Source organism: Drosophila grimshawi, unplaced genomic scaffold (genome assembly GCF_018153295.1).
Source record: "Drosophila grimshawi isolate 15287-2541.00 unplaced genomic scaffold, ASM1815329v1 contig_848, whole genome shotgun sequence".
Lineage (NCBI taxonomy): Eukaryota > Metazoa > Arthropoda > Insecta > Diptera > Drosophilidae > Drosophila > Drosophila grimshawi.
In genome coordinates this window covers 2,418,500-2,958,244 of record NW_025063692.1, presented here as the reverse complement: position 1 = coordinate 2,958,244, position 539,745 = coordinate 2,418,500, and the positions used below count along the sequence as shown (strand labels likewise).

Here is a 539,745-nt window from a genome sequence, read left to right as displayed (position 1 = left end):
CCACGGACTGCGGCGGATAACGATTGTCGAATGTGGCAGCAAGGAGCGTTACTACTACTCCACTGGTCTGCCCTAGTCTCTGCCAGCGTCGGCAGACAGCCTGCGCCTGCTCCTAGAAGCGCACTCTCTCTCTCTCTCTCTGTCAGTTGGTGCCCCTCTTGTGCATTACTCACTCAAGCACAAAAACAACAACAATAACAACATCAACTATCGACGACTACCCGCCACCCGCACCCCAAATCCAGCCCAGGAACCAACCTTTTAACGGTATTCAACTAGCGCACTTTCTGTGTTCTGCTCGGTCGCATTTTGGCCATAATCGAACATGTGCCCGACTCGACTCGACTTGGCACTGTCCGTCTGCTGCCTGCTGTCTGCTGCCAGCTATATAGTGCCATATAGTCCCATTGCCCATTGGCAATTTGACGACATGTCGACGTGACGGGGCAGCCATTGAAGCGTCTAATCGCGTCTGCACGGCGGACACCCTGTTGTTCTCGGAGCAGACAGCCTGTCGAGCTGACTCTCGCACAGGTGTTGCGCAGGATTGGATTGAGACAGACATGAGTGCCTCACAGTTGCCAACAGCGAAAGAGAGAGATAGAAATTGGTAGATAGAGGGGGAGAGATATAATTATATATGAATGAAAAGGGGAGAGCTTGGGCTGCTCTCTCTTTCTCTCTTTCTCTCTCTCTCTCTCTCTCCCTCTCTTGCCCTTTCTATGAGAGATCATGGAGCACGAAGCAATTATTGGCATTAACATGTTATACCCTTCGAGAAAGCATTTTTACTTTGATGTAAAGTGTGTAAATGGAACATATATATATTCTATTATTAATGAAATATTACATATGTATATAGTATCGGAATGAAGCTAGCATATCAACTATCGGTCGAAAGACGATTTCGTGTCATGCAGAAATAGCTTAAAACGTTTCACCGACAAATCTGAATCGCTATGATTTTGGCTTTAAATCGAAATTCATGTAAGAACTCTACTCTTCAAAACACACTGTCTCAAAATTGTGCACTGCCATAATTTTGTGTAAACAGTGCCGATTTTCAAAGGCAATAGCTTTTTCCCTCTGAATAAATATATTCCTGTACAGATTCTACACTACAAATTCGCCTTCTGTGTGATTATACTCTGATAAATTTGCAATATATATTCGTCGATGTTCGCCTTAAAATTGCGATTGAAGTCGATAACATCGATAAGTGTAACATCGATAAAACCTTTTCGCAAAAGCTTTCATTTATTTTTTTGGTTACTGCGTCGTTCTTATTTGTCTTCTACTAGATATTAGAAAAAGAACCCACAGAACTTCACTTTCTTCTATTCTTATAATTTACCTTCGACATTTGACGGGGGAGTTACATTTCAAAATTAATATGTTTTTTTTTTGGGTAATTTGACTCATCATTGTCACATCAAATCGCAATTTCCTGATCTTGAATTTGATGATGTCGGTAAAATGATTCATAGTTCAATGATCATTTGATATTGAATTAAGATGAATGACGGAAAATTCTAGCTTTTAATTAATAGAAGTAAAATGATATAACTGTTTGAGATTTGAGCAAGCGAACTTTACGATCAAAAATTGCCGGCCAGACTATAGAGTATATTAGTTGTCACTGACAGACAAACAGAGAGAGAGTGAGGAAGAGAGTGTGTGAGAGAGATAGAGAGAGAGGAAGAGGGATTTGAGATTGGATGTGATTCATAAACGAATGTTTCTTCGTTCTCAATTAGGCACTCACCGCAAGCGAAACAGAAGGCGCCGCATTGGGACTCCCGGACTAAGGCGAATCTGTTAAAAAATAAATAACGCTTAAAGAAAAAAAAAAAGCAGAAGAAAAACAAAACCAAGATTAAAACTTGTTTCTATCTCCGCTCGAAACAAGTGCGTCACTTATGACTTAGCGAGTGAGAAAGAGAGGGGAGACAGATAGAGAGAGAGAGGTAGAGAGAGGGAGAGGAGAGAGATGGAGAGGGACAAGCTAGTATAAAAAAGCATGTAGTTAAACATGATAAGAAGGCATACTGCCAGTACTCAACCAGAGCCGATCTAAGGCAGAACACCCAAAGCACACACAAATCCAAATCATGTCCCAATTGCTGTCGCTGCTCATTGTCGGTTTGCTGGCTGTTGCCGCAACTGGTGTTGCCGGCGGGAGGAAGGACCAGAAAAAAGCCGGAGACTGTCCACAGATGAAACTGAAGCGTCAATGGGGCGGCAAACCGGCGCGCGGTCTCGATTATCAGGTGCGACCGGTGCCCTTCGTTATCATCCATCACACTGTGACCGGCGAGTGCAACTCGTTTGTCCAATGCGCCGAGATACTGCAGGGCATGCAGACCTATCATCAGACCGAACTGAACTACTATGACATTGGCTACAAGTGAGTGCTCCATGTCCATCTCCAAGTCCACCTCACCATGCATGTCCTGCAATTCCCTCACTCTCTCTCTCTCTCTCTCTCTCTCTGTCTCTTTCTTTCCTGCATAGCTTTCTCATTGGTAGCGATGGGCTCGTGTATGAGGGTAAAGGATGGGGCGTCACTGGCGCCCACACCTATGGCTACAATGGCAACGGCACGGGCATTGCCTTCATTGGCAACTTTGTGGGTACGTGCTGCTAATTATTACCAAATAGTATATACCCTTGGAAGAAATTCCATTTTTTTCTTGAATCAACTTTATGTCACTTTATTGTTGCATCTACATTTGCATATAAGAAGACATTTTTGATTCGAGATTAGGACTAAAATTCTTTATTTAAGAATTCTTGAAACTAATATATGTATGTTATTTAGATAAGCTTCCGCCGACGGCGGCGCTGAAAGCGTGCAAACAGCTCATAGAATGTGGCGTGAAGCTGGGCGAACTGAGCGAGGATTACGGATTGATTGGTGCCTCACAGGTAATATCCACACAAAGTCCTGGGCTGACGCTTTACAACGAGATTCAGGAGTGGCCCCAATGGTTGTCCAATCCCTGATTTGTGGAAATTACTCAGAAAAATTGTGTTAAAAATATATTCATAATATTTTGTATTTACGTGATTGTCTGACTTTTTATCGTATACGATTAATCGCTACGATCACATTTGGTTTTAGTTCCAAGTCTTAACAAAGCAACAAAGCGCTACTTTGGCCGCACTGCGCACAAGTAATGCACTATTGAAAATCAGCTGTGGCGCTCTCTAGCGCAAGTTATCACAACTAGAGATTCGGAAATCAACGCAATCGTGTGCATGACAACGAACAATCGATTGCGATATCTCGTTGTGGGGGCTACAATGTTTTTGCCACTATGATTAGCTTTATCTCCTTTCGCATGGTTATATAGTTTAAAAAATGCATGTACAATAATATCAAAAGTTGAGCCATTCGTCTACATTTTCAATGACTTAATAGCAGGTAATTAACCATTTGCTCATTTGGCGCCACCTATCCGTGCAAAGTAAACAAATATCGATAGGCAGCGATTATTTTTTACTCATTATCGAGCATAGAGAGCAAGCAACATGTGTCCCTCTCAGAGCTTCGACGCTTGCCACCTATTGAAAACATGAAAAACAGTTGTTGTATTGCATTTGAAACGAGAGGAGGTCGTGCGCGTTGAGCGACCGGCGCTTGTCTTTACTTTTTGTTTCGTTTATTGTGATTCTCGCGCTGTTTGTTTTTTATCGCGCTTTTCCATTCTTTTTTTGTATGTGCAACGCTTTTTGTTTGTTTTTGTTTGAGTTGAGAATTGAACAACTATCAAGCGCAATTTCTTGGAAATGTCACATATTATACATATTGCAATGGACTTAAACATTTGAACGCGCCAAATCAAATTCAAAAGGGAGCAAAAGAGAAAAACCAAACGACAAACAACAAACAACAAAATTTGTTTATATATTTTTTGTTGATGTTCAAGTGAAAGCGTGTGAAAAGTATTCACCTTAACATTGCCTCTTAACGTTGTTTTTGGCCACGTTCGTTCGGCAGCGAGGCCAATACCAAAGCTGAAGTCAAAGTCAAAGCTAAAAAAAAGTATTGCTTTATGTTTGAGAGTCTTGCTCTCTCTCTCTCTCTCTATCCCAGTGCGTGCGTGTGAGGGGGAGGGAAACAACAACTAGTTAACCACTCGTAATCTGCTGTCCTGTGGCCAACCAAAGCTTCCGGTCAGGGTAATCTCCTATTTGGCCCTCACGCAATGCAACCGCAACTGCATTAACTCCATCATCAACATCATCAGCAGCAACATAATTCATTCATCAACTGCAACGGTGAGTCCAATGAGCCTTCTTCTCTTCTCCTCTCAATTTGGCTCAATTTGGCAGTAATAACATGCGGATTGATTGCCCATAAAATCATTTTATTTTCACAGATTTGTTAAAGTTGCATGCCTAAATAAGCTTAGCCATTTGGACAACATTAAAGTTTGATTGGTGTTGCATTATTGTTTGCGCACTTTGAGAAGAAAAGTTTGCTCAAAGTTCTACAATCAAAATTACGATTTAACATCTTATTTTTATATTTGTTTCATGTTTATTGAATTTCGAATCCAATTCTGGTTATGAGTTTCAATCGGTTAATATCGGTTAACAGTACCGGTTCCAGTTTATTTGCCTGGCTTAGCCATTATCCTGCAAATATTATAGGGATTCGCTCACAAGCAACTGACAAAGTCGTCATTTCATTCATGTAGATTTCTGGTCTAATTTTCTAAAGCTTAACCAATATGTGCGTATAAGAAATAAGCATAAAAGAAATAAGCAATATCCAGTTACATTTATCAATCTATCAAGTTATTAACGAGTACTACGATTAACAGACATATATACTTACAACATGGGGCATTCCATATTCCATGTTCCATGTTCCATGGCCATTTGCCGTTTTTGTAATGATTTTGCGGCCATTTCGAGTATTTTTGTTTTTTTGTTGTTTTCAGTTTTCTCTGTTGTGATTTTTTGGCGAAATGTTGTTGTTGTTGTCGATGTTGGTGCGGCTTCATCGACGTCTTCTTTGGGGTTTCGGGGTCATCAACTCGTAAAGATGGCAACAGCAACAGCAACAGTCGCAATTGATGGTTGCCAAAAAGACAAAACAAAAAAAAGACAACAAAACAGAAAAAAGTTGCGTGCCAATGTTGGTGTTATGCTTCTTAACATTGTTGCTACTGTTGTTTTGGCCATGTATGATATGCTGCATTGCGTATAAGAAAAAAATTACAAGAAAACAATTTTCTTTGGTCAGACGAAGCTTAAATACTCTTGCAAGCAATCAGATATTGTATATTTGCATAGGGTATACAAAATATGAACAATCACTTCGAACAGGATTTGGATTTGTCAAATTGTTATATGGTTTTTAATATTGCATCTAGTTACAAATGTTTTTAACTGGTGCTAAGAATCCCAAACAAATTTGCTCAAATTCAGACCGATTTATTTTTCTGAGTGTAGACTTGAAGTCCAAAAGTTTCATGAACATGAAAATTCACATTGCTGCAGTTGTTGTTGTTGTTGCTGTTGCTGTTGCTTCGTTTGGTCTGCTTCAGTTTTTTTTCACTTTGATCGATTGTGTCGTGGAGACTTCATTAAACTATATACAAACATGCTTAAACACATACTTACTGACAAACATACCCTGTATGGCTTCCACTTTTCGATTAGATGCGTTTCGTTGCGTTCAAGTGAAATTCGCGGCATTTGCATAATCGAGACGAGAATCGAGAGACGGCCCGCAACTGAACAACAAGCTGCCTGTGCAACTGGACAGACAGCGTCTCATAACCTCAATACGCAGACAGCCAGCCACGCCCCTTTTGAGCCGTGCCCCAAACTGTTGTCGTAAATTGCATTGCGTGTAATTTGTTGTCCCCAATTGCGTAAAATGTGTACGCAGGCAACTGCTGCTGCTGCTGTTGTTGCTGTTGCATCGATTTTCACCTGCCACAGGGGCCGTTACGCATCCCCACACCTCCCCCTGCACACACACACACATACTCACTGGTTAATCGATGAGGTTTTGCTGACTAGTGTGAAACTGCCGTTAAATGCTGGCGCGACGCAGTTTGTTAATTACTCTCTTGGCCAAAAACTTGCAGCATAATAACCCCGCCTGCTGGTTGGTGCGAGCGGGATAGAGATAGGCATATTAATTTTAAAAAATGTGTGCAACAAACGGCAACTTTCACACACATACTATCAAATTATTGGCAAGTCCAGCCAAAGCTCCAGTTAACTTGAGCGTGATTTTAATAACGAGCCTACCCATAATTCAATACCGACAGAAATCTATTGACCCTATCTCTGCTAGAGATAAAGCAAACCAAATTCGATAATTAAATCTATCATTTTAGCATTTTAATCGACTCGGTAATAGTATACGAATCATAAGTACACAAGAATTTTAAGTACATTGTTGAGAAACAAGATAATGTTTTGAGAGTAAGTTAGGAAAATCCCAACAATTATAATAGAGCTCAGCAAAGGTATGTAAAAGGTAGATGGAAACATCTCCGATCCCATAAAGTATATGTATTCTTGATCAGCATCAAGCAAGCCAACTCCACCTAACTGAACGTATAGCAATGTGCTCTTTTAACCATTGGGAACAGAGTATGGTCATGTAGAACTTCAAAAGCGTACTTCAATTGGTGTTGCTTTTGTTGTTGTTATCATCAGTTAGTCTATTAACTAACTGTTGTGTATTTAAGTGCTGTCATTGTTGTGTTTGTTGATGTTGCTGTTGTTGTTGTTGTTGTTGCTAAATTGGAGCAATCTTAAAGCGAGTAGCAGAGCGGAGGAGTTCGTGTATGTTAATTCAGCAATTGTAGAACGCAAATTGCGTGAGACTCATTCAAAGACGTTGACCTATTATAAATGAGCTGTAGATCGAGAGGGAGACAGACAGAGACTGAAAGAGAGAGAGAAAGAGCGAGAGAGGAGACCCGATTGTCATATACTCGTATATAAATAAATATATATTTGAAATCCAAAATTGAAAAAACTGAAGAGAAAAAACGTGTGCGAGTAAAATGAAATTTTTTCTTAGCAAACAATTCTAGTTTCTAACAGTTCACTCCGATCATCGTACTTCAATATAGGCTACATGTACGCATGTATATACATACAGTATATAAAATTCAGGCGGTTCAATCCGTTGCATTCCGAACCATAAACGGTCTACAAATTGGGATCAAAATGGCAAGGGTAAGAAGGAAGCGGCGGCCCATCAAGTGCATAAATAGCAGCAGCAACAACAACAATTGAAGTTGCAGCCACAGCCACGGCTACAGCAACAGCAACAATTTCTCTATGCACATACGTAGCTGGCCATTTCAACACCCCCCATCCAATCACTACCACCAACACGCTGATTTCACGTCCAGACCCCGTTTGCCTGTTCGGTCGTGTTTCCAAAGAAATTTCAAATAAAATTGTAACAAAATTCAACGATAATTTAAAAAAAATGCTGATGTTGTTGTTGCTTTTGTAATACATACAAGCAAGCAGAAAATCTAATAGATCGCAAGACACGTGCTGCTTGCTTGGCCAGCAAACAACAACAATCTTTTATATACTTACCCAAAAAAAAAAAAAAGTACTAATAAAATCAAGTAAGAAAAGTCTAGTCGAGAGAACTCGACTAGCAGATACCCTGAGCCAAGCTGCTAAATATATTTAAGTGAAAATTAGAGCTCGATTTGTATCGTTATTTGCTAAACGGTCACTGTTATCGATAAGTGAAGTATTTCATATAGACGGACATTATTCTCATAAATAATATATATACATAAAAGGAGAGAATCTATTGTGGCATACATCTGCACAATTTCATTTACCAGTTTTAAACATTTGCAATGCTAATATTAATAAAAATACAAAGAAATGAATTAAAATTAAATATCAAAGCTTCCTTGGGTCAGTTGCAGTGTGTACAGAGTATCTAGGTGTCGGTCTGTGTGCGTGTGGCCAGCATGGCGTTTATAGTCTTTAATGTTTTTGGCATCAAGATGGACGGTTTCCAGCGTCGGCCAGTGTAAACAATAAACAGATCTTTAAATATGCTATGCTGCCATATAGCATGTGGGCAGGCACGACTACACACACACACACACACACACACACACAACACACATGCATAAATAATATGTATCTGGGCATATTATGCTTATGTGGCTGTGGCTGCTTCTGGCTAAAAGCAACAACAAGAAAACTCGGCCCATATTCAGCACAGCAATTATATTGATGTTGCTGGGCAATCTGAAAATTTGATCACCAGACTCGAGTTGCGTTCAACTTGAAGTCGAATGAGGAGTCAAAGATCTCTCACTCTCTCTCTCTCTCTCGCCCTCTATGGGATTTGGCATACTATATATTCTCATAGTAATGCTTGTCGTCTAGTGTTATAATTCTCGCTTCGGGTGCGAAAGATCCACCGAGTTCAACATACAATAGTCATATTTCTGTTTTTCATTTTGATAGATTATTATAATAATAGAGATTGCTGGCGGGCTGCCATTCAAGCTGCGGCTCGTTTAGCATTCATCTTTGAGCCAACCCTCTCTCTCTCTCTCTCTCTCTCTCTCGCTCTCTCTATCTGTATCGCTCTGTCTGCCTCTCTATGTGTTGATGATGTTTGGGGGTTCCATCAACCATTTGTCATCTTGCCACGGCTGCGGCTATCTTTGGTGGGCGTCAAAGTTCCACAACAATAACAACAACAAAAAAATACAAAACCGCGTGAATGAACTGAAACTGAATTGATGTAGCAGACTCAAGAAGATCATGAAGATTATCACGATGATGATCATCATCATCTTTGTGGCCTCTCGTGTAATTACATGTTCGTCGCTGATCTTTGACATTGCGTGTCCCTGCTTCATATTCTTCTTCTTCTTGTTTTTGGTTGCTTTTTTTCAACAACATCTCAACTAAAATACCAAAAACAAATTAAGAAAATTGGCCCCCAGCAACTGATCCAAGTGGATCTGGTCTTGCAACAGGAGCAGGCAACATTTTTGCGGTGGAATTTATAATTTTGTCATCAAGTGTCGTCAACGCATGGAGGGAGATAGCTTCGATCCCATCAAGGTAAACAGGTGTAATTCACTCTGCTAGGGTATGTCAAGTTCGACGTGCCCAGTTGACTTTTTTTTAACGAATTTTAAAATGTTTTGTTTTTTGTTTGCCGCTTCGCTCTGGGCTGTTAATCGATTTTAGATTGAAGATTGATTGATTGAGATACATGCACAGTCCTTGCTCGCTTATGCTTCTCCCTCATTCTCATTCTCTCTCGCTCTCTCTATCTTTCTATCGCTCTCTCTCTCTCTCTCTGTCTGTGTTGCTCTCTCTTCAATGGCATTCCTGTGAGCACTTGAGCGCAGACAATACAATCAAGTGGCTTTGAAATGCGACTTGAGAGCGTATAAAATTTCTCACAAGTCAAAATATTGGAATCTTCCCGCAGCTGACTAATTGAAATTGTAGCAAGCAGAGCGATAAGAACAACAACGAACAATCCAATCCATACATAGTATGTGGAATCTATTCTGGAGTGTTTTGTTATTCATATTCCTTTGGCATGTTATTAAAGGGGAAAATAGAAAATTCTCAATTGCTTTCATCTCAGTTGCTCATTGAAGCGACTTGGGTTTCCTTCTTTTTCTTCTTTTTGTTTTTGAGTTTTCGATTTTACACAATTAGCCACAGCTACCCAACGGTAGATGGCGTCCATGCTTCGTATGGAATTTCTACTATGCGTTTCTCTCTCTCTTTTCACCCATACCCATTCCCTCTTGCCTGCCCCACTCGATCTCTTTCGGTTTTCCACCTGCTGCAGCGCTTCGGATCTCTTTGTTGTTGCATTCTCAACTCAAAGTCGAAATCGCTGCCGACTCATGCCACCAAATTACGTTGATGAGACTCGATATGTATATGAACCATGTATGTATATGCATATGCCTCAATCTATCTACATACATAAGCATGTCTACAGATATGCAGCGCAGCGGTAACAATTAATATTAAGAAGATGAAAAAACAAAAAAATAACCAACTAAATAAATAAGAGAGAAAAAAAGAAATCCATTAAAAAATGTTAATTTCCATAAAAGTCGAAAAGCGCTGGAAAGGCAACAGCACGTGGCTAAAAGCCGCAGACAAAAATACAGACTTTGTAGCTCTGCTTAGGTGTGTTTGTGTGTGTGTGTGTGTGTTAGCTGGAAGGCAGCGCTCGCTTTAGTTAGAACAAAAACAAAAGTGCGTAAAAATTAACATAAACGCCCACGAAACAAGATTCTCGTATATAGATTCATATCTGGCGTTGTATCAATCAGTTTAAGCTGTTGCTTAAAGTATTTTTGGTATCTTTAGTGCGTGTTTTTTTTGGTTTGTGTTTTTTTTTTGACTAACTTAACTGATTTATAGTTTTTGCCATAATTATGTGGTTTAAGGTGTTGCTAATGGGCCCGCGATGCGATGCTGTGTGGATGAGGCTTGTCTAATGAAGCACAGCCAACATTTCACAGCTGTGGCTTCGCATTACCAATTTTCATACCTCAGCAAGAAGGTGTGTGTGTGTCTGCGCTTGAAGAGTGGGAAAGGAAGGGGGGGGGGGGGGGGGGTAAGTTATGACAGCTGTCGTCAGCCTCCGTAAGCCGTCAGCCGCACACGAAGCTTGCAATTTTGCATTTTCCATTAGATTGGCGCTGAGTTTCCTGGTCGGCAACTGGACTCGGCCTTTTTCTTCTATCCCCCCTCCCCAACAGTCTTGGCCCTGACTTGTGTGTTGAGCGGCATTCTTCTGGCCAAAAGAAGCGATGAGGCTCTTGGCTTGGGCATCAAGCAAAACTATAAATTATGCTGTCTGTCTTTGCCTCAGTCTGTCAGTCAGTCTGTCTGTCATTCACAATCAGCCATTGTCTGCAAGTTCTCGATTTCGCGATCGCGGTGGCCTCCCTAGCTCCACTAGCTCCCCCAGCCCGCTCCTCTCTTTCACCTTCCCCCCATTGTTACTGTTGTAACTTTTGCGCTTTCGCGTTTAATTTCACAAACAAAGACGCCCATTTTTTCTTTATTGTCATTGTCGTTTGGTGGATGCTCTTCAAGGGCAAACACTCAAGGGGTATGCGACAAAAGATGATTAAGTATGTAGCAGCAAACTTAACATCTACATCAATATATACCATATCAATAAAATACTAGAGATAAGTAGCTGCAATTGTTGTTCAAACTCATTTTCATAGATCAACATTTAAATTCATTCATTCGTTAAATGAATTTCTTCTTTACTGCTTGAGCTGCAATTAATTTAGAGGGTATCTGTGTGGTCGACTACTGTTACTCGACTGCTTCGCTACTCTTCATCTGCTTCTTCTTCTTTTTATACTTTTTCTTCTTCTTGCTCTGTATTTGTATGTGCAATTAAGCGACACAGCTGCTGTCATCGTCGCCACGACGCATGCGCAGCTAATCAATCAGACAGGCCTGAAGATCCAAACTTGAAGCCTGGTCTTGAGCACTGAAGCAGATCCACAAATGGAGAGCGTGGACAGTGTGGACAGTGGAGACAGTCAGTTATTTGGACTGCTGCTGTTGTTGGTGTTGCTGTTGGTGTTCACTTAGTGAGTGCCCAATTGATTTCTGCACCTTCTTCTTGAATGCTCAACAACAATGCTTTGGCTTTGTTATATGACAATTGGCTTCAAAAGGGTATCATGATGTTGTGCAAATATATATGACAGGCATTGTAGAAAGCATCTCCGATCCACAAGCCATATATTATTGATTGAGTCTGTCTGTCTGTGTCTGATTTTACTATTTGAAATTTCAGCTCTTGTGTGCCGCACGCATATCAAGTTAATCTCGTTGAAACGATAAGTTTGTTTTGTTCATCAATATCTATTGTCTATCTATCTAACATTATAGATCTCAATAAATGTGTTCGAGTTGGCTACAGGGTATCTGCCAGTGCTGCACTCTCAACTAGAGCACTTTTATTTATCCAACTATGACCACGGGCAGTAGGTGCAAAGGGTGGGGCAGTAGGCGTGGGCGACCCCAAACTCGCTGCTCTTGCTGCTGCGTAGGCAACAACAACAATAACAAGTAGAAGGAAAACGCCCCAGCAAAGCCCGTTAAATTGTCAAATTAGGAAGTGAATTGAGGCTCAGGCAAGAACACGTGGGCACAAGCACGTTGCCCATTCCATTCAATTGGATGCACAACAGAGCAACAGCTGGTCAATTGGTGCTTGGGCTGCTGCTGCTGCTGCTGTTGCTGTTGCTGCCGTTGCAAATTGAAGCAGTTGGCCCAAACTTTAAGGCCAGTTCATTTGCGACCAAGCCAAGACACATTCAAATATTTCATTGCAAAGCGGCGTCCACAAAAATAACAAAAGCTACGAATACACAGCCAGAGACTAGAGAATACTAACTACTTTACCGAGAGAACTGCACTGATTTCAGGGTCGCCAACGTTACTGTTGCTGTTGTTCTTGTTGTTGGCAACTCGTTTATTGCCGTTGCAACAGTTGCTGGCGCTCAGATGTCGGCTCTCGACTCTCGTCTCTGGAAATTATGCCAACAGGTGCTCAACATTCTCGGCATAGTTTCATAGTTTCAGCACAGTGCAATGTAATTCATGAGGCACCATCACGAACAACCACAACAACCTGTTGTTAGAGGGTGAGGATAGCTGGGGCGTGGGGTGTGGCGAGGGGAAACTGGGACTGATTGAGCTATTGTAATTGCCAGTCACAATCTTTTCAGATGCGTGTAGCATCCACAGAACATTAAAGAGCAACTCATTCCATATTTACACAAGAAGGCACGCATATATGCCTGTATACACATACATAGATAAATCTATATATATATATATATATATATATAAACCAAATACATAATGATCGATTACTTTGCTCCTCTGCCTTCTCCCAAGAAACCGTATCGAGAAGTAATCAAGCGATAAACCATTCAAAAACCACCTAATGAAAAACCGTTTTCTCATATCTATCGTATGTATGGTGTTCTGTTATTATGCCCAACTGCACTGGAGAGTTGAGTGTTCATTGCACCTGTTGTGAGTGCACTCATTGTATTCATTTGAATTCTACTCGAGTACTCGAGTACTTTTCGCTACATTATCTTTGTCTCTACGATATAAACCTTTTGCTTTGCTTTGCTGCAGCTTTTCTTTAGCATTATGTCACGTTTTGTATTTTGTCTCCACACACACACACACACACACACACACACATATATACACATATAAAATATAAATAATGGAAATGCTGGCGCCAGCATCGCATTGTATAGGCAAAGTGGAAACAACAACAATAACAAAAACCATTTAATGGCTGGCTAACAATTTGGTCAACAATCTTGTCTTGTGGCATTGTCGTTCTTTTGTTACTCTTGCTGATGGTGTTGTAATATTGTCGTCAAGTATGTAACGCCTTAAGCCTTAACGCCTGATTCCATAAGCCATATATATATTCTTGAACATATTCTTGATCATCATCAATAGCAGAGTCGAGTTAGCCATATCCATCTGTATAAATGCACGGATTTCAGACATGTGTAAGAGCTTCAAATTTATGAGCTCTCGTATAACATACGCTGATGAAATTGATAACTTAATAAATTAAATAAATAATTTAATAACTTATAAAGCTGCTAATCTGAAGCTATATCTGTTGACATACTATTTATCATTTGAATAAATTTCACGGTAGAAAAGTGTTTATTCATATTTACTAAATTACCCAGCAGCAAGCGAAAGGATAAGGACTTGGGTGAAGGGTATCTTCTAGTTGAGCTCTCGAGACTGCAGCATTTTTATTTATTATGGGCATTTAGATAAGTGCTGGTGTAGTCGGGTCTGCTTCGGTATATTATCTTCGGCGTGGCCACGGAAAGCTCGGTTTCAGTTTTTAGCCGCTCATCACTCGCTGCAGAATGTTCATTAGTCTTACGTAATTGTCGCCAATTCGTTGCGTGACTTCTGGCCAATTGATGACCAACATAACCAACAACAATATTAATAACAATAGCGTTGCCTTAACTATCCGCTTGTGTGGCCTCGACGGCGGCATTGCCTATAGTTTCAACTTCAGCGTCAGCGTCAGCTTCATCTTCAGCACTCTCTCCAGAGCAAGAGAGCCGAAGCGGTTCGGTTAGTCTATAGAATAGTATGTTTTCTTAGCTCTAATTGCATCTGGTTAATGTACCAAAATTCGAATCCAAATTCTTGTAAATAGGCAAAGCTAAAAATAATTTTTCACAAGCTACACTATCTTTTCGTTAGCATGTTTTAGGCACTTCTTTCTACAAACTTTGCTTTTTATTGGCATAGATAATTACATCAATTAGTAGCAGTCACATTTTCTTTAGCATGTGATTGATTTTCGTACAGTAATAGCATATGATAATTATCAAATCCAAAATGAGTCGCTTGTGAAAAGAAAGCGACTGACCAACAAAAATTAACAACAAAAAGTTTGTCCAACCGCTGTTTGCATTGCGTGAGATGAGGCTGAACTTAAATTTGGAGTTGGAGTTGGGAATGCCAGCGCCCAGACTCAGTCCCAGATCCATAATAAATATAACAGAGAGACCGACTAAAGCAGAGATTGGCCTGTATGCGTAAATTTGTTGCGTTGATTTTTGATGTAATTTATGAAGAATTTTAATCAGGCTGCAGAATAGTCGAAATGAAGCCGCTTACATATCGCATACCTCCATAATCCCAGACATATGTATATGTATGTGTGTATGTATGAACGCATGCTTGAGCTTATGCCAGAGTCAATTCGAATTGACAGACGAACACAGCACAACGTTGAATGGTGAATGTTGATTGCTCGCTGGATGGATCGATCGATCGACGGCTTGTTGCTTGATGCATGCTGCTCAAATTGGCTGCCACAAATTGTTGCATTTCACGCAAGCAACAATTGACCGCAGTCATCAGCAATTGAAATGCCTGACCAGCCTCAGCTTCCTGCTCCCCCAAACCTACTACACTTCCTTGCAACTCATCGAGTTATGCCGCATCATATTTCGTGAGCATTGCGTTGCAGTCAACTGACAAACATTTGATTAATATGCAAAACAACAGCTGCAGGTGCGTTCACATTCGTAATATGTTAATCAGGTATGTTGAGAGTTTGGGACTGCCACAGGTCGGATTTTGTGCCCCTACATAGCCTACCAGGGTAACGTAACAGCATGGCAGCATGGCAGCATGTGGCAATTAGCACTGTAACAGTCACTTAACAATTAGCATAGCCATTAAATTCCACTTTAGAGTCACATCTTTTAGCACTTGAACCAGCTAATAACAACTATGCTCTAGTCGAGAGAGCTTGACTAGGAGATTAAAATAAAATCAAATAAACCAATATTCAAAAGTGTAAGTCTCTATCTCTGACATTCTTTAAGATAGTTAAGTTGTTCACATGGCTAATTGACAGCGTAATACTCCACTGCCCATAAGTAATGTCGGGGGAGGTAAGGAATAAGGCGATGCTCGACCTTTGAAGTATGTGTTCAGTAATCTAGCTTTAAAATTGTGGAAAATATTTACATACATACATAGGCATTGATTTGGATTACACCTATAAAAATACCACAAACAATACCAGCTTAAGCTACGGCATACATTTACACATAGACATACCTACCACTACTATTTATTGGGCGTTTTAAAATCAAGTTCGTTGCCTAAGTCTTTCGATTAAAATTGTCATCGCCGTCGACTTCATTGAATGAACAACGATGCTAATACGAATGCGAATGAATTGCATAATCAGAAGTGGCCAATGCTTCCGTTCGACTCTTGACTCTTTGGGCTCTTTGGCTGGCCCACATATTCACATATTTTGTGGACGCGCTCAGCATTCTGATATGCGGAAACTTTCACTCGCAGAACCCGCTTGGACCGTCGCTGCGGTCCGGTTTCAAGCTAAGGCCAAAGATGTAGTTGCTTGTGCTCATCAATTTGTATGTGGTGCGCTTAACTTGGCTGCGAGAATTCTCATTGCCGCCGTTGCTTAAGTCGCGGCTAATTGACGCAGACACCGCAGTCGTCACGAGACTAAAATTGCTTTCTATACCCTTGTCGGCAAGTGGGTATTTTAATTGTGCTGAATTCTTATATGAGAAAATTTCTTATATATAGCTGTCATAGGAAGAAGCGATCGTTATTATACCCTTGCAGACAAGTTTGGAACGCATTGAAAGACACTCCACCAGTTATGTTTATTAAGACATTTTGACTCAGTGCTGCTCAATTTGTGGTAGATGACTGCAGTCAACGCAGTCTACTACACCAGCTGGATCGCAACACTTTATTGTATATTATTATTTATTTCTTGTATAAGCACCTTTTTTTTGCTCATCAAGTTATCACAACCAAAATCAACAGCTAGCAGATTCTCACCGCTCAATCATAAGTTCCGATGGTAAGAATCGGTCCAGTCTGCAAGGGTATGCAATGTTCGGCGTGCCTAAGAATGCTGTTCTTTCTTGTATTATTTTTTGGTTTTTTTTTTTTTTTTTTTAATTCAAGCGATGCGGGTGCGGACAGCATTATCTTGTGATATACATCTATACTTATTTTAGTTTTTCTCTCTCTCTGTCTGTCTTCTATATTTGCAGCCATGCCAACAGCTACAATTTGAGCTGACATTGGCGAGAGATTGCCGAAGGTTTTGAATGCCAGCCATAGGCGTAGTGGACAGTAGAAGCTTTCGCAGCCGCACAATGGCCACCCATGGCACGCCTATGACGCCCCCGAGCACACTGTACCATCGGCCATCGTCCAGTGGTGGTGGCGGTGTTGCTGGCACGCCCATTACGGTCTCGCTCCACTATCCGTTTGCTGCGGGCGCCGTGCAGAATGGGGCGGAGCGAAGTCGTCTGCTGGAGCTGCTGCGTGCACCCAATAATCTCACCTCGCCCACGCTGGAGCCCTCGTCGAAGGGTCTGCTGAATGGACCCGGTCAGAATAACTGCTTCCTCAACTGCGCCGTCCAGGTGAGTGTCTCTCTCAACTTCAATCAAATTAGCTCGAGTTGTAGTTATTGAAATCGCTTTGCTGCGTGGGTGGATCCCAAAAGTCAGCGAACCGAACGAATAGATACCATCAGAGTTGCAAATGACAAATATAAAGAAGCACTGCAGTTGGAATCGTTGGTTTTGTGGTTTAAGTTCACTTTTGAGATAATCATCTAAAGTTGTTTAAAATTGTGTGCGTATTTTTCAAGTGAAATCATAATTATCTCAATGACAGCTACTGAAAGGTGTACTTTAATTTGGTTTTATTCACAATTCCACTTGAAACTATAATTTGAGAGATACCAAAGAAACACAAAATACCAGTATATATATAATATTCATACATATGTATAGATAAATACATATATTGTATTTGAATTCTCAACAATTTCGCACAGTTTTTGTTTTGGCTGATTTGATGGCCTCAAATGGCGTTGGGCTTTGTTTTACTCGGGGCAACCTTCAATTTGGAATCGTGTTAATTTGCTGCTCAATTTGTGGGCAATCTGTGAGTCAACAATTGATGTAGGCGAGCCAGAGGCGCCTTATAAGGTATTTCCCCATCCCCATACAAACTTAACTAGCAGCACAAAGTCAAGGCAAGGCCAAAACTGAGATTGCTACGCTTTTCACAGACCCAACTGCTTTACATAGTACAAATTCGCCTGCTTGCATGTTCTAGCCCCAAAAGGGGGCCACTCAGTGGCTTCATCTCTGACTCGTCTGCCTTCTTTGCATAGGGGAAAGCGAAAGGCTGAAAAAGGGCAGCGGGTATAGGGTGGAGGGTAGTGGGTAGTGGGTAGAGCAGAATATAATGCAACCCAGTTGCATAAATTTGTTTTGGATTCTATGAGCGGGGGCCCCATAATAAGCATAAATTTGTATATTTATGATTCGAACAATTGTTTCTGAATGGTTGGGGGAAGGGAGGGGTGTAGATCTCATGTACAATGTAGGAGTACTTATGCGAAAGCACCTTTAACAATGGCCTGCAAATAATGCAAAACTCAATTAATACAACAATTAGTCTCGAGCTACAAGAAATGGGACGTCTTCTTAGCCCACCCGCCACCTCTCAACTCTCAACCTCAACAAAAGACCCCTCGGCTCTGTTCTCTTACTAAAAAAAAGTTTTCTACTTATGGAGAAACTATGAAATATACATACATTCATTAAAGAGACCCATAAGAAGGTCCTACGTTTGTAAGAATATCATAATAGATCAGAAGATTCTTGAAAATGATAGATATTACTTTTGAATGCGAATTCTATACGAGAGTAGAATTGAATGATTATGCTTATTATAAATAAACTAAAAACTGCTGCCTACAATATTCACAGTATTTGAATGGTTTGAATTGGTGCCATGACTCATTTACTGAGTGGACATCGAAATTGGTTCAGGGTTTCCACAAATCTCTGGTAAATCACGAATCGATTCTTAAGCGACTGGACCAATTGAAAGATACCTCATGAACGTAAACATTGGACATTTAATTGGCGTCCACTTCCAGTAGCTATTAAATGGGAAGTTGGGTGGGTTGGTCTAGACAGTGTTTGGGTTTGGTTTCGGCTTTGGAATTTAACTCAACTCTCGACTCAGCTTAGCGCCTTCAAGGTGCGGCTTTAAGCTAACATAAACTCGAATTTAATTGAGCGTGTGCATGTGCTCCTATTTCTAATTCCAATTGTGATTCGTATTTGTGCTGCAAAGTGGGTTCTCTTCACTTGGACACGAAGCGAGAAGCAGACATCTTTGAACCCGTTGAGTAAATATACATATAAATTAGTATGTTGATGCTGTTACTTAATATAAGCCAGTCATAGGACTTATGTGTAGGCAGTTGGGCTCCGTTCTGTTGAGTGTAACTAATCTTCGGTTTTCTTTTTGGTTTTCTTTTTTATTTGGTTTGGTTTTGGGCGTGTCAAAAGCGACAAAACGCAATAGCAATGGCAGCAACAACAACAATTACATCCAACAAACAATGGCAATCAAATTGTGGCCAAATAGAGGCGAGAGATTTTTAGCTGTTTGTAGATCGAGTTGTAGTTGAAACGTGTGCCAAGCCAAGCCCAAGTGTCTTGCCCCTTTCCTCTTTCCTATGTCCACTTCCCCTGACAGCTCCAACTTTTGACGTACGCATTGTCGGTGATGCTGTTGTCGGTTTGGTTGCTGTTGTTGATGTTGATGTTAGCATTGATTGTTTGTTGACATGACATACAAATTTGAAGCTTCAACGAAAGTGTTGAAGAGCTCGATTTTGGGAAACAATGGCAATTGTCAAACAGCCAGAAAATAAAAGTGTTTGACTAGCATATACCCAGCAGAGATTGAGAGCACACATATGTGGGAAGTGAATATTGCTTGACTTGAAGTCACCTTAGATATTATTCCTAGCAAGAACCTTTTGGTATGTTATGTGATGATTATAATAGTCTTCATCATGTTGTCAATTCGGAGTCATCTACTTGTATCATGAAGAACTTAATTTAAAACGGTTTGTTTTATGAATATTTCTGTTTTAGTTTTTTTCTTCCGGGCTTTGCCTTATTTAATATTAATTTTTAACTTATATTTTTAGTAAATTTAATTAAATGAATTTGTATTTTTCTGTAAATAAATGCGTACAGCTAAGACAAATTGGGAATATTGGCTTGCAGATATAAATTTATTAAGTACATCTATGCATAAATTTGCGCAGTTGCACAACAACACTGTTGGGCATTCGAGATTGGTTGCAGGGTATGAGAAGTGTTATCCGAACAATTAGTAACAGTTTTGGGGCTGCCGCTTCCGCTGCAACTGACAACTGGCAACTGGCAATTGTTGCAAGTGGCAAACTGGCGACTGACAAACGCTGAGAACACTCTGATGATGATTTCACTTGATATGCTTTTAATGTGTTTCTTTTGCCATAGTCGTCGTTGCGGAGGCAGTCAACTGCAACGGCGTTGGCAGCGAGACCCTTGACGACAAAACTAAATACAAAAAAAAAAAACAAATAAAGTAACAACCAAGCCTCGCACTACGAAAACTTCTTGGTCTTGTGGTGTAATAAAGTAGCAACAACAACAGCAACAAACGCCATAATTTTCTTTGGCTTCAATTTCAGTTGAAGACGGTCAACAATCAGTCCAAGACGCTGCTCGCTGCATGATACATGAGGAAGGAACGGCTCAAAAAAAAAAATAAAAACAAAAAAAAAACAAATACAGCAACAAATGAAAATGGGAAAAAAATGAGAAAAATGAGTAGTGTGGAGTGAAGTGGAGTTGAGGGGAGTGGAGTAGAGTGGAGTGTATTATGCTCATAGACATCGCACATCATTTCACAGCTCTGACTCTGCCGGTGCCAGTGCCTCTATTATTGTATCTGAGACTTGGCTTAGATTAGTTCACACGAAAAGCCAAACAAACGGCTAGACCAGACTGTCAGGCAGACAGACATTCAGACAGACATTCTGGCCACTTGTTGCAGATCATTTAGTTTTAGCTTTCCGCTCGACTGCCAGCCGACAGAAGCAGCAGCAACAACAACAACAAGAACAACAACAACGAAATGAATTTGATATCACTCTTCTGGGACAGAGCAAATTTTGATCACTTCAATCATTGCATTTGATCGCATTTGGTATTTGTTTGGCATGTTGCTGCATGCAGCACGCGGGTAGCAGGTGCAAGCGCGTGCATACCCCAAGCCAAAAACCAGCTGCAGCTTAAATGGCAATCAGCGAATTTTGGCCAACGGCACTGTAACAGTGGCAGGTGACCAGTTGCCAAATCGAACCGAAATGGCTGACACAAATACTGAGCGAGATCATGATCAGATACCCAGTAGCCTGATCTTAAGTACTCTATAAAAAGAGGTTCCGCTTTGATATCAGAATGAATCAGAAATCAGAGGCAAAGTAATTGAAATTCAGCAGCCGAACTGGCGCTGAAATTCGTCATTTGACAGGGCCTCGCAACCAATAGTGCAACAGGAACAGGAATTCGATTCGGTTTGATTATCTGGTTCAAACCACTAACCCAAGCAACGAATATTTTCGGGGGGTTTTAAGAATCGGCTCTTAGATAAACATATACATATATATCTATATATATAACTTAGGAGAATTATGAGAATTTTGGTCTTAAACCATTGCATATAAATCAAAAATATTACAATGACAGATGTGTGGCTAGAATGAGTAGGCGGCTGACTGTTGCCTGTTATATTTTAGCCAGAGTAGTAAAGGGTATGAAAACAAGCGACTGAAGTGCTACGGTTACGGCTGAGGGAGCTGCCTGGGAATACTTAATACCCAAGTTTTACTTAAGCTGCCTGCTCGGCGTGCACTTCTTCGTCTTGTCTGTGGCTGGCAACGACTCCTGCGCAGAGGCCAATTTGATCTTCCTGTCCTCATGGCCACGACGAAGACAACTCGAGCAGAGTTGCTTCTTTGGGGTTGCAGTTTGCAGTTGGAGTCGCGTCGCGTCGCGTCTGACTTTTGGCCATGCTTAATTTAACAAATGCATGTTTAATCAACAAACACATGAACACACACTCACATATATATATATATATAGACTGTCGAGTAATTTATGTAAATTTATGCATCTGCACTTATGTACTCACATTTCGTTGCTGTTGTTGGCAGTAATTTATTGTATTATTTCTTTTGTTTTTAGTGTAACATTGTCATCATGATCAACATGATCAACGGCGTGCATTCATCATCATAATCACGTTCAGTGTTCAGTTTTCAGTTTTCATGGCCAAATTGCGAGGACTGAGTCTGTCCGCATTTCGTATGCGCAGCGCGCTTGCAACCTTTCTGCCGTAATTGTATCACCCAACAACAGCAGCAGCAACAACAACATCGTGTTAAGCTATTCGAAAGTTGTCCACAATTGTCCAATGTTCAATGAACCAATGTACTAATGCGCAAGGGGGTGCTTGTGAAACGGTATAAAAACTTTAACAAGTAACCCCCACCTCACCCCTAGCCCATGTCCACTTCGACTACCTTTTTACCAGAGCAACAAGTTTGCGTTTGAATTGAAGTTCGTGTCTTAAGTCTTTTGTTTCTGCGCCTCTTGTTGCTGTGAATACCCTTTGTCGAGAGTATTCTAAATTATATGTGTATCACATTGAATATATATATATATATATATATATATATATATATATATATATATATATATATATATATATATATAAATATATTTACAATCTTGATAAGAATCAAAAATAGAGAGCTCACTTTATCTGTCTCTCAGTTTTTAAAACTATCTAGATGAAGCTTCGAGTGAAGTGGACTCCATTCAGCAAGGGTGTGTAATCTTCGGCGATCTTAAAATAGTTATTATCTTGTTTATATTGTGGTTGTTGTTGTTGCTGTTGGGCAAGTTCACTTTAGGGGAAATGTGCGTCTTTATTAGTGGAAACGGTAGTCAAATGGAAATGTTGTGACTGTTGTTGCTGCCGGCGAGTTTTGGGTTGGGATTGTGGTTGGGTTCGGGTTTGGTTAGGTGCGAGGCGCGCGTAGATTCGTCGCATTTTCAATTAATGTTTTAATTATTCGTTGTCGTTGTCTTTGCTGTTGCTGCTTCTGTGAAAGTCGAGAGTTGAATGCCGACTAGAATACTTTTTTTTATGGATTTGTTAATTTGGTTTGTTTGTCGCTTGTTTACCGCCCAATAAAAATTACTTTATATGGCTAATGAAAGATGTGCTGCTGCAATTGCTTTAGCATATGTATCACCGCCAAGACAGAGTTGGTAACGGAACAAGGAAGTTAATTAATTGCAATTGTGTGCAGCGTTGATTAGGGAATTTGAATTAGAAATTGCTGCATCACAAGCAATGATTCTAAAGACCTATTCATCATTGTGTCAAGTATTCAACTCCCATTCAACGGTGATATATTTTTCTTTTAAAAAGTTCAAAATGATGTAACAGGCGGATGTAAGCTTCAAATGGGTTTCCGATTGAAATAAAAACCAGAACTTTCATATTACTTATTTAAATACTGACTATGTCACATCTTAGTTTGAACTGCCGTTTTGGCATGTATGTTTATAACTATCCCGATCCAACATATATATGAGTGATAGACATTTCGTTTTAAAGACTTGGCTACAGGATATCTGCTAGTCGAGCTGCCTTTAAGAGTGCCTCTGATTTGCTTTAAATGCTTCTATCGCCTGTCGCTTGACGCACTTTGATGGCTTACTTTAGTCCAATTTTTAGTCCACTAATTGAGGCAGCATAATCGAAAGTCTTGAGCCTCAACAAATCCGAATTCAAATCGGATATTTGACATGCGCTACATGTTGTTCCTGTTGTTGTTGTAGTTGTTAGCATTTTTCAATTAGCTCGTGCGGCAGCTCGCTGTTTACACGGCATTTCCATTTCCATTTACATGCATTTCCCTGGTCACCGGCAAGAAAACTTGACTCGCCGTGCCTCGCCATGCCGCGGCTCGCATATCTAAATGCGACTGGCAGACAGGCGGCGGAAAGGTGAAAGCGGCGGCATTTTAAATTCTTTCTTTTGGTTTTTTTTTTTTCAAATTTTTGGTACATTTCTTATTTTTATTTTTTTGTAATTGCTGACCCAAGAATGCTCATTTCCTGCTGCCGGCAGTCCAATTCCACTCTACGATTTGGCCAGCCAGCATTCGGCTGCCTCACACAATACCCCATGATAATAATAACAATAAAAATAATAATAATAATAATCACAGCAATAAGTATAGTGGCAATAATGAAGCAACAGGTGCGCCAATTTTCATTGGCGTCGCTACTAACGATGCTCGACCAGAGGAAAATTTCGCTGGTCGCTCCAGTTTCTTTTTGATATTGTTGTACCCTCTACCCGTTGGAATTGTCTGGAAAGGTATGCCAATTTATATGTTTTGGGTACGCATATTAAGTTTATTTTCGAAAATGTTTGAATGATTATCTGAATCAAATTACAAACACAAATGTAAACTTGAGTCTAAGCAGAAAATTGAAATTTCTTTAAACATTTGCAGATGTTTAGATTGTCATCGTAGGATTTATTGCATTCTTAATGAATGTTTCTATATTTGAGAAAAGAAACAAATATTTATTTAAGATGATTAATAAATTCTTTAATACAAATGATAAATTTGGTTATATTTTTATGTAGGATATCTGGTAGTCAAGCACTGCAGCTTTTTGCGTTGTCTTTTTGCTGGAATTGGCCATTATTGGGAAAATCGGCCTGCTTGTGTGTGTGTGTGTGTGCGTGCGTGTGGCTGAATGTGTGTGCGTGTGGATTGTAGCTCAATTGTTGCTTGTGTGGTCCACCCACGAGCAGCGGAAGATGAAATAGGGTCGGGGGGATTTGAAGCAGACCACCCTGGTCGGGTTGAAGCAATCCGATGCTAAGATGCTTATAAAATGAAAATCGAAGGGGCTTTTGAATCAAAGCAGCACCTTAAATGCAGCTTGGGAAATTCAATGATTAATGAGCTTCGTTTTGTTAAGTTTCGTTTCGTTTTGTTTGTTTGTTGCTGTTGCTGTTGTTGTTGGCTGCATCGACGCATCGGATGTGGCAATCCTCAATGCTCAATAACAATCAATCAATCGTTCATTTCAATTAGCCAATTACGCATGCCAATTGGCGAGACCTGAGCGAGCTGACATTAGTAATTACTGAATGCGGTAATTTGCAGTTGCTACTGCGCCAATTTGCCAAGTGGAGCAAGTGCAACAGCGCAAGTTGCAACACAAGTTGCACGGAAGTTGCACAAGTTGCACGCACGCACCGCACTGCACCGCACCGCACCGCACCAAGAATAAACCAAGGCAATATCGATAGCTCCTATGAAAATTGTTGGCATTGTCCAGTTGCTAATTTGCGATTGAAACGGAAGTCGCCGCTCTGCCTTCTTTTTGCTGTGTGCGGTGCTGTGTGCTGCTGTGTGGTGGATGGGTGGTGCTCCTCCACTGTGGCTGTGCAGTGGCTGCTGTTGCGGTGCAACACAATATTGGCAAATCGGATGTTGCGCTTCCCATGTGCTTCTGCTTCTGTGCAGCTACTTCCGTTTTTAGGCCAATTGACCCTCGACGATCTTTGGCAAGGCGCACAAGATAAGTCATCTTATCGACCAAAACAGTTTTCTTCCTGTCTAACTGTCGTGTATAAAAAGGGAAATGTTTCCTGTTGCTCTGTTGCTCTCTTCCTCTCTCTCTCTCTCTCTCTCTCTCTCTTTCTCTCTATCTCTTTCTCTCTCTCTCTTTCTCTCTGTACAAATTGAGCTGGCTGAACAACAACAAGACAACTGAAAGTGTTTAGCGTCATTTAGTGATGGTCATTTCAAATGGCCCTTTCAAATGATTGGTGGACTGTGAAACTTTTTAGGCCTCGGGTAACGCTCGCTCAGGTGTGTGTGTGTGTGTGTGTGTGTGGTGTGTGGTCCCCTTTAATTGCTCTATGTTTGCTGCCTAATGAATATGTTTATGAGCGGCAAAGGGCGGCTTCTTTTTGACCCGAATCTAAGTATGATTAAATACTTTGAATGAAATCTAACTGGCAAATTGATTCTACACAAAAGTACCCAAAAAAAAAAGAAGAAAAATTAAAAAATAAAAGCCTGCCTCGGGCTTTGTAGCTTTTGTGGATCTATTATTTATAAGTCGTATTTGTTGAGCACCGAATGAGAAATATGATCAACTCATTCGATACTGTTCTTTCAGTTCCAATGAGCTCTCCAAAAACCCTTTCACATACATACATAAATACCGTAGGTATGTGCACCCTCGAGCTACGGGTCATAAAAATGTTGCGGCTGCTTTATTAATTAATTTTCACAGCCGTCACTATACAAAAAAAACCACTGACAAACATTAATCGTCTCGTGGCTCGTTGCCAAAAAAAAAAAAAACCCCAAAATGAATATAAAAAGTTTAATAAATAATGACAAATTCGATTATTTATTACGGTTGCAAGCTTAAATCGAAAATATTTTGTGCTGGGCACGCGCCAGCAGCAAAACTAATAACAGCAACAACAACAACAACAACAAGTCAAAAGTTGCCAATCGCAATAATAAATACTAAATTGAATTTTAATGATGAGCTGGCAATCTTCTTCGTCTTCTTCTTCTGTTGTACTGCTGATGTATTTGTCAGCTGTCCTCGATCTACGCTGCTCTCTGTCGCTCACTGTGCGGAAGCAAAAGACATTAAGAGCAGCAGCAGCAACAAAAAACAAGTCAAATATTTTCAATGAGAGCTTTTTTGTGCTTCGTTCACAATTGGTAAATGATAAAGTGAATATGAATAATGAGCACGCGATCTTCTTTTACTGCTATAAACTTGTCATTTTTGGCAGCTGTCCTCGCTCTGACTTCTGATCCCTTTCTCTTTTTCTGGATTTGCTGATGTAATGCGATCGCAAGCCAATAACATTAACAGCAGCAACAACTCGTCAACAAGACGTCTCAATGAGAGTTGTTCAGCTTTGCCAATAAATACTAAAGTGAATTATTAATCTTCTATTGTACTTTTGTTGTTCTTCACTTTAACTTATTTCATTCAACTCTTTCTCGGGATTTGCATCTCTGATGTAATGCGATCGCAAGCCAATGACATTAACGAGCAGCAACAACCACAACAAGAAGAGTAGCACAAGATTCTTGAGAACCTTTTCATTAATATTGTTCTTGTTGTTGCTGCTGTTGTTGTTGTTGTTGTTGTTGTGCCTTGCTGTGGTTTGCTTTGATGCCGTTTTCTAGCGGCACTTTGTCGTAGGCGGGTGATCATCATCGGCAGCCATACAAGTGGCAGCCACTCAAGTCGGCAGTGCCTGGAATTCCGTTTCGTCATTTCACTAACCCCTCTCTCTATCTCTCTCTCTCTCTCTCTCTCTCTCTCTCTCTCTCTCTCTCTCTCTCTCTCTCTCTCTCTCTCTCGTGTCGTATTGTTGCAAATGATAAGGCATATATACAATATATACATACATGTCTACATACCTACATACATGTAGTACTTATTGTTAGCTTGATCGCCGTCGATCAGCATGGCTCGTTGGTCTAGTGGCATGATTCTCGCTTCGGGTGCGAGAGGTCCCGGGTTCAACTCCCGGACGAGCCCAGGTTCTCCCAAATTGTTCGATAACAATTCTTTTTTTTCTGTACTCCCTTGCAGAAGGTGTTTTAATTTCGTTTTGTTTTTTTTTTTGGCAAGTGCAAGCGGAGACATCTCCGATCGCGTACTGTTCTTTTTTATTAATTTCAAACAAAATAAGAAATGCACGAAATAATTATTTTAGATTTTCTTAATTCAATCTTTTTGGGCGATTGTCACGCTGTCGACTGTGGCAAATTTAATTTACTGTTGCTGTTGTTTATGGGCATATAACAGTGGTTAGTGGCACGCCCCCTCCCTTCCCTGCCAGTACAAGTGGCTTGTATGTAGCATGCATGCAAACTGCATGCAGTGCAACAGTTGCGCTGTCACAATAAATGCTCTTATTCTTCTGTTGTTCTCTTACTTGTTTGTTGGCTGATGCCTGCGATAATTTGGCTCACTCAACGAGCCGCAGCGACAAGCTAATGCAGCAAGAAAAAGAAGAGGAACATGTTGAAGAGGAAGACGAGTGGGAAAGGAGGAAGTAGATGTAGAAAATGACTCACTTGGCTACCAGACAGGAAGTAAGTTGCCAAAAAAACAAAAAGAAAAGAAAAGCAATAACATTTGACTGGGTTCGTTCTGGTAAAGTAATTTGCGGGCGTGCGAACCGCAATGAGAAACGAAGAGCTCTCAGAAGGGTCATCCAGCTGAGCAGCGTGAGCAGACTGAGTCACAGCTCAGAAAATATGGGTGCAGACACGACTGATAACACGCCAGCTACTGAGTTTTCCTCATAGAGTAATATACAACAAGCTATCCGACTATATATAAATTCATCACGAGAAATCTATTTGGTTTACGATATACAATAAACTTGGAGCAGGATGTGCGTTTGTCGTTGTGTTTGATTGTGTTTTCAAGTTTAAGACTGTCATTGGCACTCGTGTGAGAAACATGTCAGAATTTGTTGAAATTGACAAGACTGAAAATCAGCGCCAATCTTAGCCTCAGTCCCAGTCTGTCGACAGCGACGCATGCGCTGCTTGTGGGGCCGGCGCCAAAAATGAAATTTGGCAAGACTTTTGAGACGCACCTGACCATTGAATGGCGACAGCAATACCTGCGATATACGGTGAGCCAGCAGCCATAGCAGCAGCAGCAATAAATTTACCTCAATTTGTCAGTCGACAAATAACAATAACAATGCCCCTCCAAGGACTTGAAAACATTGATCCGGCAAGGTGTGAACGGTGCTCCGTCGTCGGATGTGGCAACGCCAACGGAACTTAACGCCTACTATGCGGCCTTCGAGGAGCAGTTCTTCACGGAGTGCCAGCACGAGCTGACGCGGGTCAACAACTTCTTCCTGGAGAAGTTGGCGGAGGCACGACGCAAGCACGGCACACTGAAGCTTCAGCTGCTGGCCACCGTGCAGGCGCCGGGCCATACCGCCAGCGCCTTCTCGATGCAGTCTGGCAATGCCAGTCGACCTGGCAATGGCAAGCTGATGACCCAGCGCCAATTGCGTCACGCCTACAGCGAATTCTACTTGACGCTGGTGCTGCTGCAGAACTTTCAGTCCTTGAATGAGACCGGCTTCCGCAAGATCTGCAAGAAGTATGACAAGTATCTGCATTCGACGCGCGGTGCCGTTTGGATGGAGCGGAATGTGAGCCATGCCGCCTTCACGAATCCGCGCGCCCTCGAGCTTATGATCATCGAGGTGGAGGAGCTCTACACCAACCATTTGGCGGGGGGCGATCGGGCCCGGGCCATGAACAAGCTGCGTGTGCCGCCGCTGGGCGAACCGGCGCCGCCGCGAATGGTTTTCCGCGCGGGTCTCGCCCTGGGCATGTTCCTCATGCTTGCCATGACCACGTTGTTCAGCTGTGAGTCTCGACTCTCCAATTGTACCCGTTGCACTTCAACTAGGGATGTAAAAAACAAAAAGCAAAACAAAAAATCGATTACGATTGCGATACATCATTGCAATATGCATGGTAACATCGAGATTTTCGAATGCGATTTACATCCTTAATCTGTAACCGCTTCTCCTCACTAAACTTAACTAAAACGCAGTGCTCGCTCACGCTTAGACATCCGGAGGCCGCCAGTAGCTGGCAATGTTGAGGCGTTCATGCGTCTCTATCGTGGACCCTTCACGTGGGTAATCTTTAACTTTTACATGGCCGCCAATGTGGCCGGGTGGCAGCGCTCGGGCGTCAATCATGTGCTCATCTTTGAGATTGATCCGCGCAGTCATCTGCAGCCGGCCACATTCCTGGAGATCGCCTGCACCTTTGGCATGCTGTGGACGCTCTCGATACTCGGTTTTCTATTCCACGATCTGATCAGTGTGCCAGACCCGTTTGTGTTCCCGCTGGCGTTGACCCTAATCATGATCACACTGCTCGTCAATCCGCTGCCCATAATGAATTGGCCGGCCCGTTGGTGGACGATACGGCTGATTGGACGCGTCATCACCGCACCTTTGCATTATGTAGGCTTCGCCGACTTCTGGATGGGCGATCAGATGAACTCGCTGGTGATCTGCATGGCTGACTACTACTATATCGTTAGGTTCTACGCAATGTGCTGGCTGCGCTATGCAAGCGTTGACTTCTGCTTTGAGGAGGATATGTTTGTGCCCATCTCCCGTTGTTTGCCCGCCTGGTTTCGATGCGCCCAATGCCTGAGACGGTTCAGGGACAGTGGCTCCAAGTCTGTCAGCTATTTGCTAAATGTGGGCAAATATTCGACCACCTTCGTTGTGGTCTTCTTTGCGACAATGCGTGGTCGCACGGATGGTACGGATACGGACACATCCACTGACAGGACACACATCACTCACTCTCTGGCAGTCTTTTGCAGATGACTATGCGAATACGTTTAGCAATCCCTATACCTGGTTATTCATATTTAGCTACATGGTGTCGACAGTCTATTGCTATCTGTGGGACGTCATCAAGGATTTCGGCATCTTGAAGATCTGGCGTGGAAGCGAGCATCTGTTCCTGCGCGAGAAGCTCGTCTATCCGACGGCCTTCTACTATTTTGTGATCATCGAGAATCTTATTTTGCGCTGCTTCTGGGCCATAGAATTTGTGGTACTCTACCATCAGCTGATTACACCCTATAATATCAAGACCTTTGCCAGCATTTTAGAGATCACGCGGTAAGTGATGTCTTCTTACTCTGACTGTGACTGACAACGGGGCCTCTCTCCCTCTCTCACTCTTTCTTTCGATCTCTGTTTAATTGTTGGTAATAGTCGGTTCATCTGGAACTATCTACGGCTGGAGCACGAGCATCTGTACAATTGTGGACACTTTCGTGCCACGCGAGATATTTATTTGGCTGCACTGAACTCCAAGCAGGAGCGCATGCTTGAGAACATGATGGGCGAGACGGATGGACAGACGGCGACTGGCGGAAAGTCAGAGGAACGACGTCGCCTCGGCAAGGAGTACTTCTAGCGCTCTCTGTATGTGCATCTGTCTCTGGCACAGCTGCTCCTTTCTCCATTCGGCAGTCGCCATTCGCTATTCGCCATTCGCCAGTTGCCATTTGCCATTTGCCATTCTCAACTGTTAATGTTAATGGCCCTCCATCAGCGTCGTTGTCACTTAAGCCCCTTCCTTAATTAATTCATTTGTGCAACAAGAACAACAACAACAACAAAAAGAAAAAAGAATAAAACCTAACCGAGAGAAAGAGGAGCACGCTTAATATGCACAGACGTTCATCGGACATCGGACATTGGACATCGGAGTAAGCGGCGACACGCGCCAAACCGGTTCAACAGCTGCACCCAAATGCAGCCTGTGGCAGGCAGGCAGCAGGCAGCAGGCTCCTACTTCGCCGTTCCCCTCCTATATCTCCATCTCCGTTGCCAACTCTCTACAGCTCTATTCAAGCACTACACAATTGTCATTGCCAACTGGCACTTGGACTTGGAGTCGCTGATCAGCGTTGTTGAGCAGATCTTTTAATTACCGCCTGTTGTTGAGCATTGATTTTTGTTGTTGATGTTGTTGTTGTAGTTGTTGTTTCTTCATCAATTTTCCATTTAATTAATGAAGCGATTAGCCACTCAGTTTATGCTGCCTCATCTGCACAATCATGATAATGCTAAAAAAACAGATCCTCACTTTACCCATCGAACTTGGTTGTTTTTTTGCTCACTTCTCAGTTGACCCTCAATAATTGGCAACAATTTTCAAACAATTTTTATATTTTCTTGCTTTCATCAATCAAAATCTTTTCAGATTAGTTAAAGTTATGAAATTTGCAAGTCGGACACTTTGAATGTCATCATTTTTTAAGTTAATAAACTTTTTTTTTACCAATTCAAGAATTTACACTTAGGTTACTCTTTCTTCTTATTGGAATACAAGAAATTGCTTTCACATTCCATAATATTTGGTGAACATTTTTTTAAAAAATTAGTTTCAACTTGATCTAATGTTTGGGAGTGGCAATCATTTGATTTACTTGGAGTTTCTTTTCTGTGTTATTGGGGGTTACTTATGGAAACTGTTAAGCGGCTTATGAATACCTGACCCTCGTAAGGATTGGGAGAGGACGAGGAATGCGAGGAATGAGATAATCACCTCATAGATTTGACCCCTCGGATCGAGTTGAGGCTCCTCCACTCCTACTGTTTGATTTGTTGAACTGCTGCTAAAAGATATCTCGTTTTTGGTTATCCTAAGCCGATCTCTGACCTTCTAGATAGCTTGGCTAATGGTCTGACCCATGCTCAATGTCAATTGACGCTCGAACCGGTTCAAGTCCTGTCTCCAATTGCTCACTCCCTTTTTGTACCTGTATCTGTTGCCGTATTTGTATCTATCAAAGAGCAATTTAAACGCGTCTCCGGCAGCTCCATCAGTCATTGTCTGCAAATGATGTTAACGATGACTATCCGATATTGGCGATAGCCAACTAGCGTGACTGACAATACACACTGAGAAAAATATGCCCTGCAAAATATTGCTAATTGCAGAAATCTACCAAATAATTATGAAATGAAAACCCTAAAAATATGCAGCTCATATTTACTTTTTTCAAGTATTCAAAACAGATTTAAAAACGCTGGTCTTAAGAAAAATACACTCTGAATAATAAGGTGAGTTAACCTTGCCATAATTCAGAGCTAATTTTTTTTCTAAGTGCAGTGTCTGACCAAGTCCATTGGCGGTGTAGTCAGTGCAACTTATCTGTCACTCGTGTGGTTTTTCTTCTCCACCTGCTTCTGCTCCGGCTGCTCCTTTGCCTTCATATTTGACTTGGGCACGAGGCAAACATAAATTTGCCATCAACAGTTGATTTTGTTGCTTTTGCTGTTGCTGTTGGTAATGACAACTGCAGTTTATGCTGCTTGTCGCGACAACAACGGCAACTGCACTGATGTTTGCTTATGGATGCACACACACACACACAGGAGGAACCGGGGGACAGGATGCGCCTTGGTGCCTAGAGTCAGTGTCGAATACGTGAACCGAGTACAGTTGCCCATAGTTGCGATTACTATTCTTGTTGCTCTTGTTGAGCCAGCAAACTGACTGCACTTGGCCAACAAACTAACTAACGTGCAATATGCTTGTTGTTGTTGCTGCTGTTGCAGTTGCTGTTCCTGTTGTCGATGTTATTGATCTTGGTACAGTTTGCTGCACACGCGCCAAAACCGGAGCAAAACAAATAAACAAACAAACAAACAGGCAGCAAGATCAGCAGAAAGATTACAAGCAGCCAAACGAACAAACAAACAAACAAACAGGCGAAGAAATCCTGCATAGAAAGGCAACAACAAGAAATCGTTCAAATGCGGCACAAGTGGAAAATTGAAAATAGAAAATCGAAAATCGAAAATCGAAAACTGTGCAGTGCCCACAAATATGACAAGAACTAAAAACAAACGTAAAACGAATTCAGCTTGAAGAACTCGCAAAATGGACTCATCAAGCTGTGTAAATATATGCAACTGGCAGAAGAAGACATCTCCGATTCCAGAGTGCTTAAATTCATATATATATTCTAGGCGAGCATTAACAGTTAACTAAAAGTTGAGCTATCTAAACAAAGTAGAATGGAATCATTTATAAAATTGATATAAAGAAATGCTAGTCTACATTTTAAAGAAATTTTCTACATTTTAAATGAACGCATTTTCTATATTACACTTAAAAAAATGAATGCTTGCATTTACCACACTAGTGAATAAATAATAAATTAAATATACACTATATATTCTATATACAAATGTTGATCTGATGTGTAAATAAATAATGCAATCAGTTGCATTTGTGCGTTGTTGCATTGAGTAGAAAATGGCGCGCAGCCACGACAACAACAACAATAACAACAATAACAGGAACAACAACAACAGTCAGCCGCAACTGGTGTGCAAAGTCCACGACTATTTTTGGTAGTTGGAGTTGGCTGGAGTTGAGCCGAAGCTTAAGCCCTTTTTTGAGTTGGCAGCTCGTGCTAAATTTAGCCAGGACGAGATGCAGGAGCCGTCGAGGGCAAAGCACGAGTCAAGCAACATGCAACATACACGCACACACAGACACACACACACACACACAAAGACACACACAAAGATGTGCGAAACGAGTTTTGCACTCCTTTTCCTGGTTCTTTTGCGCGCCATTAATTCTTATGCTGCTCTGACTCCTGCTTCTTCAGCTGCTACCTCTCCTGGTCCACATGTGCTCCTTTCTCTTCTGGTGGTGCTGCTGCTGTCTCTGTTCCAGCTGCTGGCTGTGCAGCACGCGTTCCCTGACAGCTCCCAGTGCTGGCAGATTTGGCAGACGCTGCTCATAAATTTATGTGGCAGTCATTTGATTGCCATTATGCAGCAGCCATTTATTCCTGGTTGCGGCTTGCTGTTGCACTGTTAATTTGTGCACATAAATTGTTCGTGTGGCAAGTTCTAAGCCGTTTCCCCCATCCAGTTGTAAGCTGCTTAATGTCTGCAGCTGCACAACAATCAAAATCATCATCAGCATCAGCATCACTTGAAGATCTGACACTTGGCATAAGATAATAATTTATTTCATTTATCAATTTTTTTGTTTTTTACTTAATTATTGACATTATTTTATGTTCCGCGTTTCAGCCACTAAAATATCGAATGCTCAAATCAGTAGGGGGAGGGTGGGGGCGTGGCCAGCCCGTTTGCTGCTGCTCCCATTTCGAACAGCAGCTCATTATGATTTGTTACTGTTGCTGTTGTGTTGGGGTGTCTGTGGCATGCAAAATTGTAAATTATGTGGTACAAGTTGGGCCAAGTTGCAATATAAAACGATTATATCTGCGCTGGGCTGGGCGGTGGGGGCGTGGCTGCAACTGTAGCAACATCGATCAACGTTTCAGCGACAAGTGCAACTCGGTTGCGAAAATGAATTTGAATTTAATTAGCTAATCAGGTAACTTCAAGCCAAAACAGCTGCATTCGTGTGTGTGTGTACGTATTTGTGTGCAGCTAAAGGAATGCCAATGTAATTGCCACAAATTGTTTGCCAGCGCTACACGACACAACAACAACAACTGAGCGTAAAATTATGATAATTGACAACAAGTCGAATTGGCAGCCGCGATTGCAACATTTTTGTTGCACACTTACATATTTCGACTTTAGGTGTGTGCGCGTATGTGTTTGAAGCATAGATAAGTATAGGTCTATATGATTATACACACACACACTCACACAAGTCGGGATGTGGGCGGCGCAGGAAGCAGCCGGGCATTTCCTAGAACGACAAAAATTTCTTCTATCCACTGTTGTCTCGAATTTGAAGTAAACTGTAGATTTCAGCTATGTATGTGGCTATTATTATGCAAAATGTGATGTTTAGCTGGCGGGCAATACTTTGCCATGGATGCGCTCTTAAATGCCAGGGTCAACACGGTGGCTCAGCAAACGGCAAACAAAAGCGATGAGAAACGAGCAGATTTGCCTAAGCGGATTTGTTGGCTACTGTTTTTGCATTGCTGTTGTTGTTGTTGTTCTTCTTCTTCTGGTAGTTCATCTTCCTCTTATTCGTCTTGTTGTTGTTGTTGTTGAGTTCGTTTGTGCGTGCTTGCCCCAAGGATCACAATTGGGAGCTGAGAACTGGCAAGTTTGTTGCCACAGTCTTTTGTTTTTTTCTTTTTTCTTGTTATTGTTGTGTGTTGTCTGCTAATGATAAACCTTGGGTCGACTGTTGTTGGGATGCTGTGATGCTGGCTTCGCCTTGGCTTTTGGCGCGAAATTTGAGGACGCTGGCGTGCCTGACTGCCCCAAGTGGCACATAAAGAACGTCGAAGCGCCAAAACCAGACAACACAGTAAAAATAACAACAACAAAAACAAGAGAGACTGACTAACTTCAGCAATTCGAAGATTACATACCCTCGCTGGCCAGATCTAATTATTTATATAATGAGAGATTTGCTTGTCCAGAAAGAGAGACAGAAATATTGAGATGGCTATATTGATTTTGATCAATAATATATGTGTATATCTTATGGGCTGTTAGATGTCTTCTGCTTGCACTTTAGAATACCCTCTGAAAGGGTACAACAACAACGGGCCCCGAACACAAAAGCCCCACAAAGGCAACTAATGGGGCATGAAAATAAAACAAAAAATAAAAAAAAACCCAAAAAACGCATTAAAAAACAAAAGAAATCAGTGGAAAAAAGCATAAAAGAAACGGACTGATCCGTAGGAGCAGCTCGCGCGAGTCTTTTGAGTCTCAGTCTGATTCAAAGTCTCCGCTTCAGCTTAGGCTGAGGAGCATAAGCCTAAGTCTATCTCGCTCTCTCATTTGGTGTCGCGCGTGAGTCTGTTTTGTTTGTTGGCTGCCCCCTTGATGCAACCTCAATAACAATATTTTGTTCGTTTTCTCGTTGCTCGCGAGTTTCTATATTTTTGGATTTAGCTGTTGCTGCTGCTGCACGTTGATTTTGAAAAGCCTGGCTGACAACAAACAACGACAAAACTCGTTAAGTCTGTAAACGTGTTTCTGTTTCTCGTACTACCTTTTTTCTCTCTTTAGGTTTCGTTTCTACTCGCGTTGATCTCAACAGCGCACACAATCGCCGCCATTTTGTTTGTTCCGAAGCAGCGGGCTTGTTGCCTCGGCTGGCAGCTCGCTTCTTCTGCAACATTTCTGGTTTTCGGACTCCAAGCAAGTTGGCAACGCCATTGTAGCCCCCGCTCACAAGCAACCACAACCAAAGTTCATTTACAGTCGGGGAACAGTTCATTTCGAGCTTGGAGATAATTTCCCAGTGGGTAATGCGCTCTCCCATGCGACGATCTCCCATAGCAAAGTCGCAAATGGCCCCATATTTTTTTTGGTTTGGGTACTCACTAGTACATTTAATGTAATTGGTAAATTTTAAAGTAAATTGCTATTCATACAATTAGCCATTCAGCATAGTATTCTATTAAGAATTATGCAGCAGCTCGTGCAAAATAAAGAACATGTAAAAACAAATTACTTATGTATCGAACTACTGCCTCATTTATATTCCACACAAAAGTATGCAATTCTTTTTTAATTCATTGACATTGTTAGCCCAGACAAGCACCAGCTTGGGGAATTTCCCTTAGAGTATGGCGCAAGTAGCGACTTTGGTACTTTGGAACGAGTTGCTCTCTCGGCTCGCCGCTCAGTAGGGGAAATATCGTTTGTTTGCTGTGCTGGGATATTTGTAAGCCGCAGTATTGTGCACGCTCTCAAGATCGACGGACGTCGCTGTCGCTGTCTCAGTCGCTGCTACAAACAAGCGCTGTTGTTGTTTTTCTTTAATTTTTTTTTGTGTGTGCTAACACATTCTCTTTCAATTGTTGAGTTTGAAAACTGAAACAAACAGCAAATCTGTGCAAATTGCAAATTGCAAGCGCAACAAAACACACGAAACTATCAACAAAGTTCAAATCAAGAAACAACGAAAAGAAAAATACTCAAACTTAATACATGCTCAACGCCGTCTCTCTTTCGGTGTATGCGTGTCTGTCGGTGTATTTTGTATGTGTGTGTGTGTGTGTGTGTCTCGGTGTAGCATTAGGAAGAAGCCAAGAACATAAAAAACAAAAGAAAACTTAAAACACAAACAGGTGCAAAATACAAATAAAGTTCGCCGAAAACAAAAACAATTCATCTGGCAACAGCAACAAGAACAAGAACAAGAACAGTTGCTTAGCTTGTCAAGACTTGAGATAAAAATAAGAAAGGGTTGTCTGCTTCTTATTCTTCTTCATTTTGCGCCTTCGTTTAACTTCCGTTTTGCGGAAGTAACATACAAAAAAAGAAAAAACGCATCCCTTCCTCGTAGCCATGTGCTGAGTTAAGCAACAACGACAATAACACAAACCAAACCAAACAATTAGCACAAATGGATACGGTGGCCATTAAAACGGCGCCGCCGCATGCGCCACTTGCCACCGGGCAACAACAACAACAGCAACTGCAGCAACAATTGCAACTGCAACGTCAGTCATCGAATTCGCCCGCAACAATTGGCGATAATGTCTTCAACAACAGCAACAACAACAACAAACACAACATTGGCGCCTTCTTTCAGACCTGCAAGGTAAGCAGCAAATCGTGAATGAAGAAGTTTAATGTCTTCTCACTTCTTGTTTTGTGTTTAGTCTTGGTCTTCTTTTGAGAAGAATAAGTTTGTTACCTTCTTCTTATTGTTTTAATTATTATGATAGGTTTGTCCTTGGCTTGAGTTCGTTCCTCTTAATTTGGGCTTAAGATTCTGCATTTTTGAATCAAAATCACAATTCACAGCCACGACTAAGGGCCTGTTCCGGCTCTCAGTTTCGACTCAGAGTTCAACTGTACGCTCCATAAAAACCGAAAGACAGCTGAAAGAAATATCACTCATAAAAACGAAAAACCCAAAAAACAAAATACAATTATTTCTCCGTCACTGAATGAATTGTCACAATTACGTGCTTTACTTACAACCTTTACGAGCATAGCAATAGCAACTACAATGAAAACCCAACGAAAATTGAAATTCTAATGCAGCTGTGTCCAAAAACCCGAAATAAATGGTCCAAATATGTCCAAAAGAAGCATAACAAAACTGTCAAGTTAACTGAAATAATAATATTTAAGTGCATGGTCATGCAGTGGTGCTGGGGCAGGGGCAGGGGCAGGCAGTGAGTGAAAGGTGGGGGTGGGTAACAGGTGGGACAAGGGTGGACTGAAGTGCATGTTGCACTTGACATTGCCACAGCCTGTGTGCAACTTATGTGCACTAGATTGGGCAGATAATTAATGAATCGACCGCCAAGCCCCATGGGTAAGAGAGAGGGAATGGGCGGGGAGGGTAACTCAAAAGAGCTCAAATTTACAATTCAGTTTTGTAGGGGCTGTCAATGCTTGCTTATAATACTTATTTCCACAATTGCATCAAGAGTTATGTGTACTATTTGAGGCAGTCAAGTCATACACTGTGAGAAACCCAAACTAAATCAAATATGTCGTCGTTTTGAGCTGGATAATTGAAGACGCTTCTCATTTTTGCAATCAAAAATAATCAGCAGTCACAATTTGTTTTGTTGAATGATACTTTTCTCTCTTTACGTAGTCGAGGCTAATTACAGCTCGAATTTATTTAATAATATATAATAATAATAAATGTACTTGCACTGCGAACAGTTGCACTAGTCTCCAGCTAAATGCCACAAAAAAAGGATACTCTTTGGTGTTTCCACAGACTTGAGACAAATTTTATGTACTCGAATGTACTGTATGTGTTGTGTTACCGCAAATATAACAGAAAATAAACACACACACACACATATATAATTGCCGCTTAAGAAGGCATTACAAGTGTGCGGTTAATATATGTGGGGTATATGGGTGCACTGAACTAACATTTGGCTAAAGAGTCAAGGCAGTTGTCGCACATTTATTACGATTGGGGAGTCATACACACATATATAATATATATGCACACGTTTTGTACTCAAAGAGCACTTTCAGAGTTAGCTTCTTGTTGTTGTTTTTGTTGTAGCTGTTGTTTGGATGGTCAAGGGTCAGTCAAGAGAAGTGTTGTTGCCGTTGGCCACTTTATACACTTGGTTAGGGGGCGACCTTACATAAGGAAAGCGTTTGCAGACAGCGATTAAAACCGAAACCACAACTAGTATGCATAACTGTGACAACACCAACAACAACAACTATTACACTTGCAACAACAACAATCGTATAGCGTGTTTGTGTGTGATTTAACGGTACAGCAAGTGACGGGCACAGTGCGAGGGTTGTTCACAGCCTTTGTCCACCTATCCGAACCGACCAGACCCAAATCTATCAAATGCGTCCTTGAGCCGCAGGCAGAAAACCGAAACAAACAAAAGTCCTTCAGAAAGGATGCTGACAATTGTTTCGGTTGCGCATGCGTGTCTGTTGAATGACAGCAGCAACTATTTACACATGTACATATATATGCCTATGTATATATATATATATATATATATATATATGTGGATACATTATATGTATTCGTAGCTACCTGCTCAATCGGTTTCTTTCTACCTGTTTGTATTGTGTTATCCTCGGAAACTGCATTTCACCGAGCACACTTAAAGTTTGAATTGATTGCATCCACCCGCTTCTGGTTATGCAATTACCATTACAGCTATCCCCCTTTACCCCCTCTCTCTCTCTCTCTCTCTCTATCTCGCAATCTCTTTTGTGCGAATTGCGCAAAGCCCCAAAAAAAGCAAACAAAAAATTTCCCAAAAAAATCAACTGCAAATTCGTCTCATTTTTTGCTGTCGCGAGCTTCGTTTAACATTTAATTTAATTTCATTTTCCGCGCTTGCCTTTTAACTTAATTATGTCAGTCAACGTTGCAGCACACACACACCACAATGAGGCAGCAATTGCTTTGTTTATTTTGCGACAATGCGCGGAAGCGGAGCAAAGGCAAAGAGTAACTGCAAGTGGAAATGTGTTTAAAATGTATTTAACACACGAAGCATTTGCATTTATTTATCAAATTGAAATGGCGATTTTGAAACGATTTTATGCTAATTGATTTTGATGATAGAGGCTAGGCAGGGGAGGCCACACCGTGGAGGGGGATTGGGTCCCAACGGGGGCGTGGCAAAGAAGTGTCACTAACAACAACAGCAAATATGCGCAGCTGGGCAGCATTTTTAGATTCATGCACGAACATATCAATAAAAGAAACAGCAACAGCAACAACAACAACAACAACAGCTGCTGAAGCACCTCAATAAATGTGATTTGAACAACAACAACGGCAACAGCAACAAGTGGTGGTCGCCGCAACAGGTTGAGCATAAATTATGACCAAAAGCCAAAAGTATTTTTTATTTTTATTTTTTCATCTACTGTGGCCAACATTTTTCTTGCTGCTGTTGTTGGTTGCTATTGCTGCTGCTTCTGCTTCTTCTGCTGCTGCTCGAAGGGAAATTTTCAGTTTGTTATGCTGGCAACTTTCACAAAGATTCGAACTTTTCAACAGTAACACTTGAAGTAATAACAAAATTGATTGAATCCATTTTTTTTTTGTTTTTTTATGCTTAATTTTTATGCTATTTTTTTGCAACTTTTTTTTTGGCTACCAAAATAGCAAGTCAAGTTTGTCGTCTAAGTCTTTTGCTTTTGCCCATTCAGCATTCTCTGCTTCAGTGGGTTATGCAATAGAAGAGACAACAAAAAACTCACAAATTTATATGTCAAACGTATTGAGGTCTAGTTGACTAGTTGTGAAAACTTTTCCAAGGGAATATGCACAAATCAAGAATAGAGAATCGAGAATATAAATTAAGAATCGAGCGGAGTGGGCGCTGCTACTTCCTAATTGATAAATGGTCACCCAGATTCAAAGAGGAAACGCTGCAAGAAAGAGACACATATAAACAGAGATAGAAACAAATAGAGAGAGAGAGAGAGAGAGAGAGAGGGGGGTCGGGGAATCGGAAATTGTTTCCTGTTTGGTTATTTACAAGATAATTAATCCACATCGATGTCAAATTGACATGTGCGCAACGTGAAAAGACAACGACAAGAAAGGAAGTCATTAGCTCTACACATGTGTGTGTGTGCGTGTGTGTGAGGAAACAATGCCTAAATGATTTACGTATAAATGACCAAAACATCCAAAATGAATCTTTAAAAAACAAAATAACGAAGAAGGCCAGTAAAAAGGCCCAAAGACAATTACAGCTTGGCCATTAGCACGTGCTAAAAGCTACTGTGACTGTTGCTGCCGCTGCTGCTGCTGCTGCTGCTGCTGCTGTTTGCTTGTTTGTCCGTCTTTTTGGCTATTTGGTGGATCAGTTGCACACCCACACTTGCAACCAACGCATTTGGGGGCGATGTAACGAACCAATTAATGCGAACCATTTAAAACGGATTAGTCTCCGTTTAGTTCAAATTGAAAGTGTGGGCAGAAACCCACGCCAGCTAGACAGACAACTAAGAAGTAAAACACAATCGGTCAGTTGCCAGTTTACAGCGGAAGTGCAAGTCGACACCGATGACAAATAAATGCGTTGCCCACTCTCGTCTCACGTTCAAGTTGCCTTTCCAGTTGGAGTTGGAGTTGGAGTTGGTGTTGAACTATGAAGTGTGTCGTGTTTGGTGTTTGGTGTGTGGTGCGAGCTGTGGGTGTCAGCGATAGCCATAACAATGCACCCAAAAGTTAAGTTAAGTTTCAGAGTTGAAAGGCAAACAACAACAAAAACCAACAAGCCTTAACAGAGCTATATATGCTGTTAGATATGTCTACCTGCGTGCAGTCTAAAGTCCAGGTGACAGGAGCCAGCAAGTCACACAGAATCTAGTTGCTCGTTGCACTCCTGTTTCCTGTCAAATGTTCATAATTTATTTTGAATCTTCCTTGTTAATTCATCATCTGAATTGTAAGTCAGAGCGAGTTTCACACATGCTTTGCTGCCAGCTTTGATGCAACGCTTCTAATAAAGAAAGCAAACATGTCTCGATTTCCATTTAAATAGGAGATTGAAAAGAGTCCCCTTCTACTTTTACTACTATCGATATTTTTATTTGCGCTACCACTCCAACTTATATTCCCACTCGAATGCTCCTTTTGAGTTCTACCCTAGTTAACTAAACTGTTTTTTTTTTTGTTGGCCAAGTAGCTATGGATTGCTTATAAGTTTTGCTTTGAGACTGGCTCGTGCCAATCAGGTCCAGTCCAGTCCAGTCCACACGAAACGAGACGAGAATCGTGTCCAGACGAGTGTTGCAGCTGTGGCGCAATTTTGGGTGCCTAAATGGTGTGGTTGGCTTTTGTGGTTTTTGTGGCAAACCAGTTTTTTATTTTGTTTTTTTTTGTTTTTGTGTTAAGATTATCTGCCCGAGTGGCGCTGATCCCAGTTGGAGTTGCTCCAATTTAATGTTCAAGTTTTAAGTTTCTGCGTTAGACGCGTGTTTCGGCTGAAGGCTGGCCAGGGCTGGATGAAGGGAGCGGTAAAGGCAAAGCCAGCAACTGACAAGCTTTCACTCCAACTAATGTCTGAGGTCTGAACTCCAGCTGCAATTGCAATCTGCTAATCTCTTTTTCTTTTTTTTTCACCACTAACACATTTTGGCATAATTAGCCAAGATGCTGAATGGCTGGCTGCTCGGCTGGCTTGTCGTCCACAGATACCCTTATAACTGGCGGCTGCTGTTGCTGTTGTTGCTGCTGCTGTTGTTGCTATTGTTGGCGCCCAAGACATGAGTCATGATGCCAAGTTGAACTCTGACAGCAGCAGCAACAACAAAAATAAAACTCTTACAACTTCTTGTAACAACAACAAATTGAACCGCCAAACGACCAAAACGAAACGAGACTTTACGAGTATTGCGCCAAAAAAAGATCAAGAGTCGCCAGGCGGGTTTCAGACTTTACGTTTTACTACTCAACTCGGCTTGGCTTTGCTTTGCTCTGTGCTCGACGCTGACAGCAGCAAATCTGTAAAGCCACACAGAGAAACCGAAACGAGTCTGTGCCAAGAAGCAGCAGCAACAGCAGCAGCAACAGCAGAAAGCAGCAGACACCAGCAGCAGCAGCAACAGCAGAAAGCAGCAGCAACAAAGCTCAGCAACAAATTTAAAAATACAAAAGGTTTTGCAGTTTTGTGGCTAGCTACAAAACTGGTTTTCATTTTACTTAACGTTTTGGCCACAAAACAACGCCAACTCTTTGGTCAACTGGTCTCTTTAGTTCTCTTGAGTCTAACACACACACACACACACATACACACACAAGATGGCAAGATGGCGTCGCGCCAACCGGTTTAAGACCTCATGCCTCTTATTGTTATACACAACACACAGATTTTCGTGTAGAGATTTGTTGTTGTTGTCCCCTATATATGCCCCTATACAACTTGGAGCCCAATCTCCAATCTCCAATCTCAAGTCTACAATCTGCAAATGGCTTTGGCTAATGTGTTTTTTTTGTTGTTTTTTTTCCATCTCTCTTCTTTGCAGGTCTTGTGGCACTTGGATGCCTTTCGACGTTCGTTCCGGGGCCTCAATCAACACGTTTGCGGCGGCCAAGATTGCATATTCTGTGCCCTGAAGGTGAGTTTTTCGTTGTTGTACGCTTAGCCTGGACACGAACCAGTGCGGCATTTTAAGTTTCATTTAGAATATTTTTGATTATTTACATATGGCATTGCAAATGGTTTAATTTTCATAATTTTATACGTATAAGTGTTTTATTTGAGTCTACATATTTGATTTGCAGGTTAAATGTGTGTTTTATATTTCATATTAAATTCGAATTCATTCATTTTTTATTGCATACTTTTAGCTGCGAACAAATTCGATTGCCTGCTTTTAGGCAGGTAAAAAAAATGGAAACAATTAATTGCCCAGGGTCAGTCAGTCAGTTGGACACACAGTCAGACAGGGGCACCTACACAGACAGACGGAAAGCGGACAGCAATTTTCCCAGTGTTGTCGTCGTTTTTCCTGTGCTGCTTGCTCATCGTTCATTTTAATTGCCACGACGCCTTTTTACACTGTCTGTCTGACTGTCTGTCTTTCTGTCTGTTCCGACAGTTGGCAAATCATTTTTCACACGCACATGCAGAAAGTACGAGTGCACCCACACACATACACACAAAGTGTGTTGTGTTGTGTTCAAGTGCGTGTTTCCCATTTTCCATTGAACCAAAAATTCCCACAATTGCCACTCGGGGGAAGCGGAGAAACCCACACTATATATTTTTGCTGTTGCATCTGCATCTGCTACTACTGCTGCTGCTGCTTTTGTTAATTTATCTTTTCCGAGTTTTTCCCTGAGACAAATCTGCCCACCTTTGACCTCTGGCCAAACTGCACCAACACCAACACTTACCCCTACTACTGTCCAACTCCTGCCCACCTAATCGCAGGCGTTGACAGACACATATCCTGCGTGCGTGCATTGTATCCTGTGAACACTTTGCGTGAAATTTTAATTGCCCGTTTTATGGCGCGTTGATTAATGTCCCGTTTAGTGTCATGTTCAGTTCTCACTCACAATTATGTAAATTGGCAAGCAGCTAGCCAACAAGTCAACTGACCAACCCTGCCCTTACTCTTACCAACTCCACCCCCTCGCCACATATGCAGTCATAAAGAGGAACCAAGTTTCTCGCTGCAGTCGTTTATTTTCAGTTCAATAAACTCCAGCCTGGCCTGGCGTATCCTCCTCCTACAACAACAAGAACAACAACAACAACAAAGAGCAGCAACCAATTTCCATAAAATGAAATGAGCTCAACACAAAGAATAAGTTGAAAACCAGGCTGGAAAAGTGCTGGACAACTAACAGAGCCACCCTGCAAGCGACCGAAAATGATGATCATCATCAGCAACAGCAACAAGCAGCAGCAGCAGCAGCAGCAGCAGCAGCCACATCTTCTTCATCTTAAACTTCTTTATCTTCTTCTTCTTCGTTTTCATCTCATACTCGTTGGTTGGTTGGTCGTTCGTGTTAACCCGTAGGCAACAGGCAGGCAGTTAGGCAGGCAGTTAGGCAGTCAGTTCTCGTGTCGATGACGACGTCGCTGTGGAAAACTCAGCGCCTTTAAGACGCGACTGTACTTTTCGACGATTCGTGACTGAGGCGGAGATTGAGACAGCACAGGGTGATTCCAGTTAACAACAACTCCTGTCTCTCTCAATTGCTCTCGCTCTCTCTCTCTCCCACTCTCTCTCTCTTGATGCCGCCGTGTGCTGATGACGTCGCCGTTCGCTTGGCTGAAGTGGAAAGTGTTCCATTGCGGGCCCCCCCACACCCTCCCCTCTCTCTCTCTCTCTCTCTCTCCCTCTCTCGCCCTCGCTCCCTCTCTGCGTCTTCCCATTCTGCTCAGTTGGCTCTTCTGCCGTTTTCTGTTTGTTTGCCTCTGTTTGTTTTGACTCTGAGCCGCTGTCGTTGTTGCTGCGCTTGTTATTTTCTCGTGCCCCCTTTTTTTTTGTACCTTCGAACCGATCGTCGGTTGTCATAGAACCGACTGTTGACTGTCGAGCTGTCGGCTGTTGGCTGTGCCTGCTGACTGGGACGCTCCCCACTTGTGTTTGCTGCCACATATTAAACGACAATAACAACAACAACTACAACTACACCTTGCAACCCCTTTTCGGTTTTTTTTTGGTTGGTGTTCCTCTTGTTTGTCTGGCTTTGCATTAATTATCTTTGTAGCTAGTTGCCGGCTTTTCCACTTGTCGCTGCTAAATTAATTTACCTCCCACCCCTCTCCCCCACACACACACAGCCCACATCCATTTACATTTGCTGTTCCCAGTTGATAGTTGTGGGTTCCCAGTTTAATTATGAACAGCAACTTAAAGTTGACTCACTCGCCCCCGTCACATTAAGAACGAAGAACGAAGAGCAAGCAGAAGAAGAAGAGGAAGTCGACTAAGAAGCCATCGTTGGAAGACATTGGCCCTGTGAGAAACTCCCACGCCAACAACAACACAATTCAGTTGGCTGATCTGCATCTGGATCTGGATCTGGATCTGGATCTGAAAATCTAGCATGTGGGCCCAGTTCTAAGTTGATTGTTTTTATTTTCATGGCCATTTGGTTCTTCTTGTTTTTTTTTTTGGCTTCTTAGCTTCTTTCACCCCATAAATATTTCTTGGTGCCTGCTAAATGAAAAATCGTCTCGCCGCGTCGCTTCTCGAGTCTTTAAGTGAAATTTGTACGCTTCAATGCACAATTCCCACAATATCAACATCAACATCAACCTGAACCTCAACGTGAACGACAACCTTAAATCCCAGTCGCTGTCGACGACTCCTTTCTAAGGACAAAGTCATTAAAGGGCGCGACGATGCACAAACCATAAATCGGCAATTGATTTTAGCTTTTCTCTGAATTCAGATCATCAAAAAAACCAGAAGAGGAGACAGCACAGTGACTGGTTCTCGTTCTCGTTCTCGTTGTCGCTGTACATAATGATGATGATGATGATGATGAGTGTTGCATCTGTGTGCTGTGAGGCCTGTGCCAGTTTGATAAGTTTAGTGCTAGATGCTTCGGTCTTATCAGCTCGGGCCCTTTTTGATTGGGAGTTACTTTTATTTGGTTGTCAAACATCTAATCTGGACTGGGTTCCCAAATCTTCGAGCAAACAGCACTTTCCAAATGCAGCACCCTTGAATGCGATTTGATTTTATTATTTGTTGTTGTGTTGTTGTGTTGATCTGTGATTCGTTTTATTCATTTGTTTGTTTGCCTTTGGCTCAACGCAACTCAACGCAATGCAACGCAAATGAAATTAACATCAGCATGATCATAAACAATTCACGTCAGTCATTAACACTCATCATCATCATCATCATGATCATGATGCTGATTATTATGATGATCACGAGCATGCCGGAGTTAATGAGTCCAGGAGCAGCTCACAACGGGCCTCGTGAACTAACTGAAAAAACTGGGCACATGCCAAACCAAAGCCAAGCCGCCGATCACATGATGCTATGGCGGAGGAGGCTATCTCTGTCTCTGGCTGATTCATCTTGGCCATGCTCTTCCACTTAAATCGCTTGCACAATCGTTGGCTGTTGCGAGTGATACATACATGCATTTATACATGCATTTATGTATATGTTTTATATCACATTATTTTTATTATTATTATTGCTAGCATTTTGGTTAACTTTTGGTGCCATATCAACGTGTTCTTCACCGAAGGTTGACATAAAGCAAAAGCATAACTCTGTCTTATCAGACACGGTCCGTAAAATATCTTGCATATTTTTTTTGTATTTTTTTCTTTCTGTTTACTTATCACTTAAAAGCAAAGACGCTTTCAGCTATTGATGTGGTATCAACTGCAAATTGTGCAAGCGCAGCAAAATATGTTCTTTCCACTTTTCTTCGAATTGATCACTTAATATAGATATATTGCGCTTGCGTTGTAGTTAAGTTACACTTAGCCTTAACAGGCTCTACAAATGTTTATATGATGGAGGTCTGCTCCCAGCTGCAAGTCAAGTCAAATCCGCGGCGCGCTGCCCGCTTCTCGCTCCACATTTCCATCGCTTGGGCTCAACGCCAATCAATCAATTGTTGTGTGTAAAATGGCCACATTACACACAATCGCAGCGTGAGTCATTGAATGGGGAATGGTGTGCATTGGAGTGTGGAGTGGTATGGATGATGGAGTGAGATGCAGCAGCAGCAGCAGCAGCAGCAGCTCCAACAATGCAATCCATTTATGTTTCTGTGTCTTTGGGTTTTGAGTCATGGGCCACAAAAGTCTGTCGATGAAAACCCAACAGTTAAAAGCAGAAAAAACTTGAAGATGATTTTTAAATATTTTGTATGTTTCGTGTGTGTGTGAGAGAGAGAGAGAGATAGAGTGAGGGTGCAGCAACAAAAACGTGCAACATGAACGTGCTTTGTGGCTTACTTTTCACCCACAAGAAGACAACAAATTCAACTGATCAAGATGTGACGCTGCTGTCTTAACCTTGTCATTTAGGCCGATTTTCTGGAAATATATATATATATATATATATATAAACATAAATTTTGTTATTGTATTTTCTGGGTCGATCGATGACGATCAGGCGATGGTCAAGCAAAGCGCCTTTTGGTCAACCGATTCACAAGCAAATCGCTTTATGTTGTGGCATTTCCGTTTAATGCTTTGCTTTGCTTTGGTTTGGTTTGCTTTGCTGACTCAACAGCCAGCAAGACATTGGCCATGGCCAAGAAGTCAACAGATCGAAGTCGAAATCGAAATCGAACTCGAACTCGAGCTCGGTCTCGATATCGAAATGGCAGCTCAACAAACGAAGCTGTTTTGCGCATAGATCGAAGTTGGCTTCTCTAATGTCTAATGCCAATTAAGGCGGTCTCTGCCCGCTGCCACGCCCACCACGGGCCAACTGGTTTACTGGCTTTGCCACAATCCGAGCCCTTTTCTGTCGCTGTCAATCGCTGCTCGAGTTGAGTTTTGCGCCATTTCCATTTCCATTTCCAATTCCATTTGTCATTTCGAATTGACGCAAATCTGTGGGCTCCACACGCCACAGTCCTCCTCGCACAGGGTGACCCAGGTGCGCCATAAAGAGAGCGCGAGCAAGAGCTAGAGAAAGAGAGAGAACGTTAGAGAACGCGAACAACTTGTGTTTACCTGCTCGAGCACGTTTACCTGTTTACCTGCCCCTGCCCTGCCTGTTGTCTCTGTTGTCTGTCGTCTGTCGACTGCTGCTGGCCTACTGCAAACTACACGCAAAACTCCCCCGAGTTTCGAGCTTGTTGTCTTGTTGGCTCAGGTGAGCGTGTGAGGAGAAGTCGTCGTACTCTGTCTTAATATAACAGAAGTTCTTGTCTCTCCCTCTCTCTCTCTCTTTCTCCATTGTCTCAGAGCCACACAAACCGGTCCGCTCTCCCTCTCTCTCTCTCTCTCTCTGTGTGTCTCTCTTGATTGCGCGCTCGTTGGTGCCTGTGCTTGGCCTGGCCAACAGAAACGAGTTTCAGTTGCAAGCCAATTTTAGTAGCGCGTGGACGTCGCAGCGCGCAAAAAGCAAAAATCATTCGAAACGAACTCACTCAAAGACACACACACACAATACACACAACACACACATGCACACACAAGTCAAAAACTCGAATATCGAAACGGGAACTCAAATCTCCAACAAAACGAACACTTAACGAGAAAAATAAATAATAAAGAAGTAAAAAACGCGCGCGCTGCTGCAAAACTTCAATCAAAACCAACAAAATTGGTTACTTTGTTTGTGCGCTTTTTTTTTTAATTCAATCTTTTTGTTCTCGTGTTTGTGTTTGAAAAGTTTTTTGTTGAATTGTGGTCTCAACAACTACAACAACTGTCAGCTATTGCTGGCCACAAATAAATCAAATCAAACACTCTTCTACTACGCAAATCATTGCATCACTGGAATTAGCAGCCGAAACAGAAGCCAAAATGTCAGCGTAAGTTTTGAGCAACAGCGTTTTAGTTTTAGCCAGAAGCTACAAAGGTTTGCCAAAAGTCGCAGTTAACGAGAACTAAGAACACACACACACACACACACAAAGTCTCAAAGTCTCTGATGAGTATTTATGTTGAATTTCCAGTTGAATTGTCGTCGAAGGGGGGAATTTGGCCTTTTGTCTTGACCAAAAATATTCAATAAACGGCTTTATCTAGCCGTGGGGCCATCCCATAGTTCCGCTAGCCGTTTAAAGCCATTTGTGTCGTTTTAGTCGTTTGCTTGATTTGCGTCTCGATTGCCCGTTTGCCGCTTTGGCCTTTTGTCTTGTATGTAAATGTGTGTGGTCGCCAGCCTTCGCCCAGCTCATCTGCTCATCCAATCACCAACAGCACCAGCACAAGCATCAGCAGCAGCAGCAGCTTCAGCTTCAGCACCAGCACAAACACCACAGTTGGCCAATTTGTGTGTTGTTGATTTGATTCGTATGTGGCCAAGCAGCTTATTAATTGACTCTGTCAAGTGGTTAGCTTGCCAAGCAAATAGGGACAAAGGGGGAGACGGCAACATTAGCACACGCAGCGATTTTCTCAGGCCGACGAGTCTTTCCCTAGGGAAAACGCGGTACGCAGAACGCGGAAAGCTGAAAAGCACGCGATGTAGCAAACTGATTCTGGCCCAGACACTTTTGACTTGAGTGCAGACGCGATCGTTTGTGGGTGGCTAGGAGAGGGAGGGAGGGGACGTGTGGCTTTGAGCCAATTTGCATTGCAAAGCCATAAAAAGCGGGCAGCTAGTGGCAGCTAGTGGCAGCCACATACATACAAACAAGCGTATGCCAGTTGCTCGCTGCCCACTTGACATGCCACATGCGACATGCAACAGGCGACAAAGCACAACAAAAGACTCAAGCAACGAACTCGCTGCCTTTTGGGCATATGTCACAACTTGTTGTTGCTGCTGCTGTTGCTGCGACTGTTATTAGTTGGGTTATTATTGTGGGCAGCAGCAGCAGCAGCAGCAACAGCATAAGCGCCTGCAGTTGCATATTAATGGCCACCAATCTCACCCCCGCACAACACACACCTGCTGCTCCCCACCCCCCGAATGCTGCCAATGTTGCCAGTGGCATTTGTAAGCAGGCAACAAGTGCCACCAAATTATTTATGGTTAATTCTTGAAAACACTGGCGCATGTTTGGCATATGTAAATTGCTTGAGCCACTTGGCAATCGTCTCACGTGCTTTGAACAAGTTCTTTGCCCCACCTCGCAACCCCCAACCGCCCCACCTCCACATCCCACAAACCTGTCAGTTGACAATCGATAGAAAATCTGACGTAGAAAATAATACGCTACATAATGGCCAGCTGCAGTGGCAGTTGCAGTTATCATTTTGAATTTTAAAGTTAGTGTTTGTCTGTCTGTCTGTCTGTCTGTCTGTGTGTGTATGATGCAAGTCTCTTCTCACACTTATCGCTCTCTACCTGCCTTTGCATTGCAACCATCTGCCAGCTGTGGCACAGATTCAGATACAGATACAGGCACATAGAAGAGAAGACAACTGTCGCACAGGTCACAGCTATAAATACAATTGCCAATCTCAGCTGCAGTGAAAAAGGTCAGCGTTTTTGCTTTGCTGCTTTTTTTGTTTGCTTTTGTAATGGCGGAAGCAACTACTATAAAAACAGCAACAGCAACATCTCAACTGTCATTAGAATCATTTAAACAAATACCCAATGTACAACCGCGGGGGAGGGGGAAATGGGAGGGGGTGGATATACATTATATACATACATACATACATACCTGCATTAAACACTCAGCAGTCAGCAGTCAACAATCAACAGCAGCCCCCGCTTTTTGCACAGCATAATGCTATAAATCAGCAGCAACAACAACAACAACAACAGCAGCAAACAGCAACAGCAAAAATCACAATAATTATTATTAAGTTAATAAATAGGAATATGCGAAAAACAAAAGCAAAAAATCAGCAAAGAAATAATGAATAAAAGCCATCGCAGCCAGCTGGCAAGTTGTTAACTCGTTTTGCATTCAGCTCGAGTCGAGTAGTTGAAATACACACACTCACACTCACACACACAGTGCACACGTATGTGTGTGTGTGTGGTTATCTCAAGGACTACCAGTAACTGTTGGCGCTGTTCAAAAAGTCAATTCAACTCAATTTTGCCATTTGACAGAACGATTTCAAGTGCTGCTCGCAAACAATAATTACAACAACTAGATCAACAGCAAAAAACCAGCAACAACTAGTTGCAGTTCCAGAGTTGGCCCAAAAAAAAAAAAAACTGAAATGGCTGCTACTGTTGTTGTTGTTGTTGCTGTGTTGGCCAATACTCTGTTACTCTTAGCCATGACCAACAAAATTGCAAATCATTCAAATCAAATTGTTGGCCAATTGTAAAGCTACTAATTACGACAAGGCTCGCAAAGTCGGCCCTAATCCCAACGATTTGCAACCGTTTTTTTTTTTTTTTGGCTACTTGCCACATGCTGTGCAACGATGGAGGATGTGGGGGTGGGTGGGGAGTGGGGAGTGGCATTGGTTGTGATGACCAAATTAATTGAAACTAAAAAGCGTGAAGTGAACTCAACTGAATTAATTAAATTAACATGCAACTATTTCTGACCCACCCAAGCAACAATTACAGCAACAATAAGTCACATGCTTGGTTGGTGTGTGTCCAGGTTGTGACACACACATACACACACACACACACATACACACACGAACAATACGCAATAAACTGGAAAAGCAATTAACTTCAAATAAATAAATGCGGCGCCCAAAACTATATACAACAACAACACGAACAACAACTGTCCCAATGACCACTTCCGGTGCACGGGGCTTTTCCGCCTATTAAACTCTTTTTCACTTTAAAAGCAAAACAAAAAGAAAACCAAGAAAAACGTATTTAAAGTGTGCTCAAGTTGTTTTGTGGCTATCACTTTTTGAGTACTTAACAATTAGCTGGAAACACATACATATATGTATAAAAATATAAATATTAATATCTATACTCGGAGATAAATACGTGAAGTGTGCAAATCGAGAGATAATGCTAAATGTGATTAACTGTACAATTACGAGTAGACGAGACAAATGCACTTGAGTACACTCAACACCACTCAACACTCAAAGCACATTCGAATGCATTCGGTGCTGAATTGTCACACCTTGTTGTGTCTCAGACAAGCGCCACAAGTCATTTTTCAAAAAGTTGACTCAGTTGGCGCTCCACAATTGACAATGTGTGCTATATATATAATATAATACAACAACAACAAATGTATTTACACCCATTTAAACATATATTTAGGCCGTCTCATTGCTGTTGCTGTTGTTGTTGCTGTTGATCGAAACGACAGCTTGAACCAAAAATGATTAACTAAACAAGAACAGCAACAGCAACAGCAACAATTGTAATTGGCAGTCTAAAAAGCAAAAGTGAAAAGCCTTTTCAACAATTTATATCACATATGGCGCTTTATGCGTTACTCCCCTCCCCTTCCCACCCATCCTGCTTGACCCTCAACACCTCTCTGGCTGTCTTTGTGTATTTGTGTGCTTTTGGCCTGTGTCGGGTTCTTAAGTGCGACTCAGTTTTCAACTCAACTCGTCAGCAAAGAAATAAGTAATAACAGTTGCGAGCTTGCCACTTCAGTTCCACAGGCCCAACGTAATACTATCGTTGTCCTCATATTCATGAATATATATATATATATATATATGTTGAGCAGCACTTTACCATTTGAGATTTGTCGACCGTTTTGGCGGCTGTCGAGTCGGCAGTTTGCAATTGTCAACTTGCAATTTGCAGTTTGATTTCGGACAGAAAAAAGCACACAAAATAACAAATGGCTCATACATATGCATGTAGAAAACGCTAGGTTGACAGTTTAAGCTCAGCTCCGCTCAGATTGGATTGGATTGGAGATTTGAAATCGAAATTGGGGGAGCTCAGGTTCAGCTGGACCGGTTTGTTGGGCAAAAACTTTCGGTCCGTTCCCCAAAAATGAGGTCGTTGTCAAAAAACAAAACAAAAAGCAAAAGCAAAAGCGAAAGTTCAACGCATTGGTTCTGGTTTTCTGTCGCCCTGTCGCCCCGTTCCACACTTACCACTCACGACTCACCTGTCGTCTGTCCTTTTTCTGTTGTTTCTTTTCTTGGGGTGTGCTTAAAGACGAGCTGATCCAAAAAACCCGCGCTGCTAAAGAGCTGACACACACACACAGCTGTTATCGCCTATTAAGAGGAGCAGCAGCAGCAGCAGCAGCAGGGTAAGACGAGCCAGCCACTATCATCAATGCTAAATAAAGTGACATGCGGTTGTTCGCGTGACCAGACGAAGTCCGAGTTCAAATTGCCATCAATTGCCATTTGCAGTGGCCAATTTTACAATGCTTGAAGTGCATTGTGCATTTTGGGCTCATTTGCGAATGCGACTTCCTTCCACGAGCCAAATTGTTGGTGGCTGACGCTTCACTTTTTTTCCCCCTTCTTTTTGTCTTTCTTTCGTTTTCCCACTCATTTCTGTAGCAGCGGGTATATATAATTTGGTCGTCAGGTGTGTAACATTTGTGAACCCATTATTAGCCAGCTCAGGGAGTGGGTCTCTTACCAATGATGAATGTTGGCTGCAGTCAACAATTACAGTTGCAAGGGTATTTCGACTTCGGCATTCTGCTAAACGACTCTTTCTTTTTTGTTTTAGCTTTTTGTTGTTGTTGGTTTTATTGTTTTGTGTTTTACTTTGTTTTACATCCACTTCCGTTTGACTACGTCAACATCTTTTGCATGCCGTTTCATTTGCTTGCGCACGCCTTGGCTTGACTGCTCCTATTAAATTGCGTTTAGTCAGCCACCGCATCGTTATCGTAATCGATGTCGCCATCATCATTATGAACCATTATCATTATCATTATCATCATCACCATCATCATCATCATCGTTGTTGTTATCGTTTAGCTGCATGGCAATGGCAAAACCGGGAGCAATGGCAAAACCAGAGCAGAGTAGAGTAGAGCTGATGTAGCAACAGCCCTGCCAGCTGCCAGAGCAGCTATTGAACTTCACTCAACACACAATTCTTCCACCTCTTTCCAAGCAGGCGATACTTGCATTGATTAGTGCAAACTCCGATCGATAGCCGGAGAGTCAGCAGCAGCAATCAAGCAATCAGCATGATCAAGTTTCGATACAAACGGAAGGAGCCGAGCAATGTTGTTGGTCCCATTGTGGGGACGCCTCCCACTTCAGCAAGTGCAGCTGCTGCAGCTGTGTCGGGGAGTTCGCATCCGGTGCAGCACGCGCACCTGCAACAGCTAATCAGCAACAATGGAACGCTGCCGAGAAGTAGCCCCAGGAAACTGCTGCTGGACTCTGCCGGCGAGGGACACAAATCGGCCACTTTGACGCGACAGAGCAAGCAGCCAAGTCAGGTTTGCGCACTCGCCAAGGTGTCCAGCAGTGTGGAGCTGGCAGTGCTAGGTTACGGAAGCAACAGCAAGAGCAACGGCAACGGCAATGTTAACAGCAACGGCTGCCCAAGCGCAACAACGATTGGCAATGGAATTGAGCGCGATCGCTGCATCAATGCAGTCATTGTAAGTCGTGAAGACCATAATCATTTGCAATGCCTAGTTATAGATTGATAGACATGTACTTATTGAGAGCGAACCATTTACTAATTACCCATCGCTCATCTTACCGAACACAGGAACTGTTTCAGCAGCTGCAGACGAGCTCGGAGCCAGCTCTGTGCCCGGAGCCACTGCGTCGTGCATTGGCCAGCGGTCCACTCGCCGGCCGACGCTTTCCACTCGGCTGTTTGGGTGATGCCGCCGAATGCTTTGAGCTGCTGCTGCATCGCGTCCACTCGCACATCTCCCCCGACGATGGTGACTCGTGCGAGTCATCCGCCTGCATTGCCCATCGACGCTTCGCCATGCGCGTCATCGAGCAGAGCGTCTGCAAATGTGGCGCCAACTCCGAGCAGTTGCCTTTCACGCAGGTGAGTTTATCACATTTCCACTTTTTAATGAGATTTACAAACACCTCAAGATTCTGTTCCTCTGTTGTTAACTCTCAAACCAATTATGTTTTCACTGGGCTTAGTTGATTGTAGTCAGCGTAAACGTTAAAGCTGCGGCAAATCCAGCTAGTTGTATTTAAATCTAAATTAATTGTGCTCATGGCGTGGGCTTGGAACACCTGCAGCAGCAATCAGCGTTAGCAGCTGCTATGTAAATGTAAATTGGCCAGAACAGGAACCGAGGGCTCTCACAGCAGAACAGAATAGAAAAGAATAGAACAAAACGGAACAGGCCTGATCATTTATAGAACAGTTATTCATTGGCCGTTTGCAAAACGGGTTTTCGCTCACTAGCGTGAACCGGAACCTGTACGTGAACCTGAACCTGAACCTGATCGTTAATATGAAAATGTAACCTGTTTTGGAACCCCCACAGTGGGCAAGCCAAAAGAAAAAATAAAAGCAGTTGGGTCTGTTGGGTGACATGGGTGACCAAGGCGGCGATCTTTGCTTGCAGTTGTAATATTTGGCATTTGTTTTTTATATTCCCAACCCACAGATGGTGCACTATGTCTCCGCTTCGGCGCTGACCTCACAGAAGAGTCTCGCTCTGCAGAATCATCAACAGTTGAGCTTTGGCCAACTGCTACGCGCTGCCGGCAACATGGGCGACATACGCGACTGTCCGGTAAGTTGTGCTGATCCAGCAGCAACTAAGAATCCGACATAGTTTCGATGCTAACTAATCGATGTTAATCCTCAATAGAATACATGCGGTGCCAAGATTGGCATTTGCCGGGCGCTACTCAATCGGCCGGATGTCGTCTCCATTGGCATTGTGTGGGACTCGGAGCGTCCAGCTGCCGATCAGGTGCACGCCGTGCTTAAGGCCGTCGGTACGAGCCTGCGACTGGCGGATGTCTTCCATCAGGTCAGCGAACAGCGCTGGGCCCAGCAGGCACAGCATGAGCTGGTTGGCATTGTCTCGTACTATGGCAAGCACTACACCACCTTCTTTTTCCACACCAAGCTGAAGGTGTGGGTCTACTTCGATGACGCCAATGTCAAGGAGGTCGGCCCCAGCTGGGAGGGTGTCGTCGACAAGTGCAGTCGTGGTCGCTACCAGCCACTGTTGCTCCTCTACGCCGTGCCCCAACCGCCCAGCTCTAATGGCAGTTGCAGTCAGGCACCAGCCTCTGGGACTGCCATGGATCTGCCGCTCGGCAGTGGCTCGGCGTCTGTGTCTGTGCGCAGAGCCGTTACGCCAAGTCCGGAGAAACCGAATTTGGGCAACACCAGACGCGCCATCACACCAACTCCCACACCATCGCCGCTGCGGGCGCCGCTGAACGATTATCAGAACCTGAGCGTCATACAGAAGAGCATCTTTCCCAATGCGGGCCCAGTTACGGGCCCGACTGCTGTTGTCTCTCTGCCCGCTGGCAGTGACGAGACGGACGCGTATATCAGCCGCAAGACGGTGGAGCATGTACTGAGTGCCCAGTACCAGAACCTGAGCGTCATCCAGGACAAGATTGCATCGGCCGCAGCGGTGGACAAGGAGGGTGGCTTTCTCAATCGTAAACCGATCGAGGCAATGCTCAGTGCGCAACTGGCGCGACGACAACATTTGCAGCTGCAACGGAGCCACAGTGCCGAGTCGAGTTCGGGTAATGCGAGTGGCGCCTCCAACGGCAGCTCGCCGCCCAGCGATGGCCTCACCATACCCGAGCATCTCAATCAGCCGAGGCGTCGCGACTCGGGCAACTGGTCCGGTGATCGTAATAGCGCCAGTTCGGCCAGCTCCACCACACTGGACAATCCCTATCTGTATATGGTGGCCAAGCGGGGCGTGGCCGCAGTGCCACAGAGTCCAACGCGGCACGCCGGACACGTTGCACATGCCGCACACAATGCTCACAACGGACACAATGGCCATGGATTGCCCTACGATCCGGGCTATGATTCGTTCTCGTTGAGCTCCACGGACTCGTATCCGCCCAAGCATGCACTGAATCCCCAGCTTGCCAAGATACCAGAGGCAGCTGCTGGTGTGGGTGCATCAACACAAAATGGTGTCCAGGCGCATGGACATGGTCTGGCGCTGTCCGGTGACTGTGAGAAACTGTGCCATGAGGCCGACCAGTTGTTGGAGAAGTCCCGTCTGGTGGAGGAGTCGCACGACTTGGAGACTGCCCTGGTGCTCTGCAATGCGGCTGCTGGGCGAGCGCGTGCCGCAATGGATGCACCCTACAGCAATCCCCACACAATGACATTCGCCCGCATGAAGCACAATACGTGCGTTATGCGAGCACGGAGTCTGCACCGGCGCATTCTCGTCGAGAAGGGTGCCGAGAGCGAGGCGATGCCAGAGCTCAAGCATATGCGGGAGGGCAGCAACAGCAGCGTTAAGCATATGCGTCAAAATAGCAAGGATCGAACGCTGGAGAAACTGGAGCAATCGACGCCACAGCTGCTGACAGCTGCGTCCTCGTCCGTTGCCAAGAGCATCGAGATCTATGCAACGCTGCCCAAGCGCAAGAGTCCGCTCAAACCGTTGCCCAGTGCCCACGACGATAATGCCATCGAGTACGACCACCAGCTCATTAGCAGCAGCAACAGCAACAGTGGCAACAGTTCCCAGCACCAGCACCAGCAGCAGCAGCAACAACAGGTGAAGCCGGAACGTGAGAGTCGCTCACTGTTCGGTCGTCGGCTGGGTGATAAGGACAAGGACAAGGAGAAGGAGAAGCGCAGTCGCAGTGAGGATCGCAATAAGTTGACGCGCGAGTTTTCGCTGACGGAGACGCTGCTCGTCAATGCCAAGGACACGCTGAAGAAGCACAAGGAGGACAAGGATGAGAAGAAGGAGAAGGATAAAAGTGGCAAGAAGCAGCATAAAATACGACGCAAACTGCTAATGGGCGGACTCATCCGACGCAAGAATCGCTCCATGCCCGATCTCACTGAGGCCGTCGACGATGCCAGCAACGCTGTCAATGCCACAGCCAGCGGACGTGTTCATGCCACAACTCCAGCGCCGCTCACCAGCTCCGTCGATGACAGTGCTGTCGGACTGAGCCTGCACGGGCATGCGAAGCACGGCCACGCCTACAACTCAATGGCCGCAATGAGCGGCTACATTTCCGAGGGTCACTTTGACTATGTCGTTGGCAATGCATCCGGCAGTGGCAGCGGCAGCGGCAGCAACTGCTCCGGCACCTCTGCTGCAGTGCTGCAGTGCAGCGCCAATCCAAATCTCGAGCGCAGCAAGCTGATGCGCAAGAGTTTCCATGGCAGCGGACGCCAGCTGACCATGGTACCCAAGGTGGCGCCACCGCCCCCAATGCGCACCAGCTCCACCCTAACCGCCCAGCAGCAACAGCAACAATTCCATCACGAGGCGAATCTTTCGAATCTATCGGCCATGAGCTCGAACACCTCGATTAGCGAGGATTCGTGCCAGACCATCATCACCACCTGTGCCCAGGTGCACTGCGAACAGAGTCCGCTGAAGGAGCTACAGATGCTGGAGCTGCCAATGCCAATGCCGATGGTGCTGCCAGCTCCATTGGAGTTGCCACCGTATCCGAGTCCGCCGCAATCAGTTTGCCACTCGCGGCAGGCGAGCGAAGACTTTCCACCACCGCCGCCGCCCGAGATCGATCTGGAGCCGCTCAACCAGCAGCTAAACCATCTGCACGCTTTGGAGGCGGCCAGCAAGCAACAGCGTCAGCAACTGGACTCTCTGGAGGGCACCACCAGCATTCTGGCCCAGCTGCAGCAGCGCCAGCACTTGCTCAAGCTGCGCAAGGAGCAAGCAACGCCCCTGCCCCAAATCTCCATGCCATGCGATAATGCTGGCAGTGGCAGTGGTGGCTGGGTGAAAGAGCTGCAGGCAAAACAAACCGATCTCAGAGCGCTACAACGGAAACAGGAGGCACCCTCGCCCAGCAGCGTGCGCGATCTGGCGCATCGCTTCGAGCAGTCCCAGACTAACCTGAGCAGTTCACCCATGCGCTCCTACGCCTCCCAGGAGTTGCTCAGCCCCAATTCCGGCAATAGCAACAACTCCAACGCTGCCTCGTTGCGCACCCAAATGAACGGGCTGCCCAACTGTAAACTGGATGCAGATGAGGTGGACTCAGTTGCTCCCAGCCGCATGCCCATGCCAGCTGCCATGATGGGAATGGGAATGGGTGTGGGTGTTGGTGCTGGTCATCATCAGATGTTGGCCAAGCCCAAATACGAGATGTCGCAGTCCCAGATCGCCGAGGAGATACGCGAGGTGGAGCTTCTTAATTCGATGGTGCAGCAGACTCTGAACCAGAGCAATCTCAATCAGTTGCCCAAGCGAGTGAAGAAGAAGAGTGTCTCGTTCTGTGACCAGGTGATATTGGTGGCAACCGCTGGCAACGAGGAAGACGATGACTTCATACCCAATCCGATATTAGAGCGTGTCCTACGCACTGCCCAGCATCCCAACGATAAGGTCACCGCCCAGCTCATCCAGCAGCAGCAGCAGAATATGCTGCGATTGCAAACGGAGCCACAGCCACGACAGCAGCAGCAGCAGCAGCAACAACAACAGCAGCAACAACAGCAACAACAACAGCAGCAACAGCAGCAGCAATCATCGCCAATGCTGGGCAGACCGGACATGCAGCGATATGTGCAACGACAGCAACAGTTGCTGCAGCAGCAACAGCAACATCAGGAGTTGTATCGCCTGCAACAGCTACAACAGCTGCAGCAACAACGCACCAGCATGAGCGGCATTGCCAGCCAACAGCATTTGCAACAACAACAACAGCAGCAGCAACAACAACAGCAGCAGCAACAACAACAGCAGCAGCAGCAGCAACAACAACTTGACGCACAATACACCAGCATGCCAAGGCCGATACATCATGCACATCAGCAGATGCCGCAAAGCTATTCGGTGCAGTTGCAAAAGCATCAGCATCAGCAACAACTGCAACAGCAACAGCAACAGCAACTGAATCTTGCCTATATTCAGCAGCTGCCCGAGCAGCCGTTGCCCTCGCCTTATCAGCGTGTGCCCGTGCCGCATGGCTATCAGCCAGCTGCCCCAGTTGCAGGCTCAGTGCCTGCTGCAGCCGCAGGACCCTACTACACACCAACAGCTCAACAACAGCAGCAGCAGCAACAACAGAAACAGGCGCAGAAGAAGGTCAGCTTTGAGCCAGGCACAAAGGGGGAGAGTGCGGAGTGTTTGCCACCACCGCCGCCGCCACCACAGTCGAAGCTGACGCTGCAGAATGGTCTGCCCGATTCCGCGGGCAATAGTAGTAGCAATAGTAGTAGTAGTAATAGTAGTAGCAGTAGTCTGATTGGTGGCAACGCCGCAATCACCGCCATTACTGCCATACCCACCCGCGTCTACAACAATGCCATCGTGAAGGCCTCCGCAAAGGCCGTCGAGTGCAATCTGTGCCGGAAACGGCACGTGATTGCCCCCGCCGTCTACTGCACCAACTGTGAATACTATCTGCAGATGCTGAACCAGCGCAGATGATGCTAATGCGCCGTCGTAAGCAAGTCGTATCTAATCGTAATCGTAATCGTAATCGTAAGTGGAAACTCGTAATCTCAAGCAATGCTGCCACGCCGCCCAAAATCGCCCATAGGATCATAGTTAAGATGATGACTAACATAAGGATGATGTGATTGAGGAGTGTACATAGAGCTAATTATCACTGTTGCACTGTTCCACTGTTGGGGAAGCAGGAGAGCAACTAAAGCCAGACAGACACCGGGATGCGATCAAATTGTTGCTCGGCGTTGCTCGTGAGGAGTGAGTGGCAACAGCAACAGTCCTTTTATGGTTTCACATAAGATGTCCCAACTGTGCCTTGCCACGCCTTTGCCTTTGCCTACGCTTGCGCATACACACACACACACACACTCACACACACGCCCACGCACACTCATGTTCCCAGCACACAAACATATATGTATACTTGCCTATATCTAACACTCGTCGCGCTCACAACGAACATTAAGAATAATACCAACAACAACAACAACGACTAACTCCATCCAGCCTGGCTTCCGCAAAATCCTTCATTTTTTTGTTTCTGTTTTTTTTTATCAATAATTTTTTTATCAATTTTTTAGCATGTACTTAATACTTACTAATTTGTATTGGTTTGATTAATTTTTCATACATCGAATAGAGTTAAGAGCCCTTTTTTTTGACTAGACGTACGCAAGTTTGAAACTCAGCCGCTGAGCTTCCGCAGCCGCCTCCGGGAAGTTGTCGAACGACTGCCGGAAATGGTTTTCTTTTATTTTTTTTTGAATACCTATTATATGAACTACCTTAAGCATTTATTTTGATATCGACTTATCGTGTACTTAATAAGCATTTTAATTTCAGAATACTCTTTTTGATGCATTTTATACAATTTTTTTATTTAAATTAATAGCGCTTAAGATGTTTAGATATATACTTTCATATATTATAACGATTTTTGAAGATTTTTTCTTTACAGAAAAGATGCGAGAAAAGATATAAGACAGATGGAAAATCATATTTTAATAAATGGAAAGAAATAAATTGAAATTGGTTTTTATTGGGTTAAATCTTTGATTATGCTTGGGTCCCAGCAATCTTAAATGGTGCATAAATATTTCTCAGATATTAATGTGTGAAACACATACATATGGTCCAAAACACTACCTTAATTTTGCAGCACACTTATTGGATGACAAACAAGAGCAAACACAATTTACTGAATGCTATTGATATATTGTATATTTTTAGGATGCGGCTGATTTACTCAGTGCTGTAAAGTAATTAAAAATAGCATACTTTCAGGCAGATATAAAATACAATATTAATTTTCAGCAAAATAACTCTAATTCTTCCAAATGCTTATGGATTTCAAAAGGATATGGAGCAACTCTAACGAACTACATTCAAGGATTAAGGGAGCATCTAACAATCCTAAAATTTGTACAAATCTCACTTGCAGTGCAATCGGAAATGATTTGATATCAGAAAATACTTATTTTAATGTGGGTATCTAGAATCCGTATAGCCCATGACTGAAATTCATCAATCAATTTTTTCCGATTGATTATGTTTATGTTACAATCCGATCGTGTTCGTGATGTCTTCAACTCAAAACTGAGTAGCTCTAACCTTTTCTGTATAAATATTAATACAATTTAATGCTTATGGTTAAAGTAAATTGGTCTCAACTTAAAATCAAATAATAATAAGAATCGGCCATTGTGATTTTAATGTAAGTTGGACAATTATTTGCCTTAAGTGAAGCACATTAAACATTAGTTTCTTTTTTGCATATCTAATCAAGAATTATTGGCTGAAACTTATGAAAAATATGAAACGAATGAAATCCGACATCCTTAAGGCGATAAACATTCGAGCAGTCCTTAAGATGGTACATTTTCCATCCCATTATCCAATTTCGTAGAATTTATTCTGACCTGTAAATCTGTTGATTGAAATTTGTTTGCAAATTCTGCAAATCCTTTATGATTAATTAAAATATAAAATAATAAAAACAGATGAATTTCGATTTGTTCAATTTACATATTTTTATTTCCAAAAATCAAGATTGAAGTGGGTGTGTGTTTTTGGGTGTAATATTGTTGTATTCCTGAACCGATTCACATATATTCGTAGATGGTTGTTTTACGCAGATTTGAGTTTCTTAGCAAACAGGCTCAGGCGTATAACAGTTCCAGTATTTCCCGATAATATGCTGTTGCGTATAACGCATCAACACATTATGCATAAGAGTTATATTTACGATGAATTCGATTTATTGTTTGGCAACGAATTGTACTTTAAATTTCGAAAATTATGCATTCAACGAGCGTGTCTTATTTTTTTGCTTCAATTGCGTAAAACATTTAGCCGGAAGTGCTTAAATATTTAACGCAATTCGATGGTTTTCATTTCGCACTGAGCGCAAAGTAATCCAATTTTTACTTTGCAAACAGTTGTATATATTTATATATATATATATTTATTTATCTCTCTCTCTCTCTCTCGTATAGGTTTACGCTATTCAAGAGCAGAAACATTTCCAAGCCTAACCTTACGTTATTATTAGGTTATTATTATAATGGTATTTCAAGCCCCGTTTGGCGCAATTCTAAACCGTTTTTCAATAAATCTCGACTAGAATTACCGAACCGATTGAATTGCGGATTGTGATAAATGGAAAGTGTATCAAATAATACACGACTTGTAGTATGACATGACTTCTGGTGTGTGTGTGAGGTGTTCTTGTTCTAAAACGTAATTGAAACAAATTCAGAAGGTGTTTACAATAATCAATGAAATCAAAGATCAAACACAAAAGGCTGTAAATAAAATCAATGAAGATTGTCTTCTGGGTCGGGTCATCCTTCGAGGTACGAGAAATCCTTTTCTGTGGCAGGCAGCCAGGCAGTTCGCTGTTGAATGAATCAAAAGTTATCATTAGAATTCAATGTGCAATAATCTGTTACCATCATTACCATCAATTGCGATTGGTGTTCGCACTGTAAATGACCGCTAATATATAGATATAAAATGAAAGTCTTGGCTTGATAATGCTTGCACAATCTAAACTCTTACGAGAGCAAAGCATGGCAAACGCTTCAATCGCAGGATATGCGGCTAAACAAAAGTTGACAAGAAATGCTGGGGCAGGGGTAAAAACACAGTTCACAGTTCACAATTCCCAGATAGATAAAGACTAATTGGTTGCTACGATTTGGAACGCTTTGAAGTCGCAGCAACAACAACAGAAAACCAATAAAGAGATGAACAAAAAGTAAACAAACAGAGAAATGCATAGAAAACTTTGGTTGCTTTTGGCGGGCTGGGCGTTCTTGGTCAGCCGTGAGTCTGGACTCAGCTGGAGACTCATCTGAAAGAACACAGCATGGAAATAGGTTAATCAATTTACCCAACAAATCTATGCAGCCCACTCGCACTGTATGGAGAGGAATCGCATCGCTGACCCATCCATAGAATTGCAGAAGCCTTTTGCTGTTGAACTTTGCTGCCTTTTACACTTATGTTTTATGTGATGCTCACTTTTAGGCAATTGATAATTCATTACGAGCATTGGCTTGCACACGTTCGTTATAGCGAGACAAGCCTGTTGCCCGAGCACTCGGCACACACAGCCAAGCAACAGGTTTGTCCATTTAATTCACTTTGGCTCATAACAAATATCAATTGCAACCCGCTCGCAAACTGCGTCATATTTCTATTTATATATTTCACTTTATGCATTTTTTCTTTTCTTTTAATGTCTTTACAATTTGCATTAATTCTTTTTAAAGTACGTTTTTTTATTATTGTCTTTAAGGTTTTTGACTTTTTTTTTTTAATTTTAAGAAATTATTGTCTTTTTTTACTTTTCATTGACTATTTTAATAGTCATTTTTTGTCCTTATTTGTTGTTAATAATTCGCACTAATCGTGCACATCACGTATAACATTACTATTATCATTATTATTGTTATTATTGCTATTATTATTGATTTTAATTATGACACGAGGTTTTCTTATTGATTGATTGGGCTAGTCCAAGAAGGCAGCGATTTCCATGTCAAAGATCAGCGATACGATTTCGGTGTCGAAGGCAAAAACTCACCTAAAATCAGCTATTTAAAATGCATGATAGTTTCTTGGCCATGAAACTAGGCTGTAAGCAATGCATTCATTAAATCGTATATAGAACAGAAACAGAACAGAAACCAAAGAAAGTTGCGATCTCAAAGCGAGAAAGTTGACAATTTTCAATAGTGTTGGATTTTCAACACATTTTTCGAATGTTATCTCAACCCGGGATGTGTTTTTGTGTTGTGTGTGTTTGCCCAGATCAAATATATATATGACAAAGTTTATAGGCTAGTTAACGCTGCGATCTCAACGTTGCTCAGTGCCAGCCTCTGCAAGAGTCCGTGCAGTGGCATCTTCCTCGGGTTCCAGTAATGTTTCGAGCGGTACTTTTCTCACAGTGTATGCTTCGACTTCTTCTGCTTCTTCAGCGTCAACTTCTTCTCCTCCACCTCCTCCTCCTCTTGACAGCCCAGACCAGCGACACGGCCTAAACTAAAACCTAAGCCCAGTCTTTAGTTCGTATACCCCCGCGTCTCTCTCTCTCGCTCTATTTCTCTCTCTCTCTCTCTCTTTGGGCGGATATTAATAACAGATTGTTAAATATACTAAATTGCATTTGCATATATTTATATATGTGTATGTGCCAGCAATGGATGATGATGTTTGATGGGTGGTTCTTTTGGTGGGTGGACGATGTGGTTACGATGACATTTTGTGGTTTATAGTTGTGGTTATTTTGTTTTTTTGTTATGACATTTGACATTTAACGGCATTGGCTGCCTCTCGATTCAGATCGGACATAATGCTATGTACACAGTTATATTTTGGTTATCAAGTCGCTAGTTATGCTTGCCTCGCCGAGGCAATGTTGGCGCCGAGTGTTGCCTGCTCAACGGCTGCGATTTGTAGTGGCTAAGGACAAGGGTTGAGGCTGGGACTCGAGACCCGGATTCGTTACGGGTATACACACCATGTGGCATGCATCAACTTGTGTTACGTTATGTGATCTCTGTCTCACTTTCGGTTACGATTGCGTTCTCCTTCAATTTCATGCAAGGTTAGTTGGTTGGTTGGTCTTTGCGCCTGGCTGGGTAAGGCTGTCTCGCTCGGACGCTTGTACACACTTGGCGAGCGAGATGGACACATGTATACGGTGTATGCGGTGGCACGGAGAGAACGCGCTCCTGCTCTGTTTGCTATTTGTCGTCTCACTCGCATCCATGTGCTGGCACTCGTGCACACACGATAAAAGTATGCGGACGCTTCTTCTCGCTTCTTGTGTGGATAGTGGCCGGCAAACGGATGCACCCGAAACTCTTTATGTTTATCTCTGTTCCATTTGTCCAGCTCGCCCGACAAGCTCTTCGCAAGCGCAAGTCCCCTTCTGGATACCGCAACTATACGATATCACGACCCTCCCCTGGCCAGACCCGTCAGCAGGCGCAAAGTGTGATTGATCCGAGTCCGTGGCAAGAGCCACATGGCCCGCCAGCGTCTGTCGACTTGACTCGTGCAGGCGCCACAAGATGTCGCACTGCGAAACAGGCACATGCGGAAACACCCGCATCCTCGGGAGACCTTGTGATATGGATTTAAGAGGTTTACTCAGCACCTCGCTTCGTTTATCGGATTGGTGGATGGGTGTTACGGTGATACAGTGATACAGTAAATGTGGCATGATGCTGGGGCACCCACTAAATACATACTTAAATATTGCCTTTGCCACTCCAAATTTTCACTGCGTAGTCGGACAAACTATGTGCTACATACAGTTGCACAGAAAACTCACAGAAAAAAAAAACAAACAACAAAAACTATACAAATTACAGCACTCTGTTGTTAAAACTGAGAATCGGAGTTATTTTCTTTCAAACCACACTTGCAAAAATAAATATATATGAATAACTATGCACTTGAAAAAAAACGAAGAAGATATTTATGTATAATGTTGGGCAACTGATGCCGTGTCGCTGGCTGGAGAGTTTGCACTCGACTGTGCCCGACGCTCAGCCAAATGCGGCGAAGTAGACTCGGTTTAGTCGGTCAACTCGGCTCAGACGGTTTTTCCGGACTCGTTCCGTCGTCCTTTGTTGGGTCTCTCAGGTAGCTGTTGCATCCCTTATGGAAGGGTATATTTTTAGGCACAGGCAGAGCAGCTGCATGTCCTGTTTTTCTGGATAATTCCATCCATTGTTTGTGGCACTTAGGTATGCGTATTTGCCGCATTTGCCACATTTACCTGACTGCCTGCCACTGACTCTTCTTCTTTAATCGCTGTTTCGGGGTCACTTTTTCTGTGCTGTTGGCAATGCCGTCAAATCGACAAATGCTGCTCACTGCATCATTATCGTTTTTTTGTTGGAATATTTATGTTTTCTGTAGATTTGTGGCACATTTAAAGAACGTTAGCCGATTGATTGACGAATCGATTCGAGTCTCTCGTTTAAAATTCTATATCTAAATTGGCCTTCGGTTTCAAAGAGAGGCATCGGCCCACGGATATGGCGACTGTGCAGTGGCGTTGCCATCGAAGGGGGCCGCTCTTCGAATTGACGCATTGGGCAACGCCGCTGGTCACATCACATGACAGTTTTTGGTTCTTTCTGTTTCAGCTTATCTCTCTCGCAGTATCAATTGGCAGCGCCAAACCTATTCAACAAAATCCGCGTGAAGCATTTGCATTTCTTGTATTTCAAATATGGTTGCCTTTATTTGAGAGCAGTGGAGGGGAATAGTCTGATCGTGCGTTGTGCACACAAAACAAGGGGCATAGTGAAGCAGTGCTGCCATTGCACTGCTTGGCTCACAACATGCCTTTGCAGCTGGGTGGCAACACCGAATTTCTGCAGCCCTGTCGAAGCTTGCCAAAATTGCGGCGCTTTGTTCAAATCAATTCGAATGAAGAACGAATCGAATTGAATATGAAAAAGAAATAACAAAAGCATTTATAACAAATATATAATATAAAACAATGATAACAATTACAAATATTCAATAGAAAATTTGACGATGATATATATATATATATATATATGAGTGTGACTTAGGTATCTAAATAAGTATCGCTGGTATTTTTGCGATAAGCCTCTTTTTTGGCCAAGACGGGACCCACGATGCGTTTTATGTTCTGCTCGTAAATGAGATTTCTCTCCCTCTCGTATTTGCCAGCCTCTATCTCAGCATCCTTGGTGAACAGTGACAGATTGACGTACTCGTAATTGCGGGCCAGACACAGAAAGATCACCAGATTGACCAGCATTATGGCCGCAAAGAGTGCAAATTCCGCCGACTGCGTGCGTACGAACTTCACTTCGGCGATGATCACCACGAGCATGTTGCCAATGGCCACCGACAGCAGCCAGCAGGCCTGCAGCACCGATTTCATGTTCTCCGGCGCCTCGGTGAACGAGAATTCCAATCCCGTTACGGAGAACATTATCTCTGCAGCAGTCATCACAACTATCTGCGGCAGTTGCCACAACACCGACACTGATGTCGGCGGCACAACTTCCACCATATTGTATAGCTACAGGGAGACAGAGAGAGAAAAAGAGAGAGAGAGAAAGAGAGATGAGGGAGATGATATAAGTAAGCAGAGAATTGTGTAAGCAAAATATACAACAAAAGATGGCACGTTGCAGTCGGGCGTATCCGACTGCTAGATACTCTACATCTACTAACAAATGCCGGGTAGTGTAGCCAAGAAATACAGAAATTGCGGAAGGTATAGCCATTTTTGATTTGTGTGGGCGGGCGTCTGGGGGTGGCGAATGTGGGCGTGGTGAATGCCGACCTTTGACGGACATCGGCAACAACATACCAACCAAAATTTGGTGACTGTAGCCTTAAAATCGTGGAAGATATATGGCTTTATCGACTTGCAGTTATCGACTTTTATCGATTTCATTGCAACCCAGACTGACGCAGGCAAACACCAATAAACGTTTCCGGTCTCTATCTCTAAGGGTGTCGAAAAAAGTGGCGTTCATACGGAATACCTTCGGAATTTTCCTTTCCAGGATCAGGAGGATATATTCTTAAATCTAGTTAGTGTTTTTTCTCAGTGTATTGTATATTTGACTCACGTAACCATCGCTGGCATTTCCCTGCACCAGCAAGCTGTAGAGACCGCCGTTCTTGGTCTCAAAGCTGGCCGCTCGTTTCCCATTAATGTCCAACTGGCCGCAGCCGAACGACAATTCGTGCAGTGCCGAGAGATTGGTGGTGTCCAGTTGAATGGCGCTCGGAGTGGAGCGGTCGAGGAGTGTCCTGAGCATAATGGGACCCTCGTCGTCTGGGATGTTGACGAGGGTGCGCAGCAGCGGTGCTCGATTCATTCGCTGCCCACTGTTCACCCCATCGCGGAACTTGTGCAGCGAATTCTTGGCCAGGAAATAGCTGACGGAGCTGCCCGGCTCCAATCGAATTTGAGCCTCGATGATGGGGCATTGACTGCTCGGCGACTGCAGCTGCGGCTGTGCCTTGAAAGCGTACTCAGTGCGCTGGGGTACAATCATGGCCAGATTGGACCACATGTCCAGCGGCTCGATGCTCGAGTGAAGATCGCTGCAGCTGAAGTCATAGCGACAGGGCATCCCATTATAGAGACGCAGATGGGCCATGCGTGGCGAGGATGGTGCAGCTGACGGCTCCACTTGCTCCAAGCGCAGCTCAACGGCCGCCGACAATAAGAAACCGATGGCGGCGAGCAGCAGTCCAATGGCGAGCTTCTGAAGCGGTCGCCTTATGCCCCACCGAGCGAGTGTCGGATAGATCGTTTTGTCGAAAAGTGGTATGAAAATGAGTATGAGCAGCGGATTGATCACCTGCATCTGGTCGGGCTTGATGCGGACGCTGAGCAGTCTGCCGTCCATGTGCGTTGCCTGGAAAGTCCAGCGCGAACCCTGCTGATCGGAGAGCGCCCAGAAGAGCGGGAAGGACATATAGAGTAGAAGGATTCTCGTGAGGCACTTGGTCTCATGGACTATTTGCTTGCCAACCACTGGCTCCGCATAGTCGAGGAAATGCTCATGCGGTTCATTCGCGCTATTTTCACACCAGCCCTTGATCGCATTCGTGATGCACTGCGACACGCCAAAGATCATGTGACCTGAGGGCGGATTGCGAGTGTAGCGACTCCGACCGGCGACAAAGATGACCATCGAGACGATCATCAGCAGGGCGGGCACACCGAAGGCCAACGAATAGCAGTCATCGTCACCGAAACAATGGACATCCGCACGCAAGATCGGCGTCACCATCGTCGAGATCGTTGAGCCCGCATTGATGGCAAAGTAGAACAGCGAAAAGAACTGGAGCAAGTCCAAGGCCTGTGCCGGCAACTTAAACTGATCGCCGCCAAAGGCCGACACGCACGGCTTAATGCCGCCCGTACCGAGTGCAATCAGGAGCAGACCCACAGCAGTCACCCCCCTTGAGAAGCATATCACAATCATCAATCATCCAATCTCCCAACCAAAACACTTACTTAACGGGCATGCCCAGAATTGGAATGGCGCCGATGGCCACGAGCATGGCCCCCAAGCAGTAGATAATGGACAGATAGAGTATCGTCTTGTACTTGCCCAGGCAGCCATCGGCAATGAGTGCGCCGACCAGCGGGAATATGTACACCACCATCGTGAATATATGGAAGAGTACCGTTGCCCTCTCCTCGTTGTAGCCCAGCTTGTGAGTCAGATAAAGTCCCAGAATCGCTGGCAGATTAGAGATGTGACAGACTACCGACTACAGACTACGGATTACGGATTTCGGATTACTTACCACGCATGCCGTAATAGTTGAAACGCTCGCAGAACTCATTGCTGATGATGAAGACCACCGATTTGGGATACTCGGGCCCCTAGATGAAGAGGTCAAAGAGGCAGTAGATCCGATTAGAGCCCTCAACTCAACCTCAAAATATATAATGACTACACTCAGAAAAAACAATCGATCGAAACAATTTTGTTAATTCGCTATACTTTTCGGGTGAAAGACCAAAATGAGGTTTCTAGAAATTTGTTTTCCTATAATTACAAATTTTTTCCAAAAACTAGAAAGATCTTCAGGGCGATAATTTTCGTGAGTGTGGATATAGTTTCCGATTTACCCAAGTGTAGACAGCATGACTTGTAATTATTGCAACTATTTTACTGTAGCTATTATTATGAAAATGCGACAAATGAAATGTGAAAAAAAGAACCGCATCATTAACTGACTGGCACATGCTGTACCTAATATGTATTTTTGTATCTTTATAATGCAAATTAGGCTGACTTTTATGTTTATATGACAAGCCTCTCTCAAGCGTCATCGACCCAGTACCAAAGCATTTTAGCCATGTTATTATGTCTTACGAAATATGCAAAAACTTAAAAGGGAAATAATTATGACTGTTGAGTGCGCATTCTCTCTCTCTCTCTCTCTATCTCTCTCTCTCTCTCTCTCATTCTAACTCTATCTCTCTCTTGTTCAGTCTCTCTTTATTAGGTATTTAAACAAAATATATACGAATAATGACATAAGATAAAATCAAACAATGATTTAAGTTTTACTCTCTCCTTCTGCGCATCGCTTTGTCATTCGCTCGTTAAACTTATTTCGTATTTCTAGCTATGCCTAATTAGATGAGTGCTTTCTAGCATGCATATGCACATACATATATACGTCATCAAATCCACGTACATACATACATCAGTAGCAGAAATCGTAGAGAGTATCTGCCAGTCGTCGTTTAATTTATGCATTTTCATCATACTAGTTGTTAGTACGCCTGACCTACTCATTACTGTTAGCTATACATATACACACATACATATATACATACATACATGCATACATATATATATATATATATATATATATAATGTATATGGATTGTCGATTTCATTTTCGTTGTTTTCGCTTTCAGTTTGTGTTTCTGTTTTCGTTTTGTTTTGATTTGTTTTGGTTTGGTTGGGTTGGGTTTGAGACTGCGACTGCGACTGCGACTGCGACTACAACTACGACTACGACTGAGTCTACTACAAAATAGCAGCCAAGGTAAACGGTAAGCGATAAACAAGTTTGGAGCCAGCAGCTGTTCGCCAAATAATAATCAAATTGCAAATTCTGCACGCACAACGAGTAAAGCCAAAGTCAAGTCCACCGCACCCATTCATAATTGTGTTGAGCGATAATTACAGACAATGACTGTGCAGTGCACTTCCATTCCACCTGACGTGGAATGATTTAACTGTGGGACCCCAGAGCAGCTGAGAGGCGCATCCAGCGATCGCTGTTATTGTTGCCGCTGCTGGCTAATATTTGGCTAGACAGTTGAGATACAATAATCGCCAGACAACAAGCAAACAATGTACAACAATGTATGTTAGCAGGTAGGTAAGACTAGCAGGTATCTAGTATTACATATCAACTACTACACAGCAAAAAAAAAAAAAGATAAAGTTCAATTTCAATTTTACTGAGAGCAGCCGAGCATATTATTATAATATGTATGTATATTATTTTTAATTTGTTTTCACTTTTCAAGTAGAAAATACTTATTTTAAAAGCTAGTAGAAATCTTAGCTCTAAAATCAAGTTAAAGAGACTTAATTTATCCCGTTTGTGTTCTGTTTATTCTGTGTATACCATAAATATATACATACATACATACATACATATACATAATGTAGGTGCACGGATTGAACGAGTCCGGTTAGCTGAGATACCTCGCGTTGCGTAGGTTGTTCAACTTGTCGCCAAGTCTGTGGAAGTCGGAAAGTAGGTCATCAGTGTGGGGGAGCAGAGAAGGGATGGGATGGAACTATTGTTTTGATTCTAGATTGTAGATTGTAGATTCTCGATTTCATTTTCACTGATTTCACTGATTAATTCAATCAATTTGCGGGCAATAAAAGGACTGCCACAACTGGCTGACTGACGCACATCAAGTTCAGCATTTGCAAGACCAGAACTAGGTCAGGGCAAACATCGTCGCATCCTATCAAGCATATATGCATGTATACACACACATATATATATCTGTATCTATATATACATATCAGTGTATGTGTATTCTGTATTCCTGATCTATACCAAGAGCTGAGACAATTAAGATCTACATACGCATATGTATTTTCATATTTGTAGATCAGGTCTTATATATGTATGTATTTTCAGCTCTTAACTTTAAATGGCAATAATCAGTAGGTTGTACAGTGCTTGCAACATCATTAAATAGATAATAGAGTATTGCGCAGTCGCGGTGGATCGTAATAACTGTCAAATTGCGGCATGTTTTAAATCTGCAACTGCAAAAGGTAAAACATTCTTACTCTTGTGCAAAGCCATCGACGGACCCAAGTGCAATTGCAGCACACATTCATCACGCAAACATACATACATATGTACATCAACACACACACACAAGCATAAATATATACATAAATATGTACAAATCGACAGCCAAAAGTAGTTAGTGGTTTTGTCCATACGATCTTTGCCAATCGATCTCTGTCCGTTATCTTGATTGTATATGTATATGCATGTGTATGCGTAAGTGTGTGTATGTAATTAGGCTTGAGAAATGCTGCACGTGTATGGCTTAATGCGCGTGCATTACATACATACATACATACACATGTTTGTATGTATGTGTAAATACATACTTTCTCAATATGACAACTGAATGTGACAATAAGCAGCGGACGCAGACGCAGACGCTGACGCCGATGCTGATTTCTTTTCATTTCAAGTTTAGGGCTCAGCGACTATAAATGGACACACACACAGACGTACATATGTACATACATGTATACACATACATACATGTATATGTATGCAAGTATGGTGTGATTGCCATAATTGGCCGTCAAATCGTTAAACATAACGGTACATTAAGCTCACCTTTTACTCTTGCATTTCATTTTTATTTGGTGGTTCCTTTGATTTACAGCTGGTACTCGGCAGCGAAGTCAAGCGACTGTTTTGAACAATCAAATTGAATGCACTTAATAACAAACATGAACATGATGAAGAAAACACCCACAAAACACTCAAAACGCAAAAACACCCAAAACAAATAATGGGCTCAAGTTCAATCAACAGATTGGAATTTAAGCAACTGCCGAAAAATGCACGCGCATTTGTTAAAGCGTGACAGACAGGTAAAGTGTATGTGTGTGTGTGTGGGAGGGGGTCACGTTTACGGCATAAAACGTAAAGAACGAAAACGATACTTGCAAAAAGTGCGACAAATTCACAAATATTCCGCGTCTCTTGTGCAATTCAATAAAGAACAAAAAATTGCAACAAGAATAAGCATCAAATAGAAATTGACAATAAAACGGCATGCCAAAGCGTACGGGTAAGGGGGGAAGTGCTGAAGCAATGCCAGCAGCGACGCTGCATCACTTAACTGAGATTGTAATTTACTCTCTTTTCCCATGCCTAGTCGCAATCCCACTCGCGCTCTCTCTCTCTCTCTCTCTCTCTCTCTCTCTCTCTCTCTCTCTCTCTCTCTCTCTCTATCTCCAGACTGCGAGCAACATTGCGACTGCACGACGTAAACGTCAGTTTTACAATTGTAACGGTCAAGTTCAATGCTGATAAAAGTGACGCTTGCATTTGTTGTGTTTGTATTCTTGCTGCTCTTTCCCCCCTCTCATTCTATAGTATGAGGGTGTATGCTGGGCTCTAACGGCTATTTAAGGCGGTACATGTGCATAAGTAAATATCAAAAAAAAAAAAAAAACGTATATGCATGTATATATGTATATATGTATGTATGTTTGTATGTTTGTGTATATTCTGGTATCTCTTACCACCAAAAAGTCCCAGGACTCTCGGCGCCAATCCATTATTTCGGAGGATTCGGTACTCTTCTCCGACTCATTGGTATCGAATTCGGATTCATAGTAACGATTGCGGGCAGTCGCAATTCCATCGTCAAATCTCAGGCCCAACGGATGCAGCTCAACGCCACCGTCCTCGCGCCCCTGCACCACTATCAAACGGAGAAGGAGGAGTCTTAGTCTGTGGACTCGATGCCGGATGGTAGATGGATGGATTATGACTTACGCTGAGAGCTCTCGGATGATTCGCTCGAAGATTTGTTCAGTTTCATAAACATTGCAAATGTCTTTGGAATTTAACAAACATAATCAGATCTTGGCAACAGGCTCATGGCTGCCCACATTCACACATATGTATTTGGGTAATTGTGGGTGGGTGGAGGGGGATAAGCCTCACGCTGCTTTATTTATGGCTAGAATAGACTATCGTCAAGCTAATCTAACCACAAGTACATTACTTACACAACGATGTCGATCTAATCGGACGAAACACGTCAGCTGACCAAAGAGGTTCCGCAATCAGACCTTCCAGTTAACCGACCATAAAAGCAAATGGCTATCGTCATCATTGGGTGAATTATTCATTATCCGACTTGCGACTAGTTCATTATTGTAAATTAAAATGTATTCCACTTAAGATTGAGTCATCTTTGTTGCAGCTTTATTCGATTGTGCAACAACAACAAAGACGTTCATTTGTCGTTCGCTCAGTCAGGATTATAATTGCTATGAGTAGTGAGTGAGTGTTTCCTTCTATACTTGACCACATTTCTATTAACTGTCCTCAACATTGTCAGCATTGTTGGCAAATGTCTGGAGTGAGTTCCGCTGATAATGGGATCTTTTGCTGCAATCCACGCAATCCAAAGACCGCAGATATCGTTATCAACATACTCCATACTATAACCGTTGCACTTTCGTTGCGGGTATTTCTAAAGATATGGGGACATGCGCTGGATTGTAATAGCTCCAATGAAGTGTTACTTAATCCATTCCTATATGTGTCCACATACCGTTTCCAATTCTTACAAAAACACGCTCCATAACACCCGGAGAAGATGAAGATGAATGCAATCTAATCTTTGCAGTGTTTTTGGCACCGCAAGGTGACAATCGCCAAAGCAAGAGCAGCTACAACAGCAAAAGGCAATAAAAGAGTCATTATAATGCAATAGTCGTATATGTACATACATATATACATAATAAACGATATATATATATATATATATATGTGCTGTGGATGTGCTAATCTTTGTGCTCATAATGATGGTGGTAATCGTAAATACATGTGTATTATATCGCATCAGACTATCAGTTATCAGTTATCAGCTATCAGCTATCAGCTATCGGTTATCGCTGGAACGTTTACGGCCCACTAGATTCGATCATTGACTTTCCCTAGAACTTGGGCCTACTTATGAACTGATTGACATCTTCTTCGGAAGCGTAGATATATATGTATATATTTGATATATATCATTTGTGTGGTGTGCATGTTGCGCATTGCAGCTGGCAAATTATCTAACTGGCTCAGATAAGAAATCAATTGGAACGAAAATATTTAATTAGAGACGCAGCTGACACGACAAGGGCTGGCTGCTGTTTGCCAGATTGCACAGATAACAAGCTCCGGCAGGCCCTGTTTACTGGTGCACCCTGGACTACACTACCTACTACAGCCAATTGGCCAGTCAATAATACAGATGCCGATATTTGTACATATACATGTATAGGTATATATATGCCAGGCCATATATTATTGCATAAAGTGCGAAGGACGCGTGTTCGTAAATACTTCAACTGCGATAAGCTGATAAGCTTTATTATGCCCTGAACTCATTCAATAGAAAAAGAAGGGTATCATGTAGTTGTGTTCAAATGTGTAGTAAACTCGATACGATATATCTCCGACTTAATTGATGTAAACTTTTTTTTGCTTAGCACATAGAAATCCTACCCTCGATTACTTGTTTTTCGATATCTTGTAAATTGCCTGCGCAGCATACTTATCAGTGTGAAGCAGCGAAGAGAGCGTTCGTTCTGATTATTTTGAGTCAGAGAGAGCCTTTTATTACCGTTACCCAGCCTCGTAGACTGTGCCATGCGAAGAAAAGATTGCATATTCTCGCTCGTTTGCATATTCCCTTTTGTTCGATCATTTGCGAACAATCACATCACGAGCCCGAAGCCGATTCGAACTTGATCGAACAAATCCGAAGACTGGTTATCGATCATGATCGACGCAGCTCTCTGATCCTTATGCCACACAGTCAAACAGACAACGTTTTTCTTAACCATCCATTTCGCATGCTACTTTTAATTGAACGGTAAACGCTGCTTACAGGGTAACTGCCAGTCGTGCTAACCGCACGGGGCTAATCTGAACACCCTCGCGCTGTGTTGGCCATCGAGTGGCTGTTGCGCCTGATCGCTCGACCCGCGATTAGAGTCGAGCTAATAGAATGGACACAATTCGTCTACAAGCTGCTGCGACGCGTTCACACGGCACGCGCGCAGTCGCAGCGGAGAGCCAATAACATAGCCAATAGGCAATAACAGTTAATAAGCGTCGTCATCATCCCCTTCGTGACTGTTGTTGTTGTTGTCGTTGTCGAAGCCGATGCCGTCGCCGTTGCCGTCGTCGTTGGCGTCGTTGTTCGGCTCACTACTGACGGCGGCTTCTTAGTTGACTTACACGCATCGGACATCAGTCAGTTGATTGCCGTTGGCAGAATTGGACGCGCATCGGTTTAACGTTCATCCATTCCGGTTGTTTACAACTGCAACAAAATCCCCTACCGCTTTTATCTGTGTGTGTGTGCGCGCTTTTTTTTATGTTGTTAAATGTTTTAATGTGAGTTTCTTGACTCAATTGAATATTGTAAATAACGATGTTCATATTTTTCACATTAAGTCAACTCAAGTCAAGTCAGCTGCCATTTTGTGTATTTTTTGTATTTTTTTAAAATATTATTCTTATTTTTGTTTTTGTTTTTTGAGTGCTTTGCACTTGACTTGGCGTGGCTTGACGTGCTAACTACAACAATAAAATAAATTATTCCAAGTCGGTGAATTTTACATTTTTGCAAACAATTTTAAATGAACTCAAAAATAAATGTTATCGTTTTTGTTCTCCTTTTTTTTTCAACGTATAATTGAATTTTTATTTTTAAAGTGCTTATTCCAACTGACTGGAAATGAATATAATACGATAGTGTTCTGATTTCTCTTTCTTCTCTTCGATTTCAAGTGTCGCACAACGGATGTGAAGTGATTACAACCCATTAGCCAACAAAAATGACGGACAATGAAAACGGTACTTATTCACATTAAACCATTTTATGTATAAGATAAGAGCCACTTCAGCGCATCATAAGCAAAAAGGGTTCCCCTATAAAAAAAAACGCGAAACTAATTGTTGAGCAATTAAATTATTCCCCCAAAAGGCAATATGCCAAAGCGATAATTTGATGCTGAGCAACACTCAAACTACAATTTACCGTAATCGCAGTATTGCAAAGTTGTCAAACATACACATTATAGATATATGTGCATATAACTCAAAGGGCGAGATATCATTTTTTTTGATTTGTTGACAGCCAAATACACTCTGTACGAAAGTCAATGAGTTAAGATTAGAGAAACGATGTTTTTTAATCATCACGAACTAACAATTGGCGATTAGGTATTGATATATATACATATGTGTGCACATTCCAAGAACTCTTTAAGCGTGTACTAGTGCACTAAATCTTTATTCAAGCTAATCTTATCAGGGCGATAAGGGTGCTCAAGTGTTTTGGTTGTCGCTGGCCTGGTTTAGGCCTGGTTCGAATGGCATTGCCAAACTTGGTTAATACGCAGATCGCATGCCAACTATTGCCAACTGTGAAGCGGTTGAAAATGAGCCAATGACAAACTAAACGCATTTGCATATTTGTATTATTTATTTATTTATTGTCCGCAATTTGTAAAAAAAAAAAACAAGATAAAATATAAATGTAAAATAAAAATTAAAAGCGAGTTTTTAAATTAAAATATAATAAAACCAGGGGTATAAAAATCAAAATGTAAAAAAACATTCAATCAGACCAAAAATTGTTAAGCGTTGTTTACGTAGTAATAAGGAAAGTACAACTTATAAATCACATATATTTAATAGTTAAATTTATTTCTCCCCAGCACTCAAAACGAATTTAATTTGCTGCATGACTAATTGCAATCTAAGCTGAATCATTGCCGAGAGCTGACAGATGAGTGCTGAGGTCGGAGAGCTGGGGGCAGATAGTGACTGAGTGGTGGGAGCTGAGAGCTGAGAGCTGCATTCAGCTATTATATGTTGTGGAAGCTACCTGTTGCCCAGTTGCCATAGGTAGCTCTAGCTACCTGTTAGTATTCGTGGCCTTGTGGTCGGTGGGGGGGAGCGATGAGTCGCTGGAGTCGATAATTGAATTTTGAGAACTTTGCCAAGCAACCGACAAACCATGTTGCATAGTGTACAACCACTAATTGCACAGCAAGAACAGCAACAGCAGCAGCAGCAACAACAGCAGCAGCAGCAGCAGCAGCAACACTCTTTGCCAATAACTTTTTTGGACCCCTTTAATTAACGGCAAGCAGGCAATCACAGTGGCATGTACATGAGTATCTGATAGATACCAGTGCGTGTATCTACAGCAAATAACAACTTTAAAATTGTGTCAAATTCATTCAACTTTATGGAAAATTTGCCATTGCTGTTGCTATTGCTGTTACCGATGCTGTTGCTGTTTCTGTTGAGTGGTAAAATATGTCCGGCTATAAAATGCATAAGGGAGCCGTTCTTGTTGTCTTATCGTAAACCATAAATATCGCAGAAAGCACAAAAAGCGCCGGTTTAATCGCTTATAAATCAGTTAGCGCTGTTCAACAACGGCCAACTGCCATTTCTATAGTCAATAGATCGGTGATAACCACCACCATCATCACACTGATTAGCCAAATAACAAATTTGCAATGGGTATTCCCATTAGAGTCAAACGATTTACGACCCAGACTCGATCATGTTGCTAATCGCATTGAAATACCGATATCAATCCCCATAAAGGAATATAAAAGAATCGTGCGTATTACATATATGTATAAATATATATATATATATATATATTAGTCGCCTGAAAATAAAAATCGCTCTGACAATTTTTAGACAAAATCCTTTCGAATATTATGAAACAAGTCAAGTTTTCTTCAATCTAAATTATATTTTGTATAAGTGAAATTTTAAAATACAAATTTATATATTAATAATATAAGCAAAAAAGTTTTTTTTTGTTAATTTTAGAGCTGCTTTAACACATTTGAAAAAGTATCTTGAAATTTAAACACTGGATTTTAGAAAAATACTATCTGAATAATAAGTTACCGCCAAAAGTACATAAGAATTTCTAAATTTCCATTGGATTTTTTTCTGAGTGTACACTTAAATAAGTGCAACAAGCTGAACATTTTGTTGTTATACCCTGAACCAATTAAATATAGTTTATAATTAAGTATGCAACAGACATAAAGTATGCATATTATATATATATGTATAAATATATTCTAGATCAGGTGTCGAGCTAGCAATGTCTATCAGTCTGTCTGAGACTAAAAGAGCCAGAGTTATGCGTCCATGGAGAGACCGAATCAAAACTTTCCTATATATTTATCGATGTCTTTCAGTTACCCGTCTAACTAGTTAGAGTGCCCTAGTTGAGAGAGCTCGACTAGGAGATACCCTGAATAATATTTAGTAGACTTGCTGAGAGTAGTTTTTGCAATATGATATATTGTACCAACTGTTGGCTATATTATTACAATTGTCTCATTTTTGTTACTATCGGAAATCGATTTGAATTGGTTGTGGTATACGGGAATATATATTCCAAAGATGTCTCTGGCTGATATAGTTTTTAAGATCATCCCGCCTATGCAGGTAGACTGACGGAGATAGCTAAATCGACTCGACTGCTTATGTTTATCAAGAATATATATACTTAATGGGATCGGACATGTTTCCTTTAGTCTGCTACACAAGGTAATTGGGCAACTCCGTTTTACCTATTTGAAATGGATTCAGGGTATACGACTAAAATTGAACTGCTAAACTGGCATTGACATACATCAGTTTAGGGCACTTGATCGATGAATGAATGAATGAATGAATATGAATGAGTGCGAATATGTGTGGCGTTGATTGTGATTCGCATAGGGCCATAAAAGTAGTCGCTGTTTGATGTCCGTGTCGATAGGCATTCGACATTCGACATTCAACATTCAACATTTGCGCATGTTTCTGTTTCTATTTCTGTTTTTATTTTAATTTAAATTTTTAGGCAAAATTAGCTTGATAGCTGCAAATTGCCGTTACTGGCGACCGACTTCAAAAGGCTGCCGCAATGCGATACCTGACTACTACCAACAAATGTGATAAGACTGCCCGAGAATACCACAAATGTATACATATGTAGTGCGGAGGTGGTGGGGCAAGAAGAAAGGCCTCCCAATAAATTAGAAACAGGGAATTGAATGCATTCCCGAGTCTAGACTCGGCTCACTTTATAACTGCGATATGGCATTTTTATTGACTACTATTTTGTGAAGCTCTGTTATGCAACGAAAAGTAAAATGTCTAATTATAATCAGTAATCAGTATTGAGGCCACTTCCTGCACCCAAAACAAAAGGAATGCGCCAACGTTTCCTCACCTTATTAATCAGAAAGTGAATTTGTTAAATTGAGTGGCTATCTAAAAGAGGATTTTTCCTGAATTGCCTTTATTCTTATTATTATTCGAATATAAATAAAATAGAAAATATTTCTAAAAAATACAATAAAAGAATCTTTTTGGGATGGTCCACTTAGCGCAAGGCTTTCTAATATTGGAAAAATGTTTTCTCATAATTAGAATGTATTTCTAAAAATCAGAGAGATTTTCTAAATACAAATTGCAGGCGATATTTTTTCAAGTGTATGCATTAAATGCTAACTGCTATGCAACTCGACGAGCGGCAGGGCTACATTTGCATGGGCGTAGACATGATGATGCCCATATGTGTGTCATGTTGTCATTATGGATGCATTGCAGACATGTCCATTTATATCTAGATATCTTATCTAGTTATGGTACACACAGCAGCACATTTATGGAGCTTGGATCACGTCTAATGCTTCAAGATTTATGAATCGCATTCCAATTCGGTAGCGATCTGTTTAGAGATATGATGAAATGGGGGATCAAGATCAGTGCCGAAATCAGTGTCGCAGTGACAATGACAACGCCGCACGAAAGCGTACCGCTTCTAGGTGCTAACACTCAAGTACATCATCCAAATGGATACCAACTAATCCCGCATAATTGCTGCTTCCTTGCAGATATAAAGCCTGCTGAGGCAGGCAGTGAGTCCGTGGAGGCAAAGTCAGCGCCGGTGGATACCACAGACGAGCTGGCCACTAATCAAACAACTCAAACAGATGAAGCAGCCAACGCGGAACAGTCGGCAGCAACAAATGGCACAGCTCTGATGGCAGCCACCAAACTGGCAGACGATCCAGAACCCAGTCGAGATTCCAAGCCCATGAAAAATGGCATGGATCTGGCGGATACGAAGAAGTTTGATAATGTTGCCGAAACGGAGGGCCAGCAAAAGGTAAATACAACAATACTCAACTCGACTTAACTCTCTCTCTCTCTCTAATCTGTGATCTCTGATCTCCAATCCTGGCCATCATCTGTAGAAACTGCCGTATCCCAAGTCGGTGTTCTTCATCATCAGCAATGAGTTCTGCGAGCGTTTCAACTATTACGGCATGCGCAGTAAGTAGAAGTTGAATCAGAATCAATATTCTTAATATCAATGCTAATCCCTGCATTCCATTAGCCGTCCTGGTGCTGTATCTGAGTCGCAAACTGGGCTACTCGGACGATACGGCAACGGTGGTGTTCCACATCTTCACGATGTTCGTCTACTTTCTGTGCGTCTTTGGTGCAATTATCTCGGACTCCTGGCTGGGCAAATTCAAGACGATTTTGTATTTATCGATTGTTTACATTTGCGGATCGGTCCTGCTGACACTGGGCGCAATTGGGCCACTTAACTTACCAATGGAAACGTTCACCATATTGGGCCTGGCGTTGATCGCACTCGGCTCCGGTGGCATAAAGCCGTGCGTATCGGCCTTTGGCGGTGATCAGTTCAAGGTGCCGGAGCAGCTCAAGCAGATCACCTCGTTCTTTTCCCTCTTCTATTTTGCGATCAATGCAGGCTCACTGATCTCGACGACGGTGACACCGATTCTCCGCGAAGATGTCCACTGTTTTGATGACATCAACTGTTATCCGCTCGCGTTCGGTGTGCCCGCCATATTGATGATTATCTCTGTGGTAGTCTTTGTACTTGGCCGGCCATTGTACAAGATTAAGCCACCGGCTGGCAATATGGTTGTGGAGGTGAGCGGGACCATCTGGACGGCAATAACGACCAAGTGCCGGGAGAAGAAGACCAATCCGCGCGAACACTGGCTCGACTATGCCGATCACAAATACGAACGCCAACGGATCGCCGATGTGAAGGTGCTGATGCGTGTCCTCTTCCTATATTTGCCGCTGCCCGTCTTCTGGGCGCTGTTCGATCAGCAGGGCTCCCGCTGGACGTTCCAGGCGACACGCATGGATGGCAATATGGGTTCATGGGACTTAAAACCGGATCAATTGCAAGTGCTCAATCCGTTGCTGATTCTCGCCTTTATACCTCTGTACGATTTGGCCTTCTATCCGGCACTGAGCCTCATCGGCATCCGTCGTCCACTGCAGAAGCTGACAATGGGTGGCATTTTGGCTGGCATTGCTTTCATCATTTCCGGCATTGTCGAACTCAACTTGGAGGTGAGTTGCAACCGGAGAGTGTCGCCCGCCCCCGATTGTCTTGTTTTGTGTTGTCTTTGCTTGTCTTGTCTCAACTCGTCCCTTTGTTGCACACAATGCACCGCTTTTTTACTGCAATATTATTTTTATTTGTTTTTCTTCTCTCTCTTCTTGCTCTCGTCCCTCTTTCTCTCCCTCTCTTCCGCACGCACTCGTCTATTTGCACGGTTAGAAAACCTACCCCGCCTTACCCTACGGCCAGAATGCCCAGTTGCGTGTCTTCAACTCGGACAACTGCGTCTACAACTTCGCCACCAACATCGACGGCCTGGCGAGCTTCAAAGTTGAGCCGTACAGCGCCTACACGAAGAAGGATGTCTATGTGCCCGGCAGCTTCGATTTGAAGTATTCGATCTCGACTACAGATCCTGCGTGCAAGTCGTATGCGGAGCAGACACATACGCTAACCGATAAGAAGGCGTGGTCGCTATTCCTCAACGGGCGCAATGATACCAACGCTGTCTTCTGGGAGACGGACTTTGTGAACAAGCCGTCCGAGGGTTATCCATTGGTCCGTAACATTGGCAATGTGCAGCAGTATCGCGAAATTGTGTGGAGCTCCAAAAGTGGGCGTTACGAGTTCAATGCCAACGAGACAAAGCTGCTAAAAGTGAGTTCCAGCGACTACGATGTGTCCATTGACAATTACTCCCTGGGCAAGGTCAGTGTGCGCACCGGCGGTGTCTATACCCTGCTCGTGAACGAGCTGCCCAACGGTGGATATGCGAAACTCGAACTGATCGAGGTGACCGAGCCCAACTCGATGAACATGTTGTGGCTGATACCGCAGTATGTGGTGATGACACTCGGCGAGGTGATGTTCTCGGTGACGGGTCTGGAGTTCTCCTACGCCCAGGCACCGGCCAGCATGAAGTCGGTGCTGCAGGCTTGCTGGCTTCTAACTGTTGCCTTTGGCAATGTGATTGTGGTCATCATTGCTGAGGCGGCTCTCTTCGAGTCGCAGGCCAGCGAGTTCTTCCTCTTTGCGGGCCTCATGTTCGTCGATATGCTGGTGTTCATGTTCATGGCCTACAACTACAAGCCAAATGATCCCAACAAGCCCGAAGAGATTGAGCCTTTGACCAATGGCGACGATAGCAATGCGGATCGCCAGATCGAACAGCTCGATAAGGGCATCGATAACAAGGGCAAGGAGATTGATGAGTAGACACACGATCCCCTTCCTCTCTCTCTCTCTTCCTCTCTCTCTCTCTCTCTATGTGTGTCTTCCGCCTCCTGCCAATGTTGTGTATTATATATTAAAAAAAAAAAACAAAACAAAAAAGGAAAGAAAGAAATCCCCACAATCCTCCCTACGATAATTCATACATGTACTTTGTATTCATTGTCAATTGTCCATTGTCCATTGTCCATTTACAATGTAAGTGTGCTCCTCTGCCCGGGTCAGCGAACGGGGAATCTTCGGATTCACGGATTGATGTCGGGTCGGACGTTGTTTAATATGCCAAGACATATGTTTTAACTAATCTAAATATTATTCAAATAAATGAAAATTATAATCGTATTTGCATTTGTTTTTGTCTTTCTCCCTATCTCTCTCTCTCTCTCTCTCTCTCTCTATCTCTCTATCTCTCTCTCTCGCTCTCTCGCTCTCTTTGTCGTTATCTTATCTAAATGTTATCTGCTTTCTGCATCTTGAGCAAAAAAAAAAACTACACTTGATATTAGCACAACTCTTATAAGTAGTTTTTAAAGCTTTCGGAATTCAAATAATCGCAACAGGTAACGTATCGTAATTGATTGACTGATTGATTGATGGATTGATTGGCTGACTGATAGATTGTTGAAACTGAGTTTAGATTGTAGATGTTTTCGCATGCTGTGAAGAAAAACAAAGATACTTTTTCAGTTACACAGACTGATTGCCTGATTAAATGATTTATTGATTGACTGACTGAAAGATTGTTGATCAATGTTCAGGAAGAAAAACTTAACTTAGCATTAAATGTTTGAGCAAAGGTTTGAAAAAGACCAGATTATGTTTAAAGGTTCACAGCTATATATCAGATTGATTGACAGACTAGATGATTGATTGATTGACTGATATCGATTTACAGGATGTAGCATGGTTTGCTAAGCCCCCAAAAGAACTATAAATGTATATCAGATTGATTGACTGACTAAATGATTGATTGATTGATTGACTGACTGATTGACAGAAAACTGATTTTAAATTTACATGCTTGAGCATGATTTAAAGAAAATCCCAGATATGCATATATGTGAGATTGATTGACTCTCTAAATGATTGACTGACTGACTGACTGAAAGATTGTCGATCAATGCACAGCGAGAAAAGTGAGTTTGTATCCGATTGATTGAATGGCAACTGAAATGATTGATTGATAAGATTGATGGCTAAGTAGGGTAACCACACAGGAACCTCTGCTTGCAGCGCACCTACCCCGTTGTGCCCAAGATGGGCAGCACCCAGGTGCGTGTATTTAGCGGCATGGTCGGTTGCGATTATCGGGTGAGCAGCAACTTGCCACCGCTGGGCAGGAATTTCACGCTGCGTGGCATCGACTCCTACTCGAGTGGCAATGTGGCCACCAAAGACGGCAGCTTCACGCTCGAGTACAGCATCCACAGCCTCACAGCGGGTAAGTAGCCGAGTGATGATTGATGAGTGATGATTGATGAGTGATTGATTCACTCCACTACACACTCCATCAGGATGTCAACAGTTTAATGGGGTCACCAAGCACAACCTAAGCGAGGCGAACGCGCATAGCCTGTTCCTGCGCTCGAGTGCCCGAGACATCTGGTACATCGATGAGCTGGAGAAGTCAAACAAATCGCTGGCCTTGGTCCGCAATCTGGCCAATCTGCCAGCAAGCAGTCGCATCGTGTGGCGCGAACTTCGAAAGGGCCATACAGTGCTGGAGGTGCCCGCTCGCAGTCAGGATCTGCACGAGCTGAGCACCGTCGAATACGAGGTATTCACCGGCGGCCAGCTCATCCATCAGCAGCGGCTGCGACCAGGTGGCGTCTATGCCCTAGTCATTGCCCAGAACAGCACACAGGGATTCGTTTCGCGGATCTTCGAGGTGACCGAGCCCAACTCGATGAGCATGTTGTGGCTGATGCCACAGTATGTGGTGATGACACTCGGCGAGGTGATGTTCTCGGTGACGGGTCTGGAGTTCTCCTACGCTCAGGCACCGCCAAGCATGAAATCCCTGCTGCAGGCTGGCTGGCTTTTAACCGTCGCCTTTGGCAATGTGATTGTGGTCATCATTGCGGAACTGAAGTTCTTCGAGTCGCAGGCCAGCGAGTTCTTCCTCTTTGCTAGCATAATGTTCGTCGACATGCTAGTCTTTATGTGGTTCGCCCACTTCTATACGAACTACGACGGGAACGTGATTCTCACCCAGAAAGCCCAGCAGCGAAAGATGCTTAAATATCAATAGATATCTGTATCCATATCTATAGCTATATCCACACATATATATCTGTGTCTATGTCTTTATCTATATCTGTATTGTTCTCATTTAATTACTCGCACATAAATTATGCTATTCAAGTTCAGTATTCAAAATTCGAAATGGTTTCAAATATGATTCGTTTAAATTTCAAATTCAAATTCAGCGCGCCTTGCATTTGAAATTTCAAATTCAGTGTGGCCATGTATGCCAACGCAGCAGAGCTGCTTGTTACCAGGGCTGGATGGCGTTGGCGTTGCCAGCAGTGCGCGCGCGTGTCGCGTTGCCAACTGGGCGAGCGCGCGTCGGGTCGCGTTGCCAGCTTGCACGCACGAGTTGGCAGCACTGCAGGTCATTTGACATATGGCATTTTTAGTGCTGAAAAAAAGCGAAAACGGAGAGGAAGAAGAAGAGCTAAAATCATATGACTTGTCGATCGATAGAGCAGAAAAATAAAGGTTGCATTTTCCGCTGAGCTGCGTTGCCAAAAGTTCCGTTTTAGCCAACAGACGAACAAAAAACACACACACAGAGGCCGCAACAAGTGCTAAAACTGTACAAAAAAGCACCAACCAGCAACTAGCAATCGTCTTTTTTTTTCTTCCTGTGTGCTGTGTGTGTTTCTCTTTTTTGTTGTTGTTGTGTGCGTGTTTTGGACTCATTGACCATAATAATGGATAGCTCTGGATTCATGTTCAACGTGGACAACGGCTACTTGGAGGGCCTCTGCCGTGGCTTCAAGTGCGGCATCCTCAAGCAGGCCGATTATCTCAATCTCGTCCAGTGCGAGACACTCGAAGGTGAGCAAGTCGCAGTCACAGTCAGAGTCACATGACAAGCAAAACATGACAAGCTGCTGCTATCAGTGCGTGTGTGTGTGTGTGTGTGTGTGTGCTGTGTGTGTGTATAAGCTTGCCTTGTGATTTATCAGTTTACGCCACATAATGAGGCAGACATTTATTTGATATATATGCATAGATTCCAGTAAAACATCATCCAACACACTCACACACCTGGCCACACAAATAGGTGTGAATTTAAAAAGAACAAATTTAAATATCATGTGCACAAAATACAATATATTTTATCTATTGGCGACATGCTTAATTCCTAATGAAAATCACAAGTGATAAATATTTACGCCTTTTTCTCACATTTCCATATTGAGCTGCAATTGCCAAAATAGTTGCGAGTTGCATAAAGTTTAGAATACTTTAATTTCCATATTGATTTTTGGCTGCACAAGATATGTTTTGATTATGTATATATATTTCATTGTATTAGAGGCTTGTTATTGCTTTACAAAAGTCAGTCGGAAAAATATAACATTGATTCCCGAAAACTTCATCAGCAAGTGTTAATCGATAATCCATAATCTGGTCTGGTGTTATTTGACTAAAAGTGATACTTTTAGGGAATATTGTAACCGCAAGAACAGTTCGATTAGTGAGTGAAAAATGAGCTAGTAGAATATATCCAGTAAAGGACTGGTAAGGATCACAATTGCAATTGCAAATCAACTTTAAGAGCAGTCTGCACACAACTATTTTACTGTTCAGATATAGACAATTTTTATATATATATATCATAATTTGTACGCTTTGCCCGCAGATCTGAAGCTGCATCTGCAGGGGACAGATTATGGCAGCTTCCTGGCGAACGAACCATCGCCGCTGTCCGTCTCCGTCATCGATGATAAGCTGCGCGAGAAGCTGGTGATTGAGTTCCAGCATATGCGGAATCATGCCGTGGAGCCGTTATCCAATTTTTTGGACTTCATCACGTATGGTTATATGATTGATAATATCATATTGCTGATAACGGGCACACTGCATCAGCGACCCATCTCGGAGCTGATACCCAAGTGCCATCCGCTGGGCAGTTTCGAGCAGATGGAGGCCATCCATGTCGCTTCGACGCCCGCCGAGCTCTACAACGCTGTCCTGGTGGACACACCGCTCGCCCCATTCTTTGTCGATTGCATTTCGGAGCAGGATCTCGATGAGATGAACATCGAGATCATTCGCAACACGCTGTACAAGGCCTATCTGGAGGCGTTCTACAACTTCTGCAAGAATATGGGCGGCTCCACAGCCGACGTTATGTGCGAAATCTTGGCTGTAAGTTAAACTCAATTTGTGGCTTGATGGTCATTTTAAAAATGCAATTTCTGTTTGGGTTAGTTTGAGGCTGATCGCCGTGCCATCATCATTACGATCAACTCGTTCGGCACGGAGCTGTCCAAGGATGATCGGGCCAAGCTGTATCCCAACTGCGGCAAGATGTATCCCGATGGATTGGCCGCCTTGGCCCGTGCCGATGATTACGAGCAGGTGAAGACCGTCGCCGAGTATTATGCGGAATATGCGGCACTGTTTGATGCATCCGGCAATAATCCGGGCGACAAGACGCTGGAGGATAAGTTCTTTGAACACGAGGTGCATTTGAATGTGTTCGCGTTCTTGCAACAGTTCCACTTTGGCGTTTTCTACGCATACCTCAAGCTGAAGGAGCAGGAGTGCCGCAACATTGTCTGGATCGCCGAGTGCGTTGCCCAGAAGCATCGCGCCAAGATCGACAACTATATTACCATATTCCAGCACTAATCACCGGTCACCGATCGATCAGTGATCACAGTTTCCACGTTTCCCCCCCGTTTCGCTTCTTCACACATATAAATAATTTTTAAATGCAATTTTCCTTTTTCGTGTCGCGTGTCGTTAACATAATTGTATTATTATTATTATTATTATAATTTTTTTTTTGTTTCCCTGTTATGCAATTGTTAAAGTGAGTGTGTATATTATATGATACTGCTACTACTGTAAATGTATTCTTCTTTCCGAGTATTATTCCAATACAATTATTGTTGCAACTGCTCCTGTTGCTGTTGTTGTTGTTGTTGTCGTCACAGTCACACGACACTATGACGCACCGCACGCGCAATCTTTTCATTTCTATTCAAATATTTTTTTTTTATGTGAAGTGCAATGCTACCCCAAAGGGGAGGCTAGATTCCCATTCCCATTCCGAGCTCGGTTTAACATCTACCATACATATAAATATATATATACAATAAAACAATTGTTAATTCTTTCGAACATACAGCTGCGCATTAAATATATCTATATATATATATAAATATATATATATATGTATGTATGTCTGTATATCAACTTATCATATTGTGAAAATAAACCAATCTGTTTTAGAATATCTAAGTTGTGCCATAGTCTTATATCCTAGTTTTATGCAAAGGTCTGGACTATCGTCAATTGGTCAATATTTTTACAGGGTATAATGTATCCAAATTGAAATGCAGTTTCCATCTTTGCTCGAAAAGACATTGCTTTTGAAAATCGGCTCAGTTTTGACAAAGTTATGGGTGTGGAAAGCTTTGATTCATGCCCCCAAGTCAAGAACAGTTCCAATGGCAGCTATCCAGCCAACTTCGATATATATATATCGAATCTGATCTTGAGTATCGCCAGATCCACGACTACAAAGCTACAGACCAAAAGCTCTACATAATTCAGTGATTTGGCTTTAGACTTTGCTCTTTTAACGTCTGGCTGATGTTGAAGGTTAGATCGGGCGACTATGCAGGATATTAAAGGGAATGGTCCTTAAACCACTTTAGAATCGGTTTGCTGCTAGTTATCCAAGTTTTATTTAATTTTTTTTTCCAACACATAAAAGAAGGAATTTTTTTAAATTCTGAATCGAAAACAGTGTAAAATTTTGACTTTTCGATTTGGATATATGAAAAATATATGAAAAAAAATATATATGTATATAATATATAAAGATGAATTCTTCACAGTAATCAGACTCTCAATCAAAGTTATTACAGCTTATTAGTATGTGCGTCACGTCTGAACACCAAGTGGATGATCAACTGCTTTGTTTCGAAGGGGCAGTCAACTGGTGTCGCCTCAAGGTTTCCAGGGTGCGTCTGGATGAGTCACAAGGAACTAGACAATGAATATGATTTCATGCATATGTAAATAAGAGAAAAAAAATCAAGCACAAGAAGAAGACGAATAATAATAATAAGAAGAAGCAGACGAACACTAGGAAGAGAGTTGGACTCATTTGCCGAGTGGCACGAATTACAGTTCGTTCGATCCAAAGTTAATTATGCGCAGCGAAGCCGAACGAACATGTCGATCTCGATCTCGTCGTAAGTTGTGATGCTGTTGTCTCCCGTTAAATTCAGAGGGCGACAAAATCACACGCACACGTATGCACACACACACGCATGCATATGCATATGTATGCATGCATGTACGTGTATAGGTGTACGTGCGCATAGTGCGCCGTCGTTAGGCCAAACAGGTGCCAACACGTTCGAATCAAATAGAAAGCCGCGCTCAGCTGTCTACAACTTCGTTGAAGTTCGTCTGCTCGTCGGTTCGTCTGTTCGGCTGCTCGGCCGTTCGTCGATCGAATTGCCAATAACTCGACTCGATGTCGTTTTCTTAGCGCAGTTGTGTTTCGCGTCTTCAAACGTTGAGATCACTCTTTAAGCTTCACCTGGCACTCTCAGTCAAACGTTTGCTTCCATTAATCGCGCGCCGATCCAAATTTATATATATAAATATTTTTTTTTTGGTTCGACTTTACCGTTATATTGCTGTGAACACATTGCTTTTTTTTTGTTGTATCTAAATCAAAGTGCTTGTTGTTGCTGCTGTTGTTGGTGCTAAGCCCGCAGGATAACCCACGTGTAAATAGGTAATTAAGAAGAAGACTTTGAAAGAGAAGGTGAACCAAATGAGACTTTTGGGGGGAAGAGGCACCTTTAAATTTTGTTTTCATTTGTTGTTGTTGTTGTTGAAATGCGAAATGCGGCCAACACTTAACTTGGCCAAAAGCAATGACGACGACGGCCAAAGCCAATGATGAGCAGGAAACCCAAAAGCAAAGCCAGCAAAGACCAATGCACGTAAAAGTCGCCGAGAAATTGTGTCAACCAGTTTGCGTCGCTGTCGCCGTTGACGTCGACGTTTGCGTTTGCGTCGCCAATGCTGGCAGCGCCCGTTTCTGGTTGGTTTTCTTCTTAACATTCGTTGGTACTGTTCTTCTTCTTCATATTCATCTTCACCTTCATCTTATTCTTGTTGTTGTTCTTTTTGTTGAATTTATTTGAATTTGGCACCCGTTTTACTTTCTACTTTAACATCTGTTTCTCAAATTGATCTACTCTCTTTTTTTCCTGCTTCTTCTTTCTTTTCTTTGGCTGGCAGCAATGTCCTTTCGCTCTCGCATGCAACTTATCCACATGCATTATTTTTGGTTTAGTACGTTAACAAAAGATGAGATTGCTACTTTTACTAGTTTCAAGTTTCTCACTACAAATATCGCCATTTTTTTGGCGCCAAGGAAAAACCTTATATTTGAAAAGCATATTAAAACAATACAAAAAGGAACAAAATTGTACATTTCTTTATTGCATTTTAGAAAGAGACATTTCCCTTTTTAATAATAAATACTTTCCTTAATAGAAAATATAAAAAGAAGCGTTTTTAATTTTACAACATTCAAAACTGTCTAGTTTTCGAAGCGATTTTCCAAAAACATCAGGGTAAACTTTTTTCTGAGTGTACTTTACGTATTCATGCATTTTTTGAAGATTCTGAAAGTTTTACTTTGTCCAACGCAAAATGATTTCGAATTACCGATGTTTATGGACTAATTTGGAAAGATTTTTGTAGAAAAATCAGAGAAAATTGAGAAGCACTTGAAAAACGCCAGTTGAACTGAATTTGATTTGGCCGTGGAATGCAATTCTGGAAAGAGGCCTACGATTACCACTGTACTTTCAGATGTAAAAACTACTTTAATATGAGCCATTTAACTTGATTGGCATTGAAAAGTTGACCACTTAGTTGGCCCGACTAACTTAAGCAGGCTAACAGCTAATGACTAATGACAAATGGCTGAATTAAGTACGTTCATTCATCAAACTGTGGCGAAAATTAAGAAATGCGAGGGGGGAATGGAAATGGAGGGAAATGAAGGCAAACACATACGCTGGTTTCGCTTGTCTGGCAGTCAACAGGGCGTTACTTGGCCAACTTAACCTTAATATTATGCGGCCTAGACTGACTTCTGACATCGTCATTTGTGGAATGTATTACGGAAGCCTCGCATCAATTACGTTTTCCCCAGTTGTGTGTTGTATTTTTTCTTTTCGGTCGAAGAAAGTGAGACGTGAATTATGCAAATTGCTCTTATGTACATGTGTGTGTGTGTGTGTGTGTGTCTGTGTGTGTGTGTGTTATATAAACCATTGAAGGATGTAAAAGTATGTCGGAGCTGCTTAGCATAATCGAAGCATTTGTGCCGTAATCAGCGACGTCGACTCATTTGATTGAAGCAGCTGGCAAAAAAAAAATAGAGAGAAACAAAAAAATGAAAAGAAATTTTTCGCGCAATCTTTCAAAGATGCGCAACGAAAAATATTTATACGGATGTAAAAAAAAATATAACAAAGAGCTCAACACTTTCGCTTAACGGCGCCGCAGATGCATAATTAACAGTTTTGTTTTTTGTTTTTTTTTTGTTGTTTTTTTTTGGTGTTTTTGATTTCGATTTCGATGATATCGAGTTGCCCAGTTGCCCAGTTTCCCAGTTCCCCAGCTCAACGCATGTCTGATATGATAATTTTGATAGAAGTGTTTGTTGTTGCTCACTTTCTATTTTCCTATGCTTTTAATAATTAATTAATGCTAATATCTTTTCACAACCGTTATAAATTATTGACAAAAATAGAAAATATGCGCCCAACAACAAAAAACACATTCGTCTTGTTATTGTTGTTGCTGTTGTTCTTGTTGTTGTTGTTGTTTATCCAAATGCGGCAAATGCAAATGAATCTCTGAATATGAATATGAATGTGAATACACTCGCATTCCCACTCACACTCACACTCAGACTCGAGTTGAGTTCAGTATCAGTGTGTGTGTGTGTGTGTGTGTGTAAGTGTGTGTGTGGAAGCTCGTTACGTATTGGAATGCCAGTGAAATGATGTCAAGAAGAAGACAAAGACGAAACTGTCGAACCAATTTTGGGGGCACAGCTGGAGCCAAATTTGCCAAAATAGTTTATATAGATAAAGTGCAGCCAGCAACACCAAGCACAATGGCAAAGAGTGCTCCAGTCGACAATGATTCACTGGCAGATACCCTGCATTCAAATATTTAACAAACAAGATGTGTGTGTGTGTGTGTGTGTGAAATTACGATTTACCCGCGTGTTACTCAACCGATCTTACAGCTGATTAATATTACGTCAGGCAATTAAACATGCTCTTTAAAATTGTCGCAATCGATAAGCGATTTTAATCGATATTACGAAGGAAGCAGTCGATGAAAGTAAATGTTCATGCTGATCAAGAATCAATAAATGTTTTTACTTTTGCACCACTTCATTATACCCAATTTACCCATTTTCAGTGCTCAAGTGGAGGGTAGACAAGCAAAAGCAGAAGAAATACCAATGCACCACCCACTCACCCACCGCCCACCACCCACTGACCATTTCAGAGTTAATTGTTAGGCTGCCCCTTGTGCCCCCCTGTTGCTGTTGTTGCTGCTGCCACATTTGGTCACATACTTTCTATCCACTCATAAGTTGACATGGCCAAAAAGGCAAACAATCAACAAAAACGACAATAATTGGGTTACCAATTACTGCTGTCTGCAACTCTTGTTGTTGTTGTAATTGTTATGGTTTTTGTTGTTGCCCAAATGAAAGGTCATTCCACATAATTGAGTTACCATAATTATTGTTAGCACAGCTCCGCCTTGACATGGCCAAAAGGAGGCGAACAACTACACAGAATACCATGAAAGTGTTTTTACCAAGAAGTAACAATATCTTTTGAAATTAATAGTACTTTACAAGTAGAGTAACAATTAAAATTTAATTCATTGATTAAAACAATTGCAGACATTAGAAGTCTACAACTATCAAAAAGTGTTTAATTGCAATTCCCCTTCGAAATGAACGTTTACATTTTGTCTAACCTTTCAGCTTTGACCCTTAACATATTCATGTTCAGTTTTGATATGAATAACTTTATTTGAGGACACAAGCGACAAAAATAAATATAAACTATTAAATCTGCTATATCTAAAATGCATGCACATTTAAATTTAATATGACATATAAATTTATAAAGAAATCAAATATATAAATATGCAACAATATTGAAAATCCTGACTTAATTGCTACTCTTTCAGTTTCAATTTCAGTCTGCAAAAAAATTAATTGATTTGCAATCCAAACGTAATAAAAAATCTGCACATTTGTGTAGAAAACACTGCAGAAAGTCCAAGGATATTCGGTGCCTTGAACGAACACAATTTGATTTGAATTTGATAAGATGCAAACTGATTATCTGGGTTCACTGGATCTCTCTCTCTCTCTCTCTCTCTCTACACAATAAATACATATTTATGAAGAACCGTTTTCCTTAACATTTTAATGAAATGAAATTTATACAATATTATTATGTTCTCATTGAATTCTGAAGGAGTATAATAACATTTTTGAAAGTGAAATTCATTGAAATTCATCATCATAATTACATTTTCACATTTGTATCTTGCTTGAGGCTGGGGAAGCCCACCCAAGGTCTCAAATTTGGAATATATTTTGTAGATTTTTCAACGGCTAATCACCGTTCATTCATTCATATTGAATTGATGCTTTCTCCCTCTGGCAATCGCCAAAGCCACTGAAAGCGAGATCAATGCTGAGGCCAAAAAGAAAAAGTACAAAATCGAAGTAAAAGAAGAAGCCGAAGAAGTAACCGAGAGGTTCATTACGACGCCTTTGGCACCCCCCGCAGGTCCACTCGAAGACCTGATGATCCATCCATCCATTGGACAGATTCAATGAGTCAATAGCTAAAATTTCACTTTGCCAGCGCACAAAGCGGGCGATAAACCAAATAGTTACACAAAAAAATCGCCTCCCGAAAAAAGAAAAAAAAAGAAAAAAAAATTCCATCTGCCCTGCGAGTGTGCTGCTTGAGGGGGGGCATTCTAACAGACCGTAGCCCAAATCAATAGTCAATTAAATAACTTTGGTCCCGGGGCCGGTTCCACTCAACTTGTTGCTGTTGCTGCTGTTTTTGTAGTTGGTCTTTTGAGATTTCACTCTCGCTTTTGGTCAGCTTTGTGCTTTGTTTCTGGCCTTTTGTCATTTGGGTTTCGTTGCGCTGTTTGCATACGCATTTTACACTCGGCATTTTTTATTTTTGTTTTTATTTTTCCCCCAAGCGTTTTCAAACTTTGATTTTCGCGGCCGCCAACCGTCAGATGGCGCTGCTGTTAATTTGTTTACGTTGAAATTCGTGCAACACTTTTTTTCTTTTGCTCATTTCGCACGGCTCGTTGACAAAAAAAGAAAGAAAGAAAGACAGAGAGAAAGAAAGAAACGGATAGCAAGTGGTAGAAATTATGTCAATATTTATTTAAATTCATTTCTTTCGTCAGCTCACGCGAAACTTACCAAAAAAAAAAACCAGCAATATAACATAAAAAAAGGCCGAAACCGAACGGTGAAATTAAATCGGGCGCCTCTTGAAAGCAATTTTTTTGTTGTGTCTTGTTGACTTTGGGAATACTTTGTCTCGACGACTCTGGGGCTGGGTGAAACCTGCGATTCGGATTAAGTATTAAATTGCGTGCTAAATGAACCAATGGCTACAAACACCCACACGCCCCTGCCCCCTCTTCGATTGTGTTTGTTTTTCAATACAAGACACTTTCGATGTAGCACATAAATACATAAATACATAAATACATACTTATGTATTACTATTTATTTATTGTTCCGATTTCTTTGCAGTTGAAGATGAGCAACAAGATCGGTTCGCTGCTGTTGCTGATGCTGGTCAGCGGTACGCTGCTAGCGACGGAGGGGAAGACGGTGCATCGGCGGACCGATAAGATCTCGGAGAATTTCAAGCAGCTCGATCTGCCGCCAGAGGAGATCGATCCCGATGTGGCACCGCCCGAGCCCCAGAAGCTGGATGGCAGCGATGTCAGCGCCGCTGTGGCCCCAATGGTCGACGCTGTTCTCGATGAGAGCGCCAATGAAATTGCCAGCATCGATGCAGCAGCAGCTGCTGCTTCAGCTCCAGCAGCATCAGCAGCAGCATCAGCGGCATCAGCTGCCGAAGCACCAGAGACTGCTGTGGTGGAGGCAGCATCGCCAGCGAAGCCAGCGTCGAAGCCAAAGCCGACAAAGCCACAGGCGGATGCGGACAAGAATCCAATTAGTCGCTTCTGCAAGTGCTCGGAATCGCATTGCGACTGTTGCCGCAAGTTTGGATTGCCGCTGCTGCCCAGCGGGCCGGGCTGTGCCAAGATCGCGTATCTGGGCAATGACGAGATGAGCGTCTCCCTGAAATTTGGCGACATCACTCTCGCCTCGCGTCGCATCTCCAGCAAGCGGGCGCGTCCCATCTGCGTGGGAATGCCCGGCGGCTATTCCAAGTTCTGCGGACGCGTCTACGGTCTGTCGCGGGCCAAGGAAAACTTCAAGGCGTGCCTTGCCTTCGAGCTGCGTTCCGAGGACGAAATCGAGGGACAACTGCCCGTCTCCTGCTTCAAGTTCGGTTCGGAGGGACTGCGTGTCGCCGACCCCGAGCCGCTGCCCACCAAGGTCAAGAAGCCGGCGGATGAGGATGACGACGATATCTTTGGTTTTGGCGGTAAGTTGCCAACGCACTCCCATTGTGCAACTCAACTGACTCTTGTGCAACGATTCTAGCTGGCGGCGACGATGACGATGATGAGGACGAGGATGACTATGATGATGGTGATGACGAAGCCGAACCCTCGGCAGAGGACGACGATGCCGAAGACTATGTCGATGACGATGACACCGCAGCGCCCGAGGATGCTGACTACGGCGCCTTCAGCCTGGGCGGTCTGCTCGACGAGCTCGACGACGACGATGATGAGAAGCCCGCCAAGAAACCAATTGCTGCTGCTGCTGATGCTGCTGCTGCTGCTGCTGCCACGCCCATTGCTGATCAGACGACTCGCGAGCACGTTGAGATAATGGATGCAGTTCAGAGCAAGGACGATTCTGGAACTGCTGCTGCTGATGTTGCGACCGTTGCTGACGAGGAGTCGCCTGTTCCAGCTGCGACTGCAGCGCCATCTGGTGTCGAGGGCACCACGGCCACCGCCACCAAGGTGAAGAAGTCGAAGAAGGCGAAAAAGAACAAGAAGAAGAAGAAGGCAGCCACAGAGGCGGCCGCCGAAACCGAGGGCGGCTTTGCCTACGAGTTGCTCAATGGCATCCTGGAGTTCTTCAACTAAGCCAACATATATCTCAGCAAGGCCAACACTGTAAATACTCTTTTGTATCGACGTTGAGCTGTGGCCAGGAGCAGAAACAGGAGCAGAAACAGGAGCAGAAACAGGAGCAGGAGCAGGAGCAAACGGTATCAGGAGCTAGTTAGTTAGTTAGTACTAGTATTGAACTAAGTACTTTATTGCTTGCGCTAATTTATTTATTTATTATTATTTATTCAATCTATTTGGCAACAAAAAAATACAAAAACTGAACGCTAATTTTTCACCATGCCCAAAATAAAAACAATTCCGTTTTGTAATACAAATATATTTAATTTATTAAAGTGAATGAATAACGAATAAAAGATGTATTCAAATTGTTTAATTGACGTATTCTAATGAAGTACGGAACCGTTTGACTTCAGTTCCTGATGGCAACTCTACTTTTATATTTAGAAATTGGTAGGGTATGAAGTATACATATACTCTTGTTCAGGATCTGTCGGATCTCAGAGACATCAAATTTGGAATATACGAGTATGTTATCGAATAGCCCGCACAGATCAAGTTTACTTTTCAGTTTATCGATAATTGTTTCCATTTGGCGAAAGTCGATACATATCGATTTCCTATAGCAATAACAGCCGCAGAGCCTGCCAATATATATACCATATTTTTGATCAACTGGACAAATTTCATCAACATAAGAAATATATATAAATTGATGTGCCTACCATAAGAATGAGAAATGAGAATATATTTAACAGGGTATATCGCAGTCGAGTAATCTTACTTGTTTAATAATATTAATAGGATCTAAAAATGCCAAACTGTACTAAAAGCTAAAGAGAGAAAGAGAGAGCTCAGCCAGCGCTCCCCAATCGTTGCCTCTCTGGGTGGCAAGAGTGGCAAGTGCAACAATATGCATTGCGCAGTCGACAAATTGAGGCCAAGTTAGAAGCAACGTTTTAAATTGCGTTTCTTTTCCATTTTATTAAAGATGGCTAACCTATAATAAATGTACAGTGAGGTTGGCCAGAGTGCCTCAAAAGTGTTCGTTCCACCTCTCTTCTCATAGGGTTCGAGCTGTGGATTTCACTCAGCCATTTCTGGCGAGCAATTTCATTTTTTGTTGAATTGATTTATACCGAATTCATAAGGCGATATCTATGTCGATGCCAGATTTATGTATTTATGTAATAACAATTGTCCGTGGACAGCAGGGCCTTGCTTGCCCAACTCCTAATACTACTCCATGCCCAATATATATATAAATATAGCCTAGCAGAACAAAGTCAAAAAGTAGTCTCTGTATATTTTTCAATTTTCATGGCGGATCAACCAGATCTATATATATACATTTTATATATATGGGGGAGGTCTGAAGCGGCTAATTGACTTCATGACAACATTATAATGCCCTGTGCAGGATTACATAAAAATTATATTCGTTGCTTTGCTGGCTTTGCCCCGATTTGTTGCACACACATTGACTAAGTGCCACAACACCATTTGTGAAAATATCACAACAAAAAAAAAAAACACTAAGCCCAGCCCGTTCCTCCTCCATGGCTGATGCTGATGCTGATGGCGTTGAAAGTGGTCCAACTTTTAATTACCAACTGGAATGTGGGCAAACGCAATAAATCACCGAGTGTCCTCTGGCTCCGCCACACAGGATGCTTGCGCCCTTAATGAGCTGCGAGTATATTTGCTTTTGCGGAAACTCCATTTAATAATCAAGTTCAATGTCCATTTTATCAAATTTAACTCAAATAAAGCATATATGAAGTTGTTTCGAATTATTTTTTAATACATTTATTCAAACTTTATTTTATACGCATTGAGTAAAATAGTTGTGTTTAAAATTTACATTCAATTTGATTGAATGAACAAAGATAATACCACCCACATTTAAAGAGTGCTTATATTAACAAATCCCCGGCGATTTTTACACCGATATCCATCCTAAAACATTGAACCTTTAATTTTGATTGTTCCAAACAATTCCATTAAGTAAAACATACTGCAATCCAAACTATTTTGCATTAGTCCCAAACACAAGCAAATCCTATATTCAACTTACAGAGCCAATCTCTAACCATATATAAATATACATATATATATATATTAATATATATGTATGTAGTTGTATATCGTAATAAAGAGCAAAAATGTGTGTTGGTTACCGTTATGTAATTCGTAATTCACATCAAAAGTTGTATTCCTACTGTGTATATATCTATTAGCTATATATATATATATAAGATACAAATATATACATATATTGTATCTTAATAAACATCGAATAGATTCATCAAAAATAACATAAAAAACAATTATTCTATTTCGAAAAAAAATTTCGATAAATTTGCAAAGCTAAACCATTTTCTGGGTTCTTTTGTTGGTACTTTTGATTCCATGTGTTAAGTGAAATAAATATTTTGTGCTTAATTTTGGTTAAATGCCCAATTTGAGTTTGTTGTCAAAAGAACAAACATCAAAATTAAATATTCCTTCTTTTTTTTTGTTAGCAATAAAAGCTTAAATTGTTTATCTCAAAGTATTCTTGTATTGTTGTAATATATGTTTATAAGATTTATTAGTTTTATTTATATCTATAAAGATTTACCTTGCAATTGCATATTCATTCAAATGTGTATGTATATGTATATGTATATGTATATGTATATGTATATGTATATGTATATGTATATGTATATGTATATGTATATGTATATGTATATGTATATGTATATGTATATGTATATGTATATGTATATGTATATGTATATGTATATGTATATGTATATGTATATGTATATGTATATGTATATGTATATGTATATGTATATGTATATGTATATGTATATGTATATGTATATGTATATGTATATGTATATGTATATGTATATGTATATGTATATGTATATGTATATGTATATGTATATGTATATGTATATGTATATGTATATTGTATATGTATATGTATATGTATATATGTATACTATATGTGTACTAACAGAAACCGGGAGAAAGGTGCATAAATCTTAAGTTGATCAAAAATGGGAAATTCGGTAAAAATGGTCTTACCAGAAACAAGTGAAGCACATCCGCTAGTTAGTTGGGCTTCAATCAGTCTCGTTTTCAACCGTTAGTAAGTAGCAAAAGTTAATAGGTCTCAGTGTGTGTGTGTGTGTGTGCGAGTGTGCGAGTGTATGAGTGTGTTGCTGTTGTTTGTGATTGATAGTCTTAGTCCGAGTTGTACACAGAATAAGCGAAAGTTCACATTGAAATAAGAGAGTGTCGCAGTTGAAAGAATTGATCGCACTGAGAATACCCTTTCTTGGAATTAAATTTGATATTTTATATGCTACAAATGTATTACTTGTTATATATATGTATATATATATATATATATAATATATATATATATGTGTTACGTATACGTTCGCTGTTCCTGGATATGTTGAGCTGAGTGAGATGCTTTCATCCTCCGTCCGTATTTATATGTGTTTATTTATATATGTATATATATGCTAAGCTGGCAAATCATACTTATATATATATATATATGCGGAGCATATCGCCAGCTTCGTTGTGCACAACAACTGGTTCCAGTGGAGACCAGCGCCATATTTTCATATTTTCATTCGTTGTTTTTGTAGTTTCCCGTTCGCTTCCCTTTGCTTTCCGTTCCTTGTTTTGCTTTCCATTCTGCTTCCCTTTCGATTTCCGCTTTTCTTTATTTCGGCTTCATTTAATCAGCATGAATTATTTTTCTTTTCAATGAAATCGCCTTTTTTCGCTGTTTTTGTTGCTGTTTTTTTTTGTTGTTATGGATTGGATTTAATATGCCTTTCTGCTCTCACTTGCAGATTTATACTGTCAGCACATATATATACAGTCTATATGCAGTATGTGTTGATGGCTCTCTGAATAGTTGAGCTCTGTTTGGATATCATTCATATAAGACATAATGGTGGCTGGCTTTTATATGTAGAATCAAAAATGTTCAATCTTTGCATCCATGCCACATTTGGCATACAAATAACTGGTGAGATTATCAAACCTTTGCCCCAATGTCCCATTTTATGTATGCTCACTGATATCTATTAAATGCAGTATGGAACTGTATAGAAAGTGGGCTACACATCGATATTCTCTGAGTAGTAAATATACTAATCGCCAAGGGCAACAAACACGCAAACAAACCACAAGCCTGAGCTCAGCCAGCCAAATATTGCAACACACAATTTCATTTGCAACTGAAACTGCGGTCGAGCTGCTCTCTAATCCCATTTGTAGGCCATTTGCGGTTGCTGTTCCTTGGGTTAGTATTTTAAAATTTAACCGGATATAACACAAAGAATTGTCAATGACATTTATGCCTGTTAAGCTTCGCTTTTCGCAATTAGCTTTTCATTTTTTTTTGTCATTGATTATTGAGTGCTGGACTCATTCTCAAAAAAAGATAATAATAATAATAAACACAATGTGTCCCAGTCAAGGCAGAACTCGACTGGAACATACCGTGTACCCAAATCCTTACCTTTCGCAGATTGTATACATGATATTCAGGCCTGAACATTGCGTATACGCATTGTGTGTTCGGCTGTACATATGAGTTTAAGATGTATGTGTGTGTGTGTGTGTGTGTGTGTGCATATGTATACATTAAATGCATGAATACACGATTTGCTAGAAAACTTCTTAATTTTCATCCATTTTCCAATGGGCACAAAGTATACAAATTGCATTTATCTCTAGCATTGAGGGCATTCTATGGTCGAGTTGAACGAGCTAAGTTTTTCTAATCCCAATCAAAATCGCGATTTATATTCCTACTACTAAATATGTTTGTTTTGTTTTCTTTTGTGTGTCATTTTTGTTGTTGTAAATTCCTGCGAATAAGCTCGGGTTCAAATCTATTTAATCCTATAACAACGAAAAAAAAATGCTTAAATTTGCCATTTTCAATTTTGTAGTTTGTTGGCTTTGCTATTGTTGTTGATGTTGTTATTTGAGAAACAGGACGACAATGCGATTTTGCCATTAAATATATATTTACGTGCACTTTTAATTGATTTTGCATGTTTCGTTTTTATTTTTTGTATTTCCAAAAAGTTTTTGCTCTTAATTTATTGTCCGTTTGTGATGCTGGCAAAATGCAGTGTCGTCTTGCTTCGATGTGGGTCAGAATATATAAATCGTGTCAGGATATCGGAATACATGTTTAAAACAAGGAAAAAGCATCAGCTACATTTTGTAGGCAACACTTGAGGACTCAATAAAGACATCTCTACGAAAATATACTCATCTGTTGAATGACAATTTTATCGACTATTTGCATTTATGCTAGACATTATCGATTATTAATTTTTATCTAATTTAAAAGTATATATATATATTTTTTTTGGTTCTAAACTCAAATTTATGCCAAAAAAAAAACTATTCATATTTGGATAAACCACGTTGTCAATAATTGCACATAACCCTGCCTCGTTGTTCGACTTTCTCAGCGACGCGGCTCCTCTCCACATTCAGTCTATGCCTCAGTTTATTAAAAACACCAACAGCAACACAGATTTCATCTGCTTAGAGGACAAACAAATCGGTGCATCTGTTGGCGTTGCGTCGCTTCAAGTGGTTCTTTAAGCGGACCACCGACGCAATGATGATCTTGGTGCGCCTTGTCAGCTTGGTGACCACCTTGCGATTGCAATCGATGCCGCTACTGTTCGAGTCATCGTCATCCTGCTCAGGCTCATGCCTCATATCGATGTTGTCGTCATCAGCAACACTGTCTCTGGCTCGATCTCGATTGCGTTGCTGCATTGCCGCTGCAGCCGCTGCTGAAGTGGATGGGCCGTCTTCATCGAAGGGTTGCTGTGATTTCGATTTGGATTTCGAGCTCGATTTGGATTTACAGGTGGAGTTCTTGTCTTTGGCACGACGCTGCTGCTGCATCCCACCGGTGATCATCTCAAACTTGCTCAACGCGTTCAAGGCGTGCCTGGTCTCGTTGGTGTCCTCGTCCTCCAGCTCGCTGTCGCCCATCTTCAATATGCTCTCCAGATTAATGGTGCGTCGAATCGGCCTTCGCACTTGATGACTCCGTGAATGAGTTGGAGCCAGCGAATGCGCCTGTGTCTGTGCTTGTGTCTGTGTCTGTGTGAGTGCCTGTGCCTGTGCCTGTGCCCGCGCCTCTTCATCATCGGTATCCATTGGGTCGTCGTGACAGACGCTCATTTGGCGCACAATGCGACGAGCCGGCAGATGCATGCACCGATGATTCTGTATGGTGCTGAGGGAGTTCAGGCGCTGCCGCTCACTCTCAGTGAGGCGACTTATGCGCAACGGATTGAACTTCACCTGGGCCACAATGCCCACCAGCAGCTCGTTCACGTTGTGCGAAATGCCCGACGACGTCTCGATAAACTTACAGGGTATCCTTTCGGCCAGCTGCTGGCCCACTGCCAACGAGAGCATGCATATATCATTAGCAAATCAGTTAGTTATGGTGGCTAGACTCAGCACTTGGTTTGCGGTATACTCACATTGACGGGATACCACACGCTTCCGCTCCAGATCCGCTTTGTTGCCCACCAGGATGGCGCCGCGTGACAACAGCATGTCGTTCTCCTTGAGATAGGTCAGCGCTCTCTCGGCTGCTTCGAAGGTATCGCGATTCACCACCGAATAGACGACGACGAACAGATCAATGTTGTACGTTGCACAGAATGCCTCTGTCTGCAACAAGATAATCGATAACGAGAACGATAACGAAAACGATAACGATAACGATGGCAAGGTATGCCAAGATGTAAGAAGTTAAAATAGACAACCAACTTTATTAAAGCAACAACTGAATACAATCTTAAAATATATAATATATATATAAATATATATATATGTATATATATGTATATATATATATATATATTATAAGTTTGTTGTCACATTTCGATTTACGATAGTTTTTTTCGCTGATTGATGAGTTGAGTCACTTTAAAAGTGTGCGCACAAAAGCAGGCAACACAAATTGTCAACACAGATTTAGCAACAAAGCCTGCAACAAAGTGCTACACAGACAGACACCTACAGACACACACACACACAGGCACACACACAGGCACACATACGCTTGTCAGCTTGGTAAAAAGCTAACAAGATAATAAGCGATGGCCTTTTTAGCAGCTAATAAAAAAAAAGTGCTAATGACAGCTGCATTAACTGACTATGTCTAGGCGGATGTGTGTGTGTGGCAGAGATTGCTCTTAACCCAGAAATGGACTATTTGACCCGCTCAGGACACGGACTGTTGGCAGTGCACTTACCGACATTTCGCAGGCTGGATGATCAATCATTTCCAAGTCTGTTTCAACGTTATCGACCACAACGGTCACAGTTTTCTGTCCATACTCATCATCTATAGCAGAGAAGGTGAAAGGATAAAAGTAAGTTAGTAAACGGAATAGGCTCCAGTTAAAAGTATATATTTACTATATGCACATTTACTTTATATATATATATATATATATATATATATATATATAGATATCATTTCCAGATTCATTCATAGTTAACCTAGTTTTGCAAAATTACTTGAAATATTTCATTCAGCTGAGATGCACTAAGAAAATCGACTTTACTGTTTGCCACTTTATTGAATATTAAGAATTACCCGGAATTTATTCCTATATATAAGCATCGCATATCAAATATATTTTTACCTGTCAAAATTTAAACCAATTTCGGTGGGCTGTCAGGCCAACAATACAAAAAAAAAGAAGAATATCCATTATTTATTTACATCTTGTGGGTAGCTTTAAGACCCCATTGCTGTCATGCCATTGCCAACATGCAATCCCCTCACACACACACACACACACACACACGTGGGTGGCGTTCAACACAAAAGCTGTCATATGTTTGAAAAAAAGAAGACATTTCGACTAGCAGACACCCTGCTCACCACTAACTTTATCACCAATATATGAAAAATGAGGCTAAGTCAAACAAGGCCAGCAAGAAGAGAAAGCATCAAAACACTTTGGACATTAACAAGTTGGCCGGATTAACTGATTAATGTCTGAATCCATTATGCATCGGCACTAAATCGACAAATCAATTTGCCTTCCAATTAAACAGAGACCAGACAAGAGGAAATGGCTTAAAAACACCTGTAGAGTGGACTATATATGCTGACATCTAAATTTCATTATCTTGACGATGACTACATAGGCAAGTATAATGCTTATAGAGGTAATTAAAATTCAGCTAATTGATATAGTTGTTCGATCCGACCTACTGCGACATATGCCAAGTTCCATCGGGAAAGTTTTACAACTGAGAGACAAATAGACAAACGGTCGGCTTTAGCCATATCAACTTGGCTATTGCTGATGTTTATATATATACCATCTGGGATAGGAGATGGTTTCTTCAATGTGTTACAAGCTTCACCACAAATTTATAATACTCTCTGCAAAAAGTAGTATTTGCTGCATTTGCAGCTCACAGTATTTGCGGCTATTTTAGTTAGATGAAAAAAACGTCTCAAGCTCTCTTTGGTTAAGTACACGCTTACAAACACGCTTACACACACGCTTACACACACACTCACACACACACTCACACACACGCTTACACACAACACAATAAAAGCTGCTTGGGAAATAAAGTTTCTTTGCTTTTGTGGGTGGCTGTTTTTTGGTGCTGAATTTAGTGCTAAATGAAACATGAACAATTTGAAAACTCTCTCATTAAGTGCAGCGCTAACTGTAGCAAAGCATTGTGGCATGCAACATTCTACAACAAAAAAAAAAAAACTCTCAAACAAACTTGAGCAGCTTCACTTCTGCTTCCGCTTCTGTTTCCGCTTCAGCTTCTAACTATCGGGCTTATTTCTTTTTTTGACGTGTGCTTGAATTATTATTTATTTATAATTATTATTAATTTACTTAATTAATGATTCAAGAAGTTGATAACGGAATAGACATTCTTGGTTTCTCTAGTCAGAAATTCGTAATTTTCGTGATTTGTTTTCCTTCTCATTTTGGGTTGTGTTTGCTTCCGCTCCCGTTCAGCCTTTCAGCTGGTGTTGCTGGTGTTGCACGCAAGCCATACATCATTAGAGTGCACGTGCCAGTGGGGGGCGTGGAACAGGAACATTGTTAAGATTAGGCTCTAATGGCAGCTCCACCCCCACTCACAGTCCACTGCCCACCAACGGCTCAAACTGCCACACGCACTCGATTCGGACAACGACTCCTACACTCGGCACTTAGTGTGACGGTGGGGCGAGAGCAAAGGGGGAGGGAAGGGAAGGGAAGGGGGACGGGTGTGGGTAGATGGATAAGATTGCGATTGCTCATATGCGGCATGCACTTCCGACATGGAACTTCAAATGTTGCAGGTCAATCCCCTTATCCAGGGGCAACTAACTAGCTAAACAGATTCATCAAATGGCAACATGCTATTCATTAATAATTTTCATATATTTCTTAGCGTTTGCTCGATCTAAATCATGTCGAGAAGTCACTTCAAGTAAGGGGCATTGCCAGCACAGACCCCCCCCCCCCCACACACACACACACACACTCGTTGGCAAAGGTAATGAAATTAACAGCGACGCTTTTCATTTTTAATGAGTTTTCTACATAATTAAAATGCAAATGCGCCACAGACGAAGCCTTAATCTTAATCCTGAACCAAATTCAAATTGAAATCAAAATGATGTCCTTGATAAAATTTGTATTTAATTCACAAAGTTCTTGAAACTGCAAAGACGTCAGATTGAGTTATAGCCACAGCAGTTGCAAGAGCCAGTTAAGCAAAGCAATTCAAGCAAGTCCAACAGAAAACTCCAGAAAACTGGCAATCGGACAGACTTTTCTATACTTACCCAAGCTCCAATCGTAGGCGCAGATGAAGTCGGAGTTGGCGAATTGACGGGTTAGCGCTGACTTGCCCACACCGGATGCACCAAGCATGGCTATATTGAACACCGGAACATCCTCAGCCCTCTCCGTCGTCTGCTTTTCCGGATCCGGCTGTAGATCAGTTTTCGATGTTGCTCCACCTGATGTTCGCGACGTATTGCTACACATGATTAAGGAGAGGAAGGGAGTGGGAGTAGAGCAAGGGAAACAGCCATTAATTAAGCACATTTCCAGAAATAGGCTAACAAAAAACAAATACCTAACTTAAAACACTTATTGGCTTGGCTTTTAGTACTGACTCCTCAATTGAAATTCAAGATAAATGAATAGTTTTCCCGGACTACTTAATATCAACAAGGGTCTATCGATTTGAAGAATTTGATCAGCACTGCGTCTAATTTGGGGCACAGGAGTAAATTTCGAGATACACGCTTTCTCGGGGCATGTAACAGCAACAATGGGGTGCATACAGCACTGAGGCACGGGGCAGATTTGACAGTAAAAAAGACAAACAATGCGACGAAAAAGTCACAGCAAACTGCAGGGTAAACAAAGTAAGTAAGTCTAATCAGTAGAAAGAGAGAGAGAGAGAGAGGTACATATATATATATCGATAATCGATTTTTATCGATACTATGTATAAGTGGAACTGAAACTAGTAAATGGTGATAATATTTCCAAGCAAACACTGTCAAAATGATGCTATTTTATGTACTCAAAATGTTTCCCCAACATCGTAGTGAGTATACAGATTCTGCTGCTGATTTTGATTAAGACTATATATGCTGATAAAATCAGAGATTGCACAGTTTCATTTGATCCTTTTTATTCCATTTTCATGGGCACACGGCATAAACAAAAGGTTGCTTTGCTCCTGTTTGCAATAGCAGCCAAAATTGCTTTGTGTACCAAAATGTATTGTGTGAAAATGAGAATGTATGAAATTGTTTTGTAGCTGTAGGTGTGCCTGTCAGCGTGCCTGTCGGTGTGTGTGTGTGTGTGTGTGTGTGTGTGTGTGGCGCACGTCTGTCATTGTTGCCCCCTGTGAACTTTGCTCTGTGCGTTTTGGTGTCGTTCATTTTGATTTCGCCAACAACCTAATGCAACCCCTGACTGACTGCCTGACTGGCTGGCTGGCTGACTGACTGGCTGTCAGTCTGACTCACCTATTGTGACGATCCATGTTTTGTGAGGTTGATGGAGTGCCCGTCGATGTCACAGAATTGATCGAACGCGACTTGCGACTGCTGTAATTTAAAAAAAAAATTAATAGGTAAGAATGCTGTAGTCGAGTGAGCTCGACTACGATATACCCTAAACCATCCAGCTGTTAAATATATTCAAATTTTAATTTGCCTTCAAAAGTGTCATCATTTCTAAATATAGGCAATTATCGATTAATCAATGTCTACAGAAAATGCTTGCGACTGCTGATGGCACGATGAGGATCTTAAAGATGCATAAGCCCAGTTGATAAAAAGTATGTTAACATATATTATATGTGAGTATAGGAAATGTATCGGCATTCGGGAATCAGACACAATTATCGATAAAAATGAAGCAAGCCTGATATCCGAGAAATCATATTCCAAATTTGTCTATAGTCTCTGAGAGATGCGTGCGTTTACAGACGGACAGACGGATGGATGGCGTTGATTCTGATTAAGGATACGTAATGCTTAATGCTTCCTGCAGACAGTTACATACATTTGCCCAAAACCATCATACCCATTTTACACATTTCGGGTAAATGGGCTCGGGGTAACAAAAAATAAGAAAATACAATAAAAACACACGTAAATAAACAATGCATGAAAGTTGAAAAACGTGAGAAATTGTGTGTTACATTTGTGTTACGTGTCTGTCACGGAGACAAGAATCATGAATACATATTCTTGAATCACGATTCGCATTTGTTATCCCTCTCATTGTGTGTGTGTGCGAGTGTGTGTGCCTTGTGTGTGAGTGTGTGCTACACTTACCGCATTGAATCGCCCAAGTTGCAAACGCCATGCGTTGTAATGCTGAAGCTGCGAACTCTGTAAAACTCAATGACGCCATCCTCGTCACAGCGCATCGTTGAGCGGGTGTCTGCGAGGCGAGGGGGCTGCAAAACATGCAACAGGTGCAACACATTAGCAGGTTCATTTTAATCGAGTTTGCGGTCAGCATTCACAAACATTTATACGCTACATATTTCAGCTGTAAATTCAGTTAAAAGCCCAGTCCCCTTTTGCTGTTTTGCTGTTCATTTCAGTTAGAAGCAAGCTCAAGCAATTTCTGTATATGTATGTGGGCACAGTCGTGCATACTCCTACATACCCTGTACACATACATATGTACATACAATAGCTATAATAAGCTCAACTTAAAAGTTTATTTACAACTTTTTGTATGTCATTGATTCCATAAGCTTTAACTGAAAGTCCAAAATCAAAAGAAAAGTTTTAAATTGCACAACTTTAAGTAAAAAATGATTATGGATCATATTTGAAATGTGTGCAGCAGTTAAAAAAAAAAAAACAATATATATACATACATAATATTGTATTCCTATGCAAACATACTACAGAAACACTCAAAGACAATGAAACTCGATTCAGCTTCAAAATTGATTATTTATTTATTCAATTCATTTGGAGAAAGATGCTCATTGAAATGACAGTCATTGTTCAATCTACAATGCTGAACTCCTGAACTCCTTAATCAGAACTAAGACCTCTCATCCACTTATGTGTGGATGATAACAGTTCACTCAGCCATGTGAAATTTAGTGCCAAAAATGAATGGAGCGAATTACTGTAGTACGAAAAGATGCCAAAGTTTGAGAGAAATATTGAAAGGCTGGTGTGGAGTGGTAGTTTGCTAATGGCGGGTTATTAATGGCAAACTTCCATGCCAACCATTCAGCATGACTAAGCAACTGGCAACTGGCAACTGTCAACTCTGCGGAAGTCTGAACTTTCGCAGCGGGCCGCAAGCTGAGGCAGTGAAGAGCGCCAGGTGGCAGCAATTGTATTAAGCGTTCAACCACAACTAAAGCACTGCAGGCATCATCATCTATCTATCCTCAAAATAGATAGACACTGGTGTGTCTTGGCCAAAACAAAAAACTTAGAGCAGTGTACATGGCTTGGTGCGTGTGTGTGTCTGTTAGACATTAACTTGGATTTATGGTAAGCAGTATGGGAACGATGCTAATGCGAAACCTAACCGAAAGTTGCCATAGTTATTTGGTTGCTTAACACCTGCCACACAGGCATCATATCGTATCTATGTGGCACTTATCTAGTCGCTGCAGCTAATGTAATTAATAAAAAAGTAGGCAACCCAAAATGCAAACACAGCAGCAGCAGCAGCAGCATGATGGTAGAAGCCAAGGAGAACGTCTCTCGGGGCAGCACTTGGAAACTGTCACTTTGACCTCTCTCTCTCTCTCTCTCTCTCTCGCACTCTCTCTCTCTCTCTCGCACTCTCTTGCTCTATCCGCCCCGCTTTTTATCGTCTGTTTTGGGCGAAAAAATCGCTTGGCTTTCTATGGTCCAAAATGAAATCAATGGCAAAAACACGTATCCAGCGAGCAACGGGTCATTGACATCCAGGGAGGCTCATATAAATTGAACGAGCTGCTGCCAGAAGAACGTCAAGTGTGTGTGAGTGTGTGTGGCATACACAGAGAGAGAGAGAGAGAGAGAGAGATAGAAAAGAAAATGATTTAAAATGAAGAATATTTACCATTTATTATATACACACCAACTTAATTTTAAAAACACTTTTTTGATATCCGATTGTAGTTTGCAATTGGGATTTGTGAAAAGCAGTCGTTTTTTTGTTTTGTTTTTTTTTTTCCAGTGCAGACACAACAAGCCAAAGGCATTGTAATGGCAACACGAACGGAACAAGGCACAAACAAGCCGCAAAATCTTGTCTGATGCAACGTGCAGCTGCCTCGCGCCTGCCTCGCGTCTGCTGCGCCTGCTCTCACTCCTACTAGTACTCCCTGGAGGTGTACTACTGCACTGCACAGCACACACACACATATACAGAGAGAGAGATAGAGACTTCCCCTAGGAATCCTATTACTTTGTGCATACTCAATTGAGGCTGGAATTGAGATGGAGTCTGGGTGTTTGTGCGACAACTTGACTGAAAGTTTTTGGCAATAAGCTGAAGTGAATCCAAGTGCAAATAGTCAGTGGATGTGTGTGTGTGTGTGTGTGTGTGTGTGTTCGTTAGGATTTACAACATTGACAGCTGGATTACTTAATACTATTGCATTGTGCTGTTTTCTCACTTGTCCCCAGGGGCTTCATGTGAAATGAAACAGAAGGCGACAAACTATAGACAGAATAAACAGTTGACGGGAATCCCTCCAGATTATTGTCCCAAGTTGTGTATAACTTGAGATTAGCCCTGCTTATTGCCAATCATCTGTATTTTGTGGCATGCGGCACAGCTGTGAAGCCACTATGAATATAATTTAACTAATTACCAAGATTAACACATCAACTGGAACAATTACAATTACAATTGTTTTGATTAAACCTTTTGCCAATCAAATTATGACAGGAAAGTTGAACTATCTTGTTAATTGCACAAGTATTAGCCACAAGTAGTTAGGAAAGTAGGAGTACTTAATGCAATTAGTTTGGTAATTGGAATATAGACCAATCATAAGCCCAAACATTGATCCACTTACCTTACGACCCTCGGCGGGCATACTCGATGTTCTGAGACGCTGGCGAACCGACAACCGACGACCGGATTGGGTGCCGCCAATGTTGAGCGTACTGCTGTGTATCTGAACCTTAAGGATACCGGCTGAGGATTCGCCAACGCCGCGATCACGTTTCTGGCTGCTGTGTGCCGGCTCTGACGGGGCCTGGGACGGTGGTGGTTTCTCATTGCTGGGCGTATTGGTGTCGGCGCCACTCGTTGTTCCCTCGATAACCGTTGAGAGTGCCGTGCAGGAGGCGCGCAGCTCAGTGGTGCCACCGACAGCGGCTGCAGTTGCCGCATACTGCGGCGATACCGCACCGGACATCGCCTGCTGAAATGTTAAAACGCCACTTTCTTTTCCACGGCCGACCGGCGATTTGGCCAGCGACATGCGCTCCCTGCAATGATTCAAGTGCAAACACGTACATCAAATCCACTAACTCTGCTCGACCCTCGATGGTCGACGGCTGCTTGTCTAACAAGCTGAAAGCGAATATAATATGCAACTGGCTCTGCTCCCATTGGCCATTAATCATAATCCGTAATCACGAAACCACCAAGACGAAAATTAATCATAGTTCAGCAGCTTATCCATAGTTTATCCAAATTGCGACTTGTTGTTTGCCTTTTTTTTATTGTCTTCATCATCCATATCTTTCTCTCTGTCTCTCTCTTCGTGTCCCTCAGTCTTGTTTGTATATATATTTTTACTCACTCCCTTCTTATCTGCCTCCCATCCTTTCCTTCTACTTTCCCTTTCTTGATATATCCTCAATATGTTTTCTTCTATTTATTTTTCTTCTTTTATTTCATTTACCTTTTTTTACCCTCCTGCCTTCTCCCGTCCTTCCTTCCTTTAGAAATACTCTCACTTCCTCCTCGATTTTTCTTATTTTTATTTTTTGTATATCCGTTTTTATGTTTTCTCACTCCCTTCTTACCGTCGTCTTACTTCCTTCCCACTTTCACTGCTCCGCCTTTTTTTTAAATATAATTTTTTTTAGCCCCAACTAATAATAAGAACAGGAGTAGGAAGCAAATTTGGGCTTTTGTATAGTTCTTAGCACCAGTTATAAATAGTTATAGAAAATCACAACGGCTACTTTGGCCATTCTATCACCTAATATTGCAGATATTATATATATAATAACTATTGTATTTATCAAAATAATTTTGATTTGGAAACGCTACAATAATACTTAAATTTGGTACTCCCAATAATCAGGTACACAATTCTCAACAAAAAAAAAAGTAAATAACTAATGTAAGCCAAACTTATGGAAATTGACAGTCGATTGATAAGCAGAGTATTTCTGGAACCGTATAACCCATTTGTGCTACAGAGATGTTTCCAGATAGGTATAGGTATATGGTAGGAACCACCCCTCAAACAATTTAGTTGAAGTTTCGTAGTTGTAGTCGATGTTGGAGATATTTTTGTTGTTGCTGAAGTTGGAGCTGTAGCTGCAGTTGTTGTTGTGGTAGAAGTTGTTGTTGGTTGATGATGATGTTGTTTTTGTTTTTGTTTTTGTTATAGTTGAAAGCGTAACTAACTAAGAACACTAACAAGCATACTAATTAAGTAAGGAGACAGGCGGAACTTGGGGGTAAATAGATTGTGGGGCATAGGATGGTTCAGCTCTGGGCTGTGGTCAATAAGCATTGAATACTTGCCTGCTGGGGTTGTACGACTCATGCGACACATCCTCGACATCGGGCGACGAACAATCACTGTTGCGATTGTAGATCTGGTCGTTGTGCAACAGATTGGCAGCTATCGATGACGAGCGACGTCTGCCCAATATCGGTGATTCCTGGGCGTGCATGTTTTGCTGCAAGTGCACAGACTGTGCATATATATATATATATATATATATAAATACATATTTATAGATTTATATATGAAGAAAGATGGACAAAGAGGGGTTATTGGCTGCTTACACGACTGGAGCCGTTGACGAGACCACCGCTTGCGGCTGCATTGACAAAATCATTATATGTGCTTAGCCTGGCACCAACTGATGTGCTTGGCTGCGTCTGCCAAGTCCTCTGTCGTGAGCGTCCGCGCTCCTCTTCCCGATCCCGATCACGATCCCGATCCCGATCACGATCTCGCTCCCGCACTCGCTCCCTCTCCAAGCGCGATAAATTGCAGGTGCTGCCACCCATCACATATGGTTGGGGTTGTTGCGGCTGCCATGGTTTCTGCTGCGGCTGTTGCTGATGCGGGTGTTGCTGCTGCGGCTGTTGCTGTTGCGGCTGTTGTTGCTGCGGCTGTTGTTGCGGCAGCTGCGACTGGAGCTGCTGCTGCGTCTGTTGTTGCTGGTTACGCATATTGCAGTAACCGAAGCCGTCCGAATTGTTATTAATGCCGCTCTGCTGCTGGACGCGCAGCAATGGAAACACGGAGGAGACACCGTGAATCGGTGGAGTGGGCAGCCTACGATGCCCAATTCCAGGATATGCTGGGGGTGGAGGTGGGGCTGGGCTTTGCAACTGATTATGATGCTGGTGCAGGATATGTAGGTGCTGCAACTGGTGGTGATGCTGCTGCAGCTGTTGCTGCTTCAGTGCCAGCTGCTGTGAGAGTTCCATATGAAGCTGCTGCTGCTGCTGCTGCTGCTGTTGTTGCTGCTGTTGTTGCTGCTGTTGCTGCTGCTGTTGCTGCTGCTGTTGCTGTTTCTGCTGCAGATGCACCAGTTGAGGCTGCCTCAGAATCGGTCTCATCACATTGTAGGCCAACTGATGGGGGGCTGGCGAGGGCACTGGTATCGGTGAGGCGTTGCTCAACCCATCGCTCTCGTCACAGCTGGTGTCTGCAATTGCCATTGCCAAAGCATGCAATTAATTGACTTTCCTATCGTTCAAACTTTCAAGGTTTATATCAATAACAGTGCGCAAAGTATCATGCCAGTCGTTTACTCGCAACTAGATCTAGAACTCTTCATTGAAAGGCAGCATTTTGAATTGCGAAATTTTGTTGACTACCTTCAGGATATATTATTATTACACACACGTGAGTGTGTGTGGCACACAGACACAAATGGGGCACAAAAATAACAGAGACAAGTCGAATGTCTGCCACAATTTTGTGACTCTTGTCTCTTGTTTACGTATTTGTGGCCTCGGGGCTCAGCTGGCCAACTCTCAATCTCCTTGGAATGTCTGCCCGTTTTTGTATACATATATTGTCAACTAGAACACAGCTGGGATTCATTCATGTTTGCTGGCTGCATGTGTGACTGGAAAAATATGTTGCCCAAGTGGCACTCAATGTCATTTATTTAAGGCAAAGAGGTTTGGGTATCGTTTGCAAACACTTTCGTTCCGCCTTATTCCAGAGAGACGGACAATTTAATAAACTTACGGTCTTCTGAGCCGTCAAATGAAGGCCAAAAAAGTTATCTGCCGATTACCGAAGATTAAATATTCTATAAGTCTTATCATATAAAAATAGCTAATTATAAATAAAACAATCTACGACATCTAAAATTAGATTCACAGACCCAATTCGACTATATATCAATGGCAAAGGGGATGCAGTCAAAGAAGAGGCATTTGTATACAGCATATTTGTGATGAAATATTATGCAATACCCACGTATGTAAGCCATGTAAGCATTTTGTTTAAAAATAACAAGAAAATAATGCTGAGGGCGAGAGCGTGGAATTTGGATAACAAATTGAATAACAATCGGTAACCTTGAATGGGCATTCAGTTGCACCCACTCGATTTATACATGTCGATCCACAAATCGACATGTCCTGGATAAATTAAATAAATGAGCATTAAATACATTTGAAATCGTCGAACTCTCCTTAATGTGATTAAGGGCCAACAACAGAGCATCAAATGAAAGCGTCCCCACTTGCCTGCGGGGGGTGCACACATTGTACACATTTGTAAATTCGTTAAACTGATTAAAGTTGAACGCAATCAGCTAAATTCAATTTGTTATAAGAACATATCAACAGGCATTAGTCAATGTATTTTGCCTCAGCTATTGCAATGATTCATTAACTTTACTCCGCAGACTTTCAAATTGGAGCATGACTTCTCGAATAAATCGATTTTCGATTGCAATATGAAACAAATTTGTAAAGATATATGTTTCCCATGTGGCATATACATATATAACTCGATAATCGTTAATCATTTGAATAAATTACGTTTACAATTCTTTAATGGGTATATGGTTATCTCAGTTATTCAATCTATCTGTCTCTGCTACAGTTTAAACCCCCTCTTTTGGCATATGCAAGTGAAATCATTAAAATGCAGGCAACACATTAAAATTACATTTAAGACTTAGCCAAAATCGATATTGGCTCATTCAGTGTGTTCCACCATAATAATGAAATGTTTAAATTATTATTAATGTATTCTAATGGGACAGCCTGCTCTTTGTCCGATTAATTGATGTTCAAGTTTGTTGTTATCCCAAATACGCCAGTTGAATGTTATGGGTGGTGATTTGAGGGGGAGGGAGGGAGGGATTGTGCAGCTCATTTGACCGACTCACCCGAAAAAGGTAAAATTGTGAAATGGTTCGATTCATGTTCATGTTGTAAACTTTTTGGGTTTGCTTAGCAATTTTTACTTCGTTGCTCTTTTTGGCACTTTTTAAGTTGATGTTTAACTTTCGTTTTGGGTCCAATTTCGCTTATGTTCTGCCAGTATATGTGTGTGTGTGTGTGTGTGTATGTGTGTGTGTGTGTGGGCTTACATTACATGCGACACAATTTGTGTGTGTAAAAACTTAATGCGCATTATGCTTTGATGGGCACCTAGGTGGGCGACATTTCAGTTTGTGCTAACGACCTTGCCACAAGGTAAGCGAATTGCCACAAGTTGATTTCCTACACCACCTGTCACATCTATGTATGTGCGAGTGTGTGTCTGTGTGTGTGTGTGTGTGTGTGTTGAAAGGCGACACCCTCAACCCAAGTGTTCAACTATCAAAAATCGTAGATGTCTCAGATATTCAAACCTACGCTTTGCTAAGGTTTATATTGCTATCGGTTATCGATTTGTATCGAAGAAAATTGGAATGAATATGAATATAAATATGAATATGATCGGATTAAACACAACACCACAGATGTTGTATGGTTCTACCATCTATGCTTACCAAAATCAAAGGCCCGCTCGAGGATGACAGAGTGGCGCTGCTGCAGCTGTTGTTGGCGCTCCCTGGCACCGTCGGCCAACATGCGATTGATGAAAAAGCTGCTGGGACCCGGGCCACTATCTCGTGAACTATCCTCGCCATCTGGACCCTGACGCATCTGTTGTAGATGACGCTGTTGCTGTTGCTTTTGCTGTTGCTGTTGCTGATGGTAAGCATCCAGATCGATGTCCTGTTGCATATACTGCTGTCTACTGATCATAGTATGATCGTTCTTGTCGATATCTGGCCGCACATACTGGCCATCGGAGGGTAGCGAACGGCGTGAATAGTCAGTCCGACCTGGCAGACGAACTGCTGTACGTGCCACTGGCATCGTTCCCATGTCAAATTGTATCATGCTGGCAGTGCTACTGCCACTGGAGTCCGTGGAGATAAGTGCCGGTCTGTGGATGATCGCAGTGCCGGTGCTATAGCGACGTCCGCGACCCGATCGATAGGAAATACCATGCCTGACACGATAGTCGGTGACAGACTCGTCATCATCCTCGTTATCATCCTCGGCTCTGGCCATGTCCAAGGCCCGTGACATGTCGGCAGTGCTACCACTACGACCGCGTGAAGCTCCTAAATACTGCTCATGTTGCTGGTTGCGATGAGCCTGGATATGCTGCTGACGTTGAGAATGCTGTGAATGCGTAGCAGGGGAATGCTGAGCAGAGGAATGCTGAGCAGGAGAATGCTGAGCAGGAGAGTGCTGAGCAGAGGGATGTTGGGATTGTGAATGGGAATGGGAATGGGACTGTCCGCCACGTGGACTGTTATTTCTGCTGTGACTGCGCGAGCTGCCACCACAGCGCTGACGTTGGTTATTCATTGGATGGATGTCTCTAGGTATTACCTGGAAATATGTTAACCAGAGAAGAGGATACAACGATTAATTGGCAATGAATTGAAAAGCGAAGTTGACGTCGCAGAGGGGTCAGTGCGGATGCGAGGGAAGACAAACATCTTAGCTGAAAGACTACTTGATTAATTTGAACTAGTACCTTGTTCTCCAGCAGATTAGCAAAGAGTTCAATTTGTTCCTCTTCTTCGTTCATAATTTCAAAGAAATGCTTAAACGTATCCGGAAACGAAGCCGGAAACTGAGCCTGCATCTGAGACTGGGACTGGGACGGGCCCAGACCCTGACTGCGGGCATCCAGCTTGGTATCCATTGGTGTTAGCCGTGGCTGCTATAAAAAACTCCCAATTAACATGCAATCGAGAACATCAAATAGTTAGAAACAAACAGGCAAGCAACAACAACAGATCAAACAAAGTAAAACAAAATCAAAACTGAAAATTAAAATAAAAATTTACGAAACTGCTTCTCTCTCTCTCTCTGTCTATTTTTATGTGTGTGTCGCAAACAATTAAGATATTCAGCTAATTCAAATAGAACTTTAAACAAGACAAAACATTTCGCGTGATCGATTTGTTGATATGCTGTGATTAGATGTTTCCAGACGTTTCCTCGGTCAGGAATTAACATCCTTGGTCTTTTATTATGATCTTTATCATAAATTAGTTAATCATTCTTAAGCTGCCTTTTTTCAAAAACCTTTTGTGTTTAGTTAAGCAAGTTAAAACAAATTAAACATCCTAATAAGATGTGCTCTTAAGTAAACTTTTGATCTTCGCTGACTAAGAAGCTATCTACAACAACTTGTAGGGTATGACAGGGTATGGACGAAAGCATAACCGAGTGGAAACAAAAGAAGTTATGCCCAGCAAGCTGGTGTCTAAGTGGCTAAATTTGAAAAGTTGCCACGCCGCTGGCAATTCAGTGCCAGGTTGACACAGTCAAAAGAAGCCTGGCATTCAGGCATTCAGCATTCAACCAGTCAACCACCCACTGGGAAACATCCACTCATCCCTAACCACGAAAATTAGGAAGTTATTTAAATGGCGGTTTTTGGTCGCAAGGCCAGCAACAACAGCCAAACCAGAACAACACAAACAATGCGAGCCGCCAGCTCAAATGGACTGACGACTGTTATGTCAGTCCCTCCTCCATCTCCATCTTCATCTCCATCTCATCTCACCTCTAGTTCCCATCTCTGCATAAGAAAATTGGCCACTGAAAATGCTGTCAACTGTAAACTGAAATTATAAATCATCGGAATCGGAGCTGAATAACTAAAAAACTTTTGAAATTTTGCTTAATTGATATATATACTACTACTATATATACCACTATATACTGATTTAAATAGTACGAAAAATACATCGCACATATAGCGTATAAAGGATTCTCGTTTTGGCATGAAAGCTCAACAACGAAAACTGACAGTTTGTCATTCAGTCAACATTAAACCACAATAAAGTTGCCACATTTTGGGGCCACGCCATTCAAATGGAGTCTTTGCCGGCAAGGGAATATTCCACAGAAACAGTGGCAAAGTGAAAAGTCACTGCGGAATTCGCTGATACCAGCAAGTGGCAAATAAACTTATTGTGGGGCGCAGATGGCACGGCAGTGGGTGCTTTGTTCCCTGACAGTTGAAAATGGCCTTTTAAATTTAGTGAGAGTTGCTCAAAAAACAGAACAGTGACAGAATGAGACATTCACAAGTTTTCTTTGTGCTGGACTTTGACTTTTGTTGATCTGTGACAGATGTCGGCATTTCCACACTAAACAAATTCTAATGCAATTAAAGGCGATGAAATATGCACCAACGAAATGTGAGAAGCTGTCCGAAGGGAATTGAAAATGGATTTCAAATCCTTTTAAAGATGACGCCCAATTAATAATAATAAACATTGTGTAACAGAAAACGGAGTCAAGGTTGCAAGACACATTTTGACCGCAAGTCGAACAACTTGTCAAAAAGAAAGAATCAAAAAGAGGCAAATTTGGAGCACAAAGTAAACCATCGAACCAAGGTTCGAGCCAAATCAGAGGTCAGACGGATTCACGCACCAAAATGGGCAACATTCAGTTTGAGATTTGGTATTAAGCAATTATGTATATATTATTAGGCATAATTTGAATTTATGAGCCAATTTTGATGGATGTCAGCAGCAATCTGCCCTTCAAATTTGGTTACTGATGTGGTTTTATCGATTTCCTAGCAAACCTAGCAGTTCAATATTATTTTGCACAAAAGCAATATACTCTTTAACTTCGGTATCAGAGTGTAATAAAGTCCAGCAAAATACTTGTTAATAAAATAATGCATGATAATTTTGTAATTTTGCATTTTTGCCATCAATTTACAGCAATTTGATGGTGAGGTAATTTCCGGAACGTTGCCACAACTTCTTGCTGCTATGTGTTCATGTGGCTGGTCTGCTGGTGGTGTGTAGGATGTGTGTATGTGTGGTTGGCATATAGAGAAGCATAGCATACAGTCCGCAAACGATGTCAAGTGTGGGTGTTCTGCTTTTTGCTCCTCGACCTGCGTTAAGCTTATAAAAAAGAAAATACAAAAAATAAAAAACAAAATGGGGACGGTTGCCCAACGGGGCATTTCGGGGACTGGGGGCAGTTGCTCCAAGCTTAAGCGTTTAGCGCACTCAGCGGATTACGCTTACAGTTAAAGTAAGCAGCTCAACTCACACGCTCAACTCACAAGTTCAATGACCAAACCCAACCCAACACTTCTCCACTCTCCATCCATACCAACATCCAACCAACTCTCAACCAGCGCTGCTGTGCTCGCCCCAATTAATATGTTGAGGCAAAAGCAACGTTTTGCAAATTATGCACATGTTATACAATTTGCGAGTTATTATCAAATAGCCACAATTCAGAGTGAAAAGCAGAACAAGTATGGCTGTTGATCCTGATCAATAATGTATGCACTTGATGAGGTCGGGTATGCCTCCTTCTGCCTCTTTCATACATACATTTGCACAAAACCATTATACCCTTTAACCAATTTTCAATGGTTTCAGGGTATACAAATGAGTAGACTACAAACTACTCAAACTTGTACGTTGTTATTGAGCAAATTCTAGCAATTGGATGCCTTGGTGCAGTTGCAGCAAGCTCTAATTCTAATTGGATTCCTCGATGCAGATGCAGATGCAGATGCAGTCAGAGAAAACAAAATAATATTTTGTTGCTGTGAAAAAGGGGAATTGAAAATTGATTTACACAAATTGAACATCAGTTCCTGTTAAGATGACGTGCAATTAATAATTACATTGTTTTACAGCAAACGTAGTCAAAAGATTGAAAGGCAGATTGGAATCAAGAAAACAAAAGAGGCAAATGTAAGCCAAGATTCCATACAAACTGTGAACCGAGGCCCTCTTCTATCAAGGAGCAATACATATTTATTGTTGAGTAAATATGTATTTGCTATTTGGGAGAATTTACATTTCGTAATACCATTTGGCTTCGATTGTTTGCATAGGCTACCGACCCTTCCCTTCCCATCCGCACCGCCCCAAAACGAAAATAGAACCCAACACAATGCCATAATAATTTATACCAAAAAATCAAGAGGGTTCATGTCCATTCCCTGGCGCTATAAATGTTGCGGGAAAAGGGACTGAAATCGCAACTCGAATCGAAACAAGATTTCGAGACTGAATGCCACTCGAACGTTGCGCTGGACAACCAATGGGAGCAACAGCCGCAACAAACAACACACAAGAAAGGCAACATGAAATTGGATTTGGATGACGGAACGAATCTCAGGCCGGAATGAATGACCACGCCGAATGACTAAAAGTGGACTCAACCAAATGAAAGAGCCAAGCAATCGAAAAGGCAAACACAGAACTCTCTGCTTTGGCAAAAAAAAAAAAAAAAAAGAAAAAAAAAACAGAAAATACCAATTTCATATGTTGCCAGAGTGTCTCGAGACAAGTCAATACACTTACCCTATTATTCTGAAATTATAATTCCGAAAACCTGGAATAAAATGTATCGAATTTTCAAGGTGTTTCTGCATTTCGAAAAAACATTTAAACTCTCAGCCTATAAAAGCCGAGCAAATAAATATCATTTCGTATTGCTTAATAATGCTTAAAACAAACAAAATAAACACCAACATTTTGGCAAGCCTTTCTTTTGCCATTTGCATAGATGACAATTTGCCATAAGGTTTTAGTTGAATTTTTAAAGAAAAATAATTTAATTTCAGTTATTTGCAATGAAGAAACATAATACATTTAATCATGGTTATGAAGGAGACCTTTGGTGAACTGATAAAGATGATCAAATCAATAAATGTCATGTTTGATGATGTCAACACACATTTTGAACCCACAGCAATGCACTTTAACTATACTCAGAAGAACAACGCTTTTCTTGCTTTTAGAAACAGTTCTCAATATACGAAATACATTTGTTATTTAAATTGTATAGGTTATTTTCAATTTGTCACAAGTAGTTTCTGTTATTAAAAAGTAAATGAAACAAATTAGATTGAGAAATCAGTTAATTATATGAATTAATTCGCGATTCCATTATGAGTCTCCGTTGAGTGGCAAAATTACTAATGATCGACTTATTTTCCAGTATCTGTGCTGGATATTGGACATACATATATTTTCTGGCAGTTTACAATAATCTTTTCGTCTTTAAAATCCTATTAATAAGGTGAACTGTCCTTGGCCCCAAAAGTATCATGAATTTCTGGGGTGATTTTTTCGCTAAGTGCACTTGTAATGATTTAATTCGGGAATAGTTCGGTGCAATCAATTTGCGTAACCACAACAGTTATGAATTGAATGTCAATAAATACAATTGGAACAACCAACGGGATGTTTTGTGGTCGGGTTTGGTTTTTCCTCTTTGACAATTCAATCTTTTTTATGCTGGCAAACGACAGACGGAAACGGAAATGGGCATTTGAGCGGACAGCGTTATAGATGCGGTCATCAACAGTCGGCCAGTTGACTGCTGTCACATGCAGCTCGCAACTTGCAACTCGCAGCTCGCAACTTGCAACACTCAATTGCGTGTGTTGTGCCTGCTGAACCAGCAATTTTCGTTGGTCTAGACGGCGGCCACATTTCTCCAACCCCCAACCCCAACGCCCAACAACTCCACGCAGAGCGGATTGAATATCACGCCAAGTTCCAGAGGATGGTGGCATGGATATCAATTACAGTGGTCGTGCAACATTATTTCTTGATACGAAAATTGCGACTGCTTTAATACTAAAAAAGTTTCGCTGAAACCCGTTGAAAAACAACCAACAAAAATGCGAATAGTTCAATTCAAAGATTCTTTGACACTCAGATAGCGAACGAATGCACTTTAAAACAAGTAAGATTGCTATAGTCGAGTGGATTCGACTACGATATACCCTGTTTTCTAACCAAATTTTCCTTAAAGCAGAAAATGTTTGCGCCTGCTGCTGATGCTAGTGGGGATTCATATGAAAATTCGTTTTCGACTATAGCTTGGATGTTCCCTATCCAATCTTAATGAGATTTGTCAATTAGAAGCTTCTGCCTTTAAAACTCAGGCTTTTATCGCTATCGAAATATCGAAATGTATCGATTTGTGCCAGCATATCGATCGAAACGACGGCAGTCGAGGTCAGAGATGCTACTGTCTGTTGCATATATTTGCCCAAAACGATTATGCACTTTGAAAATGTGTTTCAATGGATTGAGGGTATAAAATATAATATTTTTAGTGCAAAATTTAATTTCATATAACGAAGTGGCGACAAGTGGCTCGAGGACAAGAGTCAAGTGCGCACCGCGCATAAAGTGGGAGCTGGAGGCAGGACGAGACAGGACGAGACGAAACGGGACGAAAGGGGACGAGACGTTGACTCAGTCGTCTGCCAGCCGTTCATTCTTCGCATTCGTCTGCTGCTTCCTCTTTGAACAGTTGCAGCCGGAAACAAAACGATTCGTGCATCTCTCAGGCAGCCGTGTGGCACTTCATTTGTAGCTGCCGCAGTGTGCAGTGTTACGGCACTCCATTTAAATAACCAGCTGAAGCAGCTGCATAAGCCACAACAAAAACAACAACAACGAGCCACAATTCGCTTTATACCTTTTTCATACTCTGAGCCAATTAAAAATGGCAAAGAGTATATAGCAGGCAGAAGAAGGAAGCATCTCCGATCCCATACAAAATATATATTCTCAGTCGAATCGCTTTAGACAATGTACATCTCCGTTTGTATGAACAAGTCAATCTCTGAGACTCGATCTCGAATTATTTTATTTAATATATCAATACAAATCGAGATTTCCATTCGACATATAAGATAGACAGAAATCTTTTTGATTAACTGCAAAATATTAGAATAAAATCGGATTAGACAATCTGTTTGTATCCTTTTATGCAAACTTTTATAAGAGCTGAAAGCAATCTTAATGCAACTTCACAGAGAATGAAAAGAAAGTTACTTTTTGACTCCTTGACAAATTGATGCATTTTATTCAAGCCAACAGCTTGCTTAAGCCAATAATATTTTATTAATATTTTAATACTCGAATTTCATATGCAAAACTGACCGAATGCATTTACAAAATCAAAGTCGAATCTGTGGTCTTGGAGTTTGCAGTGTGCTCGATTGGATCAGCAGAGTACAGCACAACAGGTCCCTAATTAACAAGTGCCCATTTTGCATGGTATTATTATCAATGGCTACAAATAAAATGCTCGTGAGGCATGCCATTGTAATTGTTATAAAAGTTGACAAACATAATTGTTCACTGAATCGAACATGATGCGATAATGATAGATATTGATAAGCAAACGGAAGTAATTTAAGCACGCATTTCAACTTTACTCAAAAATATAACGAGCATAAATCAATATACTAAAAGTTCATTAAAGACTGGCTGGTATTATGATATATAGCGGGAGCATTCGACTGACAAACGGCACTCTTTACAAATCTCATGGGAATCATTTCGAGTGTATATCGAAGACACCGAAGGCACTTGGGCTCAAACACGCCCAACGGTCCCACTGGGACAACTTTGAACTTGCTGTGCGTGAGACACATTTTTTTTATTGTGTAATTACGAATGCTTCTCGGTATATTTGATCGATATTTTGTTGTCTCAGATGGGTCGAAGTGGTGGAAGTGGTGTAGGTGGTGCTCCTGGTGGTGCCCTCTTGATGGATTTGTGCCGAATCATTCAGACTGAGTTCGATTAAGCTAATCCTTAAAGTGAATGGCCAAGCTAATCAATAACGACCATCATGAATAGTAAACAGTATAAAGAGACACAAATGAACTCTGAAAGAACTTTTGAGCTAGTGAACTATTTAGCTAGTGAACTATTCGACCACTTCGCTCAACCCAATTACAAACTCCAACTTTTGTCTGTTGGCGTTGTTCGAGTTCAACGAAAGACAAATTACCCTTTTTATGTGACGCAACATGTGTTAAATTTATGCAATACAGCAATTACTCACACACACACACACTCTGACTTGCAAACTTGTTAAACACTCAAATCCACCCACAAGCACACTCACCCACTCACACACACAGTGAGAGAGAGAAAGAGAGAGGGACAGAGGAGTGCTCATGTATATTTAAATACACCAGCCAACCAAACATGTTGTCGTTGGTTGAATTATACGCTTTACGAGCACTGTCGGTGCTATTGTTGCTGTTGTTTCTATTCCTTCTACACAGCGAGAAAGAAAAGTCAAAGCTAAAATCAAGAACAATTTTTTTGAATTCCAGTTGAATAGAATTGCAATAATATTAAGCCACGAGTATATTATTCAATTGAGTTCGTTTATTTAAGTCAAGTTAATCATTTTTAATTTGAGCTTACATTTCTTAATTTTGTAACTTTTTTGTGTCAGTGTTGGAGCTTGTGCCAGTTACAGCACCGAATAATTCCATGGCAATCAAAATGCGCGGTATTTAAATAAATAGCTGGCACAACAATTAAACACACCTACAACCTGGCTACTCACAGCACAACGTGTGCATGTATATTTATTAGAATATGCTGATTAGCATTATGGCTGTTTTAGCTTTCAGATAAGCGGCTGTAATAGTTCATTTATGGCAGCTTATTCGCTTATCAAAAAAAAAAAAAAAGGGGGAGACTAAGTGTGCATACACAAAGAGAAAAACTTGCATGCGAATTGATTAATTCGAATCAGAGAAAAGAAAAAAAGCTGAACATAAATAATATGAGATCGTCTTCACAGTGTAAAGTCAAAAGAAAAGTCAACTTGATTCAAGATACTTTCTTCACGAACGAATACAATTTAAAAATCAATCTTGATTTTGCCCCTAGAAATAGTCAAAATTGTTCACTGAATAATCTGATGGAATCTGATATGATATAACCGAGTGCCTTTTAAATCTATTCTATTCTTTTCTTTTTGATTGGCATCTGGCAGCGCAATATGCAAAATAGAAATCGAATTTGAATTTGACTGACGGGACGTATGAGTAATCTATCATTTATTAATTGACTCGACAGTTGCATAATACTCTGATCCGAACCGGCCTGCTGCGACATGTAGACACACGGATACATTCCAAGTTCAGGCACAAGTTGCACGGCAACAGCCAAACAACCGAACGGTCAACGGCGACAAATCAGGCTGATCACGATTATATATGTATATATATATACTTTGTGGTATACGTTTGATGCGTGACAAATTTGACGACCACTTTATTATACGCTATGCAAGGGTATAAAAATAAATAACAAGCGTTCCAAAAAGTAGACAATGAATTAAATTTGGCTCACGCGTCGTATGAGTAATATCGATAATTCCATGGGGAATTTAGGTGTGTTTGTCCATGCATACATGTATGTATATTTTGATTTTTATAGCTCACAATTAGTGGGGCACTGTATTTGCATGAGACACTCACACACACACACACACACATGTTGTGTATATGTATGCATGGCCTCAACTGCTGCCTTTGTCCTTTGGCCGCAGTGCGAGTATTGTTTGATAAACAAATGCCGTAACAGCACCATCAAAAACTTTGTTGAGGGTGTGCCCCAAAAAGAAGATTTACCGTGTACACACACACATACACACATACACACACACGTGCCACACACACACACACAGACACACACACACATTTGTATTTACCTAAACACAGCTGCTGAACAAAAAAATACCAGCAAAATAAAAATGTATCGTTGTTAGAGGATTTTTTTTAGAAAAATCCAATTAGCACAGGTGCTGAGCGTGAAAATTACCGAAAGGTACAGAATCCTAAACATGAATCCTAAACAAAATTAATGATATAAATTACATTCTGTAAATCGGAAAATGTTCGATAAATCTTACGAAAATTTACGAAATTTAACTATTGAGTTGCTGGCTATAAGAACAGCATATATTAGCGGCACTAAGACTAAAACCTCGAATCTTTCTTGATCCCATAAAAATTATATATGTTTTAGATAGGCATCGCCAACCGAGACGATATAGATATGTCCATCCGTCCGTCTGTCTGTCTGTTTCAATGCAAACACATCTCTCAGTTTTTAAGCAATCTTATTAAAACTTGGCATGCAACGGACTTTGTTGAATTAATAATAGTGTCATTCTCTTTGCAACCACTGTATTTGTATATATGTATATATGTATTAATGTGATTGAAGATGCTTTATTCTGTCATTAAGATACATTTTCCCCGCCTCTTGAAGGCTATCATAATACCAACAACAACAACAAAAAGAGGAACAATTTATGCCTCTGGCCATGATTGCCTTTTGGCCGCGCTGTTTTCTCATTGGGTCCTCGTTTCAATAAAATACTCTAGCCTGCTGGCTGCCTGATAAGATATACAGGTCCCCTCTGACGCCCGCACTCGCCGTCGCCGTCGCTGTCGCCATTGCCCTCGGGGTCTTCATAATGAGTCTGACAACAAGCATATGCATCATATATTGGAGACTGCTGGTCTCGGCTGGTTTCATTTTGGGCGCGATTAGTGAACAATTGAAAGACAGAATGATTGCTGATTAGGTTTATTGGTAAGTACTGTGAGTATATATGGCGAGACAGATGCTACCACAGAGGCCACTGTTGATTAATTGAAAATGTAGACGCAACAGCAGCAACAACTACAACAACAACAGCACAAATAGCAGAAAATGTGGCCGGATGCAATGGGGTTTGATAAGGCCTTATTAGTTGCCAGCTATTGATTGATTAAGCTCGTTTATTGTAATTAAATTTGGTTAGTCAAAGGAGCGCTACAAAATCGTAGCATACTTTTCTGCGCACTCAAATAGCAACCAACTGCAAATCAATTTAAATGCTTAACAAAATATCTAAAACTAAATAAGACTCCAACTCCAACTTTAACGGAAGCTATCTATGAGGGCATTGACTTGGATTCCTTGATGACTTCTCGTGTTCCTGTGTTGAGTTTTCGTTTCTTGTTTAACTTTGCAGCCAACTTTTAGCCAAACTGAATACGCTCAAACTCAGTCAAGCTCACACAGAAACCACATAATGGGCACAGTGAGAATGACAAACTAGTTGAATTGCTTAAAATTAAACTCAAACAATCTAAAAATAGAGAATATGTGCAAAGATTCCAGATTTTTCATGCTATTTCAACGATTTCAATCTAAGAATATATTCTTCGTTTAAAATGGGGTCTGTTCTATTTACTATTTGACACTCGATACGAGGTGGTTTTATTTTCCTATACATTGAATACATGAAAACACTTAAATCGTGAAGTATTTACTAATTTTATGGAATTGAAACTTCAGCACATCTTTTGTCTGCTGTGTAGACACACACACACAACACATACAACGATTTAGAGCTTAACAAAGCCCTAAGCCCGTAGGAAGTGGACACAGATGATGATGGCTCAGCACAGCAGCATAAACACAACAACAACAACAACTACAGCAACATTAGCACAAAACAACAGCACAATGGAGATGACAAACCGGTCAAAGTTAAAGGAAGAAGTAATTGACAATGCTCAGTTATTTGACAGCAGGTGTCAACGAATGAACTGCAACTGATAACGAAATGATCCGATGTGGCAAGTGGAAAGATAAGCAGGGACAGCTTAATGGAAAAACCACAGCAACCAGCAGTGAACAAGCCATAACTATAATTGAAGCCAGCTGGAAGCCGCATTAGCTCGAATACAAGAAATAGATAAAACAGCTAAGACCGCTCAATAATCGATAGAAAACTCTGTAATTTATCGATAATATGATAAAGTGACAACTTGTATTCCAAATTTGATATTTGAATTAAAATTTAGGATTCTTTTCAGTCACTGCAAAAAGGACATTCCTCGACACAGATTTCGATGGGACAGAAATTGATTTGTTTCAGATATATTCGTATAAATAATAGTTGCGATTCAAGAGCCTATCAACTATTGTCGACTGCTGGCCATAAGGGATTAGAGCACAGATACATTTACACATACACAGACACATATAGACAGTGAAATTGTCTCATTTATCTTATTTCACTTTCTCTACCCATTTCAGAAAGTGAAAGCAACAACAGGCAGAAGGAGGAGAGGAGAAGGAAAGCAGGAGGCGGAGCAGACGCTCTCGGCCAACGATTTGTGTTCTTATATTCATGCATAGCAGCTTTTTCTGTTGTTGTTGTAGTTGTTGTTGTTGTTCTTGTTGTAGTTGTTGTAGCTGTTTTATGTTTGTTTGACGGCTCCTGCTGCGCTTTGAAACAAACTCACACAATGACGCACAATAGCAGTCGTAAATATTTACATTCAAATTTCCCTCTGTGCAATTTTTGCTTGAAAAGTGGAAAAAAAAGTGTATAATGAAGTTGTGCAAAAATATGTAAGAGGCAGCAGGACTCATGTCAAACCCAACAAAGTGTACATATTCCTGATCAGCATGAAGCGTCAAGTCGATTTTGATATGTTTGTCTGTCTAAACAATGTCAGAGACTATAAGATACTGGAGACTTAAAATTTGGAATATGAATTCTGCCTTAAACAACACCTGATCACGTTTATTTTATCCACAAATGTGTATATCGATAATCGATATCGATTACCAGCAAGCCACCTTTGGCTTTGAACAAGATACCAAACAAATTTGGTGACTGTAGCTTTTAAATCTTAACATATATAAATATAAGCAACAACATTTTTCTTGAAATTGGATAAATTTATTTATCCCAAAAGTGTCTGTATTCATTTGATATAGCTGATATAGTCATATCCCTCGTTTTGCCTGATTTTATGCGAACTAGTCAACTCAACTTTAAAACTATCTTGACGGAACTTAAAAGATATTCAACGACGGAATCAGAAAACTATATATACTATTTTGACAGCATTTAGTACAACATAACTAATAAAAATGAAGCTTATTTGACCAAAAACATAATTAATACAACATTATCTTAAATTCCAAGCTCAAATTTATTGTTTCTAATTAAATTCAGATTAGGAATATACTCTGAGTTTAAGGATGTTGTTTGATCTCATATCGTGTATTTTGCAGGGATGTTTGTTGAGAGCTTTATAACATAATTAAGTTCATTAGTTTTATTTATATTAGAAGCAACATGAACACAAACTTTTTGGCTTTCGTTTGCTTTTGGCCAATTTATAAACTGCCGTTAAAAGCAAACGAAACAACAACAATAATTACTTTAAATACGAGAAGACCTTTTTAAATACAGCCAAATAAATATATTTTAAATATTAATTGCTTAAACATGAAATACAACAAGAATTTGCATTGTACTAAGCACTTACAATAATGAAAAATCAACAAGGAGCAGCCAGCAATCCAAACATATGAAAACAAAACGTTTACAAATAACAAGAAAGAATGCACTAATCGACGGAGCCCGGCTGAGAGATACCCAGAACAAAACTGAAATAAGTCTTACATTGTTAAACCAATGAAAATGAGAAAGTGGCACATCTTAATTAATTTTATTATACCCTTTTAACAACATTATTAACAAGCTCAGGGCATAAAAAACACACACACACCAAAAGGAAGCAAAAAATGTAAAACGACAATTGAAATGAACGAACAGAAGATATATGCATATATGGCTTGAAAATAAGAATATTGCAAATAGAATGCTGATATAAAACAACAACTCCAACAAGCTTCCATTTTGATTGATTCCTCATAAGCAGAAACATCGAAAATATATATGGCGATACCCACATTAAAAAACTGCATAATTCCATTACGACGGGTTGAATGAAATAAAAAAGGGACGGGAAAAATAAACAACAAAGCGTCACAGGACATGGCGGCCATTTTTGATTCTATTGACATTTGCTCGGGGCTGGGGTCGCCCCAAAGCTGCAAGCCAGAGTGCTCCGCTAGGAAACTCCCTGGACCTAGTTCGAACCAGTCCCAACATTTTAATCTACGAAGGTTTTCATCAAAACAAAAAACAAAAAACCAAAACCAAAACAGAAACAAAAACAAAAACCAATTGATATCATTCTAAACGTGCTTATCTGTCTGATGGTATTTGCTTTACTTTTGTACTGTGTCGATTGGAGCATATGTTTCCAGTTGTTGCCACTTCAAACAATAACAACCAAATAACTGTTGTATGCTTACTGCCTACTCGTATTGATTCGCTTCGAGCCAAGTGCAGAGCTGTAACGATCTATTTCGTATCACTATTTCTGATCACACCGAGAAACGCTTTTCACTGCGACTCAGCAAAGCAATTGCCCTGAATTTTAAAAACTACAAATGTTTTTCTAGTTTCTAGAAATAATTTCTATAAGAAATATTTGTCTCAAAATTAGAAAAACAATTCTATTCAAAATATGACGTTTATTTTAATTTTTAGAAATATTTTCTTATATTAAAAGGTGCATTTCGAAAAGATAGAAATGCATATCCTGAAAATAGTAATGAAGTTCTCGAAACTGATGCTAGACTGGAAAATTCGAAATTGCGAATGCTTAACCTGAAACTCAGATCAAAAATCGTAAGTCTAAAATCTAGAAAGCGCAGAGAGAGAAGTTAAGGGACAACAGACACTCCTGATATTCATTCCAGAATAAATACATTTTGAAAAATATACATTTTGTTCCTACACAAATTTTATAGTTTTCGACTTGGCTCGTTGAGTTCATCTTGTCTTCATTCTCTGCTCTGTTTTCTAGAGTATCAATCCAATTAAATTTGAAATTAATATGATTGAACACATTACAAAATGTAAAACTTTTAAATGCAACCAAAAAAATGTATTATTAAAATTATGAAACAAACTTTTGCAAACTCCTCGAACTTAATTAAAAGCTGGTTGGACTGCAGCACACATACACACACACACACACACAGACACACACATTGGTGCTGTGTGAGTCTTTATCGTTTTGGAAATTTGGTTTTGAATGAGTAAATTTTTCTATTTAAATGGCAGTCGTCGCATAGACATACCTGATGTCAAAGACAACGTTGGCCGGTGTCACATTTAAACATGCACACCTATACAATCACACACACCTATACACGCACACACACACCTATACACACACACACACCTAGACACACACACACACACACCTCTACACACAAGTTAAGCAACAGTTTTGTGAGCGGAAGTTTTTTTGTGCCTCCCCCTGTCTGCTCAAGTGTCTGGCTGAATCATAACACAACGAGAAAGAAAGCTCAGAACGAACCTAAACCTTGGAAGCTATGTAATTAAGTGTCAGACACATTTGGCGACAGCTGAAGAGCAGAGTGCTCAGTGCTCAGTGCTCAGTGCTGAGTGCTGACTGGTGGGATTGGGGAAGGTGGGTGTTCGTATTTAAAGCTCAATTGTCGCTAGATTGACAAACGCCTCAAGGTTAGCGCATTTAAAGCGATTTCAAACTGAGCCGAATTTAATTACTATTTACATAAGCCATTTACGTGTGTCCCAAAAAGTTGAGATGCCAACGGTAAAGACAGCTTAATCCAAATATAATCAAATCCCCCGCGCCGAACATATTTATACTCAGCTACATAAAAATAGTTAGAGACCTGAAACTTGCCGTGCACTGATTCCCTAAATCGATAACACCGATAAGTTCAAATGAATAAAACCACATATCATCTAACAATTCTAAAAGTAGAGTCACCAAACTTGGGATGTGAATGGCTACTGACGGCATTCAAAGATCTACGAATAAGATTTGGTGCAGAGGTATCAGCTCCCATGCTGTTTTTTAATTGTTTTTGATCAACGGAGGCCCAAGCAAATCTACAAATAAAAAGATTATTCGAACCTCAAGATCTATCAAGCAAAATTTTTGAACATTTTTATATGTAAATTCATAGCAAATAATTCCTACTCCCATAACTTTGGCAACACTGAACAGATTCCAGAGTTTTTAACAATTTTTTAACGAGTTTATCATCTAGATTGATCCTGAAATCAAATAATTATTTTTTGATATATTTCGAGTAGATCAAGTTATAAAAAGTTAAGCTATTAGAGAATATTTTCTACAATTTTATGGATTACTAATTTTCTAGATTGATTTTACATACGAGCTTGAAAATATCAAATTTTTAAATAATATTTTCTGTTATGAAAATTATAAGTTAAACATAAAAATATAATTTATTTACATAAACACATAGATTGAGGAAATTACATTAAGAATTTTTTGAGCGTTTACGTTACAAAAGTTGCTGTATGAAAAATTGAAATTTATAGTCGATTTTTAGTAGCTTTTCAGATTGATTCCTAAACATAAAAATAACATTTTGTTCTGTCTGAATAATTTTGCTCAAAATTAATGTAAATCTCACGGGTTCTGTGAAATTTGTTATTTTTTGCGAAAGGTTCTAGTGAATTCACACTTAAAAAAATATCTAACGAAATTTGTTTAAATTTTATGCTTAGCTGTTTGCTGGCTAACACTGCACTTGTCCTGCATCCTGTATGCTCCGTTTAGGAGGCATTTAGATGTGATAATAATGAATGAGGATGAGGAATATGCCTCCAAATATGTTGCACAATTTCATCGCTTTTATGGTTTTGATAATTAATATGATGGATACATAAATGCATGAAGATAGTTAATTAAATACACACTTAATATGTATATGGCTTAGAGACACAAGTACAGCCTAAAACAAACTATATGTGCTGAATGATGGGAACAGTGGCAGGAACGCCAACAGCAACAGCAACGGCAACAACAATAACAATAACACTAGCAATAAAAAATCAAAAACAATAACAAAAAACACTTTGATAAGAACAAATTAGAGAGAGAGAGAGAGGGAGAGAGAGAGAGAGAGAGAGAGTGAGAGCTCTCACCTGTGTGTTGTATGCAGAATGTTGAAAATATAACTTGGTATTTGGCCACAACACAGAATTGGTCGAATCGATATCGTTCGCAAGTTAATAAATGTGCAACAAGTGCAACATGTGTCGGTTGAAGTCTTTTGTATTTGAAGCTGATGATTCGCTCATTTGGCTATTATTACCTGATTGATATAATCCTATACTTTGTAGCTTGTCTATTTGTGATTTGTGATTAACTTGAATTGATTTGAATTCTGTATGAAACTGAATATAAAAAGATAGAAGAACATTTAAAGAGGTAATGCACAATTTGACGTTGTTTGCACTTTTCATTTAACAACTTAACAAAAAGAACAACAAAAATTGTTAACAATAGAGCACGAGCAAATAGAGCCAAATATCCACGAGCCACAATTAGGAAGTTAATTGGAAAGCGAGCGTTGCGCGTGTTTTTCTTTTGTATTTGTCTTAGCACAACTTTCGACAGTCGCCGCACTTGTTGGGCTTGTTTGGCAGTCACCGGTGGGAACAATGCGGCAACCAACAGCAATTGTTGGTTGTTCCCAGTTGCGAGTGCCACAACTTTTCGTGCCGTGTTTGGTTCAGTCTCTGATTGCGCTTTGCTGGTGGAGGAAGTCAACGAACTTGTTCTGCAAACGTGCCGCTGCTAACTGATTTTTTTTCGAGCGCGCAAATGTTCCATGGCCATTTGTAAATGGCGTGCAAGCATTCGGTTAGCCTTCGGCCATTGAGCCGAGCGCTTTGACTGACTCGTAAACATGTGCAAACGGCCTGGATGGCCAGGCACACGAGCCTTCGGCCGTTAACCGAGCGCATTGACGACCGTCTCGTGCGATGGCCCGACTTGCCTGGATGGCCAGGCACGCTGTCGCTTTGTAACGGTAAAAGTTTAACATAAGCTTTTTGTTAAGCTTTACAAATCGCAAAGCTTTCCTGCTGGGCTCGCAAACATTGATGGATTTGAACCTTGACCGATTCAATTTTAGATTTAATTCTCTTTCACATTACTGAGCACGGAAATCACCAAACAAATTAAACAATATAATTTTAGCTGAGCTGGCACACAGCAAAAAAAACAATTTGTAGTTTTGTTTTTGTTTTGCCACTAATTACTTTCAATCAGCTTGCACATTTGCACATTTAAAGCATTTGAATTAATTTTGCGTCAACTCACAAACCTGTTCCTGTCGCTAATTGGGGCGAGTGGCTGGTTTTTGTGCTCAGTGTAAAATTTGAATGAATGAAGTAAGTGGAAGTGCAACGTCATCTCAGCCAGCTCAGCCAGCCCACCTACCCAGGCCAGCAGCCAGCAATAACAATGCGGCTTCCACTCTACTTCACATCTCTCCATGCTGAATGTGTTGCATAAATGAATAAAAACAAATGTTTGTGAATGAATACGTACATACATACAAACATATATATATATATATATATATTTACATAAATGGCCCACAAGGAGTTTTTTCAGTGGCGAGGACTGCATTCTATTGGGCGAATGCGGCAAGCAGGCACTCTGTGGTGGTGCCTCAATTAGCGCAGCAACAAAGGCCGCCGGATGAAACGAGGTCACACTCCACTGTCACTGTGTGAGGCACAACGTCCAGTTGTTGGGCCTAATTAGCAAAGTGATGTGCATGTTGTCACATGACGCGATGTCCCGGTTCAGTGGCCGTTGCTTCCTTTCCTTTCCACAAATTATCCACATCGCGGCCAATAATTATTAATAATCCAGCGTCGGCGGCATAAAAAGGGGCGCTCAATTTTAAAGCTGGCAATGTTTGTTTTGTTCCAAGTAAAGAATCGATAATTGGCTCAATAGTTGAATATAAAAATGGGACTAGATTGCTGATTGTAAGCTAAATTTGATTGGAGTAGTTGATGATAAATTAGATGTAATAACATAACACAGAACAGCATAAATATATAAATATCTTTAATCGTATTTTACTTTAACAATATTCATCATTTATCATTTTGTTCGTCAGCTCAAACTTGCTGCTGTGCTGCTTTAAAGGAAAGGATATTAAATTATGTGTATCGATATTATAAGTACTTTTCTTGAAGACAGTTCCCTTGAATGGCAGTTAAGTCTGTGTGTGTGTGTGTGTGTGTGTGTGTGTGTCTGTGTGTGTGTGTGTGTGTGTGTGTCTGTGTGTGTGTGTGTGTGTCTGTGTGTGTGTGTGTGTGTCTTGTTATATATGCCGACATTTAAATTACATTTCCTGCACGTCATTAATTAATAAGTATATTGTGCAATTTGTAAAGCTAATTTTCTCCTCCTAAATCTAATTGCGATTTATCATTTTGCATACTCGCATAATAATTGATTAAAGCGTACTTTGGAATACAATTGGAACGAAACCCGAGAACAACCAAAACAACAGCAACAGGAATAGAAACAGGAAACAGGAAACAAAATATATATATGATTGAGGAGAGGCAATTTGATTGCAATTGACATCGCATCGTTTGGATTTGCATTTAGAACATGCCATCGGATCTGGCCACCGGAATGAGCACAATGAGGAATATGACAAGATTGCGCATGACGAGCCGCCAATCGTTGGGAACGGCATAGGGCAACAGGATTTGGGTGAGGCGATGCACTTCGTGCGAGGCGCACACGAATATGAACGATGTGATGATCATGTTGAGCGTGGGAAAGCCCGGCAGCAGCACCAGGACACCGTGCCGATCGGCGGCCAGCCAAATGTGATACTGGCAGACGAACAGCTCCAGCGAGATGCGACCAAACCAGGCAAAGAAACTCGAGTATCTGGTGCGCAGAATGCCCGAAATGTTGCGCAGCACAATATAGCCAATGATCGGTATGAAGACGATATATGAATGGATCTCCTCGCAGTTTTGTACGTTGCGGCACAGAAACGAGAAGGACGTATAGATGCCGACGCCAAGCAGTGCGAGCAGTGTCACCGATATGGATGTGCGACGCGAGAATAGATTGCCATGATTGTTGTCATCGAACACATTGTACTTGTGGGCAATGTGAAAGCAGGCCGCATAGATCATGCCAAAGGTGACCGTGTAGCGGTCAAGTTTCCATTGATACCACCACTCGTGGATGTCATCGTCTGTGGTCACAAACAGTGCCTTCCACGGTCGCGTCACAAAGATGCGCTCGAAGAACACCTCGGACATGAACAGGACAGTTATGACGCCCAAACAGCCAATGCACTTGCACACCAAATACAGATAGTGCAACGGATTCGCCTCCACAGAGGCGGCCGTTATGCGTGGCGGCAGCGATAGCACAAAATAAACGATGCACAGCCAGAAGGAGAGCAGTGGCACAAAGTAATAGAATTGATACGGTCGATTCATGCAGAAGCAGAGCAGCACACTGAGGAAGTTCACGCGGAACATCGCCTGAAAGAAGCGGACAAACATCGAGCCACTGCCACCCGTCTGCCACACGTGGGTGAAGTGTGTGTAGCCGGTGAGAAAGAAATAGCCGGAGATGAGCAGCTTGATGTGCATATGGATGGGCAGAATACGTTGCGCACCGGTCATATAATAAATGAGCACCACCAACAGTATCCAGCCGCGCAGCTCGTCCGTCTGATCCTGGTTGAGCACCTTGGTGAAGCGTGAATCCTCGGTGAAGAACAGGCCCAACGCAAAGACATAGCCCACCGGTATCCAAAAACTGAACTCCGAATAGTATTTGTTCTCCTTCATGAAGAAATTGGTTCGATCGCACAAATAGAAATAGCCCATAATCACGCCCAGCAGCGACAGAGCCACCAGCGGGGTGCCATAGTCCGTGATGAGCACAGCCAGGGCATGATGATGCTGATGCTGATTTTGATAATGATGTGTTGACTGATGCTGATGCTGTTGACTCGACTGCTGATGCGGATGACTGCTGCCGCTGTTGGTCGGCGGCGGCGGCGGCTGCTGTTGGAGCGGCACATAGAGTGTCTGGCCGCGCAAATGGAGCATCCAGCGACGCAGGCACATGCCGCAGACGAGCGTAATGCAGACGCCAAAGAGTGCATATGCCACTATCTGGAGACTGGTGTGGGGCTCGGCACTGCTGCAGCAGGTGCCATCATTATAATTCATCTGATCGTTGCAGTACATGTTCCACAGCAATTGCACCTGCAGCCGCTGACCATGGGCACTCAACCGATGGCCATCGAGTGCATTATCGACGAGCCCGTTGGCAATGTGATCGGCTGACTCCCAAATTGTCGCGTCCGTATACCGAAAGACATTGCGCGCCACATTGTTCAGTCGATCGATGTCATCGTTGAGCAGCAACTTCCATGCAGGCGGCAGTTTCTCCTCGTCGACACGTTCCGTCAGTTTCCAGAGGACGCGCGATGTTTGCGCGACCAGGCGATGGATGGGCGCGACCAGCAGCGTCAGATTGAATCTATACTGGCGCAACACCTCGTCGGTAACATTGCCCGCCAACAGGGTGCCATAGGTGAAGCCCAGCACATAGAAGGAGGACAGCTGTTTCTCCTGCTCCAGCTGATACATGTGATCGATCAGCGCCGGACTAACCTCCTCGGCGCGTATATACTGCGCCAGCATTTGCAGTTTCTTATCCTCGAATCGGGCCACACCAGCACCAGCAGCCGATGACTGCATTCGCGACGATCCATTCGTATCGTGGTCCGTGTCGCCAGTCTGCTCCGATTGCCTCTCATTTGTGACCGGGTCCGTTTCCGATTGCGGCAGATGCAGCTGCTCGATGAAACGCTGGTAGAGCAGCCGCACACTCCGGTCCCCAATGAACACAAAGTTATTCTTGTTCCCAAAAAACGCCAAATAACGCAGGCAGCGTCGCGTATCGCTAAAACAAACAAAAAAACAACCAAAAAAAAAAAACAGAAAAACAGAATAAGTGGATGAGAACAGGGTGTGGAATTTTCAGATAACAATATTTTGTCTTTTTTTTTTTTTTTTGTAATGACTCACGGGCAGTGGCCAGTGCGCAATATTTTGTTATTAACATGGAATCTAGAGATGGGCGCACATCGAAGTTTGCCCAAATATTTACATATTTATAGTTGTTCAAATTGGTGTTAGTATTTGGTATGTTTGTAAATTCTTATTCGAATCGGATCACTCTATATCATATATCTCTGGCATAGGAACTATCTATCGAAATATATATCTTAAGCAAAATTTGTTATCATTGCCGATTGCTAATCAAGATAAGGACATCTAATTTAAGGCTTGCCTCAGCAACTGCTTATGAACTTATTTTTGTTATCTACATATGTTCACATAAATACATAGATACATAAATATGTATCTATATATCTTGGCGCTTTGTAATCTGTCTTGCCCTTGTTGCCGAGACGGTTTCTTTCGCTAAACCAAATTACGCATATGAATCATGAAATCGAAACAAACCGAAAAAAAAGGAACAAAAACACGAGATGCGCCCAATTTTGAAGGTTGGTTGATTGATTGATTGACTGCTGGTTGCATACTCACGTGTAGGAGTATTTGTGCATCATGCAGCCGTAGGGCTGCCACTCGTTGTCGCCCTTGAAGCGACCCTTCGACAGCAGCCATTGGCAGGAGTCGCTGCCTGAAAAAACGAGCAATAAAATTCTGTGTCACAGATCAATCGAGTGAGCCGTGATTAATCGATTCGATTACCATAGTTCCAGTTGAGCAGGCCATGGTAGAGCACAAATCCGATGACAAGCAGCAGCGCCACCTTTTTCGCATTCGAAGCATTCAGTTGCTCCATCAGCAAATCGGCACGGGTTGGCATCCGTTGGACACTGGCGCTACCAATGCATATATCGCCCAGTTCACCAGCGCCAACACCGACACCAGCCGTGCCACCTCCATGATTGCAATTGTTGCAGTTGCAGTCACAATTGCTGTTGCATTGATGGACTGACGATGCGGGTGCGCGTAAATCACGCAACTCCATTGTAACCAGTCAAGTCTCTGGCCAAGTTGAGATGATTTTATCTAGTGACCATTTGCATATTTGGTCCACTCGCCTTTTTCCGTTATCCGTCGCACACGCTCTTCTTGCTGTTTCTTGCCGTTGTTACCGTGTTTTTGTGTGTGTTTTGTGGCCGGGCGATAGGCGGCACTCTTAGCTACTGCTTTCATCGTTTGCCGCTGCACAGTCAGCTGTTTTGCTTGGCACCGATAACATATATCGATGTATCGATACCAAGGGTGTACGACTTGAATTACAACAGTTGAGCAGCAATAAAAATAAAATATATTTAACAATGCGTGCAGTTCCAATTAGAAATTAACTCAAAAATAGAGTGAAAATTAAAAAAAAACACACAGTGCAGTATTTTTATTCCCTGAACTCATTGAAATTGAGTAAAAAGTATATAATGGTTTTGGGCAATTGTGTGTTACAGCATAAGAAAGCAGAGCATCCCCATAAACTAAATGTATATTCTTGATCAGTGTTAATAGCCGAGTATATATTGCCTCGTCCGCCTATCCATCAATATGAGCACGACTTTAAATTTGGGTTCAGGTTTACCACGCACAGATCAAATTTGCTTCTTTATCGATAACAGCCGCCATTCTTCGAATATCGAATCGATACATTTCGACTTCCGAAGGCAATAAGATCCACAACTTTAAAAGCAGTGTCTTCTAATTGATAAACGTGCCTATATAAACTGCATGTGAACTGCATTTATTTCTCCAGTTACTCCACCATGTCCGACTTGGCATTGCACATTATCGAAATGATTCAGGACAAGCTAAACAGCTGAAGAAGGAAGGAGATGTCGCTGTACCGAGGAAATTGAATCTGAATGTCTCGCAGGAGCTCCAAGCCAACCAGCGCCTGCTGCTCAAAGACAAATGAGACGAGGAAGTAGCCATTCACAAGATGTAAGACCAACCAATATATATATATATATATATAAACTCTTGATCAGCATCAACAACCGGGTCGATCTGTCTGTCCGTTTGCCAGACGTTTCTTTCTCGTTCTTGTTCTTTTATTGTAGGTTCAAGGATGCGCTATGATGATGGTTTTGCTGCTGGCAAGCTGGATGAGGAGTAGCTGGCAGAAGGATAAAGGAACAAGCTGAATAGACTTCACTGTTGGCCAGCCTTGATCAGGAGATGCAGCTGCGCAATGCCCAAATTAGGGATCTGCAGCAGAAGATAGCGTCGCTCTCTGAGAGTGGGCTGGATGATCTGGCCTGACAGCAGATTGTCAAGGAGCTGCTTAACCCCAAGGAGGCAGTAGCTCGATCGAAAGAAGATGATGAAAAAGATACTTACAAATCAAATTGAACCGTTAGCGATGTGTCAACGTTTGACAACAAATCGTTTAATCTGAGGAAGACGACAATCCCAATCCGAGCAGCAGCAACAAACACAACTCGATATAAAAGTCAAAGCATCTCGGTGAGGATGAAGATGCCCTCCAATCCAGTCCTGCTGTCCACGTACCAAATAAACCAAATGACTCATCTTCAAATACTTAAATCATTCACTTTCTCTCTCTGTCTCTTTCTTTCCCTCTCTTCTTCTAAGCAATGCCATCTCTCTCGCTACGCCCTTCCTTATATAGTATATATATTATCCATTTACCATCTATTTTTTAATGTATTTCTTTTATGTTATCACTTCTGCAGTTAAATTTGTTCATATAGCTGGTCAATATATATTCTATTTGAAAAAACTTAATTCGTTTCAAGATTGTTAAAATCTCAAATTTTGATTTTTCGCTGAGATAAATAAATAAGAAAAAAAAAACACGAAAATTATGTTTTTATGTATAATAATTTGTTGCTCATTTATTATCGTTTTTTTTTGTATTTGGTTCTTTTTTTTCATTTGCAAAACAATTTTTTAATGTGTATGTGTGTGTGTTTGTGTGTGTGTGTTTTTGTGTGTGTGTGTGTTTGTTGTGTGTGTGTGTTTGTGTGTGTGTGTTTGTTGTGTGTGTGTGTTTGTTGTGTGTGTGTGTTTGTTGTGTGTGTGTGTTTGTTGTGTGTGTGTGTTTGTTGTGTGTGTGTGTGTGTGTTTTGGGGTGCATTGCCTGCATGTGTGAGTTTGTGTTCTATTTTTTTCAAAGCACCAATAACAGTAGCAAGAAAATAAAGTAAATTTAAGCAAAAAATGAATGCACAAATTTGAACAGGCAAATGCTAAAAACAACACGAATGCTATCATTCACACCGTGTGTGTGTCTGCGTGTGTATGTGTGTGTAGGCCAACTTTGATCGGTTCTCATGTGTGTATGTGTGTGTGTGTAATAAATATGAAAATGATTTAACAAATGAATAGCAATTGTTGCTCCTTTGAGTAGAGATAAACTAAAGCGAAGCAGGGACGAGCCTTAAAGTTGTTGTTCTTCTTCTTGTTTCTTGTAAATGTTGTTTATGGCGTCTACAGCTATACAAACACATACACAAATACATACATATACAAAAGACAAAAAAATAAAAAAAATCACACATCCATATTATGTAAGTACACAAAAGTCTAAGGTTGTGTTTGTTGTTGTTGTTGTTTGGTAATTTGGTGTGAATGATATTTTTAACAGTTTCTCCATTTTGTTTTTATCAATTTACAATACATTAATGTACACAGTTTTAAGTTTAAATAATAATAATAATAATAATAATATATGTATGTATACATAGTGTAATAATAATAATAAATCTACACATAATATATATAGTACAATATAAATATATATACACATATATATATTTAAATACAGTATATGTATATATATATACATATATGGGGAGTTGCTTTTTACTTCATCTTTTTCACTACTAATGACTATTAAAAAAATTACACTTAATGCTGAATTTATTATAAATTTAAAAATTTGTGTTTCCTTTTAAGTTCTCGTTGAGTGTGTGTGTGTGTTTGTGGGTGTGTGCACACATTTCGGCATAAATATATATATATATATATATATATATACATATACAGATATACGTTTTAACAATTTTGCAAAAAGTGGCGACCAAAGTAAATATTTCTTTAACAACTTAATAACAAATATGTGCGTTTATATGTGTATGTGTGTGTGTGGGTGTGTGTGAGTGTGTGCAACTTAAGCTTAAATATATAAAGATCATGATGATGTTGTTAATGTTTATGTTGTCGTTTTTGTTGTTGTTGTTGTTGCTACTGCTGCTGTTGTGCGATTATATTTGTTTCATTTGGTTTTTGCATTTTCATAAATTTCGTTTTGAGCGTGTGTGTGTGAGTGTGTGAGGGTGTGAGGGTGTGTGTGTGTTAATTACAATTAATTAGTGCCAAAAAGCTGTTGTTCCTTTACTGCTAATTGCTGATCCCGATTCGTATCCGTTCCATTCAATGCCATTCCATTTTATTCCGATCACTTCCGTTCCGTTCCGTTCGGTTTAGACCGTTTCGAGAACTCGCACATCCTTTTGGACAACGTAGAACTTGTGCTTCTTGCCAACCAGGCCCCAAATGACGGCCACATTCTCAATGACAACATTAACGGGTATCGTACAGACGGCGCCCAGGACACAAGCGAGAAACTTGAGCAGGCCGAAACGGTAGAGGGAAAATGACTTGATCACGCCAAACACATACATATAGATGTTGATGGCGGCAATGAAGGCGCAGACAAAGTCCACCAGATTGGGACACGGTATCGGATAGAGGCCGGCAAAGATGATGTTCGATGTGGACAATGGCATTGTTACCCACGAGTAAACACTGATGCCCAGCAACAGTTTGTGCTTGAACGGTATCAGCTTGGAGTGCACCACAAGCAGGATGCCCTGCAGCCAACGTTTGCGCTGCTGCAACAGATCGAGGAGCGTGAACGGTGACTTCTCGTACATCTCGCCCTCAATGAAATTGAAGGTGTAGCCCTGACTGAACGCACGCATCGCAAAGAAGCAATCTTCCGCAACAGATCCATCGATGCCGTTGTCAAATGAAACCGAACGCTCGGCGCCAACCTGCAAATTGCAATCGATTAGATTTGACAAGATTCGATAACTCGAATGGCACTCACCTGTGTGACCACATAGCTGCCCTTCCAGCTGAATAGTGGCTTGTGGAATAGCTTGAACTGCAGACGCAATTTGCCCATATCATCGGAGACACGAAAGCTGTCGGCCAACGTTGTCAGCCAATTGACAACATTCTCATTGGCATAGGTGATCAGACCCTGGCCAAATGGATGCTTGCCGTCTAGCACAAAATTGATGATGCCACGGACCGAATTTTCGGTAAGCAGCGTCTCCTCGTCGAGATGAACGATCCAATCGTTATCATTGAGCACATTGACCGTATCCTCCAGGCAGTATTGGAGGGCGCGCGATTTGAATAAGGCACCCGTACGTGTCTTATACTCTTTGGGCACAACAATTTCACGGATGCGCCGATGCTGTGCCAAATGCACCGCCTTATCCGTAACGACTTCGATGAGAAAGTTCTCGAGGCCAGTGTCGAGGCAGGTGTTAATATTGCGTAGCACATTCATTTTGACTAGATCCGGAAAATCGCCACGCGTAACGACCCGTATACAGATGAAGGGCGCCAACAGTGGACTGCCCTTGAGGACGACCTTCTCGGGGAAGGCATTGTAGAAGACGAGGCCGCAAAAATTGAATAGCACCTGCGGCAGTGTTAGCAGCGTTAGGAAGCGCAATAAGTACAGCAATACGGTGGCCAATTGGCCATATTCAGTCCATGGATCGACAATGGTGAAGGAGTTCTCATTGATTTTGATGCCTCCAGAGAATACTTCGCAGGTAGCTATCACAGTGAACAGCAGCAAGCAGTGCAGCAAGTGTTTTGTTGTCGAGCTCATCATCATCATTTTCAGCATGATTGTTGTTGTTGTTGTTGTCGCTCTTCTGATTACACAACACTGCTTCACAGATACGTCACAGCACTGCTTCCTTTCAGTTGCTAACGGTCAACTGTTTACGGTCAACTGCTTACGTCTGACGTTACGCTTTTATCTAGGGATCTATGCACGTGGTTTGGGTAGCTTTGGGTGTCTAAGTGGGTGCCTGAGTAAATTCACACACACGCACACAACACATGTATCTCTTCAGCTAGCTTTGAGATACCGTATCTTACGCATGTATCTTTGTATCTTTGTTAACTCTATTAGATACTGTATCTTGGACAGGTCGCCCAATTCCCGTTTCCTGTTTCGTTGTTGTTCTTGTTGTTGGTGTTGTTGTTGTTGTTGTTGCTTTTGTTGGTTTTGTCTTAAATTTTTGGTTGTTCTGCCTGTTCTCGTTGGTGTTTTAAGCGATTGCCCTTTGCTGTTGCCGTTAATAATTCGCTTGGATTCGTTAAAGTCTCGCTAAGTGATGAGGCACTCATTTCTGCAAAGATAATCAATCAAAATGCAATTCAATTAAATAACAATCCGCATTGTATACATATATATATATAGTACGTAACAGAACTGCACTGGTGATATCAAAAACAGACCACATGACTCAGATTTGAATAGGCGGTCTTAAGGAACACATGTAGATAATGCCAAAGAGAAATGCGAGCTCTATCAATGTCTATTTCTATGCAGTTCAAATCCAAAATAAATAATAAATTAACATTGTATTGCTAAATATAACTTCCCCCCCATTTTATATATATATGACACATATATAAGACATATTAGCCACCATCGATGTTCCCAATCAATCACAAGTCTACCAACCTACGATTACGATCCTCATAAATGATGTTAATTCAATCAGATGAATCAAAAAAAGTCAGTTCACAAACAACATTAACTCCACTTATAGAGTCCGACTGTTCAGGGTGTTAAAATCAATATAATCTAGACATATATGCAAATATGTAAAACCATCCAATTTGTGAGCGATCTAAATGAAATCAGAATCACGGATCCAATGAATCTCATGGCATATGTAAGTATATAAAATAAATTTGTCTATTTAGCTATATCAGGTTATATACTATATACAGGGTATTCGCCAGTCAACCGTTTGTTTATGTTTATTTATTGCATATTTGAGTGCTTCGCTTCTTGGCAATATTTTCACATCTTACAATAAGCTGCTTTAGCTTTACGATGGAATTTACAACTATTTGAGGTGTGAAATCCACGCACACACACACACACATCCACACACACACACACACATCCACACACACACACACATACATACACACAGTGGCACATGTGTGTACTTATCAGCGTGGTTAGCAACCCATGACCCATTAGAGTCAGAGTGTTTACACTCTCCAACTCTAACCAAGCGTCAATAGTTTTTCACTGGGGGAGTATTAACCTTGTTGCATACCCTGCACCCATTAACAATGTATAAAAATGGTGTATTTGCGTTCTCCGAGCCCATAAGGTATATATATTGTTGATTAGCATCAATAGTTGTGTATAATCTGGAATATAAGTTCTCGAATAAAGTTTATTTCGTGTTATCGATAAGAATCGATTTCCGATAGCAATAGCAAACACAATTGTAAAGGTATTCATACATATTAATATAATACACCGGCATATTATATACATACAAATATATGGACATACAGACGGACTATATGGTTATATTGACTCGGGTATTGATATGCGATATCAAGAATCAAAATTTAGCAATTGATTTAATCAAGCATCTAACTGTTTATCTTATTTATTAACAATGTTTTATTTGTGCATATTATATGCACAAATTTCTAGTAAATATATTCTTGACCCGAATTGAAGGTATCGAAAAATTGAGCGAACTTTTATTTTGATTATTTACTGCTGTTGTTGCTGTTTGTACCCAGATTGTGGGCAGTGTGGAATGTGTAGCAAGCAAGCATACACACACACACACATTCACACACACACACACCATCTAACACACATTCCGGTGTAATTTAATTTATATTGGGTGGGGGGTCTCTGCGCTTATTTGGCTCCAATAACTATGAAAGTTCAAATGTCATCGATATGATTATAATTGACTACAATTCGTATTACTTTTCCTCTCCTCCCCCTCTTACCCACTCTCTTTCTCTCTCTCTCCCTCTCTCTCTCTCTCTCTATCGCTCGCTCTCTTTCTAATTAAAGGTTGTCCGGGGCAAGCAAATGCAAAGCGTGCTTATTCTTTTGAGCAATTTGTCAAGTCAATAAAATTAACGGAAAGCCCAAAACAAAAGTTATAGCTGATAGTTGGAAATATGTTCATATACACATTTATATATACACAACATACATTTATATAGACATATATATTTTAATGCGGGCAAAAAACCCGCATTAAGCCCCCTTCCAAACAAATGGGAAATTCTCGTTTACTTTTGTTAGGGAGTAATCAGATCGATATTTGAGTATTGTGCACATTATGAGATAGCAAACAGAAGTAGTAGTGGATATATAATATATGTATATATGACTAGGCCTCCAGCAGGGCATGACTAACCTACGGTTTTTAATTGTGAGTTATTAGCTAAACTGTCAAAATAGGGTATTAAAATAAGCGCACCTAAGCATGTTGACAGAGTGAAATAATATACAAACATAAATATATACATATGTATATATATATATCTATATGTATATATGTAGTTCGTGCTTGTGAATGAAAACATGCGTTGCCTTGGCTGTTTTTGACTACCTATGCCGGTCATACGAAATGAGAGCACTTCCACGCATGCTTACATTTGGGTGTGCAACACTTTTTTAAAGACATCAGATTGTATCGTAGTCGAACTCACTCACAGTCTCCCTCAGCTCCTTGAATTTCCTTGATTTCACTGCTCTACCTGTTTTTTAAATGAACGTTGTCAAGCACGAGTCGGAGTCAACATTTCGCAGAAGTAATTATTTTAATAATCTTACATCATATTATTGAGCAAATCAATTGAAGATTAGTTACCTCACATGTGATAAGAAACCTTATTTTGCTAGCCATTACCCCCCTTTCACATGCCCCTGATTCATCAAGCAATCTTCTAAGCGGCTGAGGAGCCGATTTCTTGGAAACTGAATTATGATAACGATGATGATTGCGAGTTCTTCAGTTGGCTCGGTTGGCTCATAAACCTTGCCTTCAGCTGATAAGCGGTAAGAGAAACGCTCAAATACGTCTCGATATATATACATATACATATGTATACATCATGCTGATGCTGACGTTAATATATGTTTGTTTACATTTATACAGCACTCAAGTGGCAGTGGGAAACGCCTTAAAACGGGCTAATTCTGTACCCATTGAAAATGGGGGAAAGTGTTCCATGAAGCTGTACAAACGTATATATTATAAAAATGTGAATTTTGCACTTGAAACCAATTGTGAAAGTCAAGAAGGTTTCACAAATTTAGACTTCGACTTTAGCTCGTATTTGTGCAGAGTGAATGAATGGTTCGATTTTGAAATTAAGAATGAATATGAATTAATATTAATGAATTCACTCTAGCCGTACTGTTGTACTTGAATTTGTCACAAAGTGATATGCACCGAGTGCGGCATGTGTCAACAGTTTGTTGTCGTCATGGAACTTAACGTATAAGATAATAATAAATATTTCATGACTCAGCAATGTATTTTCTCGGTCTCAGATCATTCTCAGCTGTTCTCGTTTGTTGTTCAGTTCCGGTGACCGATAACTAGACGAATGTCTCATATCCTTCCCCACCTCCCACCTCTCACCCCCAACCCATCCGCGACTATAACCCCAAAACAAAAAAAAAAACAATTTGTTTTGGGTTCGTTGTCAACTTGAATTGCTGGCGAGATAAGCGCAACGAAGAGCAAGTTAAACTGCTCAAGTCGAGAGGTGTCTATGTGTGTGTGAGTGTGTGTGTTTGAGTGTGTGTGTTTGAGTGTGTGTGTTTGAGTGTGTGTGTTTGAGTGTGTGTGTGAGTGTGTCTGTGTGTGTACAGAAAAAGTTTGCACTTGCTCTTTTTCTTTTTGTGATTTTCTTCCATTTTTCTTAAACGATCTTTATGAAATTTTTCCAGTATATTATATACAATGTATATATGTACCCAATGGGTATATATGTGCCCCATTAGAAGGAATCAAGTATTAACTTTAGCTTTTGTACCTTTATTGTAATTGTAAATTGATTGTTATTTATAGTCGCAAAACGGAGGAAGTTATAAACATATATATGTATATATATTTAGTATATGTATTAAAAACTGAAACATCATTGGATTCTTGAATGACGCTTGTGCCACTTGAGAATTCGAAATGAACGACTAATAAATTGCGACCTTGTCTAACTTATTCAGTCTGTTATCTCAAAAGCAGTTAAATATTTATTTCTTTTTTTTCGTCGTTATTCACTAAAAGTCCCCCGGATGAGCGAATCGTGGGCTCAAAAACCAAAACTAATCGTGAATTGAATTGCTTTATTTACTTAATACGTGCACTACTCCACATAGTCAGAGATTTTTGATTTATGTTCGAACTGATGCCTACATTCAAGTCAATTCTACAATTCTAAACAGCTTAGTATGTTTTTTCTCTTTATAGCATTTTCATTTTTTTTATTTCTGAGGGCTGTTTCTGGGAAATTTTCGATGCAATCAAAGTTTCAAAGAATTCTGGGAAGAGTTGCATATACCCTGTACACGTTACATGCAGGGTATGCACACACACAACAAGAGACGCTTCACTGACTTTGGGCCAATGATGCACTCGTTGTTTCTTGTTGTTGTTGTCATTTTAATTATTATTGTTCATTGTTGTTGTCAAATTGAAAAGCTTTTGTTCTTTTTTATATATGTGCATATATATTCGCACAACACAGCAAAAAAAATGCAACAAAAATTAGAACCAGGGGAGGCGAAATAACAGTTAGAAAAATAGGAAAAGTTATATATATACATTTGTTGCATAAGCGCAATGGAAAATGTGGGATTCCCTTTTTCGTTAGAGCAACAAATAATAATTAAAAATCTTGCAGTGAGTATAAACAACAGTGTTGGCAATTAAATGTCTTGTTAACGATCGTAATACTATATATACGTATATATATATGTACATAGATATACATGTACGTTAGTAGTCGTGTGTATTTGCGGGTAAGAACCCAAAGTTCATTAGTACAAAGCGTGAATCGGAATTGGAATCGAGCGAGAGATTAACTGGAGTCCATATTCGGTACACGTTTGTACCTAAAATATATATACCCATATATATATATATATATATGAATGTGTGTGTGTGCGTGTGTATGGCATGTGTTTTTTGGTATTTCGAGTACTTTGAGAATGAGATATCGACAACCCCGTGTTGTGTTTTATTATTACTCAAGTGCAAGATTTGTAACATTTATTTGTAATTTATATTTTATTCTCCGTGTGTTTTGCTCTCTCTCGCTCTCTTTCTTTCTCTCTGTGTGTTTTATCCGCCGAAGTTTGTTGTTAACAGCCCATCTTTGTCTGTCGTTTATTTAATCTTTGGTTTCTGCTATTTGTTATTTGTTATTGTTTCGTTAACTTTTCGCGCGTTTCGTTCACATTTGTAAGTTCGTTCGTTTTTTTTTTTTTTTTGGAGCCTCGAAGCACTTCGAACTTCGAAGGCAGCCGTTTAACTGAAACGGCGGCGAAGAGAGCGCTCCACAATATGGCGAGCAGTGAGCACTGAGAGAGAACGGGAGAGCGAGATAGAGCAGACTGCGGCGTTTTAATTTTACATGTGTTTGTGTACAACCCACACACATTGCCATGCATTTGCGTACACGTATTTGGATAAGTGCGCGTGTGTGCATATGTCTGTGTGAGACGCAGACATAAATAATAAATTAAATACGTTATCAAAAATACAACAATAGCCGCTGTAGTGATAATTGTTGGTTGTATTCAATTGTGCACCAAATGCCGGTACATTATTACACATACAGACGTACACAAATGTATATATATTTATATATATTATTTGTATTTTTTATATTGCTGCTTTTATGACTAACAAAATAAAGCAAGAACAGCGCTGCCAGCTTTTAAGCAGCATTTAAAAAGTTAGTGATAGCCACAATTAAAGAAAAATACAAGCCAAAAATAAAAATGCAGAACAATATGATATAAATAAAACTGAACAAGCCAAATTGAAACATACCAAAACTTAGCTATTTACCTATTTAAAAATAAAGCTAGTAAAAAAGGCTAAATTGTCAGCACTGAGCAAGAGCATACTGTACAATTTAAGCTCTAGTTGCGTTATTGGACATTGCCTTCCTTATGCGCTCGCTAACTAACAGGTGTCCACTTGTGGGCAATTCCCAATGCTTCTTCTTTTTTCTTCTTTTACTGTTGTGGCTGTTGTTGGCATTGTCACGCGCTGCGGGTACATTTACCGAGTACAAGTGAGACCGCCCCCTTTCCCGTTATCGCAGTAGGTTGTTCAAACACACACACACATACACCCACACACTGGCCACCGTATGCATATATGTATGTGTGCTTGGCTAGATAAGCACAATCAAGGTACGTTCATTATACGTACAAATAAAGCATTTATACGCAACATTTGCAACAACAACATTAAAGCTCACGCACACACTAGCAATAATCAGTAGTCGTCCCTGTGACGTTTACCGATTACCGCAGCAAATGAGTCGTTCTCACGTTTGTCAAAAAAAAAAATATAAATAAATAAAATATATATGAATAAATATACATACATATATATAAATAAACACTTTTCAGAGTCCTCTCAATGTATGCAGCATACGTGTAAATTAAAGATTAAGGGCAAATTCAGGGCCACGCACAAGTGATGGGTAGTCCAATGTTGAGTGACAGACTAAGAGATACCACTTACAGCCACAAGTACAAAAACAAATATACAATATACATGTATATACATATATATATAATAGTGCTAGCAATGTTTATTTATTTTTATTTTTTATTTGTGAACTACTACCGCTACCCTGCAGACACTCCTCGGAGGGAAAACAACCCCAAAAGCTGCTTGGGTCACACCTTAAATGCAATTTGTTGGTTTTTCCTTTATTTAATTTAGTCACACTAATATGCGATTAATACAAAATCACATCACTGACGCGCACCCACACAAATGTACGTCTGCCTGCCTGTCTGTGCGTGTGTGTGTGTGTTTGTGTGTGTATGCATGCAAGTAGTCTAATGGGCCGGCATCGGCCTTGTGTTCAGCGAATGATGGCCAGAGATAGAAACAGTGAAATAGTGCTAATGCTAATAACACACGCGAGTGCGAGTGCGAATACGAGTGCAGGGGTCCGTTAGAAGAAGGCTCTCGCTTGCTCTTTTGCTTCGTTATGCTAAGCTCTTCATTTTCTTCACTTACCATTCTGTTGGATCGCATATAAAACACTATTGGTTCATCAGCAAAACAAGGAAGAGGAGCTGTCAGCAATGGCAATGTCAATGGCGCTTCGCTGTTGTTGTTGTAGGATAGACAATAAGGCGCCAGTCCAAGACACACGCAACGGGCTTGGTTGGGTGGGGGAGGCGGTGGTGAAACAGGGTGTAACTGGCGCGGGCCTCTCCTTGTTTTTGAGACACAGGGTGTGTCATTAACTCCTTGCGTAAACAAATGTTTAACGCGATTATCGATGAGTTTCTGAGAATGTGTGTGTGTGTGTGCCGATGCTCACTCTCTCTCTCGTTGCTGATGCGATGGTGCACTCTCTCTCTCTCTAACACTCTCTCTTGTTGCTAGCTGTGGCGATTTGTTTGGTTTATTTTTATATTCAAGCGTTTCAGCAACAACAAATTCATTAATATTTGAGATTTGTATTAAAATCAATGCACATACATACAAACATATGTATATATATACATATATACATATGTATATTTATAAATGTGCCTTGCTAATTTCTTTCACACCTCTCCTCTTCTCTCCTATGCTTTCCTCTCCTTTCCTAACACCCGGCGACTAGCGTGCGATTTAGATACTCTGCACTCTTCTCAATGTGTCTTCTCTGCGTCTGCTCTTCTTCTTCGCTACTCCACAAGCGACATGAACCGAAAAAAACAACAAAACAAAAACAAAAAAAAACACTTCTTAAAAACCGTTAGAGCAATTGTCAACTGGCCACAATTGTTGTAAGTTGTAAGTTGCAACAACATATATCGATCGAGTTGCAGCGAGTATTTTTCACTTTATTTGTCGATTTTTTTTCATTTGCTGTGCGTTTTTATGGCAGGCGGCACGAATTTTTGCGAATTGATTTTTTTTGTGCGAGTGCTTGTCGAAACTGTGGCTCATCGAGCGGTTGACGCTGCTTTTTAATTGGTTGGCGCGCACATTTCTGGCGATTAGCCTTAAAACAATGACTTTTTTTCTCTGAGTAATGGCTAATAAATATAAACCGCCGCACTGGCAACGCGACCGCAACAACAAAATAGCAGTGCTGCAAAACACAATGGATATCAGTTTTGCACACCTCTAATAAATATGCGTCTGTTAAATTAACTGCTCTGCACTGTTAACAGCTATCGGTCTGCTAAAAACAAAAAAAAATTCGTCGCTCCTCAATTTAGCCATTTAAACTGGTAATACGTAATAGTACAAGGTATTCTTATTTCATCTTTCAAATTAGAATACATAAAAATATGTAATTTTTGTTATTTTCCAGAAACCACAACAGCAATACACGGTTTAACTAAAGTTTTCGATATATAATCATCGATATGCTGTTTTAGTATTTTAATTTTTTGGGCTTTTAATACTCAATCGGGGCATTTGTACAGTAAACGAAGCAAGCATTTGAGAGAAAGGCAAAGAGAGAAATGAAGAGAAGCACAGAGTCTGAGTGTTAGTATTTGAGCGAAAATAATAATCGAAAATAAGAAGCTAGTATATTTTAAAGGTATTTGTTGCAAATACCAAAGGAGTGTTTTTTTTTTTGTGTGGTAACAGCGACATATTGCAAATATATCGATAAGTGTGTCATTTTATTAGCGTGCGACGAGCGCTGCGTACGTATGTTACGTGTGTTTTCGGCTTGTTAACTTTTTTTTATTTTTGTTTCCTTCCTCTCGTCTTTATTTTGTTGTTATTGTGCCGCAACAGGAATAATCAGGAAAAGCATTATTATTTTGCAATAAGTCCCAATTCTCAAATATCCACGGCAATGTGCCGTCGTTTGCAGCAAAGTTAAACAAACAAAAGAAAATAGACCCAAAAGAAGAGTGGACTAAAAAAAAGAAAAAAAAACGTGTGCTGAGCCGCGGAGCCAAAAGAGCTCAGTCGAATCGAATCGAAAAACAAGAAGAGGAGGAAGACGAACACAATTGTTCGATAGCGCTGTTCCCGACTCTGCTCGTTGCTGCTTCTTCTTCTGCTACTGTCTCCGTCGTCGTCATTGTTGTTGTTGTCGCCGTTGTCGTCGCGCGCGTTCTTTCTACCTTTTTCTCTTCCGGCCTGGGCAGCACTGAAGTCAACTGCAAATCAAAACAACACAAAAAGAAGGAATTGCAATACGAACAACGGCAACAAAATGGTAAGTTTCTCACTTCTTTCTAAATCATGTTTATCATTGTAGATATGTTGTTGTTGTTTTGCATGATGATGACTTATGCGTTTCTTTGTGGTTGCTCCGCACAAATCGGCAACATTTGATGGCCAACATATTCAATGGCCACTGGCCATCTCTGCCGGCATCGCAGTCGCTGCGCGGTTAGCAGCAGCAGCTGAGTCTGTGTATAATCTAGCCATCTCGCTTGCACTTGCTGGCTGCGTGGCCAGCCACATGGTGCGGCAAAAAAACACTACAAATCGCAAAGCAACATAACAAAAAAAAACATTTTATTTGGCAACAAGCAAAAGAAGAAGCAGGCGATGACGAGAAGAGGAAAGAATAAGAGTAGAGAAGTCAATTTCATCAATTAATTTGCATTTTTTTTGTTTGAATTCTTTGCGTGCAGTTTTGAGTGTCATATACAGCTTCTCATGCCCCCTACCATTTTCAAGCAACACGTTTTCAGTTTAATCACAAAAAAATATTAATATACATACATATATTTTATATTTATGTATTGAGAACTTGCTTGTGCTAGGTTAGGGTTAAGGCCATGTGAACGTTGACCATTCAGCGGCACCTTTAGCTGAACGACTTCTTCTGCACAATCTGGCAACTCTAAGCGATCCCTGCTAACCCTTTTTAGCTGCCTGTTATGAAATATCGCGTAGCACTGCCTTCCTTTTTACTTGCATATATATATATATATATATATGCTGCTGTGTGTGTGCTGCACAACTTCTTGATCAATATATAGCCAATATATATTTCAGCTGCAATCGATTAACGAATTTAATCGATGACCGATAACATGAAATATACTCAAGGATATACTTTGTAAAGTCTGATTTCAATTTTTCGCACTGAGAAATCGATAAAAATCGATAAAAGCAAATATCTTACATCGATATCACCCTATGCCACAAGGTTTATTACTTGTTTCGCTGTGCGTAAGCATTGTCCGACTCGTTTGTCAATGGCCTGGGTTCACTGTACTATGGACGTTTGTATGTGTGTGCTTGCAGCAGCAGCAACAGCAATTTGATGCCACTCCCACGCGCTGCTGTCTTGCCGTCTGACATCGTACATATATACACATATATATATGTACACACATATATATATATATATATAAAGATATATGTATATATAAAGATATATATATATATGTATATACCATTTCCCCAGCTGGCTGAGCAGCTTATTTATCGGTCTGCTTGCTTTGTTCTGCCATTCGCTGCATATTTGCTTTTTGGCCATTGGCCTGCGGCGCATGCGTTAAAACTGCACCGGCTGTGTACACGCATGCCTCACACACCTCACCGCCGCCCCTCCCTCCCACAGCATGCTTATACATATATGTATGTATAGACATATGCATGTGTGTGTGTATATAAATTCATACATATGCATGATGCAACCTCTGATTTTCTACACAGGAAAAAAATGGAGCAGAAGTCAAATGTGCGATAAATTTGCAAAGTGCAGACTAAAAGAGAAACTGAGAGAGAGAGAGCGAGAAATTGAGGAATTTCATCCCACTCTTCCCTTTCGCTGTTCGAGAATTTTAACTTGTTCCTTAATGTCGAAAACAAAACTTGATTTATCACATACAATTTTTTACTGTGCAGTATTTGTTTGTATGCCCTTGTAGAGGGTATTATAATATTGCCATGAAATGTGTAACGCATTAGAGGAGACTTCTCTGACCCCATAAAGTATATATATTCTGGTTCAGCATCACCAGAGTCCATATAGCCATGTCCATCGGTACGTCTCTCTCGGATGTCCTCATTTTTGACACTAAGCTAGCCTGATTCAACCTGGCATATATTCGTCATTTTCGATTGGATGGGACCACTTTATCCTATAGCTGCTATAGGCACAATCGCTTGAAGGATGAGCTTTAAATTGTAGGATTGAGATAGACAATATAAATACAATTTAAATTTTAGCAGATTGATTTCGGTCTGCAAGGGTATGTAATCATCGATCTGCCAGAGATAAACATTTATATATTTCTTTCTTGCTAAATTTATAGTGAAACTGGAATGTCAGAAGGTCTGGATAGAGGTATGGCAAGGGTATTATTATTGGGGTGTTTCATGCACTGTAACCTTTTGTGCCCACTTTTGAGCTTACTCTGTAGGAATAAGCGATCTCTCTCGATATAAATCGATTTTCGATAGCAATAAAAACCAAATTTGTGAACTGGTACAAAATAATATATTGTATTTTGGACATACGCACAAGTTATCGTCTTCACATCTATGTTATTGTCATCTTTTTAAAGGATTCACAATTAAGAGCATGCGGGTGCGATAGAGTTGACCTGACAATTGAATGGTGCTGATGGCTTTTGCATGCTGTGATTTGCCGAATGCGAAAGGGATAACATTTGTTTTATTTTATTATTACAGCACTTGGCGGGAGTTCAAATCAGTGATAAACCGCATCTGAATTAAATATATTTAATAATTAAACACATTCTACAATCTTTAATTGCAACAATTTAAATAAAATATATTTAATAAAAAATAATCGTTCGTCTCCCCTACCATTTGAATGAGTTAGGGTATCTCCGAATCGAGCATTCTTTCCTGCTCAAAATGTGCACGCTGTCTGTTTATGATTTGTTGCTCTTTTAGTTGTGCTTGTTGTCGAATGGATGTTGCCTGTTCTCTTTGTTGTCGTCTGGTTTGTTTTTGTTCGCTTTTATCCGGCATTTTTTGTTTTCATTTTAATTTCGCTTACACTTTGGTTGTGTGCAACCCTTAAGCGACTCTCACGCGCTCTGCTTCTTCTACTTCATTATTGCTGCTTTTTTTGCTCCTCTTTTTTTTTTGGCAACGTGTTGAAGTATTTCCTTTTCGCAAACACACACAAAACACATGTTTTTTGCGCTTGTGTCTGTGTGTGTGTGTGCGTGTGTGTGCGAATATTTGAGCTTATTTTCTTTTGTGTTTTTGCAAGGTCATTCGTTTTGGTTTTATTTTGTGTGTCAACAGAGAAAAACGAAAGAATAAAAGAAGAGACAGAAAAACATCTCTTGAACTCAATGCAAGTGAGAAATGATATTGGGTTGAGAACGAGGGATATGTTGGGATTAAGTGTTAGGGCGTAACATATACACAAACACACATACACAAACACACACACACAAGTAGAGACAGGCATTTCGAGAATTTACTGCAATTGTCTTTTGTTCTTGCAAATGACTGGATTAATGAGTTGAGCTTTCGAATTTAACTGATTCTTGAAAGCTTTCAAGCATGCGAATCATCGTTAAACTGTACATGAAACTAATTCCCAACATTTCGAACATTCACATTTATTTAAGAAACAAATTTCAAAATGAAAAGAAAATTGCATTTGTATTTAACCCGTAACATTAAATTATAAAAATTAATTTAAATTCATTGAATTATTATTAACGATCAACTTTCTTTAAATACCAGCTCTCTGATATTACTAGACTCTTTCATAACATCTTAATCATCTCATAACAATATAAATTAAATAAATAAATATATCGAGCATTGAAGATTGTTATCCTTCTTGTAGAGCCTAATATGAATTGAATATATGTATATTGTTAGTTTACAAGCATTAGAAAATTCTGAGTCTCAAAATGGAATTAGTCAATTCAAATTCAGAGCCATAATTGAGTTTTCTTTAAAAATGGTTCTGGCTTTGATGGGTTATGTCAATAGTTAGTGTAATAGTTATGAGTTGCAAACTCCTTCACTACACACAACATGCAAATAAACTTGCCGAGAGTTCAGCGTATCGAGTGAGCACTACTAAGCTCAAGACATCAATCAATCACAAATAATTGTCTGCTCCGAGTACTCACTGTAGTTGACAAGTTTATTGGAGGTGCTAGGGCCTTCTCCGCACTGCGTGTGTGCGTGTGGTGTGTGGGTGTGTGTGCGTGTGGTGTGTATGCCTGCGCGAGTTCCCAAAGTTGGCAGAGTCATTGATTTATCTCTATCCATAGGCAGAGAGGAGACACACAACTTGCAGCGCCAAGTTTTGTTCACCCAGGCAGCAACCAACAGCCAACCAGTTGAAACCCACTCTCTCTCTCTCTCTCTCTCTCTCACTGTCTCTCTCTCGCCCTCTCTCTCGCCCTCTCTCACTCTCTATATATTTCTATGCCTGTCTCTCCTTCTCTCTCCATCTCTGTCTGTCTTTCTGTAATTACCCCGCCCCTCGTATGCGTGTCGTTTGGTATATCCTTTGGCTCAACCTCGTCCTGGGCACACCCGGTAGTGCACCCACCCAGGCAGTTAGTTATCCCGGCAATCCTTTTGTTTTAGCTTGGCAGGGGCTAAGCGGTAGCTGTAGTTGACGGGACGGTGAGTGTGTGTGTATGTGTGTGTGGGGGGAGGGGGGTTTGCTTGATTTAATCGAGGGTTGGCACATTGCACATATATTTTACGTAGTTTGTGTTCTGTTCTGTTCAGCTCGGCTCGACTCGACTAGTTGTTCGTAGTGTTTTTGGGGTATCTCTGCATGCCAAACATTTGCGACTCCTTTTGTTGTGTGTGTGTGTGTATTAGCGGGGGACTTAACGTACAACCCTTTCTCGAACTGTACAGCAGCGGCACAGTGGGTCAACACACGATTGTCAGCGAAAGAAAATAGAAATATTTTTAACTCAACGTTCGATAATATCGATAACCGTTCATTCGATGAATCCAATTTGCAGAAGCAGATTACCTTTACGTTTCAATATTTGGATGGATGCTTTAATTTGTAATTTTCATATAAATAATCAATATTCTTAATCTGTTCAGTATTGTTTTAAATAATATATTTTAAATAGAGAACAATATATATTTTAAATTAAATTGGAACACTCTTTTTCCGTTTTTAGTTAGCAATAGTTTTGTTGCAAGCTTGGAAAGTAGGTTGCTAACCACTGTGGCACGGTGTCAGTTGCCAGAATGTTATGCTCGAGTGGTGATTGTACTCGACCCTCGCACCCGCTCCACGGCCTCGCGCACCTCGTTCCCGCTCCTCGTCTTTTCGAAAGTTGGGCCAACCACCCGTGCCCCAAACAACAACAGCAACAGCAGTTGAGTTTTTGGAAAAGGGGTGGCAATGGGGGTTGGGTATTTGGTGTTGGGTGTTGGGCAGGGGTATGCTCGATAGGGTTGTGTGTGTGTACGTGTGCGTGTGGAAGTGTGTGTTAACGGCGTAAAACTGCAAGCGTGTGTTTTGGCTCGACAAGTTAGGTAGCGACACTGGAGTCGGTAGAGTCGTAGTGTAGTTGCCTTCAACACGAGCGCCGGAACAGTCGCAACATTGCACACACACAGTGAACATATACACGCCTGAACAGCGGTAACAGTAAAACACAACACAGCAAAAAATAAAAATAAAATCAAAATCAAAAAAAATAAATAATAATAAGAAACCTGACCTTAGCTGACCCAAAACAAAACTCAACATCGTTTTTGCCTCACTGTAGTCGGTGCTCTCTTTTTTCGTTAGTTTTCGTCCTTTTTTTCTGTTTCGTTTTTATATTTTTCACCTCGTGCTTTTGTGCCGTTTTTTCTAAACAACTGTGCTAAAGCTCCCTCTCTCGCTCTGTCTGCCTCTCTTCTGCGCTCTCTCTTTTCAACGTGCTCTCGCTTTATTTGCCTCTCTGTTTGCCTGTGTATGAAAAGTGTGCTACATTTTTTTTTGTTTTATATTTTGCTTTTTATTTTTCGGCTTGCGGTGATTTTTGTTTTTGGTTTGGTTGGTGATAACAGCTGTTTGAAGTGCTGCTTGACATACACTGCACGAAATGAAATGCATATGCATAACGTATAATTAATAATTATGTATAAATTTGTACTAATAATTCAATCTATAATTGTTGCTCATTTATTTATGCTGGTTTTTTTTTGCAGACATCGCAAAATCGTATTTCCTTTTTGGACGGCGATGAAAACGACGATTTCGATGATGATGATTCCGGCTCGGATTTTGATGATGATGAAGATCCAGATCAAATAGAGGTGCCCGGTAAGTCGACCATACAATCTATAATAGCTATAATATTATTATTATTACTTTCATTATTGTTCAAGTCTGTGAACTGTGATCAGTTGATTAATGAGCTATAACTTTTAGTGCAGGAATACCATAATGCCTGGTGTCCAGAGTTCCTCATCTCGTTAGAATGTGTATAATGCGCTCTAGACTCTCGTCACATATCCTGTCAATATCCGAAGCGAGTTCTTATTCCTCTTCAGACAATCGTCTCTAAGGCAAAAGTGGTCTTTCAGTATATCTCTCTCTCTCTATCTCCATCTTGCTGCGCTTATAGTCGCATATGTTTCGATATTTGCGTAGCGGTGGCAGTTATCGATCAAATTAAATACACTCGATCTCCCTAAGGTAAACTCGCTAGATCTCTTAGTCTCTGGCTAGACATGGCTAGATCGAATCTGCTGTTTATGCTGAACAAGATTATATATACCTTATGCGGTCGGATATGCTTGCTTCTGCCTATTGCATACCATTGCCCATCTCCAATGCACTCTTTTTCCCCTTGTCCAATTGGTTGAGGGTATAAAAAAGGATTTGAGACTTATCAAAAGACTGGAGGAGCACAAATTACAAGTGCTGCTCAGTTTGCCGTCAACTTTGGACCCGAGCCTAGACAGCCTGTCACTTAGACCCAAAAACACAGCCTTCCCTTGCCCCTTTTCAATTCCCAACCACCCTGTCAAAACTGTCCCTTTTATTCAGATGACAACAACAATAAGAAAGGGTCGCCTGGAAAACTTGAATAGTTTTCCAACAACAATGTAATGGGAGCACAGGATTAATGTAATTAAGTTGTAGTAGAAGACAAAACCTATATACATAAATATATAAATATCTACAGACATACACATAAATCAGTCTGTTGATTAAGTCTTCAATTTGTTCAACCATTTCAAAAATGAGATGGTTAATATTTGCTGACAGGGTATCTAAACGTCAAGCACACTTCGAACTAACAAAAATTCAACAAGTCTGTATTTGTTATAGCCCATTGTCTAATTCCAGTTGATCTTGGCAAGGGTACACAGTTGTCGGTTTGTGGCCAAGTTAGTTGTTCTTCTCATCAGTTAGAAACGAATGCCAAAATGTTAATTAAAGTTAAATGAATGCATTGGACGAAGACTTCTCGATTGCAGTTGCAATCAATCAATTATAAGTTTGTGTACACAAAGTATGTGCAACAAAAGCCCCACACAAATCAGCAGACAACCCCAATCTCTGCAAGGGAAACCCCGTACAACACCATACAACCCACTCAGCAGCAAAGACGCTCATTTCGAGATATGCTCGATATGAGTTATAGGCTTGCCTTGCCCAGAGCTCTATCCTCTGAGTACATATATAACATATGTGCACTTATATATATATATATATATATATATATACATATACATATATATATAATTATGAAGATATCTAGATATATGTTCATGTGCAACAGCATTTGCTGTTTGAGACCCACAAATGCGTAACTAGTTGCATATAGCAATCCTTATATATATACATATATATATATATATATATTTATACAGGTAGTATGTGTACAAATCCAATTATGGCACTTAATGCTCTCATCTGTTTTGCTCCTAATGCAAATGCAAATGCATTAAGCATTATTATTGATGCGCTTCACGCACAGCCCAAGAGTTGATGCACCTCCTTACACCCACCACCTCCCTTCAAAACCTCAAAAACCCCTTACTCCCCTCCGTCCAAGCATGCACACACTATCTATTATAAATGCGCAATGCATGGATGTGTGTGTGTGTGTGTGTGTGAGTCCATCCGTATGCCAATTAAACTCAATCAAAATCTGAATCCCATAAATCGAATATCGTTTTGAGCTATGCACATATAACTTTGGTTATACCCAGATAAATACATCATACGTACAGCTGCGGTCAAAATAATAGTGACATTATTACGAGAAACACTCGATCTATGGTAATCGTCGAGAAGAGTTCGCCTTGGGCACAATTTGATAAGAAATTTGTGAATATATTGTATATTGGCAGTATTAATCTATATCTATATTATACTTTGATAATAAAAAAGACTTTGGCTTTAAAAATCAGCTCATTTTGCGACAAGTGAACAACTTTGAACTGTGCTCAAATACGATTTGTTGTATATCCATTGTAGATTTGCTATAAGGGGTATAATGAGTATATATATCTTGAGAGAGCTGCTCGGCTGGCAGATGAAGTTCAGTTCTTGAGATCTCAATATGGAATCCATTCCAATTGTTGTCGTTTGCCACTAGCTGTACCCATGTGCCACACCCATTTCTCCCTTGTCGCCCGCCTTGCTATACATGGAACCGCCCCGTTCCTGCCCTGCCCTGCGCTACGCTGCCCTCTTCAGCGAGTATGGTATGTACACATAATGAGTACCTAATTAGCAAGTGCACTGCGCCAAAAGGGGTAAAAGTGGGGGGCAGGGTTAAAGTAGGCCCTGCAGCATGCGGCATGCAGCAAGTGCAATGGTGCATCAATTCTCGGCAACAACAGCAGCATCAGCGATGAGCTTGAGACGTTGTCACAACCCCGACATCCACACACGCACACACACATATCCACACAAACACACACAGGTTCTCCACCCACCCCCCTCTCGAGATGACATTGAAATGAAAATTCGAAGGAGGCAAGGGAATTTCTTATTAATCAATGGCACACACATGCAAATACTCGATATATATATATACATATATACTGTACTTATGTGTTCTATTATGGCAATAACTACTGTACCTATATATATTTATAAATACATATATTGTTTATTGTTTACATCGAAATTGGATTCCATTCTGGGACTTTCTTGACTTTTAGCTGGAATTTATTTGTTATTATTATTATCAATTGTGAAATTCCAACTTAAATTGTTGTCCAGCTTCAATTAAAAGCAATAAGAAAGACAGAGAGAGAGAGAGAGAGAGAGCGGGAGCGCGAGAAAGGGGAAAAGCAGATACAGCGATAGTGTGAGAGATGTCTCATCCTTTCTCTCACACTATCAAGACAACTCTCTGTCTCTCTCTCTTTATATATATATATAAATATATATATATCATCCTCAACTCAACTTGTTTTGGTCCTCTTTCGATTTTCATTGATTTCAAACTTGGTTTAAGTGTCAATCGTGTTTCTACTGATGCACTCAGCTTGTCTTTGCCTTAATATTAAAACAAGATTATTTCGCACTCGAATCAAGAACAGTTTAAGAGACAGCCAGTGATATAGAGAGGGAAAGAGATAAAATATTGAAGCACTCATCGTGTTTTGGTTCTCGTTCTGTTCTTTTCTTCAAGTAATTCGAACTTGGCTTAAGTGTTAATCGGCTTTGTGGCCGTCTTTCCATATTGAGCCATTCAGCTTGTTTTTGGCCTCGTACTCATTTTAAGAATCTCTTGTCTTCTAGTTGTTCTGTGTCCCTGAAGAAGAAGAGTATTTCTTACTCGAATCAAGAAAATTTTCATTATTTCCAGAATCTTGCACTATCAAATAGATCGGTGCTTTTTGTTTGGAATTCCCTTTGAGAGATGCTTGCAAAGATGTTTAATTAATTTTTTGATTTTTCTTCGATTTCCGATTTGTATTTTGTGCTCTGGTTGTTTGTTGGAGGCGGTGGTCGAGATCTAAATACTGCAGTTACCTACGCACAAAATATTCGCACCAGCGGTAGCATCAACCCCAACAAGCAGACAATAGCAACAGCGACAGCAGCACACAGTGGCCCCAGCGGCAGCAGCAGCAGCAGTAACAACAACAACAACTTCAAGTTAAACAATAATAACAACAACAACATCATCACCAGCAGCAGCAGCAGCAACAACAACAATAACAAATTGAACAGCAGCAGCCCCAACAAAGTAATAGCGCAGCTGCTCCGCAACAATAGCAACACTAGCAACATTAACAACAATAACAGTAATTATAACAGTAACAACATTATTTCATTGTTGCGTCCAACAATTGTGACGCGCACAACAAAAACAACAACAGCAGGCAGCAAATTCACAGCGTTGCCAACAACAATAACAACTAAAGTCGCCGTTGACAAAACACTCAACAGCATCATGCCAAAGAAATTAACGTGTAAGTCTCCAAATTGAAATAAAATACAAATATACATGCATATACACTTTATTTATTATTTATATATATTCTAATAAACCTGCATCGATATTCGAGCATAACAAATTACATCGTATTTTGCCAGCAACTTCTGTGAAAAATGTGCATTTTGGCAAATGTTGAATGGCAAAATGCGACACACAAAACTACTACTACTAACACACTCGCACACACACACACACACACACACACACACACACACACACACACTCACTCACACACACTCACTCACACACACAGACACACTCGTGACAGTCAGAAATATTTTGTAAGTTGCAAAAATTAATATGCTGCCGTGTTCTTGTTCTCTCTCTCTCTCTCTCTCTCTCTCTCTCTCTCTTTCTCTCTTTTATTTATTATTTCCTCACTTTCAATTCACTCGCCTGCTTGCTGTCTTTCTCACTCACTCATTCTCTCTTCCTCTCGCTCTCTTTTACTTTCACTTTCTCTTGTTTTTGTTCTTTCGGTTTGTTTTTCTTATTTTGGTTTCCGTTGTTTGTTTGTTTGTTGTGTTGTTGTTTGCTGCTTTCGTTTTCCGTTTTGTTTTGGTTTTTGCTTTGGTTCCTCACCAGCAGCAGCAGCTGCGAGCAGCAGCAGCGGCTCGGCAAACAACATGAGGATCGTTGCAAGTAGCGGCAACCCTGGCAACTCTAATCACTCTGGCAACCCAAGCACAAGCAGCAGCAGCAGCAGCAACGTTGCCGGCTTAAACTCAGCTAGCGCATATTTGAGCAGCGGCGCCGGCAACTATTTAAACAGCCTCAGCACCAACGATCTGATGAGCCTCGCCGCCTATGTCGCCTCCAAAGGGGCGCCCAACAGCAGCAACAACAACAACAGCAACAACAACTCAAACAACAACTTTGCTGGCGGAGGCGCTTCAATCTCGGGCGTCTCTGCTTCTGCCAATTTTAACATGGCCGCGTCTTTATTGGCGCAGAGTAAGTCTTGTAATGTTGGTAACAACCAAGAATAATTGCATATAGTATTTTTGTCTGTGTATATGTGTGTGTGACTGTGAGTGTGTGTAACACTGCGCAACAGCGCTGTTCATTGTCCATGTATATAAGGGAAGTAATTCCCATCTTTAAAAAGAAAGATTATAGAGCCCATCTGGGCTTATGGAATACAGAACAGAAAGCATTGAAATCATTCCCTAAATAAATCCCTTTAGAGGATGAAATTAACTCCATCAGCACCAGATAACTTGCCTAACTCTTTAGCTACCATAAACCTGCTGGACAATAGGACAACCATAAGAAGACTCAAAAGATAGTCAAACTAATACAATAATGTACAAACCGCTAATAGGTGTACAAAAGTTGTTAAGGATAGCCCGACTCAGAAACAGAATCGTCCTGAAATTTAGAAAATCGCCATAGTTTTCTTAGATCATATTTATTAAGCAATTGTATTTCTAAAATGACAAATATATTTCAAGTCTTTCTTTTCTTTTCACATAATATTCCTACAATTGTTTTATAATAATAAAAAATGAGTGTTTTGAGTTGACATATATACCAACATTTTGGGTGATTTATAAATTCATTTAATTCAATTTGAAAAGAACTTGAAACTTGAAATTTTTATCGAGTCGCACGCAAATTTGATCACTTCTTGCTGAGTTTTTATTTATTTGTATTTTTACTTTTATACAACTACAAAAAACATCTGTAATTTTAAGAAATTAGTTTTTCGTATGCTTAGAAATTATTTATTTTATTAATTAATTATTTGTAAGGACAAGAAAAGCTTTTCAGCGCGAATTTCTATTTGCTAAAGTGCAGGTCGATTCTTTTTCTCAGTGTACATTCAAATAAAAAGTATTTAATTAAAATAATTTCGTGACTCTCTCTCTCTATCTCTCTCTATGTAAATATCACAATTTTGTTTGCCTTTGTACTAATCACAAGCAATATGTTCTGTCTCCCTCTCGCTCCCCCACTCTAACCCTCTCTCTCTCTCTCCATCACTGCATTCCATGACTACTTGCAACACAATGCACAACGATTAAAACAACAACAACAATACAACAAAAAACCCAACATCCAACCTTATCTTGCAGTGAGCTATCCACCCTTGCGGACACCCTACAAATTGCCACAATCCGTCGCTGGCCAGCCGCTGAAGACCAGCAGCAGCAGCAGCGGCGGCGTTGGCGGTACATCAGTAGCAACAGTTGGTGGCGCAACGGCAGCTGCGGCTGCTGCTTCAGCTGGTGGTGGAGGAGGCGGAGGCGGTGGCGGTGGCGGTGGGGGTATCAAAGTAAACACAATGATGCTGGAGAAGCTGCAGAAGCTGATCGCTTTGAATCCGGAATACTTGACCAGTGGCATACCCAATCATGTGATGACGCAGCTGTTTATGCAACCGTTGCAACAGCAGCAGCTACAGCTACAGAATGCAACTGGCGGTGGTGCAACGTCAGCTGCCGCAACCACTGTCAACTATGTCCAGCAGGAGGAGGATGAGGTCGATTACGAGGAGATGGGCGTGGCCGAGACTTATGCAGACTATTGGCCAGCAAAACGTAAGTTGCACGATGCGAAAAGATCGAGCAATAGAGCCTAAAACAAAACTATTCTTTCCTCGCTCTATCTCTCTCTCCAGTTAAGCTGGGCAAGAAGCATCCGGACGCTGTGGTGGAGACGGCCTCATTGAGTTCGGTGGAGCCCTGTGACGTTTACTACAAGATGTCCATACCGATGGAGACGATCAACAGCGGACAGTTGAGCGCCTTGCAATTGGAGTCAATCACGTATGCATCGCAGGCGCACGATCATCTGTTGCCCGATGGCAGTCGGGCTGGTTTTCTCATTGGCGATGGCGCCGGTGTTGGCAAAGGCCGTACTATTGCCGGCATCATCTATGAGAATTACCTAAAGGGTCGCAAGAAGGCTCTCTGGATATCCGTGAGCAATGATCTCAAATACGATGCGGAACGGGATCTCAGCGATATTGGCGCCAAGCGCATCAGTGTGCATGCCCTCAACAAGGTGAGTGGTTTAATTACTTCAGTAATTATCTTTAATTACTTGCCGAAGAATTGTGTCTGTTAAATAAGGTGTGGAAATGTTTTCAAGCAAACAAGTTTCTCTCTCTTAATTGGTAATTACTTGAGTAATTACTTGTAAACTCTTGAGTAATTATAAAATATTTAATTACTTGAGTAATTGTGGCCACATATGTATACACACATGTATATTAGTAAAATCATTGAAGCTCTGCAGTATTTTATGCCAATTACCAAAGTAATTAAATGTACAAATGCATTCTATAATTCTTAATCATCATCATCTGTTTTGTAATCGATGTTTTCGTCGAACACAGTTCAAATACGCCAAGATCAGCTCGGATACGAATAACAACTGCAAACGTGGCGTCATCTTCAGCACCTACTCGGCCCTGATTGGGGAATCGAACAACAAGACGGGCAAATATCGTTCACGCTTCCGCCAGCTGCTGCAGTGGTGCGGCGAGGACTTTGAGGGTCTCATCATATTCGATGAGTGCCACAAGGCAAAGAATCTGTGCCCCGTCGGATCCGGCAAGCCAACAAAGACCGGACAAACGGTGCTCGAGCTACAGCAGAAGTTGCCCAAGGCACGCGTTGTCTACGCATCGGCAACGGGTGCCTCCGAGCCAAAGAATATGGCATACATGGTCCGTCTGGGTCTCTGGGGTCAGGGCACAGCTTTTGCCAATTTCAGTGACTTTATCACAGCCGTGGAGAGACGGTAAGTTAACTAAGACAGCTCAACGCGTCGATACCCTGTAAATACATACTAAGATTGATGATTCAGCTTAATCAAATTGTTAAAGTTTATCCCTAATATCTCTGGGTATATTGTGTAACAATTGGAAGGCAATTGTCTTTTATTGATATCGGAAATCCATTTGTATCGATAAAAATTAAGGGGGGCAGTCTAACTGCCTCTTATTATTGTTATCTCTGTCGAATTTAAGATGAATTTCCCTTGGTTATTACACACTTTGCTTGGGCTAGCCTATAGTCTAATCCCAGTTGGAATTATCAGTAATTATCTTAGCCGTTAGATACCCTTCCTTCCTCTGAGAGGATGGCAATATCCCTGTTCCGATAGTTGATGAAGAATATGCATATATATATAGCTTATGATGTCGAACGTGCCTGCTTCTAGCTGTGAACAATTTGATTACTCTTTGGATCACATATATATATATATAGAATAGAATATATAACCTGTCTAATGCTTGTTAATTATTTATTTGATATTTTTTTGGATAGCGGTGTCGGCGCCATGGAAATTGTGGCAATGGACATGAAGTTACGTGGCATGTATATTGCACGGCAGCTGAGCTTCAAGGGTGTTAGTTTTAAGATTGAGGAGGTGCCGCTGTCAAAGGACTTTCGCCGGATCTATGATCAGTCTGTCGAACTGTGGGTGGAGGCGATGCAAAAGTTTACCGAGGCCGCCGAGCTAATCGATGCGGAGAGTCGCATGAAGAAGACAATGTGGGGACAGTTCTGGTCATCGCATCAGCGCTTCTTCAAATATCTGTGCATTGCGGCCAAGGTCAACCATGCCGTACTCGTCGCCCGTGAATCCATCAAATATGGCAAGTGTGTCGTCATCGGTCTGCAGTCCACCGGCGAAGCACGCACACTCGATCAGCTGGAGCGCGATGATGGCGAACTGACCGATTTTGTGTCCACAGCCAAGTGAGTTGCCCTCACCACACCACACCACTCCACTGCCTCACTCGCTCTATCAACTAACCAATTCATTTTCTTTCTGGCTTCATTTGCAGAGGCGTCTTTCAATCGTTTGTGGAACGCCATTTTCCAGCGCCGGATCGCAATCGCATCAATCGCATCTTGGGCTTGTACGATGAGACGACGCCCGTTGTTAAGCAGGAGTCGCTGCAACACAACAGCAACAACAACAGCAGTTGCGGCAACAATAACAGCAGCAGCAACAACAACAACAACAGCAGCAGCGGCAACAAGAAGGGAGGTGGCGGCGTTGCCGGCAGCAGGCGCAACAAGCGAAAGGGCGGCACCGATGGTAGCCAGAGCAGCGTTAGTAAATTGAAAAAGAAGAAGAAACGCAGTGGCTCCTGGCAATTTAGTGATAGCGATGAGGACACAACAACAACAACAACTATGGCAAAATCTCGTCACAAATCCAACGGCAACAACAACAACAACAGCGATGATCCCTTTGACAGCAATGATGATGATGCCTACGATGAGGATGCAGATCGCAATGGAGACACGTCCAACGATGACGACGACCATGACGACGATGAGGACAACGACAATGACGACGACGCTGACAATGATGATGAGGACGATGACGATGATGATGACGATGATGATGACGACGATGATGATGATAAGCATGATAGGGACAGTGGTCGCAATAGTGTCGCCAGCGATTGCAGCTCTGATTTCAATCCGTTCCTTGCCAGTGGCAGCGATAGCGACATTGATCCCTGGGTAAATGCGCGCACCAAAAAGTCCAGTGGCAAAAAGACACAGCAGCCAAAGAAAAGCCACTCCAAGAAGAAGAAGAAGAATCGCGCTGCCAACAACAAAAAGGAGTCGAAAATCAAAAAGGAAGCTGCTGCAACAACAGCAGCAGCAACACAAGCATCCGCAATGTCCGCAAATATTGTGGCTGCGATAAATGCAGCAAAGAGTCGGAAGCCGCAACAGCTATCGACACAGGATCGCATCCAGGATCTGTTGCAAAAGAAACAGGAGCTCAAGGGCACTGTCACGCCCATTGGCGTCAATGGTGTCAAACTCAATTATGGTCCGCCGCCCAAGGATGCCATTGAGCGTGCCTGCACAATGAAAGAGGAACTCTTGCGTCGGATCGAACGCCTCGGCGCCCGACTGCCGCCGAACACACTCGATCAGCTGATCGATGAACTGGGCGGACCGGATAATGTGGCCGAAATGACCGGCAGACGCGGCCGTGTCGTCCAGAGCGATGATGGGTCCATCCAATACGAGTCGCGCACCGAATCCGATGTGCCACTCGAAACGTTAAACATAACGGAGAAGCAACGCTTTATGGACGGCCAAAAGGATGTGGCCATCATTTCAGAGGCGGCATCCAGTGGCATTTCGCTGCAGAGCGATCGACGTGTGTTCAATCAGCGACGACGTGTCCACATCACGTTGGAGTTGCCATGGTCAGCGGACCGGGCAATACAACAATTTGGACGCACGCATCGCTCCAATCAGGTGAACGCACCCGAATACATATTCCTCATCTCGGATCTGGCCGGCGAGCGACGTTTCGCGTCGACGGTGGCCAAGCGTCTGGAATCGTTGGGCGCCCTCACTCATGGTGATCGCAGGGCGACAGAGACACGTGATCTCTCCCAGTTCAATATCGATAACAAGTATGGCCGTCAGGCGCTGGAGACCGTTATGCGGACCATAATGGGCTATGAGACGCCGCTGGTTCCGCCACCAAACGATTATAGCGGTGAATTCTTTAAGGATATCGCCGGTGCACTTGTCGGCGTTGGCATCATTGTCAATACGGAGAGTAATCCGGGCGTGCTCAGTCTCGACAAGGACTACAATAACATATCCAAGTTTCTCAATCGGATACTCGGCTGTCCGGTCGATCTACAGAATCGTCTATTCAAATACTTCACCGACACAATGACGGCCATCATCAATCAGGCGAAACGTGGCGGTCGCTTCGATCTGGGCATTGTTGGTGAGTCTCCTCCACACAACACAAGTAGATAATAGATAATTGGCAGAGCGGCAGCAGCAGTTCAGCAAACAACACAAAGATTACTTGAAGTGTGAAGTGTTAACTTTTAAAGTTTGCATATTATTAGCTTATTCTCTCTGTCTCTCTCTCTCTCTCTCTCTCTCTCTCTCTCTCTCTCACACACACTCATGCTCTCTCTCTCTCTCACTCTCAGATTTGGGCGCTGCCGGTGAGAATGTTACGCGTGTGCGTCTGGTGCGTTTCATGCGCAAGCATGCCACAGGTGTGGCACCCACGGAGCTGCACACGGTGCGCGTGGAACGCGGCATGATCTGGCAGGAGGCCATCGATAAGTGAGTATAATATAAAGCCCTTCCTTATGGACATCTAATATCCTTTTGGCAATGCGATAGGTATGCCAATCTGTTCAATGAGCACGAGGGCTTCTACACATCGCATCAGTTGCGCAACTCGAAACGCACCTCGATCCTGGTCGTTGTCCTCGAACAGCAGCAGTCGATGCGCGGCGGCTCCGCTGATGCGGACAACAATAGCGGCACCAGCACGAATAGCAGCAAACAAAAGAAGCGATCCCGCAGCAAAAAGGAGATCATGTGCCAGATCTACAGGCCCAACACTGGACTCCAGGTGCGTCACGAATCGCTTGCCGAGCTGGAGAAAAAGTATCGCAAAGTGGGACTCGCCGATGCCGAACCGCATTGGACCGAACAGTACGATGCCTCGGTACACACCTGCTCCCATGCCTACTGGAATGGCAACTGTCGCAACGTCAGTCTAGGCAATGATTGCGAGGTATATATATAATCATATATATTCAATGAGGAGTTGAATACATTCTTGGTTTGTTGCAGGTGGGTCTGCGTCAGCGCTTGTATCACGTGCTCGCTGGATCTGTGCTGTCCGTTTGGGGTCGGGTTGAGCATATATTGAATACGCGCTCCAACAGCAAGATGCAGGTGATACGCATGAAGACGATCGAGGGCGAGAAAATAGTCGGCACAATGATACCAAAGTCATGCTTTGAGCCACTGATGACCGATCTGCGCAGCGATTCCGAGAAGCAGGAGGAGTTCAACTTTTAAAGATAGCAATTTCGATCCACCCACCAACAACGCAACAACAACAACACCAACAGCAACAACTCGTCTCTTCCATTTACAACATACAACATATGCGAGTTAATTGTTGCTGCTGCTGCTGCTGCTTCTTTTTACTTTTACTTTACTATTACTATTATTATTATTATTATTTTAGTTATTGTTATTTTCATTTTCCCTTAGTGTTAATTACCGCCTCGTACATGAGTCAAAATGTGTTTGCCAAAAAAAAAAAGAAAAAAGTAGCAACGGAGAAATGCGAACCCAAAAAAATGTCCTTTTTTTTGTATATGTTTGCATCTCTCAAGGAACACCCAAAAAAAAAAAAATCGAAATTGAAAAAAGATATAGTGAAAAGAAATGAAAACGCTTATTATATGGACTTTTCTTCTTAATGATTTAAATATTAATTAATTTAATTATGTTAAGTACAAACACACACACACACACACCTAAAGTAGTATATAAAGTGAAACCACAAGCAAATGTTAACTATTTATTGCGCCTATGTTTTAGTTACATACTCACATACATATTAATTATGTACGTAAGCCTCTCTCCCATTTATCATTTAAAATCTAACTTTCTTTTTTTTTCAATTTGTTTTTTAGTTCTTAATTTTTTTTTTTATGTATAAAGCTGCAGCACAGCGCGCAGCTTTTTGCTAGTTGAAGTGAAACACAAAAGTAAATAAATAAAAATAAAAACAAAAACAAAAGAAGCAAAAGCAAATAATATAAAAGCAAAATCAGAAGGCAAAACTTAAGAGTTAATATTTAAAACGCAATCAAGTTAAGGCATTTTTTTTGTTTGTTGAAAAGTCAAACTATAGTTTGTAATTAAGGTCTTCTATCTGTAATAACTAATTTAAGTTTAGCCATTAAAGGTGTTAATATACATATACAATTAATTACAATAAAGTATACATACAATATACTTATACATATACATATACATGCAAAATAATAATAATCGCGGAAAAGTGACATATAAAACAAGAACTTAAAACAAAAAATACGCAAAATTGCAAATTCGTCTTCTTTTTTTGCAAGTTTCAAACTTGAAAAATTGCAGGGAAGGTGTGAAAAGTTTGGACACAATCGAATAGGATTTATTTCGTAGTAAGTGAATTTCAACTAATAATCGACTATGCAAATCTTAAGTGCATCATTAATCGAAGAGGCTGTAAAAAGATATAGTATCGGATGAAACACCGTAGCGGAATATCATTCATCATCTTGAACTTACGGGAACTAATATTCCCAAATTGAGGTCTCTAGCTTAGCCTAGTGATGCTGATCAAAAATATATATGTATATACCTTACGGAGTCGCCTTTTATATGTTTTTGAAGAGCTTTCATTTTGAATGGGTTTACGATATAACAGACCCCGGGTTCATCTACTAAATTTGGAAAAATATATTAAGCATAATTACTTTACTTGACTTTATTTTGGTGCCCTGCAATAAATATAATAACAATATCTTACCTTTACATATCGACTTATCAGCGCTCAAAAGAAAGAAAAGAGAAGAAAATCGGAGTTGTGTTTTAGTAAAGTTGCGAAAGCGTTGTTTAATTCTGTATTTTCATTCAAATTACAAATGCACTCTTGGAGAGTTGAAGTAGTACAGTACACACTAGACTAGCTGGCATTTTAATAGCTTCGCTTTATCATTATTTCCCATTTCCCCACATTTCTTCATTTCTCCATTTCATTGTTTCCCATTTTCATTGCACACTCTTCGCACTTAAGTACATTAGTTTTTAGTTACAAGTTATTAATACAAGTGAGAGCGAGAGAGAGATAGAGATAGAGAGAGAAAGAGAGATAAGTACATTATGCATGTACAACACAAGAAGCGAAAAATATACATATATAGTCTTCTATATATGAAGTACTCGTAATTATGTACGTATAGATTTGTAGCGCTGTAGCTTATATAGTTTTTCATATTTCAAATTTCGATTTTCGTGTTTTTCTCGATTTTTTCATACATATATATATAAAGTTGGTTTTACATTTACAACATAGAGTATATATATATTTATGTATATATATATATCCAAGAGGCAACTATAATACACTTAAGTACATTTATATATATTTATATATATAGAGATGTATATAACTCTTTAGCTCTTTAAGTAGGCATACATATTTGTATATGTAAGTGTTTTAATATTTAGTTTAAATATATATGTGTATATGTATATATATATATATATATATGTGTGTATAGGGGGGTGGCTGGAGATAGGGGCGTAATCAAAGTTTAAAGCTATTAAATGTTGACCAAGTTTTGAACAGAGCCGAAGAAGCGACGATTTTGTGCAAAAGTGTTTCGAGAATTTGGTTAAGTTTTGTTTCATGTTTCATGTTTAATGTTTAATGTTTCTTTTAATGTTTAGGTACGCACACTGGTACAAAATGTGTATGCTAAGTTTAAAGGCAGCGCGGGACTACTGATCACATACTAAATATACAGTGGACACTCGATAGCAGGGAAGCTCGTTACAATTCCAATTATCAAGCGAAAACTGTGCTGTATGTGAGATGTATGCAAAAAGTACATTAAGCTTTATAGGTATGCATGTGTGTGTGTGTTTGAATGGGTGTATGTGTGTGTGTGTGTGTGTTTGACTAATTCTTAATGGTGGTAATCGTGGATTAATGGGCGGCACTGATTTTATGTTAGTTAACATTCGGTTTATATATAACTATATATATATACATATTTATGTATTTATGCTTAGATTAATAATATTTGCATAATAATAGTTGTTAATAATATACTCTATACATTTATGTTTATGCATTCATAATATTTGTAGGCCAATTAATAACTATAATACATCTTTACGTCTATAACATTGAGCTCAAATCTGATATATATATATATATATATATATATATATATGCGTATATATAGGAGCTGTTCTCAATTGGTTTTTCATAGGAAATACATACATACATGCACATTATATATGATATATACTATACATATCTATATATCTATACATGTATGTATAAAATGTGTGATTTTTGTCAGCTGTCAGTTATTGAAAATATACATGATATACAGAAGTTTTGAAGCAGCTCATAGGCTATATATATATCTATGTATATATATATATATATGTGTGTGTGTGTGTGTGTGAGTGTGTGTGTATGCATGTATGTATGTATACAGCGCTTAGATATAGTCTGACATGTAGTTTTGAATCGGTCTACGCTTAAAGGCCATCGAAAATATTGAATTTTCTTGTGTTTTTTAGGTTAGCTACATAGGCACAACATATAATAGCGATCGACGATATATATATATATATATATATAGAAATATATATATATATGGTACACATGTTCCACTATTATAAAATATTTCTTTGTCTTTTTGTTTGTTACTTTTGATTTTACATTACGTATTGTTAAAGTTCTTAAGCATATTTGAAGATTGAGTAAGAGAATCAAATTTACAGCAATTTTGGGGTAGTGCAGAGAGAGATAGAGAGACAGAGAGAGATAGAGAAAGTCTAAATATATGTGACTAAAATGGAATTTATGGGGCAAGTGCTGTGGGGCTGCTTTTGCGGGGGGAGAGGGGGTATAAGGGGGGTGTCGGGGAGAATTGGCTTGTTTTTGGTTTTTCGTTTTTTTTTCTTCTTTTTAATGGGTATTTGCTAAGTTGTAGTTACAATGTACAAGACTACGTTGCTTGACGCTGCTGCTGCTGCTGTTGCTGCTTCTTCTTATGCTTATTGTTCTTCCTCTTGAACATCGTCATCATTTTGATCTACAGTTCTACTATTTTGTTATCAATTTTGCGCTAGCTTCTTCTTCTCGTTTCAGTTTTTTTTTTTCGTTGACATGTTGAGCTTTTACTTTGAAATGATTTTGCCTGCCGAGGGGGGCGGGGCGAACGGGGATTAGAGAGGTACATTGTGTGTGTGTGTGTGTGTGTGCCAGAGAGAGAGAGAGAGCGTGCAGTGTAAAACGTAGCCTTGATTAACCGTTATGCAAAGCCACACAGCTGATGGCAAAATAACAACAAAAGTTGAATTTAGCTTTGCTTGGGTTTTCTTTTGTCTTTTGTTTTGTTTGTTTTTGTTTTGGTTATGTTAAATTGAGGTTAGGTCGAAATTGGGCTATATTGACCTAAACAGAGTTAATCTTGTTGCTCTCAATTAGCCTTGCCTCAAGTGAGATCAGTTTCGATTTGGGTTTCTTTAAATTGAGGTTAGGTTAAAATTAAGTTTGCTTAAATTGAGGTTATGTTGAATCGAGGTTAAGTTGAATTCAGAATTGGTTAAATTTGCTCGGTTTTTGGATTGTAAGGAGAGAGTGAGACAGACAGACAGCGAAAGAGTGAGGGAGAGACAGAGACGAGAGCGAAAGAGAGAAAGAGAGATGGGGAGGGAGAAATAGCGCGAGAGAGAGAGACAGAGACAGAGAGAGAGATATAGACAGGGGTGTTGTGGGTGTGTAGGGGCCAGTTTTGCTGCGCCTACAGATCAAAATAAAACTCAACAAGCATTGCCTAAAACTGGTTTACCCTCAGCTCATTGCCCTGCAGCTGAACGAGCCGGAATGCCTCCCGTATGGTGGGCGTCATCAATAGCTTTAGATTCTCCTCGGCCTCGTTGGGCAACGAGCGGAGCAGCTCCATCGATGCGACCACCAATTGAGCGAGTGCTGCCCGCTTATAATTGGAATCCCTAAGTATGCTCGTCGCCCGCTGCTGCTCAATCTCCGGTGAGATCGACTCCGATTCCGTCTTGGCCGCCTGACGATTTGTGTCGAACGGATTGCTCCGGCATTTGGGTTGAAATTCACTGATCAAGGTGGTCATCGTTACATTTTCATCATCCTGTTGCTGTTGCTGCTGGTGCTGCTGCTGATTCGATTTGCTGGGCGTCGACGTTGACGTTGAAGTCGGATCGCAGTTGGATAGATCCGTGGTTGTCTCGCTGTTGCCATTGAGCGCCAAACACATGGACTTGGTGGCCACCATCGGCAGCTTCTGTTGCTGGCCACGCAACAGTTTGCCATTGTTGTCGATGTCGTGCAGCGTCGAATTGCTCAGATAAAGTTCACACACGAGATTCCACGCATCCTGCAGACAGAACAGATACCGCACAAAGTTCTCCTTCTTCTTCACGGTGGTCGTATTCAGACGCGAGCACGACTCCAATATGAAATTTAAATCTTCAGCGCCCAGATTGTAGACGACAATATCATTGAGATGCGAGTCGACGAGCGCTATATAGTAGATCATCCACGATGAGGTCATCTGTTTGTACAAATTGGCGGCATACTCAATATTCGAGACCTTCTGCATGAGAAACTTGAGGCCGGGACGGGAATCGAACTCCAGAGCGGACATCAGATACTGTTTGACGCAGCGCAAGAGTATCTCCTTGGAGCGAAAGTCCAAATCATAATCGTGACTGGGCGCCGACGTCGATGAGGCATAATTGTCAAAGATGCACGTGGAGACCGCCTGCGGGACACATTTGAGGCGCGACAACAACAATTTGGCCACCAATTGGAGCAACATTTGATTGGCCAGCAGACCTACAACGAGATTCTTGAACGGTATGCGTATGACAAAGTTATCCAGATTCGAATTGAAGCCATTGTTCAGGGGATACAGCAGAAAGGAATAGCTCCGATCATCGGTCAGTTGGGCCGATGAGCTGCTCTTGCATTGCGGCGCCAGAGCAGCGGACGACGCTGCTGTTGCCGCAGCCGAAACGGATGCGGATGCGGTTGCCGATGAAGAACCGTTTGAGGCGGTGGATGAGGAGCAGCCATTGCTAGTTGGCGTTAGAGTTGCTGATGGCGTTGTCATATTCGGTTCACGTTGATTATCGGAGAGAAAGACCTGCTGGGCGAGCGCATAGATGCGTGCCAGTTCCTCCAAGGTGCTGTCGCGTCGTGCGGCTACCTTCACATTGGCACAATCCCCGTAGAAGCTATTCGATTTCTCGTGAAAGGCGAACGATAGCTGACGCAACGGGGCAATTGTCACGGTGCACGCTCGATGGATCGCCGAGCAGGCGATCATCCATTGCGACTCGTTGAAAAGCATGCCCGTCGAGAGAATGACGTGCTTGAGACAGGACACCGATATCCTGGCAATCGACTCCTGTGACTGGGCAGCACACTCGATGAGCACAAGGAGCAATTGCTTCAGCGCCAGCGTTGCCGAGCTCGATATCTTTGTGGGCGACTCAATCAGATTGTGATTCACATTCACATTCACGGCGGGATGTGTCGGATTGTGATTGCTTCTTGGATGATTCGTGTGCTCGTCGCTGGCCGAGCTGCTGCTGCTGTTGTTGTCCGCATATTGCTGGCCGTGTTGCTGCTGCTGCTGTTGCTGTTGCTGCTGCGAGTGCTCCATGGGCTCGGTGACAAACTTGAGCTTCGAATAGAGCAGATTATCGGAGGGATGTACGATCTGGGCGAGACGTGTCTTGGTGCTGGCACCAAGTCGCCGCTGTTCCGGCACAGACTTCTCAATGAACTCAACAACCAGATCGGTGGTCATGCAACAGCAGTGCTTGAAGTTCTTCTCGTTCTGCTGCCAACTGGCACCGGTCTTGTTGATGTAACGCAACCAATCCTGTATCATGGGTATCAGCAGATGATTGATGCAATAGAAACCGAAATCGATGCCGGGACTGTTTAACAGATTCTTGAACAGTTTAAATATCGTTTGCAAGATGGGTGCCTGATGCGAATAGGGGCAAACGATCAGTGAATTGGTCAGCCCATCGAGCAGCAGGAACCACACTTTGAGCACACCCGACGGCTTGTCCATCTCATCGATCTTCACAATCGTATCCTTGTCGATGTGCAGTGATCGATACGAGATCATATACTGTTCGTTCTTCGTCTGCAGATAATCGTTGCCAAAGTACGTGAAATTCTCCATCGAGCTGGGTATGTTGGCGTCAATGATATGCGTATACGAGATGCCCTTAATCTTGTACGTCGAGTGGAAATTGGGGCACTTGGGCATGCTGTACATGAAGCCCAAAATGCTCGAGCAACGCTCGAGAAAACGCAGTGTTTCATGCAGGAAATCTGTGGGTCGGAATGCGGCATTATTATCGTTATCATCGCTGCACGCAGCATTATTATTTGAACCAGCACCGCTACCGCCGCCGCCGGATATCTCCAGATAGGATAGCAGACACAAGATGCAATCGAGCCCGGCGTTGGCGAAGACCAGCGTATTGTCTGAGTCGAGGAAGACGCGAAAGATATCGATGATGTTGCTCATATTCAGCATCCGGCTACGTGCGTTGCGTAACGTTCCAAATAGTGGCCGCCAGCCGGAACGGATTTCGGTGCGATGTGCCTCAACGATCTCATAGAGACAGGCCACAATCTGATCCTGTACATCCACATCGCAGGTGTCCATGCTCAGCAGATTCTCGAACGGTTTCAGCAGCGCCTCGTTAAAATGGAAATACGGCAATTCCGATTGCTCGACGAGCAGGGCCGTTATTATATCATGTATATACTCGATGGCCCGCTTCGAGATCATCCGATCCCGATGGCAGGCGGCCTAAAAAGAAAGAAGCAAAATTAACTTGAATTCAACTTGAGTGTAAGCGAGTTTAAACCAAACTAAGTCTCGAATGGCTCTCGACTAGACACCCGCCCGCAGATACCCTGGAGTACTTCAAAATACAAAATACCCTTTTGCTTAATCAAATCTGTGTTCCTGTGTACTTTGTAGATGATATATAAAAACAGAAAATCGGACGTTGCAGATAGCGCACAGACGCAATAAACAAATATGCCCCCGACCCCTGGACTACATTTAGATATGGGTTTTGACACCTGTCGCACCTGTCGGGCGGCCTGAAGTAAGCAGATAATATTAAGACATGGCATCTGTTAGCGCATAGATAGCAACTATTGATTGTTTGGGGGAACTTGTAAATAGAATGGCAACGGCAACAAACAATATAAAACAAATAAACCATGCATTATTACTCAATAAATCGGTACGAAAAGATCCCTTTGCGTATTCACTTCATTCTTCATTCAGCCCAATTTGTTCCAAGTACCGATTGCGGCGACACTTTGCTACTGGTACATGAACCGGTGGCATACCAAACACATTTCAGCATATCCAAAGAATTCACATTCAAGAGTCAATTCTTACAGTATATATTTAACTGTCTGTCTTTTAGTCTGCCTCTCCGTCTGCACGAGCAAACGAGCATTTGAAACATTGGTTTCCAATTCTGATTCCCAATTACTGATTCCCCTTTGAATTGGTAGACAAACCAGTTCCGCTTCCAATTCCAATACTTATCTGAACTTGGAACTAAAATGTAATTCATGTCAGGTAAAAACCGATCAAGAATGATCCCGAATAAATGTGCAATATGCTTTCTTCTGCCTTTTGCATACTGTTGCACGACGTCCGATATACCCATTTCTGAACTAATACAGATCATAGTTGAATATGCACTTACATCCATCAGATGCGGTCCTGTTATGGCCCAGACTTTGAGGACGTGCAGCAGGGGACGCGAGCTGCGGAACACTTTGAGCGTAACATCCCCGATGCGATGCAGCAGCAGGGACATAGGCAACGAGTCCAGCTTCTTCCAGCCCTTGCTTGGCCACCAAATGCGTGTGGTGCCGCCGCCGCCGTTGCTGCCACTGCCACCGCTGTTGCTGTTGCCACCAACGTTGGCGCCCTTGCGTGCCGCCTGGCTCTTGTAGAGTTGATCGCGTGAGGCGCGACACAGATGCTTGAGGAATTGACACAAGGATGGCAGACTCAAACGCTCGGCGGCATCGCTGAACAGATTCTCGGCCTGGTGCGACAAGGCGCACAGCACCTTCGATGTATCGCTCTGGCTAAGCAGCACCGTCTCATTGGTGCCCGAATAGACCTTCAGTATCGATGTGACGTTCGTATTGGGACTCTGCATCGGCGCCTGCAGGAAGCTATACACATCCACGCTGCGAATTAAGATCAACAAAATGCTCAGTTGCTTGGCTGTAAAACTACTATGATTACGAATAGGGAATGCTCGACCAACAGGATCTGAATGACACTGACACTGACGCTGACCCTAAACCAAGCTGTTAAAATGACCAAAATTGGTAAACAGTCAAATATGACAGACTATACTCAGTTGGTAATGCTGATTATATATATATATATATATATATATATCTGTATATATATATATATATATATATATATATATATATATATATATATATTTATATATATATATATACTGCAGCCTAGTTAGATCTAAAGTGCACCCTTCTGAGGAAAGTGCCTGAGGATTTCTATGTCTTCTATGTCTTCATCGTCTTCTGGCTATGAAGTGCTTTGGGGTTTACTGCAGTTTCCTCATCTAACTAAGTATCTATCTATGATTTGTCTGTCAATCATATGATTTGTGGGTAGTGGGTATGTCACAGGGCTCACCACGTTTCATCATCGTCGATGGGTATGGAGGATAGATTGAGCTTGTCGTGAGCGTTGCCAGACGCACTGTTGAGCTTCTCGCCCGTCTCCAGGTCGCGACGACTGCTGCCTGGCGAGGCGGCTATCGATGGATTCTGCATGCTAAAGATCTCGTGCTCCAGCTGGCTGACATGGCGGCAGACGGCAAATATGCTCTGCCAGCAGTCGGCGCTGTAGCTGCCCAAATTGAGGCCACCAGTGAGTACGACATCCATGGACATGGCTTGGCTGGCCGAGATCCGTGGCCCGCTCGTTCGACACACGTTCGAGGCCAACAAATTGAGTATCTTGCCAGCCAAATGCTGCAGATTCAAGCTGTTGCTCAATGTGGCCGCCTGCGTGTTGGAATTTTCGAGAGAGATTAGTTCAACGAATGGATATATATATATATATATATGTTGTCCTAATCCTTACCGAATGCAGTCCATCGAGACACATGGCGTAGAGTGCCTCACCGTTGGACTTGTTCGTTTTGGCCTTCACGCGCAGCGTACGCTTGGAGAGAGCGACCAGCTTGTTGGAGGCGGTACTCTGGAGATCGCCCAGCCCCGAGCTGAGCACAATGACCATTGAGTCCCAGCAGCAGGTGAGCAATCGACGTGACAATTTCTTGGCGGCCTCGCGTCGTTTCTCGTGCTGTTGCTCATCGTCGCCGCTGTGCTGCTGCTTCACGGTGGCCGTCTGCAGACGCTGCCACTCGGATAGCATTTGAGTGTTGGCCAGTCCGCCGGCATCGCACAGCATATCGACAAGGGCGCAACGCTGGCCGCTCCCATCGAGCTGTTGACGCGTCATCGATTCGAGCACATTCGAAACGATCACCGATTGATACAGTTCACAGAGCCACGGCGATGATAGATAGACGAGCACGCCCGTATTCTGTACGGAGGTGACAAACTGTTGCTCCGACATCGGCACCAGTATTGTATCCTTAGCCGATTGCGGCTGCTGTTCATAGTAACCGGTACGCATTAGCTGCAGGCTGAGCAACAGCGACGAATAGATCGCCAGATAGATGCCATCCGCATTGATGGCGGTCAGATTGTAATCAAAATCGGAATAGTTCATGCTATTCTCCTGACAAACGGCCGATGCGAACTCCTGCATTGCCTCGTCCAGTTCGACGCAGCTGCGCAAACGCAACAGTTTCGGCACCAGATCCAATCGCAGAGCACGTGCAAAATCTCTGGCATGCTGGCGATCATTGTCGCTGTCCGTCCGAATGGGGATGACGGGCGCCTCCAGGTGCGAGTAGGGCCAACGATTCTCGACACGTGACGTCTCATCGCTGGAGCTGCTCGGCTCATCGTCTTCGGGCCCCTCCGTATCGCCGGATCCATTCGATGCCGCATCCGGTTCGTGCGGCGGCTCACATTCGCTCTCCGAGCCCGACGATGTCTCGAACACATTCTGGCGGAACTCGACGATCGCATCGCGATACGGTGCCGGCAATCTGGCCATGCTCTGATATGTCAACGGGCCCGAGTAGTCGGCATCCTTGAGCAGATCATGCCGTCCATTCACCACCTGGACAATCTGGTCGCTGATCATCGATTCGGTGAGCTCGCCGCTGCACAACACCTGCAGACTGTCCAATAGTGCCACCATGCACTCCACGCTCGCCTGCAGGCTTGCCTCCGTTGCGCTACCGGCACTTGCACCATACGCGCACTCCTCCATTGCATCTACCAGCCTGGCCAACACAGAGAGAGAGAGAGTCGATTGAGATTCGATCAAGAAGGACAAATTATGTACTCACAGTCGAAAGAGGGCCATCTCATCGCTGCAGCCCTGGGCGGTGTTCTTGTCCACGTAGAGAATGACGGCCAGATCGATGAGTCGCTCGGGACACTTGAAGATCTCGCGAACACAACGCAGCGGCTCGGTGCGATTGAGTGGCGCCGGCAGAAGCACCATGCGATGGAACAGCGCCTCCAGCATCGGTCGCAGCGATCCATGAGCGCCGGCAATGCGCAGCAGCTGAATCGCCGTCAAATAGACGCAACGCGCTTGCGGCCCATCCAAGCCCGGCCCGGTGAAAAAGCCACGCGCCTCATTCTCAATCAGATGCAGTGCATCCCTATGTGGATGGATTAACAAATAAATGTTTGCATCGATTATAGATTATCGATTCTTGATTTAAGATTAGATTAGACCTACTTGTAGGTAAACTTCTTGTCCAGGTTAATGCGTCCCGGCGAGCCGAGCGCAGCGGCCAGCGTTGGGCAAAACTTTTGCCAGAGGAACGAGGTGAAGTGTGGATTGGCATGGACATTTCTGGGCAGCGCCGAGCTGAGAGTCAATATGCATTCGGTTAGATACAGTGAGCTGGGATTCTCGCATTTGCGATTCGGCGACGCATTGTTGACGTTGGGCTCGACGAGGCGACTGCAGAGCCACTGCATCACCGGTATCACCTCATTGTAGACAGCCGATGCCTGTGTCTGGGTCATCAGGCCCGCCGGTGCCGTCTTCTTTACCTCCTCGGCCTCCTCGATGAGGAAGGCGCAAAATGTGCGCAAACACTGCGATGCGGCCGCCAGCGATGCCGCCTTAATCGCCCTCGATCCCATCTCCCAGCATTCGCCACAGCGCGACAGTATCTCGATGAGCAGCCGGCCATTAAGGGTGCAGGCCGGGGAGCAGGCCATGGCCAGGAACAGGCGCAGCACATTCACCACAGTGTCCTCGCTGCTCGTCGATGGCAGTATGCCGTTCGTTGCCCGCAACAGCTGCGATGGCAGCCACACTGAATCATCCTCCGGCTCCAGGCCAATGTAGAAACGTTCATCCTTGATGACGCGCTGTGATAAAGTAAACCAAGATCTCTGTCAGCTTTTCTCTTTAGCAATATCAATATCAATGAACAATTTATATTTAATATACGCTCAGGGAAGCCAACTTGGTTCTGGCTGTATAAATTTCAGATCGGTTCAAGTTTAAAACCAAAACTGAGAATCGACATTCCCCGATTCCTTGACCGGGAATCAAATCGCTTGAAATTCATGACCAAAACACGACATTTGGATTCCTTGATAGGGAATCAAAGCGGAACCTTTAGCCGAAATTAACTGATTAAAAATCAGATGAAAACCCGGTTTAATTTCCCATTTCAGCAAACAGTTTTGCACTTTCAAATTTCATACAAAATCGCACTTGAATGTGGAAAAGTCAGCTTTGCATGCTTTTCTAATTTCATTTCGTTGCATTTTTGTTTTTTCTTCCTTTTTTGAAGTGCATTTCAATCAAATTAAAAACATTAAATGGTTTAGCGACTCAGAAAACGGTCCGAAGGGAATTTCTAATGCTCGCTTTGGCCTTGCTCTCACTTTTTCAACCATTTCCACATTTCCCCATTTCCCCATTTTCCCATTGCTTTGATGGATGCGCGCGGGAGAGAAAGAGAAAGCGACAACGGATGGATGGCTTATTGGGGGCAGGGGTTTAACTTAGTCCTCCCACTTGGCAATTAGCTAAACCCATTTCACAATTTGCACATATTCCGTGACTGTCCGTCGTCAGTCTGAGCATTTCCGGTGCGGATACAGCAGGGCGCACAATTGCCAGGGAACCCGTTCGATAATTGACTCGTCCGCCCTTTTTTGTATTAGTTGAATGCTTGGCTCTCAAGGATATAGAAGAGTATACTTGTTCCAGACTTGGAATCCATATAAATACATGTTGTGCAGTCGAAAGGATTCTGAATGCAAAACATTTAAAATAACTACAAAAATCATTGCATTTGTGTAGAATGTGCCTCTATTCGGATATGGGACTATTTTTAATACTTTGTTACAGGTCTTTGTTGCCATTAACAGGTGCGGCTTGGTTTGGTGACCCATACTTTTCAAAGATCCACTTCATTAACATTTCATCATAGCATACCCTCTTCATGTATCTCTAAGGGTAGATCTAGATCCCAGAACCAATATGAAAAACACTGATCTGATCATAAAATAAGCAACGTTTTCAATTGATTTATCCCCAATCTTCGGTTAACCTATCAAAAGTTGTTAACTGTTTTATGTGTTATTGTATTTTCGTGATCAATCGACTGTGAGAGTATTTAATCTTCGGCATGCGAGAGATAGCTGGCTGCTTTCAGTTCACTTTAGTTTTCTTTCGTTGGTTTTTATTTTTTATTTGTTTTTATTGCACTTACATGGAGGCCATTGAGGCCCATTGTGATGAACTTTGGCCGCTTCGTGTCCAAGGCCATTTGCAGGGCCGTAAAGCAAACGGAGCGCAATTCGTGCGATGGATCCCTGTGCATGCCATGCTGTCGATAAAGTTTATCTGCAAACACAAATGGGGCAACACTGGCAACTGATTATCAACACACATACACATCAAAATAACTGTTAATGGAGTGAATGAAATAAATAAAAAACGTTGCCTACTTTTCCGCATCTGCGGTCAAAAGCAAAAGAGAGGCACAAGCGGGCATGAAAGAAACAAAGGAAATGCCAATGATTGTCACCAAAAAAGGGGGCGACTGAGGGAAGGGGGAGACAGAACAGGACACGACAACAACAAAAACAACAGCGGCAGCAGTAACAGCAACAACAACTGTAAAATGAACAACAAAAGCTAAAAAGGAAATTGCGTTTTTGCATGTTTTCAATGCGCGCCTTATTGCCTTTCAGCCTTCGCCTTTTTACCATTTAATTGCTGTGGCTGTTGTGGTTCTGTTTGTTGTTGTTATGGTCACAACTTTACACACACTCACACACGTATACGTGTGCAATCATTTACCGTAAGCTATTTGTGCCGTTTGTCGCAGCGCATTGTGCTTGGTGCCCGTTGACTCCTTGATAATTAGCAGAAAAAGGTCTTCCATATTGCACACACACACACACGCACACACATGTGCGACTTCTCACTTCGTCGTCGTCGTCTCTCTCTCTCTCTCTCTTTCCCACTCTAGCGATCTGACTGATTGCTGTTGTTTCGCTTGGCGCTGTTGCTTTAGGTATTCCTGTTGTTGTTGTTATTGTTAGTTGCCTTTTACGCTTTGTTGTTACTGTTTGTGGGGTTACTCAGGCAGGCGCGAATGTTTCGCCTTTGCATGTCATCAACATCAACTCAATTAACGCCAGCGCCTGCAAAAAAAAAAAACAAACAAAAACTGAAATTATATTGGAGTAAAATCAATAATCAAGTATAACGGTAACGAAGTGCACTCCAACGGCACATTGTAATTCGCTCGCCATATTGTTTATATTGCCAACATGCCTATGCATGTGTGCGTGTGTGTGTGTTTTTTTGCATGCATATGTATTGCTGTTGCTCTTGGCGACCACTTGCAAGTCTCATGAGTCACACGCCCACTCGAGCGATAACAAAACGCATACACACACACACAAACACAAACACACGCACACACGTCGCACGCACACACAAAAAACAGACGAAAAGAAACTTTGCTCTTGCATTTTGCACCTTCATAAAGTTCAAACAGTGTGTATCCGTTTTCCTTGAAAAACTTTTTCTACATAAAATGGCGCATACACAAACACACACACACGTACACACATACACACACATACGTGCACTGCTGCAACGTTCGCACTTTAAAATTGAATGTCCTTTTTCATCCCATATGCTACAAACACTCACACACAACTACAAATCACAATCGCCGCCACACTTTCAACAGCAGTTTTGTGATTTTTTGTTTGCTTACACTTATGCGTTTCTTCTTCTTCTTTAGCCATTGCGGTTTTATGCAGCGTTTATTGTTCAACTCTTGTCTACCACTTGTGGTTTTTCAACGCAGTTTCCTTCAGTTTTCTTAACTGCTTTTTTTACTTAGAAGGAGCGCCGCAGTTTTAGTCGATTGCGTGCTGCGAGTCAAATGCTGACAGCAACTAAAACTGAAAACAATTCCTTTTTACGCTGCTTGCTGCTGCTGGTAAAGTACAATACATGCACACGAACATAGATCCCACACATATGCATATGAACCGTTACTTGCGCGCAAAGCGCATGCGATTTAAACGTAACATTAGTTCGCACTCTCTCATTGCCATGAGAAAGAGTAAGGTCTCCTTGGGAGCAATATGCATCCGTCACAACGTTTGTGTCTGGCATTTTGACTGGACGCGTGGGCTACGGCAAAGTCGGATAATCTTAATCATATTTGTTATCATCATTTTGTAAAATTTTACATTTTTGAACATACCAAAATCAGAAATTTATTTAATTCACGCACAACTTGTTTGGGAACTCTATGAAATTGTGACGTAGTCCGTGTCATATTCAAGCGCACAATGTGTGTGCCTCGTTAACCGTTATGCCATTAACAGCTGATTTGTTGTGCTGCCCAATTAATGGAAAATCAATATGCAGCGTCCAGAAGAACAGGGAATAATAAAATTAAAACTGATTAAAAACTGATTTGCGAATGTATTTGGATTTGTTTCATTGTCGATATTAACTTGTGTCGCCGCAAATTGTCTGGCTACGCTTGGTGCTGTTTTGGGTAGCACAACAATGTGGCAGCTCTGGCAAACTAACTGGACGCTGGCCATCGCCACAGGTGGTTGCTTGCATGCAAAGGCGCGCATGTGAGTCCTTTACACACCCCCTCCCCCTGCCACCCCTTCCATCTATAACCATTTTGAAATGCAGTTATATCCTTTGTATCTATTTCGATTTTTAAATAGTTCCAACTGGCGCAATAGGCAAAAAAAAAAAAACAAAAATAGAGTAGAAAAGTAATAATTAAATAGGAAGAAATAATCCTGCTGCTTAGCGTCCGATGAGACAAGGATTGCATGGCTAGTGTTGCTCCAAAATTGCCAGATTGCCAGTTAGTTGATTAGTCTACTACTTAACGGGCCTCGATTTCCACAGGCCATCGTTGAGAAAATGATACGTCTCAATGCCGATGCCTTTATTCACTTTTAAGCTGCAACAAAAGCATGTCAATAATATATATACACACATATATATAGATACATACATATCCTCTGTGGATAGCGTGAGGAGGCCAATGGCCAGCGCGTGCTCCTTGCCCTCGGCCATTATGGCGACCACTGTGCCCTTCTCCGACGTCGTCATGCAGGCGCCCGGCGATGTTAGGCCCGGGCACATAACATTCGCGCCGCTCAATACGAAACGTATGGCACCCTTGTCCACTTGCTGCATGGTCACAAAATATGGGAACTTGTGGAGCAGACGCAACGTGGGCATCCATGGTCCGTCCCTATGCCGAAAAAATACCTGCTCACCGGCACCATTCAAAAGCAGCTCAATGTGATCGTGACTGCAGTGGCAAATTGTTGAATTGTTATTATGGTTATGCATTGCATGCAAATGCGCTTACCATTTGGCAATGCGATAGGAGTCCTTTTTGGGCAGGATCAGATCAATGTGCGTCTCCAGTTTAGGGTATGCCTCCAATAATTTGGCACGTATGCCTTTCTGTACGGATGATTTGAGCTGCTGTATCGATGAGATACTGTCCTTATCTTCGAATCTAGATCATGGTGTTTCAGTTTCAGTATTTATCGGTTAGTAGTGCAGTCGCTCATTTATACGTACTTCTTAAACATTTTGCGAAATTTATTTCAATTTAAAGGTGGCCGACAAAATCGGCACAAGCAATAAGCGAATTCTACACAAAATAATGCCGGCGTTGCCACACCGTTCTAAAGATGCCTCATTGTCACTTGAAAACCATCGATATCTGGCATATCGATAGACAGCAAGGGCTGCGAAAACATCATAGTCAGAGTATAAGAAAATGTTAAAATTATACCTGTTTTTGTTATGGAGAGAGTTTTTGCAAAATCAGAGTAGCGTTTCAAGTCAAGATTGGGCATCATCAGAAGCTAGCGTCATGTTTTTCAGTTATCGTTTATCAAATAAAATTAACTAATTATGTGGCTATGTGGCAACGCCCGAAGTAGCTTTGCGTTGCCAGGCTGCTAAAGTTGAAGCCAGCTACACTTTTGTAAACATTAAAAACAGTCAACAACATTTCAATCAAAATAATACAAATAATAATGTCGCTTTTTCCGGCATACGGCGCCGACGGAAAAAATTCAAAGGCGAATGTTGTGAATGCCACAGAACAGCAGCAGCAGCAGGAGCAGCAATTGAGCGGCGCAGGTATTTGCTATTATTTAGTTATGTTTGTTTTTGTTGATTGGTTTGAATTACAATTTGGAAATCTTTTAGCCGGCGCATCCTTCGAGGCGAAGTCTGCCAAATGGCAAAGCAATCCCAGCTTCGAATTGCCAAATGAGGTCGCTGTGACTGTGACAGATGCGAAACCAGACAGCGAATCGGATTCCAAATCGGTTTCCCAATCTGATTCCGAATCGGAATCCGCATCAAGTAAGGCCGGCAGTGAGGGATGCAGTGCGAACAAGCGTCCACTCGAATTTGCCAGCAACGTTGAGTTCTACGTGGACAAGTCCTCGAACAAGGTGCACCTGGAATGGCAGACATTGCCGCGCCTCTCGCGTCCCCGCTACAAAATCCAAATGCGTCGCTTGGCAGACGCACAGCGTCCCAGGCACCACAGCCAGCCGCACAAGAAGCGCAAACGCCACGCCAGCAAATTGCTCAGCCAAAAATCTCAGGCGATAGCCAAACCAAGCGCAATCGAGTCAATCACGGCCAGCAGCAGCCGCATGGAACGCATTCGAGAGCTAAAAATAGCGATTGGCAGCGAGCCGCAGCAATTAGACAGTTGGCTCGAGCTGCATCGGCTGCTGGGCGAGAATGTGTCCAAGAGCAATCGCTTGGCCGTTGCCGAGCAGCAGTTGCATCAGCTGGAAACGGCACTCGATCATCATCATCCGGGCAATGAGCGACTGCTGCAGCTATACGTGGAGACAACGAGTGCCACCTATCCGGATAGTCAGGTGAGTGCTGCTCCCTCAACACCTGGACAGCAAAATAGCTATGATCTGATCCTAATCCTCCCATTCCCAGGTGGCCACAAAGATTGAGGAGCTGCTGCGACGCACGCCGTACGAGTACACGTTGTGGACGGCGCTAATAATGAGCACACAGGGCACAATGGCCCGTTGCAATGTGCCGGATGTGTTGCAGCTGTACGAGCAGTGTATGCGACGCATGCATCTCGGCCCGAAGGATCAGGGCCAGCAAACAGATGAACTGATGCTCAAACTGTATCACAATTGTGTCCTCTTTCTGCGCCAATCGGCGAATTTGGAGCAAATGTTTGCGCTGCTTCGCCTTGCATTGGAATTGAATTTTCCCCGCACCGATTTCGTGTGCTTTGCGGCCAGTGTCCAGGATGAGCAGCCATTGCTGGATTACGAGGAGTTGGTGTTGCGCTCGGGCATGCCCATGCCAGAGATTTGGACACGCATCGAGCGACTGCGACAGGCCTATCAATTTTTACCATATCCACAACAGCAGCAGGAGCACCACGAGCACGAGCAGGAGCAACTTGATCCGCAGCGCTGCGTTTACAGTTCGGATGTCTGCCATTATATCTATCCGCTGAAGGAGCGTGCGAATACTCTGCACTTGCTCCTGCTCACCGTACAGCTGACCAAATTGCCGCTGGTGCGCAGCAATTCTCTGGCGGATCGCCTCGCGGCTCGCATCTCCCAAATCGGTGATTCGGACGCCATTGAAATGCTGCTCGGCTCTTTGGGGGATCGGTTGAGCTATGCGCTGCCACCGGAACGCGATGGCGTCTATTGGTCGGCCGTGTTGGAGCTGTCCCGGCAGCTGTGCGTTAGTCCCAGCTATATGCCGCACACAATCGGATTTGAGCTGTATCAGCGATGTGTGGCGCAACTGTTGCTGCAGTGCAGCAATGCATTCGATGATGACGATGATAATGAGCCCAAGCGGCGCATTTTCATAGTGCTCTCGTTTCGGTTTCGCCGGCTCTGTCTGCGTCTGTTGCAGCTGTGTGGCAAGCAGACGGATCGCTATGTGGCCAGCACAAGGAAGGCGATGCGTCAGCTGCTCATCCATCAATCCAATCGTTGCGTCACTCGCTTCTTCACCGAACTGGCCATGTTCGATTTTGAGGCGCTCGCCGACAAAACGAGCGCTCTTCAAACACTTCAACGTCTGATCAAGGGCGACCAGGATGCGGATGCGGATGCGGATACGGATCTGACTATGGATGTGGATCGATTGCATGCTTTGCTCATCTGCACAGAGATGATGATCGGGCAGCAGCGTGGCAGCGAGGCGTTGCAGCTGCTAAACAGCAGCTTGCCACACGGTCGCCAACTGTTGGATGATGCTCTGCGTGCTGAGCCGGAGACTGAGACGGACAGGGCTATGCCGCTGGAGGATTACTTTGTTCCCGATCGCCTATTGCTCTTGTTGCGCTTGCATTGCCTGCAGCTGCATCTCGATGCGCAGACGATGGCGGCAGAGCAGTTGCTGGAGCAACTGCTTCAACAGCCTCGCTTTGCACTGGAGACGAGCTCGGACTCCAGCACCTCCAACTCGTCCTACTGCTGCCATCGGCGAGAGCAGCTGCGTGAATTGCAGCTGCTGCTGTTGCAGTTAGCCGGCAAAGCAGCGTCGCAACGGCTGGTTGGCTTCCTCGAGGAATCGCTCGTCGAGTTTCCGCGCAATCTGGCGCTGCTGCAACGCTGGAGCAGCCTCGCCTCGCTGCCCTGGTACAAGCTGCGTATGCGACTCATGCACACCCGTGCCGGCATACTGTCACTGCTGCATCTCGTGCTTGCCGCACGCTGTCGCTGCGTGGAGCAGCAGCAGCAACAGCAGCAGCAGCCTGATCTCGACGAGCATCTGCATTCACGTGCACATTTGCAGCAGTTGCTGCAGAATCGTTTGCTGAGCATCTTTGAGACACTGCTGCCAACGAATCCGCATCGCACCCAGTTGGAGGCCGAGCAGTATGCGATTTTGCGTCGCAATTCGCTTTATTGGCGCCTCTACTTGCGCACCCTGTCGACGGAGCAGACGAGCTTTGAGCGGAGCAAACGTTGCCTGCTGATGGCATTGGATGAGTGTCCCTGGGACAAGGCGCTCTACATGGATGGGGTGACGTATGTGCCGCAGGAGTTGGCCAATCTGCAGGACGTCATGATGGAGAAACAGTTGCGCATCTATGCCATTCCCGAGGAACTCAATGTTCTGCGCGATGCATAGCAAAATTCACACAAGAAAAATTTAAAGGTTAGTGCGCAATTTGAATTTCGATATGTATATTTGTTATCGATCGACAATCGACAATTAGCGATATACATGTCACGTTAAGCAACAGTGTAACAGCGCTGTTAGGAAATGGCGCCAAAAACAAAATATAAAAAAACGCCAGTCTGGCAACAATGGCAATTTACAACCAAATATGAAGATCGACAAAAAGAAGAACATCAGAAGATATCAAGAACACGAACTGTATCTGTAGCCAAGTAAGAAAATGGAAATAATAAAAAAACGTAGCATACTTTTGAGGTTAGTTTCATCATATATTGTAAAAAAAGAAATAAGCAAAACGATTGCATTTCTGTGTTGCTACATATAAAAATGGTATATATTACTTTCGAATAATACGTTGAGTGGCGTATTAAGTACAATTTGTACACTTGGCAACACTGATTATAACGTAAAACGCACATTTTTGTGTGTGTGTGTGTGTTTGGGAGGGTGTAAAAGTCAGTTTCATATTGAGAAATGGCTTGCGCGCGTTTTATGAACTCCCATTAGAAAACATATACATTTCGAATATATTCATTGCTTCCGCCGTATAAGAGAGTGAAGAGCAAAGAGCAAAGTTCAACAAATATTGCGTATACGCTATGCAGGCAAAGCTCACCCAAAGCTTACGCTCAAATAACATCTCTGACCATGAAAATAACAGCAGCTATAGCAGCAACAGCAGCAGCGAAAGCAACAGCGAAAGCTCCTTGAGCCAAAAATGGGCTCAGCTGTATGACATTTAACGCCTCTGCGTCCTGGGGCCCGGCCCGGCCTGGACACACTGTTAAAGTCGCTGGCGTTGCTGTTGCGTTCGCCGCTAGTCGGTCAACAGCAGTCCAAGTCCAAAGACGTCGGACGCAGTTTTGAGCGAAATTCTCATTTGTAGCCGAAAGCGCGAAAGTAACAAAAACGAAATTTGCGTAAATATCGCCGATGCAGTTAAATATTGAGTTTTTTTTTTTCAATTAAAATTTAAACACAAAAAAAAATTATATATATATATATGCATATCTTTATATATGTATGTGTATATATATGTATATACATATTTTGTTGCACGGCGCCTGTTATTGTTGTTGTGTAAGTGTGTGCGGGCAGCAGAAGTAGCTTCGTTCACATCGAAAGCTTAACGACAGCCAGTGCGCTCTCTTTCCCTCTCTCTCTCTCTGTCTCTCCTAAGCACCTATTGCCGCCGCTGCGTAGTTGTTGCTGTAATACAAATAAAGAAACACGCATAACATCAAAAATTAACATAAACCACCGTTAAAAGCAGCGCCAACTGTGCGTGTGTGTGTGTGTGTGAATGTAGTTTCTTTTTTCCTTTCTGTTTTTGGTTGTTATCCTTTTAGGCAAGGCTTTTGACGCAATGACTTCAAGGTCTCCGCAGCGCTTCAGCGCCCACTCTAATAGTGCTCTCTCTCCCACTCAAAGTGCTTTATTTTGCTTTGCTTTCGCGCTCTTCCGCTCTCTCGCTCTCTGTCTATTTGAAAGTGTGTGTGTGTGTGTGTGTGTCGAAGCTCGCTCGCGGCAGCGGTCGAGCTGCTGCTTGGGCTGATTAGTTTAGTTTGTGATTTCAATATAATTAATTTCTGTTTCTGTAGCGGTTCGTTCGGACGTCGAACGTACGCTCGCTCGCTCGCTCGCCCGTTCGCTCGTTCGCCCGTTCGCCCGCTTGTTCCGATTGCTGGCTTCGCTTTCAGCTTCAGCTACAGCTACAGCTACAATTGTTGTGATTCAGTTTCTGTTTTCTGTTTTCTGCGTTCCGTTCATATCGCCTTCGTCTTCGTAACTATTTTTTTTTTCATTTTTTTTTATTTTTTAAAATATTTTTTTTGCCGTTTGCTGATTCGCTTTTGTAGCCGAGCGCGCGCGCTCTCTTCTCAAATGTGGGCATCGAACTCGGAACTCGAAATCGAAATTGCAATCGGTATATCGGTAATCGAAAATGTGCAACAATTGCTCAAAAATGCATATTCCCTGTGAGTGTGCGTGTGTGTGTGTGTAAACAGCTGAGGATAACGCCATCTTGTGGTTTGAGAGCGACTGCAACAAATGTTGAACAAGACAACATTCAACAACATGAAATATATGTATGTGTGTATGTTCGTAAATACATACATATTTATGTACACATGTCGCTTGAACGTGCCCATGTGCGCCTTTTCTTTCCCTGTGTGAATGTTTTGTGTGCGTGTGTATTAGTGAGCCAAAAGAAAAATTAACATATTAATGAATTTCCAGTTTCATTTTTTTAGCTTATTTGCGTTCGGCTCGATTTTTAGAATTGCTTTTCATTTTGAAAACAAAAATTATTTTTATATATATGCATATTCATTTTGTATTTGCCTGAAAATATTTATTTAGTTTTATCTGCCGCCAAATCAATCAAAATATCAAAGAGCAGGCAACAACAACAACAAAAACAAGCACAAAGGAACATAAGATTAAAAACAATAGGAAGCAACAATAACAGCAAAAACGAACAAAACGCACTCATTAAAAGTCTAATAAAGTTTTTCGGTTTCATTATTACTGTTGCTGTTGTTGTTGTGTCGTTTTCAAGGTTTTATTTTTCGATTTTTTTTCTTTTCGCTGTGCGTGAGTGTATGTGTGTGTGTGAGAGAGTGTGTGTGCGTCTCGTATATTTCTATTTTATTTCATTTTCGTTCGATTTTATTTTGGTGTTAGTTTTGTTGTTTTTCTTCGTCTTCGCCTGCTTCTTCTTCTTCGTTTTCAATTTGAACGCATGTCAAAAAGTGTCGTCGACGCCGGCGCCAATAGCTAACAGTAACGTCAACTGCGGCAGCGAAACGACTGCGACGCTGAGCGCTAACGTTTAAAAAGTTATTAATTTTACTAACAATTAGCTTGACGTATTTGTTGCAAAATTCTCCTCAATTTAACAATAAACAACCTACACACACAAACGCATAGACAATTCGAGTTTTTTATTATAAGTATTATTTTGTTGTCTCCTCGCAACACAAAAAATTATTGCTGACGTCGCATCTGCCGCCGTCGCTGCAGCTGCGGCGTCGCGTCGCCTCGCCTCACGTCTCGCATACAAAGCATGAGAGAGAGACAGAGAGGCGAAGCTCATACACACACACACGAACACACAGCAAGTGCCTACCAATACCAGTGCAGCAGCAGCTGCTTAAAGCACAATACATAATTTCTTACCTTACCGTTTCCACACACACACACACACAGACATACAAAGAAACACAGAGACTAACCTGTAATGTAAGCTCTGATAAGCAAGTGAGTTGCGCTTAACAGCAAGTGTTCTCCGAATGTTAATCCAGAACATGCTTTTTCTAGTTACATGTGCATTAATGTTAATCATTATCAGCATCACTCAATGAACTGAGCTTGCTGAGCAATCTGATCGAACAGAGAGATTGAGAGTGAGAGAGAAACAGCAGAAGCAGCAGCAGCAACAACAAGTGTGCAAGTGAATTTTTATTTTTGACTGCACAGATTACGCATACGCAGCGTGGACTCCAAAGCGAGAGTGCAGTGTATACAATTAATAATAACAACAGTACTTTCTGCTTATGCAGTTGCAACAACAACAAGAACAGCAACAGTAACAGCAATCGAGATGGGACGTGCTAAATTGAGAAACTTTTAACATACAAATATGCACAAGTATGTATATGTACGTATATGTGTACATACTTAACAGTTTCGTCTCTCTGTGCGCGCGTCCGTGTGTGTGTGTACAAAGCTATTTTTGCGACGGTGAATTGGCAGCAGCTACCACCTGATGTCGTCGTCAACATCGCGGTTGACGCTCAACGTTTTGTCGTTAGGCCAGGTCGAGGCATTTCGCAGCAGCAGAGCGTTTACATGACCAGAGCAGGAATAGTTACAGTTTGGTGGAGAAGAGAGAGAGATATTGAGAGAGAGGGGGTGTCGGAAGTCAGTATCAGTTTTACAGTGGTCAATCGTGAAATAGAAACGTAATATTGTGATTTTGATTATCTCTTGTTATTTAACACGTTGAACTATAATGTATATATATAATATATATATATATATATATTTATTTATTTTCAAATAGAATAGAATTGAAAAGAATTAATTATTAATTATACATATGTAGTATTATAATATAATATAAATATGAAATGTTCTTATATTTTTGTTCATCTTCTGTAACACTGTAGAAGCAGAGAAAATACCGCAAAACTTGGTAAATAAATAACAAGCAACGGTGCTTCAAAAGGATGTGTGTGTGTCACAGAATGTGGCAATAGCCAAACATTCGCAAGATACGCAGTTGCGTGATTTATCAGTTAGACTACGTTTGGTATTCAATCATGCGCTCTCAACGACAACAACAACAACATCAACTACAGAAATTGTCACATCTTTAGCTCTATTTATAAACTAGTCGTCACACACACACACACAGATAAACACATTCAAGCAGCTGTGTCTGTATGTGTGTGTATGTCTATGTGTTGTATACGTAATATGGCAATGCCAGCTATTTGGCTCAGTTTTGAGTGCGCTCTGTAATTAACTGTCATACCGTTAGCACAAACTCACACAAACACACATACACACACACACACACATGCACACAAATACCAAACAGAGCAGAAGTAAACAAATGCTGTTGAATGAGAGAAAATGGGGAAGGGGGGGGTGTCGAGGGGATAATATGACAAACTGGCGAGAATAAACGAGAACAAGCGAGAACAAGCAGCGGGCGCATATTATATAATTTATTTATTGTTTTTTTTTTATTGCGCTCACAAAAAACTTTCGTTCATTCTTGTTGTTGTCGTCGTTGTTGTTGTTGTATTGCGATAATCTGCGTCTCCGTCTAGCAATTGCGATGCCGCTTTACGGCACTTGAACGTAATGCAAATACAGCGAGAGAGCACGAGAATGCGAGAGAGGGAGAGTGGCTATTGCTCGATGATGGCTGCGACTGTGACTGCGACCCAGGTGATTGACCCAGACCAGTGTCACTGTCACTGTCACTACTACTGCTGGTGCTGCTGCTGCTGTTGTTGCTGCTGTTGTTGCTGCTGTTGCTACTGCTTCTTCTTCTTTTACAACTACTTCCCATTAATTTTGTTTTGCGTGTTTGTTCCGCAATGTGTACAAGAAATTAGGTCGCACATTTATTAGGTGCTTGCCTATGACCCAAAATTACCACCCGCAACCACCCAACCCCTCACAACCCCACCCCACAATACATTAAGTAGACATTTATTTTCCATGCGTGCCTCGAGTATTTTTTTTCGACTTTTTTATTTTCTTTCGTGAAGAGGAAAAAAAAACAATAAAAAACAGCAAGGTTATACTTTATGCTCTTCTAAGCTCTTATACTAGTATTATGAGCGTTTTATTTTATAACAGCACACACACACACAGACGCACACACACGGAAATGCATGTGGCAAATCGCGAACTCAAAGTCAAACTCAAAAGTCAAAGCTCTCGCACAGAACTTTGGCGCTTTTTCCACTGACACCCAACACACACACACACACACACACGCACTCACACATACATGTACAAACTCAGCTGTGTGTGGCTGTTTGATGCTAAATGAAACAAGCAAAGACGCAGCTTTAACCGGTTTCCGAAGCTTGTGTTTTTTTGTATTTTTTTTTGGCTTTTGTTGTTGCTTTTCAACAACAACAGCAACAGGTGACAACCGAAAAAAAATTGATTAGCTATACATATATTAAAGTAACATTTTTTTCTTTTTGGTATTTTGTTAATTAGCAACAATAACAAAATCGAATGCGAAAAAAAATGTAAATAAAGTCATAAAAACGAGCTAAAAGCAGACGACAAACTCTAAAAACGAAAAAAATGAACATGGAAAATGTAATTTAAAATAAATTAAAAATCTATTAAAATCTTTTTTTTGTTGTGTATGTTTGTGGTCAACAACAACAACAAGTACAATAATAATAATAAAGCATTTTAGTTTAAAGTGTGTGTGTTTGAAACAAGTTGAAAAATTGAATAATGCAAACAACGAATAAAAAATGCTCTTTTATTTAACTTTTTTTTCTGTTTGTGTCTTCTTAGAGTTCACAATAAGTTAATGTAACAACAATGAACACCAGCCGACAGCAGTGCGACAAAACAACAACAACAACATTTACCTCTACGCCGCAACAGCTGTACAAATATTAACAAACAAAATAAAATATACAATAATTTAAAGCGAAAAAACAACAACAACCAGTGCAAAACTCCCAAGTCAACTTAAGAAAAATAAGCAGCAGCAGCTGCAGCAACACAAATATGCATACATAAAAATAAAATAAATAACAAACGAAGCAACAACAAAATACCAACCAAATAAATACCAAAAAAAATATTACAAACAGTGTCAATAATAACTGCAGGCATATTCCTAGCGGAAAGTGTATAAAATAAAATATATAACACATATTTAAAGCTTGCATAGGTTTTTTTTTATGTTTTTACATACATAAACATTACAAACATACGCAAAACAGCAAGGGGAGTATTAAAAAAAGAAACCAAAACAACTCAAAGCTTAACCCTGACTGCAGCGTCGCAGCAGCAGCAGCAGCAGCGCAAGGAAAAAACAAACAAACAAAATTGACGGCGGCAAAAGAAAATCAAGGAGAGCAAAGTGTGTTGCGGTGAGCGCGAAAGCCAACGCTAAGCAGCGCAGCAGCCGTAGCAGCAGCAGCAGCAGCAAAAGCTTCAGTAACAGCAACAATAAGGCGACTCGCACTTCATGCAGAAGTATAAGAAACAGCGCAAAACATGTAAGTGAAATTGATTTTTTCTTCTTTTTTGATTTTTTATTTCTTACTCGACTGTATTTGTGTGTATGTATGTACATATACATACATATCTATGTTAAGTAGTTGTTGCGGCGACTCCTAACCTACATGTTTGATATTTGATGCTCTCCCTCTGCCTTGTGTGTGTGTGTGTGTGTGTGTGTGTGTGAAGTGTAAAGCTCCTGTCAGTCTGGCAACGTCTCTGGTTGAGTTAAGCCGCAAATAAACAGCAACAACACCTGTGAGGAGGCGCTGGGCTGAATCGTTATGGTTACAGTTACTTATCTAGCAGCAGCAGACAAAAAGAGAGCAAGATAGAGAGAGAGAGAGAGAGTGTGTGAGTTTGAGTGGGTTGCCACAGACAAGAAGAAAACAAAAAGTGTTTCTACGGCTTATCAAAGCAATTTAATGTTAAATGTCTGCGTTGACGCTGACGAAGATTATTATTATAATTGTCGTTCATGAATCTATGTATATGCAAAATTACAATGCGCTCTAGCACACACACCCACCCACACACACACACACACAAGCTCTCTCTCTCTCTCTCTCTCTTTCTCTCTCTCTCTCTCTCTCTCTCTCTCTCTCTCTCTCTCTCTCTCTCTCTCTCTCTCTCTCTCTCTCTCTCTCTCTCTCTCTCTCTCTCTCTCAATTGTGTTTGCATACTGATTGATTGATGGACACAATACGAGAATTTTGTATGCCAGCAGAGAGTTGGAGTGAGAGTTGGACAAGCGATAGCTCAAGGGGATTGACCCGTACCCAATTTGTCACTCTCTCTCTCTCTCTCTCTCTCTCTCTCTGTTTCTCCCTCTTTCTCGCCCCCTCTCTGATTCCTTCGTCGTTTTACGACTAAATTCTATTCACAATATTCATTGCCAAGGGCTCAATTCACAATTGTTGAAATAAAAAAAAAGTATAAGAATGAATAACCAACTTTTTTATTTAAGCAAAAAGTAACTTGTTAATTTATATTTCCACGGGTTATTGACCGTTCTCACGCCTCACCTTCTAAAATAAGGCAAACGATCTGTTTAGAAATAAGTCAATTAAAAACACTTGAATCTCAAATCAAAAACGAATCGAACAAAAACAAACTGAAATGCATGCAAAAAAAAAATGAAGAGATAAATGAAACGAAAGATAAAGAAAAAACAACAAGACGGCGACAAAGAGAGTGAAAATGGCAAGTGAAAAGTAAATATAAATATAGTTCAAAGATATCATCTGGATATATATTTATTTGCTTTGCTGCTAAACTTGTGTGTGGTGTATATAAGAGTATTATTTATAGGCGTCACTTGCTCATTTACCATTTATATATACATACATATATATATATATATATATATAAATAAATATATACATATTTATATATATATATATATATGTCTATGACACATAAAGACTCGTACCATAAGTTTTGAAAGCATTTATAGCTTCTAGAATTTTACGATCCTAATCATAAAATCTGCAAATCGACTATAGTCGACCGGAACTGACTAACAGATACCCCACAATAATGACTGCTTCTACACAGTCTGGCAACTCTTAGTGATCCCTGCTTACGTTTCGTAGCTGCCTGCTATGAACTCTCGCGTAGTGCTGCATCCTTTTACATTTGGTAGCACGTCATAACCGCAAAAGTTGCAGACCAAAAAAAAAACAAAAAAAAAATCTCAGTCAAGGTGTATTTCTAAAAAAGCGATAAAGTGTCCATAATATGTAATATAGTTATTTGAACATTTATTATAATTACAGGGTATATTGTAGTTTCGAAAGTAGTCCTGTTTGAAATCTATTTTGAATTTCAAACCTGTCACGAAAATAGATTCACAACAAACTGCGACAGACGTGAAAGTATAAAGAATCGTAAACAAGGGCGACAAATATTTCGTGTTTGTTCATCGAAAACAATAAAAAACAACAATTTATTTACCACAAGACACGCAACAACAGCAACAAACAACAACAAATTATATTAATTAAGAGCTAAATTAAATTGTATTCGATAAGCAAGACTCAACAAAGAAATCAACTAATTATTTAGGCAAGCTGCAGTTCCACTTGCAAATACCCTGTAATCAGTCTTCAATTATATAAGATTATCTAATTAATACTTTTCTACATCTATTTGTTGTTATTTGCTGTTATTTGTTATTTGCTGACCAAGTTTATTTTTGTGTCATTTGTTCCAGTGTAATTTTTATTATTACACTCGTAAACACATTTTATGGCTGTAGGGTATTTAAAACTAAATCGTTGCACCAATTAAAATCTTATCAGATTGTTATTGCTGTTGAAGTCGTTTTGGACTCTTTGCCAATCCGTTTTTATTTGTAAATATCGGTTTTATAAAAGACGATATTAAAACATTTTCCAGCAAATTTATGTGTCGATCTTTGAGTTTCCTTGAAATACGGTTAGTTTAGCTTTAATATTGTGCGACTTATGTGTTCTTATCGATAAGCACTTGTGTAACCATGTTATCGATGCTATGCAGGAGAATCGACAACATCGATACGTGAAAATCGATAATATCTATAATCGATCAATTCACATAGCTCCCACAGTGTGAATTGTAGAGTTACCGAACTTGAAAATAATATTTGCTTGTGGATTTCTTCAAAGATTCAACGTTTTTGGGGCTAGGCTTACCAAATTGATAGTTTCAACTACTTCCACCCACACATATCGAAGTCTAATCTCAAATCTCTTTCGATTTCAGCGCCCCGGTCAACAACAGCAAAATGAGCGCTCTCGATGCCTATCTGAAGCGGCCGGCGGATGGAGCGAGTGGAACGACAAGCCAATCCGGTCAATCTAATTCGGCTGCAGCGATTACGGCTCCGATTCCGGAGGACGCTGAAGATCTCAAAACAGACATTCCGTTCTTTGATGATCCGCCGTCGCAGTCGCAGTCACAATATGCGTCCGGCTGGAGCACAGATGCTGCGGACCGGGAGAATGTTGGTTGCACACCGGACTTAGAACTAGAAACGGATGCGGATGCGGAAACGGAACTGGAACCCGAACTAGATGATGGCTACACGGATTCAGATTATGCCAGCGGTAGTGCCGCAAATAGCTATTATCAATCCCCGACACCGTCCAACAGCGACATAATGCTGCGTCCGCCCTCAAACACAACTTTCCAGTATAGCTATCCATCACCGGGCTCAACGGGGACGGGCAGTCTGAGTACGGGTCCCAGTACGGCAATCGGTGCCGGCAGATTGCATCCAGGCGCCTATACACATTCCCAGACGTTGCCGTCGTCCTCATCATCATCGTCAGCAGCGTCTTCATCGGCCTCCAGTTTCTATCCCAACATGTGGTATCCGAATGCACCGTATTGCAACGGTTCGGCATCGGGATCGGGATCCGGATCGGGAAGCGGACACACCTATAACCGTTATGGTGGCTATGCGGTCCAAGCGACTGGTGCGCCCTTTGCGCATGGGATGCTGCAACATCATGCCGGCCATGTCCTGCATCCTCATCCCCATCATCATCATCCGCATTCGCATCCGCATCCACATTCGCACCATCCACATACGCACTCACATCCACACCATCAGCATCCGCATCCGCACGAGACAATGATGGAAATGTTCCAGCTATCCAATAGGTAAGTTAAACCAAGAGTGCCCGACTAGCAGATATCTTTTACACGATTATTTGTATGCATGCCTAAACACACACACATCTCAATCATCATGGCTATACAAATCGAACATCGATACTTATCGATAGATTTCAATGAAATCAACATTTCAATAAAAGAGTGAAATTAAATCGATGCTTATCCGTTGCGCAATTTATCCCATAAAATTATTAATGTTATATGGTTTTACCAGAAAAGGTAGTTTCATATATATATATATATAAAAAACCTCAGTTGAAATTTGTTGGTTCTCTGACAAAATATTTTATTTTTGTACCCTTTCTTCAACGGGCACAATTGACAGACCCACAAGCGATGGAAGCAGCACAACAGCCTCCAGTAGCAAACCACCCTCAATACAGCGCCCCCCCCCCCCCTAACACCCACCAGCCACCTACGATTGCCAGTGGGAAGCCCCTGCTGTTCAGCTTTGTGACCCGTGCAGCCAATTTGGCCACAATTGTTAAGCGACGTGCTGCTTGCCACCCGTTGCTCTTTGTGTTTGTCTACGAAACAGTGATTGGCTGCCTCAGCCGCTTGCCCCTAGACCCACATGCAGCACCCCTAATTGCACGCTTTCTTGCCACCTCTCTCCTTTCTCCTCTCTCTCTCTCTCTCTCTCTCTCCCTCCCCTCTCTGTCTTACAGCTCCCGTGTGGCGTGCGTTGCAATTATTTTGCTATATTTGTATCAATGTTGTTTTCGACTTTGCCATATTTATTTTCGTAACACATTTGACGAGACAGTAATTTGGCCCAGTTGGTCATTGACTAAACAAACCCGAAAGTCTGCACCATTGTATACGCTCCCCGCCCTGGTACTCTCCAAAAGCTGACAAGTTCCATGAATAATAATTTGGTGCACTCATGAGTTGCATTTGTTGTTGTTGTTGTTGGTGTTGTTATTCAACTCTTGTTATCGTCTGTTGAGATTTATGGCACGCGTGCATTGAGTCGGTCACATTGAGTGCTACAAGTAACAAGTGGAAACGCAACCACCCCACCGCAAACCACATATAAATCCAACGAACCCACAAGCCCATCACCCACAAGAGCAAACAAGTCGGTACACGGGCAATTTGATTGGCAGCAACCGTAAACAGAGCAAGCGATACGCAATACCGAATACTGAATTGATTTCCTTATTTACATAGCAATAAATAGCCAGCAAGCAACAAGCTTTCTTATCGGGTATATCGGGCAAGCGGAACATTGATAGGCCACAAGGAATCGGAATAATCATTTTCAAATTTATTTAATACTATGAGGTATCCATCCTGTGATTATCTAAAGATCAAACGAAGTACGGCTTTTCTTTTCAACTCTCTCCAAGTTGTTTTTGTTTTGATAGTATTTAGTATTTATTAGTTATTTTATTTATTAATATTTAGTATATCATTATTTTCAAAATTGATAATCGATTATCTGATTATTAATCACATACTATGTTAATTGCTTTCACGAAAAAAATAGAAGAAAAAACAGGGTATATATCAGTCGATCATTTTCATTGCAACAACAAATCCGTTCGACTGCAATTCATTCGTATTTCTTTCTTTCTGCACAGCGCCCAAGGTCACTGCTGCAATACTTCGATAGAAGGGGAGTAACAGAGAGCGAGACAGTGAGAGAGAGAGCGTGAGAGAGAGAGGGGGAGAGTGTGTATTGCGCGTACGATAATTGATACGGGCGTCGATAACACCGTTACAAAGTTGCGAAATAAACAAACATATCAACCAATCACGATAACAATCGAACAAGCAACCGAAGCAGAAAGACAGAGAGAGAGAGAGAGAGAGAGAGAGGGAGAAAGACAGCAATATAAAATACAGTCGCTCACAAATAATGTTGCCCATATTTGAAATGTGTATAACTTTTGAATGCACAGAGATATTATCAGAATTCTAGCACAGAGTTGCGAATTAATGTTTCAATTTAAGAAAACATAAATAAGCGAAGAAAGAAAAAACTAAAAATAATTGATCAATTGAATGCCACAGCTATGTTTATTGACTAGCTGTGATATCTATGCTTTAGTCAATATATTCGTAACGAGAGTAAGCAATTTTAGATATATTTCGTCAGTCAGAAGTTAACAATATTAAGAATATTTCCAATGTATTTAATTTAGTTTAAATCATTCATATTTTTACTGGGCGAAATAAGCTGTTAAATTAAATTTGTCTTCAAATAATTAAGTTTTTCTATCAGTTATTTATAAAAGTCTTGTCATGTCCTCAATATTTATTTACTAGTCTGTTGTGCTTGCTTTTTTCTTAAAATCTGTCTGCCTTCAAAAGCTTTTTTTTATGTTAAATGCTGGGCGAAATAAGCTGTGAGCGACTGTATTTATGTACATACGTCCGGGAGAGATATTGAGGGCGGAACAGAGAGAGACAGGGAGAGAGAAAGAGAGAGAGCGAGAGAGCGTTGTGTCGACCAACTGCAGCATGTTAAACAAATGTCAAACAATTTATATATATATATATATATATATATAAACATATACATGTGTGTGTGTGTGTGTGTGTACTGCATTGTTTTCTGAGGCGCCGCACTCGTAATCAGCGACAAAATGGTCGCGTCGAGTGGCGTGAACACCTTGCACTTCCTCGTCAAACCACTTGATGGATACAAAGCGAACGTCTCAAGGGCAACACACCCAACCAACAAACTTAACCAATTCACTCCTTAAAGAGTTTCAACGATACTCGTATATTTACTACATTTGCCCCTTTTTCATGTGCCACCCTGTGGTATTTGCAAGACTTAGCACAGGGTGTCTTGAGTGCTGTTTGCAAGCTTAAACTTGAATTCGATACCCGCACCCCAATGAGAAAATGAGCATATATGATTTATATGGGATACCCTGCAATAAAGCTAACCATATAATTAATTATATTATTTATTCACACCTTATGCAGAAATTCTAATCAGTATTCTGATTATTCCGCAGTTATTTTATTAAACTCGAGAAATCGACTATTTATGAAATATAACTTATTCGTATTATTAAAATTATTTATCGATGGTTTTTCAAGCAATTAAACTATTGATATTTAAACAGACACACTCAATTTTCCAACAGGCTGTCAAACGGAATTGTTCCGCTTTCAGTTCGATTCCAATTTGCTGAATTTCAATTTTATGCTCAATATTTATTTCATTTCAAGTATATATACCCCTTACCAATATATATAAAGGGTAAATGAAAACATTCAGTGTTGTGTGTGTGTGTGTTTGTGTGTGAGTGTGAGTAGCTGCACTTAAGTAAATTCGCTACAACGTTTTTGCGCCTTTTCATTTTTGCATGTATATATTTGAATTAGCTGTTGTTGTTTTTGTTGCTGCTGCTTTTGCACTTGCAACCTAACAATATTTCTACTGTATATTTTTTTTCTTCTGCAATTGCGTTTTAAAATAAATTACATCAGAGCGAGCAACAACAGCAACAACAGATTGCTAATCGAACAAAACTGTTTCTCATATTTCCGTATAAATTAGTCATACGCCCCCTGGGAACCTCACCATCAGCAGACAGCCTGGCAAAGAGAGCAGAAGAGCAGACAAGTCAGAGAGCGAAGTGAGCGTAGCTTTAGTGCAGCGAACAATAATATTTAGGCACAGCTTGTGCGTCTTAAAAAGAGGGGAGACATACTCTTCTTCTAAGCTCTCCTTCTCCCTGTCTCTCTGGCTCTGTCGGAATTTTGGCGCCATGTTCGGCTTTGCACTTGGATCGGCTGTAAGCCGCCAGTAGCCGACAGCGACGTCAGCTGCCTCGCGCTAACTGCATTTCAGCTGCTGATAATTATTAACAGCTATTGTTTTTATTGCTGTGTGTGTGTGTGTGTTGTTCCTAGACTGTTATGTCATGCGCTTTAATGCAATGAGTAAACAAAAACATTAGCACCACTACCACCTGGCTGTCCCCCTTTAACCACTCACCCCAAGCCAACCCATAACCACCCGCTATTTTATTTATATTTTCACAAGTGCATTGCAAATGAATAATAATCCCTGCACTTTGTGCTCCATTTTAGCGGTCGCGAAGCACGCAATCGGGCAGAGAAAAATCGTCGGGATAAACTAAATGGCTCCATACAGGAGCTGTCGACAATGGTGCCGCATGTGGCGGAGTCGCCGCGACGCGTCGACAAAACGGCAGTGCTGCGTTTCGCTGCGCACGGACTGCGGCTTAAATACGGTAAGCTACAACAAACAAACAAGCAAACAAACAAACAAGCAAACGAACAAGCAAACTCGTCACAGTTTAAATTATTTCCATGCAATTTTCCTTCACTATCACACTATCTGGCAACTCAATTTTAAGTGCACTTTGGCCGTTACAAAGGCCGTTACGATCTGAAAATTTAAACTTGTTGCCGGTGCTGCCAGACTGCAAGAGAGATGTGTTGCACTTAAGCACATGACTTAAAATAGTTGTAGCTATCGATATTTAATCAATTCGCATCGAAATTTAAATTGACTTATGCTTTTTTTTATTTTTGTTTATTTTTAGTGTTTGGTAAGACACTGCATCTTCAGAGGCCCCAAGTGACGGACACTCTAATGGAAATGTTGGACAGCTTTTTTCTCACTCTCACCTGTCACGGCCAAATACTGTTGATATCGCCGAGCATCGAACAACATTTGGGCCATTGTCAGACGGATTTGTATGGGCAGAGCATACTGCAGATCGCTCATCCTGAGGACCATGAAATGCTCAAGCAACAGCTCATCCCCACCGAGCTTGAGAATCTCTTCGATGCCCATGCGGATCCCACGGACGACGATGGTGAACCCCGGCAGCGCAGTAAATCCGAGGAGGATTATATCGATCGAAAGTTGCGCGACGATAGGCGCAGCTTTCGTGTGCGGTAAGTGATAAAGGATATTTACTATCGATATATCACAAGACTCAGATATATCGATACATATTGTAATATGAAGTGCTTGACATCGATACATAATGCAACTCTTTGTATCTCTTTCGCTCCACTTGCAGCTTGGCACGCGCTGGTCCCCGCTCCGAGCCGACCGCCTACGAGGTGGTCAAAATCGATGGGTGCTTCCGTCGCAGCGATGAGGCGCCGCGGGGCGTACGCTCAAATACGTTCAGCTCCAGTTTGCAGCTGATACGACGAACACGCGGACGCGACGATGCGATACCGTTGCACACAATTAGCGGCAACGATATTGTGAGTAGCGTCTTTCCTCTATGGTTGATGCCAAATGGAGTTGTTCAGTCGCTCAATTATTGGCACGAATCACGATCATTTAGTTCGTTCATTCGTTCGTTCTCTGCAATCGCCGATTAACGTTCGTTATCAGCTTTGAATTATTTATTTTTAATTAACATTTTATTAAAACCATATATTTACTTAAATGATTGAACTTAACGAACGAACTGAACGAATGACTTGAATGAACTGAAGCAAAGTTTGGTTCGTTCAGTTAAGTGAGTAGTAGTTCAATCGAACCAAGGCAACAACTTATTTTAATTGAAATTTATGCAGAAATGACGCGTTTATTTCACTTGCTGACTTTCAGGTGCTGACTGCCTTGGCGCGGATCATTCGGCCGCCAAAGATCGTGAATCGTCTGTTCGATGCGAATACTCTGGAGTACCGCACTCGCCACTTGATTGATGGCCGGATCATTGATTGCGATCAGCGGATAGGCGTCGTCGCCGGCTATATGACCGATGAGGTGCGCAATCTGAATCCGTTCACCTTCATGCACAACGACGATGTCCGCTGGGTGATTGTTGCACTGCGTCAAAGTGAGTGCCAGCGAGTGGTATTCCAATATTGAGTGTCTTAATCATTTAGTGCGACGCTTTCTTCTTTCAGTGTATGACTGCAATAGTTCGTATGGCGAGTCGACATATCGCCTGTTCACGCGCAACGGCAACATTATCTATCTGCAATCGAAGGGATATCTGGAGATTGACAAGGAGACGAACCGGGTGCACTCGTTTGTCTGCGTCAACACTCTGCTTGATGACGAGGAGGGCAAGCGACGCGTGCAGGAGATGAAGAAGAAATTCTCGGTGATCATCAATACACAGATACCGCAATCGACCATCGATGTGCCCGCCTCGGAGCATCCAGCGCAACTAGAGAAAGCTGTACTCCGTCTAATCCATAATCTCCGTTCATCTGCCGATCATCATCATCATCATCATCATGCCCTGCCGCTGCCATCCGACAATGATGAGCTAGCTGATCACAATGTTGCTGGTGGAGCTTCAGCTGCTGCTTCTGCTGCTGATGATGATGATGATATGCATTGTGTTGGCCATGATGATGCCGATGATGACTACGATGACGACATCGAGGAGGGACTCGCAAGCATCACATCCTTCAGCTACGATACCCATGCCAATCAGCAATCACATCAACATCAGCAGTCTCAGTCTCACTCACATACACAGCATTCTCAACGTGGCCATTCGTATCATTTGGAGGGTGGTTCCATGGCGTCGTCGTCGCAGTCACGTTTGGGTAGCTCCAAGACGCCGCCGCTGGCGCTGGTGCCGCCCGAGACATCTTCCGTGAAGTCATCAATATCGAAGAGTGTCAGCGTTGTCAATGTCACGGCCGCCAAGCATCTACGTGGCCTCCACTCCGCCAACGCCAATGCCAGCTGCTCCTCAGCAGCAGCAGCAGCGGCAGGAGCAGGCGGAGCAGCGACATCGTCCACTCGGAATAGCTGCACTTGCTTGGGTGACGGTGATTGCGACTACTGTCAACGACCACTGACGCCGGAGACATCCGTCATGCTCAAGCGTTGCAGTGCATCCCATGATGTCCACACTGATAACGATAGTGTGAAACAGGCCAAGCGACGCTTCATGCCCAGCACAGGTGAGATAGAGAAAGATACAGAGAGAGAGAGAGAGCGAGAGAGAGAGTTAAAACCTTGTGGCTTACTTTACAGAAGAGATCGAGCATGTCCTGAGTAATTCACTGGAGCAAATCCAGAGGGATCTGCACCAGCAAGTCAATGTGGCTGCCCAACTGCGGGATCAGTGCAATCGCTATGAGCTGCCCGATGCCAATCAGCGCATAGATGAGATCTTGGTTGGTAATCAAATCCACACACAGACACACACACACAAATAGAACGGCAATCTGAGCAACGTTTTCGTTTCGTTTATAGGAGGAGCATCAGAAGCAGAGCAAGGAGTATGTCAACATCAAGAGCGATTTTGAGGAGCAGCTGCAAAGCAAGGCGGCGAATACAACGAAAACGGATAGGGAAACGGAAACAGACACCCAAGCAGGCAGCAGCGGTTCAACAGGAGGTGCCACTTAATAATACCATACATATATATATATATATAACTGAGGGGTTTCAACCGTTGTGATAAACGTGGCAGCAGCAAATTTGAGCAGCGACTTGTATCGAAATGACAAATGTTGAGTTGAAGTGAATGTGGATTGATGGATGTTCGAAAGGCAAACAACTATTTACAATTTAAAAAATGCTGGAATGAGCATTGTAGCATCTTTATGCTATCGATATAAGTATATATATCTCTTTATAGGCATATAAAGTAAGTTGGAACCGAACTAACGAGTGAGCATGCAACAAAACTACTTTAGGATGGGGCCCTGGACTCTCGACCAGTGGCTGTTTTATTTTTCTATCTATTTTCTGCCCCTTTTTTTTGTAATTACAGTTGTTTATTTTTTGTATTTGTTTTTCCCTCGGACGTAATTATAGTTAAATATAGTGCAAAATGTTTGTTAATTCATTTAAATTAAAATTGTATAGTCACCCAATTATTAGGTTATTTAACTCTACCATATTTATAGTGCGTTTATATATATATATATATATATATACATTTATATATATATGTGTTCATCGTATATATATATACATATATATATATATATATATACAGCTGCTGACAATGGTTGGCAAACTTCAAACTAAACGTGATAAAAGACTGTTAGAATTAATGTTAGCATAAAATAATCTATATATATATATATATATATATATATATATATGTAAATATATATATTTATATATGTATATATCTATGTGTATATGTACTTAAATCGGACTAAGTTAAATGGAAGTTTATGTTTTAACAATTTAAACTAAATGTATACCTATATATACATGTATATATATATATATATATATATATATATACTACTTACATAACTTAATGCATACATGTTTTAAATGTTTTTTATGCTCAACGAGAGAAAAAGTGTGCGAGAGAGAGAGGGAGAGCGAGATATGAATATATCCCACTCCTCCTTGTTATGGTATGCATAAATGGATAAATGTTACTGGATATATATCTATATTTATGTATATTTTGGAGCGCAAATGGAATTTGAATATGGCTACAACTTCAAGTAGGAATTGTGTTTTTAACTCAGGGCAACAATTAAATAAACACAAGCGCCAAGTACAATTTACAACAAATAACAAATAATATAAGATAATTAAATTCAATGTACAACAAATTTTTTTTGTAAACAAAAAAAAAACGAAACACAATTGTTAAATGTTTGTTATGCATTTGTTTTATAAATAATTTAACTTTCGTTTGTTTGCTATTTTATTACGATTATTATTATTTCTTTTTTTTTGTTTTGTTTACTTTTAGCTTAAATAGTGAAAAGAAAAAACCTCGTGTACCTACGCATACATTTATACAAATGTGTAAATATATATATATCTATATATATATATATATTTATGTAATACTTGATTGTATGTATGATAATTTATAACTAAGTAGATCGATTAAATGTTACGGACACGTGTGAACACTTTTAGAGCAAAACAAGTTAACTAACTACCAAATGGTAAATACTTGTGTTTGTTAAACCGCCACAAAAAGAAATTATTAAATAACACAAATTATAAAAGATAAATAAAAACAATCAATTCATTTGGTGGGAAATGTATTACAAAACTGTTCCCGAGAACAGCTTACAACGTTTGAACGTTTGTGTGGGGTCGGCTACAAATGAATCGCTTAGATTAGAGCGAGAAAGAGAGAGAGAGATGGCTTAGCTGACGGGATGTGCAATTTTAACTCCCGATAGCCTATGTACAGATCGAAAAAAACTTATCGGTAATGAAAAGCATATACAAAAAAACGGTGTACGCGAAAATTTTGGATGGTTGCATTAGAGACGGGCAAAATGAAATTATACTGTTAACATGTGTGACTTCTGCGAACAGCTATCGTTTGGATTTGCCCACAGTGATATTGACTAGGAGTTTGCCGATTCTGATTGCCCAGCCCAATGCCAGGCCCGAATAACAAAGTAACTTTTTTGTTATATATGTACGATTTAAATTATGTAAATATATGTTATATTTAAGAAAAAGGCAACACAAAATTGTATGATAAATAAAACTATTCAAATGTTGTAAACAAACCAAAAGTGTGAGAGTGTTCTCTTAATTTAGAAATTCCAAGTGGTATTTTCGTATTTTTTAGGTAATTTTAGGTTTGGCATATTCTTCTTCGACTCCACAAACGAAATATATCGCAATTTCGTGTCCAACATTTTTCATCGATTTGTAAAGAAAGAAACTTGCTATCGATACTTAAATACCGCCCAGACTTGAAGTCTCGTGTGTGCATAAAAAACGCTTTGTGCACCGAACACTTATTATTTTGCGTTATTAACATATCGATACAGAGAGCGAGAGAGAGAGAGAGAGACAGAGAAAGTGAGAGCGAGATAAAATACATGTACAGTGTTGGGCAGCACTTGCGCCCTCTTGCGTCGTCAACCAACACTTTTTTGCAGCTGCAACACAAAACAACATTCGTAGCAGTATAGTTTTTCACACATATGTATAAATATATATATATGCTGACAACAAAGTGACGTGAATATCGGATAAATCGGATTGTTTATACGAAGCAGTATTGAGTGCGCATTGCTTCTTTGTGTCTCACACACACATACAAACACACACACACATAGAGTAGACACATCTTATGCACAATCGAAACGCTTGCGAGCGAATCATAACAATAATAAAAACAAATGCCAGTTAAAAATGGCGAATCAGATGCGGAAGGCGACGTCTCTGGGGCGGAGTCGGAGCGCTCGAATTCGAGCCAGGCGCACGACACCTCCGACGAGGAGGAGGAGGAGGAGGCCAATGAATGCGACTCAGATGATTCCTCCGAAATGGATGCCACCGAAATCGAGATGCGACGCGCCGAACACATCGAAGATTTGGGTAAGCAAAACACAATAAGCACACACACCCATATACACTAAAAAAAACGCGCTCCTTAACTGTGGAAAACCAATTCAATCCTACAGCGAGCTTAGAGCGCCAATTTAGCCAGCTGCGCGAGCAATATTATTATGAGCGCATCAGCCTCATCGAGCGCCAGCTATCCGATGTCCGTTCCGGCCGCTCCGAGGAGTTTGTCCATCCCCAAAAGGAGCTGGACAAGGTGTACAGGACGCGTATCGAAGTCGCCGATGTGCTGCGCAAGTTTCGCCTCCAAAATATCGAGCACAAATATCTATCCGAGGAGCAGGCGGCTTCCCAACACTTTGAGGTTTGCTATTCCCTCCATCCTTTCTTCATTCATTGTCATGAATACAATTCATTCGCAGAGCGAGAAACAAATGGCTGTGGATAATCTGCGCGAGGAGCTAATGGAGCGCATACGCCGCCTGGAGGAGGATCGTCACAATGTGGACATCTCCTGGGACGATTGGGGCAATGACAAGCGCCAAAGTAAGGTACGCGGTCCGGGGCGCAAGAAGGCCGTAACTGTGACCGGCCCGTATGTTGTATATATGCTACGCGAGGAGGACATCATGGAAGATTGGACGATCATACGCAAGGCACTCAAACGATCATCCGGTGGCAATGTTGCTGTCGCCGCCGCTGCCGCAGCAACAACACCACCAACGCCAACGATGCAACAGCAGCTGGGCGGTGGAGGAGCTGGTGGCTTGGTCGGTGTGCCGCTAACGACAACAATGATGGCGGGCGCGAATGGATAACGGTGGCGTTCCGCTGCAGCTGCATATCATGCTCACAACAAGGAGCTCACCTGATGGCAGCGTAAGGTAGCAAATGCTCCGCCACCGCCCCTCGGACCGCCCTGCTCCTGTTTCACGCCACCACCACCAACGTTATGATTTGGTCAAACACATACACAGATTTTGCTTAAGTTATACTTATTACTTATTTTTGTACATACATAAATACATATATCCATATATATATATATATATGTATAGAACTGTACATAGAACGATGATTTTATCGTTTAGCGAACAACGCTTCGATGTGTGTGCATGTGTGTGTGAATCTATGACACACACGCACACACAAATTCTACACACCGTCAAAAACAAAAACAAAAACAACAAGAACTCACGAGAAATGCATAATATTTATTGTATATATGCATCTACATATACAGATACAAGTAAATACACGTAAGCATAAATGTAAAGAAAAGAAAAACAAATATAAAGCAATTATTTTTCGTACTTACTATTCAAATTTGTTATTTATATATATGTATTGTATTTGTAATTTTTGTAATTCATGTTCAACAATGTCAAACAATTATGCGCAGTCGCAATAAATGTTTTGGCCATAATAAGTAATACCAATTAAGTAATCGAGTGTATAAATATAATTTCAAGATTAATTTACTGGACTCTACTGTCTATTGTATTGTATTGTATGGATTGGAAATAGCCTGGAAAGGGAATCGTGTTCGCGCTAAAAACAATCAAATGGATCGAATAAGTTGTGCATTGTTCGCATTAAACAATAATCATATATGTTCTGTGTACATCATATCTGTATCTATCATATATGTACCATGTATGTATCTATGTATTTCCTAACTAAAGCACTAACAAGCTTAAGCATTAACCAACGAATTCTGTATAGTAATGTTGCAAGTTCAATGCAAATTCGCAATATATATTTGGATGTATTGTGGAGACAAACAAAAAAACGATCATCATAAAAAGTGGCTCTTCCTTTAACAGAGGAATCTTGTACTTTATCGAGCCTATTAGCAATGTGAAATAATAAACTATAAATATAAATCTATAATTTGTTACATTGTATTTAAGCACTCAAATCAAATATTCCAAAATTGTGTGTCTAAAGATCGTACAAACAAAACTTTATGGAGCTTAAGGTCGATCTTGAATTACTGTTTAGAACAATTAATGAATGTTTGTGCAAATGTATAGATATGTGTACCAACACTAACATGTTCCAAATTTGTGTCTAAAGAATATAATATAACTATATTTGATGTAAGATCACAATAAATCAAGCAATTGCTTTAGAAAATGCAGCCGAAGATCGGCCTGAAATAAGCAATAATATTTTTGTGAGCCATCATTTTCCAAACTACAACTCTCAATTAAGACATATCCTGAGAATTTAATAAACTATAGCAGATCTTAACAGATCGTATTTACATGATCTGTAAATAAATACACAAATCCATATGAAAATATTTACATGCGCAGTTTTGGAGTACTTAACATTTAAACGTTTGGTGTTTATTGAATCGCAAGTATTCTATTTGTTTTTCTTTCTTTTGTTTTGTTTTTTTTTTTTTTTTATTTAGAAGCCCTTGGACTTTAGGTGCTCACGGAGCAGATCGACGTAGTCGCCATGGATGTAAATCTGGCCACTGAGTTCGTTGACTCGTGTCGCGCAAAGTTTCCCATTGCGTGCTTGCTCCACAATTGAGCGCAGATCGCGTTCCAGCGCCCAAATATCGCCCTGGACGCGTCGGACGACGGTCAGGCGACGCTGGCCACGGAATCGTGTGTGCAGATAGACGGGCACCATGTGATTTTTTGTGCGAGCCACAAAATATCCACTGGAGTTGTCGCCGTTTGCCCTTTGCGGCTGCCAGCCGGAGGGATATGTCGGCTTAGCGACCGGCTCGGGCACCGTGCTCGGTGGCAACAGACGCTCCACATACTTCCATTCGGGGGGATTGTGCACCACCTCCACTTCAGGGTACGCTTCCAACGGCTGCACTGGCTGCGACGACCGAAAACTAGACAGACGAGCCGGTTGTGTGTGCAGCGAGCGAACGAACTGCCAGTGTAATCATTTAATTTAATAATATATGGGAGCCAGTTTTTTGCGTAGTAATTACTCACGTGTCTAAGCATCACTTTTGCGCTGGCTGCCATTCAATTTTGCAAATATATTAACAAAGTCGAGCACACCAACAGAAAAAAATATTTGTGTTACATATGCGCTGTGTTGTGTGAACTGGAACTGGCATTGGAACCGGAACTTACTTGCCTCAGGCGTTGCCACAATGCTAAGTTGAGTGCTGTAAATGTCTACTGATATTTTGGCGCCTTTTTCTCAATTAGATAATGCATTTGAAAATGCTCGTGGTGTGAGTGTATGAGTTTGTATGCAACAAATACCGCCCAGCGACGTCATCGCTCAAAGCTAAAGCTTTTTTGTGCATACAGCGACAAACGCACACACAAGCTTATTTTAATCATTAACGTTGCAGCTGGTGCTGTTTGCTGCATTTGTTGTTGATTCTGGGCAGCAGTCATTTGGCATTGTTTACGTTGCAGCTTTTATTTGTCAGCTTTTTTTTTGCCTTTTGCGCTCAGGTTCGGTTTTCAGTTTTCTCAGCGCTTTCGTTACGACAAGTTGTAAATGCTGCCATTTCGCAAAAAAAAAAAGAAAAAATAAATAAATAAAAATAAAAAAATAACTACTAGCATATACATATATGAATATTTTTTTCTACCGTTTGCTGCATTTGCCAATTGTAGTTTGCGCCGCTGCAAGCAAGCGTGCGTGCAGGCTAGAGAGAGATAGCAAGATAGGGCGCGCGCGCAAATTTTGATAATAATAAAAAAGAAAAATAAAAATAAATAAGGGCTCCACATGCGCTTTTCGTTTCGTGCTCCTTGCTGCCAATCGTAACGGGTGCCGCCGCACCGCATCAGTGTTGCAAAGCGTGATTTTGAAGCAATGGCACGCAAGGATGATCCCGTTTTCAATGTGAAATTCGTGCAGCTCGTGGAAAGCCAGCCCTGCTTGTGGAACTACACGCACCCCGGCTACAGCAAAAAGGACGAGGTGCAACGCGCCTGGCAACATGTGGCCAATGAGATAAAGGATACAGGTGCTTCAAACATGCCAAAATGCACACAATTCATACAAAAACTGAAAGCAACAGTAAAAAACGACATTTTCATTTCGCCTTCCGCTGCACTTGTAGATTGCCATTTGCGTTTAGTTATTATTGTTTTTTTTTGTTTTGCTGCAATTGCAATTGCGTGCTCATTTGTTGTGTGCGACTGTGTGTGTGTATGTGTGTGTGCTGGCGCGCGCGCCTATGATGCAAGCTTTTTTGTGCGTGTGTGCAATTTTTCAATGCAATCGCAATTTGTAGTCGTGCCAACTCGCTTGCACTTGCACACACACACGCACACATGCATGCACACACGTACACACTGTGCGTGCGTGTTCGCTTGTGTGTGTGTAGGTGTAGGTGTGTCACTGTGTCACAGCAATAGCTGCATGCAATTAGTCGTTGTTGTTGCTGTTGTTGTTGCTTGGTGCTTATTGCTTATTGCTGCTTGCATGTAATTAAAAAGTTCAGCAACTGTTGCAGCGCCACTGTTGGAAATACCCTGTACAGCCTTAACCAACACTTGTTGCAGCGTTAACACATCCAAAGCAGCAGCAGCAGCAGCACGGCCCACTGCATTTTACAGCACTGTCCCCTGGGACATTATTAATTATGCACTTTTCGAGCTTTCTCATTTGAAATTCAATTTTTTTTTGTTAATGTCCTAGTTGCACTTTAATAAACATTTTCGTATGCTTTTTTTTTACATATGACGTGTACTTTTTGCTATAGTTTATAGTTTTCATAGGGGAGGCCCATTTTCCAATTACGTTCAGCCTTGTCTATTAATATTAAATTTAAAGCAAAATAAAGTGCTTGCTGAGCACTTTGAATTTGCTGCAGCAAGTCGAACTAGATGGCTTAGTTTAGTTTAAGAAGCATTTTGCGTGCCCCCATTTATCAAATGTAATATTTGACTTGATATGCTCCTACTTAAATAAAACATTAATAAACTTAAGCCAAACTTAAGTAAGGCTAAACTTTTGGTTTTATTGTATTTTATAATAAGGAATACCAATTCACAGTTCTTGTTGTAATAAAGGAGTATCTCTTCGACCCTCAGCTATTTACTTAGCATAAAAACTAGATTTGAACCTGTCTATTGATTCTTGACATTCTTTTTGAATTTGTGAACTCATTTTTTGGTTATATTTTTCATAATAAAGGACTAGCTATTGACAGTCCCTGTTACACATCATAATCTGCGATCCTAGTATATTCCCTTGGCATATACAAAATCATATTAACTGTTTTTAATGAATGTATGTTTAAACATATATGGTATAAGGCTGAGATCGTTAAAGCTCGCTGCACGACGTATATATGTAGACATATCTTTATTTAAAGGATTGTGTGGAAGATTATATAGGAAGATTCAATAGGGCGTTTGTATTTACACTCATCGCTTATAATAGCCAAAGGTTTTGCTTATTTCATGGGCTATTTTGTATTCCTTTCAGTTCGAAACTCAAGGGAACGTTGGCGCACGATTCGGAGCAGCTTTCTGCGCTCCTTGAAGCTGGCGCGGACACAGACGGGTCGGGGAAAACGCAAATATTATCTATCGAAGTATCTGCAGTTTCTCATACCCTACACAAAGTCACGTGGCTGCCACAAGCAGCAGTCGCCCGCCGTTGCCGCCAATACCCAATCGAATACTCCGAATCCGCAGACCGAAGCTGAAGGTGAATCTAATGCTCACAGGCATCCCAATCCCAATTTGGGCATGGTGCTGCGTAAGCCGAGCACCTCGACGACGGCAACATTTCTGGCGCTGAGCACCGCGCCAATGACACGCATTGGACACATGCGTCTAATGGGGCAACATCAACCGCATCAGCAGCCGCCGCAGCCACAACATAATCCCAGCGACGAAGACACCAAAGACAGCATTACCACACCAACGGATGTGCATCTCTCAGCGCTGGATCGGGCAGGGGAGCAGGAACGGGAACGGGAGCAGGAGCAGGAGCAGAATCGATTGGAGACGCCGCCACCCCGATTGCAGGCGATTAAAATGGAGCCGGAGAAAATGTTTGCGGCACAGCAGCAGCTGGTGACGTTGCCAGTGACAATGGCGGCGGCGTTGCGCAATAATATGGATTGGACCGTTGCCGAGTGGCTCAAGGGCAGCAACCACCAGTTGCAGTTCCACAGTAGCAACAACAACAACAACAACAATATGTTGTCCCATCATCATCATCATCATCATGCGCTGACACCGCCGCCAGCGGAGGACACACCTGCGCCACCACCAGCTGCCTTTGCACCACCCGCACCACCAACGCCTGCGCTGACGCTGACTGCACAGCCGACGTCGCCGGATGCGGATTATTCGTTTTTAATAAGCTTACATCCATATCTGAAAGAGATGAGTGGCAAGCAAAATCGACGCTTTCGCCAGAAGGTGGTGGGACTCATCGACAATGTTCTGGACAATATAGATGTTTAGTCTTCACAAACAGCAACAAAAAGCAACAGCAATACAAAATACAAAATACAAACAAGAGAGAACGTTGCAGTCGGGCGAAACCGACTGCGAAATACTTTGATACCTTGATACAAGTAATACCAGCTGATAATAGGTAGCAACGAACACGGTGGGTGTAGTCAAGAAATACCGTTCAAGTTTGCCTTCCAAATTATGGTAGACTATCCAAGTTTCCCAACTATAGCTCTTAAATTCCGCGAGATATAGGCTTTTATCATTTATTGAGGCGTGGTGCAAAATTCCGGATTTTTTAAGGGTGTTACGTGGCAAATTGCGATCTTTGAAGTACATCGCCCACAACCTACCAACCAAATTTGTAGGTTTAAATTGTGGAAGATATGCGCCCCTAGCCCCCTAGTGGGTGTATCACTCCAATTTTTACACTTTTTCTGACGCGGGCACATAGTAGTTGTTGCGTTCATACAGACGGACACTGCACAAAACCAATATACTATGATTCCTTCGGTATCAAAGTATAAAAAGCAACAGCAAAACGAAATACAAATTACAAAAAACAAGAACCGACAGTGCCCATTATTATTATACATAGCAACTAAATATGTACTAGTATTGTTTAAGGCAGATATTGCAGTGTTTTTGTTAAAGTTAAACACACACACAGACACACCCACACGCACACATTTGTTATGTTTAATTCAAGTATGTCATGCAATGCAATGCAAATAAAAAACGCTTTTCAAAACCCGAGTTCAAATTTATCAAGAGCATTTTACAGCACCGCTGACAGCGCTGCCAGACTTAAATTCGATCGTATAAGTAGACCTTATATGTGTATTCGATTCGAGCGATTATTGCATTTTGTTTTTATTGAATCCAATTATTAAATAAGTTCTGTAATACTAATAACATTTATTTTCTCAAATTTAAAATTATCAAGCGCAATTAGATAGCACAGCGTTGCCAGACCATGCGACTAAACTAGCTCACGAACGAGTTTGCCAGCACCAGCTGTTTGAACCTTTGTTTTTAGCTTTCCGAGCAGCGTTGTGCTGTAAAAAGTCGAAATAAAACAATTCGATATGTTAACGTTATTTGTATATCAATAAGGAACGTGTGGATCGATTTGAGACCAGTAACATTCCCATTCTTAGAGGAGTAGGTAATATCACTAGCCATATATATGTGTGCGTTGGATCCACGTGTGATGTAATTTGACAAGTAGATAGCGCACATCTGAAAAGTGGTTTATGCTATTAAATTTGTTATATAAAAGCAACGCTGTAGCAACACACACAAACACACACGCTCAGATTGGAGAAAGTTGGCATATTATTGATTGATAGCAGTAACTTTTGCAGCTGAAGTGGAGTCGGAGTTGGTGGCGGATTCTTAATGTACAGCCCAAAGATCAACATGAATAAGTGCTGCATACAAAAACCACAACAGGCAACGATAACAAACTCGCCACAAATTGTTGATAAAATATATAGCAACGGCAGCAGCAGTAGCAATAGCAGCAGCAGCAGCAATAGCAGCAGCAGCAGCGGTGGTAGCAGCAACGGGTTGGCGACCAAGCGGAGCATGTCCAACAATCATAATTGTTGCCACCCCATGGAAATCACAGATGCGACACGCATCCACATCGAGAGACGGGTGGAGACTGCCAACGATTTCTTCGATCAGACACTGCGTCTGTATGGCGTGACGGAGTTGATCTTTTGCTTTAACGGCGGCAAGGATTGCACCGTTCTGCTCGATCTGCTGATGCGCTATTGTCGCCAGCACAACATCGCCAGCTTTGAGATACCCATGCTATATATCGAATCGGATGATTCCTTTCACGAGATCGATGAGTTCGTACAGCACTGCGTCCAACTGTATCACGTTAATCTGATCAAGTACAAGGACTCTTTGAAAGTGGCACTCACCCACATGACGGAGGATATGCCGCGCATTAAGGCCGTCTTTGTCGGCAGTCGCAACACGGATCCCTTTTGCGAGCATCTACAATCTATGCAGGTGAGTTTCTCTCTCCCACTCCATCTCTCATACACACACACACACACACAGACCCTGTCTTACTTTATGTTATGGTTTTGTAGAAAACGGATAGCGACTGGCCGGATATGATGCGATTGAATCCGTTGTTGGAGTGGACCTATCACGATATCTGGCATTATATACACATGTTCAATGTGCCCTATTGTCGTCTCTATGCCGAGGGCTACACATCCATTGGCTACAAATCGAACACGCTGCCCAATCCCCATTTGAAGCAGCAGAACGGCAACAGCAACAACAACGGCAGCAGCATCATCAGCAGTTTCAAGCCCGCATGGGAACTGACAGATCCCACACAGGAGCGCGCCGGTCGCGTCAATCGCAAATAGCAATCGTTTTACTTTACTTCGAGCATGTAAAAAATGTTATCACTTTTAGCGCAATTCTATTGTAAATATCACATTTCTCAGCTCACACACAGAGTACACATTTTTTTGTAACATCCCCGAGTGAGTGTCCATTATATACTTAATCAAACCATAAACATACAGAATATGGTATATGTGTACCATGCGAATTATGTACAATTGTGGATTTGTCTAGATTACTCGCCTAAATTCAAGAGAATCGCAAATATTCACATGCACATGTTTTTTTTATGTCAGAAATCTGAAACTAAAAATCAGCTGTGTTGCAGTCTGTTATCTACAGACAGCAGTATAAATTACATGTCATGCATATATATTAAGCAAATGTGATAACATTTTGATGTAACAATGCATTGTAGCAGGCCACAACTGAGACTGTAATCACATCTGTAACATAACAAGCAGCACTGCACGTAAAATGCGAATCGATATCGATCGATATCCGACTGAGCTTTGTCTGCTACAATATTGAATGGAGTGTTTGTGGCCTTCATAAAATGTTGATTCCTGATCCTGACGAAGGGCGAATTGAGAATGTCAAGAGTTTGTCTACGTTCATAGTTAGCTTTTAGCAAAATGTTATCTGCCGTTAAATAGTTAATTCAACTTACATTATAAGAATATCATACAGGTCATTGAAAATGAAAGCAACATGTTCTCTTTGAATTTTTCTTTCATTAACTAACCGCTGGGAATATGTCTTTAAGAGCACCTTAAAGTTTAGCAAATACATAGTGCTAAATAGTAAATAAGTGTATAAAGTGGCTTAAAATATTCAATTTGCTGATAATAAACCAATGAGAAAAACCGCATTTATAATACGCTTAAAATGTTTTTGTATTTTTAAAGATCTATACACAAACAGATATTGCTGTTGATTAAGAATACATATATAGAAATGTTTCATGAGATCGGAGATATATCATCATCATATTCTAGTCGAGTGAGCTCGACTACGATATATTCCATCAATATGAGAATACGATTTTGATTAAAACTTATTTGTTCTTAATCCGATCTTGATGAAATGTGCGCAGTTGATCAAGAATATGTCAATGTCTATTGTATATAAATTGGTAGAATGTGTCTTGAAAATAGTGGCTTTATTGCTATCGGACAAATTTATTTATCGATGTTTGCCGAACGGGGGCAGTTATCGATAAAATGAACTAAGCTGGATCTACGCGGGATTCACGAGACCCTATATTTCGAATTTGAAGTCTGCAGCTCTTCTAGTTTCAGAGAGATAGGCAGATAAGGCTAGATCGACTCGACTGTTGATCCTGATCAGGAATATATACATATACTTTATGGGTCGGAAATGTTTTCTTCTTTTTATCCATTTTAAACGGGATCAGGATATAAATACTACTGTTAACTATTGCTATCGATTCCATTGAAGAGCAGATAGTCGGATTGCTGAGTCGCCTGCTGCTTCTTGTCCGCAATGCGCGATCCGAACTGAATGGCCCGCTTCTTGAGGAGAGCGGCAGAGCGCAGCCCGAGACGGTGGCCATAGAGGCGGAGTAGCAGCTTATCGCCAATGCCCTCGGGCAGGGCATAGCAACAGCGCTGCTCTGGTGCCAGTGAGCGCACAAAGCTGGCCACGTGCTCCTCAATGAATGGAGCACGCGCCGTTTTGCCGCTGTCCGCAATGCACCGATCATCACGCGCCAGATTGCGTGCTGGAATGCGTTGCCAGTCCATGTCTAGTTCGTGACGCAGTGCGTCCAACCGCGTTTGCTGATCACCAACGGCCCGTCTATACGCGTTGCGATGGCGCGTATAGCCGCCAAAGAGCTCGTCGGCACCGCTGCCGAGGATTGCGACACGGGCCGTTGAGTTGGGAGTGGCGGCGGCAAACCAGAAGGCGCCACCCAGGCACTCATCGAGCACCGTTTGCAGCGGATAGATGAGCTGACGTATGTGGTCGCTGAGCTGCTGATGCAGTTCCTCACGACTCACATTCACCTCGAGCAGCTGCCAGTTTCTCTGCGGGCACAATCGCTGCAATTCCGCAAGGGATTGCCACGCAGTCTGGCGATCGGGCACTTGCCACAAGTTATCCACCTGCTGCGGCTGCTGCTGTTTTCTTCCCACTCGCTCAAAGGCTACATTGATGAGCTCGATGGGTTCTGCGTGTGGTACACTTCGATCAGCGAGCAGCGCCAAAATGCTGCAGTCAATGCCGCCAGAGAATAGTATGCAGATCTTGGCATGCGAGCAGCTGGCGACGCTTCTTCCAACACAATGGCGACAAATTGGCGCCGTTTGGGTAACGCGTGTTGCAACCGAACGTTGCAGCAATTTATCCAGTGTCCCCAATGCCTGCTGCAGTGGTGCATTCTCCAGCGACTGCTTGTAGAGCTGCTCCAGCTGCAGCTCCATCTGCAGTTTCGGTGCATCTTTAGCCAAGTCATAGAGATCATAGCTCTTCTGCTCCTGCTCGGCGCCCTCGCCGCCGTTGAGCAGCCAATTCGGCTCGATGGATTGCTTGAGAAACGTACACCAATCCATGGCTGCATCCAGTTTGGTCAACTGCTGCTGCATCTCTTTGTTTAGCTGCTGCCAAGGATAGAGTACACATTTACTCGATTCATTTACATGAAGCTTGTACAAGCCAAGTGGCGGCAGCTCCAGCGATGTCATTGTCACCTGCCCCTCCTCCTTATCCAAGTGGTACGAGGTGCTCATCAGTCTTAAGCATTCCATACTGCTCTCCACGATTAGCGAATTTCTGCCCAGTGCATCGCGGCAAAAGTATAAAACTTTATCACGGCTGTTAAAGTTATTGTTAACATTAATCTTAATAGAAACTATCTCTGTTCACATTCACCTGTTGTAGAGGATGAGGCAATAGGGTCCCTCTAGATGCTGCAGAAGCGTCAGCAGACGCTTATCATCGTCGTTGCATTTGACAAGCTGCTTCAATAGCCAGGCACTGTCCGCTTGGGCTGCTGGCTTCTGTGCATCCAAATTGTACAAGTCCCCATTGAAAAGGAGCACCAAATGGCCATCGGATATGGGCTGCTTTTGCGGTGCGGCGCCCTGTTGCCACAGAACGTTGCCGGCCAGCAGCACATTGTCGATTTGCAGCTTGTCATTCGCATCGGGTCCACGATTGTGCAGCAGTGTTGCCAGTGCTTGGTGCAAATGGCAATTTGCGTCATCTTTATTGTGGCTTATTGCACAGAAAATGCCGCACATTTCAATTACCGAAGTGCTAAACAAAATGTAAACATTGCCATGTGCGTGTTCAATAGAGCTAGTTCAAATGAACATGTGATGTAGTTGCCAAATTGCATGACTGCTTGTGGCGCCAAAATGCAAAATGCTTGAAATGCATTTGAATACTCTGCCAGTTTTTCGCAACACTGCCGTGAACCATGTACCAGTGAACTTAGCGAACCTGTTTGCCCAGCAGCTGTGTGCAGTTTCGCAACTTTTATGCAAGTTTATTGAATTATGTTCACGCCGAGCAATCAAATGAAATATACCACACACTGGCTATGCTTGTTGTTCGAAAAAAAAACCAAATCCAGCTATAATTTGTAATGCTTATGGGCAGCACTGGCGCATGATCCATGTGCAGGTGCATGTGAGCGAGCGACAAGAGTTGTTTGGGAGCCGAACAGCTGATTTGTAATTTCGCAACTTTTCGTGCAAGTTTATTTATTTCTGTTTACGTAACTGAATACTATTTTCGGCAGCTAGTCGTGTACCAACGGAGCAACAAATAAGCAAAACGCACAACGCACAACGTACAACGCATAAATGCAGTTGCGCACATAAGTTGTCTATGCCTCTATTTGCCGGCCAAACAACAACAACAACAGCGACAACAGTGACAACAGCTGAGAGCGGAGCGTCACCCACTCGCAGAGAACTGGTTGAGTGGTCAAACTGGTGATGGCACGCACGGGGCAAGAGGTACTGGGTGTGCTGCGAGGCCTGCAAATCGTTGCGGAGGCGTGTGGTCGCGAGCATCTGTCGCTGACTAAGCATCTGTGGAGCAATTCGAGTGTGCGCGAACTGCTCGCCATCAATGTGAGTCAGAGTGTCGAAGCGTTGCGCACAGCGAGCAATAATCCCAGCGAGGAGCTAAAGAAGATCCAGGAGTTGGTGCAGGAGACGGGCGAGCGAGGTTTTGTGGTGGCCAAGGGCCTATGTCAGCTGCTCGAAACGAAATCCAATTGCAATTCGGCCGCCTTGCCGCGCATCACTTGGCCATTGAGTGCTGGTGGCGCTGAACCAGGAGCAGGCGCATCCACTGCGGCCGGCGAAGCACCAAGTGGCAGCAGTCGTCGCAGTCGCAGTCATTTTGAAGCTGCTGATGCAGCCAACATAGACATATCATCGATAACGCTGACCGAATTCGAGGAGATTCTTTCCAAGCGCAACATGAATCGCAACGTCAGCCTACGCACGCCCACCACACAAAGCAAACAACTGCCCAGCGAGCCGCAGACTCCTCCAGCCAAGGCTCCAGCTCCAGCAACTCCTCCTCCTCCGCCTGCCAGCGCTGGCATCATCGCCAAGGATACCGAGTATGTGGACAATGTAATGCGCTTTGTTGCCGGCAGCTCGACAGTGGCAGGCTCCAAAGCTTCGACAACAGCAACAACAACAACCACATCAGGTAAGCATGAGAAGCATATTCGATGTTAATTTCCATTTAATCTCAACATTTGTCATTGCTTTGCTTTGTCATTTGTAGCTGAGGAGACGCTACCGGAGCTGAGCAAGGTGGCGAAACAGCGTCGGGTGCCTTCATCGCGTCTGGGCCGGATGGCCTCCTTTGGTGGTCTGTTTGCGGGCTTGGGATTGGGCACCGTCAACGAGCTGGCGAAGGGCGCCCTTGGTTTGGGCGGATCGACAAATATGCGGGATGCGCTGCTCAGTCCAGCGAATGCGGAACGAATTGTGGACACACTGTGCAAGGTGCGCGGTGCCGCACTGAAGATCGGCCAGATCTTGAGCATACAGGACACCAATGTGGTGTCGCCACAGCTGGCCAAGGCGTTCGAGCGTGTACGCCAGGCGGCCGACTATATGCCCGACTGGCAGGTGGAGCGAGTCATGAATGTCCAATTGGGACCCGATTGGCGCCAGCGTCTGTCTAGCTTCGATGATAAGCCGTTTGCGGCAGCCTCCATTGGCCAGGTGCATCGGGCCACGCTGCTCGATGGCATGGTGGTGGCCATTAAGATCCAATATCCAGGCGTTGCCCAGAGCATCGAGAGCGATATTGATAATCTTGTCGGCATGCTCAAGGTGTGGGATGTCTTTCCGCAGGGCTTCTTCATCGATAATGTGGTGCGCGTTGCCAAGCGTGAACTGCAATGGGAGGTCGACTATGACCGAGAGGCGGAATACACGGAAAAGTTTCGTGAAATGATTTCACCCTACAAGGAGTACTATGTGCCCAAGGTGATTCGTGAGCTGACCACTTCTAGTGTACTAACCACAGAGCTAGTGCCCGGAGTGCCACTGGACAAATGCTTTGGCCTCAGGTAAGCTGCACAAATTGTGATTGAAAGTCTTCAGATTTAACCCACTTTTACCCACTTACAGCTATGAGCATCGCGCCAATATCGCCGCCTCTGTGCTGAAGCTGTGTCTGCGCGAGCTCTTCGAGATCGAGTGTATGCAGACGGATCCCAACTGGTCTAATTTCCTCTATGATGAGAAGAGTCGCCGCCTGATGCTGATCGATTTTGGATCGACGCGTTTCTACAAGCATGAGTTCATACGCAATTATCGCCAGGTGATTATCAGTGCGGCAGAGAATAATCGCGACGGCGTGCTGGAGATGTCCCGTCAGATGGGCTTCCTCACCGGTTACGAGACCAAGCAGATGGAGCAGGCGCATATTGATGCTGTTATGATATTGGGCGAGATCTTTCGCTATGATGGCGACTTCGATTTTGGCAAACAGAATACAACAGAGCGCCTGGCTGCCCTGGTGCCCACAATGGTCGCCCATCGCCTCTGTCCGCCGCCCGAGGAGATCTATTCGATACATCGCAAGTTGTCCGGCATCTTTCTGCTGTGCGCCCGTCTCAATGTTCGCCTCAACTGTGTGCCCTTCTACAAGGAGATCATTTTGGGCAAGTTCAAGGACTAACTAGCTAACATTTTCTTACTGATATTGCCCCAAATCCCCACCCCCCAACCAAGTGCTCTTAGTTTCCACAAAAACACATGGAATAAACTAACTATTTCGATAGGCAAAAGACACTTCCGAAATATCTAACGTTTTATAAATGCTTACAACTTGTTCAAACTAATTTAGAAACAATTTTTTTTTTGTACTGATGGCAAAATGTATTTTAATAAATGCAATGAAATAAATTGAAAGTTTATTAAGTTGGATTCAATTTGCAGCCAATTCGTTGTTTCAAGCTTATAGATTACGAAAGACAAGCGATTTTAGTCGTTCAATAAAACCATTGCATACTTTTCCGCACTTTCGAAAACTGACAACATAAATAGCATACTTTTCTGCTGATGAATAAAATCAAAAGTGATGCTCTGTTTGAATATTTTAAAGGATTTCCTTAGGCGAAAGGATACAGAGTATGGCGCAAAGAAAATGTTGTCAATTCTAAATTCACAAAAATAACGTTCACCTCAATAATCCTTAAGCTTTTCTCGTTGCAAGTATTTGGATTTTTGGCCAGTTGTAAAGAAATTAAGAGCCTCGTATAAAATTGATTTGAGTTTCATGTTTTTCTTTCTATTTTTACAGTTAGATAGATGAAATTCATTCGTCATAGTCAATAAAAAAAACTGTGCATTCCGAATGAATTGATTTTTTAAGTTTTATTCGCTCTCAGATATTGGTAAATATATAAGTGGGTCATATGTATGTATATGTAGTGCCTTTGTATTTGTCTGCTTCTATGTTTATATTATATGAAAAAATATATAGTTTCTTTAGCATTTAGAAGCGCTCTGCGCTCCGGAGTACGATGCAGTTAAGTGTGGCAATGGGGCGGGTGGGTTTATGTCTGTTATGGGGCTTATGGGCGAGGTGTTCTTGGGACGGGGTTCTAATACTGCAGTGATCGTTCGACAAATTACAGCGCTTTGTTTCCGGGAAACTGATTTTAGAACAGGAATTCTAAAGAACCTTTTCTGAGTGTTAGTTCTTAGAAATTCAAATTCAACAAGCTCCAATTTGCGAGTGATTACTGTTCTTGTATTTGTTATTTTTTATCGCTAAGTTCTGTGTTTTCTTCTTGTAGATTTGTATTTGTCGTTCCAGGTCGTTCCAGGATGTTCCAGGACTGTTTCAGGTCATTCCAGGTCGTTCCAGGTCATCTCAATGGACATCTACGAGGTGCGCGGCTGACTGGGCACATATTTCTCCGACGGCTGATATTGCCACTGAGCACAGATCGCTTCCTGCTCTGTCTCATTGTATCCGGCTCTGAGAGTGAAAATGATAGAGAAAGCAAGATAGAGATAGAGATAAAGAGAGAGGGAGAGAGAGAGAGAGAGGTTAAAAGGCAGACTCAACACGACAATATAGAAAATCACCTTCAACTTTTACTCTTGGGTGATTTTCCATGTTGTGCGGCATATATTTATTTTGAAACAACTATGAGATAGCATGTGAATATAATTAACTCGTTTTTTACCATGCGTGTTGCCTGCGTGTTTATTGCAATGAGGTTCGTGCTCGTGTTCGTGCTCGTGATCGTGTTCGTGTCGTGCTAGAAACAAAATCAAGAAAGAACTTCCACTTTGGGCAAGCCAAAATGTACATAAACCTGCAGACTGAATCCATCGGTTCACATCGAGACATACAGCTATAGGATAGCTATATGTTAGCTGTATGATATAGTGGCTATATGGTATACAGATCCGATTTCGACAAATGTGCTGGACGCGGCAAAAACATTAATTCTCATAGTCATAGCTTTACTGACAGATCAGATCATATGTTAAGACACGGACTAGCTATATTATCGGAGATTGGACATGTCTCCTTCAATGTGTTCCACAAGTTAATAAACACTCTGCAAGTCTATGTATGCACTTATATACGAGACTCGCTCCTTATTGAAATGTTTTTTGGATTGGCGAAATACATTTAAAATACGTGCTTAATTTATTACTGCAAAAACAAAAGATAACAACAAATAATGCTAATCTTAACACAGAAGAGAGAGAGAGAGAGAGAGAGAGACATGCTTTGGACTGGATATATGTATATGACTATATATGCATATGTATGTGATATGTATATGATATATGCGTATGCATGCTCGACCATCTCATTCTACAGCTGCTCGTAATACTGTCAAAACTCATCTCCAGCCGTAGCCATAGTCATAGCCATAGCCATAATTGTAATGGGTTCGCGGCCTGCCCGGTCTCTCGTAGTAGTATCCTCTTTGGTGCGATGGCGGTGGCGGTCGTCTTGGCGGCAAGTCGCGACTGACTGGGGCATGGAGGCTGTCCCAGAGGAGGCGCGGACGCTGGACAACCTCACGCAGTATATTGACTGCCGCCAGGCCGACGCTGGCCAACTTGACACCAAAGCGGGGTAGGGGATGGGGAGCCGTGATCAGGGCGCGACCCTGCTCCTGGCCATGATCAAGGATCTTGGCTAATAGATTATCGACATGCGGTGGCACATAGAGATCAGCCTGACGGTATTCGGCAGGACATTGTGTGCTCCGATAGAAATAATCCTCGAACCTCTGGTGCGCAGAGCAAGGGCTGCGCTCCTGGAAGCACGTCACCTGCACCACATTATAAAAAATGGCGCCCAACGTGTTCGCCGTCTCCGTATTCGCTGCTTGCAAACATCGCCGGAATCTCGCATCACAATCGCAATGGGAGCGTGTGAAGGTGCCTCGATTGCACAGGCCACGCCTACAATCGCCCACGTTGAGAACATCGGGACACATGTCGTGCTCGCGACAACAGCGATCCTCTCGCACATGTGGCCCCAGATCGTCGTAACTGCTGGCGGCTGTACCCGGACCGCACCACTTTGTGCCCGGATAGATGAAGCCCAGTCCACCGCGAAACTCATGTCCGTAGGAGCCCTGCCTGCGACACACCTCCTCCAGCTCGACAACTGATTCGCGTGGCACTTGCCGTATCCGACGCGGATCCGACTGCAACAGCATTCGCTGAATGTCGCCCCTGTCATATGGAAGCAAGGTTGCACTCAAGGATTCACTGTCTCAACACCAAGTGCTCAATGTTCGCACTCACCGATCTGTGTGCATCTTGCAGAAGGGATGTCGGGATGACAGCTCCACCATCATCGTCATCGTCATGTCCGAGATGAGCACTGCGGAGCCGGCACTTGGTTTCAGCTGCCAACTTAACAACAACAGTGCCACCAGCAGCGTCCTCAACGGCAACGCCAGCGGCTCCATCGCGATTCCTACAGAACGACAAAGTAAAAAACATCGATTTGAAATAACTCACAGTTTTTATTTGGAAAATTAAACGAATTATTTGATTTCCTTTTGAACCCATACCTTGTATGGTAAAAAAGTGTTGAAGTTGTCTAAGAGTGTGTAACAGGCAGATGGAAGCATCTCCGGCCCCATAACGGATATATATTCATTACCAACATGTCAGAGACAATAAGAATTTTAAATATAAGTTCTTCTTCACACGACATTGTTTTGATAGATTCCACTGACTCTCCAATATCGACAAGTACCGATTATTGATATACCCTGACAATATATTGACTACCTATTCGATCACTCTCGACTACACTCACAAACCAATTGGCCTGAACCCTACAAAGTTTTTCTTATTTTTATAAAAACTAGAAAGACTTGCTCTAAATCTAAAATCTGTATTTGTTAGAACTTAAAATACTATAAGCCAAAAAACAAAATGAGTTATGGAGTTTCTTATACCCATATCAGAAAACACGCCGAAAATTAGAAATTGTTTTCGTTTAAGTTTTAGAAAAATTACGCTAAAATTAAGAAAAGGAGGTTTTTTGAAAATATACCATCTAAATAATAAAGTACATTTGTAAAATTTGGTTTTTCTCTGAGTGTAGAGCAGTCTTTTTTGAGTCTGCTAGTAAGAATAGTATTATGTCACAGTGTATCATTGAGATTAGCTCTGCAAATTGAAGGACTGGCAAACGACTGCGAAATGTGGGCCATCATTTGCACCGCTAATTAGATGCTGAACGCTGAAAGCTGAACGTTGAATGATCTTCATCATCATCTTCATCATCTTCTTCTTCATCACCCGCATCTTGAATTTTTGCATTTGACCTCAGGCCGAGCACAGTTGGCGGCACACTGTGTCGAAGGCGTGCGAAAAATGTGAGTATGCTGGCAAAGCTAGATGCGAGAGAGAGATGCTGCAGGTTGGTCCCACTGTGCACGAGGAACGTCGCGATCAAAACAAAATTAATGAAAAAGTGAAGAAAAAAAAAACACAAGAAAATAAAAAGAAAAAAAACTAAGAGATAAGTTTTGCAAAGAAAAACAAAAGACAACAATTGGACAAGCCTCAAACAAAACGGAAACTTAATTATTAATTTGATGCCGCTTTGAGGCGAGTCCCATTGTAAGGCGTGGGCTCAACCTTAAAAGGGGCGGGGAGGCAGTGTGTGGGGAGTGGGTGGGTGGGAGGTAGGTCGGGGAGGGGGGTGTAAGCGGTATATGATGCGCCAAAAAGTGAACAGATTCGCTTGTTAGCAATTGCGATGCGGCCAACAAATTTGCGCGCTCTGCGAAATGACAAATGGGAAAGGCAAAAGGTCAAGGCCACAATTTGGCCACAATCTATGCGCCTCGCCTCGAATTTGCCACGCCCACTCCGCTACTACAAATGTCAATAAATAGCTAGAGACAGCAGTCACCAATATTTAACAAGCTAACAGTTTTCGTATGCCCTCCCCTCCCCTCAACGGGTCGGGCATTATAAACTGAACAACGCGTTTGCCACATGCACCAATTGATGACCAATTAATCCAAACAACTAACTTAAAGTCTATTTTAACTAGCTTATTTACAAGTTTGAATCAAAATTCAAATTGAATATACATTTTGGGTTAAAAGTTATTGATAATATGAAATCAACTTCATCTGCTTGGGGGTAAATGAGAACTTATATTTCGAATTGAATGTTTCCAGTTCTTAGCTGCTGATCAAGAATCTATATAAAAACCTGATTTCTGTTAAAGATTTGCTAAGTATTTTTTTTTGCAGCAACTCTTGGTGATTTTTTGTTTTCATTTGTAGATTGTAACGACCATAAATGACTACAAACGCAGAGTATTTCGAGTGCAGTCATGCTCGTTTCGAGTTATTTTTGAGTTATTTTTCACTTATATTTTCGAATGTGCGACTTTGGCATTTTGTTGTTGTTTGTTTTGGTTGTTGAATGAGCACAAATCAATTTTTTATATGTTGTTGGTAAACAATTGCGATACGATATTGAAAAGTGCAAGTCTTTTAAAGTCGACAGTTCTCTCAGCATTTTTTTTGTTTTTGGAGTGGAAGGGACATTGAATTCCAAGGCGTAAACTTGCTACAGTTTGTGTCACGATACAATAATTAATGATGACATTTTCAGACAGCTGCTTATTGAGTATATTAATCATATTATTTAGGTGTCACAAAAGACACTTGTCATGCACAGCGAGAAAAATGTGAAGATCGAATTAGGCACTTTGGATTTGTGGTAATGACAAAGTACTCGAATTAAATGTGAACTATTTAATATTCGTTGGCAACCCAAAATAGATTATCAGAATTGGAGTTTTACTTGACTATTTCCCACTGTGTAGAATGCCCCCGCAGTCGACGATCGTCGAACAATTGCTTGTTGTCTCTGGCTCAAGATCTGGTGGGCGACAGACAGACAGACCCACAGAGAGGGAGAGAGATAGACAGAGAGAAAGACAGATTGAGAGAGAGAGAGAGAGAAAACAACAATCAATCTTAATTCGGAACATGTCAAATGGAACTAAACAAGACAAGTGACAACTGATCCCGATCGCAATTTCGATATTTTGCTTAAATTATTTATGTTTTGATGGAAACTGCTGCAAATACATATTTGCTGTAGATATAGATATATAAAAACATTACTAAAGTCAACTGATGACAGTTTCATTCTCCAGCTCTGCTGCAATATTTCAATATAATTCAATTCTCAGCTCGTTCTGTGGTTCAGTTAAAATCGTTAAGCTTAAGCTATTTATTTTATAGTTTAATCTACAATTTCAGCTAAAAAGACTGTTGAATGAATGTTGATATTTTGTATTGAATATCTTGATAATAGTACTTGATATTCATGTATTGTAATATGTCAAATATCTAATAAATTAACGGCTCAGCTGCTGACTGTTCTACTAAAATTCCTCGTCTGCTGGACAACATCTTATGCACAGTCTGGCAACTCTGCCCGATCCTAGCTGCCTGCTATGAAATCACTCGCTTTGCAATCTGAATCCGTTAGCTCGATTTCTGTCTGTGGCAAGAAGTAGCTTTTATCGCTCATTATTAGCTGTAGTTTTTTTTTCAGCTCAATGTAATACTGAGCTCGATGTGTGACGCGATTCTCGGCCTAAATAGCCTATATACATTATGTATTAATATATATTGTCTGCTTAGCTGTATACCAAAATAAATTTCAATAACAAAAAAAAAAAACAAAACAGAAGAAGAAAAAAAAAACATTTTGCGATCTATTTTGCATTCCGATTCAATTTGGCGATTTTGTTGTTGTTGTTTGTGTTGTTATTGTTTCATCTGCTGTTCATCAATTGATCTGTATTCGTTTCACTCTCTCTACGTTCATTCGCATTATTTTCAATGTCAATGCTTTTGAAATTCATGGCATAAATTGTATGCTGCGGTCCAAGAGCTCTGGTCGTCGACGTCAGCGTCTAGCCAAAGAGCTCTTTCCCTTTACCTTCCCCTCCACACTCCTTCGGCCCTCTTCACCCTCCCCCACCCCTACACCCTCTGGCTGTCTTTAACATAGCATTTTGTTTGTCTCTCATGCCTTCCTCTTCTTCTTCTTCTTCCGCTGCTTCGAAGCAACCGCAAGAAAACGAAAACAAAATCAAAGTTTGATTTGTTTAGCGATCGCTTTGACTTTTTGACTTTGACTTTGGCTGTGACTGCGTCAAGTACAATGACCGCGGTGATCTAAATATATAAGTTATACATAAATCTATATAAACCCCCCTTACCGTTAGTCACCTTAGCCCCACCCCCCGCCCCCGACACGAGGCAAGCCATCCATTAAAGCACAGCACTCAAATGTTTGTGTTTTGTAGATCTCTTTAACTTTTTATTGACAGGCAACAGTTCAACATCCGATAAAAAAAATAAACAACAAAAAAAACAGGGTATTCAGAAGAAGAGTGCCCACACTAGAAGCTACCCTGTACGTGAGGCTTAAGCTCAACTCTTTTGCTCTTTTCGTCAAGCAGCCTCTCTCAAGTGGGAGGGGGAGGGGCAGGGGGAGGGAGGAGATAGGAGTGGTAGTTAGCGTCAGGTCATGCTCCGGGCCATAACGTGGGCTTTATGGCCCACTCGAGCTGCGAGCTACTGTTAGCCAACTCAATAAACTTGTTCAGTCTGCAATTAAAAATAAAATGCTTAAGCAGCGAATGCTCAAGGGGGTTGATGGATGGAGGTGGAAGGGTAGGAGAGGGGAGGGTGGGTTGCTAAAGGTCGTTGTGGCTAAAGACGAGGAGGAGGAGGAGGAGGGGGGTAGGGTGAGGATGGGCGTATCACTCGGATCATCAATCACATAGCCACATCCACAAGCTGCAAATTACAAGCTACTGTTGCTCCTTAACCAAAACTGAAACTGAAACTTAAAATTGAAACTTTAAACTTGAAACTGCGACTGCGACTGCGACTGCGACTGCGACTGTGGCTTTAGCTGTAGCTGTAGCTGTAGCTAAAGTTAAAGTCTTCCCTTTCCGGACATGCCCCTGCCCCACACATCTCAATGTAACTGGTTTTTGTTATTGTTGTTGTTGTTGTTGTTGCTTGGATACATTATTATTTTAGCTCCCGCTGCATTTTGAGCTGTCAGCTTCAACATTGGATTCTGAGGCACTTTATAAACCAAAAAAAACAAAATAAATACAGAAAACCGAAAACATAATAAAACATCGTGTAGGAAAAGTGATTTCTGCGTCAAGGCGAAGCGACAACACCCTATAAAACTCATAATAAGAGCTGCTTGAGCTTAAGGCTTAGAATGTATAATCCACATGTTCAAAATTGAAGTTTAAAAAGAAAAACAACATTGTTAAAATGCATTAAATATAAGGTTATATATATGTATATAAATATATATATATGTGCAGAATATAGATATATATTGCGAGTGTAGATGAATAGAAGATGAGATTAAGTTCTCATCTTAGCTTATCTCATTTGCAAAAAATGTAAAATGAATTCTGACTGATCGGGAATATAGCAGCGAAAAAAACATGTAAAATTTGTAAAACCTAATATTATAAAGACCAAAGAAGTTAACTAGCCCCACTACACTGCTCCACTGCACCAAAACTACACCAAATCTAGCATGCTGTGAAAATGACTGCCTCAAGACTTGTCCGACAACACATTCAATTCAATTCATTCCAAGCCAAGTTGTTAACTTTGAACGTGTAATTGCAGTAACCCCTCCCCCCTCCCCACGCCCCACTCTCGTCAGTTACTTCAGCCCTTCTTAAAGTTAACTTAATCACCTTGCCAAAGGCCACAACAAACGTGACAAACGACGACGAAACCACAACTCAAGCCAACCTGAGTAAAAATCCTTGCCAAAAAAACCAAAACCAGAATTGAATCCTCTCCCTCTCTGTGCAAAATGGGGTCAAGTTGAAGAGCAACAGGTCTGCCCAGAAAAAAAACTAAATCTGGCTTTATTTTAGAGATGTTAAGCATTGAATACTTGGGAAAGGCAGATTTGTCTGATCGCAAACAAGATGAAATGGAAAATAGGCTAGAAAGAGGCAATTGGCTCTCAGATAAAAGAAAACTATAACTATAACTATAGCAATAACTATAACTAGAAATATAACTATAACAGAGAGCGGTCTCTGTGGATGGACAGCTGGGGACAGTTGGACACTTGAACACTTGGACAGTTGGACAGTTGGACAGGTGGCAATGAATGACAGTGGCGGTCATTGAACGTGTCTGGTGTCTGCTATCTGCTGTCTGCGTCTGGGTTGCCAGGTGAAGGTTATCATAATCAAACCAAAAAAAAAAAAAATAATAATAGAGACCAAAAACCAAAAACAAAAGCCGGCCACAGTTGCCGCCTGTTTGTGCAGACTTGTCATGGGCATTCAGCTTTTCAATTTCGATTTCAATTTCAATTTCATTGCTTTGCTAATTGTTGGCGGCGAAAACGAGGAAAAAAAGGGCTAACAAGAAGCTAACTAGCGTGTTAACCAGAAGCCATTTCGGCCCAAGTCTCAGCTCTCAAAACTTTGGGCCATTGTTTTTAGGGCCAAACGCTGGAGCCGTCCGCTAATCGCTGAGCAAATTTCGCAGCCAAGACGAGGTGTGAAAATGTGTGTGTATATGTTGAGAGGGGGTGTGGTTAGGGGGAGGGTGGTAATGGGTGTGTGGGTTGGATGGTTGCTTCCCATGTCAGTCATGTGGCAGAGTGCTGGAGGCCAAGCTTATCGGAGACACACAAATATTTAATATTAACATCTAATATTTGCTTTCTTGTATCCACAACATAAATGTCCACAAATAGTTCTACCCAAGTTGACTTCAGCACAAAAGAAAAGAAGACGTAATAAAATAAAGTGCAAATGACCTCGAATCGAAGTATTCGCAATTCTGGCAAACAAAACTTGGGTTGGGATCGATTTACTTAAAATAAGAGAAACAGAGCCGTAATCGAAATTGGACATTTCTTGAATCAAATCGTAGCCGAAATTCAGAACCACAACCAGAACCGGAACCGATTCCCTGTAAAATAATTCTTAATTCTAGCTGAAAATGTGATTGGATCACGAATTAATATACTTGACGATTCAATATAATAAATAAGTATTCTCCATTTTAAAATATGGGGAAAACGTTTTGAAATCACACAAAACAGATAAAAACAAATTTTTGCTGAGCTTTGAATCCGTTTTTTACTCTTTAAACATAATTATATAAAATCTCCAGCAGAAATAGGAAAAAATATTCATAGAACTTTTTAAAACTACTTTTTACTAATTTTCGCTTTTACATAATAATATATTTTTAAATATATTTATATATATATTTTTGAGGTGGCTTCTTCCAAGAGATTTAAAAGATCTTGTTAAAGCAATCGGACATTTTCCAAAATCATAAAATGGATATGTTAAAATAGCCTTTCAAACTGATGAAGCTGTATAAAATCTCTTCAAAATCAAGTGAAATATAAATAATTTGTGGATTTTACTTATTCCAAAATATCGCGAATTGTATTGTGATTCTGTTACAGTCTTAAATATTTTAATTAAAATATGCAAAAACTAAAAATGGATTTAGTAAATTATAATCACTTGTGAAACTGATGCGTTTAATTTGTTTCAAATTTAATTTGCGCTTATTTTTATTTTGCACTTTAACATTTTTGGGTTTTGTTTGTTTTTTTTTTGCTTTTTGCCATTTTTCAGTCCGCCACTTTTTGCACTTGCAGCCTCTACTCTTTCTCTCTCGCTCCCACACTCGCGGTCCTTTGCAAAGCCAAAGCTCAAGGCTGCCGCCATCACCTCTTGACATTTGTGTTCGCCCCCTCCCTGTCCCCCTTCTTCTGCCGCGCTTGGCCAACTGTGGCCTTCACTCCTTGTGCGTAATGACCTTCAAAAGACAGCAACCGCAACAAGAACAACAACAATAATAATAACAACAAAGCAGCCAAGTCCACGTGCCAGGCTTACACACACCAGAAAAAAAAAAGGTGAAAAAAATAGGTTTGAAATCCCGGCAACCCGTTAAGCGCAAACCGTTTCGCCCGTTTGACCGTTTTACCTGTGCGTGACTTTTTTTTTTATTTTTTGCAAATGAATCCTTTTTCTTAATTTTTAATATCGTTTTTTTCGTGTTTCTTTTTTTTTTTTTTTTTTTTTAAGTTAGCGGCGCGTAAGAGCAGCCAGGACGTGCCGTTTGCAGCGGTTGTAGCCGTCGTTGCTCACAACAAAACATTTCCGCAACGCGTTTGCGGCGCGACTGAACTTGATTCTGGCGCGCTAAGCGCTGTTAAACTTGAGACTTGGCCAAAAAAAAATAAATTGAAAAGCAACCGTCGATAGCAGCAGCAACAACAACAACAACAGACACATCAACGCAGACACATACACACACACACACACACTAGCAGTAGCAGCAACAGCAACCGCAGAAATTGCCTAGGCGGTGGGTGGGGGGCTGTGCGCTGACGGGGGCGTTGCGTCCCTCGGAAGCTGCAGCATACGAAAGCGTAATAAAGAATGCGGAGATGGGGCGCGCTTTTAATTGCATTTACATGGCAAAAAGCTCGATTAGCTTTCGCAAATCAGTGTGACCAGTTCACTTTTGTGCGTGCCAAGTTCGTGTGGTGCGTGTCCAAGCTACCAACAAAGAAACTTAGCTACTATCCGATATTTGTGTCTTCGCAAGCAGTTCCTCAAGCTAAACTAAATTGAGGCATACTTTTATGCGCACCCATTTGAAAAAATTCAAAACTCCAATTCGGCCTATTTACAGATTTCTCGTTAGAATCTTCAGAAACTCTCCATCGATTTGCATTCAATCATTGTGGGATTATCGAAGAATATGATTTTTCTCGCATTCTGCAACTTTTTTTTTGTAAAATTTGTTCTTTCCTTAAAATCATTGAATGTTAAACGTTAAACCATTTTACCAATGACCTCCAAAATCTCATTTCGAGTTCCTTCAAGAATGTTGCTAATATTTGCCAAAATCAGAAATCGACAGCTAAGTTCGCTAACATTTATCGAAGCCAAAAAACCGCTGTTTCTTTTCAAATTGTATAAATTTATTAAATATACATGTGCTGCATGTGTATTTCTATTATAAAATAAAAAAAAAACAAATATTTTATATTGCAATTGCAAAAAAAAATAGGCGGCCTTAAAAGCTAAGCTGAAAATTATAAGCTTTTTGGCTTATTTAATTTTAGTATACAGCTAAAAAAAAAAAATTGCTTCTATAACATATATATATATATATATAAGGAATACCTATATATATATATATATATATATATATATGAATAGAATTTACAGTTAAATGTAAGAAACTTTTGCTTAACTATGCCATTGTTTTTCAGTTCTGGTTCTTGGATTAGATTTACAATTAGATGATCATTGTTTCAAATGAGCGGTTAAATAATCTCTATGCTACTTAAACATATACTATATTTGTTGTTGCCTTTCTCATTTTTAGCCTTATCAACGGTAAAGTATCCGGGGAGTCGGATAGGGGTGGGGTTTTGACTAAGTTAAAGGCTTGGTATTTATGTTTAATGGTTGTGCTGAAATAACTGAAATTTGGCTGTACTTGTTGGTTTTTCTTGCTTTCTTTCTTTCTTGCACTTTGCAATACATAAGAAAGTAGTTATTTTTTGTTTTTGAGAGCTTGTAGACCTAAATATGTGAACGGATTTAGTAAATAATTAAATATAAATTTAACACACGCTTGCTAGAATCCCCAGCGCCCCTCCCTCGTCCGCCCCCAGCCAGCCAGGTTTGATGATTGATTAAATGGTTGGTTGGTTTTGTGAATTGCTTTGCCTTTGGCGCCTTCCTCAGCCAACGGATTTGGGTATATGGGTGGCTGTGGTTTGGTTTTGGTGTCCATCGCTGCTGCTCCTTGCTCCTTTGCTTTACGCGCCCATCTGATGTCTATCTGATGTTCGCAAAGAGATTCAGCACAGACTTGTTCTCCTTTTGACTGCGCGCCTTGCTGAACACATTCCAGAAGCGCAATGTCTCATCGCCGGCACCGGTGACAATCGCCTCGCCATCGGGACTGAGGGCCAAATAGAGGACACGATACGAATGACCGGTTAGCTTGGCCACCTGCGTCAACGATGGATATTTCCATACGAGTATTTGGTTCTGCGAGTAGCCATGCGTGGAGACCAGCTCCGATGAGTGCTTGGACCAGGCCAGATTGCACACCTGCGAACCGGTGTCCACGCACTGCATGGGCTGGCCCGTCAGCGTATTCCAGAAGCGGATGCAACGATCGGCGGTGCCGCCACCACTCGCTAACAGGCCGTGATGATGCGGTGACCAGGCGATTGCCTTAACGGCGGCCATATGCTCCGTATAGGATTGCACCGGATTGACAGAGTGCTGATTCCACACATACAGGCGATTATCGTTGCCGCCACTGGCCAAATACTGATTGTCCGGCGACCATTTCAGACCGCACACCTCCTGCCGATGGCCGGCCAATCGTCGCTCTGATTGCAGCTGTGGCGTTCGCGTATCCCGCTGTATTATCCAACGATCGCGAGACCCACTCGACAGGATTTCACTATTCCAGGCCAAGGCGCCCACGCGCGCCGAGTGACCATTCAGTTTGTTGATCTGCCCCACAAAAATGCAAAATGAAATAGCAGCGATTAGAGTTGGTTTGCCAGTGGATGCCACACCTGCTACTCACCTGCTTGTTGGCTGCCACGTCCCAAACAGTCACATAACCATGATGGGTGCCGACGGCAACTGTATTGCCACGCTCGTTCCACGACACAGATGTCACTGTATTCGAATCTGGACTGAGATCGCACAGCCGGGTTACCTATTATTAGTTGTTATCAATTGATTAGTTGTATCTAAATGAAATTCACACTTGATGTGGGCTTACCTGACTGGTGCAGGCGCTCCACAGATAGACACAGCTGCCGAGACCAACGGCGAGCACATTCTGTGATGACCAATCGACCAAATTCAAATAGAAATCATCCTGCAGCTCGGGCGCATCCAATACCTTAAACGGTATCCTCGATATCTTGCGTGTCGCCTTCCGCGGCGATCGCAACAGTTTTTGGCTCTTGGCACTCACCGGCGACAACGAATACGGACATTCCCCATTGTAGTCCTGTAAGATATGAAAGACGGTTCGATATCGATTAATTATTTATTTATATATTGCGCAAAAATCTCAAATGAAGTAAATTTAGTAGAATTGGAACTCGAAGAGAGAGAGAGAGGGAGAGAGAGAGAGATATCACTGTTAATGATAGCAGCTGCAGTTGAAGTGCACTTAACATACTCTGCAAATGAAATGTTTGCCAGAGCGAAACAGAGAGAGAGAGAAACCACTGTTAACACTGACGGCTGCAGTTTCAAGTGCATTTAACATAGACTGCAAATGTTAATGCAATTCAATCAAATAACATTAAGCGCCAAATTCAAATAACAGGAAACAGTTTAAACAAATTAATGGTTTATTGCTGCTGCTGTCGACAACAACCCACTTAAATCGCCCCTGATTATAGCTGCACCAGAGCCATTTAGCTGGTTGTTAGAGCAAACAGTGCCAATTGTTTCAGTTGCAGCTAAGCGTCAAATTGCTTAGGTAAATCTTTCTCTTTCGTTCTCGCATCTCTATCTCTATTAGCCAAACACAGTTTCAACTTTAATTTCGATTGCGATGTCAATTTGTTTGCTCGGCGCGTACTTGGCCCGACATACAATTAACGCCAGCGTGCTAAAAGCAGCGACCGCAACACAACCATTCACATTTGATCTGCCACACTACTCCCCTCACCTCCCCTTCCAACCGTATACTCTCCTTGCCATGCATTTGGCACGCATTTTGTGTTTCTGTTTCTTTTTTCAGTTATTTTTTCTTGTGCATAGAAAATGCGTGCGAAAGAAGTGTGTTAAGCGTATGCGTAAATTGCTCCCCTGCTCAGCAAGGTTAGCTGGAAGGGGCAGGGAGAGGTGGCAAGGGGGGAGGCGTTGATTAGCTTACGGAGTGCGGCGTTTAAAATGCGTATTGTGAGCAATTTGTTTGCTGTGTTTGCAGTGCGTGCTTTGCTATTGCTATTGCCAATATTCAGTAGCTGCTTTTGCAAATTTGGAGTGACAACTATTTAAATTTTATTTCTGTATCTCTGTATCTGTATCAATCGTTGATCTACTTACAATCTACACTCAGAAATAATCGAACTGAATTTAAGAAATTCGCCCTACGGTTGTCGCCAAGGGTAACTCACCATATTATTCAGAAAGTTTATTTCTAAGAACCAGGGAAACTCCATAATTTTGATACTGTTGATCTAATTTGTTGTATAACTTGTTTTCTTATATTTAGAAATTATTCCTAAAATGAATTTAATTTCAGGGCGATTTTCTAAGTCTAATATCTATTTACATTTTATTTCCATGTATCTGTATCTATATTTGCATTAATTCTTCTATTGTTGATCTACTTACAATCGAATGTAACTGTCTATATTTAGATTTGCATCAGTTTCTGTGCGATATTAATTTAGAGTTGGTTCAGCTGAAGAGATTAGAGTTTAGTATTTAAATTTTAGTTCTCTCACTTGTCGACAAATTTTTGATCACGTTTTTGTGTATGCGTCATGGCTGGAGTATTACGTGGTCAAAACACACAGAGGTTACCCCACAACCAACCAACCCACTTCTCCCCATGAGAAATGCAAACACCAAAATGATTTCGATTGTTTGCATGAGATAAGAACGCAGGAAAGTCCAGTGCGTTGGGTTGGGTTGCTTGTGGTTTCCACTGTACTGTGTACTCTATGAGCACATGTTCAAGTTTTAGGCTGCTAACTGGGTGGGGGAGGTCAGGCCACTTGACGCTTAAGCGGAATTTCGTTTTGGGTATCTCGCTCTTAATGCGTATAAAGCAAATTAAAAATTTAATTCAATTACCAAGCGGCGGGGAGGCAAAGGGGAAAGCAACGGAAGAAGGAAGGGGAAAGAACAATTCCGAGTGCGTGGCATGCTATGAGCTAAGAGTTCAGTTTCAGTCCCAGTTCCAGTCGAGTCTTAATGACATTACCAGCTAAGACACTCGACACTCACAATTTCTCTCTCTCTCTCTCTCTTTCTATCGCTCTCTCTCTCTCTCTCTTTCCATCGCTCTCTCTCTCTCTCTCTCTTTCTATCGCTCTCTCTCTCTCTCTCTCTGCCTGCCTGCCTGTGTGCGAGGAGGGGAGAGTGGAGAGAGGTTAGGTATGCCCTTAATGCTTCTCACTTTACACTGTCAGTGGCCAGCGACAAAAACATGAACGAACACACATTTTTATATGGCCCTGTTTTGGACGCATTTTTGCGCTGGGCTACCCTGTAACCAGCATTGAGACTGTGTCTGTTCAGCTATCAGTTCACATTTAAGTAACATTTTTTTTTGACAGGTCTTTCGCCCATAGCAGGAATCAAAATTTATATAGAGTATTGTAGATAAGTCCATATCTCAATTGAGCAGCTATTGCTGTGGGCAAGAGCGTTTACAGAATAACATACCATAACAACAAAAACTTTACAGGGTATTTTTGTATTTTTGACGGAAATAGTCTTGTTTGTTTGATGTTGTTATTACTTTCTGAGAATACCGTGGACACGGCAGTTAAGCAGTTTCAAATAGCTGAAAGTCCGGCTACATACATATATATATATATATATATTTATATATTTATATATTTATATATATATATATATATATACACTTATAGAAGAGCCCGATTTGGTCCGTGGATCCCATAAAGCGTACAAGCAACCATTAAATTTAAATGCTTTTCGATGGCAAGTGCCTGTTCCAGTGCCTATCAGTGTGTGTGTTGTATGTGCGTTTGTGTGTGTGTGTGTGCCAGTGGAAGCCTATTAGAAATTCAATTGTGAAACAGCCAACAGTGAAAATCCGAAACTCTGCATAACAAAAAAAAAACATTGTTCGTCGCTTTTTTTAATTAAATCTTTCTCGCGCTCAGAAGAAGAAGAACTTCTTTTTATGGCACTTTTCTTCCTCTTCATCTCCTCGTTATTATTTTATTCTAGTGCTTGTTGTGGTTGTTGCCATCCATTTGGAGTTTGTCATTCGACAACGGTCAACAACAGTCGTTGTCATTGTTCTTGTTGTACCCTGTACCTTGTTTATTTAATACAACTGATGCAGTCAGCTAAAATTGCATATCCTATTCTTTTGTTTAACAATACTAAGTCAGGGTTTTAAGTATCAAAAGTTAGCTGGTTTCCTCGCCACATATAAACATTGTAATATTATTAGGCATTCGTTCGTGTGCATAATCGTAAGAATCATAAATATATGATACCTATAGGGTATGTGCTAGTGCAGTAAGCTCTGCTAAACTCCACCCCTTTACAGCTATGCCTTTCTCTCTCCCTCACACATCTGCACTCTATGCTCCGATTTGAGTTTATGTTCGAAGATCTCCACCAAAATGGCGACCAATGCAATGAAAGGGGACGAAGAGTGGAAGTGGGGAATGAAATGGTCATTGGCAAAGTTACGAAGTGCTTTTTTTGTGGGCGGCGCCTTGGCAAGGCATCTTATAAATTAAAAAAACAAACAGCCAACCACAGCAGTTGAAGAAAAATAAGTAGAATGCCCAATACTCATATGAGCGGTAGGGGAGGGGATGGTGAAAATGTTAATGATCACGTTAATGGGAAAGGCGAATGACTATGGGAACGTCAAGCTAAATGTGAATGTGATTTAAATGACACACTGACAGAAAAAAACTTAGCATAAGATTGATGCTAGCGCTATCAAAAGATCGTTGAGTATTCAAAGTCAAAGAGAGAGAGAGAGAGAGAGAGAGAGAGCTGGCGGCTGCAGTGTAAGTGCATTTAACATAGTCTGCAACTGTTAGTGCAATGTAATCAACTAACATTAAGCGCCAAATTCAAATAACAGCAAACAATTTCAAGAAAAATTAATTAATGGTTTATTGCTGTTGCTGCCAACAATTGAGTTTTAATCGAACATGAGCAGAAGTATCAAATCAATGTTTTAAAAAAAAAATTTAATAATACCATATAAGTGATCAAGAACTCATATACTTTATTAACGATCGCTCACTTTTCGTAAACTTAACTAAACTAAACCAAACTCGAAGTGGACTCGCAATCTCAATCATTTGCTCTGCTCTGCTGTTTTCTCTCTGTGTATTGAGTGTGAACCTGTCGCAAACGTTAGCAGCCACAGCTGAATCACTAAATTAGCCAAGTTGACCAAGAAGTGGCCAAGTGGCTTTTGTGGCTCTCAGTCATTCTCAGTCATCGGCGTTAAGCTTCAGCTTAATTTAATGCTAATGCAAATGTCTGTTGCATAAATTAATAATAATCATAAATATAAATACACACATATATAAAACAAACACAGTCCACAAGTGATAGTCTCTAGTCCAAGGGAGAGAGAACTTTTTACAATTTATAGAATTATATTATGGCTTTTCGAATGCTTGTTTGCAGGTGGCCAAAACTGGCAAACAGGTGCAAAAGACACAGAGTGATGGCATATTTTTTTATATTTTATTTTTATGTTTAATTGGAGACGGCTCAGTAACTTTTGAGTATAGGTGTGTGTGTGTGTGTGTGTGTGTGTGTGTGTGTGTGTTGGGTAAGGTTAGGAAAACCACAAAACCATAAAAGCAATGCATAAGTGTTAAAAGAAATATTAAGAAATTGCAATCAATTTGCGTAACACGATAGTAAATTGGAGAGCTGTATTATAAATATATATTTTAAATTATATTTCGGAAAAGTAAGGAAGGCTTTTTTTTTTAAACTAAAAAAGTTGCATAATTAATAGACAGTTTCTACAGTTTATTTATCGCATCAAAACCATCTTGTTTGGCAAATTAAAAACCAGCAAAGAATAGAACAAACTATCAAAAAACCATATTTGAAAGTTTTCGATTGTTTACAGATGGTGTGGGACGAACCGAATTAATTTATTAGGAAACTCAGGCATATACATATCTACTGTATATTACTAATAAATGGTCAGGGGAGGCAGGTACGGAAGGCGGAGGGGGAGTGGCCGCTGGCGAAGTTGTGCTCCTGTGTGTATTTTACCGTTGTTCCTGTGGCTGCTAAATGGATTGCCCATTATTTATGGCAGCTACACATTGCGACCGCACATAATTGAATTATATTTTATGACTTGCTATTTGCTATGACCAAAGAACCCCCCCTCCCCCCACTAACCAACCAACCAACTCTTGGCCCGAATAGATCCGAGTTTTGGCAGCAGGTAGCGGGGTGTGTCCACAATTGTGTGTTAATTGTATGGCCGTGCTGTAGATGAATGCCCACTGATTGAGGCGACAATTTCCATATGAATTGCCCGAAACAAGCACCCCCCCCCCGCCCTACAACCACCTCACACACACACAACTTTTTCAGACCAACCACAAAACAATACAAGAACGAAAAGAATACAAGAAGTGCGAAGCTATTTTTAAGCATCGAAGAAGTTCGAATACTCTTGCATTGCGATAATCGATTACTTTTCCCTCAAATGCGAATATCGATAAGCATCGATTCAAAATGGCAGTAGCTACAAATGATTCTCATCACAAATTTATATTTTTAACTTATTTTCAATAGCATTAAGCGCTAGCATTTTCTATATTTATTTTCTGTTATTTTTTTGAATATCCAAGATGTTGCAGGGTATCTTCCGATCGATCACACTCGACTACAGTACTCTTGCTTATTCATTTTCTACATTTTGTGAACGTTCCAAACATATTTTCATAGGTGCTGTGCCTATCTTCGTAGTGTATTAATTGTTGGTTGATTGATGATTCGTTACACATTTTGTGACAAAATGTGAATAACCCGACTTATTCTTCTTCGGAAAGGGTAGCAAAAGACCAAACTGAGCCCATTAATCAAAAACAAAAAAGAAATGTGAGTTGCGCTGCCAGAAATGAATATGGCCAAAAATAATGTTAATGTTAATGGAATTGTTGCTGCTGCCGCCGGGCAAAAAATATGACTATATAAATACCCCTTTACCCACAACTACCTTTTCCACTCCACTCCTCTCCACTCCTCTCCACTCCTCTCCTCTCCTCACCACACCTCTGTCACTCTTCTTGCACTGGTTCTTCAGTCACGATCTGCTTATTGTTCATACTCTGACCGCTTTTATTCACTCTTATTGACTCAAGTGTCGCTTTAGCCCACTGAAGTAGTAGTCAAAATAGTTGTTGGAGGCAAATGTAATTTTTCAGTTTCAATCTCAGACAAGCAAAGCAACTTAAAGGCATTGTTCTTTTCGTTTCTGTTAGTTATTGGTGTTGTTGTTGTTGTTGATTTTCTTATTGCTGTTGTGGCAACGTGTCAACTGTCAAAAATTAGTCAAAGCAAAAGCGGTCTTGGACTCGGACTCCGACTCGGAGACGTGCGGCTGTCCGCGCAGCAATTGAGGCAACATAAATCTGATAAGCGCACAAATATGTCAGTCAACGTAAACTTATGACCATTTTGATGATGATGATGATATGAAATAACGTACCCCCCACAAACACACAGCAAAAAATTTAGAAAAACAACTGTGAATGGAGTCCATCTGCTTAAATTTTGATTTCATAACTCTATGGCAGCTTTATGATATAGAAGTCTGTTATTGATAATTAGCTTGTCGAAATGTGAAGCAAGAGTTTGCTTTTATATATTGTTAGATAAACAATTTGTATATTAAAAAACCACTCAGCTTCATTCATTCATTAGGAGCATTTCTTGGCAGCATTTGGATTCTGATTTATACTAATCTAGTATTCTTATTTATACATGATGCATGGATGTCTCACGAATTTTATTTGAATACCCTCAGCAAGAGTATAAAAAAAAAAGTTGCCAGGTTGCCGCTTCAGCAGCACCGACAAGTGGTGGCAAGTGGCAACAGTTGAATTGAAATAGCTGACAAAAAAACTGATAGATGAAAACAGAACAAAATGTAAAGGTCCAAGCACGGTCCAAACACTTGAACAAATCAACTAAGAACCGGCTGTACCAACAACAACGACAACAATAGCAATAGAAACAGCAACAACAACAAACAGCAGCGGACAAATCAAAGTGTGTTAACCCCAAATCGAGCTGAACCGATCCGGTCTGTAAGCAGAGAGAGAGAGAGAGAGAGGCAGAGAGGGAGGGTTGGGGGGGCATGGAAAGGAAGGGATGGGGGCATGGTACCTATTATATACATACATACATACATACATATATATTATATGTACGTAACCCCCATCATCTCCACACCTGACTAAACAGTTTTCTCAATAAATAACCGGTTGGCCACAGATTAATAGAAAGACAAACAGACAAATAGTTAGATAGATAGTTAGACTGATATATAGATGAATGTATAGATACATATACATATATATCTATGTACATACACATATACATATATATATATGATCGATGATGAAATACTTTGAGATAAAATGGTCGACATTACCAAAAATTGATTTAGTTTTGGCTTTAGCTTTGGTGATTATATTTCATTAGGGCCTGACAAAATTAATGTGTGTATTATATGGAACTAAGCTGGATGGTGCAACAATCACCATATATTAATGATAATTTATTTTCATCTTTGAAAATGGTTTTGCTGAAAAATAACACCAAAAAGTATGACTGCAACAATTCGTGGTTTTTCTTCACCGCTCTTCATATTGTTCACTTGGTTACTTTTGTCGATAATACAACAACAGTACAACTTATCCCAGGCTAGACAGACAACAGACAACAGCTACTGATAGAGAAAGAGGGAGGGATGGAGGGAGAAAGATGTTGTTGTGGTGCATTCAACTCTGGGGACGCACTCTTGAGACGCACTGACTGATAGCGTTTTTGAAAAGAAGCCAATTAAATGCTTCACACAAAGACTCGACTGCAAATTCAATTAGTGCAATATACACAAAAAGTATATCTGGCCAGAGATATATCAATCTACATAACATATATGTTCATATATATAAATTTATGAATATATTGTTTGTTAGTTAGTTAAGCTTACCTGCTTGGTGGGTGATTGATATTTGAAGAGGCTGCGCTTGGCAGCCGGCGTATATGAATTCTCGTTGCGCTCCTCGCCGGCGGTCTTCACGTCGTCAATCGCGGAGCCGAGCAGCTCGTTCTTGAGCAGGCACGAATAGGCCAAACTATCGCGTGCCGTTTCCCCACAATCCCTCTGCTTCTTGCTCGTCTGCGGCGAGTTATCATTCGACTTGTTAATGGACGCAAATTTCGTCTGCCAATTGTTGTTTGCCCTGCACGAAAGAGAGCGAGAGAGAGAGAGAGAGAGAGAGAGAGAGAGAGATTAGATATATACAGCGTTTTAATTATATATGTTAATATTTGCCATTAAAGTATGAATGAAAAGAGAAATGCGGAAAAGCGAACCGCATTTTTCCTTCCATATGTGTTATATTTGTTATGTCTGGCTATGCGTTATGTCCTGCAATTGAAGTACGGCCCCAAAGCGGGCATATTCAGTTCTAATTTACCCACAACTTCATTGATAACTTCAATAACATGTAAATAAGTAATATGGCTCTAGTCGGCATTCTCTGGGCACAAGTATTTTAAGTATATTTTTTCGTGAAAATACGATTTTCTTTGATATTTCTCAAATGATCTTGGTGAAATTCTTACAGACAATCATCATAATGTCAAGGTATATATAAATATATATTTTAAAATGTTCGAATTTCATTGCAATCGGAAACCGCGAAACGGACAAAATTGCCGATAAAATTAATGCGTATGATACACGGAAACTTACACTCAAAATTCGAAGAATCAACCATTGAAAGTCATCGACTACGTCGGACTCGGTTGGTGAGTCTGAACAAGAATATATATACTTTATGGGATTGCAGATGCATTCTTCTGTGTCTACATACACCCAATGTGGAACAGAATTGTATTTGATAATTTACAGACATTTTTGTTTTGTTTGCCGAATTTTGTCGGACTAAAATACTATATCGTATCAATATACCATATTCCATCTCTCACTATGTCGGTTTATAGTAACTGCTAGTCGAGCACAGACTTACATGTATTTTCCTCATGGCTTATTCAACGAATTTTTTGTTGTATATTTTTTGCAACCTAGGCACAACAAAGCATGGCAAAGAAGTTTGCCAAAATATAAATTATTTATATGATCAACAACAACAACAGCAACAATAACAATGATTGCGAAAAATAAATTTATGCAAACGCGTTCAAATTCAATTGTGTGTCTGGCGCGAAGGGGACCCCAATGACTCTTAACACCCTTCGTGTCTGTGTCTCCCCCCACCCAATTCCCTCTTGTCTCCTCGTTACCTGACTCCCCACGTAATGCAAACACAATGGAGGCGGAGGGGGAGGAGCTGGCCGGCTGGCAGGCAATTGTTATTATTTTTGCTCATAAAACATAAAAAAACGTGTGCAACGTGCAAAAAAAATATTGAATGCCATATTTGCAAAAAATTTGCGCAAAAAACAAGAGAAACACAAAATTGGCAAATTCACAATTTGCTAACTTGGCAAATTCGCCATGAAAATGAATGTTGTGTGGCCAAGTGTGAGAGAATTTTAACCTCCCCACCGACACGGGTTAGATGGAGCAAGGCGCAGTGTGGTGGGGGAGAATTGAAGAGGGCCAATTCAATTGCAACGCAAATCTATTTATGCATGCAACCTGCGTCGATTCGGCGACTCAACTTCCCCCGGCTTCCCCCACAATCCATGCGGTCCCACCTTTTCCTGCCTCCTTTTTAATTTCAGTGCTTATCTGGGGGCAAACGCATTTCAAGCACTTACTTCCACCTACAATAAATCAAAACGGGCAGGCAAGGCAGGTGTGTGGCAGGCAGGGAGGAGAAGGGCAGAACGCCAATTCAATTAGCAGGCAGGCAGGCAGAAGGTGACACATTGCCACATTGGAGACGGAAACAATTGATAACAGTACAGCCAGTTGCAGACAAAAGCCAAGAAAAGGCAGCAGCAGCAGCTGTTAACAAAACAGTTTAACAGCAAACGCAGCTGTTAGCAGTTAAATCACAAAAAATTAAAGAAAGTCTAAAATTTAGAATGAACATTTACTATAATTTCTGATGGTTTACAAGATCATTTTGGGCTATGAAATCGATCAAAATGTAACATTTACGAATGCTAAAAAGTCAACGCTGCTTTTGATCTAAATTGTTTTGTAAATTAAATATGGAGCTATACTAAATCAAAGTGAATGGAAAGATGCGGAAATGTTTTCGCGGATCGTTGTAATTAGAGAATACCATACCATACCAGATATATAAATATATGTGTGTGTGTGTGTGTATTTGTGTATGTGTGTGAGTTGTGGTGCTAGGCTCAACTGGTTTCCACCCAGAATATCATTAGCAGTCAACTGCGGAAGAAAGGCACGTAGTGAGAAAAGTGGGAGTGGGGAGGAGAGCTTAATTAAGGGGGGCTGGGGTGTCTGCGGTTCCCGTTAGCTTAACGCTGGCGCAGCCAGGCGGCAAATTTTCGTTGCTAAGGAAAAACTACTGTTTGTGGTTTGTTGATTTTGTTGTTGTCTTCGTTTCTTGTTTGCCTTTTCTTTTGTTCTTGTTGTTAATGCACTGCAGAAGCGGGTATAATCAACTTGCCCATATTAATATTACTAATATTAGTAACAGGTAGACCGGTGTGCATTATGGATATTCCAACGGACAGTCTTTGGAACATTAGTATTGCATAACATACGCATACAACAAATTAAAATTCGATACAGGCCGATAAGATTACAAATAAATATTTCAGATTTTTCGATAACAACTTCTCCATTAAAAATGTATGACAAAATCGATAAAAAATTCGGTTTTGTTGGCTAAACTTATGCATATTTTGTTTGTCTACAGGGTAGCGGAAAGCCGGTCCCCTCTTTATTTGTATTATTTTTCCTGCACGCGCTCGCAAGCGGAACAGATGACTTAGCATAAATAACGGGCAAGCAGCAAACAGATGGTAGGGCAGGGGAGGGTAGTAGTAGGGCGGAGAAAGAGAGAGACTAAGACAGAGAGAGGGATTTGGAAAGTTCACTCACCTGCAGGGTATAAAACGATCCAGCGATGTTGGTGTCGTCGACGATTCCAGATTGTCGAATAGATTCCTTGCCTCCGGAATGTACTGCTTTAAGATGCGCCTCTCATACTCCGGACTGAACATTGTGAATGATTTTTTGGTGGATCCGTTTTGTAATTTGATTTTTGTTTGTTTTTATTTTTTTGGTTTTGTTCTTGTATCTTTTAAACAGTATTAACAATAACAATACAAATTTAAAAACATCAAAAATTGGTAACTAACGAGAGCACGAAATGTCTTCTTTGTATTCAGCTGCTCCTGCTGCTTCTTTTTCTTCTTCTTGTGTCAATTTGGTCGTACAAAATATATATATATATATTTACAATTCTTTTTAGATCTCTATTAGTTATAAGCTATATAAGCGTGTGCTGCAAACAGAACGAATGAAGGGAAGAGAATTAAGAATTAGAGTTTTATTTGGAATTGATGTAAATGTGTTGCGCTTGTTCTTCTTATCCTGTTGTTTATGTATTCTACAAATACCCTGTAAAATACAAACATATGCTGAATTGCTTAGGCTTGACAATCAATAGAACTGAATAAACTGAATTAATATAAATATAAATATAAGCATAAATATAAATATAAATAAGTATAAATAAATATATTATGTATATACATATATATAAATATATATATATATATATAAATCTGCCAGACTGCTTGCAACAGAGTATCTCTATCGAAGCTTGCAGCGTTTGTCTATTTTTGTTTTCTAGGCAAAAATTTGAATAAAATTGTAATTTATTTTTGTGGTCGACAGTTTGCAAGCCAGCTCATTAATCAACGTCTTCTGGAGCCAGCATGGTGCACATAACGTGGTTCTCGACTTCAACTCGACATGGCCAAATTGGGCGCCAAAGGGGGATCACAGGAGTGGGGGAGAGAGAGTGATACTTTTGGCGCTTATATGCTGGTCTGGCATGGCTAATCAGTTGCCAATGTTCTGGTGGGCGTATCAATCACATAGATAACACAAAACAAGACGAGCTATATTAGTGTGTGTGTATAAGAGAGAGAGATGGAGAGAGATAGAATGTCTGCCCGTCTGTCCATTTGTAACGCCTGTCATGTTATTCGAATGTTATTCGCAGCGTATGCGACCCGCATACTGAAAAGATGCCTATTAAAATAGAAGCTGCTTTTGAGCAGGCTTTAAGCCAAAAGACAACTTGGCTACTTTTTTGTTTTGTGGCACGAGTTGCATTTTGAGGGAATCGGCTAGCAATTGTATCGTGTTTGCCGACAATTAGCTAAAAGGGCGTTAACTGTTGCTTGTTGACTGAAGCTGAGGTGGGCTGGAACAAGTACAAGTCCAGCTAATCAAAGTACACCAAAGTCTAGGTACCCTTCTAGCAACTTGCTTACACGATTTAGATGTAAAAAAAAATGTGATCGAATCTAACAAATACCGATATTTGACTTCAGATTTGGTATTTTCTAAACAATAAAACAACAACAAAAAATGTATAAGTATAAATGTGATCGGACAAATCCAAAAACATTTATTTCGTTATTTGGTTTTGATTTTGATTTCTTCAAGATTTATTGCTTTTTAATTTCTTCAATAGTTATTGCTTATACTTCAAAAACAAATTAATCATAATTTTTAATGGTATTCAAGCGATTCTTTTCCAAAATTTATGTGTGCACTACTATTATTTGGACATAACATAACAAAATGCAAGTACCCTCTGCCAAATAAAAGAACAGGGTATACAAACAAAAAGGGCGGCTTCTAGGGGGCGTGAAGGGGTCGTGTATACGTACCCAGGGCAGCGTGAAATGTGAATCAGCTTTTGAAAAGACTTCCGCGTTGCAGTACACTTATGCAACACACACACACACACACACACGCGATAGAGAGAGTTTGAGAGAAAGATGGATTGTGCTTTTAAGTTTTGTAGACAATTTTTTTGGGTTTTATTTAATTATTTTTAAAAATTTTGTATACGTAGTAAAATATATACGAACAACAGTATTATTAAACAACCAACTGGCAACGTAGGCAAACAACAACTGACTGACTTGAACATTTTTGACATTTAACTCGATGCGTGTCTGTGTGAGTGATGTACCTGCCACTATTCTACCTGCCACACACAGAGACACACAGTTATATCTATATATCGTTAGGCTGGCAGCCAAGCAACTCGTAAGTCGCGTTTTGAGCCTCCAGCTCACTGATAAGGTGCTTATCGCACATAAAACATAAACAAACAATGCGGGCAACCCACAAATTCAAACAAAACAAATAAATGACTCAAACATCAGTTCACTCTACACTCAGAAAAAAAATATTCTTAATAGCTTCTCTGGCATATACAGTGAGCAAAAATTAAAACATATTTTTACTTTACTTTAACTTGACATTAATCGTGACAGAGACTCAAACTCAAAACCAGAACCGCAACCGAATTCACATGCGATTCGGTTTGATTGGCTGATTTGGCCAAATACATAAGATAACCATTTTATTTGGAAATAGTCGAAAAACATGTTGTTTCCAGAATTCTAGGTCATATTTTATTGCAGTGCAGAAAATGCCTTTTCGCCTTTGCCTGTTTGAACATGTCCCGCCCAACTATGTGACTCGATAAGCAACAAGTGTGCCCCTGCCTCTGAGGGGGTGGTGAGGTACTGGTCGCTGTATGACTGAAAGCACTGTTTGCTCAATTTCAAGTCAAAGCACTTCATAGCCCATTTAACTTTATACTACATTAATATATACATATAATATATATATTGTGTTTTGTACATGAGGTTTTCAATCAATCGATAAAGTCGATCAATAAATTTTTTTGTATTTAATTTTTTGCTTTTTTTGTACACTTTTTAAGAACCCGCATATTATTTTCAAGGATTATTATTGTATTAGATAGTTGTGCTAAAAATTCCAAAAATTTCTTTGGTAAACCCTAGCTACAAAGGCAGCAATTTTATAAAAAAAAAAATGTGAGAACAGACATAGCCCTTTAAGAGTGTCAACACCGTTTGATGCCGAGTGGGGAGTGGGGGATTGGCCATTGTTTCAATCATTAAGAGACTGTCTTAAATTCGATGACTCTCGCTCTAAAACTGTTTTAGGGAATTAATGGGAATCTATCTTCCGAGTTTAACAAGTTGGAATGCTCTAGTTGTGACAGGCCACAAGTAAAGCTATAATAACACCTACAACTTAATATGCAACGCTGGACGTAGCATACGATATCGATATTGATCTATATATCTATATTGATCTTTGGAACTATTCAAATTATATAGTCGAGAGTTCGACTAGGTAATAAGCTGAATAAGTAATTATGTCAGTTTGTTCAATATGAAAGTACGTTTAGGTTAACAAAATCTGCGTTTCTTATGAAATTTGTACAGTTTAGCAATGAATCAATATTCTAATTTTAAATCAACTAATAATTCAAGTTCAAAACCCATAAATAAAACTCTTTGATTTGATTTCATTATCACACACAACATGAACTTATCTTAGTATCTGTCATTAATATTTTCGTAGCTGGCAGTAATCGAAATTTAGAAATCGTTTGCGGCTGCTGTGTTCAATTCTTCAATGTTCAATGTTATCTTCTGTTGCTGCTTCAATATTCTGCGCTGTTGACTTTTTTGTTTTGTTTTGTTGTCGCTTGGGGTATTTATATTTTTTCCTTTTTTAAGGCGAAGGTCATCATCAAGGGGTAAAGTCGCTGCCACGCCTCGTACATTTATAGACGCTGAGATAATGTGGCGCGCCAGACTCCACAAACTGGCGACTGACTAACTCTAAATGGAGCCACCACCAACTGGGGCACATAACACAAACAGCTGCCTGTAGCCTACTTGGAGCTCCCACAGAGCGATAAATAGACACGTACTGCACTTGAACTTTGACGGCTATAAATATAAACCGAACGAGAAAAGAGACGAAGAAGGGGCAAGTTTTAATCAAACGCACACACTTCATCCGTCTGCGCCGTCTCCACTTGTGGTTTGGACTCTTATCAGCAGGCAAGCACAGAAACAAAGTATGCGATTATGTGTGTGGGAAAATGATAACAACAGCAACAAGAACAGCTACAAAAAAAAATCATTATTTGGTCACCCCATTTTTGGCGGACAAAAAAAAACTGCTAGAAAGTGTGTGCGAGTGCGAGTGAGAGGAGCAGAATAGGAGCAGTAGCCAGCGAGTAATCGATAGAAATACACACACAGACACCCTCTCTGCAAAGGCGTAACGGATATCGTAATAATGTCAAGGATTCGGATTCATTCACAATAGGCAAAGCCGATATTGCTGTTGACTAAATATTTGAACGAATAATTTGCAGTAATTGCGCTTAACTGTTTTTGCCGCTGCTGCTGTTGCTGTTGTTTTCTTATTGTGCACACACAAGCGCGCGCACTGTTAGAGATGGAGATAGAAAGAGCGACCAGCTGCATATACGATCAACACACACACCCATACATGTACATGCATGCAAGCGGTAAGCAGAGACGTAACGCACACACTCACACACGCACACACAATGTACAGCTAGAAAATAGTGCAACGGCATATTAAGGTAAAACTTAACGCTCTTTCCACACCATTTCACCGTTGCACCAGAAAAATGCACTCACGTTTTTTGATTGCAAGTTTTCTTGTCCACTTTCAACTTATTTACGCGCAAAACACACCAAACAACGGTTAAATTTGATTTTGTGGAAGAAAAAAAAAAAGAATAGCAACCCCGCTTCTGCTGCTGCTGAACAGAAACAAATGTTTTCCGATTGCGCGACGCGAGGGTGGTTTTTAGTTGCAATGGCGTTGACGAAGCGTTTTTATGGCGAACAAGAATGTTGTACTACGCGCGTCTTAGGCTTAAAACACACACAATTGCTTTGGCCGTTTTAAATCAATTGTTGTTGCTGCCTGCGCTTTGCGTTTACCGTCCGCGCTTGTTCACCGCCGTTTGATTTGTCCAAAGTCAGCGTTTTTCTTTTCAGTTGGACCTCGTCATGAGGTGCGCTAACTAGGGATGTGCACAACAAATATCGATATATTGATATGTCCAAAAGCAGCTCCAAAAAAGATCACTCAAGAAATACCAAAAAACGATACATAAGTATCGATACCTACTTGAAGCTTTGGCAACTGTTAAATCAAAAACAAAAATATATATTATTGTTATTAAATTATATACTTGAAATGTGTGTGCATTTTTTGCTATGCCATAATGTATATCCATCATGCAGCTCCTGGCACCACTCAGTTGGGCGGCAATAAAATGACCATCCTCCTCCCTTCATGTTCTCCTCATCTATCAACTTCCTGGCCACGTTCGGTTGCAATACTCCAATGTAATCAATTATTATCTGTTTTTCTTTTAACGTGTTTTGTTTTCTTTATTTATTTTTTTTCTGGCTTCTAAATTTAATTTGATGACTTGCTGGAGTTAACACAAATCGGTTTTAAGTTTTTCGAGAGAGATTCTGTCAGCCAAGTCAAGGCCCTTGCTTCAGTCTGCGTCAAGTGGAATACCCAATTGTCGTCCAATGTATATATATACCTTACAGCCTGTCAACTTCCAGCTGACAAAAAGTTTTTTGTTGATTCAGTGCCTTAATTAGGCATAATGAGCATACACTCAGGAAAACAACTTGTACTTGTTTTTAGATATAATTTCTAAATGTAAGAAAACATTTTTCTTACAATTACAGAACCCCAAAAATATGATGTTATTTTTTTCTAAGTGTACATATATGATTGATATATGAACATGTGGGTATACATATGTGCATTATTTAATTATTTATTTAACTTATACTAAAATATAAAATATAAGCTCAATGCTATTGGAGTTTGGACGAACTCGTCTAGAATTATTCTTCTTCTTGGTTTTGATTTTTGGTTATTGTTTGTTTTTTGATGAATGGCCGAGGAGCAAGGAGCCTCATTAGTTTATCAATTGATTGATGATGCTCCTTGCATTGGATGTGAGAACTCCTGGTCGTTGGCAACTAAGTCCGGTTAGTCCAGTTAAGGTCACAGTCAACGTTCAGCGCTTGGCCAGATCGGAGCAGCAATCACTCACAAGTACTCCTTGGAATGATGAACATCAGTTGCCTGCTGCAGTTTGAGTCGATGGCATATCGTGGCTCCCAAACCCAATCGCTGGCATTGAATCAGTTTGTGGCAAGTGCACTGCGCGTTTTTATTGTCGATTTCTATCAGCGGATGGCGCCATCCTTTATGCTAATCATCTCCTGTCGTCGCCGCAGTCCATGGAACTTTTATCGCCAGATAATGCAGTTGCTCTACGAGAGCGTCGACAACATGATCCTTCAATTGATTTATCACGATCACAATAACCAATCCCGTCGCATTCCCGGTCCACGTTTACACAATCTGCTGCTCGTCGATTCGCTGCAAGCCTTGCTGTGTGTAATAATTATCATAATTTTGATTGACGAGCTGTTTTTATTTACTGTTTTTTTTTTTTGTGGGTGCCTTCCTTCGATCAGGGACATTGAAATCCATACGTATACATCGCAGCTCGATGGCAGCGAGTATTATTTTATATTTCTGCAGCAGCGGGACGCGCTCATCCAGGTGGAGATGCGGGGCATATTCGAGTATTGTTGGCGTCATCAGCTGCTCAACTGCAACGTGATGACGCAGTCAGCTGCTGGCGAGATTCTGATGCACACCTATTTTCCGTATGCAGCCACAAATTGTGGCGCCATTCCCGTCCAGCAAATCAATCGATTTGTGGGCATCGCCTGGGAGAAGAACATTTACTTTCCAGCCAAGCTGCACAATCTGCACGGATGTCCACTGCAGATACTGCTGCGTCCAATTGTACCGTTTGTTATGCTGGAGCAACGACTGCTACAGGAGCTGGCCAGGCGCATGAATTTCAGCATGCATCTCGTCCAGAATCACAGCACGGAGCAGCAAATTCTGCAACTGGTGAGGAATAAGAAAAAAAGAAAAGAAAAGGATTTCAAATTGATATAAAACGTATTATTTTTATTTGTATTTACAGCTCGAGGAGCAGCGCGCCCACCTGGCCATTGGGTATATGAGGAAGCGTGTGGAGCATTCTTTTAATTTGACAGCGGTCTTTCCACACTACTCGAGCCGATTGGTCGGCTGCCTGCCACTGAATGCCCACAATTTGACGAGTCTGCAACTGTTGGGATTCCCCTTCCAAAGTTTCGCCTGGCTGGCCGTTCTCCTCAGCCTGCTGGCCACCGGCTGTGTGATGTTGTGGTCGCGCCTGGAGCACACGGAACGAACAAGCGATCTGCTGTCAGTGCTGGCCATCGCTTGGGGACAGCCGGCGTTGGGGAATGCGGGCATGCGGAATGTAGCACAGCGAATGCTCTCCATCAATTGGCTGTGCGGCACCCAGCTGCTGCGTGCCATGTATATGGCGTTATTCTTTTATATGCTGCGCCACCATATCCATCAGCGATTGCCGCGCACGCTGCACGAGATGACGGAGAGCGGCTATGTGGCTGTCATGAATCGCATAACGGCGGACGATCTGCAGGGAGGAATAGCAGGTGGAGGTGGAGTAGGAGCAGGTGCAGCTGGCATCGTCATCATTAGCAGTGAGCGCGAACAGGATGTGCTGCGATTGTTGCAAGAATTGGAGTCATCATCATCGTCACGGCGCATCTTTGGCATCCTGTCGCAGCAGACGCTGCTGCATGCTGTGCAACATTCGCGTTGTAGTGGCGCGTATTATGTGCTGCCGCAGAACATTGTCGAGCAGCAGCTGGCCATCTATCTGCAGAAGCATTCGCATCTGGTGCAGCGTCTGGACGAGCTAATCATCGCAATACGATCGGTAGGCCTGCTCCACTACTGGGCAGGTCAAATGGGCAGCGAGCGATATTTTCGCAGCATGCTGCTCCCCTATCAGGATAAACGGCTGCGGCAACCAGATCTGTGGGCCATCTACTTCATTATGGCTGGCCTCTACTTCCTGGCGACGCTTCTCCTCCTTGGCGAGCTCATATCGGCGCGCTGGCGACAACACAATTAATTGTTTTTTATTGTATCGAATTGTAATCGCTTACAGCAATGCAACAGAATGTTAACAAAATTGCATTTATGTTATCGTTAAACGATAGCAGCAACTGCCAGAAAATACAGTCTCTCTCAATTAAAATTTGTTCTTATAGCAAACATTCTCAAGTACAATGCTAAAAAGAAACAAAGGAGATCGCATTTTATTGTTTACGCTGTAATATTAGGGCTTTAAGTGCATATCGAATTTGAATTGTGCACATGAATGCATCGAATGTCAATAACTTGCATTTATGTTCCATAGAAGTCAGCAGAAAATACACACTCCTTCACTATCTCTCTCTCGCTCTTGATTAAACTATTAAACTAATAATAATGAAAATAAGTGTAAAAAAAATTGAAATGGAGTAATCTTTTCAAGGCTTCATCACATGTGCTTTTCATTCATAATTTTATTATGCAAACTCACAATTTTCAATTAAATGCTATAAAAAAAATACAACACATTTCCGATTGAAATGCCTAAAAGGAGTCAATAAAAATGAATCGATTGCAGTGATGTAATCGATTCGAATTTGACATGTTTTATGTAAATGCAATGCTGGCTTCAAAGATTTTTGTTGTTGTTGCTTAAGGGTTTTATAGCTTTTGGATGAGAATGGAGGAAGCGCCACCGCCTCCGTTGCAAATGGATGCGCATCCAAGTTGACCCGCTTGCAGGGTATGTGCCAAATGGGTGACGAGTCGGGCACCGGACATACCGATCGGATGGCCGATGGAAACGGCGCCACCATGGACATTCACCTTGGATGGATCAAGGTCCATTTTGCGTATGTTGGCGAGCACAACCAGTGAAAATGCCTCATTGATCTCCCACATGGCGACATCCTCCTTGCGGACACCAGCACGCTCCAACAGCTTGGGTACAGCGAATGCGGGTGCAATTGGAAAATCGATAGGATCCGTTTCCGCATCCTGAAAGGCGACAATCCGTGCCAAGGGCTTCAGGCCCGCACGCTGCGCGGCATCGGCGCTCATGAGGACGACAGCGGCGCCGCCATCGTTGAGTGTGGATGCATTGCCAGCGGTGACTGTGCCATTCTCACGCTGGAACACCGTCGCCAGTTTGCCAAACTTATCGAAATTCACCCGCTTGTATTCCTCATCCTCGGTAACGAGCACCTCCGGTTTGCGTTTTAACTGAATCTTGACCGGTGCTATCTCCGGATCAAAGATCTTATCGCTCCAGGCTTTCGCTGATCGTTTGTACGATTCGATGGCAAAGGCATCCTGCTCCTGGCGGCTAACCTGCATCTTCTTGGCTGTATTCTCAGCACAGTTGCCCATGTGAAACTTGTTGTACACATCCCAGAGGCCGTCGTGTACGATGCCATCGATCAAATTGATCCCGCCATACGGTGTGGCGCCACGTTTCAAATAGAATGGCACATTCGACATGGACTCCATGCCGCCGGCGACGACAACATCGGACTGGCCTAGCATCACCGACTGGGCGCCCAACATCACCGCCTTCATGCCCGACGAGCATACCTTGTTAACCGTGGTGCAGCAGACGTTTGTCGGCAGACCCGCAAAGATGGCCGCCTGACGGGCGGGCGCCTGTCCCAGGCCGGCTGAGACCACATTGCCCATGATCACCTCATTCACATCCGTCTTGCCAATGCCCGCCCGCTCGATGGCCGCCTCAATGGCCGTGGCACCCAGCTGGGTGGCGGTCAGTGGAGCCAGTTGGCTCTGGAAACTGCCGATTGGTGTTCGAGCTGCGGCCACAACAACAACATCGCTGCTCATTTTCGAGTACAAGCGACGCGCCTGAGCGCACAATTCCCGTCGGGTGGCTTGCAACATGGCTTTGTCTTCTAGATAACTGGGATGACTGGAATACCAATTGAATCGGATGACAACGAATTTTTATAATGTCGACCCGTTTAACCTGTTGCGACGCTTGCGTAACAATCAGCTGTTCTTACCGCAAACAGTGCTGCACAACATGTGATCGAAGATCGGAATCTACTCGATTTTGATGAACATCTCCGGCAAATTTCTATGTTAAGCTCTGAGATTTCTCCAGCAAAAGAGAAACTGGACTAGAAGCTCTGCATGCTACTGGGATCTGCATTGGTCGTAGAGTAAAATAATTAATTAATTTTTTTGACCTAGCAGAAATATATATAAACACCGAGGTTAACATAACATCACACTAGACAAAAGATGTGTGGTTTGCTTGTGATGTTATGTATAACAGGGACGAAGCAGTTGCGAAGCATACATAACAGCACTAAACAGATAAACTGTATTGTCTGCTTAGTGTCGTGAGTTAACATAGCGACATGCTAGACAAAAGCTGTCTGATCTGCATGTGATGTAAAGTAACAAGAACAAGATTTAATTTAAATTATAAAATTGAAATCCATAAAATTTGTGTTAAATATTAAATTAAAGATAAGGATTGTTTATGCCTCGAGTATACATATATATTTTTCAATTTGACGTTACAAGCACAGCCGAAGCCGCCTATTAAACCACCAAAATCTGTTGAAAATTATGAACTAAACTAGTTTCATTTGATTTCCTTGAGAAAAACGTATATTTGTTTTGAAGATTATTTGTATTTTATTTAAGCCAAAAACAACAATTGCAACTGCTAACAATTGAATGCAATGCAATGACGTTTATTATTACAATAAATATGGGTACTAATTATACCACTCTACTACTGCTGCTAAAAAACATATTTAAAATGTTTTGGAATATGTACTAATTGTATAATAGGAATACAATTGAATTATGTGTGTTGTGTGTGTCTAAGTTGGTTTCAAATAAAAAAATATTTGTACATCGAAATTAATAATAATAAAGTATATAAATATATATATACAATAAGTACAATCAGTCTTCGCAAGTAGAGATCTGCCCAATATGGGCACCACTTGTACTGTGTATATGGACTAAGATAATAATGCGTTTAGTGTTGTTTTGTGTGATGCGATTGTTTAGATTAGAAGCGCATGCCGCCACCTAAGTTGAGTCGCTTGGATTTCACATCCGGAGGACTCTTATAGTATCGCTTGCGGGGCGTTTGTGACCGAAGCGATACAATTGCAATATCATTATCGGGATCGTCGCTGTCGGCGCTGGTGAAGAGTGTGCGACGTACAGTTTGAGGTGCTGGCACCACATCGCCCTCATCATCCGTGTGCACATTGTGCGTGAGTGTAGTCCGCATTCGCGAATGAGTCCTCAAATGACCCGTTGCCGTTGGTGTTGTCCGTGCTGTTGGCCTAAACTTCTTGTAGACAATCAGGCAAATTTCAGCGCTCCCCTCACCACTGCAATGTTGATAGCCCAGCGTCAGGGTCACCTCAAGTGCATCGGTCGATTGATCGAAACCACCACCGTCGTCTGCCTGATGACATGGCTCAATTACGCCAACGGATTCAATGTAATGCAAATGCGTTCGGGTACGCGGAGGTGTCGCCAATTGCTCGGAGTAGCTAACATCAACGTTAACTTGATCAACGATTTCGGCGCCCACACGCGATATCGATGATTGTACAACATTATTATCATTATCATCATCATCATCAGCAGCAGCAGGATCATCAATACTTTCGGCACGAGGACGCAATGTGTGTGGTAATTGAATATTTGGTTTCGCTTCCCTTTGGTGGCGTCGGAGCACTTCAAAGCTGCGCGCATACCGATCCTTGAGCAACGAGACTCGAGCAGCATCGCAGGGATGTGCATCGACAAAGCCGACATGCTTGTAGCGACCAGTTAGGAAACTCGTTACGGCTGAGGCACCTTTGACGGTGCGTCCAATCAAGGTGAGAATGCATTCATCGGCCAGCTCTCTGCGTATTCCATCCTCGCTGATGTATTGAACAAATTGGCGCATCACTTGCGATGCGGACACTGTGAAGTGTATATAATTGGTGCAAACAAAGTACGATTATTAACTGTATTCACTTACGTGTCGGCTCAGCGTCCGGTTGATCCATTTTATTTCGTTTGATTTCTCCGGTTTTTAATGCAGTAATGAACAAATCTCAACACATTGGCATATGAGCACGGTTGTATGTGACTCGATTTGTCACGATATATCGGTGTTTGTCGATAGGTAGCAAGTGTGACCAGATACGAAATTTACTAAATGGAATAACGTGCCTTTAAACAGAGCAAAAGTTGCGAATTTTATGCGTCCAAAATACATTGTTACCATAAACTAGCTATATTTTTTCTGTTGCGCATTCTGAAGAATTCTAAAGTTTGCTATTAAGATAATGAAAAGTAATGCACATTATGTGGCATTCCAACGAAATTGATGTGCCAGCGTTGCGAAGAATTTTATTGCAACAATGTCTGCAATGTTTGCAAAATAACGTCTCTACCTATTTCCTTAAAGTCCATGAAATCGATGCCGGCTGCTGTTAGAAGTAACGCAACTAGGAAAATGGATGCTGCTGCCCCAAATGCTCCAAATCCGAATCAGATGCGTAAATTGAGCTTGGAGTGGCAAGAGTTGTTAAAGCCGCCAGAAAATGAGTTATTCTCGTGTTGGGTGACACACATCGAGGAGGAGGGTCTCATCTGGAATGGAAGTGGCCAAAACGGCTGTCTTGGAGCGCCTAACCTACAACCTAGCACACGAGATACCACATATGCAGCCGTGCAACTTTGAGTTGATATCCAAGGATGATTTGGTTGGAGTTGCGCTGGATAATAAAATGTTTGGGGGCGAGGTGTCTGATTAGCGCATCGGGTGCTGAGTGCGCCAAGGAGCGTCGTCTTTGGCATTGGCAAGCGTTTCGTTTTTTGGATCAAGCTGTGCACGTATTTGAGTGTGCAACTGAATTCGACTGCGACTGCACTATTTACGTTAAAAATTAGGCATTTTTATTCACTAATTTCACATTTATAAATATTACGATTATAATATGAAAAAAAAAATAAAAAAAATATTAAATATATATCATATATCATAGTTTTGCGGATGTGGATGCAATCGGGAAAGCAGTTGAGAAAGGAACTCACGTTAGTTGGATATATACATATATATATATATATATATACATACATATACAGTTGCGGTCAAAATAATTTGAAAAGAAAATGTAAAAAAAAATGTATCTGAAGACAAGCAACACGATCATTACAGAAGATAAGTAAACATTTAATGATGGCATAGCTGTAAAATGATTAGCAACAAAAGTCGAAGTTTTTAAATTGAGCACACGTACTATTATCTTGACCGCAACTGTATGTGTATTTTGTATATTGTATATTGTATATTTTATGTGTATACAGGTATTTACATGTGCACCACACCAGCTGGACTCAGATGTAGTCCAGCATGCCGCTAATTATATCGAAGGCATCCCGCGCAGTTGCCTCAATGGCACCGCTGGGCAATAGGTAGCCATGGACACCATTGTCCGCCAGCTGGAGCGTAAAGCTGAATGGTATCCCAATCTCATATGCGGCAAATGCATCCGAACAGCCTGGCCAGAAATGCAGTAGGAGATTGAGATTGATATTGGACATGATTGTGGGGTGAACATACCCGAACGCTGCTCAATCAGGTCGTTGGAGGAGTCGACCTTGTAGCGAGTTTTGCTGCCCTTCTTGCGTAACACATCGCTGCCCACCATGGCCACGTCCAGAAAATCATCCATGCGCTCCGTGTTGAATGTAGAATTGGCTTTGACCGGATAGGATACCACCTGGCCATAGGCCTGCAACGAAATGTACATCTGCAAAACGAGAATCGTGCTTCGGTATTAGTTCCGGATCAAAGGGATAATAATTATATAGCGAGGGAGTCTCCTCATGGTACCAGAAAAATAATTAATCTGGGAATAGGCACCAGACCAGGTCTTAGGATACTCACCGGTCTATGGTCTATTCATAATAATAATAACAATAATTGATGGATTCGTGGATTTTACTTCACCTTGATCTGTGTGCGATAATCCATGAGAAAGTCGGACACCGCTTTCGTTTCGGGCTCCGAGAAGGGCGATGGACCGGCATAGAATTCGTTGCAGGGCGCCTTGGAGCTGCCCCGCTTGCCCCATTGATATAGCCAATTGCGATCCAGATCGACGCCATAGCAGATCTTGTCACTAGGCCGCTTCTGTTGCAGCCACGTCATCGCCGAGCCCAACAATCCCGCTGGCGCCTTTGCCACATGCTGCGAACGCGACTTCTTCCAGAAGCGATCGTACTCATGACTAAACGCGTATCCATCCGGATTTAGCACGGGCATTATGTACCACGTCGTATTCCGTATAATCTCGTGCTCCTCATCGGTCTCTGCAAAACAATCAAATTAAAACAAGTGAGAAAACAAAGTAATTCCATCTGATAAGATCTGGTGCCACAAAACAGAGGCTGTGTGTAGCCAAGAAATACCCATTTTTCAAGGAGGTTTCTAGTAATCTACCCTCCGCCTGTTGAAGGATGTTACTACTAATATACTTTTCAAATTTGGTGGCTCGACAAATTGTGAAAGATATGCGCAATTGCAATTATCGATTTTATCCATATCCTAGCCTTCAGGTGGACGTAGCACCCCAATATTGACCAGCTTATGTACAAAGTTTCAAGGCTCATTTCAAAGTACCAATATACTCTGAATACCATCCGTATCAGAGTATACAAAAAATAACCTTAATTTATTTCTTTTATCAAAGTTAAAGACTGAAGAACCCATCTATTGAATGGGATTGCTTTCAAAATCACTGTACCCGGAATACTTGATGAATATCCGGCAATTGATATGTGCTTTTGTTAACATGTAGAAAACGTCTCCAATCGAGTATGTATTTGGATGAGCTCAAAAAAACACCCGACTACAATTTAAATTCCTAAATTTGTCGATGCTGTTTTTAGGTCCAAATTTTGTACAATAATATTCCGGACAACAAAAAGTAACACGTGAAATCTGTGTTGCGAGCTGCGAGCAATGTCGACGGCCAAGTGCCAGTGCATGGGCACAAAGCCAGGACCAGCGATGATGAGCCCGAGCGTGGCAACGCGTCCCGCTCCAATGCCCTGTCCATGCAAGAAGTGCCAGGATCGGGCACGTGATCTGAGAAATGTTCGGAATCAATCGATTGCCGACAGCAAGTCGGGCGTTTGCGGCAAACGCATTAATGGGGTGCCAATTGGTCGGCCCATGGACAACTATAAGGGATGCGCTGGCAAGGGACCAGGACCAGGACCAGGACCGGGAACGAGAACGGCAACGGGATCGAATTGGGGACCAGCCCAAAAGACCGAAAATTGTCAATGCTTTGCCGCGGCAGGAATACGACCAGGAACGGGTCCAGGCAGAGGTCCGGGAATGAGACCAGGAATGGCTGTAGGAATGGGTTCTGGAATGTCTACAGGAATGGGCTCTAGAATAGGCCCAGGAATGGGATCGGGAATGCAACCCAGTGGCTTTCGCGCCATCGCCTTTGGCTCTGCAAGCTACGGCCGCGAATCGAGCTTCGGTAATTTAAGCCACCGGGATGAGTCCGAGTCGCGTTCGCTGACAAGCGGCTGCCTCCATAGCGTGGACTATGGTAGCTTGATGGATAAGGATTTTGGTAGGGACACGCTGGGCCTGCTCGTTCACCTGAGGGGCAACAAGGGTCTGCTGAATGCCGCCAGCGGTGGCACGTGCAGCAAGCATGCAACGTGCGACAAACGTTGCGGCATCGACACCGAATGCTTCCCCGTCTGCAAGAAGAAAGTGGCCATCGACAGCGAAAGTGGCAGCGTCAAACTCGGTGGCACTGTCGGAATTCAAGTTTGCAGCAACGAGTACATTAATATGTTCATCAACTGCCTCTTGGAGGTGCTGGGCATACTGGTGTAAGTACTCAATGCACTCATCACCTTTCCATATTATTCAGAAAGTGAAATGCTCGCATTTCCAGCATATTGTTTCGATCGTGTAGAATTCTCATATTGCAGTTTTGTGTATTTATATTATTATCAAATTTTTGATGTTTTGAAAATTGCAGCTTCTTTGCCATCTGCACGATCGCATTCTGGCTGACGCTGGGTTATCATCTAGTCCAGCTGTTGATCAGCCTGATCCATGCCGATCGCAGTGTGCACATGGCCATTGGTATTGTGCTTGCCCTGCTAATACTGGCGTGCACCGTTACACTGTCCACGCAACCCGGTGGCGTCTCCCCAATCTTCAGCTGCAGCAAGTGCAAGCAGCCCAGCAAATCGACCAGTGTCAATCAAATCAAGCTGAGCATCTTTGCCAAAATAAAAGCAATGCTGCCAGTGCTGGGCAAAGAACAACAGCAGAAACAATCCAACAAGGACAAGTCGAGAGGAGCTCGCAGTTATTCGGATTGCCAGGGTCGCAAGATCTTCAATAACTTGCGGCGCAGTGCGCTTCTCATGGAAATGAAACAGCCCCCAACATGGATCATCTGGTTGAGCGATTTTGTCAACCGCTTCCTTTGTCGATCATAAAACAAGGCCATTACTTGGAAACGTATCAAAATTTGATATTAACTGCAAACAGTAATATTAAAGTACAAATCTAAAAAGAACCCATCAAATTTGTATAGTTTACATTGCGAAAAATATGCATATCGAGACAATGACACCCTCTTTTTAAGCTAAACACCACAAATTGAAACAGATTAGGATGTTTGTGCTCTGATACAGAAGAAGGTGTTCAGAGGCTGGAGCCTTGATCAAAGTTGGGTATTTCTTGGCTACACGCATCCTGTATTCTGTTGGGTAGCAGAGTATAGCGCAGTCGGGCAACGTTCTCAATTGTTGGGTGGTTTCTACTCACTGTTTGTGCGCATCAAACGCAACAGTTCGCTGATCATCCATGTAGCCGAGGCGGGTCCAATCCAGGCCATACCCTGGGCACCGGCCTCAATGAACACAGCATTGGCGCGTCCGGAACGACGCTTGTGCTTCAAACGCTTGTGGCTGGCAGCAGCAGCGGCTGTGGCCGCCGCAGCCATCTGCTTGGACTCGATCTTGACGACGATCAGCGGCCGACCCTCGTAGGAGCGACCAATGTGTATCAGCTCCACGAGATGTGTGTGCCGCATACGCATCGTCTCTAGATACTTGAGTATGTCATCGTGATCGTAGTACTTGTTCCAGGTCATCGTCGGTGCTGCCACCGGCTGTTTAGTGGGTCTCCTCGTGACCGTGGGCCTCTGATACATATAGTCGTCCTTGTTGCGCTCATACGCGATCGCCTTGCCCACGTCAAAGATGAGCACCTCGTGCGTTATTTTCTCAAAATCGAGTGTGCCCTGAAAGTCAACCAGCATCTTTGGCGGCACGAGCACATCGGTGAGTCCCCTATTAGTTGAGTAAACATTAAACATTAAACATTAAACATTAAACATTATCATATTGATTAACAACAAAAATAAACAAATTGAGATATGCAGAGGACGCACCTTAGGCTAGGTCCTTTCAGCCACTGCAGCTTGTTGCCATCCTCGCCCTTCTTAAACTGTTCGAGTGCTCGTAGCTGGGGCTCGTCCTGTGGCTTCAGTCGCCAGATCTGATACTTATCGTAGCTAATCCTTCGTGGCATCCCATCCCGATGTGCCGATGATGTTGTTGTTGTTGCTGTTGCTGCTGTTGGTGTCGTTGTTTGACTGGTGACACGCGTCACAAGGGCCTGCAGCAGCGGATTGCTGGTTGTGCTTGAGGTGCCACCATTGCCCGTTGCATTCACAATGTGATGCGCCAATATACCAATCCAGTTCTGTGGATTACGCAACGGATCCACAATCGTCAAAATTGGCACCTGCGGCGTCGGTAGCGTTGTCGTTGTTGTCGTCGTTGTCGTCGTTTTTTTACGACGTGCCTTCGGCTTGGGCGTCGTATCAAACCAGCCAGCAAACCACTCTGCAAGAGAGCGAGAGAGAGAGAGAGAAGGAGAGAGAGATAGAGTAGAGAGCGAGTATATCATGAATCTTTGGCTAAAATAATAATAGTTCTCACATCTCTTTTGGAAAATGCTGAGCAAAAAAAAATACTTGAAATATAGTTCAGAAATTATAAGTTATTATTATAATTTTCTCAGATTTCCCTTTCTAAAAACTAGATATGATAAAAACTCGTATTTGGAAAAAAATTGTATTTTGAAACATTCCCAGATGAGAAACCCAAACTTCTTTTGATTGCCCAACGATATGCTTCTTCATATTGAAGATTTTGAAGAAGTCTCGATTTGATCACCATAAAATGAGTCATATTTTTATGAAATGCTTTGAGAAGCAGCACTAGAACTATTATTTGGACCGCAACTGTAGCTGGTAGTAGGTGCTCTGAGTGTGTAGAAAGCGTGAAACAACTTCTAGGCGAGAGTATTGGGAACTCTAATTGGCAATTGATCTATTCTGGTTTCTACACAGACCAGCTACAGTTAGAACAATTCATTATTATATATAGTACATGTGGGTGTATCCACAAAAGTACTTGTCTTTTGCCATTTAAGTTGAGCAATGAGGTGGGTTCGAAAGGTACTCGAAATATGACAAACCAACTTAGTGTAGGTCTATGTGAACTGTGTATCTGCAAGATATAATTGTATCTACTTACTGTCATAGTCGGTTTCTTCGCTGGATGATTCAGTTGTTGTTGTCTTGCCAAATCCGAACCAGGACTCGAGCCAGCCGGCTGGCTCCTTGGTTGCCTGTTGCGGTGCTGGCGTTGGCAGTGTCGCTGGCATCGTTGTGGTGCTGCCAATCCTTTTAGTGCGTCGCCGCAGCCCAAACCAGGAGCTAAGCCAGCCGCTCAGTGAGCCACTCTCATCATCCTCATCCGCATCCCCATCGGAATCATCATCCTCGTCGGCCAGTGCATTGTTACTGTGATAGAGTGTATAGCTGGGATATTTGGGTTGCGTTGTGGGCGCCACATCGTCATCCGACTGGCCCGCGAAGCCATCAAAGATGCGCGCCATCGCCACCTGCACCGGATAGAAGATCATGCGAAAGAAGCTGCCAATGCCCGTATCCGAATAGGAATCGGCATCGGAATCCATATCTTCCTCATCATCATCCCCCTCATCATCGTCGTAGTACTCATCGCCACCTGGTCGTCGTCTGATGCGCTTTTTGCTTACGCTATTCTTGCTGCTTGATGGCGTTTCCTGCAATTCCAGCGATTCCAGTGAGTCCGCCTCCGTCGGCTGCTTTACCTCATTCGACTGCGTCTCCATCACGCCTGTGGTATTTGTGATATTGTTGCCCATTGGCAACTCCTCCATTGCACCAAAGTCGGCACTCTCCTCCGCTGAGCTGCTGTTCTCCTGCCCAACGCCCGATTGCATCTCGCTGCTCTCCTTATGCTGCTCCTTCCTCTTCTTCTTCTTCAGCGCAGTTTTAATCTTTACCACAACATTGTCATCATCATCATCATAATCACCATCATCATCATCATCATCATCACCAGTTATAAAATCGATTAGATCAAAACCCAAAGATTCGGAGCTGTGCCTGCGACCCACTTCCCGATGCTCGTCGCTGCCATTATGCTGGCGATGGAGCAGGTGGACGGCATGTGGTGCATGATAGCCACTGCCACCAGTGCCGGGAGCAGGTGGCACCGTCACCGTTGAACCTTGCCGCTTGTTTGTGCGTTTGCCGCTGCTGCTGCTGCTGCTGCTCCTGCCGGTGCTCCGCCGCCGACCACTGCTCCTTGGCCGACCACTGCTGATGGGTCTGGCGCCCACGGACTCCACCAATCTTCTGGCCGGCTCCACAGAGCGTCTTCGTCGTCGTCGTCGTGGTTGATGCACCGCTGGCAACTCAATGTAGCCATGGGAAACTACAAAAGGCTGGTCGTTGAATATGTTGCCGTTGGCAGCAGCCACTGCAACTCTTGTTGGCTGTGGCATGTGCGGCTTCTCCAGCTGCGTGGCCAGTTGGTGTTGGTCAGTTGTTGTTATTGTTGTCGTCGTTGGTCTTTGGGTCGTCGTTCGCTTGCCCAGCACAATTTGTGGACCTGTCACCGTTGTTGTTGTTGTTGCCGGCAACTTGTGGCCAGGTTGTCGCTTTGGCGTCTTTGGCTTCTTCAGCTTTTTCTTACGCTTGCGCTTGGGCCTGGACGTGGTCGTCGTTCTGGTCCGGATCGGGGTCTTCTTGATCGTTGGCAGCTTGAACAGTTGATCGCTTACGCTGGACGCATTGCTGCTGACCACCATTACGGGTGGCGGGCGGTGGATCAACTTGTTGTTGCCGCTCGCTGATGTCGCTGATGTTGCAACTTGTGGCTTCTTAGGACGCTGCAAGCGAATTATCTGCGGACGTGCTGTACTCGAAACGGGACGCTTCAAACTGGGCGTTGACAGCACCGATTGCGATTGGGCTTGAATTGGGGCACACTGCTGTTCGTAGCGCTGTTGCAATGCCAGCAGATCCGCATCGTATTGCGCCTTGGTCACATAAATCTCAATGGCATTGCTATCGTTGCCATTGCCCGGCGACTTTGTGTGGCGACCCACCTCGCTGATGGCATAAACAATGCCAGTTGCCGGATTTGTAAAGAATATGGGTAAACTGCTGTCATTTGTTGTTGCTGTTGCTTCAGCTGTTGTTGCTGTTGCTGCTGCTGCTGCTGTTGTTGTTGCTGCAGCTTCGGCTGGATTATCATGAATCATAATCAGATTCGATTGCACCTGCTGCGATGGCTCCATCTGTGGCAATTCATAGACAAATGGTTGCTGCTGTTGCTGATCGTGTTGCTGATCCTCTGCAATGTCATCAGTGTCAAATAGCTGAAAGTTTAACTCGGATTGAGGATTCGCCGGCTCTCTATAGCTGTAGCGGGGCACAAAGAAGTCCCCACGACGACGCCCGTTCGCCAGCTGGTCGCGTGTCCAGCTGCGTGTCTCACGCAGCAGACTGTCAAACTCCTCGGCGCTGGGGTGATAGCCAAAGTCATAAGCCATAATGCCTGGCAAAGGCACACCCGGCGCACCCGACAGACCCGACAGACCCGACAGACTGGCCAGCAGCAGGCGCAGCATTAGCAGCTTCACGACTATGTGAAATGTAGGCATATGTAAATATATTTAAATACATATAAATACATAAATATACACATACATATATATATATACATATATATATATATATATATATATATATATATATATATCTAAAAACAAAACTCGATTCTTGGATTCTTGGAATTAACGCGACCGCTTCACTACGCGTCTGGCTGACAAATGAAAACAACATCGTGCCCACTAAGAAGCCAGCAAATCCACCGACAGACAGACAGACAAAGAGACAGACAGACAGAGAGTTAGATAGTCAGAGCACACACAGAGCACAGCAGGAGAAACTCAAAGCCCAAATAGTCTCCCCCAATAGTGGCGAGTTTCGGCTGCTTGACTTTTGCCCGTAACGTTTGAGTGAAGATGTCGCTCGCTGCTGCTACTTCATCTCTTAAGTATTATTACACTCAGAATGCAGAAACTGAAACACCTAGTTTCTAGAAAACGCAATTTCTTCAAATTAGAAAATAACTCTCAAAAACTGGTTTGTTTTTTGTACCAGCTTTTTGGAATTATCGACAGTTTCTAATTCTAATTTATAATTGATTTGCCTTGTTATAATTTTGCATAGAAGAAGACGAGACGTCTCCAAGTCCGTAAAGTATATTGTATACTCTTAATCAGGCAGTCGAGTCGATGTACCCCGATTTTTGCTCAGTTTTAAGGGAATTTCGGTATAAGCTTGTTGGATTTAAATGTCAGCCGATTAACTACGGTCTACAAGGATATATATATATATATATAATATGTATTTCTAAAAGTTGATATGCAAACAGTTTTTACAACTGAAAAATGAGAGCGAAGTTTTTTTGCCAGTGTAGTACCTCGGCACACGTTAAACGTTGTAAGCGGTATTCGTACCGCCGCCTCCATCGCCTCCTCAGTCTCCTCTTCCATCTGCATGTGGAGCGATCTCCAATGTTCTGGCTGCCTCATTGTTGTCGACAAATCATCGAAGCATTGCAAATTGTCGATCTAATCATAGATGACAATCAACGATGACACTGTTGCACAGTGGTGCAAAAGTCTTTAGTGCCTCACATTACTCATCGTCAGTCGCAGCTTTTATTCAGAATTGCCAGTCCATAATTTTTCAATTAAAACTTGACTTGCAAATAATACTGCATTTAGCTATCGAAATGTAATTTTCGTTCAAAACTAATGTTATAATTCAAGCATATATATCCTATATCCTTATGAACGGAATATCTCTAAGTGCATTAACATATAACATAACATTAGCATAACATTAACATAACTTTAGCATGTTAACATTCAAAAGTTCTGTTAAATATTTAAATTCTTAATGCATTTTTTATCACATAAAGCACTATTTATTATTAATATCAGCTAAAAATATGGTTGCATATTTGATATGGAATAGCACTGATGATAATACAGCCAAATTCGCATGTGTTTTCCTTTGACAGGTGTCAAATTATCAACACGCCAACAGAAAGTCCGCCTATGAAATGAGAAAGCTTTAAATCTTGTGCATGAAGCTATTCGTGCATAAATTGAGGCGTTTCCATCTATTAAATGACTGCGCTGTTTTGCACTTCCTGTTTTTCAGTTTTGATTATGGCATTCCATAAATATATACATCTGTCCAAATACCTAATACCTCAACCAATATTTTGAATGCTACTTAAAATGAAATCAGAATCCAGCAACCGGAGCGAGCCTCGTCGTGACAATCCACCTTCAACAGATGACAGTATTCGGTATAGGTATAGGTGTATGATGTAAGGATATCTGAAAAGCGTTATATATAATTTATTCAGTTCATTTTATGTTAATGTCGCCGTAAACACTTTCAACTGTTCAACTTTATCTGTTATCCGAGTTGATCTGCAATTGCTTTTAAATTACCACACATTCGATATATTTATTCGATAGATGTATTGAAAATGGTTATAAGGCTTTTGTGCAGGCAAAAGGTATACTATAAGACTATAAAAACCTAGAGACTTCAAATTTAGCAAAGAAGCTTTCAGATGAAGTTTGCTTTATTTTGATCGATAACTGCCTCCGTTTCTCGAATATCGATACATTTCGATTTATGATAGCAATACGGCAGAAGACGCCTCCTATTTATATATAATACTCACTGACATATTACTGATCAACTGGGCAAATTTCATCAAGATCCTATAGGAAACAGCCAAGCTATAGTCGAAAATGGATTCTCACTTTGATCTCATTTCTGTGTATAAAAATATATGCGCTTGCGTGTGTAAGAAAGGGATGACATGATATTCGACGCTAGCCTCAATATGTTCTCGTGTGTGTGTATTCTGCAGAGCCCCGTTATTGATGTATGCACGCATTTGTCGCAAGCGAGTTCATTTTGTGTTCAGTTGGGCCTGTTTTTTTTTAACTTACACTTGCAGACTTGCTCACATTTGGGTGTGCAATTGTTTTGAAGTTGAAATTTAAGAATAAAACTATAATAAATATATATATTTAACAGCTGAGTGCAGGGTATAACGCAGTCGAGCTCACTCCACTACAGCACTCGGACTTGTTTTTCGCTGCGCAAATGCAACGTTTAATTTGAATTATGCACTGCTTGCCGCATTTGCCGCATTGCATTCTTGGCTCTTGGTTCTCGGCTCTCTTCATACGCATCCCAGGAACTCGACCTAAATTCGAAATGAGACTTGTTTTCTTTCGCCACTGCGGATTGAGGATTTAGATACAGGTTTGCACTAGTCTTGTTTTTTGGACTCGTATTTACGTAAAGAAGATCTTTCACTTTCTACACATTCATTCTACTGTTAAAATTACAGCCGCAACGAAGGTTGGGGGGAGGGGTTGGTTGAGGGGCGGACACCTTTTGACTTTCGCCATTGACGTAAATCCCCTCTCCACACGGGGCTGGGCCAAAGGTAAGCCACAGGTGGTTTGTTTAGAAAACGCCGCAAAAGAAGTTACTGTCGCCACACCACAACAACAAAAACAGCAAAACAACAGTAAATAAATAGTATGACAACTATAACAATAACAATAACAATACCAACAATAAGTAGCAACTACTAGCAACAATAACTCGAGCGTCACTAAAAAACGTTTAAGTCAACGGCAAATCCACAGCACAAGTTTTTAGAGATGCGCCAAGTGTCTATTTTTCTCAACACGACACGACACGACTAGAAACGAAGCACGGAGCACAAAAGCATTCAATTATTTGTTTACAAAAAATACCCAAGTGTAAATTATGATATATTGCAGAAATCTTATGCATATTTCTTATTATTTGTCCTATTGAGATTAATTTTAAATGTTTTAGTTGACATTAAGTAAATTAACTAATTGATTAATTATTTAATTGATAAGGCATCACATTAAATCGTGTCACGTGTACATATCTAAAATGGAATAAGGCAAGAAGAGCAAAAGCCAAAACCGATGCCAAAGTCAAGAAGCATTGTGAAATTGGATAGTAAGTAGATAGATAGTGGAGAATTGGGGTCTAGGGGGGATTCTAGCTCATACTTATATGTATGCAGTAAATAACCATAATACGTAGACCTAATTATATAGTCGCTAATACTTATAGATAATAGCAGAAAGCAAGACATTTAATTTCATATTTTCTTTTTAGGCAAACAAACTAGTTGCCAAGCTGTACATATATATAATTTAAGACCAGTTATTACAAATCGCTAATGCATTCAGCTCAACCCTTGCACTCAAACTAATGATCGAGGCCAAGGTGCATTGAACGGTATATATTCCATCAGAGGACACAAGAGTCAGATCTAATAAAGCACTCAAAATAAACGATCATGTTTGTATATATAATTTAATTACGAGAGAGAGAGAGAGAGCTTTCATATTTTAAATTATTATATATTTTACCTTTAAAATTATACTTTACAATATTTAATGTACTTATTTTGCAGTACTTTGTATGTACTTTTTAAAACGATCAAGAATCCAATTATTGCCACAGGCGAATATAAAGTGGCGCCATCTCCTGGACAGTTGAGAAACTCTGCATGTCCCACGCACGCTGAAAGGGATACTGCAAAAATGCAAAAAAGACACATTTAAGAAAACTGTCCAAAGCCCGCCCATTCGTATGGTAGTGAAATACTTGTTAAGATTTCACTCTCACCCAGTGAGTAGTCTTGTTCAAACCAAATCATTTGACACACGACTAGCCAGAATCCGTAGTGAAATGGTCGAGTTACGATCAACTTTCTGTTTTTAAATAAAAAAACGACCGATATTTCCGCTGTTTAAAGAACTTTCCTCCATTGCATTGCTTTATTCAGCTCTGCGGCACATCCGGATAGACCTTTAAATAGGCACATTACGACGAATCCAGAAAATTCTTGAATGCGACCTCAAAAATGTATATGCTTTTGTAGTACATCAGAATATAGCCGAGTTAAAGCACTACTTACTAGTTCTAGATATCTCACAACTGCCAGCAGAGTGGCGCCATCTTTGGACTGCAACGTAAAGGTTATCTATGTCCCGCCTCAAGGTATGCAACGGAAATTTTCGCTCAAAAGCAGAGCTCGCACAAAAGTATGCATCACGTCAAACGTTGAGAACCGACAGAAAAATTAATCATGGAAATTAAAACAAGTTTCTTTTTTTTTGTTTTTTTCTTTTTATTTTTGTAACGTTTTTATTTTAAATGCTAATCAACTTAAGATTCGCCATAAACTAAATTGTTGTTTCTTCACATATGTATTTAATTAACTAAATAAGAATACGCACGCATATAATTAGTGTTTAATGGAAGCATAACTGTTTGCAACATGAGCAAAATTCATAGTACAGTAAAATGTATTTGTTGATACGAATTCTTCTTACATTTTTGTCATTTTCGATGTTTCTTGTATAGTTTTTGTACATGGAAAGTGTATTTAAATATAGGCATGTATGTTGTGAATTCTGTACAAAAAAAAAAAATAATAACATAATTTATCAAATGAAAAACGAAAATTTGTGTATATATTTAAAAAAAAAAAAAAACTGGCATCTGATTAATCGAATTATTAGCTGACGAAACTTGAGTTTGCCATCGATTGCCATTTTTATCGATCAAGTTGTGGGAAGACGTCGTTTTAGATTTTGCACTTATTTTGAAAGGCCACAGATTTGCTTTTGTTTTTTTCTTTTGTTCAAAGTTCGCTTCATTTCGTTTCAAAGGGAAGAGCTGACGTGTTTTTTTGTTTGTTTTTGTTTTTTGTTTTTTTTAGAACCAAAGCGCGAACTTAAATAATGTTTAAAATTAAGTTGAAATATTTGCACATATATGTATGTATATATGGTGTATAAAATGTATGCGTGTGTGTGTATAGCAGTAAATAAGAGATAAGAGATAGAACGTAAAGGTAACCTTTCTCATAGTTAAATACACACCAAAAAATATATATAGTATAATTATAAAAAATAATAATAAAAAAATAATATAATAAATAATAAATATGCTGCATGCACTTTTTCTTTCTTTCCTTTCCTTTTTCTTTTCGTTTCGTTTTGTTTTTTTTTTCTTCTGTTTTTATTTTTTTTTTACTTAATCTATACATGTGCATTTCCTTTCCTTTCCTTTTCTTTCCTTTTTTGTCTTATTTGTGTTTAATTTTTAGTTTTTTTTTCTGTATAAAATTATTGTTTAAGGCACTTTGAGAATTAACCCCCATTTTCAAGATGTTTTCTAACTTAGTAGTTCGTCATTTTCATTAATTTGACATAAATATTAAAAAAAAAAAACATTAAAAAAAAAAACAATAATAAATTAGGGATTTAATATTTGAATTAGTTGTAGAGTTTTGCGTTTCTTTCGATTTGTTGTAGTTTGTGTTTTGTGTTTGATATTTTTTTATATAAACTAATTTAACAGATTGGTAATTCACATTTGTATATATATATATATATATATATATGTATAGTGTGTGTGTGTGTGTATGTATGTGTATGTGTACAGCTAATGTTTAAAGGCAACTCGTAAAAATGTTTACAGAAAGGTAATAATAATTTAATTAATTAATTGATTGCTTTAAGATAGCGCGTAACATAGTCTGTTTAAGGCTTAAACATTTTCTCATGCATATGCAAAACTCTTAATTATATTATTATTATTATTATTATTATTTATTAACACTGTACTCAGTTTGTTTTGTGCTTTCCTTTTCTAAGAACAATAAGTAAAAGGCAAATGCAAATCGACGACTTTGAACACATTTCGCACACTGTTTTTTCCCATGTTTGTTGTGCGATCATTTATCATTGATCGTAATCGTTAATCGTTAATCGTTTTACTTTGCCATTATAAATAGTTTAAATAGTTGTTGGTTTATTACATTATATAATATTGTAAATATGTAAATATTTGTATATATAAATATTGCTTTGTATAAGACTACGAATTAATAACTGCACCCCGAAGAAAAAAATATAATATATAGAAACGTACGTTTAAATAAATTATAAAAATATATATATACACAATATGTATGTATATGTTTGCATATAATAAACGATATTATTATTATTATAATTATTATTATATATTCGTACCACATACAGATATATGTATATGAATATGAATATGAATATATAGCATATTAAATAAAATTATCAATGGTCAAAAAATGTGTTTTTGTCTGTTTGTGTCTGTGTGTGTGTTTGTGTGTGTGTTTGTGTGTGTGTTTGTGTATGTGTTTGTGTGTGTGTTTGTGTGTGTGTTTGTGTGTGTGTTTGTGTGTGTGTTTGTGTGTGTGTTTGTGTGTGTGTTTGTGTGTGTGGCTGTGTGTGGCTGTGTGTGTGTGTGTGTATGTGTGTGTGTCGGTTTCATAAATTATTAACAGTAATTGTTGTTGTATGCATATATGAAAATAAATTATGTTTTAGCTCTTTCTGTCTTTCTTTTTTAAAATCAGCAGGAATTTAAACAATTAAGTAATTATAATTATAAAAAAAAACCATAATAATAATTTCATAAAATTTTTGTTGTTGTGTTTACTTTTGCTGCTTTTTGTTATTGTTGTTGGTGTTGTTTTCACATCAACTTTAGAGGTATATCATATCATATCATATATATCATTCGTAACGTTATCGGTATCGTTATCGCTATCGCTAGACTTTTATCAAAAATCAACTCAAATATATACACAACATTTGTTTATTACATAAAATGTAGTAATAAATTAAAGTTTTCTTCTTTTCCTTTTTTAGTTTTTTTTTTTGTATTTTTTGTATTTTTTTTTTTTTTTTTTTGTATGCATTGGAAGACATGCTACCGAACTATATATATATTGAAATAGATCGATTATATATATATAGCATATAGGTCTGACTTTTTAAGGCTTCTACTAAGCTTAGATTTTGTTGAATATAAATATTAAACAAAAGCGACAAGTGCATATGGAGGGGTGGGTGTTGGGAAAGTGCCATCGATAAGTTATCGATAAATGCAGCAACGTTGTTGTAGTTTAGTGTAACGTTTTCTTGAGCATTGGATCCCTTCTATGCATGTATATAGGGTATATTGAATGTACAGTCCAGAAATTTCAATTGTCCAGTTTTTTTTTGTTTTTTTTTTTGCTTTTGGTATATAAAATAAAATGGAATATATATATATATATATTGTGTGAATGCCAAAGATCTTGTTGCGAGAGTGAAAGAGATGGTTTGGGGGAGAGGGAGGGGGGCGAGAGGGTTTACAAAAAATTCTCCTGGGGAATGTTAATGTTGTAGCGATGATTAATTGTTGTTGTCTGAGATTTTTGCATTAGAATTGTGGCTGCCGCTGCTTTTGCTGCTGCTGTTGTTGTTGTATTTGCTGCTGTTGTCGACGAGCTGAGTCGATTGAAGACGGGCAATCGTGGCGCCTCCTCATTCAGCTGCTGCTGATGCTGGTGTTGCAGTGGCGAACTGGCACTCTTCTGCACCAACTGCTTGCTGCAGCTGTTGTTGTTGTTGCTCTCATAGGGCGGTGGGGTATGCACCGGCGATATTGGAGCATTTGGGCTGTCGGGGGGCGTGGCAGGCGCCAGTCCACAGGCAGACGAGGTGGAGGAGGCCGATGACGAGCCGCCACTCGAGTTGATTTGGCCAGAATTAACCGTGCTGTTGTTGTTGATGTTGTTGTTGTTGTTGTTGCTGATATTGTTGTTGTTGTTGGGCATATTTAAATATGCCGTTGCATCGTGAAAAGGAAAATTTGTCAACGAATTCGTCGGCGAAAGCGAGAGTGAACCAGTCGGCGATTCACGATCGGAACCAGTGCTCATGCTCAGCGGCGGACTCAATGGCAAAAAGTATTGATTCATATTGTTGTTGTTGTTGTTGTTGCTGCTGTTTGTGTTGGTTAGCTGTGTGGGCTTTGAGAACGTTTTGTTGGCTTGCGCAGCTGCTGCTGCCTGTTGTTGTTGTTGTAATTGTTGCTGCTGCTGCTGCTGCGCACGAGCCTCGTCCGCATTGTGCACAAAATGGCAACGAGGACCATAGGGACAGAATCCAGCGCTGTGGAAGGTGCGACAGTATTCGGTCTTGTATTTGGGATGGCGCTGCAAGTTGCGCAACTCGTGATAGCCGTGGGCGAATTGACACTTTTCCCCGTATTTGCACTCGCCGGCCTCCTCATACGGACGGCACAATTCCGTCTTGTAACTGTGTCGTCATCGAAAATTGAAATAGAGGAGAGGCAGAGAATTAACACGTCAGTTTGACAGCAGTTTCAGTGTTTATAAAGAGAGAGAGAGAGAGAGAGAGAGAGAGTGGCATGTTATAGCAGGATTATTGTGTTGCACCATTTTTATTGCATTAACATTTACGACAAACTCAATTTGTTCCTAGATGAGATTGATACAACGCCATCTATGGAGTATTTATTGATACTTGACGAGCTTAAAGCTTAAAGTTTAATGCCTGCCTAATCATCGAGGATCACCTGGCAGGCTAACTTTTCTCGCTCTCTGTCTTTTATTTGATTTGATTTGAAATTTAATTTGAAATTTGATTTGAGCTTTAGGCTTTAGACTTACCGTGATGTATTCATTGGCTGCTGCGGCGGCAGCGGTTCCGATTGTGTCCGCTCCAGCTTGCGATGCAGCGTTATGTTGCTCAGATTCTCAATAATGGTCACCAGCGAAGGTACTTGCGGCTGCTGCTGTTGCTGTTGTTGTTGATGCAGTTGCTGTTGGTGTTGTTGATGCTGATGTTGGTGTTGATTCACTTGCCGCTGCGCTGGCTGTGAGATTGTGCGCGTTAGCGGTCCGTGCAAGCGGTGTTGCTGCAGTTGCTGATGCAGGAGTTGCTGCTGCTGCTGCTGCTGCTGATGGAGATCCTTTTCGTTTGGGTGCTGCTCCATGTTGGCGTCCAGGATGTGATCCGCTGGCTGCTGCTGCTGCATATCACTGACAACCTGCAATAAAGCCAAGCAAAACAGCAAACAATTAATTTTGAACTGAGCTTTCGCATATTCGCCGCTGCCACCGTCTCTACCTCTCTCTCTATCTCTATCTCTCTCTCTCTCTCACACACACACACACGCATACAACAGCCAACGAAAGGCCGAGCACATTTCGGAACAACAAAACAAAGCCAGCAACAATCACAACGACAAATGTGCAAAGGAGCAGAAGCAGAGCAGCAGAAACGAGACGCGCTCAAATAGGCGCCACACTTACACACACATATATATATATACAAACACACGCACACAAAATACTTTTACTTTTAACTTGACCTATAAGTAAAGAGTAAAGAGCAAAAGCAAAAGGCGCTCACTCAATTTTCAATCGTTGTTGTTGTTGTTGTTGCTGCTGCTGCTGCGCAGCTTGTCTAGCATTGACGTTGACGCTGACGTCGGCAGTGCAGTCGTTAGAAATTAATTTTGGATCTATCAGCCGTCACTTGTAATGGTAATGATATTGCAAAAAAAAAACCAACAAAACCAACAAAAACATAACAAATAAAAGCCAAATGCTATTTTTATAAATATATGTAATTTTCCAGCCATTAACCAATACAACAACAACAACAATGACAACGTTAACAACACGCATACGGACATAACGTCGACTGCGGCTGCGACTGCGCGCCAGCGTCCAAAGATCTCAGCCACACACAGCTGCTCAATCCGGCAGCCTCCCACCCCTCCCCATCACTCTCCTCGCTCACTCTCTCTCTCTCTCTCTCTCTCTCACACACAAGCAGCCCACTCGAGACCGACTCTGCGTGTGTCGTCATCAGTTTCGGTTTTTTTCTTTCTTTCTGTATTATTATTGTTATTGTTGTTGCTATTCAATTTCGTGCGATGCTGTAACACGTTATGCAACCAACAACGAACAAACCAACAAACCAACCAACCAACACAACACATACACACACACAAGCACGCAGACTTCCAGAAAGAGTGCGAGAGAAAGAGAAAGAGAGAGTGGCGCAGGCAACTAATAGCATGAAGAAGAAGAACAACAACAACAAGAGCAATTACATATGTATAGAGCTCAAGTTCAAGCCAACAACACACAAAACACACACCACACACACAGCACAACACCATACACAGGCACACAACAAACGAAACAGGCCGCAAAGCGAAGCTGCAGACGAAGTCACCGTCGCGGCCAAAAACAAAAACATTTTATTTTTGGGCCCAGCAGCCGTTGGGAAAAAAAAACAGAAAAAAGGCAACAACAAGCCAAACTGGTTGGCAGTTAACACGCACTTCCACACACACACACACACACATACACACAGCGAAGAGAGACGCGTGCGCGGCCGGTGGCTGTGCACACAGTGTTGCCAGACTGACTTTCCAGGCGGATACTTGAAATATGTTTGATTAAACAGCGCTAATTATGTATTGATGCATAATAATTTAAATATTCAATTTTTTTTTAAATTTTTTTAATTCACAAATGGCAACTCTATTTCTGCTCGATTTAATCAATAATCATAACGTGTAATCTTTAAATAATTCTTGAGTCATTCATTTGGCTATCGTTGCAATGAGCTAGCTGCTAGCTGCTAGTTGCTTATCGGTTGCACTGATTCATGCCTTGATGTAAATAAATAAATATGAACTTTTGTTCAGTTTCATTGTATCAAGTGAATTCGCCGAGTCGGTTTCAAGTGCTTTGAGTGGGTTCACACTTGGCGATTTATCGAATTTGGAACGGAACTCTCGCACAATATCTGCATTTCATTCGTCATCATTCGTTATTCGTCTTTTCTATTTCCCCACTAGATAATAATTCTATGCAAATTTGTTTTTGTCTTAAGTTTTACTCAATTTTTGCAAAGGGAACCCGTCGGTCGTCGAGCTCAGCTGATATTTGTCGACAGTCCGGCAACGCTCAAACGCAACTAGTCTGCGCAACAAGTTGGCAAACTTTTACGATTGTTATGACCAACTTTGCGCTTACGGCATCATTGCCTGCCGCTTAAGCTTTGCTTGCATAAAGTACCACTACTACACACACAAACACACACACAGGCAGGCAAGGCAAAGCAAGGCAATCACTGAGTGGAAGACAGGGGGCAGAAAGACGACGAAGACGAAGACGACGCAACACTTAAACGTGTTCAAAACAACTTCAAGTTGGCCGCGCATTCATCTCTGTATATAATATATGTATATATATATATGTATATTTATATATATATATATATAAATATATATGTGCACAAAAGACAAGATAAACAGGAGTACAACCCGATACCCGGTATACCCTATGCCCAATCACCAATAAGAAGGGAGGGAGGGTGCGGGGCTAGTGACACTCCCGCCGTACAATGAAAACAGAGACAAATAGATCAGAGCAGCGACGTCAACGTCGACTGAGGCCAATGCAAAACTCTTGTTGTGGCTGTGTGTGTGTGGCTTTTTTTCTTTCTTTTTTGCTTTTGCTTTTTGCGCTATATACGCAGACGTCATGTGCATGTGTGTGAGTGTTTTCATGTATTTATGGTTAACCAAGAGACTACAAGTTTCTATGCATGTGTGTGTGTGTGTGTGCCGTCTTTCATCTAGGTGAGAATTTCCCTTTCATTTGAAAATGAAAATAAGTTTACTTTTCTTAGCAGTCTGGCTTTTGCGTGTTGCTGCTTCTTCTACTTCTGCTTCTGCTTCCTCGTCTTTCTCTTTAGTTGAACGATGTTGGCAACATTTTCCTTGTACACATGTTGCTGTTGGCTGTTACCATTATGCTATTACGCTGCTGTTGAAGCTGCTGTTGCGAATTTCTCTTGATTCTGTCGCCTTTTACCATTCGTTTTGAGAGAGAGAGAGAGAGAGAGAGAGAGAGAGAGAGAGAGAAAGAGAGAGCGAAGCAAGTGCTTTGCTAGTTCCGGTTGGATTTGGATTTGGCACATCAACTCTTAATTTGACATTTTATGCAGACACACACATACATATGTATATAGTATGTAAATATTTTCTCATCTTCAAGCATAAAAATCAAACATATGATTACAATACATAAATGTATGTTAATATGAGTGTATGTGTGTACTTATGTAAATAAGTATGTATTAGGCGCTGTTAGGTAAGATTTTTGTTGCTGTTGCTGCTGCTGTTGTTGTTGTTGTTGTTTCTGTTGTTGGGTTAACGTTGGCTTGGCCTGGCTTGGCTTGGCTTGGCTTGACTTGGCTGCTGTTGTCTCGTAAACACGTTCGCACACACACACACACATATATATATATATACAGATATATATATAGATACACATATATATTTATTTATGTGCATGTGTGTCTGTGTGATGCTGAAGACTGCTTGACTGACTAACTGGTTTATAAAGCCAACAACAAAAACCACGACGACGACAACGCAATATCCATAACCTCGATGAGCTAACACCAATACACACACACACACATACACTTGCTCTGTAGCAGTAGCAGAGGGAGAGAAAGAGTAGGAGTGAATGAGCGACTGAGCTAGAGAGGGAGACAGAGTCGCTCTTTATTCTGCTCACACAGATTGAAGCACAAAGCTTTGGAACAGGTAGGTTTGGGGGCGTCTGGGGGAGTCGTCTATATGTATGTATGTGCGTGTGTGTGTATATGTGTACATTTACTACATATACGCGAAATGAAAATGAATACATAGTTATTATAGGTGTTATTTATAATGCCAAAGCAAAAACAACAACAAGAACAACAGCATCAACAACAACCTGCACGAACAGGTAACAAAGTTTTTGTGGTTTTCAGGGAAAAGGGGAGTGCTTGGGGGAGCTTATATATGCATGTATATATCTCGACATCGACATCTAAATATATATGTAGAGTTATGTACATCCATTTCAAGCTAGATTGGAGAGGGAATGAATAAAATTAACAATTAGTTACGAGTATTTGTCAAAACTGGAAGCCCAGCCTGGCCTGGCCTGCCCTGGCCTGGCCTGGAAAAAAACAGCAGCAGAAGCGACAAATTTTTGCGGCTAATAATCGAAATGAATGTGGAAATACCGAGACCACATATCATATCATGACAATTAATGCTTAATGCATTAATACTGATTGCAACAAAGTTGAAATCGATTGCTTTATCATCAATTTGCAAACAATTCAATTAAAGTTCAGGGCACTCGTCAATCGATAACCTGCCTTTAACTAAACTGACGATCGACATTCAAGTTATCGATACAATTGTGAGCAGAACTCTACACACACCCCACCCCTTCTATCTTCCTCTCTCGATCAGCAATTAAGCAAGGCAACAACACAAATTTCTTCCTTGCACAAAATGCAAAACAACAACAAACACACTTCACACCAACCTTCCCCCCACCCCCTCCCTCCGCACACAAGTCGATCGTTTTAATTGTCACAAGGCGAATTTGACTTGGTAATTAACACATGGAGAGTGCCTAGTCAGACGACGACTGAAGTCAAGCAGCCTAATGCGTGCATGCATGTTTTTGCTTCCAACACCTCCTCCTTACCAGCCATTGCAGCCTCAGTAGTTGCAAGAACAACAACAACTCAACTGGTGAACAGTCTGTTGTGTGTGGGGCGGCAGGGGTGGCGTGAGTGGGAACAAATAGGAGTAGGCATCGTTGTTAAATCTATCGACAAACGTCAAGAACCCCCAATCGCATGATTCTAAATGTTGTTGTTGTTGTTGTTACTGTTTCTACTGTCATCCAGCTGTCAACTCTAAGCAATGCACTCATTCACACACACACACAGACACAATTCAAATACAACTCAGCTCGAGCTGATAAAGCACACAATGCAACGTGAGGTTTGTCAATGTACGTGCATCGTGTCTCGTGCCACTTGCATCGTGTTTCGTGCTTCGTGCACAGGATCGATTAGAAGAGCAGCGAATCAATCAAAAGCAAATGCAAATTCAAGCAAAAATACAAACAAATTCAACTGGCATTGAGAAGAAGAGGAGGAGAGAGAGAGTGAGAATAAGAATGAGAGTATCTTTTAGATGTAACTGTAATCTATTGCATACACATTTATATACAGTTGCGGTCACGATAATAATAGCAATATAATAAGTGGTGCTTCTCGGAATATACAATTATTTCGCAAATACTAACTAAAAGTTGTAAAATATCTAGTTTTTTTTTAGAAAGGGAGAGCTGTTCAAACTTCACTATTACCCCACTACAATTGTAGTGATCAATTTAAGTAATAATTTAGTATAAATAAATATATAAAAGTAATCAATTATGTAGTTCAATTTTGATTTGTTAATAAATTGTATAGCTATGCCAACTTTTAATGTTTACTTTTGTTCAATATTGGACTGCTTGTGTTTAAATACAATTTAACATTTTTGAAAACATATGTAAACACTACTATTATATTGAGCGCAGTTGTATATAGATAGATGTGTATATATATATATATATATATTGCAATGACGTCTGCAACTTTTGTCGCTGCCGGGTTTCGTCAAATGTAAAATCCCCAGCTAAAAATCAGAAAAACCAGCCAAGCAACAATTACCACGTTATTATTTACATAATGTTGCTAAAGGCTTGGACTCAACTCAACTCAACTCGACGCAACGCAACAAATTACAGAAACGGCAAATGAGAAGGGCGGGGGAAAGGGCGAGGAGTAGTGGAGGGCCGGGGAGGGGGTGTTAGGTAGGGCGACCAACTTGGCCCAAGCATCGATTGAGGTCTAGGTCGATTTAAGCATTTCACATTTTCGTGTCGTTTTCATTGTGCGTCCGTTGTTAATATTTGGTAAGCGCAAGCAGACACACACACACACAGAAATATACACACACATGCATGCACAAGCGAGAAGGTAAGGCGATGGCAGGCGTAAAGGCAGCGCATGCGCAAGCGAGACGCAATCGTTAAGCAATGACGCGAAGACGCGCCGACGCATGCGTCGCTGCTGACGTCGCGTCGTGCCAGTTTCGTTTCATTGCCAATCGTTGACGTTGACGTCGACGTCGGTGTCGATGTCGACGCTTAGCTTGGCTTCCTCTTTCGAAGTCGTTGTTCGAACCGGCTCCAGCAGGCAGGCAGACAGACACACACACACACACACACACGCATACATACATACATGAAATACACACAATACATAATAATAACACAGCACTGCACACATAATAAAATACAATAAAAGAAAACTTCACAAACATTAAGCAGCAACAACAACTTGGCCTTGCTAAATTCGGAGCACAACAACCATTAAAAAACCCAACAAAAGCGACTAACAAATAAAAAATCAAAAAAGCAGAAAAAGAAAAAAATAAACGAAATAAAAACAAAAAGCGAATCCGCCACAAAGTCGAAGGGTTTCCATTCATATATAATAAATTAAATATCTCGCTGCTGCTGCTGCTGTTGTTGTTGCTGCTGTTTATTCTGCTGTTGTTTCTTCTTCTTGCCGCTTACAACAATGCTGCTGGCTGTCGCAATGCAGGGCGCACATTTGTTGCTTTTTTGCTGTTGCGTGTGCGCAGTTTTCGCATTTTACCATTTGGATTTGCCCTCTACGAGCAACGACAAAAAAAAAATAAAGAAAGAAAAAAATGTTGCAATTGTTGTTTGCTAAGCAAAATAGCAAAACCGAAAACCCAAAGACAATTAAAACAACTGTAGGCTAAAAAAAAAGCTAACCAAACCAAGCATGATTCGTACAAATTTCTCTCCCACTCTCCACTCTACACACGACACGCTAGCGCGATTACATTGAAATGTTGTGCAATCGATTGCAGTTTCCGATTTAAAGTTGTAATCGAAATTGCAAGTTGCGTGCCAGATAATAAGTGAGAGAGAGAGACGCAAAGGAAACAACAAATACGAGAAAAGGGCACGCAAAATGGGGACACACACACACATGTAAAGACATATACATGTACGTATTGTAATAGAGAAGGCTGTACAAGTATGGAAATCTTATGGAGAGATGTCAATTTCGTTACGCTAATGCGTGTATATATATATATGTATATATATATATGTGTGTTCGTTTGTATGTATTTATGTATTTAGGATAGTTGCATTTCAAATGGGATGTTAATGCCGAAATTGTATTAATCAATCTCGAGCAGAAACTATTGTCGCGATTGGATACGATATGTCATAGTGCACACCCGATATGAGGAGCATTCTTTTTTGAATTTATGCCTTATTTCATAGCCTTCGACATTCATATGTAGTTATAATTGTTTGAGCCCAGATCTGTTAATCAATACAGGAAATACAATGCTCATCATGAACAAAAACAGTCTGTCTGTATTTTTAACATATTTTTAAGCAAATACCAGTAAGGTCGTGTGGAATTCTGTTTCCGTTCTTAATATATTATTTGCATCTGTTATCTGTTATCTGCTCTCTACTGAAATGATCTAAAAAAATCATTTGTACATATGTTCGTACGTTTCTACTTTATAGAGATAAAACCAAAATTGTGTTCTTTTCTGACAATCTCTTTAATCGCATGTAGAACAACAATTCCCCCCCCTCACCCCCCCTCCCACCAGAAGCAGAAACTTAAGATGATAAAAGTAGTAAACAGCAGCGGCATTTCTCTGTTTTGCTTTCAAAATAAACACGCACACAACTGTACAGTATGTATGTGTGTATGTATGTATGTATGCATATTGCCAAACTGATAAGCTGACATACATAATATGTGTAGTCTACAGCTGATCTACATAACAGTTACTATTTATATATATTTATACTTGAATTGAACTTGCCATCTTTGGTGCTTTTATCGACTATCGATTAACAGATGCATGTTCATTTGCTGCTTTGATTTTCCCCCACCACTCACCACACCACCAATGGCAGACAATACTGCTCCATTTGTCCTTCTTTCCCGTTCCCCTTCACAACAATAATAATGCTGTTGTGGTTGCCCGCTGGCTATCAGCGCGCTGTGGCAGAGTGTCAAACCTTATCGGCGTTCCTCACTCTCTACGCACTTACATATTTTGTTTGTTAATGTGTATGTGTACATTTTTACTTATGTACATACAGTCATACAGCCTTAGACTACACATTTATATATATTGTGTATTTGTGAGTGTTTCAACTCGACGAATTTACGACATCAATATATTATTGTCATCGTCATCGACATCGACATCAACTTAACGTTCGTTGTCGGGTTGTTCTTATTGCCGTTATTCCCGATTGGATTCTTAAAGCTTAGATCTCTCTCTATCTTCTCTCTGTCCTCTATGCTTTTTATCTCAGTTGATAATTAAGCTTTTTAGCTCGCAAAACAAGTGTTTTGAGTTACAAGCCAATTAAATGCAATAATGTAATTTCAAAAATAACGTCCTCCCACCCATGCTGTTTCTGCTTCCCTCTCCCTCTCTGCTTTTTGGAGCAAAGCTTTCAGCTTGAATGTCATTACAATATCCCTTACACATGCTCTTTCTGATACGCTCTTTTACTCACTCACGCACGTACGCACTTACTTGCTCTCTCTCTCTCTCTCTCTGTTTCGCTCTATCCGCTGATCCGGCACCTTTTCACTCCTGTCATGTGTGCGCCAGACGCAACCACTTGTTGATGTGCTTCTTGCGGTTGTTGTTATTCTTGTTCTCTTTTGCTGCTCTATATCAAAGTTCTTAGCGCTTATCAGTAAACAGCAACAACAACAATAACAACAGCAAGAAGAAGAACAAACACTTTTGACGTTTCGTTAATGTTCGAGAATGTATACGTATATGCATATGTATAGATGTAGTTGCAGACGTAGATGTAGATGTATATATGCGATATATGGCTGATCAGGGTGCACTTCAAACTCAAGCAAGCAAATGCATTACAAGAAGAAGTAATGAAGCACATTCGAAAAAAAGAACAAAACATGTGTACATGTTGTTGTTGCTTTTTTTTTTATTGCTGTGACAGCTCTAGAAGCAACCCCTGCCACTTCCCCTCCGTTTTATGTGCTGCTATCTGGCAGCTCCGAGACCCCTTGCTGACACTTTTTTGTTTGACACAACACGCACAGTTTGCCTCTCTCTCTCTCTCTTTCCCTGACTTAATGTGTGTGTGTGTGATTTAATTAGATAAGAATACTTATTATTGGGTTAGTTAGTTCATATAATAATAATCTTTTTTCTGTTTTTTTTTCTTTCTTTTTTTCTTGTTGCTTTCGGACGAGCGATAAGCAAAACTGAAAACTGAATAGTAAGCGAGCGAGTAGAAGAAGAAGCAGCAGCAGCAACAGGGTAGCAAAGAATGGCACCAAAGATCATAAGTTTTGTCCGTATATATATATATATTTATATATATATTTACAGTAGAAACAAATAAGACGCATACGAATTCCCTTATCAAAAATAAGAACGATAGAACTAGTATTGGTAGCTGGAATTACATTCAAATTCTTCAATTTGATATTTTTCAGTACATTTTCAAATCAATATGATGCTCAACATTTGCAAGAGATTAATTTCAAATCGAATCCATAGAATCTAAAACAAAACAATTTATAACATTAAAATGTTGATCTGTCAAGCACTTTTTCATTATGCAGTTAAAAATATAAATAAAATAAAGAATATACAATTATGCATGCTTATAAAAATATACAATGTATATAAATTATGTTTTTCGGAATCAAATAAGGTGCACTTGATAATCTATCATGTGGGGGGGGGGAGTGAATTAAATATAGGGGTAGGGGGTAGATTAGGTTGGCTGCCTGAAAACACACACACACATAACACACAGAAGTGGTCGCTTTGGTTTGTTTGTATTTCTCATATACGTTTTGGACTCTGTTTCGTGCTGTTCCTCCTCCTCCTCATCCTTCCCCTTGCAGACTAACACACACTCCACAGCTCCTTGCCTGTTGCCTGCGCCAATATATATCGGCAATTTGATAACCCTCAACCGAAAACTCACAAGGCAAACAACAGCAACAACAGCTAAACCAAAGGCAGTATAATAAAAATAAAAATAACAACAGCAACAAAGTAACACAGTGCTAAACAGGCTATGCAGGAAGGCAGGCTGGCCGGCAAGGCCTGGCAAGGCACGGCCGGGAAAGGGAATTCAAGGAATGGGAAGGGGCAGCAGGCAAACACACACAGACAGACAGGCAGGCAGACCCAGCAGAGTTGATGTCGGGGCCAACATGTTGGGAATATGCTGAACACGTGGTCGCAAGACAAGAGGGAGTCGCGCGGGCTGCGTATGTATGTATGTGTCTGGTGGATGGTGGGGGGGGTAGCTTACAGTTACAAGCAGGCCGTTTAGAACGCAGCAACAACAACAACGATAACAACAAGCAGCAAATGCACGCATTCTCTCGCTCTCGCGCTCTCTCTAGCAAATGTGATCTGTGCTGCTCTCCCAGCACAGGCAAATGTAGTCGTTTGTGGCTGTTGTCGTCCCCTTAAACCAGTTGAAAGAGCAGACGACGATGGCGACGCCTGCCCGCAGAAAAGCGAATCAGCCGACGACAACAGCAACAACAAAATCAACAGTAAGTAATCAAAAAGCGACAGTGAATGTGAATGGAAATCTACGAAATAAACGGCGGCCGCAAAAGTCTCTGCTGCCGTCGACGTCTGCGCAGACAGCAGCAACTTCATTATATAATAGATTCGATTCGAATTCGAACTCGAAATCGATTGCGATTGAATTTTTAGCTGTTTTTTTTTGTTGTTTTCTGCTTCTTCATTTCGTTGATGTCTTTGTTTTTCTTGAATTTTTTATATATACATATATAAATATATATCTTTTTTGTTTTGTGTTTTGGAATGAGGAGAAAAAGGAAAAGGAAAGAAAAAAAGTGATGTTGCAAGCAAAAACAAAATGATAAATAATACAAATTAACGTTGCCTTCTGCGTTGCGGGAATTTCGAGCTGTCGTCCACTCCACTGCCCCCCTTCCCGCTCTCCCCCACAGTCTTAACGGCCCGCTTATCACTGTTTTCTAGAGCCCGCATTAAAATAACGAAATAAGCGTAAACATTTGCCTAACAAAATTTCATCCACAAAAAAATATATAAATAATAAAAAAAAATACCAATAACAATCATAATAAATAATCGCATGCTGTAATAATAATTGCAGCAGAAAAACCCCCTGCACAGAAAATATGAATTGAAAATAAGACTGAAATACAAACAGGGTCAACACACATATCACATTTAAACACAACCCCCCCCACCTAAAACACACACACAAATACACACTTCTCAACATAAGTTGCGTCATTCGAAACTTCACCAAATGCAAATGTATATAATCTGTACTAGTATATATAATACAATATATTTTTGAAGTTTTGAATAATGAAAGGTGACCAAAACACGTACTGCCACCTAGTAATTCATTATTGAATTATTAGCTTAATTTGCTGAAATTTATTTGTCATTTGAGCATTTACTAAATAGTTGAATTTAACTTGATTAATTTGCGGTTGGGTCAATTTCAACGTCAGATCATAGGTCATAGGTCCAATGCCAAGAGAACAAGATTCACTAAAGCCGTCAAATTTAAACCGTTTTTAATTTAGTCATGGGCGTTGTCAGGTATAAAAAGGGGGCGGTCATATGTATCTCAATGTATTTGCTGTGTTTAGCTCGAGATTAAATGAAATTTGTTGTCAAAGTCATCAATCTGTAGTTAACCTCTAACATCCTGCATTTCAACACACTGTGATAACGGTGTGTTGACTACAAACACACTCGCACACGCATACACACACACATTTATATTTATTCCCATGCATATATAAATACAATAAACAGTTGTTTAGTTGGAATACTTTAATGCTTCAAAATGTATTTAATATTGTAAGTTAACATTTAGGTTAAAGATTCGATCATTTATCGTAGTTATTGTTATTGTTACTATTACTTTTATTGTTGCTGTCTGTCACTAACCATATTTCTCTCCGTATCCGTCTCTGTCTCTGCCTCTGTCCCTGAAGGCGCCCAACGAGCCGCGTCGACCCCACCGCAAGAAATATAACAGAGACACGCACACACTTACGCATATGTGCACACACATACATATGTACGTACTTTGGCACTCAATTGAGCGACCATTAGCAAGGCAGCAGCAGCAACAAGCAGCAGCAACAAACAGCAACAACAACAGCAACATAAAGCGCATATGAAGACAATTTTAAGATTACAACAACAACAACTGCGCCAGGCAATGACAATAGAATATGAAGTGGATGGCAGGCAGGCGGCAGGCGAGCAGGAGAGGAGGCGATTGCTTGACTCCTCGCTCAATAAGCGCGTCGCAGTCAAGATCGTGAGAGCTAGTAAGTGCAAGTGAGAGGGCAAGTGGGGCTCATACATAGCGGGTGACGCTGATGTTGCTGTTGTTATTGTTGTTGGTGTGGGAGATAGCGAACGATGAGCGACGACATCGCACGAGTGCACACACTCAACGGCCGACAGACAGACAGACGTAGAGACGTTCACGGTATTGATACACACATATACACACAGACACATGTATAACAACACAACTCATACATATTTATTTATTTATTTCGCTCTGCTCGTTTGTCCGTTCGTTTTTTTTTAAATATTTTTTTTTATTTCTTGTTTTACAACTCAACGATAATAATAATAATAATAATAAGCTACAGCAGCAGCAATCGTCAGTAACTGGCACGCAAATAATTTATATGCATATATATTTTGTATTTTTGTTAAATTGCATTACTAAAACAGAAAACCGCAAAAAAAAAAAAAAACAAATTAACAATATATATAAATACACAAAATAAAATAAAAGCTTGCACATTCGGCTGCTTGCTTTGGCAACATGTTGCTGTATCTATGGATCTGCATGTGTGTGGGTGCACGCAACTCCGACACACACACATATATACGAGTTAAGTTGACCTGCGAACGAAGGCTTGGATTGCATATTAATCGAATTGTGTTCAATCGTATCGCATCGAAATGAATTGAAGTTCCAGGCGAGAGGAGCTAAAGAAATTCTCCATCCCCTCTTCTCTTATGGTGTTGTTGTTGTTGTTGCTGCGTCTGCGACTGCTGCTTCTTCTTAGGTAGGTAGGTAGTCGCAGCCAGAGTCGGAGTCACAGCAATGGCGACGACGCGACGTCGGGACATGCGCACACATACACATACATTTGTATGCATGCATTTATACATGCATATGCATATATATGTATATATATATATATATATATATCTGTGTGTCTGTTTGTTTGTGTGCATGTCTACAATGCAGCGGCCGCGACGGCGTTGTTATCGCCTTGGCAGGAAATGGAATTATATTCGTAAAAAGTGGTCGCTGGTTCGTTCGTAAGTAAGAAAAAGTGCCGCTGTCCCTTTGGCCTCGCAGTCCGCTGCTTAACTCAAGTAGATGTGCATACATAAATATAAATATATAACTATATATATACATATATTTATTTATATGTATATAAACGAAATTTGATTACGAAGCTATGAGGATTTGATATAAGAAACTAAGCATTTTGTTTTTGGGCGCAACCAAAAGTCAGCAGCAGCAACAACAACAACAACAACAGCAAGCTAACTAACCAAGCAAGCACACAGCAGCAAAAACAACAACAACTGTGCATTTAAATTTCATAATAAAAGTAACGAAACAGCAGTAGCAGCAACAACAGCAACATCAACAGCAGCAGCAGCAGCAACTACGAGACGACGACGACGAAATCAAAAGTTATGCGAAAAAGTGAATTTCAGCTGAGCAACAAGCAGCAGCAGCTTCATCCACCTGACAACAAATAAAAAAGTGAACGCATTTTGCGAGCACAAAAAGCAAAAAAAAAAGAAAAGAAAAGCACATGCGACATGCAAAGCAGCAGTAGCAGAAATGATGATAAAAAAAATAAAAATTTAATACATACGAAACGTGTTTTTGCATTTGCGATATTGTTACGGACAAACTTGTCGCCTGCGCAAAACAAAAGCAGCGACCGCAAGAAACAAAAGCAACAAACAACAACAAGCGCTGATCGTTCGCTTGTTGCAGCAGTTTCAGTTTCAGTTATGCTTGTGTGTGTATTACACATACATATTAATAGATATACATACACACACACACATATATATTATATATATATATATATATATATGCGCCCTTTCGCTTTCAGCGGCAATTTGTTGCTATTGCTTTGCCTACTGCTGCTGCTGCCGTTGTAACAGTTGCAGTTGTCAAAATAAAAGAGAGGAGAAAAAAGTGCTGTGTAATGACAGGCGATCGCGATTATGACAACCAAATATTTTCCATTGCATTGCAATAATCAGTTTGCAGCCATTCAATAACAATCGATAACAAGCCAAGCAAAGTTCAGGCAATCAAACAGAAAAACACAACACACGACAAAATCAAAAACAAACGCACAAAAAACAAAAGCTTTGCAAATTTTATCGGACATCAACCTGTTACAAATGTGGATGCCGCTGTGTGTGCGTGCGTGCGTGTGTGTGTGTGTGCCGTTTATTGTCGCTCATTGTACATAGTTGGTTCTACTTGACCCGTCCGGCAGTGCACTCAGCTCTGCGTTGCTGTTCTAGTTGTTGTTGTCTTACGCGAAAACAATATCTACTTTAAAGCAGCAGTGAGCCCCCTTCCAATTCGCCTACCACCAATTTGCCGCGTTAATGGCAACAACTTTGCACGTAACCGCAATCGAGTCACGGCAATAACTTTAAACTTGAGGCTCTTTTGCTCCGCTCAGCTCAGCTTAACTCAGCCTCTCCAAACAATAAAAGCAAAAGGAAAAAAAAAAAACTAAACGAAAATCCAAACCCGGAACTTACTGACTTAATCGAATTTGTTGTCGATCAACAACAACAACAGCTGTTACTGCTGCTTCTGTTGACGGAGACGCTGACGCTGTCGTCGCAGCAGCAGCAGACATTTAAATATGTGTAGATGATCATGAGCTTTTTTTCTCTCACATATATATATATATATATTTATTTATATATGTATTTTTAATGATGACGACCAATGCAAACAGTATTTTACAGCCAGTTACAGCTGGTAATACTAAATGAAAGAAAGACAGGACGCTTTTGCCACCTGCCCACTTATCAACAACAACAACAACTGCCTTATCAGTTGATTGTTATTTATTATTATTATTCTTCGTTTATTTGTTTTTGTTCAACTCGTAAGACTTGTGTTTTGCAACCAAAATATAATTGTGAATCAACTGATCGAGACTAATAAAAAGAAATGTTGACAAAATGCACATTTCACTAGTTTTTTTTTTTAGTTTTTTTTTTATATATCCTGAGCATAGTGTAGACTTTTTTGTAGACTTACCACTGCCTGGAATATGTCATCATCGCACTCGAAATAGTGTGAATTGCCGCCGCCGACGATATTTGCAGTTGCTGATGATTTTTGAACAATTGTCGCAGACATTTTGGTTGCTTTTGTTGTTCGTTCTTTCTTCACTCGGCACTCTCGTATTTCACTGGACAGCGCAAAAAACGACGAACTCTTTTATCTTTGTTGTTGTTGTTATTATTAATATTTGCTGGACGTTTTGTGTTTTTTTTTGTTTTATTAATTCTTTTGCTGACTGTTGAATTTGTTTTAAAATTTGTATTTTAAATTTTGTAATTTTTTATTATTTGTATTTGCACTAGTGAACGTTTATGGCTTCTTGAAATTTTTGATATTTGCTAGTTAAATTGTAGTTCGTTTTTGATGTTGCTTTTATTATTGCGCTGCGCGTGTTGCATTTCAATCAACAAGCTAGAAGAGGAAGAGAAACGAGAAAAACAACGACAGCGTTAGAAAGAATTCCACTCCGAATTGAATTGAGACTCGCGGAGAAGGCAAAAAAAAAAAACACATAAAACATACACAAATACAGCTACACGTGCATTTCTCGTGTGTGTGGGTGTGTGTGCGCATGTGCATGTGCGTGCCTGTGTGTTGGTGTGTTGTGTGCTACGATTGCGCTCGAATGCGAGCCGGCTCGGCTCTCAAAAAAGGATTTTCACGCACATGTGTCAAACATAAAATAGGCGTAGGAGCGAGAGAGAGCAAGACTGACTTAAAAATTCAACGCGTCTGTCTTGTCCCTTTTTATTTGTATGTAGTGGTTGGTTTTTTTTTTCTTGTGTTTCAAAACAGGCGAGCGTTATTATTATTGTTGTTGTTGGTGTTTGCTTTGCTTTTGTCGTCTTCGTTTTCGTTCTCAGTGGCAACAGATAAGCTTGTCGTCGTCTCGTCGTTCTTTCGTGTTCTTTACTCACACGGCTCAACTGCGATTGTGTTCGTTCTGTGTGTGTCTGTGTGTGTGCCTTTCAGTGTTCGTATTTCAGCTCAAATCACATGTCTGTCTCTGTTAGTGTTCGTGTGTAATTTTGTGCTGCGCAAGCAGAACAAACGCAGGCAGCCAGTCAAAGGCAGACTTTGTTATTGTCGTGGATTCTCCTTCTCCTTCTTCATTTTTATTTCTAATTTCTTTTTTATTTTTATTCTGTTTTTTGTCTTGCTTTTTTTTTTGTAATTATATGTTGTGTCCTCTTTGGCTTATTTTGCACACAGTCTGCGCAGTTCGGTCCTTTGTCGACTCGAATTTGTGCGCGCCTATTTGAAAAATTCAATTTTTTTGATTAGCTAGGAAGAAACGATCACAGCAGAATCACGCTTCAAAATTCCCGCGCACTCCACACACACTATTCAATTGCAGTGGCGAACAAAAAACAAAAACAAAACAAAAATGAAATAAATAATTTAAAGCAATTGGCAATTGAAATTGCGGTTATTTCTTTTTTTTCTTAAATGTTTCAATAACAAATTTGTCGCCGCCTACTCTTGATCAATTGTCGATCGCATATAAAATCAAATTGAATTTAATTAAAAAAAAAAATTGTTTAATCACAACACAATCACACTTTTGGCTTACTTTACTGCTGAGCACAAAAACTAACTTAAATACGAGTTGCAAAATATCCTGGCACGTTTTGCACCTTAGTTTTTGTGCAGCAGGCAAAAAACACGTCCGCTCTCAATAATGAATGTTACAAATATGAACTGTTATCCCACTGTAGCGATGGTAGTCCATCGACGACAGCATTAACAATATCGAAAATATGTTAGATCGTGTGCGGTACGATCTTATCGATAGTACTTCCACCACAGTTTTCATTATTAAACTCAATCAGCACTGTTATGTTGTTCCTCTGTTATCTCTCTTCGACAGTGAATGTTACTATTATACTCGAAATGGCCAGTTATGTTTTTTAAAATAAGCTATTAAGCATTGAAAGAGCAGTTAATATATTTAAGTTGTGTTGGCCAGAAATGAATTTGTACTGGCAGAGATTTTTGTTCTTTAGCGCTAATTTAGCTGCATTTAAAATCATACTCCGTTGCCTGCATCAATTTCGGCTCGAAATGGTAATGTTTCTGTTAAAATTAACCATCAAATGGTAACTGCGCGCCACAAAATTCGATATTTGAAAATTTAGTTTCTTTTATTTAGTATTTATTTTGTGTTGTTCGTAGACTAACAACCCACTGTATTGGCATTGATGAACTGAACAAACAACTGCGGCACCTGCGCCAGAGGTGCCGGCGTCGTCTGGCTCGCCCGACACGTGCTCGTGATGAATTTTTGCCGCAAGCGATTCAGCTGCATAGCATTCATTGATGTGGTCACCTTGACCTTAACGGTGCTTCCCCTAACGCGCAACTGACCAAATGCCCCAATTTTCACTGCACCCAGTATTTCCTTAATGATCTCCTGCATAATAATGTCCAGCTCAAACAGGTAGTTTGTGGCGCCCAAAGGCGGCTAAAATAGACAACAATAACGACAAAAATCGAATTCAATAAAGAGGACATAAAATTAAACCGTTGACATACGTTTTGTGTGCTCTGATTGGGCGGCAATGGTTGCGTCTCATATAGCGATTTGTAGATGGCCTCTAAATCGATGGCATCCTCGGGCAGTGCCACAACCAATGGGCTATCCCAGCGACTGCTGCTCTGTGGCTCCTCGTAGCGCATGCACAGCGCATCGAATATTTCACGGGTATACGGCACGTTTGAGTTGTTTGGCCGTCGATCCGATTGATCCGCTTGCTCATCCAATTTATCCGGCTCGTTGCGTTCTATGTTGAATGTCCAGGCCTGCTCCAGCGGTATGCAAGTAAAAAGTGTGCATTGTGTCGTTCTCACCGCCTTGGTCATGCAGTGTAGCTCATAGCGAAACCCTAAAATGGATGTGGATGAAAATATTTGCCAAGTGCAACAACAACAATGTGTGTGATATAATTGCACCTTTGATATAATTGCCCGCATCGAGGATGACGACATCGTCTTTGTTGAGGTGTCGCGATGCCTCCGATTTGAGATCGCTGCGCACAACCTTCTCGCTTTGTGAGCTGTTGAAGAAGGCGTTCTTCTCGTAGAGCGCTTTGGGCACCGCCTCGTTCTCGCTTATTATATGCACCCTTTTGCCTTTGCCCGCCAAGTAGTCGTGCAGCTGGCGGGCTCGAGTGGATTTGCCGCTTGCCGGTAGGCCAGTAATTATCACAATTGGCATTTGAATCTGTCCAGGCAGCTGTCTTGGCTTGCAAAGTGTTTTCCCAATTTGTGCATGTGCTGAATGCTGCCGATATTATCTATCGTGTATCGATACTATCGGTAGGACAACTATTTACTGTGGCAGTGTTGCTCAACGCTGTAAAAATGTAAAAGAATACATTTGCCGCACAATTCACAGGCCAGCTTGACATGGTCCAGATTCCATTGCTTCACTACATCATCGTACCATTTGCATCATGGCGGAGAGCCGCAGGCGTTTCCGCAACAAAAAACGGGTGAGTTGGCACACACACAAAGTATGCGTATATATATGGAGTCGATATTAAGATTTCAACTATGAATACGCATAGGATGAAGGGCGTCCAGGTCCATCAGCGTCGACGCCCGTAACAATTGCACGGCGCGAGAATTTGCGTTCACCGGTTGTGACGTGCGTGCAGCCAAAGATATTGCTGAAAAAGGAGCTCGATGCGAATACCGGCAGCAGCAGCAGCGGCAGCAACACCGAGCTGACCACATCCTTCAAAACGATAATCATCAATCGCAGCGAGCTGCCAACCCAGCAGCGCAACAGCTGCGAACGTGCCGCAGGCTTCAGCTCCATCTCCAGCGTGGCAATAACTACAGCTGCTACGACCACGACGACGCCGACGACTAGTAACACAACTCTTTCTACTCCTGCTCCTACACCGACAACTACTACGACCAGCAATTCTGCTTCAAATGCAACCACATCCGCATACGCATCCTCATCCAGTGTATGCCCCGCACTAAACTCAGCCAGCAAGGAGAAGGCAAATGGTAGTACATCGACTGGAGGCATGCAGGATGTCCAGTTGGTGCCGCCGCGCATGACGCGACCAACGCCGCTGTTGAATGCGAATGCCCGAAAATTTTTCCACAAGAGCAACACAGACTTCACCGTCATCGGTGTGCTCGGAGCGCAGAGCGTGGGCAAATCGACGCTGCTCAATCTGTTGGCTCAGGAACGTTCCAGCGACTACGATTACTATCAGCATCTGTTTGCGCCCGATGCGAACGAATGCATATTCCCCATTAGGCATCGATCCAAATCGCAGCAGACAGCCAGCTCCAGTTCTGCGTCCGTCGTTGCCAAGTACGTGCTGCGTCCACGCACCGATTGCCTCCTGTTTTTCATCACACGAGAGCGATATGTGCTGCTGGACTCGGCACCGATGCTGACTGGCGACGGCACCGCCAAGGATGCGGATCACTTGGATCTGCATACGCTGTCCAGCATGATGCAGCTGCTCAGCGTCTGTCATATCCTGCTGCTGGCCATCGATGACATCAATCTGGAGCAGTTGCGTCTCCTCCATGCCGCGTTGCGTCTCCGCCCGCGCAACCCCAACAAGAGCCATGTGCCCGACTATCTGCCCCAGGTGCTGTTTGTGCGGACGCGCGCCCAGCGCCAACACTTTGAGCCCATTCACCGCGAGCGCCTGGACAGGCAGCTGGAGCTGCTGTACTCCGGCACCAATTTACCCATCTATCGGGGACGGGGCGAGGCGCGTACAATTAACACACTGCTGCTGCCCCAACTGAGCAGCAATGCGGCCACAGCGCATCATCCCAATCTGGCGGAGGTGGTGCGTCAGTTCCGTGAGCGCGTCCTCGGCACAGTGCGAATGGCGATGTGCCAGCAGCAGAACAGCAACGATTTCAGCGAGATGCACTGGTTCGACATGCTTGCGGAGACAGTCAGCAAATGCAACGCGGCCAGCCAGCACTTTGAGCAGATCTATGCCGAGAACAAGCTGAGTCATCTCGAGTTGCGCTCCAAGCTGCCAAGCTGCGATTCCAACTGGCGCAACGACTCCTGCTGAGCAGCAGCGTCATGGATTAGAGTGGGACAGCTATAGATGAGATTATCTTATATATGTATATATGTAGAAATGTATATATTATTGATCGACTTTTGGAAAGTCGGCCTGATCGAACCGATCTTTGTTGCACAACTTTTTACAGGGTATGTAAAGTGACACTGCCTAGCTGTGTGCTTCCTTTGGTGTTTATTGATTTCAATTCAATTTTTTCTTTTCAAATTCAAATTACAATTTGTACTTTTTTTGTTGTCAATTTTGGATGAATTCAAAGAGAAACATTTTGGAAAATGCGTTTAATGCAATTCGAAGAGAAAGGCGTAAATTTAGGTCAAAGGCTGTTTGTGAATAAACCGAGGACAACAAATTTATGTTTGTCCTGCATTTGAAAATCGTTCTTTTATATATATATATATATATATATGTATGTGTATATATATAGAGTGATTATGTATATAATGAGCGGGTGGGTGTGGTGTCTAGTGTCGAGTGTGTCTAGATCAAGGTGTACTCTTTGTTTGGTTGTGTTTGATATCACGTTTGCTTTGGTTCGCGTTCGCGTTGGCGTTCAGTCTCAAAATCAACATGGACATCAGGATTGACATCTTTGTTGCTTTGGTGTACTATCAAATCTGGTGGCTCCTGTTGCTGCTGCTGCTTCTGCTGCTGTTGCTGATCGAAGTTGTTTGGCGGCTTGCGGCAGACCCAGAAGAGGCTTTTGTATTTGCTCTGCTTCATCGATAGCGGATTCTGTGCATATTTGGTGCTGATGCCGGTGTGTGTGCTGATTATGTCAAAGCCGATGCTCTCCATAATGATGACCAGATCCTCGTACGTCGGCTCAATGCTGTTCTGCCCGCTGATGTCGCTGTAGTGGTACAGCAGCGGTCCGAGATTCACCCAAATGCCACCAGGCACTAGAATTCTACAAAGAGAGACAGTTTGCGTTATTTGGGCCAGGATTGAGATGGTTGCCACTCACTTGTAAATGGTGCGTATAAAGTCAATCACATTGTTGGCGCAGTCGATGAAGAAGCAGGTGGCGACACAATTGTAGGCATTCGGCGTTTTGTACACCTCGAGAAAGTCACCCGCTGCCATCTCAATGTTGCCCTTGGGCGGATATTTGACGGGGCAAACGTCTGGGAAGCGTACGGGTGCCACCTGATCGGCGCGACGCATATTGTTGACATACTGATGCACCCAGGGATACAGGACATGCTTGTCCTCGTAGTCGCACAGGTTGAGCACAAAATTCGATGCGATCAGCATGAAGTAGGAGAACTCATTGCCCTCGCACGCATAGCCGCGACAGGCGAGCTCATAGGTGAGCCTGCCCAGACCAGCGCCGGGCACCAGAATCTTAATCTCGTTCAGTTTGCTGCAAAGGTTGTGTGTTAAATGATATATACTTGAATATATGTGTATATATATAGTGTGGATTACTTACTAATCAGTCGGCTTGTAATACTCCTCGATGCTGTCGATGATGGGCTTGTAGGATTGCTCACGCTCCACGGCGCACTCGGAGCTCCAGTCGCGCGCTATCAGTTTCAGTGTCGATTGAGCCTTTAAAATTTTGAGAGGTTCAACAACATCATCAGCAACATCATCATCATCTTGACCATCAACACGAAAATTAGTCTGAGATAGAAATATTTTATCGTTTATGGATATTAGTCTTATTTTTCTTTTCTTTTAAAGTTGTTCATTTGTTGAAGCCACAAGAAAATATTAATCTCAAAATAGATTTGACTGATTTTGGACAAGATGATAAATGAATAATTCTCAAATATGGCAATTGAATTGCAATTCAAAAAAATAAAACCAGCGCATGCATATGTGAGAGAGAAAGAGAGAGAGAGAGAGTGAGATGGGAATAGTTGCACTGCTGCTTGCTGTCACTCTCTCTATCTCGATCTCTCTCTCTCTCCGTCTCACTCACTTGATCCATGTCACCATGTCGAACATGTTCGGGCGCCTCGTCCAGCTGGCTGGCATCGCTGACGTCTGTGGCATTATCTCCCGTTGGATAGAGAAGACGATCCCGCAAAATCTCTCGAATCACAGCCTGATTGCAGTCGATGCAGTTGCGCACGTTGTCCAAATGCGAACGGTATTTGGACAGGAGACGCTGATCGTCCGCAGCCAAACTATTCAGATAATCTTCTGTCTTGTTCACCCTCAGATACGCATACCGTCTGTGGAGTATATTGAAACAGATGTAGTTTTAAGATTAGAGCGAGTGTCCTAAATACACACACTAAATACATATATATACACACACATACACACAGTCAAATGCATACGCATGCCGCCGTTATCAGCTGTTGGACAAGCGCATGCATGCACATACAGTGCGTCAAGAAAGTGTTTGGACAATCGCTGTTTACGATTTTGCAATTCCCTCTTCGACAGATCCCGTTAGGAATGAACGACTTTTTTTTATTATGCTAGAAATTGTCCGTGCAAGATCATGTTTGCATAAAAGTTATAAGTTAAAAAATAACCGCATTTGATATCGTCGTATTATATTTTAAAATATAATTATTTAAATGTTTGTTAAATAACTTCACGAAGTCCAATTTATAGTCGAAAAATAAGAGAGAACAAATAAGTCAAAAATAATGATGTACTTATTTTTTGCAAAAGGATGCATAAAATATGATTTTTTTGCGGTGCCCACACACTTTCTTGGCATACTGTACATACATTCATTTCATCGCAGTACATGTTGTGTGTGTATGCGCTTCTGATGAAATGGGGAGGGGATGCAGGGGGAAAAGAGTCAGGAGTAATAAGCATTTTCGTGCGGTTACATTATTACCGTTTTGTTTACAATTGCTATGTAGTACCCACCTGTAGTACTGAAAGGCATTCTGCACTTTTCGTATGTGTCGTCGCTCCTCCTCGTCCTCTTTAGTCGAAAATACCAGCGTCTGATCCTCATGCATTTTGGGATGCATGGGGAATGGCAATGATGGCAGCATATCACTCGTGTGCACAATAGAAACAACGTTCAATTTTCAAGCCTAAAGACGCCTAAATGCCAATAAATTTTTAACTACACTTATCGATACTTTACTTATGACATATATCGATAGGTGGACTCATATTTACTCCATTGAAAATCGATGCATCGCCTTTGAATTATCGATGCTGCCTGAGCAAAATGACAGTTACTTTGAAATTAAATATATATTTATATTTTCTACTGACTAAATAAACACGTTTATCATGCATATTATCAGTTTATTAAGTGTATTACATGTAACAAAGATGTGTGTGTGTGTGTATTAGTAAATTAACTTTACGGGTTAAACAAGTGGCAAACATTTTGGATATGAACGCAATATGCAATGCACAGCGTATCAACTGAACAGCATCAACAAAATCTTAAAGTTAAGACCGGTTAATTAAAGATAATTAAATATTTGTACAAACATTGATAAGGACACGTGACATTGGGATTCGATTGATGCGATTTGCTTCGTTCTCGGCTGGGCTGCTGGATATAGATGATATCCGAGCATGTTGATTATTATATTAGTATATGTACATACTTTAAGTATAAAGTATAAGTAGAAATAAAGATATTGCTTATAAGTTAATTACGCTGACTGGCAAACAACAAATACATACATATTTCAAAGTATTGTCTTATCGCATCGTGTTTGCATCTACAAATTTAAGTAGCAGCGCATTTGACCACAGGAGTATTTCGAGTTGCGACATATACATAAAATGTATACAAAAAAAAGGTTCAAGTGCAAGAAAGGTTTTTGATTTTTGAGGTGCACATTTTAGCCTTCAGCGGGATGCGGCAACGGCTTCTCCGCTTCAATATTTAGGTCCAGCAGCGCAGCCAGTTCGTCCACCTCCCGCTCCCGCTGCCTATCACGCTGTCGCTGAGGGGATGCAGGTGTTGACAATGTCTCGGCGGACGGCGCAGGCGATCGGGTTGGCGTTGGTGTTGTCGAAGGCGTTGTGGAAGCTGAACCAGCTGCTGGCGTACCCGGTTTCTCTAGCAGCATCACGTCCGCATCAGCATCAGCATCGGTGTTGGGCGGCGCAATTGAATTGAGTGACCAGCGTGGAGGGCTGCTGGAGCTGGCTGCTGGAAAAACGACATCAGCTAAGGAGAGTGCAGTTGCTGCACGCGATGTAGACGCAATGTCATCGTTCTCTTTGACCAGCTGCTCCTCCTGCGCTTCCTCCTGCGATTGGATACGATTGCGCTCCTTCAGCTGTTCAGCGACCTTCTTGAGGTAGTTCTTGTCCTGCGTGGGGCACTCGAGATGAACACAGTGAAATATCTGCAATGTAACACATACAGAATTGAGAACCGCTTGGATATGCATATCCCACACACACATATATGCCTACATACCTCATTTGCCGTGTTCCGCGTGCCCACAATGCGTATGAAGACAATGGGGCGCGGGGAAAAGTGAAAGTTCTGCCAGGAGCGCGCCTTCTCATTGCGCTTGTCAACCACCATTTGCCAGTTTTTGCGATTCGTCGAGGTCTCAATGTAGAAGCTGTAGGTGCGATCGTCACAGTCCCATAAGAGCAGACGCATCGAGCCCACATAGTACGGCTGGCCCAGACGCACAACAATCTCACCGCTGCCGAGCTGATGGCACGTATAACCCGAGTCCCAGTCATAGTGCGCATGATCGCCATTAATCAATGCATTCCGTGTGCGACTGACGCCATCGGTAACAATTGCGCTCATCTCAGTGGTGGCCACGTTTGCTTTGGGCGCGACAAATCCATCAATTATCGTTGGCACCTTTGACGTGTGCATGGCCTCCAGTCCGACCACATGAAACACCTGGATTAAGAATCATTTTGACTGTCTTAGCTGCTATATATATATATATATATATATATACATATGTTTAGTTATTTATCCTATTAACTCACCCGATTGACCGTGTTCTGGGTGCCCACGAGGCGTATGAAGCGCACTGGGCGTGCCTCAAAGTACAGATATTGCCAGGAGCGGCAATGGTATTCACTGTAGTCAATGACGCGCTCCCAGTGCTGTTGATTGCCAGAGACCTCCACGAAGTAGGAGTAAGCGCGACTATCGCGATCCCAGAGCAGCATGCGCAGATGATTGATCATGCACATTGTGCCCAGTTCGATCACAATGCCGGCATCATTGCTGTCCGTAATGCAGTGGCGCGTGTAGCCGTGCTCCATGTCGTACGAGGTAACATCCCCATCCAACAGTGAGGAACGGCATTCGCCTTGAATGCAACGCGATGAATACTTGGCGGTGGCCACATTCTCCTCCGGCCAGAGAGCTGCACGATATGGCAGCGTTTTCGATGTGCTCCGCTCGTCGATGGCGTCAAGAATTTTGTCCGGTTCGAGGATGCCGGATGGGCGCACCACTTGCAGCAGATGCTCGAGATTCATCAACGGCAGTCGGACAAAGGAGACAACGGTTTTGATATCAACATCGGGATTATAGCGACTCCATTTCCACACAGCCAAAAAAATTTGCACCTCTGGCGCAAAGAAGCAATCACGGCGCAGCACTTCCTCCAGCGATTCCTGAACGAATAGCGTATTTTAATATTATTAATGTAGCCTCCACTCTCCACATGCAAAAACTCTTACCCTTGAGAGCATCTTAAAGGTATCATGCTGTAGGAGATCCGCTGCATTCCGGTCCATGAACATGAGGCACACTTGCGTTAGCTCATCGAGATTGTAAAGACGTGCTGCGTCCAGTATCATGCAGACGTTATTCAATGCCAGATACTGACGCAAATATTTGGAAATGGCCATTTCCAGGTCCTGAAAGCCGAATTGATTGGCCATGCCCAAGGCATCGATGACGGCGTCCTCATCCAACGTGGCCAGCTTGAGGATGCCCGAGTAGATGTAGCGCAATAGCACCTTAAACGGAACCAGTGGCACTTCTAACGAAATTTGCCGTTGTGTTCCCTCCGACATGCCGCCGTACAGTAACGCTCGAAAGTATTTGCTGCGTGCGGCGAGAATGGCGCGATGCGCCGGCAAGCGTTGCTCCTCGACAATGAACTCAACATCCGCATAGCGATCGTTCATGCAGAGGCGGGCAATGTCCGCTGAGAAGCGATCGCCCAGGTCGATTTCGTCTGTGTATTCCGTGGGGGAGTCTGTATTGCTTTTAACGCTGGCCAGTGTTGCCAGGCTGCCGCCGCCACATCCGTGCATCTTGTGATGCCCTTGACTGCTCATTGCGCTTACTGTTCCGATTATTAATGCATTTGTGCAATTTGAATTGAAAAATGTAAAATGTGCGATTTAAGTCATGATTTATTTAGCAAGTTGTTCGGTTTGCAACTCACCCACTTGTTTAATTAATTAGCGGCAGAGTTTTGGTGTGTCGTCGTTTGCTTAAAAATTTATTTCTTTTTGTTGTGTGTTTTAACTTTTACGGTTACGGTTAACCCGTTGAACACAATGGATTATTTGGCCATCCACTTACTTTTTGGCGCTGGTGTTTCCTGAATGTAGTCGACTGTCTAATAATTAAGTAAGTACGTAGATTTACTCAGGCTGCCTTATTATTATTATTATTTTATGCATGTGAATAGGTAATGTTTTCTAGTCGGAAGAATTTATAACTTAGAGATGGGTGTAGCCAAATTGATATGATATCGATACATCGATATTTTTCAAATAAACAATATATTGCTGAAAAATACTGGTTTTAGTGAATGAGGGAAATCTGATTATTTAGAACTCTGATATTAAAATCTCAAAAGTCTGCAATATGCCAAGTCTACTGCTGATATGCAAGTTAACTGTAAATATATATACATATATAATACAGTAAATATATTACTATTGTTTATATGCGACTTTTTGACCATTTTTACTTGTCGATTTGGCCTATATTAGTAATCGATAGCTGGTAGCAGGTATGGCAATTAATATCGTTGCAATGCGATAGACACCTATCGACTATCAACTCTCATCTCTAAGTGACTCTTTTCGTGCTGCGGAGGCGATCTGCAAACTCGTGGCGAAGTTGTGCATTAAACTTTCGTTGTCAATTTGCTCAACAAGAAAAGGTTAATAAACGCGAACGAAGATCTTTTGCAGCTGCAAAACAATATATCAGTTTACATTTATCAATTCCAGATGCCTGGCGTTGAAACAATAAAATCTAGTTGGGCCGACGAGGTGGAGCTGGACTACGGCGGCCTGCCACCAACAACGGAAGCGGTTGAGAACGGCCACAAATATGTTACCGAATACAAATACAACAAGGACGATAAGAAAACGAAAGTGGTGCGAACGTACAAAATATCCAAACAGGTAGTGCCAAAAACCGTTGCCAAGCGCCGCACCTGGTCCAAGTTTGGTGAATCGAAAAATGACAAGCCCGGCCCCAATTCGCAGACAACAATGGTATCTGAGGAGATAATCATGCAGTTCTGAACTCCAAGGAGGACGAGAAGGCCAACGATCCGCTGCTGGATCCCACAAAGAACATTGCCAAGTGTCGTATTTGCAACGGCGAACATTGGTCGGTCAATTGTCCATACAAAGGCACCGCCATGGATACGAATCTTATGGAGAAGAAGGCCGCTGCCGCTGCCTCCGCGGCCGTCGATGCGCCCAAGTCCGGTAAATATGTGCCGCCGTTCCTCAAGGACAGCCAAAAGGGTGGGTTAGGCATGCGTGGACGCGACGACACCGCAGCTATCCGCATCTCCAACTTGTCCGAGTCGATGACCGAGGTGGATCTAGAGGAACTGGTGAAAAAGATTGGTCCTCAGAGCAAAATGTACCTGGCCCGCGATAAGAACACCGGTCTTTGCAAGGGCTTCGCCTACGTTCACTTCAAACAGCGCAAGGATGCGGCCGCGGCCATCGAAATACTAAATGGTCACGGCTACGACCACTTGATCCTCAGCGTTGAATGGTCCAAGCCGCAGAACAATTAGATCACATAGCGTGTGGGTGTGATTACTATCGAGAGGATTTCAACTTTAATTGAAAAAGTACATTGTAAAACGCTTTTAATTATTTTTTGTTTGTTTGATAATTCCTGTCTTGGGGGAACCTGGTATTAGAGCTAAATAAAGGTTTCCTAAACTATGTAAAATAAAACAAAAATAAAAGGCTTGTCGGAGCTCCCAAAACGATTTCGAGTTCCTTGTGCCACATCCTTTATTTATGGACAAGACAGCGTTCTCTGACAGCGTTGCCACCTTTATTTAAATTTTGAAACGTATGAACTTAAACAGAAAAGAAAATAATAGCTGGCTTACGCACAAAACGCAGTCAGTGGCATGTGACGTCACGAGTGTGCCGACGAATTGGAGAGGCGCTCTCTTAGCGTTGCCAGCGCGGAGAAGCAACAATCGCTGCGCGCTCCGGCTATGACTAAAGAAAATATTTACATGTATCTTGTTTTTTTTTTACACAGAAATCTATTTTTTCCCACCTTTTTTCAGTTCATTTTTTATGCCGGAATAACACTAATTTTGTATTTAATTTGTTGTTTGCTTTTTTTTTTTAAAGAGCATATGTGATATGTAAGTAATTTAAATGTTTGTGTAAATAACACGAATATTAACTCGAATAGATTAATTTGCTAAATGTGCTCAGATGAAAGAAGTGCACTCAGGTTTTGACAGTTGTGTTTCGAGATAGGGTAGCACTGAGTGCGACCAAAGTGGCTGGTTTTGTTTATGTGTGTTTTGCTTGCGTAAATTGAATTTTGTTTTTGTTTTTGTGCGCCGCGTGCTAAATATAGAAATAGATGCCGCAAAAACATTTAAATTTGAAATATATGAAAATGCAACTATATTTCTAGTTGATTGGCAGGTGTGTTTTGCTTGTTTGTGCGCTCTCATTATGCTCCAAGCAGTGGTCGCAATGGAATCGTTGCCCACATCCTTAACCACCAAAGAATCCAAAGAATGTCTCACAATAAAGCGTGGCACGCGCATTCTCAGCGAGAAACCCTTCGCCTACGTTCTCAAGTCGCAGTATCGTTTGGAGCGCTGTGACAATTGCCTGGAGGCGTAAGTAGCGCCGTTGGGCTGGCTATCAATGTCAATCTGTATATGAATATGTTGCACGCTGTGTTGCAGGGTGCAGAAGGTGCGCAAGTGCTCGAATTGCCGTTATGTGTCCTACTGCAATCGCACCTGTCAGCAACAGGCGTGGCCGCTGCACAAGCACGAGTGCCCCTTCCTCAAGCGCGTCCAGCCGCGAATTGTGCCCGATGCGGCCCGCATGCTCTGCCGGCTCATCTTGCGCCTGGAGCACGGCGGAGATCTGGAACGCGGCTACTACACAGAGCATGGCTCACGCAAGTTTCGTGATCTAATGTCGCGTGAGTAACGCATATATATATATATATATCGATAAATAAGAATCAATTGCAGACTATGCGGAGATTAAGAACGACCCGAAGCGACGGGAGCATTTAGAATCGTTGCACGCGGTGCTAACGGACATGATTAGCGACAGCAACAGTGGCAGCAGCAGCATAGTGCCCAACATTACCGAACTGATGAGCATTTATGGCCGTGTAAGTGGCAAATGAACCAATGGCGAATCCCAAAGTCAAGCGAAGTTGGCATTTTTTGTGAGAGATCGTGGACTTATACGCTCCTTAGTTCTACTCATTCAAGCCAAGTCTCTCCGTTAATATATTTATATATATGGATCTGTATGTCGTCAATCTTCAATCTGCAATCGGGGGAATTCCCCAAGTCCTTGTAAATCAGAACAAACGCAAAGAAGAAGAATGTATATGTTTTTGGCACAGATTAATGCTGGCTGCTCGTTTGCCTGCCTGTTGGGCACGCTGCCAGAGGCTGCCCCAACTAGCAGCTGCAGCCAGCTGTGACAATATATAAATATGCGATTGCCACCTGACCTGCTCAATTTTACAATTGCAGCTCATTACGAACGGCTTCAATATACTGGATGCGGAGATGAACTCAATAGCGACTGCCATTTATTTGGGCGTATCCATAACGGATCACAGTTGCCAGCCGAATGCGGTTGCCACCTTTGAGGGTAACGAGCTGCATGTGCACGTCATTGAGGATTTGCCATGCTTGGACTGGTCAAAGATCTACATTAGCTACATCGATCTGCTCAATACGCCGGAGCAGCGGCGTGCCGATCTCAGGGAGCATTATTATTTTTTGTGCGTGTGCAGCAAGTGCATTGATCCCCAGGAGATGCACGAAATGACCGCCGCCGTCTGCCCCAACGCCAGCTGCGATGCCAGCGTCAACATTGAGCTGGCCAAGTGCCAGCAATGCGATGCCAGTGTAACGCCCCAACTTCGCACCGCCTACAATGATATTATGGCGTTCACGCAGAGCAGCCTAGACAGCATGAAGGAGGTGGCCTGTAAGTGATCCCCTAAAAGCTGTATTTTGTCATTTATTCAACATTCCAATTTGCATTTATTTATTTTTTCTACCGGTTGCAGATTTGGATGTGTGCAATGTGTGTTTGGAGAAGCAGCGAGGCGTGCTACATCCGCTGAATGTGTGGCATGTGAAGACACTCGATGCGGCTTTTGAGGCCGCCATTAATGTGGGCAAATGGACGGATGCACTGGCATTTGGACAGCAACTGTTGCCGGGCTTTGGCAAATATCATGGCGCATGGAACCCGCTGGTTGGTTTGCTGCACATGAAGCTGGGCAAGATTCAGCTGTACGAGCGCAACTACAAGCTGGCCGTGCATCATCTGCAGGAAGCGCAGCGCATATTGAGTGTCACCCATGGACACGATCATCGGCTGCTCGTCGACCAGCTGCGTCCGCTCATGCTGCAGGCCCGGCACGAGATGACCTGAGTTGAGCTTTGTTGTTTGTGTTTTATGTTTATGTTTAACTTCAACATCACCATCAACTTACTGTATTTGTTTATTTCAATTAAAGCGTAGGCTAAATGTAAAATAATTTTATTGCTGCATTTAGACAATCTGCGCTATGGCCTTGGCGCGTTGATCCGTGTCCATGTAGCGCGCACGTATTAACTGCTTTACCTCGCCGGCATGATAGTTGGCCGTCAGCGGACCGACACCGTCGCACCAGAGTTCGCTGAACTCCTTCAGCAATGCGTTCATCATGATCTTGAGTTGCTGCAGCTTAAGCCAGGAGCGCACATGCACCACATCGTTCTTGTCGTGGAAGAGGAGTGGCGCCTTCTTCAGCACCTCATCGATCAAATCGCTCAGATCGCGTCTCATACTGCATGTAATGTCGTCCAGACTGAAAACGCGCTGCACCAGCTCATTGATAAAGGCTTGGAGCAGCTCACAAAAACTGTTATTGTACACATTCTCCGGCAGCACCTGCTGCCACACGTTCTTCAGCAGCTCCAGTTGCCGCAGGCACTGACGCACCACTTTCAACGGTGCCACCGATGTGTGCCGATTCTTGAACTCTTTAAATACATATATCGCAAGAAGCAGAATAAGCCAACGGAAGAAATAAAGTTTCTTACTATTTAAACATAAGAAAAGAGCTCACCAAAGCTACTCATGATATCCATGAGTATGGACTGCTGACAGTCAACTTGAACGCGCAGATGCTTGTTGCCTGTCGATTGTAGTATTTTGACCAGCGATGGGAAGTCACCGATATTGTCTTTGGTATGCTGGGCCACCCAGTGGGCTAGGTACATGCAATTGTTGTAAAATAGGGCCGATTGCTGTGGCATGCTCTTCAACAGCTTCTTGTGCACTTTGGGCACCTCATTGATGTACACGTTCAACAGAAGCCCAATGACGCCACCCAATGGATTCGGTGTGCCCTCCGCAGCTTTATCTGACTGGCGCAGCACACGCTCCATTAGCTCGACAAAATCCTGGAAGACGAATACAAATATCAATTAAAAAGCGTTAGATATACAATAATCTGTTGGAGCTCTTACTTGTGCGCTCTTGGAGACCATGCAGCGTGGAAATAGCAACGGATCACTGGCCACATTAGCGGACAGATTGCTGGGGGCCACCAGCGTCATGTCCTGCAGATCGCGCTGGATTATCTCACGTGCGGTGTCAAATTGCTCGGTGGACTCGCTCTGCGTTGTGTCCAGGTCGGGATTGATGAGAAACGTGTCCGGAGATGTACGATGTGGCAGCGTTGTCGAAGTCTTCCGCTCGTCAATGGCGGCAAGAATTTTGTCCGGTTCGAGGATGCCGGATGGGCGCACCACTTGCAGCAGATCCTTGTTATCAATCAACGGCAGTCGGATAAGGGAGGCAACGGTTTTGATATCAACATCGTGATTATAGCAATTCCAATTCCACACACCCATAAAGATTTTCACCTCTGGTGCAAAGAAGCTATCACGGCGCAGCACTTCCTCCAGCGATTCCTGAACGAATGCGTATTTTAATATTATTAATGTAGTCTCCACTTTCCACACGCAAAAACTCTTACCCTTGAGAGCATCTTAAAGGTATCATGCTGTAGGAGATCCTCTGCATTGCGGTCCATGAACATGAGGCACACTTGCGTTAGCTCATCGAGATTGTAAAGACGTGCTGCGTCCAGTATCATGCAGACGTTATTCAATGCCAGAGACTGACGCAAATATTTGGAAATGGCCATTTCCAGGTCCTGAAAGCCGAATTGATTGGCCATGCCCAAGGCATCGATGACGGCGTCCTCATCCAACGTGGCCAGCTTGAGGATGCCCGAGTAGATGTAGCGCAATAGCACCTTAAACGGAACCAGTGGCACTTCTAACGAAATTTGCCGTTGTGTTCCCTCCGACATGCCGCCGTACAGTAACGCTCGAAAGTATTTGCTGCGTGCGGCGAGAATGGCGCGATGCGCCGGCAAGCGTTGCTCCTCGACAATGAACTCAACATCCGCATAGCGATCGTTCATGCAGAGGCGGGCAATGTCCGCTGAGCAGCGATCGCCCAGGTCGATTTCATCTGTGTATTCCGTGGGGGAGTCTGTATTGCTTTTAACGCTGGCCAATTTTGCCAGGCTGCCGCCGCCACATCCGTGCATCTTATGATGCCCTTGACTGCTCATTGCGCTTACTGTTCCGATTATTAATGCATTTGTGCAATTGGAATTGAAAAATGTAAAATGTGCGATTTAAGTCATGATTTATTTAGCAAGTTGTTCGGTTTGCAACTCACCCACTTGTTTAATTAATTAGCGGCAGAGTTTTGGTGTGTCGTCGTTTGCTTAAAAATTTATTTCTTTTTGTTGTGTTTTAACTTTTACGGTTACGGTTAACCCGTTGGACACAATGGATTATTTGTCAATCCACTTACTTTTTGGCGCTGGTGTTTCCTGAATGTAGTCGACTGTCTAATAATTAAGTAAGTACGTAGATTTCCTTAGGCTGCCTTATTATTAGGATTTTCTGCATATGACTAGTCGAGTCCAAAGTCTGCAATATGCCAAGTCTTCTGCTGATAGCAAGTTAACTCTAAATATATATATATAATACAGTAAATATATTACTATTGTTTATATGCCACTTTTCGGCCATTTTTACTCGTCGATTTGGCCTATATTAGTAATCGATAGTTGGTAGCAGGTATGGCAATTAATATCGTTGCAATGCGATAGACACCTATCGACTATCAACTCTCATCTCTAACCGACTCTTTTCGTGCTGCGGAGACAATCTGCAAACTCGTGGCGAAGTTGTGCATTAAACTTTCGTTGTCAATTTGCTCAACAAGAAAAGGTTAATAAACGCGAACGAAGATCTTTTGCAGCTGCAAAACAATATATCAGTTTACATTTATCAATTCCAGATGCCTGGCGTTGAAACAATAAAATCTAGTTGGGCCGACGAGGTGAAGCTGGACTACGGCGGCCTGCCACCAACAACGGAAGCGGTTGAGAACGGCCACAAATATGTTACCGAATACAAATACAATAAGGACGATAAGAAAACGAAAGTGGTGCGAACGTACCAAACAGGTGGTGCCAAAAACTGTTGCCAAGCGCCGCACCTGGTCCAACTTTGGTGAATCAAAAAATGACAAGCCCGGCCCCAATTCGCAGACAACAATGGAATCTGAGGAGATAATCATGCAGTTCTGAACTCCAAGGAGGACGAGAAGGCCAACGATCCGCTGCTGCATTCCACAAGGAATATTGCCAAGTGTCGTATTTGCAACGGCGAACATTGGTCGGTCAATTGTCCCTTCAAAGGCACCGCCATGGATACGAATCTTATGGAGAAGGCCGCTGCCGCTGCCTCCGCGGCCGTCGATGCGCCCAAGTCCGGTAAATATGTGCAGCCGTTCCTCAAGGACAGCCAAAAGGGTGGGTTAGGCATGCGTGGACGCGACGACACCGCAGCTATCCGCATCTCCAAGTCGATGACCGAGGTGGATCTAGAGGAACTGGTGAAAAAGATTGGTCCTCAGAGCAAAATGTACCTGGCCCGCGATAAGAACACCGGTCTTTGCAAGGGCTTCGCCTACGTTCACTTCAAACAGCGCAAGGATGCGGCCGCGGCCATCGAAATACTAAATGGTCACGGCTACGACCACTTGATCCTCAGCGTTGAATGGTCCAAGCCGCAGAACAATTAGATCACATAGCGTGTGGGTGTGATTACTATCGAGAGGATTTCAACTTTAATTGAAAAAGTACATTGTAAAACGCTTTTAATTATTTTTTGTTTGTTTGATAATTCCTGTCTTGGGGGAACCTGGTATTAGAGCTAAATAAAGGTTTCCTAAACTATGTAAAATAAAACAAAAATAAAAGGCTTGTCGGAGCTCCCAAAACGATTTCGAGTTCCTTGTGCCACATCCTTTATTTATGGACAAGACAGCGTTCTCTGACAGCGTTGCCACCTTTATTTAAATTTTGAAACGTATGAACTTAAACAGAAAAGAAAATAATAGCTGGCTTACGCACAAAACGCAGTCAGTGGCATGTGACGTCACGAGTGTGCCGACGAATTGGAGAGGCGCTCTCTCAGCGTTGCCAGCGCGGAAAAGCAACAATCGCTGCGCGCTCCGGCTATGACTAAAGAAAATATTTACATGTATCTTGTTTTTTTTTTACACAGAAATCTATTTTTTCCCACCTTTTTTCAGTTCATTTTTTATGCCGGAATAACACTAATTTTGTATTTAATTTGTTGTTTGCTTTTTTTTTTTAAAGAGCATATGTGATATGTAAGTAATTTAAATGTTTGTGTAAATAACACGAATATTAACTCGAATAGATTAATTTGCTAAATGTGCTCAGATGAAAGAAGTGCACTCAGGTTTTGACAGTTGTGTTTCGAGATAGGGTAGCACTGAGTGCGACCAAAGTGGCTGGTTTTGTTTATGTGTGTTTTGCTTGCGTAAATTGAATTTTGTTTTTGTTTTTGTGCGCCGCGTGCTAAATATAGAAATAGATGCCGCAAAAACATTTAAATTTGAAATATATGAAAATGCAACTATATTTCTAGTTGATTGGCAGGTGTGTTTTGCTTGTTTGTGCGCTCTCATTATGCTCCAAGCAGTGGTCGCAATGGAATCGTTGCCCACATCCTTAACCACCAAAGAATCCAAAGAATGTCTCACAATAAAGCGTGGCACGCGCATTCTCAGCGAGAAACCCTTCGCCTACGTTCTCAAGTCGCAGTATCGTTTGGAGCGCTGTGACAATTGCCTGGAGGCGTAAGTAGCGCCGTTGGGCTGGCTATCAATGTCAATCTGTATATGAATATGTTGCACGCTGTGTTGCAGGGTGCAGAAGGTGCGCAAGTGCTCGAATTGCCGTTATGTGTCCTACTGCAATCGCACCTGTCAGCAACAGGCGTGGCCGCTGCACAAGCACGAGTGCCCCTTCCTCAAGCGCGTCCAGCCGCGAATTGTGCCCGATGCGGCCCGCATGCTCTGCCGGCTCATCTTGCGCCTGGAGCACGGCGGAGATCTGGAACGCGGCTACTACACAGAGCATGGCTCACGCAAGTTTCGTGATCTAATGTCGCGTGAGTAACGCATATATATATATATATATCGATAAATAAGAATCAATTGCAGACTATGCGGAGATTAAGAACGACCCGAAGCGACGGGAGCATTTAGAATCGTTGCACGCGGTGCTAACGGACATGATTAGCGACAGCAACAGTGGCAGCAGCAGCATAGTGCCCAACATTACCGAACTGATGAGCATTTATGGCCGTGTAAGTGGCAAATGAACCAATGGCGAATCCCAAAGTCAAGCGAAGTTGGCATTTTTTGTGAGAGATCGTGGACTTATACGCTCCTTAGTTCTACTCATTCAAGCCAAGTCTCTCCGTTAATATATTTATATATATGGATCTGTATGTCGTCAATCTTCAATCTGCAATCGGGGGAATTCCCCAAGCCCTTGTAAATCAGAACAAACGCAAAGAAGAAGAAGAATGTATATGTTTTTGGCACAGATTAATGCTGGCTGCTCGTTTGCCTGCCTGTTGGGCACGCTGCCAGAGGCTGCCCCAACTAGCAGCTGCAGCCAGCTGTGACAATATATAAATATGCGATTGCCACCTGACCTGCTCAATTTTACAATTGCAGCTCATTACGAACGGCTTCAATATACTGGATGCGGAGATGAACTCAATAGCGACTGCCATTTATTTGGGCGTATCCATAACGGATCACAGTTGCCAGCCGAATGCGGTTGCCACCTTTGAGGGTAACGAGCTGCATGTGCATGTCATTGAGGATTTGCCATGCTTGGACTGGTCAAAGATCTACATTAGCTACATCGATCTGCTCAATACGCCGGAGCAGCGGCGTGCCGATCTCAGGGAGCATTATTATTTTTTGTGCGTGTGCAGCAAGTGCATTGATCCCCAGGAGATGCACGAAATGACCGCCGCCGTCTGCCCCAACGCCAGCTGCGATGCCAGCGTCAACATTGAGCTGGCCAAGTGCCAGCAATGCGATGCCAGTGTAACGCCCCAACTTCGCACCGCCTACAATGATATTATGGCGTTCACGCAGAGCAGCCTGGACAGCATGAAGGAGGTGGCCTGTAAGTGATCCCCTAAAAGCTGTATTTTGTCATTTATTCAACATTCCAATTTGCATTTATTTATTTTTTCTACCGGTTGCAGATTTGGATGTGTGCAATGTGTGTTTGGAGAAGCAGCGAGGCGTGCTACATCCGCTGAATGTGTGGCATGTGAAGACACTCGATGCGGCTTTTGAGGCCGCCATTAATGTGGGCAAATGGACGGATGCACTGGCATTTGGACAGCAACTGTTGCCGGGCTTTGGCAAATATCATGGCGCATGGAACCCGCTGGTTGGTTTGCTGCACATGAAGCTGGGCAAGATTCAGCTGTACGAGCGCAACTACAAGCTGGCCGTGCATCATCTGCAGGAAGCGCAGCGCATATTGAGTGTCACCCATGGACACGATCATCGGTTGCTCGTCGACCAGCTGCGTCCGCTCATGCTGCAGGCCCGGCACGAGATGACCTGAGTTGAGCTTTGTTGTTTGTGTTTTATGTTTATGTTTAACTTCAACATCACCATCAACTTACTGTATTTGTTTATTTCAATTAAAGCGTAGGCTAAATGTAAAATAATTTTATTGCTGCATTTAGACAATCTGCGCTATGGCCTTGGCGCGTTGATCCGTGTCCATGTAGCGCGCACGTATTAACTGCTTTACCTCGCCGGCATGATAGTTGGCCGTCAGCGGACCGACACCGTCGCACCAGAGTTCGCTGAACTCCTTCAGCAATGCGTTCATCATGATTTTGAGTTGCTGCAGCTTAAGCCAGGAGCGCACATGCACCACATCGTTCTTGTCGTGGAAGAGGAGTGGCGCCTTCTTCAGCACCTCATCGATCAAATCGCTCAGATCGCGTCTCATACTGCATGTAATGTCGTCCAGACTGAAAACGCGCTGCACCAGCTCATTGATAAAGGCTTGGAGCAGCTCACAAAAACTGTTATTGTACACATTCTCCGGCAGCACCTGCTGCCACACGTTCTTCAGCAGCTCCAGTTGCCGCAGGCACTGACGCACCACTTTCAACGGTGCCACCGATGTGTGCCGATTCTTGAACTCTTTAAATACATATATCGCAAGAAGCAGAATAAGCCAACGGAAGAAATAAAGTTTCTTACTATTTAAACATAAGAAAAGAGCTCACCAAAGCTACTCATGATATCCATGAGTATGGACTGCTGACAGTCAACTTGAACGCGCAGATGCTTGTTGCCTGTCGATTGTAGTATTTTGACCAGCGATGGGAAGTCACCGATATTGTCTTTGGTATGCTGGGCCACCCAGTGGGCTAGGTACATGCAATTGTTGTAAAATAGGGCCGATTGCTGTGGGATGCTCTTCAACAGCTTCTTGTGCACTTTGGGCACCTCATTGATGTACACGTTCAACAGAAGCCCAATGACGCCACCCAATGGATTCGGTGTGCCCTCCGCAGCTTTATCTGACTGGCGCAGCACACGCTCCATTAGCTCGACAAAATCCTGGAAGACGAATACAAATATCAATTAAAAAGCGTTAGATATACAATAATCTGTTGGAGCTCTTACTTGTGCGCTCTTGGAGACCATGCAGCGTGGAAATAGCAACGGATCACTGGCCACATTAGCGGACAGATTGCTGGGGGCCACCAGCGTCATGTCCTGCAGATCGCGCTGGATTATCTCACGTGCGGTGTCAAATTGCTCGGTGGACTCGCTCTGCGTTGTGTCCAGGTCGGGATTGATGAGAAACGTGTCCGGAGATGTACGATGTGGCAGCGTTGTCGAAGTCTTCCGCTCGTCAATGGCGGCAAGAATTTTGTCCGGTTCGAGGATGCCGGATGGGCGCACCACTTGCAGCAGATCCTTGTTATCAATCAACGGCAGTCGGATAAGGGAGGCAACGGTTTTGATATCAACATCGTGATTATAGCAATTCCAATTCCACACACCCATAAAGATTTTCACCTCTGGTGCAAAGAAGCTATCACGGCGCAGCACTTCCTCCAGCGATTCCTGAACGAATGCGTATTTTAATATTATTAATGTAGTCTCCACTTTCCACACGCAAAAACTCTTACCCTTGAGAGCATCTTAAAGGTATCATGCTGTAGGAGATCCTCTGCATTGCGGTCCATGAACATGAGGCACACTTGCGTTAGCTCATCGAGATTGTAAAGACGTGCTGCGTCCAGTATCATGCAGACGTTATTCAATGCCAGAGACTGACGCAAATATTTGGAAATGGCCATTTCCAGGTCCTGAAAGCCGAATTGATTGGCCATGCCCAAGGCATCGATGACGGCGTCCTCATCCAACGTGGCCAGCTTGAGGATGCCCGAGTAGATGTAGCGCAATAGCACCTTAAACGGAACCAGTGGCACTTCTAACGAAATTTGCCGTTGTGTTCCCTCCGACATGCCGCCGTACAGTAACGCTCGAAAGTATTTGCTGCGTGCGGCGAGAATGGCGCGATGCGCCGGCAAGCGTTGCTCCTCGACAATGAACTCAACATCCGCATAGCGATCGTTCATGCAGAGGCGGGCAATGTCCGCTGAGCAGCGATCGCCCAGGTCGATTTCATCTGTGTATTCCGTGGGGGAGTCTGTATTGCTTTTAACGCTGGCCAATTTTGCCAGGCTGCCGCCGCCACATCCGTGCATCTTGTGATGCCCTTGACTGCTCATTGCGCTTACTGTTCCGATTATTAATGCATTTGTGCAATTGGAATTGAAAAATGTAAAATGTGCGATTTAAGTCATGATTTATTTAGCAAGTTGTTCGGTTTGCAACTCACCCACTTGTTTAATTAATTAGCGGCAGAGTTTTGGTGTGTCGTCGTTTGCTTAAAAATTTATTTCTTTTTGTTGTGTTTTAACTTTTACGGTTACGGTTAACCCGTTGGACACAATGGATTATTTGTCAATCCACTTACTTTTTGGCGCTGGTGTTTCCTGAATGTAGTCGACTGTCTAATAATTAAGTAAGTACGTAGATTTCCTTAGGCTGCCTTATTATTAGGATTTTCTGCATATGACTAGTCGAGTCCAAAGTCTGCAATATGCCAAGTCTTCTGCTGATAGCAAGTTAACTCTAAATATATATATATAATACAGTAAATATATTACTATTGTTTATATGCCACTTTTCGGCCATTTTTACTCGTCGATTTGGCCTATATTAGTAATCGATAGTTGGTAGCAGGTATGGCAATTAATATCGTTGCAATGCGATAGACACCTATCGACTATCAACTCTCATCTCTAACCGACTCTTTTCGTGCTGCGGAGACAATCTGCAAACTCGTGGCGAAGTTGTGCATTAAACTTTCGTTGTCAATTTGCTCAACAAGAAAAGGTTAATAAACGCGAACGAAGATCTTTTGCAGCTGCAAAACAATATATCAGTTTACATTTATCAATTCCAGATGCCTGGCGTTGAAACAATAAAATCTAGTTGGGCCGACGAGGTGAAGCTGGACTACGGCGGCCTGCCACCAACAACGGAAGCGGTTGAGAACGGCCACAAATATGTTACCGAATACAAATACAATAAGGACGATAAGAAAACGAAAGTGGTGCGAACGTACCAAACAGGTGGTGCCAAAAACTGTTGCCAAGCGCCGCACCTGGTCCAACTTTGGTGAATCAAAAAATGACAAGCCCGGCCCCAATTCGCAGACAACAATGGAATCTGAGGAGATAATCATGCAGTTCTGAACTCCAAGGAGGACGAGAAGGCCAACGATCCGCTGCTGCATTCCACAAGGAATATTGCCAAGTGTCGTATTTGCAACGGCGAACATTGGTCGGTCAATTGTCCATACAAAGGCACCGCCATGGATACGAATCTTATGGAGAAGAAGGCCGCTGCCGCTGCCTCCGCGGCCGTCGATGCGCCCAAGTCCGGTAAATATGTGCCGCCGTTCCTCAAGGACAGCCAAAAGGGTGGGTTAGGCATGCGTGGACGCGACGACACCGCAGCTATCCGCATCTCCAACTTGTCCGAGTCGATGACCGAGGTGGATCTAGAGGAACTGGTGAAAAAGATTGGTCCTCAGAGCAAAATGTACCTGGCCCGCGATAAGAACACCGGTCTTTGCAAGGGCTTCGCCTACGTTCACTTCAAACAGCGCAAGGATGCGGCCGCGGCCATCGAAATACTAAATGGTCACGGCTACGACCACTTGATCCTCAGCGTTGAATGGTCCAAGCCGCAGAACAATTAGATCACATAGCGTGTGGGTGTGATTACTATCGAGAGGATTTCAACTTTAATTGAAAAAGTACATTGTAAAACGCTTTTAATTATTTTTTGTTTGTTTGATAATTCCTGTCTTGGGGGAACCTGGTATTAGAGCTAAATAAAGGTTTCCTAAACTATGTAAAATAAAACAAAAATAAAAGGCTTGTCGGAGCTCCCAAAACGATTTCGAGTTCCTTGTGCCACATCCTTTATTTATGGACAAGACAGCGTTCTCTGACAGCGTTGCCACCTTTATTTAAATTTTGAACCGACGAATTGGAGAGGCGCTCTCTCAGCGTTGCCAGCGCGGAAAAGCAACAATCGCTGCGCGCTCCGGCTATGACTAAAGAAAATATTTACATGTATCTTGTTTTTTTTTTACACAGAAATCTATTTTTTCCCACCTTTTTTCAGTTCATTTTTTATGCCGGAATAACACTAATTTTGTATTTAATTTGTTGTTTGCTTTTTTTTTTTAAAGAGCATATGTGATATGTAAGTAATTTAAATGTTTGTGTAAATAACACGAATATTAACTCGAATAGATTAATTTGCTAAATGTGCTCAGATGAAAGAAGTGCACTCAGGTTTTGACAGTTGTGTTTCGAGATAGGGTAGCACTGAGTGCGACCAAAGTGGCTGGTTTTGTTTATGTGTGTTTTGCTTGCGTAAATTGAATTTTGTTTTTGTTTTTGTGCGCCGCGTGCTAAATATAGAAATAGATGCCGCAAAAACATTTAAATTTGAAATATATGAAAATGCAACTATATTTCTAGTTGATTGGCAGGTGTGTTTTGCTTGTTTGTGCGCTCTCATTATGCTCCAAGCAGTGGTCGCAATGGAATCGTTGCCCACATCCTTAACCACCAAAGAATCCAAAGAATGTCTCACAATAAAGCGTGGCACGCGCATTCTCAGCGAGAAACCCTTCGCCTACGTTCTCAAGTCGCAGTATCGTTTGGAGCGCTGTGACAATTGCCTGGAGGCGTAAGTAGCGCCGTTGGGCTGGCTATCAATGTCAATCTGTATATGAATATGTTGCACGCTGTGTTGCAGGGTGCAGAAGGTGCGCAAGTGCTCGAATTGCCGTTATGTGTCCTACTGCAATCGCACCTGTCAGCAACAGGCGTGGCCGCTGCACAAGCACGAGTGCCCCTTCCTCAAGCGCGTCCAGCCGCGAATTGTGCCCGATGCGGCCCGCATGCTCTGCCGGCTCATCTTGCGCCTGGAGCACGGCGGAGATCTGGAACGCGGCTACTACACAGAGCATGGCTCACGCAAGTTTCGTGATCTAATGTCGCGTGAGTAACGCATATATATATATATATATCGATAAATAAGAATCAATTGCAGACTATGCGGAGATTAAGAACGACCCGAAGCGACGGGAGCATTTAGAATCGTTGCACGCGGTGCTAACGGACATGATTAGCGACAGCAACAGTGGCAGCAGCAGCATAGTGCCCAACATTACCGAACTGATGAGCATTTATGGCCGTGTAAGTGGCAAATGAACCAATGGCGAATCCCAAAGTCAAGCGAAGTTGGCATTTTTTGTGAGAGATCGTGGACTTATACGCTCCTTAGTTCTACTCATTCAAGCCAAGTCTCTCCGTTAATATATTTATATATATGGATCTGTATGTCGTCAATCTTCAATCTGCAATCGGGGGAATTCCCCAAGCCCTTGTAAATCAGAACAAACGCAAAGAAGAAGAAGAATGTATATGTTTTTGGCACAGATTAATGCTGGCTGCTCGTTTGCCTGCCTGTTGGGCACGCTGCCAGAGGCTGCCCCAACTAGCAGCTGCAGCCAGCTGTGACAATATATAAATATGCGATTGCCACCTGACCTGCTCAATTTTACAATTGCAGCTCATTACGAACGGCTTCAATATACTGGATGCGGAGATGAACTCAATAGCGACTGCCATTTATTTGGGCGTATCCATAACGGATCACAGTTGCCAGCCGAATGCGGTTGCCACCTTTGAGGGTAACGAGCTGCATGTGCATGTCATTGAGGATTTGCCATGCTTGGACTGGTCAAAGATCTACATTAGCTACATCGATCTGCTCAATACGCCGGAGCAGCGGCGTGCCGATCTCAGGGAGCATTATTATTTTTTGTGCGTGTGCAGCAAGTGCATTGATCCCCAGGAGATGCACGAAATGACCGCCGCCGTCTGCCCCAACGCCAGCTGCGATGCCAGCGTCAACATTGAGCTGGCCAAGTGCCAGCAATGCGATGCCAGTGTAACGCCCCAACTTCGCACCGCCTACAATGATATTATGGCGTTCACGCAGAGCAGCCTGGACAGCATGAAGGAGGTGGCCTGTAAGTGATCCCCTAAAAGCTGTATTTTGTCATTTATTCAACATTCCAATTTGCATTTATTTATTTTTTCTACCGGTTGCCGATTTGGATGTGTGCAATGTGTGTTTGGAGAAGCAGCGAGGCGTGCTACATCCGCTGAATGTGTGGCATGTGAAGACACTCGATGCGGCTTTTGAGGCCGCCATTAATGTGGGCAAATGGACGGATGCACTGGCATTTGGACAGCAACTGTTGCCGGGCTTTGGCAAATATCATGGCGCATGGAACCCGCTGGTTGGTTTGCTGTACATGAAGCTGGGCAAGATTCAGCTGTACGAGCGCAACTACAAGCTGGCCGTGCATCATCTGCAGGAAGCGCAGTGCATATTGAGTGTCACCCATGGACACGATCATCGGCTGCTCGTCGACCAGCTGCGTCCGCTCATGCTGCAGGCCCGGCACGAGATGACCTGAGTTGAGCTTTGTTGTTTGTGTTTTATGTTTATGTTTAACTTCAACATCACCATCAACTTACTGTATTTGTTTATTTCAATTAAAGCGTAGACTAAATGTAAAATAATTTTATTGCTGCATTTAGACAATCTGCGTTATGGCCTTGGCGCGTCGATCCGTGTCCTGGAAGAGCGCACGTATTAAATGCTTTATCTCGCCGGCATGATAGTTGGCCGTCAGCGGGCCGACACCGTCACACCAGAGTTCGCTGAACTCCTTCAGCGATGCGTTCATCATGATCTTGAGTTGCTGCAGCTTAAGCCAGGAGCGCACATGCACCACATCGTTCTTGTCGTGGAAGAGAAGCGGCGCCTTTTCCAGCACTACATCGATCAAATCGCTCAGCTCGCTGGCCATCGTCGCTGAAATGTCGCGCAGACTGAAAACGCGCTGCACCAGCTCATTGATAAAGGCTTGGAGCAGCTCACAAAAACTGTTATTGTACACATTCTCCGGCAGCACCTGCTGCCACACGTTCTTCAGCAGCTCCAGTTGCCGCAGGCACTGACGCACCAGTCTCAACGGTGCCGTACCCAACGTGTGCGGATTCTCAAACTCTTTAAATATATATATTGCAAGAAGCAGAATAATGAGAATAAGCCAACAGAAGAAATAAAGTTTCTTACTATTTAAACATAAGAAAAGAGCTCACCAAAGCTACTCATGATATCCATGAGTATGGACTCCTGATAGCTAACTTGAACGCGCAGATGCTTGTTGCCTGTCGATTGTAGTATTTTGACCAGCGATGGGAAGCCATCGATATTGTCTTTAGTATGCTGGGCCACCCAGTGGGTTAGGTACATGCAATTGTTGTAAAATAGAGCCGATTGCTGTGGGATGCTCTTCAACAGCTTCTTGTGCACTTTGGGCACCTCATTGATGTACGCGTCCAACAGAAGCCCGATGACGCCACCCAGTGGATCCGGTGTGCCCTCCGCAGCTTTATCTGGCTGGCGCAGCACACGCTCCATTAGCTTGACAAAATCCTGGAAGACGAATGCAAATATCAAATAAAAAGCGTTAAATATACAATAATCTGTTGGATCTCTTACTTGTGCGCTCTTGGAGACCATGCAGCGTGGAAATAGCAACGGATCACTGGCCACATTAGCCGACAGATTGCTGGGGGCCACCAGCGTCATGTCCTGCAGATCGCGCTGGATTATCTCACGTGCGGTTGCCAGAACCCGTTCAGAGAGTCGATTGCGATAGTAGGTGTCGAATTGCTTGGTAAACTCGCTCAGCGTTGTGTCCAGCTCGGGATTGATGAGAAACGTGTCGGCTAACTGATGCTCGAATTCGGCAACATCTTCGCATAGTGTGGAGCTGTTATACTCATCCATAGTCTCCGGCACCGCCGGTATGAGGCATTCATCGAGGAGTAACTGCAGCATGCGCTCCTTGACATGATCGCCAATAACGGTGAACACATGCTGTGTGCCATTCAGACTGCTATTGATGCCGCACAACGTCTTTAGCAGCAGGCGGAAGTGCTCAAACACGTCCTTATAGTTGGGACGCAATAGCGACGATGTGTCCGGCTCTTTGATGGAGTAGGAAAGCGTTAACTGTATGTGGCTACCATCCTTGGCATTCACGTTGTACTCGACAGAGACAGGCTTCTGGATTAGCGGCTCGATGCAGTTCTCTAGCAGAAAGGCGCACAGCTTGGTGGGATTGTAGCTCTCCTGGAAGAGCGCAATCACAATGTCCTGCAGCAACGCCTCGTCTTTGCTGATCAACAGCGTCACACACTTGGATGTGGGAAATGATTTGCAGCTCAATTGTACGAGACGATCGAAGCGCTCCTGCAGATTCTGTTGCAACAAGTGCGCCTGAACGTGGTACTTCACCTTGATGGACTCGTAGCACTCCAGCGACTGAAAGATGCGCTCCACATCTGGTGAGATGTCATCGCTTGTACCCTCGCCGTAGATCAGACTGCGCAGCCTGCCCATTAGATCAAGCACCACCAAACAATCCTTGGTCGCCTTGGCTTCCTCGACGCACTGGAACAGATCGTCCAGCTTCAGTATGTGCTCGCTAACACGCAAACCGAACAATTTCTCGCGTAGATCGCGACTCAACGCTGCCAGCTCAACGCTGGCATCACTTAATACGGAAAGGCCCTCGTTGCCAACAGTGGCAAGCAGATCGCTAATCTCGTCACCCAATGCACTCGACTTTTCCAGAAAAATGTCCGGCGATGTGTGATTGGGCATAAAATCGACATAGTTTTCATCTATATGCTTGCGTACGCGCGTTTGAAAGCGTTCGATGCGTACCAGCATTTTTTTTATTGCTGCCTTTGTGGCTTCAATGTTGGTGGCATTATTGTTGCCTTGCCCCTGGTAGGTCTCCAGCAGCACCTGCGTTTCGGCCATTGTAGCTTGCGAGCGGTTTTTTTATCTTGAAATTTGAAAAGAAATTTGGTGCGCATACAAGTCACAACGACAGCGCTTGCCAATTTCATGAATTTATCGATAACAATGCGATTAACATTGAATGATCGAAATTGCATATTGATTATACGATAGTTGGGCTGTATTATGCACTGCATAAATTAAAAATTAAAATACCTACACATTATTGAAAATTGTGCAGTCACAATAACAAAACATTGCCGTATCGAATTTTCTTCATTTATGATTTAATGTTTCAGCACTGGCTATTATGGGATCTAAACCTAAATACACATAGGACATTTCCATCAAGAATCGACTCAATTTGGCTGGTCTTAGGAACACGTAGAACACAGATAAAAAAAAAAACTTGTGATAGCCGCCAGAGAGTAACGTCATTGATCACCAATCATTTAACTTGCTCTACTTTTTTAACTTGTATTTTAACACAAATTCAGTAGATTATTAAGGTCTAGAAATTGAGATAAATAATTTAATAGGCGATTTTTTGTAATATTGGCAACTATTTTTTTAATATACCATATTCCACATTTTTCAAAACTCTTTACAACTGTTTAATAGTAATCATTAAAGTAAAATTTTAAAGTTTTGTGGAGAATACTAGAAATAAGAATTATTAGCGAATATAAACCATTTTTTATTTTTTAGTTTATATTTTAAGGTGAGCGTAATAATAAATTTTTTATCGAATAACATTTGATTGCACTAGTTTTGGTTATTATTTGTATATTTTACTTTATGTTGTTGAACACGTAATCTAAATCTTTAGATGATTCTACGTCAAATAGTATATGGTTATGGTACAATAGAGTCGTGGTGTCGGATCAGTATCTAAAGAGTGTATTCCATTTAATGTGGTTGTGATATTCTTCGTTCTACTTTACTTTATTTGTTTATATAAATTGTACACATTATTTGCTTAACACGATAGCCGCATCTTAAAGGACAATCTATGATAGACGTGGGCGTGGCAGATTCACAACTAAAGCATAATTCGTACACAGTTAGTACATTTAATGCAAGACTTGACTCGAAACGGAATTTTGCTTTGATTTCTTTTGTTTAGCTTGTTAAAATACGCATCTAAATTTTACTAATGGTTAACCTTGCAAACGCACGTTGCCTGTTGGCCTGCAGTTTGCGTTTCTTTGGGCACAGCTAGGAGGCACTCGATTCGTTTGCAATGCTCATCATGTCCGCATCGATGTTCTTCAGCGCATTGTGATATTCTGTGATCTCGAGTGCCTCCCATTCGGCCTTGAATGCCGCCTTGGGATCTTGGGGCATGGTCATCGCGGCACCAGTCATTGCATCCGCCTGTGCTTGGGTCTGGTCCGCATGGTTATTCTCGCCCAGCACTAGGGTGTAAATGGAGCGCAAGCCAAACACGTTCAAGAAATACCATGATGCTGAGGACACCCAGGCGGCGTCCAGTGAGGCCAACTCCACGCCGCGTTGCAGCATTGGCTTGAAGCGCAGGGTGAGTGGGAATGGTACTTTGGTTGTCACAAAACCGGAGAACATCCAATTAATCCAGCCACCAATAACGACCATGGGCAGCACATTAATAAAATTGCCCTTTACCATGTCCGTCAGCATAGCCGAAGAGTTTTGGGCGACCGGAGCGCGTTTCTGGGTCTTGAAATAGCCCGTCTCCTCGTTATTGAAGAAGTTCTTTCGCATGGAAAAGGACTGGGCACTCAGATATTTACCATTCTCTCGCAGCAAACGAGCACGAATCATGGCTTGACTGTGACCACAAAATATAACAAAAACAATTTCAACATTTTAAATACAATTTTCATAATTATCATATGAACTTCGTTCACCTGTCCATGATTTGGGTCATCTCAGCCTTCTTCTGTGTCGATATCAGAATGGATACGTAATGGCGCACGATGCCGACCAGAAATGTGATAAGCACGATGGGTAAAAACACCCAAACGCGTATGTCGGGATCTATAAGCAGCTCCGTCATAATTAACTTATTAATTAAAATATGTTTTCTACAAATACATTTCGCACCCGCAGAAGACTGTCCGGTGCTAGAGATGGTCGAATATTGAGCATGTGAATTATCGCTTTAATTAAGTAACGATGACAGACAACTATCGATTCACAGAATGACTAAGTATATAATTGGAGTCCAATTTTTGTTGGTTTCAATTCAATTAATTAAACGCAAATTAAATATTAAAGTTAAAGTTAAGTTAAAATAGGCTTACATTTCAACCAAATGTGAAACCAGCTTTCAATATCGATAATTTTTTCAGGTGCATTCGTGGACATATCGACAGCTTTGGCGATTGTCTCAATTGAAGTAGCTGCAATATGTCTTATAAAAATAGACGGAATATAGGCAATTACATATATTTCTATTTGATTGTTGGTATTATTATTCCTAAAACAGTTACAGCGATAGAGCCAATAAGCATTGGTGTTTTGGGCACCTCTATTGGATTAGGCTATTTGATGAGTCAAAACTATTGTCGGTTTTATGAGTGCTGCGATAACCGAAGCATTCCGGCTGACATGAACAGTAAGTTATTGATTTAATTTTTGGTGTCAACCACCAGTGACAAATCCATTCCACAGAGCTACATCACTCGCTGTCTACAACTCTCTTTGGACAGCATATGGTGAGTCAGCACGTTCTTCCCGCTCTCGTTGCTCATCTGAAGTCAAACAGCCCGTCTCGTAAGTCGCTTGTGATGAGTTTCCATGGGACGCCAGGCACCGGCAAGAGCTTTGTTGCTGATCAAATAGCGGAAGCGCTTTACCTGGAAGGTACCAAAAGCAAATTCGTTCACAAGTATTTGGGTCGAGCGGATTTCGCGCATCCCGCCCGCGTACATGAGTATAAGAATCGCATAAATAAAGAGGTGCGTGAAAGCATACGGGATTGTCCACGTTCACTGTTTATATTCGATGAGGTGGACAAAATGCCGATTGGCATCTTCGATACGCTGACATCTTTGGTGGACTATGCGGGCAATGGCGGTGACATTGACTATACCAAAGCCATTTTCATATTTCTGTCCAATACAGCGGGCATACGGATTTCAGATCATCTGGCCGATCTAATGAAAAAGGGCACACGGCGTGAGAACACACGACTGTCCGACTTTGAGGAGATGCTCACCAAGTCTGCGTACAAGACACATATGATCGATGCCCACGTTATTGACCATTATATACCATTTCTGGCGCTCGAAAAAACACATGTTGTGCAGTGCGTGAAGGCAGAATTTAAGCGGTGGGATATTGATCCAAAACCCGATGCTGTAAACAATGTTGTTAATAGCGCTGTTATTTATGATCCTAAGCACAGTATGTTTGCAACATCCGGTTGTAAGACTATTGAAAAAAAGGTTGCTATTGTCGCCAACGAGCGTCGCACATAAAGCTGTACTTGCTTTCGATTTATTGATATATATATATGTTGTATATATATATATATGTGTGTATGTATGACGAAAAATATGTTTTTATACAATAAAATTTAAATGAATGCTAGTTTTACCATGGATTCAGCCACTTAAGTCGCGAGTCCTTTCGCAGTAGTTCGGTGTCCATGCGCTTGGCCTGCTGGTCAAATGCATCGCGTGCGGCGTCGCGCATTTCCATAGGTCCAATGTCCTTTGTCACCAGGCACTCGCCGTTCTCCTTGAGTATAGTGTGCTTGATATCATTCGCCGTGGGCTCGCCATAGGGAAACGTGACAGGCGTTACTTTAATTAGATGCTTTATTTTCCACAGACGTGCATTGTTTTCGGGTATGTTTTTGACGACGGCAAAGTCGCTCTGTTTGCCATGCAGGCCCAGATCCTTGAGTATGCGTTTCTCCCAGAATGGATTACCTTTGACGGGTTTAATACGCTGCACTCGAAACAGCTTGGCGGGTTCTACGGGCGGATCTTGATGGTCGGGCGTTCTATAAGTTTGTGCTCTTTTTTAGTCCCTTTTTATTGGTTTGCCGGTTCAACACTCACCTGGGATAGTATATAATACCCTCGTATTTCTTGCCATCTTTGTACAAGAACTTCTTATTGTGTTTGCCATAGGTGCGTGCCACTGATTACATGAATTAATTTTTAAAGTTTTGTGGAGAATACTGGAAGTAAGAATTATTAGCGAATATAAACCATTTCTTAAGAGATATTTTAAAGTGAGCGTAATAATAAATTTTTTATCGAACAACATTTGATTGCACTAGTTTTGGTTATTATTTGTATATTTTAACTTTATGTTGTTGAACACGTAATCTAAATCTTTAGATGATTCTACGTCAAATAGTATATGGTTATGGTACAATAGAGTCGTGGTGTCGGATCAGTATCTAAAGAGTGTATTCCATTTAATGTGGTTGTGATATTCTTCGTTCTACTTTACTTTATTTGTTTATATAAATTGTACACATTATTTGCTTAACACGATAGCCGCATCTTAAAGGACAATCTATGATAGACGTGGGCGTGGCAGATTCACAACTAAAGCATAATTCGTACACAGTTAGTACATTTAATGCAAGACTTGACTCGAAACGGAATTTTGCTTTGATTTCTTTTGTTTAGCTTGTTAAAATACGCATCTAAATTTTACTAATGGTTAACCTTGCAAACGCACGTTGCCTGTTGGCCTGCAGTTTGCGTTTCTTTGGGCACAGCTAGGAGGCATTCGATTCGTTTGCAATGCTCATCATGTCCGCATCGATGTTCTTCAGCGCATTGTGATATTCTGTGATCTCGAGTGCCTCCCATTCGGCCTTGAATGCCGCCTTGGGATCTTGGGGCATGGTCATCGCGGCACCAGTCATTGCATCCGCCTGTGCTTGGGTCTGGTCCGCATGGTTATTCTCGCCCAGCACTAGGGTGTAAATGGAGCGCAAGCCAAACACGTTCAAGAAATACCATGATGCTGAGGACACCCAGGCGGCGTCCAGTGAGGCCAACTCCACGCCGCGTTGCAGCATTGGCTTGAAGCGCAGGGTGAGTGGGAATGGTACTTTGGTTGTCACAAAACCGGAGAACATCCAATTAATCCAGCCACCAATAACGACCATGGGCAGCACATTAATAAAATTGCCCTTTACCATGTCCGTCAGCATAGCCGAAGAGTTTTGGGCGACCGGAGCGCGTTTCTGGGTCTTGAAATAGCCCGTCTCCTCGTTATTGAAGAAGTTCTTTCGCATGGAAAAGGACTGGGCACTCAGATATTTACCATTCTCTCGCAGCAAACGAGCACGAATCATGGCTTGACTGTGACCACAAAATATAACAAAAACAATTTCAATCATTTTAAATACAATTTTTATAATTATCATATGAACTTCGTTCACCTGTCCATGATTTGGGTCATCTCAGCCTTCTTCTGTGTCGATATCAGAATGGATACGTAATGGCGCACGATGCCGACCAGAAATGTGATAAGCACGATGGGTAAAAACACCCAAACGCGTATGTCGGGATCTATAAGCAGCTCCGTCATAATTAACTTATTAATTAAAATATGTTTTCTACAAATACATTTCGCACCCGCAAAAGACTGTCCGGTGCTAGAGATGGTCGAATATTGAGCATGCGAATTATCGCTTTAATTAAGTAACGATGACAGACAACTATCGATTCACAGAATGACTAAGTATATAATTGGAGTCCAATTTTTGTTGGTTTCAATTCAATTAATTAAACGCAAATTAAATATTAAAGTTAAAGTTAAGTTAAAATAGGCTTACATTTCAACCAAATGTGAAACCAGCTTTCAATATCGATAATTTTTTCTGGTGCATTCGTGGACATATCGACAGCTTTGGCGATTGTCTCAATTGAAGTAGCTGCAAAATGTCTTATAAAAATAGTCGGAATATAGGCAATTACATATATTTCTATTTGATTGTTGGTATTACTATTCCTAAAACAGTTACAGCGATAGAGCCAATAAGCATTAGTGCATCTGTTTTGGGCACCGCTATTGGATTAGGCTATTTGAAAAGTCAAACCTATTGTCGGTTTTATGAGTGCTGCGATAACCGAAGCATTCCGGCTGACATGAACAGTAAGTTATTGATTTAATTTGTGGTGTCAACCACCATTGACAAATCCATTCCACAGAGCTACATCACTCGCTGTCTACAACTCTCTTTGGACAGCATATGGTGAGTCAGCACGTTCTTCCCGCTCTCGTTGCTCATCTGAAGTCAAACAGCCCGTCTCGTAAGTCGCTTGTGATGAGTTTCCATGGGACGCCAGGCACCGGCAAGAGCTTTGTTGCCGATCAAATAGCGGAAGCGCTTTACCTGGAAGGTACCAAGAGCAAATTCTTTCACAAGTATTTTGGTCGAGCGGATTTCGCGCATCCCGCCCGCGTGCATGAGTATAAGGAGCGCATAAATAAAGAGGTGCGTGAAAGCATACGGGATTGTCCACGTTCACTGTTTATATTCGATGAGGTGGACAAAATGCCGATTGGCGTCTTCGATACGCTGACATCTTTGGTGGACTATGCGGGCAATGGCGGTGACATTGACTATACCAAAGCCATTTTCATATTTCTGTCCAATACAGCGGGCATACGGATTTCAGATCATCTGGCCGATCTAATGAAAAAGGGCACACGGCGTGAGAACACACGACTGTCCGACTTTGAGGAGATGCTCACCAAGTCTGCTTACAATATGCATGGCGGACTGCAAAAGACACATATGATCGATGCCCACGTTATTGACCATTATATACCATTTCTGGCGCTCGAAAAAACACATGTTGTGCAGTGCGTGAAGGCAGAATTTAAGCGGTGGGATATTGATCCAAAACCCGATGCTGTAAACAATGTTGTTAATAGCGCTGTTATTTATGATCCTAAGCACAGTATGTTTGCAACATCCGGTTGTAAGACTATTGAAAAAAAGGTTGCTATTGTCGCCAACGAGCGTCGCACATAAAGCTGTTCTTGCTTTCGATTTATTGATATATATATATGTTGTATATATATATATATGTGTGTATGTATGAACGAAAAATATGTTTTTATACAATAAAATTTAAATGAATTCTAGTTTTACCATGGATTCAGCCACTTAAGTCGCGAGTCCTTTCGCAGTAGTTCGGTGTCCATGCGCTTGGCCTGCTGGTCAAATGCATCGCGTGCGGCGTCGCGCATTTCCACAGGTCCGATGTCCTTTGTCACCAGGCACTCGCCGTTCTCCTTGAGTATAGTGTGCTTGATATCATTCGCCGTGGGCTCGCCATAGGGAAACGTGACAGGCGTTACTTTAATTAGATGCTTTATTTTCCACAGACGTGCATTGTTTTCGGGTATGTTTTTGACGACGGCAAAGTCGCTCTGTTTGCCATCCAGGCCCAGATCCTTGAGTATGCGTTTCTCCCAGAATGGATTACCTTTGACGGGTTTAATACGCTGCACTCGAAACAGCTTGGCGGGTTCTACGGGCGGATCTTGATGGTCGGGCGTTCTATAAGTTTGTGCTCTTTTTTAGTCCCTTTTTATTGGTTTGCCGGTTCAACACTCACCTGGGATAGTATATAATACCCTCGTATTTCTTGCCATCTTTGTACAAGAACTTCTTATTGTGTTTGCCATAGGTGCGTGCCACTGTCAGGCTTAGCTGCAGTGGCGTCAATAACCTAAACAAGTTCATTTTATTTCAGAAATATTAACACAAATAATTGAAAACAGTGGCAGAAGCGAAACCAGCAGCTGATTAGTTATGAAAGCATTCCAGGGCTGCAAAGCAGTTTTGCCATTCACAATGATGCTGATTTAAAGCTTATCGATATATTCATTACCGATAATGTTTTTGAAGCGCAAAAAAAACATTTGTCAAATGCTTAACTTAAGAAAAATAACGGTTATTTAAATTATTTTATATAATCGCTCTGGTTTATGTTTATTAGCAAATCTGTTAGTGATCTTAAAGAAATGAACTGATCTTAAAGAAATAATTATGATTTGCCTATTATTTGTTTTGTGTAGCTTACTAGAGTTTATGCTTATGGAGCAATACAGCAATATTCTCGATTATCAGATGGCAGCCTTGTGTTGTGGGCGGAACAACTATATCACAATATCACAATGCTCGACGCCATTTTGTTGTTTTGATTGGCTTTCACAGCGAGGATGTTGCGCTGCCATTGGCTGCTCTCATGCCATCCGCACAGGGGTTGCAAATCCTTTGCTTTATAAATGATGCTGCAACATCCTCACATCGATTCAGTTCGGCGGCAAAGCTTTGAGCGTGCAGGACTTCATTTACCGTTATAAAAACCAGGAAATCGTCTGATTGCGATTCTTGTAAGCAGTCCAAGTGAATTAACGAATTGATTTTATATATAAAAATACATACATATATACATTTTTTTGTAAAGTTATTTCAAGTGTGCGTAGGCCTTATATCTGATGAATCGCATTCCAAACAATTGTTACGATCCAAGACTTAAAAAATGATAGCGTGCATCCATTTTCAAAGAACACTTTGATTTCAGTGCAAGTTGTGTGAGTTTTTGTTGTTGTGAAGAATAGCCCCATTAAACCGCAAATCACATAAGGGTTCGAATGCTCAACTCCCGCAGGCCAAAATAAATACAAACGTGACGATTGTTCAGTTATTTGTGTGGGTGAGAAAATATGTTGCGAATAAACGGAAACAAAAACAATAAATACACTAAGCACAATAAAAACAAATGAAAACGCATAATAGGAAAGGCAAACAGGACACGTGACCAACGTGAAAAGTGGGTGGTACAGAAAAGGGGTCGCGTCTATCGAGGGGTTGCCAGCCGTGCACCCTTTAATACTCAACTCACCGAAAACCATAAATAATGCATCTAAAATTCGCGCAGTTTGCTTAATTTGCGGTTAGGTGGAGGGGCGTGGAACGGTGGGATGAGGGGATGACATCTCCAGGAATTGTTGTACATACGGTTCGGTCTCTATAATAAAACTACATTTAAATTAAAAAAAAAACGATTTGAAGACGAATCAAATCACTGCACAGCTATAATTTTGTGAAAACTAAATCAACTTTCAAAGCAATGCTTTATTAAACATGGTTTGTTCACCGGAAAACTCGAACTTGACTGATTGCATTTGGGGATGGGTAAACACTTTGGGCAGACACTACTTTGTCAGAACTCTTCAGTTCTCAGTTTTAGTCAAAAATGCTTATAAGACTTTGATATTTCTTATGTAATTAACAGTGTGCAGCGCAGTCGGAGCAAGTGGAGCAGGTGCAGGATCAGCTCAATATGGTATACGATATGACGCATTTGGCACCGGCGCCGCCGCAGAGCATCTCACTGAGTCGCTACTATATGGACCAGGACGATGAGTTGGCTGCCGCGAACAATGCGCTATCGAATGGCCATGGACATGGACATGGGCAGCATTCTGGCGGCGATGATTATGCGGCCAGCACCACTTTGGACATTGATCAGCGCTTTCAGGCGCGCATCGCCTGCGAGACGGCCGCTCAGCCGGCACCGCCGCCGCCACCGACGCCGGCACCACGTCGCCGCACCGTGCCCGTTGCCCATCTGGATCCCTCCGAGCTGGTGGGTCTGTCGCGGGAGGAGCGTCGCCGGCGTCGCCGTGCCACGCTCAAATATCGCACGGCGCACGCGACACGCGAACGGGTTCGCGTTGAGGCGTTCAATGTGTCCTTTGCGGAGCTGAGGAAGTTGCTGCCGACACTGCCGCCGGACAAGAAGCTATCCAAGATCGAGATACTCAAGCTAGCCATCTGTTACATAGCGTATCTGAATCATGTGCTGGAGACACCCTGAGACGCCGCCAACGCCTCCAGCTGCAGCCAGTTGCCAGGCGCCATGTTTCTAACTCTTCCTTCGTCTAACAACTAATATATATATATATATATATATATATATATACATTTACACATAGTCTCTATCAGAAGTCTTAGATTAGCTCTAGTTAATATATAGTATTTTTTTTGTCTTTTTTTTGTATAGCATCTAATACGTGATATTTGTTTATGTGTCTATCCAATGCGCAACAACAATAAATTAATTCTTATACATGTATATTGTACAGTAGATAAATGAGTTCCTCTTCTTCCTGTTCGCAACTTTAGATTATGCCCTGTAACAGAAGTTGCATAACTGGGGCATTTAAGACTTGAATCAGACAATCAAGTCAAATTATTTTGTATTAATATTCTAAGCAAATTTGACTCTCTATTCTAAATGAGAGATCTTAGAAAACTTGAATATTTCCTTCTAATTGCAAATTTTCACAATCACAATATTTATTTAAGAGAATATACTCTTGTTTATTTTACAATTGAACAGGGTATTTGATGGTCGCGTAGGATGTGCAGTGCAGCACTTTTATTTGTTTGGTTGATGGCTCAGCTGGCATTGGCAATTTATTCATTTGCTTTTCTGTTGGCAAGCAAAGCGCCAGCTGCTGCCCACAGCTCTGACCCCATACCCCATGCCCCAACTGCTTGCAACCCCCATAAGCATATTGCTTTATTCTCTAGGTATGACTGTATGCCACATCCTCATCCTTTGGCTGCTGTGCGCAGTGAAAGCCACGCCCCATTTTGGATCAAAGTGGGTGTTGCCTGTGATGTGAATGTGTTTTTTGTGTTCTTCCAAATTCGAAAAGTTGTCAAAATATATATATTTCGAAATTTGTATTTCTTTGCTATTTTGTGCTCTCCAAATTCGAAATTCTTGGACCGAAATGTCATTCAACTTTAGCGCCATGCAGGTAAGCAATTAACTTCCAACAATATGGATGCTGTTTGTGTGTGTGAGAGAGAGACAGAGAGAGAGAAAGAGAGAGAGAGATGAACAGCGTTGCCACCTGTCAAGCAGCTACAGCAACTAACTGTAGATGTAACCCAATTGAAGACGCCATCTATGCCATCCGCTTGGTCTATTTAGGCGCCCTGCGTATTATTTATTGAGCGGGCGGTAACCGAAATTCGCTTGGTACGGGCACTAAAGTATTAAATTTAGCTCAAGAGTGGCGTACGTATATAACGTGATCGACTTGTACATACCCTGTAAATAATTGGTTGCTTATTTCGCATGACATAAGATTTAAGTTGTTTTTCGTTTATTTGTGCATAAGTGAAACTTTTCTAAAAGTTTACCAAAAGTTTGAACTTTTTAATCCTACACATCTAGAAATATATACAATCATCTGGCATACGCCCACAACAGCAACATCAACAGAAACGGGAACAACAACAACAACAACATTAACATGGCAACGTGGCCCCAATCTGTGCCACGAATAAGCAGAACAACAGTCAAAAAAGCGACAGGGCCCAACTTATGTGTTCAGCTTGTCGCTGTCTCTGTCTCTGTCTCTGAGTACCAGGCTCTACTTCTAAAAATAAAGAGCACGACGGAACAGGCGACAGCAAATACTGATTATTTAATATGCAAACGATTTTTGATCTGATTGAGGGTGGCTTGGGCTGTAGCTCTTTCTGGATTTCAAAGTTTAAACTCTTTAATCAATTAAAAAATAATCGTAAGAATTTTCACCTAAGAAATGTGTATAACTTTAAAGTTGTTAATCTAATCTTAATCTTCTTCAACTCTTGACTCAAACTAATTCGATTATTTCATGATTAACTGAAATACAAAGTAACATTTGCGAATTTCAGGTTTACAGATGACAAATTCGCCATCTGATCGATGTTTTTGAAACCTTTAACAAAGTGCGTAAATTATTACTTCTAATTAGTAAAAAAATTCGATTAATTATGATTTGTAGTTTACCACACTTTTGGACGCTTTTGTCGGCAGTCAGCCTTAGCTGGATTCCCGCTCCCATTTGCGTTTCCTTACCGATTCCCTTGCTGCCCGTTCTTGGCACTTAGGAGTGGCACCTCTGCTACCCTCTCCTCAGCTGTTCCCTCCGCTGCGGCAAGTTTGCCAAATAGCGACAGTAAAGTTTATTTACTTGGTAACGGTGGGTAACGGTACACCGTGTATTCCGGCCAGGTCCGATTGCCACGCAACTCGTTTACAGTTATTTTTCATACAATTTTTCGATGTCCACAAACAAGGCGATTGAAAACGGTCTAACGGAATTTAACGCTTGCACAGTCTTAACGGGATTTGAGCGGTCTGTTGTTGTTGTTGTTGTTGTTGGCTCTCATCTTCTGTGCTGTGGGGGATATCAAGGATGTCAAGCATCCCCCTTCGATGATTGCAACTGTACACATTTAATAGCATTTCAATTGCAATCCTGCCACTGCCCAGACGCACGTCAATTTGACAGCTGTTTTGAGGACGTCCACGCCCACGTCCACGCCCAGTAAAATTGATTGGAAAACTGCGCAAAGCTGCTGCAAATGGAATTGGAATTGGAATCGGAATCGGAAACGAACAACTCTCCAACTGTGCTGCAGCAATTGTGGAGTTAAGCGGCTGCAGTGCGTGAAATTACCTTAAGTGTCGCCCACTCAGCCTCCTTCATCTCCGCCTCCTTCGTCTGCTTCTCGAGCCGCACAAGAGTAAGTGTGAGTTGTCTGTGTGTGTGTGTGTGTATGTGTGTGTGTGTGCAGAGATGGGCAATTCAATTTATTTCTGTTGCCAACATTTTATTTTATTGGTTGTCATTTATTTCACACTTTCAGAAAAAACAGCAAAATTTCAATCTATTCTACTCTCGACAATTGATTTAATAGTTCATCGTATGAAAATCAAAGAATTTCATCAGCAAACTCCCTTTTATCTTTGCACCTTGAAGGTGGACCTTTCCCGACTTGCACCTTTTTAAGCCATCAGGTTCAGTCCAGCTTGATAGCTTCAATGGGTCAAAATTTGTGAAAATCCTGTGAGTGCTGTTGCCATGATTGTCCCTGTCACATTTCCCAAATTTTCTTGTCGTGAGTCACGATAAACACGAAAACACGAGAAGCGGCCAACTCTATTTGGGTGTGGTGGGGGGGCACAAGTGGCAAGTGCCACAAGTGCAGTAGTACCAGCAAGCAGACCAGCTCGCCAGGCTGGTCGAGTGCACGTGCAACTTTTTGGTTTGGTAGCTTTTTGACTGTCTAATCCTGCAGGCAGCATGTGATAAATGGCACCCCAGAGGGTTGACATAAAAATCATCGCTTCAGCTGCCTGCCCGCCCGCCCAGACTAGCAACGCAACGCATTTGTGTCGGGGGATGGGGCATCGTTTTGGGTTTGCCAATTTGGTAGTGTTATCTGTTTGCTGGGTGCTGGGTGCTGGGTACTGTTCATCCTATTGTGGTGCTAACAGTTGGACGCCTTCCGTTTTGTTGCTAATTGAGTTTAAAATCAATTTGTATTTTACGCTCGGTCAAGTGTACTTCAAATACATACTTCTGGCTAGTGGGATTGATCCGTTCGTCTCCCTTCGCACTCACGCCTTGTTGTGTAATTGCCGTGCAAATTTAATTACAACAGCAACATTGCAACAATCGCCCCTCTCCCACCACTTGCCACGCCACACGCATTGTGGTCGGTTGCGCGTGTCGACAGCATCTGCATAGTTCCTGTTCCTGTTCCTCTGCCTGTTCCTACGTGCTGCTCCTGGTTCGCACGCACTCAATCAAGCTCTCCAATCATTCGCAACTCCATCAAGTGTTGACAACTTGCCACGTGCAGCATCGTGGGCGCTGTGGGCGCTGTGGGCGTGTCATTGGGTATTGTATTACCAACACACAATTTGCATTTGATATAATTGAAATTGCGTTTGCGTGGGAAATTTCAGATCAGGAAAACGTTCCAGCAAACTTTTTCCTCTTCTTTTTTTGGCGCCCTTACTCATGTTGTGGCCGGGGGATAGTGGGAGTTAGGGAGGGAAGGAGGGAGGGAGGCAGGGCTGAAGCAACAGCTGCTGAGCTTAAAGCCATGCTGATAAATGATTGCACATGACTTTGATCCATGGTTGAAGGCAAGCCAAGGATTTAACAAGGACTGGCATCAATTGCCAGTTCCGGTTTTACTGCTTGCCTGTGCGTCTTTTGATACCCTAGCGTAAAACGTTAACTGGGGTAAACACATTGAATTGTCACATTATTATTATATTTTTTAAGGCCAAAATTTTTGTAATATTTCATATCATTCAAGCATATTTCAAGTTGTTCTCTTCAGATTGATTTAAGGGGTATTTTGTAGTCGAGCTTTATTTGAGCTTATGATTATTATTGTTTCTGTTTGCCGTCTGTGCTGTCTGTGTTTAAAAAGGCAAACACAAACAAGGCATTAAGTGGCATTAGAGAAAATTCGCTTTTTTTACACATGTTGCAACACGGCGGAGATTACGATTACGTCGTGTAATCGTCGTGCAATGGTTGTCGAGGGTTGGACCCAAGGGGAGGGTTCCGGTTCGTTTCGATTGTATCTTTTGCCTCCTGTTTGGCTTTTTATCAATTGGCTTGCTTAGCGCCCATAAATAACGGTTTTAGTTTTGCAATTGCAGCAGGTGGCTGCCTGACTTGACCCACCTAGCTTTAACCAACTGCAATGATTCTCTCTCTCTCTCTCTCTCTCTCTGTTTTAATTTTGCAGTACGAACGGGATTTTCGCGCCAAGAGCGTCAGCAACTGGGAATATCCTCGCTTCTTTCCGCCCCGTCCACGTAACCTGCACAAGAACGCGAAGCCCATTGCCGATAAGAACGGACATCTGTTGGCCACAGCAGCCCGGTGAGTTCATCATCATCTTTATCTTGACTTCTTCCCGTTGTCTTCACTTTAAACGATTACAATATTTTTACATTCGAAATAATGCGACTACAACTTAGAAGCGTAGAAAGACAGAGGCGACAACGGAGCTGGGCAGAGACACCAGCACTCCGACAAGCCACATGTCTTTTGGGTGGCTATAATCACAAACGATTTAAGCAAGTTATAACTTTGGCGAAGAATAGACTTGGGATACTCATCGGTCTACTAACACAGGATATTGTAGACTAAAAAGTCACCTAACTAAACTAGGTATCTATACAAAATGGGGAAGAATCCTCAATGCTTAACTAGCAGAAAATGCAGCATCCCAAGGATGCATAATGCTGGGGTTGATGGAGGAGCTATAGGCTCAGTACGGGGCACAATAGATCTAGTAGTAGTAGTAGGAGTACAGGTATCCCAGTTATAATAATAATAAACATACGAAATTATTCAGCTCAAATTCATAGTATCTTTGGGGTGTTTTTCGACAAATCAGTCGATATCAGAATTGATTTAAGAACTAGAGTGCACTTAAAATATAAAACAAAACAAGAAGTGTTTGTTCAATTGTATAACTTTTGATTGGAATCTGATGCTCGCAGGGACGGCAACTTCTTGGGCCAATATCGTGGCACATATCATCTGCCGCTGAGGATTACGCGCAGCTTTGCCGACTTGTACAATCGGTGTTTGAGCGGACGACACAAGTACTGGAAGTATCCTCGGGACCTGTGCTGCTGCCAGCGGGAGCGGCCGCATCCTTGTGACTTTCGCCAGACTCTTGGCATAAAAGGCGATCCATCCTGGCAGCAGCCAGCCGACTGCCAGACCAAGTGTGAGGGCCTCCAACAGATGCTGGCCATCAACGAGCTGCACAAGAAGTGCAAGCGTATGAAGTGCCAGCCACAGGTGAGTCAGAACGAGTACAGAGCAAGACACGACACGGGCACGACACGGGCACGAACACAAACACGAGCACGAACACGAGCACGGACAGAAATACGAGCACGAAAAACACTTACTAGAAGCTAGAAACTAGTCTTCCCGTAGTTAAATCATTTTTTTCAATATGTTTTATTATTTATTTTTCTTTCTTTAGTAGAAAAAGTTGCTGTCCTGTTTTTATGAGTGTTTAGATTTTCAATAATCAGAGCGTTCTAATCATTTTGATTTCGAAATTAATACTACACTTGAGGTTGGAAACGCGATTTGGATTCGATTTTCATTTTAAAATTCTATTTGCAAAAATTATAGACTTTGAAGCATGGTTTGACCTCTAAAGCAAACGGTTGAAGCTAAAAAGCTTATGGAAATATTCGATTAATGTCAGCAATATCAATTTCATATATAGTCCGACTTTCTAATTGTATTTTGTGTGTCGGTTTGGGTGTTGGTGTCACGCTTATTACAGTATACAGTATATTTAAGACACACCCCTTGCAACCCGCACTGATTGCACACCACAACTCCACCCCTACCCGCAGCCCAATGAGAAACAGATTCGACGTGTGGGCGAGGCCTCCTCGAAATACAGCAAGAAGCTGCGCAAGCGTCCTGTGACCGCCTTTGACTACAATCGTCGCGGTACTCCCATGCTGGAGCAGCCCCAGCAGGACCAGCCCACCGATAAAACCAAGCCCACCAAGGTCACAGTACCAGTCCCAGCAGCAGCATCAGCAGCTGCCAAGTCAACCGGCAAGTCAACAACTAAGGCCGCCCCGGCAACATCCAAGTCAAAGCCCAAATAATTTGACACATTTGCCCCAATTTGAGGAACAATAAATTGCACTTCAATAAACATTCATTTGACAAGCTTTAAACTTTAGAATACATTTGGGGCTCTGATAGGGAATATGCCTAACTAGGACATATCCTGTATCAGGTTTTGATGATTTACCTTGCAACATATGAAAATCCCCTTTCGAACCATTACATTTAATCAAATTGGAATTGATTTAGATTCGGCAAAGCATATTTGTTTTTTGTCTGTAGTTTTGTGGACTGCTTCGGTATTATTGCATTTTCATTTTTTCTTTGATTAGAAATCTTTTAAAATTGCATACAAATCTCAGAAAACATATAATTGAAAATAATTTGAGCACAATTAAAAAACAAACATAAATTGACATCAATAAGTATGTACAAACACTTTCATGTGCATCCATCATCCATCATCAATCATCCCTCATCAATCATCGATGCAATTTTTTTCACTCACAAAATCACCCAAAAATTAAAAACAAAAAAAGGGAAAATATTAAGTGATAATTGAGACTCGAAACTGAAACTGAAACTGAATCGTGGATAATAACATCATCATCAACCATGTCGCAAGCAGCGGTCGCCAGCAACGGCAGCAATTACAAGCTGCCTGATTTGAGCTATACGCCGGGAGATCTCACCGAGCCGGAGTACCGTCTGCCATCGCATCAGCAGCTGCTGCTTGACCAGAAACGACCCGAGCATGTACTGCAGCGAGACTTGCCACTGAGCCGCTTGTATTTGAGTGAGCCGGATACGCAGCCGTTGGACAAATATCGGGCAACGGCGGAGGCGGCCCGAGAGGTTACCTCGGCGGCGGGACGACAGTTTCCGGCACTGGCTGCCGCACAGGCCAAATACACGGGACAGCTAAACAATAGCCACAACAGCTTGGACATATCCGAATTTGAGTTTTCACCCGGCAAGGATCTCATCTCGTTGCCGATTGTAAGCACGCCTGCAGGTGCAGCTGCAGCTGGCAGCTCCCTTGATCCAGAGCAAAGTCGTAAAATGCCGCTGCACTCGATCACTGAAAAGCCCAACGAGCGCTGCCCATCGCCGGTGGTGCCGGCCTATGCCAACTTTGAGCTGGCCAAGCGTATGCATCAGGACAATCTCGATCATCAGCCGCTGCCGGATTGTGTCGCTGATCTGGCGTATCGCAAGGCACAGATAAGTGGCGGTCATGGCGGACTCGCTCTCGATATAGATCCGATTGCGACGGGCGTCGGTGTGAAGACCCACAATGCCGGCCCCACCCACTGCACCAAGATGCGTGTCTATCGGCCCAAGACCGGCTGCGGCGTCCTGCCCAAGGCATTTGGCGGCGATCATTTTCGGGGCATTGGCTCCGCGCCCAGCAAGAAAATGGGCGCCATGGATCTAGCGATTGGCTGGGACTTTAAGCCGGCGCATCCCGGCGACGAGCCGCGTCTGGCCAGGCACATAGACGGCTCCAATGACTCGGCCGGGCCGGCAGTTTTCACCTGCGTGAAAACACCACGCGAAGATCAATCAAATGCGGAGCTGGGCCGATCCGCTGGCGTCTTTACCAGCACCCTCGGCGAACCGGACTTCTTTGACAAGGACATTCTGCGCCGCAAGTCCGACTTTGCCGGCCGACAAATGGATCGTGACAATAACTGCGATTGCGACTATTCTCCACCAGCGGTGCGTGCCCGGAGCGTTTCACGCGATTCAAGTGCCTCCCATTGCCGGCGTGCGCCGGCCTTGGGCGGCGGCTCCTCGTCCGGTGCCGGTGGTGGCGTTACTTTTGGCATGCCTGGCAATCGCCTGGCCAAACAATATCAGTCATCGCCCTTGCTGGGCGACAAGGCGTATCAGGCGCTGCGCGAAAAGTATCTTGGACCAGATAATGATTGTTCCGGTGAGTCGGCGGCGCCTCATGGTTGCTCCCATGCCACCGGTCCCAGCTGCAAGCGGGATCAACTGCTCCGACGTCCGGCTAGACGACTCTGCCACAAGGTGGCGCCAGCGCCAAAATGCTGCCCTTCCGCCCATGGCCATGGCCATGGCCACGGACACGGGCATGGACATGGGCATGGACACTGTCTGGGGAGCAAGGCTGCCTTTCGCGCCGGCATGCCCAAATTGAATGCATCCGGCGACTTTGTGGGCATCTCTGCTGATTGTGGCATGGGCGGCGCCGGTCGCGTCCTCGTCGTGCCTCGACCCCGACAGCCATATGCCAAGAAGAACTATGACATCGATACGTTGGTGCCGCCATTTCGCAGCCAGGGCGGCGGCGCTGGACAGGGCGGCTATCCGGAGCACTGGCGCCTGGCCAGTGTCTATCAGCACGCCTACAAGCCGATCGATCAGCGCCGCCGACCGCTTCTACAGACCGTCTACAAGTAGGCACCAAGGCAACTTACCCAAGAGGAGAACTCCCTTGAAACCTTTTTTGTACACCTTTCAAAATCGCCTTAAAAATTAGCAAAATAAGTGTTTTTATTTAGAAATAATTGACGAGATCTTAGAAGATTTTTTTCGCTGCTTGTTCTCAATTGAAAATCCCAAAAATATCTTATTCATTTATACTTTTCAAAGATCTTTACCAATCAACTGTTAATTTTTGGAATTTAAGTCTAAATAGGTTAATGGGAAGTATATAACTAATATAATTTTTATGTTGTTGCTGAACCGATATACCAAAGACATATATATATGCATTATTATATTGGCTATAGCTAGGTAAAAAAAATCCTAAAGAATTGTGCATACAAACAACAAATTAATTGTGTTCAATTTAACAAATAATTCACAAAAGTAGAACTGCAAAAATTGATATACTTGAATATTTTAGGAAACTATCCGTCCAAAATTCGAACTCTAATTCTAATTCTAAGAGAACTTGACTCTCTTTTTCTTTCTTTTTTTTTTGGTATAGTAAGCAATCATGTTCATTGCAAAAGATAGAGTCCTAAAATATAAGAATTGTGTAGCTGAAAATGAAATACCCAAATACATATCGAATAAGCCCACATTTAAGTAAACATCGCATACAGTTGCGTACATAACATTTATGTAATGAAAAAAATAATAAAAAACAAATGTATAAATATTGAATACACATACAAAAATGTATAAATAAACGTGCAAAACATTTGTAAAACTTAACTAGAGGTGCATTTCAAATTCAAGTTCAAATAATATTTGCTTATGACTCAAAAGTTCATCCGATATCTGGTCAAATCTTTAGGATTACTTTCAAAAATATAAGTATAAAGTTCTAACAATATAATATATAATTTTGTTATACGATATGTCTGCCGATTTAAATCATTCCTGGCCCAAGTTCAAAAAATTAAATGTGAGCAGTATTTAAAAACCTATTTTTCTAATAACTGTAGTCTATGAATTTCCAGGGATTTGTACATTTCAATATGTTTTGCTTGAGACAAGAACCTCTTCAATTCAGATATTTGCCACTAAGATATGTGGCACTAAGTAACTATCAGATCTCTCAGAAGCTCTGCTGCCCATAAAATAATCAATCATAATGTAAATGTTTACAAAATAGCAAAAAAAAACATAATTTCAAACAAGACGAGGCAAAAAAATAAGAAGAACCAAGAACCAACTTCGGTTGGATGGTGATGGTGTTTTGTAGACAATCTTTGGATGCTAAAGAACTTGTAGTGTGAGTGGTGAAGGAGTAGTGTGGCATGTGAGCGGCTCACTTGGCCGTTGCCGTCGCATAGGCATCCTGGCTCTTGTGGAACACATGACGCAGCACTTCGCGTGTGGAGCGTCGGATGCTGTTGCGCACCGTGTGCTTCTTCTCGTTGGTCAGCTGCTCAATGCGCATGTAATCGGTTTGTGGAATGCTGGAGCGCAGTTTCATCGTCCGCTCGCTGCTGTCCACAATGGATATGTCTGCTTGGGTGTATTCCTCCGGCTGCAGCTTCTGCGGACGACGACGCAAACTGTGGCGTATGCTGCTGATAAGGTTGCTGCTGCCGTGTTGTTGGCTTGCTGCAGCCTCTTGTGATGTGGTCGTCGCCGCCGCGGCCTGAGGATGCTGCTGTTGTTGCATGGGATGCATTAGCTTGCGAATGGATTTGCGTATCATGTTCCTAACGCCATGACCAGAACTGCTGGCTCTCAGCTCTGCGGACTTGGCTGATTTACTGGAGGCAATCGAGTGCAGAGATTCCTTGCTACCAGCAATGGGATTGGACTGAGTAACTGCAATTGTAGCGGCTGCTGGGCGATAGGAGCGCACAAAGCGTGCGGGCGCCTTAAAGTCTAGCTCCTCTTCTGGTTCTTCTGGCTCCGATTCGGAGGCATAGGCCACATCGCCGCTTTCAAGCTCCAAATCAGCTAGCTTCGCCTCCGGCTGCTGCACTGGATCTTGAGGCTGCTCCTCCAGTTCTGTTTCCTCCGGCGCCTCTATAATCTCGGTTAGCGTGCACCTGCGCGTAGTAGTGCATACAATGCGCCGATCCAACTGCTCATTGGATTGCATCTGCTTTTGATCAATCACTACTTCTAGCTCCGTTTGTGTTGTCTCCAGCACAACGCCATTTTTGCGTAGCTTTGCCTCATTGATGCTGTTCTCCAGTTCCAGCTGATAACGATCCAGCTCCTTGCCAATATCCATGCTGCTGCTCTCCTCACTGATGGCGCCCAGCGAGCGCTTGGTAGCCACTGGCGGCGGCAGCGGCGGTACCGGCGAGAAGACCAGCTTTTCGGCCAGCAGTTTGCTGGGCGTCAACTGGCCCAGCGACATGCCATTGAAATCGATGCGACAACCCACCGTGGGCGTAAATGGTAGCCCAATTTTCAGTGTGGTTGGCAGTGGGTCCTCGGCGAGGCCGGGATTCGACACGCCCGCTGGATTGCTAGCTGCTGCTGAGATCTCGCTCTGTCGATGGATCTCAAAGGGATTCAGGGATGCTGGTGCATCGCTGCCGCGCAAATTGAGCGCCTCGTTAACAAAACACTTTGTGGGCGTGACCACGCAACGTACAACCTGCAGCATAATAAATAGCAGTCAATTGACATAAATGAAACGAACATATGCACAAATTTTCAAACTTACCTCGTACGGATTGAACTGGCGCTCGGGTAGTTCAAGATTTAGGCCTGGATTCTCGAAGCAAGCGTGTTCGCGCTTCTTTTTCTTGGAGGCATGACGCACTACCTCGAAGGGATTAAGTGGTTGTGCTGGTGGTGGTGTTGGCAGCTGTTGTTTTTGCTGCTGTACTGTCGCCAGTTCAGCAATGGATTTGATTTCCAGTCCAGGATGTGCACCAAATGGATTTAGATTCTCGTTTGCCTTGGGAATGCGACGACGCCCAATCAGTTTCTTTGGCGTTGAACTGAATGCAGCGTTAGTGAAGCATGACGCAGTAGTTGCAACGGCAGCAGCTGCCTCATCGATTTTTAAGGGTGGCTGAGGAGCGCAGCCAGTTCCAATTCCAGTTTCCCTTTTGCGTTTGCGCGGCGTCTCATTGTATGCCAGTGCAGCAATGCTCTTTGTTTCCAGCATTATGTATAGTTGATGTATATTTTAACAACACACCCAATAATGCATTAATTGAATCAAACTTATTTTTAGCGCTTAAACCAGGCGAATAGCTCAAGAACGAAATGTACACAACAGCCAATTGTACGGCCTATGCAATGTGCACCATTTTGAAATTACAATTAAGTGTTGCAAAACGATTGATGAAAACCCCAACGATAGGTGAATGTTGTTTCCATTGCCACGATTCATTGTGATTGAAAAATGTGGAAGAAGCGGCATGCCTATTTTACCGCCAATTGAAAATTTAAATAAAAGCAAATATATTTATGAACTTATAATATACATGCGACAGTTCAGGCACCTCTATTTAAAGTGAATGCTGTCACCGTCATATCAATAATTTTTATGTACTTAAATTTTTAGCTATCGATATTGTCTTACCGATATGTATGACAGCGAAAAATAATTTTTGCAGCATAAAACTCAACGCTTACGTAGCCGAACAAATTATCAAAGTATATTTACTTGAATTATTAAAAATCAGGCTTGATTGAAATATGTTAAAATAACACAATAAAATATATATTTGTATATATCGATATTTAGACTCACACATCGATTGCCTGCTTTCGATTATTTCGTAACACGTGTGCGGCGGACAAAACGGTAAAAGGCAGAAAAGTAGCAGCACTTTTTGCAGCTGCTGTTGGTGTGTGTGTGTTCGGTGTGTTCCTGTTCCGTTGTAAAGCAGCAGCCCGTCTAGCAGCAGCCCCCTCAGAAGCCCGGACCAGCATTAACAACCCAACAAATGCAAATTGGTTTCAATTCTTTTGCGTGACACGCTCTTTTTTTTGTTAAAATCAGCAATTTAAAGGTGAGACTTAATGCTAATAATCATCCGTGGAAAATTCAATAATGTGCACACGCATACCTAGGTATGTTATATGCACAGATGTCTTTGTGCATATGTGTGAGTGCGCGTGTGTGCTGTAACCGTCAGTCAGTCAAGTGTTAAAGTGTTGTCTAGCGCCTATATATTTGTGAATGTGTGTGTTGCAATTTCACCCCCGTTCCTTGTCACTTATTACGCTTCTGCTCCTCCTGCTTCACCTATCAGCTGCAGCGAAATTCCTTTGTGCAATTCTCATTGAGCAAACCCGAAACGCGCGTCGGTGTGATTCATAAAAATGCGCTAACGAAGGCGAAATGTGGCTCAGCAACAGCTAGCAGAGAACGAAAAGAGAAAAGCATCAGTTGACGTCGCAAATTGTTAATACGTATGAAAAATCGTAACGCGTCACTTTGTCTTCGTTTCAGAAATTCGCGTTCTGCTGGAACAGTTGTTTCTCTAACACACATTGGTGGCGCCATCTACTGTCACCAAAACAGCGTGCTCCCTCTCTGTTCTTCCTTCGTTTGCAGCATGTTATCTGCACCCGATTTAACATGCTCTCTTTTTATTAAATATTATTTGAAAATGGACATGAAATCACGCACAGAACAATTCCTGCAAAAATTTGCGTTTTTATTGCTGATCAGCATTTTAGCTGTGGCCTCTTATTCCCCTCTCCTCCATGCGTTTTGCCTTTGGCTTCTTTCATTTATTTTAATCCATCGAGATAGTCAATGTCAGCCTAGCGTAGTATTGGTCTAAATTAATTGAGATATTGAACAAATTCAAATTTGATTGCACCAAATAATCATTTTTGCTTAAAGAGACCAATTTCTTAGAACATTTATTTGAAGTTTAAACGTTAATATTTATATTATTTCAAGTGATTTTCTTTTACTGTCATTTTTCAGCTCATACACACACACTCACACGCACACAGTTTTAGGCACATACAGGAAATAAATTTATACATATTTTTTAGGCAAAACAAAAAACACACACATTTCTCTGGGAAACACAACAAAAGTATTGTAACGTAAATTCGACTTAAAAGAGCAAAACAAAAATAATAAAAGTAAAAAAATGCCATCGGACGCTAAGAAACGCGATGCACAACGCAAAAAAGATGCGCGCAACAAGAAGATCCAACAGATACCGTCCACGAAGAAGTCAAATGGTGTGAACGGTGTGGATCGCGAACTGACCGAAGAGGAGAAACTGTGCGCCAAACTGGAGGAGGAGGCACGGATCAATTCCGAGGCGCGCTCCTGTACCGGTTCATTGGCTGTCCATCCAAGATCGCGTGATGTGAAAATTGCCACCTTCTCAATTACGTTCTTTGGCTCTGAGCTGCTGCAGGACACAATGCTCGAGCTGAATTGCGGTCGTCGCTATGGACTAATTGGTCTCAATGGCTGTGGCAAATCATCGCTGCTGGCTGTGCTTGGCGGTCGGGAGGTACCCATTCCGCCACACATTGATATATTCCATTTGACGCGTGAGATACCAGCGAGCACGAAGAGTGCGCTTCAGTGCGTCATGGAGGTCGATGAGGAGCGCATCAAGCTCGAAAAGCTCGCCGAGGAGCTGGCCATGAGCGAGGAGGACGATGCCCAGGAGCAGCTAATCGATATCTATGAGCGACTCGATGACATGTCCGCCGATCTGGCCGAGGTCAAGGCCGCTCGCATTCTTCACGGTCTTGGCTTTGACAAGGCCATGCAACAGAAGCAGGCCAAAGACTTCTCGGGTGAGTCACATGCTACATGACATTGCCAACTGGTTTGTGTAGTTTATAATTTGATGATCAGCTTGCCAACCATTTGCATCTGTACTAATTGCTGGTATTATTTCGCTTAGGTGGTTGGCGCATGCGAATCGCGTTGGCACGCGCTCTATTTGTGAAGCCGCATCTGCTGCTGCTGGACGAGCCGACAAATCATTTGGATCTGGATGCGTGCGTGTGGCTGGAGGAGGAGCTGAAGACGTACAAGCGCATTCTGGTGCTTATTTCACACTCGCAGGACTTCCTCAACGGCGTCTGCACGAACATCATTCATTTGACCGGCAAGCGTCTCAAGTACTACACGGGCAACTATGAGGCATTTGTGCGCACCCGCATGGAACTGCTGGAGAACCAAATGAAACAATACAACTGGGAGCAGGATCAGATATCGCACATGAAGAACTATATTGCCCGATTCGGTCACGGTTCCGCCAAGCTTGCCCGCCAGGCCCAGTCCAAGGAGAAAACGCTGGCCAAAATGGTTGCCCAGGGCCTCACCGAAAAGGTCACCGATGACAAGGTGCTCAATTTTTACTTCCCCTCTTGCGGCAAGGTGCCTCCGCCAGTCATCATGGTTCAGGTAAGTCTCCAGGGAATCTTTGTTGTCAAACTGATTGAAAATGAGTTTTAAGAAGAGATTTAATTTAATTTTATACTAATTTGAATTTCTTACGGGTAGAATGTGAACTTTCGGTACAGCGATGAAACGCCATGGATCTATAAGAAGCTCGAGTTTGGCATTGATCTGGACACGCGCCTGGCACTGGTGGGTCCCAACGGAGCTGGCAAGTCGACGCTGCTGAAGCTGCTCTATGGCGATCTGGTGCCCACATCCGGCATGATTCGCAAGAATTCGCATCTGCGCATCGCGCGCTATCATCAGCATCTACATGAGCTGCTCGATCTGGATGCCAGCCCGCTCGAGTACATGATGCGCGCATTCCCCGATGTCAAGGAAAAGGAGGAGATGCGCAAGATCATTGGACGCTATGGCCTCACTGGCCGCCAGCAGGTTTGCCCCATCCGACAGCTGTCGGATGGTCAGCGTTGTCGCGTCGTCTTTGCCTGGCTGGCATGGCAGGTGCCGCATCTGTTGCTACTCGACGAGCCGACCAATCACTTGGACATGGAAACCATCGATGCTTTGGCGGATGCCATCAATGATTTTGATGGAGGCATGGTGCTAGTTAGTCACGATTTCCGTCTCATCAATCAGGTAAGTTTAAACGAATTTCGTTTGTGTTTCGTCTCTTATCTTTTGAATATTTGTTATTAACTATTTGTCTGTTGTTTGTCGACAGGTGGCCGAGGAGATTTGGGTCTGCGAGAAGGAGACGGTGACCAAATGGAAGGGCGGCATTTTGGACTACAAGGACCACTTGAAGAACAAAATTCACACCGACAATGAGAAGAAGGCCAAGGCGGCAAGCAAATAAATAGATATGATGGATTATACAAAGCACAATACACACACACACACATGCACACACACACACACATACACACACATACACACACACACACACATACATACACACACACACACATACACCTACATTTGCACTCACATACACAGTATACAGGCAAAGGTTGATCCCCTCTCTCTCTCTCTCTGTCTTTCTCTCTCTCTCTCACTCTCTCTTTCCATCTTATACTTCTCGTGCTCCTCACTCTTTCTTCAATAGAGGCGCGGTGTGTAACGCTATGTGAAATTAGTTTTGAGTTTACACTACGCTATAGTCAAGTCATGTGAACTAGATATTAACAACAACAATAAAACAAAAACAGAAACACTGTACACACACACACACACACACATCCATATGAATTCAACATAAACAAACAACAAATTTATAGGTGAATTTTTTTCATTTTCTGTGTCGATTTAAAATTAATAAAATGTGAGACAAAACCAACAACCAACAACAACTACTACAAAACAGCTTGTGATCTTAAGCTTAAGCCACATTTTCGACATTTTGTTTAACACACTCTCTCTCTCTCTCACACACACACACACACACATGCATACACACACTCATGCCAGAATCACTTCTATATATTGTGTACAAAATGCAGAAAACGTGGCTTTTGCATTTTTTTTTTATAAATTATTATTATTATTTATTTATATAAATAATATATAATTTTATTTTCAAATAAAATTTTTGATTTAACACTCTAAACTATATAAAAACGTAAACAAAATATAGTGAATATATATATATATATATATATATATATGTACATCAATATATATATAAAATTATATATATATACCAGTAAACTATACTGCTACTGCCTGCACCCTTTGAACCCCGCTCCGACAAGCTTGGGTTAGACCGAGACAGAAGTTGCTTAGAAATTCTAAATAAAAACATATACAAAATGAAATAATAACTGATTTTATAGGTTATAAACAATTGGAAAATCTATGTTGTGCTAGAAAAAATGCAGCAAGAATTTTTTTATATACACAATATAAAATAAAATTGAACGAAACAAAAACGAAACGATACGTTTAATAGGCTCAAGCGAATATATATATAACAAAAGGAACCATATACCGAAAACAAAACAATTTAGGATTATATGTATTTAACAAATTGTTTGAAGAAAAAAAATAAATTACATACATATACAATACATGCGAAATAAAGAAAGCCACAGAAAATAAATAAACAATTGGAACTAATAAAAATAGATAAAGCAATGCAAATGTGTTTTTATCTAGATAAATCGGAGCATGCACATTGACAAAAGTATTTCTAAATCCGAAATTATTTGAAAATTGATGACAGTTTTAATATATTCACTTAAGGTGTAACTATTTTTCTTTAATACGAAATATAGAAAATTAGAGCGCACAATAGGTTATCCGGTTTTAAACAGAATTTTATTAATTATAGATATTAATAATTATATATATATATTTATTTTTACTTCTATTTCTATAGATCGCTTTTGAGTGCAAGTTGCATCGTGTAGGCACGTTGAAAGGTTAAGTGATAGCCTTGATAGCTACACTTAAGCGATAACTTAGTATGAGAGTGCTCTAGTAAATCTTCGATAGATCGGAATAAATTGTGTTTAGTAGATGGCGCTCTTGCTGGCTAATCGAGCTGTTCTCGGCTCCAAAATCTCGGAGCAAATATTTTAGATCGCACATTTTACGCTCCACCCAGGCGCAGATGATCTCAGCGAGCGCATCCTGTTGCTGGAGTGGCACAAACGCACCTGGTCTTTCCACCGGCTCCTGATTGTAGGCCACACATGGTGTCGCTAGCGGTGACTCGAACTGGGCCAGTGAATAGTAGTACTCGATAAGCTTTATATGTGAGGGCGATTGACGCGAAGGCGGCAGATTGAGATGCAGCAGGAGCAGCAAGCGCATTACCTCGACGCGGCGCAATAGATCGCTGTACATCAGCGGCACCCGTCGTTCATAAATATTATCCACAATGTCGTCCAGTTGCAGCAGTGCGTCGCGATAATCCTTTCGCTGCATGCTCATCTCGGCGCTCATCTCCAGATCATTGATTCGATGTGTGGGCGACGCAAAGCTGCTGGTACGATCCATCTGACGCTGCAATTGCTTCAGCTCGCGCAGCACAGCTGCCTTGAAGACGCCGCTGTCAGCGACACGCTCCGCGGCCCGATTGTAACAATGCAATGCGCCCTCCCGGAAGCTGTTGGGGCCGGTACGCAAGTGCAGCAGCGCCGACTCGTTGTGCGCCACCAAAAAGTCGCGTGCAGCGCGCACATACGCTTCGGCCTCCCGTTGCGCAGACCCGCCAAACGACTCACATTTGGCATAGCCAATGTGGCACATAGCTGCGTATTGCATGATTCCCGATTCCTCAAAGCTGTACGCCAGACGTTGGAAATCCGCCTGCACGTCCGCCACATTGGGCGCAAAGCGTCTGTTGGGATGGTGACGACAAAGATAGTGAGGAATTACACGAAATTATGTTGAGAAACGGAGGATGCAGTCAAAACTTACTTGAAGAAAACGACACGTTCAATTTTCTTAATTTTTGTTGACGCACGTAAATATTGCTCAATACAGTTCTTGGGATATTGCTCGAGTTGTTGTTGTTGCTGCTGCTCTGCCGGCTGTCCACTGCCGGTGCTGGTGCTGCGTCGCCTATCCATGATATTTAAGTGCTATACATTATAAATAGTTAAAGGTATGATTGAATTTGTCAAAACAAAAAACAGCAACAGCTCTGTAAGTGTTGGACAATGCCAAAGATGACCACAAGAAGATTAATGTAGATATCGCCATGCGCAGGCGGTTTTGACGTATCACGTCACAGCCTGTTGTATTTTCAAACTAAAATTATATATAATAAACGTTTTACTATCATTTAGTTGTCCAATTTAAATACACATTCCATTCATATAGAGCTCAATGTGTATGTTCAGCGCAATTAATACTGGCAATTATGTGGCGCTACCTGATCATTTTACTGTGCCTTGCTTTTCGACGTTAGCCAGCACTGTGCAATTCAGCTGTTTACACCTATACACTCAGCACCATTTTTTTGCAAAACCGCAGAGCAGAACGTTGAAAATTATTGCAGCGCACGCCACGTTAACGCGCCGCAACGCATTTAGTTAAATAAAAAATACATATACAAAATTATTTTATCTTAATCATTGACAAGAACGGTATAAAAATGGCCATTGCCGAGCACGATAACGTTTTCATTTTTGTGCCGAATCTGATTGGTAAATTTCGTTTAGTAAACAATTGTGCCGTCGGGTATAGTGAGGCAAAATCGATTGACAAAAAGCTAATTTGTTTGATTTGAGAAAATTAATATAAAACTAAAATAAATGTAACTTTAAAAACCTTAAAAATATCATAAGTGCTAAACTTGTTTAGATAAGACTATTGCCAAAACAACTAAATATTTTTGGCGGTTTGTGCTTTAATCATAGCCAAAATATTTTGCATATAGGTCCACGGTGCAATACATGGTAGCAGCAACAATGTGTATACATACCAATGTTGTTGTTGTTTTTGTTTTTGTTTTGTAAGCTTAATTGAATTAGTGGACGTAGGTGGCGCTGCAACCTGTCAAATGCAAGATGTTTTGCGCCCCAATACTAACAACCCCTAAACATTATGACAATGTCACCCACAGCAGCGCCATCTATGTGTGCGGATGTGAATATATATACACATTATCGATTGGAATTGCATTTGTTGATGTTGACGTTGTTGGCTTGTGTGTATGAATTTCTGATGTGTATACGAATTATTTCCATTTTGCAGGTTATGCACGCATCGTCTTGGCCCTTATTGCTTTCTGGTTTATGTCAACGAACTACGTGATCGCCGGTTGGTGTTATATAATCAGTGCACTACTGGACGCAGTCGATGGACATGCCGCCCGGGCATTCAATCAGAGTACGTCTCATTCCGCATTTACTATTTCATATTTCCATTGAACATCATCATGATCATCATTGCCGCCGTTCGGCATACGTCAATCGTCAAATCACTTAGCCGGCAAACCGTGCCGTCTCTTTTTATTTACACAAAAGTACATAGATCCTCACCATGTATGTAGATGTGCTTGCGCACTTTGTTCACATACGTGTCTGAAATGTGTATATTACGATGACCAGATACCATAATTTACCTACTTTTATCGCATTCCAAAACAGCACACACACCTATAATGTACATATGCATATCTATGTATGTCTATGTATACAAATCTAGCCAGTCCATTGGTCATTCCTATAATTTCAAAGTCTAAGAACTCTCAAGTTTTCAATAGATAGACAGACATATAGATAGATAGATAGATAGACTCGTACTTATCATAAGTTTCGCCAAACCACCTTGGACGAATTTAAAGATTGCTCTTTGAAGCATTTTCTTTTCTGAAATTAAATTATTTATTACATTAGTCATTAAACACAGCCAGTCTGTGTTATGACTTTGAGGCACTACTGATTGTAAAAATGATGTGTGTATACGCGTGTCTATTGTAATTTATTCATCTGATTGCAGGCACACGTTTCGGTGCCATGTTGGACCAGTTGACAGATCGGTGCGGCACGACGGGTCTGCTGGTTACCCTGGCCTATTTCTATCCAAGCTACATGTTCTGGTTCCAGTTGTCGATCGCTATTGATGTCGCCTGCCACTGGCTCTACATGCAGACGTAAGCTGTTAGCTGCCACTTGTAGTACATGATATATATTTATGGTTAATTCAAAATTGCAGGAGCGTTGTGGTTGGACGCGTATCGCATAAGGTGAATGATAATTTCGTGATGCGCATCTACTATCAGAAGGATGTGCTGACCTTTATGTGTTGCGTGAATGAGCTGTTCTACGTTTGCCTGTATCTCTTGCATTTCACCTATGGACCCTTGAGTACGTTATGCCGCCACTTCCAAAAAACTATGTGTATTAGGGATTTATAGTGGCTTTCTAAATCGCATCTTTATTTGCAGTATTCGGCGCCTCGTTGTTCAAAATATTGGCCTTCCTCACCGCACCTTTTGCGGTGCTCAAGGCATTGATCTCTGTAATGCATGCCTATGTGGCTGGCAGCGATTTGGCTGCTGTCGATGTGCGTGAGCGCCAGGAGAAACGCCAAGGCACTGAGCCTGTTGTCGTTGGCAAGAAGCTGGAGTAGGCTGGCGAGAAGTGAAACAACATAAAGTACGAAGAAAAACTCTTGATTCCAAATAATAATAACTAAAACAAAACAAAACGTAAAACAAACAGAAAACAACAACTAACTAATTATAGTCGAATTTTAGTTAATATTAGTATGCTGTAAAGCTATTTGTTGACTTTATTTCATATTTTTAGTTTTACAATTAAAATTTGAAGTCGTGGGGTGATTATTCAAGCATTATATTTGTATACATATTTATTTGCCTAAGTTAAAGTTAATTTTTAAATTTTGTGACGCTTACACACATACACATAGAGATTTGTATCCACATATATATTATATATATAAGCTATTTGCATGTTTGCAAAAGTTGTTTAAATGGTTTTTGAATCGATGTTATCCATTTTAAATGAAATTCTTCAAATAACTGAACTAATATTATATGTATATTTAACATAAGCCGTAGCAACAATTGGTACCTACAACAACTTATTACAAGGCGCGACCTGCAAGTGAAGAAACCAACAAAATGAATATTGATGTTTAAAATCTGTAGTAGCATTATCGAAATAGTCGAAATGCAGGGCGATATTAGTCAATATCGTTATAAAAAACAAAAAAAAAATGAACAAAAGAACAAAAAATCAACAGTTTGTTAGTGGTGAACAGAGAAATAAATTGTTTTTGTGTGCAAATCCAAATTGATGTGAAAGTTATTTCATGCGTAAAAATTAGTTTAAATTTAGCGCCCAACCGATGCAATTGCAGTTCTCATTAAACAAGTGCGATTGCAGCCCTGGTTAACGCACAGCTGACGCACAGTGCTGTGCAGCCCTGGTAAGACGACTGCTCTCCAAATACGCTTGGCCATTAATTTGATACCATTTTTGTTTTGGTTTTTTAAAATGCATACACCTTGCGCAGCGCAGCCACAAAGCCGCAGCTATTAATTAAACAGTGTTCCAGTTCCCGTTCGAGTAGGACAGGAATGGGCTACACAGTACTATCGCGATTGCGCACCCTGGCACGGTATACAATCGCCTACGCTTGTATAACCCACTGTACTTTTGAGTATGTGGGTGACTTTGTTTTGGTAAGCGAACGATTTGTTTACCTTCTTTTTTTTGTGTTGATTTGATTTTAATTTGCAGTGCAATGGTCCGTCCATGGAGCCAACGCTCTTTTCGGACAATGTCCTGCTGACGGAACGCCTATCGAAATACTGGCGCAAATATAAGTCGGGCGATATAATTATTGCCGTTTCGCCTGTTAATGCCAGCCAGTATATTTGCAAGCGTATTGTGGCTGTATCCGGCGAGAAGATAACGACACTTAAGCCGCATCCAATTGAAGCCGAATCACAAGCGTCAAAGCAGCCAAGTAAAATGTCTATGGTCACGGACTATGTGCCGCACGGATGCGTTTGGATCGAGGGTGATAATAAGGGCAACAGTTCCGATTCACGCTATTATGGGCCCATACCTCTCGGTCTCATACGCAGTAGGGTCATCTGTCGCATTTGGCCGCTCTCAGAGATAGCGGGCCTATAATAGTTACACATTTCTAGTTGTAAACCTCATTTTAATTGTAAATTGATGACAGCCAAATAGAATATTTCTTTTAAAATCGATAAATGGCATTGACTATCGACGATTGACAAAGTCAATATTCAAGTTCGATATCAGAGTACTGATTATGTTCGCTAATGAGCACAAAAGATTGTTATCGATATACGACTTCGATAATCGATTGATCGACACTCGGCTCATACTTTACTGCATTTGGCAGATGAATTCCAAAGATTTGCATACAATTACATTTATCACTAAACATTTATTTGTTCTATTCAGCGACCAGCAATAGAAATAGTATAAAAAATGTCTTTTTCGATAAATGTCGATTTTGGTGTGGTTCCTAGCCAATTACTTTGCCAACAAGCAACTACAAATTAATGGAAGACAAAATTAAGTTAGGGATAAAAACAATATTATCGATAAATGACATTCTTATCGATATTGACTGAATTTGAGCTACAAATTTTTGTACAAATTAAAACTAAGCAATTGCACTACAATTTTGGCACCTGTTGCTTCTCATCCTTCTGGGGATCAACGTAATATAACTGATACTCCTTTTTGAGCACCTGGTGCACAAGGTTGTGGCAGGTGAAGTCCAAGCCACGCTTCTGATAGTCCAGATATGTGCGCACAAAACTGCGACTCCCCTCGAGCACCAACGGATTTTCCAAATACTCCGCCAGTGGCATCCAACTAGCGGACTCGATTTCCCGCTCGCACCGCTTGATGTCCAGATTCAGGGGCTTCAGGCCAATGACTATGTAGATGTCGGAGCAACCGAAATTGCCGCCATGCGAATGCCGCAAACAGACCATCGACCGAAACTCGGTCCGTATGCCCGTCTCCTCGAACACCTCGCGCACCGCCGAATCGATGAAATTCTCGCCCGGCTCCACATAGCCGCCGGGCAGCTTGCAAATGTTCTTCGCTATCGCATACTTGTCGGAGACAACCAACACCTCGTTCTGATCGTTGATGACCAGACCGCCAACGCCCAGCAGCGTGTGCGCATAGCTAGGCAAGTTGCTCTCCTCGTGTCTGGGTAGCCACAGATACATGGTGACAACGCCCACTCTGGCATGATGGAAGTCGAAGCCCGCCTCCGTCAATATGGGCACCCATTCGGACTGATCCCTGTACACGCGAAACCATATCGCACGATTATTGTTCGCTCGCCAAAAATCCAAAGATTCTAAAAAAAAAACAACAATAAAAGATATATATCCATATATATATATATATATATATATATATATATATATATATAAGACGATTATATCATATAACATTTACTCTGTAACATTTGCTGGAATTGTGTTTTGTCAGCAATCTGCACAGCCTGAGCCTTGCAGTCCACTGTGACGCCTTGGAAGCGATCCACCACACCACGAAAGACATCCGGCGGCGAGTCCATGTTCTTATAGCTGTGTCAGAGCATGCAACATGCAACAAGTGTTTGACTTTGCACTTAAGCTTGATTTAACTTGATTTGATTGACTTACCCCAAAAAGCTGCGAGTATAATGCCGCTGCGACCAGGCTACAAATGTAGTAATTTGCCTTGCTGTTGTTGGTTTGGCTGTTGTTGTTGGAGGAACGGATAGTTTGCGGCATGAATTGAGCGCGTTTGACAAACAATTACTGCGGCGGCACAGCAATGCGACTGACGACATTAAATTCCAGTTGCGCTATTTGACCCGGTGACGATGACGATGAAGCTGTCTGTCCGCTGCACGCAACTCGTGGCAACTTTGCAATCTTGCAACTTGGTCTAGCTACTTTCAACCAAAAACAAAAACAAAAACCAACATTTTGATTACGATGATGAATGATAAATGAGAATGAGGTTTAGTCAAAGGCTCAATTAACTCAAATGTGGCATGAAATTACAATTTGCAATCATGTCTCGAATTGATAACCTTCAATGATTGTCTCTGTGTGTGTGGCTGTGCGTGTGTTGAGTGAGCTTTGACATTTCCGTATTTGTTGTGGTTTATCAGCTGTTATCAAAGTTATATGCGCCTTTTATATAATGCACAATTACACACACGCACATACGCACACACACATACTTAAACATTCGCAAGTGTCGGAATAATTCATAGTTCATACTTCAAACGCTGCTGCTTTTGAATATATTTATTTATTTACACTGGCAATTTCGCGCCAGTTTCTTGCAGCGTTACAAAAAGTTCCCTGTTTTCAGCGCAATGTGGCCGTTTGTGTGCATGTGTGAAAATACAGCAATTTTAAAAAAGATATGTTTTGTTTTATTTTCAAAATCGACACTTGAATAACGTACTTTTAGACTTATTGAATTGCCCTGATTCTCAAGGGCAAAATGGAAATACGTTGATAGAAAAGTAAAAATATTGACTGTGGTCACCCCATTTTGGCAGTGCTGTCGATAACATTTTATCATACGCATCATGCTATCATTTATCGATAGATTTCATAATAGCGCGCTTTTATTTCGATTTGAAAATGGAATAAAGGTCATCTGCGTTGCATGTAGAGAATGGATGTAATGGAGAACAAGACAATTGCTGAGAGCCACAATAAACGTGGAAAGTATTATTTTAACGTGGGTGTCCAAACTGACCTCAAAAGAATAAAAAATGAGTAATATCCTCATTTGATCTTAATTGGCCTTCAGAAAATACAACTTCTAGAATTATATCGAAAATGCATTTACAAATCATTTTTAAGTTGAACGTGTACTTTATAAATAGAACTTAAATTCATTTTATGAAAGTTTTTATGGATGTGCAACGATTTGGAAAATTATATTTGAGGCAGCAAAGCGCGAAATTCCACAATTAAATAAAATAAAATAAAAGGGATTACAAAACGATGTTGGCAAATGCACAATTTAACAAAGACAGCTTGTTGCCATGCGGGGGGTGGATCAGGACCAGACCCAGGCCAGATCCCATCTCATTCAGGTGCCTTAACTGGCCTTAATAACAAAAGCCGTCCCATTGAGTTTTTTGTGTGTGTTTCTATTTTGATTGGCAGCTTAGTTTTTTTTATTTAGAGAGAAGTGAAAAAAGTTGGAAAATATATAAAAAAAAAAAATAAATAAAATGATTACCCCTACCCCCGTATTATGACAGCGGCTATTTGCACAGTTGCTTAAATAAATTTTCCACTAAGGGTTGCGATTGGTTTTCGAATGTTTGGATTCCCATTCATAGCTGCTGCTGCTGGCTGTTTGGCTCTTTGGCTTAAGTGAAAATTCCACTGCAAATATGTATTTTTACTGAGCAATGAGATGGCGTCAGTACTCCCAGGGGGAACATAACGGAGTGGGAGGAGGCAAGCGACCGACAGGCATTCAAATTGGAGAACCCCTTTTTTTCGGCGGCCCAACAATTTTGTGTGTTTAATCAGAGAGTTAATTTTCCATACTAAACAATTGTTTCACTGTTCTTGCACAGCTTTATGTGTGTGTGTGTGTTGTGTCTTCTGATTGATCTTATTCTGATTGGTCCGTGTTATTCTCTCAATTAAGCAGTCTGGCAACGATGCGCTTGCGGCTTCTCTCTTAAGTTATGCTTTGCGTTTGCATATCTATAGAAACGGGAACAGAAGCAGAGAGCGAAATATTTGGCAGCCACATATATATGTATATATATATGAGTGTGCGTATGTGTGTGTGTGGGCGATGCTGCACAGCTGATTTTGATTTTTGCATCGTCTTAATTGGCACATTTACAGAAAGAGAAAAATACACGGTAAAAGGAAGGCGCAACAATACGCAACGGCAGCTGCTGCAAACTCCACACACACACAAACACACAAATACACGCAAATGGCGCATGCCAAAACGCTGGAAAGACAAAAAAAAAACAACAACTCGAAGATGGGAAAGAAGAAACAAGCGAAGACGGCAGACGGACAGGGATAACAATAGAAAAGTGGCAAAATCGCAGCACAAATAACACCCAAGGAACAGCTGTCGACGCAGCCAGCGACGTCACCGTCATCATCATCATCACCAGCATCATCATCATCAACACAACAACAACAAAAGTTGAACAGAATTATTATTTATGTGCGACTTTCTAAATGCGTCAATAAACTAAATAGTAAAATGCATTGCGGCAGGTCAGTTGTCAGTTTGTCAGTTGTGACGTCATCTAATCTGTTCCGGCGATGGGATTTGTGATAAACTTCAAGACTTTAATATTTGTTTGTTAATCACAATCGCATCTCATCTTACTGTTTATCAGCATTGATTATTATTATAATTGGGATACCTGCTCTGCGATCTACTAGATATAGTAGAGTGCCCCCCACTCAGCCTATAGCTCCTCCATTCCCAGCTATTTGTTGGGTTGAGTATCGCTATCTCTTCAAAATCTTTCTTATCGAACAAATATTCAGTGCTGCAAAAGTCTTTGCTGAAGATGGAACAGGGGCGACTCGAACAGTTGCAAGTTGAAACATGTCAAAACTCTTATAAAGTCATTACATAAAATGTTATGATGACAAAATTGGACATATCGTATATATATATTTATAGCTATTGTCAGGAATTACTCTTTGCTCTGATTGTCTTGCAGATATCAAATAATGATCGCTTCTCGGGCAGCGTGCAGCGTGCAGCGTGCAACTCAATTCGGAAAGCTGACCAAAGCTGTTTACACCAAAATTGATGTCACAAAATCAATTGTCCGACACGAAAGCAATAAAAACAAGGCCATCAGGGCAGGCAGGCAGGCAGTAGCTATAGAATCCGCCCTGTTTTGCTAAAAACAGGGGTCAGTTGCGTAACCGGGTCTGCTGCTGCTACTGCTGCCATCATCCATCCACAGGACAATCGAAGGCAAATCTTAATGATTGTCGTCGTCGTCGAGCGAGCGAGCGTTGCATAATTTTCCAGTTCAGTGAACCGCCAGAAACGTTGATCCTGACCCACAAAAGATTGTCCTCGTCGCCGTCGCCGTCGTCGACATGCCATAATGAAGAGGTCAGTTTTCGCACGCTGTTGTTTGTTGTTTGTTTGTTGTTGATGTTGATGTTGATGCCGTTGCAGTTAAAGGATTATCAGAGCCGCAACATGGGCGCGAACTTGCGGTCGACTCTGCTGTCGCTCTGCTGCCAGCTGCACAGTCGCTGTTGTAGTTGCAGTTGCCGTTGCAGCTCCTGCGCAATTTGTTACGCATTCCATTTGCACTTTTATTTAATCTTTTTACAGGATACACAGGATGCGCTGGCTGGTCACAACCGCTCTCGCTTGTGCACAGTCACATCCTGTCACATCCTGTGGCACACATGTATCCATCACATGCTTGATTAATGAATTGATTCTCATTCAGCCCACAACATTCCCAGGCTGCCAAAATGGGAGCACGAAATGGGTTCAATGGTTAACCATTGAAAATGTTACTTATTGTCAGATCGGATGTGGATCCTGTTGAATCTTGCAACTAAACCAGATTTGAATTGATGCTCTTTGTCTGACTTTAATTCGAATTGAGTTCCTTTTTTTTCATATTATTATTATTATTAGTGTTGTATTTTTAAAATACTATATAAATATTGATTTTATGCACAATTTTGTTGTTTGTTGCTTAATTTGAAGGGTTTTTCTTTTTATTTTCATATTTACCTAAATGATGGTCAATAAAGTTGCACATAAAATAAATATAATCGAGCTGATGGCTAACAGCAGATGGGATCAGTCCGTCCACAACACAATTAAGCCCAATTGTAAAGGGTCACACCACATGTAAACCTTTCAAATGCTGAGTTTTCATTTTCTAAAATTGTTTTTTTTTTTATGTTCGTTCATGTGCATTTAAATAGCTGACATGTAATAAAAATCAAGCTTCGTTATGGGACATTGAAACGGGTCGTCGGCGCTGGGCAAGTGGCAAAAGGGGCAAACGTTGCCCGCGGGCTTTGTTAGCTCGGCTTCTTCGGTTTGATGGACAACCTCAGGAGTTGCGTTTCTCTCATTGCTCCTCGTCCTGCAATGCGATGTTTTCTTAATAATAATTTCCACTCTTTTCTTCCGGGCAGCATCAGTTGGACAACAAAAAACAAAAAGGGTTCCATTTGGGAACTTTCTTGATTAGCTCACACAGATCAGTGACCCGGGTTCGTGGTGCGGTGCGGTGCGGTGTGCAGCGGGTCAAATGGGGTGGTGCCTCATCTAATCCAATTACCAATTGACCGCGCCTCAACCATTGCACCCAATGCAATCATTAGCAGGGGCATTCATGCTGCTGGCTGCTGACTGCAGGACACTTTTGGAGTGCATTTTTCGCTTTAAATTATATTCGATTTCCTGAATTTTGATGTCTAATTTGTTTAATTTGAACTCATAAATTGTTCAACGCATATTATATAATATATATTATTATACTATTATTAAGGTATACATATATACATTTATAGTTCAAATTGATTTAATGGCTCAGTTATTAAATAGATTTCAATCTTTTAACCCATTAAAGACACAACAGGAATTGAATAAAAAAGAGGCTGGCAAACATGCCACAAATGTGCACCTAATGAAAAACTGTCAACGTGCAACGAATGTTTGAATCGTAAAACTTACAACAACAACTAAAAAACGACCACAATTGGAAATTAACCCGATGGCAACATATGCAATAAGCAGGGGGGGAAAAAACAAATTTTCATGTGTCATAAAGTTAAGATCGACATGAAAACAGCAGCAACGCCCCCAACCCCCTTTCTCCTGCCCACCGTCAGCCAAATGGGTTTGTGTTAATGTGTTAGACGCGTGGGTTGGTGGTTGATGGTGGTGCTGATGGTGATACTGGTGCTGGTGGTGGTGCAATTGGCGATATGCATCTATTGCTGCACTTTTGACAGCTTACCATTAACATTCTGCGAGTGACCTTTAGATGGTTGGAGGGGTTGCTGCTCATGAGTTCGGGTTCAGGTTCAGTTTGAGGCTCAGGTTGAGGTTCAGGTTGAGGTGCCTCGCGGCTTCAGGCAGTTGCTGGGCGGTCGGTCATTACATGTAAACATTTTAGGGTTTTTTCTTTTTGTTTTGTGTTTTTGGTTATATAATTGATTTTCTGCACTGACGTCATTAGCAGATCAGCGATTAGCGATAAATGTCTGCCATATAGTACTATATACATATATATATATATATATATACATACATATATGCCAGTCTGACCCTTGACTAATTCCCTTAAGCGTTGCATGCCCCTCTGTTCGCACGTCTCTCATCTGGATGCCTTTCACTGTCTCCAGCTCTGTTTTTATACTTTGTCCGTCTATCCAAATTAAAAATTGTATATTGCTTCGAAAATCCGGGAAAAACAGGAGTGCTATAGTCGAGTGAGCTCGCTACGATATACCCTGAACCGACTTGTTAAATATATATCCCTGTTTTATTCGCAAATTTCCCTTTAAATTTCCCAAATGTGAGCATGCCTGCAAGTGCATAGTCACACATATACACATACACACATGCATACACACACATGCATACGTACAGGCATTCGTAGTTAACGGTGCACTGCAGAATACACACAAAAACATATTTACGCTCGCCTCGATTATTTTGCCATCTCACGTTCTCTCTTCTTCTTCTGCTTGTTGTTGTTGTTTTCCAGTGCGCCAAAAAGTTTCGCACACTTTTTAAAGATTTATTGGCAAACATACACACACACACACACACACATACACAGTCATAAATCTCAATCTGTCCAAGTAATGCAAGAATTGTGTATTCGGAAATGAAATCATATTGTGGCGAAATCAAAAATTTAACCGCAAATTAGGCAATAAACAATGGCTAAAGCGGTCATGGGTTAATACGTTTCAAATCAGCTGACAAGCATCGAGCCAAGGGCAAAGTTTCTACCTATACCCACTATATGCTACCTACAGCTGTGCATAGGGCAAAGGGTTGCTCTCCTTATTTGCTCTGCAAATAAACACACACACACACATACATACATATACATATATATATTTATATACAATTCCGAAGCCTGGCAAAAACTGAAAACTGCACAAATTTCAAATTTCATCATCCAGTTATTCGCAATTATGGGAAAACATTTGATATGGGAATCGATTGAAAAAAGCAAAATATAAAAGTAAGAATGCTATAGTCGAGTGAGCTCGATCAAATGGATCAAGTGGACCCAAATTGTAACGTTTTAAACTGGGCAGGAAGATACATAATATATAAGAAGTAAGAAGTGATTGGATTAAATGTGTTGATACAATTATAATTATGCTCTGAAAGGGTCTACATTTGAATACATTTCCTAAAAGGGCAACAACTCTGCCGCCTTATTGCATTGTAAAACTTGGTAGTTGGCTTACCAACAGTCCACTAATAATGCATTTCTAGTCTGGTCTGGCATTAATAAGCAGGGATGTGGTTTAGTGTGCAGATGAGATGAGAGCTTAAAATTTGCTGATGATGCCGCGGGCTAATCAATTACACAACTTTGGGTAAATGTCAGAGACGGAGTTGGTAGATTGGGGTCGGCTAGCAGATAAAGGGTTAAGACACTAGACAGACAGAGAGGCAGACATCCATTTGCCATGCCAGGTAATGGTAATACGCGTACTCCATAAACTTAACATTTTATTCAAATTTAATTGCAGCCATGCATCAATTTCGGGATTGGCAGAGGCATAGGGATCGGGATCGGGATCGGGATGGAACCTGATCGTCTGTGTGGCTGTCAACCGTTTGACAAACTTCCTTCCACCAAACTGTGTGTGATGTGTGTCGACCCGTTTGGGAATGTGAAGGAATGCCTTCGCATCATTTGCATTTGCATTTGAACCCTCTTTTTATGCCTTGCACCCATTCCATTCAAAATGGGTATATTGGCACTGTGATAAAGTATGTAACAGGCAGCAGCAGGCACAATATGTTGTAGATAAGCATCTATGTTCTTCATCAAGATCAACAGCCGAGTCGGCCATAAAACTAGAGACTTTAAGTTTACTTTATTTTATCGATAGAAATAAAAGCCTTTGTTCAATTTTAAAGTTGATATTTAATATACGTGACATATTATTGATTAGTTTTAAAAATTTCATCAAGATCAGGCCAAGAAACGTTCAAGTTTTGACCTAAAATTCATTTCAGTTGTGGATTTTCAAAATAAACCGATTTAATACAGGGTATCTCATAGCGAGCTCTCTTTTTTCCTCTCTTGACGAGCGCATTTTTACTTGTTTCGTTTCTTTCTTTCTATTTGTTGCTTTGTTGCCTTGCTTCGTTCTTGGCTTCGTTCTTTCTTTTGTTTTTTTAATTCGCCTGGCCAATGGCCTTTGCGGTCGGGTTGCCCGATTGCCGTTAGTTTTAAACAGCAGCAACAACAACAACAACAATAACATCAACCAACAATTGAATAGTTGATCGCTGCTACCCCAACCTCCGCAGCCACGCCCCTAACCCCTAACCGTCTACGGGCATGGAATGAGAATAACAAATTACGCGCACATTTTCACGGTAAAAAGCCCATTTTGGGTGAACATTTGATTTGCTTTGCTTTTCTTTGCTTTTCTTTACAGAAAAATGCTCAACATTTTTTCTTGACAATTAAATATGCAAATGCCGCTAAACGTTTTCTTCGCTCTTTTGTTGTTGTTGTTGTTGTTGTTGTAATTCGCAGCTTAGGTCCTGGCCCCTGCTCCTGTTGCTGCCCTGTCCTGACCGTACCGAATGAGTATTTATCTAGCTCATCGCTGACCCAAAAACACAATGCACACATACATAAATACATAAATAACACATGCATACATAAATACACACATGCATACATACACACATACATATTGAGAGTTACAATTCTGCTTTCCAACTAGAAACCAAATACAATGGGACGAAAGCTTTTTGTGGGCTGGCAGTGCTGGCAATGTTTGTTGCTGCCAGTTGCAAAAACTATTGCTTGACAATTCATTTCATCTACATTTCAACGAAACTCTGGCAACATTTTCTTCATCTGCTGCAAGAATAACGCTTAAAAATAATGCAAAAACGCAGTTTGCCCGACCAACGAGGTATAATGGTTGATGGCACATGATGCAGATGCAGATGGAAAAGGCACAACAAGCACAGGCAGTGCAACAGCCGCTAATGTTGCCACAGGCACAGCAGCAAGTGCAGTAAGTATTAGCGTATTGAATGACGGATGCATGTGCAGCAACCAGGTCTGGCAACCATCCATCCAGTGATTTCTGTACTTGTATGGACAACTTCTTTGCACAGCATGTGAAATGCTGCGATAGTTGCGATAGAGGTGTGGCCAGCAGTAATTAAGTGTTGCAAGGATTAACTACACCCAATTGTGTTGTGGGTCACAATTGATTTACGATCCGAGCTACCTGCTCATTAGCAGCACAACCGAAACGATCTGTCCGACTGTCTGTCCGACTGTGCGTGTGGCATATTCATTGAGGACAAAGCGAGTGTTTTGCATGCGTTCATTCATTCTATTCATGCACTCATTCAATATCATTCATATCTCTCGGTGTTAATCTGTGCGTATTTTAATTTTTGAAACTAGAAACTCATTTGGCTTAGCTCATTTTCGATTTGCTTTCGTTTTGCCGCAGTTTGCGACAATCTTGCGACAATCTTGAGTTGGGTGCAAAAGGTGCCTTTAGAAGGTGTCGCAAATCCTTTCCTTACCTTTTCCTTTAACCAACCAGGCAGCTGTGCGGGTGCATAGATATTTTGCATACATATACATGTATAGATGTGGACAAAGATTAGATGCAATTGTACTTGGCTTAGCTGCCCCTAATGCAGGCATTGGCTATATAGACTTACTTTACAATATCCGTTCACTGATCCAACGCAAAACTGTTATAAGCAACTGCATTTTCTTGCTCAACTCTCATCTGGCTAAGAATCAGTTACTAACGACTAATAATGAGTCCCAAACTTGCATCTAATATAAAACTTTATATTTGCAAAGCAATCCAAACCTTGTCAGAAGAGATGACCATTATTTATCTGAAGTTTTTGTCAATTTTGAAGCGAAACCAGTCATTATTCATTAATCGATATGAACGAATTATCGCCACTCTAATTTATATTGGATTGGATTGGAGATTGGATTATAATCTTGAACATCTATCCTAGATTGCGTTCCCATCAAAACGGGGCTATTTAGTTTTAATGATTGCGAAATAGACAGAGAGAGAAAGAGAGAGAGAGAGTTTATTAAATTAGGAATATTGAAATGAGTTTTTATTCTGAATGCAAGTAGATGTCTCTATTTAGGGTCCTCTTTACTACTACTGCGACTACTGCTGCCAGCTGCGGCTTGTGGCCACGTGCGCATTTACCAAGTTGCACCTCAATTTTGGTACACATCAAACGGACTACTAACTCATCTAATTACCCCCTTCCACCCCACTCCGTTTAGCCTTTTGGCTTGACCATATCGCTACTTTATTTTTGTTGTTTTTTTTTTACCTTATCGCCCTTATCGGCCTTATCGCATAATTGCATCCGAGCTGCTACGTTTTTTGACTGTGTCATGTCACATGTTCATTCTTAAGTGCCAGCCATAAGGAGAATTACAAAATTACAATACGATAAGAAATGCAACAACCAAAACAACAACAACAACAACAAAGACTCAAAAAACTCACGCGTATCGATGTCGATGTGCTGCCACATGGAGACTATGTAAGACTGACATCGTTTTGGGGTTCGACTAAAAGAGAAAAAAGGAAAAAAAAATTATAAATAAAAAGGGGGCGCGCCTAGAATTGATTCTAACGCCCGACCCGAAACCCTTTTCCCAAGAATTTATTGCTCAATTTATATTTGCTTAGACTGCCAATAGTTCAATAATTCATAATGCCAAAGGAGCAAAAAAAAAAAACGATCATGTGTCCTGGGAAATTTGCATAAATGACATTTGCATGCAGACGACTTCAGGGGTACTCAGTCTGTGTGTCGAAGACGGAATCGGAGTCTGTGGCTCTGGGGTGACTATAACAGCTGCCAGCCTGCCGGGCTGAGTTGCCCCTCGCTCCTCGCCACGATGTCCTTTGGCGCGCGAAAGGTGTGAGCCCATGTAATAGCAAAGATGCAAATGGAAATGTTTTCAGAAATATGGTAATGATAACTGGCTGGGTTTTAGTTCGGTTTCGGTTTCTATTGCCGTTGCTGTTGCTGTGTTGCTGTTGCTGTTGCTGTTACTGGCACTGTTTTTGTTTTTCCCATCTTGTTTTGATATGTAAGTTGATATATGATATTTGATTTTTGGCTGTCGCCCCGCGCGGACTCCCCTCTTGATGCTTGTTGCCCTTTCAACTTCAATTACCGAGGCGACAGCCCGATAGGACTCCCTCTCTCTCTGTCTCTCTCTGTCTCTCACTGTCTCTGTTTGTCTCTGGTGTGAGTGTGTCTTTTTTTTTGCATAGCTTTCGCCAACAGCTGTCAGGCTCTGACTCAGAGTTAGGCACAGGCCCAGGCCCAGGCCGAGTCTATGCAAAATAGTTCAAAGACTGGCTTAGTCAGGCCTGTCGTGTCGGCTTTTGGCATCGCATATGGCGATCGGCGAAGCGTAACACACGCTACCTGCAACCCTCTCCCTCTAAATACACACATTCATGGCCCGGACTGTATGCCGGAGCAAACCATGCCACTTCGCTTACAGACAGACAGACTGACCGACGGACGGATGAATGGAAAGCTTGTGTTATTACCAAAGTGCATTGTAAATTTGTTTCCCAAATCAATTCACAATTCCTTATACCTTAAAATACCGTTTATCTTTTCGCAAATGCTGACCTTGACAATTAAATTTTTGTTTTCATTATTATTATAATTGGGATATCTGCACTGCGACCTAGTCGAACTATGGTGCCCCCTTCTGAGTCTGTAGCTCCTCCATGAACCCCATGAATCCTGCACGAATGTTAGAATCTTGGAGCTCAACACATGCATGCATCCCTGGGATGCTGCATCTGTTCCTAGCTTATTTTTGCTCAAAAAACCCTATTTAATACATCTTTAAAAAACGATTGGCATTTTAAATATATACTTGTTTGTCGGATAGAGGTGCAGTTCCTTAAATAATATTTATAAGATTAGTTGCAATATTGCAAATTGCACCGATTCCTGCCAATATTGTACAATTCAATATATGCATGCGGCATAAGTATACACAAGGGTATTTAATCATCCTTTTCGGTTCTCAGTTGGAACCCTTTCTTGCAAGACATTTGGCAACGTTCAACGTGCAACGTGCAACTTTTTCTTCTTCATTAGCGCAAATGCGGAAAATTGCAAATGATTCAAATCTAATCCGATCACAGTTGAATAAAAAAAGAAGAAGAAGAAGAAAGATGATAAACTGAGCGCGTCGCAGCTTTGCACTCATCTTGCAACGATCTCATTTAAATTTTTGCGCACTTCAAGCGCACAACGGGGCAGCAGTGGCAGCAGGGGTGAGAGGTGAGTGATGAGGGGGTTAAACTGTTTTCTTTTCTCTCACGACTCTGCCGCAAATCCTATCGAAGGGGTTTTCGGCCTTTGTCAAGTGAGCCGCACTTAATGAACCAGACAAAGATGCACACCGAACCCAATACCCAATACCCAATAAACTATGATCTACACATCTCAAACACTCTCTCTCTCTCTCTCTCTCTCTCTCTCACACACAGTCTGAGTGGTTCTCTTTGATCGCAACGCCGTCAGTTTTGCAATTGTTATAATAATATTTTCAGTGACATGACAGTTTAAGGGTAGTGCAAAAAATTGTGGCACGGCAAAGGCGAAAAAATGCAAAAAGAAAACCTGATTTGCATTAATGATATGCGTGTCAATGTCGATGTTATTTCTTAACATCTCTCTCTCTCTCTCCCAATCTCTCTCTCTCTCTCTCTCTCTGGCTCTCCCTATCTGTGCTGCTTGGCTATCTTTGAGCGCGGTGTCTGGCGAAAGATATCTCAGCAATTATGGCAGCTCGATGATGCATGATGATATATGTATCTATATCTATAGATATATATAGATATATATATATACATAAATGGATATGAGAATTCAGTGCACATGAATATTTATGTCCTTGAGAGAGATACAGTTACTTTTCGCTAGTTTGAGCATCATTTATCATAGGTCCTGGGAAACCGTTCAATGCCACATGCCAAATCACAGCAATTCAATTATGCTTTAGTTATTGTAGTTGAAGATGGATCTTTTTCTTATGCGTTTAAGTTGAATATGGAATTAACCAGAATAAAACTATCTTTGAGCTATCTTTGAGCTGTTGTCTTAGTTCAACAATAGTTGAAGGATGTTCCACACACTAATTTGTAGAAAATGCAACAAATTTTATAATTGATAATTGCTATGGTTTCTATCTGTCATATATCTGATATCTGATATCTGTCGTCTGATCAGATCTGTATTCGTTTTTGAGGTGAAAATTCAGCTTGTATTCAACTTGTGCTCAATTTTTGGTATGGCATCGAATGAATTGAGTGGTCGCTGAGCCAGTGGTCGAGTGATCTGTACACCTGCTGTCCAAAATTGGGTCTGATGAATGGTTTGGCAACAAAATAACATGTTATAGATACATACATATATATATGTGATGGCACGCCTCAAAGGACGTTGCACGGCGACCAACAACAGGTGAGTTTTGTTAATTGTTGTTGTTTGCGAAGGACACGGCTGGTTAGAGCCTTGCACAAAGTCCTGGCCAAGAAAAGAGAGCGAGTCCAAGAGATTGGGACATGCATATTTAGCGCCTACGTCTAGCTAGGTGGCAGGCGACCCGCAGGATATGCAGCAGGATATGCCAATCTAAGTTGACGTGCAACTGTCTGCCTCTGCTTGGCAGTCCTTGTTGCACTCTGTTCGCAAGTCAGCTAAGAGCTATATTCGTTTTCAGCAAGGTCAATCTTTGAGCTAAACACGGAATTTGATTTAAGTCTAGTTTGATTTACTAGTTGTTATTAATGCTTATAGATGTATATACTTTCACTCAAATAATAGTATATATACTATAATGAAATACAATTTTACATACGATTTTTATTATTATTATTATTATTATATCTTGCAAAAATGGTTGATCCTTGTTTTTATTCTTGTAAGTTTATCAGCAATAGTTTATTAATCACTTTTCAATTAGAATTCATTTAGCGACTGACAACTTTTGAAGTCTCAATTGTTTTTACACTGGAAACAGAGTATGGCGCAGTCGCAACGTTCTCATCGGTTTTTGGTTTGCTTTTTTTCGCACAAGTTTAGACATTTGCACGGCGACTTCGTGACAGGATATGCAGGACAAATGCCCGCTCCCCGCCTCTGTCTGTCCACATACCCGCCTCGATCAGCGTCCATTGTTTCGCTCGTTTTTGCAACTGTTTTTCTCCTCCATCCCTTCCCATTTCTCCGCCGACGATCCTCGAGCGGCGATAAGCAAGGCACGCGTGCCAGCGGCCAGCGCTCTCAAGCGGGCGTACCCCATGGACCAGACCAGGCAACCAGTAGGCCAAACCTGCCAACTGGCTAAAAGAAAGCAAGCGCCGAGGGAGTGGGGAGTGGGTAGAGGGAGAGGGGAGAGGGGAGAAAAAAAGTGCGGGTCGAAAGGTGTGCGTTGAACGCAAAGAGTGTTTTCCAATCGACTGCCGTCGACTTTTGTCACTCCAAACCAAATATTAAGCGGGTGCTCTATGTGTGTGTTGTGTGTGTGTGTGTGTGTGTGTGTGTGTGTATTGTGTGTGTGTGTGTGTGTGTCTCTGTGTGTGTGTTGTGCTGTGTGTCTCTGTGTGTGTGTTGTGCTGTGTTTCAATTTGACAATATTCGCCACTCGACAGAAGCGTTTAAATCGCAATTAGAAGCAAAAGTGTGCCCGCTTTCCACTTCCACTTCCACTTCCCCATCCACTTTTCCAGTTCCACTTTTCCACTTTACAAGATTTAAACCATTAAATGAGTTTTCAATGAATCTGCGCCTTTGCAAAATGAGAATAAGAGATCATCGTGTGTGCGCCCATTGTGTTGGCACAGATAATAATAATAGCCACACTCTATTAACTTGGAATTATAGGGGCATTTCAAGCTGAATGGTTGGACTGGATTGGATTGGAATTGGGATTGGATTGCCAAATGAATTGCTTTGTAAGTGCACTTTGTGCACTTTTAGTCGGGTGTCGAATGGACTGTAAATTTATAGATACATTTCGATTTACTCAAAGTTCTTCTTGATATAGAGACTTTTTAGAATCTTCAATTGAAAAGAGCCAACGTTTTTTTTCGGCAATTCCTTAATGTGTGTTAGCTCTACAACATTATTATTATTATTATCATCATAATTGGGATACCTGCACAGCTCTGCAACATTAAAAACCACTTTTATTTGTGTGGCAAAAGTTTTTATGACGATTCCCACAAAGCTGTCGAGCTGCAACCAACAACGGAATCCATTTCACTTACAATCAAAATAAAATTAAAGAGCTGCATGTTAAATGAGACGGCAAGTCTAAGTAGACATGCCCCGGCCAAATAGAAACCGAAACAGATGCACTTACAGACGCCGACATGGACACGGACAATGGCAATGACAGCAACAAAGGCGCATCATTATAGAGCCAGATAATAATGTGCAACTGACCAAAACAAGTAGAACAGAAAGCAAAAGTTGTTGCACGCATCAAGGAAAGGTGAGCTCATAAAAAACGATGATGGACGCGCGACGGGGCAACCTTTGTCAAGTTTCACTGATTTCACTAGCTCAGGCTAGGCGTTAGACCCTAGGCTGTAACTGTAACTGCCCGCTAACCGTTGTCCCCTGCTCCGCTGGTCCGCTGGTCAGCCCCTTAGATCAGTTCCTTTTTGTTGCGGAAGCACAGAAAAGGGTTTGACAGGCCGACACTGTAAACTATTTTTATGTTCTATTTGCGGCAACGAGGATTCCTAGTCCATAAATAGAACAATATAAATAGTTAATCATAATAAAAGCATACAAATCTTAAGAGTCTAGCGAAGCTGCAATTTCCAATTATTTAATTGTATAAAATATCTTAGGTTAAAAATGAGAAATACTCGCTTGGTTTTGTTTTTCGCTCAGTGTACTTGAAGGAAAATACAGGGCAAACAAATGCTCTACTTTGATTTGGATGTGTTGTCTGCTTGACCTTGCCTTGACCGCCTCGGGGAGGGAATCCTTATGGATGCAAAGAATGCAAATATGAATAATGGTGACGTCCATCGATGTCCAGACATATCACATCATAAGCTATTTACATTATGTTGTCAAGTCTGTCAAGCCGCATAAGGACACAACACATGCCCCTCTTCCCTCCCCTTGGTCCTAGTTCGACACTGTCTGCTTCTTACACGCTACTTGGAAAAGTTTTACGCTCGGCTGGGCAGCTGAGCCTGGGAAGTCTGGGAGAATGGGACCTGTGTGTGAAAAGTGTTAACTTAGCTGGCCAACTCGCTTCTGACCAGCAGATTAAGGCGATGACTGGCCACAGCGACTGTTCCTGTCGAAGGGTTGGCATAGCTGCCATCAATGCATTTGCATAACTCTTGGTTTCGTCCCAAATGTTATGACAGCTCATTTAACGCTGAGCTCAATGATCGTTACAATCGAACACTGATATTTGGCCCGATGTGTGCACAACTTGACCAGCTAATGAGCCAGGGTCAGCCAGCATAGTGTTGTTGCTACAACCATCAAAAGTAGTCCTGTGAAATGTTGCAATTTGTAAACTGTGGGAAACTTGAGAAAATATCCTCATTATATGCAACTAGAAGAAGCCCAGCGGGATTTGCTCAGCTTAAAGTAAAATAGATTATCCACTAATTAGAGCTGGTTCTCAGTTTCTGCTTTTCTTGAAATTTGGTTTGAATTAATCGAGAAAACAGACAATGAGCAAGAGCACATCCCTGAATGGGATAGTTATATAGTTTACCATATATAAGCCATATATATGATATATACTAAAATCATTTAATTTATGATGTGCAGAATTAAACTTCTGCTGTTAATTAATTTGAAAAGTATTATGGGAAATTGACTTTCTTAAAAAGTAACTAATTTATGACAGCAAGTCAATCTTAATTTGAATGTTCAATGCCTAATAATATTGTCATATAGTCCTGCAGCCTTTAGAACATTACTCTGTGCATATATATTCTCGATTATCGTTCTTACGCAAGTCGATATAGTCAAGGCAGTTTATCACGTGGCGATTTATCCAAGTTATTCAGACCAAACTAACTCCAGCTACGCAAACAAAATAAAAGATTAACATCAGAAAACTACATCAAATAAGGAGCAATCGCTCGGTTTATCATACATATGTATATATACATATATGTATATACAAAATTGACTCCCGTCGTAATGTAAACTAAGAGATGTCCAAGTTAGCCAAACTCTATTGTTTCTTTGCCAAATGGAATGAGTTAGTAGCAACAATTGTTGCTGTTGCCCACATATAATTACTGCTTGCAATTAACTCAGTGTCCTGTTTGTAGCTTGCTCTTCTCTCTCTCTCTCTTTCTGTCTATATATGTCTGTCTCTGTCTTTTCATAACAATTGCTTGTCCTTTTTGGTAGCTATCAAAGCATAAAAACGCCCATTAAGCAGGCGCTGTGGGAAACACTTGCAACTTTGTGGCCCGTGTGTTATTTTTTGGTTTGTTGGTTTGTTGTTCACTTCCTTCACCTTCACCTTCCCGGGAACTTGAGGAGCTGAACACTTGAAGAGCATGCGCCACGCTTCGTTGGATCTCAAGTGGTCTTTGGCATTAAGCTGGTTGCGTCCAGTGTTTCGACTCTAGACTCATTTGTGGCTTGTTTCTTTCGACTGTGGGAACGCCGACAAGAGCCGCTCATTAAAAATAAATAAAAAATATCAACAATAAGATTATAATTTCCATCATTAAATCGTTTATTCTTTACATATACCACAAAAAAAAAGTCTTAATTTAATTGAAAAAAAAATTGTTTCTAGTGTAATTTCATCAACTGTCCTCATTTAGCGAGAAGCTCAAACGCCGCTTTGTCGCGTCTCTCGCCTCCGGCTGCATCCAGATTGCATCCAGCTTACAAGCAGCCTCCAGCTCCTCTCCACCAAGTACCAGTTCCAGACCCGTTCCTGCTCTTAAGCCCAGCTCCTCCTCCAGCTCGCAGTCGCTGGTGGAGTTGTGTCCGCTATCAGGGCTTATGTGGCGGGAGCGGGAGTGGGGCAGCTTCTGGGCAGAACGCGAGGCGGCTGCAAGAAGCTTCTGCGCAGACTGCCTAACGCTCGACGAGATCTTCGTGGTGATCTTCCGCTTGCGCCGCACCACACGCTGCCTGCGCAACTGCTGCTGCAGCGAACGCCTCTTCCCACTCTTTCCCCCCACTCCACATCCACCTCCAGATCCAGACCCAGACGGAGGCTGTAGCTGTGCCTGTTGCTCTTGCTGTTGCTGCGGGGAGCGCACTTCTCGCTCCTGGTAGCCGTCTGGCTGCCAGTACTCGCAGAGATCGCTGGCCGGGTCGAAGGCGGGTCGATAGGTGGGCGAGTGGACGACCGTCCTTGCAGTCGAGATGAGACGCTGCTCCTGGCGATGATGTTGACGCTGGCGTTGACGCAGGCGTTGGCAACTGCGAAGGGAAGGAGCAGCACCTGGTCGACTGGCCACGGGTGCCTTACGAGTGCTCTCCAGAATGGCATCGATCATCCGCTCCAAGGTGACATCGCCCATTTGAGTCGAGCTGAGCGTTGTCTGCTCAAGGAGAGCAGCAGGAGCAGGAACAGCAACAGGAGCAGGAGCAGGAGTAGGAGGAGGAGCAACAGCTGCTCCAACAGTTCTGGCTGGCAGCTGTGGCAGTGGCTTCTGTTCCAGGTAGCGTGGCTTCTCGAAATAGCTGTCCGGGATGCCCATTCCACGCAGCGCCAGCAGTGGGCCTGGAATGATGTTGTTGCTGTTGTTGTTCCCATTGAGTCCGTAGCTGGGCGAGAACTCCGCCTCGAAGGTGGGCAACGTGGAGGCGTAGACCGTTGTTGGCTTCAACTGACTCCGGGCACGGTGCAGAGGAGCTGTTGTGGTGGGCGTGGCTGGAGTCATGATGTTGCTGAGATCCCGGAGGAGGGGCGTGCGCGGACACGAGGAGGAGGAGGCGGAGGCTGAGTAGGAGACTGTAGAGGCAGCAGCGGGCAGCGGCGTCGAAGTCAACTGATTCTCCTTGCCCAAATTTAAAGCAGGCAGCAGAGAATTGCGCTTCTTCAGCTTGAAGCGCTGCTGCGCTAATCCTGCAGGAGTCGCCTGTGGAGTGGGGAAAGGAGTCCCAATCGAAATTGGAGTTGGAATTGGAATTGGGGCTGCCGCATGAAAGTCATTGTAGTCGATGCCACTGCCAAGGACAGCTTGGACTGCTTTGCCCCCCTCCAGGTAGGAAGGACGCGGCTGGTTGACAGCCCACTTGAGCATCTTCAGATGAAGCTGCTTCTTCTCTTGCTGCTTGTGCTGCTGACTGCGTTGGTGTCTGCAAGTGCGGGAGGAAACAAAGTGGTTCGGTTAGTATTCTAGCTTGCAATATCGCAGAAAATGTCTGTGTGTGTGTGTGTGTGTCTGTGTGTGTGGCATTCTTCTGGCGTGGTTCTATATATATATATATTCTGTGTATATTTTGTGTAGCTTTTTGGCTTTGCTTGCGCCTCCTTCGCAATTCGCAATTCGGAATTCGCCAAGTTGCCGGGTGAGTTTTTGGCGCGCTTTTCGCCAGAAATTGTGAATATGTGCGTAAATGCATATATCTGTATACATACATATATATCTATGAATACAGTGGTACAAAATGCACCGTTTCAATTCTTGATTTCAAGTCGAATTTCTGCAATTTACATTCTTTTGCCAGCAACCCATATTTGTGTATTTATTGTTAAATGAGGCAGCAAAAATGAAATCAAAAAAGAGGCTGCAGGCACTTTTGGCAGAACTCCTTTAGCGGGCAATTAAATTCCCTGTACGTAGAGTTACCCTTGGGAACCCCCGCTGAACAGCTTGAACTTGAATGAAAATTCAAAAAAAAAAAAAAAAGAAAAAACAGAACTGCAAAACTGGAAAATATTTATGATATGCAAATATGATATGCATATTAAAGCTCAAGGGAGGAATGCAAAATGCATTACAAATTCCACGAGATGAATGTGAATATATGTGAGTGTGAGTGTGAGTACGAGTGTGATTCGAACAGTTGATTCATACTTTGCTGAGCTTTTCGAATTAACTTTGGCTTGGCATCCATTTTCAATGCACTTTTAATTACCTTTTTCACAAGAATAGGCACACAGATTTTTCAAGTTTGCACCAGTAAAAAAATAAAGAAATAATTGTTGCAGATGGAATTAGTATTCAAATTCAAATTCAATTTCAATTTCGGTTTCGGCTTCGTAGCGAAGCGAGAAACGTGCACTCCGACCGGCTTGTGTTTGCGTACTGACTTGGCTCTGGCTGCAGCCGTCGCGTCGCTGCCTCAGCTCTCTGTCGCTGCCTCAGCTCTCTGGCGCTGCCTCAGCTCTCTGTCGCTGCCCACTGCACTGAGAACGAAATTCACACGAAACGTGTTGCGTCGACGCAGAGTGAGCGCGCGCTCAGACGCTGAGACACAGTTGCGCAGTCAGAGTGCGAGAGGGCGCTGGGAGAGCGAGAGTGAGAGATAAACAACGGCAACGTGTTGCCTTCAATTCAATCAAACAGATTGAACAGAGGAATTAATTGAATGTGAGCGTGCTGGTTCAATTCAATCAGTGACTGGACAAATACAATATAAAATATGCAGCTGATGGGAGAAAGGTGAGGGGAGGAGGGGCGGGGCGGGAATAAGGTGAATGCGAACGGACCTATTCAAAATGATGCTGTGAAAAATCTGTTAAAAATTATACAAAAGTTATACTAGACTAGCTGAAACAAAAATGTTACATGAGTTTTTTTTTAGTAGTCGCTCTGAAATTGAGGGCGTGGTCAATATGATGTAAATGCATATCTTTGACGGAGGTTAGCAGCAAGTTTGCTTCCAAGTCTGGTGACGCTATCGTTCAAATTGTAGGATATATGCATGTTTTGGGCCTTACAAATTCCTAACTTGAACTACGAAAGCGAATCGAATTGGGAATTAGTCAAATAAAGTTCAAAATTGTTGAAATTCATTATTCATATTGCCAATAATATAACATAATTTATGCAAATATTATGTTTCAATTACAGCTTGTTGTTCCTGAAGGCATTTGGCATTAACTGATCCGAGTGGATCTCAACTTGCATTGCGATTTTATCTCAATTGTGGGAAATGCAAAACTGGAGCAAAATTATTTTACAGGATTGAAAAATGCAAAATGCTCGACTTGAAAAAAAAGCAAGGATTGTTATTTAGAACATATGTTATTATCTTATTAAACCCATTTCGATGCCCTGAATTTATGTATTTAATTATTAATTTATACATTTTCTGTGTTGCCATGTGAAATTCATTGCAATAAGTGTTTTTTGTTGGTTGTTTGTCAAAGGAGTTGGTCAGGATAGTCGCAGTTGGTAGGGCTGCAACTGCAAGTTCGTTTGCTTATCCGATATCGGCATGTAAGGATATCAGCAAGGATATGACTCGTGTGTGTGTGTGTGTGTGTGTGTGAGTGCGTGTGTGTGTGTGAGTGCGTGTGTGTATGTGAGTGCGTGTGTTTTTCGTGTGTGCTTAGCTGCTGCCAGCTGCTGCTCCTTGCTCCTTTGCCCGCTGCCCGTTCGCTGCTTACGCCACAAAACATAATTTTCAATTACCTTTCTCGCAGCGTGTGGCTCCTTTCACCTTGAATTTTCGCCAAGAAAAGGACAACACACACACACACACACACACAGAGAGTGAGAACCTTTGTACAATTTAGCTCATTGTTTATGGGACAAGCGCCGCTGTCGCTGCTGGCGTCGCTGTCGCTGCGAGTTTGAGAAAAAAAATATGTTGTGGAAAATTGTGCAATTGTTTTGCAATTTATTGGTTAAAGGGCTCGGGCAACGGATGCCTGACGTCAGATTCCAGATTGCTGATTCCGGACTCCCATCTTTGACAATTATGCAACATCCTGCGCTGCGGCAAACGCCAACGCTGACGCTGACGCCGACGTCGACGTCGACTTTTGTTTAGAGCGCAAATTTATGAGATTTGCCGTGAGGAACTCTCCTCAGTAATCGAGACTGGAGAATTAAGTAAAGGCGACAGCTGTTCAGACAAGAGCAGGAGAAAGCAATTAAGTAAGACAGAGACAGAGACAGAGACAGAGTGAGAGAGAGAGAGAGAACATGTTAAAATAGATTAAGAAAACTCTCACTGGATAAATTGTACACAAAAAAGTCTGTACTCAAAATGTTTTATTTGTTTTTGTTACCAATTTGAAAGGATTCCATAGGAGCAACTCTCAAAGGTTTTCAGCATTTCTGGAATGAAGACCACCTCGTAGACCACTTGTCACTGGCCAATATGAATTGAGTCCTGCCAATATCTTAGTGCATTCCATAGAATGAATGGCTATCCTTTAATCTATTGTGAGGTGTTTTTCCCATGCGGAACTGGCTGAAGTTTGATCAGATTTGAATTGATATGATGAGAGTAGATAGTTGTTCACATGAAGACAGTATTATAGATTCCATATTCACATTATTTCCGTCTGTTATAAGTCATTCCTAATGGATGTCTGTGGCAGACAGAGGCCTCCATCTGATTTAGATTGCTTTGAATCCTGGCTTTATTTTTAAAGTTAATTTATTCAATTTATGCAAATTTGTGTCATTCTTTAGGGGAATGCCCTTTTTAAATAACTATTCTCTTAATGATAAACCACTGGAATTTGGAATATTGAATGTGTTGATGATTTGGGCATCCTTTTAGATGCCAAACCTAAGTTTGAAGAGCCTTTGGTGTCCTGGTTTTCAACACAAATAGACTATTTCCAATGAAAAGTAAATTTAGATTTAATTTGTATGATTTAAAAAATAAATACATTTTTGACGAAATCTTTTAGAATTTGCCAACAAATACCTTTGGATGGATCAGTTCTCCCAAGAATATTTTATTCGACTTTATTTTTTTATATTTAGTATTTAAAAGAATCTAAAACTCAAAGATAATTACTGCATAGCAGCATTAATATTTATATTATTATTAATTTAATTAATTATTATGCTTAAACATGCAAAATGTGAATTTTTTGCATTGTTCCCAAGCTGATTCGGTAGCAAATTTCCAGCTGCTGTTCCAGTTTTTGGGGCAGGCACAGCTGAGCTGAGTGGTCAATAAATAAAAAGAGAACAAAAATAGTTGCAGATAAATAAATCAATAAGATGAAAGAATGATTGTCATTGGAAGCGCGCGTTCTTGGGGCAGCTGCAACGGGAGTGAAAGGATCTTAACAATAATCTGTCGTCCTGTCAGCCAGTCAGCCATTGAATCAAAGCCAATTTAACGCATTGGTCATTACAACGCCTCTGATCGAGACTGAGTGAGAAAGACAGATACAGAGAGGGAGAGAGAGAGAGAGAAGCAGCGCGAAGGGAAGATAAATTAGGGCATAGCTGGGCAACGCCTGGCTGAGGATCAGGATCAAGATCAATTCGGACGTCCTAACTTTGCCGCTAATAAATTGCCCAACAATTGCGCAATTTCTCATAGCTGAAAATTGAAAATTGCGAAAAAAGGAAAATTCTTAATGCAAACACTTCACGCTCAGATTTGCTACTGTTTTTGTTTTTCCATTTTCATTTTCTTTGCCTTCTTTTCCTTAGCCCAAACGGGCGTTATCCCTCGCAACACGCACACAAACGGGAACATGGCAAGGACATCAAGATAAAATGCGCTTGCAAGGCAGGCAAAGGACGAGGAGGAAGAAAGGTAGCTAATCTTGAATCACACACCGATAGCGCCAGGGACCCCTCAACCCCGAACAGCTGTGTGGGATTAGGCGCTCCTGCTTCGGTTCTTGCCCCTCCCTCCCGCCCTGCCTGCAGCCTTACTCTGAATGATGGACCATCATTGTGCATTTCATCACTCAACTTATATCATATTCGTGTCTAGGTTGGAACTAACTTTCCGATCTTTGTATATATCTTTATTATATATGAACTCTTTTCAACAGATTGTTGCTATGGAAACAATATAATATTATATTGAACAGGTAAAAAGCCAAAAAAGCGAATCAGAAAGAGCCCAAAACGAATCCTGACTTTAAATTCAAATTTGTGCAAATGAATGTTTCAATCAATGTTAATTACTTAATTTATTTGATAGATCAGTCCTCAAATGATTGATAGTGACTCAGTTCAGTTGAATCTAGAAAAAAAGAAGTATTGCCAAATAGAAAATATATTTGTTCAATCAAAAATATATTAATCCTTCAGATACAAGAAAGCTGCTGAATACATTTGAATATTATTTGTAGTCGGTAAAACACCTTTCGACATAAAGACAGAATTGGAACGGGAATATCATTTCACACATTGTCCAAGTGTTTATTAAGTATTTATTAAGTAACATTGTTGAATTATATTTAATTTATTGCTCCCAGCACATTTTATAAGTGTGCAAACTGAATTGATTTCAATTTACTCTTTTACTTAACACATTCTCTCTCTCGCTCTATCTCTCTATCTCGCTCTCTTTCCGAAATTCCAGCAGCCGAAATGCCAATACAACGGTGTTGTTATTGAATTGAATGAGAGCGCAGATAAGCTCGCTCTCCGCTCTCTTGGTGCTTGGTGTGGTGGTTGTTCGACTCGAGCAGAGCTGAGCACGCAACATGACGTGCCTGGCGAGCATCAGTCACATTTCGTCTGCGCCTCTGAGAGGACTTCGTGTTCCGTTCGTCTCTTTTTATTCTTCTGCTTCTGCCTCTGTATCAAACGCGAGCAACGAAATAAATATTTTTTGATTTCGACTTTTGACTTTCGACTTTTCGGTTTATTTATATGTTGTATTTTTTATATATTTTTTTTGTGTTTGTTGTGAACACGCTGCTTGGATAACGCAACAAGGCTTCGCTTGAAAATAAGAAAAAGGTAATGAGAAGGAGACAAGTGCATTAAAAATGCATTAAATATTAAATATGTGCAAATGTAGACCAAGAAAACTCAGCCAACCATCCAAAGACTCAAGCACGAAAGTGCAACCGACTCGACTCGACTCGAGTGCTCTGTGAGAAACTTAATTATAAAACACCCCATTCAAAAATCATCGCACATAACATTTTCGTATTCGTATTCGTATTCGTATTCGTATTCGTATTCGCATTCATATTCATATTCATATTCATATTCAAATATTCACATCACAAATTGTGCGCGTGCGCCGCGTTAATTTTTTTTTAATAATTTTTAAAAGTTTTATTTTTTTTTTTTGTGGGTTCCGAGTTCCGCATTGGGTATTCGAGTTGGGCTCTTTTTCGTACTCGTTTTCGCATTCGTTTTCGATTCGATTCGATGGGATCATCATGTGAAGTGCGCTTGAGAGTAAAACGGGGCAAAAAAGGAGGCGGCCAAATGCGCAAAATGCTTTCACGCATTTTCGAGTGCTGCACAAATATTCCAGGGAGCATCGCATTTCGCGTTTGGGCCACTTGAGTGGCCCGATTTAAATGGCCAGCGAGTGCCGGAGTGTAGAGTCTAGAGTGTGCCAGAGCCAGACCCAGACCCAGAACCAGGGCCACCATTTTGAACCACCCAAAAACACACACACACACACACACACACACAGAGAGTCACAAACACATCCAGCGAATCCAGAGACGCAGCTGGAAATTGCCTCGTTCTGAATTTGCTTTTCTTACACTTTGGCACTTTCTGCTTTTTGCGCGCCGTTTCCCGTTTCTGTTGCCTTTGCCTTTGTTGCACGTCGGCAGCTTTCAATTGTTGCCTGCCCCAGCAGCCGGCAAAAAAGCTATGCTGCCTGCGCGAGTGCGAATTTGAAATCCTTGCGAAAATTCTATGCGCAGCAAACCCGTTTCAGCTAGTCAAAGGACAACCCAGCTACAAGTTCAACGAGTTTTGTTCATCCTTTTTTTTTTTTTTGCTTTTTTGCTTTATTTCTTTACTTTTTTCTTGCACGCAGACAATGGCAATCTGCTTCTTAACTAGCCAGTTTCATCCGTACTCATCGCTAACTTGATCCTTTGCTACTCTTTCAGATCTGCAACAGCTGCCACCATGCTCAAGTGGGCTGTCAACCAGCCGCGTCCTTCCTACCTGGAGGGGGGCAAAGCAGTCCAAGCTGTCCTTGGCAGTGGCATCGACTACAATGACTTTCATGCGGCAGCCCCAATTCCAATTCCAACTCCAATTTCGATTGGGACTCCTTTCCCCACTCCACAGGCGACTCCTGCAGGATTAGCGCAGCAGCGCTTCAAGCTGAAGAAGCGCAATTCTCTGCTGCCTGCTTTGAATTTGGGCAAGGAGAATCAGTTGACTTCGACGCCGCTGCCCGCTGCTGCCTCTACAGTCTCCTACTCAGCCTCCGCCTCCTCCTCCTCGTGTCCGCGCACGCCCCTCCTCCGGGATCTCAGCAACATCATGACCCCAGCCACGCCCACACCCACCACAACAGCCGCTCTGCACCGTGCCCGAAGTCAGTTGAAGCCAACAACGGTCTACGCCTCCACGCTGCCTACCTTCGAGGCGGAGTTCTCGCCCAGCTACGGACTCAATGGGAACAACAACAGCAACAACATCATTCCAGGCCCACTGCTGGCGCTGCGTGGAATGGGCATCCCGGACAGCTATTTCGAGAAGCCACGCTACCTGGAACAGAAGCCACTACCACAGCTGCCAGCCAGAACTGTTGGAGCAGCTGTTGCTCCTCCTCCTACTCCTGCTCCTGCTCCTGTTGCTGTTCCTGCTCCTGCTCCTGCTGCTCTCCTTGAGCAGACAACGCTCAGCTCGACTCAAATGGGCGATGTCACCTTGGAGCGGATGATCGATGCCATTCTGGAGAGCACTCGTAAGGCACCCGTGGCCAGTCGACCAGGTGCTGCTCCTTCCCTTCGCAGTTGCCAACGCCTGCGTCAACGCCAGCGTCAACATCATCGCCAGGAGCAGCGTCTCATCTCGACTGCAAGGACGGTCGTCCACTCGCCCACCTATCGACCCGCCTTCGACCCGGCCAGCGATCTCTGCGAGTACTGGCAGCCAGATGGCTACCAGGAGCGAGAAGTGCGCTCTCCGCAGGAACAGGCACAGCCTCCGTCTGGGTCTGGATCTGGAGGTGGATGTGGAGTGGGGGGAAAGAGTGGGAAGAGGCGTTCGCTGCAGCTGCAGTTGCGCAGGCAGCGTGTGGTGCGGCGCAAGCGGAAGATTACCACGAAGATCTCGTCGAGCGTTAGGCAGTCGGCGCAGAAGCTTCTTGCAGCCGCCTCGCGTTCTGCCCAGAAGCTGCCCCACTCCCGCTCCCGCCACATAAGCCCTGATAGCGGACACAACTCCACCAGCGACTGCGACTTTGGGGAGGAGGCTGGCCCATTTGGCGTTTGCCTCCTGGAGGCGGCAACCAAGCGGCGTCTTAGCTTCTCCTTTCACGAGGACATCTCTGTGGAGAAGTAAGATGAGTTCCTGCGCCACAAAAAAAAACAAAAAAAAAACTGGAATTCAACTTCAATTTTCGGCTGTCAAAATAATTGTAAATAATTTTTTTTAATTGTTTTTTTTTTTTCGCTTGTTGCGTGGAGAACTTTGAAAATTCTGACAAATTTTTGAATTTAGCAAATTTGTTGCTAAAAGCTCTCAATTGCCTTCTTTAAACTGCAGCATTCCAATTTAAGATTAACTAATGAATTATAAACATTTTTTTTGATCGTAATAAAATTGCCAACATTTTGAGACTCGTTCAACTATTTGAAATTGATTTCTTTTATTGCTGATTATTCCCAAAATGAGGTAAGTATGCATTTTTAAAATTATATTTTACGACTCCAATCTTAACTGCCAGTTTAGAGAGACAGAGACAGAGAGGGAGAGAGAGAGAGAGAGAGTATACCAATTTGTATTAATGCACATAAAGGCAGGTTAAGCAGGCGTTAGGAAATTTGTCTGTGGTTTGACAGAGGTAGGAGGGGTGCAGGGGCGTAGGGGTGCAGGGGGTGTTATAAAAAGGGCAGCGGTAAAGTCGTTGAACTACCCTGTTGCCAGTTGTTGGGCAGCCAGTAGTTCAATGCGAGCATATCCTGCATATCCTGTGTGCTCTGCATATAGCATATATCCTGTTCCTGTTCCAGGCGTTTACATGTCATTTATCAGACACCTGTGCAGCAAACAGTCCGGCGAGTTCGCAGTTCGCAGTTCGCAGTTGCTGTGGGTGCCCCTTGTCTAGTTGCTACATTGCTGATGCAACAAAACGTTGCACAATTTGCATAAATTTGAATATTTGCTGCTGGTCGACAACAAATGTTTTGGTATATGGTTTTAAGGATATGGTTTGCTGGCAGGCTGCCCACATGAACCAAGTAATTTATACACAGCAAGAAAATTTCAATTTCAAAGACAAATACTGAAAAATAGGAAATCTGTGGGAAAACTTTCAATTCAACTTTATCTTTATAAAAGTCGAAAAGTATTACAAGAAAAGTATTTCAAGAGAAAGTTTTATTATTCTGCTAATGAATTTTACCATTTTATTGTTGTTTAAATATATTAACATATTGATTCAAGTGTGGCATTGAACATGTATAATTTTTAAAGTCAAAATTGTGTTTAAGAAAATATCAGAATGGAAGCCAACAGTTTTTCTTGCAGTGTGCAAACAGTAGTTGTTGGGTTGCAAGTAGTGCAATGTGTGGCACTCTGCGGCTTGTTAGGCCAACAGCTTTTGTGAGGCAACCAGCCCGAACAAAGTTATGCAAAGGATATGCATGCAATGCAATGCATATGGAAAATTGTTGAGGCCACAAAACATTCAACAAAAAACAAAAAACAAAAAAAAAACAGAAAGAAAGAAAAAAATAGGCAGGCAAACAGCTGCTCGGGCGCAAGATCTGGCAATGCGTGGGTCGTTAGCTTCTGGCTCTCCTTAAATGTTTATTAAATGCCTTTCAAGTTGCCATTGTTCAGTGTGTGTGTGTGTGTGTCCTTATCCTGCTCCTGGCTACTGCTGCTGCTGTCCATTGTTGCCGTGCGCTCAATTGAGTTTCCCTTGGCGCTGCAGCTGCTCGGGCTCTGCTCTGCTTTGCTCTGATTTGTCACATAAGGACTCGCGACGCACGCTCCTCGCACATCCTTAAAGAGCCTGCGCTGCTGCGTCGGCGTCGACTGCCACTGCCACTGCTGCTGCTGCTGCTGCACACCTAACGGCAATTGCGCCAAAAATTGGACAAGCAAAAATGAATTGTAAGAATACACAAACCGAGCCCAGGGGACAGATGTCGTCGCTACTCAGTGTGTGTGCGGGTGTGTGTGTGTGTGTGTGTGTGAGGCTGGGTTTCTGTGTGGCACGTGACTGCATTTGCAACACCAACGCAATGCGTGGCAAGTTCTCAAGTGTCTGCTTCAATTGCTTCAAGTGGCTGCCAGTTGCCGATCCCGACAAATGGGTTAAGTGCCGGAAATGGCCCAAGCAGTGGCAAGGGACGAGCAAGGGGGCAGATAAAGCGAACTGCAAGTTGCAACTATTTCTTTATTTGCCAATCGAGTTTCGTATTTATGCAGAAATACAAATTAATTCATATTTACTTCAAAAACAATCTTTATTCGAATATTTGCAGTTGCTTTAGTTACCCTTGCCAGCTATGCGGAAAATCAGATACATTTTATAGATATACAAAAAGGATATTCACTTCCTTTTTTACCATATATATTTTGTTTTTCGCACAGATCCAAACTGATCCTGGCAGCTGATAAAAAAGATCAGCTGCGCAAAAGATAACGTTGGGCAACTCAATCAATGTCAGTGGCAAGCTGGCAATTGCAACTGTCAATAAATGGAGCACTCAGGCACAGGACTAGCGCAGGACAAAGCGACAGAGGGGCGAAGGGCGAATGGGGAAGGGGGAGGGGCAAGGAAAGCGCAGTAATCCCAAGCGACGTGCGCGATAAGTTCTTAAGGAACCTTATTTTGCCAACTATTTGTATTTGTCAAAGGATCGCATTTCCTTACCGCGAGAGAGGGACAGAGAGACAGAGAGAGAGAGAGAGAGAGAGAGAGAGAGAGGTAGATGGGCGTAGAGAAGACGAGACGATTAATCAATGTGACGTGTGCGCATTTTTTGTGCCTTGTCCTCAATTCTCGCTTTGCTTCTTCTTCTCCCTCTCTCCCTCTCTCTCTCTCTCTCTCTCCCTCTCTCTCTATTGTGTTTGGTCTACTTTTTGGGACATCTTGCCTTGCCAGTTTCAGCATTTTGCGCGCCAATGTGGGAATATGTCCTTGTCATTTGTTCAGATTTGGTCTTTCTGATTGAGTTTGGCCTGTGTCCCTTGACGAATGTCCTGTGCCTTGTGCCTTGTATCGCTCTGCTTCTGTCCGAAATGGGAGCGCAACGTGTGAAATTGCAGTTTCATTCAGCTCATTTGGCTTTGTATGGCATCTAGTCCAAGATCTCTTCAATATATATATTTGAAGAGAGAAGTGAGATCTTTTGCCTTTTGTATGTAGCATAAGATCCTTCGCTTGATAGCTTCTCTGTCTCTTCTCTTGCCCAAATAGAAGATTTTAAGCACAATATATCTACAAAAAGCGATCTGATTGGGTCACAGACCAGTTATAGTTGATAGTCAAACTCAGATACTTTATAGGTCTTTAAAGGTCTGGCAACAGTATGACAATATACATAGATACCTCTGCATTTGATCTAGTGTTAAGAGTGAAAGATCCCGAATATTAAAAGATATATTAGAATAAAGATCTCAAAAAACCCGCAGCAGTCGCCCACTCGCCACAAAAGATGATCTTCGAAAGATCCTTTGGGGTTACACATTTCCCAGCTAAACCGCAAGATCAAACAATTCAATTGAGAAGCATTTGCATTTAAAAGCGTGCAACAGAGAGAGAGAGAGAGAGAGAGAGTGAGAGAGAGAGATGAGTTTATGTAAAGGGTTGTCCTTTGTTGTTCTTTACGATTCCATATGTAAATGTTGTTTGCACGACAAACTTTGAAACTGACAATGCCAAACGCAAAACTAATAGATACATTTATGCCGATCTGTTACAGGATAAGAAAAGGTCCTTGGGTAATTAAAAATCCTTACGGTCATCATTTGGTTGCGTTGGGAAAAGGGGTCAAAGGTGGTTTGCCAACTTAACTCAACCTCAGCCTCAACCTCGGCATCAGCATCAGCATCAGCATCTGCATCAGCGACTCTGTTTGCATTTGGGCTTCGGCTTGGATTTGTGTTTTGGGTTTGTCTAATTGCTTTCCATTAAGTGACCTGCATTTGGAATCCGGTTCTTAGCACTTAAACCAATTTTCTATTTGTCAGCTTTCAAGTTGTTTACTCTGCGTCTTCTGATCCTAAGACGATAACACTAGACCCGAAACTTTTACTCGGGTCAACCTCAACGCAACGCATGACTAACGAATCTTGATCAGCAAATCACCTAGGAAAGATACATAGATGGGTGCAAAGCATTAAAATTCATAGATGACATTTAAACTTGGTGCTATTAAGCAAAAATATATATTAAAATGAGATATCATTTGGGATTACAACTTTTAATAGTTAATTGTTGCAAATAATATAATAATAATATATGGAAAATATAATACTTTCTTTGCTTTTTCTACTCGATCCTTTTGCATCTCTCAATCCAGGTTATAATATAATTGTAATCGATTATCAATATGAATGCATGTTAGTCCCATTGTGCCAGAGTTATCTGCTCTGGAATATCAATTATATATCTCTTCCCAAATTTTCTAATTTCTTCCTGACTATCGGCCTCAGCTCACTTGTGGCTGCATTTTGATGAATCAGTCGGAAAACTGAGTTTCCCCTATGCCTAGCTCGACTGGACCACAATATTTACACACAAACGTGTCTCGCGTAAAAATCGTTTGATATTTTCTTGTGTATAATAACAATAATATTTTCCTTAAACTGCTCGTAAAATTGTATGCGACGAATGCGCACTTAAGGATATGGAATGCAATTTAAGGATCTCTTCACAAGTTTTACGATCGGGCCACAAGTTTTTATGACCCGCCCATAAATCGCGCCGACTCGCGACGATTTCGAGTCCGGAACATAAACAGTAATGCAATTAAAGTCGACAAAGTCTTCTCAAAGGGCGTGTGTCACACATGTAATGACAATCAAACACAGAGGCAATCGAGAGTCAGGGAATCGAAGGCGAAGTGATCACAATCAAATTGCACCTTGGACCCGCATCAACTGTTGTCCTGCCGATTGCCGATTTACAAATGGTTTTTTTTTTTGGCAACGACATGTGTGCGAATCGAAGGATACTATTCGAAATTAGCGTATGCAGCTCCTAATTAGCTAACAGCAAAACTACCAACAACTTCTAGCTACATTCAGCTGAGGGTTGGCTGATTATGCTGGCGGATCCAACAACGGTTTGTATAACTCGAACTTGGTCAATGATTGTCAAACGAAATACAATTTTTAGCCGGCTTGATTCCTGGATTGAACATATATATGGATATATATATATATATATATAGACTTTCCAAATGAATAGTCAAGTCTCGATTTACTCGAGAATCGAACTTAAAAATGTATCATTTTAAAGATATTTCGCATGAATTTATATAAAATTTGGAGTTTCTGATTGAAATTGAACAATCAACATTTAATTTATAATCAATCAGATATCAGATACTTTGTTCGCTTATCATTTGATTGGAACTTTGTTGAATTTGCTGGATACAAGTTGCTTTTAGAGTATTTCTTCGATGGCTTGTCGAGCACTGTGCAACAAAGTTGAACTGAATTTAGCTTAAGCTGAGGTCCTTTTTTACTGTTTTTATTCTGTTTTTCTTCTTCTGCTTTTTTGTTATCCCAAGATGTCGCCGCACCTGTCGGCGGCTTCATTAAATAGCGACGAGTCGAGCGGGTGCCAGAAATGCCACAGAAATTCGGGTCTGCTCTCGTTTAGAGTCATCGTTCTGCACTCGATAGGCAATCAATTGAGTGCGAGGGAGGAAGGGAGAGTCCAACTACAATGTCGGAGAGCAGTGGCAGTGGCAGTGGCAGTGGCAGTGGCAGTGGCAAGTCCCTTGCGACAGGATAAACGAGCGTCAAACGTAGTGCGAACAGGTGCAATTTGTATTTAATATTTTGCAGGCGTTGCTTCAGCTTTTCATTGCTCCAATTTGTTGATTGGGTCCTTTCGATGCTTGGTCCTGTTGTGTTCTGCATATACATGTATATTTATATGCATATGTGCTGAGTGCTAATCTATATGAGTTGCAGACTGCAGAATGAAAGGGATCTGAGGATTAGCTGCGCCTCTGAAACTGCCGCCTTAACCCTAATGGATGGCAGGCAAGTCGTAAATAGGCTTGGCTTCCATCCTCCTGGCACACTTGCCGGCGTGCGGAAAGGCGGAACAAATGTGTCACAAATGACAGAAAGCTGCCGCTGATCGGGTTTGTATACCATCTGAACCCGAACAGGTAAAACGAATCTAGCAAAAACAAAAAAAGAAGAAAAAACCCAAAGGATTTTAGTATAGGAGTAGATTACTTAGCAGGCAGGTCCTGTTTTGTTTTTTTTTTGTTTGTTTCAAACCAAAAAGAATCGGTAAGAAAGGGTATTACGCAAAGACATAGAGAAAGGATATCCAAATACTATATCCCATTATGAGACGCGTGACCATTTGCTCTCAGTAAATGCCGATTGAATGGCGAACAGTTTTTGCTTCAAGGACATTAAGGAGTTGTGAAAATGAATGCTCTAAACTATATATAAATATTAAATATGTATTCACAATTGATCTACGGAAAAGCGAATGTTTCTCTCAATGAACGTGAACAATTATTTTGCTGAAGCCAGGAGTTCTCTCTCAGTTAGAACCGGGGACATCAACTGAGTCGGGTAGCCAGTCCTAGTCTTGCCCAAGGAGCTCATTTGCTATGCGGCTTGCGTCTGCATCGAATGCTCAAATGTTGCGCACAAATTTCGGTTCGAGTTTGCCCAGTTTGCGAACCAGTTTTCCGCCTTGGCGCAACTGACACATTAATTGCCTGCCCGAGTTCCTGTTCCTGTTTCCTTATTCTTGCTGCCCGCCTCGAACTGGATTCGGGACACTTTTCCAACATTTGCTGGCCAAAGCAGCAACTCAAATGGTTCAAATCGTTGTTTGCCATGCCAATCTAATACGGTGATTTTTCATTTCCTCATTTTCCCATTTTCCCATTTTCTCGTTGTCTCTTTGCTCATCTCAGTTTTGGGCTTAATTAGTTACCCTTCCCCAATCTTTTGTGGCAGCTCAATATGTTCTTTTACTTCTTTTCATCTTGTTTATTCTTTATTTACAGCACAGCACAGCACAGCACCTGCAGCAACTAAATTGGTTATCAAATTGAAGTTGCTATGATCCGTCCCGATCCCGATCCCGATCCATCGCCGTCCATTCTGCAGGTGCTTGAGCTCCCCCGCTGGCATTTACATAAATGGCGCGTGGCTGCCAGGATGATCACAGATCGAGCAAGGGATCAACCTGTTTGGCAGATGCCTCATATGCTAAGCAGTTGTCTATGCCAATGGCTCTGTTGCTGTTGCTGTTTCTGTTTCTGTTTGTGCCTCTGCCTCAGTTGGTTGCCACTTGCCGCTTTTATGTTGACATCTGATCGACCCTCATCAAATGCGTCGATTTTAATGTTTTTCTCATTTTTCACGCTTACCCAACGCACATTTTCCGCTGCTGCTGCTGACCAACTGCCAACTGCCAACTATTAACTGGAAAAGGGTTGCCCAATTGTCCGTCTGTCCGTCCGTCTGTGCGTCCACTCGTTTAGTATTTTTACGGGTAGCAAATATTTCTTTGTTTTTCTAAATGCCACGCGGCACGCGCTTTTCTTTTGGTCAGCTTTCCATTTTATAATGCCCAGTAAAATGTGTAAAACGGGTATCTCAAAAAGCAGACGTCTGCTTCTGTTATCTGTGCTTCTTCTCATTTTCAAATATCTGACTTCAATCAAATTGAATATATTTATTAATTTTTATTACAGAATGCATAGATCAAAGCATCTTTATGGATTGGGTAGGTATTTTATAGCATTCAAAATGCAATCAAATTATAATAAATATAATCAATAATAAGTTTGCCTCAGGCTGAATACAGGGTATCTGTTAGTCGAAAGCCAACTTTGAACCGTTGCGAGCAGATTGTTTTGACATTTTGATTTGATGCGATATGAAAAGCAAAATGCAATGCATAAATCATAAACCCAGACCCAGACCCAGACCCAGTCCCAGATCCATCCCAATGGCAACCTCAAGGCGTGTCCGCCTTTGGTCGCCACTGGTCAAGCCAAAACAAAAGCAACAAGAAGGAGTGCAACAAGGGTGCAACAACGCAACAAAGCAAAAGCGAAGAATGCGAGAAAAGTCGAAATCTTTGTTTGGACAGTGGACGAAAAGGCGCTTCGAAGGCAGCTTTCTCATTAGTGAAATGCGGGAAAACTTCCCAAAAAATGTGTCTCAAGAGAAACCAGAAGCAAATCCACATAGCCAGGCAGAGGGAAAGAGACAGAGAGAGAGAAAAGAGATAGCTAGCTCAAATCAAGTTGGCGGCAAATTAATTTGTTGAGCAGCCGCATCTAGCAGAGAAGCGTCCCAAGTGACAGGACCAGTACCGGGACAGGGACAGGGACGGGGACGGGGACAGGGACCGGGTCCGGGTTCCATAACAGGACAAATGCTGATCTATCAAAATCGTTTGACAACTGAAAGGCTTGCGTTGCAGTGCACCTTCAAGCCTGTGCCAGGACATGTCCTGCAGCATGTCGCCTAAAATGCTTGATTTTCCACGAAAAAAAAGTCTTTGGGCCCTTTTTTGGTTCGCCGTTTTCCTTCATTTGCATTTAACCCTTGAACGCCCTTTGCTAGACGCTGCGGGACGTCTTCCAATCGCCTTCGTCCTTGCTCCTTGCCGCACTTTTCGTGGTGGTGCATTGCTGCCTCTTTTTGAATTTGTCTATGTTTATTATTAAAAAAAAAACCCCAAAAAGAAATGTGAAAATTGTTGAAAACAATTTTTGTATTTGAGATTGTTTTTTGATTTTTTTGTTGTTTTTTTTTTGGTTTGTTTATTTCAATTAAATATGCAAATTGTCTGCATGATGCTGCACAAATGTCAACTGCAAGCGACTCTTCTCCAGTGATATATTTCCCAAAACGGGACACTTCAAGTTGCGCTTAATTAACTAATTGCTTTCCGAGCTATAGAGGGAGAGTGAGAGAGAGAGAGAGAGAGAGAGAGAGAGAAAGAGAGAAGAGAGAAGAGAGAACGAAGACAGCTCTGCCAGCAGCTGCCGAAGCAGTTCGCGCAAAGTCATTCTCCCATAAGACATCAGTTTAGAACATTTAATTATTGCCAATTGCAAGTAATTTCCACACTCAATGATCCTGTGAGCCATTTCGCATAGAAGAAGTAAGAAAACTTAATGCCAAAATGATGTTTGATTCGATTCGATTGTGACTCAAGCAGGATGTGTCCTTCGATCAGATTCGATTTACAATTTTAAATTTGAAAACAAGTATTTTAAAAATATAGTTTATAGTTTGCTATTGAGTATTTATGTTGTGACAATTAAACAATTTGATAAGCAGAACTCTTTAATTTAATGAATATGTATTCCATGACTTTATTATGCGACACTAACAATAATAACAATGATAAAATATTGTCTGAAGATATTTGATGGCAATTATGTTTTGTTAAATGTTTAGAAAGCAAAGAACTTTAAATCATAATTAATTGTTTACATGCTTGAATTTGAATAAATAGCTTATTGTTAGTCGTAATTGTATCCAAACTATTTTAAATGCAGTTCTTTTTGGAAAGGTTTCAAATATTCATTTAGCTTATTTATCGTTCGAGTTACAATTGTTGTGAGAGGGTTTAGCAATTGGCTTCAAAAGCCTTCACATAAACCAACAATTGTTGTGAATAAGCCTAAATATAAATATATGTATATCGGAAATAATAAACTTTATATCGTTTCGGAATTATTGTATTTGCCGAGAAAGCAAACCCCAGTTGCAGATCTTAAATTATTTGAATCTTTCAATTTTAATTCACAAAAAATAAGCATGAAATCTTTAGTTTCCGAGCCAATGGCCTGCTGAAGGCGGCGAGGGGTGTGAAGAGGGAAAAGGAATAAAATAATACGGTAAACTTAAAATAATTATAAGGCTCGACGGAGTGCAGAACAAGAAGAATCAGAACCAACAACAACAGCAACAACAACATCAGCAACAACAAGTTGGACAGGACAAAATGCTTGTAATGCGCATGGGCGAAAGGACACCCCGAAAGGACAGTATGCCTCACCCCTCACCCGTTACCCGTTGGTGGCGTGAGGCAAAAAAAGGAAGAAAAAAAAAACACACACACAAACTAACAAAACAACACCCAAAAACGAAATTGAAATCGTAATTGAAAATGAAAATGAAAACTTGGCGTAATTGCAGTTGCTTAGTGAAAGGACTTAACAACTGGCAAAGAAGCAGGAAAATTAGAAAATGAAGGAAAACTAGACCATGGCCTTGGTTTTTGTTGTTTTTTTTTTCATTTCTTTTACAAGGCACCTTTGCTTTGTTCCCTTTCTTGTTCTTGTGCGGTGTTGTTTTAAGGGGTGAGCGGTGAGGGTAGACATTAGAGGAAGGGGTGGCCTAGGCTGGGGTGGGGTGGAGAGAGTTTGAATTTTTTTTTAAGGTACTACTACTGCTACTACCCCTTGCCTCAGCGAACAGCGAATAGTGAAAGAAGTCTTGGGAAAGTGGCAGCGGCGCTTGCTTTTTGCTTGATTAGATTTGATTTGTGTTATTTGTGGCATTTCGCTACTCTCCTCTCTCCTCTCTCCTCTCTCCTTTCTCCTCGCTCCTCGCTGTTGTCCTTGGCATTTCCTGCTCGTCGTTCCACATTGCAGGCTACATTTAATTTCTAAATTATCGACACGGCACTGCGATGGGCGTTACAATGGATCGGATCGGTGTTTTTGGGTAGCACGGAGCACAAAGTCTCCTGCTCCTCGGCAGACCTCTTTCGACTCCTTACCATGCTCCTACTGTGCATTGCTGTTTTTGTTTTGATTAAAGAAATTATAGTTCGTACAACTGTAAAATCAATTCCGATTTCAATTCCGGTTCCCATTCCCATTCCCTGTGTTGGAAAGTAGGCTATGAAATCAACTCTTTGGCCGACTGTTGCATGTGGCAACATGGAAAAGTGCAACGTTAACATTTGCCTGTATGGCTAAGGCTAATGAGGCAATTTAAATGCTAATTCTCTCACTTTAAGCGAACTCAACAAAATATCAAATTATAATCCAAATCATGAAGAACTGACATATTTGAAAGCAGCTTCCATTTAGGGGGTGTCCTTTCCGCATCCAACATATCCCGTGTGTGTGCCTGCAGCATCAGGGTAGGGCTTACAAATTATGAATATGAATATGAATATGAATATGAATGTAGCGAATGCTTTTATTATTTAAATGTCAAGCGCATTTAAAGTCTAAAGCCTAATACGATTCAAGTTTAATGGATACACAATACCAAAGCGAATAGTCCTTTAAATCGATTTGAGAGTCGGATGGAAATTCGATCAGTTTGAGACATCAATCATCACAACTATATCTATTCTATATCTGTTCAATTAAAAATTTAAATTTAATATCAATGAAACTGCCAAAAGGTAGTTGCGAACTGCTCAAATTGTATCTATAAGATTAAAGTTTAAATAGATGAAAGTTTTTAATCTCAGAGGAATTGTATTTCTGAGAACTATCTGTGAACAACAATTGTATATCTTAAATAACGAATGTATCTGTTAGACACAAATATATGTGGACTATATGGTAAAGTATCTGTAAGATGCAAATGTATTTAGCTGCTACAAAATATTTTGTGATATGCAAATGCATTTTTGCGATAGAAACACATCGGTTAGATACCAAGCTATCTGTGAGATACAAGCTGCAGTAACTTTTCGAGAAACAATTTGTATCAAATGCCAAAAACTAATGAGCAATATTTTTCAATAACCCAAGAATTGATTGTCAATCATTATACTTGTAGAGGGTGTCATAATATTGTTAGGAAGTTTATTATGCATTCGCAGAAACCTACAAGTATAATTTGTTTCAAAGGCACAAAAACATAATCATTTCCCGACTAAAATGTAGATTTTCACAGATCTACGAGGATTATCTATTCTAGTCTTGTTGTTTTTTGTATGGATTTATACGATTTTAAAGAACTGTGTCACATTTCGATATTTCACGTTTGTTTGCATTTCAGTCAGCTTGGGAGTTGTGGTACGAGTATTTGCTCACATGCCGCATTATGAATGTTGTTTTTATTTTTTATATTTTTCCAAAATTGTGATCGCATCATTTGGTCAACGCATAACGCAACGACAAAAGGACTCAGGACGCGCCGTAACCTAAACAAACAAAAGCTGCGGCTGCTGTGCACATTTGAAAGGCGCGTGCGCCACTCAGTTGACCCACAATATCCAATGGAAATGGGAATGGAAATGGAAATGGAACTGAAAAAGAACCTGATCCTGCCACAATTGACCGCACGCGCGCCTTCTAGTTTTGAAAGGTCAGCGGCAGCCGCACGCAGCTGACTTTTCCCGAGCAAACAATGGAAAAGCCTTTGCCTTAACCCAACTCCCTACTTTATTTGGTTTTTCTTTTTTAATAAACAAAACAAATAGAGCACAAAAAGTGCATTTCATATTTGTTTACTTTTTGATAATTTCAAATGATAAATGTGTTTTGGGAGAAGGTTGCTAAGCCGCGACAATATGACGCAATTAGGGTAATAATTTGAGGGATTAGTTTTTTGGAGCTGTAGCAACCACCCAGCACCACAACGAGCAGCAGCAGCAGTAGCACCACCACCACCACCACCACAGTTGCAGCTAAGAAGTTCAACTTCAAGTTGAAAGAACTTCTGGCGCTGCGGGTCGCGGCGGGTCCTGGCGCGAACTACTTGCGGTTTTTTTTTTTTTTTTGTTTAAATTATAACGAATTATGACATATTAAGATTTATATTTATGAAGCGCGCTGCACAAAGAACTTTTGCCAGGATGAGAAAAACAAGAACAACAACAACAACAAAAAAAAGGAAGAAAAAAATGTTCACAGGAGGCGACCGCAAGATGCTGCGATTCGCTGGCTCGCATCCTTGTTGCCTCCTGCGCCTGCTCAAATTTCAGCCTTTTGTTAAATGGGCGCCGGACTTGAACTTGGCACAGCTGTTCGGCGGCAAGTCGCGTCCTGGGCGAGTCCTTGCGCCGTTCGTTCGTGTCTCTCTCGCTCTCCATTTGCCTCGGGCGCTGCCTTCGTATTTTATGATTTCATATTTTGATTTATTGTTTTGCTTATTGTTTTGCAATACATTCACAGCATTTTTTTTTTTTTGGCCATGCCTTCGTCTATTGTTACCCTCAGTCCCGGTCCTTTTGCCACTGATCCTGTTCACCATGCGGTTTCTTCTTTCTCGCAATATTTATGTTAATTTCTGCTCAACGGTTTCTGCCAGCTTTGTGCGGCCAAGTCAGAAGCCAATAACACGAAGCGCCTTTGTAGTGCCAGTTAACAGTTCACTTATGCTGAAATCAAACTACTGAATTCATACATATCCTGAGCAATGTTGAATGCAGAGCAAATAGGTGTTCATCTTTTCCATTATCTTCTTATATATATGTGGAAGATGATTATGGATAGTTGGTAAAGACCAATCTGCTCGAATGTTTAGTACTTAATCAATAAAGCAAGTTGCAGAAAGACAAGCAAATCAAACACGAATTTTCTTGGAGGGTGCGAAATATGGTCACTCTAATTCGGGTCCATTGCATGCAACAAGAAATGCTGCATACTTTTAGATGCTGAATTTCCACTGGTAGAAATTTGCTGCATACTTTTAGGAGGCAGCAGTTAAATTTTTACTGATTTTCAAAAACATGGCAAATGCGTTCAGCTATGAACCCAAACACTTGTAAGCATTTAACTCGCATCTCGAATTGAAATGAGTTGAATGCTGCTGTGAATTTATTGTCAAAATTTGAGATCTGCCATACTAGTCGGAAAGATACAAGTCCGATAATCTGGAAACAGCAGACGTCAAGCAATAGTAGTAAATCATGGGCCAGATAGTCAGCCGCAAGCTAAGCGAGACGGAGCTAAGCGCACACAAAGCAGCGACGGGACTGTCCACTAAGCAACTGGAGCAGCTGCATGCCCGCTTCCTGGCGCTGGATCGATGTCAAAGCGGGTATTTATCGCCAACGGACCTTTTGCGCATACCGCAATTGGCACAGAATCCAATGCACCGCCAGATAATCGATGGCTTCTTCACGGATCCAAGCAACGATCGCATTGATTTTGCTCAGTTTGTGCGCACCTGTGCCACGTTTCTGGTGCCGCCATCTGGAAATTTACGTGCGAATGGACGTGCCCAGAAGCTGCGCCTAATCTCCAAAATGTTTGATACACAGCGAACTGGTCACAGCATCGAGCGATCCGATTTTCGGCGTGTGATGAAATACATGTTGGACAGTGTGCCGCCAACGGATGGGATTGCCATATGCCATCCACATCCGGAGAGCAACGAAATGGAGTTGCTGCAACTGGAGGAGCTGGCGTTTGGAGATGGAATAGCAATAGTGGACAACCAAAGCATTTCGTACGAGCAATTTGAGCTGCGTCTCGACACAGCCGTTGTGGAATCCAAATTGGCGATCAGCAAGTGGTTGTAGTGCGGAGTAGCCCGTCAAGCGGATGTCAAAATCCAAAAATTGTGCGCAAACTGATTTGAAAGTATTTTTGGTTGATTATTGATTTCGTAGATTTTCAATAGTTTTGTTCTTTATTCATGTCCACAAATTGCAATAGTTAAAGTTTTTATTTTGATTTCACTTTCACATATAGTATATATATGTTTATGTTCTGATCCGTTCCGGTTTTTTTGCTTTTATCTTTTTGTTTGTTTTAGTATTAAATATTTATTATTTGTAATAATATTATAATATAGATTTATCTTTTATAAAAGTGCGTTTGGATAAGTATTTAGCGAGATTCGTGCTAAAAAAAAATACAATATATGATAGAAGATAATACATAATAATATAATAATCAGAATATAAATGTTAATAATGAACATGACTTTTCATATGGCAGGCCGCAGGCGCCTTTAAAACTCGCACTATATAGCATTTAATATATATATATATATATATATATATATATATATAGTACTATATATTTTGTGTAATTCATTATGATTATGTGGTTTTTGTTTGTTAAGTTTTTTTTTTTTTTTTTTTTGGTTTTTTTGTTTTTCCTTTTGTTTTCTGAGCATATTCAAAATTTGTAACGTCTTTCGTTTCATGCTTAATTCTTTATGGAGCACTATTTATATATATATAATATATGTTTAGAGTTAAGTTTTATAGTTAAATCAATTTTTCTTGCAATAATACAAATACAATTTGGGAAGGTACGCTACAATCGGTTTTCTTTCTTTGTTTTTTCTTTTTATAACATTTTTGTTTTTGTTTTGTTTGTTGTTTTATTTTACAAATTAAGTGTAATATTTTTGCATTTCATTTTTGTTAAGAATTTGGTTTGACGCGTTTCAGTTATAAATGTAAGTGTGCACATTACATTCAAATACATTAGTGTTGTTACAAGAATAAAACAAAAATGAGACATGCAATAGCAGACAACAATATATAAAAGGTGGAGAGGGGAAATACTAGCGCGCAACAGAAAAAGGGGGAACATTTTGATGACTACAATAATAGGTGAGAGTAGCAGCTACAAATAATGTAGTTCCTGCGGGAACACGTGACCAGGCCTCGTCCTCGTCCTCGCCTCACATTTTACTGCCGTCTCACGGTTCGCTCGCGCTCGCGACCGCTCTCCTCGCGCTGCAGGCTGCCGTGGCGTGGCGGCGATGTTTGACCACCGCTGCCAGCGGCGCCGGCGCCGACTGAACCGTTGAGAACGCGCGCCTTGCGCGACCGCTTAAACTTGGCCATGTCCTCGCCAAAGACATCGCCGGTGCGCAGCGCCGAGATCAGATCATCGAACTCGCCCTTGTTGTCGCCCTTCGCATTCGAATCGCAACCGGGGGCGGCATTGCCGCTGCCATTGCTTGAGGATTTGAGGCCCAGATTGCGGGCGACGCTGCTCATAAGGCCGGTTTTGTTTTTGCGCTCGATGGTGCGCTTCTTGAGCTCCGCCTCCTGTTTGGCGCGCTTCTCCTCCTCCTCCTGGCGACGACGGAAGCTCTCGTTGTCGTTTCGCGCTTCGCCGAATGCGGCCAGAAATGAATCGAAGATGCCAAAGAACTCGTCCGGCTGCAGCACAGAGCCATCCTCGCCAAAGAGGCGCACGGCGCGATCAAAGCGCGTCTTCATATCCTGGAATTTATCCTCGAGCTCGGCAAAACGGACCGAGGCCTGCGCATGGAACTCTCGCATCACGGGCAAAAAGCGATCGCCTTGCTGTGCGGGTCCCGAGCTCCGATGGAACTCAATCTCACGGGCGACATCCGCCAGGCCTGTGCGCAGCATCTGTATATCCTTATCCATCTCGCCGAGCGACACCTTGGACGCCTCCCGCACATGCGGTATATCATCCTCCAGCTTCAACAGGTCCTTGAACTTCTTCTCAATCACCTGGACGAGGTAGTGGAGCAGCGTTGTTCCCTTCGCCGCACTCGATTTGGTGTCCGCCAGACGATTCAGCGACGCCAGCCTAAATCCAGACGCATTTCCCCGTGCTCCACGATTCATATAGTTGCCTGCAAAATGTACATTTCACATCATAGTCCCGGCAAATAATAATATATATATACATATGTATATATATATAGGTTAATCTTACCCAAAGCCAGCACCAATTCGAGCAGCTTGCGCAGTCGTCGGGAGCGGGCAACTTCGCGGGATGCCTCCATGACGCTGGTAATGCGCGGAATGAGGTCATTCACTGTCAACATGAAGCGCTTCTTGTAGTGCAAGCTCTTCAACCGCTGCTCATAATGTGGTATCCTAAATGGGAGCAAGTATGAATAACACAATAAATGACGAGCCATACTACTAAATGCAATTGACTCACTTTGAAATCTCGTAGAGAAAACGATCCGCACGTGCCAGCGACTCAATGTCCTCGCTATGCTCGTCCAGCAAAGCACGCTCCTCCGCCGAGGGCGTAAACTTCAGCAGCTGCTCAACCATGTCCAGTGCCAGCTGCTCATTGCTATCCATCGAGAGTATAGCTCTAAGAAACACAACACAAAATTAGTTTCACTTTCGATTGTTGATTTGGATTAATTACTCACTTGGATATTTCCATGTCGCTCATCTTCAGTTTGCTCAATAGAATTGTGCAGTTCTGCGCTCGACGCCCATCAATGACGGAGAGCACCTTCTGCTTGTTCTTGCCCGTCACGCGCAAATCCTCATAGGAGCCGTCGGTCGCCTGAATCGCGCCAAGAAAACAAAATGAATTTAGCGAATCTGAGGCTCCCACTTTCTCTCTCTCGATCGCTCTCTCAAGCGTCGACTTACCGAGACGCCATTCTTCTGATAGGCCGAGAACAGCTTATCGATGGACTCGAGCTCCATGTTGTTGTAGAGTTTGCTCTCGTCCAGCTCGCTCCAGACGGTTCCTTGTAGTTTGGCATCGGGCAGCTTGGACCAGTTGAAGCTCTTTAGGGGATTCGCTGGCTGTGGCACGTTCTTCTTTGGCAACTCCACTTTGGGTGGTGCTGGTGCTGGTATCATTACACACACACATATATATATATATATAGAGATTCAAATTTGTGGCTGAGCTTACCCATTGCTGGCGCCATGTTAGGCGGCGGCGGTGGGGCGCCGGGACAGGGTGGCGGTGGTGGCGGCAGCATCGCTGGTGCCATGGGTGGCGGAGGCGGTGGCACCGTCTTCAACATGGGCGGCGGCGGTGGCGGCGGCGAAACGGCGCCATTGCATCCAGTTAGGCCGGCGACCTTCTGGTCATCGGGTATGCTACCCTCGGTGACGAGCCGTTCGAGCCGGGCGCGCTCCTGCTGTTCGCTTTGGAGGCGATGCTGTAGATCCTCGGCCTTCATCTCGGCGGTCTGGGCGCGCTGCACCGCTTGCGAGTGCTGGGCGGACTCCTTTTCGAGACGTTCGCGCATGCGCGCCAAGCCGGTCTCCAGATCCTCCTTCTCCTGCATGCGCAAGTCGAGCTCCTGCTCCTTTTTGGCCAGACGCGACTGCACCTCGAAGTTCTCGCGCTCCAGCTCATCGGCACGCTTGCGCGCCTGCGTCAGCTGCTCCTCCTTGACCAGCAGACGCACCAACTTGCTAACATCGATCTGAAGCGGCGCCACATCCGGATCGTGCACGTGCGACTCGCTGGCCAGCTTCAACTGCTTGCCGGGATCATCGGGATCCGAGATGAGGTCGCTGCTCGGCCGCTGCTCCACCTGCAGCACAATCTGCTGCACCACGCGATCGATCAGCAGCCAGTGCTCCGTGCAGTGGCCCGTATCTGGCAAGCAATCAGCAATTTCGATTAGAATTCGATGGCCAACAAATTAGAAGAATAATTATAAGACTTACAGGGCAGGAGAAGCATGTGCTGCAGCAGGGATAGCATGTGGGGGTAGGCGGGCGAGTGGCTCAGCTTGCGGCGCAGCAGCTCAAACATGGAACCGGCGCTCTTCGTGTCCACATGCTCCTCATTGAAGCGGCGAGCGAACTCCTTCTCATCCTCGGCGCGCACCATTTCAAAGAAGTCCTACGCAAAGATTGGTAAGAAATAGAGTTATGGATATATATACCAATCGATATACTCACCAGATGCCTGTCGAGTGTCTCATTCTCGTGGGTGCGCAGCTTATCGATGACGGGCTGAATGCCGAGCATGAGGAACTCATAGCGCAGATGCAGTCGGAACTCGAGATTCTCCTGGCCGGGCCCGTAATTGAGCACGGCGTTCACAAAGGACATCAGCGCCGTTTTGAGATTCACATTGTCCCTGTACGCATACGTGGAGCGATCCAGATCATTGACAATGCTCTGGAAGCGTGTGCGCTCCGTTGCAAATTCCTGAAAATGCAGCATTGCCTGGAGCACCTTTCGATGCCCGCCGGGCACCAGGCAGACGGCGCCCAGTATCTCCAATGCGGAGATCTTCGTTCGTATATTGTCCGCGGCAAGGGATCGAGCAATCGTATCAATCGCCGTCGGATGGGCGAGCACATGGGCGCGTCCCATCGAGTTGTTCATCAGCGCCTTGATGCAACCAATGAGGCTGGTGTGCAGCGAACTGTTCGCCACCCGTATATCCAATTGCAGCAATAGATTCAACAATGCCGGCAGCCCGTCCAGCTCAACGAAGCGCAGCACAAAGCTGTGCGTTGAGGTGCGCAGCGCCGTCTTTAATGCATCGACAAATGCGGCATGGTTGTCCATGCGGTTGCTCAGCTCGTGGCTGGGCGAATCCTCTGGCGAGAGCGAGACGTGCACAACCAGATCCTTGAGTCGTTCAATATAATGCTCGGCGGTGGGTGGCTGTGTTATCGCCGCGGGTCCATCGGGTCCATCTGGCGCATCCAGTGGCAGTTTGCGCGAACAATAGATTTGCCATTTCTTTTGCGCCGGCAGACTGAGCATCGCCTCCTTGTTGGGCGCCGTCAGATCCAGCTCCTCGACAAGCTCCGCAAACTTGGAGTCCAGCTCATCCACCGATGGCATCGGCTGTGTCGGCGTCAACGTTTGCAGCGTGAACGCACCCTCCACCACACAAATCTCCGGCGGCTCATCATCCTGCATGGAAGCGAAACAAAACGTGGCAACAATTAACAATTAGCAGCAACAAATATTAAATTGCCATTGTAAAACGAGGTGCTCAAGCGCTACGCGGACCCAGCTACTGTTCCTCCCCCTCATCCGCCTCCTCCTCCACCTGCTGCTCATGCAACAGCAAAAAAAAAATGGAGGCGTTAACAGTGCATGTCCATTTACAAATAGACAAACAAACAAACAAACAAACACAGCGAGAGCTCTGCCCATTGCCCAACCTTGTCCGATTGCATTGAAATGGAAATTAAAAGTTTGTAATCGATCCATATAAAAACAGAAAATGAAGGGGCACAGTTTAGCCAGTGGGAGTTGGAGTAGCTATCGGTTCCACTTGTGATTCCACACACACACACACACACATATTATATTCTTTTGCGCTTTGCAGTTCTAATTCGAATCTAATGCAATTGCTGATGCTTAATCCTATATATTTTGAAAGCTTGTCAGACTTGTTTAGTTGACATTTACTAAATAAATAAATAAATAAATAAATAAATAATCCAGGGATTTTCGAGCAGTTGAATTTAAGTTGAACAACTACTTAAGTATTCCAATTCTTGTTGAGATATTTCAATTTTGTGGATGGGGCTCAGAAGAGGGCACAGTAGATCAGTGCAGGTAACCCAATTATGATTAATAATATAATAATGGCCAACATCATAACTAACATAACTATAAAAAACTTACATCTATCATCAATCTTTCTCTCTGTCTCTATCTGTATGCTTGTTAGTCTTCCCTGAGCCACTTTCCACTACATTTTACATTGACAATCTGTGCAATCTGTGCATGTTCTAGAACCATTTTCAAGCGACTTTCAGCATCGTTTAACAATTTACTAACTGTATTCGAGCACAGGTTATGTTGAGTTACCTTAGCTAGGCAGCTACAGCACAATTCTCGCCCGATATCATCACATATAGCTCAACTGCTCAACTTCTTGTTTGTTTCACTCTACACTAGGAAAAAAACCGACTTCTAAAACTGAACACGATGCGGCATCTTTTTCAAATAGGAACTGCTTTAATTTACTTAAAAGTTACAAATTTGGGAATAACGAAAAAATAAAGAAAAGTATAAATCTGCTCTTCGTTCTGGAGTCTAGAATTTTGGGGATTTTAATGCGCTTTTTTTCTGAGTGTAAATCTATAGCTTTAATTTTTTTGGTTTTTGTTTTTGTCACTTATGCAATTTCGTGCACAATTTGAGACGAGGAAAATCGTTGACTCGAATTACAGAGACAAACAGACAGAGAGACAGAGCGACAGACAGACAGAGCGACAGACAGACAAGTGGGTCAGGCGGAGATATGTGGGGAGCAGCAATTGTTAAGCTATGTTAACAATTGGCACGTGACTTTAGCTGGATTTTGGCCCCTTTTTGGCCACACGATAAAATGTGTGTGTGTGTGTGTGTTGCCCCGATTGGTGGCAAGTGTGCTTACCTTGAAGCAGCCACACCAGCCACGTCGGCCCCGAAAGACTGGCATCTTCTTCTTCTGCTGCTGTCGATAGTGCTTCTGCAGTGGCGTCTCGCTGGCGGCCGCCTGCGACTTCTTGAAGCTAACAACGCTGCCCTCGTCAACGTCCTCCTTGCTCAGCCCAAAAGGATAACCAAATGTGTAGCCTAAGATATTATGGGTGTAAAATGAATTGGACCCGTTGCCCAAACTGTTGCCTTCATCTGCATGTTCAATGCCCAACTGTGACTGGCCGTTGCTGCTGCTGTTGCTGTTGTTGCTGTTGTTACTGTTACTGTTGCTGCTGCTGCTGCTGCTGCTGTTGTTGCCGTTGCTGTTGTTGCTGCTGCCACCGCCGTACTGATTCCAGTAGCGATATAAGCTATTGATACAGCTGAAATCACTTAGAATGCTCTTCCAGTGCTCAAAATCGAAACGTTCCTGAAAATTTGCTGAACTGGTGTCGCTGGCATTGCCGTTTGGGCGACTATTGCTGGTGCTGTTGATGCAACTGTTGCTGCTGCCGCTGCTGTGACTATTGAGCGTTAATGTGGCAGTGCTTGCGTGGCTTAAATCACTGCAGCTATTCAAACTGGTGATAGATATTAAGCTATTGTTGTTGTTGTTGTTGCTGCTGCTTCTGATATTGCCGCTGTTGCTGTTATTTTTATTGTTGTAGCTATTGAGCACTATGTTGCTGCTATTGCTGCTGCTGCTGCTGTTGCTATTGCTGGGGCTGTTGTCACTGGTAATTGTTATCTTCGTTACACCCGCTGAGATGCTGGTTGTGGCAGCTGCTGTTGCTGTTGCTCCTCCTCCTGCTGCTGCTGCTGCTGATGATGATGATGTTGTTACTCCTACTGTTGCTGTTGCTGGTGTTGCTGCATTGATTGTTATGCAGCTGCTATTGTTGCTGTTGCTTGTTACTTTTGCTGTTGCTGCTGCTGCTGCTGCATTAATTTTGGGCTTCTCTAGTGTGCTCTCCGGCGTTGTTTGCAATATTTCCGTATTGGTGCTGTGCGTATCCGGCTCATTAATGCAAACAATGGGACACGATTGTAGCTTCTGCAATAATAAGAAAAAGAAACGAATTTCTGTCAGTTGTAGTTGGAATATATATATATATATATATATATATATATATATATATATATATATTAACAGATCATAAGCCGCTGTATTATTAAGCATTCTTGGCAAACCCCTCCTTCCTTCCGCGTGTGCTGCGCTTGGCTGGCCGCGTGAATGGTTTGGTTGAAGCCAACAATCTGACAGGGCCGAGGTGTCTGGCCAGACAAATGGCTGTCAACTCGCATGCCAAGGCAAAGAGACAAATGCAATTGCATTCAATTCATTGCTAGCGACAGTTGGCTCAGCCTACAACAATGCGTGCTATACTCTAAAAACCCGATGTGATCAGAGTCTACTGCTTTTTGTGTACATTGACCTATTACAGCTGAGACTATTGATTACGACCATGTTGATGGAGGTGCAACATAAACCAGCTAATCATGTTAAACCGGAACTAGCAGAATCAAGTCATTATCATCTGAAGTATTGGGTTTCGTTAATCTAATCAAAAGACAACAATTATATATATCATATATAATTATCATCAAGTTGAATAAGTTTCGAAATGCTGAATTGCTCAAGACTTTAAATTGCAATAAGCAATAAATAAATGAAAATAAATCCATATTCTTCGCATTTTATATTTTATTAATATTTTATTATATTTTTAATATTATTTTCGATGACTGTAAATCATAATATTCGTACTAACCCAAAAATAAACTAATTTTGGCAAATGTTCGATTTTCAATGATTTGTTATTAAATAAAAAAATGAAAAGATTGGGAAAATTTATATTTATAGCTATGAGTGAATTGAAATATTTAACTCTTTCTAAATTGTAATTAATTATTTAGAGTATTTGCTTGGCGTTTGGTTCTAGACAGGACAGGGGTACACAACACACACTTTTATACCTGACATATTATGCATGGTCTAATCGAGCTGAGATTTGTGGATTTTGTCTCGTGGGTTTTGGTTGGGTTTCGTTATTGTTCGGCGCGTGGGCAAAAAGTAAGGTAGAGGAAAAATGTATAACTCTGGCTGTTGTTTTGCTCTTGTTTTGCTGTTGTTTTCCAGCTGTCATAAATGTCTGACAATTGTCGGGCAATGCATTTTGACATGTGTTGAGAATTGCATATATTGTGGAACGGATCAAACGAATTATATTCAGGTAATGCGTGTGTGGGCCAAAAGCCCAAACTCCAACTAGAATGGGAATGGAAATGGAAATGGAAATCAGCAGTGAAAATGGATTTGGGTTTGGATATACGAGTATGTATGGGCTATGGGTATATAGCTATGGGAATGGGAATGGGAATGGGAATTCACGCGCTCTTTGTTTGCCTTAGCCTTATACATTTTTCACTCAATTAGCGATGCGAAAATTGTTGTTATGTAAAATGCAAAATGCAAAATGCATAAAATGTAAATGTAACACAACAATCGTATCAAAATCAAATCTATGCTAATTCATATTTAATGCTACATAATAATATTAATATGTAATGGGAGTATTATTTATGTGGAGCACTCATTGTGTTGGATAACCATCAGACAGCAGTTCCAAGCGATTGGCCACATGTCAACATGCAATCGTTCAAGCAACATCGTCTTGCAACATCCATTAACCATTAACCAGCTGCCAGTCAACTTGGTGTTTTTTTCTTCTGTTTTTTGCTGTTTTTGTTGTTGCTTTTTTGCTCAATTAAGTTAAGTAACTTTCGGGCGACTGCTTTCTAGCATTCTCTAGTTGGGCACCTACTAACCTAGCTCCCAGCTGAGCAGCAGAGCAGCCAATACACAACTGGCAACGTCGCTGGGCCCAGCGACTTGCAGTTGAGGCAGTTGCAAGCTGCAAGTTGCACGACTCTCGCCCCAGTTGCCAACTCAACGCCAACTGTCGTCGCTCTGTTGTCGTTGTCGTCGCAGACATCAGATAGCAACAAGCGCAACAACACACAGCAAATCAGGTCAATGCTTCAGCATCGGCTTAGAACTGAGCTGTGCTGAGCTGAGCTGAGCTTAGCGTTGTTGTTAGCTCATTTGCCTCATAGGCCGACAATTTGGCCACTCAATGTATGTGGGCGTCAGTCATGTTGCGTCGTCGATAACTTGGCAATCGACTAATTAAAAACTACCTCATTTTTCCTTTGTCATTTGAGCAATAATATTTTGTTTTGTTTTGATTTTGATTTTGTGTTGATTTTGTTTGGCCTGCGAGCGTGGGACCTAATTAAGCGTTACGGCCAAATTGCTGTCCATCAGTTGACCATAAACAGTGAGGGGGCCCGCTTATTTGGCCACCATTTAGGCAGTATTTCGAGGCAGTATGTGTTTGCTCATTAGAAGGGTCAACAGACAAAAAGCGAATAAGGTTTGCGCAATTTCAAATACCTCTAATGAATAGTTTCACTCTGCAAATAAGCTGAACACTTTGGTGTGCTCCAGCAGCAAGCCCAAGCCCTCAAAAGCAATATACTCTACCTCGGTAGATGGCTGCAAGTTAAGTAGAAGATCGCTAGCCGTATTTTATGCTGAATCTAAATGGATTCAATGGCAGTATTAAGTTTGAGCAAGTTAGCTAAATATCTCTTTATAAGAAAAACTACAACCTAAATGATTAACAGGGCCTAGTTCTTGTGCAATACTTAAGAACTTGGTGTTTCTGCTTTTAATTACTTAAGTTTCAAGTCGTTTTGTGTAAATACAATTTTTGATTTATGCGATTCGATTTTATATATTCCCTTTTAAATATGTACATACTAATGCATTTCCTAGTTATTAAGTTGGTTGCAATCAATCAATATAAATAAATATATGTTGTGCCCCTGTTGTCCTTGTTGTTGCAACCAATGGAATCTAGAGTCGTATCCACCGTGTCTACCACCCTACCACCCCCCACTGCAATTAAGTAATTTTCTGCATTGCACACAATGCTTAAAAATAAATAAATCAATTGTTTCTTTTTGTATATTGAATTGAGTGTGATTAGTCAATTAAAGTTGGCCTATAATGTGAATCGGAATTTGCCATTGAGGCATCGAGTGAGGCACCGAACCGAGTCTGTCTGTTGTCCTCTGTTGTCCGGACTCTGCACTCCGGACATTGGCGCCGGCATCGAATCGTAAGATCGCTAAATTTTCACACTTGTCTGACACGCCTCAAAACAGAGACAGAGAGAGAGAAAGAGAATGGGGATTGGGGAATGCGGGGGAGAAGGGATCGACCCCGAAGCAGTTCCGAGTACACCCACTCAGGCAGCCAGGCAGCCAGGCAGCAGGCAGCCAGGGTTGTCTCGATTGTCTCGTAATAACTTCATAAAGTGGGCGCCGAAAAGTGAAATGGAAATGAAAATGGGGAAAAAAAAACGATGGAAAATACTATGAAAATAAAATCGTAATCATGCAGGCGGCTGGCTGCTTGGCTGGCTGGGCAGGAAGTAAGAAGCAGGCGTTAACACATTAAGAGACACACATTTATACACACATATATATAAATATGTATATAAATATATATATATTTATGTGTAGGGGCTGCTGCTGGCAACGGCTCACATTTTGGCACCAAAAACAATGGGAACAAGCAGCGGCAACAATGCGACTGCCCTTAATATACAAGAGACTAACAATCAAGTGGCGCAAACGCGGCATGAAAATGAAAACTTGTTTTTCCGCATGCCAGGAAAAACGTACACATAAATATGTACTTCAATATGTATGCTGAAAGCACTGCGCCAACTACTGGTAGCTGCTCATGTTGCTACTGCTGCTGCTGTTGCTGCTGCTGCTGTGCTGATGTCGTTGTTGTTGTTGTTGTTGTCGCTACAACAATGTAAAACTTTTCCTTTTTCGAGTCGACTCGTTCATCAGCTGGCGACGTGTGTCTGTCGCTTGTCGTTTGTTGTTTGTCGTCTGTCGAGTTTTAAGCGCATCTTTACCCACATTTTATGCATTGCGACGTCACAACGTCACATCAAATGGCAATTGGTGCGTCAGGCAGGAGGCATCTGATTGAGCCGCTTAAAAAATACACACACACACACACACACACACACGCACACACACACCAGTTGGCCAGTGGCTGATGTGTGCATTTGTCAATCATACGCCGCATTGTGCAGCTTTCCTTATGGCAACATTAATGCGGGGAAGAGCTGACGGAACGAGCCAGGGGGTTGGGGATTCGGACTGGCAATTGGCCAATTGGCATTTTGGTGTTGTCGCACGATCCAAAAATAGTCATTACGACCAACTAACCAAAGCAGCAACTAACTAACTGTCTTTGCATCTGGCAATCTGACACTTAATTGCCAGCATTTTCAGCACATTTTCAGTGCATTTGTCAGCAAAAAATAGATAAAAAAAAAATAAGCCAAGATAAAAAAGGCAAGCGCTCTTTAATTGCATTTTGTCGGAATTTATATCCAGCAATTTGCAATTTACAATTGCTGAATGGACACCTTAAACTGCTGTAATTTCAATTGCGATGCAACTTTTAAGCTAATTTGCTAATTTGCAGCCTTAAAGCACTAGTCAAAAGTCAAAGTAATCATTATTAATTAAACAATGAAGACGAATATGATATAAATAATAAATAATGCGATATGTGGCAGCTAAGCTAGTCAACAGATGTTTACCAATTATAAACTTGACTCGATTATTGTGAAATATAATTAATCAAAAATCATAAACTGTATAAAATGTTTAAATTTCAAAAGTAAATTAAATCACTCAATAAATGGGCAGCATTTATTAAGTCAAGTCTCGTCTCTTTCTATAATTAAAATAGAATATTGTTCATATATATTGTATGTACATAAAACGATTTGTATATCGGAACTAATTAGCTTAGCTCAATAGCGGAAATGGTTATTAGTGAATGCATCTAAACAAAATTTCAAGTGCAAAAATGCTGCAAATTTTTCATTGCAATTGCATCTTTCTCATAATGACAACAACAATTGTTGCTGTCAACAGGTGAAGAGACTTTTGCATTAAAGTTGCCAAAGCGTTAAGCCAGCAACAATGTCTCCGCCCCCTCCCCCCCTTCCACACCTTTCTTTAGCTCAATCCACACATCATCAAAATGCGGAACCAGCTGCTAAAAAGAAAACTATGAAAATAGTAAAGAAAACAACAACAAAAACTATCGTTAAAAACTATCGTATATCTAATTGCACAGCAGCAGCATAAAACATAAGACAATAAATTTGTTGTTGCTTATATTATTTGTATTATGATGTGGCTATTTGGTTTCATATAGATATATATATATATATATATATGCAACCAGAGACAAACAACCACAACAGTAACAACAAGTAACAACAACAATTGGCGCTGGACCGTGATGAAGGTGCTGTAAGGTGTTGTTTACATGCAACAATAGCAACAACAACTGCCACAATAAAAACCGAACTCAAATTAAAGTCGAAAAAAAAAAAACAAAAGTAAAGGTAAGCCGAAATCGAAATCAAAATCGAAATCAAAATCGAAATCGAGGCATGCGGGTGTTAAAATTATTACACAAGTCAATTACCCTCATCCTCCGTCTCTCTGCTACTTCTGAAGACCCACCCACCCCCTCCCGCTCCGTCCCTCCCTTGCCACCTGCTGACCAACTATGCAATACAAAGCGATCCGAATTAGCCTGATCTCAAGTTTCAATCTCAGTTTCAGTTGTGCATGTTGGTCTCGAAAATGGGCGACTGGCAACGGTTCCTATAATATCCTATACGAACATAAAAAGAGCCTGCAACTTTGAAGAAATGTATAGCATTTGTAGATCGATGTAAGAACTCAACTCCTTTCCAAAAGCCAAGCAAGTTTTGGTGTAGATCAAATTCAAATTCAATCAGACATGGAAATTGGCAAATAATTATTGCGATTATATTAATTATATTAATTTTTAAAATTAATACAAATATAAAAATCAACTTAATAACAATTGCTTAAGTCGCTTAATTGCTTTGATAAGTTCAACTTATTAATAGAAAATTTGACTTGGATTTCAATATTTATATTTTATATTAATTTATGCTAAATATTTGTATATATCTGTGGCAGTTTAACCTCATTAGTTCTATTTATCTATTTATGTATTTATACAAATTATCATTTGATGTCATTTTGAACTATTTGGCATATTTGGGAGACAGCACTTAGTCGATGCTTGGCAAAATGATATCAAATGGGAATGGATTTAGCTAGGGCCTTAAGATATTTGGGTGGCTTATCAAATGTTTGCTCAGACAGACTGGAGAGATACACTCGCAATCTTAACTCGATATTTTGACGTTCTAAATGCCAAAACAGAATACTGAAAGTATCGCACACACAGCACACATAAACTACATCCAAATGCGATTTATGTGGCTCTTAACTGCTTTTGGCCTGTGTCTGAGGTGTCAAGTACTTGTCGAATGGCTCAATATCTGTATCTGTGGGCTCGAGTTCTGGCTAACAACTTTGGGCCGTTTTAGTTTAAAGCTGTGGTGAGTTAGCTACTTGGAGCGACATTTACGATCGTCGAATGGGTTATCTAAGTACCATTTGATATTTAACCAAATAGGCGTCGGACAGGCTCAAGAATTTATGGCTGGCTGCAGCGATTTGAGAGCTGCGAATTGCGAATTGCGAATTGATTGGGTGCAGCTCCACATTTAAATGAGCTAAAAGCATTTTTTTGTTTTGGGCCAGGTCATTTTGGTGCATTCGTTAAATGCCACAACGCGACACTTGCCCAAGAGTTCATGAAAAATTGAAATTGTGGCACAAAGATTTGCGTTTCGCATGGCTGATCTCATCTCCTGGCCCCCAGGCAATAAACACTGGACACAACTTTCACTTGGATAAATTTGTCGTTGTTACTGTTGCTGTTGCTGTTGTTGTCGCTGTTGTTGTCATTTCTGCTGGCCTTTGGGTTGTGATTTGGATACATAGCTCTGCATGGTGGCCCATTGTGTGGCTGACTCCACCAATCTACCACCTGCGCCTTTTAAGGCAAACGCATTCGTCACGGCAGCAACAGTAATAATAACAACAGCAACGGCAACAAATTGCCATTATATGCGCTCATTTGTAATCATCATCATCATCAACAACAACAGCGATCCAAAGATCATCATCGACATTATCATCTTCATGCTCAAACTCCTCATCAGCGTTGTAAACGAGCCAGGGAACAAGCTAAACTGTTGCCAAAGTGTTTTAAATTATTATTTTAAGTAAATTTTATGAAAATAATTACAAGAAATGAGTTGGCAAATTGCTGTCACATTTTTGTGTGGCATGTATCCCCATCAAAAAAATGCAAACAGAAAAAAAAACATATTTAAAAAAAAGAGCAAAACGTTGAAAGAAATGAAATCAAAAGTAGAAGGCAAACTGTACTGTGTACGACTAATAGATACTCTGTAGAACAAAACACAATAAAATATTCTATTATTTCGGATACATATTTTTTCGTGACTAGAAAAACCTTTTATAATCTTAATTAATTTGTTATGTTTTTAAAGAGTATAAGTTTCATCATTGCTGATTATCTGAAATATTTTTCAATGGTCTCAACATAATTACAATGTCAAGGCAACCGCAATCAGCTATAATAATTATTTCACAGGGTATACAAAGCCAAAAGCCAAATCTTTAAGAAGTCAAATGCAGAGAAATAAATATACCAGTAGATGCGAGATGTGCATAGATTTGTGTTTATAGTTCAAAGATCTACAAACAATTTGATATGCATTGAAATTTTGATGATGAAGTCATTTGAGATGAGGAATCAGCTTAAAAGCCACCAAATTGAAAACTTGACCCGCGTCAAAAGATTTATGGCGGCACTGAGAGGTCGAGGGAGGCAGATGGGGGCTGAGCGCCATTCCCATTTGAATGTTTTGGTGGTTTTTAGTCTTTGGATTTTTGGATTTTTGAATTGTATTTTGGCATTTTTCTTGTGCACTTTTTAGCTGTTGTTGCTGTTGATGTTGCTGACATTTAAAGTTTAAGAGGCCAGAGCGCCAGAGCACCAGAGTTATGGCTACAGCCGCAACAAGTGCTGTGAGGCAAAAGAATTGTGTACAGTTATTATGCATATATTTGGATAGTATACAGTGTATATATATATATATATATAGCTTAAATCATAATTAACGATTGCCATTAGGCTAAATTGTTTAAATGGAGCTGGCTACAATAATTAGCAGAAGGCCCAAGTGGCATCAACCTTCGGCTGCATACGGAAGAACTTGAAAAACGTGGCAAGGAAAACATGTCCGAAAACTGGAAGCGAAAACTTAGCAACCACTTGGCAAAATGCAACAAAGGAAGTTAGTGTTCCGGAGACTTTTACTTTAAATGATCTTCCACAGCAGCAGCATATATCATATATAGCAATCTAAATGGCAATTAATTATTATTTTAACACATTTTTCATGTTTGTTTTTGTTGTTGTTGTTGCTGTTGTTGCTTATGCATGTTTCTCTAATGAGCTCATTGTAGGGTATACTCGTGTGTGTATGCAGAACTCGTTTCTGTCTTTAGCTGCATAACTCATAAATAACCTGGCGCATTGTCATGTCTTAGTTTCATCCACCCTCATCCCCCTTGCCAATAGCAGCTGGCAGCCTCCCTCGTTGTACGCCCCCAACTTGGTTGCACCAGTTCAGAGTATTCGAAACATGTTTTTAATGCAATAACTAACTAAGTATCTAGGCATATCAAAAGATACATAAATGTATCTTAAAGATACGCGCTGCACAAAGACTTCAACTCCAGCTTAAGCGGCGTTTAGCGTGTGTTGTTGTTGTTGTTTTTGCTGTAATTGTATTTATTTGTTATTTTTTTATAATTTTTTTCTAGCTTTTTGTTTCATTTTCATCATGACATTTATTCCGCATTCTTGCAACTTGATTTAGGCTTGGTGTTGTTACTCTTGTTGCCATTGCTGGTGTCGCGGGTTCAGAGAGTCTGGCTAAAACTTAGCTATAACTATAGCTTTAGCTATAAGTACAGCTCTAGCTCTGAATCTGGCTCTGAATCTGGCTCTGGCTCTGGCACTGGCTCTGGCTCTGGCACTGGCTCTGGCTCAGTTGCAGTCATCGTGTGCACTTTGCTTTTGTTGCCGCACAGCTCACCAAATGCATCGATAAAATCGTGCAAAATACTGTGGCATGTTTTGAATACCCTGTAACCCAAGATAATTGCGTAGCAGACACTTACGACACTCACCGACCAGCGACATTTTTGCTCATAATATATATTTCTTACCCCTATTATTATATTATTACTAGCATATTTGGATGTTCATTTCTGTCAGGGATAAAGATGTCAATTTTGATAATCTATAATTTCTACACATTGTTAAACTAACTTGAAATTGATGCTCTTCCAATCGAACAACTAATTCAAGGATATTTACTAGACGAGCATTCGTCGTTAACGCATTCCTACATGCGTTTTGTCTTTCCACATTTTGCTGCTTTTAATTACACCATTTTTTTTGGCTCTTGCTGACAAAAAACTATTCAATTTTAACTTAACGTTTCATTATTGCACAACGGCATCCACATTCTTGTTTAAATCATCAAAGCATCATTCCATATGTCTTTCAATGTCACTCAGTGAATAACTTTTTCATGTCCTCCAGGGTCACTTTAGGCCAAACGTAGTCTCATTTAGAATGTAGCTTTACTATATATAAAAAGCTTAAACAAAATCGTGTGTGTGTGTTTTTTTTTGGTCAAATAAAGCCCACTTGGCACGTGATCTGAGCATTGAACTTGTATATAATAGTGAAGCTTTGTTATCTAGGCTTCTTCATGAGCAGCAACATAATTATTATCATCATCGTGGCATTGCAGAAAAATCCCATTTGAATGTCACGTATCTGTATCTGTTTGAATGCATTGGCCTTTTTTGTGACTTCAAGCCAACGGCCGTGCTTTGTGATTTTGTGATTTTGTTATTTTGTTATTTTCTTTCTCTTGCTTCTTTCTTGTTCCAATCGCCAATCAACGATGAAAGCGCTCAAATCAAATGAAATTAAATGCTACAACATCAAGTCAGCACCTCAACGACTCTCAACCTCAACTGTATCTGTGCAACAACCTCAAGTCAAGTGGGGTTTCTTTTCTCCAACTCTCCACCTCTCTCTGTCTCTCTCTCTCTCTCTTTCTCTACGTCTTGATCTTTTTGCGTTATTTGCCTTGGTGATTACCACAGCGGCTATGCTTTGTGTCAGGCCAAATGACTTCTGACACTCTCTTATATTGTTTTAGTATCTTAGCACTTTCAATGATTGGAGCATTACACTCCACGAACAATCTGATCAAATTGAGTCTGATGAATTGAGAAAATGCGAAGAAATCCGCAAATTATTATTGAATAGAGCAAATACATTTTTAAACCATGCTCGACTTGTGTTTAGGTTTCTACTATATGCAGAAAAAAATAAATAAAATTTAATCATTTTGTCAAGCTCACCCATTTCTTGCAGTGTACAAGTGTGAGTAGAAATTGTCATTGAATACCTTTTAGTTTAGGCGAAAACTTTTACTTTACTGGCAGTGGAAAATTTGCACGCTTGAAATTGCCTGTTTTACTTTTTTACCATCTTTTATCAATTTGTAAAATGTCATTCGAGTTGTGGGCGTGTCATTTACACAATTAAGGGCGGCATTTGGCACTTGGCACTTGGCACTTGGCATTGTTTTACATGTGTTTTTTGTTTTCTGCATTTTTGAAATTTTTATGGGGCTTACGTAAACAAAGTCGAGACTGAGAGCTGAGCTTTAGTTTCAGCTTCGACTTGGGCTTGGGCTTGGACTTGACCAGCGTTGAGCTGAGCTGAGCTGAGCCAAGCGGGGCAGGCAGACAACAACAACAATAACAACAAAAACGACAACAACAACAACAAGAGCAACAGCAATTGTTGTGCAATTTATCTTTATTTAATTGAACTTTTACTTTCGTCTCGATGATGATGATGATGATGTTGTTGTTGTTGTTTTTGCTGCTGCTGTTGCCGTGAACGCGTTTCATAAATTGCAAATAATTTTTCAGCCAAAATCAACTTGCAAAGTGGAAAGAAAAGAAGCAGAAAAAAAGTAGTGGACACGGGTTGGATCATAAATACATATATGCATAAATATATATAAATATATTTATATATAAATATATCTATAAATATATCTATAAATATATGCGTATGTGTTTGTGTCTGTATATATGCTAATCCGGTAAATCAATTGATGTGCGCCGCGGGCGCTTATAAAAATCGATATAAATTATTAATTCAAAACAATGCAAAGCAAATCAACAAAAAATACCGAGGGGGAAGAGGCGTTAACAAAAGGCAGCTTCAATAAGCGGAAAAGAAAAGTTTAAGAAAAGTGCCAAACACCAAAAAAACAAGTTTCATTTGTTCGAACTTCTTTTTTTTTCGGTGGTATTTCATTTTTTATTTTTTTTCTTTTATTATGTATTTATGTATTTCTTTTTTTTTTTGTGTGTGTTCAGTTTATAATATGCTTTGGCCATTTAATTGACTAAACGAGACGCATTGTTGTGCGGCTCCGCAGGGTTCAATTGGCCTTTAATTGAGCGGCACTCGGATAAAACTGATTATGAGATCATTTTCACTCACAAATGCGATACTTATTACGATTAAGCACACTTTTTTCTATACCAAAGTGACAATCAAGTTTGTGTTCCAAGTCTTTTGTTTGGCTTCTTGCATTTTTTGTGGAGCTAATTCGGAGAGATAAGACCTATATATAAATGGAGCTTATTATTGAAGCATAAATTGGCGTAAGCGATCATTAATTAAGTTATTTTGATCTGAACACGCTATGAAAAAGAATTTCTAAACATGGAACTCCCCTATTGTGATTGATGGATATATGGTATACCAGGCACTGCCAATGAAAAGCTAGCCACAAATGTTTACTATGCAGAATACTGGCGACTCTATCATGATTATAGTCTAGTCTCCTTTTAAGGTAAACTACAATGCACTTTCCGCATCTCTCTCAAAGTCGAAATGAGACCACTCGCCATTGAGTCTATGTCTCTGTCACTATTATCTCAGTTGCATTAGTTGTAGTTTCTATTTTCTGTTTCACCACAGGCAAGGTCTTTGAAATATGAAATCTGAAACTCGAGCGCAATTAATCATACAACAAGCGTTGCTAATGATACGCCGACTACTACTACAACTACGACTACAACTACAACTACAACCACATGATGAGTAATACACACATACAAACATAACAACAGCATGAGAAATGAGCACTTTATGAGTGTTTTCACAGTTACGTCGAGAAGAAGCAGGATACACCGATTTTAGGGGCATCAACTTCACAGAGCTGCGACCAATTGCAACACTTTTTAAATGTAATGCTGATTGCTGGCAAACCAAAAAAAAAAAAAACTACAACACCGATAAAGAGAAGAAGAAGCTAAGTGGGTTCAAGTTGCAGAGAAAGAGTTTTCCTGCGGTGCAAGCAGAAGAAGAGGGGCACAATAACAGCGATTGCATTAACTTATCCGCCTCCTCCTTATCATATACTATGTGGTAAGCATGTTGTTCGGCTTGTAAAACATTGAAGAAGACATCTACGATCACATCGTGTATATATATGTATATCATATTTTGCCATTATCCCGGCACTATTGAGAGCAGGTTATCGAGTCAGTAGCGATGTGAGTAAAGTATCGATATCTGATCAGCAGAAAGACGCAAGAAGCGCAATAAAATTCAATTCATTATCAATAAGCACAAACATACGAATGTATATCGTTAAATTACATTTGAATAAAATAAATGTATAATATAATATGTACTATATCCATGTATATATATGGTCAACATCAATAGCCAATAGCTTTTTGACGGATCGATAATCGAATTAAGATGTCAGCAGGTGAGTTTCTTTCCATTTTTGCAAGGGTATCTGAACTTCGTCGTTTCAAAATAATTTAAATAACTGTTCTTTCTAACAGCAAAATGTCAGTTTACACACACACACACACACATACACATATATACACAAAGAGGCTCCCATCCATTAGCCCTCAGCTCCTTTAAACCACAACAGCCTCCATTTATAGTTACAGCTGCTAAGCTGGGGCACCTGCCGCAATTTTCAAGGTGTCGATAAAGTTGATGATAATCACGCTGACGATGATGTTGATGGTGATGATGATCGGGTCGATGATGATGAAGTTGTTGTTGCCAGCAACAACAGCAGTAGAAAGCCAAAGCCGTCAAGTGTCTTGACCCTCATTAATTCAAGTAAGCCGCGAGTTGAATTCGCGAAAAAAAAACGGTTTCAGTTTCAGTTGGGAGTTGGTTGATTTTGATTTTTTTTTTTTTTCTTTTTCTTCTTTCTTATTTTAGTTGAGGGGAGGAGGATGTGGGGAGGGGGGGGGGGGGGCAGTTTTCTTGGTGGCGGTGTGCAATTAACATAAGTAATTTATTTAAATTCAATTTTGATTTCATTTGCTTTTTGGCTTCTTGACGGCTGTTTTCACTTTCGTTCGGCATCCGAAAATTCCAAGCATCCGGCCAAGTGTTGGCAACCAGTTTACGGCCCGATCTCTCGGACCAGGCCCGGTCTGACTGACTGCCCGCTTACCACGATTATTGTGATTATTGGCCCGGCTAAGAGTCGCGCTGCGCGAAACCTCAAAACACACACAAATTGAAAACGAAAGTGAAAATGTTTTAAAAGGCGCTGGCGACAAAAATGCAAGAAAAAGAAAAGGCCACCAAAGACAAGACCCAAACGTATAAAAAGAGTAGAGAAGAGAAGAAGGCGAAGAAGCTAAACATAAAGCAGAAGATTGCATAGATCGTGCTGGCCACGATCAATGCTGTAAATTAAGTTGGCGATTTCATATATATATATTTTCACAGTTGCTGGTTGTTGCTGTTGCTGTTGCTGTTGCTGTTAGGTGAAATCAGCTTGGCCTCTCTTCACTTCGCATCCATTCTGTGCATTTCCATTTTCATGTGCATCTTTGTCTAACATCTGACTGACTGTTGACACACACACACACACACACACACACACGCACACAGTTACAGCTGAAGAAAATGGTAGACACGCCTCCTGGCGTGCAACTTTTACCGCATGCTTTTGGCAATTTTTTGATATTTGAAGGCCAGCAGGTTAGATGAATTGACCCCACAGCCAAACGGGCGGGTTGGATTGTAACTGTTGTTACTGGCATTCCAATCAATCACGATACCATTTTGTCTCTTTATTTCTGTTTTTTTTTTTGTTTCTTTTTCAAATTGAATGTGCTCTTTTTGCAACGCATTAAACTGTGACCCAGTGGCAATAAAATATCACAAATGGTGAGTACTGACATCAAATGTGGTCAAAAAGTCGACCAAGGTTGGGTAGAAAATTGAACTTTTTACGATGAAATGGGTTAGAAGACATCCATAAAAAAAATGCAATTGCACAAATTGCAAATGCAGCATTAATTTAGAGGACCAGAGTAGTAATCCTGACAAGCTCAGCAACTTTCCCAATTGTGAAAAACTCGCAAAAGTTGAGCGGCAATTGCACAAAACGAAAATAAATGTTGAATTACGTTTTGCATGTTCAGATTTAACCTATAACAAAGTAATCAAAAAAATTAATAATGCATGCAAGTGTTGCATGAAGAGATTAACTACGTATTCGTTAGTTGCAGTTGCAGTTGCATCTTTGGCTTACATTTGGAATGCGGCGATAACTAGTTACTGTTGTTGGGGAAACAAGTTATGCAGAAACTATACTTGCCACAGCAACGGGAATAGCCATAAAACACTTGAATGAACTTTGATACACGCTCCAAAACAAGACTGAGAAACCAACAGCAAAAAGTCAAAGAATTACCTCCGATGTGACATGTGTTCGACTAGCAGTTACCCTTTATAGTCAGTTTCCAATTGATAAACCATTAAATATTTTGACATGTTTCTTTTAATCCATATTAGTCCATAGTCCAACAAACTTCACAAGTTTTGCTTAAAATTTGGTGTTTTCAATAAAAAATCAACTTTACAAAAACAAATATAATTTTGTTTTGAAATTTACTTATTTCTTTTGCTTAGCCATAGCTATATAAAACGAATTCCGATTTCCATATCCGACCTTTTATTCTGGTTACAATTAATCTGAACTTTTAGTGCAAGATAATCACTTAAACATTAAGCATTATATTTTATTCTTATTATACTGCACTGCTCTTTTATTATGCACATTTCTATCAGCAACACTCACTCGTTATCAGTTCAAGAGCAAAACAGAACTGTTTGCAAGCAGTTTAGCAACCAAGTAACTAAATTTATTATACACAATAACAAAATAATAATAAGGAAACCTTGTGATTAGTGTTTGTTGATTTGCATGACACTGTGTTGAACACATCTCAAGTGCAACTCAAGAGCAACTCAAGAAAGAAAGAAAACTCTGAAACTGCTTATCAGCCCAAGCACTTGTGCAAATAAAAAACATTCAACAGAAGATACAAAACTACGCGATGCCATCAAACTGTATTTTTTGGTCTTTTTTTCCAGTTGTGTTGCCCAAGATATATATTTTGATGAGCCTAATATTATTGCTACACTTTTCATAAATAGTTGTACATGAAACTCAACAGGCTACTGCTAGTCGAGGGAGTATTGCCAGCAGATACCCTGTGTTTAGCTAAGGCTTAAGCTTAAGGTTTTCAAAGACATTCAGAGCAAATGAAGTCACTTGACATATTTTCTGAAATGAGCTCATATCGCAGTTGAATATAATATATTTCATAAGTAAAATTGCTGAGATAAATGAGAACACATAGACTCTGACTCTATATATATATATATATATATTTATACATATGTATGTCATTCAAACTGGCAGCTGTCAACTCACCCACCACCCCCATTCTCGCGCTGTCTCTGTGTGGCAAGAAAGTAGCAATGATTAAGTGTGTTTAACAAAACTTGCAGCAGCATGCAAATCAGAGGCAGGAAATTAATATTACAACTTTTTAACAGCGTTGTCAAATGTTCGATGCATTTTTTCTCTGTTTTTCTGTTTTTTTTTCTTTTTTTTTTTGCTTTCTGCATTTTCAACGGCTGTGTTTTGTTTTTGGACATGTATGTTCGAGTTTGGATTTTCAATTTTTAGTTTTAGTTTTCGTTTTGGTTTGCTTTTCAATTCATTAGCATTACATGGCTTCCGTATTTGGCACCGCCGGCCATAGGCCCCCATAGCGCGTTGGCCAACAGGCCGGCCTACAATATGGGTCAGAGTCGCACCATAAATGGGCTTCAGGCTGGCCAGGCAGTCAAAGCATTTTACAGCTATACTCAACTCAACTTGGCCTGAACCCCCAAACGACGAGGAGAAATATTTTGCTAAATCAGCCATCATTTTGGGATCGGGTAACAAAAACACAAACACAAACACACAAAAAACATTCGCTGGGAAGCGATGCGAGTTCGACATTGCCTCAAGTTGATTTTCTTTTTGCGGTTTCTCGAATTGCTCACCCCTTACCCCTTTCCCCGCCCCTCCCCCCAATACCACCCGCTTCCATGAGTCGCGCCTTACGCAATCAGCTGCCTCTTAGAATGGGCACCAAGTCAATTGATTTGTTTTTGCTTATCAATAGATAGAGAGCAGCGCTCGTAACATCTCCAGCCTAGGTCTATGATGGATGAGGAAGCGCGATTGATCTAAGAGTAGAGTATTTCTCATTGGCATTGGCGGTTTGTCTTTGGTTACACACACACATACACACACACACACACACACACACACACCAAACAGATACCTATCAAAATGGCAAAGTGTGCATAATGCAGCTAAATGCGCATTAAAATGCTTGTCTCAGCTGAGCGATTTATGTGTGGATAGATCCCATAATTTAAGTGGTTTTCATAAGATAAAACGTAAGTTAGTCCATTGAATACCTTATTAGGAGTTGGCTAACTATATCAATAGCTGTGTACTCTGCTTATTCTCCATATTTATTCAATTTAAAACACTTTGCTTATTGAATTATGTTGCTTTCGAATTCATCTACAACGTCTTCTGGCTGCCTTAGCTTGTTTTATTTAATTAACAGACACATTTATCCGTTACAAAATTCTTGAAACTTTGGCAACATGTTCAAGTTTTTTGCGCTTAAAAAATATGTAAAAGTTGATGTTCTTAACTACAACTATCATTTTGGGTTTAATACTCTTTTTAATGGGTTTTTTATGTTAATTTTGCTGTTCACAAATTATATATATATATATATATATATATATATATATCTATAATACATTTAGCATTTAGTTACAAATTGCAAAAGTTGCTGCTGGGGCGCTACAGCTGAACTGCACTTTATGCACATAGATACACATATATTATTATACATAATTAGTAAATGCAGTTTAAGCCAACTTCCTAGTGGCTAACAGACATTTCTGAGGGCGTGTTAACGTTGTGCCACGCACTTGACACTTTGTTATCCAATTAATTGCATTTGTTGCATTCACATTTTCAACTGTGAGCATTATAAAAATATGCTCGTAATTAGCCAAAACTGCCTCACCTTCGACGGCGATCAGCGTGCAATCAGCGACCAGCGACCAGCAACCTGTTAGCCTGGCTAACTGCCTAACTGCCTAGCTGCCTAACTGCCTAACTGACTGAGTGACTGAGTGACTGGTTGACGGACTGGTTGACTGCCTGCTGGCAGTCTCGAGTGCATGTCGCCCACTTGAGGCGAAGAGGAGTACTGCATTATAGGTGTTTGCAGTATGGAGTATGCAGTATGCTTTTGGCCTAGTAACTCATCGTTTTAACTGGTTCTCGTTACGAGTTTGGGTGTTAATTTCAATGCTTGGCCAATTGCATAACATGATTTTAGATGTCTGTGTATGTGTATTGTGTGTATGTATATTTTTCAACAAAAATTTGATGACTTAACTGCAGTGTCTATCAGCTTGGATGCTTGTCTGATGAAGCGCTGCTGCGACTGTGGCTGCTGCACATGTTAACGGCATTTGCAAATGCCCCGTTGGCTGGCCACACGCACACGTTTGTTGCCTAAGTCATTCGTTTCATGACGTCAACTACCGCAATTTGTGCTAGAATTTAACACCCGTAATATAACCCCGTCCTCCTGCCTACGCTGGCTGCTTTCTCTCTCCTGCCTGCACATTTTGCATGTGAATTTCGATTGCATAAACGCATCCGTTACGAATACTGGTTGCTCCCCTCTCTCATCAAGTCTTCAACCACTCTTCCAACCCCAACCACAACCACATCTGCATCTTTCTCCGAATAACTGGTTCAACTGCCCCAAACCGACAAGTGGCCACTTAATGCTCATGTGACGTCAGCTCGGGCGGGTTCTAGACAGTTGCCAATAACTGGCATTGACCCACCGGCGATGATTATCAGATATTCAAGTATTTAAGCATTTTTCACAGATTCATTTGCGTTCTTAACTTGATCGTTAAGTTATTTCCAATTAGATTCGTTGTGTTTTATACACTTGCAGTTACAATCAACGATTATCTCAATTCATGCAAATCATGCATTATTTGTTATCGATTAGCAATTGAGTGGAAAACTGTAAGAACAGTTGATAAGCTAAGATTCGATACTGTTCCTGGATATCGTGAGGCCAAGTTTCTCATTAACTAACCTATTCAGTTGTCAATAAAGGAATAACATTAGATAGTTCATTCACTCACAGCTTACACTATGATCGATAAATTTATCGATTGTGCCATTTAGTTACTATCAAACTGTACTTAAAAACAAAACAACAACAATAAGACAAGACTTTTACACACATTTACTTAGTTTCAAAAGCGAATTCTTGATACGTGGATATGGATGTGTGGATGTGCCCGATAACTTATCGAGCATGCGCATTGGTCAATTGGGCAACTCTCACCCCACATTAACACACCATGAAAATTATTTATTAATTATTGTTGCATACAAATAGCAATACAAACAGTAAACAACAACATCGGCTACTAACTCTGGCTGCATAAAATTGTTAGCCACTTCTTTTGGACGTCGTTTATTATGCGGTGCGCAGCATTTCGTCAGTCATTCAATTGAGGCTCATTGAAGCAGCCACTTGTGCTCAACCACACACAACACACAACACACACACACACACACACATGCATATTCATCGTGTAGACCAAACACTTCATTTACAGCGCATTTCACTTTCATTTTGTGCGTTTTTTGTTGCTGTTGCTGTTGTTGTTGTTGTTGTTGTTGTTGGGCAGCGGCAATCAAAATTCGACGAGTGCTCGAATTTGAGCGATTGGAAAACTAAGCGCAAAAATTTCATTTTCAATTTATTGATGAGCTGACAGTCAGCACTGAATGCAAATGACAAATGAGCCGACTCATTTTCCCCCAATTGTCTCTCTATCGCTCTACGTCTCGCCTTTCCCCTCCCCTCCCGTTCCCCCTCCGCTGAATAGAAATCAGTTGAGTCAAACAAGAAGAATGTGAAACTAATGAAGACGCTGGAAACTCCACAAACAATCGGCAATCCATGGGAACTAAAGAACTCTCCGAGTGTCTAGCTAATTATATTTGCAACTAGTTGCAAATTTATTAGAGAAAATACGAAAAGAAAAACAGGACACGAAAAGTTTTGCGAATATGAAAACTACCATATTCAACGCTGAGATAAAAATGTATGGAACTAAGCACAAGCTGATTTAATTAAAGAGGCTGAAGATTCAATTGCCGCTTCATGAACTCCAAATATATTTAGAAGAGTTCAATTACAAATGTAATAGAATCAACAATAAAGTAGAAAATATCTAGGAGATGAAAAGATCGAATAATTCTCAGACCTTATACACACTATTATATGGCGAAGAAGAAATTGTGAAATTAAGAAATCTCTGAAAACAGAATACTAATAAGAACACTTGGGAACAAACTTTTGAATCTGAGCAGCTTTTGGAATATTTTACAACTGCAAACCAGCTAAAGTTCATATGAAATAAAATGTGCACATTAGCTATCTGGGACATAAGCAAAAATATCTATGGGAGGATATGAGAATCTATAGCGGGAGCATTTTAAAATAACTTTAAAATACACATATCAGATATAAAGTTAGACTCGAAAAGTAAATCAAACTTTATTTACTATAAAACAAGTTAGTTTTAAAAAGAACAAGCTGAAATCTTCAACAGATTTCGAATCATATTTAGCCAAAGAGTAAAGTCAACTTTCCAACTTCTCCAAACTATAAGTAAAGTCAAATTTAAACATGTTTCCAATGCTTGAATTCGAACTATTCTTGATTTATGTTCACTCTTGCAAGTGAATTGGATTAGTTAAGAGACCTTCGCATAGTAAAGGCAAAACTACTTTAAATTTTACCGGCTCATTTGGTAAATTTAGTATTGAATTGTTAACGTTTCACTCACCGTATTAATCTTCTCCATGAAGACACTCATTTGATTTTTCGCTGACATTCTCACAATTTGCTTCTACAACACTAATTAATAAATTTTTTATTTATTTACTTTTTGGTAGGCGCGACACCTGACAGTCAGAACTGTCACATGACACAACAATAACAAAAAAAAAAAACAATTTACAGTTTATCAGCCATAAGTGCACAAGTGGAATGCTCCTAAAAACATTCAAGCAATTGTATTTCTCACTGAATTCGAATAAAAAAAAATTGGTATTTATAAAAAATAAATAATTTATCGGAGCACAAAGTGCAAACAAAACGAAATTGAACACGCGCGCGGCGATTATTTTGCGATTTTCTGTACAATACTTGTACGACTCGACTCTGTTCGGGTCGGACTCTCTCGCATGCGTTCTTATCGACGGCTGGCAACGCATTGAAAGCTCAAGACGTGCCCGCCGCAGCGCCAAGCTGTGGTTTGGTCAAGCCAGCGACGACGACGACGACGACAACAACAACGACGACGATGCGAGCCGAAGAAGTTAGCACGAAAGACAAAGTTGCAGCGACAGGTGCTCAGCTGGCTCAATGTGGGCGAGCAAGCGAGCCAACCAACTAACAGCGAAAGAGAAAGAGAGAGAGAGAGAGAGCGCAACTGAGAGAGCCTCTCTGGCTGGTATGAGAGCGCGCCAGCCGGCACTGTATATGCACAGCGAGACTAATTCAAGAGACACCAGTGTAGGTGTAGGTGTCTCTTGGCAAAAAAATACAAGCACTAAAAATAAACTACTCAAACTGAAGAATCTGTGACTGCAAAATTAAAACTGTTGTGAGAGAGTTGCAGCTAAGGTCAAGTCGGAATATATTTGGTCTTAGGGCGTTTTTTTCTTCTAACTTTCAGTTATATTATTTACTTAAAATTCTTTGGGTTTTTTTCATGTGTTCTTCAAGGTTGCGAGTAACTGTTTAACTACATAGCACATTCATTCAAATGTAATCTCCAGAAGTATTTTTTAAATTGTTGTATTTATCTTTGGCTTGATGGTTATTCATTTAATTGAGTTGCATTTCTGATGACAACTGACTGACAACTGAGACGGAGACCAACTGAGAATGTAATAAGTCATAAGTAATTAATTATTCTTCTTGCGTTGCTATTCATTAATTGTACACAATTGTTAGGCAGCTGTGTTGCTTCATCTTAAATCCTAATAGAGCTTTAACCTGTATTTCGTTAAAAGTTGCGTTTAATTTTCACAACTCTTTTTCATAACTGAATTGGGTACGATTTGAGTTGCGTTTGCATGTTTGTCTGTGACTTATTATTGACTCTGCATTATACATTTTGTTGATTGTATTGTGTTTTTTGAGAATTAAGAGCTTTGCGCCGCATGACTAAACAAACACAACGAGTCAAATAACTTAATTAGCTTTGCAGGTCCTCAGACAACACAACGGGCAAAAAGCATACATAAATAAATAAAAATAAATAAAAAATAATAGTAATAATATTGCGGGCCAGCCAATTGCCGGGGCAAAGCCAATGAAGTCAAAGTCAAAAACCATTTAAGGTCGCTGCCGAATGCGACGATAACCAAAAAGAAGGCCCAAACGACGCAAACGGCCCAAACAGCCGCCGCTCGATGACAATTGCTCAAATATATTTACGAGTGTCATGCAAGAGCCAAAAGGCACCAACATTATTGAAAACATAATCCCAACTAATTCCACGACTATGAAATACCCTCATATTGCCATTTCCTGTATGCCAGCTAAATGATAGAGGGATCTAAACTCAAGTAAACATTTGTTCCAACTCTATCAGAGAATCCAGAAACCAAACCGGAACAGAAACCGAAATTCAAAATTCCATGATGGAATCGTGGATAAGGAATCGAGCCGGAACAGAAATTAGCCGATTGTAACTTGAATTTCGATATTCTCTGATTCCTTGGCAGGCAAGGAAATCGAAACCGAAACGTTTAACTCAGAAACCGTTAACCGATTGAAACTTAGCCGTTATTTCAAATTGATCATTCGATATTGAGTTAATGCTAGACCGATCGATATACATCAATGGTGAGAGTTATATAGAATACCTATATATGACTCATAAATTCACATTAGATCACAAAATTCGAATACTCTTTGCTAGTGTATGTAGATAATAAGCATCAATATATATCTCTATATCTATACATATATATATATATATATTAACAAGACAGAAGCAGAGAGAGATAGTACGTAAAAAGTATTACAAAAAAAAATAATAAAAAAGAAAACAAATCATGGAATGTGGTTACTTTATGTAACGGTCCTTGTTTAAATCGTTGTCAATGTCTCTGTCGCTTGATCTGCGCCCAATTCCAATTCCTACTCAGGTACAATTAACGGTTTGCACTGTGTTTTTTGTAATGTTTTTATATTTTGGCAATTCATCAGCGCATTACAGGTTTTCGTATTTTCGAATTTTCGTATTGTTTTTTGTTTTTTTTTTTTTGGGACACAAACTAAAGACTTAGGCAACAAACTTGCGCCTATTGAGCTATTGAGCTTTGGTTGCACTTACCTCTTAGCACAGTACATTAAATGTAGTCATTAGCTAGGCATTGTCTAATCTTTGGCTGTAAATATATATGGTAAACAAATAAAAGTCAAGTTAACATTGTTTGGCATATAATTAAATTAATGCATAGAGTCAGTCGTAAAAGGCATTTGCAACACACGTCATAATTAGTGTTTTTACTTTTGGTTTTTAACATCGAATTGCGCATACTCATCGGAAACAGTGGAAAGTCATCAAGATCTCAATCGAAATATTGCCTTATTACTTGTTGGCTGATCAACGCAAGTTTCCATTAGACGCTGCCGCGCGAATTGCCCAAGAAAACGTGAAAAACTTTCGAGCTTGCACACAGAACCGTTAGCCCTACCCTAAAAACCACCATATTAATATATGGATGCGGTCTAGTCGCAAGAGCCGCACTAAAGGGTACCCTGTAAGTAGGTACTTTTCAAATATATTTTAAGTTGGGCTGCCTAAATATGTGATTTACATTGAAAACTGCAACCCGAAAAGAAATTCAACATTTTTTTTAAGAACCAGTCACAGGAACCGAATAACCAAACAAAAAAACAACTTACGATATCCTTTACACTTTACATAATGGAATCGAACGGAAATATGATTCGGTTTGAAACCCTGTTATGTAAATGTGTATTAAAGTTAATATATTTTAAGAAACTTAAACTCAATGAAAATGATTTGGAAAATTTTTGCAACCGCAACGCATATAGAACTTTTTGAAGTGACTTCTGGAGTTAATCTTGAAATATTCAACTGTGGCATACCCTGCTTTAGCTGCTTTACGATTACAAGGCATACATACATATAAAAAAGGGCTCACCAAAAATATAAAAACAACATATTTTCTGGTTCATTTGCTGCAGCCAAACACTTTCGTTAACCCCTCTAACGGCGGCCTAAAAACAAAAAACAAGGCGGTTCTGGCTAATCAAATTTACTGTTATTGTTGTGGTTATTGTTGCAGTTGTGGCTGTTGCTATTGATGTTGTTGTTATTGTTAGTGTTGTTGGCGCTCCTCGCCATTGGCGCCGCCGGCAGCATTCAAAAATTGTTATCGCTAATCAGAGAGTGAAGCACTCATCTCATTTGAGTGCCTTGTGAAATTTGATTTATACATCTCAGGCTGCCTGCCTGCCAACTTTAACTACAATTTCAACTCTCAAATCCGATACCGATTTCGATTTCGATGGTGATTCCATTACCAGATGCTGAGACGACTACAAACAACTTTAGCCTGAGAGATTCCACTTGGCACTTTGTGCATGCGCCTTGCTGAAAGTGAAATTTGTCAACAATTTCGGCAGTTTATGTTTTTTCTTCTGTTTTTCTGTTGTTGTTGTTGTTTTGTTTGCATTTCAATTTGGCGCTGTTATTAAATGCGTTTTCAATTTCACTAGAAAGCCCCAAAGTGTCGCCCCCAAACAGCCTTTTGATATTCTTGCTGAAGAAATTGAAGCGAAATGAAGAAATAAACACAACATTTTCGCTCGCAACACGCGTCGCATAAGCAACAACAAATATATAATATACAAATTTACAGCTTTATTTTAATCTCACTACGCACACACACACACACACACGCATACACTTAAGCACACACACACACACGCCATGCATTACAAGTGGTCCCCAAAGCCGGCAGTTTGGTGACAAGTTTGACAGGCGATGAGTCTTACTGTGTTCACAGCTAAAGCGATTGACCGACTGACTGACTGACTGACTGACTGACTGACTGACTGAGTGGCTGATTGATTGATTGATTCATTGACTGATTGAATTGATAGAACATGGCTTAAGTGGCACTAGAGTCTGTTGGCAACAAGCATTCATTTCAAACTCACACTTTCAAGTAAACAAGTTGGCCTTCGAGTTCAAAATTATCATCATTTTAGTTCAGTAAATTATGAAAAATGTTTGTCGAATGCCAAAGGTTCATTAATATGAATTAAAAACAAAACAAAAACTATATCATTTTCTTCATTTTTGCTGTAGTATCAATAGTAAGTCCAAAGCAATTAATACTTTTAAAAATTTGGATCAGTTTGGCTTGAGCACTTTAGCCAAATGTTGGCGATAAATGTAACGGTATAGATATATATAACAAACCATTTTTAATATGATTGAAAAGAATGAATATCTATGAATGATGTAGTATTAACGATAACAACTTTACTCGATAAATGTTGCATAAATTTTAATAAATTGAAGATTGTCTTTAATGTTGTTGGTAAAAGAATCGACAACAAAGATCTTCAACGAATGTGTTATCTGGCTGTTATCGATAAATTGCTATCGATTTGCTATAATACCCCCCCAAAGCAAATTTCACTCAAGAATTACTCATTCATTTATGCTCGCACCTCCCACACATCGCATCCGTCATTCCCCTTTCCGGCTTGGACCGTTTCGCCAAAATAAAAATCAAAATACAAAAAAACATAAGCAACAAAATAACAATCACAATAACAGTAACAACAACAGCGAGAAGAAGAGAGAAAAATAGGTGTAGACTGGCTAACTGGATATTAACATATGTCGCATGCCTTAATTAACAATTCTGCTCAGCTAATATCGGTTTCACCCACCAAAAACAGCAACAACGAAAGCTCCTTTTACCTTGGCCCCATCCCCGTCCCCGTCCCCGCACCAGCACCTGCACCCGCATAGGCGGGGTGGCGGATAGCGGATGGCGGTTGGCGGATGGCGGACTCTTGTTTGGATGGCGGTATTTCAAATTTGTTGAAGAAAGTAACGTAAGTCTGTCTCTGCATACACCACACACACACACACACACACACACACAGGCTGGGTATCTCATATATGAAAGTTGTGCTAGCGGGCGGGTTGAATGACTCAGGCGCGGGCAGCAGTCAGCAGTCAGCAGTCAGTGAGGAGCTCACTTGGTGACCAGAAATCAAATTAAAATAAAATTCGCTTTTAAGCGCACAACCCAAACAAAATGATAATGATAAAATAAAAACAAAACATAAGTGGACAATAAATTGGGAGGCGTCATACTCAACACACACACGCATACCGACTACACCCCAGTCCCCCAACCCACACCCCCCCTCCCTTCCATCCTACAATAAAGCATGACTAGCCCCTGATTGTCCAGTTTGTTAGTGTGCTTTTGTCAAAGTTCAAAGTAAAAGTTATCTAGCCTGATGCATGGCATTGGGCGTGGCATGTGGGCGTGGCCCATGCATTTGCCATTGACTTAAAATATATATATATATATAAAATATATATATATGTATATAAATGCGATTTAAGATATGGAACATGATTGCGACGCTGGTCATCGCCACAAAATTTATGCGCCACTGACTTTTTAATTTGCAATTAAAGTTGCGCACAATTTGTTGTACTTTTATTGTTGTTGTTGTTGTTTGTTGTTGCTTGTGTATACCCTGCAGTCATAAAAGAAGTGTGCAAATACAGATTCACCAGTGCAGAGTTTAGCACCATGACCAAAATCCTCGATATTGAATGGCGTTAAGCTAAGATATATTTAATTGTTGGCTCTTACGTATATATAAACATATAGTATATATATATATATATATATCCTAAACATTAAGTTTATTCAAGTTTAGTTGAAAATGTAGTAAAGAAATTGAATCGCAAACACGAAAACTATGCACTGTTAAAAGGGCATCACGCAGTCGGACAATGGTAGTAAGCATTATATAATAAATGTTACCTGTTTGGTTAAGTTATAGTTATAGTTATAGTCACTAATGATCTGTACACTCGCCAACTGCATGCGGTCAAAGTTCTGCAAGGCGCTAGGGGAAAGCGTTAAAGATTGGTATTAATTGTGGCGCAGGGGATGGGGAAGAGTTAGGGCGTTATTAAAAGAAATCAACACAACTTATCGTAAATGCATCGTTAATTTGCTTGGACAACGCATTAGATGCCACACACACATACACACACTCACACACACACACATATTATATTTGTGCATTTTTGCATATTTGTCATCCTATTAAAAGAGCTTTACTCATCACAGTTGGAGGCCCAGCTTCGAAACCGAAAGCGAACTCGAACTCGAGCTCGGAGTTTACATTATGCAAATGCAAGTGGCAAGTGATAAGGTTGAATAATGTGCCGCAGAATAAGAGTTGAAGACTCGAAAGGTCATGCCACATTCCGCATTCACTGCGAAAAGTTTGCGCAATTTCAGCTTGCTTATTTTTTCTTCCGTTTTTTTTTCAAGAGATTCGCACGAATTTTGGGATGCGATTCATGCTTAGCCGCTAGGCCCAAAAGAAAAAAAATATATATATACATATATTAATATACATATATATGCCAAAGTCAAGCGTGCACTTCACATACCCTGTACCCCTGAAATGGTAATAGGGTGGCTTAAGGCTTAAGAAAACTTCTGTAAGTAAATAGGCGATGGTTCGATAAATGATATTTGTTTGGGTTTTATTGTGGCACTTTCAAATCTAATTGTCAATAGAATTTGGACTATATTTGGGTTCAGAGCGGAACCGGAAGCGCTTCACCAATTGACATTCACAACCGGAATTAGAACCGCATTTCGACATTTTTTAAAAACCAATTACGGTAGTCGATATTATTATTCCATTTAATGCCAAAAAAATGCAACTGAATGCATGGAAAAAACTTTAACCAATTCATTACCTTTACCGGAACTGGAACTGAAATTCTATGCGGTTTGACAATCTCATTTTCATTGATTCCTGGCTTTACATTTCATTAATTTCTATTTATTTATTTTGTTTTATATAAAGCCAAGTTATAGCCGAAAACTTGAATACAGCTTGAATGGAAAACGGTTTGTTCTTTTTTTGGCTGATTTATTTTAACTATTTTTGTAATACCTTTTAGAGTATAGTTATACTACAGGGTATCTTTGGTTTTGTCATTCTTTATCATCTTGTTATTAAGTACGCGACAAAAGTATTTCGTATAGTTTTAATATTTTCTTTCTTATTTTTTGTTGTTACTTGTAATTTATAATTGCTTGTGTTGAAAAAGCTGTGGCAGGCAAATCATTACAGATTTAGGGAGAGTCCAAGAAAGAATGGTCTACATCGAAGTTGAGGATTCCCTAAAAAGACATATTAATTATATTTCTCAACTTTATTACAAATTATTTTTTGGTTTAACTTGTTATACTGCCAACTTTTGAAGTAATTTTTGAAGCAAATTGAGCATGACTCAGATGGAGCAACAAATGTACTCTCTTTTAGCAAGAGCATTTGTTAAGTTGCGGCTTTTGCGGCTTTTTTTTATGTGTGTACGTATTGCATTGAAAAACGTGAGTGCGTTAAATGTGTGCAACAAACAACAACAAAAGCCAAAAAGTGTTGTGCTTACAGTTATTGTTTTGGGGAAAAACCAGAAGAAGCCGAGGAAGAAGAAGAAAAGCCAAGATAAATTTATATAAATATAGCAATACATGGGTAGAAAGATAAAAAGCTGTAGGGGAAGTGCCGGGGTGCAGTAACTGTGGAAAAACTCTTGCAACACTTGCCGCTTCTCTCTGTGCTTCTCACGCCGCATAAATCAGTCAGCCACATCGTTAGCCAAACGACACGCCCCCTCCTTTCTCGATGGGTTGGCTTACAAATTAAAAAAATAAAATAAAATCTATTACTTAATTTCGCTAAAAAGAAAAATCGACTCAAACACACACACACACACACACAAATCGAACGAGCAAGCGAAGCTTTGGTTTCTTTCTTCGATAAGTTTTATGTAATCCCCCAAAAACACCATCATCATTTTATTGTTTCTATAGCCAAATTAGAAGCTCACAACAAAAAGAGCTGCTCACGGAGAGGGATGGCGAGATATACAATATATTACTATATATGGAGACAGATAGAGAGAGAGAGAGAGAGAGAGAGAGAGAAGAAACTACAACAAAAAAATTAGTTGAAAAATCAAACGCTTTCGATTTCTATTTGAATATGTAAACGAACTCAAAGACCGGCAGCAGCCCGAGAAAAAGAAATGAAAAGAAAGAAAGAAAGAAATTCCCATAAATTAATTGCCTTTCTTCTTCTTATTATTATTATACCCTGAACCCATTAAAAATTGGTAAAAAAAAAAAGGGTATATTGGTTATGTGCAGATGTATGTAACTGGCAGAAGGAAGCATCTCCGGCCCCACAAAGTATATATATATTCTTGATTGGGATCAACAGCCGCGTCGATATAGCCATGTCCTTCTGTCCGTCCGGATCTCAGAGACTACAAATTTGGAACATAGGTTCTCGTATACCCGGCGCAGATCAACTTTGCTTTATTTTATCGAATATCGTTGTTCGAATATCAATTCAACGTCAATCAGTTGCCGATCGCAATAAATGCCACAATTTTAAAGGCAGAAGCTTCTAATTAATACATAATATTCATAAGCATATTATGGATCATCAAGAAAGCATAAGAAAGACCCAAGATATAGTTGAAAATATATATATATATAATATAAATTGGGTTTACACCTTTTTAAAGGAAATTTTTCAATAAAACTAGATTATATTTAACAACTGCGTTCAGGGTACATCGTAGTCGAGCTCACTCGACTACAGCACTCTTACTTGTTTTTTATACGACCGCCTGCCTTATGCTTCTTCCTGATCGCCACTCAATAACATCATCAAAAACGTAAAAACTAAATTTGGAGCCAGTTTTTTTTTTTCTAATTTTGTGTTTTGCCTCAAAATTTGTGTGCATCAAAATTTTGCAAAGCAAGAAAGAGATGCAAACAGAATGGAAGAAAGCAAGAAACCAACAAAAAAAAGGGGGGGAAAAACAAACAAAAAAGCGACTTAAAGTGAAATAAAAATTTGAATGAAAATAAAATCAAATTGGCCATAAATTATGTTCAAAGGCGTTGGGCCGTTTGCCATTTGTGGTATTTTGTTGTTTGTTTATCTCTTTTCATCTTTTTTGAATTCCCAGGTTTAAGATTTTAGAAAAATGTTATGTTTTAAAATGTTAAATGTTTTCCAAATTTGGCCACTAATGTGATGCCTCTCGCTTATTGCCATTGTTGTTATGCGAACGTTGGCGTGTGTTTTGACAAACATTTAAAGAGCGTAACAATTAAATTGTTATAAAATTTCAATTTATTTAGTTTATTTAATGGCAGCGAATCTGATCTTGATTTCGATCGATAAAACGCACTCATGATAAACTCGAATCTAGATCATCTTGAATCTCTTCTTAAGAGTTGAAGACAAGTTTTAATAACGCAAAGCAGACGATAGACAGCATCACTTGTTAGCTATGAAACTGCTTCAAGTTTTATGGATAGAAAAATTAGAAATTGATTTTACAGCATAAATTAACAATGCAAATTATTTTCAAATCAAAATTATTTTATTCATAATTTCAAACACACACACAACACACGACTGCAACTTCGATGAATCGAAGACAAACAGAGCCGACAACGGAGCTGGGCAGAGACTCCAGGACTCCGACAAGCCACATGTCTTTTGGGTGGCTACATTCACAAACGATTTAAGCAAGTAATAAGACTAAGAAGTCAACTAGCTAAACTATTTATAGTAGCGAACTATGCAGGCCTTGTGAAAGCGAGTATGTGTCGCCTTAACTAGAAGAAGATGCAACATCCTAGAAATGCATGCAGTGAGATCCAAAGATATGGAAGGCCTCAACCAAACAAACTTCTACTCTTCCTCGCTGAACCCGTAGAATCTGGCAATTAATTTCAAATTTGTTATCAAGAATGATCGAAGCGTTTTCTCTTGCCCCAAAAAGAGGCGGCCATAATTGCGGCTCAGGCGTGTGTAAAATGAGTGCAAGCCCAGTTTTAGGCCCCGTTCAGATGTCTATTCTTTGTTCTTGCCCCCGTCCGTTGTCAGTGATCTATCATTTTCTACGTGAGCTGAGCCAGCACTTTCGGTTTTCCCAGAGATTCGCCCCGATTGTGGTTCCCATAGTCCCAAAAATTCTGCTTTCTAAGCGCAACACACACTTCAGCAGAACTGCACATCCATTTGGTGGCAACTTCTGCTGCTTCTGCTTCTGCTTCTGCTTCTGCTTCTGCTGACAGGTGGCCATAAATCAAATTGCTGCAGTTGCAGATCTTAAATCTGTATCTGTCACATTCCCTGGCCATGTGTCAAGAGCGCTCTTAACACCTTTTTCTGTATACCCTCACGTTATGGATACTTCACACGTTGTGATCGAATATAAAATATAATAAATAAAACACAGCATTTCGATTCCGTTTCCAATTTCGGTATGTAAAATGAAAGGATTTTGTTAAAGGTATTAAATTCTATATTGGCATTCAGCACCTAAAATCGGTTTCTTACAAATTTTACATTGCGATTCCGATTTGGAATTCAATCAACCGATAAATTTGCGTTTCCGGTTCGGGTTCGAGTTCGGGTTTGATACCCTGATATGGACTAATTAAATCAGTTCCTGTAACTGCATCTTAGACAGAAAAAAAGAGTAAAGTTGCAGTTAAGATTTTCAATCGGTTTTCAATTCGTTCTTCTGCATTTGATGGACTTTTTGTGTAGAGTATACAAACTGTAGTAGTTATTTCATTTGCTGTTCATTTTTAATGTATTTATTTTGGGCAGCAGTTGTTGCTGCTGCTGCTGCTGCTGCTTTCACCGTTTGCTTATCGATGTAACTGCAAGTGTCAACAACAATGAGTAAAAACAACAACAACAGCAACAATAAGAAGAAGCAACAATTGGCTGGTGGCGACTCACGTAGACGCAACGCCCGCCGCGCCCAGCCTTGACCTAGAGCATTACTGCTTTGGCTTTGGATTTAGGTTTACGGTTTTGGTATTGGGTTTGTCGTCTATGTCTGGGTCTTGCTCTCTCGCTCTCCCTCCCTCCGTCTCTCCATCTCTCCATCTCTCTCTCGCTCGCTCACTCACTCACTCTCTCCTTCTTTCTTTCTACAGAGACATATGTGTCTGCTCACGTCTCGGGAAAACGTGCATTAGACGCATTTGATGGAAAGCCCCTGCAACTGTACACATGTTTGCCAGGTACTTGAAGAGCGGCACTGAGCTTTCTTTAGGCCAGGCCCAAAACCAAAAGCACTTGGCCAGTGGGCCACACACACACACACACACACACACATTGAAGAAGCGTGGCCACTGCAAATATGCAAGTTGAGAAATGATTTTGCTGTTGGGGTGGGGGGGTTTTGGGCAGGCAGTCATTAGTTGCAAAGGAAAAACTGCAATTTTTCTGTACGCAAAACTGGTAAAAAAAAAAAATAAAGACAAAATGATGAAACCAGAAAAATGCGTCGCTTTGGCAATTGGCCAACATAAGTGAGTTGCCAGCTGCTGTGCCACAAAAGCGATGACAAACAAATTTGTACAAAAATGCTGTTAATTAAGCAGACTACACAATCTGAGAGACCCCTCCCCCCCTAAGACCTTTCCGCTTAAAGCCAATAGATTCCATACAGCACCCACGATCCTTAAATTGCGACGGCGAGACGCCTCCGCCAAATGCTGCCGCTTAATTACAATCAATGGGCAACAAGAAACCAATCAAAAACAAACAAAATACCAACAAAATGTTTGCATTAAATATTTATAAACTATTTAAATGCGTTGGCGTCTCTTTGTCGCTGTGTCTCTTTGGAATACCCAAAAAACAGAAACTATGATAATAATTTATCTCTCCCAAAAGACGAAAAAACAACAACCAACAGAATTGTTTGCAATTCGTAGCTGCAGCTAAGTTGAGGTCAAGTGCTCGACTACCCAGATACTCTGCAAGTTTCAGAGACCAGTAAATAGTTGAAAGTCGGTAAATAACTCACGCTGAGTAACAATGAAATTGTTGATTGAAGAACGCTGAAAGCATATTCTGTATGAAGTGCTCGACTAACCGATACCCTGTAAAAAGATTTAACAATAGTTCTGTCAACTTACGAAAGCTAATCGAAATGTTTATAAAATTGGGTGCAACTATAGCTCAACTAAAAGATACCCATTACCCCAAATGCAAATGTTTGAATAACCAGTTACTGGAGCCGATATCATTAGATCATCTTGTAAAATATCATTAGATCATCTTGTAAAATAACGCAACAAACCGAAAAAAGTCTAACACTAACCAAAAAGGAACCGAAACGAAATACGATTTGAGATATTCCACATAAAGTGCTCAACTATCAGCCAACAATAAAGTGCAGTTGATGCCAACTTTAGCCAGCTTAAAGCTAAAGTACTTTATTCTAAATATATAGTATATATATATATACATAGCGTATTCAAAGTTGATGTTGCCCCTGAAGGGGAGCAATAGTTTTCTTAACTTTCTGCTCTGCAAATAATGAAAATTGGCGATCAGAGAGGCAAGTGTTGCATACTTCGTGGCTGCTTTGTTAAATTGTTGTGCAACTGAATGAGTTGCATACTCTTTGGGGCGTTGGCAATTTGAGCTCCGCTCGTGCGACAAGCCGAGACGCTTCATCAGTTTCACAAACACACACACACAACACACATCGCTTTAATATTTATGCGCCTGCGAAGCGTTAATAAATAACAAAAAGGGGCAGCACACAGCAAATAGATATTTTGCAAAAAAATGGGGTTGAAAAAGCGTCAGACAACAAGCGAGGGATACTCGCCAAGATATATGCTGGTGTGAGACGGTAGGAGTTGGGGTGCGGGGCTAGAGGATGAGTGTGTGAATATGGGTGTTACAGAAGCCTCGAAGACATAAAAATTACAGCAGCAGCAGCGCACAACAACCAACACTTGACAAACAGACTAACAATATGTGTGTGTGTGTGTGTGTGTGTGTGTGTGTGTGTGTGTGTAAAGCATAAGCTAAAATCAAAATAACCACAAGCATTAATATGCGCCAGCAGACACAGTCAAACTCCAAGCCAAACTAAGCCAGCAAAGGGTGCAGCGAGTACAGTAGGTTCAGGAATAGATTGCCCAGAATCGAGTATGACTGTACAGCAAATACCCCGTACTATATGCATATGGTACATGGATGTATACAGTTCCGCTTCACATATTGATTGAGAGATATAGATAAAGGATGAATTTGGCCTAACATCATTTGAAATGCAACTGTTCGTAAATAAATAAATAATTTGAGTTTTAATGTTTCTTAAAACATTTCTTGAAAATGTCGGATTTGCTTTTAGTGCACATTAAATTAATGAATTAATTAATAACATAGTGAACAAAAATTCAAACCAGAAAATACTCCTTTTATGTTTAAGTAATTTAGTAAGGCAATTTTCTGTGACTTCAGCTGACTGTAAAAATGTGGATATATTAAACACTTCACACCTCTTTAAACCGATGAAAGTTTTCTAAAATGTGAATCATTTTTATCATCTCTTTTTTATACTTTAAATATGTGTTTAGTTGGCTTCAAGTCATCGGACATATCATACAGATAAAGCAAGCTTATACATAGAAAGGTATATGCCATTTTCAGATATTGGTACAGGGTATAAACAGAACAATGCATTAGGTTTGCATAAAGTGGATAGGGAAAGGTAGGGAGGGGAGTCCTGCACCCCTTTTAAGACACTTTCAGACCCTGTAAGTGCTCGCCAAGGTACGTTGGCATTGTCAAGACCAACCCAGCCACCTTTCTTCTGTCGCCGTCTCCCCGCTACCCACTCACCACCCCCAAAAACCTCCCCCGCGCGTGCATTGCACTTTCACAGACTTCTTGCCAAGACTGGCTATTAACTTACCTTAAAGTTGCTGCTTCAGCGTTTTTTTGTTTAACATTAACTTTGGCACCGCACAACGGGGGAAACTACAACGAGAAGAATTGAAAAATAAGAGAAATTAAATAAATCGTTTTAGCCAGTTTTGTCACAAACGAATAAAACCCTGTTTAAACAAAGAAAGTAAAATATAATCATAGATAAAAATTCAGAGCATTGCAGTCCATAAGTAATGCCAGGCAGCAAAGAACAGGTTGGGTGTAGCCAAGAAATACCGTCCACGTTTGCCTTTCAAATTGTGTCCCATTACTTTGGCATATGCCAATCTTAGAAGGACATCGCCAACAACCTACCAACCAAATTTGGTGACTGTAGCCTTCAAATTGTAGAAGATATATGTGGCTTTATCGATTTGCAATTATCGATTTTATCGATTTCCTAGCCTGCAAGTCGCAATCTCTACGGTATCAAACAAAGTATGAAAAGAAATACAGAATGAGCGAAGGACTGGTTGTAGTTCATTATGGATTGAGCTATTTTGTTGAATTTGGTAAAGTGAATTCCTCCTTTGTGCATATCAAATGCAATATGGGATAGTGGATGCGATGGGGGTAAACAAATGACTATCAATTATTGTTGAATTGTTATAGTTGAAACTTTATCGATAAATGTGCACGTAAAAAAGATTCTTTTCTATTGAAAAATGTGAGTGCAAAAAGAGAACTGAGCCGAATCAAGGTGGGCAATTCACTTTTATCGAGAGGGAATTACTATATATATATATATGTGTATGTAAGTAGCATATGTGTAGAACTCTGTTCCCTTATCAAACTCTATTTGCGAAAGCTGCTTGTGGGCTGCTTTGTGTTTAGCATATCGGAATTATGAATCGACAAGTTTGACATTTAAACAGCTGTTTGGGCACTGACAACACACACTCAGTGTGAGAATCACAGTCTGTTATGTGTGTTAAGTGTCGAAACGGGTGTGGTTTAAGAATGTTTAGGAAATCACACACAAGGTCAACACAACACAACACAACACAACACAACACAACACGACGCCAAACAGCGATAACAAATGACAACAAATAGCAACAAAAGCGATGACGATGACGATGACGTTGATTGAGAGTTACAACTTTTCACTGGGCGCCCAAACATAACCCCAAAACTCTAATGGGAACTACTAACTATAATTAGGCAAATGCATGCGTCAAGCAGTGGGAAAGGCGAGGAAGTTGCGAGCAAGCAAATAAAATTAAGTTTGGCAGCCGAGAAGCATGCAACGCTTTCCTTTGCTCAATGAGCAACTGTCACGCAACATGCGAAGACAACGCACTCCAAATGTGAACGTTGAGGGGGCTGGTGCGGTGGGCAGGATGATGCGCTAATTTAATGGAATGCATAGGAAATGTTTTGGGGCACATTCATAACAAATGCGGACCTTGAAAGCCAAACTAAGCAGTACAAAACAAAGCAAAACGCACAAAATATCTAAAGCAGCAGCCAACACTCTTGCCACACTCCCCCCGCCTCCCCCCTCCCCATTCCTACAACGCGCAGCTTGTATTTGATTTTGGTCAGTGGCCAGTTACCAGTTGAAAGCGCAAGCCGTTAACAACAATGTGGCAACAGATATTTATTAGAAATTGAAGTGCGCGAAATGAAAGGTCTTTCAAGTTGAGAGTTGCATACCCTGTAAACGAGCCGAGTATGCAAGCGGCATACCACAATTGAAATCCATACAAAAAGAGTGATTAATATTGTCATAATTATGAGCATACTTATTGACATATTATCGATACACATAAATATTGATCAATCAACTCAGCAACACAGCAGATTTATAAGGTATCTCTTAGTCTGTCACTCGCTCTCGGCCAGCCCAATCTCACTTACTGTATTTGTATTGTGAACATTTCGTTATTATTTCTTTTGTTGCCTAGCGAAAGTGACACTTGACAATAATTTTATTGAGAAGTTGAATCGTTGTCGTTGTTGATATTTTTGGATATTGTCATCGAATGGCAATTTAATTGATTTTCAATTTTGATCGGCAATTAAGCTCTATGTTGTTGTGGTTTTGGGTTGTCCAAATATTTGCATGGCGCAGCCATTGACCCGAAACGGTGCCCGCATCTCAACAGCTGCAACTGCAACACTCTAACTGAGACCTTGTCCCTTAATTGCCTAAATCAACTACTCGTTGCTACACTTTAGAAAAGGCAAAAAAAAAAAAAGAATATACTTGCTGCAGCAGCTGCCGTTGCCGTTGCAACTCGGGGGTGGCTCTGGCTCAAAGGTCATTGCATTGCTGCAGGCTGCCGAGGCAGACACCATCAAGAGGCACGTCAGCAGGCCTCTCTGATAAGGTTCCAGTTGGCGTCAGTGGCATCCTCAAACACGCCCAGCAGCAGCAACGGCAGCAGCATCCAGTGTCAATGACAGCTACCCCTTTATGAAGCCAGCTCACTGCTGTGTTCTAACTCTCTCTCCTCCTATATGAATATGTCAACTGCCCAGCTCCCTTCATTAGTGCAGCTTTAACGCCATGCAAACACACACGGACACACACACACACACACACACACACACACACACACACACACACACACACAACACACAACACACATCTACCTTTTCTCCCCTTGGGCATTTGCTATTTTATAAGCAAAAAAAAAAAAAGATTTAAACATTTGCTTGCGATAAGATTGTAAGCGACTGTTGTTCCTGTTGTTGTTGTTGTTGTTGTTCCTGTTGCTGTTGTTGCTCCTGTCGCTGCTGCGTGATCTGGCGCTGCCTTTTGGCCAACAACGCAAATAAATATTTGTGCAGCGTACGTTGCTTTTGTTCGTGTGCAAACAGATAAGGGCCAAAAGAGTTGAATAACACTTGGAGGCATATATGCAAATAGTGCAGCGTAAAAAACAAAACGAAAAACACACTCAATCACACACATACACATACACACACACACACACATTTTGCTGTGCTATCGATTTATCGATATGCCATGTTATCGTCGTTAAATCGATTCAGCTGCGTTGATGACTATGTCAAATACATTCTTCCGTTCGCTCTAGTTTGACAGTCGGAATTCAACTTTATATTGGTCATTGATTGATTTAAAGGACTGTTGTCTAATAAACATATTATCGATATTAATGGATATTAATATACTCGTATATGCAGCAAATATTGACTAATAATGTGTTGGAAAGAAACTGAAAGAGCTAAGAAACAAAAAGAGCAAACGCGTTCAGGTAATATTTACAGCGATTGTTATCGAATGTAAAATAGTATTTAACTTAGCGACTTTACTATCGATGACACTTATCGATAATTAAGCCCAGATAACAACAAGAAGAGTGCATCAAATGTGTAGCAGCTCGATAAACAAATTTGAGACACAACTCGAACTCAAAGTGAACTAATTGCAACATTGCAGGCCATTGAACACGTCTAGACGCTAACCAAAGGGCCATTGGGAACAGCCAAACGTGTGTGTGTGTGTGTATGTGTGTGTAAGTTGCCCCACGGCTCGTGGCCATGTCAAACAACAATCAATTCAAGTGCAACAGCAGCAGCAGCAGCAACAACAACAATGCTCAGGTTTATTGCGAATGGCGCTGAGGAATTTGAATGTCGCTGCTGCTGCTGCTGTTGTTGTTGTTATTGTTTGCATGGCAATTGGCGCACAGCCTTTCAACGACTCGACACGAGATCAAGATCGCATTTCTCAGATATAGACGGATCGAACTGAATCTGCAGATCGAACAGTTCCACCAAAGTTGCCCTCCCACTTGACGGCAATTGCTAAAAGGCATGCAAAGACACACTCATCTGAGTGCGTATGTGTGTGTGCGTGTGTGTGCGTGTGTGCGTGTGTGTGTGTGCGTGTGTGTGCGTGTGTGCGTGTGTGTGCTTGTCTATTTTTAGCCAGCCAGCTGGACGAGTCCCTGCTCTTAGCCCTTACTCCCTCGCTGCCACACAATTGTCGCTTTGCTAATAGATCGCTGCAATAATGTAATGGAGGCAGCAGCCCGCTGGCTGCCTCAATGCCACACGTTGCACAGCGAAACGACTTCGGATACGTATTTGGCATCCGATTCGGATTCGAGTTCGAGTTCGAGTTGGAGTTCGAGTTCGGGTTTCCCCTTGCGGCACATATGGCGCAGATCAGGGCCATGACTTGGTTTTATATTTAGTTCGCTTCCTGTTTCTGCCACTTGAGCAGAAGAAACGTGAAAGAAGTTCTCAAGATTTTGTTTCTCATCTCTTTTTTTTTTTTTGTTGCCAATGTTTGAATACCCTTGCCGAGAAATGGTATGCAAACGATCCAATCTTGATGAAACCCTAATAGATTATCAATGTTATGTTAGGGCCACAAACCGGATTAGAAATAAATATAATTAAAAGTGTTACTTTCATCGCCATCGGTAATCGATTTTTATCGATATGCTCGAGACGGGCTAAGATATCAATTAGGTGTGTGTATTCGGAATATATGTATATATACTTTATGGGATCGAAGCTGGCATCCTTCTGCCAGTTTAGCATCATTATACTCATTTCCAATGGCTACAGGGTATACAACATGTCTGTCACAACTTATCTGAAGAGTTCGTAGAGTATGAAATGATTACAAAAACTGAAAGACAAACAAACAGTGATGAATCTTATGGCTTATGCGTTACACAAGTCATGGCACCCTCGGTAAGGGTATACAAAGTGGAGATGCTGCCCAGCATTCATTCCACAGCGAAGTCAACTTGAAACTTGTATCGATTGCACTTTAATATTTTTGATTATTTATTTAATTTTTTGTTTTTTTTTTCGACTTTGACTTCGACTTTGAGTTCGAGTTCGAGTTGTAGTTGGAGTTGGACTTAATAGTTTTATACTAGAGGTGGCGGTAGAACCCCTACTCGAATGGAGGGCATTTGTACATTGATTTATGTTGATTTAAATGCGACGAGCACTTTTCAGAATACAAAAAAAATGATAAGCTATAAAAAGCTGTGGTTGCCACATTTCCCTATTTTCTTTAGATATTGAATTGTGTTGCCTCGTTTAAGTTGCTGTTGTTGTTGTTGTTGTTAAAAGCTAATTTCTTTAGTGACAGCCATCATGGACTGGAGAGAAGAGAAGACTTTCAGGAAAGCAGCTGTCAAATCATAATTTCTAAAAAAAAAAACAACAAAAGAAGAAAAATGAAACACATGTAAAACTCCAAACTTTGAACTAAAATTAGTCGCAACGGAATCTTTTCTTTTTTCTTCTTATTTTTTGGAGGGGAAAACTCGTAATATGAGCTGGGGGGATTTCGGGGTAGGGGGATAGGGGGGACGCGTAGCATGCCCGAAGGCACGTGTGGACTTAATTATAAAGTTACATTTAATTGTTAAGAGCGCGGAAATCTATTTATATATATAGATATATATATATACATGTACAGTGATCGCTCACAAATAGGAACTTTTGCTCGAAAAGTAAACAGCGTTTATTATTATAATTATCGGGACATCTACACTGCGACCTACTAGACATATTGTGCCCCCTTCTCAGCCTATACTTCTCCTCCATCAACCCCAGCTGCTCCTGCACGAATGCGAGAATCTGTGTTGGGTTGAGGGCTTCTATGTCTTTGGAGCTCATAATATGCATCCCTGGGATGGTGCATCTTCTTCTAGCTAAGGATGTGTCTTGAGGATTCTTCCTCTAACTATTGTGATTAGGTGACTTCTTAGTCTACAATGTCCTGTCAGTAGACCGGCGAGTATCCTAAGCCTATTCACAGCGTTAATTCTGGATAATTTTCGGATTTTATCTTTAAAAAAAGTTTTTATTTTTTTATATTTTCAACAACTACCAAATATTTGTTTAATAAACAATATATTGCATATGATACTCAGGAATTTCAGAATATTTACATATATATATATTTATTTACTTTGTAGTTGCACTTTTATTTACTTACACATTTGTATATTTATAATTTGAGAAGTTGTGTAAGAATTGTGTTACGTGAAAATGCCACATTTCAAATGTGGTTTGTGCCCCGACAAATGGCTTGGGCCCAATTCCTTAAGTGGCATCCACTTTTCCATTTTGACAGACTCATATGGATTTCATGTATATTGATCATAATGGGAAATAGAATATATATAAATATGTATATAAACAGATGTTGGCCAAAACCAAAAAAAAAAAACTATAAATATAAACATAAAAAGGAAAAGGGAAATAAAACGCATTTTTCCATCGCATGACAAATGTCAATAATCCAGACATGAGCAGACAACACAAGCCGCAAGCCAGACGACAAAGATCACTCGCTCCAAGGGGGTGGGGATAGGGATGGGGATGGGGATGGGGGTATGTACTACCTCCCTTAGAAACGAGCAATGCGCAATTAATCAAATCATTTGAACGCGAGCATTTTTCAATTAAAGTCATTCGCAATTTGAATGCTAAATTAATCGAAATAAACGGGGGAAAAATAAAGACAAACCATACCAACAAATATAACGTGTAACCCCAATGCGACGATCCCCAGGTCCCCAGCCCGAGCCAGCCCCGCCCACCACTCATAGGGCTTCTTCAACTGGCTGCAGTTAGCGAGATGCCTCAAATTGCATTTAATATGATCTCAGCTCAACACACAATTGTCTCAAATAAACAGTGAGCAAAGTGGCTGCTGCTGAACACCGCCACTTATCTACCATGTTATCTACAGATAAATCTGTCTCTGAGTGGATCCATCTGTCTCTCCCATGCAAAGATAGTTATATATATATATATATATTATACACATATTCTTCATGACTACACTTCTAGTTCTTTATATATATATAAATATATATAGATACAATCTGTATTATCTATAATCCAAATTCTTAAATGTTATCTAGCACATCATAGCCATATCTATATATATATCTAGCTATGAGGAATATGGATATACATATATATTTATATATATATATATATCATAGTCATAATCCATATAGTTATCTATGTCTACAATCTGTACTTATTATATATATACTCATTGTAAATGTATCTTTACCTATGTCTATATCTATATATTATATGCATCTATATGCATATTTTTACCTATTTATATATTTACCTATATCTAAATATATTTATCTATGTTTGTTATTGCTATCTTATCTAAAATAAATCTATACCTATATTGTTATCTATATCTATATTAATTATCTACGATATTCGCATATAGCCTAATCTGTATTATCTCAAAAGTTGAACGATTATCATCCAAAGATTGTTGTTCGCTGTTGTTCTCTCTAAATAAAAACACTCCCGGGATTTAAAACAGTCACTTAATGATTATAAGATTCTGCTAGCTAAGATGATAATAACCACCATCTACTATCTTCAAATGTTTCCGTTTGCTGCAAGAGAATGCGGCGTTTTATCAAAAGTTCCACAGCCGATTAATATGATCTGCATTACGTAACGCTTGACCCCTAATATTTTATGGACTTGATCTTTTGTCTGCCGCACTCAGTCATTATTCAACCGTTGAATATTCATAGATTAGTAAACAATTTGCATAACTGCAGATATTTTTAATTTGCACTCAGACAGCTGAGAAAAAAGCATCTTCCACAGATGATGAGCTGTGAGAAGCTCACTGAGAGAGAGAGAGAGAGACAGCCAACGATCAGCTATCTGTCTCTCTCTCTCGGCCCCCTCCTACGACTACCTACTGGTGGCATCCGACAGCGTTTTCAATTTAGTAATTTATGTTATATTTCGCTCCTTTGTGTGTTGGCGCAAAGAGTTACGAGTATTTTATCGCTGATTACAGATTGCTACTCTTTGATTTGGCGCTGGAAACCGTGCCACACAAATGTGGGGCATGTGGAGCAATAAACTTTATGAATAGATGCGACGGCGATGAAGACCCGACTCGACTCGTCTCTGCTACGGGTCGTTCATTTGGTCAGTTACCATTTATTATTTTGTCGCTGATACGCTGGCCAGTTTAGAACAGTTACTTCTTTCTGCCTCCTCTGCTTCTTCGGCTTCTTCTGCCTCGTCTTCTTTGCTTCGTTTAATTTGCAGCCCATCCGCTTATGCTAATTGTGTTTGGCAAACCAGAACACTGCTGAAACGGAATATCACAAATAAAAAAGACACAAAAAAAGACATCAGAAAACAAAAACGAAAAAAAACGAACGGTTCTTGGATTCAATTTTTATGGGTGCTCTATTATTATCATCAAAACATCGATAAGCAATTTATTATAATGGCACCCAAATCCACTCAGAGATGAGCACAAATTGTGTGATGTAAAATCCCAGCATTTTTTCATTTACATTTTCGAGATGATAAAATATTATTTTTCGACACTAATATTTGCGATTCATTTACTTATTTTCAGTCTAGATTCCATTGCAATAAATTCCATTGAGATTGTTGCAAGAATGCCAAGCGATGCTTTATCTTTAGCCGAGTCTTTTCGATTTATCGCTCTTTAAAATGACAGAAGACAGCATCTGCGACCCCATAACATATACAATCTCGATCAGCATCAATAGTCGAAATCGATTAACGATAGCGATAATAGCAACCATTTTAACGATATATATTTCTTATCAAATATGCATCTGCCTTGACATAATATGGATTATGTGCAAAAGTTTCATCATGAAGCAAATCGTATATAATTATTTATCAATAACAATTCAAGCATTTGCTGTGCACACGAAAGGGTATCTGTTAGTCGGGAGTACTCGACTAGCACATGTTTACTTGTTTTCCTTATGTCGACTCGCGCTATTTGCCAAGTCAGCTGCCCAAATGCAAATCCCTCAATTTGTGGAGCGACAGATGTGGTTTCAGTTTCAGTTTCAGTTATATATATGTATGTATATATATATACATACGTATTTATGCTATATATAGAGCATTTTTGGAGCGTTTGTCGAAATTGACAACAAGCCCATAAACAAGCTCGTAAAACTGCACCAATAAGCTGCTCAGCAGCCGAGGAAGAACTGAAAACACTTAACGAAAATCAAGCAAAAACCTCACGCCGCACATCGATAAATCTGAGCAGCAGCAGAAGCAGAAGCAGCAGCAGCAGCTCCTTGGAGCGTAACGTGGCGCACGCGCCGTTCCTCGATACAAAAAAAAAAGAAGAAAAAAGATGCTGAGGAATTTGCGCAGGCGAACAACGAACGGCAGCCCAAAAAAGGGCAGCGCACTTTTGCCCGTGGGCGAAGTGGAGTGGAGTGCAGTGGAAAGGAGTGGGCAGTCGAAGGAGACGGAGGCGGAGGTGGGTGGGCGGGCAACGGGTTTTGGTTAGTTGTTGTTCTCACAATCTGATGCAGCAGCAGCAGCGCTTTGAATGTGATTGCATCTTCGACTCGGTTCCCATCACACACACATACGCGAGTCTGTCAAGGCTAAGGATAAGTGCTGAGCATTTGCAATGCGAACTACTAAATACCCTAACAAATGGTAGATAGGCAATTGCAACTACACTAACAATATTAATTTGTAAGTAATGAAATATGAAAATTAATATGAAATAATAACAATAATAATAATAGTAATACCATAGAATAATAGAAATAACCGAGCTGTTCCCAATCTCTACAATGAACCACTCTGGAAACGAAGTGTGACCAGCTTAAAGATCTTTAACGAACTTCATACAGTAGCCGAGCATATTAAAAATAAACCGCAATCAACCGCAAGCTGCTCTTCTCTTCTCTTTCCCTCACTCCCCTGCAGCAGCACATACTAATAAGTTTCGTTCAATGTCAAGTTCGTCGTGAGCAACTCACTCAAGCAGACCAATTGTTCTTATTCTTCTGCCCCTTGTTCTTCAGCTGCTGCTGAGCTCATCGGTTGGAGTCGGAGTTTTGTGAATTGCTGCCTGCCACGCCCCTTTAAAAGTGACGCCATAGGCGCCAAAAAACTTGTGCAGGAATTGCTTGAGTTCTTTTTCATGATTATTGTTGTTGTTGATGTCGCCAAAAAGTTAAGTTGGCAATTTGAGATATTTATCTCGCTGTCAAGGACGACATGCACTGACCTATGCCTGCTTGTGTGTGTGAGTCACACTTTTGACGCGTGACTCAGCATGAGCCCAAAAAACCCATGAAAAAAGCTTACATATTTGAAATTAGGGCGCAGCAGGAAGTTCAGTCAACCAAAAAATATTCTATATAATAATAAATAATAAGTAGCGTAGACGAATTGCAGCTCAAAGCAAAAGCACTGATAACACACACACATTCACATGCATACATACATGTTTATAGCAGCGCTTAACTTATCTATGTAAATGAACATAAAAATATTTGCAAGTTCAAAATCTGGATAAAAGAGAAAAGTTGCCAGATATTATCAAAATGTGTCGCATTTGTTCTTATCATCATCTATGCTCTCTCAGCACGCGCTCTCTCCTCTCTTCGTCTTTCTCACTCTCTGGCTTCGTTAAGTTGAGCGGAAGCACCGTTAGAAGCAGCGCATTTGGTGTTATCGCTTGTTGTTGTTGTTACCGACAATTTTACTCTTCGCTTTGACTGTATTCTGGGTGGTTGCAAAAATAATAGCAACAAGCAGCAACAGCAGCATTTAGTTAAATTAGCATGCTTTAAACTAATTAAACACGCAAGCCAAATAAATAAAACAATAACAGCGCTCGGCTTTCAAAGTTATTGAGGTAACATTTATTGTGTGTTGTTCTTATTGTTGTTGCTGCTGCAGCAGCAGCGCGTCCCCAGGAGCAGCCGGCTGCTGCACAAACACAAACAAGCAAACACACACACATATGGCTGTTTATATTGATTTTTCACACACATAGAGAAGAAAAGGAGCAGGCGGCAGATAAGTGTAAAGCGAAATACCAAAATGCATTAGAGAAATGTGCAAGAAAGCAAAAACAAGAACAACTGCAATAGTTGTTGTTGTTCTTGTTGAGCCGCTGTTAAGCGGTCCCCCTCCCTTTATTTTTCTTCCCTTTTGCAACCCACCCGCACAAAACAGATCCAAACACTTACTGCACTCCTTGTCTCTCTCGCTCTGGCTTCCTCCCTCTCTCTGTCGCACTGGTCGTGACTCCTGCGCCCGTCTCCTGTTTACAGCTGCACACGAGTAGTTTTTTTTTTTTTTGTACACACCCTTTCTGGGCACACCAACAAATTTTACACACAAAACAAAACAAAAAAAGCATCAGTTGCAAACACACACAAGCTCAGCAACTGACAACTATCTGTGGTGCAGCACAATTCAGCAGTATGATATAAATAATTTATAATTTGTTATTTTTTTGTGCTTTTGATATTGGAACCGCGCAAAATTGATCCCAAACAATGTTGCAAACACGCCGCCCGGCAGCACACGACCGCATTCAACGAGTTGTCAATTCAAAATAACATTGCTGCAACAGCTGTTAATGATCTGGGGTCCTGCTGGCTCGCCTCATAAACAGGTAACAGTGTTCTGTTAAGCACCTTATGAAGTTGGCTGCGCACTAAATGTTGGTCACCGCGACTGCAAAAACCAGAATGCGTATATCGAGAGATAACATAACTAACTATTGCGCATCTACGTCACATAAGACACACGAAATATCGTGCTTGTGGAATGTTTAACCTTAAGAACCACTGATGAGGATTCACGATTGAATGACTTAAAAATCAATGAAAGTTTTGATATACAAAGAAATTACTGCACTGTTTTAGCCCAGATTGACGTCACAAAAATAGTCAAATTCTTAGCATAGTTGAGGGTTCTGCACAATACGCAATCTTCATTCGCAAATTCATGGTTAGACGTAATGCGCGCCGTGCAAAGCTACGTTAACATAACGTAAGGCGCTTCATACCTTGCGAAATTTTTTCAAAAACTTTTACAAGCTTTTACTTTTTCAAATAAGCGTTATAAGAAATACACGAAAACATTAACCACTAAGCATACAATACATTGTATTTAATAATTGTAGAACATAAGAAAGGTAATTTGGAAAGTATAAAAAATAAAAACAATTACGTTTAAAAATTGCGCCACTTTTTCTTTACGTTGCTGGAATGCAATGCAGGCATGCCACAGAAGAGTTAACAGCGCAACTATAACGCAAACTGAGAAACGCAAGCGCATAATGCGCAACGTACGCGCATTGTCAGCAACGTAAGCGAAGAACGAAATCAACTTATCGATATAACAACCCTGTCAACACACATATAAGATACATTTTTTTGTCAGCAGCAGATTTTTTTTGGTGGTAAATAATTTTCGCTGATATATTGCGCATATTAATAATATAAACAAACTAGTATTCTTAACTGCACGTTGTATACTTCAACATCCAATAAAACGGCAGTAATACCGAGCTAAAGTGCCTAAACAGAAAACAACCAAAACTGTGTACCATGAAAAAAAGTGGCGACGTTTTGCTGCTGCTGCGTGTGGAATGAAGTGGAAGCAGAGCATTGAAAAATTGACGATAAACGAGAAATAAGAAATGAGAAATCTAGTGCTCCAATATATATTTTATATGTTTAATCATTTACAGCAAGTGCATCATTGTTTTTTTTTGTTTTGTTTAACTCTAATTGCAGCTGGCGAATATCGAATACCTGTAAAGTAATTAAACCTGTGTAAGTTAACAATTATTTATGGCCAAAACACACAAAATATGTTGCAGCAGGCATATAACAATTTATGGTATGCTGTTATACGATCTGTTATACACAACAAAACTGTAGCAAAGAATTATAAAAAAAGCGGCTCTGATTTCCAAGAATTGTTCAAAACTGATGCATGTATGTATGCGTGTGTGTGTGTGATTGTATTAAACAGGTTATCATTCGCTTTTTTTATTTTTGCGCAGCCTTTAATGCGCTTTGTCCGCATGCAGCTAAGCTAATACAAGCACACACACATACATACATGTATGCATAAATACATGTGTGTGTGCGTGTGTGTTTTTTACTGAAGGTCAACGATGCTTTCTCCAGTTGTTTTGGCTGCTGCTGTGTAAACATAATTATGGTTTTGTCTTTCAATTTTATTGCCCACTTGAAAAAACAGTAATTCTAATTTGGGCTTCATTCTCAATTTGCGCAAATGTGAACGCACTCATCACACACACATACATACGCACACACACTTACCAGCGGGAAGCAGCGTTTGTCGTTGTGTTTTTAGTACGCAGGTAAATTTTGCCCTTACCCCCACCCCTGGCGTGTGTCAGCTGCCCGGTGCTGTCGTTTGTCCCTTGCCCGTTGTCTGTTGTCCGTTCTCTCAACCACCCACACACATACACATACGCACGCATTGTGGGACTTTTTGCATATAAACACAGGGCTGCATGCGGCGTTTATCTTTGCAGTCGATGCTGGTATGACACTTTCCGTTTTTATTTGTCACCTTAAAAGCACAGAGCGTATGAGTGTGACAGGAGTTGCCAAAAAAGGAACAATTTATCTGCTAGATAACATAAGTTTCCCACCCATTTTTGTAGATAGAACTTTTATTAGTGAATTTTATTTAAGTTGTGGAATTGCAATGTTCAGTCAGTTCAAGTCTGATTATTAACTATCAACGGCATCAAACTAAAATAGCTGCATACTAAGCTACTTCGACATGTCGACGCAATATCAAACGCAAAATCCATTTACCCATTTCGATCCTTTTGCAAATTCACTTTGCTGCCCACCGGCACACGAACACGCACACACAAACGAACACACGTCCCACTGTACAGAAGCAGCGGCAGACTGCTGCAGCAGCCGACGCCCATACACCCATCACAAGTCCCCCTCTCCCGCCCACACCACAAGCTAGCTCCAATTCCCGCAGTTTGTTTTGCGTTCCCCGCCACCCCTGGCACCACCGTCCCATTAACAGCATTCTTCGCACAGTGCAGCGAAGACAGCGTCGAAAGCAAACGAAGACGACATTCACAGTCGGATTAACTTTGCTCGTTTTGCCTGCGTTGCCAGTGTTGCCGCCTAAGCCTTTTTATAGCCATTACAAGCATTGTGGAAATCATATATATGCCAAGAATTCTATGTGGTTAAGCCCTGATTGGCTGCAAACATGCTTTTCAAAATTCACTTGTATTATTTATTATATATAATATATGTATATATTATATTATTTTCAATAAGACAGACGTAAAAATAGTTGGCTTTTTCTAGCAATTTGATGTTGTTGTGTTTTATATGCTGGCAACACTGGTCTGCTGGCCAAACAGATAAACAGAGCAGCAGAGCAACAGAGAACGAACGCAGTCGGCGAACAACAGGCAGAGCTGCCAGAGCCAGTTGGTTAGTTGGCAATGCGTTGTCGTTGCGTGCGGACGTTTGCGCGCGCTTGAAATAGAAGAGGGTAGAAGTTTTGAACTGTTAACGACTAATATCAAATGAATTATTTTAATTAGTCATTGTTTATATAGTTGTGTACACGTTTTTTTTTTTGCGCAGTTGTTCTTGTTGTGTGTACTTTGTTTTTGCCTGTTGCAACATGTATTAAAGTCCCATTTGGACGTGCTTTAACGTGATTGTTGTGATTGCAGTGTGTTGTTGTTGTCGTTGCTGCTGAAAGAGGAAAACATACACACACACGCACACACACACACACTCACACACACACGCACACATATATACACAAGATGGAGGATCGCATGATGGCCCACACTGGGGGCATGATGGCACCGCAGGGCTACGGCCTGCCCGGCCAGGATGATGGCCAGAACGCTGGCAACGAGAACGAGGTGCGCAAGCAGAAGGATATCGGCGAGATCCTGCAACAGATCATGAGCATCTCCGAACAATCCCTGGACGAGGCGCAGGCCAGAAAGCACACACTCAACTGTCACCGCATGAAGCCGGCCCTCTTCTCAGTGCTGTGCGAGATCAAGGAGAAAACCGGTAAGTAACAAAAACAAATTATATAAATAAAAGAAGAAGAAAAAACACAACTATACATTTATGGTATATGCATTCCCTCAACACTTGCAAATGGCAATTTAAATCGTTATTTTCGTATATTCCCTCGTCATTGTCTCGGATCTTGAAACACAATACAATTTTAAATACAGTGGAACGCTTGCAAATGAGAATTTTCTGAATTGAAAATCGTTATTTTCAATGCACATTTCATATATTGGAGGGGAATGGAAGCATTCCCTGAGGACTTGTTTTAAAATACAATTTTCGATACAGTGGAAACAAGAATTGCTGCATTTCTAATTCAAATTCAAATGGTTATTTAATGTGGGTATTCCAGCAAAAACGTTTTTCACATATTTAATATACAGTATACGCTCGCATATTGCAACTTTCCATGCAACATGATATTCAAAAAAAAGAATTCTATTATATAGAAATCATTAAAATGCATCTGATTTTTATATAATTCGAATTTATATACTTGAAAAGAAAATGTGAATTATCTAAAAAATGAAATCATGTTCGCTGTTTGGCTTAGCGCGTGTCCACTGTACAAGAAGGGCCTGTCTGCCCCAACTCTGAAATTCCGGCACATGGAACACATGGAAGCGTGTTATTATCCTTGAACGCACCTTCCAGCGAGAATTTCAAATCGAGTTTGCCTTAATTTCATCTGCTGTTTTGTTCTGAGTGCTTCTTGTGTGCTTTTTTCTTATGTTTGCCACAGTTTTTCTTTTTCTTTTCCTCTGTTTTTTTTTTTTTTGTTTCCTTCTTTCTTTCTGCTTCATATTACACGCCCACGCAGCGACGCAAAATGGGCAATAACAGCGCGTTTTGATTGTGGGCCAGATGTTTTGAATGGCTCCAGCGTTGGCATTGCCATTGCCATTGCTGTTGCCTAACCCTAAAGTACAACTCCCCAATCGCCCCCTTTGTACAACCCCTGCCCATCCAACACTCCCCCGCCCCCACCCAACGGGACTGAAAACAACCCCCTCAACTCTCCCCAAAACCCCACACAAAACGAGCACCGTTGCGAAATTGCCTTTTGGGCAGCGTTTTGGTTTTCAACATTTTCGGTTTTTGGTTGGGGGACTGTCCCATTTACCCATTTGAAAACGAAAATAATAAAAAACAAAGTGTAATTTTTGAATGTGCTGTGAAAAGTTTGATAGATGCTACATGTAGCTCTAGCTGATGAAAACTCCATGATTTCCATAATGTCTCAAGTCAATTCTATATTTATTTATTACCTTCGCAACAGTCCTTGCCCCGACAACCCTTGCCAGATCAGCTAAGATCATCTTTTTCCATTTTTTGTTATTTACTTTCAACTTTGACAAGCTTTACCAAAATGTTCCTCTGATCTCTGATCTCTCTGATCTCAATCAGGTAACAAAACTAGAATATAGAATATATTCTGGCCCACATACGAATGCGCTTGTTTATCCAATTCTTGCTTAGTTATTTTTCACTTACAGGGTATGCCATATAAATATGTATTTTTCTATTTTTTTGTTGTGTTATTTTGAAGGTTTTGGCCTTGATGATTTTTAATGTTAAAATTCTATCAATGTAAAAAGTCTGGTTACACACTTTCCAATCAGGTGCGACCAACAAAAAAAGGGTCCGTGGGGTTTGGTTCGGTTATAGAACGTGTGTCGCAAACTAAACAAATCTAATCCTGGCCAATTGGCGAAGAGCCGCTGCACAAGCCAACAAATTAAATCGCTTTAAGCCCATGCATATCTATTATATATAAACTTATATATATATATATATATATATACAGTTACTTCAAATAGGTACACATTTTATCTAGGCCCGTGTGTGTGTGTTGTGCTCTTGCCTAGCGATAACACTTCCACTATCATCGATGGCGGGCGCCGACAAAGTAAACAAGAATAGAAACTTTCCCAGAAAAAGAAGAACACACTTGACCCAAGGCAAGACAGCGAAAGAGCGAGAAAGAGAGTGAGAGAGGGGGGGATCTACTATATGATAAGAGGCGGCTGTAATGTGGAGCTTATACGGTGTACAGAGAGAGAAAGGGAGAGAGAGAGAGAGAGCTGCTGCTTCTTCTGCTACTGCGAAACAAGTATTTTAAAAATACAACCAAAATAAAAGAAAGAAAAAAAAACAAAAGCAAAGCAAGAGAGTGTCGAATATTGAGTACCCTTCTATATAAGCGAATGATATGCAGCTGTGGATATATATATATATATATATATATATCTTCTAATTTGTCAAGATTTTTGTGCCTTTCGAGAATTGATTAGGAAACTGTAACAATATTTGAAGCAGTGGGAAAAGTAATGCGGTTCCATATTGCATATGCAACAGCACTATGCTCTTTTGCCTCATTCCCATAGCTATATATATATATATATATATATGGGCTTTCCATTCCAATAAAAGAGGACGATATATATAGAAGAATCAGGTTTAACAATTGATCTCTGAACATAACACACACTTGGCGTATACCCTTTGCAAGGGTATTTTGAAAATGGTCTGCAACAGTTGCTGTTTCTCTCTTGTCTTGTTTAACATATTTTATCAGCCGTGTGTATGTGTGTGCGTGTGTGTGTGTGTGTGTGTGTGAGTGTGTGTGTCTTGAAATTAGTTTGTGAAAAGCGCAAACCTGTTCGACAGGCATGCAAAATACAACGCACAAGTATTGTTCAAGTATTGTTAAATATGTCTATATATATGTATATATATATATATATATATGTATGTTTATATGTGCATATATACTATACATACTTGTATCTGACGAATACACCAAGAACAAGAACAACAGCTACCCCTTCAGTCCCCTCCTCGCAGTCGCGACATGTTTATTGCACGGCTGTTGTCCTTTCTGTTTCTTTGGCGCTTTGCCCCATTCAAATTTACGAGCTGGAAATGCCATTTAGCCTCCTCATCCTCCTCCTGCTGTTATATATATATATATATGTGTGTACCTATATATCCCCTACACTGCCCCGCAACTATCTGTGTATTGTATCTGCAATTTGGCTGGCTGCTTTTAAATGCTTCATTAGATACGCAAATGATGCGACCTGTGAACCAACTCCCTACCGCCCCTATTCCTTCCGTTCGCCTCCCCTTTTGCTGAATACTTATTCCGCCTCCATTTTAAACAAAAAGGATTGAAATTTGCGTGTCACATTTTTGGCACAAGTTTGTCTTTAAATTTAAGAACTGAGCATCTTCCTTGACAAATATTTTTGATTTTAGTTATGTTTAGTTGCTAAGCCAGTCACGATCAGAATCTCTATTTAAAATTCAAAACTGGTTAAAGCTGGGTAGTCAAATATATATATTTTCTCTAATCAGAGATCAGAGTACAGAAAATTAATGGAAGAATTGGTTTGTGTGGCAAGCGCGAGTCGAAAATTGGCATCAGGCCCAAAACCCATTAAAGAACATCAATAATGAAACTTTACGGCAGGGAATGGGAATACCATTCCAATAGTAATGATGACGGATGACTGATGACGTATGACTGATGACTGATTTATGAATGAGTTGATTTATCAGCTGTCGCCAGTCGCACTTCACATTCAAATTGCACTAATCAGCGAATAGTTGCTGAAAATGCCAATCAGCTCCTCTCGTTATAATTTCCATTTATCCATTGATGAGTTTTAATCGAAAATTTCGATTTAAGAACTGGTTCCACATTTTTGTGTTGCTATACGAGTCCCCTATAAAATATATATGCAATATATGAACTAGAAATCGTATTGCTTCTTGTAACTGATTCTTAAAAATTTGAAGATTGATAGAATTAAAAAAAATTAATTTATTTTTTGATATTCGTTACAAAATAATAATTATTATATTATAATTGTAGTAGTTGCTTCAGTTTTCTCTCGAAATCTTTAAGAATAGTTTGAAGAATTTCGCTTATGTTTCAGCATCACTGGAAATTTACAATCAGCTAATCTCGCTATAATTTTAATCTGCTGTAAATCTTTTTTTTCATCCATTGATTGATCTACAATTCGAAAAATACAAATTGCAATTTCTAATCTGCAAAAAGAAAAACGGGGGAACAAAAAGCACTTGGAAATACAACTCTGCAAATAATATTATGATGATAGGCAGAGACGCAGACACGCCTCATTTACCCATACACTCAAATGTCACATCCCCTCCTCCCCCAACCCCAAGTAAAAAGTCTTGCAAAACTTTAGCAATATCCTGGCTAACCTTAACCAAATAAAGCAACCACCGATGTCACCCAACAACAACAACAACATCAGCAGCAGTCGCCAACGCCCCCCCCCTCCCCTCTCCGTCTTCCTCTTTTGCCTTTGTGTGTGTATATCCTTATAATAACATTATCCAACACATCGCACAGCTCCCCACCCCACCCAGCTTGCATCGACATACCTTTGTCTTTGCCTTTGCATAGCTTTCATTGGAATATTAGAGCAGCTGTCGCCGGTGGCGCAATATATTCTAACTGTATTTCTCGTGCTCTCCCTCTCTCTCTCTGTCTATCTCTTTTTCACCATTTTTAATACCCACACACACAGACACTTTAATTACATGAGCTACAAATGTTAATGGTATCGCTGTTAATGTTAATTTACGTCTTTGCACCTTTCTCTCCCCCGTATGTTAATGCATTTATGTAAGCTGTTTATTAACAGCTTTACATATGAAATTCAATTCCTTGGGCAGAGTTGATATTTTGATGTCGCGTTCTGTTAGTTGGAACGTTTAACTGTAAACTGAACAGAGAAACTGCAAAGAATCTGAAGTTTTCCTCCTTTTTTTTTTTGTTTAGTTCTTACTCACTAAAAAAATGGTAAATAAATATTGATCAATTGCTAGAATTTGCTTCTTTTTTTAATGCACTTCTTGAGCGAAAATGTCGTTCCTGTTAAGTTTAAGACCTGGTTCCACATATTTGAACTAAAAATTATTGCTCTTCGAAATCATTAATGATAGTTTTAAGAATTTCTTGAGTTTGCCATCTTTCAGCTTTATATGTTTGATGAAAGTTGACGCAAAACTTTGATTTTAGTTTTGGAAAGTTTTCGCAAATTCGCGTTTCTTAAAGTCAACTGGGAGTCAACGAAATGTTTTATTCAAAACTTGCAGTGGAGCTAAGCTGAGGGGTTGCTTGAGGCGGTGGCTAGGTGAATAGGTGGGATGGGGGATGGATAGAGGGAGGTCGATTTCATTACTTGTGTTGTATGCCTTATCCAGTTGCCTCAACAATTGCTGCTGCTGCTGCTGCTGCTGCTGCTGCTGCTGCTGCTGCTTGCAACATGTATACATAATACATAGAAGAAGCAGTCGTGGCAAGAGGAAGGAATATTGTTGTTGTTGTTGCCTTGGGAACGCTGTGGCAATGCTGATGAGCTTTGCCGTGCGTACCACAAGAGGGTGCCGGGGAGGAGCGAGGGGGGGGGGCGTTGGTTGTGGAGTTCGTTCAATTGTTCGCATTCGCGAAATGTTTTCAGCTAGCGATTTTTGCTGCCGGACTAACTCCTTGGCAAACGTGATTAAGATTCAGCAGCAGCAGTGGCATGCGGCATGTGGCATGTGGCACAAAATCTAATTCATGCATAGCCATGACTTGCTGCGAATATAATACAAGCTAAAAAGGAAGCAAGGATAACAATAACAACAACAACAACAATAACAACACGCATTTCCCTAGACAATATGCCAACTCAGCCATACGTATGTGTGTGTGTGTGTGTGTGTGTGTGTGTGTGTGTGGTGTAGTGAAAACTTTCTTCGAGTTTGGTTTGTCGTTGTTTTGCTGGGTTTTCTTTTCTTTCGCACGCCTTTTCTTGCCACTTCGCCGTCGTCTTCGGTGGTGCATAATAAAATTTGATACGTTTTTCGCCCCAAACTGCTCTGTGCGTGTAGCTTAGCAGGATAACTGAAGTACACACACACACACACCAAGACACACACACAATTTTTGCAATTTGAAAATGTTATTTTGCTGATTGTGTTTGTTTTTGTTATTTTTGCAGTACTTTCAATTCGCAACACGCAAGAGGAGGAGCCACCAGATCCGCAACTGATGCGCCTGGACAACATGCTGATTGCCGAGGGCGTGGCTGGTCCCGAGAAGGGCGGCGGTGGCGCCGCCGCTGCCTCAGCCGCAGCAGCCAGCCAAGGCGGCTCGCTGTCCATCGATGGTGCGGACAATGCCATCGAGCACTCGGACTATCGCGCCAAGCTGGCCCAGATTCGCCAGATCTATCACCAGGAGCTGGAGAAATACGAGCAGGCCTGCAACGAGTTCACCACGCACGTCATGAACTTGCTGCGCGAGCAGAGTCGCACCAGGTGAGTCGTCTCGACAACGAGAACGCCACAGGGGGCAGTGGCTGTGGCAGGCAACAATTATAAATTTCCAAAGTTGAATAAGAATCACAAATAACAAAAGTAATCCTTAAAGAAATCCTTAGTCTGCATATTAATGTCAAGCAACCTTGTCTTGCCTCCAAGGTAGTATCTTGAATGGCCATTCTGAAAAGATACGGGTTATATATATATATACACATATATATATTAAAAAAGATACAAAAATTATAGTTAAAAAATGATGAAAACGCTATTTAAACAGAAGCATTCAATACTGAAGATTGGTAAACATTAAAAGTTGGCATAGCTTACAAAAAAACAGATTAAAATCCATTGAACAAATTTTATATTGATTTCACATATATTTTGATGAAATTATTATTCAAAATTATCATTTTAATAGTAGTCGAATAATAATGAAGTTTTCTCAGCTTTCCCTTTCTAAAAACTAGTTACAGATGAGAAAAGAAATATAATTTAAAAATATATTGCTGCATATTGGAAATAAAAATAGAGAATAAAATGAGTAACTGCAACTATTAATTGCGAGATACAGCTTCACCAGCCACAAGTCCCTTCTCTGTGTATCTGTCTCTTTGTCTCTAATTGATGATAAGATACAAGATACTTTTCACTTCTCTATGGAACTTATTTTGGAATCTGTGCAGAAGAGTTTCTTAGTTTCCAATAGACTGACTGCTCCTTATTAACCCTCTCTCCTGTTAGGCGTTATGTTTTGCAGTTAAATTACTAAATGGTTAAATCGATTCAGCTGCATTGATGATGATGCCAAATACATTTTTCTATTCCTTCTTGAACCGCTTCAAGTACTCTGTAATGATAACAACAGACTCTTATCATTTACTCAATTCAGAGTCTTAAGAACTCAATTTCAAACGTGAATAACTTTTTCGCATGCTTAACTAATGATTACTAATTATTTCATTGGTCTGATTGGGTTTTGTTTCTGGATTTTCCCCAATTCATGCAACAAATGTTGGACCATTTTGCATTGAAATAACCACAGAAATCTTATAAATAAAATAAATAAAAATCTGTAAGAGCCAGAGAAGGCTTCAGATAATAAATAAGTAAGAAGGTGCAAAGCCTTGTAAAATAGATAAGAATAAAATTGTTAAAGCATAGATAACGTTTGCGGTATGCGTTATCTACTAATTATGTTTGTTAGCTGATTCATTCAGTCTTTTTTTAATGATTTTTAAATGCTAAAACATTGCTAAACATCCCCATTTGCAGACCCATTACACCCAAAGAGATTGAGCGCATGGTGCAGATCATCCACAAGAAGTTCAGCTCGATTCAGATGCAGCTGAAGCAGTCGACCTGCGAGGCAGTGATGATATTGCGATCCCGTTTCTTGGATGCACGCCGCAAGCGTCGCAATTTTAGCAAGCAGGCATCCGAGATACTCAACGAGTATTTCTATAGTCATTTGAGCAATCCGTATCCATCCGAGGAGGCCAAGGAGGAGCTGGCGCGCAAATGCGGCATAACTGTGAGTCTATATCCAAACATATATAATCCATCAATTGTCGCATCGCATTAGTTGCTCAACTGCGTTTTGCGTTTGACTCCAGGTGTCGCAAGTATCGAATTGGTTTGGCAACAAGCGCATCCGTTACAAGAAGAACATTGGCAAGGCACAGGAGGAGGCCAATTTGTATGCGGCCAAGAAGGCAGCTGGCGCCTCGCCATATTCGATGGCCGGCCCGCCCAGTGGCACCACAACGCCAATGATGTCGCCCGCACCGCCACAGGACTCGATGGGTTATCCGATGGGCTCCGGCGGATATGATCAACAGCAGCCGTATGATAACAGCATGGGCGGCTATGATCCCAACCTGCATCAGGATCTTAGCCCTTGAGGATAGGCTTGCCAAAGCTAAAACAACATTAATAGGGTCTATTTTTTTTTTGTATCTTTTTAATAATATCTTTTGTAATTATGAATATATATATATATATATATATATATATATGTATATCTGTGTGCGAGGTGTGTGCACAAATCCATATATATATAAATATATATATTTCAATGTGTGTGTATCTATTTGCGTGTGTGTGCGAGTGTGTGTGTGTATCTGGGATTGTTTGTTTGTGTGTGTATGTAGCATACAATCAATTATGTATACGATTATGTCTTAATTAATATTATGTACTGAAAACAAAAAAAAACAAAAAGCAAAAACAAAAAAAAGGAAAAACAACTAACAAAACAAGAAAACACAAAAGAAACAACACACAACACACACAATTTTGTACATTTGGTCAGCAACAACAACAACAACAACGACAACAATTTACACACACGCGGATGATATACATACATATATGGATATACACACAGACATATATATATATATATATATATATACAAATGTATTTGTGCATGCGAACACACACACAGACATATATATATATATATATACAGATACATACATACCACATAATGAAACCAATTTGCGTTGCAATATCAATTAATTATTAAAAGCATTAATGAAAACAAAAAACAAAAACAAACTAAACTAATTTTTAAAAGAAAAAGAAAAAAACAAAAAATAAATTTGTAATTTGCCTGCACAAGTTTTTGCCTTGTTTAATTTTGTATACATTCTTTTTTGATTTGGCTTTTCGTGTGTGCTGCTTAGCTTAAGTAACTAAATCGTTTTCTATATATTCATTTCCAACTCTACGTTCGCTTTCAAATCCCCGCCCTCCCCGGCCATAAAAAAAAGAAAAACAAAACAAAAAAAAAAAAGAAAAAATAAAAATATAACAAATTTTTTTAAGCTTTTTGCGCTCTAATGTTAATTGTGAACCTCAAATACGTAAAAGTCACACAACTATTATTAAAAACAACAACTTTTGAGAAAATTAAAACGAAGCAGAGATGAACTTTCTACTAGGCATTAGTTTAAATAGTTATATATTTTTTTCGTAGTGTCTAAGCCGCCAAAAATACAACAAAAGCAACACAACAAGAACAAAAACAACAACAACACTAAACAATTGTATACTAAAATTAAATTTACAAAAACAAACGCATGTATACTAATGAAATACGATATATAAAAAGAAAAAGAAAAATAAAAAAAATAAATTCTATAAAATGTATACTCAACGATTGCAACACAAAATTGTATACCATGAACAACAAATGTATACTAGAACGAAACTCCCATTTATCAAAACATATATGTAACTATACAAACAACAACAACAACAAAATTAAGAAAAATCCTTAAAAACTAAAAAACAAAAAAAAAACAAAAACAAATACTTTACAAATTGTATACCAGCAAGCGCAGCGTTTGCCACAGTTATACGCCCCGTATAACAGTTCAGACGTAACCTAAACAAAAATTGTCAACAAGTATTACGAATAACTAAAAAAAAAAAAAACGAAAAAAAAAACAACTTTTTATTACATATTTATGGCGAAATTAAACAAAATACAATTATGAAACAAAACAAAAGAAAGCAAAAAAACATGTATACGATGTAAATCAAATTTAAAGCAACAATTCTTTTTTTTTTTTTTTTGAGAACTCCAGAAAGCAGATCGAAAAACATGATTTTCCCCGAGATTCCGTTGTTTTCAATCATTTTTGTGTGTGTACGAACATAAAGAAGAAGAACTAACTAGAAACTCAAAAATATTTATAATTAACTTCCTTCCTCTCTTAGTATTCGATGGAAAAGTATTGTAATAATGAATAACAACAAAAACAAAAACAAAACTCATAAGCAAAACTTTCGTCTAGCTGTTAAAACAACCGATCGGTATATATACTTACTATATATATATATATATACATAAATATGGAATAAACTATAATTATTTTAAATAAATAAATACAAAAAAAACGAAATAAAAACCAACAACAAAAACAATGCTATATTATAATTAAATAAACAACAACAAACAAATTCACTTTGCTTTGTCTTTGGTCATTTCTTATTGGGTTACATTATATATACATATATATATGTATATAGGAATGATTGCAGTTTATCCCTTAAAACACAAATTTATTCATTTTTCAAGTTTTTATTCAATGCATTAAAGTTTCATTTATTTATTGTATAAAGCCTATAAAACAAATTGTAGTACTTTTAACAGTTCTGGATTCCGTTCTTCCATTCCATGTATTATTTATATAGCATTATGAAACATTTGAGGAGGACATATGCGTGTATATAACTATTGAGACCGATAATATCGAGTCTAAAAACGGTTGCTGCTTATTTTTAGTATTTAGTATTTCACAACTGAATCTCTGACTTCGACTATAACCGATTATTGCGCACTTTGAACTGTTTATTGCTGCTATTTGGATTGAACGTGTTTTATGCTACTTTGTGTCGATTCCTGAGGCTATACCTGAATATATACTAAACCAATGCAATCGAGTAAGACCAACCAGTCACAGAGAGAACAAGCAACAAGTTCGTTTCGTGGCTCATCAGCAGAGTTAGTCAACCGATCAGATTGAAGACTGTCTCTCAAGAGTCTTAGTGGAGATCGAACCATATTGGTAGCTGGTCTCGGCATGAGCCTCAATCATCATACTCAGTACCCGTTATTGAGTTTCCCTTTTGCCGGAACTAAAGGTTCAATTCAACATTTCCAACACACAAATAAAAAAGTAAATAAAAAAAACGTATATCTAAAAAATATATAAAACATTTAAAAGAATTCTTTTACATATAGATGAAGTTCAGATTGAATACGAAGAAAATATATATATATATATATAACTATATAATATATATTTAAGCAACTTTTAGATTGGGTATATATATATAGTATCACATTGTACGATTTCTAGCTTGAGCTCGACGAAGACGACGCATGTCTAACACATCATTTAACGAATCTAACGCTTGCCTGGACACTTGGACCAGATTGTGACTGCTCTGTTGGATTGTTGCTGCTGTTGTTGTCTGCCCGCATGGGCCGCGTTTCATTCGGTTTTCGCCTTGGCATCATCGCTGATATTGCTATTGATATTGCCATTGGTGTGGCGATAATCGTTGCAGCTTGCTCGACCATTGCTGCCGGCGGTGTTCTGATCGCTGCGACGAGGATGGTGATCCGTTGCAGTCGCTGCATCGCTGCTGCCATTGATGGCATCCGAAATGGCGCTGGAGATGCACTGTTGGCTGTTCGATGCTTGCGGCACACATGCGCACGAATCGCACACACGCACATCCGTTGGCCAGCCGCGCTCCAGGACGGGCATGCGCCGCTTCGAGCAGCTGCTGCAGACTGCCTGACCACAGCGTCGGCAATGATGTCGATGGCAATCGATTGTTACTCCATTTCCAGTTGGATTGCTGATCCGTTTGCTCTGCTTGCTGCTATTGTTGCTGCTGCTGCTGCCGCTGCTGCGTCTTTCATCCGTCGGCTGCAGGTGGTGCTGCTTGGCCAGCTCCTCGGCACGGCCAAAGACTGATTTGCAGATGAAGCAGCTTGGCGACTCTGCATCTGGCACCCAATACGAGGGTCGTGCGCTATCCTTGATCATCTCTGCAACAAATGGGTTGTTGTCAAATTGAGTAACTGATTGCGATTAATTGTTGTTTGTGGCACTTACGCTTCGGATAGTCTATCAGCACGGAGGCATAGTTGCTGATTGTGTTGTAGATGGTCTCGCCACATTTACGCACCAGGATGTCGCCCTCATCGTTGGTCGGCCTGGAGCCTGTGCAGGCGATAGTCAGATTTGAATTGCAATAAGTAAATTCAGGTTGATCTTGAGCTTGCGCTGTGTGTGTAACAAACAAGGAAACTTTTACAGACCAATAGACACAGCCAGATAGAGATAAAGATAAACAGATAGATAGATAGACAGAAAGAGAGAGAGAGAGGGAGAGGGAGAGAGAGAGAGAGAAGCGAATAGGGAACGAGTGCCAAGTGCTGCAAGCATTAATTGAATTCAGTCGAAAGCTCAAATAATGCTTAACAACTTCAACTTGACTTTGATTTCCAAAACAAAACAAAAACGTTTTCTTTATGTTTGAATTGTAGTTATGAAGTGGAGTAGAGGAATAGATGATGTTTGATCTATGATCTGTTTAATCTCTTACCCGGTGTCACATCCGATTTGCGCTGCAGCTGCTGATGGCAATCGTTGCAGACGCGAACCGGCTGCAACCAGCCACGTGCTGGCACCGGCACCTTGTGCTGGCTGCACGTCTGACAGAAGCCCTCGCCACAGCCACGGCAATGATGCTTGGACATGCCCGTCTGGTCAAAGTTGCACCTGCACGCGTGGCACATCTAATGAGATACATATTTTGTTGAGCTCGAGTGCATAAATTATAAATTTGATTAAATCAATGTTTAATTACAATGATTTCATGATTGGGTCTCCAGTAGTTGGGCGCCACCTTGTCGGCAACCAAGCCGCTGATCGCCTTCGTCCAGGGTGCTGATATATTGGTGATGCCCTCGCTAATGCTGCTGACGCTGTCGAGGACCATTTGGGCGGAGTGGGCATTGGCGCGCTGTGCAGCATTGCCACCCTTCCATACGTGCACGATCTGCACGCTGTAATAATTGATTGAATGATTGAGTGATTGACTGTTTACTGATTAATTCGATTCGATTATAGACTTACTGAACCACAGACGATTCGGGCGATTTGTTGCCATACCAATATTGGCGCGTTCGATAGATTTCGCCGCAATAGGGACACTCGATGACATCGCCCTTCCACACGTATTTGGCCAGGCCGGACCAGGCGGTGTCCGTTTGGGATTGCGTGCGTATGCTGACGACAATCTCCTTGCCACTCTGATAGCATGCCTTGCACAGGTACATCTTGTTCTCGTACTGATGCTGATAGTTGCAGGGCTGCATATTGAAATGCGATTCGCCATCGCTGACGTGGCCCATGGAGCGTTGGCAGCGACGACTGCATGACTCGCAGTGGGCACCGCAGGTGAAATACTGCTCCGGAAACGGATTGATCGCCTTCTCAATGATCTCGCCAGCGAATTTCTGATTAAGCAATTTAATTGCCTTAAACACAACCGACGGCTGGCGTGGCGAACGCACGGATGTATTCTCAATCTCAATACGCAGTGCATCGCTAATCTTCGTGAAATTCGTTGAGCTCTTCGCATCAGTCTGGATGCCCACATAACGCAGCGAGCTAAACGCGTTCGTCTTAAATTTCTGATTGGCAAAACTATTGCGCAGCTTGTCCTCAGCGCTCTCCTCCACGGCTGTAAAAATATGCAAAATATCACAATCAAATTGCTATAATGTTCAAAGGAACTCAAATGGAATACAGCCATAAGATTACAATTTAAGTGAATATAATATAAATAGAAATATAAAAGGATGAGATTTATAATCGTTGAAAAGCAGCTTGCAAAGATGTAATATAAAAATAAATAGTTGTTGTACTTGTTGCACACGACTGCAACTCAGAAACGAAGAAAGACAGTGGCGACAACGGCGCTGGGCAGAGACACCAGGACTCCGACCAGCCACATGTCTTTTGGGTGGCTATAATCACAAACCATTTAAGCAAGTTATAACCTCGGCGAAGAATAGGCTTGGGATACTCACTGATCTACTGACAGGACACTTTAGACTAAGAAGTCACCTAACCAAACTAGGTATTTATAGTAATGAAAGCGAGGAAGAATCCTGAAGGCACATTATATCAGAGTGTGTCGCCTTAACTAGAAGAAGATGCAGCATCCTAGGAATGCATGTTATGAGTTTCAAAGCCATAAAAGCCCTCAACCCAACACAGATTCTCGCATTCGTGCAGGATTCATGGGGTTGATGGAGGAGCTATAGCCTCAGAAAGGGGTACATTAGATCTAGTAGGTCGCAGTGCAGTTATCCCAATTATAATAATAGGTTATCAAGCTGTTGACAAATGACAACCATATTAGAAATCGAATGCTTGATAAGGACCACTTGCAGAGGGTTCCAATTGATGGATGATGGATGAGATTTGAGATTTTTGTGAGCGACTACTGTACCAGTCTTAAGATGACCGATGATTAATCTAGTACGTACAGCTCTCTAGGGGCTTGGTGTAGTGTGTCTCGTGGAATATGATCACAGCGGGTCCCAGTGTGCTGCCATTGCCCATGGCCTGCAGCGCTTGGGTGAAATGCGTGTCGAACGCCTCAGAAGCGGTGCTCAGAAACTCATACATATCACTATGCAGACGCTCCGACCGAGTCCGATAGACGACAATGTCCGAAATGGCGAGTACCTGGCCATAAAAAAAAAAAAACAAAGAACAAAAATAGAGGCGGATAAGTCAATGAATCTCGATATGTAAATGTTGCATAAATACCTTTAGGAGCATACGCATGCGTTTATTGCTTTTGCAGGTGATACCCAGCAGTCCCTCGGTGTCCAGACAGAGGGCACCCTGCTCCCGCTGCATGGCCGCATAGACGCCAATTGTGCAGGAGCTCTGCTCCGGGGATGTGCGGAAAACGGAGTCGCCATCGAAAAATACTTGATTCATTGTGTGCGATTTGCCATCGCCCGTATTGCCAAATATTGAGATCACTTTCAGTTTATCCGATTCCTGGCAATTCAGTTTCTTGCAAAATAGTTCCGGTGTTGCGATCTGCAGATTCTCATCCGCATCGATGAACAGAAATGCTCGCGTTGCTGCACCGCTCACATTCGAGTCCATCGAATCGTGCTCATTTGTATTGATGAAGGGTATCGACTTGAATTCGGCTTCATTTATGATTTCCGGTCGCAGTGCCTCATCCTGTGGCATGCAACAGACAGACAGAGAGAGAGAGAGAATGTTAAGATGCAATCATATTTGATTATTGGGTCGCAAACCTCCGTTATGGACACTAGAAAGGCCATTGTCAATTGGAAAATGAACAAATCAGAAAATTAGAAAATTCAACGAAGGCAGCAGCAATAAATTTAGCTGTGCCGTTGGCCCTGCAACAACAGCAGAGCAGCGTCGTTTTTTATGACTCAACGTTTGCTTCTGGTGCTTCTGCTTTTGCTCAAATATATGACGACGCAATTTGTAAAAAAAAAAACGCTTGGCATTTCTTTTGTTATTACTCGCTGTATGCACGAGTGCCAGTTAGTGTGTGCGCGTGTGTAAATGCATTAACAATATATTATAACAAAACATTATTTGCTTGAACGTTTACAGACGGTTAACAGAATGCACGCTGTTAAGGGGCTCTGACATTTTTAGCATTTCTGTTTTTGTTACGGATCATTGCCTGATGCCAATGCGACAAATATATATTTGAACGTTTAACGTTAAACGAATGATTGTCGTGGCTTGTGTCTGGCTTATCAATCGCTTATCAGCTGATTTGCATTATAGTAGCTGCTGGAAATGAGGAACTTTCTCGAAATGTTAACTGTTTTGAGAACTTTTCGTTTGATTTGGAAAAATACAAAAAAAAAATACCGATATGTTTGCATTTTGGTGATCACTGTATTATTTGAACTATGTATTTATTAATTTCACCACACAGGAACTGAGTGTGCGAGCGAGATAACAAATGCAATAACAGTGCCGAAGATTGTCAAATCAGCGTAGCTCTTTTACGCCAGTGTTTTTGGTTTTCTTTGTTATTGTTATTGTTATTGTTACTGAGTTGCGTCTTACGAACACTTGTTTTTGTATGTGCACTTGTGTGTTTGCCGTGCCCCTTTTTTGTCCCCTTTGGCGTTTGTAAAGTGCGACGCAGCTGATTTGGGGCTGGGGATCTAACAATTCAAAAGCCCTGCTATAAATTGTATACATATGCACATATTTATGTACATATATATTTGTATGTGCGAAAAACAGCTGCCGCTGCCTACGTCCGTTTGTTTGTATGTCTGGCTGTTGATATTTGCGTGTGAATGTTTGTTTTTTATCAACGCACGATTCATGAGCAATAATGATTTAACAATGCGCAATACTTTTGCAGCGAATGTCAATTATAGCTTATCACTTGCACTTATTGCTTTTCTCATTATCCTCGATGCTCTTACCTGAAAATACGGCAACGGTTGCATTATCGACGATTGATTTTTATTTGCTGTGTCCAGATTTATCATAATTTCGATGCTACGCTGCGTTGTTAACGATTCTTGTTACAGTTGCAACCTGCAGCCAAATATGGTAACTATATATGGTAAATGTGACTGTAAATGCAATGTTTTCGTCTCTCTGTGTGTGTGTGTGTTTATTTGGCTAAAAGTGCGGCTAGCTGTCAATAGCGGTACACATAAATAGCTGTTTATCTTATTTAAGTATCGTTCTGTAGTGCATTTACTCTGCGTACTTTTACTTTGTCCAGCTTTATTAATTAAACTATATAAGCGCACGAGTCAGACCACGGCAACAACCTACGAAATCGCGCACGCATTGTCAAACAACAAAAAAGTAATATTTTGTAATGGAGATGAGACTTTGTAAATATCGATATATGGTTGCAATTGTTTAGCGCTATCACGGAGAGCATTGAACGACTATCGATACTAAGTACAACAGCTGTGTAGCAAGGATATCGCAAAAATTAAATGTATTATTAAGGTGACACAAAATGTTACTAGATGGGCAACAATTTCCAACTATTTCACAATAAACAATTAAGGCACATGTCGGACACATATATTGACTAGATTCGTTCGTGTGAAAAATTCCGATACAGACTGCAATTTATATATCGATAGTGCGACTGTAATGTATTGGTATATAGCAAAAAATAAGTAATGTATCGATACGCTCTGATATCAACATCCCCAATGTGTGTGTGCGCCGCAAAACAAAACGCGTATTGTACGGGCACGGTGCGGGCACACATAGCACACATAGTCAAAGCGATCCGAGTATTTCCGAATTGGCTGTGCTCCCAAACAACAAATCAGTGAAATAGTTAACCAAATAAAATATAAACAAGTTGTATTGGAAATGTCCTGATTGTGTTGCCCTTTCTTTTTGTTCGAGTGCGTATCGTGTGTCTCTGTGTGTGTCGTCGTCTCGTGTATGGTGCTAAAATTTACACTTACCCACCTACACATATATATACACACACACACAAACACACACGCGCGCACATACAGACGTATACATTGTAAGTGTAGAAAATTTCTGCTGCTTTCTTTTGTTGCCTTATTCGTTTGCATTGCTCCGAGTGTGTCTGTCTTGAGTGTATTTGTGTGTGCTTGCCTAAGTGTGTGTGAGTGTCGCATATTGTCCGTGTATTTGAAAGGGGTGGCCATACCCCAAGAGGGTGGAGTCCAATTTCGAATACGTACATAATTTTTTTTGTTGCTTTCTGAACGTTAAGCCGCTCACGCACACAAATACATGAATAACAGTAAATTGACACGGTAACGGTATTTGAATGTGCGTTAAATAGCCGCAATTGTTCAGCAATTAGGAAGAAATACATTGAGTCCAATAAATAACATGCCCTCATAATAAAACCTAAAATATACTTCATGCATCAGAAAAAGTTGCTTAAATGTTAATGGTGGCCTGAGCTGGTGTGGCGTGGGGTGGGATGGGTTGCGCCAAAACGGAAACGAGAAATTTGTATTCATTTTTTTTTTTTTGTCTTGGTTCCATTTGATTTTTATTGTGCCATTGCTCCTTGTTTGTGTATACACACACACACACATACACAATGACGAGACGGCGGCGCGACGTCTGCACTGCTACTGCGCTGTTTGCTTGCAATTTAAGTTGCATGCTTTTGCCGGCACACACACACATGCATACACATATATGTGTACTCACATATATTTATTCATTTATGGCAGTCATGCATATTGCACTTTGTTTATAACGAATTGCTTGTAAATTTAGTAGCTCATTAACGCCACCCACACATACACGGAGAGACTCAATGTCTCATTGCTCTCTCACACGCATGCACAGTCGGTGAGAGTCGTCAGTTCACACACACATAAACACATACACACATACGCACACACATTTACATAATTTGCGCTCTCACTAACTCATTCTCTCTTACTCGCTCTCATTGCTGCTTACGTCTATTTTGCATTACAGCGCGACGCATCACCGGCACACCAAACAACAATAACAACACCAGCAGACAGCAAACTCATACGACATTATCTCATTGTGAGTTAGGCACAGCGTGCGCGCTGCTGCTGCTGCCAAAACAACAACAAGCGAAACAGTAACGGCAAGAATAAGGCTCACATATGCGCACATACACTTGCACACACACACGTACATACATACGAATATAAATACAAACATCTGCACAGCTGCTGCTTACGCACACAGCGCATAAAAAACATACAAACATACGCATAAACATACAAACTACATACAAACATACGCATTGCATTTGCATTTTTCAACATACAACAAGCTAGCCAAATAATACCAAATCACACACAAAAAACAAAAAAATAAATAGCAAAAAAAAAACACAAAAAAAATACCAATCAATGGCAGATCTAATGCGTTTGGGTAATGTGGACGTTGTCATACAGAAAGATAAACTTGGCTCGCCAACGGGCGGCTCCGATGACGGCAACCTAGCAGCATTGGGCGGCATAACGGGTCTCGGCGCCATGATGGCCGCTGGTGGCATTGACTTGGCCGATCTGGCACAGGAACTGGATCAGGATGAATTCGATGGGCCTCATATGCTAAATGGTGAGTATTTCCAATTTTAACTCCTCGGAATGAACTAATTTTTTATTTCGAAAGTCGCTCCTTTCGTTTGCATATGGAACCGGTTCGGTTCACATTCGAGTCGTGTATTATTCCCTTATTGAAAAAAACCTATAATTTTGCAGCACACACATATATATACATAAGTATATATTTATTTATATATTTATGCGCATACATTAGGTGAATCATCAGCTGTGAGCTCAGTCTTGCGACTGACTTCTACTCTTGCTCTGATTGGCATTTTCTCAAGGTGCAATGCACTGTTACTGCTACTGCTACTGCTACTACTGCTTTTGCTGTTACTGCTACGGCTACTGCGGCTACACTGTGTCATGCGCGCGCGTGTCCATGCGTCATGCGAACAGCTTGGCAATTACTGCGTCTGCGTAGCCGCCTGTGAGTCACGAGTCTGCGCTCTCTCACTTACTCTCTCTCTATCTCACTGTGTCTTTCTTCTCGTTTCGCTAAAAATGTGTGTGTGCTTATCGCACTACATTTGCGTTTCTTAAACAATAAGCTACGCTTTTATTATTAATCGCTATGAGCATTTCTTATTCTCTTTATTTGTTATCGGTTATCAATTGCCTGCTTACATAAATATATATATATATATTTGTTATTTTATTAATGTTTAATGGCGCTGCTTGGGGCCAGCGTCTACTGATTAGAAGCAGCGCAGCTTTCGGCTACTTTAGTATAATTCTTGCTGCTGGCGCGTTTCCATTTCAATATCAAACTCGCAGCGGGCAATTCATTTTATTGTTTTACTGTTGTTGCTGTAGCTGTTGCTCTCATATAGCAAGTATAAGCACAGAAGGAAGTACATTTCTCGACGCACATTCAAATGCTGCCTAACGTTTGTAAGTCGTTATCTCTCTTTGTGTGTGTGCTTGTCGTTATCATAATTTCCAAATTTATTTTTGCTTCGATATCTTATATGCAGAATGCAGGGCATCGGGTCGGTCCACTGACTGTGTCATTAAGTCGTGAAGCTATTTGCATAATTCTTTTGAATTTTTAAAATTTTTTGGTTTTTGTGTATAATTGATTTTAAGGAATCTTCTGACTTCAATCTGCCTTTTCGTATTAAGAGTTGACTGCTTACCAAAACGATTTTTATTCATTATTATTGATTTGCAGTGTATATCGAAAACTTGGAACAAATTACAAACAATTTGGTTTTTTCCGTATGTGCGAATTAAACTTTTTGCCGCCAAGCTTTTTCATACAATTTGTTTTTTGTTTTTGTTTATTTTGCATTTGGTTTGTGGCGCCGAGTGTTGTGCAATGCTGTTAATTTGGCACATTCTCCAACATTATTTGGTTGCAGGTGAGCGCCCAGCGATAATTGCACCACCGGAGAGCGAATGGTATCATGGACGACTGGATCGCTATTCGGCGGAGGCGCGGCTTCGTGGCAGCGGCAAATTGGGCAGTTATCTGGGTGCGTACTTCCTACTACTTGCCACATATGCTCAACTCACCTTCTTATTCTTCGTCTCTTCTTGTGCAGTGCGCGAAAGTGATCGAAAACCGGGCTCCTATGTGCTCAGCTATTATGGACGCACTGGCATTAATCATTTCCGGTAAGTTTGCAGCAAGTTGCAGCAGTACAGTGGGTATTCGCCATAAGAGAACCGACTCCAAATGTGTGAATTGCTGATTTAAAGTACAATATTCAGTAGAACAAATCTACAAAATGTACACTTTGTGAAAAGGATGTGGCTTATTGTGAGAATTGTTAGCAACTTATTGAGATTATATGAATTGCTTGTAAGTCAATTAAAAGATTCTCAATAAACAATGCATATTCTGGTTATTCTTTAGCATTACGGCCGTCTGTGGTGACTTTTACATTGGCGGACGTCAGTTCATTTCCCTCAGCGATCTCGTTGGCTACTACACCTCGTGCAGCGATCTGTTAAAGCGTGAGCGTCTCGTCATTCCCGTCGCCCCGCCGGAGCCGGTCAATGATAAGAAGCGTGTTGTGGCCATTTTACCGTATACAAAAATGCCGGAAACGGATGAGCTCAGCTTCCAGAAGGGTGACATCTTCTTCGTGCACAATGACATGGGCGATGGTTGGCTGTGGGTGACAGCACATCGTACCGGCGAACAGGGCATGATATTTCGTGAATTGGTCGATGATCTCGATGTGTCCATTGATCCCAATACAGTGTTCCCCTGGTTTCATCCCAATTGCACCAAAAACGAGGCTGTCGACATGCTCGTCAAGGGTGAGTACCATAAATGAAATGTTTTCATCATAAATAATATTCGCATATTGTTCACAGCTGGACCTGGCAGCTTTCTGGTGCGACCCAGCGACAATTCTCCCGGAGATTATTCGCTCTTCTTTCACATCAACAATCAGATCCAGCGATTTCGCATTGAGAAGAAGGGTGTTCGCTATTTGATGGGCGGCCGGACATTTGAATGCTTGGATGCAGTCATCAATCGGTATCGCAAGGAGCAAATTGTCGAGGGGCATTCGCTTAACCATCCGGTGGTGAATGGCACCCAGCCGGAATTCAATCAGCAGTACGTTGTGGAGAAGGCGGCCGAGAAGATTTATGCCACATTACGTGAGTGTCGCGATCAGATTGGCCTCAAGAAAATCAAGGGCATCAAACATCATGGCCATCTCAACAAGAAGTCGGACAAAACGACCAAATGGAAGCAACTATATTTTGCGCTTATCAATGACGGCACCGAGACCCAATTGTGCTTCTATGACAATCCCAAAAAGACTAAGCCCAAAGGCCTTATCGATCTGTCTTGCGCGTATCTCTATCAGTGCCACGATTCGCTCTGGGAGCGACCCTATTGCTTTCAGATAGTTGAGCGTGCGCTGCCCTGTCTGGCAACCGTCACGTATTTATGCGCGCCCAGCCAGGAGAGCTACGTTGAGTGGATCAATGCGCTGAAGGCCCAATGCGACTCACAGCTGAGTCGCGCACAAAAGAAGGTGTCCCGTCTGCGTGAGCTGCGCTGCCTCAATTTGCATGTGCTGGAGGCGCATCGATTGCCACTCAAACTGGTGCCACATCCCTATTGCAGTATTTCGCTAAACCAGGTCAAGGTTGGCAAGACGCGCGTCAAGATTGCACCCGAGCCCGTCTGGGAGGAGGAGTTTGTGCTCGAGTGAGTTATCAATTTGCATCATCAATGAAAGAGAGAGAGAGAGAGAGAGAGAGAGAGAGAGAGAGAGAGAGAGAGAGAGAGAGAGAGACAGAGAGAGAGCAAACGAATATATTCCTGTCTCTTTCAATTCCATTTTAAGTCTGCCTTTGCTTCTACTTTTTTTTTCCTTTTTCATGTTTTGCCTTGCAGCGATGTGCCCCCGGATGTGGTGTCGTTGACCATTACGGTTGTGTCGCGTGGCAAGCGTGGCAAGGACTCGGAAGTGGCCGAACTGACCATCGATTTGGCGAGCCTGAAAAATGGCCAGGAGACGGAGGACTGGTACAATCTAACTGGCATGACACCGATGGGCGAATGGGGCTCCCTGCGACTGCGCATGCGATATCTGGACGATCTGATAATGCCATGCGAGGAGTACAGTCCGCTCCAGCAGCTGCTGCTCGAACCGGAACTGTATGCGGTCAAGGCGCTTGCGGAGCTCTGCCATAATGATCGGGTCCCGCTGGCGACGGCGCTGTTGCGCGTCTTTCGCCATGAGAAACGTGAAACGGAATTGATACGCATCCTGTGCCAGGCGGAGGTGGCGCGCGAAAACGAGACAACGACACTATTCCGTGGCGCCTCGCTGGCAACGACACTTATGGATTTGTATATGCGGACCGAGTGCAGCGGCTTCCTGCAGTCGGCCGTCAGTGAGACGGTGCAGCGCATATTGGAGAGCAAACAATCGGCGGAGCTGAATCCAACCAAAATGGATGTCAACGATGATGCGTGCACAAATGCTGAATTCCTGCTGCAGATACTCGATCTGGTCACCCAATCCATATTCACATCGCCGGATGCCTGTCCGCGCAATGTGCGCTACATTTGCAACTGCCTGCAGAAGGCGGTCGTTGCCAAATGGCAAACGGAGCGTTTGGTGCGTACGCGTGTCGTCTCCGGTTTTATATTCCTGCGTCTGCTATGCCCGGCCCTGCTCAATCCGCGGCAATTTGGGCTAGTCAGTGAGACACCGCCAACGGCGGCCACTCGCTCTCTCATCATGGTGGCCAAGTGCCTCCAGAATCTGGCGAATCTCATCGAATTCGGCGGCAAGGTGAGCACAACAAACACACACACACACACACACACAGAATATTATTCATTGATTGATCAATGCATGTTGAGAAATGCATATTTATTCGATTAATATTGGTATCGTTTGTGCAGGAACAATATATGGAGGTGGTCAATCCGTTTATACTTAAGAACAAGGAACGCATGATTGTATTTTTGGATCAGCTATCGCTGGTCACCGATCCCAATCCGCCGCTGGGCATGTTTGTTGAGCAGAATCCCAATCACAACGCACAGGACACGGGTAAGGCTGATAAGCGCATGGACTTATCGATAATTATCGATCACTTATTTGCCATCCCATATTACAGGTCGCGAATTGGCCACATTGCATCACATCTGCGTATCCTATTTGCCAGACTTGCAGGAACTATCGAATATAATATCGATTAAGAAGCTCGTCACCGTCACCGATATGCTGACCAAGCACAAATTGAAATACCGCGAAATGATCAGCTAAGAAGAAGATGCGATACCAGCAACAAAAGTCAAGTTTATAATAGTATATACATTTTTATATAGATATTTACATATATATATATATATATGTCGTATATATGTCGTATATATATATATATATATATATAGTATATACACAGTTGAAAGCCCAAAAAGAAAAAGAAAAATACCAAGAACATAAACAGAAAAACCGAAAATCAACAAATTACATAGTGCATATTGTGAGAATAGTTTTTAGTAGTTTAGTCAAGCTTTTCTCGCGGCATTCTTTGGGTTGTTTTTTTTTTTTGTTTTTATTGTTTATTACTACTCCTTATGTTCTCTTCCACAACTTGAATATTATTATAACTATATTATATATATATATATATGAAGCGAACGATGTGGCAAGCATTTTTACATATATACATTTATATATATGTAGTATATGTGGTATGTCTTTTTTTTATTTTTATACAAAACATATACATATTTATGAAAGCAGCTAAAACAAAATACTTTAGTATTAGCCAGGTCGGAATGTGTTCAGCAAAAAGTTAAATGAATGACAACAAATCGAACATCAAAGTATTTATACATTTTTCTCAAAATGTGTCTTTGAAATAATACAAAACAAAAAACAAAAAAAAAAGACAAAGAAAATGAAAAAACAAAACACGCGTGGCCATTAATTCAAAACAAAAGTAAAAGTAAAAGTAAACTTAATGAAATCAATCTTTAAAAACAAAAACAAAAAGAAAGAAAACCCCAAATAATAATGCAATATTATGAAAATACTTTTCGTCTTAACCATTATTTTTAGCTTATACGAATATATAAATGCATATAGTGACATATTATTAAACGATTCTATTTTAAAGCACGCATACATACACACACACACTCACTCACAAGCAAGTAAATTATACTATATTCAACTATTATCAATCTCAATTATGTATATTATATGCGCTATTTTATCGATAAGCAAACGCATTTTCAATACTTTAACTAACTTTTTAATACAAATGTAATTACGTTAACTTGAATTTGTATTTGTTTTTACCTTGTATGCAGGCACAATTGACTTGTTTATTACCATGTATGTTTGTAGCACATATATCATCTACTTTATTTTGGCCTAACATCTCTAAAGTCTCTATATGCAACCTCTCACTATCTATATCTTTCTATAATAACAACTGCAATTCGTATGTATGTGAACAATGAAAAATGAAAAATGAGAAAAAACATAGTTGAACATTTGAGAAGCGTTTAAGGTCATATTGTAATTTGTAACGGATCAAAATTAAAATGAAAATAAGAAAATAGTTATCTATATATACATGTATAGTATGTATATATATATATATATAAATTATATATATATATATATATATATAAATACAGCATCTGCATCCTAGTCAAAAGAAAAGCAAACAAAACAAAAATAAAGAAAACTTACGAAAAATAATAAAATCGAAATCAAAAACACATCTTATCTTGAGTTATTGGGTTGGTCGGACTTCGAATTGAGTCCAAAGTATACATATAATCCAAAATAACGTTGGATTTACGACATTCATAATTCACTTTTCAAATTTCGATACGTATTAGCCGGTCCAGCCTATCGATATCGATAGCAAAATAGCTAAGCGACACTGCGTGAGGTGGCTGTAACTGTAAGCTAAAACATTTTTTTTAAACGCCAGCATCGAATGTGCTTCAAGGGTAAAATAATGACAATCAAATGCTTAACAATACATAAGAAATGCATTATTTCACATTCATTCATGCAACAACAGAGTGCTGCACCTGATCCACATCAGCTGTTCGATAAATATCAGTGTTTACACACCTGCGTTTGTAATCGAAACGGTTGCAGAACATATGAACGGTGATATTAAAGTAAAAAAAAGTCGCTACTGAAGAGTAATCATGGCCCTAATACAGCCGGTAACACGCCTCACATCCTCCATAATACGCATACTCGGCTGCAATCCCAGCCCGATGACACTCCAGGGCACAAACACCTACCTCCTCGGAAATGGTAAAAAGTAAGTGCGCTATCCAAAGTTCAAACTATGGGCTACACTTTGATAAAAGAGGCAAAAAAAAAAAAATATATATATATATATATATAGACGCATACTTATAGACACGGGCGATGAGGATGTGCCGGAATATATTGAACATCTGAATGGTGTGCTGCGGCAAGAGCAGGCCTCGATTGCCACCATTATACTGACGCACTGGCATCACGATCACGTTGGCGGCGTCAAGGATATTGTTGGTTCCACGCTGGCGGATAAGGGTGTGTAATCTCACTAGAGAAGTTGTACGATCTCTATATATATATAAATATTGTGTTGTGTCTCCATCTATTTGTGTGCTCGTTGCTTCGTCCTTGCCATTAAAGTGCTCCTCAATGCAGATTGCCAGGTCTACAAATTTCCACGTAACGATGCCAATGATATTTGCCCGGAGATACCAGCGCATATACCCGTCCGACCATTGCTCGATAACCAGGAGCTTGCTGTTGATGGCGCTAAGGTGCGCATTGTACATACGCCCGGACATACCACGGATCATGTCGTTCTTGCCACAGAAGATGGCATGCTCTTTAGCGGCGATTGCATACTTGGTGAGTACCCAGTTCGGTGTACTGAATAGCATTACTAAAGTCTAAATATATATTCTTCTTGCAGGTGAGGGCACTGCTGTATTTGAGGATCTATATGAGTATATGCGCAGCTTGGATAAAATACTGAAGCTACGACCGGAACGCATTTATCCCGGCCACGGCAATGTGATCGATGAACCTAGTGTCGCAATCGAATACTATATACAGCATCGAACTCAGCGTGAACAGCAGATAATGCAATTCTTTATGCAACGACCCGGCCAGCGCTACCAGGCCATCGATGTCGTTAGGGTGGTGTATAAGGAGACACCCGAGCATCTATGGCCAGCAGCTGCCTACAATGTCGGGCATCATCTGAGCAAGCTGTTCAAGGAGCGCAAGCTGCTACTCACCGAACAGGACGACGAGAAGTACTATGTGTACCAGCCTAGTAGTGCGCTTTGAAAATCCTTTTACAATTAGATGTTGTCGTCTGTTGTTATATGTTTTTAATTGATGATATATAAATGTACATACTTACTCATTTTATATTATTATTTGGATGTACTCTGATCAGATGATGGTCCTTATCAGCACTTGACTTGCAACTTCGATTCTCGAACAGTTCTCGGACTTTCGGTCATCAATATTTTATTCGTTATCACACAATGTAGTCTTCTGCATTGCCTCGAAGCTACGCTCTGGCGATCGATAGATGGCGTTCACTATTTTCTACTCTCAACGGTAGGTGGCGCCGCCATGAGAAAACGGAAGTCTCAGAAAAGAAAAAATATTTAATGCATACTTTCAGGATGAGCCAAAAGGCTACAATTCAATATTAAAACGCTAATAAATAATACAAACTCAAAAATGCATATTTTCGATTGTTTTCATTATGCACTAGATTATATATTTATTTTATACATTTTACATTTACATAACTGACTACAAGCGACTGTGTTCGTCGACTAGCGCTTGCCCTTACCACTCTTCGTACCCTTGCCACCTCCCTTACCGCCTTTGCTGCCTTTTGCACGTCGCTGTTTGGCCACAATGGAGCGCTTGTCCTTCTTCTCGCGCGGATCGACGACACGATAGCGACCCTTAACGCCAGCTGGACGGCGAGCACGACGGGAGGCCGTGTGTTTCTTGGCGACTACATAGCTGATCTCCTTCTTCTTCTCCTGCGCCTTCTTGTACACCTTCTTCAGCTGCTTGGCCTTCTCCTGCGAGGTTGCATCCGCATTCTCCATGATCTTCTCGGCCATTTTCTTGGCCTTGGCCAAACGCTTTGTGGAGCGGCGCTTCTTGCGCGCCTTCGCTTCCATCACCTTCTTGATGGGGCGCACATTCAACTCCTGCACCTTGCGCTGATATTCCTCCTGCAGTTCTTTGGGCACAGGCTGTGGCTTGGTCATGTGCTCCAACTCGTCCTGTGCAAACCACACAGGCAGATTGTCATCATTGAACGCATAGCGATTCCAGGCGGCATCGATGAGGTCCCGACGCGTCTTCTTGCCACGCACCAACAGCGCACCCAGCGCCAGCTCCTCCTCGCTCAAGCGCACCTTCTTCGCCTTGGGTTCTGAATTGAATTCAATATATTAATATAAATACAATGAATACTATAATTAAATATATATATATATAATTCTATTTATTTCTAGTTGAAGCTCGTCGCAGACACTGGTTCTATTGCTGAACCCTAAACTAGCTGCTCATTCGCCATCTCACTCTAGCATTCTGTGCACAAGTTGTACGCTTACCTTTGGCCATGTCTCCAGCAACTTTATCCTCATCGACTTCTAGCTCAGAGTCTGAATCTGAGTCCGAGCTGCTGCTTTCCTCCTTTTGGCCATCGTGTCGAGCACGGCGCTTGGCCTTTTTGCCCAGGAGCAAGGTGCCAGTTTCGCTGCTGTCTTCCGGGACAAATGTGGAACGCCTGTCGCCAAGCACATCGACACTTTTGTCCTTAAAGGCCTTGGCTAGATTGTCCAGATCATAGTTTTCCTCATCGTCATCCTCGTCGTTGCCAATATTTTGGAGATTATCTTTTTCGTACCACAATTGCACGCGCTGCTGACGCCTGGTGTCCTTGTCACGGAAGTCACCCGATTTTATGAGCGGATGTTCGCCACGTTTCTTCTTCTTTCCCTTGCCTTTGGATTCAGGCTGATCCTCATCATCGTTGTCACTAAGTCCCAATCCCTGTTCATTATAATCGCTATCGTTGTCCTCCTCAGCGCTGACGTCGGGCTCATCATCGTTCTCATAGTTGGCATCGTCGTCCATGCGTTTGTCATCCTTGTCGTACTTTTTGTACTTGGGTAACTTGGGCAGTTCCACGGCGTCGCCTTCTAAATCAAAATCCGGATTAACGTCCAGAACCTCGTCCAGCTCGTTCAAGCTTTTGATATCCCTTAGATCGAAGATCTCATGCTCGGTCTCCTCGACGGGGCCATCGTCGCCCTTAATGACCATGTTCAGGTTCATCTTGTCGTGCAGCTTTGCCTTGGATTTGAGCGTCTTTTTGCGTTTACGCTTCAGATCTTTCTGCTCTTCATCGGCGAGCAATCCAATTTGCTGCTGCAGCTCAGCATCCTCCATATCCTCAATTTGTTCTTGGGTCAACGGCTGCGGTTGCTCGACTTCAACTTCCTGCTCCTCAATGATGCCTTTGTCTGTTTTGAATAGCTCCTCCTTAACACGTTTCCACCACAGCAGCAAGCCTTTTATGTCCTTGCGTCCTAGCACCTTTAGATCCTTGCAGCACTCAAGAATCTCCGGCGTTGTTCCCTTGTGTTTGGCAATGCGCTCATCATCCATAGTGATCGATCCAATACCCTGAAGCGCCGCAAGCGCATTGTCCGACTTCATAAATTCCGATGCAGCCAAATCGTTGCGCAGCGACATGTCCTGCTCTGTATAGCCTTCGGCCTTGATGCGCTTTTGCCTCTCGGGATGGAGCAGACTGGTGGTTTTGCTACTGCCCTCGAGATCAAGCTCCTCAAACACATACTTTGAATCCAGCAGACGGGGATCGATGTGATCGGGTGCCAAATAATATTGGCACACAACGAATATCTCGGCTGACTCCTTACGCGATGCACTTGGTTTGGTGGCATGCACCTTCTTGAACAACTGCTTGAGCACCCAGAGCAGCGAATTGTAATCCTTGGAGCGGAACACCTTTGTCACAAACCAGCCGCCTTTGCGCATAAACTGTGTGGCCAGCTTGAGGGCGTTCAATGTGAGGCAGATCTGCTGATAGGCGTCGTACAACCAGTTGCGACCCACATTGGGTGCACCGTCGTGCAGGACGACATCAACTTTCCACGATTGCAGTTCCATGGTGAGCGACTGACGGCACTTTTCCGTTGTGATGTCCTCGACCAGGCTAATGCAGCCGGGGATGGCCCGTATGGGAAACAGATCAACGCCGATGACAATGCTCGAGACGGGCATATTCTGTTTGGCGACCTGCATCCAGCCACCGGGTGCAGCGCACAGATCGACGCATACTTGCGACTCTTGCAGGAAACCATATTTGCGATTCAATTGGATCAGCTTGAAAGCAGCACGCGATCGAAAGCCTGTCTCTTTGGCCAACTGATAGAACTTATCCTTGCGCGTCTTTCCAACTTTTGACTTTTTTCCCATTTTGCTGAGTCAATTCAAATGTCAAATGCAAAGAGAAACTGAATTCTTAGATTTAACGCACGCCGCCAGCGCGTTGCACGTGTTTGTAGTTTCTAATTTCGGCGTTGCCAGATGCCGTGACAGCCGATGGCGCTGCTGGTTTGCAGTGTTGCCAATAGTCGATTATAAAAATCGGACAGATCGAATAAACAGAATAGTATATCGAAATGATTTGTGTATGGCATTTTTTACATTAATCAATTACATATGTCGCACATATATCAAATTTTGATCCAAAACATGTTTGCTCAATATACCGTCGGTGTTGAATTTAAGAATTATTTATTTATTAAGCCTGGCTACCAGTTTTAATATCCGTCTTAGTTATTGATAAATTTTGCCAATCGATATTTCGTTTGTCCGTGGTTGTCGCTGCACATCACTAAGCTCGTGCTGTGCGCTGCATGTTTTTATTTATGTATTTTTAGTTGATTATTGTATTAAAAAATTATATAAGTAATATGCTGCGCACTGTTATATGTGACTTAGCCCGCCTACGGTATGCATATGCACTAAAATATGCCATACATTGCAGTTATAATCTAATTTTCTCGACTTCACAGACTGAGTGGCAGCGCAAGTCCGGCCGCCGTTTTGATTACACAAGTGCGCGAAAAGGGTCATCTGAGCCGGCCTCGATTGCGGAATCCCTACTGGTTTATACGCCAGCAGCGCACGGTATGTGCAGTGTGCGAGCTAAATTGGAAAGCTGTGACTGAGTACCCTTCATATACTTTATTTATTATATCTGCCTTGCAGCGAACAGATGATCTTGTCACGGGAGAGAATCGCACTTTCATCAAAGAGGTGGTCCACGACACCTACGGTGTACCGGCGCTGATTAAAGGCACACAAACGTACGAACAGAAGCAACTGATTAAGACGACCGAAGCACCCACAGATGCCGAGCCCTGGACGCCGGCCGTGCGTCGATGCGGCTTAATCGCCCGCAAGATTGGCCAATATCCGCTCTGGCTGAAGAATGGCGAACGCGTGCGCACCACTCTGCTGCAAGTGGTTGACAATCATGTGATCAAATATATACCTCCGGAAGAGTATCGTCCCACGCAGCGACCGAATGTGCACCATTTAAATAAATACGGTTGCGTCTTAGTTGGAGCGGAGTGCACAAATCCGGCGCTGTTGACCAAAGAGTATTGCGGCTTATTTCGCGATTCGGGTGTCATGCCCAAGAAGAATTTGGCGCGATTCATTGTCTCGCCACAGGCGGCTCTGGCTGCGGGCACGCCCCTTAATGTGGGCCACTTTCGTGTCGGCGAATTTGTCGATGTGCGAGGCAAGACGTGAGTATTAACCTTGGTATTGTTGTAATTCAACTAATTATCGTGTATCTGCAGTGTGGATCATGGCTTTCAGGGTGTGGTTAAACGGCATGGCTTTAAAGGAATGCCCGCGTCCCACGGTGTGACGAAGACGCATCGTCGTGCCGGCAACATTGGCGGCGGTGGAGAGAAGGGTCGCGTATGGCCGGGCACTAAGATGCCCGGTCACATGGGCAATCGATGGCGCATCATTAAGGGGCTGCGCATCTGGCGCATCAACACTAAATACAATGTGATGTGGGTGCAGGGCAGTGCGGTGCCCGGATCAACGAATGGACTCGTCTATATCTACGACACAATTCTGCCATTGCGCAAGCCAAAGGATGCGCCACCATTTCCCACACTCTACGACAATGCAGATGCCAATGAGCCGGATGACATCTGGTACGACCAGGTGCACAGTTTCAAAGAGGAAAGCATTAGCTATAAACCGGAGTAATCACAACTTAGCTTAAAGCTCGCTTAACATTTTTCTTTTTCTACTATATATGTATGTATAGAACTTTCAAACTACTTAGATAAACAAACAAATGAACAAAAAAAAGCATGAACAAATTTTGTTTAAGGGCGTCAGAGCGGTTCTGAAGATGGATACAATCAGCATCTTCTAGGTACATCTTGAAGAAAATACAATATTAAACTCTGCTGAGGATTTGCATCAAAATAGTTTACAAATTCAAATAAAAAATTTATAGTAAGAAACGTTTTAGGAATCGAATCGTGCCGTATTCGATGAGAGCTCGATTGCATTTGGCTTTGATAAAGATCATGTTTCTTGGGGAAGCCAAACTTCTACAACCAAAACAAATAAACAAAAAGCTCATCAGGCAAAACATTTTTCATTTTAATTGCGCTTTCACATTCACTTACATTTTGTATTTAATTTTAAAGTTATAATTACAATGTTTCTAGTTTGGCATTAACCCAAAGATATGCCGCCAGGTAAAACAATAGCTGATCTCATCTCAACGTCGGTTTCAATAAATAACAGGCTTGGCTAATTTGTATTCTGGTCGATCGATCGGATGGACAACACAAAACCAAATTAAGAAAAAAAAGTTTAGTTAATTTCTATATATATATATATATATATATATAGTACATACGTGCAATATGTAGTATATATACGTATATGAAAATTATGACTCGCTGCTGGAGCAAGCACGGAAGTTATCACAGCAAAATGAACGAAATGAACATCGAAACATGCCAGACTGTGCTCAATCGTGGAGAGCGCGCACCCACATCCGCATTGGCAATAGTGGGACATACATTAAATTTTGGAAAACTTAACCGAACCGAACCGAAGTGGCTAATCGAGCGAGTTCTGTCCCACGCTGTTTCCGTCCATCTCGGTGCTTGAAATGCTCGGCGATATGGTCGTTGAATTTGAGTTGCCAGCTCCGCGATCCAGATTATAATACTGAACGATGCGGGCAGGCGGTCGATTTGAGATAACTTCCGTAATTTGTCCGACAACCCATTTGGTTAGCTTAATGACGGCCAAATGGGCGGCGAATTGAAGAATCATTGCTCCGAATCCCTTGTACAGGCCACCAATGCCCTCGGTTAGCATTGTGGTGCGATAGCAATCGATGGCACCCTGATAATTGGTCAATATGGGCACCACAGCATAACCATTGTCCAGATTGTCAATGATAGTGCGTGTGCCCTGCAGCTGCAGTCGATGCAATATTGTCTCGACCGGATAGAATAGCACCTCGGTGGTCAGCATGGCGATCAGACTTGCATAGATTTCCCCATTCTGATGCTCAAGCGTATCGTCGCGAGTCTTCGCGCCACGCTGCTCCTGCCTCAATGTGAGGCGACGGCGCATAATGCGCGAGGAGACGCCGCGTATAACCAGACCAAACAAATACTTAGTTATCCCCATAGAGACACTGGGGCCAATCAACGCCCAGGCGGGCAGCATGCGACCCTTTTGCGGCGAACTCCAATAGAGCAAGCGCAGACTGCCCTCGCGAAAGACATCCAGCAATCCCGGCTTCTCGCTGGCTATGTCACTCTGCACGGTCTCCACCAGTGAGGCCGCATAGAAGGGCACCACAAGGCCAATGCTGATGCTGTTAAATATAACAACAAATTGAATATATTAAATGGTCAAGTTCAAGTTGATATTCAAGATGGATGTCCCATCTCAACAGATTCCCTGCTCTTTTAAGCCGAAGATCGATCTGTTTATATTCGAAATTTACGGATTTTCCCCTAATGCGACATGTTTATAGTTTTTTATACGCTTACCACTTAAGTAAAATATGTTGACCGAAACGCTTGAGCGTGGTGCGGCTATCGACGTCTTTGGGCCAGCTGGTGAACTTGCAGATGACATCGTCAATGGCCAGAGTCATGCCGCGGACGAGGAGACAGCTGCCCAGACCCTTCCACAGCGTTGTGACGCCCTGCCGGCGATGTAGATGCACAATGGTTGGCAGCAGCTGAAACGGATGCAAATGATAACGCTTTGAGGCATTATAAACCTGACACTGACGGCGCAGCACTATAAACGGATGACTCAGGAGGTTTTCCGTAACAAGCGAGACCCACTGGACGCCAAAGACGAGATATTTGCGCAGCGATACATCTGTTGATGCCAAAGCATTGATTTAGTCTCAGAATATAATTGAATTGCATTGTCTTGTGCTCACCTTCCTCCTGACTATCCAGATATTTATCCACTGCCTTGCTCTGCTTATCCAAGGGCAGCGACAGATCACGGTCCGAATTCATATACTTCAAATGTGTGATGGCACTTTGATCCGCATTCAAATTGTCCACAATGGATTTCTCGCGATCATCGATGCTAAAATCAATTGTTTTACATAATTATTAGTCAACTAGAATAGCTGGCAATCTTGGTACATACCCGTGCCCTATCTGCATGCCGGGATCACCGACTATATTATGCGGTACTTTTTGCATACTTCTGAGTGCCTCCACCTGTGCCACGGTCTGCGATTGTTGGGTATGTTCACCGTATCCACGATTCGTTGCATGCCTGTATGTTTTTTGTTTTTTTGAGGTGGGGTTGCATATTTTTATTGGCGGGGCTTGCGAATTGTGAGAGTTTCTACTTACATTAGAGTCGAATAATTATTGAGGCTGCCTGACATAATATAGTATTTATTGTGTTTGTATTGTCCCGTGTGGTTAACTTGCCCCTTCTCTATTATTCTTAAATGAAAGCCTCTATGTTGTTTGTGTGATTGGGCTGCTACTGCTGCTGCTGTTTCACAATCTTATTTTGAAATACTAAATAACTTTTATATCCATGTAGCTGTGTGAGTTCAAACTAGAGATGTGCGCGTGACGCACAGAACAAGCGAGCGCGTGTAATATGAAAACAAAAACCAACAACATATGCAAATTGAGCTAACAACAAACTTACAAAATAATGTAAGAATTTTAAGTTAAATCATCAATATTGATTGGCACAACGCCAGCACATAACCAAAAATAAACAACTCGCACATGCAGAGAGACAATTGAGAGCATTGCGTGATACTCGTGCCGATATGCGTGCACGCAATATTATTGCCATTGTGGTCGATTTATCGAAATCAAGAAATTATCGGCTCATAACAGCTGTTCGCGCGTCTTTACTTTGATTCGCAATTTAAATGCAGTTTTAAATGACGAACACCGTAAAACAAAGCGGCATAATACGCCTGGCCGCCAGCGTTTGCGATCTGGAGCGTACCCTGCTAGGCGGCCAAAGTTTCCGGTGCGTATTTTGTAATATTTGTCAGTAGCTAATATAAGCATATAATTTTTATTTAAGCTGGCGGAAGCTATGCGATGCACCAACAGTGAAATATGGCGGCGTTGCCTTAAATACTTACTGGGTGCTGACGCCAGAGAGCGAGTACATTGGCTATGAGGCACATGCAACTGCTGCCAAGCAGGCTCCCAATTTCAGCGCACTGTTGAGCGATTATCTGCGCGCTGAATTTGATTTGCTGGAGCAGCAGACCGCTTGGATGCATGCGGATGAACAGTTTGGTAAATTTGTGGGCAAACCAGTCCGTATGCTGTCACAGGAGCCACTAGAGAATATAATCTGCTTCATGTGCAGTCAAAACAACAATATTAAGCGGTAAATCCAATAACGATTAAATGACTTATTCATAATTGTAATATTTTAGCATTTCATCCATGATCCAATGGTTGTGCGCCGCTTACGGTCACAAGATTGGGCATTTCCATGGCCAGGATGAGTACACATTTCCCACACTTGAAGCGCTCACTGGCGAACGCACTTGCAGTCAATTAGATTCGGAATTGCGCGCCGCTAAATTTGGTTATCGTGCCAAGTTTATAGCGCGTTCGCTGGAACAAATTCAGGAGCGTGGCGGCAATGTCTGGTTTGAGCAGCTGCGTCAATTGCCCTATGTGGATGCGCGAGAGGCTTTAGTTCAACTGCCTGGCATTGGCTACAAGGTGGCCGATTGCATTTGCCTGATGTCCCTGGGCCACTTGGAGGCGGTGCCCATTGATACGCATATCTATAAGCTGGCACAGCGTCACTATCTACCGCATCTGGCTGGCCAAAAGAGCGTGACCACAAAGATCTATGCTGAGGTGGCGCAACATTTTCAGCAGCTCCATGGCAAATACGCTGGCTGGGCGCAAACGGTGAGCGCTGTTTGTCGGCATATCAAAAACAGACATTAACTATTTATACTTGTTTCTATTTACAGCTTCTATTCTGTGCCGATTTGCCGCAGTTTCAGAATAAATCCGAACTGGGCAGTAATGATACAAAGCCCAAGAAGCGCAAAAAACAATGATCCAATGATGATACTGTTTTGCGTTTACTAGATGAATGTTTGTATTCCCATATACAAATATGTCCTGTGTCCACTACATATAAAATAGCTTAAGATTGAATTATCCTTGTGTCTAATCTTCAGCAACTTGCAAAGCACATAAAGCTTAGCTAGTATTTCAAGTGATTGTCATGACAGTCCCGACCTTTTTCTTTTAAATTGTCGGCACCAAATTGATATGCAAATTGCATGATTAAACGAACAGATCATATATATATATACATATATATCTCTTATGAAGAGTTTACCCTTTAAAGAGATTGTTTGTTCCCTTTTCCATTTCAAATTTTTGTATGCAACTAATCTGTTTCTAGGTGTAAGCCCTTAAACTTAATTATGGTACTTTCTTGTTTTTGGATTGAGGAGTGCATCACTTAATGCGCTGGCTTTAATTTTGCACGCCGAGCTGTAAGTGAAACTTCAATGGGATAAACCTTTTAACGTCACTTCCAGCACAACGCAAACAAGCTGCAAAAACGCAAAATACTTGCACGGAGGGCACATTGCGCGGTTGCCAGCACTTCAATGTGTTTAGGTGTTAAGGTTGAGTTAGGCCATAGCGGAATCCAGGCTGGCAGTTACCTAACCTAACCCACTACGCTCCCCACGTGACCCGCTCCTTTGAGCCCATGGAATGCCCTGGAACTAGTCCGAACGCAACTACAAGCCGCTGAAAGTATTTTGCCAACACTTCGCTAGAGACTAAACAGCTTTTCAGTGGTTTTACTTTGCACAAAATAAAAAGCAATTTACTTATAAATTTTGCACAGCAATTTAACGGCTTAAAAAAAACAACCAGGCAGACAAATGTAAGCCGCCTACTCACCTTGTTTTAGGCAACACACAGGATAACCCAACTCATGCTACAGATCAGTACTGAGCGCGTGTCACGTGTCACGACCTTGTCCTTTGCGACGCGTGAGACATGTGCATAATTAATGGGAATTCGGGCTGTGCGAGGGTTTTCCCCAATGAGACACTTGAAAGCACCACCTAAGCTTAATTCCTTTTAATTGGGTATTGTTAACGTTTCTCTTCTCTTCTTTTTTTTTTGTAATTGTGTAAAAGTTTTTTGCTGAAGTGCTTTAAGCATCCTAAATATTCATATGACTCAATCATAAGCAACTCTTCTAGAAAATGGGACACACATAACTAAGAATCTTAATAAAAATCAATGTCAATATCTTTCGTTTTTATCAATTCTAGCAACTTAGATCGTGTTTATAAAAATTTGTTGCATGTGTGTGTTTTTTTTTATCGTGTTGTCACGTTTCAAAAACAATTTGAGACACGGGCTCATCTGTAAGGCCAGTCACTGGTTATCTAGAGCTGTTTGGGGGTCTGCATAGTGTCAGGTATAATTTAATTTAGACAACAGCCAACCGCAGCCAAACAACACACCTACTCACACACACACACACACACACAAACACAAATAAAACTTTCGGCACCGGAAGCAGACACACTACAAACACACAGACACACACACCTTATACACAGATTGAGGTAACTGACTTGGACGTTGGCGTTGTTGAATGGGCGTCACAGTTACGAGCGACTTTTCATACCTTAAATTATTTATTAGACAGTTTAATTTTCAATTCGAAACATTGCAAAATGCGTTGCACGCCGCACACCTGAAAACTTTCACACACAGCAAATCTAAATATCTAGTTAATAGAAAGGTGTCTGTGTGTATGTGTGTGTCTATGTGTGTGCGGGCGAGTGGGTTGTGTTCATAAAACAGAATAGCGAAGTATTTGGTGTCAGTGGGCGAGGTGTGTAATTTGCAAACTGCAGTTTTCGTGCATAATTACTTAAGTAATTTAATTGCTGGGGCGGAATTTGTTAAGTAATGGTAATTGACAGTGAATACAAGTATTTAATTACAAAGAAAGTATTTAATTATATCAGAAGACGCAAGTGCTGGTTACAATTTAATTCAAACAACAAAATAATAATAACGAAATAGATTTCTTGTCTCATCCATGTAATTGTTGCACATAATAATTGTTATGCATCGTTAATAATAAAAAGCAAGTAATAATAAAAAGTCGAATTATTTACCTATTCAATTGCATTGATAGTTGGAATTGAGCATAGTTTATTTGGGTAATTGAGCCGGCTGTGAAATGTAAGACTCATTAGGAATTCCCACATAATTCGATTTGCAATGATAATTAGAAGTAATTCAAGTAATAGTAATGATTACATAGCAGCAGCAACACTGTCTGTACACCCAGCTCAAATGTCAGCATCTTGTCAGGCGTTCATTTTAATGAGGTATCAAAATGTTGCAACCTCCATCACGATTTAGGCGAAAAATTCTTAACGGCGAAATATCAACAAACAAAAAAAAAAAAAACATAAGCTGGCTATATCTGTATCAAAATGCTTTGATTTCCAAAGTTGAACCCTTTAAGATGAGTTAAGCTGAACGAGAATTGAATGACCTTTTGCATTGCCCAAGTGCCCAGGGTGTAAACTTTTTCGACAGGCACGCAAATATTGGCCATAAATACGCCCAGAATAGAGTGAGAGGCAACAAGAGATAGAACAGTGAGAGAGAGAAAGAGAAAGAGTTGAGTTGCAGGATATGAATGTAGAGATAGATGGAGTGCTTGCCAAGGTGTTGCTGTTTGCTTCTGGTGATGTATTTGTTGTTGTTGTTGCTGTTGCTGTTGCTTTTTGTTGCTGGTAGGTAGGTAGGTTGGTGGTGCAGGTTACACATAAATTACTGCGTCACATGCAACGAGTTTTCGGCTTCTCAGCATTAGCCGCGTAAAGCGGCAAAGTTTTGTGTTTGGGAATGGTCGGAAACTGCGAGCTGCGAGTTGGCAGCTATTATAGTAGAGTCCGGGAATGGGAATGGGAGTTGCTTGCTCGGTTCAAAAGTTGCAAGTTTGCATAACCAAAAATTGTTGTTAAGTTGCCAAAAAGTTGCTGCTCCAAAAAGTTGGCCGAGTGCTGTAAAGCGCCGAGTTTATTAAATGGCCAACGAAGGGGGCCATCAGCCCCACGCACAGTTCACTGCAGGTGAAAAGTGAAAATGGTGAAAATGGGAATAATCTTGAGCATGAAACGCCAAAACACACACAAAAAGAAACCAAAAAGAAAAAGCAATTAATTGCAAGCGAGCTCTGGCAAATTGGTGCTAAGTTGCCTAATAGAAATATCAATTAAATGCCAAATGGATGCATTTCACAAAATTTGTGACTTTCGAGTTGACAATTCCAAAATTATATTATAGTAAAATGATTCTTATAACTGTGTGTAAGAGCAGACAATAAAGTAAATGCTGATTGGCAAAGTGTTTAATCCATTCTAGAGTTTAATTTGAGTACGCTTTGGAAGGGGAATAGTCAGTGAGTAAATTATTAGTTTCTTAGACATTATTTCCATTGTTATTTATTCCCTTCCCTTTTATTACTATATATATATATATCTATTTGTCTATTGCTATATTCATATCAATATCAATTTCAAATCTATGCCAGTCTCCACTTAGATGTACTTTCTGATTATTGATCTACCATCACTTCAGCAATACATTTGTCCAATAATTAATATTTATTTTCCATTATTATTTGTGTCTTCTTTGTCTTCATTTATGTAGATTAATGCACAATTATCCCTTGAGATACCCATCTATTTATTTTACTAATTAATTTTTCTTATTTTGCCATCTTTCCATCTGAATTTCATGCTCTCTCTCGCCCTAAGCAGCTGCTCTTCCTTTTCCCTGCATTGTTGGCTTGCCACACATTTCTCTATCTCCCTCTCCAAGTCTATATAATTTGGTCTGTAACTGGCCAAAATGATTTTCAATTAGTAACTATGGCTCCAATTGAGGGCACTGTGACTTATTAAAAACTTATAGCCATAATTGGTACCCAGTCCAGCAAAGAAAAAAGTTGGCTCGAACTGAAATTGAGATGGGCTAACAACGCCTGGCCAAAAAGTGGGTGGTGTAAATTAGTAGTAGCAAAGGGTCTTTGCTCTTTTATCCTCTATACATATATATATATATATAGTGTTTATGTACGTATGTGGGGCAGGCGGCAATATGGAATGCCTGCAGATTGCCTGCTGATTTAATTCAAATGCAATTTCAGCAGGGAGACAATCTCCGCTTTGCTCCATTTAACCCAATTTCCGCCAAAGTAGCAAGTCAATATTAACACCCACACTTCCAAACACACTCGCTTAGTGGCTGGAACTTGAGAGTGTTGAAAAATAAAGAACAAAAAAAAAAAAGGAAGAAAAAAACGTTTTGGAAATGGAGACAACTGCGGACTGCGGTGGTGCGCACTCGATTTGACCCGATTGTGGATGTTATATATGGTAAATGTGGATCCGCTTCTGGTTATGTGGTGCATGGCTTGGCAGCGGCGTCTGCGGCGGCATTTAATTTTATGCACATGCGGCCCACTTCTTGTAATTTTCAATATATCGCTCGACTGAGCATCGGCTTCAGTTCTCAGCCTCAAGTTGAGGACGAAATGTTTCCCATTCAAACGGATACGTGGAAAATGTGCAGTAAGTTTATCAAGCATACGCTCTGGGCACAGCTGGCTTAGTTTCGAATTAGCAACTAGTTCCAAACGAATTGTGAAATCAAAAGTGTTTAAGCTTCTTTCCAGTTGGAACGGTAACAATCCTCACTAAATGCTATCTTGCAGAAAGTGTATAAAATTAAACCCAGTTAAGTCGTAAGTCAGCCAGGACAGCCATAACCTTGTCAAATTTGAATTAGTTTTCAAGAGCACAGTTTTTTTAATCTAGTTAATGTAAACCAGGAAAACCCTACTTCTGATTGAAGTCCCTAGACTGATACAATATTTCAAAGCAAAGGTTTTGATCACAATTTGACCTCCACATCAATACCACAATTAAGTTTGGCTCAAAGTTCATGTAAAAGCTCTGCCATTGAAAAAGAAATCGTTTGGCTGAAAATTCATGTAAATTTGCTGCGTTTCCTTCTAAATTTAGAAATAAATTTTATGCATTTATTATTAAATTCCTGCTTGAATTCTATAAATTTGTTGTATTTTTTTGTTTTTTTTTTTGCGCACAGTCTAAAATCTGTACAAATAATTGCGAAGTTTGGGCAGCTGGCTGTCGAATTGTTGTTTAATATGTTGGGGTCAGGGGTCATGGGTCATGGGTTAGGGGTCAGGGGTCAGGGGTTAGGCACTTGTCGCATATCTTAAATGCCAGCAATTTATGATCGTTAAGTGGCGCAGCGCATGAAATGCCGACAACAGCAACAGCAACAGCAACAATAACAATAACAACAATAACAGTAACAACAAAGATACAAAAATACACTTTTGTGCGGCAACGCAACGTTCGGGAAAAAGTGCCAACAACTATTAAGCGGCAAAATACAAAAAAAAAAAAGCAACAACAACAACAGCAACAACAACAACAAAAGAAAAAATATATGTATACATTCAAAGCGTCAACATTTGTGAGACCAAAAGGCATTAAGGGCCAAATGTGGCAATGCAGTTGGGCACGTGGGGTGTGTTTGGAGTAGGGGCAGTTGTGCTGTTAGGTAGGTGCCAGAGAGAGAGAGAGAGAGAGAGAGAGAGCGAGGGGGGAGTGAGTGTTTTGGTGTTGGCACGAAATCGACGCCGCGTGTCAGTTAATTTTGCACTTTAATGTTTTGACACAAGGCGGTTGTTAGACGCCACTTGACACCGCTCGCAGCGGCGCTCGTTTCTGTGTGTGTCTCTCTCTCTTACTCACTCCTCCACACACACACACACACACTTACTGTCTGTACCTCTCTCTATCTCTGTCTCTCTCTCTCTCTCTCTCGCTCTCTTTCTGTCGCTGTCGCTGTGTGCACGCTCTAATGTAATTAACAGCTCTGCGTGGCTCTTCTGACGATTTTTGCATATTTTCAAGCAAAAACCCAACACACACACACAAGCACAAGGGTGGTGCCCCATATGCCCCAGGGGTGCGTTTATGAATGTGTGATTGGGGTGTGCGTGTGTGTGTGTGTGTGTGGTACACACAGTTGCGTAATCAGCGCTAAAAAAAGAGAGAAAAAAAGAAAGCGTTGCTGCCATCTCAGCCATCAAATGGCCGCTAGCTTCAAAAGTGCTACTCGTTGCCACCCGCTTGACGCTCACTTAATCCGTTTAATTATATACCATGCAGGGGTTATGGTGGGTGGACCGTGGGCCGGGGGGTGGGGACTTGTGTGCAGCTTATGCTCCGCGCAGGCAACATACTTAATATTACCATATAATGGGCGCAAGTTCTTTATGACATACGTGTTCGCATTATCAGCACTTATTATAGGCTTAATGTGCACACATACATATGTGGCGCTAAAAATATAAGGAGGAAACTTCTTAAGCATTTTTATTTATAGTATTTCTTTCAAGCGTAAGCGTAACAACTATCTAATCTCTTTGAATATGATACTCTCTTAATGCCAGTTAAAATCTGCTTAAAATTTGTTTGCTTCTTGGCAAAGTTACGTGAAAACTTGAAAACGCTGAAAATTTTGTGTGTGAAATGTGAAAAGTGGTTTAATTGTTACTGTTTGAGAGAGTCAGAGTCAAATTTCTTCAACAATTTGTTAAAACTATAAATTAAATATATATAATGATTAGGCTTCTAAAAATAATAATTGTTGCAATTGGCTTAAATAGATTGGAGTTCGAAAGTAATTAAAGAACACTTCGAAGGCCAATTGAAATTTGCAACTAATTAACATATTCAATACTTGATATTGTAAGTAATATCTGTGGTAGTCCAAAACATGCCCACCAAGAGAGTCTCAGATTTGCATGTGAAATCCTTGTTGTGGTACTAGTTACGGGCAGCTGTTGTTGGCCTGATTTGTGCTCAATTAACAACACTTGAGCCTGACAGCGTCATTACACACAAGGAACGATAGTTGGGTGGAGGACGGGATGGAATTTGGGGTAAGCAGATGACATATTGCACGACAGCAAAACATGGCCAAAAACAATGACAAAATTAGGAATTAGAGACAAATTACAGAATCGAGGCGATTTTCTTGCTGTAAACAAAAAAAAAAAGAAATGAAAAAAGAAAAAAGGCTACACAACAACAGCAAGGAAATCTGATGATGATAATGAAGGAGCAACAGCCGTTGCCGTAGCCATCGAAGTGGCCAACAACAACAATAACAACAATAGCAAGAACAACAGCAACAAAATGGGAAACATGGCCAACAGATGTTGCTAATTGGTTTTTAATTTAAGGCCTCTGGAGCAATAAACGGTCTCGGCCAGAGAGAGAGAGAGAGAGAGAGAGCTCTAGCCTGTTCTGTGCCTATTCTTGATTGCGCCGCCCACTTATCGTCCTTGGGTAGCCGCTCTCTCTCTCTCTCTGTCTCTCTCTCTCTCGCTCTCTCTCGGTCTGCTTCTTTCTCTTTCTGTGCTCTCTTGGTGCTTGTCGTGTCCCACGGTGCGTCTACGCAATATGCTGGCCAGTCTAAAACAACCAACAGCCAACAACATCAGAGCAGAACAACAGTTTTTATGTGCCTCCGGCTAACTGAATTGCCTCGGCCAGATAGCCCACATAGGCACATAGACAGCACCGACAGCACCGACAGCCCGGCTAGATTGGCAGGCATGGCAGGATGTGCACACAGGATGCATGGGTATGGATGCGGCGAGAGGTTCGGGGGCATGGGTGTGCCAGACAACTTTTGCGGCTATTGAATTTTCTTTGAAACTTGAAGTAATTTGTAAAGCATTTAACTTGAGCCTCCTGCCAAAGCTGATCGTGCCCCAGCCAACCCATCCGTTATGGTCCGCCCGAATTCCACTGCAAAATTCACTTGTTTCGACAATTTACATTTTCGCTTCCATTCGCCAATTGCCAATTGCGTTTTCCAAAAAGTTCAAGTTTGTTCATTTAAAGCGTTGACACACACACACACACACACACACACACACACACACAGATGCAAGGCGCGATTTTTCCCAACGGATTACTATGTTTAATTAAGCAACTAAGATCAAATTACTATGTCATCCATCCAAGCACAGCCTTAATATTTATTGAAGATAAGCTAATTAAGACCTTTAATCAATTCCAGCTCACTTCAGGCTTCAGGATTACGTTCTTCCTCTGCAAGAACAAACATCTTGTGAGCAATAATTTGAATAGCTTTGCAAAGCTTTAAGAGCCATGTTGCACCGTTTAAAAACAATTAAAGGCTTTCAAGCTAATGTCAAGCTAAAAAGTAGCTCGCTCTTAAAGCTTAACTTATATTATAAACTCGATTAGCTCTCACTTCAGGCTTAAGGGTTCTCCTACTGACTACTTGGAGGCCATTCACTTAGTAAAATGTTATTTGATAAAACCGCATTGAGCAAGTTAAAGTGATTTTCGCTCTATTATCTATCTGAGTGTATATTCAACTTAACTATGATTTAAGTACATTATTGTGTTTCGTATCCACTTATTATTACATGGTAGATTTTATATATTCAACGATTTTATTCAATCGCAATTTATCTGTGGCCATTTTTGCAGGTCACGCAGCACAAATTAAATGCGCGATAAATCAGACGGCTTCACCAGAAGTCGCCATAAATCAGCGCTGATTTAATACCGCAAATGTTTGAAAATTCATTTAAGGGTACAAAAGTAAAAAAAAAAACAAAACAAAACAAAAAAAAAGGATCCCAGTTTGTGGGCCACTCCAAACTTGAAGCTCACTTAGTGAATGGCAAATGCGGCAAAGACAATCCAGTTGCGGCGCTGCTGGAATGGAGTGGGTCAATTAACTCGCGGCCAAGTGATAAAGCCACAAAGCAAGGCGCGAAGATAAAATATGAGCTTAAATGTGGGGCGGGGCAATAAACAAGAAATTCCAGAAGGGACCCCAAAAGGTGTTGTTCTCTAAACATAATCAATTAATTTACAGAGTGCGCAAAATGTTGTGCGACGACTTTGTCGTGTACTTCATAAACTTGACCCACCCCCCCACCCCCCCACTCCCCCTCTCCCTCGCCGACATACATTTGTGCGTGGCCCAAAAACCAAATAATTACTTAACGGGTTTTATGCTGCGTTCGCATTATGTAAACATTTACCCCGGAAAACTCGACTGTAGACAAGGGCAAGAAAAATATTGCGGCCAAAGGCTGCTGCTGTTGCTGCTGCTTCTGTTGCTGCTTCTGTTGCTGCTGTTGCTGCTGCTGCTGCTCGTCAGAAGCCCTTGAGCCACGCGCCACAAATCAGAACAGATGCCCGAACAACGTTACCCCGAAACCAGGAACCCGAATCAACTCTTTTATGCGTACATATCTTGATGCCCTCTGCGAATAGCGCATATTACAATTTCGTTGGCAAATGTGCAACGCATTCAAGTTCAAATAATTTGTACTCTTCAAAATGAAGCTAAGCCGATTCCATACACAAAGTTCTATCTATCGTCTGGAGACTATGTGTTCTCTGATTGTTGACATCAGCAACTACGTTATATAATATGATATCGATATAGTTGTCTATGTCAACAGAAGCTTTCAATTTTGGCATAGAATAAGTAGTAAAATAATATTAAATCGTATAAATAATTGGGAAAATTCAAGAATATTTGTCAAGTAACTGTATATATATATATATATAGAGCGAGTAAATTATATATACTGCAGTAGTCCGAATGATGCTAAACTTTTGAGTATACATACGTGCATAAGTGTATTTCATCTTCAGCAAGCATTTGGGTCTTTTATCTAATTTCTTTTTCATTTATATTTCCATTGTTTGTGTGCACAACATGGCTAAAAAGGTAAGGTTGCGGGGAAGGAAGAGCTGGCAACTGTTTAACATTTCATTTCTATTAATTATTATGTGCAAAGGTTGCTACCAACTCCGGATTTGTCTTCTGTGCATTGTTGTTGTCGTTCTATGCGGTTATAAACTTGTATTACTTATTTTTTTGTTGCTCTCCTAAATAAATTCACCCATTTTAATGTTTCACCCAATTAACAATTCTCTTTTTAGCCATTTCCCATTATTTTGTACGTTTTCTTTTGTTTATGATTTCACGTAGAGCCCCAAAGCGAGTGTATGTCTGTGTCTCTCTCACTGTGTGTGTGTGTGTTATGGCTTAATCTCGATACATTGAATTTCCATTATATTTTAATGGAAATCACGCATCTGTTTATGGTGCTATCTATGCCTGGGCGCCATTCGCCATTCGCCGTTCGCCGTTCGATGCTGACACACATTTTTGTGTGGTTATTACATGATATTTGCCGGAACCCACTCAGCTAGATTTGGTCTCGTGTCGTGACACGATCAAACATGACTTAATACACACATTTAATGAAGAACGCTAAAAATTAGAACATTTTTCTTTTCATTATTGTTGTTCATGTTGTTTATTTTCAAAGCTCCACAAATGATGCAAATCATTATTTCAGATAAACAAAAATAATAATAATATGTGTTGTTGAGGAATAAGAGTCGTTTTACATTCAAGATCCTGACACTTCATGTCATATCTTTTGTCATTAAGAACTTTTAAGAATGCTCTGGAATTAGTTACAAGAAATCTCTTTATATATATGCAATATCCAAGAACAGGACTGCTTAAATATGTAGGAAAAAGGTCGTGCTAGGAAAATGATGCTTGAAAAAATGAAAGTGTTAAAGGAGTTCATCTCTACGGTGAACCATGGGCGGTATGGGCGCCCACACGTTGTGTGTCCCTAATGTGCACACGTTTCCCAATGAGCCCTCGTCTGTGTCCCGCCGCAACGTACATATATCAGTGGACTACTTATTCCCAAAATGACGCTATCAGCTCTGGCTACGTGAACGTACTGACCATGTCCAGTCGTTGCCATGTCTTATCCTATCCTGCCCAGCAGCGACACTAATAGCTTTTGATCTCTAATGGATTTCGTGCTTTATTGTTGCGACTGCAGCCCCAAATTGTTGCCACATCATCAACAGCCGCCAAACTGCAATTGCTACTTGGTCTATTTAGTTATTAGCCCTCAACTCCCACACTTGCATCCGGTTTCTCCCTCTTTTTGCTCCCTCTCTCTCTCTCTAAATAAACAATTCGATGCAAAATTACCAGACCGAACTAGCCACAACCTGCTTGTATTTAATTTACTTACTTTCTTTACTCTTTAAATCAAGAAACTGTAAGCTTTGTTTGCTTTTCTACTATGCCATTTAAACATAGACTGCAATTTAAATTATGCCTGCAAGTGGACTGAAGTTAAATTCCAATGGACGGACGACTTTCAATTATGATATAAAAGTTTTGCTTAAAAGGTAACTATTTTTAATTTGAGTGCAAATAATTCATGCTTGAAACACACCTTCAACTATTTAGCAGATACTTTGAATACCGGAGTCCAACTCTCACATTGAATTAGTTTTTAACTAATTTATTAATGAATTTTGACATTTGAACTCCTATGTCAATCAACGCTGATCAATAACATTTACATGTATTATTCACTTAACTGATTTGCTGTTGTTCTTATTTTGTTCTACTGACTGTGTATTTAGCTAGCCTATACACAACACAGTTTCAGACTAAGGTCACCAGTTATGCATGTTATTATGATCCTTAAGTTTGGTCAAGGGCAAACTACGATTGTAGATCACTGTCATCGGAACAATCTTTCTTTATAATAAAATGTATATTTCAGCATTTCATAATTAGAATAACTTCAATGTCTGCAACTAGATACTAGATCTCAGCATTATGTTTGTGCCACAATTGGGGTTTGCTTGTGGCACAATTGAATATGCGCGGCTGGTGGCTGGTGGCTGGCTGATTGTATGTTGAGGTTAAGCGTAGACAACAAACTTGTGTAATTGTCTTGTGTTAAAGTCTGGAAAACGAAGCGGGTTGGCAGCCAAACCCGTTTTTATTTTTATTTTGTATTTTTTTTGGCTCTGCTCTTTGTGCGAATAAAAAGCCGCAGATTTGCGGCTTGCTTGCTGCGGTATTCAAATGAGTTTTTAAACATTTGAATTGCTTTTGACGCCTGATGTTGAATGCAAAATTATTTCCAGTGATTTGTGGGCGTGCACCTATCTTCCCAGCCTCCTCCCAACAGTGTTCTTCTCCCACGGATACCTAGCCCCACACCCCACATCCCACACCCCTCAGACCCCTCAGACCCCGCATCATAATCTTCGCTTAGTTGCGGGCTGGAATGCTGATTTTGTTGCTGATTCGATTTCAATTGTTGAGCTCTGTTTTTACTAGATGCCTTCCAGCTGAGGCGATACGCCTCCAAAAACGTGCGACTATCCCCCGGCCCGGCTCCCCACTCATCTCTCTCGTCTCATCAGGCTCTCCCTTTGCGTCGCTCTCTCAATTTGCTGCGCAAGTGAAGTTCGAAATGCAAATTATTTTTATGCAAATGCCGGCAAAAGTATTTCAAATAGGCTGCCGCCGCCCCAAATATCAGCCTCAGCCCACCTCCCCCACGCCCCAACACACAGCTCGCCACAATGCTGCACGTTTACTATTTGCTAGCTTTCTGCGTAGAGTTCTCCAGATATGGTTTCGGTTTCGGTTTCTGGTTGGGTTTGGGTTTGGGTTTGGGTTTCAGATTCAGATTCATTTCAACATTTTGCACACCCATTGCTTGTTTTTAGAGTGAATGACACTGCTTGCCGCCTGTCGCTTGTCAATCAACTGAAATAAGCCGCACCCCTCAGAACCCACCAGAACCCCTCCAGAACCCCTGAGAGCCCCCAGCAGGCAACCACTCCATCATCACCTCACCCTCTAAAGATTCAACCAGTCTGTCTGCCTGCTCACATTCTTGTAGTTCATCTGCCTTTGTTCATCGGCTGCTGAATAATCCTTTCGTTAAAATAGTTTTAGTTTTGGATAATTTCTAGCTGAAATGTCTGCGCTTTGAACTTTAACACTGATCCGCCTCTTTTTCTCTTTCCCTCTTTTGTTTCTTTTTGCTGGGGTCAACTTGGGTCACGGTTACAGTTCAATGCGACTGTCGTTGGTTGTTGCACGTACAACTGTTGCACTTACCAGAAGAGATTTCGCCATTCATCATGTACCGCACAATAGGCCACGTGCAATGGGCTATAAATGAACTCACATTCCATACGTGTCATGCAATAGAAAACGGGTTTGGGCTAAATGACTGACTGACTGACTAACTGACTGACTGATTGACTGACTGACTGGCTGAATGATTGGTAATCAACGCACTTGAATACGATACATGCAAATGCAATTTGTTGTTTGCTTTTCGCTTGAAGGATAGTTAAAATTGAGAGTTAAATACTTAGGCAATTCCAGAAAATATCCAGAAAATAATAGAGTTTCTTCATTGTGCCAGAATCAGCTAGAAATATCACTTACTGGAGAGAGATATATTTGCATTTTTTGATATAGTTGCAAGAGATGTGTAATCTTTGCAAGTGGAAGTGATTTCAGTTGGTCTCTGCTGAAGCATACAATTTAGCAGCCCATATCATTTCAGCATGAGTTTTGGTGGCTTCAGTTTTTACGAGCAATCCGAACGCAGTCAATTGTACATATTTTATATAACGTGACTGCCTCCCATGAGGTTGCCACGCCCATATATAAAAATCACCGGCAATAAACTGATATTTAAGCTGTGATTTAATGGCGCGATACGTAAACCACGCCAAGGGGCTGATTGATTCGACTTGCCCCTTCTCCTTTCAATCCTTCCTCCTCTCCAATGAACCTTTTGGTCATTGCCCACTGGCAATTTGATTGATGGCACTTGAAGTTGTTACCTTAAAGCGTCTGTTCCAACACCCATTTGCCATAAATAAGGTAAGCTGTTACACTCAATCCCCCGCCACCCCCTCAAGTCCCTCCTCTCTGTCTCGTTTCAAGTTGGAGAATTTATATTACTAGTCTTTGCAATACATTTTTAATTTGAAACCACGTACAAATCGGGCAGTAAGAGAACCAATTCATTTTCCCTTTTTTTTTATTCCTTTTTAGAACACAGTTTCCTTTTATCTTTGTCAACTGGCGCGTAATTTTAAATTTTCCCTTTTATAAATGGATTTTAATTTAAGCGATGTAAATATTTCAAGCTTTGGTTCATCTCACAGATTGATAAGATATTAAAATTGATTGATTTTTTGTTGAGCATAAAATAAATATTTAAAAAAGATGTAAATAAAAAACAAACCCCGCAAATAACAAAAGAATTTAACAATTTAAAAGAGTGTAAAACCTTTATTCACAGATCTGGAGATACGAGTATACTTGATTTGGGTATAAATAGTATTTATATTCATATGCTAGATGGACTTCCTTTGAAGTTGCAATCAAAATTTCTGGACTTATTTATTTTTTTAATTTAATTTTTCTTTTTTCTATCGCGTGCTTAGCGCTTATTTTTCACTGGCTTCCTGCCTGCCTTAAAATAATGAAAACAAAAACGAAACAAAGTCAAATGAACTTCCCAAATCCCAAAACCGATACAATAACGCACTTAATGCGAGGGCTTTGCCGATAGTTCATAAGTGTGTGTATCTGTGTGTATATATATATATATATATGTATGTATATATGTGTATATATATTTATATATGTATAGGTATGTGTGTAATACCAACACTTTAAAACTAACAGAACTGAAAGAACTTTGCAAGAAGCGACTGGGAAGAGCTATATCTTCTATGCGTGTGTGTGGTGTGCGTGGTGTGTGGGTGTGTGTGTCTGACTGTGTGTGTGTGCGTGTGTTTGTGGCACATTTGCTGCTTGGTTGCATTTTGTGTGCATGTTTCTCACTTCCGCGAAATGTTGCAACACTTCCTGCAATGCAATGTGAAAGTTTTGAAGCCCAGATACCCCTATACATATTTGTCGCCATCCACCCATCTGCCAACCAGCTGCTATTATTCAGACACCCCACTGAGGTGTTGTGCTTGATGCCGCATGTATGTCGCATGCCTTGGTCACGACTCGAGTCCCGGCCCACGTTGCGTATGTGCAATATTTTTGTTTGCCGCAGCGACGCAATTAAGCAAATTTGCTTCATTACAGACGACGCGATGCCGACGCCAATGTTGGCGTCGTCGTCGACGCTACTTTATATATATATGCATGTGCCACAACAACAATACGCGCGACTCTCTGTGTGTGTGTGTGTGTGAGTGTGTGTGTGTGTGTGCGACCCAGTGTGCGGCTGACGCCTGACAGCCAGGAAGCATTCAGTTGCGTCGCTGCTGCAGTCTGGTGAAAGTGCAAACTATGTTGCATTATACGGCACAATGTTGTGCGTCTTTCTGTGTGTGTGTGTGTATGCGGATGTATGTGTGTGTGTGTGTGTGTACTTGTGCTTATGTGGGTCTGTTCGTGCAAAAGAAAAATGTTGTTTGCTTGCAATTATTTTGCACTGTTGCGTTTCCAGCATTTTCGTCATATGCATGTTGACAGTTAGTTGCCGCCAGAGATGGGCGTGCGTGACACGTGAACTATCGTTTAGTTTAATTGGAATTTCGGGTTAGATTGAATAATAAATTCGTAACAGAAGGAATTAAGCAACTCCGACTCCGATTAAATATCTATATATTCTCGATCAGTATTGACAGGTGATCGACTCGATCTAAATCTCTGTTTGTATACACATTCCCATCGCATGTACTGTGCGAGCTGTGCTAATCGATAAGCACCGATTACCGATAACAATACTCTTTATAATCGACAATATATTTGCGTTGGCGCATTGCTTTGATTATTTGTTCATTTGCTAAAAGTTCGAAAGTTAACATTTAACTTTTAATCGTTTGATTTTTCGTGATTTTGAGCAGCACGCTTAATGCTGAAGTTAATGGCACTCACGACTCCTTTTTTGTGAATTTTGCGCCACACAGTTCTTCCGACTAAGTTTCTGTGTGTGTGTGAGTGGGATGTGTGAGTGTGTGTGTGTGAGTGTGTGTGACTGGTGCGCCTAAATGGCTGCATTTCCATGTCAAACACACACACACGCACACTTACACACAGAGTGCACGAGTTTATTGCATTCAACTAACTCATAATTCTTACCAGTCGCCCGGCCAACTTTTGTCTCGAAACAAAACGCCTCGCACAAGCACACAAATTCAGCACATTTATGTGTGTGTGTGTGTGCGAGTGTGTGCGAGTGTGTGTGTGTGTGTGCGAGTGTGTCTGTGTCGCAGTAACTTCCTTTCAATTTCATGTTTTCAGAGTGCAAACAAAAGTCGATAGCGCAATAACAATTTTTCGCAGCTTGAAAAAAAAACTCAACATTAATGCACATTATGTACACACTACATATGCATATTGTGTATATATGTGAGTGTCTGTGTGTTTGTATATAGATATATATATATGTGTGTGTGTGCTGAAGTACGACATACGACATACGTGGTGTGCTTGGACTCTGCCACCTTAAAGTCGATGCCAAAAAGTATGCAATCAAAACCAACAACCAGCAACTGGCAGCGAATTGAGAAGTACACTGTAATTTTCATATATTCTATATAGTCTACAAAAATCAATAAAAAACAAATTCGAAAATTGAATCTACAAATATGTATTGATTATTTGCTGAGAAATTAGTTTGTTCTTTAAATAGCTGCACTTTTGAATTTCTTTAAACTAGTCCCTAAAAATCATTCCATTTTAAGCAGTGCTTACTACAATAATTGTTTATATATAATTGTTTAACTGGTTAAAATGGGAGACACACAAAACTGCCTATTGATCGTAGAAAAACAAGACACAAATCAAGTAAATAACACTTGAGCAGTTTGTTATGTTAAGTAATACTGTTCGAGGTTGCTTAGCTCGTAATTAAACGCTTATTGAAGCCTTGGGCCAATTAAAGCTGCATGCTGCATGCCGCATGCTGCATGTCAAAAACTACTCAACTAGGCAGGTGTTTGGGTTCCCCGTCCTCAACTCGTCTCGTCTCGTCTCGTTTAGTATCTTTACAGACTGCAGTGAAAGGCAAAAACCGCAGCTGAAAGGATATTAAGTATGTATAATGAAGTCACTGGCTAAACTCATATATGATGTGCTCGGCAGGGTATTGGTTAGGGTATGTGTATAACAAAATTGTTAGCAGCTGCTGAAATTGATGTCATCCCAAGTGCATTCGCCTTTCGCCGAAGACAACTATGCACCGTGAATCTCAATGGAATATTTTGTCGCTTTAAAATATTTAATCATAAAATATTTTCGCATATCTTTGGTTTCTTCAACATAACTAAAATAAACTGTCAGTTAACGAAGGCATAAGTCTAAATATTATAGTATCATTTATAATGTCATATTAAATCTGTAATTTATTTTTGAAGCAATAATAATGAGGTAAATATTTAAGGTACTTTTAGTAAATAATTTTGTTTTGTTTTGGTTGTTGATAGTTTTGATCCCACTGTGCGACGCCTCAACTGCCAAATGCATCTCTCAAGCACACTAACCCCCAATATGACGACAAACACACACAGACACACACACACAGACACACACACACACACCTACTCACAGCAAGTCGCCATGTTTGGCTGGGCTTCTGCTGTTGTTGCTCAAATGCGTATGCACTTCACCGGTAGCGGAAGACATTCGTTTCTAAACAGCGTATGCATGAAGTGATATCATCCCACCCCATCACCCTTAACCTGCCCCCTTACGCTCCGTTTACAAACTGGCGCAGTCAAGCTGCAACAACAACTACAAGAACAACTAGCACTGAGGAACCCGCTAAATTCTCTGGCAGGAAGCAACTGGCTGCCAACGTTGCAGTCGTTATGCTGCGCCGTTTGTTGTTTGGAGTTGGTTGAAATAGAGACAGAGACAGGGAGAGAGAGAGAGAGAGCTATATATAGAGAGACCGACAGAGAGTGAGAGAGGTAGGCTGAGAGTGAGACAGAGAAAGAGAAAGATTGGGGATGCCATTCACCATGGCTCGTAAGGCATTCAGCATCCACACATAATGAATAAACTCTTGGCAAATTAAAGTTTAAGTACCCTGTAGTTGGAAACTTTGCCAAACGGGTGGCATTACCCGTAGCAGCAAAGCAAGTCCATCGCAAAATAATTCTCCTCGAAATCAATAGCTAAAATAATAATAAATGTGCGTTAAGTCAGGATAACTCTAAGTGGGGCACCATCAACTGCACTCTGCACTCTGCACTAGTGAGACCTCGTATTTTGGATATATACTTATTGGGAATCGCAGTTCTAGTATAACTCGAATATGAACCTTTATAAAATATGTCCTCCCTGAGATTATAAGAAATTCAGATGGATAATTTGATCGATCCTTAAGGCAAAACCTTTGGGTAAATTGACCCCACCTCAACATTAAGCCTAGAGAATATGGAAGTTCAAGTTACTTCTAACCAATCTTGGCAATTCAACTCAATTTAATTGATATCTTGTATGTATCTGCATGGTTTAAATTACTTTAGAATTAGGACTGTGTTCCATTTACAGGGTATTGGCTGTTCAGGGTATTGGCTATTTAGCTAATTCTAGTTTTGCCTATCCTTTTTGACCATGCACGTAATTTGAAAAGTTATTATTAAATCCGACAACAACAGTATTCATATTGGACTCATCGGGTTTAGATACTTCAACGTAGTTCGATACTGTAAAGCTTAGGGAATTTGGGTAACTTTAAAGTGTAGCAAATGTAGCCAGAGTTGAAAAATTGTAAATAAGCTGCCTTGATTAAGGTAACTATTAGTCAAGCACTGCCAACTAGAATTTTCTGCAATTGTATATATTTACATAAATATATATATCTTAAAATATGGTGTACAAAAAGTTCTGTGATTTTTGCTCTTGTTACTCTTCCCTTTTTATGTCTTATTTTTGTATTTTTTTATTATTTTGGCACTTCACTCATTTTGCTTTTACCTGAAATTTCCACTGGGGCACAACTGTGTTTATGTGTGTGTGTGTGTGTGTGTGTGTGTGTGTGAGGGCTCCACACCGTTGAGGTTCAGGTTCTTGATGAAATCTGTGAGAGACGAGAAAAACTATTAAAGCGGATTAAGTTGTGTGTACGACCATAACTTATAAACTGTACACGGCAACTTTCCACCTAAGACAAAAGATGCTGCATAATAATTGTCAGTGTTGTCCTTCTGCCTCACCTCCACCCAGCTCGACATCCGCTGTCCCATTCTGAGTTAAGTTATTGGGCTTGCTAACTAAATTTGGCGACCTTCTGCCTGAAAGCTTTTCGCCAACTTTGTCATGGAGCACAACATTTATGAAGCTGCATGGAGTTTTGTACTCGGTACATACATATGAGTCATTTGGGTGTCATATCATATGTTCCGGCCATGTAGAAAGAATCATTGCGGCTGTCAAGCAACTTATTTATTAATAGATGAAAATGTATTTTAGTTCTGCTTAAGGACCTGTTTTAAATCAAAAAGTTTCGTCAGAGCTAATTTGTGTTTGTGTGTTTTTTTTTATATAGATATAATAATAATAATAGAATATTTTTATAGATATCTTGATAAAAATAAGAGTTTAATGATGTAAGCTAGTCGTCCACATTGAAATAACATGTTTTTTATCCTTTATCCTATTCGATTTAGAAACTAAAATTGACAAGTATTTTTTGTATCTCCGTGAAGCAATTGAAATATATATTCTGCACTGCTCTTCTCCAATTGGAATCAACAAGGAGATAGGACAATGCCAAACAAAAAGCTGTTAAGCCCAAGAACAATGGTGCAAGTAAACTGTAAAATACACTCTTTGAGTGTGAAGTGATGCACATAAAGGCAGGCGATAAAAATTAGCTGGCCAAAGTGCCGCAAAACTGAATCACGTAGATAAACAAGCAGTGTTGAGTGGCAGGCGGGTGAAGGGCATGGCAAAAGGGTAAAAGGCCAGCCAGCAAAAGGGACAGGACCGGACTGGGCGGCATTGAAACGGATGGACGCTCGAGTGGCCAAATCAAGTGACAACAACGATTAATTACAGGCAAGATGCAGCCACAGCAACAGCCAGAGCCAAAGAGCCTAAGAACCAACGCCAAAGCAGAAGCTGAAGCCAAAGGATAACCCAATAATTATGGCTAGAGATGAGCGAGTGATGGCTCACATTTTGAAGGCATTATAGTTGATAAGTTACTAATAGAAATTCTCGAGCTATATTGAGTTCTCAAAGTTCCTTTATCGAATCTCATCACTTGCAATAATTTTATTTGAAATGATTTCAATTATTTCAATTATTTTACGCACAGATTGTTGATTATATCGATTCAGTACAATTAATATAAGCGAAAATTGAGTTTTATCAAAGTTCTGTTGAGTATTTCGTGAATCACGAAATCATTTCTAATGATGGCGACAGCTGAGAGCATGAATGCCAAGAGCAAATATGTGGGTATTATCGCAAACAAGTCTAAGCGAGTGCCAAGTTGCAGCTTCCAGTAACAAAACCAAACAACAACAAACAAGCACAACAACAACAATAACAATAACAATAACATTAACATGCAACTGTTTTGCATCTTTGGCTAGCCAAGAGCTGATGAGCCACATATAGCTAAACTGCTGGGTTGCTGTCACCAACTAAAGTCCATAATTTAAATAGATCCATTTTCTTGTTGTTTTTGTGTTAGCCTTGTTTTCTATGAGAGTGAGAATGTTGAGGATACAGTTTATTAAAATTAGAGAGAGGAATGGATAGAGAGAGAGAGAGAGAGAGAGAGAGAGAGAGACAGAGCTAAAATTATACTTTTTCTCTATATTTCGTTGGGTTTTCGATTTAAATATACTTAAATCTTCATAGAGTACAACTTTTTGACTTTTTCTGTGACACATCTGAATTTGTTATTTAAAAAGTAATTTCTCTGCTGCTAAAATCTGTAATTTTTATACAGTTCAGACCTTATTTTTGGAGGTTATGTTTATAAGAAGGTAGGGCAAGTTCGAGTCGGGCAATCACAGCCACGCCTTGGCTCACTTGTTACACAAAATTGCATAGACATCAGATAAGTTCACATCGAGTATTTTCAGTCTAGCTTATGTTTTTTTTTGCGGCCTGCTTTGCGGCAACGGAGGCTGCACAGAAGTGCTCGAGATTAGGCTCAAGAAATGACGATGTTTGTATAGCGGTGCTGTCGGCGCCGGTTGGTTTTGGTAATGGAGTTGCTTCAATAGTACATTCAGAAGAAAAATCAACTGAAAACTCAGACTGTTTTGCTGGTTTCTAATCACAATTTCTAAATATATTATTCGATATTTGGGAAATCTATATATGACTATAGTTTCAGAAGATAATCACACTTTAAGTTTTAAAAGATTTGGTTTGTCGACTGCCCGATTGTTATAATGAAATATTTCGATTGAGAAATGTAAATGAAAATGTAGAAGTGCAGTTTCTGCACAAATAAGATGAGCTGCCCTTTTACAATATGTTTTTTTTCTGAGTGTAACAGCAGCGGCAACCACAGCGAGAGCGATTGGTATGCATTGTGGTTTTTACCGGCAATGCATCTGCATTTATGCACCAGCTCGACTCGAAGTGCTCTCGTCTTCATAGCTGATGATGATGATGGTGTTGATGATGATGGTGTTGATGATGATGGTGTTGATGATGATGGTGTTGATGCTGGCGATGATAATGATGCAGTTGATGGCGCTGCCAATGTCGCACCATTTGCTGCCTTGGTCTTGGGTTTTTCGCTGCCAGCGCGTCACTTGCGGTTGAGCGAACCGTGCCACTGATGTTCCGATTTCAGCAACAACGCCCCAAAATACCCCGCCATGCCCCGCCTGGCGCCATTTTCTTGGTCTGGCCTGGCTTCCTGGCACTTAAACAGATTTTATGCACGGCGTGCGTTTGGTTAGCCCCCTCTCCATCTCCAGCTGCCTCTTCATCAGCCTCTCTCCATCCGTGATGGCATCTCCAGTCTCTGGTTCGCTTTGAGAGCTGATCTTGATTTTCATAAGCCGCTTGGCACCCGTGTCCTGGGTGTCGTTTCTGTTTCTTGGCATAAAGCTTTGCGGTTTCCAACAAGCAGCTTAAGTAGCTTCGCCTCTTGCTCCTAATCACTTTTGTCCTGTTCGTCCTCTCATCCGACCTGCCACATTATGTATTGCACTGTATTAATGCAAATGCCATCGCATTTTGTCACAGTTCTTTGAACTCGTGTCACTTCAATTAAGAAAGCTCGCCTCTCAGTATCACAATCAGGTAAAATATATCCTAACCAAATTTGTCTTCTATAGTTTTGGTAAAACTTTGACTTTTTAATTAATGATTCTCAGATACATTTTTGGCTAGAATCGCGCTTACCAATTTGAATGCAGGCGAACATTATTAATCGGTTGACTGTTGTTTTTAGACTGGATATTCAAATGTTAAATCGCTGTCAAATTTGTCGAAAAACTTATGCCAAGTAGCTTGCTGCCACCAACTTTGGCTTTAACTTTAAGTGTTGAATATTTGTTTTGTTGAAATGCCAAAAGATTTAACCTATGTCAAATTATATTTATGTGCCACATATTTCTTTGAGTTTTAGGGACTGTTTCGTGTGCGTTTCGCTGCTGCTTCTAATTGTTTGTCATTGTTTGCGATGCTTATTGTTGTTTTTGTTGTTGTTTTTGTTATTATTGTTGTCGTTGTCGTTGTCGCTGTCGTAGTTGCTGTCGCAGTTGCTGTTGCTGTTGCTGTTGCGGCTGGCCGAATGGTCTCTAATTAAAACACGCTTTGCTTAGTTTTGTCACGTAATTTACTGTTGCAAATACAATGCAGATATACGGGGACAAGCGAACATACTCATTTAGTACACATATGTGTCTAAGAAACGTACTAATTAGCCCAATGGCCATTACAAATTGTTGTTTCTGCTACGGCTGTAATTATTGTCGCCATTGTCATGCCAAAAATTTTTGTGCAAGTGCATTTTGCTGTCTGCATTAGCCGCTTTGATTCATTGCGCCATAAGAGCATTATTCAATTCACACATTCACATACACGGTTAACAATAGTACACACACACACATATATATATATATGATATTTAAACATTAATTGCCTTTGGCTTGATGTTTATCGCCTGCCTGCCTGCCTGTCTAATATTGCCTGCCAATGTGTTTGTCTCTTTTCTATTGCTGCTAACCATGTCTCTCTCACACACACACACACACTCAGTCACACACAGACACACTCAGTCACACACACACTTAGTCACACACACTCAGTCACACACACACACACACAACTTCCAATCAAAATTGCTTGCAGAATTACGACAATGTCCAATTATTTTTGCCATGCTGACGTTAATAGGATAAAAATGCGAAAATTATTATGTAATATGTCACACATTTTGTCGCTGCAACAAAATTATTTAATGTACATTCGGAAATGGCCAAGCTCCACTGAGCCTTGCCGCATTAATGCTCGACTCGAATATACCAGGCTTAGCATGTGTAGAACTATATATTTTAAGCTCGAAATATTTCGAATAGTAATCCTGATTTGAGATTAAATATCCAAAGCTCTGCAGTGCTTTCAAAACCCTCAATAATCGATAAAATGTATCGGGCCTCATGAGCGATAACATTTGAAAAAATCAATAGCCATACTCTTATCGGTTTGCTAGTTTTCCCAGTGAAGTTATCTTCAAATGCAACTTTTGCATTTTCTATGGTATACTTTGATGATTATGCTGACAAATAAGAAGCTTTCATGTGTAAATTGAATTTTATTAGAGGGGAAATGAGTTTTCTTCACGCACTTAGCTTGCTTCCTTTAGTTTACTATGCAGTTTATCGATAACTATATAAAAGTGCTTCTTCTGCTTACATCTATTAAATATTACTATCGAAGTTTGACTAGAACTGTAGTAGATCATACCTTTCCTAGCAAAGGCACTGTCTTGGTGCGGGTATAAGGAACAATGTCGTTAGAGCGTTAAGCGCTGCGTGGGATCAGAGGGCGCAGGGGGGGAAGCCGGCACCGACTGCAAATAGCCGCTGAATGCGTAAAAATATATATTTACTTGACTGTGTGACATGGCGGACAATTCATTTTGAGACGTTGACTTTACACAGAACAAACTGCCACCCACAGTAAAACGACAACAGTCTGTCAAAAAGAAATTGACACTTTTGAGCGGAAGTGAGGAAAAACTGAGATTGATGCTGGAGACTGAGATGTGGAAGAGGATGTCTCTTGGTGTATGTTGTTAAGTGTGCGTGTGTGTGTGTGTGTGAGCAGTATGTTTGTTATATGTCATCTCTAGGCAGAGCCCATTTCATAGCATTATTTATGATGAACGATCATTAAAGTTTCACAAAATGCAGTTGGGATTGTAAACTGGGTGGGTGGGGTGAAGTGTGAATTGTGAAGTGAAGTGTGGTGCTCCGAGGAACTGTCAGTGAGAATTATTGTTGAGGCCATTTGCATTTGACATTTAAATTGGGCATGCACTTTTATGCAAGTTTTCAAGAGAGATTTCTCATATTGCGTACACGCATTTTGTGTGGCCATTGCACAACCAACCAACGGCTCTGTTTTTGTGAGTGTGGGTGAGCCTGTGTGTATGTGTGTGTGTGTGTGTGTGTGTGTGTGTGTGTGTGTTAGTTGAACATGGGCCATCATTTATCATACGCATGACACTATTATGGCTACTTAAGTGCACAACAGGCTCAGTAATAACGAGCAAAAGTCCCCACTCCAAAAATACAGCACCCCCATTAAGGGTCGCAGCATCCAACCCTTAACCAAAAAACTTGCCAGACGAGGCGAATAACTCTGCCGCAATAAACTTAATTAACAAGTGATTTGAACAACATTCTCCGCTCCCTTTTCTCTAGCTCTCTCCCTCTCCATTTCTATCTCTCTCTCTCTCTCTCTCTCTCGGTTTGTCCTTCTCCGTCTCAATTGGTGTTGTTTCAAGATGGGGTCGTTAGCTTTTTGAGAGAGCTTTGTCTTAGGAACTACGTTTAAATAGAATTTAATAACTGCTGCTTGGTCCTCGACCCGCTTCAAGGTGTCCTCAATAAACGAGTTTATGATGATAATTTGCCACAATATGTGGCAAGCTTTCCACTTGGCTTTAAGTTTGTCAACAATTTGGTTACCGTTATCCTGTGCCAGCGTTGCTCCAGACATCGCCAGTAAGCTGCCAAGTGCCGTTAAATGTGAATAAATTCGATTCAATGGGTTTTCCTTCCCAACACCCAACACCCAACCGCATCCAGTCCTCCTCCCCTTTACCCCTATTAACCAGTAAATGATTTATCGCAGAGCTCAGCAAAAATACAAATATGAGTCTTACACATTTGCATTTTATAGCACTTAAATGTGCAATATAAACAGTTAATTGCTTTTTAGTGAAGCAACTTAAGTTACACATTTTAAAGAGCTCTTACCGCATGACAGACTCTCAAGTAGTTGAGCTCAATGCAAATTTAAGCCTAAAATGCCTAAATATTTTGATTTGTTCTCAATGCAGTTTTCAACATGTAAATGCAGTAATTATAAAAATAAAATCAAATAAATAATTTAGTGGACTACAATATGGTATAAGCCTCTTTAGGTGGTCCTAAATGTTTACCAACTAAATAAATAAATAATCATAATTATGTGGCATATTTACTCACTCTCTCATATAATGAACTCTCGATAACTGAAAGAGGGAAACGGGAAACGAACATTTTGATGCTAAATCTTCTGGGAACTGCAATAAAATAGCAAACTAATTAATTAATCGTAACTAATGAGGGCAGGCGGGATAGCAGGAGAACTGCTAATGGAACACTCTTAACCAACACCAGAGTAAGAAATAAATACGTGAGACTCTTATTAAATTACACCACAGAGATTGTGGAATTCCCAAAAATATTTAAATATTTAGCATATCTTATTAATTGTATATAAAAATCGAAACAAAATGAAAATCGAATTTTAAGGCCTCAATACACGTTTTATGAATTCTTATTATTTATCATCAGTTTCATTAGCAGCGATGCGCTGCTCCACCTGTTGATTGAGTGAACCCTGCAAAGCAGCAGTTGGCTTGCCGCAAAGCACAACCCGAGGACAGCCACAGCCACACAGTCAGTTGAGTCGGGGGGCGGTAGATAAGGGGAGGGGAGGTAGATAGAGGAATGATAGCACAGTGACACACATCCAGGCGGACAAAGCCAGACAAATTGTTGGGCCATTTGATGGCAATTATGTTAAAGCCTTGGCATGCTCTTAACTGGCCCAAAACCAAAGTGTTTACCAAGCAAAAAGAGACAGAGAGACACAGAGAAAGAGTGCGAGCGCAACTGGTTCGAAGCCGCATCAAACCACGTTCGAGTTCGTGTGGCTGTGTCCTGCGGCATGTTCACAGGACAACGGTGAGTGGTTTTGGGGACTGGCGCAACATTTTGTTAAAAAGTAAAGGACACTGCATACAAGAAAAGCCGCAAGTTGGCACAATTCGTAAATAAATATTTGAAATGATTGCATTTTCTGCTGTTGTCGCATCTATTGCAAAATGCAAATACATAAATCAGAGACAAAACTATCACAGATCAGACAATAAAGACCAGAGCACCACACATTATTTGATAGTCGAGGGTCAGAGGTGGCAAGAGCTTTTTATTGCTGGAATGTATAAATGGCATGACGACACACACAAACTAATTATATCCTGTAATCGGTAATCTGTCTGAGGAAGACTATGCATACATTGGCCATCAATATTATTGCTAGATTTCTCTACTTGTCTGCGACTTGTGACTGACTAATGCTTGGAGCTCTAATATGTACAGGCCATCAGCAAGTTGGGCACACCTGTCAAAGCACTCTCACTTACCTGGCTGCGGCGGATTGTTGTTGATTTTCCTATCGGAGAGTGCCGTAAGATTCAAATCATAGACCAAAATGTATTCTCGAGTTCAATTTCAATTGCAGCCCAATGGAAACAAGCAACCCAGTAAGTCAGCAACGAAATCCCCAAAACAGACATGAAAAAGCCCGTCGCATATTTGTGCACCTCTGCACCTGCAATGCAAATAGACAAATAGACAAATGGACAAATAGGCAGACGAAATTTGATCCAACATCCAACTGAGTTTGCAAGCCTTAGGTTCTTAGCTTCCCAGCGCTCTTTCATGTTGCTGGGCGAATGAGTGTGTGTCAATGTGTCTGTGTGTGTGACTGTGTGTGTGACTGTGTGTGTGTGTGTGAGTGTGTGAAATCTAAATAATTCATTTCTGCATAACTAAGCTTTGTGTAAATTTGAAGCAATAACTGATGGCAAGTCTGCCAATTTGTATCAGGTATCACCGATTACAGCTTCAATTTGCTAAGCTTACAATTAAAATGGTCTGTCGGATATAAGAACTTTTAGCCGTAAGAATTTCCTTAAAACTCAAATTGTAAAGTGTTTTTCTAATACATTTTTTTTCAAACTCAAATTATTTGTATTATAAAAAGATGTCAAATAACAATAAAATATTACAATTTGGTTTTTTTCTCTGCTTACCTGATTTTGGCCTTTTTTTTTTTAGGAAGATTCGTATTCTTTCCTTATTTTATCCGTGGTTCCGTGGTGGTCTCTTGGAGCCTTGTGGGGTTGGCAACCATTCTCACTTCTCTCAAAAAATATAAACTCCAAACCTGAGTTTTTATTTCTCTGTATAAGACTGATTAAGGCTCAAGACTTTGCTGCTGGGAAATTTGACATGTTGATAACTTTAAGTAAGTAAACTGGCTCTGTGATTTTAAGCACACACGCCGAGAAGATAAATATATATTTTAGTAGTTGGGAATGTGCCAGTGAGCTGGTGGCTTTATCTTGCGACAGACGTTCAAATGTTATCACTTTAAGAATAATTACAGAGCCCTGAATGGAACAAAGTACAAGACAAGCCTTATTGATGCACATGTCTTTGGGCTCCGGGGCTAATCGAGCTGAATCCGGCAGTTAGCTTGTCTGGCTGCTCCTTGGGTGTCAAGTGCAGGAGATTGCTTTTGCCTTTTGTGGCAGTTTGCCTTTTACCTGCAATTAATCAAGTTGTCGGGGATATCCCTGTTATTGCTGGCCACATTGTAATTATTTCGCTCTCTCTCTCTCTCTCTCTTTATATATTTATATATATATATATATATGCCATTGCAGATTCCCTCATGAACATGTATAATGACCAGTTACAATGCCTTTTTATTATCATTTACATCTGGACTACTGCAGATGCCCTACCTCATCTCCAACAGGGAGGGTGAACCATTAATGTATTATATCCTGTAAATACCCTGTATATAAATAGAAAGTTCATCCCATATATATCGTTATATTTAAAGCATACAATTTTTCATATCATTTAATATATATATAGACATAAATATCTCGATTATACTCTACTTTGTGAAGTCGTATATACCATACCAAGACGATAGATTGTTTCATTTTGTACGAGTTTTAAAATGAATTTTATTGGATCAAGTTTAACGTAATAATGTCGCAATTGGTCACATATACATTTATGAATGCCTTTTGACGCCTTTCTTTGCGACAGGGTATATTGAAAACAAGGAACAAAAACCGAGGCCATAAGCCAGGCAAACTGTTCTTTTGGGCCGTCGTTTGGGTCTGGTTGGCATGAAGGGTTCTCAGTTGGCTGTTTGGGCTTGATTTATATTATCACATGGTTCTTTGCCTAGCAGCCTAAAAGCCAGCGGCTTTGTACTCTTTCATGCCGAGCGATTATACGGTTAAGGATTTCATAATTGTAGCAACCGCTTGCGTTAATTGTGTAGACAACAAGGGCGGGCAATTTTTCATAAAGGGGGCAGGGAATTTCGCAAAGGAAGGTGCTAAACTGAAATTTTCTTTATCAATCAATTTTAATCTAAAACACTTTGCGTCTATGCTGAAATTAAGATGTAGATGCCCCCCGTGCGTACGGCCATGCAATTAACTTAGGTATCGGGATGCGGCATGCGGCATGAGGCATGAGGCATGAGAAGTGTGTGACATATTTCAACAACATCATTAACATTGTATTAGCAACGTCAACATCGTTATCATTGCTCTTATCGTAATCAAAAGCAGGCGCATCACTACAATGCCCTTTGAACCGAATTTCGATGTTATTTCTGGCCGCAGAAACCACAATTAAGCCACATTTTCACACTGATTTTCCGTTCGTTGGCTTCCCACTTATTTTCAGCGTTTGGCCAAAATTCCAAAAAACCAAAAAAACAAAAGCAAAAAAATTAACAAAGATATGCTCGTTTTTGCTTTGGCAACTAAAACCTCATGTTGCGTCCTGTTCTTTACAGTTTGGCTTGGCGAAGCTCTTGGCCCTTGGGTCCTGCCTCAACACTGTTAACAAGGCAGCCGCGAAGAGCGAGCCCAGAAGAGCGCCGAGTTTGGCCTTAAGAGAGCGGCGATAAAAAAGGTTGCATGCAACATTCAAATTGTTCAGGTCCGTACAAGCATCAGTTTCAACTACAACGTGCAACTTTTCGACTTTCATCAGCTGATTTTGATTCGTAGCTATAAATCTGACACAACTTTCTTCGCTTCAGTTTTGTTCCGAATTAATTTTCTTCATTTTTATACACATTTGCTCTATTTCATTTATTTGGAATAATAAAGATGCATTCCAATTTATTTTGCTCGAAACATTATTATATCTATTAATTTATCAACGGTGTTCGACAGTTTGCTCGGCTTCTTGACAACTATTTTGCGGTTTAAGTTTTTCAAAAGTCCTTGTCTTGTACGGCTTTTACGTTCAACTTATATATATATATAAATAGTATATTCAGAAGATTTTTAGATTTACTTAGAATGTGTTAATGTTGCCAGATTAGAAATGTGAATGGATATAATTTTTTGGAAACGTGACTCGATATATTGTCATTTTAAGTTGTTACTTCGTTTTGGATAGTTTGACACTACTAATTAGTGTTCTGATTGTGTGGACAGACGAACGGACACCAAGACAGACCTTCCGCAAAACTTAAACAATACGAGACTGATTTAGCTATAAATTTGCAATCGATGCAACAACTGTTTCAATCTATGTTTCTACTGGCAGTGCCAATCTCAGCTTCATTTTCATTCTCATTTTCATTCGCTTTTTTTGTATCATTTGCCCATTGAAAACTTATATTAACATACAGATTGTAAAGTAGTGCCTCCGGAACTTCAGCTTTATTTCCATTAATCATACGTTTTGTGTATAAAACTAAAGCAAAACATACAAAGAGCATATATAGGAACGGAAACTACATGGTCGCTTAAAAATATGAACAATAAATGGCAACTGGCGAAAATAAAAGCAGCATTAAAAGAATCAAATCAAATGAGCTTAACTCATTCAAATGGGGCACAAACACAGTAATAACTGGGTTAGACGACAACTACAACAACAGCTAAAAAAACAAAAAACAAAAAACAAAAAAAGAACGGATAGAAAACTTTCGATTGACGAAATTAAAATACCCTTGTTAGCAAGGATCAAATGAGTTGTGTCTTTTATGAAGCTTGCAGGTTAACTTTACGCAATCTGTGACCAATTAAATTGTGTTATTTAAGCGGTTGCTACTTGGTTATATATATGTATATATAATTATACACCATACGATGAATGTATTGTATGATATCAGTTAGCTTTTGGCCCGAACAGACACAGCAGACACACTGAACTGTGTCTACTTGCCGACAAAAATCGAATAGCCGTCTTGGAAAAGTGTATTAAATTACGCAAGCAACAAACTTGGGGTTAAGACACACAAACATCCGCACATCCGCACATGTGAACATGTGAACATACATACATGTATATATATATATATTAGTGTGTAGAATCATATACTAACTGACATTTGAGTTCGCCTTGTGTATCTCAGGGGATCGGGTTGAGTCGGGCGACAGTGGGTCTGGGCAATGGGCAATGAGGAGTGAAGGAATGAAGGAATGAAGGAATGGGTCTGGGGGGACGGGTGAAGCAAGGAAGGGGTCATGGAAGTTCGCTCGTCAACTTTCTCAACTTTTGGTAATTTTTGGTAGCTCTGTGCTGGCCACAAAAGTAGTTAAACTCTTTTAGCAGTACCATGTTTAGAAGCTAAAATCAGCAAACTTTTTGCCGTATGTCGGGAGAAGGCACGCCTACACTACGTAGGGCGATGAAAACTTTTTCGCCTAACTTATGGGCCAACCGAAAGAAATTCACTCTCCACCAGTGCCAAAGAAAAAAAGAAAAGAAAAAAAAGAAACACAAAAACTTAACCCCAAACCCAAAGGCAAGCCCAATTGGAATCATGAAACCCTTAGCAACAGAAGAAATGTCCAAGTTTTTCGCCCTAGCGACCCAGTCGAAATACTCTGAAAATGCAATAAAAAATGATGTTCAACATTTTAAGACGATGTCACTTGTTTGTCCTTGTCGCAAAATGTACGAGCCATGGGCAACATGTTCTCATCCAGCACTCACTAGTCGAAAATAGCTCACTCTCTCCATTTAACTGATAGAAATATCAAGGCATTCCCTATATATACATATATATATATATATAAATATATGATTGTGTGTGTGTGATGGGTGAGGCATTTCGTAATGGCCAATTGTGTTCAGTACGTGCTGCAGCTAACTCAATACGTTAATTTGTCCTTGTTTGGCGACAAAATAGTCGACACTTGCTGAAAATGCAGCATCTTGTTCTCAGATGTTCAATGTTGTTCTCAGTTTACATTTTCCCATTTCCCCATTTCCCCATTTCCGCATTTCCGCATTTCCCCATATCCAATTTCACATTTTTTGTTTACTTTTTTTTCCTACAGTTGATGCTTGATTTGTTGAGAGTTTCCCTCTTCATTTATCTAGTTAGTAAGCAGAGTTCGAAAACTATAAAATTAATTGTCTTAAGTGCACAGCTCTCATCAGACGAGTAATGTTCTCAATATTCGAAGTATTCCTGTACACATCTTTAATAATTGCACTCACATCAAAAGTAATCCGTGAAACTCCAGACTGTAAACTTATATGCATTCCAATAGAGTGTGCCCCATCGGTTGTCCGAATGTGAACGGATTATTTGATATGGGATCGAACAATACCTGTATATTGTATCAATTACCTGATTATAATTAGCCACAATTGTTATGGTTACTGTTGTGGCTGCTGCTGTCGTGCTGGCGTGCCGTCGTCTGTCCTTTGTTTGAGCGGTCACATCAACAATCGACAACACTTTTGGCACGCCCCGTGACACGCCCACATAAGAGGCGCTTGTGTTGCACATCATTTGCTTCTTTGTGTGCCATCCTGTTCGGTGCTGTCCTGTCCTGGTTTTGTGTGTGCTCGTTGTCCTATTCCCCACTCAACTACACTTCTTTTTTTTTGGCGCTTGTTTTTGTTTTGCGCAATTTGTTGAGCCATTTACAACAAATGTTGCCAGTGCCATGCCATGCCACGCCTGCCGCCGCCTTGCCCCCGCCTCGACTGACCCTGCACAAACAAAGTTGCCACTCGACGCTGGACAACGGAATCCTTTTTATGCACAACACGAATGGGTTTGCAAAGGGACGGAAAAGGGAAAGGGGAGGCTGGGCGGCCAGAAATGGAAATGGCCAGTGACAAACGAAACGAAACGAAACGCAATCTGAGGAAGGAGGTGCATCAAGTGACATTTGTTGCTACTGTTGCCGCTGCTGCTGCTGCCCCGGCTGCTGCTGCTGCTGCTGCTGTTGCAGCAACTTTGTTATCGTTGCTGCAGTTTCATTTTTGGGCCGCGTAACAATGCTTATTAGTGTTAATTTTAATGAGTTTTCACTGCCTGGCCTTGTTTTCCTTTATTTCTTCTTTTTTTTTTTGTTGTTGTCTTGTGTGTGTGCTCCTGTTTCGTTTTTTATTTGTTTACTCTATTTTTTCCTTTCAATATCCTTGCAAATGGGTATTATTATTTTGTCACGAAGTGTGCAACGCATTGATTAAATTCAATTATTTTATTTATTATTAATTTGTCAATAATTTCAGCTGAAGAACTGATAAATCGAGTACATATATATGTATATATATACATAATATATTTTCATTTGAACAGTTTAAAATTGGACTGTTAGATCATGGAATAAAAGAGATGCATCTTATCAAATAAGAGCTTATCAGGCTTTACTATATGTTATCTATCTATTTATCTATTATCTGTTATCTAACTGCAAGGGTATTTAATCGTCGTCAGTGTGAAGCTAACTTTTCTTTCTTGTTCTTTATTCATTTTTATTCTCATTTTTCTTAGGAAAAGGGGACGGTTGGGTTGGGTTGGCTTACGCTGTTTTTATGCCCCAAATAATGCTTCTTAAGGTGCTGTTGTTTTTGCTAATATTGTTGGCTGGGATTTTAAGGTGCTTGCCGTAAACTTTTGGTCCAAAGTTCGCCACGCATACACACACATATACACACACACACACACACACATGTACAGAGGCATACAGGTGGTTATGGTGATGTTTATATAGGTGTTTGTGGGGACTTTACCGTCGTCTTGTCATGTGGAAACTAATTGATTTACGTTGTTACCGTCACGCCAATGCCGTTGCATACTTTCTAATCAACACAAGGATTCTGGCACCACACACAGCTGCCTGCCACACACACACACACACACACACTCACGCACATGCAGGCATAGCTTTGTGTTTGTTGTAGGCCGCGCATTTACTTATTTATTGGACCATCACATGGACACAGCGTGAGTGGCAGACAGCAAAGCGCAGATAGGCAGCCAGGGTTGGGCAGGTGCTGAATAAAAGTAAGGAGGGGGCAGTGGTGGTAAAGAGACGCAGGTGGTGGCATGTGTGAGCCACTTAACAACAACCGCATCAACACCAAAATGGAACAGCAGTATATATATGCATGTATATATATATATATATATATATCTATATATATATGCACTCATATATACTCACCTATATTTGTAAGGCGAAAGTCAAGATTGATTTATCATCGAAAATTATATACCCTGGAGAAACAGGCATATCCAAATACATTGCGACCTTGGGCTGTGCTAATAAGATGTATTAGAAGCCTGCTGAGTATTCAGAATTAATAGAGAGTTATGTACGGCTTAGAGGTGTTGGTAATGGGAGCACATATGTACTTGAGTTACATATGAATCATAACATAAAATTGGAAGCCTTTTAGTAGAGGTTAGCGAGGTGCACAAAGCTTTGGCCCTCCGCCAAGCTGATCAGAAACATTTTTTATCAACCCACCAGAGGCTTCATTTTTTTTAGAGCATTAAATAAAAACTGTGCTATAAATAATACATCTAGGTAAGATTAAAAAAATGAACAAGATAAAAGTTTATCTTTAGAAAGACAGCAAAACTCATAAGAACTCAAAAATATATATAAATAAAATATATATATTATATTAATAATTTTGTTATGCAAAACGAATATGCCATCTTCAAGCTTAATAGTAATCATTTCCAAACATTCCACAGCTGTTACATTACTCTGCTGTGGTTGCTGTTAGCGATATGGCTTATACTGATCTTGTTTTTATACCCTGAACCCATTGAAAATGGGTAAAAAGGGTATAATGGTCTTTGAGAATGTGTATAGCAGGAAAAAGGAAGCATCTTCGACCCCATAAAGTATATATATGCTTGATCAGGATCAGCGGCCTACTCGATAAAACCATGTCCGTCTGTTCGTTTGTCTGTATCTAAGAGACTAAAAGGGGTAGAGACTTCAAATTTGGAATATTGGTTATCGTATATCCGGCTCAGATCGAGTTTGCTTCACTTTATCGATAACTGCCTTCGTTTTTCGAATATCGATACATTTCATTAAGATTGGATAACAAAAACCCAAAGTTTTATTTACTCTTCAGAACCAGTGCCGACTTTAAGAAATGAGACTATTTCCACCCAAAAGTCTTAAAGGGAATTTGGGGAAATAGCACTGGGTTCGGGGTATATTGAAGTCGAGCTCATTCGACAGCAACATTCCCACTTGTTTTTGTTTGTTTTTGATGTTGTTGTTGATGTTGTTGTTGCTGTTGTTGTTGCTGTTGTTGCTGTTGTTGCTGTCTCGCACATTGTTTTGCATTTTATAATCGTGATATTTTATGCCTTAGTGCGCATTTTCAAAAGCCCACAACAAATCGCATTCAGCCACGTGTGGCACCTGAGCGGCGGCAGTGGCAGTGGCAGCGGCAGCGGCAGCGGCATCATTTGCTACAACCTTCAATATTTACTGAATGCGGAATTTATCCTTGCCGTGCTGCCTTGTGCTGCCTGCAGTGTGCGGAGGAAATCGAGGGAGTGGAGGGAGTGACTGGTGGATTTAGGACCTTAGTGTCAACTAATAAGCATGAAAAGCTCGAAACAAAGTTTGATACTGCCTGTGTGTGTGTGTGTGTGTGTGTGTGATTATCAGCTCTGTCCAATGAGCTAGTTGGTGTGCGCTGGGACTCTAAATATTGGATTAATTTTCCATATAAATAAAACAGCAAATATCAGCATTGTGTCGCTGAACAAGGGATTACTGGTAGATTTATCAACTCTATTTTCACATAATATTGAATGTGGGCCAAAAAAGCGAATCGACCAATCGACTAAGTGAAGTCCAAAAATGCTTGATGGCCAACCCAATTTTGTTGTTTTCTGCCAAATTCTATATTATTAAAACAAGTCTACTGCAATCGTTGCGGACCAGCAAATCATCTTTATTCATATCGGTAAGGTTTCATTTATGGTTTTTTTTCTTTCGAATTCACACAGAAAACTTAAAAATAATCTGTTAAATGGCAAATATAGAAAATTCATTTAATTTGCTTACCTTAAATGACTAAGTCTCGAGTGGCAACGAAAAAACGCTCTTTGAACTGGCTTCAAGGCCTTAATTATCTTAAGTCAAAAACGCAGGTTCTTTTGTCGCCAAAATGAATGTTATTTAAGGATGTGTGCGTATTTATTATGTATGTAACAAAAATGACAGGCATCCAGCTAGACAAGCACTGAAAAGCGACAAAGCGACAGTAGAGAGAGAGAGAGAGAGAGAGAGAGAGCGAGAGAGAGAAATAGAGAAAGAAAGTGAGACGATGATGATGCCGTTTGCAGCTGATGCCGCGTTAACTTTGTCATTATTTTTATGCTCCTTTAAATGTCATCGCCCACGACGGAAATGGTGACGCTTGATGAGAACGTCAACGTCGTCGGCTGTTGGCTGCCCTACTCCACATATGCCTAGTACACAAACACACACACACACACACACACACACACACACACACACACACACACACACACACACACACACACACACTTATGAGTAGGATCTTAAATTCCAGCATAAAGCATAAAACACAAGTAAGAAAGCTCGAGTCGAGAGCGCTCGACTAGCACATACACTGAACCAGATAAAATACGCAATGCAAACACACATCTATTGTTTTAGTGTCATCGGTTATCGATTACTTTATCTGTTATGCAATTCGACAATTTATTTGCCAAGTTTAAGGACGGCGATAAAAAGTGTTGCATGCAACATTCTAATTGTTCAGGTCCGTACAAGCATCAGTTTCGACTACAACGTGCAACTTTTGGACTTTTATCAGCTGATTTTGATTCGTAGCTATAAATCTGACACAACTTTCTTCGCTTCAGTTTTGTTCCGAATTAATTTTCATCATTTTTATACACATTTCCTCTATTTCATTTATTTGGAATAATAAAGATGCATTCCAATTTATTTTGCTCGAAACAGCTTAAGTCAAAGTCAATGTTATTTATAAATCATTATTATATCTATTAATTTTTCAACGGTGTTCGACAGTTTGGTCGGCTTCTTGACAACTATTTTTCGGGTTAAGTTTTTCAAAAGTCCTTGTCTTGTACGGCTTTTACGTTCAACTTATATATATATATAAATAGTATATTCAGAAGATTCTTAGATTTACTTAGAATGTGTTAATGTTGCCAGATCAGAAATGTGAATGGATAAATTTTTTTGGAAACCTGACTCGATATATTGTCATTTTAAGTTGTTACTTCGTTTTGGATAGTTTGACACTACTAATTAGTGTATGATTGTGTGGACAGACGAACGGACACCAAGATAGACCTTCCGCAAAACTTAAACAATACGAGACTGATTTAGCTATAAATTTGCAATCGATGCAACAACTGTTTCAATCTATGTTTCTACTGGCAGTGCCAATCTCAGCTTCATTTTCATTCTC

General features: G+C 41.4%; 67 protein-coding genes, 1 long non-coding RNA gene, 1 other non-coding gene and 2 pseudogenes across 101 annotated transcripts; 39 read left to right on the top strand and 32 right to left on the bottom strand.

The window, feature by feature from the left end:
* The first annotated feature begins 2,045 nt into the window (after positions 1-2,045).
* On the top strand, positions 2,046-3,065 carry LOC6569249 (peptidoglycan-recognition protein SA). Its single transcript, XM_001995691.2, has 3 exons — positions 2,046-2,407; positions 2,515-2,633; positions 2,822-3,065. Exons 1-3 carry the CDS (start codon positions 2,112-2,114, stop codon positions 3,004-3,006), a joined length of 600 nt encoding a protein of 199 aa, XP_001995727.1. The 5' UTR covers positions 2,046-2,111; the 3' UTR covers positions 3,007-3,065.
* Positions 3,066-4,064: 999 nt separating this feature from the next.
* On the top strand, positions 4,065-61,619 carry LOC6569346. Of its 3 annotated transcripts, XM_032741325.2 has the most exons (6): positions 4,065-4,284; positions 16,674-17,051; positions 43,660-43,752; positions 55,369-55,662; positions 56,243-56,371; positions 56,450-61,619. In XM_032741325.2, the coding sequence occupies exons 2-6, from the start codon at positions 16,731-16,733 to the stop codon at positions 61,220-61,222; spliced, it is 5,610 nt and encodes a 1,869-aa protein (XP_032597216.1). In that variant the 5' UTR covers positions 4,065-4,284; positions 16,674-16,730; the 3' UTR covers positions 61,223-61,619. The 3 variants fall into 3 exon arrangements, with proteins under 3 accessions (XP_032597216.1, XP_032597217.1, XP_032597215.1); XM_032741326.2 differs by lacking the exons at positions 4,065-4,284; positions 16,674-17,051 and adding an exon at positions 37,342-37,753; XM_032741324.2 differs by lacking the exons at positions 4,065-4,284; positions 16,674-17,051; positions 43,660-43,752 and adding exons at positions 49,517-49,621; positions 54,760-55,255.
* Trnap-cgg lies at positions 27,111-27,182 on the top strand. Its single transcript has one exon. It is a non-coding gene; the product is annotated as a tRNA-Pro (tRNA).
* On the top strand, positions 28,135-31,211 carry LOC6569347 (xenotropic and polytropic retrovirus receptor 1). Its single transcript, XM_001995689.2, has 5 exons — positions 28,135-28,293; positions 28,378-29,050; positions 29,258-29,968; positions 30,033-30,336; positions 30,433-31,211. Exons 1-5 carry the CDS (start codon positions 28,225-28,227, stop codon positions 30,635-30,637), a joined length of 1,962 nt encoding a protein of 653 aa, XP_001995725.1. The 5' UTR covers positions 28,135-28,224; the 3' UTR covers positions 30,638-31,211.
* Positions 61,620-68,315: 6,696 nt separating the features above from the next.
* LOC6569345 (peptide transporter family 1) lies at positions 68,316-75,590 on the bottom strand. Of its 3 annotated transcripts, XM_001995687.2 has the most exons (6): positions 75,368-75,590; positions 75,112-75,293; positions 71,087-71,165; positions 70,791-71,019; positions 69,388-70,735; positions 68,316-68,828 (listed from the first exon to the last, which is right to left on the bottom strand). In XM_001995687.2, the coding sequence occupies exons 1-6, from the start codon at positions 75,417-75,419 to the stop codon at positions 68,346-68,348; spliced, it is 2,373 nt and encodes a 790-aa protein (XP_001995723.1). In that variant the 5' UTR covers positions 75,420-75,590; the 3' UTR covers positions 68,316-68,345. The 3 variants fall into 3 exon arrangements, with proteins under 3 accessions (XP_001995723.1, XP_032597166.1, XP_032597167.1); XM_032741275.1 differs by lacking the exons at positions 75,112-75,293; positions 75,368-75,590 and adding an exon at positions 74,195-74,324 and having other exon boundaries at positions 71,087-71,218; XM_032741276.1 differs by lacking the exons at positions 75,112-75,293; positions 75,368-75,590 and adding an exon at positions 74,195-74,324.
* A 2,001-nt stretch (positions 75,591-77,591) lies between these two features.
* LOC6569344 (peptide transporter family 1) lies at positions 77,592-85,607 on the top strand. The gene is made up of 6 exons (XM_032741274.1): positions 77,592-77,995; positions 78,392-78,457; positions 82,534-82,808; positions 82,897-82,975; positions 83,040-84,043; positions 84,255-85,607. The coding sequence occupies exons 2-6, from the start codon at positions 78,439-78,441 to the stop codon at positions 85,248-85,250; spliced, it is 2,373 nt and encodes a 790-aa protein (XP_032597165.1). The 5' UTR covers positions 77,592-77,995; positions 78,392-78,438; the 3' UTR covers positions 85,251-85,607.
* Positions 85,608-86,506: 899 nt separating this feature from the next.
* On the top strand, positions 86,507-87,605 carry LOC6569343 (peptide transporter family 1). Its single transcript, XM_001995685.2, has 2 exons — positions 86,507-86,706; positions 86,780-87,605. Exons 1-2 carry the CDS (start codon positions 86,523-86,525, stop codon positions 87,514-87,516), a joined length of 921 nt encoding a protein of 306 aa, XP_001995721.1. The 5' UTR covers positions 86,507-86,522; the 3' UTR covers positions 87,517-87,605.
* Positions 87,606-87,907: 302 nt separating this feature from the next.
* On the top strand, positions 87,908-90,749 carry LOC6569342 (V-type proton ATPase subunit d 1). The gene is made up of 3 exons (XM_001995684.3): positions 87,908-88,328; positions 89,140-89,648; positions 89,712-90,749. Exons 1-3 carry the CDS (start codon positions 88,202-88,204, stop codon positions 90,132-90,134), a joined length of 1,059 nt encoding a protein of 352 aa, XP_001995720.1. The 5' UTR covers positions 87,908-88,201; the 3' UTR covers positions 90,135-90,749.
* A 1,305-nt stretch (positions 90,750-92,054) lies between these two features.
* LOC6569341 lies at positions 92,055-99,207 on the top strand. 2 transcript variants are annotated; one of them, XM_032741332.1, is made up of 3 exons: positions 92,055-92,265; positions 97,393-98,260; positions 98,320-99,207. In XM_032741332.1, exons 2-3 carry the CDS (start codon positions 97,399-97,401, stop codon positions 98,874-98,876), a joined length of 1,419 nt encoding a protein of 472 aa, XP_032597223.1. In that variant the 5' UTR covers positions 92,055-92,265; positions 97,393-97,398; the 3' UTR covers positions 98,877-99,207. The 2 variants fall into 2 exon arrangements, with proteins under 2 accessions (XP_032597223.1, XP_032597222.1); XM_032741331.1 differs by lacking the exon at positions 92,055-92,265 and adding an exon at positions 97,043-97,216.
* A 5,092-nt stretch (positions 99,208-104,299) lies between these two features.
* LOC6569188 lies at positions 104,300-119,832 on the bottom strand. The gene is made up of 12 exons (XM_043215980.1): positions 119,697-119,832; positions 118,651-119,548; positions 116,177-116,334; positions 115,460-115,738; positions 115,193-115,365; positions 113,499-113,916; positions 110,782-110,906; positions 109,966-110,046; positions 108,763-108,959; positions 106,193-106,284; positions 105,413-105,605; positions 104,300-105,328 (listed from the first exon to the last, which is right to left on the bottom strand). The coding sequence occupies exons 1-12, from the start codon at positions 119,805-119,807 to the stop codon at positions 104,451-104,453; spliced, it is 3,603 nt and encodes a 1,200-aa protein (XP_043071915.1). The 5' UTR covers positions 119,808-119,832; the 3' UTR covers positions 104,300-104,450.
* An 18,242-nt stretch (positions 119,833-138,074) lies between these two features.
* On the bottom strand, positions 138,075-141,997 carry LOC6569186 (N-acetylneuraminate 9-O-acetyltransferase). Its single transcript, XM_001995680.3, has 3 exons — positions 141,548-141,997; positions 141,380-141,476; positions 138,075-140,729 (listed from the first exon to the last, which is right to left on the bottom strand). The coding sequence occupies exons 1-3, from the start codon at positions 141,828-141,830 to the stop codon at positions 138,386-138,388; spliced, it is 2,724 nt and encodes a 907-aa protein (XP_001995716.1). The 5' UTR covers positions 141,831-141,997; the 3' UTR covers positions 138,075-138,385.
* Positions 141,998-145,115: 3,118 nt separating this feature from the next.
* On the bottom strand, positions 145,116-155,167 carry LOC6569185 (beta-1,4-mannosyltransferase egh). Its single transcript, XM_001995679.3, has 3 exons — positions 154,171-155,167; positions 145,908-147,237; positions 145,116-145,851 (listed from the first exon to the last, which is right to left on the bottom strand). Exons 2-3 carry the CDS (start codon positions 146,724-146,726, stop codon positions 145,279-145,281), a joined length of 1,392 nt encoding a protein of 463 aa, XP_001995715.1. The 5' UTR covers positions 146,727-147,237; positions 154,171-155,167; the 3' UTR covers positions 145,116-145,278.
* A 685-nt stretch (positions 155,168-155,852) lies between these two features.
* On the top strand, positions 155,853-175,081 carry LOC6569184 (protein strawberry notch). The gene is made up of 13 exons (XM_043216096.1): positions 155,853-156,334; positions 162,259-162,373; positions 166,024-166,497; positions 167,112-167,477; positions 168,602-169,066; positions 169,147-169,532; positions 169,867-170,273; positions 170,804-171,238; positions 171,328-171,729; positions 171,862-173,261; positions 173,476-173,614; positions 173,675-174,074; positions 174,134-175,081. Exons 1-13 carry the CDS (start codon positions 156,332-156,334, stop codon positions 174,362-174,364), a joined length of 5,223 nt encoding a protein of 1,740 aa, XP_043072031.1. The 5' UTR covers positions 155,853-156,331; the 3' UTR covers positions 174,365-175,081.
* A 3,718-nt stretch (positions 175,082-178,799) lies between these two features.
* LOC6569183 (brefeldin A-inhibited guanine nucleotide-exchange protein 3) lies at positions 178,800-188,780 on the bottom strand. Of its 2 annotated transcripts, none has more exons than XM_001995677.3 (8): positions 188,656-188,780; positions 188,063-188,196; positions 186,061-186,704; positions 185,660-185,980; positions 184,315-185,593; positions 183,862-184,235; positions 182,885-183,380; positions 178,800-181,962 (listed from the first exon to the last, which is right to left on the bottom strand). In XM_001995677.3, exons 1-8 carry the CDS (start codon positions 188,738-188,740, stop codon positions 178,921-178,923), a joined length of 6,375 nt encoding a protein of 2,124 aa, XP_001995713.2. In that variant the 5' UTR covers positions 188,741-188,780; the 3' UTR covers positions 178,800-178,920. The 2 variants fall into 2 exon arrangements, with proteins under 2 accessions (XP_001995713.2, XP_032597271.1); XM_032741380.2 differs by having other exon boundaries at positions 183,865-184,235.
* A 1,748-nt stretch (positions 188,781-190,528) lies between these two features.
* Positions 190,529-191,533, bottom strand: LOC6569181 (malignant T-cell-amplified sequence 1 homolog). Its single transcript, XM_001995675.2, has 4 exons — positions 191,449-191,533; positions 191,231-191,383; positions 190,868-191,170; positions 190,529-190,813 (listed from the first exon to the last, which is right to left on the bottom strand). The coding sequence occupies exons 1-4, from the start codon at positions 191,457-191,459 to the stop codon at positions 190,732-190,734; spliced, it is 549 nt and encodes a 182-aa protein (XP_001995711.1). The 5' UTR covers positions 191,460-191,533; the 3' UTR covers positions 190,529-190,731.
* Positions 191,534-191,875: 342 nt separating this feature from the next.
* On the top strand, positions 191,876-201,505 carry LOC6569228. 2 transcript variants are annotated; one of them, XM_032741453.1, is made up of 4 exons: positions 191,876-192,018; positions 192,088-192,779; positions 192,850-195,057; positions 201,148-201,505. In XM_032741453.1, the coding sequence occupies exons 1-3, from the start codon at positions 191,913-191,915 to the stop codon at positions 195,028-195,030; spliced, it is 2,979 nt and encodes a 992-aa protein (XP_032597344.1). In that variant the 5' UTR covers positions 191,876-191,912; the 3' UTR covers positions 195,031-195,057; positions 201,148-201,505. The 2 variants fall into 2 exon arrangements, with proteins under 2 accessions (XP_032597344.1, XP_001995710.1); XM_001995674.2 differs by lacking the exon at positions 201,148-201,505 and adding an exon at positions 195,119-195,332.
* Positions 201,506-201,579: 74 nt separating this feature from the next.
* On the top strand, positions 201,580-213,368 carry LOC6569227. 2 transcript variants are annotated; one of them, XM_032741452.2, is made up of 9 exons: positions 201,580-201,863; positions 204,610-205,512; positions 209,587-209,750; positions 210,066-210,423; positions 210,552-210,744; positions 211,097-211,328; positions 211,399-212,415; positions 212,492-212,631; positions 212,711-213,368. In XM_032741452.2, the coding sequence occupies exons 2-9, from the start codon at positions 204,632-204,634 to the stop codon at positions 212,864-212,866; spliced, it is 3,141 nt and encodes a 1,046-aa protein (XP_032597343.1). In that variant the 5' UTR covers positions 201,580-201,863; positions 204,610-204,631; the 3' UTR covers positions 212,867-213,368. The 2 variants fall into 2 exon arrangements, with proteins under 2 accessions (XP_032597343.1, XP_001995709.1); XM_001995673.3 differs by having other exon boundaries at positions 201,581-201,863; positions 212,489-212,631.
* Positions 213,369-215,297: 1,929 nt separating this feature from the next.
* On the top strand, positions 215,298-217,075 carry LOC6569226 (breast cancer metastasis-suppressor 1 homolog). The gene is made up of 3 exons (XM_001995672.2): positions 215,298-215,788; positions 215,875-216,119; positions 216,178-217,075. The coding sequence occupies exons 1-3, from the start codon at positions 215,590-215,592 to the stop codon at positions 216,571-216,573; spliced, it is 840 nt and encodes a 279-aa protein (XP_001995708.1). The 5' UTR covers positions 215,298-215,589; the 3' UTR covers positions 216,574-217,075.
* Positions 217,076-218,039: 964 nt separating this feature from the next.
* Positions 218,040-218,812, bottom strand: LOC6569225 (probable 39S ribosomal protein L49, mitochondrial). The gene is made up of 2 exons (XM_001995671.3): positions 218,725-218,812; positions 218,040-218,659 (listed from the first exon to the last, which is right to left on the bottom strand). Exons 1-2 carry the CDS (start codon positions 218,755-218,757, stop codon positions 218,174-218,176), a joined length of 519 nt encoding a protein of 172 aa, XP_001995707.2. The 5' UTR covers positions 218,758-218,812; the 3' UTR covers positions 218,040-218,173.
* Positions 218,813-219,318: 506 nt separating this feature from the next.
* LOC6569224 (ras guanine nucleotide exchange factor P) lies at positions 219,319-222,240 on the top strand. The gene is made up of 2 exons (XM_032741300.1): positions 219,319-219,722; positions 221,192-222,240. Exons 1-2 carry the CDS (start codon positions 219,569-219,571, stop codon positions 222,181-222,183), a joined length of 1,146 nt encoding a protein of 381 aa, XP_032597191.1. The 5' UTR covers positions 219,319-219,568; the 3' UTR covers positions 222,184-222,240.
* A 1,017-nt stretch (positions 222,241-223,257) lies between these two features.
* On the top strand, positions 223,258-224,762 carry LOC6569223 (probable FAD synthase). 3 transcript variants are annotated; one of them, XM_032741350.2, is made up of 3 exons: positions 223,258-223,342; positions 223,542-224,202; positions 224,286-224,762. In XM_032741350.2, the coding sequence occupies exons 2-3, from the start codon at positions 223,576-223,578 to the stop codon at positions 224,571-224,573; spliced, it is 915 nt and encodes a 304-aa protein (XP_032597241.2). In that variant the 5' UTR covers positions 223,258-223,342; positions 223,542-223,575; the 3' UTR covers positions 224,574-224,762. The 3 variants fall into 3 exon arrangements, with proteins under 3 accessions (XP_032597241.2, XP_032597242.2, XP_001995705.3); XM_032741351.2 differs by having other exon boundaries at positions 223,267-223,342; positions 223,530-224,202; XM_001995669.3 differs by having other exon boundaries at positions 223,323-224,202.
* Positions 224,763-225,442: 680 nt separating this feature from the next.
* On the bottom strand, positions 225,443-227,855 carry LOC6569222 (asparagine synthetase domain-containing protein CG17486). The gene is made up of 2 exons (XM_001995668.2): positions 227,449-227,855; positions 225,443-227,391 (listed from the first exon to the last, which is right to left on the bottom strand). The coding sequence occupies exons 1-2, from the start codon at positions 227,817-227,819 to the stop codon at positions 225,987-225,989; spliced, it is 1,776 nt and encodes a 591-aa protein (XP_001995704.1). The 5' UTR covers positions 227,820-227,855; the 3' UTR covers positions 225,443-225,986.
* Positions 227,856-228,284: 429 nt separating this feature from the next.
* Positions 228,285-230,902, top strand: LOC6569221 (atypical kinase COQ8B, mitochondrial). Its single transcript, XM_001995667.2, has 3 exons — positions 228,285-229,251; positions 229,330-230,125; positions 230,187-230,902. The coding sequence occupies exons 1-3, from the start codon at positions 228,522-228,524 to the stop codon at positions 230,737-230,739; spliced, it is 2,079 nt and encodes a 692-aa protein (XP_001995703.1). The 5' UTR covers positions 228,285-228,521; the 3' UTR covers positions 230,740-230,902.
* Positions 230,903-231,411: 509 nt separating this feature from the next.
* LOC6569247 (acidic phospholipase A2 PA4) lies at positions 231,412-241,860 on the bottom strand. The gene is made up of 4 exons (XM_001995666.2): positions 241,625-241,860; positions 233,850-234,024; positions 233,325-233,777; positions 231,412-232,047 (listed from the first exon to the last, which is right to left on the bottom strand). Exons 2-4 carry the CDS (start codon positions 234,014-234,016, stop codon positions 231,951-231,953), a joined length of 717 nt encoding a protein of 238 aa, XP_001995702.2. The 5' UTR covers positions 234,017-234,024; positions 241,625-241,860; the 3' UTR covers positions 231,412-231,950.
* A 939-nt stretch (positions 241,861-242,799) lies between these two features.
* On the bottom strand, positions 242,800-255,884 carry LOC6569246 (fizzy-related protein homolog). The gene is made up of 5 exons (XM_032741354.2): positions 255,701-255,884; positions 252,638-252,890; positions 244,469-244,702; positions 244,268-244,402; positions 242,800-244,191 (listed from the first exon to the last, which is right to left on the bottom strand). The coding sequence occupies exons 1-5, from the start codon at positions 255,820-255,822 to the stop codon at positions 243,499-243,501; spliced, it is 1,437 nt and encodes a 478-aa protein (XP_032597245.1). The 5' UTR covers positions 255,823-255,884; the 3' UTR covers positions 242,800-243,498.
* Positions 255,885-261,641: 5,757 nt separating this feature from the next.
* LOC116805958 lies at positions 261,642-263,805 on the top strand. The gene is made up of 3 exons (XM_032741266.2): positions 261,642-262,149; positions 262,234-262,681; positions 262,758-263,805. Exons 1-3 carry the CDS (start codon positions 261,818-261,820, stop codon positions 263,763-263,765), a joined length of 1,788 nt encoding a protein of 595 aa, XP_032597157.1. The 5' UTR covers positions 261,642-261,817; the 3' UTR covers positions 263,766-263,805.
* Positions 263,806-264,162: 357 nt separating this feature from the next.
* LOC6569245 (acetyl-CoA acetyltransferase, mitochondrial) lies at positions 264,163-266,010 on the bottom strand. Its single transcript, XM_001995664.2, has 2 exons — positions 265,741-266,010; positions 264,163-265,646 (listed from the first exon to the last, which is right to left on the bottom strand). The coding sequence occupies exon 2, from the start codon at positions 265,616-265,618 to the stop codon at positions 264,389-264,391; it is 1,230 nt and encodes a 409-aa protein (XP_001995700.1). The 5' UTR covers positions 265,619-265,646; positions 265,741-266,010; the 3' UTR covers positions 264,163-264,388.
* A 349-nt stretch (positions 266,011-266,359) lies between these two features.
* Positions 266,360-267,857, bottom strand: LOC6569244 (cell cycle negative regulator roughex). The gene is made up of 2 exons (XM_001995663.2): positions 267,744-267,857; positions 266,360-267,685 (listed from the first exon to the last, which is right to left on the bottom strand). Exons 1-2 carry the CDS (start codon positions 267,769-267,771, stop codon positions 266,769-266,771), a joined length of 945 nt encoding a protein of 314 aa, XP_001995699.1. The 5' UTR covers positions 267,772-267,857; the 3' UTR covers positions 266,360-266,768.
* Positions 267,858-268,888: 1,031 nt separating this feature from the next.
* Positions 268,889-276,743, bottom strand: LOC6569242. Its single transcript, XM_032741429.1, has 7 exons — positions 276,372-276,743; positions 274,367-276,338; positions 273,214-273,670; positions 272,586-273,112; positions 269,724-270,085; positions 269,334-269,523; positions 268,889-269,271 (listed from the first exon to the last, which is right to left on the bottom strand). The coding sequence occupies exons 1-7, from the start codon at positions 276,717-276,719 to the stop codon at positions 269,108-269,110; spliced, it is 4,020 nt and encodes a 1,339-aa protein (XP_032597320.1). The 5' UTR covers positions 276,720-276,743; the 3' UTR covers positions 268,889-269,107.
* Positions 270,683-272,333, top strand: LOC6569243. Its single transcript, XM_032741265.2, has 2 exons — positions 270,683-271,633; positions 271,786-272,333. Exons 1-2 carry the CDS (start codon positions 270,738-270,740, stop codon positions 272,252-272,254), a joined length of 1,365 nt encoding a protein of 454 aa, XP_032597156.1. The 5' UTR covers positions 270,683-270,737; the 3' UTR covers positions 272,255-272,333.
* Positions 276,744-284,053: 7,310 nt separating the features above from the next.
* Positions 284,054-303,345, bottom strand: LOC6569241 (protein TIS11). Of its 2 annotated transcripts, none has more exons than XM_001995660.2 (4): positions 303,168-303,345; positions 301,568-302,005; positions 285,842-286,221; positions 284,054-285,467 (listed from the first exon to the last, which is right to left on the bottom strand). In XM_001995660.2, the coding sequence occupies exons 2-4, from the start codon at positions 301,667-301,669 to the stop codon at positions 284,516-284,518; spliced, it is 1,434 nt and encodes a 477-aa protein (XP_001995696.2). In that variant the 5' UTR covers positions 301,670-302,005; positions 303,168-303,345; the 3' UTR covers positions 284,054-284,515. The 2 variants fall into 2 exon arrangements, with proteins under 2 accessions (XP_001995696.2, XP_032597278.1); XM_032741387.2 differs by having other exon boundaries at positions 284,097-285,467; positions 303,193-303,292.
* A 374-nt stretch (positions 303,346-303,719) lies between these two features.
* LOC6569240 (protein KTI12 homolog) lies at positions 303,720-304,887 on the bottom strand. The gene is made up of 3 exons (XM_001995659.2): positions 304,547-304,887; positions 304,130-304,479; positions 303,720-304,058 (listed from the first exon to the last, which is right to left on the bottom strand). Exons 1-3 carry the CDS (start codon positions 304,809-304,811, stop codon positions 303,771-303,773), a joined length of 903 nt encoding a protein of 300 aa, XP_001995695.1. The 5' UTR covers positions 304,812-304,887; the 3' UTR covers positions 303,720-303,770.
* Positions 304,888-304,940: 53 nt separating this feature from the next.
* On the top strand, positions 304,941-307,049 carry LOC6569239 (protein SMG9). The gene is made up of 2 exons (XM_001995658.3): positions 304,941-305,088; positions 305,164-307,049. Exons 1-2 carry the CDS (start codon positions 305,050-305,052, stop codon positions 306,658-306,660), a joined length of 1,536 nt encoding a protein of 511 aa, XP_001995694.1. The 5' UTR covers positions 304,941-305,049; the 3' UTR covers positions 306,661-307,049.
* Positions 307,050-307,066: 17 nt separating this feature from the next.
* Positions 307,067-309,680, bottom strand: LOC6569340 (carnosine N-methyltransferase). Of its 2 annotated transcripts, none has more exons than XM_032741388.2 (5): positions 309,517-309,680; positions 308,603-308,858; positions 308,108-308,301; positions 307,640-308,038; positions 307,067-307,582 (listed from the first exon to the last, which is right to left on the bottom strand). In XM_032741388.2, exons 1-5 carry the CDS (start codon positions 309,645-309,647, stop codon positions 307,192-307,194), a joined length of 1,371 nt encoding a protein of 456 aa, XP_032597279.1. In that variant the 5' UTR covers positions 309,648-309,680; the 3' UTR covers positions 307,067-307,191. The 2 variants fall into 2 exon arrangements, with proteins under 2 accessions (XP_032597279.1, XP_001995693.2); XM_001995657.3 differs by having other exon boundaries at positions 308,108-308,226.
* A 215-nt stretch (positions 309,681-309,895) lies between these two features.
* On the bottom strand, positions 309,896-313,102 carry LOC6569339 (BTB/POZ domain-containing protein 9). 2 transcript variants are annotated; one of them, XM_001995656.2, is made up of 5 exons: positions 313,008-313,102; positions 312,292-312,905; positions 311,587-312,225; positions 311,048-311,494; positions 309,896-310,973 (listed from the first exon to the last, which is right to left on the bottom strand). In XM_001995656.2, exons 2-5 carry the CDS (start codon positions 312,895-312,897, stop codon positions 310,461-310,463), a joined length of 2,205 nt encoding a protein of 734 aa, XP_001995692.1. In that variant the 5' UTR covers positions 312,898-312,905; positions 313,008-313,102; the 3' UTR covers positions 309,896-310,460. The 2 variants fall into 2 exon arrangements, with proteins under 2 accessions (XP_001995692.1, XP_032597275.1); XM_032741384.1 differs by having other exon boundaries at positions 313,012-313,102.
* A 561-nt stretch (positions 313,103-313,663) lies between these two features.
* Positions 313,664-314,816, top strand: LOC6569338 (eukaryotic translation initiation factor 3 subunit G-1-like). Its single transcript, XM_032741389.1, is given in 3 exon segments — positions 313,664-313,736; positions 313,807-314,101; positions 314,104-314,816. Coding segments are annotated over 2 exon segments (807 nt in total). The 5' UTR covers positions 313,664-313,736; the 3' UTR covers positions 314,616-314,816.
* Positions 314,817-315,171: 355 nt separating this feature from the next.
* LOC6569337 (histone-lysine N-methyltransferase SMYD3) lies at positions 315,172-317,602 on the top strand. Its single transcript, XM_001995654.3, has 6 exons — positions 315,172-315,209; positions 315,491-315,701; positions 315,771-316,015; positions 316,068-316,213; positions 316,587-317,049; positions 317,132-317,602. The coding sequence occupies exons 2-6, from the start codon at positions 315,532-315,534 to the stop codon at positions 317,500-317,502; spliced, it is 1,395 nt and encodes a 464-aa protein (XP_001995690.2). The 5' UTR covers positions 315,172-315,209; positions 315,491-315,531; the 3' UTR covers positions 317,503-317,602.
* On the bottom strand, positions 317,595-320,171 carry LOC122322360 (centromere/kinetochore protein zw10-like). 2 transcript variants are annotated; one of them, XM_043216198.1, is made up of 5 exons: positions 319,813-320,171; positions 319,097-319,710; positions 318,585-319,031; positions 318,182-318,518; positions 317,595-318,095 (listed from the first exon to the last, which is right to left on the bottom strand). In XM_043216198.1, exons 2-5 carry the CDS (start codon positions 319,700-319,702, stop codon positions 317,623-317,625), a joined length of 1,863 nt encoding a protein of 620 aa, XP_043072133.1. In that variant the 5' UTR covers positions 319,703-319,710; positions 319,813-320,171; the 3' UTR covers positions 317,595-317,622. The 2 variants fall into 2 exon arrangements, with proteins under 2 accessions (XP_043072133.1, XP_043072132.1); XM_043216197.1 differs by having other exon boundaries at positions 319,817-320,105.
* A 118-nt stretch (positions 320,172-320,289) lies between these two features.
* LOC122322842 lies at positions 320,290-321,432 on the top strand (annotated as a pseudogene).
* A 355-nt stretch (positions 321,433-321,787) lies between these two features.
* LOC122322361 (histone-lysine N-methyltransferase SMYD3-like) lies at positions 321,788-324,221 on the top strand. 2 transcript variants are annotated; one of them, XM_043216199.1, is made up of 6 exons: positions 321,788-321,825; positions 322,107-322,317; positions 322,387-322,631; positions 322,684-322,829; positions 323,206-323,668; positions 323,751-324,221. In XM_043216199.1, the coding sequence occupies exons 2-6, from the start codon at positions 322,148-322,150 to the stop codon at positions 324,119-324,121; spliced, it is 1,395 nt and encodes a 464-aa protein (XP_043072134.1). In that variant the 5' UTR covers positions 321,788-321,825; positions 322,107-322,147; the 3' UTR covers positions 324,122-324,221. The 2 variants fall into 2 exon arrangements, with proteins under 2 accessions (XP_043072134.1, XP_043072135.1); XM_043216200.1 differs by lacking the exon at positions 321,788-321,825 and having other exon boundaries at positions 321,869-322,317.
* LOC6569336 (centromere/kinetochore protein zw10) lies at positions 324,214-333,194 on the bottom strand. 4 transcript variants are annotated; one of them, XM_001995653.3, is made up of 5 exons: positions 326,432-326,796; positions 325,716-326,329; positions 325,204-325,650; positions 324,801-325,137; positions 324,214-324,714 (listed from the first exon to the last, which is right to left on the bottom strand). In XM_001995653.3, exons 2-5 carry the CDS (start codon positions 326,319-326,321, stop codon positions 324,242-324,244), a joined length of 1,863 nt encoding a protein of 620 aa, XP_001995689.1. In that variant the 5' UTR covers positions 326,322-326,329; positions 326,432-326,796; the 3' UTR covers positions 324,214-324,241. The 4 variants fall into 4 exon arrangements, with proteins under 4 accessions (XP_001995689.1, XP_032597277.1, XP_032597276.1 ...); XM_032741386.2 differs by having other exon boundaries at positions 326,436-326,691; XM_032741385.1 differs by lacking the exons at positions 324,801-325,137; positions 325,204-325,650; positions 325,716-326,329; positions 326,432-326,796 and adding exons at positions 330,863-331,266; positions 331,362-331,698; positions 331,765-333,154 and having other exon boundaries at positions 324,214-324,313.
* Positions 326,912-328,063, top strand: LOC6569335 (annotated as a pseudogene).
* Positions 328,337-330,776, top strand: LOC6569334 (histone-lysine N-methyltransferase SMYD3). 2 transcript variants are annotated; one of them, XM_043216201.1, is made up of 5 exons: positions 328,337-328,374; positions 328,656-328,866; positions 328,936-329,180; positions 329,233-329,378; positions 329,755-330,240. In XM_043216201.1, the coding sequence occupies exons 2-5, from the start codon at positions 328,697-328,699 to the stop codon at positions 330,223-330,225; spliced, it is 1,032 nt and encodes a 343-aa protein (XP_043072136.1). In that variant the 5' UTR covers positions 328,337-328,374; positions 328,656-328,696; the 3' UTR covers positions 330,226-330,240. The 2 variants fall into 2 exon arrangements, with proteins under 2 accessions (XP_043072136.1, XP_001995687.3); XM_001995651.3 differs by lacking the exon at positions 328,337-328,374 and adding an exon at positions 330,300-330,776 and having other exon boundaries at positions 328,598-328,866; positions 329,755-330,217.
* An 807-nt stretch (positions 333,195-334,001) lies between the features above and the next one.
* LOC6569332 (ER membrane protein complex subunit 3) lies at positions 334,002-335,193 on the bottom strand. Its single transcript, XM_001995649.3, has 2 exons — positions 334,965-335,193; positions 334,002-334,885 (listed from the first exon to the last, which is right to left on the bottom strand). The coding sequence occupies exons 1-2, from the start codon at positions 335,111-335,113 to the stop codon at positions 334,294-334,296; spliced, it is 741 nt and encodes a 246-aa protein (XP_001995685.1). The 5' UTR covers positions 335,114-335,193; the 3' UTR covers positions 334,002-334,293.
* Positions 335,194-335,412: 219 nt separating this feature from the next.
* Positions 335,413-336,644, top strand: LOC6569331 (torsin-like protein). The gene is made up of 2 exons (XM_001995648.3): positions 335,413-335,674; positions 335,731-336,644. The coding sequence occupies exons 1-2, from the start codon at positions 335,467-335,469 to the stop codon at positions 336,537-336,539; spliced, it is 1,017 nt and encodes a 338-aa protein (XP_001995684.2). The 5' UTR covers positions 335,413-335,466; the 3' UTR covers positions 336,540-336,644.
* On the bottom strand, positions 336,616-337,555 carry LOC6569330 (39S ribosomal protein L30, mitochondrial-like). The gene is made up of 3 exons (XM_032741428.1): positions 337,552-337,555; positions 337,128-337,209; positions 336,616-337,069 (listed from the first exon to the last, which is right to left on the bottom strand). Exons 1-3 carry the CDS (start codon positions 337,553-337,555, stop codon positions 336,655-336,657), a joined length of 501 nt encoding a protein of 166 aa, XP_032597319.1. The 3' UTR covers positions 336,616-336,654.
* On the bottom strand, positions 337,510-338,686 carry LOC116805967 (ER membrane protein complex subunit 3-like). The gene is made up of 2 exons (XM_032741390.2): positions 338,474-338,686; positions 337,510-338,393 (listed from the first exon to the last, which is right to left on the bottom strand). Exons 1-2 carry the CDS (start codon positions 338,620-338,622, stop codon positions 337,802-337,804), a joined length of 741 nt encoding a protein of 246 aa, XP_032597281.1. The 5' UTR covers positions 338,623-338,686; the 3' UTR covers positions 337,510-337,801.
* A 239-nt stretch (positions 338,687-338,925) lies between these two features.
* LOC6569329 (torsin-like protein) lies at positions 338,926-340,214 on the top strand. The gene is made up of 2 exons (XM_001995646.2): positions 338,926-339,189; positions 339,246-340,214. The coding sequence occupies exons 1-2, from the start codon at positions 338,976-338,978 to the stop codon at positions 340,073-340,075; spliced, it is 1,044 nt and encodes a 347-aa protein (XP_001995682.2). The 5' UTR covers positions 338,926-338,975; the 3' UTR covers positions 340,076-340,214.
* LOC6569328 (39S ribosomal protein L30, mitochondrial) lies at positions 340,048-340,881 on the bottom strand. The gene is made up of 2 exons (XM_001995645.2): positions 340,665-340,881; positions 340,048-340,606 (listed from the first exon to the last, which is right to left on the bottom strand). Exons 1-2 carry the CDS (start codon positions 340,790-340,792, stop codon positions 340,192-340,194), a joined length of 543 nt encoding a protein of 180 aa, XP_001995681.1. The 5' UTR covers positions 340,793-340,881; the 3' UTR covers positions 340,048-340,191.
* Positions 340,882-341,402: 521 nt separating this feature from the next.
* On the top strand, positions 341,403-342,998 carry LOC6569327 (heart- and neural crest derivatives-expressed protein 1). The gene is made up of 2 exons (XM_001995644.3): positions 341,403-341,445; positions 342,351-342,998. Exon 2 carries the CDS (start codon positions 342,399-342,401, stop codon positions 342,933-342,935), a length of 537 nt encoding a protein of 178 aa, XP_001995680.1. The 5' UTR covers positions 341,403-341,445; positions 342,351-342,398; the 3' UTR covers positions 342,936-342,998.
* Positions 342,999-343,808: 810 nt separating this feature from the next.
* On the top strand, positions 343,809-349,649 carry LOC6569326 (protein Flattop homolog). The gene is made up of 4 exons (XM_001995643.3): positions 343,809-343,887; positions 347,681-347,817; positions 348,444-348,750; positions 349,326-349,649. Exons 1-4 carry the CDS (start codon positions 343,861-343,863, stop codon positions 349,587-349,589), a joined length of 735 nt encoding a protein of 244 aa, XP_001995679.1. The 5' UTR covers positions 343,809-343,860; the 3' UTR covers positions 349,590-349,649.
* Positions 349,650-350,166: 517 nt separating this feature from the next.
* Positions 350,167-351,983, top strand: LOC6569325. Its single transcript, XM_001995642.2, has one exon. The coding sequence runs from the start codon at positions 350,167-350,169 to the stop codon at positions 351,979-351,981; it is 1,815 nt and encodes a 604-aa protein (XP_001995678.1). The 3' UTR covers positions 351,982-351,983.
* A 725-nt stretch (positions 351,984-352,708) lies between these two features.
* Positions 352,709-355,288, bottom strand: LOC6569324. Its single transcript, XM_001995641.2, has 2 exons — positions 354,671-355,288; positions 352,709-354,601 (listed from the first exon to the last, which is right to left on the bottom strand). Exons 1-2 carry the CDS (start codon positions 355,118-355,120, stop codon positions 353,303-353,305), a joined length of 1,749 nt encoding a protein of 582 aa, XP_001995677.1. The 5' UTR covers positions 355,121-355,288; the 3' UTR covers positions 352,709-353,302.
* A 476-nt stretch (positions 355,289-355,764) lies between these two features.
* Positions 355,765-359,868, top strand: LOC6569323 (ATP-binding cassette sub-family F member 2). 2 transcript variants are annotated; one of them, XM_032741296.2, is made up of 5 exons: positions 355,765-355,973; positions 356,903-357,741; positions 357,852-358,357; positions 358,457-358,993; positions 359,079-359,868. In XM_032741296.2, exons 2-5 carry the CDS (start codon positions 357,075-357,077, stop codon positions 359,211-359,213), a joined length of 1,845 nt encoding a protein of 614 aa, XP_032597187.1. In that variant the 5' UTR covers positions 355,765-355,973; positions 356,903-357,074; the 3' UTR covers positions 359,214-359,868. The 2 variants fall into 2 exon arrangements, with proteins under 2 accessions (XP_032597187.1, XP_001995676.1); XM_001995640.2 differs by having other exon boundaries at positions 355,798-355,973; positions 356,974-357,741.
* An 846-nt stretch (positions 359,869-360,714) lies between these two features.
* LOC6569367 lies at positions 360,715-361,985 on the bottom strand. Its single transcript, XM_001995639.2, has 2 exons — positions 361,781-361,985; positions 360,715-361,700 (listed from the first exon to the last, which is right to left on the bottom strand). Exons 1-2 carry the CDS (start codon positions 361,930-361,932, stop codon positions 360,833-360,835), a joined length of 1,020 nt encoding a protein of 339 aa, XP_001995675.1. The 5' UTR covers positions 361,933-361,985; the 3' UTR covers positions 360,715-360,832.
* A 298-nt stretch (positions 361,986-362,283) lies between these two features.
* LOC6569366 (CDP-diacylglycerol--inositol 3-phosphatidyltransferase) lies at positions 362,284-365,127 on the top strand. Its single transcript, XM_001995638.2, has 5 exons — positions 362,284-362,511; positions 363,062-363,196; positions 363,809-363,962; positions 364,025-364,176; positions 364,257-365,127. The coding sequence occupies exons 1-5, from the start codon at positions 362,460-362,462 to the stop codon at positions 364,439-364,441; spliced, it is 678 nt and encodes a 225-aa protein (XP_001995674.1). The 5' UTR covers positions 362,284-362,459; the 3' UTR covers positions 364,442-365,127.
* A 174-nt stretch (positions 365,128-365,301) lies between these two features.
* On the top strand, positions 365,302-366,060 carry LOC6569365 (mitochondrial inner membrane protease subunit 1). The gene is made up of 2 exons (XM_001995637.2): positions 365,302-365,519; positions 365,578-366,060. Exons 1-2 carry the CDS (start codon positions 365,415-365,417, stop codon positions 365,974-365,976), a joined length of 504 nt encoding a protein of 167 aa, XP_001995673.1. The 5' UTR covers positions 365,302-365,414; the 3' UTR covers positions 365,977-366,060.
* Positions 366,061-366,239: 179 nt separating this feature from the next.
* Positions 366,240-368,342, bottom strand: LOC6569364 (nudix hydrolase 2). Of its 2 annotated transcripts, none has more exons than XM_032741261.2 (4): positions 368,305-368,342; positions 367,506-367,777; positions 367,297-367,427; positions 366,240-367,195 (listed from the first exon to the last, which is right to left on the bottom strand). In XM_032741261.2, exons 2-4 carry the CDS (start codon positions 367,673-367,675, stop codon positions 366,495-366,497), a joined length of 1,002 nt encoding a protein of 333 aa, XP_032597152.1. In that variant the 5' UTR covers positions 367,676-367,777; positions 368,305-368,342; the 3' UTR covers positions 366,240-366,494. The 2 variants fall into 2 exon arrangements, with proteins under 2 accessions (XP_032597152.1, XP_001995672.2); XM_001995636.3 differs by lacking the exon at positions 368,305-368,342 and adding an exon at positions 368,115-368,224.
* A 16,567-nt stretch (positions 368,343-384,909) lies between these two features.
* LOC6569363 lies at positions 384,910-387,366 on the bottom strand. Of its 2 annotated transcripts, none has more exons than XM_032741333.2 (2): positions 387,216-387,366; positions 384,910-386,493 (listed from the first exon to the last, which is right to left on the bottom strand). In XM_032741333.2, the coding sequence occupies exon 2, from the start codon at positions 386,436-386,438 to the stop codon at positions 384,984-384,986; it is 1,455 nt and encodes a 484-aa protein (XP_032597224.2). In that variant the 5' UTR covers positions 386,439-386,493; positions 387,216-387,366; the 3' UTR covers positions 384,910-384,983. The 2 variants fall into 2 exon arrangements, with proteins under 2 accessions (XP_032597224.2, XP_043072011.1); XM_043216076.1 differs by having other exon boundaries at positions 387,277-387,366.
* Positions 387,367-391,987: 4,621 nt separating this feature from the next.
* LOC6569362 (serine/threonine-protein kinase CST20) lies at positions 391,988-394,631 on the top strand. Its single transcript, XM_001995634.3, has 2 exons — positions 391,988-392,042; positions 393,167-394,631. Exon 2 carries the CDS (start codon positions 393,186-393,188, stop codon positions 394,572-394,574), a length of 1,389 nt encoding a protein of 462 aa, XP_001995670.2. The 5' UTR covers positions 391,988-392,042; positions 393,167-393,185; the 3' UTR covers positions 394,575-394,631.
* A 13,628-nt stretch (positions 394,632-408,259) lies between these two features.
* On the top strand, positions 408,260-409,081 carry LOC6569361 (calcineurin B homologous protein 1). Its single transcript, XM_001995633.2, has one exon. The coding sequence runs from the start codon at positions 408,307-408,309 to the stop codon at positions 408,919-408,921; it is 615 nt and encodes a 204-aa protein (XP_001995669.1). The 5' UTR covers positions 408,260-408,306; the 3' UTR covers positions 408,922-409,081.
* Positions 409,082-409,469: 388 nt separating this feature from the next.
* On the bottom strand, positions 409,470-437,124 carry LOC6569360 (disheveled-associated activator of morphogenesis 1). 2 transcript variants are annotated; one of them, XM_032741316.1, is made up of 12 exons: positions 437,024-437,124; positions 416,172-416,548; positions 415,780-416,123; positions 415,469-415,707; positions 413,017-413,988; positions 412,780-412,957; positions 412,010-412,708; positions 411,739-411,944; positions 411,510-411,649; positions 411,287-411,448; positions 411,056-411,219; positions 409,470-410,972 (listed from the first exon to the last, which is right to left on the bottom strand). In XM_032741316.1, exons 1-12 carry the CDS (start codon positions 437,069-437,071, stop codon positions 410,047-410,049), a joined length of 4,455 nt encoding a protein of 1,484 aa, XP_032597207.1. In that variant the 5' UTR covers positions 437,072-437,124; the 3' UTR covers positions 409,470-410,046. The 2 variants fall into 2 exon arrangements, with proteins under 2 accessions (XP_032597207.1, XP_032597206.1); XM_032741315.2 differs by lacking the exons at positions 416,172-416,548; positions 437,024-437,124 and having other exon boundaries at positions 409,486-410,972; positions 415,469-415,783.
* Positions 437,125-444,654: 7,530 nt separating this feature from the next.
* Positions 444,655-462,750, bottom strand: LOC116805962. 2 transcript variants are annotated; one of them, XR_004365468.1, is made up of 3 exons: positions 462,369-462,750; positions 451,343-451,407; positions 444,655-444,698 (listed from the first exon to the last, which is right to left on the bottom strand). It is a non-coding gene; the product is annotated as an uncharacterized LOC116805962 (long non-coding RNA). The 2 variants fall into 2 exon arrangements; XR_004365467.1 differs by lacking the exon at positions 444,655-444,698 and adding an exon at positions 445,153-445,212.
* A 2,970-nt stretch (positions 462,751-465,720) lies between these two features.
* Positions 465,721-474,889, top strand: LOC6569359 (homeobox protein extradenticle). The gene is made up of 4 exons (XM_001995631.3): positions 465,721-466,244; positions 472,280-472,598; positions 473,874-474,132; positions 474,215-474,889. The coding sequence occupies exons 1-4, from the start codon at positions 465,986-465,988 to the stop codon at positions 474,500-474,502; spliced, it is 1,125 nt and encodes a 374-aa protein (XP_001995667.1). The 5' UTR covers positions 465,721-465,985; the 3' UTR covers positions 474,503-474,889.
* A 2,416-nt stretch (positions 474,890-477,305) lies between these two features.
* On the bottom strand, positions 477,306-483,006 carry LOC6569314 (zinc finger FYVE domain-containing protein 1). 5 transcript variants are annotated; one of them, XM_032741319.1, is made up of 9 exons: positions 482,946-482,965; positions 482,653-482,767; positions 480,974-481,405; positions 480,688-480,889; positions 479,267-479,876; positions 478,998-479,196; positions 478,734-478,926; positions 478,241-478,411; positions 477,306-478,173 (listed from the first exon to the last, which is right to left on the bottom strand). In XM_032741319.1, exons 2-9 carry the CDS (start codon positions 482,716-482,718, stop codon positions 477,608-477,610), a joined length of 2,439 nt encoding a protein of 812 aa, XP_032597210.1. In that variant the 5' UTR covers positions 482,719-482,767; positions 482,946-482,965; the 3' UTR covers positions 477,306-477,607. The 5 variants fall into 5 exon arrangements, with proteins under 5 accessions (XP_032597210.1, XP_043072001.1, XP_032597212.1 ...); XM_043216066.1 differs by lacking the exons at positions 482,653-482,767; positions 482,946-482,965 and adding exons at positions 481,483-481,496; positions 481,877-481,898; XM_032741321.1 differs by having other exon boundaries at positions 482,653-483,006.
* A 425-nt stretch (positions 483,007-483,431) lies between these two features.
* LOC6569313 (ras GTPase-activating protein 1) lies at positions 483,432-490,107 on the top strand. Of its 4 annotated transcripts, none has more exons than XM_001995629.2 (9): positions 483,432-483,737; positions 485,099-485,302; positions 486,654-486,767; positions 486,837-486,909; positions 487,151-487,560; positions 487,618-488,467; positions 488,657-489,563; positions 489,677-489,827; positions 489,895-490,107. In XM_001995629.2, exons 1-9 carry the CDS (start codon positions 483,650-483,652, stop codon positions 490,041-490,043), a joined length of 2,946 nt encoding a protein of 981 aa, XP_001995665.2. In that variant the 5' UTR covers positions 483,432-483,649; the 3' UTR covers positions 490,044-490,107. The 4 variants fall into 4 exon arrangements, with proteins under 4 accessions (XP_001995665.2, XP_032597231.1, XP_043072032.1 ...); XM_032741340.1 differs by having other exon boundaries at positions 483,433-483,737; positions 485,137-485,302; positions 489,895-490,106; XM_043216097.1 differs by lacking the exon at positions 483,432-483,737 and having other exon boundaries at positions 484,964-485,302.
* Positions 490,108-491,874: 1,767 nt separating this feature from the next.
* Positions 491,875-493,188, top strand: LOC6569312 (beta-lactamase-like protein 2 homolog). Of its 2 annotated transcripts, none has more exons than XM_032741310.2 (4): positions 491,875-492,078; positions 492,166-492,335; positions 492,441-492,665; positions 492,730-493,188. In XM_032741310.2, exons 1-4 carry the CDS (start codon positions 491,960-491,962, stop codon positions 493,107-493,109), a joined length of 894 nt encoding a protein of 297 aa, XP_032597201.1. In that variant the 5' UTR covers positions 491,875-491,959; the 3' UTR covers positions 493,110-493,188. The 2 variants fall into 2 exon arrangements, with proteins under 2 accessions (XP_032597201.1, XP_001995664.1); XM_001995628.3 differs by having other exon boundaries at positions 491,902-492,078; positions 492,456-492,665.
* A 331-nt stretch (positions 493,189-493,519) lies between these two features.
* LOC6569311 (pre-rRNA 2'-O-ribose RNA methyltransferase FTSJ3) lies at positions 493,520-496,393 on the bottom strand. The gene is made up of 2 exons (XM_001995627.2): positions 494,411-496,393; positions 493,520-494,229 (listed from the first exon to the last, which is right to left on the bottom strand). Exons 1-2 carry the CDS (start codon positions 496,302-496,304, stop codon positions 493,613-493,615), a joined length of 2,511 nt encoding a protein of 836 aa, XP_001995663.1. The 5' UTR covers positions 496,305-496,393; the 3' UTR covers positions 493,520-493,612.
* A 309-nt stretch (positions 496,394-496,702) lies between these two features.
* Positions 496,703-498,230, top strand: LOC6569310 (39S ribosomal protein L3, mitochondrial). The gene is made up of 4 exons (XM_001995626.2): positions 496,703-496,842; positions 496,907-497,021; positions 497,103-497,647; positions 497,702-498,230. Exons 1-4 carry the CDS (start codon positions 496,805-496,807, stop codon positions 498,123-498,125), a joined length of 1,122 nt encoding a protein of 373 aa, XP_001995662.1. The 5' UTR covers positions 496,703-496,804; the 3' UTR covers positions 498,126-498,230.
* A 567-nt stretch (positions 498,231-498,797) lies between these two features.
* Positions 498,798-500,986, bottom strand: LOC6569309 (solute carrier family 25 member 46). The gene is made up of 5 exons (XM_001995625.2): positions 500,783-500,986; positions 500,571-500,702; positions 500,353-500,507; positions 499,949-500,288; positions 498,798-499,770 (listed from the first exon to the last, which is right to left on the bottom strand). The coding sequence occupies exons 1-5, from the start codon at positions 500,815-500,817 to the stop codon at positions 498,999-499,001; spliced, it is 1,434 nt and encodes a 477-aa protein (XP_001995661.1). The 5' UTR covers positions 500,818-500,986; the 3' UTR covers positions 498,798-498,998.
* Positions 500,987-501,310: 324 nt separating this feature from the next.
* Positions 501,311-502,730, top strand: LOC6569308 (N-glycosylase/DNA lyase). Its single transcript, XM_001995624.2, has 4 exons — positions 501,311-501,428; positions 501,486-501,800; positions 501,850-502,339; positions 502,405-502,730. Exons 1-4 carry the CDS (start codon positions 501,337-501,339, stop codon positions 502,492-502,494), a joined length of 987 nt encoding a protein of 328 aa, XP_001995660.1. The 5' UTR covers positions 501,311-501,336; the 3' UTR covers positions 502,495-502,730.
* Positions 502,731-539,745: the final 37,015 nt, after the last annotated feature.

Excerpts from the sequence above, each read along its gene's own strand:
- LOC6569249 (XM_001995691.2), top strand. The coding sequence starts at position 2,112 with ATGTCCCAATTGCTGTCGCTGCTCATTGTCGGTTTGCTGGCTGTTGCC. Across the intron at positions 2,408-2,514 it reads TACTATGACATTGGCTACAA|CTTTCTCATTGGTAGCGATG; the intron begins GTGAGTGCTCCA and ends TTTCCTGCATAG. Across the intron at positions 2,634-2,821 it reads CTTCATTGGCAACTTTGTGG|ATAAGCTTCCGCCGACGGCG; the intron begins GTACGTGCTGCT and ends TATGTTATTTAG.
- LOC6569347 (XM_001995689.2), top strand. The coding sequence starts at position 28,225 with ATGAAATTTGGCAAGACTTTTGAGACGCACCTGACCATTGAATGGCGA. Across the intron at positions 29,051-29,257 it reads CATGACCACGTTGTTCAGCT|ACATCCGGAGGCCGCCAGTA; the intron begins GTGAGTCTCGAC and ends GCTCACGCTTAG. Across the intron at positions 29,969-30,032 it reads AATGCGTGGTCGCACGGATG|ATGACTATGCGAATACGTTT; the intron begins GTACGGATACGG and ends AGTCTTTTGCAG.
- LOC6569346 (XM_032741324.2), top strand. The coding sequence starts at position 54,833 with ATGATCAAGTTTCGATACAAACGGAAGGAGCCGAGCAATGTTGTTGGT. Across the intron at positions 55,256-55,368 it reads GCTGCATCAATGCAGTCATT|GAACTGTTTCAGCAGCTGCA; the intron begins GTAAGTCGTGAA and ends TACCGAACACAG. Across the intron at positions 56,372-56,449 it reads GCGACATACGCGACTGTCCG|AATACATGCGGTGCCAAGAT; the intron begins GTAAGTTGTGCT and ends AATCCTCAATAG.
- LOC6569345 (XM_001995687.2), bottom strand. The coding sequence starts at position 75,419 with ATGTTTATGAAACTGAACAAATCTTCGAGCGAATCATCCGAGAGCTCT. Across the intron at positions 71,020-71,086 it reads CAACTATTACGGCATGCGTG|CGATTCTGGGACTTTATCTG; the intron begins GTAAGTAATCCG and ends CTAATCTGCCAG. Across the intron at positions 70,736-70,790 it reads ATTCTGGGCATGCCCGTTAA|GGGGGTGACTGCTGTGGGTC; the intron begins GTAAGTGTTTTG and ends ATGCTTCTCAAG.
- LOC6569344 (XM_032741274.1), top strand. Across the intron at positions 82,809-82,896 it reads AAACGGAGGGCCAGCAAAAG|AAACTGCCGTATCCCAAGTC; the intron begins GTAAATACAACA and ends CATCATCTGTAG. Across the intron at positions 82,976-83,039 it reads CAACTATTACGGCATGCGCA|CCGTCCTGGTGCTGTATCTG; the intron begins GTAAGTAGAAGT and ends GCATTCCATTAG.
- LOC6569343 (XM_001995685.2), top strand. The coding sequence starts at position 86,523 with ATGGGCAGCACCCAGGTGCGTGTATTTAGCGGCATGGTCGGTTGCGAT. Across the intron at positions 86,707-86,779 it reads CATCCACAGCCTCACAGCGG|GATGTCAACAGTTTAATGGG; the intron begins GTAAGTAGCCGA and ends ACACTCCATCAG.
- LOC6569342 (XM_001995684.3), top strand. The coding sequence starts at position 88,202 with ATGGATAGCTCTGGATTCATGTTCAACGTGGACAACGGCTACTTGGAG. Across the intron at positions 88,329-89,139 it reads CCAGTGCGAGACACTCGAAG|ATCTGAAGCTGCATCTGCAG; the intron begins GTGAGCAAGTCG and ends CTTTGCCCGCAG. Across the intron at positions 89,649-89,711 it reads TTATGTGCGAAATCTTGGCT|TTTGAGGCTGATCGCCGTGC; the intron begins GTAAGTTAAACT and ends TGTTTGGGTTAG.
- LOC6569341 (XM_032741332.1), top strand. The coding sequence starts at position 97,399 with ATGAGCAACAAGATCGGTTCGCTGCTGTTGCTGATGCTGGTCAGCGGT. Across the intron at positions 98,261-98,319 it reads CGATATCTTTGGTTTTGGCG|CTGGCGGCGACGATGACGAT; the intron begins GTAAGTTGCCAA and ends CAACGATTCTAG.
- LOC6569188 (XM_043215980.1), bottom strand. The coding sequence starts at position 119,807 with ATGCAGGCTCAGTTTCCGGCTTCGTTTCCGGATACGTTTAAGCATTTC. Across the intron at positions 119,549-119,696 it reads CTAATCTGCTGGAGAACAAG|GTAATACCTAGAGACATCCA; the intron begins GTACTAGTTCAA and ends ACATATTTCCAG. Across the intron at positions 108,960-109,965 it reads AACATGGATCGTCACAATAG|CAATACGTCGCGAACATCAG; the intron begins GTGAGTCAGACT and ends AATCATGTGTAG.
- LOC6569186 (XM_001995680.3), bottom strand. The coding sequence starts at position 141,830 with ATGGAGTTGCGTGATTTACGCGCACCCGCATCGTCAGTCCATCAATGC. Across the intron at positions 141,477-141,547 it reads CCTGCTCAACTGGAACTATG|GCAGCGACTCCTGCCAATGG; the intron begins GTAATCGAATCG and ends TCGTTTTTTCAG. Across the intron at positions 140,730-141,379 it reads ATGCACAAATACTCCTACAC|CGATACGCGACGCTGCCTGC; the intron begins GTGAGTATGCAA and ends TGTTTGTTTTAG.
- LOC6569185 (XM_001995679.3), bottom strand. The coding sequence starts at position 146,726 with ATGCTGAAAATGATGATGATGAGCTCGACAACAAAACACTTGCTGCAC. Across the intron at positions 145,852-145,907 it reads GCAGCTATGTGGTCACACAG|GTTGGCGCCGAGCGTTCGGT; the intron begins GTGAGTGCCATT and ends TGCAATTTGCAG.
- LOC6569184 (XM_043216096.1), top strand. Across the intron at positions 167,478-168,601 it reads CGCGTCTTTATTGGCGCAGA|TGAGCTATCCACCCTTGCGG; the intron begins GTAAGTCTTGTA and ends CTTATCTTGCAG. Across the intron at positions 171,730-171,861 it reads GGCAACAACAACAACAACAG|TGATGAGGACGATGACGATG; the intron begins CGATGATCCCTT and ends CGCTGACAATGA.
- LOC6569183 (XM_001995677.3), bottom strand. The coding sequence starts at position 188,740 with ATGGAAGACCTTTTTCTGCTAATTATCAAGGAGTCAACGGGCACCAAG. Across the intron at positions 185,594-185,659 it reads GAGATGGCCCTCTTTCGACT|GCTGGTAGATGCAATGGAGG; the intron begins GTGAGTACATAA and ends TGTGTTGGCCAG. Across the intron at positions 181,963-182,884 it reads CAGGACCGCATCTGATGGAT|GCCGCCTGCCATCGGGATCG; the intron begins GTAAGTGCATAT and ends CTTTCTTTTTAG.
- LOC6569181 (XM_001995675.2), bottom strand. Across the intron at positions 191,171-191,230 it reads TCCTATCGCATTGCCAAATG|TCACGATCACATTGAGCTGC; the intron begins GTAAGCGCATTT and ends TTGCCACTGCAG. Across the intron at positions 190,814-190,867 it reads ACGCTATCCACAGAGGATAT|CTTAAAAGTGAATAAAGGCA; the intron begins GTATGTATCTAT and ends CTTTTGTTGCAG.
- LOC6569228 (XM_032741453.1), top strand. The coding sequence starts at position 191,913 with ATGTCGCTTTTTCCGGCATACGGCGCCGACGGAAAAAATTCAAAGGCG. Across the intron at positions 192,019-192,087 it reads GCAGCAATTGAGCGGCGCAG|CCGGCGCATCCTTCGAGGCG; the intron begins GTATTTGCTATT and ends GAAATCTTTTAG. Across the intron at positions 192,780-192,849 it reads CCACCTATCCGGATAGTCAG|GTGGCCACAAAGATTGAGGA; the intron begins GTGAGTGCTGCT and ends TCCCATTCCCAG.
- LOC6569227 (XM_001995673.3), top strand. The coding sequence starts at position 204,632 with ATGAGCGCTCTCGATGCCTATCTGAAGCGGCCGGCGGATGGAGCGAGT. Across the intron at positions 205,513-209,586 it reads ATGTTCCAGCTATCCAATAG|CGGTCGCGAAGCACGCAATC; the intron begins GTAAGTTAAACC and ends GCTCCATTTTAG. Across the intron at positions 211,329-211,398 it reads GATTGTTGCACTGCGTCAAA|TGTATGACTGCAATAGTTCG; the intron begins GTGAGTGCCAGC and ends TTCTTCTTTCAG.
- LOC6569226 (XM_001995672.2), top strand. The coding sequence starts at position 215,590 with ATGCCAGTTAAAAATGGCGAATCAGATGCGGAAGGCGACGTCTCTGGG. Across the intron at positions 215,789-215,874 it reads CGAACACATCGAAGATTTGG|CGAGCTTAGAGCGCCAATTT; the intron begins GTAAGCAAAACA and ends TCAATCCTACAG. Across the intron at positions 216,120-216,177 it reads CGGCTTCCCAACACTTTGAG|AGCGAGAAACAAATGGCTGT; the intron begins GTTTGCTATTCC and ends ATTCATTCGCAG.
- LOC6569225 (XM_001995671.3), bottom strand. The coding sequence starts at position 218,757 with ATGGCAGCCAGCGCAAAAGTGATGCTTAGACAC. Across the intron at positions 218,660-218,724 it reads CAAAAGTGATGCTTAGACAC|TTCGTTCGCTCGCTGCACAC; the intron begins GTGAGTAATTAC and ends TTACACTGGCAG.
- LOC6569224 (XM_032741300.1), top strand. The coding sequence starts at position 219,569 with ATGGCACGCAAGGATGATCCCGTTTTCAATGTGAAATTCGTGCAGCTC. Across the intron at positions 219,723-221,191 it reads CAATGAGATAAAGGATACAG|TTCGAAACTCAAGGGAACGT; the intron begins GTGCTTCAAACA and ends TATTCCTTTCAG.
- LOC6569223 (XM_032741350.2), top strand. The coding sequence starts at position 223,576 with ATGTACAGCCCAAAGATCAACATGAATAAGTGCTGCATACAAAAACCA. Across the intron at positions 224,203-224,285 it reads AGCATCTACAATCTATGCAG|AAAACGGATAGCGACTGGCC; the intron begins GTGAGTTTCTCT and ends ATGGTTTTGTAG.
- LOC6569222 (XM_001995668.2), bottom strand. The coding sequence starts at position 227,819 with ATGTGCGGCATTTTCTGTGCAATAAGCCACAATAAAGATGACGCAAAT. Across the intron at positions 227,392-227,448 it reads TGCCTCATCCTCTACAACAG|CCGTGATAAAGTTTTATACT; the intron begins GTGAATGTGAAC and ends TAACTTTAACAG.
- LOC6569221 (XM_001995667.2), top strand. The coding sequence starts at position 228,522 with ATGGCACGCACGGGGCAAGAGGTACTGGGTGTGCTGCGAGGCCTGCAA. Across the intron at positions 229,252-229,329 it reads AACAACAACAACCACATCAG|CTGAGGAGACGCTACCGGAG; the intron begins GTAAGCATGAGA and ends TGTCATTTGTAG. Across the intron at positions 230,126-230,186 it reads GACAAATGCTTTGGCCTCAG|CTATGAGCATCGCGCCAATA; the intron begins GTAAGCTGCACA and ends ACCCACTTACAG.
- LOC6569247 (XM_001995666.2), bottom strand. The coding sequence starts at position 234,016 with ATGGAGCCGCTGGCGTTGCCGTTGAGGACGCTGCTGGTGGCACTGTTG. Across the intron at positions 233,778-233,849 it reads TGCAAGATGCACACAGATCG|GGGCGACATTCAGCGAATGC; the intron begins GTGAGTGCGAAC and ends TCCATATGACAG. Across the intron at positions 232,048-233,324 it reads CCTTGCTCTGCGCACCAGAG|AGCCGGATACAATGAGACAG; the intron begins GTTCGAGGATTA and ends TTTCACTCTCAG.
- LOC6569246 (XM_032741354.2), bottom strand. The coding sequence starts at position 255,822 with ATGTTCAGTCCGGAGTATGAGAGGCGCATCTTAAAGCAGTACATTCCG. Across the intron at positions 244,403-244,468 it reads GGAGCGCCTGCACCAGTCAG|GTAACCCGGCTGTGCGATCT; the intron begins GTAAGCCCACAT and ends AACTAATAATAG. Across the intron at positions 244,192-244,267 it reads ACGTGGCAGCCAACAAGCAG|ATCAACAAACTGAATGGTCA; the intron begins GTGAGTAGCAGG and ends TTTGTGGGGCAG.
- LOC116805958 (XM_032741266.2), top strand. The coding sequence starts at position 261,818 with ATGATGAACATCAGTTGCCTGCTGCAGTTTGAGTCGATGGCATATCGT. Across the intron at positions 262,150-262,233 it reads GATTCGCTGCAAGCCTTGCT|GGACATTGAAATCCATACGT; the intron begins GTGTGTAATAAT and ends TCCTTCGATCAG. Across the intron at positions 262,682-262,757 it reads AGCAGCAAATTCTGCAACTG|CTCGAGGAGCAGCGCGCCCA; the intron begins GTGAGGAATAAG and ends TTGTATTTACAG.
- LOC6569245 (XM_001995664.2), bottom strand. The coding sequence starts at position 265,618 with ATGTTGCAAGCCACCCGACGGGAATTGTGCGCTCAGGCGCGTCGCTTG.
- LOC6569244 (XM_001995663.2), bottom strand. The coding sequence starts at position 267,771 with ATGGATCAACCGGACGCTGAGCCGACAC. Across the intron at positions 267,686-267,743 it reads ACCGGACGCTGAGCCGACAC|TGTCCGCATCGCAAGTGATG; the intron begins GTAAGTGAATAC and ends TACACTTCACAG.
- LOC6569243 (XM_032741265.2), top strand. The coding sequence starts at position 270,738 with ATGTCGACGGCCAAGTGCCAGTGCATGGGCACAAAGCCAGGACCAGCG. Across the intron at positions 271,634-271,785 it reads GAGGTGCTGGGCATACTGGT|CTTCTTTGCCATCTGCACGA; the intron begins GTAAGTACTCAA and ends TGAAAATTGCAG.
- LOC6569242 (XM_032741429.1), bottom strand. The coding sequence starts at position 276,719 with ATGGCTTATGACTTTGGCTATCACCCCAGCGCCGAGGAGTTTGACAGT. Across the intron at positions 273,113-273,213 it reads CTGAAAGGACCTAGCCTAAG|GGGACTCACCGATGTGCTCG; the intron begins GTGCGTCCTCTG and ends CTCAACTAATAG. Across the intron at positions 269,524-269,723 it reads ATTATCGCACACAGATCAAG|ATGTACATTTCGTTGCAGGC; the intron begins GTGAAGTAAAAT and ends CTCGTTTTGCAG.
- LOC6569241 (XM_001995660.2), bottom strand. The coding sequence starts at position 301,669 with ATGTCTGCGACAATTGTTCAAAAATCATCAGCAACTGCAAATATCGTC. Across the intron at positions 286,222-301,567 it reads ATGACATATTCCAGGCAGTG|GTTGTCAGTGATATGCAGCA; the intron begins GTAAGTCTACAA and ends GCTTTATTGCAG. Across the intron at positions 285,468-285,841 it reads CAGCCAATGAATACATCACG|TTACAAGACGGAATTGTGCC; the intron begins GTAAGTCTAAAG and ends ATGACGACACAG.
- LOC6569240 (XM_001995659.2), bottom strand. The coding sequence starts at position 304,811 with ATGCCAATTGTGATAATTACTGGCCTACCGGCAAGCGGCAAATCCACT. Across the intron at positions 304,480-304,546 it reads TGCGGGCAATTATATCAAAG|GGTTTCGCTATGAGCTACAC; the intron begins GTGCAATTATAT and ends CATCCATTTTAG. Across the intron at positions 304,059-304,129 it reads CCAATCAGAGCACACAAAAC|CCGCCTTTGGGCGCCACAAA; the intron begins GTATGTCAACGG and ends TGTCTATTTTAG.
- LOC6569239 (XM_001995658.3), top strand. The coding sequence starts at position 305,050 with ATGGCGGAGAGCCGCAGGCGTTTCCGCAACAAAAAACGG. Across the intron at positions 305,089-305,163 it reads GTTTCCGCAACAAAAAACGG|GATGAAGGGCGTCCAGGTCC; the intron begins GTGAGTTGGCAC and ends GAATACGCATAG.
- LOC6569340 (XM_032741388.2), bottom strand. The coding sequence starts at position 309,647 with ATGCTGCCATCATTGCCATTCCCCATGCATCCCAAAATGCATGAGGAT. Across the intron at positions 308,302-308,602 it reads GACATGGTGACATGGATCAA|ACTAATTTTCGTGTTGATGG; the intron begins GTGAGTGAGACG and ends TTTCTATCTCAG. Across the intron at positions 308,039-308,107 it reads TATTACAAGCCGACTGATTA|CAAACTGAACGAGATTAAGA; the intron begins GTAAGTAATCCA and ends CAACCTTTGCAG.
- LOC6569339 (XM_001995656.2), bottom strand. The coding sequence starts at position 312,897 with ATGAGCAGTCAAGGGCATCACAAGATGCACGGATGTGGCGGCGGCAGC. Across the intron at positions 311,495-311,586 it reads CCCAGAACACGGTCAATCGG|GTGTTTCATGTGGTCGGACT; the intron begins GTGAGTTAATAG and ends TTCTTAATCCAG. Across the intron at positions 310,974-311,047 it reads CGCGGAACACGGCAAATGAG|ATATTTCACTGTGTTCATCT; the intron begins GTATGTAGGCAT and ends GTTACATTGCAG.
- LOC6569337 (XM_001995654.3), top strand. The coding sequence starts at position 315,532 with ATGCTCCAAGCAGTGGTCGCAATGGAATCGTTGCCCACATCCTTAACC. Across the intron at positions 315,702-315,770 it reads TGTGACAATTGCCTGGAGGC|GGTGCAGAAGGTGCGCAAGT; the intron begins GTAAGTAGCGCC and ends GCTGTGTTGCAG. Across the intron at positions 317,050-317,131 it reads CAGCATGAAGGAGGTGGCCT|ATTTGGATGTGTGCAATGTG; the intron begins GTAAGTGATCCC and ends TACCGGTTGCAG.
- LOC122322360 (XM_043216198.1), bottom strand. The coding sequence starts at position 319,702 with ATGAGCAGTCAAGGGCATCATAAGATGCACGGATGTGGCGGCGGCAGC. Across the intron at positions 319,032-319,096 it reads CCTTTAAGATGCTCTCAAGG|GAATCGCTGGAGGAAGTGCT; the intron begins GTAAGAGTTTTT and ends GCATTCGTTCAG. Across the intron at positions 318,519-318,584 it reads TGGTCTCCAAGAGCGCACAA|GATTTTGTCGAGCTAATGGA; the intron begins GTAAGAGCTCCA and ends TTCGTCTTCCAG.
- LOC122322361 (XM_043216199.1), top strand. The coding sequence starts at position 322,148 with ATGCTCCAAGCAGTGGTCGCAATGGAATCGTTGCCCACATCCTTAACC. Across the intron at positions 322,632-322,683 it reads GTTTCGTGATCTAATGTCGC|ACTATGCGGAGATTAAGAAC; the intron begins GTGAGTAACGCA and ends AATCAATTGCAG. Across the intron at positions 322,830-323,205 it reads TGATGAGCATTTATGGCCGT|CTCATTACGAACGGCTTCAA; the intron begins GTAAGTGGCAAA and ends TTACAATTGCAG.
- LOC6569334 (XM_001995651.3), top strand. The coding sequence starts at position 328,697 with ATGCTCCAAGCAGTGGTCGCAATGGAATCGTTGCCCACATCCTTAACC. Across the intron at positions 328,867-328,935 it reads TGTGACAATTGCCTGGAGGC|GGTGCAGAAGGTGCGCAAGT; the intron begins GTAAGTAGCGCC and ends GCTGTGTTGCAG. Across the intron at positions 330,218-330,299 it reads CAGCATGAAGGAGGTGGCCT|ATTTGGATGTGTGCAATGTG; the intron begins GTAAGTGATCCC and ends TACCGGTTGCCG.
- LOC6569336 (XM_001995650.3), bottom strand. The coding sequence starts at position 333,096 with ATGGCCGAAACGCAGGTGCTGCTGGAGACCTACCAGGGGCAAGGCAAC. Across the intron at positions 331,699-331,764 it reads TGGTCTCCAAGAGCGCACAA|GATTTTGTCAAGCTAATGGA; the intron begins GTAAGAGATCCA and ends TTCGTCTTCCAG. Across the intron at positions 331,267-331,361 it reads GGATATCATGAGTAGCTTTG|AGTTTGAGAATCCGCACACG; the intron begins GTGAGCTCTTTT and ends ATATATTTAAAG.
- LOC6569332 (XM_001995649.3), bottom strand. The coding sequence starts at position 335,113 with ATGACGGAGCTGCTTATAGATCCCGACATACGCGTTTGGGTGTTTTTA. Across the intron at positions 334,886-334,964 it reads ATGACCCAAATCATGGACAG|TCAAGCCATGATTCGTGCTC; the intron begins GTGAACGAAGTT and ends TTGTGGTCACAG.
- LOC6569331 (XM_001995648.3), top strand. The coding sequence starts at position 335,467 with ATGTCTTATAAAAATAGACGGAATATAGGCAATTACATATATTTCTAT. Across the intron at positions 335,675-335,730 it reads CATTCCGGCTGACATGAACA|AGCTACATCACTCGCTGTCT; the intron begins GTAAGTTATTGA and ends TCCATTCCACAG.
- LOC6569330 (XM_032741428.1), bottom strand. Across the intron at positions 337,070-337,127 it reads GGTATTATATACTATCCCAG|AACGCCCGACCATCAAGATC; the intron begins GTGAGTGTTGAA and ends ACAAACTTATAG.
- LOC116805967 (XM_032741390.2), bottom strand. The coding sequence starts at position 338,622 with ATGACGGAGCTGCTTATAGATCCCGACATACGCGTTTGGGTGTTTTTA. Across the intron at positions 338,394-338,473 it reads ATGACCCAAATCATGGACAG|TCAAGCCATGATTCGTGCTC; the intron begins GTGAACGAAGTT and ends TTGTGGTCACAG.
- LOC6569329 (XM_001995646.2), top strand. The coding sequence starts at position 338,976 with ATGTCTTATAAAAATAGTCGGAATATAGGCAATTACATATATTTCTAT. Across the intron at positions 339,190-339,245 it reads CATTCCGGCTGACATGAACA|AGCTACATCACTCGCTGTCT; the intron begins GTAAGTTATTGA and ends TCCATTCCACAG.
- LOC6569328 (XM_001995645.2), bottom strand. The coding sequence starts at position 340,792 with ATGAACTTGTTTAGGTTATTGACGCCACTGCAGCTAAGCCTGACAGTG. Across the intron at positions 340,607-340,664 it reads GGTATTATATACTATCCCAG|AACGCCCGACCATCAAGATC; the intron begins GTGAGTGTTGAA and ends ACAAACTTATAG.
- LOC6569327 (XM_001995644.3), top strand. The coding sequence starts at position 342,399 with ATGGTATACGATATGACGCATTTGGCACCGGCGCCGCCGCAGAGCATC.
- LOC6569326 (XM_001995643.3), top strand. The coding sequence starts at position 343,861 with ATGTCATTCAACTTTAGCGCCATGCAG. Across the intron at positions 343,888-347,680 it reads TCAACTTTAGCGCCATGCAG|TACGAACGGGATTTTCGCGC; the intron begins GTAAGCAATTAA and ends TTAATTTTGCAG. Across the intron at positions 347,818-348,443 it reads CTGTTGGCCACAGCAGCCCG|GGACGGCAACTTCTTGGGCC; the intron begins GTGAGTTCATCA and ends TGATGCTCGCAG.
- LOC6569325 (XM_001995642.2), top strand. The coding sequence starts at position 350,167 with ATGTCGCAAGCAGCGGTCGCCAGCAACGGCAGCAATTACAAGCTGCCT.
- LOC6569324 (XM_001995641.2), bottom strand. The coding sequence starts at position 355,120 with ATGCTGGAAACAAAGAGCATTGCTGCACTGGCATACAATGAGACGCCG. Across the intron at positions 354,602-354,670 it reads GCCAGTTCAATCCGTACGAG|GTTGTACGTTGCGTGGTCAC; the intron begins GTAAGTTTGAAA and ends ATTATGCTGCAG.
- LOC6569323 (XM_032741296.2), top strand. The coding sequence starts at position 357,075 with ATGCCATCGGACGCTAAGAAACGCGATGCACAACGCAAAAAAGATGCG. Across the intron at positions 357,742-357,851 it reads GCAGGCCAAAGACTTCTCGG|GTGGTTGGCGCATGCGAATC; the intron begins GTGAGTCACATG and ends TATTTCGCTTAG. Across the intron at positions 358,994-359,078 it reads ATTTCCGTCTCATCAATCAG|GTGGCCGAGGAGATTTGGGT; the intron begins GTAAGTTTAAAC and ends GTTTGTCGACAG.
- LOC6569367 (XM_001995639.2), bottom strand. The coding sequence starts at position 361,932 with ATGGATAGGCGACGCAGCACCAGCACCGGCAGTGGACAGCCGGCAGAG. Across the intron at positions 361,701-361,780 it reads GAACGTGTCGTTTTCTTCAA|ACGCTTTGCGCCCAATGTGG; the intron begins GTAAGTTTTGAC and ends CCATCCCAACAG.
- LOC6569366 (XM_001995638.2), top strand. The coding sequence starts at position 362,460 with ATGGCCATTGCCGAGCACGATAACGTTTTCATTTTTGTGCCGAATCTG. Across the intron at positions 363,963-364,024 it reads CACTGGCTCTACATGCAGAC|GAGCGTTGTGGTTGGACGCG; the intron begins GTAAGCTGTTAG and ends TCAAAATTGCAG. Across the intron at positions 364,177-364,256 it reads TTTCACCTATGGACCCTTGA|TATTCGGCGCCTCGTTGTTC; the intron begins GTACGTTATGCC and ends CTTTATTTGCAG.
- LOC6569365 (XM_001995637.2), top strand. The coding sequence starts at position 365,415 with ATGGGCTACACAGTACTATCGCGATTGCGCACCCTGGCACGGTATACA. Across the intron at positions 365,520-365,577 it reads ATGTGGGTGACTTTGTTTTG|TGCAATGGTCCGTCCATGGA; the intron begins GTAAGCGAACGA and ends TTTAATTTGCAG.
- LOC6569364 (XM_032741261.2), bottom strand. The coding sequence starts at position 367,675 with ATGTCGTCAGTCGCATTGCTGTGCCGCCGCAGTAATTGTTTGTCAAAC. Across the intron at positions 367,428-367,505 it reads TATACTCGCAGCTTTTTGGG|CTATAAGAACATGGACTCGC; the intron begins GTAAGTCAATCA and ends GCTCTGACACAG. Across the intron at positions 367,196-367,296 it reads ATTCCAGCAAATGTTACAGA|AATCTTTGGATTTTTGGCGA; the intron begins GTAAATGTTATA and ends TTTTTTTTTTAG.
- LOC6569363 (XM_032741333.2), bottom strand. The coding sequence starts at position 386,438 with ATGCTCAAGTGGGCTGTCAACCAGCCGCGTCCTTCCTACCTGGAGGGG.
- LOC6569362 (XM_001995634.3), top strand. The coding sequence starts at position 393,186 with ATGCTCAAGTGGGCTGTCAACCAGCCGCGTCCTTCCTACCTGGAGGGG.
- LOC6569361 (XM_001995633.2), top strand. The coding sequence starts at position 408,307 with ATGGGCCAGATAGTCAGCCGCAAGCTAAGCGAGACGGAGCTAAGCGCA.
- LOC6569360 (XM_032741316.1), bottom strand. The coding sequence starts at position 437,071 with ATGTCAGCGAAAAATCAAATGAGTGTCTTCATGGAGAAGATTAATACG. Across the intron at positions 411,945-412,009 it reads TAACATGGCGCCAGCAATGG|CACCAGCACCACCCAAAGTG; the intron begins GTAAGCTCAGCC and ends TAATGATACCAG. Across the intron at positions 410,973-411,055 it reads CGAATTGGTGCTGGCTTTGG|GCAACTATATGAATCGTGGA; the intron begins GTAAGATTAACC and ends TACATTTTGCAG.
- LOC6569359 (XM_001995631.3), top strand. The coding sequence starts at position 465,986 with ATGGAGGATCGCATGATGGCCCACACTGGGGGCATGATGGCACCGCAG. Across the intron at positions 466,245-472,279 it reads CGAGATCAAGGAGAAAACCG|TACTTTCAATTCGCAACACG; the intron begins GTAAGTAACAAA and ends TTATTTTTGCAG. Across the intron at positions 474,133-474,214 it reads CGCGCAAATGCGGCATAACT|GTGTCGCAAGTATCGAATTG; the intron begins GTGAGTCTATAT and ends GTTTGACTCCAG.
- LOC6569314 (XM_032741321.1), bottom strand. The coding sequence starts at position 482,718 with ATGATAAATCTGGACACAGCAAATAAAAATCAATCGTCGATAATGCAA. Across the intron at positions 480,890-480,973 it reads GCATGCGTATGCTCCTAAAG|GTACTCGCCATTTCGGACAT; the intron begins GTATTTATGCAA and ends TTTTATGGCCAG. Across the intron at positions 479,877-480,687 it reads CACCAAGCCCCTAGAGAGCT|CCGTGGAGGAGAGCGCTGAG; the intron begins GTACGTACTAGA and ends ATATTTTTACAG.
- LOC6569313 (XM_001995629.2), top strand. The coding sequence starts at position 483,650 with ATGGTGCTAAAATTTACACTTACCCACCTACACATATATATACACACA. Across the intron at positions 483,738-485,098 it reads CACATACAGACGTATACATT|ATCTAATGCGTTTGGGTAAT; the intron begins GTAAGTGTAGAA and ends AATCAATGGCAG. Across the intron at positions 487,561-487,617 it reads TGTCGACATGCTCGTCAAGG|CTGGACCTGGCAGCTTTCTG; the intron begins GTGAGTACCATA and ends TATTGTTCACAG.
- LOC6569312 (XM_032741310.2), top strand. The coding sequence starts at position 491,960 with ATGGCCCTAATACAGCCGGTAACACGCCTCACATCCTCCATAATACGC. Across the intron at positions 492,336-492,440 it reads TTCCACGCTGGCGGATAAGG|TGCTCCTCAATGCAGATTGC; the intron begins GTGTGTAATCTC and ends TTGCCATTAAAG. Across the intron at positions 492,666-492,729 it reads TAGCGGCGATTGCATACTTG|GTGAGGGCACTGCTGTATTT; the intron begins GTGAGTACCCAG and ends TTCTTCTTGCAG.
- LOC6569311 (XM_001995627.2), bottom strand. The coding sequence starts at position 496,304 with ATGGGAAAAAAGTCAAAAGTTGGAAAGACGCGCAAGGATAAGTTCTAT. Across the intron at positions 494,230-494,410 it reads TGCTGGAGACATGGCCAAAG|AACCCAAGGCGAAGAAGGTG; the intron begins GTAAGCGTACAA and ends AATTCAATTCAG.
- LOC6569310 (XM_001995626.2), top strand. The coding sequence starts at position 496,805 with ATGCTGCGCACTGTTATATGTGACTTAGCCCGCCTACG. Across the intron at positions 497,022-497,102 it reads TTATACGCCAGCAGCGCACG|CGAACAGATGATCTTGTCAC; the intron begins GTATGTGCAGTG and ends TCTGCCTTGCAG. Across the intron at positions 497,648-497,701 it reads GTCGATGTGCGAGGCAAGAC|TGTGGATCATGGCTTTCAGG; the intron begins GTGAGTATTAAC and ends GTGTATCTGCAG.
- LOC6569309 (XM_001995625.2), bottom strand. The coding sequence starts at position 500,817 with ATGTCAGGCAGCCTCAATAATTATTCGACTCTAAT. Across the intron at positions 500,703-500,782 it reads AATAATTATTCGACTCTAAT|GCATGCAACGAATCGTGGAT; the intron begins GTAAGTAGAAAC and ends AAAAACATACAG. Across the intron at positions 499,771-499,948 it reads CAACATATTTTACTTAAGTG|CATCAGCATTGGCCTTGTGG; the intron begins GTAAGCGTATAA and ends TATATTTAACAG.
- LOC6569308 (XM_001995624.2), top strand. The coding sequence starts at position 501,337 with ATGACGAACACCGTAAAACAAAGCGGCATAATACGCCTGGCCGCCAGC. Across the intron at positions 501,429-501,485 it reads CTAGGCGGCCAAAGTTTCCG|CTGGCGGAAGCTATGCGATG; the intron begins GTGCGTATTTTG and ends TTTTTATTTAAG. Across the intron at positions 501,801-501,849 it reads CAAAACAACAATATTAAGCG|CATTTCATCCATGATCCAAT; the intron begins GTAAATCCAATA and ends GTAATATTTTAG.